General features: G+C 45.9%; 9 protein-coding genes, 1 non-coding gene and 1 pseudogene across 14 annotated transcripts; 6 read left to right on the top strand and 5 right to left on the bottom strand.

The window, feature by feature from the left end:
* The first annotated feature begins 74,788 nt into the window (after positions 1-74,788).
* On the top strand, positions 74,789-76,405 carry LOC125946312 (uncharacterized). The gene is made up of 3 exons (XM_049669035.1): positions 74,789-74,921; positions 75,106-75,854; positions 76,091-76,405. Exons 1-3 carry the CDS (start codon positions 74,897-74,899, stop codon positions 76,313-76,315), a joined length of 999 nt encoding a protein of 332 aa, XP_049524992.1. The 5' UTR covers positions 74,789-74,896; the 3' UTR covers positions 76,316-76,405.
* Positions 76,406-76,600: 195 nt separating this feature from the next.
* On the bottom strand, positions 76,601-87,069 carry LOC125946311 (uncharacterized; annotated as a pseudogene).
* Positions 87,070-88,332: 1,263 nt separating this feature from the next.
* LOC119455570 (uncharacterized) lies at positions 88,333-100,538 on the top strand. The gene is made up of 6 exons (XM_037716970.2): positions 88,333-88,537; positions 89,219-89,353; positions 90,881-91,027; positions 94,474-94,585; positions 96,783-96,927; positions 100,310-100,538. The coding sequence occupies exons 1-6, from the start codon at positions 88,477-88,479 to the stop codon at positions 100,394-100,396; spliced, it is 687 nt and encodes a 228-aa protein (XP_037572898.1). The 5' UTR covers positions 88,333-88,476; the 3' UTR covers positions 100,397-100,538.
* An 11,176-nt stretch (positions 100,539-111,714) lies between these two features.
* LOC119455569 (general transcription factor IIE subunit 2) lies at positions 111,715-124,358 on the bottom strand. 2 transcript variants are annotated; one of them, XM_049668869.1, is made up of 7 exons: positions 124,164-124,358; positions 123,902-124,072; positions 123,752-123,831; positions 116,099-116,206; positions 115,420-115,702; positions 113,734-113,849; positions 111,715-112,064 (listed from the first exon to the last, which is right to left on the bottom strand). In XM_049668869.1, exons 2-7 carry the CDS (start codon positions 124,050-124,052, stop codon positions 111,960-111,962), a joined length of 843 nt encoding a protein of 280 aa, XP_049524826.1. In that variant the 5' UTR covers positions 124,053-124,072; positions 124,164-124,358; the 3' UTR covers positions 111,715-111,959. The 2 variants fall into 2 exon arrangements, with proteins under 2 accessions (XP_049524826.1, XP_037572897.1); XM_037716969.2 differs by having other exon boundaries at positions 123,902-124,060; positions 124,154-124,357.
* A 5,646-nt stretch (positions 124,359-130,004) lies between these two features.
* Positions 130,005-166,764, bottom strand: LOC119455567 (F-box only protein 28). Its single transcript, XM_049668868.1, has 7 exons — positions 166,632-166,764; positions 156,649-156,792; positions 155,316-155,564; positions 152,705-152,900; positions 149,429-149,579; positions 140,737-141,068; positions 130,005-135,600 (listed from the first exon to the last, which is right to left on the bottom strand). Exons 2-7 carry the CDS (start codon positions 156,775-156,777, stop codon positions 135,338-135,340), a joined length of 1,320 nt encoding a protein of 439 aa, XP_049524825.1. The 5' UTR covers positions 156,778-156,792; positions 166,632-166,764; the 3' UTR covers positions 130,005-135,337.
* Positions 166,765-167,414: 650 nt separating this feature from the next.
* LOC119455562 (intermembrane lipid transfer protein Vps13-like) lies at positions 167,415-385,358 on the top strand. 3 transcript variants are annotated; one of them, XR_007467503.1, is made up of 76 exons: positions 167,415-167,847; positions 172,139-172,225; positions 178,129-178,224; positions 180,114-180,215; positions 182,155-182,384; positions 187,447-187,527; positions 187,587-187,644; positions 189,053-189,183; positions 190,665-190,771; positions 197,951-198,110; positions 198,202-198,264; positions 201,680-201,779; positions 202,119-202,219; positions 202,309-202,376; positions 202,846-202,923; positions 205,144-205,348; positions 212,217-212,278; positions 217,283-217,435; positions 219,324-219,432; positions 222,598-222,685; positions 223,127-223,244; positions 225,786-225,936; positions 229,248-229,388; positions 231,182-231,338; positions 235,834-235,919; positions 237,495-237,732; positions 238,995-239,108; positions 240,081-240,184; positions 241,619-241,783; positions 242,821-243,125; positions 250,522-250,675; positions 255,374-255,557; positions 262,642-262,730; positions 265,450-265,595; positions 267,699-267,946; positions 269,648-269,781; positions 271,470-271,592; positions 275,249-275,401; positions 276,918-277,103; positions 277,820-277,939; positions 279,215-279,340; positions 284,001-284,141; positions 285,581-285,700; positions 285,786-285,953; positions 287,819-287,986; positions 289,566-289,735; positions 292,105-292,213; positions 293,613-293,750; positions 294,810-294,896; positions 299,516-299,620; positions 300,710-300,811; positions 308,443-308,511; positions 309,532-309,624; positions 310,630-310,737; positions 310,889-310,975; positions 313,067-313,129; positions 314,791-314,919; positions 315,860-315,990; positions 325,659-325,797; positions 329,568-329,690; positions 331,111-331,223; positions 336,528-336,687; positions 338,736-338,870; positions 340,444-340,525; positions 340,821-340,890; positions 343,108-343,210; positions 345,369-345,488; positions 347,729-347,844; positions 349,545-349,626; positions 350,766-350,955; positions 351,444-351,607; positions 370,072-370,241; positions 370,989-371,103; positions 374,135-374,273; positions 382,839-382,933; positions 384,259-384,312. XR_007467503.1 is itself a non-coding variant. In XM_037716961.2 (75 exons), exons 1-75 carry the CDS (start codon positions 167,748-167,750, stop codon positions 384,503-384,505), a joined length of 9,633 nt encoding a protein of 3,210 aa, XP_037572889.1. In that variant the 5' UTR covers positions 167,573-167,747; the 3' UTR covers positions 384,506-385,358. The 3 variants fall into 3 exon arrangements, 2 of the variants coding, with proteins under 2 accessions (XP_037572889.1, XP_037572890.1); XM_037716961.2 differs by lacking the exon at positions 374,135-374,273 and having other exon boundaries at positions 167,573-167,847; positions 384,259-385,358; XM_037716962.2 differs by lacking the exons at positions 308,443-308,511; positions 374,135-374,273 and having other exon boundaries at positions 167,573-167,847; positions 384,259-385,358.
* Positions 385,359-385,461: 103 nt separating this feature from the next.
* Positions 385,462-386,675, bottom strand: LOC119455564 (exodeoxyribonuclease-like). The gene has a single exon (XM_037716965.2). It carries the CDS (start codon positions 386,673-386,675, stop codon positions 385,536-385,538), a length of 1,140 nt encoding a protein of 379 aa, XP_037572893.1. The 3' UTR covers positions 385,462-385,535.
* A 135-nt stretch (positions 386,676-386,810) lies between these two features.
* LOC119455563 (programmed cell death 6-interacting protein) lies at positions 386,811-433,540 on the top strand. The gene is made up of 16 exons (XM_037716964.2): positions 386,811-387,120; positions 387,453-387,507; positions 388,155-388,218; positions 391,141-391,274; positions 392,724-392,874; positions 396,414-396,523; positions 398,730-399,069; positions 403,875-403,998; positions 404,793-404,970; positions 406,708-406,929; positions 409,878-410,031; positions 416,036-416,184; positions 417,061-417,192; positions 424,754-424,913; positions 427,036-427,278; positions 432,929-433,540. Exons 1-16 carry the CDS (start codon positions 386,915-386,917, stop codon positions 433,015-433,017), a joined length of 2,511 nt encoding a protein of 836 aa, XP_037572892.1. The 5' UTR covers positions 386,811-386,914; the 3' UTR covers positions 433,018-433,540.
* A 59-nt stretch (positions 433,541-433,599) lies between these two features.
* Positions 433,600-439,911, bottom strand: LOC119455565 (transmembrane protein 169). The gene has a single exon (XM_037716966.2). The coding sequence runs from the start codon at positions 439,633-439,635 to the stop codon at positions 438,694-438,696; it is 942 nt and encodes a 313-aa protein (XP_037572894.1). The 5' UTR covers positions 439,636-439,911; the 3' UTR covers positions 433,600-438,693.
* Positions 439,912-457,655: 17,744 nt separating this feature from the next.
* On the top strand, positions 457,656-457,750 carry Trnat-cgu (transfer RNA threonine (anticodon CGU)). The gene is made up of 2 exons: positions 457,656-457,692; positions 457,716-457,750. It is a non-coding gene; the product is annotated as a tRNA-Thr (tRNA).
* Positions 457,751-479,709: 21,959 nt separating this feature from the next.
* LOC119455561 (homeobox protein Hox-B4) lies at positions 479,710-551,205 on the top strand. Of its 2 annotated transcripts, XM_037716958.2 has the most exons (4): positions 479,710-480,551; positions 495,836-496,542; positions 539,885-539,950; positions 540,887-551,205. In XM_037716958.2, exons 2-4 carry the CDS (start codon positions 495,885-495,887, stop codon positions 541,189-541,191), a joined length of 1,029 nt encoding a protein of 342 aa, XP_037572886.1. In that variant the 5' UTR covers positions 479,710-480,551; positions 495,836-495,884; the 3' UTR covers positions 541,192-551,205. The 2 variants fall into 2 exon arrangements, with proteins under 2 accessions (XP_037572886.1, XP_037572887.1); XM_037716959.2 differs by lacking the exon at positions 539,885-539,950.
* Positions 551,206-576,716: the final 25,511 nt, after the last annotated feature.

The following is a 576,716-nucleotide window of genomic DNA, read 5'->3' as shown; positions in this document are numbered from 1 at the left end:
CGTAGCCGGAACACTTCTCGGGGAGCTAAAGGACGAGCAGTCACAATGGCCACTCCTGCCGCTTACATGCTGTTCATTGCCAAAGATGCAGTGGAACGAGCGCGGAATGGGAATGGCAGCCGAGGTACGTTTCGTTGGCATGGGAGCTCAAGGCCCGAAATCGCCGTTAAACCTACATCTTCCCCGCAATCCGAAAAAGGCAGCTTCTTCTGCAGTGCACCCAAATTACCGTGGTCAGTGCATAATTGCAGCTTCATTATACATTAGAACAGGGCGAAGTACCATCACTCCGCATTCGAGAAAGGAGTGGCTCGATGCGGCACAGAACTAACGGTTTTATACCACGTGATCTACGTTAGCTTGCATGTGCAGATACACAACTGTAGGACGCCAGCGTCCCGACGTAAAGAGCGCATTACCTCGTCGGTACGCCTTTCCAAGCGTTATTGTGCTTTCTCGGATAACAGCTAAGAGCGAAAATGACGTCAAGCGATCGTTAGCTCAGTTGCTATGGGCGCATTTCCGCTCTCACTATTATTGTCGTTCTTGTAAAGCGTTCAAGCTAGCCCAAGGAAAGCGGGACAGTAGCGGAGCTGCAACAGCAGCAAATGACTCGAGTTTTTCCATTAAAGCGGCAGAGTGCAAGATACGAATAAATGGCCAGGCAGGAAATCGATAAAAGCTCGAGAAGACGACTACGGCAGTAAACTACCAGAATGACCACAATGCCCATGTTTCTTTTTTTTTTCTTTTTTTTTAGCAGCCTCCTCAGCACTCAGTGCTGGAACACCGAGTACAAGAGACAGTCAAGCAAGCGTTGCCGTGGAAGGAATGTAATGACTCTTGACTGCCGTGTTATACTCAACTTCTTCTATTTACCCGGGAGTCAAGCATTCTATGGATCCTTCGCGGCAGTGTTACATTTGTCCGTGTCGCATGCATTCTCCTGCAAACCTGCCTTGCTTTTCTGGACGCGTATTTATATGAAATAAAGAAAAAAGAAAAGAGGATGCCATGCATGGTGCACAATTGGTTGGAGCGTCAGTTTTTGGAAATTAGGACTCCCTAAAGTTCAACATCAATTTGGGTGCATTCTTTGATGATTTGAAACATTCATCGTCGGCGTGACGACATGATGATAATCATTACCGGAGAGCTACTACAGCAAGTGCCTACGCTGACGATGCGCGGTGATGTCAGGAACGTTGTCGGAAGGAACCTGTATTATAGCTATTGCTGCAAATTAAAACAGGCTAGAAGACTCAGCGTGAGTGTGTGCGCGCCCGTTTACACTCTTAAAATACTATGTCCAATCAAGAACTAAATTTGAGTGAAATGAAAGGAACTATCCTGCGTCTCACAAGTCACTGCCGATATTATTCATCTTTTTTTCGTCTCTTTGATAATTATAAACAGCAGGAGTCCAATTCACAAAGGCTTTCGTTCTTAAGTGCTTTTTTTCCATGGACTCTTTACTAAGAATATGTCCTGCATCAAGATTGACTAGAATTTTCTCCAACGAACCATTAGAGCGTGAGAGCATTTTGTGAACATGGGCCAAGTTTCAGAATATTTACACACACCCGGACAGCTATAACGTAAAGATATTACATTGCGCTTTTATTCCCATCTCCTTTTGTCAACCTTACGTAACAGCAGACGCAAGCGTGGATGGACACCCGCGGCGTTTTTTTTTTTTCTTCTTTTTTTTTCTTTTTAGCAACCAGGAGGTCCATTTTGCTTGGTTTTAAAGGGAAGGGCATTTTCTACCTCTCCAGATTTTTTTTTTGCTTTTTTTTATTTCACCGCCTGACGACAACTCGTCGCCAGGGCCAAGAGGGCAGCCAAAGCCAGAGGGTTCCTGGACTAAGGAACCTTCCCACCTCAGGGTAATACCGAGCACGTTAAAGATCCCCTGGTGGTCAAAATTAATGCGGAGTCCCCCACTACGGTGTGCCTCATATAATGAAAACGTGGTTTTGGCACGTAAAACTCCAAAATTCAATGCAATTCAATTATGCACGAAGGCGAGCTTTCTGGTTCGTCTTTTTTTTTTCTTTTTTTTTTTTTTTCCCTGCACGGTGGGCGCCTCCGCTGCCGCGGAGGCGAGCGCCATCTGGATGGTGTTGCAAAGAACCGAACGCGCCGCGCCGCTTCCACTGAGACAGACCTCAAACGGGAGCTGAAAAATGGGGTTTGTGTTTGAGTTACCGCGTAAGAGAATTGTGTTTTCTCGTATATTCAAATTACAATCCGACGCAATCATGTCTATAGGTTGTGTGTAAGTCGTACATTACAAATTTTCTGATGCATTTTACTTTGAGAAATTCAATTAGTTCCGTAACTCTAACGCGCCACGCGGAGGGCTTGCATGGCTCGAGATGCGTGATTCGGGATGATTTTGCTCTAACGGACAACACCACCGACACCGACACAGCATTTTCTGCGACACGGGGCCCTTAACACTGCCGCGTTAAGAAGCTGGCGGAATATTGAGGTGGACTCATCCTCGACGAAAAAAAATTCAAGAGCCATTCCACTCTGTGAAGGTGAATGACCAGCAAAGCTGTATAGTACATACCACATGGTTATACTAGGGTACATGTATTTATTTTCATTATTTGGTAAGGGTACTGACGATAGCTTTGTGATTGCTATGATATACACTGATCGGTTCGTTTACAACGTTAGACAGAATCTTGGCCAAAGTTAAATCTTTACACGACCGTTGTTGAGTAGTTGAGTCACTTGGATTGGTGTGGCACCAAACCAAACTCTTCTAGCGCAAATTGAGTGAACCATTTTTACAGCGAAGCTGTTGCCTCTAATTGGTCGGCATTTCTCGTGGTCGGCATTCTTAATAAAGAAGGACGGGGGTGATCATATTGAAGCAGGTGGCATAGATAGCCGGCCTGATCCTCCTACGAGTGGAGATCAGGGGTGTGTCACCAGGTGTGGATGATCCACGTGTCTCGCAGGAAGGCTATCAGCTGTCGTTGCGCTCTCTTCCTGATTGCCGCGAGCACTCCAGGGAACCCAACGTCTTCAAATGTCGTGTGTGTAAGACCGCTCTTTTGCAGGCTGTCGACCATCGCGTTTCTTTCTGTGTCGAATTGCGGGCATAGCCAAATGAAGTGTTCGACGGCGCCAATGTCACCATAGAAGGCACGGAGTGGCGGAGCGCAACGCCCAGTCTTGAATAACCAAGCCGGGGTGCACGCAGCGTCGGTTCTGATGCAATGCAACAGCGTCGCTTCTTCGTTAGTAAGTCGTTGAGTCCCACAGGCGTCATGTGGGTTCTTGTGGATCACCGTAAAGTGAAAGTGGATTGCATCCTTAGGGTTCTGAAAAGTTTTAGGCGCTTTCACTTTTGGGACACATGTCAGCACTAGGTGTGCAAGGGCGTCAGCTTTTTCATTTCCATCAATTCCTATGTGGGATGGTATCCATTGAAATTTTACGTTAAATCCATTGCACATTAGGTCGTTAATCAGTGCCAGATATTGCCTTGTAAACTTATCTCGAGGTAGGCCACGATGTAATCTTTGTAACGCTGACTTTGAGTTCATCAGCACCTCGACATCTCGTGCAGAAAAGGCCCGCAGTTTCGGCAAAGCCGCGCTAATTGCGGCGTTTTCTACTGTTGTAGACGAAATTAGACGATTCAGGCAGCCAGACCATGACACATCAAGGGAGGGAATGCAGAATGCCGCTGTGCAGCTATCTGTTTGTGCACACACCGACCCGGCAGTACAATTGTAGGTGGTTTTGGCTTTGGAGAGAGCGCATACACCACAGACAGCCGGCGCTATCAACGGAGACTAGAAGTTTCGACAAGATACGCGACGGTTACGGTAACGAGAAAGAGGAGAGAGAGAACGCACCGGAACACCCTCTCACCCATCGAGCAGAGAGAGAGAGAGAGGAGTGTGACAACCCGGCTTGCGCCTACGGATGAGTCACCACCCTCCTCAACGACGCTCCGACGGCCGCGGTCGAAAACGCGAGAAATGTCTAGAAGATTCCCAGGCTTTCTTTATGCTACGGGATCACGACTCTGTCGGAAGGTTCGAGAAGCACCGGCGAAGGATATAAAACCACCGGGCGGGAATCAAAAGGGGATCAGACCGCGCCGGTGAAGAGGTGTAACGGGAAGACTGACCGTCTGCGGAAGAAGGGGATTCCCCGGCAAGCCAGTCGACGAGTTCCTCGAGCGTCTGCATTTCCGGAAGAAGTTCCTTCTTCGAGATTTGCCTCGAGCTACGCCGAGATCGTCCGGCTCAAGACCAGCACGAGTGAATACGAGTGGACACTTTGTGTTTGTTATTCATTCTATACTGCACGTGTTGAACTCTTAGTGCTTGTCGTTGATTGCTTATCAGAGTTTGTTAACACCCATCTGAATTGAATTGTGTTGTGTGTAGCTGAAGTGTGCATGTGTGTATGTAGCCGCCTTATTTGAAGAATATATTTTGTTGTGTTTCGACAACTCTGGGCTCTGACTCGGTCTTTGGACCACAACCGGCGTTCGCTGGCGCACCAGAGGGCCCCTTATTAATTGTCCTTGCTTTTGTGGAGTTGTTTTCGGAACCTGATAAGTTGGCTTTGAAATTTGGCCCGACTTTGGCGCCTCGTTCACGGGGTGTGTGACAGCCTGCGAGCGTTCGAATTGACTCGATGATGGTGATATCAGCGGCAGCTGATAGAGAATGTGGCTTGCTATCAGTGCAGCGTTCAGTTTAAGCATGGGCATAGGATTGTTTTCCCAACGTACACCTACCAAGCGACGAACTGCATTTGCCCTTTTGCACTGATACAGCCACAACACTTTCTACCACGCGTCGCCGTAGTAGCTTGCTGTCGATGGTGACACCCAGGAATCGAACATTAGTTGCACGAAGAATTAGATGGCCTCTGATATTCAGCATCAGGCGTGTTGACTTACGCCTCACTCCCGGAAAAATCATGAAGGAAGATTTTCCCACTGATAAAGATAGACCAAGCGTCGATAAGTGGCGTTCGATTATGGAGATTGCGGCCTGGGCTTTCCGGGCCAGACGTTTGTGTTGGTAGTCAGAGATCCAAATGCACATGTCATCTGCATTGATGTACATTTTAACTGCCATCCGACCTACTTTCAGTGCGTCTGGAAGGCTGGCCATGGCAACGCTAAAAAGCAAGGGAGATATGACACTTTCTTGTGGGACGCCGAGGAAATACGTCGTTTTTCGCTCATTATACTTCCGAGCTTAACAGGGACACATCTATCTCTAAGGAATTCATGAGCGAGTCGAACAGCATTTCCCCAGACGCCCATGGCTCGGAGTCTGTTGATGATGTCTGTATGAAGCACACAGTCGTATGCTGTGGCAACGTCCATAAAGATGGTGAGTGTCGAAAGGTCGTCGACGCGATGGTGCTCGGTGTGGCTCAGTAAATCAAAGACACTGGCCTGGGCACTCAACTCTGGACGAAATCCGGTCATACACGATGGCATTCTATTTCCTTGCTCAAGATACCAAGTTAACCTCGTACATATCAGTATTTCCATCAACTTTGATACACATAATGTTAGTGATACTGGCCGATATGAGGCAAGCTTCGGAGGATCTTTTCCGAACTTGAGCACTGGCACCACCCATGCTGTCTTCCACGCTTCTGGCATCTCTCCTGTGTTCCAAACTTGATTAAATATGTGCAGAAGGGCTCGTGTTCGCTCGTATGACAGATTTGTCAGCATCTGATTACTGATCGAATCAAGACCCACAGCACAGTGTCTTCCTAATTTGCTAAGCGCCAAATCTAACGGCATATCCATCGTATGGAATGCTTGAGAGGAAAGAGGGTTCGCCACTCCTGCTGATCTGCCAGATGTGTACACATCTGCAAAATCTTCTGCAAGGGGTTGTAAGTCTTTTCCTTGTCGTCTTCTTTCTCCTCCAAAGAAAGGGTAATCTAAGGAAGGCTAATGCCATCCTCCAATGCTCGATGCCGACGGTTATAAAGATACGAAGAGGAGAGCGGCCATCTTAATACTCGTTTCATTTATGACGAAGTTAGCATAAATGACAGCTTTGTGAAGACAGCGTCGAAATAAATAACGACGAAGGACGTGTTACTGCAGGTTAGCTAATAACGTCGTAATAAACGCAGCTAATACCAGCTGCGTTTCATTTTCATTAAATGATAATTTAATGAATATGAAAAGGGATGAAAAAACAAAAATGGTGAGGGCATCGCACGCGTAATGTGAAGACGTGGGTTCATTCCCCGCCTGCGGCCAGTTGTTTTTTCATCCCTTTTCATTTTCATTAATTTATCATTTATTTGATTCAATTAGTAAGTACAAGTAATTTCCCCTATGCTGTCCTTGGTGTCACTGTTTGTTGGGTTATTGGGATCTCTCAGATGAGTTTTATTTGCTGAGTTTTCACTAAAATAGTGTTTCACGCACATTCCGTTGGGAGTTCTTTCTCGGTGACACCACTTTGCCCAGCGATGACAGTACCTTTCGGAACGGTACCATGGTATCGACACTACATTTCTTCATCGGGTTCGTAGGCGAACTCCATCTCATACTCTGGAGGGGGGGGGGGGGGGGGGGGGGGGGGACGTCGTAGTCGTCCCACGGGTACTTGAAGCGCGCTGCATCTTATTCGTCGTCGACCATGGGCTCCGGCGATGGCGTCGACAACTCGAAAGGAAGAGCAAGTGGTTGCAGCTCACCGTGCTCGCTGCCAAGCCGCTCGCTCTGCCATCTAGTGAGTCGGCCGCCAGGCAGAGCACAGGATCGAAGATATTCATCGCTGTCGCCTGTTGTAACGGTGGCGCAATTGCAACGGTGACGCGGTGGTTCCCCCGCTCGGCTATACGGAACGGCAGCAGCAGTGGCGCCAGGCCAGAGGATCGAATCCTCACCGTGGCAACTTTTTGATTTCGTTAGACGAAGAGGACGTCATTTGTGCGCCGTTTCTCTACCACGGCTTTTTGATGACGTCGGGGCCACGCAATGAGCCAAGTAACGCTCTGGCATTAGTAATACAATTATCTTTCACCTGTTTTCCTGGTGGTTGGACTTTCGCCATTATACAAAGGGCCACGATGCAGTGGGAGAGTTCTCTCGCGCAGTCGGGTTCCCCGAGAGCACAGGCGTTCATCACCGATGGCCAACTTTTATAGATCTTTGCTTTTATAGCACATGCTGTCTAGCCCCTACAGTACAGCTACAGATGTGCTTAACGGCTCTGTTGTTTGCGCCCTGTTCTATATGGAATTGAGTAATGAAACAACAAACGCTACCTAGATATCCTCCGTGCAACAAATGTGCGCCTTCAAGCGCGTCATTTCTTAAATAACACGGCTAGTTTTGTAGAAGCGTTAGGCTAATAGTTTACGTTGACAATCATCGTTATGGTTACTGCGCAATCTTTTTCTTTCTTTCTTCTTTGCTTTAATCGCGTTCTTTCATTAATGCCACAACGCGCTTGTCGCATGCCTTCCACTTCCCCTTGTGTATTAGGTTGATAATAAATTAAACGAAGTAAATGATCATATAGTGTTGCCACTTTTCCGCATCACCGCGCTCGTGACGGCAGTGATGCCTCGGCAACCAAGCTTACAGGAATGGTGTAAGCACAAAAGCAAATAAATTAAAGTGGAGAGATGGAAGTTAATAGGGCGTTTTAGAAGCAGCGTACACAAGTGGTTTTGCATGCCCGAAAACCCAAACACCTTCGCACAGATCCTTTCCATTCTTTCGAACTCTTTTTGGGCCGTTATTTTGTACTCCCGGCGGATAGCGTCTCCTAACTTTGGGTCCCCTATTTACAAAACTCCCTAATCATGGCTACAACTTGTCCGGTTGTCTAACTTGTCTGGTGCAAGGGAAAGAGAACAGCACTGGAGGATCCAAACGAGTTACAGCCGCATAAGTTACGGAATTCCAGTGCGTGGCCACGACAAAACGGGAGGTCCCTTCTCTTTTTTTTTTTTTTTTTTTTCTTGAGGTCACAGAAAACTAATGACCCAGAATGAAAGAGCGTGAACCAGCAGGCGTTCAAAAGGCTATGCAAAGGAGAGATGAAGCCAAGAAATCGCCCCTCTCTCGCAATTACACTGCTGCTGCTGTTGCTGCTGCTGCCATATCCAGGAGAACGCGCTTGCCTGCCTTCCCCACCGATTCGGAATGGCGTTACACCGCACACACTTTGTGAGCGCGGCGAATGAGCCACTTTCGTGTACGACGTCATTACCCTACGTTTCTCGCAGCAGGCGCAACTATACAGCCGGGCATAGTAAGAAAATTGGACCGCGAGTTCCCCGGCTCCTGTGTTCAGGCGAAAGCAATTTCTCGTACCGCAAAACGGCCACTTCCGACCACATGTCGCTCGACGCAGTTAAGCTCCCCAAAAGTAATAACCGATCGTTATTACGCGCTTTCTGCGCTGTCGCAGTCCTCCATTGAGCAATCCTCTGCTAAATGGGCAGAGAAAAGGTTGGAAGGCGGGCGGGAGTGTGATGATGCAAATGTTATTAGTTCCCTCGGTACGTCGGCAAAGCGTCCTTTTAAGAGCCAGTGTAAACTCGGTCGACGCAGTGCATGTTGTATTCTAAACATTCTTAATGTGAAGCCGCTTTTCTTGAAGAAAAAGAAAAAAAGGATAGACAATTTCGTAACAAGTGCACAACCGTGACAGCAGTATCTAGCATGTACGTTATTACGCACGCACAGCGACCGAGACTCGCACCCTTTCCCGCTGGTATCAATTGCGGGAAACATTTGCGGTAGCGCTTGAGCAAGCCTCTGTGAAGAATGGTGTGCTTTTGCTTCCTGATTTTCCCTAATCCTGTCTGTCGCTTCTTGCCGTTCTCTTCTCTTAACTGCCTTAACCTCGGCGCTCGTGTAAAACTGTATCGCAACACTGTGGCGCTACGACGCAACAGCTGCCTCGTCAAGTGATGTTAGCGCTTGAAGTTCTTCGCTGTGGGCCTTTCGATTCGTGAAGCGTTAACAGCAAACTCAGAAGTCAGACAGAGGCTATTGAAGGCTACGGCTGCAGCCTTTGCTAAGACGCATTTTGCTCCTTGGACACAGACCCTTGAAGAAAGAGCCGTCGATCATTTCTTTCCCATGGGATACCCTATACATTCTCTTTATCTATAGACCTAACGAACTGGACGTCTTTTTATGCTGCTCGGTCTGGAGCTAACAGCTGAGGTCTAGCATGGCAGATAAGAACGTCGAACCTCGGCGGTCGACGAGGGCCCTCTTTCGCGAACAAACCGGTCCGTTACGTAGTTTGCTTGCTGCGTTTAAAGAAGCTACTGAGCCCTTGCATCTTTTTAGGCTCGTGTATGCTTGAGAGACGTTTTTTACATCGAAGCTTTATATTCCTACGCTACCTGGAGGCTGGCGACTGCTGCTGCTACTGAGTCGGTTGGTCGGTATTTAGGCGGGTATATAAATGTATTTCTTTACTATATATAAACGTATAGGTTTTTACAGTATCTCCGGGATCGGTGCATATTACTCCCCGAGAAAGCGACTGAGCAGACGTGCGAAACGCCGGAAAGGAAAGCATAGAAAGCTTATATTAAAAAAGAAATTATGCGCTTGAGGAGGAGGAGTAGATTTTAATGAAGAGAAGGGAGGAGAGGTCCGCCTGGAGAGCGTGTCTCTAGCCTGCTACTCCTCACTGGGGTAAGGGGAAGTGGGAGATACAGGGTGAGGTAGGTGGCAGGTGGTCATGATGTCGTACAATGAGCTACTATTTACAAACGTTGTCCAATACGCGGTTGTGCACTTTTCACATACTACACGCAAGAGTAGTGTTGTCCACACAAAACGTCATCGCACAAACACATTTCGCACACTGCACACGTCCTAGAGACGGCCGTCTAAGCCCGTCTTGAATACGCCTGAATACGTATACTTGTTACAGTGAGGATATTCAGATACATTTTGTTGCTTCACCGCGTGATTTCGCAGAGAAAGAGCTGGTCACCGACGCCAATGCAGTGGTAGCACAGGTCGGTATATAAGCCACTTCACTTGACGCGTGTTGTACTGCGTGTGAGCAACTTGGCAAGACAGCAGCAGGCAGCAACAACCATGGTGTGGAAATACCGGGAAGGTTCGCAAATAAGCAGCAATGGCAACGCTTCGCGAGACACTGGCCACAGCATAGCTTATGATAGAATCACACAAGAGTGCTGATTCTGGCTGTAGTTGGTTGACATTCCACATACTCCAGTGGATATTGACACCATAGTTGATATAGATCATGTATATCATAGTACGAAATGGCGCCATAGCTGCAGGAAACATTGATACACCAGCGTGTCTCTCGTATCTTCGCATGCTGAGGCTGAAAACTACCTGTCGAGTGTGCTAAAGCATGACATTCGTGACAGCACTCACACGCCTCATGGTACTAAGCGATAGAGATAAACAATGGGTATCCGAGCAGCGTATCTCAGCTTATCTACCGGGAAGCTATCGCTTGAATTTTACAGGCTTCTTTTTGTGTACTTGGACATCAACACGTGCGTGTAGTTCCTGCGGAAGAATTATATTTGTCTACTGTAATAAATAACGTCTAAGTGAAGGAACTCAATGTGCTTCGGGCGCCTTTCTTGAATCAATGACAGAAGCCCAACACTGCGTGAGGTGCCTTGTTTTCTTACACTGTTTATGTAATCCTCCTTACGATGAAGTACTGATGATTATTATGGGGCGGTACTATACGCTCAAAGATAACAATAATAATCTATCTTGCTTGTCTTTCCTGTCTTTGACACTGAGAGCCAGGTACTTTCAGGGCACGAACGGCATGCGCGAATCAGCGTGACCTATGACTCTCTACAGGAGAGTGGCGAGCGCGAAAAGTTATTGAAAAAAACGCAGGCAAGACAGATAACGTTTATAGGTTTGAGGGCAAGATAAACCAATTTTTAGAGTGCCTCAGACAATGGCCAATGGCTGTACGTCGCAAATTTTTCCACTAAGTTCAATAATAGAAATGACGCAGTTGCCACTCCTTCGTGAAAATCGAGCTTCCAGAAGCTTTTCCTTGCTCCAAAAAGCTTTACTAACCCGTTTTGCAGCTTTCAGGCAAAACAGAATCGCAGATGAAAAGGGAAATGCCTTTTGCCCAATTACATTCTCTTGAACATAATGAAGCTGTGCGGTGAAACCTCACAATAAAGCTTCGCTGATAACTCGATATCATGTGATAACTCGGCAAAATTAAGTATTACTAAGAGTAACAGTATTGTGGATTCACCACGCCGTTTATTATTGTACCATTATTTTATCATTGTTCCATCTCTGCATTGCATTATTGTAGCATAATTGTACGTCCATAGTCATCAATCAGGTGAGTGAGAAATCTGCGGAGTACAATCAACCGCTCTATATAGCTTTCGTCGATTTTAAAAGCAGTTGATTCAGCAGAGATAAAATCAGTCATGGAGGCATTGTGTAATCAAGGAGTACAGGAGCCATACGTGACTATCTTGGCAAATGTCTGCAAAGATTCCACAGCTATCTTGATTCTTTACAAGGAAAGGGGAAATACCTATCAAGAAAGGGGTCAGGCAAGGAGGCACAATTTTTCCAATGTTGGTCACGGCATGCTTAGAAGAAGTATTCAAGCTATTAGACTGGGAAGGCTTAGGAGTGAATATCAAAGGCGTATATCTCAGCAGACTTCGGTTTGCAGATGACGTGGTCCTGTTCAGCAACACAGGAAATGAATTGCAACAAGTGACATAAGACCTTAACCAAGAAATAGAAAATTATTGTGCAGAAGACAAAGCCTCGCAAGCGAACACGAATTCATGATCGCCATTCAGCTTCTAGAGTCTGTGCAGGCGCACATCTATCTTGTTCAATTACTCACAGGGGACCATGACCATTACAAGGAAATTTTTTTAAAGTAAAAATTGGTTGAAGTGCATACGGCAAGCATTACCAAATCTGGACTGGGAGCATACCACTGTCGTTGAAATTAAAAGTGTACAAACATTGCATTCTAACGGTGCTAACATATGGGGCAGAAACTTGACAAAGCTCTAAGCCGGCTCTACATGCGGTCCTAGGACATGGATTTTATTCCGCCCTCACCAAAGCTTTCCACAAAGCCTTCATATAGAAACTGTTCTCCTTTGACATTTGTTTTGTACCGCCGGTACAACACATTCATATGGTTTAGACATATTTACCGCAATCACCCACCACATGAATTCACCGAATGCAAGTGTGGGTGTTTAAGCCCAGTGGGTAAGACACTCGGCTTCTGATCTTGGGGTCGTAGGTTTGAAACTCACCACCGCCAAGGTTCTTCCTTTCGATTTTATTCTGGTTTTCATTATGGGGCGCCTCGTGCTACACGTTACGGATGGACAGGCAGACCGGCGGACAGATTTCCTGGGTGAGTCGTTTAAGAATATTACGCATTAAAACTACTGCCACTGGGTATGCGTAAGCGGATAGATAGATAGATAGATAGATAGATAGATAGATAGATAGATAGATAGATAGATAGATAGATAGATAGATAGATAGATAGATAGATAGATAGATAGATAGATAGATAGATAGATAGATAGATAGATAGATAGATAGATAGATAGATAGATAGATAGATAGATAGATAGATAGATAGATAGATAGATAGATAGATAGATAGATAGATAGATAGATAGATAGATAGATAGATAGATAGGATAGATAGATAGATAGATAGATAGATAGATAGATAGATAGATAGATAGATAGATAGATAGATAGATAGATAGATAGATAGATAGATAGATAGATAGCAGGCTGAAGTAGGCAATGAACGCTATAATCGCATTAAAAATGGAGCTGGGCAGACCATGTAATGCGTAGAGCAGATAACCAGTGGACCATTAGAGTTACAGCATGGGTGCCAAGGGAGGGGAAGCGCAGTCGAGGACTGCGGAAAATTTGGTGGGGTGATGAAACTTTAAAAATTTGAACGAGCAATAAGGAAATTTGCAGGTGCAAGTTGGAATCAGCCAGCACAAGACAAGGGTAAGAGGCCTTCTTCCTGCAATGGACATAAATATGAGCTGACGAGGACTGTACTGCTGTGAGACAGGTGAAGACAACGTCTTGAGGCTTATTTATTGATTAAATGACCAGATTCTTGGCCAATCCCCCATAGCGAGTATGAGCCACTCTCGGAGGCAACCAAGCAAATTATATTTAACTAGCGAACGAAAAGCGCACAGCACACGACGTTAGTCATCAACTAAATGTTTACTTCGCTAAGACATAGAATTGATTGGATGCGGAGAAATCCGGCGCTAGCATACAATGTGCGAAGCTCCTCGTCGGGGTTCAGCGTGTCTTTTGTTTTCGTGTGTGTCAGCGAAGCAAAGATTAGGTTGAACGCTAGCGTCGTGTCTTGTGTGCTTCTCGTTCTCGTCCCACGTCTTTCTGGCGCTAGTTCAATATGCCTCAAGTCTAGAATACGCACCAACTGTAGCCCCAACTTTCTCCTAGATACTGGCCGGCGAATGGAAGACGACGAACGACCTTTGCGTTACCTCTCAGTCTGGCTCAGCGTAACATCTCTTCTGCAAGTATATTCTGAATAGAGCCTCTCACTCTTGCTTTCATCCCCCGCAAAAGCTTTGTACCATTAATAAAGAACGGTACATTATCGCATTGCGAGCATAACAAGGTTGTTCGTGGAACGAAGACATTGTTCCTCTCACATAAGAATCCTCTTCGGCTTCCATTCATTTTCGTAGCGCGCGCCTCGTCATGCTGAGGGTGAGCTCTGCGCTCGAAGATGATTAATATCTCTTGGTGACGCTTACAAATGAAGAGGAAGAAAGAGCTGCTATCGAAGCGACATTGTTATCAAGTATTGCTGTGGTTGGTGGCTATATTGTGGAATAACATCATCAAGCAGCTGCCAGCTGGCTTTATTATACCTCGCTGCAGATCCGCGTATAGACAAAATGGACGTCACCTAATTGTAGCGGAGTAACGAGGCCAATGTATGAACAAGCAGGGGAGAAAATTACCTCATAAGGCTGAAGACAATTTTTTCCGCCATCGAGTAACTTCCAAAACACCTCTCCAGACAGCTAAGAATATTCTTGTGCAGGGAACGGCATGTACGCGCGGTAAAACAAACAAACAAATAAAGAAAAGGGGATGGGCGAGGAAAGCGCTGTTGTGCTCTTGCTATCAACGTCACTAAGCCTTTATCAATACTGCTTTTTTTATCTTTCCCTCGTCCAACTTTCTCGACAGGCAGCGTATACAACATCATACTCGGGCAGCAATGTCTTGTGACATCTAAAAACAAAACGATCCATCTTCGGCTGATTCTGACGCGCGACATCAACACTCTAGCGAGTCTGTCGCTGACGGAGCGAACGCGCGTGGACTCCGGTCCCTCGCGTTTTCATTGACTCGAAATACGACTTGTCATTTCCACCGCCGCGCGCCAGTGAGTAATTGCGTTATGCGCGCTGTCAAAAGTTATCCTACCGCTGAGAGTATAGCCACGTCCAGTAGTAGCAAGGCGAATGGACGAGGGAGAGAGCGGGGATGGACGTCAGCGACCGGCCATGCCGTTGCAAACACCCGTTGCCCACGCCGCTCCCGCGAAGCTTCAGTCCGCAGCCTAATACGCCCTCGAACTCTTCGTGGTTTTGTGTTTCCTGTGTTTATAGCATGTTCTGTCAACGTGTTCAGCGTCAAATTGTCTTTGTTCATCATGTACATTGCTGAGAGAAAATAACCGCATGAGGCGTTGTCACGACCGGTACAGCCAGAAGGCCTGCAAAAAAAAGGCAGGTTTGCACGGAAAACGCACGACTCAATATGTGCTCCCTCGGTTCCCTTCAGATGTAATCTAGTCGCCTGTATATGTAATAACGAACAACTCATTCAGGAAAGCAAAAGTCTTCCTGCGAAAACGCAGTGACACGGAAGAAAAGAGAAACCCTGGGTTTTGTACCGACGGGCCTGACGCACCAGATGTATACAGTGAACGAAGAGCGAGCGCTCCTAAGGCATGGCGCAGGCCGACAGTTACAAGGCAGGTGCAAATTCAATATTTTGTCTAAATAGGACGCGGCTCCGGATCTTTCAACCGCTGACGAACTTAACCACTGGGACGCTCCGCGTTACGTCTTGTTGAAAAGTCCTGACCCCCCCCCCCCCCCCCTGCACACACACTTTGATGCTTTACAACAGTACTCACGGTACAGTATTATTTAAAACGAGACAGACCTACAGATAGTTTGCGTTCACGTCATCGTGGCCGCCATATTGGGGTACTAGCAAGTCAAGAAGCTGCGCAAACAAGAAAACTTAACAGCACGACACCACGAAAGTCGTGCCTTGCGCCCAGCGACTAATCGACGACAGTGATAATGCGAGGAAACAACGGTCCCTGTCAAAAAAGCAATACGATTATACGTATGATGATATGGTGCACTCGTGGCCACCATGCTCTGGTACTAGCACGGTGTGATGCCGCGTTTGTGACGTCACGCGAAAACTACCTATAGAAACAGAGTTCTGAAGGCTACCTTGTATTTCATCTTCTCGCTGTACCGTCGCCAAAACTTTATCCTGCTTCGTGATATACGAGACGATTTCTACGTATCAATTACGGAATAATTCAAAACATTCCGCTGGCCCTTTCTTTGAAAGCACCTTCGCAACAGCCGGTTCGGCTGTCCGTCACGAACTTTTTTTTATTTATTTATTTATCTCACTGCATCTAGTACGGGCCCCACAGAGCGCGAGTCCTGCGCGATACGTCAACGCGCGTGCCGGCTCCTAATTCCAGCCAGCGAGGCCCCTGGGCATTCGGGATGTCAGCCTCAGCGCCGTCCCGCCGGCGCCGTGCTTAATTAACGGGTCAGCTTCAAAGCGACGAGCCGGACTCGAGAGAACTTGGCCCGGCCAGTAATTGGCCTCATTGCGCACTGCTCGCGGAGGATTAAATTTTGATCAGCGCCGGCCACGACGTGCGCTGGGGTGGCTGGGCCATTCTGCGGGAGCTTGTATAGCCCCCTTTCATCTCTAAACCTTCGGCCGGCAGCTGGCGCACACACGGACGGCTTTACTGGGCGCGTCGGTCGTGTCGTGAACGCTTGCTCTCCGCTCTCTGTAAACCGGGGCTTCGCTTTGACGCTAGCGTTTCGGTTCGTCAAATCAAAGGTTTCGGTCGTTGATGAAGGGTATAGGTCAGTAGGCTTTTCTTTTTTTTTTACCGAAAGCGGGTGTACATGTGGAAGTCCGTTCATCAGCGCGTCTCTTTTCCCCCTCTTCAGGCCACAGCTTCTATTCAGTGGTTTCAATGCAGACATTTTTTTATGTGTAGGAGTCGTCACATGAACACCCACAATAAATTAGTCTAGGGCGGATACCGAGCGAAAGCCGTTTGTATAGCAAATAAAAATTCTAAAACGGTCTAGAACCGAATTACTCACCTCAAGATATCACGAGGGGCGTGTAACCCGCTTCCCATACTTGCCTCTCTGCACGACGAGTATGGTTGAGAGCAGGACTCCTCATAATGTCTTAATAGTAGTGTGTCCAATAGGTACAGTGCGTATAATGAGTGGGTTCCCGCGCCGGGTCCTGTTATAGACGTTATCAACTTCGTCACCTGCAAATATTACGGGTGACCCAGAGGTGATAACGCCAGAAGGTGACCCAAACTACATGTGATGCTTGTGCAGGTTTACTCACTAATAAATTGCGTCTCCAAAACATCAGACTAGACAGCGCGCCTCAGCTCGCGCCCACCGCGCGACTTTCTCTGCTTTTCACACGCGAGCATGTTACGGTTAGCAGCAACTTCTGGACTTCACCCAGCCTGAAATGGCTTCAACCAGCTGGGCTTCACCCAGCCTTCTGGACTTACGGAATTCACCAAGCCAGAAATGGAGGCTGCGGCTTCAGCTCGTCTCACATACGCAGACGCTTAAAAGCAAAAAATGATCAACCATCGTCTAGCAGTATCAAAAATACAGTAGAACTTGCCGAATCGCCTGCAAGTCTAGATGACTAGGATCTTTATGCAGAAATAGTGCAGCTGCCTATAGCATCTTGAACGCTTACATAAGAGAAAAGCGAGCATCGCACTTTTTCGTAAATGACACCACAACCTTCTATCAGCCATATCTTGGCTTCCTCACCGTCACAGCAGGAAACGCTTACTGTTTTCGCCGTCTGGATGGTTTTACTCGTAATTGACACGCCAGAACACCCATGGTTCAGACTATAGTCGCGACGCTAGCTAACAACTTTCAGGTCTAATATTTACACATTCACTAATACCCCAGAAGGTGCACGGGAGGACGGATGCCGCAGTAGCTGGATTGGTAAAGCACGGCATGCGTAATATGGAAGAGGCGAGTTATGTCTCCACCTAATGTAAATTGTCTTACCGTCCACTTTCATTTCCCTATTTATTATTTCTACATTTAAAATAAGCGAAACAAACGTAACAAATTATTTCCCATATTGTTTCACTCATTCAATCGCCTGTTTCTTCATATTGTATGCCGGATTGCACCGCATGCTGCAGAGCGGCGATTTGCAAAGGTGACTTGCAGAATGATGATTTTCTGAGAAGCACATTCTCATTTGTAACTGTGTGTTTTACAGCGTAAGCTGTTATGGGCTCATTCCAATAGCCGTTTCTCGTCGCGATTATGCCGCCGCCGCCCCCGGCCCCGTAACCGCTATCGCCGGAAATGCGAAAAAAGGTACCCGCTCTCCGCCGGGATCGAGCCCAGGCCCGCTGCGTGGGAGTCGGATACTTTACCACTGAGCCACGCAAGCGCTTGCTGTCGGGCAGAAGGAAAATTCCCTTTATACGCGCCCTATAGGCACAGGCGCCGGCGCAGACGACCCAAGCCTTTGCCAGTGTGGTGGCGCCATATAGTTAACGTGCTTGCAACCGCCGCGTGCGACGAGATGCGATTCAGACGCGATGCGATTCAGACGAGGAGCGCAATCAACGCTATCCCGATGTTAGATGTGCGCCACGTATTCTGGGTACCTCTTCTGTACACGTTATGGCGTCTCCTCGCAAGGTACGAACCGCTGCTGAAGAAGCGAATCGTAGAGCTACGTGCGCGGCTACAACCAGGCATCATCGGGCTCAGCAGACTGCTGTGCAGAGAGAATTGCAAGCCGCAACTCGCTGTCGACGCCGACACCGGGCGGACAGTTAAGATCGTTCTCGTCAAAATCGAGGCGAAGACACTTTGCCGCGAAGACCTTGTTGTGCGTGGTGCCGAAATTGGAGCTACTCTTGCGCCGCTCAACCAGCTTACGCTATAACTGAGCTGCGTGTGCCGCGCAGGCCTGTGACTTTTTTTATTAAGCACAGTTCCAAATGAAATTGTCGATCGAAACCATTGCTTGAATTGCGTGTCGTCAACCGAGAAGCCGCGAGGCCAATAAAGGCACTGCCACGTCTTGCCTCAGTTCATACACTCCACGACCATGCCCAGCTTAACACAATTACTGAACCAGAGATGCGTGCCCCAGGGGTGACTGTGTGCCCCACACAGACACAGCTGCCGGCATAAATGAAGACACGCATTCATCAGTGCGACACACTCCGACGTTCAGGCTACTCTCGGCTACATAGCATAACCACCAGGCCCATTTCTACTTGAGCTACAAGGTCATACACGACGACACATTTAATTAATTTATAATTTTTAATTTTGTTTATTTCCAAATAATGCAGGCAAGAAATTGGCACAACGAGGAGTGGTTACATCAAACAAAATTAAAAGTGATTCAAACAGGAAAATCAACAGAAGCAAACAACGTCGTCCCTTCGACCTCCGTCTCTGTCTTCTAGCCAGAAAAACATTTCTTCAACGGGATGCATGCGCTCTAATGCCCCCACGTGGCCACCCTTCCCCACAATCGCACTCGGCCGGAGGAAGCCTCGCTCCGGAGACATCAGGCTGGGGCCCGGCCCTTGTATACTTTCGCGCCACCTGGGCCTAAGGTCCAGCACCCGAAGACGATGTAAATTGGCCGAAGTTATCGGCCCTCTTTCTGGTGCCTTTCTGGTGGGATCGCTATTGCCGGAAATCTGGTTTGGTTTAACGACATAAGTGCGCTGGTCACCGTCATGAACGCAACTTCGTCGATTCTGCTCCCTCAAAAGATAGTCACCTGTTTTGCCGAGACCGATCTTATCTTTTCGCGTTCCCCTTCGCGTGGATTCGCGGTTCCGCAAATTTGTCTACATCTGGCAGGAAGTCCGACTGCGGAGGCTGCTTTTCGAGGGCACCGAAATTGATCCTTTTGTGGACGGACGGCAACTATTCCTTACGTGAAACTTCCTCTATTTTGCGTATTTTAGAGGAACATGTTTTAATGAGAATTACATCTACATTTCTGCCTTTGCGGCTTGATTGAGCCCCAAGCTCGCTACAGCTACAATGCTGTACTTCTATGTTTGTAATCTATTTCATTTTTTTTTGCAAAGCCAGAAAGAAATAAAGATTGGTTCATTTTTATTGATTCCCGCAAAGGTCCCCAAGTAATCCATATCTGTGTGCTAGTGGGGACAAACGTTTTGTCTCAAACTTTGACTGGAAATTGTACGTAAAAATCAGACAATAGCACTTCTGCTTTCAAACATAAAATGAATGCACCCCTGCAATTGAAAATGTCTCGTTTCCTTCTGCTTTCCTAGGTTTAGTCGCTCCTACCCCACTTCGCTGTAAAATTCGCTCAAAGCGTATCTGCCTTCTTCCTCTTGTCTGTCTTCCGTCATTGCGACGACTCCGCCGAAATATTCTTCGACCGTGGACACTATTCCACCCGGTTCGGGATCCAGGACTCTCGCGGCATTGCCTCCCAACGGAGTGCTCCGTATGACGTACGTGCATCTCCGTCCCCTCGCAACTAACGTGGATCTCTAGCACGCCAATGACACCGTCAAGAGCTCGCCGTTCTCCCTTCGTGTCAACCGGCTCGTAATTCTTGGCTCAATCAGACAGCCTCTAGGCTGGGCGTGGTGGATTCTGCCTCCGGAAAAGGAATTCGGATGACTTTGGAGCAAAATCCGCTCTTCTGGGAACAGGCTGGCAATAACGAAGATGAGCTCACTCCAAAGAAAACAGAAAAAAAGAAGCTGGTTATAAGCCGGAGGACAGATGAAGCACCTCCGGGTGTGTCCGTGTGCGCTGTCACATTTGCTTTCCTTTGTCTTTCGCCTTATGGGCCCCTTTGATTCATTGTTATCTACGGTTAGTTCTGATTGCCTCCAGCATATTTCTTTCCTTTTTCTTTTCAGAATCTGTCCGTGTGGGTCATTTCCCCTCGAGCCTTGAACCATCAACATTTGAGATTAGGTCGATTCTTGCAGACGAAATAGAGAAAGAGAGAGAAGTCACAAGGGCGAGGCAGAGAGGTTAACCAGGATGAACCCGGTAGGCTACCCTGTACAGGGGAAAGGGGACTGAGAGACAAATGTTTGGATTTGTCTACGTCTCGCAAAACGGCTATGGACAATTGTAGAACCGTATTCGCTGCAAATAAAAAAATAAATAAATAGTACATTTTGTTTTTATTTATCTTTCCTGGGCACCTTACTTCGACAAAGCTCATCTAATAAATGACTTTGTGCCGTAGATTATGTAGGAGCGCTTAAACTTTCTAGCACTAAACAACGGTTGATTCCCAAGCTTGTACGTCTGGTTACAATGGTATTCGGTACAAATCAGGTTAAGTCAATTCGACTATAGTAATAGGGAGGGTCTGGCTAATGTGCTAATGGGGCGGCCATTTTTTATTTTGATTTTTTTCCAGACACACTCTATCAAGAAATGACTTCAGCAACTACAAAAAATTACTCCATCTCCCGCTAAAGGGAACCACGTGTGGATGCGAAGCAGCGGGGAGATGGTTAGCTTGAGCGGGAGATGGTTTCGCGGCAGCGGCCCGAGCGCTCATCGCGGCGCTGCACAGGAGAGAGAATGAGGCGCGCGCGCTCCGTCATTTTCATACCGCGGAACTACCGTGGCGCCCCCAGCGGAGTATGCAGCTGTCGCACCACCTGTCGTGCGCGCCGCTCCGGATTCCTAGAGGAGAGAAAGGGGGGAGCGTAGGAGAGGAGGGAGAGGGGGAGGGGACGCGCATGCGCTGTGGGAGTGTGGCACGCGGGCACCGCTCCGTACAGTAGAGCATTCCTAGAGCAGACAAAGGGGAGAGCGTAGGAGAGGAGAGAGAGGGGGAGGGGACGCGGAGGTGTGTGACGCCGCGGGAGGGACGGACAAAGCCCCCGACATAAGCTGCTTCGCATCTAAAAAGCAATCCTAGATAAACAAATGAATAACTTCAGGAGGCAGAGCTTCATCATCGTGGTCTAGCATATCTACAACATGAACGTCACTCCATGCAACGAACTGTCCAGGTCACATGAAGTAGACAGAATCCGACTATACCAGTCGCCATCTGCAGGGACGGGTATTAACGCGATTGCGTTAAGGGCCCCGTGTCGTAGAAAATACGGCGTTAAGCATCGGCATCTGGCGGAAATAATCATGCCGAACCACATCATCCCCAAGCACCCCGACCACACAGGCCCTCCGCGAGGCGCAAGGCGTTAGTGAATAAAAATTGAATTTCTCAAAGTAAAATCTGTCAGAAAAATCGTAAAGTACGACTTAACCACAGCCTACAGTCGTGATAGCGTGGGATTGTAATTTGAATATACGAGAAAAAAGCCTAATAAGCAGCCAGGGTTCTTTGAATGCTATCGCGTTCCACTTTTAAAGGCGAAGCTTAAGCATCCTCCAATTCTGATGGTGTTTCGCTGTACTTTGGGTCTAGGCAACGTTGAGGGGAATGTTGAAAACCGAGCCGTTCTAAATTTTGGACACGCGCGCGCCTCTGGGTAACAGCAAACAATTAATACAATGATAAAAAAGGCCTTAGGGTCTTCACAATTTGATATAAGGTGGCTTAAATTGCTCCTGTAATGATGTCTTTCCAACAATGCATTTGTGTTTAAAAGGAAAGCGACATTAAGCGGATCAGTGTAAGCTCGGTCTTTATAAGCTGGCTTTTCCGCGATATGTGTTGCAGTGAAGCCTACTCATAAAGAAAATGTAATGCGAACGCTTATAACGCTATCGCGTTCCACTCTTAAAGGCGAAGCTTAAGCGTCCTCCTTAAAGGCACGGAGCCAACGAGATCGGGAAGGTGGTTCGGAGTGCACAGAAGTATCTTAATGCAAGGTTCTCTAGGTTTCACTCCGTCCAGAGCCACAAGCGAAAGTAAAGAAAGAGGAAGAGAAAGAGACGATAAAAAGCTCGCCGTGCGGCCAAGCCGTCACTAGTATTATTTTAGGACAAGCTTGATGATGTCTTTTACCATGAAGCATTAGCGAAACCATCATTATTTTCTTAAATCCCTCAGCAATTTAAACATTACGGACGCCTTTCTTATTTTTTTTTTTTAGTTTTTATTAGTTGTTACAGTTAGCACGAGTTAAGAATTAGGCTCAGTTTGAGCGGTGAATCAAATTTTATGCTTAAGTGTCAAATGACCCATTCCGTAAAATGCAGCTCCACTAACGTGAAACCTGGGGAGGTGCGAAGCATGCAGTGACAGTACACCGCTAATGGGCTCATACTGCCTGGCTCATATCCCCGTAAACGCGGCCTCCCCATTACGACGACGGAAGAGAAGTGAAATTCTACGCTGGAATGATGAGCGGCAACGCAGCCTGCTGTGGAAGACGAGCACGAACGCGAGAGCAGTGACACGAGCGCGTGCCGAGCGCGTGCCGAGCGCGAGCACGAGCCGCTTGCTTACCGTGACTATCACAGTAACCATGGTTTTTATACCGTGACGCGTATAAACGATCGCCCCACAGACGTTGGTTAACGCGGTAGTGTGATCGTGAAACATAGCTAGGGAGGACGCATTCAGTGTGCAATAAGTGTTCGATTTTAACGTGTGTTACTGCTGTTTAAACTCCATACTGAATTAATCTTGTGTGTGCCTCACCTTGTGTTCATGTGTTCATTCTGCCTGCTCAAGCGAATGTATCAGGCGCTGACGCACGCGTGACACACTCATTAAATTTCTGCAGGATATATCATGTGTTAAATATGTATGCACAGCACGAAACTTGAAGGGCAGGCGCCAGAGAAGGAAAAAGGAAGACAGAAAGAGAGGAGAGAGAAAATGCGCGGCAACACTTGCAACACTTTGCAAACCCTTATACTTCGCCCTGTGCGATGGTTCCTTGTTTTCAGCTCCTGACAGCAAATTGGTTTCTGCTTTGCTAATGCAATCTTCTACCGGTTTCGATAGGTGGAGTGATGCTTCCACGAGCTAATTAGTCCAAGGCTGGGGATCAGAAAAGTGCTAATTATTGCAAATCTGACGCACAAAACAGTGGTCACTGTGGCATGAAATCGGCTGTCTGGAGAAAGCACATCACTCAGTGTGCACTGCGCACCACAGACACACAAAAATTAAAGAATAAATGGAAGTGAAAACATAATCAAAGGCGTGAGTACGATATTACTCACAGCAACAACAAAAAGTCACGAACTCTAAATAGAGGATGCGGGATGCTATGCGCATTATCCGTTTATATACTGGCTGACCAGATCTCTCTCTCGAAACATTTTGTGTCGGCGCAAAACTTTGCTACTCAAAATGCGATTGCCGCACCGGGAAACGGAGGCTTTGTTATTGCTTATGACGGCTGAAATGCGGCCGACGTTGCAGAAAACTTTTCCAGAATGAAAGCTCCGTCCTGCCATTTTATTTCGTGCGCTTCTTATGCTTGTCGTTTTGATGCGAACGTCTGCGAGGTATTCTCTTCACCTTCGATTCTCGTCACCCGCCCTCTGCGGCAAGTTGGATTTCACGTGCCAAGCCGATTTCGCTCGGGTCACTGCACCGACCGCAAATACGCGTACTGCGCGAAAGACAACGCTGAGAATGTAACAAATATCGGGTCATAATGCTCATAGCGCAGTGAAGAAGCAAAAGGAAACAAACTAATTCGTGTGCGGGTCGATGGAATCAAGCATTGCTTTTAGCCTTATTCTTACCACTATTTTTTCTGCTGCTCACGCCATTTTTGTCTTTTTTTTAATGGCAGCCCAAGGGGACCTTTCTTTTTCTTTTTGCTTTTGTTCGTTTTTGTTTTATTTTTTCTGACAAGCGCAAATCCCTCCTCCGGTGTTTATTGCGTTTTATTTTTCTTCAAGCATGGAAGAGCACATCAGAAAGAAGGAATAGGGTCTCACTTTCTTTCTCCCTCTCTACTTCTACCTTGCGGGAAAGGCGGTTATGAAATATGAATTTCTTTCTAGTATGACTTCCTCGTTATATAACATATATCACGGCGCGTATAGACGATAACCTAGAATTCATATCGATCTTTTATCTCGATAAGCGAAATTGTGGACTTTTTGCAAGGAGAAAGACACCACATTTTGAAAAACGATATCTTTGTAATTAAATAATTGCATCTTTACTTGTCGCAGCTCCGAAGACCTCCAGATAAGAATAATTATTGTTCAGTTGTCTCAATTCTTATAAGAAATACTTACTACGTAACCGTTTACTCCTGACGAGTATCTGTGCACATATTTTCCGGGCTCATTTGTTGCTGTGACAAGCTTGTGACGTATGCAAGAGTCAAGCGAATAGAACGGAGGAATTCAATTTCTTTGACGCCATTTGCATGAAACCAAACTTTCACATCACTGTCTTCCAAACCTTTCTTGTTTCATCATCTGCTAGAATTTGTTGTAACCACAGTTTGGAATGAAAACCTAGAAATTTCAAACTTCAACAGAAGATTTCTTTGTCGTTAAAAAATTATCCTTCAGTCGCTGAAAACGTTTTGTAATTAATTAAGCATACCTTTGGGTTCCTTATACAAGTGGGTTTATTGTTCTTTATCAGCCTTTCGCACACTTTTCTTGGTTTGCTCAGAAAAATTGACCTTCGTCTGCTTCCTATTTTTGCGTGCTACAAGTATGGTATTAACGTGATAGCGTTAAGGGCGCCGGGTCGCAGAAAATCCGGCGTCGGCGCCGGCGTCAGTGTCGGCGTGAGCCCGAACCACCCCGACCGCGTAGGCCCTTCGCGTGGCGCAACGTATTAGTGAACAAAAATTGAATTTGTCACAGTAAAATCTGTCAGAAAAATGGTAAAGTACGACTTAACCACAACTTACAGACATGGAGGCGTCAGATTGTAATTTGAATGTACGAGAAAACATGATTCTGTTACGAGAAAACTCAAACATAAACCTCTTTTCCAGCATTTATACTATACCAACAGCGGCGCGCTCGAGTACGTTACTTGCGAAAATCCTATCCAGATGGCGCTCGCATCCTCGGCAGGTCTAGGGAGCCTACAGGCAAGCACTGTTTTAAAAACAGCGCTTGCATGTAGGCTCCCTACGGCAGGTCAAATTGGGACACGCGCGCGCGTCGGGGCAATAGCAAACAATTATTAAAATAATAAAGAAGATCCTAGGGCCTTCACATTTTAATATAACACGACTTATATTGCCCCTAGAAAAACCTCTTCCCAGCAATGCATTACGCATGCTTCAGACTAAGTCCTATTCCAACCTGGCCCTTTTTCATTCGATCACTCCAGAGGCTTTTAGCTCTACTTGCCCCGATTGTGCGGCTGTTAGCAATCTAGAACACATGCTCTGGCGATGCCCCTCGTTACAGGGGCCCAATCGCATCACGGAAGAAGAATGAAGCTCTGCCATACAGAGCTCAGACCTGTCACGACAAACTTGGGCTGTCCAGAGAGCCCACGATGCGGCGGTTAGGCTCGGCCTACCCGTCCCCACGTGGGAGCGGCCCGCAGCTCTGCCCTAGGTCAGGGCTTCTCAGGACCTATTTAATAAAGTTCTTTGTCTGTCTGTCAGCAATGCATTCCTGTTTAAAAGTGAAGCCGACTTATATGCAATGTTCGTTTCGTCCCTGTTGCGTCCAGTACTTAGCGCAAGAAAAAATGAGTACACACATCAACTAGCCCAGTTCATAGTGCTTCTAGATATAACAGGCGTTTGAGTTTTATATATGTATCTTATCCCTCTCTCTCTCTCTCTCTCTCTCTCTCTCTGCTTTTCCAGCATTACCTTCAGTCACTTTGCCATCTTCTATACACCTCAGCCGCTACGCATAGAACGAAGTCTGCGCAAGAAAAACCCTAACTTAAATTAATTTACACCAGCCGGGGGATCATCGGGTGAAACATTCCTCGTGTTTCTAGGGTTCGTGCACACTTTGAGTTTAGCTGTACTATGTAGTTTCATGAACTAAGTAAACTGACAAAAATGCGACTGGTTCACTCTAACTTACGTGTACAGCCTTAAGCTTGACGAGACAGAAATTGCGCATGAACGCCGATTAACTGAGTCAATGTCAGTCAATGTCACCTTCAGTTCCAGCCACCTCTAGTCATTGTCTGTAACCAATTACTCCAGTCTTGCATCATATTACGTGATCATATGCTGAAAATTTCTTAATCTCGTCAATTTTGGGGTGTTCAGAACAACCTCAAGTGCGCCTTTCCGTTCCAGGAATGGGAAAGAAGACCGACCTGCCTATTTCGGCCTTGAAGCAAGCAGCTCCTTAATTGCTTGTATACCTTCTACTTTGACCAAGTCAACATGTATACGGATGGATCTTCCACTCAGATTAACTCCACCGGCGCAGTGGTTATCCCATGACGATCAATAAGCATTAGATACAAGATTTCTCACGTCACAACATCGACCGGTTCGGAGCTCATTGGCCTCCGAGGCGTCGTTGATTACATTAGCAGCCAACCGGCTAATCGGTAGGCAATATTCTGCGACTCCGAGGTGGGCCTATAATGCCTCTTGTCTGCACTTCGTCACGGGTCCTGTGAACAACTCGTGTCAGAGATACGAGAAACGCACCATCATATGATCGCGAAAGGACACGACATCGTGTTTAGTGGCTGCCGGCTCATTGCGGTATCTCCGGCCACGACCTCGCCGACGAAGCTGCTAGGGAAACACGCGAAGGAAGAAACCTTGTTTTTGTGCCTTTATCGAGGACTGACGCAGCCCAACACCTAGCGCACTGTATGACATTGGAGAAGTGGCACACACCTGAATTCACTCACCATCGATTGCATACGAGAGAACCCATCTATGCAACTGCGGCTGTTACCTGGGCTTCCACGATATGAGGAAACAATGCTGTGCCGCTTACGCCTGGGCGTTGCACTCACCAATGCATATACATGTTGGAGTATACATTGGAATGGCCAATAGCGCCGAGTGCAATGCCTGCGGCGTCGAAGAGACTGTAGAACACCTCCTGTGCTGCTATTACCCATATTTTGAAAATGAAAGACATGACCTCTGCAAAGCACGAGATGAGTTGGATAGAAAACCATTCACCTTGAACAAGACCTTGGAACCATGGCCTCGCATATCGCAGCAACGAAAGGTCACAAAAGCGCTGTTGCTATTTTTGAAGGCTACCGGATTAAGTGGCCACCTGTGATCTGGACTGAGTACCGTCTGTGATGTTGTTGCGATACAACAGGCGCTTATGAGCCATGACGCAACGGAAGACGAAGTCGGGCATCTGGGCTTTGGCACGAGCTGGTTACCATCTTCGTCTCTCCTAGCGCTGCTCTTAACGTAACATTCTGGTGGAGGTTTGCGATCCCCTTCCTCACCACGGAGCTCCGCCGCGGTCGCTCTATCGAGCTCGCCACCATGCTTCCCGGAGATGAGACCCCATCAGCGTCGGCTGCAACTCGACAGACTGCTCCAGTCGTGACGCTTTCTCACGCTCGCGTCCCCTGGTCTGTTTTCCGGATTGGACAGCACTGACGTCGACGAGTGGATATAGAGCAGAAAACTGTTGCTACGTCGGCGATATCCACAGCGGACTTTAGCTTCTTCTCTTAATCTTTCCCTCGTATCTTCCCTTACCCCCCCCCCCCCCAGTGCAGGGTAGCCAACCGGGCTCAGTCTTGGTTAACCGCCCTGCATGCCTTTCATTTATCCTTCTCTATCTATCTATCTATCTATCTATCTATCTATCTATCTATCTATCGATCTATCTATCTATCTATCTATCCATCTATCTATATATCTATCTATCTAATCTCGTCACATACATCCGCCGCGGTTGCCTAGTCGCTGTGGCGTTGCTCGAGGTCGCGGGTTGGATCCCGGCAGCGGCGGCCGCATTTCGATGTGGGCGAAATGCGAAAACGCTCGTATACTTAGATTTAGGTGCAGGTTAAAGAAACCCAGGTTGTCAAAATTAATCTGCAGTCGCCCGATAAGGCGTGCCTCGCGATAAGATCGTTCAGGTCGTTTAATTAATTAGTCTCGTCCGATCACCTAATACCATTTCTTCCTCGACTGTGCGTCCGTTCTCTTGCGCATACTTTGCTACTCTTTAAATGTCGCCGGTTATCTGCTTTAGACATTATATGACCGGCCCAACTGCATGTTTTCCTCTAAATCAGCACTGAATATCAGCTACCTGCGTTTACTCTCTAATCCATGCTGCCATCTTCCTATCTCTAAATGATGCGCCTGGGATTTTTTTTCCCTTTCCATCACTAGTGGCGCGGTTCCTAGCCAATTCCCGAGTTTCTTTGTTATCCTCAAAGTTTCGGTCGTTTAGTTTAGCACTGATTATATATTTCTTAATGATATCGATAAGCGGCCGTTGATAACTAAAGATTTTCTGTCGGTTCAGTTCTAACCCAGCACAGGCACACTCTGAGAAATAAAAACATCCACTGGCCAAAATTCCGCAGTCCTGTTGGAACGGGTCTTTTTTTTTTTTTTCATCTTTGTAGAGGACGGGTCGCACGGTTCTCAGCAGCTCATCAGTCACGTTAGTTGACTAAAGCTGAAGGCCGAGAAGTCTATGGAAAGCACTGGTGCACGTTCGTGTTGTTCTTGTTCCCCAACGTGAAAAGGACTTAAGTAATGTTCAGAAGCTGGAAGCCTTGTCTGATTTGACCCGTGAAGCAGCTCAAAGCGCGTGCGCAGAGCAGAACGGTTTATGCGTTCCTTCTCCCATTGGGAGCCGCCACAGCTGATTGATCACGTTGTCGCGCTGTCATGATTCCAGCTCTCGTTGATTAAAATTGATCAAGGTGTATGCGAAACACAGTCGGTGAACTAACCGTAACCATATCATAGCTTCGTTCCTCGTTTGAGTTACGTTCTCTCATATTTGGGCAGAAATAAATGAGGCATTCATTCGTAACGAGTTGGTCGGTTTGTTTATGCCTATTTTATGATTCTACGAGGGCGCTGTATTGTCGAGGCTTCTAGACTGGGGGCACGTCGTCCTGTCCTATAAAAAAAAAGGATGACTTGGCGTGTTTGAAAAAGACACAACGAGAAAATTTCTGAAGTATAATGTTACCTGCGAAGAGAGGAAGAGAGCTTTTATTCAAAAAAGAAGTGCACGTAACTAATAACTGTTCATTTTTGTACCTCCTGTAGGACATCAGCTATTCAGTTGACTATAACGAACATGGAAAACAGAGTGAGGCACAGTTGGAGACATCACACGGACAGACTAGTTATGCGCATCCCTACACAAACATGCGTGCTGAACTCGCGCACAAAAGAGGCGCGTTTCTATAGTCAGGCAACATTGCGAAGTCTTTCTGCAGGCTATTTTTTCACTTTGTTACATGCCGCCACGCCAGCGACATGTCCGTTGTTCTCCTTGCTTTATCCGATCCTTTCGCAGAACTCAGACAGCCTCGCAGCGACGAAGCAGAGGCCGAAAGGGTTCTGCATTTTGGCATCGGAAGAGCGCATGTCGTATTGTTCGAAGCGCGCGCTCTGTCTTTTATTTTTGTATTCAAATCAGCGAGCAGGAGGTAAAACCGGCCGAGGCGAAGTGAGCAACTTTGAGAACCGAGTATATGCCTCCGCACCGCTCAGTGCCATGGTACGGCGTAAAAAGCACGTAGGCAAGTGAGCGAGCAAGTGAGCAAGAAGCGAACGAGCAAGCAAGCGAGCAAGCAAGCAAGCTTGCTTGCTTGCTTGCTTGCAAGAAAGAAAGAGAGAAAAAGAAAAGTGTGTAAAGGCAGTTGGAATCACGCGATTCGAAGAGGTAATCGGACTCGACAAGCACGGTTCTCTTCTGCACCGGTACATTAAACAAAACTAGGAAACAAATTCAAAGAAAAATTTTTAAAAAAGGGAGCGAGCGCAGATTTCGACGAACCCTTTTCCGAGTAGCTGCGCGTGTTCAAAGACAGGAAAATTACACAGTGCACTCCTTCACGAAACACGGTTCGCTTCAGGTAGCATGCTTCATAATAGCTGCATGCGACAGAGCTTTTCCACTTTGCAAAGTGATGTTCCAAGTCACGCTGCGCCGTTTGGGTCGAGTACGATGCACTCCCATTTCGTCCGCTGTGCGCCGACGACACGGCGTGCCGTTCGTCTCGCCCGCGTCTCAAACACTCTTTACTTCTTCATCGTTCTTTCCTCCGGCGTGCTTTGTGCTTGGAGACAGGTATTGATGTAACGACGAGACGCACTGTTCACCGAGGAGGTGCACTTCTTTAGCTGCACTGCGACCACGCACGAACTGTGTCGCTAGAAACAACGGCTCAGGTCTCGACCGGTTAGAGGACATAATAAGTATTAGTGGCTGTGCTTCCCACTAGTCAATATTACGGTTCACGTGTGGATGTCGCACCACACTGCTGCTGATGCATGTGTACGTAACAAATTATACGGTCTGTGTACTGATTCTTCGTACGTCTTTCGTTAACTCCTTGTGTTTTAATTCTGCTCCTACCTGGTGTGTCGCTACGTTCGATACTTAATCTACCTTCCTGAGTGGTGCCTGGGGCCAGCCCCCCCCCCCCCCCCCCCCCCCCCAAAAAAAAAAAAAACTACCGCCTGTGTCGGGAATCGACGTATAGTCGGTGCAGCTACATGCTCGCTAAAAACTGTGCAATGAACATTAATTTGATAAGCACCGCTGTATTATTTGTCACGATGATTTTCTTTATGGGATGTCCTACCGCCGACTATTAAGAAAGACTTGCTCATTCAATCATACGGGATTCATTACCCGCCTTTTAAGAACGCTGTAACCCTTATGACAAGGTTACGTTAATGGACCTCCATTCGCGGTATAGAAGAGTCGTATGGTGTACAGAGAAGCAAAGCCTCCCATACCTACGGCGTATTTCTTCACCGAGTTAAAGCGCCGAAGAACGAGGCTAGTGTAGTTAAGACTTTTAACCAGCTTCTGAATGGCTGCCGGTATTGGATTCAGACATCTGTTCACTAGTTAAAATTTTTCCTCTTTATTGCGGTTGAAACTACTTGCACACTCTAACGTCTTCACCGCTAAGCTCTCAAACCATAAATTTATGATAATCTAATCCTATGCGACAAATTTATTGAGAAAAACTTGAAAGCAGTCTAGAACGTTGCGTTTATTATTTAAGAACGTCGCATCGATTCATGTCAGTAAATTATACATACAGTGGAGGTTTGCATACATCACATGCGGCTACTTTAATCTTAGAGTGGGATGGCTAAACTGAAACGAACCGGAACAGCCAAGAGACTCGCATTTCCACGAATGAAATGTCATCTAGGTACGGGTGCATGGGAACACTCTGGTCATATATGCATTAGTGCATATGTCAGATAACATGCTACATTTGTTTGTTACAGGCTATATCGCTTTCACGTGTTCAACTAGAAAATGAATCAATGTTAAGGACCCTTTGCCCAGAAGGAGTCAAAAGAAGGACGTACATTATCTATAAAAGTTCAGGCACCTTGATGCGCAGCATACCGATTTGCAGCATTATGTAAATGAATCCTGAAATTTATATTTGAGATTGCGAATTAATATTGCTCGACCAAGGCATTGATTCGGGCTAGTTGGTCTGTCATACTGGGAACCTCAGTAGCGCTAGAAAGACAGGGATTTACACAGAAATGACAACACACGGCGCTATCTTCCAACTGCTTATTGCGGAAAGGCACGTGTATTTTAAGGACTTTCTACGCATGTGCATAAAGGTGTGACCATGTTAATGATGACACGCGTATTTGAGCTTTTAAATAAGACAGTTCCTTATGTGATAGCGAGCGTGGGTGTATAGCCTAGTGGTTATGACGCTCGCCTTCCGACCGTGGGTGCCCTGGTTGGAATCCTGGCTCGCCAAGAAAGTAGTTTATGTTGTTTTATTTATTTATTGAAACTGCGAACACCATCACTCCGTAGAGATCAACCTCAACCTTAAACAGCTCCGCTCTTTAAAAATGCGATCTAATGTTAATTAGGAAAAGGTGTTTAGCATGACAATCTCCTGCCCTGTAGCAATGACGTACTCATCCCCGATTTGACACACTTTCTTTCGGAGGGGGAGGTAAGGATAGGTATAAAGAAACCTACTGGCCCACGAAGCGCTGCCTTTGCCAAGCTGTCTGCAATCTCATTAAGTGTTAGTCCAGAATGTCCATTTATCCCACAACCGAATGTCCTTAACATGAGGGGAAGTGAAAAATTGTAGCGACTGGTGCAGTAATGAATAATTTGTGCTTTCTTGCAACATAAGACCTGACAGACAGTCTGCGAGCATTATTATGTGTGACACATTGTGCGGAATTTGGCATAGGGCCAAGCAAATGGCCATGAATTGGGGATCAAAGATTGGAGTACAATCCTGAAGACGGATAGCAAAGCTTCATGATAGCATGTTTCAGAGCAAATCACTATCCCCGAATTCTCGTTTTTGTGCGAGGCGTCCGTGGACACCGCATTGTATGAAGAAAAATGTTCCTGATACTCTTTCAAGAATTCGACAAGCGTCTGTTTGGCTATGAGCTTAGCATTTTTTGGAAAGACGTAATCAAACTTACGATATTTACACTCTTATATTCAACTGACACGTTGCAGTGATTGGTAAGTTAACATTTAATTTTGCTAAAAGACTCTGCGTAAACAGTACCTGAGTCAGATTTTCCAGCTTCGTCCTCTTCTTTTTGTCTCTCTGTCTCTCTTTGTTCAGTGACGCATATTTTCCTTACAATTGGTTTTCTCGGTTCAGCCCGTAACAACATCTTTATTCGCATTTTCAAGAGTTTTGTCAGTTTTCCTTCTGGCCGTAAAACTGTCGCTGGTTTAAGCATTGTTTTCATCCGACGACCAGTGTCTATATATAGCTTAAGTGCTTAAGCTCGCTCTAGATTGTTCTCTAGTTTGAGCTCATTTCTGTGAATGCTCGAGCCTTAACAACTCTGTTGTTTCCCCGTAATGAACACTGTTGATGTTCCATGTCCATCAAGGTGGGCGGCGATCGAGGGCACTTACTCGAGATGCCGCGGCGAACCAATCCAGCGTGGTATCGGCGGCCAAATCGCGGCCCTCGAACCAATTATGCACCTTTTCATTCGCCATTCCGGCAAATATTCGCACCCCCGATTCGCAGCGCGCGGCCCTCTCATTCCTCCTTCTTTTCATTTGCATAAGCCGCAACCGCCGGCGAGATTTAAGTATGAACACGACCGAAGCCGCAGATTTGCGCGCGCAGAGTCGACGCGCAAATGAACTGTACCTCAGAATGCTCCGAAGAATTGTCGCGCGGCTAATACTGAGACCGCGGCAGATCTCGCTAATTGCCGTCAGATTGAAAGAGTGCCTGCACTGAGACGGGTCGAGAGAACAAAAGAAAGTAAAAGAAAAGACTGTTAGAGGCTGAAATGAAAGCGTCTCGGCTACACCCACCTGCACGGAAGTTGTTCCGACGATGGTATGGGCAGTATAGAAAAAGATAAATAAAATAAAGAAGTATCGTGCGAGAAAAAAAAAAGAACAAGCGAAAAGAAAACAAATAAAGAACGAGCGGGCAGATTCCATCCCAAAGCCGCGACCGGCTTTATAATGGTTGTTATGGCAACCGCTGAGCGAGCAGCTATGCAACGAGAAAGTCTTGAGTGGCATGCGGAATACATCAGCTCGTAATGAGGTGTTTGGAAAAAGAAAAAAAAGAAAATCGAAAAAAATAAGATCAAGGAGCTTGAAAAAGTCGGCGACAGAGAATGTGCACAGGATGAGCAAGAAAAAAAGACTAAAAAGAAAAACGGGGAAGGTAATTTAGGACTGAGAGTTCGTTATTTGAAAGCTTCCGCTGCCATGTTTGGGGCTGGTTTAAGGGCTTCCGCGCAAAGCTAGATCCTCGGTTCTTAAAGTCGCGAGACGAAGTAAAGCTGACATTCGCGCATGCGCAACAATACAAGCTCTGCCTGTGCGTGCGTCAAAAAGGAGACATGTTTCCAGAAATCCCCCTTTTATTATTTCATCTGTTTGATTTTGCGCCACTTTGAATGCCGGGCGTAGTCATAGAATTTTTTTTGTTAACACTAACATGTTTGTATTTCTGCGCAGTTACACGCAGAAACCACTCACCGTTAATATTTTCATAACTAATCTCTCTATGCCAGGAAAGTGTGGCAGCATTTTGCCATGTAAAGCTATAGCAACGGAAAAGAAGCGATTCGCCACTCTGCATTTTAAATTTTACTAGCAAGCACCGAAGAGCTGTAGCTGTCAGGAGCCCATGACTACTATAGGGAAGACAATAGACGATAAAAAAATAATAACAACATAAACATAGCCGCAACAACGTGGTAAATCGGGGTGGTGATCTTGACTGTCAGGCGCAGTAAATGCCCCTTTTTTCCTACGCGGGTTTCGCGTACGTGCCTTACCATTAAATAATAAATGAATATGTAGATTAGGTGCCTAAGTTATGAGAGAAAGCGAGACAAAATATGTGCGCATGGGCTCATTTAGAAGCATACTTCGTTTAATTGTTTGTCGTGTTCATTCTTTCTTCCTTCTTTCTTTGGCAGTGAAAAGTTGGCAGTGAAAATAGGCTACGCATTGGAAGCACCGCGTGCGGAAAGAAAAACAAAATACAATATGCCGTTAATTCCGGTGACTTGCGCAAGCGCCACTTTGTTGGTCTTTTCTAATATGCGCGAAGGTTGCCTGCATCGACTTTTGTGCCGAAGACCTCGAAGAACTCAAATAAATGCAATCTACGTGCGGCTGATTTGGCAAATAAATGCAAAACCAGCCCCACATGGAACCGAAATAAATGCATATATATTTTTTTTCACGCAACACTCAGGTAAAAAAAACAAAAAAAAACACCGCATATCCACGGGGTGAATGATGATGAGTGGGCGAAGCTCCGGAGGGAATCATCGGTAAACCGTGAATCTTCCGTGTAATTCGCCCAGTCTCGCCGTACCAATGACACGCGCCATATGTGACGTCATTCCTATTTTATAACAGCGCCCTTCATTATAATTGCACCATCTCCCGCTTAAGGGGAGGCTAGCACAAACGCGTTAGAAACGTGCAGTACTCTCTAGTAAGGGGGAGAGGCCACAGCGTCTTACGCAGCCGTTTACACATGCCGGAACGTGCACCGCGTTTGCCGACGCCATCACATGACTGCTGAGAGAGTATAACCCCCGTATTCATAAACGCTCCTCGACTTGAACTTGACTTGCCACCGCCTTCAACGCGTTTCGAACGCGCTGCCCAAGGCGATGGCAAGTCAAGTTCAAGTCGATGAGCGTTTATGAATACGGGGGTAAGGCGGAGAGGCCACAGCGTCTTACACCAGCTTCTTACACGGGCCGTAACGCGCTAGCACAAACGCGTTAGAAACGCGCAGTCTTTCGTTAATGTTGGGTATTTATTACCATCGTGGTGCGTGTGTCCATGTGCGCTTCGTGGCGTAGTGGTTAGCGCCACGCGTTCGGAAGCGAGGGGTCCCTGGTTCGATTCCGCGCTACGGACACAACTTTCGGAATTTTTTAGGGGCGAAGTTCCTTAGGGTGTGGGTCTGTCCCTCCTCTGTAGTATGTAGTAGTAGTAGTAGTCGTCGTAGTAGTACTAACTCGTCGTCGTCGTAGTAGGTAGCCACGTCTACTTTATGAGAAAAAAAAATTCCGAAAATTGTGTCCGTAGTGGAATCGAACCAGGGACCCCTTGCTTGCGAACGCGCGGCGCTAACCACTACGCCACGAAGCGCACATAGACACACGCGCCACGATGGCAAAAAGTTGTCGCAGTTTCACCTGAAAGGTGAAGCATCAATTGCGATAGCAAATTTGTAGAGAGATATACGGAGTAATGATATTAGCTTTATCAGCTGTATAAACTTGGACATGCAGCAGCACCGGCAACGCGCCGAACTGTTGTCGACGCCGTCGGCATTTTGCCCGCGTTCGCTCAAAATGCGTGCGGCGTTGGTGACTGTTGCCGGAGCCTCTGATATAAATAGGCACTTGGTGCCGCAGCTAAACGTCGCCTCCCTTCCCTCCCCCTTCCCCCCCTCCCCCACGGCCTCTCGCGCATCGGAAGAAGGCGCGTTTGCTCTACATATATGGTGATTGTAAAGGAGGAAAGAGACGCCTACTTCTGCAGCCCTTAAGGAAGCACGGCGCAGAACGCGCGTTTGTTCTCCGCCGTGCGTTCACTCCCCGTGAAAGAGCGCGTCCCTCGCGCCCTTTCACTCGCACATACAGCGTTCGGCGGCGCGCGGCCACGATTTCATCTCCATTGACGTCATACGGAACCTCACGGCGACGGCGACGGCGACGCCGACGGCAGAAATCTGCTTTTGAGTGTCCATATAATTGCTATCGCAATAATAAATACCCAACATTAACGAAAGACTGCGCGTTTCTAACGCGTTTGTGCTAGCGCGTTACGGCCCGTGTAAGAAGCTGGTGTAAGACGCTGTGGCCTCTCCCGGTTTACCCCCGTATTCATAAACGCTGATGGCGTCGGCAAACGCGGTGCGCGTTCCGGCATGTGTAAACGGCTGCGTAACACGCTGTGGCCTCTCCCCCTTACTAGAGAGTACTGCACGTTTCTAACGCGTTTGTGCTAGCGTCCCCTTAAGCGGGAGATGGTGCAATTATAATGAGGGGCGCTGTTATAAAATAGGAATGACGTCACATATGGCGCGTGTCATTGGTGAAAGTCAATCGTTCGATTTAGTGCGGCGAGACTGGGCGAATTACACGGAAGATTCACGGTTTACCGATGATTCCCTCCGGAGCTTCGCCCACTCATCATCATTCACCCCGTGGATATGCGGTTTTTTTTTCATAAAAGTAGACGTGGCTACCTACTACTACTACATACTACAGAGGAGGGACAGACCCACACCCTAAGGAGCTTCGCCCCTAAAATTGTCGCAGTTTCAGCTAAAACACGAAGCATCTATTGCGACAGCAAATTAGAGAGCTATACGGAGTAAGGATAGTATTTTATCAGCTGTATAAACTTGGACATGCAGCAGCACCAGCAACGCGCAGAACTGTTGTCGATGCCGTCGGCGTTTTGCCCGCGTTCGCACCGAACGCGCGCGGTGTTGGTGACTGTGGCCGGTGACTCTGGGGGCGGCTCGGAGGTTTTTGACGAGATCAGAATGGGACACTCGTCGAGCTGCCTCGTAAATCTTACCCACCTTCTCGCCTCGCAACGTTTTTATATAAATACGCATTTGGTGCCGCAGCTAAACGGCGCCTCCCCTCCCTCCATCCCATCCCCCCACGGCCTTTCGCGCGACGGAAGAAGTAGCGTTTGCTCTCTATAAATGGTAATTGTAAAGGAAGAAAGAGACGCTTAATTCTGCAGACCCTCAGGGAGCACGGCGCAGAAATTTCCGTTTGCTCCCCGTGAAAGCGCGCGTCCCTCGGCCCTTTCACTCGCACATACAGCATCCGGAGCGCGGCGACGATTTCATCGCCGTTGACGTCATACGGAACCTCACGGCGACGGCGACACCGACGGCAGAAATCCGCTTTGGAGTGCCCATATAATTGCTATCACAATAAAAGCAGCACTAACATCCTCTCAGACACCTCTGCTTCGTTTTTTTTATTATATGGTATTTATGAGATGTTGACGCCTTTAATTAGCACCGCCTACTCCTTTTCACATAGAAATATGAAAGAAAAAAATAACCTACGCGCTTTCACATTAAATGTTGACTCCAAATCCCAATAACACAAAGTCCAGTCACATAAGTACACTAATACCACACTAATACTAAAAGTCAACTCAGAAACACAGCAACACAAAGTTCAGTCACAAAGGCGCATTAAGGTAAATACAAAATCCAGTCACATAAGCACACTAATGCCACACTAAAACTGAAAGTCAACTCAGATAAACGGCACATAAAGTTCAGTCACATAGGTGCACTAAAGTAAACATAAAGTCCGGTCACGTAACGGTATTAAAATCACGGCACATAACATAGCATGGATTCGATTCAAATGAAGGTACATGAACCCAGGTGTTGAATTCACCAAATTCAGATTTAAAAAAATCCCATAGACTTAGTTTATCACAGATAAACAATCTTTTCAATAGTTTCCGAGAATATTGCTTGCTTCTAGAAATCTCTGGAGGGCCATTAACGCTCGTCTTTGCAACGAATATGTTGGCCAAGGACCTAATATCTTCCTGAGGCTAAAGGGCCTGCGGTATAATGTCCCTAAATCACGTGCTAAACGTTGTCTGTGTGTGTGTCGTGTCGCGGACATTCTAACAGAAGATGCGGCACAGCCTCCTCCGCGTGGCCAGAAATACATTCCGGACTATCAGCTCTCGAAATTTTTTGTAGAAAATGTTTTGTGTACGCGGTACCGAGCCGCAGACGGTGAATGAGTGTTTCAAAGGCTCTGGTTGTATCCAATGTGGATGGGATTTTGAATTGAAGCGCAGGGTCAATGTGAAATAAATCTGAAGATTTCGAGTTCTGATCCAACCATGTCGCTTTGCAACCACGGAATGAGATCTGTCTTAGTATGCGCCGCCATTCTCCTTACGTTAGAGGGAGACAGTATGGGGTGTTATTAATATGCACTTTTCTAGCAGCCTTGTCTGCTGCAACATTCCCAGGGATATTGCAGTGACCAAGTATCCATTGGAACATTATTGTGTGAGTTGTTTCACTTGCCTTTGTGAGTAACCTTTAGTGGCTCATAAACTAACACCATGTTTTGGGAATTGCTTATGTCACCACGAAGTGACCGCAAAGTTGCTTGTGAGTCACAAAGGATGACCCATTGGTTCCCCTTTTGCATTGAATTAATCTATCGCAACAAAGACAACATCGCAAAAAGCTCTGCTGTAGCTGATGATGTTGCGTGAGACAGTTTAAACGTCTGTATTCGGTTCCATTCTGGAATGACAAAGGCAGCTGTAGAAGAATTTGTTTGACAAGAACCATCTGTATACGCTTGACTATATCCATGGTACCGAAAGTATATCTGGTATAGCGCTAGTTGTTGGGCTGCTAGCACAAACATGTCTCGTTTGCGAATAATTCAGTCAACCGAAAGTTCAATTTTTGGGGCGACAAGTGGCCACAGAGGGAAGGAAATATTTCAGATCCAAAATTCGTTATGTGGTAGCAGATTTTTTTGCACCTGAATCACAGTATTGATGTTCACCTTGTCTCTCTCAGTAAGTGTAATTGCTAGTGGGTGTCTTTTGTGCTGCACTGAGACGCGAAAGTAGTGTCGACAGGTTTCAACCGTCCTCATAATAGGGAATGCAGGATGACTTGCCTCTGCAATTACTAAGGAACTTGCTCGAGGAACACCTAAGCATACTCTAAGGCTCCCTAGCTATTAATCGTTGAAGGCGCTCTTCAGATGAACGGGAGATTCCATGCAGAACAGGTGAAGAATAAGCTATTTTTTTTTATAAGTGGATTATGTACTTTCAGTACTGATGAAACTGACCCTCCCCATGTCGTGCCTGCTACGCGGCGAAGAACATTTATTGTTCAGTTTATTTGTTCTTCGAGTGCTTTAATGTGAGCTTTCCAAGAAAGTTCTCTTGGTCTCTATCCTCGCGCCATATTCTGTAACAGCTTTTCGGCGTGAATTTTATACTGCCAATAAGCACGTTATCGCGCGCATATCACTTTTAGCATTACGCGAGCGCCTTTCAGATATCGTATCGGGCTTCCATCTCCCCCATGTGTGTATTGCTGCTGAGAAACGGTGCCCCACATTTAGCACAACATTTATCTGGACTCCACACATTTCTTACGCTGAGCGTAGCGCTTGCATGAGTGTAATCGCCTCCTCCAGAGCAACTCAGGAGTCTTGAAGGTATTAAATTTAAGTGTGCGTTATAAAAAAAAACAGGTGGTCAAAATTAATCCGTAGTCTGCCACTACGGTGTGTCATAATCATATCTTGAATCTGGCAGCTGAAATCCCAAAATGTATTCATTATTATCTTTTTGTCTTCAAGGGACCCTACAGCACTTATTTCAGAGGGATAATAAACAGAAACACGGAATCACTTTGCACTGATGAAATATTATTTCAAAACTCTCCTTGTTAACTTTGCGGGGATACTCTGACTTTGCGGGGATACTCTGATCATTAGAAGAAAAAACTGTATGGTCCAAGCAGTATTTTCGAATTTCTCGCAGAACCACCAGTGCCGACAGGTCAGTGCGACGTCATAGATTTTAAAGTTTCCTTTTTTTTTACGTATTTTGGCCATTTACTTCAGCCCATTTACTGTGGCCTCAGTAAAGGTTTTTGAAACTTGCTAAGTTCGATCATGGGCTCCATTCGAATACAATTAAGTCCATCTCTGCCCGTACAAAATTAAGTAGGCCTGAGCAGGCGTCGTCAAAATCCATGACGTCACGGCGCGCCCGTGCGATAGCTACGATAGCCACTATTCCATCTTTCTTTCCTATTTCCTGTCTTATACCAAGCCTCCTCTCATTGTAAGAATGGTTTATTTCTTGGTATTTTAGAAGCGTAATTTTAATTTGCTAATACACCCTAACTTATTCTTTCCAGTGATCCCTATATACCACCAAAAAAACACACTGGCCTAAATGCGACGTTTGTCAAAGAACTTCTGGAGAAATGTTTAAAAGGGACCTTATATGAGCGTACATTTACAAAGCGTTACGTTTAGTTTCTCCCATTTTCCCTAATCGGAACGTTTGCTGCCACCTGAAGCATCGCCGATATCAGTGACTTTCTCCCCTACTGCTCCTTACTTTTTCTTCTTTTTGCAGTGCATGCATAAGGTAAGCTATCTAAATTGTCGTCTCACAAAGGTACTAGAGAGTGACAAAGGAGCGTTGACAAGAAGGGCGGGACGCGTTGATAACCGCCGCTTCCGCGTTTGATACAAGATTGGAGGGGTGCGCATGCGTGCGAGCGTGGTCGCCCAGCTGCAAGCGCTGTATAGAAACATCGCCCATGTGCCACTCTTGTGGAACTATAGAAACGATTGAACACATGTTTCTATCCTCTGTACGACGTCGAGCATGAAGCTCTCTGGACAGCGCTGAACCTGATGGACTCCGGACGATTTTCGGAAATGATGATTCTTGAACCATGGCCCTAAGCGTCAAAGGCACATAAAGCCACGAAAGCGTTGTTACAGTATCTCAAGTCGACAGGTCTTGGCGACCGACTCCGTGCGAACCTTCAAATGTGCGCGGAAATGTGTTCTCTCTATCTCCGCGATCTCTCTCTTTCCGTGCCTATACTCATTTCCCCAGTGCAGGGTAGCAAACCGCACGTGCGTTTAGTTAACCTCCCTCCTCTCTCTCTCTCTCTCTCTCTCTCTCTCTCTCTCTCTCTCCGAAGATGCGGATCCAGGGCCGCTGTGATCTGGCCGCAAGAAGTCCATGACGCTGGCGTTTTTTGGGCCGTGCCACGCGTCCGCGGCCAGAGTTCTGGCTGGCGAGAGCGCGAGACAATGACGTCCCTTGGCCGTGCTTGTGTTCACGGATAGCTGTTCTACGGCTGACACCGCCGATCTGTTGAGGGTCTGGTTGCTCAGGCTGGTCTTTGCATACTGCGCCACCGGATCAACACTGAAGCCTCGTCATCGTCGCTCCGCAACCGACAAAAAGGTCGTGAGTCGACCCGCTCCGTCGGCAGGACTGCTACGTGCGCCGAGCGCGTCCGGTGAACGCGCAATAAAGGGAAAATTTTAGAATGCCACTAACACAAAAAATTATCTTTTTTTCCGAGCGCAGCTCTTTGGTGTTCGCTCCTGCGAAGCGCGTCGGCATAACCGAGCGAACGAGCACAGCGAAGGATGAAAGAGCGAACGCGGAGCGCAGCGGGGGATGACAGACGCGAGGAGCAAAGCGGAGGAGGAAGGTATGGCGAAAGTGTGATAATAAAAGCGTAATTCTTTGAACAAGCAAATAAGAAACATGATAGCGATTTTTTACTCACCGAGAGAGTGCTGTTGTTGCAGTAAATAAATTCAGAGCCGAAAGATTGCTTACTGATGAGGAGTTAATTATTTCTTTTTTTTTATCTCCAGTAAAAAAATCCTTGTCATCACGGTTATCAGCAGTATGATCAACGATCAACTGAATGCATTCGGCGTGTCTTTCGTTACAATTTTGACAATATAGTCGAGTATACATTTCCAGCTGTGAATCCTGAAAACTAATCGCAATTTATACGTTAATGGTTGTCCGAAATATATTTGTTATCCGCACCTTTCATTTTGCTGAACGTTCAGGAGTGAAACACCTGAAATGTCCACTAATTACTGATTACACCATCTGCATGCTTACAGTCTCCGATTGCACAAAGGCAATGTAGACTGGAAAGGGAATGCGTTCACATTGTTGTAACACTGAGTTCCAAACCTTACCACTATGGGAACAAGCTTGCAACGAAAGAACATCTGCTTACAGATAATCGTTAGACACGAAGTGCAACTCGTACGGTCGTATTACTGCACTCAGTAGTTCAGAGTCAAATTCTGATTAGCTTCGCGCGCTCGCCTTCCAATCTTCCGACCGCGAGTTTTTTTATAGAGAGCACCGATTCTTAGAGCGGTGCCTATAGGCTGCATAATTACATTCTATTGTCCTTCCTCCTTTCCCTTCTCTGTTTCTAAAAAAAACGTATATCTGTTCTGAAAGAAGAACAGTGTAATCGGGTATCGTATAGCTTCGGTACTTATGCAGGAGAAAGTTACTTCAACGGCAGGCGAGTGTGATCAGCCCGCAATCAGGGAGGCGAACATTAGCGACTACGGACGTCGAATGAGGCAGCTTTATTGCCTACTAGGGAGCGTGGTGTCCTAATCGAGTTAGCTTTGCACGCTGGTGGTACGACGCGTCGATAATGACACGCGAATCGCCCTACCAAAACCGGGAAGGTCCGCAGTGTACTTTTCGGGGTGCCGTCCGTGTGGCGCTTCTTCGTATGCGACATTACATTTAATTCCGCCTTCTTTTACTACAGGCGATGAGCTATAGATTTGAAGGCGAAATAAGGTGCGGTGTTATCGTTTCGTTACTGTTGAGTTCTTCATGAATTCAGATCGATTACGTGCATGAGCTTGAGCGTGTTTGATTTAGAATTAGCAAAGCGGAGCAGGAGCAAGGCCGTGGGAATGAAAAAAGAAAGTCACATTTCTTCTGTCATGTCTAGCGTCGCACATAACTTTGATATGCGTCAGGTTTAGCATTTGAAGATAAGAGAAAGTGATCACGAGGTATTGCAGCAAATAGTACACCACTGCAATTTTTATTTAATAAAGAGCGCTGGCTGAGACATCCTTCCAAGACGTTAGCCACATATCAAAGATAGATATTTTGTTCAGAATTCAATTAGTGTCAAACAAAGTTCGAAAACTGCACGAATATTACTTTGCAAAACCTGCATCGACCCGCAGTTTACTTCTAGTGCATCCTGTTTACCCACGGGAGGGACGACATGAACAATCTCTTCGATATTTTTCATGAAAGGCAGGGAGCAGCTTGAGTTTAATTTACAGTTAAAACCAATAAATGCGCGAAATTTGACATGGTGATGAATGCCCGTCGTAGACAACCCAATAACGTGCCCTAAGTTTCCACACTTGTTTTAGCATAGCCAGTCCTTCGGGCGCTTCTTTTGTCTAACCTTCACACTCCGTACTATTTTGAATTATCCAATTTCTCACATTTCAATTATTTATAAAGTTTCGTTTTTAACGTGAAAGTCCCTGTTCCTTAAAAGAATCTCTGAGGCTCTCCAAACGACACGACAAGTAAAACGCCGAATAGAATAAAACTGACTCTATGCAACAGTATGACTGCTGTCACCCCACTGCATTAAGCGTATTAAAACTTTGTCTCTGCAATTGCAACATTCACTTAACTATGCGCAAGATCGTTCATGCTCGTGCACTACGAGATTAATCTTCCACTTCCACGCTGTATTTTGTTTGCGCTTTCGCAGCTGACAAGAAGGCGCATTCTCATGATGAATATCGCTGATTGGTATTATATCGTTCTGTCTCTGGGCCTATACATGCCACTTGAAATTCATAGTCATAGACTTGAAATTCATAGTACAGCACGCTGGATCAGTATGCAGTGGCTGACTCTTGTGCACTGCACCTCTAAAACGCACTGTGAAAATAAATGCAGAAAGTTGAGTTATTGCCATTGTTTATCCGGCAATAAACTATTTTCCGCAACACTTTCACCTTATACTATTAGTGATTGAAGTGAAACTTCATTAAATAAAAGAATCCAATGTCTAATCAGAATATAATTAGCGCAGTAATATCAATATCTCTGTGGAAATGACAGTGCGTCATTGCGGTCACCAAATTTGCCCCATAACGATCTGATCAGTCGAAGAACGCTGGCATAATTGCATAACAGCAGTCCGGCTTCTGTTCGTAAGTTTAACGACGAAAAGCAGAGCAAGTACGCGATTCTTTCTGGTCTATAACCAAGTACAGTACTCTAACATCCACTTCCTTTTGAAAATTTCAGGGGGGGGGGTATTGCAGTCGTCGGCTACGAAACTGAAGTGAGCCGGGAACAGAGATGAAGTGCGGAAGCCTGGAAGCGGGGAAGTCAGTACGGAGATAGGGCTACCTGGAGCTCTTGCATCATCGAATGGATAATTCTACTCGTGGGCATGCCACAGAAAGACCCTCGTGTTTAACGGCATGTACTAGCAGTCACTATCAACGGCACATGCTAGCCTGCACTCATACCGGAAATATCCGGTCACCTACACACGGTATCGATGCACAGTACACTATAAAAGCGAAAACCACATGCTATACACAGTTCGACTACTTCGGCGAGACCTGCATTCAGCCTCGAAGGCAAACACTTTCTTCGACTTGTCGAAACGTCCACTACGGTTTGAGCAGTGCAGACAGCAGGAACAAGACCCGACGGCGCAGCTCAACGAGGAAGCAATCAGGCACACCCGGTGCCGAGTGATCACCAACCATGACCGAGCTTCGGCAGCTGCTGTGCGGTGCGAATCTCACCGCGAAGGAGTCGTTTTCTTTCCGCCAGCAACAAAACCTGTCCCCAGCGAAATCGTAACCCAGCTGTTGCTTCCTCGCCGCAAGAACCTCATTCTTTTTACCCACGAAGACGTCCATTCAACCGCAGAGAGAGGAAAGATTGGTGCTTACGGTGGCGATGTTTTGGGGGCTAGTTCGTTCTCTATATAGCGCGGCACTTTTGCTGCCGCCTAGAATAAAGCAGAATTAAGCCTCTCCGAAACAAGCTTCTAGCAACTCAAGCAGCAGGAGGAGTAGGTGTGCGATTCAATCCCGATTCTGTATAGGGTGGCTCAAAGGAGCAGAACGAAATACAATGGGATTCCTATTTCAACCTTATCAGCACCACGATTCGTCCATGTAAACAAAAGAATGACGGACCAGTCAATCGCCCGCGCTGCTTTTTTTTTTTTTTTTTTCACCGCCGACAGCGAACCGACTAACCGAGGCAGTATGTCCTGCCCTCCGAGCAGAACTGCCTACAGAGTTTACGAAAAGCGAGTACCAGCACTTAAGACGACCATTTATTCACCATATAGTGCCGGGACCTCCACTTTGGTTCTCTGTTCTTCAATGCTGACGCTGAAGATTTTCCAACATGACCGAATGCAGGCCGTCATCTGTTTAACGCAAGCGTCAGTCAAATACGTGTATGATGATTGACGCCGTAATGATGGTACCCGTCCTCGTCGAAGTTAAGGTATCAAAGCAGGAAGTTCAACGCATTGTGTTTCCGTAGTGTGCTTACTGTGGCTGTTGCGAAACCAGAGTTCATTTAGATCGTGGCATGTTCGTCAAACCGGTGCATTCGTGCGGCGAGACGGCTAAACGCGGTAGTTTCTGCGGTGTCGTGCTAGTAATGGTAAGCCAACCGAGTTTGACGGAGGGCAGTACCCAAACATGACCTCAATATATTTTGCTCCCTTCATGGATGCATTCGAACTTGACCGTAACGGCAAACTGGCGTGAGCGTAAGGCTTTCGGCTTCAGTGCACCAAGCACTGGAGCTCAAAGTTGAATTGTTCGGTCATTGTTTCTGGCATCTTATACGCACCCACTACAGGGGGCGAATTTTCATGGCCATTAGCACAGTGAGCGGAGAGGATGCACAATATTTGTTTTCCTATATTGGTTTGCTTCTCACTTCTTTTCTCAATTGATATTTTCGGGAATGTATCATCATCTTAAGGTAATTAACTTCACGTAATAACAATTTTTCCCCTTTCATAAGACGACAAACTGTCACTGAGCGCCGTCCGTTATCTGGCCCGATGTGTGCTCATAAATTCCGCATTTTTTTCATATCTGCCAATATTCGCTATATAGCTTGACGTCCGTTTAAAAGTCATGTCTTTTGAAGTCCCGCGCATGGTTTTTCGACCAAATCAGTTGATTTCATGCAGCATTGCTCTTGAAGCTTGCGTCATTCCTGCTCGTCACTAGTCGACAACGTCCTGGTTTGTTTTGAGACAAAATGTCGCCTCTTTTGGGGCACACTAAAGGAATCGTGGGTATGTAGCGTTCCATATTCGTTATACATCTAGACAAGTCTGCACAGACAATCGGCAACTATTAAGGTAATTGTAGTTTGATATTCACTGTATCCTACGAGTCTGTACATGCGTTCAGCAACCATGTATAGAGAACAACGGTGAGTTAAAGCACCATTGTCTCTTCTTATCGAGTCGACCTAATGCAGTCAATTCGTACCTTACATGACACGACGGCGGTGTCGGAAGTGGGATATATATCCTTCTATTCATCAGGCCATGGGGCATTGTGTGTGATGTTCCATAGCACGACAGTAGCCGGCTAGACCCCGATCTGTCCATACAGCACAACGTCCTCTGTCGCAAAAGCAAACAATAATTTTTTTCCAGTTTTGCCAACTCGTATCAACTGCCCGCGGTTGTCTCAGTAAGTAGATTCAAAGTTGAAGAAATCGTTGAAGTCTAATGATCTTTCTTTCCGACTAATGCGACTGCTCGTATGTTTTATACGCTATATAATTTATGGTGAAGTTCTGAAAAAACACGTCAAAGGGGTGTTTACCCCTTGCCTTTTCACACGTCGTGTTTATCGTCGCCCTACACATATCTCCGTCCAAAAGCAGGTTAAAGGACTCGCGCAGCGGCGAAGAGAAGGAAAGAGAACAACCTCGAGCCTGCCCTTAACGAAGCTCGAATGATTTAAAATCCCTCGCGTTCCAAAAAGAAAGAAAGCGAAAATAAGGACAGCGAGCAAGAAATCGATGCTCTATAGTGCGTTGCGAAATATTTCCATCTCCGCATTCGTTCGCAACCGCTCTCAATATGCTGAGACACTCGTCAGATTTCTTATGTTCTTAGACTCTCTTTTATCGCCCCTCATTTGTACGCCACTCTTTAACGCAAGGCATTTCTCTCTCTCTCTCTCTCTCTCTCTCTCTCTCTCTCTCTCTCTCTCTCTCTCTCTCTCTCTCTCTCTCTCTCTCCTCGTATTGTCATACACCGCGGCCTGGCTGGTGTGGTGGCCCGTAATGCGTTTTCTTCTCGATGATTTGGGCCCGGTCTTGTGCTCGGCATTAGACGGCACTCGCCCGTTCTAAAACCTCGATTTTCGTTTCTCGCTTCACTGGTCAGGTGGTGCCTGTCGACCCGTAATGAAAATTTCCCCCCAGGCGCTGTCCCGGTGCGGGCGACACCCGCCGCCGCCGTCGTCTTATTCGGCACCGCGCGCCAATACGTGTGTCGCATTTTGGGAACGAAAATACGAGGAACGATAAGTGGGATGACGGAAACGATAAGGGGACGGCGCAAACCTCCATTCGGCGCATTTCAGCGCGGCGGTTTTTTTTTTTTTTTTTTCCTGGCATAATCACGTTAACACGTGACCTGGGTGGCAGTGCGCATCCTGCGGTTGCTGAAGATCCTCTAAGCCATAGGAACTAAGAATCGTACATTTATGCTACGCTTTCATTTTTTTATTATTTCTTTTGTAATAAACCACTTTCGCCGCGTTCGAGTTATAACAACTCAGAGGCGACGCGCGTTAACGCTGTTCTGTACAGATGAGGAAGATGGAAGTCAGATACTGCGTTAGCACTTCCTTTCTTTTCATGCACAACACCACGGGTAAATTCGTGCATGCTCTGATCCATCTGACTGAAAAACTATCGTTAATAAAGCGCTCTGTTAACTCTGCTGAGCTTTCTTTTTGTTTAGGATTTCCTATAGTTTCATGTAGATTTTCAGAAATCCCACACGTGTGTATATGTGCAATTGATTGATTGATTGATTGATTGATTGATTGATTGATTGATTGATTGATTGATTGATTGATTGATTGATTGATTGATTGATTGATTGATTGATTGATTGATTCTGATCGAGTGAGTCGATAATAATGCCAACACCGCGTGTTCGACTTTCTATCCGTAAGGGGGCCTGTGGAGAAAGAAGCGAGTTATGAAAGCAAAGAGTAGGTAGGTATTGCGAAGTCGTCAAGGAGAGAGAGATAGTTTAGCGGTATCTGGAGAGGTTAGGCTATATGTGCAGGCGAGCACGCATGGGTCGTTCCAACTCTGCTCCGTACCTTCGTAAGTCTGTTCCAACGAAATAAACTGATTTAGTGACGCGCCGTACTGCAAGTGATCGCCCTATACGCATTCGTCCGTGTCATCGCGTCAGGAGTGCAGTTCGCGAAACTAAAGTTTCATGCAATGATTACTAGAGGGAAATGTGGCGCTAGTGTCTACGGGAGCTCCAAGCAGGGCAGTTCAGCCAGCACGGGAATTATGGGAAGTACGTGGATTTGCCTACACTTCGTCCTTCTGGTTTCATACGACTTCGTGACATTGCAAAGTGATCATTTTCAACAAAGTACTGCGTCATAGACAATTAAATAAACATTATTAAAATTGTCCGACGGCAGGATTTGAATTAACACAGGACCTTTTTGCACAGAAGCTCGATATTGAAAGCATCACGCCATGGACGCGTGGACAAGCGGAACCGCTGCAATTAGCAGCGATTATGCATGTTCGCAGAGTCTTACTGTCTTATCCTGTTTAAAAAGAAAGTATAGATTGCTTGAGAATTTAGACCAATTAATGCAGATAAAGCGTAATAAACGAATGCAGAAGGACGTCTGCAGCCACAAGCGTGAGGATCGGACAAATCCATGTACTAACCATGTATATCTGTGCGGATGAACGATCGCCGAAATGGACGACGTGGTGTCTGAAATTATTACGAGACGTGCATATAACATAAGCAAGGTCGTTCATAGCCGCAAGCGCTCCAGCGCCTTCTGAATACGCCGCACACCGGACACGTAGATTGTATTTATTAGTTGTGTAGTTTTTATTTTATCTATTTTTAAAGGCGAATTTTATTTGCCTTTTCCATAGGCTTCGGCTTCGTCGCTTCCTCGCCAGATATACCGGCTGTTTCAGCGAACACTTTCAAACATTTTTACAGGTTGCTTGTGGCAGATAGCACAATTCTAGTTCATGAGCTGTTCTACTCGAAGAGGCGAACATTACTTACACAAAAAAATGAAATGCAGAATCGACTAATTAGGAAAAATTCAATAATGACCTTTTTAACTAATCGCCTTATGGTCCATATTTCAGTTTAAAAATTCTAGTCGCGGAGTTCGCAAGACGGATCCACTTGGAACGAATTCTCAGGATGATGCCAGTTGCGAGATAATTTTTCCCAAACTTTGCGGAGAAATGCATTGGCGTTCCAGTTACTTTCGTGCGTCAATGCATAAAACGACGTTTTGTTAAAAAAGTTAATTTTTGTAACACCTGCTCTCAATGTAGAGTTAAAATTAAATTATTGGGTTTTCCGTGCCAAAACCACGATCTGATTATGAGGCACGCCGTAGTGGAGGACTCCGGTTTAATTTCGACCACCTGGGGTTCTTTAACGGGCACCCAATGACGTTTTTGCATTTCACCCCCATCGAAATGTGGCCGCCATGGCCGGAATTCGATCGCGCGATCTCGTGCTTAACAACCCAATGCCATAGCCACGAAGATACCACGGCGGGTCCAACTCAGAGTTAAACGCTCATTCTGTTCTATGTTTCCCGTTGTTACCGAAGCTGTGTTTCTTTCGACTATATACGCATAACGGCACTGCGCGCGACGCGGTTACGGTTTCCGCTGGTACAGTATCGGTCGTCTAAAGCTTTTGCGGCAGCGTTAGCGCCACAAATTAGGTGCACGTTAAAGAACCCCAGGTGGTCCAAATTATTCCGGAATCCCCCACTACGGCATGCCTCATAATCAGATCGTGGTTTTGGTACGTAAAACCCCATAATTTAATTAATTTTTGGCACGTGTAGGACCTTAATGAAGTTTTACTATACCATACCGTTCGTAACAGCGCTAAGGACGAGAACGAAAAAGAGCACATACAACAAGATGGGCGCTCGTCCGTTCGTATGTGTTCTTCACCCTCGCCCTTAGCGCTGTTATGAACGTTTTCGAAGCCAGCCAAGATACTGAAGAAGCTGTTGTTCATTCATTCATTCATTCATTCATTCATTCGTTCGTTCGTTCGTTCGTTCGTTCGTTCGTTCGTTCGTTCGTTCGTTCGTTCGTTCGTTCGTTCGTTCGTTCGTTCGTTCGTTCGTTCGTTCGTTCGTTCGTTCGTTCGTTCGTCGTTCGTTCGTTCGTTCGTTCGTCGTTCGTTCGTTCGTTCGTTCGTTCGTTCGTTCGTTCGTTCGTTCGTTCGTTCGTTCGTTCGTTCGTTCGTTCGTTCGTTCGTTCGTTCGTTCGTTCGTTCGTTCGTTCGTTCGTTCGTTCGTTCGTTCGTTCGTTCGTTCGTTCGTTTCGTTCGTATCGTTCGTTCGTTCGTTCGTTCGTTCGTTCGTTCGTTCGTTCGTTCGTTCGTTCGTTCGTTCGTTCGTTCGTTCGTTCGTTCGTTCGTTCGTTCGTTTCGTTCGTTCGTTCGTTCGTTCGTTCGTTCGTTCGTTCGTTCGTTCGTTCGTTCGTTCGTGCGTTCGTTCGTTCATGCACTCATTTAACCAGCTGGAGCTGACAGACACTATGTACATGTTCCTGCAATGCTTCGTCATTTCTGTGTTATATCATCGTTTCTTTGATTGTTTCTAACTACAAACTACAATCAAACTACAACTTTGATTGTTTGATTGTTTCGCAACTACAGATGGCTTTATCGCACTTCAATCACCATCACTCGAAGTTGCAAAGAAATCGCTTATAGTAAGGCTGAGCACGTCAGCATGCTTCAAAGCTGTCTTCTGGATCCGCTGACCACGTTTCGGAATGAGAACGCTACGTCTGCGCATAGTTTTCGCACACGAAACCAGTGGGAGTGCGGAATGCTCGTTTCTTACTAAAACCAGGACAGTGCTGTAATGTACACAGCACCGAGAGCCTCAGCGTAGCTGTTTCTTCAGTATCAGGGCACCACTTACGTTTTCAACGACAAGTGATGTAGAGTGGCGGTAACGCATTCCTTCGTTATTAGAATTGAAGGACACAACATCTGTATGGCGCAATTCTTAACCGTTCAAGCTGGTGCCCTACAATCTTTTTCTTTCTTTTTTTTTTTTCGCTGCCATCAGTCACATCGCAAGCTGTCTAACCATCGGCAGAGTGACCCGAAAGTATTTTTAATTGAAACTGATGGACTCGCTCGCTAGGCCCGAAATGACTGCGGATGGTTCTTAGATGAACGACATGAGAGGAAGAAAAAGAAAAGAAAAGAAACCCTCGCCGAGAGAAAGAGAGCGGGCGAGCTACGGAGGCTCCTGCTTCGTTCAGTTCCCGAAATCGGCGGTCGATAAATCGAGCGAGACCGAAGGAAGTACAAAAGGACGCAAGGATAGGGAGAACATTTGGACCACAACGGTTCGACGAAAGAGACAAGAGCTCGGGGAAACCGTTTCTGACGGCCGGCACGGCACCTTTTGTTGCTGCCGTTCTTTGCGTTGCCCCTACTTTAATCGAAGGCGTTGTAGACAGGAAAGACGTGTAGCGAGAAAAAGAAAACGGGAAAACACGAAGAAGAACAACCGGAAGACTGTGGCGCCAAAAGAGATGATAAAAGAAAGAAGAAGCTAAAGTTGAAACGGGCCCCACGCCAGCGCGCCTTCGCTTCTCTGTTCTCCGCACACGCTGGCTCTTTTTCACTCGACCCCAAAGAGGTGAAAGAGTGCCAAGTGCACGCAAGAAGAGAATGCGCGGCAATTTTTGCATTGTAGACAGAGGAACAGAAGAAAACGAAGCGCGTATCGCGATAGCTCTGTTGAGTTGCTAGCATTGGTTGAGTTATGAAGGTGGTATAGAGGCCGAGAGCGTCAGCGTTTTTGGTTTTGTCTGAGAAACTCCCGTCTTTTATTTTATTTTCTGTTTTTCTGGGGACGAAGGGGGCTCGAATAACGATAAGCTGTGCAGAATCGAGACGCTTGTTTTTACAAACATCGAAGTTCTAGTGTGTTGCCAGTGCTCTTTTAATGATGGCTAATGACAACCTACGTACCCTGTGATAAAATAAGATTCTATGGATTTACGTGTCAAAGCCACGATATGATTGAGGCACGCCATAGTAGGGGACTCCGGATCCATTTTGACTACTTGGGGTTTTTTAACGTGCACCCAACGCACAGTCCTTCTTGCATTTCGCCCTTGTGGAAATGCGGCCACCGCGGCTGGAATTCGAACCCACACCCTCGATTTTAGCAGCACAACACCATATCCACTACGACACCATGGCGGGTATTTTGTCATAGCGCCATAAGTGTACCCGTAATTACTTATGTCCCTTAAAACCTGTAACACTAATGCCGTTCTTGAAAGATCAGCTTCTGCTCGAGCCGACTTCACCGCGCAGTGATCATCTCTTCAAAGTCGCTGTTGCGAAGTTTCACACTGACAAGCACCGTGAATATTTTGTGTCGCGGACTACACAAGTGATTTGAACCATGTTTTTTTTTTCTGTTGCGTCACTGCCATCACTGACACCATCGCCGTGAAGAAAGTTGTCGCTGGTATCTTTCTAATCTGGCGATAAAAACAGGGTCTGCCGCGCCTTTCCAGGTGCAGCCCCTCTGCTAAATGACTTAACCACGAGGTTAGCAGCTGGTAGTGTGAGGCGAAATTAATCTACAGCTCTAAGCGCGGGAACTCGACCTACCATCTCTTAGCCTCGGATAGCTCAGCAGGTAATCTGACTTACCCAGAATGGAGATGGCGCTGGACTTAATCCCCCCGTACCAAGACGAATGCTTCTCCAAGTGCGAAGTTTCCTTTCAGAGAACGCGTATTGGTTTCCTGTTTGTTTTCGTGCTACTCTAAGGTGAGCAGTAACTTTGTTCTTATCGGGAATTCGTTTTTCTTCCCCTAAAGCTGTCAACCAGTATTTTTTTTTTCATATGAGAAGGAAGGTTCTACATGTAAAAAAAAATGGAAACAACGCGATACCGTGGACTTCAACAGTTGGCTTGAAATTGCGCTTTTAAAAGAACATCTTGTGCTGCATCGAAATTTTATACGCTTTAACGTTGTGCTCTGTGTTCGAAAAGGTATGTATGTCACAAAATATAAAAATATATTTAGTGCCACAAAACATATATTTATCAGAAATTGCATTCCTTTATGTACGAAGCAGAAAAGGGGCTGGTGTCGGAGGGGGAGGGGGGGGGGGGTTAGGCAGGAAAAAGCGTGATATGACTGTTTTAATTAGCTGCAATATAGTGTCTAGACGGCTCATGGCAAAGGTTAAATTAACGCACGCTATTCTTCAAGGTCTGTGGCATGTCAGCCACTGCATTCAGTAGAATCTCTCCACTACGACAAAAAGAAAGCACTAGTAGGAAACACTTAGTCTAGGAAGCAGAATGAAGAATTACATAGAACATTAATTATTCCGACATAATTGAGACCAACGCTAGATAGCTTTGTGCCCGACGACGTTGGGCGATATTTCTTTTGTGTTCACATACGGGCAAGAATAAATCTGCCAACGCCAATAATTCAGTTCCATTCAAAATAGTGTCTGCCTTTATCGTTTCTGTTCAATTCATTGCTCCTTTCCTCTTATTCAGCTGGCTCTGTCTATTGCAAACGACAAGCAATTCTTCTTGTTTTATTTTCTGTTCATTCATTTGTTTCTTGTACGCTCAGATTTGGCTTATGTCAACGCAGAAAAACGGCTCTCTTGCAATATTGTCAGCAAAGTATTCTGCAGTCGGGGAAGAAAATATTACTTTCAAAAAGCAGCGGCACGTTGCACTATCAATGCCGAGCAGAAGGCTAGGCGAGCAGTCAGCCCAGGAACTTCTCTAGAGAGACGCTTTTAATATTGCCGCCTCCTGAATATTTGAAAAGCCATTTCCACGCTTATGGGAGAATAGCGTCAGCCGTCGGGAGACATGTCCTTTTATATTGGCAGGACAAAACTAAACAGACAAAGAAATACTTTCAAACTAGAAAAGGAAAAGGAGTACAATTGACAAACTTATTTTCTTTTTATGTTTTTGTGTGAATGTCATTCATCACAGTACCAGCGTCATCTCTGTAATTTAGTTTGCAATTTATCCGGCTTCCAAGCACTGTGGAGAGCAGTACCGCCCCGTAAGATACAAAGGTGACGTTATAGTGGTCGGATGTTCCAAGAAATCGCGCCAGGCAAGGAACAAAGGTCGTCAAAAATAAATGAGCACTCGCTAGATAAAAAAATAAAGCAAAATAAGGCAATAGCACCCATAGGCTGAAAAGGTAATTGAACAAATACTTCAACCACAAAAGAAAATCCGACTATATTTCTCTTCGCTAAAGATTTCTAAAAAGGCCAACTTTATCATTATTCAACGCAGCTTAAGGAAACAAGGAAAACAGTAATTTCTTATTCTGGTTTTGGATGAGAGGGGGATACATTAAGGTTATAGCAAAGTAATGTTCGTAGTTATAGCTTCACGACGTGTTTTTGGCAATGCTTTATTTCGAATAACATTTTGGTGTTTACGAGAAAATGTAAGTCGTCTGAACGTTCTACGAATTTTTTCTGCGCGATAAATTGTAATAGTTTATTGTTCGTTCCTCGTGTAATGCGCTGAGCACCACTGAGTAAAACTAGTAACACTAATAATCCTCGTCTGATGCGTCCTGTCGGCGTTATTAGTTTTACTCAGTTGTACTCAGCGCATTACAAGATTAAAGATATTTTGGAAAAAAACTGTTTGCGTAACTCTAAAAGCCACTAATCGTTCGAAAGAACTTGGTGATCATCGAGAGACCAGGTTGGTGCAGTTCGCATGGTTGTATGCAGCGGCAGCATTCTACTGCCTGTGACTGTGCGCGCTGCTTCAGGATAACGTATTATTGTAGTCTCCTGTAAAGAGTGCTTCTCCTTTGATAGTTGTGTACAAGGAGAAGCACACACAAAGAGAAATCTCTTGTGAAAAGTTAGGTACACCTTTTTTTTTTTTTTTAGCAATTATACAGGACACTCGAGGCCCACTTGCACCACCGCCGTCGTGCTGTCCTGATATTGACGGCGCATGCGCTGTCCGCGAGGTTTTTAAGGTCATCCAGAGGCGAGCAGTGCACTTGACTGCAGAAACAGCGAAGCTAAGACAAGCCAACGTTCCAGCTCAATCGGATCTGCAGCAGAGCTATGGCAGCATTCTGCTTTTTCCGCTGCTGATGTGAGCGTTGTGCGCACGCGCACTAGCGTTCCTGCTGAGCAGACGTGCGTATACCCCAAATTGGTCCGCGCTAGAACGCTTATGCTCACGTTCCAACGCAGTCGTGACCCCTCCGCCGTGGTTAATACAGTGGGTCTGAGCAAAACAAGCAGTAAACTTCAGGCTAGAAGCGCTGACTGTTTTCTTTCGGTCTCAAATTGTGCACCGTCGAGATGCGACGTCTGCAACGCCGGTGGCGGAGCACCTCGTCGAGCCAGTGTTTTGAGACGCCCAGCACCTGCCGGGGTGCTGTTTCTGCTGCTCAACAGCAGTTGCCTCGCTTGCTGCTTGGCGCCAAAATGTCGCTCCCGCTTATTGTTAGAACACTGTCTGAGTAAATCGGGAGCAACCAACGTTGGAGCAATGGTAATCCTTGTTTTCGCTTTCACGGCTTCTCCCTTCGGCCGAAACTGTCGTTTTTTTTTTTTTTCTTCGTAAGCCGCAGAGAAACAGTAGTGGTGGCGTCTAAGAATGATCTTGAAGACATTGGCAAAAAATCATAACCTGGGGGGAGAGAGAGAGCATGTGCAAACGTCAAGTCAGGCGCTATCACTACGAACACACGGAGATACATTGGCTTTCCATTTAGGTTTGCACCGAAGTCCGTGAGTGACAAGGATGCTTTAGAGAAAAATATTAAGGCCCACGCCATTGTATTTCGTAGCCAATTTCGGGGAGGGCCATATCGAAACTCACGCTAGCCCAGGATTTCTACTGAATAGAAGTAACTTAATTAACTGCCCGAACTCACTTTATTAGTAGCAGCATGTACCAAGGTACATATTGTAGTAACCGAAGCACAGGGCTAATATAAATGAGCATTGGGATTTGGCGCTCACATAATGGCAGTCTCGTGTAGTCCACCTGAAGAGACAGCATACCATCATCTGTCAAAGGCCATCTATCTAAAATGTCATATTAACCACCTAGAAAACATGCAACGCTTGGTTCAAGGCAATGGATAACTTATTCGGAGTATTATAGAGTGTTGCCGTCCTTGCTACTTTCCGCCAAATTGGCTACTTTTCGGGAGCGTTTGTCATTTCAAATTTGGGTTGGCTCCATGGCTACATTTTGGCCACTTTTGACGTGTATTCTGGCGAACTTGTAGCCAAGTTCTATGAGCGCACGAAAACATTACCAGGTGCCTACGTTAAAGTGCATATAATATACGGTTCTATGCACTATGCATACGTCATTCGCAAGTAGACAATGAACCGACGTTTCCCGATATCATGATCGCGTGCTATGGCCTATTGTCGCCTCTCGTCATTACTGCCACATGTTCGAATTCTCCTATTTACTATCGCTTCGACGCCACGTATCTTGCATGCACTGCAGTGCCACATTTGCAAGCAAAGAACCAAGGCGTATATTGGGGCATTTAGGTGACTCGATCTTCAGTTGCTAAAAAAGCTAGTATGGTCGCGATTTAAACTTACAGTCTAAATCGCCACCTCATAGACTGCCCACCACTCTACTCCAGTTCAAATCGCCAGCGACAAATACTGTGCTGCCAAAAAAAATCGTGTACTACTTTATTTGTATTTGTCGGTAGCTGTAGACTTCGTAATTACGGTATGGTGACTCAATTCCTCTCAAATAATTATTGCATCACCTTTTCGTCGACCAGTTCAAAGCACGCGTGGAATGATGCGCAGCTCTGGATGTGACGCGAGGTGCTATATTCACGCCAGAAGAAACGGAGGTGACGGTCACGTGGTACCACAAACAACTCTAGCGCACACCAGTTAGCCTGGTGCAGCGGTTGAATGTCATACAACGACCTAAAGCTGTCTAATTGGCCCTTCTAATAGTGTGCTTCTCTTAAAGACGCAGAGGGACCCTCTCTCGCCGCTTATCTCATCGAGTGCTTTGCGTACGCGTCAGCGTTCTCTGGTACCACGAGAGCACCACATCAGTTATCGGTGACGTGAATAGTGTCCTGCTTCACGTCCTATCGAAGCCACGGTGCACTTGGCACGCGTTTTGAACTGGTCGCATTAGAACGTGATGTGTTTATTTGTCGCGCTCTCAAGGAGGTTCAATAGCGCAACTACTGGGTCAACTGCTATCCTATTATAAATAAATAGCAGACAAAGTTTTCTGTCAGTACTCCTATAGTTAGGCGCGAATAATGCAAGGAACAAATTTACGACGCATTTTTAGAGCGGCCGCCCGACCGGAGTCTTTGTATATAGTGCGGCCGAGTACAATGCGATGCCGTGCCACGCCTGCCACAACCTGGACAAGAGGTAGTACAGTCGACTACCGGTAAATAAATCTCAGTTAATTCGCAATTTCGCTTAATTCGAACGCACGGAAATGTGCCGGCGAGAAACCATAGATTGCTATCGAAGAAAAGCTCGTTTAGTTCGAACTCTAAAGCATGCTGCTTCGGTTAATTCGAACCCTACCAACCCGCAACGGCGCCACCCCCAAGCGCGCATCGGTTGCTATAAGCTTGAAAACAGAAGAAATTCAGTAGGCGTTGTTTATATTTTAGTGAGCAACACTCCTTCCGGCCGTGAAGCCATCCAATGCCGCTTGTTTTGTGTCGTGTCCCGCTGAGCCAGTGTTTAAACATGTCGGTGCTATTTGCCTCGTTCTGGTCGAGTCGCACTTCAAGAGCAAGAAACAAAAAGACATCACAGACTACTGCAATTAAGCAATAAAAAAAACATTTGAATCAGGCACGTATCCAGTGTGCCGCGTTCATATGTTACGCGTTTGCCGCCGACGTCACATCCGTTACAAGAAGTTGATCGTGGACCTCGGTATAAAATACTTTCCTGTTAAAATGCACCATGACGCCAGAAGGGACTATTTAACCCAGCACGAGCAAGGCTCAAGGTCTTCCCATCTTGAGCCGCGACTATAGTCAAAGACGGGACAAGTGCGAAACAAAAATAACATCATGCGAAACAGTGTCCATCATTAAACCCTGCAATAGGCGTTCAACCCATAAGCAATTCACCCGTTACCTAGTCTGGTTCTTCCCTAACTGCAGGTACAGCACTTTTCGTGCAAAATTGGAAACGAGAAACAAGAGTCGCAAGGAGTTGAGAAATTAAGCGATCTACTAAGGGACAGAGCCGAGGCAGCAGCCAAACAGGAAGTAAAAGCAAAGATTAACAAATTTAGCAATTGTTTGTGAAAATTACTATGGATCAAATTATTTTTATTTAAGGAGGAAGTAAAGAAAACGCCGCCGTAAGTAGAGAATGATTCCGCGTGTTTTGCATGATGCTTCCACAGTTATCAGTCGAGCCGCCCGACGTAGGCATTTCTCTGCTATGCTTATTTGGATGTTTTTCTAACCTTGCGCGGTGGGCGCAGTACGTCCATAAAACCGCGCAGCGACCAGCGCTCTACGCGGTTGTACGGGACCGATGGCAACGCTCAAAAACGCTACTAGAAATCTTTATTTCACACTTTTGCTTGTTTACTTGTTTTTGCCAGTGTCCTTCCTGCGTTTGTTTCCTGCGCTAGTCTATTTGATGTGGTTCCTTGTTAGCCAAGTAAAGGAGAGGTGCATCTCACAGGCATACCTTTGAGATACACCTTAATTCATTTCTCTTTTGCAGGTTTACGGGCCTTTATGGTGAACGTTTGGCATTATTCACGTTTGCACTAGTGAAGGTAACCCCTCCTCATTAGCATAGAAACGTTACCTTGGTTTGCCCCCCTCCCCACCACCGAGAAAGTATCCTGGGTACCTGCCTGATTTGAATGCTTTCACTTTGCTGCCGTTTCTTAATTCGACATTTCGGATAATTCCACCAAGTTTAGTCGTCCCCCGAGGATCGGATTAACATAAATGGACGGTACTGGCCACGCTCGCTCGGCGCCTGTGTTCGCCCGTGTCAGATACCAGCGCCGACGACGGTTTGCGATGCAAGACGCGAGCAAATGCTGCACGTCATGGTCTCCCGGACCAACGAGCGCGCAGGTAAAATGGCGCGCGTGAACTCGAAGCATGGGTGGGCACATATCACTCACGAGCATGCTGACGAACACTCGCTTCAGACTCATTTCACAGGCGTGGTGTAGATCGTTAGTGAGCGACAATGGGTGGGAGCGCCCGGATAGGAAGGCAAAGAAATCTTCGCTTTAATAAGAGCTTACGCTCTTGAAGGTGTGTGTTTGTTGCTGTGAGAACATTTAGGTAACGCTTTTTGTTTCATTACGAAATTTCGCCGAGAACAGAATCGGTCGCCGGCACAGTTGTACCGGTGGTATATATTCTGCAAGTATCCGCCTAATGAGAGAGAGAGAAATAACATTTATTAGCACCGAAAGAACTAAAGCCCTAGTCCGGGCCTCCTGGTAGGCTCATGCCTCCTGGCCAAGCACGTTCTAGACGTGCTGCACCAGAAGCCGCCACCATAGTTTTTCAAACCTTCGTGGGGGAGTGTTCCACTCCTCCCAGCTGCCAGGACGTTGGTTGTGTGGTAATTTGGAAAGTATTGTCTTTTTGAAGATGGCGTTTGCAGGGCACTCCCACAAGATGTGTTTATTTGATGGATAGGCCCCGCACTGTTTGCAAGGGGTAAGCCTGGGTCCCTGTTAATATAATGCGTATAGTGTGGTGTGAGTAATGCGTGTGTGCTTTTCGTATGATTGAGGCGTCCTCTCTCGAATGCGTGCAAGATGCTGTGTTGAGAAGTGTTGGTGCTTCCCTGCGAGACTTCAAAATATGTAGCCTTTCCTTCCGCGTCATCTTCTGCTCTTTTCTGGGGTTGTATGTGTCTTCGACAGGCCAAAGGATAGGAGGTCCCGGATTTTCTGCGCGGGAGCGCTGGTGTGCTCTTACATTTCCTCTAAGTCCTTGATGGCCTGGAACCCATTGTATTCGTACGTCTAGAAGGGAGTGATCATGCATGTACATGTGGAGCTTTGTGCGTATGTGGAAAGGTAGGTCATCATATTGAATGTCTCTGCAAGCGCCTTGGCGGTATGTTGGGATTGTGATCGCGTCAGATGTATGTGTCATTTCCGTTATGGCAAGCATTACCACCAGCAATTGCGCGTCTTGAGGCGTTGGGACTCCCAAGCAATTTTTCACAAGCGTCGAGTCATGGCCCACACCACTGCTTTGCTGATTTCGGCGTTATGACTGGCATCTGTGTATAGTGCGTGCTTTTATCCTCTGTCTTCTGCAATAGATTAGTTCTTTTTGAGCACCGCTTTCGATTCTGTTCCGGGTGCATATTTTTTGGGATGGGGTCTACGGTTATCCTTGGCCAACGCCTCCTCTAGAAAGATGCCTGCCGCGTGCGCAAAAAACCTGCTGCCCTTGCCTTTCCCCTTGTCCTCCTTTCCACTTGAGGTGGTAGCTAGCGATATTTGTGGTGGTCGCCTGCAACAGACATGCGCGCATGCGCACACCACCGCATGGCCGCCGACGCCGCTACCGCCGCGACGCCACACCACCCCAACCCCCTTGACGGCGATAGGGTAAGATAGGGTAGGGTGCCTCGATGCCAGCGCCGCCGTTCAGGGTGGTGCCAACCTTTTACCGCACCCGCGCCGCCGCTTTCTCGCTGCGACGCCATCTTGAGTCACAGCGAGCGGTTGCGAGTGCTTGGTGCGGGTGCTTAGTTCGAGACACAGTGCGCGCGGATGCTTCGCTGACGCTTCTACTTGCTGGACAGTGTTCAGCCGCATGAATGACAAGCTTGTCAAGTGCATCGAGTGGGCATGACGCGGGCTGTTGTGTTCCCAAGTGCACCGGATCGACGCGTAAAGGGCTTCGTTGTTTGGCCGCATTTCGATGGGGGCGAAATGCGAAAACACCCGTGTACTTAGATTTAGGTGCACGTTAAAGAACCCCAGGTGGTCGAAATTTCCGGAGCCCTCCACTACGGCGTGCCTCATAATCAGAACTGGTTTTGGCACGTAAAACCCCATAATTTAATTTTTTTTAACGCTTCCCCCGGGACCCAGAGCGAAGGAAGAGATGGGAAGCCCAAGTAAAGCGGTATCACTGGAAGGCAACGGATAGCTCCTACATTTGAGAGGTAAGTGTCAAGAAAGTTTAGACTATCGCACCATGTTTTTCATTTAAATAAGAAAGTATTCTCTGATCCTCGCTCACGTACCTACGTTCGCTCACGAACTAAGCACTGCACCGATGCTGAGTAGCCTATATTGCGAGCGCGCGTCGCATATGCTTTTGCCGTTTTGATCGGCGCAGTCTATGCGAGTAGTACCCTTATTTTAAGAACTGACGAAAATGCTTCGCCGCGAAATAGACTTACATTAGCTACAAATCATCATGTAAACCACCTATTTTACTTTTTCACGGGAAGCACACATCGTGTGTCTCTTGTTTATTTTTTTCCCCTCAGTTTCTTTTTTCGCTACTCGTTATTTGGGACTAAAGAACGCAGTGCTTCTTCTGGGGAGAGCGGCTGTTGTGTACGTGGCAAGCGAAGCATTGTGATTTTCTCTATTCTCAGCAGATATCTTGCGGATCTCAGGTTGTTACGTTATATAGCTGATTTTTTAGACGAATATATTTGTAGCGTGGTGCTCGTAAGCCGATGGTCATTCGTGCTCATTACCGATCGTAGTGGGTACTGTGACGGTCTTTAAATACTTGTGCACGGTATGCCCAGGTGTAGTAGAGTTAAGGGGGCATCAGGGACCAAAATGTTTCGGAGCTTTCTGACATGGTGTCTGTTGTAGCCTGTGCATTTCTTCGAAACGTGTGAAGCGAGGTAATACAGCATTACTTCTGCGAAAATTTATTTTTAAGCACTGTAATGGGTTCTCTGTATTTACAAGGCAACTTTTCATATCAATAATCACTTTTGTTGTTTTACTTGTACTTAGAAAGACTTTGAAGAGGACCAGTTCGAGGGAAATCGACAGGATGGGCGCCGTCTGTTAAAGTCAACAGCCCTACATCATCATGGACTAAATTTTCGAAGTGAAAAATATTGCTAATCTGTATTTGACTGTCTTAGTTTCATTTACGGTTTTTGTACGCGATATGTATGCAGTGTTGTTTATTTTTTCAATGTAGTTATCAGTGTTCTAATGGTTATTTATAAAATGTTCTGTACTCGCCATCGATGTGTTTGGCTGATGCGACGTATTCGATGGTAGCTGATGTATTCTGGCTGGATATCTTGATTAATATTACCCGCGGTTGCGTTTTCTTGTTTGCATTCTTGTTTTCGATTTATATTGTGTGTAATAAGGTTGACGTACTCACTTGAACCCCCATCTAATGAATAAAGAAAAAAAAAACTCTCACTATCCCGAATTGTGTGTCGAGCCTACCTCGCGAATTTTTTTTTTTATCTCGTTTTTCTTCATAACCTTCAGGCGCCACACTACATATATTTTCATGTACATATCTCTTTCATGATTGATTGTACTAGACATTACAAGTAAATGTATTTTCTGCATCGTTTGGTTTCTTGTGTGTACTACGCAAGATTGACACAGACTAGTTACGTTACATGTTTCTCTACAGCACTAACTAAACCTTATTTTCACATCGCAGTTATTTTTACACCAGCTTAATCCTGTCAGCACACAGTTTTGTGGGCAAAAAAAAGGCAAAATTACGCGGAGATATCGTCAAATAATTGCAACGAACGCGAAGAGCACGCGCAACGCAAGGGAAACTAACCGCCGTGGCCGAGTGGCTGGCTACGGTAAAGGAGGCGTGACGTGTAAACCAAAACACAACAGCGAAAAAGAAAAACTTCCACACACAGGGGGTCGCAAACCTTATATACCAAGCATCGAAGCGCAAAAAAAAAAAATAGTGCGCATTTCAAACATACACACGGCATATTAAATGTAAATTGAATTAGGCAACTTTGGGTATGTTCCCGGCGCCATACATTTACGTCTTGGACCTTCGACGAGTTAACGGCTATTGGTTATAAAGATGTGCAGATGCGATACCGATAAAAAAATTCTAATCAAGGCAAAGCACTTGGAAGTGCGCCGCGAGTAACACTATCTATGAACGCAAGCGTTGCTGAGTCTCAGCTCGTGTGACTCAATATGGCGGCGCCAGCGGGGTTGTCTCCACCCTGGACGGCGGCGCTGGGCATCGAGGCACCCTAAGATAGGGAAGTGGATGGCGCCATCTCTTGACATCCGACCGCAACTCAAGGCACGACGGCTACAATGGGTGAACGAGTGACGTTAGCAGGCATCTTTCTAGAGGAAGCTATGCCTTGGCAGATCATCCCATGGTGGTAATTTTGGGGGAATTGGGGGTAAGTTAGCGGTTTCGTATCCCAGTCTCTTCAGTATTCGTCGACTCCGATAAGATGATTTAAATCTCTGTATTTGCGCCTGATTGTGCATGTCTATTCTGTCTTCTAGTGTGTTAAAGAAGCCGGTTCCTTCAATCTTATGGTTGGGTGCGAACTTAAGAACTCCCAGGGCAAGTCTAGCACACTTTCTAATTATAATGTCTATCTTTTTGCGCTGAGTGTTGGTTATCTTAGTGTATGGTAGATAGTACATTATCTTAGAAAAGATCAAGGCTTCAATAACCTTACGTAGTTTGTGTTTATTCATTTCCTCTCTTTTGTCTGGTTACTCTACGCATCACTGCAAGGATCTGTTCTAGTTGTACGGTCAACTTCTGCACCCATGTTGGTGGTTTACCATTGTCCTGTAAAAAAACTGAGAATTCTTATGGTATTCTTGTGGGGTAAGACTGCCTCTTTCATTCGAAGTTTTTTTTTAATTTTTATATTATTCGGCTCGGTTCCTAACGTCTTCACTAATGGCAATATATTCTGACTTCTGAGGGGAACATTCTAGCCCTAGTGTTTCGGCGTATTCACGTATGGTATCTAGTCCACGTTGAATAATGTGTTCTTGCCATCCTGGTGATCCTCGACACCACCAAATAGTTATATCATCGGCTTACAGATTATGTCCTAGGTCTGGTATTTGTTCTAGTAATGTGGGTAGCTTCATCATCGCAATGTTAAATAAAGTCGGCGAGAGAATAGAACCTTGAGGTGTTCCGCGCGTGATTGGATGGCTAGGTGATACATATTCATCAAGTTTCACTTTAACCGTCCTTTCACTTAGGAAGTTCTTAACATAGTTGTATACTCTAGGCCCCGGTTTAGTTGCCTTAAGGTTTTCTAGAATTGCGCGGTGAATGACACTATCGAAAGCTCATTGCATATCAACCCCTACGATTGTTCTTAGCTGAGCTGTACTTGGTGTATCGAACACCTGGTTTTTGATCGTCAGCATAGCGTCCTGAGTACTAACATGTTTTCTGAAGCCTATCATTGTCTCGGGTAAAAGTTGAAGGCCTTCCAGGTGCCACTCAAGACGTTCTAAAACCATCTTCTCCATTAATTTTCCTACCCAGGAGGTTAGTGATATGGGACTGAAGTTGGATATTTTGTCGGATGGTTTTCCTGGCTTATGAATTGGTATTACTACTGCCTCCTTCCATTGTTTTGGAATTACTCCTTTTTCCCATGCTTTGTTTATATATTCCAGCAGAGCCTCTTGATAATTACCTGGCAAGTTTCTCAACACTGCATGCGTGATTCCATCTGCTCCGGGGGTAGTGTTCCTTTTTAAGCTCTGCATGGCGGCATGTAATTCATGAAGGAAAATAGGTGAGTTGGTGCCTTGGGCATTGTCGTTACCATACTCGTCGTAATCTGGTAAGGGATGATCGTCGCTTTTGATTGTAAAAAAGGTATGCAAAAATTCTACAGCGAGCTCCTCTGCATTTTTATTTTCCAACATTTTCAGTTTAGTTATCGCGTGTCTTGGTTTTGTCTGGCCTAGAAGGGTCCTCAATATTTGCCAAACCTTCGGGGTATTCAACTGTCCGTTAAGCTGATCACAGGTTTCAAGCCAGTTCTCGTTGGCTAATTCCTGGGCATAATTTTGTCCTTCTATTGGGATTCTTTGAATTGTTTTGCGTAATGCTTTGTTTGATTTATTCTTTTTGTATTTATTGATTAACCTGTGGTGCTTGTCCCAGAGATTTAAGAGATGGGAGTCAACATATGGGTGATCTTCATCTCTTCCTATTTCCTTAGTGTTCTTTTTGTACACATATTTCATATCTTCTACGCAAGTATCTATGTCGTCCCCTGGGTCTCTTTGTAATAGTTGAGCTCGCATATCGTCCCATTTAGTAATCTTAGTTTTACTAAAAGTTCTGTTTTCGGTTCGTCCTTTTTTTTTCCTACAAGCTGCGTTGTAAGGATATAATGATCGCTACCCATGTTCTCTAGGCTGTTCTCCCATACAGCATCCATGGGTCCTCTGAACCATGTTAAGTCCGGGTTCGTATCTTTCTCGACGTTGTTGCCTGTTCTAGTAACAATCGTGGTATCATTTAACAAAGTAACATGTACGTTGTTCATAACGCATTCTAACTTTCTGCCATTCGGTGCGTCCAGTCATATCCCCAAATAATATAATAAATAATATAATAATATAATATATTATTATGTTATATGTCTCCTTCCTACATTTCATTTTAATACTAGGTTGCTGAAACAGTTGGTATCTTGGTATGGTTGTTATCCCATTTGATTCCTGCACCATGATTATATCAGGTGGTGCAGAGCTTAAAAAGGAACACTGGCCCAGAGCAGATGAAATCACGTATGCAATGTTGAGAAACTTGCCAGGTAATTATCAAGAGGCTCTGCTGGAATATATAAACAAAGCACGGGAAAAAGGAGTAATTCCAAAACAATGGAAGGAGGCAGTAGTAATACCAATTCATAAGCCAGGAAAACCACTAGACAAAATATCCCTTTTTTGCATTTCTGCTTGCAGGTTCAAAATGTTTTCCTGCATTTTAGTAACTACAACAACGATTTGATCTAGTCTGCCTAGGACCTCTTTCATTTCCATTGCATTGTTATGTTGTGTACCTGTGTCCCCCTCTTTCTCTTTAATGCTCGTTGGTAGATGTCTAATCATGTTCCTTTGAGATTGCAATGTCTGAGCTGCTTTCAATGCCTAACTGTAGTAAGGGTTTGTATTAGCGGTGTGATGTGAGGGCGAAGACTTCGCAGCTGGTGAAAGGTGTGAACCACTCACCCACGTGCATTGCTCTTCTCGGGAACATCTTTTGTCTTTCAGTGTTCCTGAAGGGGTCCTGTTCGTCTTTTCTTCGTTTCCTCTTGGCTTCTGGAGTAGTCGTGGGACCTCTCTGCCATCTTCCTTCTTAGCTACGGTACTCTTGTTCTGGTCGTTGTCTCTGCTGTGACTGACGCTTCGGCCACGTTCCTTTCCTGTGCTACTAAGTCTTTCGAGGCGGTTTCTTGTTGGGAGCTCAGGTCAGTTGGTTCTACCGAGGCTCCTACTGCTGCTGCGGTGCTTCTTCTTTGGGTTCCCGTATTGTTTTGTGCGCTCGTGCTGTTCCTCATCTTTCATGGCGTTTAAATATCGTTGCTTTCCGCTTATTGCAGCTTCTCTTCTCACTTCGCCAGTTTCTTGGCGTACTGGACAATCGGGGTAATTTGCTGCATGCTCTCCACCACAATTTCGGCAGCGTAGCTCGCATTCATGAGGAGTGTCGTCATTGGATCCGGGAGGTAACTTAGTTCCACATTTTATGGAGGTCACAAATTTCTTCTTGCTGGGACAGACGTCCGCGCCGTGTCCAATTTGAAGGCATGAATTTCACAGCATGCTACGGGGCCTGTACTAGTACATTCGGAAGACCAGTCGACAGTAGAGAGCATATCGTGACAAATATGTTCACTCGAGAGTTATCAGGTTTGTTTTCGATGAACCGATGCGTCTTACTTGCAGGATTCTAGCTCCTTGCACTTCTACCTCCCTTTCAAGTTCTTCATCTGTCACGGCGCACTGTATACCATGAATTAATTACACATTTGACTGTGTTCGTGCCATTTTCCTGGTATGTAAGGACCGGTTGCTGTGTTCCCATTATCGAAACTTGCCGTAAGCGAAGAAGTTGCTCTACTGCTGTTGGGTGGTAGCTGTCAACTGCTATTAGGTTTTGTACAGTTCTCACCTTCACGTGGGTATCTTTCTTTTCCGAAGTTGTCAAGCCGGCTGCGTGCACAACACTAGGTCCAACACAGTCTTGTGGGAGTTCTAATTCGGTACCGTCGGTGACTTTTACAATTACGGTGATGTGCTCTTCAAGACGCCTACTAGCGTCTCTAGCGGTTTGGCAGTCCTGATCGGGTCGTACTTCGGTCTCTAGCGTTTCCATCATGCTGAGCGCGTGCCAGCAGCGCTGGCCGCCGCGAGGTGGGCAGCGCACGTGCTCGAGTGTTCGGTCTCATGCAGCTAGGGTTAGCGTGGCGAGGCCAGCGGCTAAGGCACAAGACTGTTCACCATTCTATGGGAACTGAGTGTAAAGGTCACTTTTCACGTTCCAGTAGATCTAAAGATGTCGACTGACCTCTCATACGAAGATGATGAGGTTCCGGTGCAGGAAACTGTGAAATTGCTAGATGTTCTCGGGAGCTCGAAGCGAGCACGTCCGGAAGCATTGTGGCACGTCCGGTGGCGCCCCCGTCCACTTAATGGAAATGTCCCTTTCGTCTGCTGCTGAAGTGCTGGTTGACTGGGAGCGCCTGTCTCCTCCTCACGCTAGCCCCCGCACGGCCAGTGCCGCCGCTCCCGCGGATGGATGGATGGATGGACGGACGGACGGACGGACGGACGGACGGACGGACGGACGGACGGACGGACGGACGGACGGACGGACGGACGGACGGACGGACGGACGGACGGATGGATGGATGGATGGATGGATGGATGGATGGATGGATGGATGATGGATGGATGGATGATGGATGGGATGGATGGATGGGATGGATGGATGGATGGATGGATGGATGGATGGATGGATGGATGGATGGATGGATGGATGGATGGATGGATGGATGGATGGATGGATGGATGGATGGATGGATGGATGGATCGATGGATGGATGGATGGATGGATGGATGGATGGATGGATGGATGGATGGATGGGATGGATGGATGGATGGATGGATGGATGGATGGATGGATGGATGGATGGATGGATGGGATGGATGGATGGATGGATGGATGGATGGATGGATGGATGGATGGATGGATGGATGGATGGATGGATGGATGGATGGATGGATGGATGGATGGATGGATGGATGGATGGATGGATGGATGGATGGATGGATGGATGGATGGATGGATGGATGGATGGATGGATGGATGGATGGATGGATGGCTCACGCCACCTAGCCGGGATTAGTAGTATATTTTGTAATGGAGGGTGAATTTTCACTCTTGCCTTTATTTTAGCCAGCCACCAATAAGCCGCCGTTTGGTTATTCCTACCCGTTTCAAGTCCATTTAGCTTCCACTGTCCCTAAACCCCAATGCTTTGAAAAAGTCAGCCCAGTTGCTTTTAAATGCAGGGCAAAGCCCTTTACAGAAAAGTATCAGGTGTTCAGCCGTTTCCTCCACACGCACCACATAACGTGTCTATCCCTTGGTACTTGACTCGGTACGTCTTAGTCGGCAATACTACCGTCCTGGGTCCAAACAACAAAGAGCTGCCCCTAGAATGATCGTAGATATTTTATTTGGCAATTTCGTGCTTGGAAGTTATGTTTTTCCCAGTGCTGATTTCGTCTGTCCCTATTTTCCACAGACCCCTCTCTGTTTCTTTAACCTTTTTCTTAACCGAGGATTCTTGCCCCCCCATCCGCTGCAGTCCAAAATTTTGCTGGAAAATTTTACTGGCTTGCTACCTCCATTTTGTGTCAAGATACTTCATGTAGAAGTAACTGAAAACTTTCCTAGCCTACCACCTTCCCCCATTTCTCTCAATCGCTCCTCAAATTCTGTCTTGCTGCTAGCGTCCCTGCCCTCGAATGATGTCCATCCCATGTCACCCTGCATATACCCCCTGATTTGGTGCATTTGCGTGTGCTCCTAAAGTAAGCCTACCTATACCCCGCGTTTCTTGATTTCCATCCTTGCTCGAACTTTGATCGCATCCATAGAAACCATTACCCCTTTCCAAGTCCCCTCTCACCACTTCGTACCTATTGTAATTTCACAGTGCCCTATTTTTCATCACAGCTGCATTCCTGCTAGCTTTAGTCGTTACATATTTTTCATGTTCCGTTTGGTACTCAGCCCCATTGCTTATCCACACGCAAAGATATTTGTACTTATCCACTATCTCCAGCGTAACCTCCTGTATCCTATGCTCGCGACCCTGATTATCATTAAAAATCATGGCTGCCGATATTTTGTTATTAAACTTCAAACCTAACCTAGCTTCCTCTTTACCGTAGATGTCCATCAATCCCTGAAAATCTTCCTTGTCAACCTTTAGTACAATATCATTCGCGTACATCAGTCGGGGTAATGACTTTTCAATGCTTGAAAAAAAGACGCATTTTCGCCCGATAGGCGAAGCATCGATTGCGATAGCAAATTAGTGGACAGCTATGCAAAGTAAGGATAGTAGTTTTATCGGCCGCATAAACTTGTAAACATAGGCACGCTAACTAAATTAGCAAGCATGGTGTCACGCGGGCGCAAGCAAACATGAACGCATCTCACTCGATTACCGCGGAAACTCGCAGTCAAAACGCTGGAGTCAGCGTAGCAGCAGCAGCGAGCGAAATGAGCTTCTTGCCGGCGCTCGCATCAACTCGATCTCAGCCGCGAAAGCAAAGGGAGGGCGGACTCTGCCCTGCCGCAGATGGTTTTCAAGATGCAGCCGCGTGAGTGGAGGCTGAACCCCCCCCCCCCTTCCCCCGGATACTTCCGTACCGGCGGGACCGTGAGGCCCCTCCACCTGCCTAACCTCTCTCCGGAGCGTTGTGCGTTACTGGAAGACTGCGCGCTTCCTTCCCACTTGTCGCCCTAGTGTGCGCGAGCTGCGATTGCCGGCTCACCGTTGCATGCTTTCACTCGCACATACAGCGTACGGCACGCGGTAACGCTTTTATCGCCCGTGGACTTTATACGCAACCTCACGGCGACGACGACGGCCACGGAAATTCGCTTAGAGTGTCCATATAACTGCTATCGCAATAAAAGAAAGGTTGAGGACAAGTCCGCTCCTCTCTAATTTGGTATCTAATCCTAGTATACGTACAATATGAACAACGAAGGTGACAAAGGACACCCTTGCCTAAGCCCCCGTTTTATCTCTATAAGCTCACATACCTTTTTTTTCATTTATAAGCATCTTGTCACGTATATGTCCACTAGAATATCGGCTATCCCCGTTTGTTCTCTGATCCACACCGCTCTCTTCCTGTCTCTTAACATTACTCCTAAGATTTTTCGTCCCATCGCTCTTTGTGCGGTCCTTAACTTGTTCTCGAGCTTCTTTGTTAACCTCCAAGTTTCTGCCCCATATGTTAGCATCGGTAGAATGCAATGATTGCACACTTTTCTTTTCAACGACATTGGTAAGCTCCCAGTCAGGATTTGGCAATGCCTGCTGTATGCACTCCAACACAATTTTATTCTTCTGCAAATTTCTTTCTCATGATCAGGGTCCCCTGTGAGTAATTGACCTAGATAAACGTACTCCTTTACAGACTCTAGAGGCTGACTGACGATCCTGAATTCTTGTTCCCTTGCTAGGCTATTGAACGGAAGAAATGGAGCTGGGCAGGCCATGTAATGCGTAGGATGGATAACCGGTGGACCATTAGGGTTACAGAATGGATACCAAGAAAAGGGAAGCGCAGTCGAGGACGGCAGAAAACCAGGTGGGATGATGAAGTTAGGAAATTTGCAGGCACAAGTTGGAATACGCTAGCGCAAGACAGGGGTAATTGGAGATCGCAGGGAGAGGCCTTCGTACTGCAGTGGGCTTAAATATAGGATGATGATGATGATGATGATGATGATGATGATGATATAGATATATTTTAAAAGATTAGTTGCTCCATCTTCCACATCTAGTGCACCCAGCCCAGTATGTCCCACAACTCCTCGAATTACACTGCCACAGGCTGCCTTGATATCCAGGAATGCCAGCCATATATGGGTCTGGGTTCCTTTTCTGCTATTTCGATACATTGCGTCAGGGAGAACAGATCGTCCTCTAACCTCCTTTGTTTCCGGAACCCATTTTGTAGTTTCTCAAGCACCCCCTCACCCTGCACCCATGCCTGCAGTCTGTCTTTTATAATCTGCATCACCACCCTGTAAACCACTGACGTCACTGTTTTTAAGCCCGACCAACATGGAGCGATTTTGTTTCAAAAAACTGGTCAAAGGCCGCGAGCGGCATCCGCCCGGCGGCCGGCGGCTGTTCGCCGTCGATCAAGGCGGGCTTGATATCTTCGCAGGCGGTCAACCGCTCACCGGAAGTGGCAAATGAAGACTGTCAGCGCGGACCAATCAGGGCGCCGTCGCGTCCGACTTCCTGCCGCCGCATTTTAATCGGCTAGTCAGCCAAAGAGCGACAAAAGCTGCGCGCATCGCGTACAATGACCGACTGATCACAGCCGTCCAGGCGCGACCAATATGGTTTAGTTGCAGATACAAAACTATTTTATTGCGATAGCAATTATATGGACACTCCAAAGCGGATTTCTGCCGTCGGCGTCGCCGGGAGGTTCCGTATGACGTCAACGGCGATGAAATCGTCGCCGCGCTCCGGACGCTGTATGTGCCAGTGAAAGGGCGCGAGGGGCGCGCGCTTTCACGGGGAGCGAACGCACGCCGAAGAGCAAACGCGCGCTCTGCGCCGTGCTCCCTGAAGGGCTGCAGAATTAAGCATCTCTTTCTTCCTTTAGACAGACAGACAAAGAACTTTTATTTTGGTCCTGAGAAGACGATGAGTGTCCCCCTTAGGGGGCATCGTCTGCGGGCCGCACCTAGGGTACAGTGGCTAGAATGCCCATTCAAGCCACTGTACTTAGGGAGCCTACATGCAACGGCGTTGCATGTAGGCTCCCTAGCCGCACCCACGTTGGAGCCGGGAGGTTGAGTATCTCGGCAATCTCGCGGGCTCTCTGGACAGCCCTGAGCTGCTCTTCCTTGGCGGAGCTGGTGACGAGCCGGAGCCAGTCTCCCCCGAAGAGGAAGACCCTGAGCCCCCGCACAAATCTAGGCACTGCCAGAGCATGTATTTAAGAGTGCACCTGGGATGTCCGCAGCGCGGACAGCCCGGATCGATGCCTTCTATAAATTTTGAATATATAAATGGAGACGCGGATGCGTCTCCGTCTGCAGCATTCGCAAGGTGATTGCCTGTGGTCTGTTTAGGTGTGGCTGTGGAAGCGGAAACTTCCGACGCCCCAGATGATCGTGCTTGCAGACCTCGTTAAGAGTAAGCAGAGTACATGTCCCTTTGCCACTGCCCTCCCCCGGCCTCCGATTGCCCACTTCCGGCGCGGCGAGTGAGACCTCGCAATCACCATATATAGGCTCCGTACAGTGAACAGAGGGCGCTACAACGCTACGCTGCGTAGCGCCAATAGTGGTAGGAATGTGAAACACTGAGCCGGCCGCTCCGACCCCCGCGGCAGCTACTGAACGTGTTCCAACGCGCGCGTGACGTTAAAAATGTCGCGTGTGTTGTTTTGTGGCTTTAAGCCGATAAGCTATATCGAAAATTACTTCCGTGCGCCGATACTCGAGAAAGGAGAGAAGCTGTATGTGGCGGGCCACGTTTACGACGTGAAGGAGACCGACGGCACCGACTTGAGGGCGAAGTGTCACTCGCAGCAAAGGAAACAAGTGTACGACGTTTCCTTGCAGGTAAGGAGAACATGCATGCATTTTTTATATCGCCAAGTAAGCGGAAGCGCACACGCTACCACGACTTATTGGGGGTAAATTTGCGGTGCAAGTTCAACGAAGACGAAGAACGCACTAACAGGACGGGAGCGAATACGAAACTTTGCAGCGCATTACAACTAACTCAAACCAAGATTATGCTACCGCGACGTTTTTTGAATGAGAACAGTCTCAAGTCGACATTCGGTGATTTCACGTCGTTTTTGCTACATTGCCAGCTATTCCGGCGCGTGGTCGCAGAAATGTCCAACTGCAGCTCTGCTATTTACAGTATTTCGTTCACTTCGTGGCCTACGTGCGCAGAAACGCATTTTTGCAAATATATAAATGTTTGAAGCGTTTCTAGGTGTTAACTTTTCCTTTATTGGCTACTGGAGACGCACCGTGTGGTCCGGCGTTCGTGTGAAGAGGTATAACCTGTAGTTGTAGGTAGCTTACCGTATCTGCTGCTCCGTTTTCGCAAAATTTATTTAGCGGCGCTCCTTGGTCACATTTTTGTCTCCTCTCGAAGCGTCTGTTTCGCAATGTGACGTGACAACTTCAGATTCGCTCACATAACTAAGGCCATCTTATTTCACACTTGCTGCAGCTGACCAGACCTGGCCGCGAAATAAGTGCAGGGCGCTGCAGCTGCAGGTAATAATAATAATCTTTATTTGCACTTGAAGAAAAAAAAAGGGGGAGGGGAGAGAGGAGTAAAGAGAAAGAGGGGGATCGCCCTGGGTGGCGTGCTAGGCGTGGCAGATAGGTACAAACCCGTACGCGGAGCGCCTGCCAGCCATCCACCCAGGGGATGGCTGGCAGGGGAGACTGCAAGCATTGCGCAGCACTAGCCATTTTCGTTGTCCGTTATGAGGACCGATCAAGCACGACTGGCCCAAAGTGTTGGGGTGTGCCATCCAAAAAACCGAGAATAGACGACAAGATGTCCATCGAAGACCTTTTCGGTGGTAAGCACTTAGTCCCCTGTCTGCATGAATTGCGCTAAAAAGTATTGCTTTCGGAAATCGGGTGTTTTCATGTGCAACTATGCAGCTGTTCTAATACAATTTATGTTGCCTTTGTTAGGATTAGCATAGTGTCATTCATGTCTGCTTTATCTCATACATAGGGCTGTGTATTTTTTTTCCACAGTGAACAAGCACCCGTACGTTGGGGGTAAAAAGCCTGCCGCATTAGAGCCCAATTATGTACTAACTCATTTTCCAGACATCGAATGTGCTACATCAAGGATTCTTAGAGAATGTGACGAAACTTCCGAGGAGAATATCTACAGAGATATTGTTGACAGTATTGTCCATGAAGTTGTTCTACGGGAGCAAATAACTCTATTAAAATGCACTCTAAAAGAACCACAAAAAGTGTTTCACACATTAACTGTAGAGTGCACTTACCCCAAAGTGCTCATAAGAAAAAAAGAGCATGAAGCACTAATGGCCCAGCAAGAACTGGCTTATTACAATGCGAAAGTGCGGTGTGCTGACACACTCCATCTCTGTGCGCTCACCAAGGGTCAGTCGCGGAACGTAAGGTGGGTGCTAGTTTCATGGATGCACTCAACTGTTCGAATTAGGCATGCATATTTCTATTGCCAAAATAATAATGCCACCTATTTTACTAACAGGTGGCACCAAGAAAGGAGAGTGCACATTACATGCTCGCTCGCACACACGATTCTTCGGTCCCGAAAGCCTCCCCAGGAATTGGCAGATGCACTCCTGCATGCTCCACGATTTTTTTCTACAGCCACATCCTATGGTATGCGATTCAGTGTTGTTGATCACAATATTAATGGGGGAAAATCCTTTTCTTTTTTAGGTATACAGATGGAGCCAGTAGCTCGTAGAGAGTTCCAGGTAAAAATGCGTGCAGATGTAGTTGAGGTAATAGACACATCCTTTTTTTTTAATTCTTATTTCAAGTTCTGAACACTGTTACTTCTTTTCCAGACAGGACTTGTGCTTCACCCTATAGACAGCCGTGGTTGTGTGGGAGGCCAGATGGCCTCGTTTTAAAGGAAGATGGAACCCACCTACTCGAAATCAAGTGCCCTTTCTCCAGAAAAGATGGAAAAATCATAGATTACGAAAACTTTGTCACATTTGTGCCACACATTAAGTACCGCAATGGAAAGCTAGAGATGGTGAAAGGACATAAATACTACACTCAGGTGCAGCTCCTAATGTACATATGTGGCATTGAAAAATGTTTCTTTTTTGTGTACAGCTCAAAGGAAAGCATTACTATTCCTGTGCAAAAATACAAAAGTTTTCTTTGTGCGGCTGTGCGTTACTTAGAAGATTTTTATTTTGCATGGTTTTTGCCCGCGCTTGCTAAGCTGTGAAGCCTATATTGTTTCAATTGATAGAATAAATGTAATCAATCACTCCTCTGCATAAGTTTGTTGTCTCGCACGGTAGCATCAAATGCACACACTTGCAGCTGAGTTTGTAAATCAGAAATTGGCAATTACCAAACCTAGTATGCTTATACACAGCTGTTCTTAGAGGCACACTTCAAAACTCCGAACTCTTCTTTTATGAAAATTTTGAAAAATATATCTTGTAGAAATCATTAGTTGGTATGTGTACAGCCAGTCATTTGTATTTACTACACCCACATAAAATAATTAAATGGCAGAACACTGCAGATTCAAAAGAACACATAGGAGATTTTATTTACATTGCAAGGCACGACTTACAAGATTGATAGCTTAACATTCCTTTTAGACAGAATGCAGCCTGGCAAATAACTTCACAGAACTATCCTAGTAACTATACAGGACTAGCTTTTAAACACAAACACTCGCATACATTCAATGGAACTTCACACATACGCCTTCATCACTATGTTTGGTTTATATAAGACTTAAATAAGCTCGAAACTAACACAAACACTCGCATACATTCAATGGAACTTCACACATACGCCTTCATCACTATGTTTGGTTTATATAAGACTTAAATAAGCTCGAAACCTAGTAAGCATAACAGTCGAGATCGGAGTCATGAATTTAACACATCAAAATATAATATTGTTACGGGGATGTTGGGAGTATAGACTGGATGTATTTACAATATATACACAAGTAGAGTTAGTGCGGTCAAGATAGCTGACCAGCAACAACACGAAGCAGCCAGTGTCTCTCGATCTTCTTCTTTTCTTTCCTCCTATCCTTCCGTAACAGGACCCCCGGGTGCTGAAGTGCCGTCTCGGCGCATGTCAGGCGAAGAACTGCAAGCGAAGTATGGCTTCAACCGCGAAACGTGCACGATGTCAACTGGCGTCGGACTTGAGGACGGATCAAACTGTAACGGCGAGATCTCATAATTGACGTCGTTAACCTGACGTAGGACTTCATAAGGCCCTGTGTAGCGAGAGAGAAGCTTCTGGGAGAGACCGACACGACAACATGGTGACCAGAGGAGCACCCAAGCACCTGGGGCGAACTTAACGTCGCGATGGCGGCGATCGTACCACTCTTTTTGTATATCCTGCGATGCCAATAGACGAGATCGAGCGACTTGACGCGCCATGTGAGCGCGATCGATGACTTCACGAGCGTACTCAGTTTTAACACGTGGCACAGAAGGTAGGATGGTGTCAAATGGCAATGTGGGGTCGCGACCATACAAAAGATAAAAGGGCGAATATCCTGCGGTGTCATGTCTGGACGAGTTATACGCGAATGTCACGTAGGCCAGCGTGGCGTCCCAGTCGCGGTGATCATTGGAGACGTACATCGACATCATCTCTGTGAGTGTTCGTTTGAGACGTTCCGTAAGACCGTTCGTTTGTAGGTGGTAGGCGGTGGACAGCTTATGCTCTGTGGCACAAGAGCGGAGGAGGTCGTCAACAACTCGGGACAAGAACGAGCGGCCGCGGTCGGTTAGTAACTGTCGAGGTGCACCGTGGTGGAGGATGACGTCATTATTCGTAACCGTGATCAGCGTATGCGGAACAGCAACATTTCGGTTCAAAAGCACGTCGACGATGGGGCGAAGCACATAGTCACCGTCAGGAACCTGTGGCTGTGCGGTCAAAGCGACGTAAGTGACTGCCTCGGGTGACAGACGCACATCTTGAAGCGAGCACAGGCGCGGTGGCGCGGTGCTTGGAGCATCGGCGAGTTGAGGCAGTTTCAACTGAAGGACGCCGGTTGCGCAGTCAATGAGAGCATAATGGTTGAATAAAAAGTCCAACCCAAGGATAACGTCGTGAGGGCAGTTGTCGATCACAGCAAAGAGAACAGAAGTTGGGCGGCCGGCTATACTTAAACGCACAGTACACATTCCGAGAACAACCAGCACGCCACCGTCGGTACACGAAGCACTTGTGCAGTTGCTGGGGTGAGGACCTTCTTTAAACGTCTACGTAGGCTAGCACTCATGACAGATATGTGGGCTCCAGTGTCGACGAGTGCTTTGACAGGTACGCCGTCTACTTTAACGTCAATTATACTTTTTTTGGTGGGCACAGACAGAGGATTTGCTGCAGTAGTTGTCAATGCAGCACCACCTCCGAGGGCTGAAGTGCTTAGTTTTCCGAAAGAACGCGGTCGAAAGCCACAGGGGACGAAAGGCGACGTGGCTGCGGCAAACGCGTGAGCCTGCTCCGGGCCCCATGAGAAGCCGATTGAGGCCAGTGAAGCAGGTCCGACCGAGCCACCAGCCGGAGCCGAGCTGGAACGGAGGATGGCGTCATGGAAGAGAAAATCTGCGACGTCAGTTGTGCAACTAGTCGGCAACGCCTTGGTTGCCTTGGTTATCGCGTAGCGTGTCGCGTAATCGGTAGCGACGGCGATCCACTTATTCCCTCGAGTCGTCGTCGGAAAAGGGCCAAGCAGGTCAAGGCCTACGCGATAGAAAGGTTCAGAGGGAACTTCAATTGAATGGAGTCGTCCGACAGGTGGCAGGGGAGGTTTTTTCCGGCGCTGACACAATTCGCAAGTTGCGACATAACGACGCACAGAGCAGTAGAGTCACGGTCAGAAGAACTGGCGTCGTACGCGGTCGTATGTGCGCAAAACTCCAAGGTGTCCCGCCGTTGGTGCATCGTGAAGTTGCTCGAGAACGACGGATCGTAGATGACGAGGAAGGACAAGGAGAAACTCAGGGCCCTCAGGGTTGATATTTCGGCGGTAGAGGATGCCGTCGTGCAGCACGAACATGCGGCACGGGCCGTCGGTGCTGCCAGATTGCACTCCGGCGATGATGGCCTGCAAGGACTCGTCGCGATGTTGTTCAGCGCACATGTCGCACATGTCAGTGAAAGCCAACACGCAGGTCTCCGGATCATGTGCAACAGGATCAGGAGGATCCACGGGATGACGAGAGAGGCAGTCAGCGTCCTTGTGCAGACGTCCAGACTTGTAGATGACAATAAAAGAAAATTCCTGGAGCCGCAAAGCCCAGCGACCAAGCCGTCCTGTCGGGTCCCGGAGGGAAGACAGCCAGCAGAGGGCATGATGGTCTGTAATGACCGAAAACGTGCGGCCGTACAAATATGGCCGGAACTTGGCGACAGCCCACACTAAAGCCAAGCACTCACGCTCGGTGATGGAGTAATTCCTCTCAGAAGGTGACAGCAGGCGGCTGGCGTAAGCTATCACGCACTCGGTACCATTCTGCTGCTGGGCGAGAACAGCACCGATGCCGTGGCCGCTGGCGTCAGTGTGGACTTCGGTCGGGGCAGATGGATCAAAGTGGGCAAGTATGGGAGGGGTGGTCAGAAAACCGATGAGAGCGGCGAACGGGAAGATGGCCGACGTGTTTGTGATGAACGAGACTGGTGTCCGCGAGGCGATGGTGAGCGACTGTACCACGTGTTCCTGGCAGAGTTGTCGGCACTGTTAGACTCGGCGGAGGGCGAAACACGGCGGGAATTTCCATAAAAACGTGCAGGTTGGTCGGCATGCGAGGTGTTGAGGGCCACGAGTTGCGACAGTATCGGGCGACATGACCAATACGGCGACAGGTGAAACATATCGGCTGGTCGTCCGCAGTTCTCCACTCAGTCGGGTTGCGATAACGCGGAGGGAAGTGTCGTGGTGGATCATACAGAGTAGAAGGGCGTTCGTTGGCTCTGGGGTTGGCGACAGCACAGACAGAATGTAAACCCATGCTTTCAAGTTCCTGGCGAACGATGGCTTGAACGAGGGGAACTGAAAGAGGGGTAGCGTCAGGGCGACGCGAACAGAAAGCTGCGGGCGCCATCGCTTCCAGTTCACGTCGGACGATTCGCACCACGTCCTCTGATGGCGACGCATGCTGCTGTGTGGGCTGATCTTCACACGTCGACGTTGCGGCAGTATTTGGAAGTCTGGCGAATGGTTGCAGGACGCGGCGGCTTTTGGCCTGCTCGAATTGTCGGCACTCTTTTATGATAGCATCAACTGAAGAACAGCCTTTGCACATGAGCAGATTGAAGGCATCGTCAGCGATTCCCTTCAGCACGTGCCCGACCTTCTCAGCTTCAGTCATGTCGTGATCGGCTTTACGACAAAGCGCCAGCACGTCCTGGATATACGAAACATAGGACTCTGTGGGGGTTTGGGCACGGGAGGCGAGTTCCTGCTTTGCGGCAATTTTACGGCCGGCTGGTTGGCCAAACAACTCTTTTAGCTTCTCTTTGCATTGGTGCCAGCTGGTCAGCTCCTCTTCGTGGTTTTCGTACCACACTTTTGCCGTGCCTCTTAGGTACAACAACACGTTAGCTAGCATAAGCGTAGGATCCCATCTGTTGACTCCACTCACGCGTTCGTACATAGCCAGCCACTCTTCAACGTCGGCGCCATCGGTCCCACAGAAAGTTCCGGGATCCTTGGCTTGTACAACCACAACCGATGGGGACGACGACGTAGCTGGCGGTGGTGACGTTGCAGGCGGCAACGACGTTGAACCCGCGTGCTCACCGTCAGTCATGGTGGGGACGGTGATGCGACGTCCACTGCGGAGCTCCGTTTCCAGCCTTGGTACCCCGCACCTCTCACCAATATGTTACGGGGATGTTGGGAGTATAGACTGGATGTATTTACAATATATACACAAGTAGAGTTAGTGCGGTCAAGATAGCTGACCAGCAACAACACGAAGCAGCCAGTGTCTCTCGATCTTCTTTTCTTTCCTCCTATCCTTCCGTAACAATATTCCACGCTTTCACCTGCAGACCCCCTTTCACGAATGATTGGAGGCTGCAAGTTAGCAAGAACACAGCATACATGAAACACGTCACTCATTGCCGAGATCAGCTCTGTGGGCACTCTAGTATTAAGGATATTGTAACACTTAATTCTCTGGATAAATCTTTCAACATGAATACGAACCTGTGCAATATTGTACGTCTCTGTTACCTCCCTCTCACTGAACTGGTCACTGTTTTGTAGAAAGGGAGGCATCACCAACACAGCTTGTACCTGTTCCAACCCAGACTTTATCCCCGGAAATCCTTTGTCGGCCATGACCACATCCCCTGGCTGCACTAAGTCTAAAAATCCAGAATCTACAGTGATGTATGCATCAGAACATCTTCCACCATAGGCCTTTGAGCAGAAGCAAACTGCACCACACGGGGTAATGCCCACAAGAAACTTTAGAGTATATCCTCCTTTGTAGTGGGAGTAAATAACTCGTTGCTGCTGCACAGTGCTAAGCCGTTCTGTACGCACCTCGGTACAGTCTATGATCATTGAACAGCCTGGGTAGTTTTTTTTTGAAGCACTCGGGCATTGTTTTCATTATTACATGAGCTGGGGTACGAAAAATCTACTTCTGGGTGGCAGTTCTCAGAGTTCTCAGGACACTATTAAAGTGGCGCGACACTGTATTTTGACTCACTGAAAAGAGTACTGCGAGAGATTAATAGCTGATGCCCAGCTTAAGCTTCATCAGAAACATCAAAACCCTGTCTGCTACTGGAATGTCACAGCTACGCTCTGCACAGGCTGGCATTATGCTCATTAGTAGAGCAAACACATCTAGTGTCACTCCACACAGGTCCCTGACAGCAGGCGCTCACTGTTTGACACTTTGATAGCCAGTGAAGCAGCTAGTTCTGTGGTCAAATCCACTATGGCGTGAAGTCATGGGCGGTTTGCACTGAACTGCTGCACTACAAACACTTTTGTGCTCAACCTGGGTGCATGATTCGTTACCCTGCAAAGAACACAACAGAAGACTAAAACTGCTGGAGGCCGCAAAATCACCGTCAGTTTGGCATGCCTGAAAGAAAAAAAAAAGAAAAAAAAGACATACACTCAATGGAAAATCAGGTAAGAAACTACACACGGGTACAACTTTAGGAGAATATGCGTACGTTGGGAGTTTTAGAACAATTATTACATGTCTTCAAGAAAAGCAATATTATATGTAAATGTTAGCTTAGAAAATGATGCACACATTAAAGGTAACCCAGCTATATAAATGATATACTCACTGGGCCTGAAAGACAGATAAAATTATTTCACAAACTTTTGCTCCACTGTGAGCCATACCCACGCAGAAGTGCATTGAGGCAATCCAAGCGAATAAAAGTGCCCTTGACAACTCGCGCATAAGCTTAATACTTAGATTACAATGTATCAATTTTATGTCACTACATATTGCTTCCTGTGAGACTTGCCTTATCTTCTTGTGCCACCTGTAGTGATGCAGCAGCAGCGCAGAGCAGCTCCAAGCCAGGTGGACGCAAAGAGTAATTGTGACCTGCAGTGTCTGCATCTGTGTCTTGGCTGCCCCGTGTGGTATCCGTACTGGCAATGGTGCAACAACCTTCTCCGGATGCCACTGACTTTACCTCGTCTCTTTTCTTCCACCTGAAAGTACACAGAAAAAAGAAGTGTCGAAACAGCTTTCACTTCTCGCACTATTCAGTGTCTTAAGCTCGGCTTTAACAGTTGAATTTGCAAGTTAATAGGAACAAGCAAATGAGCCTCTATAATTGAAGTACACAGTACTAACAGCAACTGCATTGAATATTGATAAGCACTACAAGGCTCAGCAGGCAGATGACAAAATGATTGACCACTTACCTTCCATACCTCGACAGCTGGTCGGTTGATTTTATAGGACGAACTTTGTAAACATCTGGGAAGATAGTTGGGTGATAGCCAGGGTGTGTCGCTATCGTGCTTTTTGCTGCCGTTCACGAAGTGTTTGGAGCAGATCCTGCTCGCCTGAGTCGGCATCCACGTCGAGCCGTCGTTCTCGCTGAAGAAAACAAGAGGAGTATGGTTGCGAATATTACGCAGGTCATACTGACGACACAGTGCACTATGCATGAGGCCGCAAGCAAGAGCGCACATGCAGTAACCGAATGACTTCTTCACGTGACGGTAAACGAGGCAAACACGCCACAAAGCGCTGATGAGAGCGAGCAGTCTCACGGCGGGCGCCACTTGGTGAAGGCATTGGAAGTTTAGATGTTACACGCACCACCACTACCCCCAAAATCAAGGCAAACCGAGTTTACTTACTTCGCTGAAAGTATCACAGAAAAACGCAATTTAACAACTAATTACCGGACTACACGCATGCAAGCAAATCAACGAAGGTTCGCATGCAGCCTACAATAGCATTTGAGGCACAAATTCGCGCGTAAAATCTCGCGCTACGCAAGCTTGCTGAGCAAAACGTGCTCCATACACTTCCAACCGCGCTAAGCACACAAATACAGTTGCAGAACCTCAAGCAGCTAGACCTGGCTAGACCTTAAAGCATATAGTTACATTGACACTAGGAAAACGCTGTTTTCACAATCACTTACTTAACTCTTCGAACAGCAACAATCCATCTTTTGCGTCGTTCTTGCTCCCACGGACGACCTGGAAATCGGTACAATTTCACGCCAGGCTGGCCTTCGTGGCTGTGGCAGTTTTTTACGCAGCAGTACCGGCACTTGTTCCTCTTCCTTTTCCGTACGTTTTCAGTCGATGGATCAGAATTAGTCGAGCTGAAGGATGACATTGTCTCAACGCCAGAAACGACCGAACAGCACCAGCGACGCCGCGCCTACGAATACCTCCGCGCGCTTTGGCCGTCTCATTATTGTTGGCGGCGCTGCGACAGATGGCGCAGCAATCGCAGCAAACTTCACTGTACGCGACTTCTTCCGTCGCGGGAAGGCCGTGGGGGACGAGAGGGCGGGAGGGGAGGCGACGTTTAGATGCGGCAACAAATGCGTATTTATATCAAAACGTTGCGAGGCGAGAAGGTCGGTAAGATTTCCGACGCTGCTCGACGAGTGTCCCATTCCTGATCTCGTCGAAAACCTCCGAGCCGCCCCCAGAGGCACCGGCAACAGTCACCAACACCGCGCTCGTTCGGCACTGCGAAAGCGGGCAAAACGCCGACGGCGTCGACAACAGTTTTGCGCGTTCGCTGGTGCTGCTGCATGTCCAAGTTTATACAGCTTATAAAACTGATAAAGCTGATAAAACTACAGCTCATAAAAGCATCAATTACTATCGCAATTGCCCGCAATTGATGCTTCGCCTTTCGGGTGAAACTACGGCAACTTTCTATCAATCAGTGTTCGATTGATTTCCGCTTGACGCGTCAACGTTTCGCTGTGCAGGGGACGAAGCCTTCCGAACATTGAGGTTCGAGTGCGCGTACATAAGTTCTTGCACGCGATCCCCTGCGAGGCTGTTGTGTACGTAGCACGGTAAGCACATTTCCAAGCACCGACCAGTTTCTTTCACATGCCGCAGAAGAAGGGGGAATCTGCAGTACGCGACAGGCGAGGGGGCTCAAGGGTTGGTAGAGTGCCTGCAACCACGTTGCTGGATCTAGGCGCTCCGCAGACTGCCAAAATCCTTCTTCTGACGAAATTCGTTCGCAGGTTCTATATCGTGCGATGTTACATGTTTTTCTTTCTTTCTTTTTTTTTTTTTTTCACTGCATTTCGCTGGGAATGGAATCATGCTTTTTCTAGCAACACTGAAATCGTGGCTGCGGCGGCCGCCTGTTTTTCACCGCATGTGGGTGCAGCACGGCGGCGGCACGCTGGCATTCCCCCGCGCTGGTGCAGGCCGTGCCATGTTCGCCGTGAAAGTTCGCTCCATGTGGGCCGGGCTTTTTGGGACGGTAGTTGTTTATGTCAGCTTTGTCCTCCTTTCCCTTATAAATCATGCTCATCCTGCTTAGTCTCCACCCCTCGGGGGCTTTACCGTCCATTATCGGTTTGCTCCCTACCTCTCTTAATGTTTGCTTAAATTTTGGGCCCAATGTATTTATTAACATAATTGGGATGCCATCTGGACTTGACGTGCGGTCTCTGGACGGACGGACGGATGGATGGATGGATGGATGGATGGATGGATGGATGGACGGATGGACGGACGGACGGACGGACGGACGGACGGACGGACCGACGGATGGACGCACATGCTCTTATTATTATTTTACCTAATGTCTTACCTATATATTTGGGAAAACACACAGATACAAAGAATTCCCAGCATCAAACTTTTTGAACCATTACTGGGAACTCTGTTTTTGCACGTCTCCGTTGTTTGTGGTCTCCTTACTTTTCTGCCACCAAATCTCCAGCCGCCTCTTACTAAGCTCTATTGAGGACATGTTTACTTTCCCACTGCAATACTTCAACCTAAGGGCTTCAAGGAGGCCAGATGAGCCTAAACTGGGAGCTGGGTAGATACCTTCAATTCAAATAAAACATTTTCCATCATTTCCCTTTCCAATCATTTCAATTTCCAATTGTTTCTTTCTGGATGCGCGGAGGTGAGCGCCAACTCGTGGTGCTGAAAGGAACCGAGCGCCGTTTTGTGATTGGTCGAAACGCGGCGCGGCGCGCTATGATTGGTAGAAAACTTTCGGTCACGGTCAACTCACGGTCCACTCACGGTCCACTCACGAATAACGCCGAAGACACCTGATTTTCTGCGCCACGGGGCCCTTAAAGCTGTCGCTTGCCAACTCGTGGTGCTGAAAGGAACCGAGCGCCGTTCTGTGATTGGTCGAAACGCGGCGCGGCGCGCTATGATTGGTAGAAAACTTTCGGTCACGGTCAACTCACGGTCCACTCGCGAATAACGCCGAAGACACCTGATTTTCTGCGCCACGGGGCCCTTAAAGCTGTCGCTTTAAACAATTGGAGGATGCTTAAGAGTGGAACGCGATGGCGTTATCGGGCCCCGTTCGCATCGCATTTTTCTTTCGGTAGGCTTCACTGCAACACAGAACGTGGGAAAGCCAGCGCATACATAGGCCAAGCTTACACCGATCCCCTTAAAGTCGGCTTTACTGGGAAGACGTTTTTTCAAGGCAATATAAGTCGTCTTATACTAAAATGTGAAGGCACCAACACATTTTAAAATTATTTTATTAGTTGTTTGCTATTGCCCCGACGCGCGCGCGTGTCCAAAACGCATCTGACCTGCCGTAGGGAGCCTACATGCAAGCGCTGTATAAATGCTGGAAAAGGGGTTTGTGTTTGAGTTTGCTTGTAACAGAATTATGTTTTCTCGTACATTCAGATTACAATCCGACGCCACCATGTCTGTATGTTGTGGTTAAGTTGTACTTTACCATTTTTCTGGCAGATTTTCCTGAGAAACTCATTTTTTGTTCACTAACACCTTGCGCCACGCGTAGGGCCTGCGCGGTCGGGGTCGGGGTGGTTGGGGATGACTTTTACCGCCGCGCCACGGACGCCGACATCGACGCCGGCGCCGGATTTTAACGCTGTCCCATTCAAATTTCCGTGCTGCTGACAGAAATTGCGCCGTTAATTGGTAGCGATGGCGCCCATCTCCACCTGGCCCTCGAGCGTGTTCCTGGACAGGTAGTAAAGGCGCTTGCGCGAATTTTCTTCAATTTTTTTTTATTTGTTTCTTCTATCACCTTTTATTCCTTTACCCTTTCCCCAGTACAGGATAGCAAGCCGGTATTTATACTGGCTAACCTCCTTGTCTTTCCTTTCTTTCTCTCTCTTGAAATCGAATTCAAAGTAGGTACACGAACTTTTTGCGTAGGTCTCACTAGCTTACGCACCAGCACTGCTACTTTTCACCGCTATACTGCTCATATTGCTGTCGGAGTACTCGCAAAGAGCCAATGTCAATTTTCCTCACGGCATGGCAGCCGTGAATCTGACACAGCTGGACGTTCCCGATACAATCACGGCACACGCTGGACAACGCCAGCAACTAAACGCGGGCATGATTTGCAGCAAATCGACACTTTTGCGTTCGTTTCAGTAACGTCGCGGTGCGGCTGCACTTCTGAACTGGCGCTGCACGAACTTGGCGTGTTTCCGTTAGTCTCAGTGGAACACAGAGTTGGAACCGGTGCTGGCGCAACAGAGTGCGCTGCTGCTGTAGTATGGCGTAGTGGTTACGACGCTTGCTTAGGGAGCGCTGGTATGTGGGTTTGAATCCCGCCCTTGGCTTGAAACTTTTTTTTTCTTTGTATCACCATTTTCTTTTTTTCCTCTCTGTTTGGCGGTGCGGCCGGTTGAACCCCGGTGCCACGGCGGCAGCCGTGGTGCCGGGCGCCGACGCGAAGCGGCGGTTGTTGGGGTGTTGCGGAGCGCAGCGTAGCAACACCCCAAATAAAAAAAATACTGCTCCAGTCAGGTAGACTGCTCCCTCCCCGATAAAGAGATTATATTTGGATCATCAAAACAGTGATGCGTTTATTTAGGAATAGCATCGAGCCCTTAACAGCAGCCACAGTTGTGCCTAGTCACCCCCAGCACAGCGTGTTCTCCGTTCCAACGGCAGCGGCTGGCACGGCCGCCTGAATCGGGCGCCGCGCGCGGTGCGGCTAGAAAGATGGTACGCGCGAGCGGCGCATGGCGGCGCCAGCGGTCGAGCACTGGGCTTGGGCAATGGCTCGGGCGCAATTATAAATACGCTGCCGGGGTCAATGTATCGAATGATGCTGGGTTGATGAGTACATGTGAGCTCTGGGGCGCGGTACCTACGGGTGCCAAGTCCTCTTCCCATGTGAAAACGGCACGAACTTGGAACATGCGCCGTGAACTCCTGCAAAAAGTGCAGGCGAATCGTACAGACCTAATGTCTCTGAAAACATAGTTTTATACAAATAAATATTGCAGAAAACTCCATGTCCGAAAGTGACCGTGCGATAATTCGGTCCCAGATCACGGAGGCTAAAACGGGAAGGGAGGCCAGAGAATGCCGGCCGGAAACACACACAACCCAGGTGATCTTGCTGACGGAATGTCCGGTGTGCTTTACGATTTATATTGAGCGGTCTCGCTGTCAAACACCTAAAAAGACGCCCAATAATATTTCCGAGCTAAGTAGTAAGCCAGTAGTGGTAGCGTATTATAAAGTACTAAGAAATTCTTGCCATATTGAAAAGGCTTGCTAACTCGTTTCTAGATGGCACTACCTTCTAAACGTGCTTCACCAAATAGACGTCATGTTTTGAACGTCAGTGTGTTTTCTAATGTTGTGTAACGCGTTGTTGGCGGCCGAAGTGGTCATTTGACGAACTGGTTGTGTGTTGTGCCATCATGTATACGGAGTGCGGACGCATTTACGGCTGCGTCCTTTTCTTCCTGCTTTTTGGAAGCTGTGAGTTGTGAGGCATTGCTTCGCTCTTGTGTCTGATACGCTGAGGCGGTGTTGCGTCTGTGCAAGGCGCGGTCAAACCCTTGTTTACTTCGTGCGACCAGTGAAAGCGCTCTGAACTCGAGCAAGTGTTGTCAGGAAAATGGACCTAGCGTTCGTCTGCCGAGAAGTACCCTCTTTCACTTACTCGCTGATGCGACGAGCAGTCTGCATAGTTTTGTAGCTACTCTTCGCGACTTGTGGTGTTGACTGACAAAGATGAAAGCGTGTTTCCGTTCTTGGAATTTTGTCCCACGTAGTTTAGTGGCGTTAACGACGTCCGCATGATTTACAGCACTAGTTTGAACGATGTCAGTTTTGCGTAGCGGTTAAAGCCTGCGCTTATGCTTTATGTTCAAGAATCTCTAGTATTAGTCATTCTTCTAGCTTCACGCTGCTGATGGAACGCATCGTTTGGGACGTAAATGCTTGCATGTATATGTGAGATTGCTGGACTCCAAATTGTTTACATGCTGCAACTGGGTATAGTCAAAAATTGCTACACTATCGAAAAGCGCATCTCGGACGTTTTTGTTTAGATTGGTTCGAAACGTGCGTACTGACGATAATTGTTTTGATATTGTCATACGGGCATATGCGTACCCAACTCAACTTCTGTTTTTTTTTTTTCCTTTCCGTGCGCAGGCAGTGCACAAATCGGAAGCAAATGCGTGTTCCTTAGTTGCCGCTTCGCCAGGCACGCAGCTTGCGATGCCAACAATGTCTGCAGGTGCAAGCCAGACTATCCTGTACAGGTATCACCGCTCAGGTGTGCAAAAGGTATGTGACGATATAACTGATCTCACACTAAATTGGTCTGTTACAAACTTATAAGAATGCAGAGTGGGTAGAATTTGCAATTCCCCATTGCAATTTCCACAATGAGCGCTAGTAAAGGTATCCAGCAGTATCTTGCGTGCACTTATGATAGTAGCACGAATATGACCTATGACTATCAACAGCATGGTCGAATCCGAGCTAAAGTTGATCGCTTAAACTATAGAAAACTGCATTCCTCTTTCAGGTAATCACAAGCACAGTGACTTGATAATAATCAAGACGTGCACTCTTTGTTCTTATGTGCGGTGCCTGTTTTTACTTTTTATCTAGTACATCAGCCTTCTTGACTACATTTGCACTAGCATATAATCTTGTTGAATGAATATCTGTATTCAAATTGCATGTGGTTCACAGCACTGCCTGAACAAGTTCTTTGGGCACTTGACAACAGCCCTTAACATTCCAGTGCACAAGTGCACCCCTGTACTGTTGCCCGTGATAGTACTGCAATGCAGGCATAGGGTTGCTGTGTAAAGACTTTACTTGCTGGCGAAATGGCACAACTGCAATGCACAGTGTCTTGCAGACTGCACTCACAGAGGTGACTTTTGTCAGCAGAGCAGATGTTTCTGGAGGACATATGAAAATTTTCTCAGCTCTTCAACAGAATTTCTACCGTCATAATTGTGTCTGGGCTCACATGCACTATATTTGTTTTGGTGGCCTGGGCGCAAAGTTAGTTGAATAAATGTGATTACTTGCACAGCACCAACGTTTGTGAGCAGCATCACCAGAGTCAGTCTGAGTGGCCTCGTGGCAAATGACTCTGTTTGTTCTCACATAACTAAACTTAGGGGAAAGGTTCTGCCAAGAATAGTTAGCAAGAAGCGGCATGTACCCTTTCAAGGGCTGACACCAGCCTAGGTCAGGGCACAGGGGTGTTTTTGAAGACTCCTAAGCACGGTGCTCCCTAGAACAGTAGTGCTGGTGAAGACATCCGGGGACATGTCCAAACCAGAATATGCTGGAATATTCTGTTGTGTGACATTTCTTGGCAGGGAAAAGTATGGTATGATAGGAGGTTGGCATTACTGTGGAAACCTTCAAGACAGCAGGTACACAGCCACAGAAAGCAGTAGGAGACTCGTGTGGTATGGCTGAGCACAGCATCAGCAGTTCTACCCACCTGCTCTGCTGTCCCCATTTCCGTACCAGTGCGCTGATAGAATGATAATGCCAAAAACACGTACATACAGGCTAAAGCTCTATGTTGAATTTACAGAGAAGGTGGTAAAACAATTAAGGAATGCATGAAGATATTGCTCAGGTTGGCCCAGAGCCCTCACAAAAATGCAAGTCATGAAATAATTAGGACCGATGGATGGAGGGCGTAATGATGTAAAATACTACACTGCAGTAACTTTCTGTTCAAGTGCATGTGCAAGTGCCACTACTTGCATGGTTGCTTACTGTGGGTATTTTCTTGTTGAAATGTTAACATGTCTTCATATCCATTTCCTCCTCCAGCACGACGACATCTGGAAGTCTGCACAGACAACAGGGAATGCACAGAAATAGACAAAAATACGTACTGCTCTCGAACGTCGTCGCAGAGTCGTTGCGAGTGCCACGACGATTTCGTCTATAATGAAGAGACAAGATCCTGCGAACTTAGTAAGTGTAATGAGGCTGCAGTTTGGCATTCGTGAGACGGTAACCTCACGCAAATGTCAGTGACATATCAGCGCACATTTACATGTGTATTCTGCTACTGGCCTGTGGAAGGAGAAGTGTGGACACAAACACGAGCCTTAAGCAAAGACTAGAGAGCATTCTTGCGAGACTCTGCATGAAGGGCATGATGGCCTCGCATGTAGAAGAAAGGCAATAGACATGTTATAGTCTGTGACATCCTGAGAATGCAATGGCAAGTGCAGTGATGTACAACTCAAATCTGCATATGTGCACCAGCCAATTACATTTGCCTATTCCCAGCTTACTGCTATCCTTGAAGCAAAACATATAAAATCATTACATTGTACCTATGCTAACATATGGGGCTGAAACTTGGAGGTTAACAACAAATAAGCTTGAGAAGAAGCTAAGGACAGTGCAACGAGCGATTGGAAATAAAATGGCAGGCCTAATGTTGATAGACAGGAAGACAGTGGCGTGGATTAGATAGCAAACAGAGGTAGCTGATGTTCTAGTTGACATTAAGAGAAAGAAATGAAGTTGGGCAGGATATGTAATGCATCACGCAGATAACCGGTGGTCTATTAGAGATACACAAAAGAAGGGAAGTGCAGTCAAGGATGGCAGAGAATTACGTGGTGTCATGAAAATAGAAAATTTGCAGGCATAACTTGGAATCACTAGTGCAAGACAGGTGTAAGTGGAGATCGCTGGGAGAGGTCTCCGTCCCGTAGTGTACATGTAAAATAGGCCGATAATGATGACAGTGATTCCACTCCTGCGCCAAAGTGCACCAAATGGGATTTACCGCGCCAACCTGATACAATCGACGAAACTGCGCCAAACAGTCTTGGATTTGACGGCATCTATCGCCAATTGCAACACCGGGGAATTAAAACGTGCAACGTGATGATAGGGCGAGCCTTAGTTGCAACCTTAGTTGCGAACAAAAGACGAAACAGCACTAGCGCGTGCGTCCCGATTAGGCCACAGCGCCACACACGGCACCAACGCGGCGTCTGCTTTGCAACGCGGCTCGATGGCAAAGTGCGGTTTCTGCTGAGGCTCGTGGCTTCAAGGTCAATTGGCGGTTCATCGGCGTACGTTATCTACTCCGGAAACGCAGCTAGTGCAGTAGAACCCTGCTGATACATTTTTCACAGGACAGAAAAAAAAAATTGTAAGAGCCGGGAAACGCACGAGCCGAGAAACAGGAAAAATTGAGAAATGAGACTAGTGTTGAACTGCACACAATATTATTTTAATTCTTACGTGTGGAAAAAAAGTCGTAGTTTCGCCTAAAAGCCGAAGCATCGATTGCGATTGCAAGTTAGTAGGCAGCTGTACAAAGTATAGTCGTTTTATTGTCCGTATAAACTTGCAAACATTCGCTTATTCACTATATTAACAAGCATGGTGTCAACGCGCACAGGCACACGTGAACACATCACACTCGATGAGCGCGGACACGCACTGTCAAACGCTGGCGTGAGGATGCACCGCAGCAGCAGTGAACAAAGTGACCTTCCTCCTGGTGTCTATTGCTTCCACGCAAACTGAGCGCCGAGAACACACAGCACGCACAAAGCTACGAGCCGCCGATGCACCTACACTGCCTAGACTCTGCCCCCAACGCAGATCGCCTTCAAGATATGGCCCGCTCGACCGCGCGCCGCCGCGCAGTACGCAGTTGATGCCAGAGTACAACGCCGCCCTCTCCCTCCCCCTCGCTCCCTCGCCGGTGCCTCGAGCGAACGGAAGAAGGCGCGCTTCCTTCCTGCTTTTCTTTCTTGCGCGTGCGAGATTTGGTTGCGCTCGTCGGCTCCCCTCGCACGCTTTCACTCGCACATACAGCCTACAGCGCGCGGCGACAGCGTTATCGCCCTTGGACTTTATGCGGAACATCTATGCGCCAAAACCAATTTTAGGGCCCTAACACGTCATAGACACCATCTTTAGATAGCAAATACGGATCTCAAAGGCCATGCTTTTGCTGGCGGAAACCGAAAATACGTCATAGGGGGTGTCGCCCCTGGCACTTTGGGCGGCCAATCCCATCGTCAAGCCACCCAGCCAAGCGACATGAAAAGTCAAAATGGCTGCTCGGGTCGGCGCGGGGTGGCACTTCGCAACGCATGATGCGAGAACGGTCCCACATTTGCGATGCAACAGCGGGGTTACCAATGCATTTGGTCCTATGGGAGCTATGCCGGGACTGGCCGAAAACGACGTAACAGCCCGGAAAACACAGCACCCGAGAACATAACAGCGGGTTTCTACTGTAGCTTGTTTGAAGCGCAGCATGACATGTGATTATAATAACTGCATGCCGCCAATGACACGTGTCCATCATTTCTGTTTCTGGATATACCTAATGACATCTGGGAAAACTAGCAATATATGAACCGATATCAATTTGTGTGTGTTTGTCGCATGCACAAAAGAGCATTTTTTTTCTCCATGAGATCTGCAATGGATGGAAATGTTTACCAAGCTTCTCGTAATAACGTAGGGATTATTCAGGTCTTTGAATGTAAATTGCCACTCACTTTTTCGAAATGCTTCAGGATGTGAAAAATTAGGTGCTCACAAATGCCAAATTGCCAGCTCCAAAGTGCTCCAAAATGAAATTTCTGATGCTCCAAAAGTTGCTCCAGATCGGAAGTGCGCAGTAGCATCACTGTGATGATTATTTCCACAATGTCGCAGCAGAGGTGAGCTTATTGCAATGCTACTTGAACATAAGGTTCAAGTAGCATAGTATTTCATCCCATTACGTTCTAGCACTCACTTGTTCCCCACCACAAAAGACACTTACACTTTTTACGTGCATTCTGAGAGTAAATTAAACAAATATTTTGTGTAAAATTTTTAATATAATCCCATATAACATTGTTCTCAAACACTTTGTGGGTGCCACCGTTCGTGAGAAGAGCTCTTTAGAGGATGTAGTCACCTCTAGGACTCAAAGAAAGGCTGCAGGACATGACTTTTCTTTTGGTATTCCTGTAATGAGCCTTGGTGTCTTTAATCAGGCCTGAGGGAGTGTAGACGTTCACATACATGTAAAAGCATGTGAGGACAAGAGCAACGTACGTAAGTGTGTATTACACAGTGCTCTACTTGAGTAAAAATGCTTTTGCTATGATGTTGTGGAGCTGTAGAGGCACCCTCCTCTGCTTTCTTGCACCAGGATTGCCATGCAGTGCCGCCAGAACTCGGTGACACTCGTGTTCCTAGTGGCTCCATTTCTTTTGACAAAGACTGTGCTGCTCTCCTTGTTGCAAGCACATACTACTCTCCTGAACTTTTCATCTGCCAAGCATTGTTCACATGAACTTGAATTAGAAAGTTGCTCATCTGAGCAAATAAGTTCGTCTCTCAACTTTATTGTGAGCCTTTCATGCCTTGTTTTTACATTGCAGTGAAGCTGCCTCCTGTGTCTCCAGACATCCTTTTGCCCATGGCTGTTGGCGTTTCGGTAGCACTGTCCAGCATGCTCTGCTGCTTCCTCGCCCTGTGGCGACTTTGTAAACGGTCAGTTCTTGCTTTTTAACTAAAATATGTGCAGTCTGTTTTTGTGAATGTGTGTATGGATAGTCGTGAGCAAAGGTCTGAGGGCCATAGGTGCCGAGAAGTTATCTTTTCTTCTTCGCAGCCTGGGCATGAGAGCTGAAATCTGATGGTAAGGCCTACGTGCACCTGTTCGATCAGTGCAATGCATTAAGACAATTCCATGTTGCACAGCTATGCTAGAAGAAATCTAGATTTCTTGCTGATACCGTGGTCTCTAGACTTCTGCTCTGGACTGTACATGCATGCACGCACACTTACCTTTTACTGTTCAGTTTCTGGTGCTAGCATCTATTCTTGCTGGCAGAGTGCACTTAAACACTGGTAGCCTTCCTTTCTAAGAAAAGGTTGCTTAAAGGTTTACAGCCATAACGTAACTTTCATAGTTTAGCTAGTTTAACCTTTTTATTTATTCCTTTTCATCAAAAAGAATGTGTGATTATTCAGTCCCTAATTATCCCATACCAAATTTCCACAGACCAACTTATTTGCAAGAACCACTATCTCAATTTTCATCCACGGCAGCACCTTTCCAACGCCTCCGCTAACATATGGAGCCAGCGTTGAGGAATTGCTTATAAAAATTGTGGCATATGCAGTGATTGGCAGACCCGGGCTACAAGGCGCGTGCAACTGCAGAGCTAGCCTACAGTTGCCGTTCATTTCCATGCATGGCACAGCCATTTCCACCTTTTCCTTCGCTGACTAGCGTAAAACTTCCAGGGGCAGGCATTGCGGCACTTTCTCCTCCATGCACGCAGCATGAAAGAGTGACTTGCGCCTATTTTACACTTTAGGTAAGAGATAATCAGGTAAGTACCAGACATCACGTGAGAAGGATAAGCGGTTCACTTGTGCACCGCAGATGACTTGCTATTTTCCCCGTCAAGATTCTGCTGTGATGCGCCTTCATTCAAATTTAGTCACTCCCGTTGTCACCTTTTTCGCCATTGCCACCTTTTCTCCTTGCCTGGCGCACTCGGTTCCAATATTGCCTAGATTTGGCCTTCAATTTCGATGACGAATGTCTCAAAAGTTACATGCGATTTTTTGGATTTCTAAAAAATCGGTACGTCATAAATTGTGACACCCTATAAGTTCTACATATAAACCAACTGCCCTCAAGTTTGTGTTAACAATCAAAAAAGGTTAATTAACAATCTTTTGTTAATTAGTCTTTCAGAGTAACTTAAGAAGCGGCAAAGTATTTCTGCCTTGCCATAGAGCTCGTCTGCGAAGCTGACAGGTGTCTCACGGCCATAGCCTTTTTATAAAAAATCTGAATGGTAAAAAAAAAACGCACGGTATTTTGTTGCACTTAAATGATGTGTTTGAGTCCACACTGTTATGTTGTGCAGAAATAGTGCAGCCTTATTGTGGCTTAGGGCGTTTAAAAAAATACAAACCTGTGCCAGAAAAAGTGCATAAATGCCACGATAATGTGACTAAACGTTTAGTCATGAGTGGACTCCTCAAAGATGAAAAAAATAAAACACCTGCTGTAATAAAAATGCATTTTGACAGCAACACCGTGAGTTCTTCGTGACAGAATATTTAAATAAAAATTCAGTGCCAATTTAGCGGTAAATGTGACATAAATGCGTTAACATTATGTCGTGCCTCTTTGAGGTCCGGGATACATGATTTAAACCACATTGACTACATTGCGAAGAGTTGTTCAGGAGCTCGCTCACTTGACCCACGTTCTGCCACTTCGAGGGGTGAAGTGCAACTGACGGGATCCGGAGCAGACCACCGTCAGTTGCACTGTGTGTGTGTGTGTGTGTGTGTGCACGTGCGCGCGCACGTGCGTTACTTTATTTTCTGTTTTTACGCTCCTAATGCTAGCACAATATCTGTTGCCATTGTGTGAACAGTATAGTGGCAACAGACCTATTTAAGTTCTCATAGCTGCACAAACCTGAAGGTGATTGACTCAATTGCAATTGATAAGTGCCAAAATATGTTGTATCTTGGATGACCATGCATGCTCAGAACAATATTGGTAAGGTGAACTCCTTTCGCCGCCACCACTTTGGTCACTTAGCTCAGGTAAGCCAAGTAAGGCCATGTAGTTATGTGCTTGCTGTATTTCAGACACACTGTTTTTTCCTAATGCAAATCACATTGGAAGTGTTGTTTTTTTTCTCTACACACGCAGGGCCAACAGTAGTGGCTTCTTGAGCAGTTTACAAAGCAGTGGCAGTGCAAATTTAAGAGCAGCACGAGAGCACGCACCTGTCCGGACTCAGGACTCCTGGAGTTCTGATACATTGCCTTCGTATGAAGCAGCAGTGTCACTAAAGGTAGGTGAAAAATACCACTTCTGTGGGAGCGTTACTGCCGAAGCAATCTTGAGAACAATGTGCCATGAAGACATCGGAGCTCGAAGCAAAAGTAGCGCAAATTCATAAGAACAAGGAATGCAAGACCAGTGCTAATTCCATGAAGTACCATATTTTCATGCATGTAATGCATCACTTCATATAACCACTGCAAATAACCACATTCAAGAGCATTTGTATCTGGCACAAAGTGCAAGTCATATGGTTTAATCGTTTGAGGCAGCACTTTTTTTGCTACTCATAATTTCATTGCCATTTTTGCTGCTGGAGTGGTTAACTTTGCTTCATCTCTTCGCAAGGGTGCCTTTGCAGGCAGCTTCAGATATGGCATTAAATCTTACATGCCATAGATTACCTGGTTTCAAAGCATCCTGTTTAAAACGATGCCACTGTTTTGAAATTGTAAGCCACAAGGAAGCCCTGCACTAGTTTATCTGGCAAAATAAGGTCGTCGTATTTTAATACCAACCCCTATGAAAACATTTCCCCCGCTACACGCACTAATTGCCTAAAGCAGTGCAAGCAGTGGGGTCTGTTCACTTGAGACAAATGGTACAGGTGTGTCAATACGATCATTCTGTTGCCGGCATTGTGTGCAGAGACAAAGACGGACTGTTTAACAACTGAAGTTTCATTTTATGATAAATAGGATGTGTAATAGGATGTGTAAAAGCACAAAAAACAATGATCACACTAAAGCATAAGTTAATAAACAATCATGAATTGATGAAAAGTGTGATTTCCCCTTTAGTTAAGCTGTCCATACTTGACTTAATGAGCATGACCTTACACAGTAGACTTCCATTAATTCGACTCCAGTTAATTCAATCCCGACCGAAGGTCCCGGCTGGCGCCCATGCATTTCTATGGGCCCAATTTCTATCCTATTCGAACTTGGCTTGTTCGCGTGCATGTGCCTGACCCTGTGGTCACCACAATAATGACCACTTCAGTGGTAGTGTCGTCTCGGCAGAGCTTAGGGGACAGTGAATGCGTTGAACACACGTCATCTCACGTTGAAAACGCCTATTTTCAGCCTGCCCTGGGAACATTTTCAAGCACTAACGGTAGCTCATAATGTCTGAATATGTTATTTACCCAATTCTAACGGACGCCTTTTGTTTTCCAAGGCACTTGAAAATTGACTGGGGTACAATCGAATATGAAACCAAACCGCCTTTGCGGCATTTGTACGCTTTACCACATAACGTGACACTATTGCGGTGAAGTGGACATTAAATACCACGCAGCGAAGCTGACTTTAGGAAACTGGCCGCCATTCTAAAAAATCGGGTGCGCTTTAGATTTCTACTTTAGTTAGAAGCTTCAAGTAATTTCTATGTTTTTTACTTTGGACACATGGAAAGTGGGACCCTCCGTGGTTGCTCAGTGGCTATGGTGTTGGGCTGCTGAGCGCTCACGAGGTCACGGGATCGAATCCCGGCCACGGCGGCTGCATTTCGATGGGGGCGAAATGCGAAAACACCCGTGTACTTAGATTTAGGTGCACGTTAAAGAACCCCAGGTGGTCCAAGTTTCCGGAGTCCCCCACTACGGCGTGCCTGATAATCAGAACTGGTTTTGGCACGTAAAACCCCATAATTTAATTTTTTTTTTAATGGAAAGTGGGCACATGCTTGATTAAGAGGCATGTTAAACTCAAGCAAATACTACCAAACGAATCAGCGGTCTGTTTTGGCATATTTTCTGAACCTTGTTTAATTCAACCCGCCGGATAACTTAATGAATTTTGTTGATCCCGTCAGGGTCAAAATAACGAAAGTTGACTGTATTTGATGATGCTATACAAGTCAGTAAGCTTATGAATTCAGTGATCACATTTTCTTTTTTGCTCTAGTTTTGTGCATTCAATTTCGTTTGCTTCGCAAACCTTCTGATAAAACTGCAGTCCATATGTTTGTCTCTGTTTGATTTCATGAGTGCTGCTCAAAATGTAATCTTCCTAACCCGCTCGCTTTGCCATGCTCCTGAAGTTCATTACCATTACTTCCTGGCCATACAACCTTCCTCCAGCAGAAAGTTGTGTAACTGGTCATTCTGCATCAAGACTTCAGAGCTCAATGCTTCAGTCATCCTGCATCAAGACTTCGGAACTCAATTGCGCACCACTAGACTGAGCTTTACAAATGACCATTCAGTAAACGCATACAAAACAGTTTTAGAATTATTTTATATGGGCATAGCTCCTGTACAACTGCAGTGTCCACTTTGCAGTTCCACATCCAGGAATAGGTGTACATGTAGAAGCAATGCACCCATAACCACCGTCTGTTGCTTATTTTGGAGGCTGTGGAATACATCACTGTCTTTAAAACCCAGCACATTGATTCTTGGCATTTCAGTTGAGGCAGCATGTTTGTTTCCTCTGCATCAGTAGATGAGAGTGTATTTCTCAATTACAATTTGAATAGGTTTTGGAATGAAGATACTGTCCATTGTAGCACATAGAGAACTTGGAGGACTGGGCTACCTGGCTTATGTTTGGTCGAAAATTTCATTCAGCACAATCAGCACAGCCACTGATGGCAACAATTTTGTTGCTCATGCCCCTCTGCCACCAAGGCCTGCATCATTGTTTAAAATGACATGCTGCAGTGACTCGGTGGTTATTCTATTTTACTGCTGAGCATGAGTTCACAGCTTTAATGACAATATTTCAAAATGCTAGCTCATATACAGAGCTTTTCATAGATGTTAAGGAGCCCCGGGGTTATTGAAATTAATCCAGGTGCCTTCCGCAAGGTTATCTCTCATAATCCTTTTGTTGCTTTTGGATGTTAAATAAATCCAATCAATCACTCATTTATTCAATACAATCCAATCAGTCGGTCTTTTGATCAGCAACACTATGTTATCTTAAAGAAAACTTTAATTCACCCTTTGTATCTTAGCTTCTCATCTAAACATTATCGTGCTTTAGCAAACTAGCATACCTATCCATGATTTCCAAGCAAGTGGGACAGCTATCCCCTTTTTATCATTATGAGACGACACTGCAGCTTTCAACAGACAGCAAAAAAATATTACTTATTGCCTGAAGTGATAGTGATAAAGTACAGAAGAAATAAAAGTGATCTGCTGAAGGGCATAACACCATTTAGCCACTGGCCATTTATGTAATCCATTGTGGCAGACAACTCACACATCCTCAAGTGTGACAGTGAGCTTTGTGCATTTTGGACATATCTTGCAAAAATCTTTGAAAAGTCTGTATCAGCCACGATCATGTTGAAAAGATACTACTGTAGGATGGTATGTATTGTTGCCATTGCGAATTTGACCTACGATGTAGCTCTTTCCCCACCGTCATTTCCCTTTACAGAGGCCATCATCATCTCAAGAAGACCCTCCGCCGCCATACTGCGAAGCTGTCACTTTGCAGTTACCCCTGTCTGAAACAAAAGTGTGACTGCGGTGCTCCTGCTGGCGAGTCTGGATCCTGCGTGTTGCCGTATTGCACATAGCCCTGGCCACAGTGGCGACAAAAACTGCTCCGGCAGTTACAGAATACCGAGACAACACAGAATGCTCATCGCTGGTCTGAGAGAGAGAGTGCCAGTGCACCTGACAGCTGCCATGGGTGCCTCTGTGTCACGTCGACAGCTCATGGAGACTTGCGACCAATCATTCCACTATGCCGTGCAGCATGGAACTTCCCACAATGTCATCTGTGAATGGGAAGGAAACTTTACGACCCAAGTAAATCTTGAGCTTCACTCTTGTTTTATATATATGTGGCGGCTAGCTCTGCATTAAGGTTGGCAATGAGCCAACATTATGGACAGGCAGGGATGGCCCAGACATGGTATGGTCTGACTTAGTGTAGTGGTATTGCTAAATTTTTTGTAGTGTACCATTGGCTATCCGTAGCATGCACCCTCTGTTCCACGTAGCCCAGTTTTTCTTTCTTCAAAGAAGCAAAAGGGTCCAATAGAGCTTCATTGGTGTGTTTCGCGCAGGCTCGTTAAACTGATGTTAACCAAGGTGCTGTGTTTTGCTTTTGTACCAGTCCCTACCTTTATGCGTGAAACGTGTGAATCAGTTAAACTTACACATAATGAGCCAGATTACCACACCAAAATGGCCTGTCTGGACCTCATTTTAATATTACCTGGCTTCAGGAAGTGGACTTGACGAAACCGGACCAAAAGTGACACAATTTCATTTTGGAATAGCAAATCGGGCATGCAAAAGCGTGCACAAATTTGTGTGTGTGTGTGTGTTTGTCACGCAAAAGGCACATAGCAGTGGTGCTCTTATTCACCAATATCTCCACTGCTTTCTGCAGTTTATTGTGCAAGTCATGGAAGGAACTGTTCTTTGCTGATTCTGTGCATGTGATAAGCAGACTGAAGATAATAGACAACCAGGCACTTCGGCACAAACTTTAGCAATAAGATTGAAGGCTGGAATTGAGCCGGTGGTGAAACAATCAAGGGAGATGGAAACTAGCCAAAACCCAGGTGGCTGTCCGATTCAACTGCTTATCACTTTGATAGGGAAACTCCGGAAAGGAAGTGCACCTCCACTTGCCATGTGCAGCTCGTTGACTTATGTCAGAATTAAATCTAAGAGTAAATTGGGTGCATAGTGTCCAGAGTGACTGCGACGCACAAGTAGAAGGGGCTAGTGCATTCGCTCTAACCAAGGCAGTCCGCACATGTTCACTACGTCTGAGACCCAAAACTGCTTCCAGCATGCAAATTCTGACTGTCAGGGTAGGGTGTCTTTAATGCCATAGCTTGGCATCAAACAAGTGTTGCTGGGCTTTTTTTTTTTTTATAATAGCCAAGAATACGCTACAAGTCAAATGGTTATAAATGGTCTTGGCTGCAAAGCGTAGTGCTGTAGCCTTGTGCCACAAGGTATAGTACTTTAGTACTAGGTGTAGTGCTGTAAGGAATGTTACTGCGGTTCTGCAGGGAAGAGTATTGTAGTACTACAGCATCGTGGTGTAGTACTGTGGCACTGTGGTCAACTGTAGTTTGCTGTGAGGCACATTACTACAATACTATGCCAACAAGGTACCCCATGCTTGGTTGTTATTTTCAAGATAGTGAAGTGTCTGAATGTGTTACTTTGCTGGAAGGGAATCTATCGTGGCATACCATGGTTGACATTTGACGAATAAGAACAAAGATTTATTCCTTGCTTTTACGTATTATGAGGTAGCAGCATATTGGTAGCAGTGATGTTGAAGTGCTGCTGCTTCAATGACTACGGTCTAATTTACATTCCTACTTTCTATTGCTGAACAAAATCCTTTTACTCTTATATTGTGCCTGATCAAAATAGAGCTCTAAAATAACCTTGATAGTGATCATACCTTTCTTGTGAAAATGGAACTTTCGTGTAGGGGCCATTGATTTTCCGTGCTTGCAAACCGGTCTGTCTGCAGTTCTCTTGTAGGAGGTTGTTATATTGGTCAGACATTGACTGCAACATTGCAGCATTTTGTTTCCTATGTAGATGTGGCACAACAGCGGGTTCAATAGGACAACCATGTTCCTCTTTGCTTGCTTGTTAAGCAAAGTCACTGCAACAGACTCATCATAGCGGAAAATGTATTTATTGTTTTATTTTTTTATTTTTTCTTGTAGTAGTAGTATTAAGCACGTGTGTGAATTTTCCATAAAAATATGTGTGTGTGCATGTGTGTATATACTTTTTGCAACCGTTATTGTGTTAGCGATCAACGGCACATAAACAATAATGTGAAGAGTCGTTCTTAGACATTCCACTTTGCTGTCAGGTAGAACTGCAAGCCCCCCTTTTGTCAGTGCAATTGTCAGTGGCAAACAGTGCAGCGCCTTTTGAAATTGCAACTGTTTTGCTATAATGTGCAAAGGGGGGATCCTGTTCAGCACATTTGGTACAAGACCACAGGAAGGTTCTACAAGCACTGAAGACCGCCTTTGAGGCAGTTGCTAGGCAATATTGGCGATCAATTGCTATGCATGCCGAGTAAAAAAAAGCAATGAAGTACAGCATATAGCTATCCATTGTGGGCAAAACATGAGGAAGCGGTCAGCACATCAGGCACCGTCGTCACTTTGCAGGCCGTGCACTGATGGCCTGTTTGTGTACAGTCAACATCAAAAGTTTACGGGGCATAGGATTTGTAAGAAAAATAAATATTTACTGAGCTTGGGCACGCAGTGTACATCTCAGATCTGCTACCTGTTCTAGCATACGTGACAAACAGCGTTGTACTGTTTTACAGGCTGTAGGCTAAAACTGGGCTGAAATTTTACTTTCTTGCAGAGGTTTCATCCTGTAACCTTTTGACGCCGACTATGTAGATAGTATGTACAATTCACTGTAAGCGGTGCATCATTGTGGTATACTAAACACAGGTGTGTTTCCAGCGACTGACAAGTTGATGTTGGCCAATATAAGACAGCAAGAGACGTAAATTGGGCAGCTCATTTTCAGCAGATTCACTTGTCTAGAGGCTCTTGGTGGTGTTTTATTTTCTCTTTATAACTAAACTTTGCAAGTGCTATGAATTCACTATGTGATTGCGGGGAAATGAGGAAAATGTTTCAGTAGCCCTCCCCCCTTTTTCTTTCTCTGGAATGTGCCGGAAAGTAGTCGTGGTCAAGTTATTCTAACATGTTACCACTGTTTTACATGCTCACAGATACCAGCATGTGAGAATTTAAAATTCAGTCTAGTTCAGTGCCCAGCATCATTTGAGCAATGCTGCAATGAGATAAAAGCTATACTTGATGAAAACTGACTGGTGGTGAGGGCCACATTATCTTCACTGAATCTTTCTTGAAAGAACAAAAAGAACTCAATGCACTTTGCTGTATTGAGTATTCCAGACATGCTCAAGGTTTTTGTGCTTTAATAAACACATCTGGTATGACTTCCAACACAAACGTTTGCTCAAGATAAGTCAGTGCCATTCACACTGCATATTGGCCTCTGAAATATGCCGAGTAAGTGTCTGCCATTGACTAGGGTGCAACTAGTACTGTTGCAAACGTACATTGACCAATGTTGCCACCCCCCCTCTTTTTTGCTTAATCTGCAAGATTCCGCATACAGCTTGTGCCTGCATTTGTGCCTACATTTAGGTTGGCAGGTCTTTTGAGGGCTACATGCACACAGGAAAAAAAGTTTTTGTAGCTTTTTTACAGACTGGCACTTTACACCACACATTTTATACAACAAGAATCTTCGGAGTGAATCGCGCACATGCATCAAGACGAGTGGCAGTTCTTACAAATACATACCAATTGCTATGGACTGTTTTCAGATGACATGACGTGTGCGTGTTGTCTCGTTTTTTTAGCGGATGCCAACATTTAAGACAACTGTAAATGTGCATAACACATTATACATTTTTGCATTTTTTTTATGGAATGGTTCTTTACACCAAGTATTTTGTAGAGCAGTGTTGCGTAGAAGTGCATGTGCCTGTACGTCATTGACAGACTGCTGGAATAGCAGTTTATCAATGCTCTTTAATTTGAGTGTTCAATTTAACAAGTGGATCTCAATGGCATTTGCCGACGATAGTGCACATTGCATAAAAAGACTTCAACTTATCATAGGAATCAGTAACGTTATGTTGTGCTGCAGCAAAAATTACATCTGGCAATTGCGGTGAATTCTAACTGCATTTGTTGTTTTTTGTATGTCTGTGTGTGTGTGTGTGTTCATTACCTACTTATAAGTGGACGAGTGCCAAGCTTTCGTGCAGTGGGAAGGCAGTGCACTATAAACCTATCGTTCATGCGGTATACAGCTCAATATAGATCTGTATTAAATGTCATGTATAATAAGGTTTGTGGCCAATGAATTGGTGATCTGTAGAGATAAAGTGCACGCACCTTATAGATTTTTTGTTGTTGTTGCACCCCATGAAGATTAGTACGCTCATCGCCAAGTCCTGTATTTTTTGTAAATAGTGCATATTTGCCCAAAGAATAATAAAACTTGCTACAAATTTTTGCTGTCTCTCTCTCCCCTTACAGTAACCTGTGTAAAAGCATCCACGGAGGCACTGCTTGCCTATTGCAGGGTGCTGAACAGAACACAGTCGGAAAAGCCCACCTAAAACAAAACTTTGCCCGAAGCACAGTTTGAACCAGTATGCTTTGTATGTGCCTGAACCTAATTCAATTTTCAACAGAAAGAAATGGTTCAAGCTTATATGGTGACAGAAGAATTGAGAAATGGCATATGCTACGCTTTACATTAAGTTTAAGTTGAGCTAAACAAAGCAGCTACTTATGCACTTGGCAGGCCCCACTACAGCAGCCTCTTATGACTGTTGGAGCAGATAGCATGGGTATGTTGAAGTGGGCCTGGTGACATGTTCCATAAACTAACTTGTGCAAAGCTTTTTTAACTAATTCTGCGTGGCCTATCTCGGTTAATGTGTGCATCACGTATCAAAAATGCAAAACAGTCGGTTGCTCAACAACGTTCATTAGTATACCACAGCTGCTGCAAAGGATAACGATAGTGGTAGTCCTAAGCAGATGGAATGGCAACTACAGTTGAAATTGCGTATGTTAATGCAGGGACGAAATGTCCATAGAGTTTCTTGAAAAATTATAACATGGAACTCTGGCACTGAAAATCTAGAAATCATGTTTCTCTGAATGCAAGAAGTTGATATGCGTAACCATTATGAATTTCTTCATTCACAACACACCATTATGTAGAAAATGATCAATTTCCAAAGTCGCACAGCCCTTTGAAGCCAGAAGGACCAAGTTTAGGCAAATCAATGTACTGCATATCGATCTCCGTGCTTGCTGAATGAACCACCATACCTGCAGCTCTCGTAGACATTAGCACTAGAGGAACTCTAGTAATTTTCGTAGGAAACTCTATAGAAATATCAACTTCAAACAGTAGAAGCTTGGGACACTTCCTTCAATTCGTGGATTTAATACTAATGTTGCAAACGTTGAAAAAACTATTACAGAGGAAAGAGCAGGCTGGCTCTCATCAATAGAACTAGGCGCTGCTATTTAATACGAGTAATATAAGAAAAAGCTGCGACCAGAAAAGCCACAACATAGGTGCATGTTTGCTCGAAAGAGGAAAAAGGCGTACATATATATTGTCGCGACGTCGGAAGCTCGAGGGACAAACGAAACACACTTGTCGGCAGAGGCAGTAACAATAACGGACGGTTTTTTTAATACCGCGCGATAGTCACTGCTTCTTCTTCTTCTTGCTTATGTGCCGATATGTCTTTTTACGTCGTCGTCATTGCCGCACTAGACACGCGGCAATATAGTAAAATGGGGAGCAAAGAGATAGAATTAATACAAAATGCAATTAAAGGAAAAGAATGGTACAGCAACATACTGGAGGCTACTACATATTTCATGCAACCCAGCATGGCAAGAATGTGCAAGAGAGAAAAAATATATGCAGATATCCCTTGCCATATGGAAATGATGTTATGCAAGGCGTGTTTCAAGATTTATCCAACATCGCCTGGGGTTTTGGAAAACGTTGCCAATGAACCAACATGTTTGTGTAAGGAGAGCGTGTGTGCGTGACAGCAGCAGCAAGGTGATGACAAGAGTATGACGGTGAAGAAACGTTAAACCTGTTCCATAACGGCCTGGGCTAATCGCAAACATGGTATAGAATGTTGCACAGAGTCTCCAAATGTTAGCAGCCATGAGGAAAGCTCTGGGGAAAGTAGGCCAATAGCTGCCACGAGCAAAGGATCGGGGAAAATGGCACGGTCTTGCTCTCATGAGCAACTTGTTGCTACGCGATGTGAGGCGCACAAAAGACAGTGCTAAGGTTGACAATTACGCACACGTTCCATTCGTAGATCTGTGGCCTAATAAATATTGGCATGCAAGCGCATGCTGTCACTTTTTTTGAGCAAATTGCTGCTATATCATATGATGCACATTCCAATTTTTCCCTAAGAGCTATAGTGGAATCTCGATGATACGATCACGGCTAATACGAATTTCCGGATGATACGAATTTTTCCGTAGTCCCGGCCGAGCCCTATTACTTTGCAACGTGCTAGAGTACGGTTGTTACGAATCGATTTTCGACCCGCGTAGGTTGATACGAATAAACGCCGCCCCACCGACGGCCGCGAAAGAGAATGGCGCGCCGTCACGCGCTTTCTCCCTTTCTCTTTTGGTTCGGAGGCGCGGACGCGACGCCGGACAGCGCAGAGGCCGCGACTGGGCGCGAAGAGCTTGAAGCGGTGGCGCTTTGTTGCTTTTGTGCTTTTCCTCCTTTTCGGCGGCCGCCCGTCGGACGGAGTGGCTGCTGTGCTTCGGGCCGCGTTCTTTGCGTTTGCGCCATTTTGCCTAGTCGCAGCGAGCTATGTCGACCGAGATACGATCCCGGCTGATTCGCGCGGCGGTACGCCGAGGCGGGGGAGCCTCCGTTGGCGCGTCTTCCGTCGACTGCGTTATCGGTGCCGATGGCACAGGGCGATTGTCGGTTTCGCTGCTGGAGTCACACGGTGCAAGATAGTGCGGCACGTAATCCACGATGCAAGGTAGCGCGGCACGTTCAGTCGGGTGCTCCTCCGCTTCTCCCGCTAATCGCCGTATTTTTCTTGCCGTAGGAGGCTTGCGCTTCCGTATTCCGAAGGGGTGCTTCGTCCAAAATTTCTTCTCCAACGAGCGACGATCCATCACTAACCTGGGAGCTCTCAGTAATCCGAATTCTGCGTGTCAAGTGAAGACGCCGGCGTGGTTTACGAAGCAGACAACTGCAGTTGCCATCCTGCCCCTGCCACAGCAGCAACCAATGGAGAGACGCCTTTCAGCACGGCAGCCAATCGGAGGCCTGCTTTCATCGGAGGGCCCGTGTGACTACCTATCGCAGACCCGCGCTTCTTTTGAGTTTGCGCGTGTGTTACAAGATGGCGACGACGGACGAATTGAGAAGCGGAACGGCGAAACTTTGAGCTTTCGAACGATACCAAGATGGCGGTGATCTGGCGCGATTTAAAGCTGTTTTCTCGCCCTGTGCACTGACGAATAAATCTTTTTCAGCCACTTTTAGTGCGTTTTCAGCCAAACCATTTTGATACAGCGTAGATTAGGCATTGCAGATACCGAAACGCGTGGTTTCAAAAATCAATTTTTCTCGCGATTTTCGCGATCTGATCCCCTCATCCCCCCATAATTTGGTTAGTTTTAATTGTGTTTCGATGATACGAATTTCAGCTAATACGAATATTTTTCATGACCCCGTGAGATTCGTATCTTCGAGATTCCACTTACTCCATCTTATGTTTTGCAGGCAGCACTGCAAAAGCTATGCAAATAGAGCCATCACAGGAATATATCACTCCGTGCATTCCCTAGTGAACCGGCGTTTGATCTGTAATGGGTCATCTACAGAATAAGTTCAATAAAAGTGTAGCATATAGTCAAATGTCTTTATTAATAAAGTGCTTGGGGCCTCCAAAATCATTCGGTATGCAGGTCATTTCTTTGTAGAGGCATCCGACTGTATAAATATATGGAGTTATATATTTATATATATTCCGACGCTGAGGAAGAGTACCAAGCATTCTTAATACAGTTAAACCTCAACATAATGAACTTCAATATGATTAAATTCTCGATATAAAAAAAGTATTTAACTTATAAATTCTTTTAGGAAAATTATAACTGCGCTAAAACGATACACGAGAACGAAGTGGACAGGACTGCGATCGTCCTGTCCACTTCGTTCTCGTGTCTCGTTTTAGCGCAGTTACAATTTTCCTAAATGTCTTACCAACTAGCCCCCCATCAAACGCTTCTCGAGTTATAAATTCTTGTCTATAGAACACCGTCTACTATTTTGAACCTCGGTAAAATGAAGTGTGTTTATACACAATTTCAATATAACGAAATTTCATTGCTGCAGCAAAGGAATACCTAGTCTTAGACAATAAATGGAACTTTCGTGGACAGGTGATCAAATGGTCGAATTATATTAGGCAGCTTCGGAACGCACCTCTCAAATGGCCCGCGCACGACCGAGAGCTACCGCGGAAGCGGAGCAGCGTCATGTTCCGTATGATATATGGGGGGGGGGGGGGGGACATACGACGTTCACTTTTGAGGACACCACCTTGTTAGCATTCAGGCAACTGCAACATTTCTACTACTACACGTGAAAAAACTAGCCGACATAACACGCAACATGGATATCTGGCCTTCAAGTGCAAGACACTGTTATCTGCATATGAAGTTCTTTAAACTCTGAGCATGCAGGTCTCACCTCAGACCAACACTCTATTACCTTCTGCCCGCATACATCCACTCTGTGGCCTACTCATGGAAAGCCCTCCACCCTGCTCCAACTGCAGATTAATATTAAACATTGTACCCAATACCTTGGATGTACTCTGGAAATGCATCCTGTATCCCACTTTCACCCCTCCCCAACCCTACCCGCCTTCGACTACTTCAGCCAAGTGGTTAACTCTAGCCACCAGCCTCAATGACCAACAGTACCTGCTAAAAAATAAGTGGACTTCATCAAAGCAGCACTGAATCGCAGCACTGGACCGACAGTACCGCACCGTTACTTTACAATGAAGTGTTTTCTTTCCTATGGCTTATGTATTTCACTTTTTTTCACATGCTACGCTGCATTTCATCACTTGCATTTTTTTTTCTTTTCTTTAGGGGCAAAGATTGGCAGGGAGGGGGCACCTGTGGTTTATCAACAATTGCCTCCAGAACCACAACAGGCACTTCACGAGACTCTGCTGCATTTACTGTTCGCACTCTGTTTACATCATTGTGGTGCAGTTATTTGCAGCACGAGTTAGAGGGGGTCCAAGGCTGAAAATTGGTTTCAATTTTTCAGTCTTTAAACTTTTGTGTGTATTTCATATACATATTATTAATATATCCTGGTCACATGATAAACCACCACAGTGTGCTGCTATGGTCACAGCACCAGCCTGTATGGCAGCACTGCGAATGCAGCTGGCGTGTGCCGCAGTGACGCTCAGTTTTCTTTGAGAGGATTTATTGAACCTCTGACTGGCTTTCACTTAGCGTTAGATGTACAACAGCAAGCTTTACAGAACTTTCTGCCTTGAATGGCAATTCAGTCAAACCTTGTTATTTGTTAAAAGCACACATGCCAATTATTGTTGGAAAAAATTCGAGAGTATTAAGTTTGCTTCATTATATCTGATAATTTGCTATAACAGTGCTTAAAAAATAAAATTATGGGGTTTTACGTGCCAAAACCATGATCTGATTATGAGGCACACCATAGTGGGGGCCTCTGGAATAATTTGGACCACCTGGGTTTCTTTTTTAACGTGCATCTAAATCTAAGTAGACAGGTGTTTTCACATTTCACCCCCATCAAAATGTGGCCGCCGTGGCCGGGATTTGATACCACGACTTCGTGCTTAGCAGCCCAACACTATAGCCACTAAGCAACCGTGGCGGGTATAACAGTGTTTGTTAAACCGAGGTTTGAAGGCTGGATGTACCTGTTAAGTTTTTGAATGGCTGCCTCGTCGGGCATGACACTACCATGTGGTTCCAACATATCAGAAAAGTTCAGGAGTTTGCTGTTGGGCTAGCTGGTACATGGTGCTAGAAACAATTTTCTGCCTAGTATCAGAAGACTCCTTCGTTACCTCCTGGATGCAACTGAAATGGTGATAGCACAGAAAAATTTTTTCTGCAGTGGGTCTTGATTCTGGTAGATTGTTCTTCCGCACAGCTATGCCCAAGCCTTCCCAAGCTAAGCAAATTCCCGAGGATACTATATTTTTTCTTGTGTACTTTTATATATTTGCCCCAGTACACCCTTATCAGCACCTGCACAGCTACATGGTAAAGCAGATCTGAAATCGATGCCAGAACTGTATGTGGCACACTGGTAGCTGCCCCAAATATGGGGAGACATAAGTGCAGCTGCATGCACTATATGTCTCAAGCAGAGAGCAGGCACATTGGTTCGAAACACGCCAAGTCTGGGTTTCTACATTCACTTCTGATGAGCTGTGATGGCAGTTATTTGGCCGGCTTCAGCGTGTAAAATGGACATTTGCAAGTTCTTTCTGATGAACCCTTTCACATTTTTGCACAAAATTTCCAAGCAGCTTTCTTTGTAGCTTTACTATCACTACAAATATTATTTCAGCAACAAAAAAAAATTTGCAGCAGGGACAATAAAAAAAGTATTAAGCCAAGTTAGGTCGAGGGATTATTAATCTAGAATTATCGTTGTTTACTGGGTGCCAATCTATGAATTTGTTGAGTACAAAATTGCCACCAAAGGTCCTGCTGCTGCTCAACTTATGGTACCGAATCAAATGAGTTGACGTAACCCCCACGTGGCCTCTCTTTGCCACTCTGTGAATCACCCAGTGCCGACGTCAAATGAGAAATACTGTAGTCTAAAATCAGTGACGCCACTACGATTTTCCATTTTCGTAATTTTCTTGCTTACAAACGCTCTGTTCTTAATATGAATGATGAATTTGTCAAATTACAGGAGCCTAATTTTTCAATTTAGCTCGACTTGACTTTTTTCTTTAGTGTTCCTTTAACCTTTTATGTGCCGCTCCAGAGTATATACGTGCCTGGGTGGCGATGCTTACCTGTGGCCCCATATCAAGACCATATAGGCAAACCAAACTGGGGTAGAGTAGTCAAAGAAATGCTCTTGCATTTAATAAATTTCCACCGAGAAAGCATAGCTAAGAATAGACAAAGAAAAGACAAATCAACACAGTTCAGCAGGGAGCACCTTTAGGTTTAATGTCAAACATCATTGACTTTTGCATGCCATGGTGCACCTCAGCAGCCGCCAGCAACCTTTGTTTTACTAGCTGCTTTTTATGAATGACAGTACATTGTTTTACAGTCTAAGCATTCTTTGTAGCTTGGGTTAACACTTTGCATTGTTAAAGTTCTCCTTCACAGAATTGTTACATGAAAATTTACAAGGCATATGTACACTCCTAACATGTATAAAATCTACTTGTCAGTGTAATCTTCTAGAATGTCTCCCATGTGGTCGTTGTGCTTCTTGAACGACTTTGCCCTCTTCGATGACGACTTCTTCCGCTTCTGGGCAGCATTCTGCAGTAATGAGAGTAAAGAATGAACAGCTGCAAACTGCCATCCACGAGTTTGTGCAGTCAAACTTGGTGAGACTGAGAGAGCCTTACAGATAAAGTTTGCATTTAGGTAAAGTGCCTTAGAGCATGCTATATTGACCTGGGAGATTGATTTTGTCTGCCAAAGTGCTGCAAACAGGCTCTTACCATGTCTCAAGACGACCACCAAGCCAGAATGTGCACCTGTGCACCGGCCTTAGTTTATTTAAGAAATACCACCATTTATGATACAGATACACATCTTGGGGACAGATTAAGCTTCAAGTTAACTTACAATGTCCTGCCATGCTGGACATTGTAATGCTGGGTAAGACAGCATTTTGCTATGAGTGTACAAGCACGCATTATTGCGTTTCATCATGCCGACCAAGTTGAATAGGTGCATGTTATACAGCGGTGCAACTCATATACCAATATATTGTTCAAAACTCACAAAAAGTGGGGAGGTCAACTTATACAAAGGTGCAACTTACAGTCCGTAAAAAGTGGTAATTAGAAATGCTTGGTGGGCAGTTTTCTCGTGCATGCATGTAGACACAGCAAATACACATGTAAGGTCTGGCTTCATTTAAAAGCATTTAATTAGTGAGCAAATGCTTTAAATGCCTAATGCAATGCAGCATTCTACTAAATGCAGAAGCATCAGCTAATGACTGCACGGACTTTGTATGCCATCGGTTGGGTCAAACTTGGCCGAGACAAGAATCACACAAGATCAACATAGCAATGGTCCTCATGCCAGTTTTCATTGACTTGTTGCAGAACGAAATCATTCCTGAAAAAGTTCTACAGCATTCATTCACTCACAGCAGGTCAGCTAGATATACAGTTGAACTCACTTATGACGACACCGGTTTTAACAATACAGTCAAACCTCGATATAACGAAGTTATACTTGCAGCGAAAAACTTCATTATATTGACAATTCCGTCACATTGAGGTTTCGTTAATTCAACAGAACTAAGATGGGGAAATAAAAATAGTTTGTAACATCGTGCATTTCATTAAATCAAGGTTCGTTATATCGAGGTTTGACTGTATATCGAATGAGCAGCCGATGCACTGTCCACTTTTGTATGTTTTATATGGTAAAATAAACTTCTTACTACAATGCTTCCATGGCATGTTATCAGTTACAACAATTAAATTTGACCACAGGGTGTGTGCTCTGAAAGAAAAAAGAATGCAATATCTTAAAAAAAAAGAATGAAAAAATGTGAGCCCCTGTTACACCTGCAGGAGGTGCCGAAGCGAAGCAGCTAGCATTCCCCCCCCCCCCCCCCCTTTCCTAGATTTCACGTTTTTCCTTTTCGGCACAGACACCCAGTAGCCAGATTTAATTGTTATAGCCAATAATGCGGCATGGAAACATTGTAGTAAGCAGTTTTTTTTTACCTTAGAACACACACAAAGTTCAGGGTGAGGCAGCTTGCTTATTGTTACATTCGAGTATTGTTAAAACCGGTAATGCTTCTTTCTGTCTAAATAAAATGCTTGAATGTTTGTCCCCTTTGCTATTTTCCGTGCAACCCAGTTATAACAATTATCAGTTATAACAATGGGAATTTTCTTGGCACTTAAACATTGTTATAAGTGGGTTCGACTGTATTTCACTAGCTGTGTGAACTTACCACTTTCTTGACACCCATGTCCTGCATTGATGTGATGCCCTGTTTCTGCAAGTACTCCTCTATCTTCTGGTCATCTATGCCTTCAACAGCAACACTTCTCCAAAGCTTTTGGAACTCTGGACAGGCAATGACAGAGAGTAGAATGAGTTGGTCTGTAGGCACTGTTGATCTGTTGCAAAAAATGGCATGCTAGAATACATACACTGCCCCTTGCTTAACACACTGATACTAAATGAATTACTCTTCAAAACTTTAAAAACTACCTATTTATTCCGAAAACGAATTTATAAAGAAGCATGCTATTTAATGTTCATTGAAGTGGACATGCTGCATGCTTGTTGTGGTGAACTCAACTGTAAGTCTTCTGAGGTGCCGCATTCTCTCTCTCTCTCTCACACGCACATGTACACAAAATTGATGAGCAAAGTGAAAACAGGAGTGTCAGCAAGTGCTTTTAAATAAAAGCTGCTTAATCACCAAATCTCTAAATCATTGTAGTAATATTACAGAATGTTAACGTTCAGTAAATCTGAACCTTATATTTCACTAAACAGGCTTTGCTTTAGTGAACAAGAATCATTTGTTATCGTGTTCTACTACTTTATGCCGATTAAAGCAACCCAGGTTTTGTCAGCTAGGATATCAGTACACAGTAATAAAATCCGACACTATGTATATATACCTATGGTGATTCTTGCAAAATCTTGTAAAGCACTCCTGTGCTTTTTTGTGCAGTCTGGAGATTCCCCCAACACGCATTCCTAAACAGGCCAGCAAACTCTACAAGCACAACATATATAACAAGTGCTTTCAGATTCCTTGATGTTTTCCCATATTTTCTCCGAGCACATAGATAGAAATGTTATGATTAATCTGCAGCTCAGACGCTTCTGGCAGATACTACTACTCTGAACAGGTGTAGATTCACGACCCTCAAAACTGGGGCTGGGGAGTTAAAGTTCTATGATTGATTGGCATAGTCTCTCCAAGAAACTGCAGCTGGTTTTTCGTATACGAAGAACAATAAATGGCTTCATTGCCTGAATCTGTGTGTCATCACCTTTCTTCTCGAGAGCATCACCTACCGTGGTAGGCTTGTGCCACCAATGTGCATCACAATTATCGGGTGGTGTTGAGTTTCTAGAGAGGTCAGAGCTTGCATATAGTCATAGGTTTTTAAACCCCAACAGATGATGGCACACATGGTAGCCAGATGCACAAACGACACTTTGGAGCCACGGCTCACCAGCGCACTTGTCACGAACACTGATCAAAGGCCCAAGCATTAAGACATACAACATTCATGTTCATGCAGTTACTATACACCAAACACAACAATGAGAGCTTTCATGTCTCTGTTTGCATGCCTCTCTGTACCAGGACATCATCAATGCACATGAACACACCACTGCATTCAAGGCGTAAACCGGGTTTCGTACTATGGAAAAACAGGTCGCTGATCAGCAAGCACAGCGCTTAAGAGAAACATGCACTGAACTTGCTCGCCGGATTGCTTTTCAGACCCAACAAGCAATTGTAATTTTTTTGGCATCTGTCTCAAATGCATGCAAACTAAAAACAAACAGCCCACGACATTCCAACCATTCAGTCGAGAAGCAGTCACTGTAAGTGACTGCAGTAAAGCAGTGTTGAGATGAAGAGGAAGACTAGAGGCAGGCAGCTCACCCTCATCAACATTGAACTGCAGGGACTTGTCATTGTAGAAGAGCACCTTCTTTTTGTCGATAGGGCGCACCACGTAGATGATGCTGTCACCCAGTGCCTTGAGGTGGCGTTCCACATTGGGCAACGATTCCTGCACATCTTCCAGCAGTACGCCTCCAAGGCCCCGCTGGTCGTGTTTGTCTAGGAGCCGCAGAAGACTTTTGCGGTCCTTGAGGTTGTACGCTGGCCGGAATGAGTACTTGCCGTCTATCGTCACTTGAAGCTTAGGGTTGTTTTGCAAGGCCTGCACATGAGTCCCTTGTTTAAGCCAGGGAGTACCAACTTGCACAATTGTTTCAACATATACCTTCACTTCATGAAATGCTGAAGAAAGCACAGACTAGTCCGGAGAAAAAGATGAGTGATTTTTAACAGCAACTGGGGAGATTTTGTGCCCCTAAGTTGCAAATTAGGCTGTTTAACGGACACGAGAGCAGAGTGTTCTGGGTTGATTTTGATGACCATGTGGTGCACAGATTCGGGTTTTGAAATTTCAAAAGTGATTAGCCAAAGTCTGATTTCATCCTTGTGTCTTTCTAAGCTATACAGTTTGAATGAGACTAAGCAACACAATGTGTTTACGAATGCCAACGATTCAGGAACTCGTTGGCTGTTGAGTAAAACTAAAAACATGAAATACCTCTGTTGACAGCCAGTGCTTTTGCCGTGCTCCAAGGTCCAACTGGTTTGTCTCGTCCAAGATCTCTTCGAGCGACAAAGGGTGCGTATCACCTTCCAAGTGCCTTTGCTTGAAGCGTGAAAACAGAGAAACAAAAAGACAACAAATGCACTCCTTTGTGCTGCTCTTACACCAGCCTGAAATTACTAGGAAGTGTCTTTAATATATACTCAATGATTGCTTAGCCTCTGCATTTACCGATTTCAGCTCTGAAATCAAGTAGCTCTACAGTTTTGTTTTATTCCACGTGCAGCTTGTTGACGATGTCACAATACAGCAAAAATGTGCAGAAGACAACGACTAGAAGTCAGTGATTATACTATTATATTATTGATTAGTTAATAATTATCACACAATTCCTAATGTTCCACTTCTGATAACTCTTCCACCTTAAATTAATTAAGTGGTATAACAAAATAAAACCTTTATTTAACATGCATCCAAAAAATCTGAAATATGTTGCTAACTCTTCTTTTTTTTGTGCATACCTTGTTTGACAGAATGTGCGACTGCAGCCAACTTTATTCCACCGAAGTTCACACCATGCTCCGTGGCGAAATGAAGGAGATACGCAAAGTAAAGCTGCAAACGGTTGGATCGCTTTTCTTTCCAACAAAATTTTTGGTTCGTTTATAGAACATTTACCACAGTTGCCTTCATTGACGTTTGAGCCCTTTCCACCCTAGATGGCTTAGAAGATGTTGGTCGTCAGTTACGATTGCATCATGTGTACTCAACTTCGACGTATGCATCAGCCGTTGCACCCCCTGATGCATTACAACAAGCAGCGTATGAGTTGAGTGATTCCTGGAGCAGTGCAGCAGGACTACTTTTGACATCTGCACATTCATGAAGTGCATTGCTTGCGCTGCCGTTAGTGTAATCACATAGCGCACCTCGGTGACGCCTGCGGAGGGCAGGTGGTGCCACCGCTACGTGGCATCGTTGTGAAGCAACAAATACGCCGTCGAGGACACCTAAATTCTTTCTTTGTACAAGTAAATTCTTCATGGTGGTCCTTGTTGTAGAGGCATTCACAATACATATCAAAGATGGGAATTCGGCCTAGACATAATCAATCTTTCATTATACAGGTCATATATCGCTGTAGAGGCATTCTACTGTATATAAAAATTTTCTTAGTTGAATTTGATGAAAATGTGAATGCGTTTACACTGGGGAAAAGGTTTATTGACATGTGCCGACACTGCCTAAACACCTTCATTCCAAATAAATCCGAAATTATATACATAGACATACCCCTTGGGTAACACGTAATATCATTCATTTAAAGCATAAAGTTGACAGAGCAAGAAAAAAGAAAAATCCGCAGTCTAGCCATGTCAAATGGTTATAAAGCAATCTTCACAACACAGTGTTCGAGTCAAAGACTGTTACTTTCAAATGCCATTAACAAATTAAAAAAAAAATGACCCAAATAAGTTTTGGAAATTTTTGAGTGATAGCTAGAACCATGTGACAGAGCTATCAATTAATGAAAAAAATAATAAACAATTTAAACAGCATAGCATATTAATGCTCACTTTCGCAATGTGTTTTCTGACCCATGTATTCATGCAACGCTAAGTGCAGTAGTTTTTCACCCATCGCAAGCTGGCTTCATTTCCTACCATGGTAGAGTTCACTGCTTATAAATCTTAGCTCCAAAACATCCCCTGGTACTGATGGTTTACAGAACATTTTTCTTTGACACTATGCAGAAACCACTGCCAAATTCCTTGTTGTGCTTTTCAAAGTTGGTTGTTGTCAGCAAAATTGCCGATGGAGTGGAAGACTGCTCGAGTTATTACCATTTTTTTTAATGTAACCACTTATCATTACAGCACCACGACCCTCTCCCTTTAACGTCCACATGCTGTAAGTTGTTGGAACATATTATAACTTAAAATGTCTGGAAAAAGAACTCAGTATTAATAAATTTACAGCATGGTTTCAGAAAGGGTTTTTCCACAACTACACAGTTAATTACATTCATTCATACCTTTTCTAATACATTAGACAACAATGGCCAGATTGACACAGCATTCATGGAGTTATTTACTAAAAGGCTATCATCATCAGCCCATTTATGTCCACTGCAGGACAATGGCCTCTCCCTGCGATTTTCAATTACCCCTGTCTTGCACTAGCTAATTCCAATTTGCACCTGCAAATTTCTGAACTTCATCACTCCACCTAGTTTTCTGCCGTCCTCGACTGCACTTCCCTTCTCTTGGTATCCATTCTATAACTCCAATTGTCCACCGGTTATCCATCCTATGCATTACTAGGGCCTGCCCAGCTCCATTTTTTCCTCTTAATGTCAACTAAAATATCAGCTATCCCCGTTTGCTCTCTGATCCACACCGCTCTCTTCCCGTCTCTTAACGTTAGGCCTAACATTTTTCGTTCCATCGCTATACTCAAACTCAAAGATTAGTTACCTTCTAGATATACTAATTTTGTGGATTAGAGATTACCTCTCAAACTCGGTTGTTTGTTTCAGTTAATGGTAACTGCTTCAGTTCTCTTTTTGTCATGTCGGGTGAGCCTCTGGGTAGTGTTTTGGGGCCACTGCCTGTTTCTTTCTTTTGTATATTAACGACCTTGTTAGTGTAGTTAACACTAGAACACAAATTCGGGTGTTTGCAGATAAATGAGTGTTGTACCGCAAAATTAAATCTTTGCGTGATCAAGATAAATTGAATTCTAACATAGACAACATCCTCCACTGGTGCAATGAATATGGCATGGATATTAACACAAAAAAAAAAACCTGGTAGACGACTAAATTGGCTTGACAAGTGGTCTTGTCAGCAGGTGTTTAGTTGGAAGCTTCCCTGCAGGTTGCAGGGTGGTTTATTGCATGATTTTGCTTCATTGTTTAATAAAATATTTAATGAGGATCTATGATAATGAAAATAGAGTTCTTCACTTGTTTGAATAAAAATGTGCAGAGAATAAAAAATATATATATATAATAAAGCAACACTGCCGTACAGATATTGACTTGCATTTAAAGAAGTACAAACAATTCATTGGTTTGACAGTGGCTAAATTCCTATGTATAGTCAGCACAGCCACAACACTGAGAAGGACTCCATTTTGGATTGTGCTTCGTCCATCGCAAAAATGGTGTCCGCTGACTTGCTTGTGTGGTATCGTTCCAAGCCGCTTTTTTACGCGAAAGGAACGAATAGGTTGGTGTTCAATATGCTTGGAACAGTGTGGAAATAGTGCGGTAAACATGCACGAATTCTAATTAAGAAAGCTATTGCACATACGAATGTCAGCGAGTGCACCGTGTACATTCGGACATTACAAGAGGGCTTGACATAAAGCCCCTGAAAAATAAACTACAGTAGCGTCATTCGTGCCAGTGTGCAGCCTCTCATGCGTTTTGTGGATTGTAAATCAAGTTAGTTGAGGTGCGCAGTCCGAAGAGCATGGCCCTTGGCCGGAAAGATGGGCTTGTGCAATTACCCCGCTAGTGCAAACCAGGGCAGTCTGGTTCGGAGCGGTATAGTGGGAGAGGTTTAAGAGACGGAAAAATGCGAAAAGGTAACGTTTCTTCTTTGTGGAGTTTTACGTGCCAAAACCAGTTCTGATTATGAGGCACGCCGTAGTGGAGGGCTCCGGATTAATTTTGACCACCTGGGGTTCTTTAACGTGCACTACAACGCAAGCACACAGGCGTTTTTGCATTTTCGCCTCCATCGAAATGCGGCTGCATTTGAAAAGGTAACGTTGAGTACGACAATGGAATGTATGTAGAAACAAGCGGTGTGATTTTTGTCGTGACTGAAATTTTACTAATATGCAGTATTCAATCAGTCAATATACAGAAGTGCTCACAGTGTGTTTACATGCATGAAATAAAACCCCTGAAAGAGAGCTATTTTTTTCAGGTTCATGCCGATGGTGCGGTTACCACTTGTTCACTATTTTAGGGGTACACCGTGTCATGGAAGTGCTTTATAGAATATTTAAGTCAGCAAAATGCTTGTAATGGCAAAAACCATCCCCGCAAGCACGTGGGGCCAGATGCCAGTGCGTTTGCATGCAGATGCGCTCAGCATTGACGCTCCTGAAGGCAGTGCCACTGTGCTGGCAATGGACATCCGGACTAATGTTTCCTTGTCCTTGTTTGTTTGCACAGAGTGCTCCAAGCTGGCATCGCCAGCTTACTTGGATGGAAACTTTTCTTCAGCTGCCGCTGCCGTCGTTTTTCCTCTTGCATCAGAGATGGGACGCCATAGACGTTTGCACTTGGAGATATGACTTTATGTACACAATATATACACCGACAGCTATTTACAGCAAGTCTGACGTAACACTCGACATAGCCGATAGTGCATAACACCGCTGGTACGTCCAGACCCTTCGTTCACACTGGAACTGGCACCTTAACTCGGCAGAGCCGCAAGGCAGAGCACCTGTCCTGCGTCCGGAACACTCGTGAGGGATCAGGAGCCTGGTTTTAACCCTTCGGTTGCTCCTCCCAAATCCCCTCAGGGCAAATCACGACCCCACAGTGACCTGATTGGGTAAACTGGGCTGTCACTCACTTGTCACTACTTCTCTCACTCTCTCCTTGCGCTTCTCGGAATATTCAGAGAGATAGAGGGAGAGAAAGAATACAACAAACAAGAAATAAACAAATAACGCACAAACAGTTCCACTCTGCAAAACGTTAGAATATCCCGGCGTTTCCCCCAGAACACTGTCAGTGCAAGAAACACTCGAGTCGCCCCGTTCTTGTGCCTTAATTGGAAGTCACAGTCTGCATGCAGTAAAAGGCACGCCACTGAAGCGCACCCATCGATACACAATGCCGTCCCGCACCTGGTTCGTCTCCGGCGGGCCCATAAACCTGTCCTCCCAAAGACGGACTGCACCTCTGGTACCAGCCCGTCGCTCAAGAGCCCGCACGTTGGGTTACACGATCCCTCTGGCTCTGAAATGGCTTCTTCGCAACCAAGGCACGCACATTGACACCCTAATCATGATTTGCAGGGGGTCCGTCTTAGGCAGCACGCGAGAGGGCAGCTGTTCGTGCTTCCGTTTGGGCTTCTGGGCCAAACACCTCCCAACGCCACCTCCACCCCCCGTGTCTTCAGACCGCGCGTGCACCATATTAAGATGCACTGGTCTGGGAACGCGGGTTCCCTGCGGCCGAAGAGCGCCTCCTGACCCACTAACAAAGCCCCCTGCTGGTTTTGCATTCTGTGAGACGAAACAGCGACCTTCCACGTTTCGGGGACGAAATTCCTTTTGAGGGCCTCCCGATTTGTCAACATCCTTTACAACCGGGTAAGCTCGGCGGTGCTGAGAAATCACAGGTTTTCAAACATGACACACGTTTTTTAGAAGGTTGAGCAAGCGCCATCTTGAAATGTTCACTCGCTTTTGTGTTGTTTACTTGATGGTGTTTTAGAAGGTCGAGCAACACAGCAAGCGCGCTGAGGCAACGGCAGCGAAGCCCTGGGACGATGGGCACCAAAGATGCACGCCAGTCGAGCCTGGCCGTGCTCGTGACTCTCACGTCCGTAGTAGTTTCCTTGTGGACACCGTAGGGGTGCTGCTGCAGCTGCTAGGAGAGGAGGCAGAGGCGAAGGGGTGCAGTTGGTGCTACTTTAGTTTTTTGCCAGGGGCTTTAGCTTGACACGCTGGCCGAGTGCTCCTTCTGAACCCTCCACTTCGACCGTCTCTGCCCGCCCTCCTCCTCCTCTGTATCTTAAAATACCTTGAAGACGCATGCCTTTCAGGTGTCCGAGCATACATGGAACAAATTTTCTACCGCTGCTATCACAAGAGTTGCCCTTACTGCGCAACTGCACTCTCAATTTGAGCGCCACTGCCTGTGCTGCAGCGCTCGCCACTAGCAGACGACAGGGGGCGGAAGGCCACCTTTGACACGTGTTCGCCTCCCTGAGTGGCCTAAGAAGCCTGTAGCTTCCACGGTACTGCACGGAACTACTGAAACAGACTATATGTAACATTTGAATCTCTGCATTCTGCAAGTTATGTTTCTTGAAGAAAGAACTTGGAAATTCACCCCTAGACGTAAAAACTGCTAACATGTTTTACATACATCAGGCCAAAACTCGAGTACACTTCTGTAGAGTGGGACCCTTACACTACACAGAACAAACTAGAATACATTCAATGGAAAGCAGCGGGGTTTATTTCCTCCAAATCTAAAACAACCGATTCACCGACAAAGCTTATGAAAAGTAATAAAATTGAAAAAAGTCCAATGGACAAAGTGAGGTGGCCTTGAATTTCTTTGCCTGCTCCTTAGCCATAACTTCACACTCAACCCCTCATCATATTTAACCCTTTCGTCTTCAACGTACACACGACATGAAGTGCACACTGGGCCCACAGTCATGTGTACCGAGTGTGGGCCCACTCGCTACCTCCTCATTTTGCACATACTCAACCTATAAGTTTTCTTCTTTTCCCTGTACAATACTTAAGGTGGCGTGAGACTTGTTTCGTCAAAAAATTCGATTTTGAGATTTTGCAATCACCTGATAGAGAGTTTTTTTATCTTTCATAAAATATATCACACGAGTATTCGCAATTTCAAGAATATTTTTTTTTCTTTTTCTTCAACACGTTGACAGGAAAAGTGGGTGTGTTTTCAAAGACTTTACTGGCGTTTTTCTCAAAACAAGATTTTTGGAGGTTGTGGTACCTTTTTCTAGGGAACTATAAGGCATAAGCAAACAAAAATTCCCACATATGTTAATTAGTGGCATTTACATAACTGGAACTACAATCAATAGCCTAGGTGCATTTGTATTTTTTAAATAAAAAGCCATTCATAAGTGGCAATTTTCATGCATCAACAAAAGTAAAAAAAAAACAAATTTAGTTTTTGTTGTACGCGCATAATTTTTGTTACACTTCTGTAAAGTGTTAGCTGCAACCCTTGTACAAAATTGCAATACTCTGCGGATAGTAGATCTTAAGAAAAAGATACATACGTAGAAAAACTTAAAATAAAAAAAATTTAAAACTAATTTTCACCTCTAATGCAAACTGCATCTATCTTTAAAATTCCTTGGAAGTTTTATAGCTATATATTTTATTACCACTGCTGTACAGCCAAAATTTGAAACTCATTTTCTAAGTCTCGGCCCACCTTAAGTGGAACCGCCTCAGAGAACCTCATTTGACACACCCCCAGTAGTACTTCTTTGTTGTTTCTGTATCCACTGAATTTTCATTGCTAATTGCACCACTCTCTAATGTATTGATAATTGGACGTTTTACTACAATGTGTCCTTCCTTTCACTGCATTGATAATTGTAATAATTTATTGTGCCTAATAATTTATTTATTCTTTCTATTTGTAATATTTTTACTGTACGTTATTTTACATTCCTCGTGTACTTTTTATACCCCCGTATCTATTGTATTTTCGTTGCTATTAGCACTGTTCTAATGTATTGACAATTGTATTTTTTGCGATGATGTGTATGTCCATGCATGGCAATAATTACAGTATTCTTTAATATACTATGTGCCTGCCTAGCTTGGACCTCTTTGTGATCTGCAGTATGTACTAAATAAAGAAATAAGTTTCCACCAAGAACTGCTTACCTTCATGTGCTTCACAATTTTTGCTAGGACACTGAAATTGTACTGCGAACCCCCAGAAGTGGTCTTGTAGTTGTACGCGTCTAGAATTGAAATGAAAGGGAAGCATTTTACGATCACGGCTAGAATGCACATACACAAGACTTACGATACCTTTTGGCTTCGATGGTTTGACTTTTTTCTTTGGCTGTGATGCCGCGTTTCCCGCTGATGAATCGCGGTCGCGTTTTCGGGCTTCGACCACAGGAGTGGCCATGGCCCTCTTTTTAAAGGCATCTCTTTCTTTCAGTAGCGCTGGGTCCATCGCAATACCTGCAGACGCAAGTGTCGTGAACGAAGGCCATGCAAGAACGACTACTGATATCAAGTTTCGAAGAGCTGACGTGCTTGTGCGTGTATACTTACGTTTGTTAAGAGTTCCAAGGCACCCAGACTCCCTCTCTCGAAGTGACCTAGCTCGAGTTAGCGAGAGGATTCAAGGAACTTCACGATAGTCCTCTCTCACGATATTTGCAAATCTTAAGCCACTAAAACACCTTTGAAACAAGAGGAGACGTTGGCGAAACACAGCCACAGACGGCTAGAAGGCAACTAGACAAAATTAGGCTTGCCTGGTCTAGTCTTGTCTCTGCCTGGATTTCAGTGGATTCTGCCAATTGAAATTCTGTTCAAACTTGTTCAAACCAGCATGAAACTACAGTGGCTAGAATGGAACCAGCGCTGGTTAAAACAATGCCGGCTATGTCGTGTTGTAGCTTTTGGCGCATACAAACAGCAAAAGAATTGCTTTCGAGATTTGTTTCTTGTTATTGCTATTGTTCAAGCGGTCGCTGTGAACCACCTTTTGGCACATAGCTGAGGTCCAGTCAGAGGCACTGGTCGAGAATGTTTTAAAAAGCTGCGGCAGAACCAATCTCACGACGACTGTCGACGGTAACGCGTCGGCATTAAAACAATGTAGCCACACAACATATTGGCACTGTCGAACCGAGTTATGCATTAGACGTGTACTGCAGGGGTAAGGTGGGCAAGCGTGACCCCTCAGCGCACCGATGCCGCAGGGCGGCGCTGTTGACCGAGGCGCGGGAAGGCACGCATCCGAAATGAGCGCATCGCCAGCCTCGGGTATCGCGCGTTGTCTGCGAGCGTCATGGAATATACGTCTTTATCCATGAAATCAACGTTTTATCAGCCCACATCACTACTCCTGTGAGATTTTACGGGCCCAGTTCGCATTGCGTCGATAGATTCAAACGCGTTTTTCTTTTTTTTTTTGTCCTCCGGATCAGGATCATAGGGGCTGGGGGCTCTGGAATAATTTCGACCACTTCGGGTTCTTTAACGCGCACTCACACCTTACGGCACACAGGTGCCTTGCATTTCGACTCCCTCAAAATGCGACCGTCGTCGTCGAGGTCAGCAGTAATCACCCTATGCGTGCTGTACGTACGACCTGTAAACTGCAGTCATTACCCGATTACTTCTCGACGTACAAACCACTTTGTGCCAGCGCTTGAAGACGTGTAGCATGTGCTTTCGACGCTCAAATAAGCAATTTACTATGATTTCAGACAGCAACAGATCTGGTCATAAAATAGTTTATTTAAGTGAGGAAAACAACTATGGTAAAATTTGATCTACAACACGCAATATTTCGGTGAGTTTATTCTCAGTGCCCTGCTGAATGACACCTTTAAGCAAAAAATGAATCCTTGTTACGCAATAAAAACGTACAACTGATGCTGTCAGGGCAGCAGAATGCTCTAGGCAACCAATTTTTGGCACATCACCAATTGATCAACTGCATAAACTTTGCCAAGCTTTGGCATGCAATTAAACGAGTGAGTTTGTTTTCAATAAGGGCATTAATTGACCAGCTTGTAGAATGGTTCTGATAGACTGGTAGATATAAAAGGCCCCCAAGGTCCCTTCTGTTTGTTCTTTAGATTCCACAAAGGTTTCGTTGTGAAGCTGCCCAGCCAAGTAGATGCTACAGCTGGGCCGCGATTTTGTAGCGATGTCTTATGACTTATTTTGGAATAGTCTTATCATCCACCGCTCACGGCCGGCTGATCCCGTTGATAACGCGAGCGGACCGTCGCTCTGACCACTGACAAAGCGCGATAAGCGCGAAAAGGCATTATTACTTTAAAGTCATCGCTACAAAATACCGGCCCTGGCAAGTCCTTCTCCAATGAAGAACACTACCATTTTGGTTAACACAACAGGCGCAGCATTTCGTTCAATGCAAACTCTGCAGTCCAGTAACGAGCAATGTTTTGTTTAAACTTTTGCAGTGACCACAGTTCCAAAGGTCGCTTAAGCTCGATAATGAACAATTCTTCTGCGACTGGACTGGGCATTCCATCCCGCTGTATATTTACAGCCTCCACGTCTGCCGGTGGGCATGTATTCCCCCGTCTTGTCAATAGACAAGCGCCGCTTCTCTTGTAAGATAATAATAATAATAATACTTTATTCGTACTCAGAGAGTCGAATATGTAGTCCAGGCATACAGGGTCATAGTAGGCGGAACTGCCTATACCGGAGTGGTTTGCGTGCCGAACCTGGGACCCGTGGAGCGTGTGAGACATCTCTTCTTTTTCTTTCTTTCGTCAGAGTCCTTCTAATGTAGTTTGGCAAGTTCGGAAGTACTGTGGGCACGGCATCTTCTGAGAGGGCAGGAATGTGACATGGTATCAAGACTGCAGTTCCATTAATAAAGTCACGAACGATAGACCTAAGGAAACAGAAAAAAAAAAAGAATAAAAGGCGGTGGTGATCAGATTGAGCTAGCGTGAAAGGCCTCGTGAATAATACTAGGATGGCAATTGGCAATGCCACGACGACGCTGTGCAACACGCTATGTATCGCGAGAAGCACCACAAAACAGGCGACGAGACCAAAACTGACGGCGAAGGCACGGAGGCGAGGCGAGGCCGGCAGGCCGGCGCGGCTATGCTTCCCGCGCCGCGAGCGGTAGCGCCATATTTCCCCTGGTGGCATCGGTGCGCAAGGGGGTCACGCGCGCCTGCAGGAAAGCGCCGCCGGTATTCACACCTCCCCTTCTAGCCACCCTAGCAAGGGTACAGTGTACCTTCTAGTACACTGTAGCAGGGGACTCCTCTTTCGTGCTTCGATGGATGGATGGATGGATGGATGGATGAGGCTGAACCCTTTAAACCGGGCGGTGGCATACGCCACCTAGCCATGACTATTAACATATTTTGTACTTTGTGGTGGGTGAAATTTCACCCCTGCCTTGATTTTATCCACCAATCAGATAACCGCTGTTTGGTTATTTCTACCCGCTTAAAGTCTATTTTGCCTTCACTGTCCCTAAACCCCAATGCTTTGAAAAAATCAGCCCCGTTGCCTTGCACTGTAGGGTTAAGCCCTTTACAGAAAAGTATGAGGTGTTCAGCCGTCTCCTCTTCTTCTCCACACGCACAGGTACTTGACTCGGTACATCTTAGTCCGCAATACTCCCGTCCTGGCTTCAAACAACAAAGAGCTTCCCCTAGAATTATCGTAGATATTTTCTTTGGCCATTTCTTGCTTGAAAGTTCGGTATGTTCCCAGTGCTGATTTCGTCTGCATCCCTGTTTTCCACAGACCCCTCTCTGTTTCCTTAACCTTTTTCTTAACCGCTGTTTCCTGGTTTACACCCTTACTGCAGTCCAAATATTTGATTGTCAGTTTTCTGGTCAGCTTCCTTCATTTTGTTGGAGCTTCCCTAAGAACATTCGGCGCCATCTAGCGCCACCGCCGCGAAGCCTGGGGTGGAATCCGAAATACATGGCGCACCATGGTGCATGGCGAAAGCTGAGAAACTCGTCAGGCGACAACCGGGCTCCTCTCTAGCCCTTTTTTTTCTGGACACGCTGGGCCATCTAGCAGTGCGGCTTAGAAGTCCGCGCGTGGCCTCCGAGACAAGAAGCGTGGCGCGCCGGTGCCTGCGAAAGGCGAGAATTGCTCCCTTGTTTGCCACACGCTTAACGGCACATACCCAATGCATTCATGGCATAGCTTGTTAAAGCGTTGGCGTGAAAGGCATTCATTTTAAAGCAGCACATACTTAGTGCATACCTAGCGAAAATGCATCGGGTTGCACAGAATGAATGGCACTGGATACCCAGTGCTCCATGTTGTCATCAAAGAGTTTCTTTGAACAGCCATGCCTGCCTAGTCCCGCATCGACATGAGTGACCCATGTCGGCGTGAAAGCAGTTCATTGAAGAGGGGCATATATGTACACATTGGCACGTACTCTGTGACCCCAAGTTGATCCGATGGTTGGTTTTGAACCCCATTAGCTCAGCACAGCAGCCCGATGTGCTAACCATTTGACCATAGACTACCCAATGATCAACCAAGTTAGATGGGAAAACAGTTAAGTACAAACATAGCTAGCCCCTGGAAAGTGCCTGAATGCCAACGCAATAAATAACAGAAAAAAAAAATCTAAAACATCATATGACATGCTTTCACGGCTTCCAAAATTGCTTCTGCTACATTCAACCAGCAAAAGCATAGCCTTTAAGATTCACATTTCAACTCCAAGGGGCATCATGCGATGTCAAACATTACCTATTCTACAAGCAAGTTCGCATTATCAATGCGAAAGCCTTATATGCCTCATCGCAGAATGACCCTCAAACAACCTTGAAAGAAACCTGTGTCAATGCTTCTGCGAGTAAAAATGTCACGTGGTCTCAGAGACACGCTCGTGCCACTGCTCGCGCGTTCATAGTCTTTCACAGCTGGCTCGATGCCATACATCATGCCAGTGTTCCCATACTGCCCCTCCCTCTGCGAAGGCGCTGACGGCACTGGCCCACTACCAGTCAGTCTAGCGACAGGCTTTCACCTTCACGTTTTACAAACGTGCAACACCTGCTTCATTATATTTTACTACACGTGGAGAAGTATGCTCTAACAAAAATTCCATTTGTGTAACAGAAACCAATCTTGAAGGCAACGCTTTCATTTGCTGCATGCGCTGGAACCAATTGCAGAGCCAGAAACGTGTCATAGCCACCACGTTTTACACAGCATTCCATATCATGCGATCACTGGTATGCTGGTTTCTTTTTCTGTAGTCCACTTGCATTGCAATGCTCCAGCGCAATCTCCTCTCCTCAAAGCGAACTGTTGTTTAGTTAACCCTTTCATCAACAATGTCTTGCAAAAAATCACGATATTTCTGCAGCTTGTGTTTGAAGTGCACATGGCAATACAACTGCAGTTGCAGCTTTAGTAGCCCGTGGATGTCATAAACAAAGTTCGACGGCATTGCAGTGCCACGGCATGGACGCAGCCATATAGGATCACGTGGACGCGGTGGCATGCGTGGCTTTACGTTTAGAAAATCCTACCATGGCTAGCCACCCTACTATGGCCTACCGGATTCCTTATTCTCGGATAGCCGCAGCAATGAGCACCTTTCAGAGAAGCCGACGAATAGACGCAGGCCAAATATTAACCGGTTAGCTACACAACATAGTTATTCAATCATTTGTAATATAAAGGCATACTTTTTTGGCCCAACAGTGCTAGTGCTATGTCGTCCGAAATTTTTGTCAAGTGTGTCAAGTTGAAGCAATACACCTGGCACGTTAGTTCGTTCAGCAGAAACAAACTTGTGTCAAGCACTCCGTGTTTGTCACCACACATGCGCAAATTTGATTCTGCACATTTTCCTACAGAAAACCATTTTCAGTGTTCAGTGCATCATTTAGTGACATAAAAATGCATCAAGAATGTACTGCAAGTATTTATTTTCAACTAGAATACTGACCACCTATGTTTGCTCTCTAATCCAAGCTGCCACCTTCCACTCTCCTAATGTCTTACCATTTTCCATTCCAGCGTTGAGTGGTCCCTATATTTTGGCATCACTGATTAGTGTTGGCAGAATGCACCACAGAGCGCATGTCATGCTTACATTTCCCATTCGACCTAGACACTCCATGCTGTGTAAATAGGGATCTGTTGCACAAGACTAGGCTATTTCTGCCTGTGAGCCACAGGAGTTTAATTCCGCACATTCAGATTTTCGGTGCAGGCAGCTTTCTAAGCAGCAAGGACTAATGACCAACATAATGCCAAAGTGAGGCATTTCTTATGATGAAGATGAAGTATCTGAACGAGTTGTACAAAAATCCGCGAAAAGGAGCAAGTTTTGTGAAATAAAAAATTTACCACATTTACCCACATAGTCACCAGCAGATTCAATTGATAACAGTGGAAACAATTGTGAAGTGTTAGCTTTATTTCAAGAAACAATAAATAACCATCTTGTGCTTACAGCGTTAAGCTACAGTCACAATATAACTGTGCAAAATACACACTGGTATCTTTGTTGTGTATGTTGTTACATTGTGACATTTGGAGATTTGAGATCTTCTGTGGGTCACGGGAAAGAGAAAAAAAAATGCTTGTTAGTACTGCCCAACAACCTCAAGAGGTAGAGAATGCAACCATAGTTGAGCGAGAATTTAAAAAAAAATGTATAAGGCAATGAAAACTGCAATACATGACACAACGCTACAGTATACATCCACTTTAAAGAGACAAGCAATCTGATATATGTTTTATCCTACAGTACTAGTGCAACAGCGAAAAAAGAAAATGCACAAAGGCACACTCAATGTAACACATCAACGTGTCATTACTAAAAATGTGGCACAATGTCATGCGGATTTCTCCAAGACACTAAAAATTCACAAAGTTACGCCGTTCACGCAGCCAGCACAATTGAAGAGAGCCTTCCCATTCGAACAACTGTACACGACCGAGGCATGATTGTTCCATTATTTGGACGCCCTTTTTGTTCCACTAGAAATGCTTACACCATTAAAGGGGCCACCACTACAGACATACAATTGCACATGACCAAATAACCTAGTCTTCGTTTCATTCAGCTCCCAATGCAAACATTAATATAAAGCGACAATGCTTCAGGGAATGCCTGGTTGAACGTTTTAAACCTAAAGAAGAAGCTTGGCAATTTGGCACAAATAATAAAACATGCGCTACTCCACAACTCGTGGTTGGTTTCCAAGAAAAAATGAGAGAAGAAAGCGTTCAGAAGACTGTGCTTTTGGGCAATACACGTTCGGCAATAAGTTCATGATCAAGCAAGTGAGAGATAGAGAGTCTTAAGTTGAAGCATAAGGTGTTCACACTCTCACTAGTACATGCACACATGTGCACACATGTGCACACAGACACAAGGCTTTCTTTCAGACAGCAGGAAGAGGTGGAAGCAAAGGCTATTCTGCACACAAATTGCCACACTTAAAAAGCTTGCTAGGCATCAAATACACTCAGGCACAGGTACAAAAAAAAAAAAAAAAAAAAAAAAAAAAAAAAACTTTCCTTTGAATCAAAGACACTGCAATATGCGGTGTAAAGCTCTTCAGCTAAGTTGAAAATCACTGCACTAGACTGGCTGCGTACAATACACCCTCAATTGCAGGCCGCCCTCGCTTCTGCTTCAAAGTTTACTAAAATAACATATTGCTCTGTGCTCACGCTCTGAAAACATATATAGAGCTTAAGAGGACGCAACCGAATACTATACTCTGGTGTGTCATAGCATTACAAATCTAAAAACACAAGCATGAAACAGGCGAGCCTAGGTATAAATTTTTGAGCTACCACCCATGCACCGTTACCTGATCAACGAAAACTTGCTTCAATTTTTTTTTTGACAATGCTAACGCACTGATGCGGTCAATGCTCGTCTTAAGTACGCATCCGAATTTCATTACATCCTCTTTTTTTTTTGTATGTTCAAACAACATGGGTTCAGAGCAAGATGGTGTTAGCCAGCCAGCCCCTACAGCTACACTCTCACACAACTTGGCCACAACACCTTAAACACGCAAGAGAAAAATGTTTACTTGAACAACTTTGCAGGCAGATCCGCTTAAGGTGTAGGTAATCAAATGAGTTATGTTCTGGAAACAAAAATCACAGAGCTCTTGCCACAATCATTCTCGTCAAGATGCAACATTACAAAATGAGGAAAGAAGAAAAAAAAAAAAGCAAACACACATGATGGCAAACATTTCTATCAGGGTACACTCTGCAGACACCACAGTGACAAATGCGTAACCACGTGTAGTTATTGCCTGTGCGTAGTGCTGAAACTGCGCAACTCTTGTGCAATTCTCACGGAAGTGTTGCTTTGAAGACAAAGAGCCAACACAAACGAAACCCAGAGTGTGCCCCCGCTTGGTCCTGTTTGTTGGTTTTGTGCAAGACCCACAGATTTTTATTTGGTGCTCCAAAAGCTAAAAGAAATCCCAAAAGAAAAAAAAAAAAAAGAAAGTGAACAAGAAAGTTTGAGATGTTTGTGCAAAGAGTGAATGCAACTTTGGATTTTGATGACAATGAATTATGGTTCAACTGTGGATGAAGCAGTGGTTACTACTAGCTACGAGAACCTTCCTTCAAGGCTGACAACTGCACTAACTTAATACTTGTATGCATTAACTAGCACTTACGCACACGGACGGGAGAAGGCTGACACTTGGGAGTGTTGACTTGTTTCTGTTGCTTGTGCAGTGCAGTGGCTACGCCTCGAAGGTGCGTAGCCAAGTTCAATCCCCTGCTCAGTGCACAAAAATTCTGGGTGCCGGACCAGTGCATGCGACTGCAGAAGACGTTGATTGCTTACTTGCAATCACTGGCTTTATAATCTGTCTATAAGTTAGGTGCAATGTCATATTATTTGCAACACCCATCCCCCCACTGCCACCTGCAAAATGTGCAGGGGAGCAAGAACACAAGCGCTACATTGCCACTGAAACAATTCCGGAGAGGCTACGAAGGTGACTCGAGTAGTAAGGATACCACGCAAACAGGTATGAGAGGCAGAGATTGTCATTCCTTTTATCCCGAACAAAGCAACAAAGTAGGTGTGTGCGAATATTTGAAAGTTGATTCGGTATTCGAATCAAATAGTCACTATTCGTAAATCCGAATATTTTTCTAACATTTCAAAACACCAATGAGACCCAATTATGCCAATATACTGGTTATTTGCTCCCAATGCTCCATTTATGCTTTTAAAGCAACGCTTCATAATGTGCAATGCAACAACAAAAACTTGCGACTGCTGTGAAAATACTAGCACGTGAAGATTGCTTCAGATTAATGGTGAAAATGGCTGTTCATTATTCAAAAACTATTCGCTATTCAATTTGGTAACGAAAATTTCTATTCGCAAACTCTTACGAGAAATAAAAAGGCTAGCACAGAAAGAGGTGAGCACCACATTTTTTGAGGAGCGACAAGTGAATCCTCTTTTAACAGCAAAGAAGACAGAAAAACAGGTGTGCACATAACGTGCTGCAGTGTGCCATTACACGCATGTCTGTAAGGTCATGGACAAATGAAATGCAAAATGATAAAACAAGGTGCCTAGATGCAGTGCACCTATTGGCAAAGATGGTGTAGGCACCACACAAACTGAAGTTATGCCAACAACACGCAGAATGCTGAAAGCGTAAATGAAAGAATGCATTCTAGTTACTTCTAAAGTTCTCTTATTTCATTAGCCCACATTCTACAATTGTCAAAAAATTTTATTGGTGAATCGCACTCAGCTGCTGGTTTTCAGACATTGATGAAGCTACTGGAGAGCCTTCGCTCTGTTCCCAAACGTCCAAATGTTTTTATAAACATGTTCTAGATCGCTGTTTTAGAAGTTTATTCACTAATACTACAAGTAACTTATTTATTGACTCTTATCAGCGAGCCATCAGGCACAGGGGAGCATGACTTAGGAGAAGCTAGCACGCTCTTGAATTTCGTGCTTTTGTTGCAAAATTATAAAGCAGCAAGAATATAAGAAGCTTTAAAGGAATAGCTGAGTGAGCAACCAAAGGCCACAGTGTAGGATCAAGTGACATCCAATGCTGTGCATCACATTGATTCGGGGACCGAATTCAACGTTACATTTTGTTGAGCTACCAAGACAGCCATTTATAAACCGAACACAGCAGACACAAGAACAAAGATGGCCATTTAGAAGGCTGTGTGGCGTGCTGCCAACCAGCAATTAAAAAAAAAGTGACGATCATAACCTGCCAACGTGGCCGTTACACTGAATACGATCTTTCAAAAAGTGGGAAGGATTGTCATTGTGAAAAAGTGTGTGACACGACGATCCCTGTACCTCTCATTGTATATGAATCTGGAGCATTCCTAGTAAGATAATATCATCAGCCACATGCACACAAAATCACTTTTATCAAAATAAGCATGAAACAGAAATGGTGCACCTTCAAATTACGGTAGGAAGGTTGTGCAAGCAGTTACGTAAATGCACTAAAGTGCCAAATTACAAAAAACAAAGCAAAGGCAGTCTTTTTTTTTCCTTGCCTTTTTTCAAGTCTCCAGGTGCCTTCAGATCAAGAGACTGTGAGAATATTACATTACCACAGCACAGGTACTACAGTCAAAAGCCATTCAGTTTGCACTTTAGAGCATAGATCCACCATATCTGAAGCAGAAATGCTTTCTTTCTTTCTTTTGCTTAGCAGATGCCGTATTGAAATTTATCGGTATGCTGTCCGACTAATTGTAAAACAAACAGAATTTATCAAGACTCGGTACGAATTCTACACAATTTCCACAGAAATACAGAAAAGCATGTGGAATTATTGAACTCCATACGAAATATTTCACAAGAATGGCAAAAAAAAAAAAAAAAAAAGACGTGATACTGGTTCAAACAACTCAGCTTCCACAAGCCTCACTCAACTGCACCATGTATGGGGAGGGGGGGACCAAGAGGCACACAGTTCGGCTAACAGCAGTATTCGAACAACAGCATGCAGTAGGACAAAGCCACATATTCTCAAGTGCTATTGCAGTGAAGTTATGGAACACAGGCATTGCACCAGCAGATCGTGCTGCATTGCGTACAAAGAGCACCAGAGCACTCGCGCTACGGAACAGTAACCTTATAGCACTTTACCGCTAAAGGAAACCCCCTTGTTATGCGTCACCTTTTAGCACAGGCTTTCGCGGAACAGGCATATGTGACAGATGCCCATTTCTCTCGCGCACACCTCACCGCTCCAGTGACCTAACAAGATCAGTATCATTCCACTCTCACGAAGTTATGTGCCCCGGCGGTAGTGACAAAAGTAGAGGCAATGAAAAGAAGAGAGGCGAGATACCAATGTCAAGGCTTTGCTTACTGTGAAGCTTGTAGCACCTTGAGAAAAAAAAAAAAAACATCAATCACACGACTGATTGAGCCAGCCACATTGATTGTGCGCCCACAAGAAGCCTTCGCTGCTATAGGCATGATCTAGTAAGCGCCCCATTAAAAAAAAAAAAAAAAAAAAAAAAACTGCTCACAAGTTCTTAGTCCTGTCACTACAAGCGATGTGAAATCGTAAGAAGCTTCGTCCAAAGTCAACCCCCAAGGGGTCTGAAAAAAAGAAAAAACTACGCTGGGCAAGAGATGCACACACAACAAGATAGCTGAGCTCTCCCCCCTCCCTCCCCAACAGTTAGAGAACGTAAAAATACCAGGGGGATGATAAGTGGGGTGTGGCGTTGCTAATTCACGTTTGGCAATGAACTCCTTTGTACTTTGTGTGCTTTGATGACCAGGCTTGACGTGGTGGCGCCTCCGTCCAGATCCAGTTTGCGCTTGCACGCTCTTGGCGGTGCTGACTTGTCAACGGGCACCGTCTTGTTTACGGGCAACGCCTCTGCGATTACTTCTTCAAATGCCACACACTCAGAGTCACTCAAGCTCAGCACGATGTTCTCTGGTGGAGTGCCGTAGCACGCAGGCACCAGCTTGAGTTGGCCCTCACCTGGGAACAAAATTGGGAGAGTGCAAAGTATGTTGTAAGTTAGCATTCAGTTCCAGAAAATAACATTAAAATTTTAACTGCTTTTAACACACTTTCATTGAAGCCTCATTAATTTAAAACACCTGATAATTCATACGTGCTACAATTAGTGTTTTGGTAATGAAGTGATCATGGGAGGTGTGCACATACAGTCAACGTCCATTTTTTTGGACTCCCTCGGGGGCCACAAAAACGTCCAAAAAACGAATGCATGCCTTTTACTGCCCCCAAGGGCTCAAATCGCCACAGGAACGTCCAAAATAGCTCTGAAGGCCTGCCAGTACACTCATTAGACGTATCAGTGCTCATACTGTGATAGGAGACGGCGGGCGCATGCATGTATAATTAAGGAATACATACAGTGTCCCAGGACAATTGCCCCTTGCCACTCTCGGTATGCTTCACCGCAATACTTCGCATACGCTTCACTGCGTAACACTCTGTATTGAGGCAAAGCTGACTTTCGGGAACCGGCATTATGCAACTCGCCATGCTTTCCGAGCTTCCAAGAGATTGGCGAGGATCACAAAGGCAGATTCAGCACCATTGCTAACACCGGCGAATAGTGTCAATGAGGAGGGGAAAAAAACAACAACAGAAAAACACAGCACCGAACAGAATAAAGCTTGGTAGCAAACGTCGAAGTAGCTCAGCATAGTGTTGCTGCAGTGGTGGCTACACCAGCACATCTGTGTACGAGAGCGCCGATTTAATGAGGCGGGATAATCAAAATGGTGGCGATGGTGGCTATGATTAATGCTGCTTCGGACCTGCGGTCATGGCAAAAAGTCCGGAAAATCACTGGCGAAGGTTTTCTGTATCCGAAATTTCAGACGTTCTTATGCGCCGACTGTATGGGGTAGGTGGCGGTGTTACAAAGGCATCCAAATTATCGGTCATGTCCGAAAAATCGGTCATTGACTGTATATAGCGACAGTTGGTAATGTTGCCAGATCACAGCATTGCAGCAGATAAAGAAGGATTTGGGAACGACGTGAATCCAGAACCTCAGGATTCAAGAGTTTAAAACCTCAGAACTACATAGTAAACAAACTCTAATGATGATGATGTACAGCGTAGACCACTTATAACGTAAGTCGCCGGAGTCGCAAATATCTTCACTGTAAGCGGTACCGCACTATAACCAAAACAACAATTTTCAAGCCCTGCACGTTTGCAAAACATGTAGACCAAGCATGTAGACACACTTTGTACTATCGCGCGCACATCGCGATTACGTTTTCGCCAGTGAGCTGGCGAAAACATAATCGCGATGTAGCCGGTGCTCTTCAAGCTCGACAGCTTTGCACCGAGTCAAAACGAAACAACTGTTGACCGCAACCGCTGCGGAAAAAAACCGTGACTGCTATCGACGCGATGATGAACGGCGACTTAGCGGTACTGAAGGCACGCGATTGACGCACGCACCGAGTCTGGAGGAATTAACTACCATTCGCTGCAACACCTGCGGTCGAAACCGCGGTCGCTGTATATCTAGGTATGCGATCATCGATGGCGACTACGCAGTTTTTTAGGCCAATGCCTCCTTTACTTCGCTGACGCGCGCACCGAGTAAAAACGAAACTACTGTTTGCCGCAACCGATGCGGAGAAAACCACGGCTGCTATCGACGCGATCGTTGATTACGACTACACAGTTACGAAAGCCCGCGGCCAACGCGGTGTTATGCACGGCGGTAAACGCAAGAATTCAGGCTTTAAAGAAACAAATTAAAGAGCCTACATGCAAGCGCTTGCACGTATAGGCTCCCCAACACAAAGAGGCGCGAAGCGTTCCGGCATTGCTGTCATTCACGTACGATTTCAACTGATGGCTGTGACGATGCGGACTCCGCCGCTTCATTTCGGTTGGACGCTAGTGCCGTTCTTGCTCTTTTGCGTCGCACGTTTAGGGGCGCTCCTCGCTCACCGAGCTCCGAAAGTGGTCCAGATTAACCGATGTGCGGCCAAATAAGTCCAAATTAACGAGAGTTTGATTGCATTGAATAATGCATACGCCGGCCGGGAGCACGCACCTTGTTGAAAAGCGTGCTCGCTGCCACCCTTGTCAGCGAGATTGTCCCGCGGAAGCCGCATTATAACCGGTATTTCATCTCACGTAGCTGCACTGTAAGCGGTATGCGTATACATGGAGTTCTATAGGAAAATTAATGGGAGTCTGAAAAGACCGTACTATATCCGGTCCTGCACTATAAGCGGTTACGTTATAAGTGGTCTATACTGTATAGGGTTTTTTGGCGCAAGGGCCAGGAATGGCCAAAGAGCGCCAAGTAAACAAACTCTAAACCCCCACTGTGTGGACAGCGACCTCATTACAGTTGAACCTCAATATAAGAACACTAATATAACAAATTCTTCGGCAAAGTAAAACCTAATTAATTTGGATTACAAGAGAACAATAAACAAATGCTTACTACATCAACATGCTTTTATTTATTGAATGACTCAGCAAATACTGTTTCTATTTTGCACAAAAGCAGCACAGTAGCTGCCATTCCTGTCACATTGCGACTGATTAGTAGGGGTGGGCAAATATTTGAAAATACTGAATACCATATATTCTACGTTAAATATTCGTATTCGATTCGAAAGCTAGGTGCAGGCAACGACCGGTTTTTGAGACATGCCCAATAATTTGGACACTTTTGCGGCACCACCATGTACCACATAGAGCCAATGTATAAGAACGTTTGAAATTTTGGACGCTGAAATCGTTCACCATCCAATTTTCCGGACTTTCTGCCACGACCGCAGGTCTGAAACGGCATAAATCAAAGCCACCACTGCCGCTCTCGCATAGCCATCACCACAGCACCGCTAGGCTTAGCCACCTTTGACGTTTGCTACCAAGCTTCCTGCAGTTTGGTGCTGTGTTTTTCATTGAAATAACTCGTCGTTGTAAGCAATGGCGCCGACTCCGCCTTTGTCATCCTTGCTGATTGCCTTAAAGCACAGAAAGCACAGCAACGGTCAAGCAATGCATAATGCCGGTTCTCAAAAGTAAGCTTTGCCGCAATAAAAATACAGCGGTGTTGGGCGGTAAAGGGGGCCGTCAAGGGGACACAGTATGTATTAATTAATACAGGGCATTTCCATTGTGCGCCGATTCATCAGCTCTTTCTAGCATGTAGGCAGCATACTTACCCCATTTCCTATAATCTGCACCGATTATGCAATGCAGTGACCATCTAAGTGCAGCAAATTTCATCCTAATCGATTCAGTGGTTGCTACTGAATACATTAAAAAAAAAAAAAGTGTGACGCAGACATCTTAGGTTTTCACACCTGATCAACAAGGGAGAATAATAGCAGGGATTTCCTTCCAAGATGGGTCAGTTTATGACTATAGGCGCAATACTGTAGTCCACTGTTGAAACAACATTGTAGAAGTCTAACACAGTGCTCAGAAAACAAATTCTTTCCTGCATTAGTGTTATAATTCAAAAGCATGTACATTTCAAGCAGAACAAGAATATGTGGCATGAAACAAAACCCATGGGACAGCCGAGTAAAAAGCACAGAAAAAATGTTGCAGTGAAACTTATATTTAAAAAAGCTTCATTTTACATAATTTCTTATTTAACAAAGTGCTCCTGATCCACCTACACATACCATAGAACCTAAAATGTTGAAAAGCTCAGGCATCGGCTTCGTATGGCACGGCCCTTTTCTTGAATGCTACAGTGGAATCTCGATGATACGAATCTCACGGGTAATAGCCGAAATTCGTATCATTGAAACAATCAAAACTAGCTAAATTCAGGGGGGACGCGCGGATCAGATGGCGAAAATCGCGAGAAAAATCTATTTTTGAAAACCACGTGTTTCGGTATCTGCAATGCCTAATCTACGCTGTATAAAAATGGTTTGGCTGAAAACGCACTAAAAGTGGCCAAAAAGATTAATTTGCCAGTGCACAGGGCGAGAAAACAAACAGCTTTAAATCGCGCAAGATCACTGCACTTCATGGAGACATATCTCTTTTTGTAGCAAACGCATAAACACAAAAAAAGCGTGGGTCTGCGATAGGTAGTCACACGGGCCCTCCAATGAAAGCGGGTCTCCGTTTGGCTGCTGTGCTGAAAGGCGTCTCTCCATTGGTTGCTGCTGTGGCAAGGGAAAGATGGCAACTGCAGTTGTCTGCTTCGTAAACCACGCCGGCGTCTTCACTTAACATGCAGAATTCAGATTACTGAGAGCTCCCAGGTCAGTGATGGATCGTCGCGTGTTGGGGAAGTAATTTTGGACGAAGCATGTTTTCGGAATACGGAAGCGCGAGCATCCGTATGCTCAATGGCGCAAACACAAAGAACGCGGCCCAAAGCACAGCAGCTGCTCCGTCTGATGGCATGCGGAAAAGTAGGAAAAGCACGAAAGCAACAAAAGCGCCACCGCTTCAAACTCTTCGCACCCAGTTGCGGCCTCCGCGCTGTCCGGCGCCGCGTCTGCGCCTCCGCACCAAAAGAGAAAGGTGTTTGTTCGTATCAACCGACACGGGTCGAAAATCGATTCGTAACAACCGTTCTCTAGAACGTTGCAAAGTAATGGGGCTCAGCCGGGGCCACAGAAAAAATAGTATCATCCGGAAATTCGGATTAGCCGTGATCGTATCATCGAGATTCCACTGTATCTGTGATGGGTACAGAGTTAAGGTGATTCAAGTGCTGATAGCTTCATGTGCGCTGTGTTCTCGCCGCTGAGTTCGCATTGAAGCAAGAGGCAGCAGGAAGGTCAATTCACTCGCTGCTGCTGCCGCCGCTCTTCCTTACGCCAGCGTTCTGAGAGCGAGTGCCCACGGTCATCGAGTGAAATGTGTTTAGTTTGCCTATGTGCACGTGGCACGCTTGTTAATTTAGTTAGTAAGCAAATGTTTACAAGTTTAAATGGCCAATAAAACTACTATCTTTACGTCTTATAGCTGTTTAATAATTACTACCGCAATCAATGCTTCCCCTTTTGGCCGAAACTGCAACATTTTAATGTGTGTGTCTTTAGCTACGATTTTTGATAGTGGACTCTTTGGTAGCCAAACTTCTCATACTGTCGCACTCAACAAGCAACAACACCGTGTACTCACCCTGCAATCCGAAAGAGGAAGAGGCGGCCTCTTGGAAGTCGATGGGCATGAAATCGATGGGGGCGCCTTGGGCAGGCCCCCCACCAAGCGGAGTGGTCTTGCCGCAGGTGCAGGCCGGCACAGCAGGTGACTTGGAGCGCCAGTACTGTAACTCTGTCTTGCACCTGTTCAATTCCTGCAATACCGCATTCAGCTTGCGCGACGTTGTCTGTAACTTCTGGTCGTAGTCATCCTGGCGCGCCTTCATCTCCACTATGTGCCGCTGTTGGCTGGTCACCCGCCGTCGTGTCAGCTTCAGCTCTCGACGCAGCGCCAACACCTGTCCACTGTTTCTGTTCATCAATGCAGAAAGTGAAAAACAGTATTCATATACAGTCCACGCCCGTTACAATGTATCCACATACAAACAACATACTTTTGATTATAACAGGCTATTCTCACTTAGTTTGGTCTTCCTATATTATCAATGTAATGAATTACACTTTAAATGGACACAGCTATAATGGACTATCGGCTACAACAGACAAATTTTTTGGCAAATTTTGTCTACATGGTGTAAATACAACGTATTTTGCTGCAGTGATGCGTGGTTCTGCCAGTGTGCTGCATGCAACTATTTCCAGCGAAATTTGCGAAAATGCACTTTTTCTTAAGGAACAAATCACTAGCGGCAAGCTGCCAGCAACTGTGTGCTGCACAATGCCCCACTGGTGGAGAGCTTTTGTGTCTACCACAAGCAGACCAGCGCTGCCCATTGCCGACGACTCACTGCCAAGCAAGCGTCAAGGGTGCCACTAGGCCTACTCAGCTTCGAAGAAGCCGAAGCAACAGTGCTTCAAGAACAACCACCGACGTTCACTAAGTGGAATCTCGTTGATACGAATCTCACGGGGTCACGAAAAATATTCGTATTAGCCGAAATTCGTATCATCGAAACACAATTAAAACTATCTAAATAAGGGGGGATGCGGGGATCAGATCGCGAAAATCGCGAGAAAAATCTATTTTTGAAAACACGCGTTTCGGTATCTTCAACGCCTAATCTACGCTATATCAAATTGGTTTAGCTGAAAACACACTAAAAAAGGCTGAAAAAGATTAATTCATCAGTGCGCAGGGCGAGAAAACAGCTTTACATCACGCAAAAACACCGCAGTTCACGGACACATATCTCGTATTTCCCGCCACGAGCGCCGCCATCTTGGTATGGTTCGAAAGCTCAAAGTTTCGCAGTTCCGCTTCTCAATTCGTCTGTCGTCGCCATCTTGTAACAATCGAACAAACACAAAAGAAGGGCGGGTTTGCGATAGGTACACACGGGCCCTCCGATGAAAGCGAGCCTCCGATTGGATGCCATGCTGAAAGGAGTCTTTCCATTGGTTGCTAAGATGGCAACCGCAGTTGTCTGCTTCGTAAACCACGCCAGCGTCTTCACTTGCCACGCAGAATTCGGATTACTGAGAGCTCGCAGGTTAATGATGGATCGTCGCTCGTTGGAGAAGAAATTTTGGACGAAGCACGCCTTCGGAATACGGAAGCGCAAGCCTCCCACGGCACGAAAAACACGGCCATTAGCGGGAGAAGTGGAGGAGCACCCGATTGAACGTGCTGCGCTACCTTGCACCGTGGATTATGTGTCGCGCTATCTTGCACCGCGCGATTCCAGCAGCGAAACCGACAATCGCCCTGTGCCATCGGCACCGATAACGCGGTCGACGGAAGACGTGCCAATGGAGGCTCCCGCACGTCGGCGTACGGCCGTGCGAATCACCGGAGATCGTATCTCGGTTGACATTGCTCGCCGCGACTAGGCAAAATGGCGCAAACACAAAAAACACGGCCCGAAGCACAGCAGCCACTCCGCCCTATGACACGCGGGAAAGGAGGAAAAGCACAAAAGCAACAAAAGCGCCACCGCTTCAAACTCTTCGCGCCCAGTCGCGGCCTCTGCGCTGTCCTGCGTAGTAAGTGGTTCGTATGGAAAGGGAAAGGTTGGCACTATCTTCTGCAGCCCTTGAGGGAGCACGGCTCAGCGCCCGCGTCCGCGCCTCCACACCAAAAGAGAAAGGGAGAAGGCGCGTGACTGCGCACTGTTCTATAAAACCCCTTGATGTAGGAAAGTACCGCCACTCTTTGTACTCTGCCGCCGGCGCGCGACCTCCTCGCCTCCTCCTCTCCCCTCGCGAGTCCCCTGCACGACAGACAGTCTTAGGCCCGTTTTCTTCCACGATGATTGGTCTCCCTGCCGTTGCCCTTGGAAACGAGCGGAGCTTGCGTTTTGCTTGTGTTTTGCTTTTTCGTTCGCGCCATTTTGCGCCTGAGCTCGGTCGCATGCTAACATTGCATGCTGCGCATATAACTGCAGCAATATTCTTAAATTTTTGCGCAAACAAACAGGGACGAAGAAAAGGAGAACACAAGGACGAGCGCTTTCTCAACCAAATAGTTAGCAGTCCTATCAACACTAGGTCTGGATCTATCGCTTAGCGAAGCCTTGGCCACCACCTCCACACATTCCACCACACATCGTTCTTTTCCTTTCTCTGGTACACTCCTGGCAATGTCCCTTGTAAGTGCTAATCCGTCGACGATGCCGATCCTTGGCTCCACGCAGAACTTTGGGAAGGATTGGCATCGTCAACAGATTAGCACTTATGAGGGACATTGCCAGGAGTGTACCAGAGAAAGGAAAAGAACGATGTGTGGTGGAATGTGTGGAGGTGGTGGCCAAGGCTTCGGTAAGCGATAGATCCAGACCTAATGTTGATAGGACTGCTAAGTATTTGGTTGAGAAAGCGCTCGTCCTTGTGTTCTCCTTTTCTTCGTTCCTGTTTGTTTGCGCAAAAATTTAAGAAAATGAATCTGTTCCAACTAGGCCGACTCGCAGTTAACTGCAGCAAGGAGCGTGATGATGGTTATGCAGTTTTTACGATACCGCAAGGAAAGCGTGATGGCTTGCGCAAAAAGCAGTGGCACAACATTCGGCACAACATTCGCCGAAAGAGCTTTGTTCCGACAAGGAACAGTATTGTTTGCGAGGTAAGACGCCTTTCTTATTGCTCATACCAAAGCATCCTCTAATGCTGCATTTTTTTTTCAATTCTTCCGGCCTGCTCATTAGCTTCTTTGCTGCAGCAATTTGTACATTGCATAAAAATGGGGTTCTCCTCAGAATGATGCATATTCTGCTGGGACTCCATCGCCTCGCACGTCGTCAACTGTTATTCAATCGGAAATGCAGCATTATAGATTCTGCTTTCCACTGAACAAATATACCCGAAGATACAGCCTCTCGATCGGAATTTTCCTGATTGCTAGGATCCGTTGCCTGTTTTACAGAAAATCGGAATAGCAGTTTGTAGAGGAGCTATTTACAGTTTTGATGTGTGTGTCAGTCACTTATATACAATGAATGCAGGGCCTGAAAAAAATTTGTGGGAAGTATACCCGTGGTATTGCAGGTGATGAGCGCCAACTAGTCCACACTTTAAGGCGAGACCCTTAGTTGGATATGCTTCAAGGTGAGCGTTTGAGGTACAGACAGTAACGTGACCTAATGAAGGCCAGAAGCGAGCCAAATCATGTCCAGCCGTGTATAATAGATTAATGATTAGTAAATTCATGACTGATTTATGATTGGATTAAGGTGATTTAAGGTCGATTAATGTGGATTAAGGTTAAATAAAGAGGGCTAGGGTCGATTAGGGAGAATTAAGTTGGATTAGGGTGGTTTAGGGTGGATCAAGATGTAATAAGGAGGATTAGGGTGGATTAACGTGCACAAAGGCGGATTAAGATGGATTAAGGTCAATTAAGGAGGATTAGGGTGGATTAAGGTTGAATAAGGTGGGTTAAAAAGATTAAGGTGGGTTAAAGAGGATTAAGGTCGATTAAGGTTTATTAAGGAGGATTAGGGTGCATTGAGGTGGATTAAGGTGTATTAAGGAGGATTATAGTAGATTAAGGTCGAATAAGGTGCGTGAAGGTGGATTAGTGTGGATTGAGGTGAATTACAGTAGATTTTACAAGACTCGCATTCGCGTCTTTTAGACTATAGCTAAGGACACCTGGTAATCTTTTTCAGTTCTTGAATTTGCTTTGAACTGGGCTGCCATGCACGCGTGAGTGGGTGACGGTTATTATTTGGTTTTCTCACGGATACAGGCAATGTGCACGACGCGATCGCGCACCCTTGCTGTTGACTTCTAGGCGGAGGCCGGGAATCTTCACTTTAATAGCGAATGCGTTACAATCACCTTTCTTCGGTTTTGTTCTGTGGGTAAACCTTTTCCATCCATGTAACACGAGCCGATGTCATTGTATAAATGCGCTTTGATTACGAAGGTTGAGCAATAAATACTGATTATGGTTATGATGTAGCAATGCAGGGAATATTATGTAGGCAATAATGTTTAGCACTGCAGCGTATTAGCCACTTGTACTTGTATAAAGGACGTTTTATTCATCCGGCCTGAGTGATTAACTCTTCGATAAATGTTCTAGCTACATTTCACTGAAGACCAAATTGAGCTGCGCATATTACCAGAACTTGGAAAAAATGTGGTTGATCCCTCTTATATAGGAATCGGTATAGAACACGAAAGTGAAACGTGTCTTCACAGAAGTAGTGTAATGTTTATTGCACATTGATATATAATGTCTATTGGTGTTTTGTGGCTAAAGCGCCCTTAGGCGTTGATGCACCCATGCTGACGCCTGGTGGCACGTCTCCTCCATCACGACTACCAACGTCGATGACCATGAGCAACCGTCGTGCATATGGAAGCTGCACTACGCTGCACACGCTAGCACAACGCGAAAGACGAAGCACGTAACTGACACACTAATACAACGCGCAAGACAAAGCACGTAACTGAATCGTCACCGAGTCAAATCAGCGCGTACAGCGCTTCGTAATTGCAGCCTCCGCGATCAACTTCAGAAACATTTTCAGAGCTAATTGCGGAGGCCACGCTCCGCTGTGCTGAGTACGGTGAACGCCACCTAGGTGGCGTTGGTAGTGCTTCTTGATGCCAGCGTCCCTTCGAATGCTGGCATCGAGGCGTCGTAGTGCTGAGACCACCGAAGCGTTCACTGTCGGTGCGCGTTAGTGTCATAATGCAGTACTTCTCTTTTCTGCTCGTAGGCGGCGGCACCGCCCCGAGCAAGAGCGCGGGTACACGGAGGAGTGTTAGATATATAAGGCGCGTCTGTGTAGCTCTCTGCAAATGCGTTTGTGGCGCAATGGGTTAAACACTCGGCGATCTATCGTCGCGGACGGAGAGGTCGTGGGTTCGATTTCCAAATTTTGCATGTTTGTGGAACTTTTTCTTCTGGTTTCTTTCTTTGTATTATGTTCGTGTACATTGTAAGAACGTCATATCCGTGACGGAAATACGTCAGTGAAGTCTTGGTGGACCCCGGCATAAAACACTTTCGTGTTAAAAAGAAAGCTGAAGCACAACGCAGTTCCAACAATTTTCTCCCGCCGACCAGTCGTGAAGCACAGGAATCCCCCTCGACAGTGGCATGAACCTCGAACTGACAGTCGTAAGTGATTGCTGCTGCTCGCTCCTTGTCCCGCCTCTAATAATTTCAGCGTTAATGATCTCGGTCGCTTAACGACGCAGCCAACGACACTATGATTCTTTATGCAGAGCCTGTCGCCACCGAATGCTTGCCCGCAATCTACAATGCGTCAGCAATAGGGCCCCCCGCTAATCAAAATCACAATTTTAACTATCCTACTACATAACTTAACTCTATGTCAGTGTGAACTATCAAAATACCTTATCCAGAGGCGTTTCTTTTTCCTAAAAATATAGAATGCCTTCTCCGATAGATATACCGAGTATTTTTTAAGCTTCAATGACACCGACACCTAAAGAATAATCTGTAAATACCTTTCCTCAGCTTCAGTTATTGTGGGCGATGAGTGGTTGCCTGCACCGCTTCATCGCACTGAAATTGCGCAACTGTCCTATTCAACGCAGAAACCACGGCGCAAAAGCTACTTTGACATTGAGACAAGCACATGGACGGACGATGCACTCGCCAGTCATTCATTATAAGAAGGCACGCTGAATATAATACCTGCGGTGCACATGCGCGCACATGCGAGAAAAAACTGTCAAACACAGAGCGATTTGCCATAAGCAATACTAGATCAGATGCACAAAGTAAAGCAGCGTATCATGTGGCAGAAAAAATAACTGGAGTATAAAACTCGCCTGAAAGCTCCTTTTACATCAGTGTGTGTCATTCATACGGCTTTAAGATGCAACCAACCTCCTCATAAACATTGCCTTCAGCATTCTCCATGCTGTTATCACCATTTTTGAAAATTTTCTACGCCATTGGGGCGCGCAACTGGCCCAAAATCATGCGCCCCCATCGAATTCTGCGGCCCGTCCGCGGGAGCCCAGGCGCAATAGCGTGCCGTGCGCAGCGCGTGCAGCCGGCGGGCGAGGAGAATCAAGGAGGAAAGCGCGGCGGGGAGGAGAGGGTCGCTACTTTCAAGATCAAGGGGCTTTACTGTTCTATTTCGCGGCCGTCGGTGGGGCGGCGTTTATTCGTATCAACCGACGTGGGTCGAAAATCTATTCGTAACAACCGTTCTCTAGCATGTTGCAAAGTAATGGGACTCGGCCGGGACCACAGAAAAATTCGTATCATCCGGAAATTCGTATTAGCCGTGATCGTATCATCGAGATTCCACTGTACACAGTTTTGAGATTGCTTAATTTCCCATCTCATCAGTTCACACAAAAGGAAAGAGATGCTGCTATTCACGGTGTAAAGACTGTGAGGCACGTGATGCAGTGCCATCTCGCAAGCAGTGCAGCGGCGACCAGACGTAGGCTCCGAGTTGAACTTGCCTCGTACCGCATCTCTTGTTCGTGCTACAGATTTGAGAGTGGTCATCACTTGTCATGAAATATAAAATTAGGTCATTGGTTTATACTACCGGCCACTGTTTTGTGTGAAGAACCATCTGCAGCCATGATCTCTGTCATTGGCGGCGGCGGCAATGCGCTCGGGCTGGGCGGTCAGCACGGTAGCGCTGGTCAGCCGGCACCCCGATCTTCCGCTGTGCGGGTGTATATATGTTCTAGTACGGGGAAACTTCCATTTCTGGGCAACCACTGTATGGAAGACGGTGGACAGGAAGACACGATGCCACGTAATAGTACAATTACTGTGTAAACCCATTTATTTTAACTTTGATGTTTTTATCATTTTTCATTCGTTTACGGGTTAGAATGTGGTACTATATGTGAAGTTTTGCCACCTCACAACATACCGTGACCCTAATTTTGAATAGAACGAACCTCGGACATGACCTATTTCACTGGATTATCACGGTCCATTGTAATGAGCATCGACTATACTAATATACCTCGAAGTAATGTTGACAAGAAAATCCATAATTTAAGCACATTTTATTACCTAATCTTATTTTACCTTCTGTCATGTGTGCTCTTTAGCGGCACTAGTGTTGAAATTGCAAGGCACAACGAGCAACTGTGAAAGCCTATTTAAATCTCGATGTTCTTGCATTAGCCAAATTACAGCATGCACGGAGCTCAGTGATGCCCAAATTTCGGAGCCTATATTACAGTAGCTCCCTTGACTGGTGGCTTTCAAGCATTCTAGCAGCGCTTAATTTGGATGGTTGAAATCGAGTGCTCGAAACACAATTGCCTGGTTCATTGCCTGTGAGTGCCCAAGCTTGGAGCACTCACAGGTGCACCCACATTCAAGCTGGGAGCGCATGACTGACATGCAACAGTATTCCCGTCAGTTGGCTCCTTGGAACTGCTTGGGGGCAGCTGAACGTTCAGCTCAGGCAGGCTTTCTCTGGCTTCAATCTCGAAAAGGGCTCCTCATGGCTACAAATAGAGTTGGAGTGCAGTAGGATCCAGTCGCATGTACCATTAAACTCTCTCTCAGTTCAATTCGGTTTAGCGTGTGGGGACGCTCGACTCTCTTGCACCCCCTTATGTGGTTTTCCCAGCACGGCTAGACCATCTCACGTAATCTGGCTGCTCCACGTGGTTCAGTCGGTGTAGCTGCAGAATTGTGCGAGAGATGGCGTGAGCGTTGCGCTGCTAGCGCCACCTAATGGCAGGGTTACTCGAGCGCAAAAGGGGAGTAGTGACTTCCTCTTTGGCGTAGGGTCGGCAGAGTGCACGGAATTGTCGCACGCCTGTCGGCGCACTCTGTGGGACTGCCTCGCGAGGCTTTGGAGCGGGGCACCGGGATAGACAAACAATCATTCGATTAGGCGTCGTGTCTGGCATAGAGCGAATTTATTCGCTCGATATTCTGTCACGGTGAGTCGGAGTTCCTCGATTTGTTCATGCCGAGAGCACCCATCGGCATGTTCTACTGGTAGTAATTCGGCTCGCTGGTGTTGGTGTATGAAAGGTACAATAAATGCCCTTTGGATTAGTTGCACTACTGTGTTGTTGTTCCTTTGTCCCAAGAGCACGTCTGCAGACCACACCAGCGATAACCTAGTAATAGCTTTCTGTGCATCGCTAGCACACAAACACACAAATTAAAAGAGCTTGGCCCAAGACAGAACTTCCTCTACATTACCCAATAATTTCCAAGATAATACAGCTAGTATTACACTATACACTGAAGTGCACGCACACTATGCTCTAACAAAAAAAGTTGCGCTCACTTCTTCATGCTTTCCCTCAGCTTGCGCAGGCGCTTTTTCACCGTTGGATTGACCGGAGGTGGCTGGGGAGACTGGGGCGCACTGGACAGTGAAGCTTGTGTGCATGTAGGTGGTGGCGAGTCCATCAGCGAAATCTGGTTTTTCAAGGAAGCTGCGCAGGAAGGAAAAGTACCATGTTTTAAACCATGCTGTAGCTTGTGATAACAACTGGGGAATCACAGGCCAAATAATTAAACTAGCTGCCCTTAAGAGAATAAGAGGAAAAATGGCAGGGAGGTTAGCCAGGTAGCTCCTCGATTGCTGCACAACACTGGGGCAGGGTGAAAGGGGACACAAACAATAAGAGGAAGAAAAGTGTCAGTTGAATCCTATAGGTGGCGCTCAAAACAGGGCAGCCATGATGTTCTTCCAGCACCTGCACTATGCAGAAAGCATGGCCGCCAAGACTGGTTTTTGTTACCCCAGTGATCTGTTGCTGGAGGGAGCGAGATGTGGATGTAACCTATCTCTATATAGTGGAATCTCGTTAAACTGTACCTGACGGGGTCGCGAAGAAAGTACGTGCTAAGCAGCACTACGGCTTACCCGAAAGTAAGAAATATGCACTTACCTGCCTGTGGAATGAAACGCGTTTCGCAAGAAAACTAAAAAACTTCTTCATTTTGCGGAAACGGGCCGCAAAAAATCCGTCACTTTCATTTGCCGCTTCGGTGGCCTCGCAGTGACAACTGCAGTTTCGAAGCCGTCCAAGTGGAAGCCAATGTATCCATTAACCCTCTCCTTTCGGCGAACAGCCGCATCACATCCAGTGCTCGCGCTGCTTCTCCAACGGACGGACACGGCGCATCTTCCAGCTCGGCGTTGTCCTCACCGTCGCTTGCGCTGCATAACTTCGTACTAAGCAAGTTTACAATGTCACTGTCGGACAAATCTTCATAAGTTTTGACGTCATTATCGACATCGAAAAACACCGAAAACGACACTCTGTCGCCGCCACCTTGTCGCTCCAAAACTTCTGCAAGCAGCGCCTCGCAGTCGCTGTCGTCAGCTGTTTCTTCATCTGCATAGACTTTGCTTGGATTGATTTCTTGGGCGGGCACTGCGGGTACAATGAACTACGCACGCGCAAAACAGTTCTTCACAGTTGCGGCTTGTACTTGCTGCCACAAATACGCCAGCAAATGTATCGCGCCCAGCATGTCGATGCTGTAAGTTTTCCCACTTTCTATTGCAAGAAGCATCCTGCGCAGCATGTTTTTCCGGTACAAGTGTTTAACAGACCGAATTATTCCTTGGTCCAATGGCTGTGAAAGTGCGGTTGTGTTTGCTGCCAGGAACTCCAGCTTCACGGCACAAAGGTTCTCAAGTTCCACGTGAGCCGGTGCATTATCTATGACCATAACAATTTTTCTTCCGAGAGCGGTAAAGCAACGGTCCACTAGGCGCACATACTCTTCAAATAGCTTCGAGGTCACCCAGGCTTTGGTGTTGTTGCGATAGAACACGCCTGACGGAAGTCGGCCACCCTTGAAGCCATCTCGGCATCGCGGCCTTGCTGATAACGAGGAGCGGCAGCTTTTCAGTCCCTGCCATGTTGGCTGCAAATGCGACCAATAGTCTGTCCTTCGTTTGTTTTCCGCCTGTGCAGGTTTCCCCTTTAAAAGCTAGCGTTCGGTTCGGCAACATCTTAAAAAAAAAGTGCCGATTCGTCCATGTTAACTATATCTTCTGGGGAATATTCTCGCAATATATGTTGCAGCTTGCCGCTGGCCCAGTCCTCCGCGCCGCTTTTGTCTGCCGCTGCACCTTCACCGGAAACAACCTTTGTTGTTAAGTTGTCCCGTGTCTTGAACCTACGGGCCAGCCACTGCTGCAAACAAAACTGTCGTGACCCATCTGTGTGGCGAAGCACAGCACCTTTTCAGTGAGAAGGGGTCTGGTCACAGGCAAGTTTTTTGCCGTCGCATTTTTCAGCCAACGCACCAAAGCCTCCTTGACCTCTGGGTAACTCGAGCCCCTTAAACGGCAACGCTTGAGGTTGGACGGTGCACCATTAAGCAACTTCTCTCACGCTGTCCAAATGCCACAAACAGTACACAGTGGCAAGCCTTTCTCCCATGCTAACCCGGACTTCTTTGCTCCACGTTGAATGTCATTGATTATGTCCAGTTTTTTTTTTATGCTCATCACGCGATGCTTCACTTGCCTGTTTGACATTGTGCGGTCCTGTCACAATCACACCGCGTCCGCAGATCACTGTCGCAAAGTTCGGGCAGTTCTGTCACGATCACGCCGCGCCCTCAAGTCACCGCGAAGTTCAGCACACGTGCGATACGGCTGGCGAACAAAACAACTGCGCACATGTGCGCACGTCCACGGCTGCTCTGGCTGCTCTCGCCGGAAACGGCGTCACGCGGAATCTCGCGAGAGCACTCGCAGACAACGGTATCTCGCTAGGTTGCTTCGCTGTGGCCTCCAAGATTACTAGTCCGAGATTGTGCGCGGCGCGGCTCGGAGGCTAAGCATCGCAATGGCCACGGAGATCCGTGCGTACGCATGCAACGTGCAGCTCGCACTTAGCACGCTGCGTGCAGAATCGGTTGGCCGAAGGAGCATGAGACTGCAACGGAGTATGATGGGTATTCAACGAGTGAATACTATGCATTAACCGACAGGTACACGATGTACCGCTACGGCTTAAGCGGGTACCAAACGCATTAAATTAAAGGGCAGCCGAGTCGGGGATTCGTCTCAACTACATTTGATAAGAAACTAAGGCTTAAGCGGGTACGGTTTAACGAGGTTCCACTGCAATTTGAATCAAGGCACACATGTCACACGGACGATGCTGCCATCCTGCAAAGGACGTCACCAAAATTCTGGAGCAGTTGGATGCAGGTTCTCCAGATAACTTGCACGTGCTGCACACTTTCCTAGCCGACGAAAATTTTCGTTCCACATAGAGCTTCTGAAAGATGAGTAAAAGACTTCACGACGTTATGGAACAACAATGCAATCAACATTTGCTAGTTTCTTTTTACACGCTGAATAATTTGACACACCGATAATTTAGACACCGTCCCCCGAACCCTAAGTTTGCCTGCTTTTACTATGCTTCTGTGAGAAACATTTTTGAAGATTTTAGAGACAATCTACAGGAATTCTCTCGAATAAACAGGAGACAAAACTGGCATTGGTAGTCAGTGCTGCCTGCAATACCTTGGGACAAAAGGAGGGAGCAAGAAAAAGAAGCGTGCACATGTAGTGGGTGCTCACAAGAGTAGGAAGAAGGGTAGTCGAGGAAGTCGGCTGCAAAGTAGCTGATCTCGGGCAGCGTGGGCTCAATGTGCTCCTTGAAATACTCCATGGCCATGGTGGTCAGGTCAAAGAGCTCATCCGTCACCTTGTAGGCACGGCTCAGTGTGGGCGTCACCTCCACGTACCTCAGGATGCGGTGCACTTCGTCCAAGATCTGGGGACACATACCCAGAGTCAGCACTGTCAGTACCAAGACTACGAATACCAGATTGGAGGCACAAACAGCAGCACCGCCTCTATTAGACCACCAGATTGCCTTTGCTAAGCATTATATGATCTGCCCAAGTGATAGAATGCATACCAATGAAAAAAAGTGCACACATATAAATGCCAACTCAACGATTTTGTAAGTAGTAAGTACAGCATTTCAAAAAAAAACAGCATTTGCAAACAGAAACAAAGTTTTCTCTAATCTCATACTGTCCACCACCTAATTACATCTGTGTTTATCATGATAAGCTGATACACACACAAAAAAGGTGCATCTTTTTTGGAACCGAGGCCTCACACAAGCATCTTTCATTTTTTTGCATGCCTCCATGATTTCCTTTGACAGCTAATTGCACAACCTGCCTAATGCTGCAAGGGTACTATATCCAACACACAACCTAACTCAGAACACAACAAAATGCACTTAAAGGGAAACTAAAGTGAAAGACTAAATCAGCTTAGATTGATAAAGCTTCCTTTCAAAATTCTTCCGTTAATTTAGTGGGAAAAGGGTTGTTTCTGGAAAAAAAATAAAGAAGGCTAAACTTCAATTCTGCTGTCACTTCGTGTGAGATCACAGATTTCAAAGTGCTTTCTCGTATTTGGGCTATTGTGGTGCAGCAAGAGTTCTTGAACTTTTCAAGTTCGGTCTTTGGCTCCTTTTAAAATGTTACAATGTACCCATCTTTACCAATACAGTATAGACCACTTATAACGTAACCGCTTATAGTGCAGGACCAGATATAGTGCGGTCTCTTCAGACTCCCGTTAATTTTCCCATAGCACTCCATGTATACACGTATCGCTTATAGTGCAGTTGCGGGAAACGAAATGCCGTTTACAATGCTGCCTGGGAGTACGGAAGTCAGCGGAGACGGCGAACGCAACGCTCCCCTCAAACGGGCGGCCCAAGGAGTGCTTGAGGAAGAAAGAGAGAGGAAGTGGAGGAGAAGGGCACGTGGAGCGAACGAACAGCCAGTGAGGCTGGAACCAGAACCTTGAATGCGAGTCGTAAAATATCACGGCGCGCATAGCGAGCGAGGGCCACAAAACTGCCAATGCCGGCCAACGCTCGCTTCACGATAACGGCAGTAAACGAAACTTCTGGGAGCGGGCGGCGCCGGCACCGCATGGCGAAGGGCGCACGCCAAGACCGTGGAATGTGAGGGAGGAGGGCAGAAGGGAAGCGGATTTCGCCTCGGCAACTCCGCCGCTTCGGTGGCTCCCCTCACCCTCCCTCGTAGTTCCCTCACTTTCGACTGTCACCGTGCGCGCGCGCTGCCGCCGCTCCGGCCGGCCTAGCGCCAGCTCCCCGAAGTTTCGTTTTCTACCGTTATCGGGAAGCGGGCGTTTGCCGGCGTGGACTGTTTCGTTGGCCGGCCTGGGACAGCACCGCTGCTTCCCTCTGCGCCGTAGCCGCAGCATGCAAGGTCAACACCTGACTAGAAAGTAGAGGAAGCTTAAAGGAGAAAGAAGGGTTCACTGCCATTTTCTACGCGTGGTTACAGTAGCATGGCTGAGATACGGTGGCTAGAAGGCCACCATAGCCGAGATGTCGGCACGTACACGCATGTTCCGGCGCAACGCAGAATTGGCGACCTTGCCATTTGAGAGAGGGTGAAATTTCCACCGCATTTTTTTTTCTTTTTTTGTTTTGTTCGCGTGTGACATTGAGGGGTCTCTATTAAGCTTTTACTCTGTGGCGGTGCCGGAGCAAATGCCGGTCGGAGGCACCGCCGCGTGATTTGGTTCAAATTAACGAGATTCGACGGTAAATTGAATGCAAACATTCTAGCCGCATTCCTCGACTGTCGCATACGCGTGGCGGCTCGGTGCACATGTTTTGCATATGTGCGGGCCTTGAAAATTGTTGCTTTGGTTATAGTGCGGTACTGCTTATAGTGCGGATATTCGCGACTCACTTTATAAGCAGTCTACACTGTATGCAACACAACTAACTAAGCCCGAGCAGTTGGTATAAAATCTACGATGTCACTTGTGCAGAAACTACTAAGGCTGTCGGCACCTTTCTTTTGTTTCTGTCTTCTCTGGCTTACCTACCAAGCCTTCTCTCGTGGTAAGAGGGGCTTTCTTGTTATTCAACCTATTTTTTCTGTAGTGTCCCTTTGACAATAGAATTCTTTCTCGCTGCTGTGAATGCTTTTTACGAGTGCTGTAGAAACATTTTAGACCACCTTCACAAAGTTCAGACAACTACGGAGGTTGTGCAAGGCAACCAATCTCGCACTGTGACCTAACAGACAGGTTGCGCAACAGCCACTGCAGTAGTATTTCTACCAGAACAGAATGATGTAGTACAGTATATGGCCAAGACCAGCCACTAGCCCAAACAGCGTACCTCCCCTGGGAAGAAGCAGCAGTGCTTGCGTTCAATGTGTTTTCCAAAAGTCATTTGCAGTAGGGTCAAGCGCATGTGCACAGTCTCGATGATGTCACACTCGCGCGACAGTGGGTGCTTGCGGCGCGCAGACTCCCGTCGTGGCATCTGTGCCTTGATGCCCTGGAAGCGCTGCTGCATTGCCAACCGCAGCCGCACGAACTCAGAGTTGAGCAGTCCAGACGCGGCATCATTCAGGTGGTGGCACACCTACAATAAACATGTTCAATTTGCCAGTTACTTTCTGGGAACTCCTCTAGAATTGCAAACGTACAAAAATGGGGTGAGTTTTGTGTCCAAGTTAAATTTTATTCATGAAGAACTTATACTTCAGAAATTCCCCCTAGAAATCTTGGAGAAAACTTCTGTCACGTTCATCCATATTCTAAGTGCCAAACTGCAACAGTAACCCTATTCCTTTTCATAAACAAAACATGGGCAGAAACAAACACAAAGAAAGAACACTCCTGAAATACTTTATTTAACTGATCCGTCTTAATGAAAGTGTTGCATATTGGCGCCACATTTATAATGCCTTTAGAAACATGGTGAAGTGCTAACACTTTCAGCAGTGATACTTGGAACATGACCTTCATTCAGAACAAGTCATTTGTGACATGAAAGTACATCGCAACTACCAAATTCAGCCTACTCAAGACAGTGGTGTCCTAAATGGAGCATTTTTAAGTTGATAAATATTTCACAGGCGGTCACAAATATGAACAGTGAAAGGTTCCCTTCTCAATTTAACATCAAGAGAGAGAGCTCCGATTGCACTTTTTTTTTGTATTAGAGATTTCAAGGGTCTCAAACAAGCATCTTGAGCACCTTGTGCAATACCCCTGCTACAGGGTCTTCAAGAAAGAAAAAAAAAGAAAAAGTGGGGCTCTTGAAAGGTCTGTGTCAGGCTTGCGTGTGATCCTGACAACTAATCTTCCCTTCCTTTAAACTGAAATGAAAATGGGGAAATGAAATTGAAAAGAAAAATGGAAATTTGTTTTTAAGCTAATGCTATTTTAGTGCAACAAAAGCCTTATCGTCTACAACGCCCAATCCAGCTGGCCTTTTCATTCACACGGATCATATGACAAGCACATCCACGTTAGCTCTCCCTTGCAGAATGTGAACTTACCAAAAAAACTTTGAAAACAGCACAGTAGCAAGAAAGCTGACGCAGCATAAGCACATTGCACACATGCACCAAGAGGGCTTCATAGTTTAACCTCTATTAAAGTATCTAGAGAATGAGATGGCTAATGTTTACTAGATTAGCCAAGGTTCCACAGTTGCTTACCATGCGCGCATTGCTAATGGTTGCAAAGTTTGTATGCCGCAAAATCTTCTCGATGATCTCGGAGGGCAGGTCAAGCAAGTTGATGCCCCCTTGTTCATTGTCCAGTGTGTCCATGCCATGGTTCTCCATCTTTTTAGCTGAGCACTGTCAAAGAAACAAGGTAATCATGCAAAGCTTACTACACAATGAAAACTCTCCTTGTCAGCACTGTGCAATTGCAGAGCCCGGCAAGATCTTAGTTTGAGCCAGTTGATTGATTGTTCATAATAATCATTGGAAGGCATAGGTCCTGTCAGTTTGTGTTAACTGCCTCATAGTTTTGCACTGCTCCTTGTCATTTTGTTATGAACTGCACAATCATTCCCCTATGACCAGAGAGGGTGCAATGTCCTTGAGTAACAAATGTCTTCACAATCAAACGTAATAATGAATACCAAGTAATTACATCTGTAGTGTCCAAGGTGAGAGCATTTGCTCGTTAGTTGGCAGATAGCCATTATGTAGCATTCTAAACTGTGGTTAAATATTCCTTTTTATTCACTGATTAGACAAGTCAGTACTAAATGAATAGATTTACAAAAGATCAACAACATGAAGTATCCACTACATCACGCCACTTAAAACTGCTTCAATGCAAATAAATCTGTAGACAATATACTGGCACAACAGAAAAGCATCAATACGCATTCCATCACATGATTAGATACCACCCTTCAATTAGGTAATGGTTACACAAGGACATAATGCAACCAAGAGACAATTTTAAGCATTTACTGAGTTATGTTGCTTAACTCTGTTGCTATGACAAACAATGTGCACCAGTGGTAAGCATTAAAAATTCTTGTTTCTCTCTGGTGAAACTTCTTGTGACAAGAAGCCCTTATCTGGTTCCCGGTAATATCAAATTAGGGGGGGGGAGGAAGATGGCAGTCTTTTGAACAGAAGTTGCAAGCCTGTTCTGGCATCAGCCAACAAGTGCAAGGGTCATGCTTCCAAGAGACAATGGCTTTTGGGTCTTTTTAAGGCTGCTGCAAGTTGGCTATAGCATAAACAAGATGACCAACAGTACGTCCAGGACATACATTAACACCTTAGTTTCCACATTATTTACGACGTATACAAAACTTCCTATTTATTTCATTTTTCCATTTTGCTCATTACACGACTCAATTAGGAAAAAATAAAATGGGTGAAGAAATTTACCTGGCAAACCCAAGAAAAAAAATTTCATTCTACGAAACGTTACTTAGCAAAACATTTTCTTGGGCAAGTTGGTTCATAATGAAGTAAAAATCGTAGTGCAAAGAGAAAGGGCAAAGATGGTGCACAGGGGAGGTGCTTATCTTTCAACTAGTTGGAACACCTATCCTGTGCCCCACATCCTTATACTTGTCTTCTTGCGCCAATTTGTACTTTTTCAGTGTGTGTACACGTAGACTGACCAAATCAGCATGACATGAAATCATTTTTTGGCACACAGCTAATGGAAACAATGAACAGTGGCTGAATATGAGAAGCCTCAGGCTGGAGCCAATGATCTGACAAGTCCTCATGTTTTTGTAATTCCTAAACATAATGTTTTCGTACATGTCTTTGGAACTGCCGCACATAACATAACACACACCCCTCAGTGACGGCATGTCTTATGCCTTGGCCTTGATTTTCCTCCTGCATTTTCATAACGCTATGGCATATTATACCTCTCCCCACACACACTGTAGCTGTTACATTTTTGTATCTGCCAAAGCTACGTACACACAGTCAAGATAGCTTCCTTGGCTAATGCAAATATTTACTCCTCATCATGCAGGTCCCAGCAAAATGAAACTTGATCTCTGACTGACTGACTGACTGAAGAGCAGCGCGTGACTGACCTCTGTTGCATGTATATCTTCTACGTGTTGTTCTGTGTTTATGTCTGCGCGAGGGGATGCACCGCGTGTGCGAATTGGCCTTGGAATTATAATCGAGATCTCGCAAATGCGGTTGTTGGAAGCCGTGAGTGTGTTTGCTTCATGAACTTCAGTTGAGAAAGCCACTTCTATATAGCCATACTATGTTCAACAAAGACCACGAAGTTTGAGGAGGTTCTACAAGAGTTGGGCATCCTTCCAAATCAGAATTTGATCGCTCCAAGCAAACAGAGACCAGGGAAAAATCAAAAGAATGTCCGGAAAACAGATAACTGGAGTTAAATCACTGTCACAGTGCAGCAAAGAAAGCCTACCTGAAGGAGGAAGCTCAACATGCAAACCACTTAGCATACCACACATGCAAAAGGATAGTTTTGAACGTGTTACACTTCTGGAAAAACTGGTCTGCATTCTGGCCAAATTTCACGCAAATTGAGCATCTAAACTAATAATGAAAATGTTTATAAACTTTCAATTTCACTTAACTCTTTATATTTGAGGCTTTTTCCCTGCTTGCCCACAAAAATTATTGTATTTAATATAACTAAATCTCAGCCAAATTTCGCATGCATATGCGCAAGAGTAGAACCTCCTCCGTCTTACACCAACTCTTTCATGGTCAACTCATATCACCACAATTACAGCAAAAACATCATGTACACTCGGCTATCTGAAGCATAATCTTTACGGTGCTCCTCAAACTACTCGCAAGCTAGCATATCAAACATTTGTCAGCCATGAACTTGAATGCTGCGCCCATTTGATCACTTTACCAAACTTAACTTTTTTTTTTTATTGATACTGTCAGCCCATATGATGGGCTATTACAGGAGTGGATTTAACATACATAATAAAGTGCATTAGTGCACTTGACCAATGCACAAAAAAGAAAAAAAAAAAGAAAATGAAACAGCACTGCTGATATGAAACACATTACCAATATAATTACAGAGCACATTTTGACTTATATCACAGTATTAGTACAGAACATCAGGGTGCATCAGAGTACATAAGGCAATGTATTGCTTTCAAGAATTAACTGATTTTATTTGGACAATTAAATCTGGCAAAGAGTTCCACTGCTGAATTGCCCTGGGAAAAAAAAAACTATACCTGAAGCAGTCATTGTGCACTGTGGGAGGAGGTATATTCATACTGTGTCTGTGCCGTGATGTTTCCTGTGTCTTGATTTGGAAGTACTTGTCGTATCTTATTTTGACATGGTTATAAATTACTAAGAACAGGAATTTAAGCCTTTCATACTCGGTACGTTTTTGTAGAGGTGGGAGCTCTGCAAGTTTACATAATTCAGTTGGAGAGTGAAAACGGCGGTATTTATTAAATATAAACCTAGAAGTAAGGCGCTGGACCTTCTCTAGTTTTAGGCAGCCACTTTGGGTGTAGGGATCCCATACTATTTTTGCATACTCAATTATGGGTCTCAGCCAGGTTTTGTAAGCTAAAATTTTAATTTCAGGGGAGGCACAGTGCAAGTTACGTCTCAGACCCCACAATACTTTGTTAGCTTTAGCACAAAGCTCATTTACGTGAAGGTTCCAAAGCAAGTTGGGTGCAAATATAAGACCTCGGTACTTATATTGTTTAACTAGAGCAAGTTCATGACCGTTGATACTGTATGAAAAATTTTGAATATTCTTTTTCCTAGAGATGGACATAAAAACAGATTTAGTTGGATTAAGCTGCATTTGCCACTGATCGCACCAGTTCTTAATTTTCTGTAAGTTAAGATTAAGGTCAGCCTGATCACCTGGTGACTCTATTCTCTTGTACAAAGTGCAGTCGTCGGCAAACATCCTCATTTGGGTGGTGATGTCATTTGGCAGATCATTTATAAAAAGTAGGAATAAAAGGGGCCCTAAGACACTACCCTGGGGTACCCCAGATACCACGGGAGGTAAACTAGATTGCTGATGTCCCAGCTGAACATATTGTTCTCTATGTGCAAGGTAGGAAGTGAACCACCGCGTAAGGGCAAAATTTTTGAAGGTAACACTGATTTTAGGTAAAAGCTTTTTGTGGGACACCTTGTCAAAGGCCTTTGCAAAGTCTAAGAATATTATATTAGTTTGGCCGCGAGCATTAATTGTGCAAGAAAGGTCATGTACAAGTTCAATAAGCTGAGTGACGGTGGACAATCCTTTGCAAAAGCCATGTTGATCTGGAAAAATTAAATTATGTTCATCTAAACAGGTGAGCAGGTGCTTTGATACAATGTGTTCTAGCATTTTAGAACAGGTGCTCGTGAGCGATATCGGTAGGTAGTTGCTAGTGTCAGAGGTTGGACCACCTTTATGTATGGGCACAATTTTTGCGCGCTTCCAGGCAGTGGGAAACGAGCCACTAGAAATGGATGATTGAAACATTAGTGTTAAAAACTTGGATGTCCATTCGGTATATCTATAAAGGAATTCATTGGGGATTTCATCAGGACCGGGACTTTTCTTTATATTAACGTGAAGCAACAGATTGAAAACACCCTCTCCTGTAATCCTGATATTGTGAATAGGAAGTCTGTCCGCATAATCATTGATGGTAGGCAAGATAACGTCATCGATGGTAAACTAATCAATGACCTTGAAGCATTTAGAACTGAGCCGCTCGTTTGATCGTCAGAGATTATAGCATACATTCTAGTGTAACAAGCATCAAGATAGCCCTAACACTCCCGCTTTAAGAAAAACGTCCAATTATTTCGCTACTTTGTTTATTGCACAAAATAGTTGTCAGTGAGCATTCGTTTTCCTTAACCTTAACTCGTCCATTCCGTTCATTAAGATGTCTGCATCATGCACATAGCTTTCAATGCCTCTTTGGCAAAACTGAAGTGTTTAATTCATCCGTCCTGCCAAAGGCTATTAAATATTATAATGGTCTTCGTGACACAATAGTAAATATTGTTAATCCTGTGATTTTTAGACAAGAGTTAAGTGCACATTTTAAATGTTGATTTCGAATTGATTATGCAAATGCCATGTGAACGTGTTTTAAATTAAATTACCTGTATATTTACAAATTTCTTACTCCAGCCTGAATTGTATAATCTAGAAATGACCTTTATCACTATCTATTGTATAAGTTCCATTTTATGAATTTATGTATAACAAAATTCTTGCTCCTTTTCATTGTTTTGTAACCTTTTGTAACCCCCCTCACGCAATACTACACTTCGGAGCCTGTGAGCACCTTGAATAGAATGTGTAATCTAAATATTAAGATTAACTTTGAGGTTTTACATGCCAGAGCAGTGACACGATATTTAGGCACATGCAGTGGGGAATTTGGATTAATTTTGACCACCTTGGGTTCTCAATGCAAAGCACCCAGGCATTTTTACATTTCGGCCCCATGGATGTGCAGAATATATAGATATATAGGCCACGACGTAATTTGCAGCATTGTTGGTTATGCACATTTTATGAAACACCTCAACATTCTCAACAATGATAATTCAGATTAAAAATTCTTTTTTTTTTACATAATAATGCTAAATTATTTTTTTTTAGCTCAATTGCAATCTGTCCATAAGAAACAATATACATTGTTTTACAAAACTCTCCTACGCCCGGTACGAAGCCCGAATCTTTCACAAGTGACCATACTTTTTTTACGTTTAGGGGCATAGAAAGGTAACCAGACAAGATATTCAGAAACTAAAGGCATATATAAAAATAGTTCCAAATAGGTTTTATATTCTGCATAAATTTCATCGTCTCGCTTGGTTAGCAGAATAGTGTCATGCATTTCAAGCTAAGAATTCTTGTCCTAAACTTGAACAGGGAAGCCGTTCACTGGTCAATATCAGGGAAAGAGCAGCAATGTCTCATCCTTTCGCAGAAATAAAAGCCACCCCAAATACTGTCTCTTTCCAAGGCAGGGCTGGGTTCATTCTAAGAAACTTGCTTGAAATAAAACTTTTTTTTTAGGAAGAATAAATTATCTTTAGAGATGTGTTTAAAGGGTACCTGAAACTGTTCGGACAAATTTCGTAGACACGTAGGGTACAGCTACAGTAAAACATTCACGCCACAATTTAAGTGAAGCGCGTTTGATATTAAGAGAGCTACGGACGATTATAAGTTGCCCTCCTTTCTAGCTATGCATTTTTTCTCAACTTGTTCACAGAGTGATCGGGGCTAAGCTCTACCTTCACTGGCTCTGAGTCATCATGTGATGATGTTTCGTCTACTTCTCCGCTAGCCACCTGGCCGTTGATCCCCAGCAAAAGCGATCAAGCAGCGTGCGTTGCGAGCGTTCTGTCACAGTGCCAAGCATGTCTAGCATTCCGGTAACCGCAGGTGAGCTGGGCGTTTTGACGGACCGGCAGAGGCGTAAACTAAAGCCCCTCCATATTGTACTACCTGTGTGATGACGGGCTTTAGCGTAAATGTGAGTGGCCCGAGCAGCCTGCACGGTACAGCCACCTGGTAGCACGGAGCTTAAACAGCCAAACAGAGAGCTGCTACTGTTGTAACCTAGTGTAAATCATTTTAAACATTTAAAGAGACAACATGTTCACGGTTATGCCCTTGCTGAAAATTTACACCAGCAACAAAGTAGAACACACTTTGTTACTGCTATATTATCTCTGTGCCACCAGGTGATTGCACCATGCAGGCAGTTGACGTTTACACCCAGTCGACCTACGTTTTCGTTTACCTGAATACCAGACATGCTAAAACTCTCTATTGTGGTAGTAATCCTCCAGTGTGAAGTGACAGCCGCAAACACGTAGATGCTGGCGCCGATCGGATACCAACAGCCCAACGCGTTGCAGCCACTCCGCTTGCATGTTGCTTTGCAGGCAGAGGGACACGAAAACTCTGGGGCTGAAAACTCTGGGGAGCCGCACCGATGTAATCGGTAGCGATGCACATTTTTAAAGCCTTATAATAAATTACATGCTTTACATGGAGCACTTAAATGCTGCACTTAATGATCAGAAGGATGTACCCTAATGACTCAGTACAATAGTACAAAATCATCAGAATCATTTCGCGGTCGCTTTAATGAAAGATAGGCAGAAAGGTCGACTGGAGAAGCCCATTCCTTGGCATGCTACTATTGTCTACCAACTTGATCGGTATATCTACCAATCCAGTTTAACATACCTTATTAGAGTCTGTTCGAGGGATCTGTGAATATGACAGTTGCATTATTTTCTTCAGCACACGCTCAACAGTAAGCATCATGGCACAAGCTTCAGCCACTAAAGAGTTTATGGATGTCATGCCTAATGTCTGCATTGACCATGCGTCAAGCATCATGCCTTTAAGTGTTAAAACGTTCTTGGACAGCAGAGCGCCGCTGTCTATGTGTGCCTCATTAGAATGGAACCTGTAACTTTCCTGCAAGACAGTGGCTTCAACGAGATACTGTGATTAGCTGCAAATGTGAATGACTGTGCAATGACTGTGTATAGCCCAGCGACAGATCCAGTGCCCACCTGAGGCACCCAAGAAGAATCTGCGCTATTTCCCACCCCCAAACCAAGAAAATAAAAAGAAACACTACTATTATAAAAGTGGTGGTGCTGCACAAGGTGATCCTGTTACATGTCCTATGCAACTACAATGGCCTATGTGCTTCAGTCTTCCGACACTGATAACTATGTAGGCGTTAGTCAAAGATGTGAAAAGCCAATAAAGCAAGCAATATTTCCCAGGAAAGCAAACTACCTTCGTTTAATTAAGGTTTCTATTAATTACATAGGTGAGTTAATTTGTATCTTTACATGGCCGCTGAATCTACAGTACTTGCATGATGGGGTTTGTGTGGTGACTATAAGTATTTTTTTTTTTTTTGAGTGTGCCGAGCTATGCCCCCATGACTTAACAATGCGGTCTGACGAGCTGATGTTCACGAGTCATTTTCACTCGAACTTCTCAACACCCACCGCCAAGCCGTCAACTAGGTGACATTTAGGCAAGTTAATCCTAGCATGCCATTACAATCTCACACTCACCGACAGGTTGCTCTCTGCACATGTCAAGCATGTTTATTCAGCTGCAATTGTATGGTTTCCTCTCATGTGCTTAAAAGATGCATGTTTACGGGATTTATTTGTTGCAGCCAACACAACTTCAGAAGACTGAATTTTTATTTTTCCCTACGGCAAGTTCTTTTGATATTAAGAGCTTGAAAAGCCACGGCAGATACATTAAGCAGACATCCGCTGAGAGGAATAGTTCACTTGACAAGCAAGCATTTTTCATACAATGCAGGTTTATTCAGATATATAAAGTATGTCTGGTAAACATATTCCTAGGAGCTGTGTCACTCATCCTGGTCCTGCCCCGACAACCTACAGTGCTACATGTGACTTGCCCAAATAGCTCTTTTTATCGCCTTGCATCTGGACAGTACATTCCATAAGATAATTATCTATTCACAGCACTGCCTGTCTTAATGCTGTTTAATCCTGCATAGCTTTCACTTATAGAAGCTCAAGTCCTGTGATATGGTAATGGCAGATCAAAGTCTACCTCCAAGTACGCTGTACGTCCATGTAGGGTCAAAATTATCACCCCAGCATTGTACGAATCTATGGGTCAGTGCTACAATCTACGTAGGACAATGCACTGCACGTTTGTTCCAAATTTGCTTAGAAAAATCAGTGCACGTAGAAGTGAGGATTAACGGGCTAAGAGAAAGGGGGTCATGCATTCTCTGAACATGGGTTCTATAGCTGGTGTGTATTAGGCGCTTTCGATCGCGATCAAATCCGATCGGGATTAAACTCCTGGATCTTGAATGGCCCCTTTGCACAATCTGAGGAGGGGAGTCGATCCCGATCGAGAAATTCAATCTCGTTCCGGCTCGATCGCGATCTAAAAGGCCCCGTGTGACTAGGGTATTATGCCTGCTTCGTAATTCAAGTGCAAAATAGTGTACCTTTTATGTTTCCTACATTAGTTCATGATGCACATGACAGAGAAGGCTAGGTCCTGAATTTATCCAAAAATAAAGTGCAATAATTTTATCCAAATGATCGAGACGCTCTAGTAAGATGCCGAACAAAGAGTTGGGTTACGTCGCCACAATTGCGTGATACGGTTGTAGCACTGCCTCGATGCTGACGATAGCGCAGTATTGCGGTTTTGCAATATCGGATGCGATTAACATAGCAAAAATCTGCGAGTGCGAATGAATGTTTACATCACACGCCGAATAAACGCTTGTATCTGAATAGCGGAGGTAGCTGATCGATAATCTACCTTGGGACCACGGCTCCGGTGCTAGCTTTGACGCGATTGCTTCATTTCTTTATTTTTTTTTTCTATAGCTCAATACTGCAAGAACATAAGATATGGCAAGGCACGCTAACAAGTTTCATGTATATATACAGGCCAGGAAGGGCACTGTATTATAATAGAAGGAAGCTATTACTGTTCTAATTTTACCGCGGGATAGCTGACAATCTGAAGCGAAAAAACGGGGCCACGCGATACTCCCGACTCGCGTTACGCAAAAATACTGCGTACGAGTGAGAAAATTTATTTTGAAGGAAACAGAAAGTGACTGACATCAGCTACAATCGCCTTCATTTCGCTATAGCCTGACGTGATAGACGACCCCCCCACAAAATCGGTTCCCTTTGTTCGGCAGGCAAGCTTAAGCCGCACAATGCTACGGAAAATTAACCCTCCGATAAATATGTTTGCTACTTCCGTAATTTTTATATTTATTTGTTCTCGACACAGGCAACAGTCTGGCCCCTCTGTTCGAAGGTCAGTACTTTGGAAACTTCCGAGGGCCAAAAAGCAAGCGGGAAACCGATTGTGTCAAGCGAGCATCGGTTACCACAGCCGCTATCAATCACTTCATTCCAGTAGAAGATGTTCAAATTGGATATCCCCCACAAACACCTCAAAAAGCATGTATGGCTAGCTAGCATTTAAAGCCGCAATTTGTCGATTCCTCGATGACTCGCTTACGAGCGTCGATCACAGTTCTGAACGCTGAGCCTGTCTGACATCGCGCGGTGTATTCCGAACGCAGCTTGCGTACAAAGTTCAGCATCTCACATGCATGATGAAACAGTGAAAATACCTGTAGTGCACGTCAGGTTTCAAGCACCCATTTACATCTTTACAGAACCGTCTCCAGTGTGCCACCTCCGCAGCTTCGGCACCACAACCACGGCTACCACTTTCCTCAACGCACCGAGCGTCAGCCAACCAAACGAGCGCAGCGTTATTCCATTGAAGACGTACTTGATGTCATGTGACATAGCGAACCAATAGAATTCTTGGGAGCGAGAAATAATAAATAAAAAATAAACTTCTTATTTTCTTTTGTGCTTGCTTATTTTTCTTGTTTTACATCGATCATCGCACGTTCTTCTTTAGTCACGGTGCCATTACGCGTGCATTTATTTATTTACTTTTTCGAGGTGGCTCGGTGAGGTTACTTCAGCGTGTCGTGATTCGAGTAACGGAATTTTTTATCAACCGAGTGCCCGGGGAACGTCGTTGGCCGAAACTTTCCACGCCCAGGGATCCACAAAACATTTACAAGAACATCGCAGGAAAAAATAGGGACAAATCTACCAAGACACGGGACAGAAAGGTTGCATTTGTGCTGGAGGATCGCCCAGCGCATATGCGATCGAGTGAGTGAGCAAATAAAGTATCCCCATATCGCCTGCCCGTTTTCGTTCCTTTCTCTCTTTCTTTCTTTTTTTTTTTTTTTTTTTTTTCACGTGAGATATTCTCTGTTCGAAGAGCCTGTGCAGCCCCTAATAATCGAAATACAATGGGGGAAAAAGACAGAAAACACTCGAGTCTTCACATTGTTACAACACAGATTGTAACAGCGAGAGACCAAGCGCCAATCTGTAGGAGTTGGCAGATACCGCGAGCGTTGGCGACTTGCTCATTGCGAGAAAAGCTTTTCGGGGGCCTCAAATTTGCTTATCCAGCACCTGGCTTATCCCACCTCTTGTCTCTGCATGTTGCATCTAACCCCAGGAGGGGGCGTGACGGCGCGCGCACATCCGCGCCACATTGGGGAGAACGAGCGGAGCGAGCGGCACGTGAGGGAGTTGCCAGTTTGCAACGCGAGGCCCGAGCGTGCTGCGGCATTCGACGCTCGCTGCATGACATGTGGAACGAAATTTCTCGCTAAGGATCGTTCCGACCGTTCTCGTCTAGCCGGCGACCAACCATGGTTTTCGAATCGGTGGTTGTCGAGCTTGTCAACTACGTTCTTGGAGACTACATTGAGAACTTGGACACGTCCCAGCTCAAGTTGGGAATATGGGGCGGTGAGTTTCGATTCTCCTCGAGTGTGAGTCACAGGCTTGCAGTGCTGTTAGTTGGTAGCGCCGTGCAGCTTCTGTCAACGTGCGCCGTGACAACGATCGCGTACAGTGGCGTGCCGGCACCACTTGCACCAGAGGTGTTTCTATTTTTTACCTCGGCGCGTCATGGAGCTACAGCTGTACCCACTACGTGCAATAAAACCGAAAGAACGCCTGCAAACTGCGTACGCCAAGGGAGTAAAAAAGCACCAGACGAAGCAATTTGTCGAAGTCGCGTGGTGTTCAGTGTTGGTCATCAACAATGTTTTAGTTAGATGTGGTTTTTATTTGTTTTCTTCCTTTTTTTTTTTTTGTTTAAACGCTTGCGGTATTTACCTGCGCATGTTACGGAGGCTGCAGACTTACTGGTGCCAGGCACATGTTGCCTAGTGTATTCATCGCAGTGTAGGTTTGAATTCGAAGCTACAATAAACGTGTCGCAGATAATTTAGTTAACTGTGCTTCATTTGCGTTCATTCTGGCGTACACACCCAGCTCCAGCACTCACCCACTCCTTCTCCTCTCTGGAGCTATCAATGGTTCCATCACAATTAAGACCACAAGTTGCCCATATAGTACACTGTTGTGGAATGTGCTCATTATGTGATGCTCTGCAGCCACACTGTGCGTCATCTTGTTTGCCATATTTTACTACTTTGTATAAATAGTATAGCTGCTTTTCATGCACTTACACAGCAGTGCTATTGGCCTATCAGCATGTTGTGTACTGCCTAGACAGGCTACGTACATGCTGTGTTGTGTGCTCTTGTTGTAGACTTGTACATGAATCACTGAGTCACGTTCATCTGTATATTGTCAAGTGGAATTGGGGAACGTTGTCACTTTAGAAGCTTCATTTTGCTTACCAGTGCAAATATATATACAAGAAAGCAAAAACACAATTTTTATGGCTTAAAAGAAAAATAGCATTACCACAAAACACTTGCCTTTTGTATATGCCACCGAGCCTGGTTTACGAGTGAGAACAGATGGCTGTCCCAGAGGATCTGCTTTTACTTATATGTTGTATACACTCTAAAAGGTTAAAGATATGTGTGTGGTTGCATTGTCCGTTTGGGCCACGTTCAGTACGTTGCATTCCTGTCCTTCCATTCTGTTGAATGCCATCTTTACCACCTAGTGTAACATCAAATTGACTTGCGTTGACTTGCGGTCAGGATACTGGCAAATTCCTATGCACCCCTTGGACAAGGAGAAGACAGCCTTCGTAACACCCGACGGCCTATATGAGTTCAACGTTATGCCTTTCGGCTTGTGCAACACTCCGGCAAAATTCGAGAGGTTTATGGATACAGTGCTCCGCGGACTCAAATGGCAAATTTGTATGTGCTATTTAGATGACGTGATTATTTATGGCACGACATTTCAAGAACATAATCGCCGCTTATCGATCGTGCTTGACTGCATACGGCTAGCTGGCCTTATTTTAAATTCCAAAAAGTGTCGCTTTGGTGAGCGTGAAGCTCTTGTACTAGGCTTTCTGGTCGACAACCAGGGAATACGACCAGATCCAAAAAAGATTGCGGTGGTTCGTAACTTTCAGCAACCAAAGACTGTGAAAGACCTCCGAAGTTTCTGGGCCTTTGCTCATATTTCCGCCGATTTATCAAGAATTTCGCACAGCTTGCTTCTCCTCTGACGTCCCTTCTTCACAAGGATATGCCATACGTGTGGACGGATTCCTGTGAGGCTGCATTTCAGCAACTGAAGTTTTTACTGACTTCCGGACCGGTCCTGATGCACTTCGATCCCGCTGCCTTCACTGAACTGCATATTGATGCTAGTGGTGTTGGTGCTGTGCTTGTTCAGATCTGCAACGGTCGGCAGCATGTCGTCGCTTATGCTAGTCGGACACTTACCAAAGCGGAGAAGAACTACACTGTCACCAAACTGGAGTGCCTAGCAGTTGTATTCGCCATTCAGAAGTTCTGGCTGTATTTGCACGACCGCAAGTTCACCATAGTGACTGACCACCCTTCACTGTGCTGGCTTGCTGGGCTCCGGGACCCGTCTGGCCGATTAGCTTGTTGGGCGTTGCGCCTTCAAGAGTACAGCTTTTCAATTACCTACAAGAGCGGACGATGCCACGCGGATGCCGATTGCCTCTCAGGCCTCCTGTCACTGTACGCGAACGCAGAGGACAATGACTTCGACGACTATTTAGTTTCTATTTCGTCAGACTTCGCAGACCTCAGTAGCTTCAAGAGCGAGTAACATCGTGACTCTGCCTTGAAACAATTATTGGAATCTGTGCATGATTCACCAGGGCAGCCATTTACTATTTCTAATGGTTTGCTGTACAGGAAGAATTACGCAGCTGACGGCCCTCCATTGCTCTTAGTAGTGCCAGAAAACCTGCGCCCTGTGGTTCTTCGTTTGATGCACAATGACATTACGTCCGGCCACCTTGGCTTCACACGCACACTACACCGGCTCCGCCAGAGGTTTTACTGGCCGAAACTCTGGAAAACAATGAAGCAGTACGTTGCCAGCTGTGCTCTTTGTCAGCGCCACAAGCAAACAATGACTGGCCCTGCAGGTTATTTGCAACCTGTCATGCCACCGACGTCGCATTTTGAAAAAGTTGGTATTGACTTGCTTGGACCACTCCCGAAGACATCATCTGGCCGCCGGTAGATTATAGTGTGCGTGGATTACTTAACTCGTTATACGGAAACAGCGGCCCTTACATCTGCCACAGCAGATGTCTCTTCCTCCCTGCTGCACCGCTTCATCTTGCGTCACGGTGCTCCACGGGTTGTTATCGGTGGTCGTGGATGGCAATTTACTGCCGACGTCGTTGAAGGACTTCTGCGGCTTTGTGGTTCTTCTTATCGGCATTCCTCTCCTTACCACCCGCAAACTAATGATCTCACTGAGCGGACAAATCGCACCCTTACCAACATGCTGTCCATGTATGTCGACACTGACCACAAAAACTGGGACACCGTCTTGCCTTTCGTTACGTACGCGTGCAACACTGCCAAGCATGAAATTACTGGATATGCGCCGTTCTTTTTGCTTTACATACGAAATCCATGGAGCTTTCTGGACACTCTCCTACCCTTCCAGCATCATGAAGACCTGTCCATCGCCCAGACTTTGTGTTGTGCAGAAGAAGCACGGCAACTCTCCCGTCTGAGGACATTGTCCTCACAAGGCCACAGCAACAGCCTCTACGGTGCCTGGACACCAGTTCGCAAAAAAGGGCTGTACTGCAAGTTTCTCGCCACTTACTCTGGACCTTTCGTCATTCTCGCTCGTCTAAGTGACGTAAGCTACGTTGTCGGCCAAGTGACTGCAAATAATCGGCGATCGCGCGTGACACAAGTTGTTCATGTGGCTCGCTTCAAGCAGTATTATCACCGACCCATTTAACTCGCTCGGCGAGCTTCCTCTGCCCCCGGGGAAAATGTAGCAGAAACGCGCGGAGGTTAGAAGAAGACAGAGATGGTGTGGAGCGCGCACTTGAACTGGGCGGTTGATTGTACTGGACTGGTTTTCGCATTCGGCTGCTCCCTTCATGTGCTCTCATCTATCATCACCTGTAAATAAACCCACACCTTCGTAACAATATATTCATGTATCGGTTACGTTTCGAAGGTAATCACAAGGCTGTGCCTGGCATTTCTTTGTGGTTGCCTGAACCACGCTATGTATTTCTTACACCTGAACTGAACTTTCTTATACCTGAAGAACCTGAGGTCAGATTCTCTTGAGAATTGGTTTTGACATGTTTGATGTCTGGTTTATAGTCAAACGGTTGTGGGGGATATTTTAGTTCAGTAGTCCAAATTATTCAGGAGTCCCCCACTACAGTGTGCCTCATAATCAGCTGGTGGATTTGGTGCATAAAACCCCATAATTTAATTCTTTTTATCTGAGCTAGGCAAATCGTGATGAACTAAAACACATAAGTGGTCACCCAGTAACATAATTGAAGCCAAAGATAAGGAAGCATAGTCAAGGGTTGCAGAGAATGAGATGAGCTGATAAAATTGGGAAATACACAGGTAGGTTTCGGTTCACACGGCATGGGTATTTGAAGATCTGTGGGAAATGCCTTTGTCATTTAGGCTGCTGAAGCTCTGGTTCTACCATTATAAGGAAAACAAATTCTGGTGCTCAAGTGGCAAGCAGCTCTGACTAATTGCCCTTTAAATATTTTCAATCTTGTACCAGTTTGGAACAAATTTTTAAAGCAATACCAATGCTCGTGTCTGTCTTTTTGCAGGAGACATCAATCTGAAAGATCTGGACATCAAGCAAAGTGCCATTGATGATCTTGATCTACCTTTCCGTGTCGCATATGGTCACATAGGTATGTTGTGGTCCACCAAACAGATTTCATAGCATTGGTGTCACTCGGCTTCCTGACACCTGGTGTGGCTGCTTGTCGTGTCACCTCCCCTCCCCCTCTCTCCCCTTTTTTGTTTGCCACTCCCTCCTTTTTCTTGAAACATAGTTTTTATAGTGAATGTGAAATAATTTAAAAGGGCAGCACTCCTATTTTTGTCTGTAATTTGGCATTTCTTTCTGTAAAAATAAATAAAAAAGAAAACAATATGGTGGCAGTTTGACGTGTGACATTTTGTAAGCGTTGTCGAACTTTGTCTGTTAGACACTGAAAAATTTGAACCCATAGTTAGCAGCTACAATATGCTACGCCAGGTGAGATTTGTAGACACATGAAAACTGAAATGGGCATCTAGCACAAAACATTACCTTAGTATTCGCATGTTTTTGTACTGAGCAAACTCGGGACTTGGAAGGTGAACCGTCTTGCATCTCATGGCAGTCTGTAAAACAGCCGGTGTTGCAGAATGGCGACTTCAATTTATGCCCCTGAGTGGGTGTAGTCGCACGAGTTTCTCCGAGTGCTCACACTCGTTAGAACCACCGTGCACTAAGCATTGTTTTTTGAGTGGTGACACGTTTTTGCTGGATGACCAAACATATCAAAATTGAAAACATGATTACTATTCTTATAACTGAAATGTTCAATTATGATGACAATTATTAGCATACATTAAGTAAGGATGGTAGGCAATTCATTCCAAAAAATGTTTTTTTTTTGCTACAAAAATATTGCATTCAATGAAGATTATGTCCGTAGTATTAGTATTAAATTAGTAGTAAATGTGCTTAAAACATGGCACCAAAGTCACCCCCCCCCCCCCCTTCCTACAATAATTATCTTGGCGTCATAGCGATTTGATACAACTCTTTCTTCAGAGGAGCTAGGGGCATGCAAAAAGTAGTTATTTTGCTTTTGCAAATGAGATTTGTGGCCTGATAACTGGCTTTAGCTTTTAAAAACTTTCTATATTCACTGAAAATGTCATTGCTGACTATTGGCGGCAGCGTGCTTGTTTGCACATCAGCAATTTCTTTCATCCGAGTTCAAATTATCTAAAAAATTTTAATACAAACAGAGTTGTCATGTTCGCATGCAACACCAGAAGACAAGAATACCTAATTTCTCTTCAAACCCGAAGAAAGAGTGCAGATTCTGGGGAGGCCTGTATGCTACCGTGCTTCAACAATGTGGTCAAGCTGCACATACCAGGACGAGCCCCATGAAGATCACTGGTGCCTCGTTAAATTTCTCAACAAAAATCGAAAGAGAAGAGCTAGAGCAATTGCCAGGAAGGATTTTGCAAAGCAATGACTGGTAAATGATGTGGGAAATTATGTCCCTAATGAATTCTGGGCTTGATGGTTTACAACTGAACACTTAAATGCGATTTCTGGAAAACACTGTTTTTGCTGACTAAGGGAACATTATCTCTGCAACTAACATAAAATATGCAGTGCGTGATTTCGCCCGATTATTGAAACTTATCAAATGCATCTACTGAACTAAAACAATTGTTACTTTAAAGGGGTCCTGTGTCCGCGGACTGTGTTTCTTAATGAAAAAAACACAGTCCGCGGATAGCATATGCTGCTGTGAACATCTCGGCCAAATTTTGCACTAGTGCGCAGCGTGGGGCTCACAAATGGAGAATAGGGACACCTTTTTCTCAAAACACTCTCCTTTCAAGAGAAGCCTTATCTTTGCTCTTTTCACACTCGCATGTTTTTCCATATAGAAGATTCCCATACGCGGCTGCTATTGGCCAATCTATCAAGAAGGGTGTTTGGATCAGTGTGCGTCTTCGTACTGTTTATTTATTTATTTATTTATTTATTTACAAATACTGCCATCTTGCATAGCAGAAGTGTGTACAGATTACTACAAGCAAACATAAGACATAGAATACAGATTGTGCTGCAGTATACGTAACAAGAACAAAGAGTAATATACAATCATACAACATGGAAATGCTTAACGAACTCATCAAGAGGCAAGTCATGCACAGGGCCTTCTAGATTATTCCACTGCTCAATAGTGCTCGGAAAAAAAACAACTTAAAACAATCTACATATGACCTAAGAGCAACAATATTTAGTGGGTGGGTGCGTTGAATACATGGCTCAGTACGATTTACAACACAAAACGGGAGCATTTATGGATGAAGTTCATTGACCAATGTTATAAAGCAGGATAGTGCGCTCAATATTACGTCTGTAGGCTAGGCTAGGAAGTGACGACAGATTTGCGTGGGATGAAGGTGAGAAATGGTGGTAATATCTGCGACAAATTAAATTACAGTATAGACCACTTATAACGTAACCACCTATAGTGCAGGACCGGATATAGTACGGTCTTTTCAGACTCCCGTTAATTTTCCCATAGCACTCCATGTATACGCATACCGCTTACAGTGCAGCTGCGTGAGACGAAATACTGGTTATAATGCGGCTTCCGCAGAAAGATCTCGCCGACAAGGGCAATAGCGAGCACACTTCTCAACGAGGGGCACCCACCGATGGGGGAGGAGACCAACGAGGGCAATGCGGAGTAGGAGCATGAGACGTGGAGCATGGGTCCAAGAGCGATAAAATTGTCGCCGCGCGCCGTATGTGCGAGTGAAAGCCCGCGGGGGACGCGCGCGCCTTCACGGAGAGCGAACACACAACTGAGAGCAAACGCGACTTCCATCGCGCGAAAGGCCGTGGGGGTATGGGAGGGAGAGAGGGGGGGGGGGATGGCTGTGCTGCAGCACCAAATGCGTATCTTGCAACCGGGGCAAGGGGAACTGGTGACGTAATCTTCCACGTGAAAGGTGAAAGGAGCAAAGTGGGAAGGCAGCACGGGAGGGAGGGGGGGGCTTCTATTCTTCCAACAAATGCATTCGCGCCTGTGCCGGCTGTCGGTGTTGTCGCGCGCACCGTATCTTGAAAGCGATCTCCAACACGGCTCTGACCTTTGTATGCGCTGTGCTTACGCCGCTCAGTTTCCGTTAAAGCGATAGACCGCACGAACCTTCGCTTGCTGCGGCAGCCGCGTTTCCTCACGCCCGCATTTTGACAGTGGCTGTCTGCGGTCATTGAGTCTATTCATGTTTGCTTGTGCACGTTGACGCCATGCTTGTTAATTTAGTTAGTAAGCGAATGTGTCAAGTTTATGCAGCCGATAAAACTACTATCCCTACTCCTTATAGCTCTCTACTAATTTGCTATCACAATTGATGCTTCGCCTTTCGGGCGAAACTGAGACATTTTTTAATTATTACTTTGTCTGCTTCATGCGAAGATCGTGGGTACTTGGACATTAACCTTTCAACGTTCGTAAATTTAAACGAATGCAAAACTCCCAGTCGCACGCTTCGATTCTCGGATACGCGCAGCTGCTTGGTCTACATGTTTTTCATACGTGCAGGGCTTGAAAATTGGTTGTTTTGGTTATAGTGCGGTACCGCTTATAGTGCAGACATTGGTGACTCCGGCGACTTACGTTATAAGCGTAAAAACACAAGGCCCAGTACTGAGCCTTGGAGGACTCCTGAGATTAAATTGACATGAGATGACTGCGCATTATTAAAAGCTAGAAATAGAGTCCTTGTGTGCAAATAATCAGCTAGCCAATCTAGCAGTTTAACATCAGTAATAAATGATCTGAGCTTACAAAGGAGCTTGTTGTGACATTGTGTCAAACACAACTGGTGAAATGTTTATTGGCACAGTTTAATAAACAGGCTGAAGTAAGCGCTTGGCCGCGCCAGCCTGTGTAGGAATTAAACTTTGGCCACATGGCTTATCAGTGTCATAGACATTGGGTCCTGCAATTTATATTAGTTTTGAACACTCAACTAGCCCAGAACCACGTGGAACTTAAGGTCAGACCACACATACGCTTGCCAGCGCACGCTTTCTCCTGGCCGTTCCTGGCTAGATTTCTTGGCAGACTTCGCTTCCTGTTGAGCTATTGCATGTACAATTTGGATATGGCTACTATCCGTTGGTCAAACTGGTGCAGGACAAAGCTGGTCCACACCACATAACCCGGCCAGACTGGAGCACATGAGCGCAAGCGCACATTTCAGCCCTGTCGTGCACATAGTTAGCCACTGCAGTTGCATGTAGCTGCGCCTGCAGCGTAGTGCAGCGGCCGCCGTGGGGTGCCGCGACAACCCCGCCCATCGAGCTCCTGTGGCTTGCTGAGGACAACAGCATGATCTGATTGGTATCTGTGGGTGACATGACTCAAGGCCTGAGCACCAACAGCTGATGAACAGGTTCTCTGCTTCCCGAGTTGCACACCCTCGAGGTGTGTCTGCATCATGGTCTAAGCTCGTTACTGTCAGGAATCCTTTTAATGTGAGTCTGGAGTGCAGCATCCATTGCATAGTAGATGGGTGACTTCCGATGTACTTGCACGAGCAAACATGAAGGTGAAGTTTGTTCGACAATCTTAAATTGTGTGATTGTCGTAGAGGTAAGGGCGAAAGGAAATGTGCTACTTGTGTTACTTGGTGCGAGAATAGCTGTGCACTATCTGGTGCACTGTAGCACAGCAACGGCATGAGACACCGTGAACTCAACCATAAGCTGAGGGATAGCCTCTGAGCCACGAGGGTCTTGAATCCGGCAACATTGATGCCTTCAGGTAGCATATGTGGGTTTATTGACCAGTTGCCTTCACCGAAAAAGATCACGTACTCGTAACACCTGCGGCTAAAATGATGTTCCACATCTGCCGCCAAGGTTTGTGAGTGCTGGCTAACGCTCCTAGGGTTAGTTCTAGTAGCAAAACATAAATACCCCAGAAAGTGGATGGGAAAACGGCGCTGCAATAGCTCAATGGTAAGAGCATCGCGCGCGTAATGCGAAGACGTGGGATCATTCCCCACCTGTGGCAAGTTGTTTTTTCATCCACTTTAATTTCCATTATTTATCATTTCTTTATTTAAATTAGTGAGTACAAGTAATGTAATTTCCCCTATGTTGTCCTTGGTGTCTTTTTGTTGGCTTCCTATGATATGATTAATAAAATCAGGCCTCTCGGTTCCCTTTCTTCTTGTTCATATATATATATATATATATATATATTCTTTGTATTATTATATGCTATTTTTGATGCAGCTCTTTGTCCCCTTATCCATGACGTTTCAAGCAACCACTGTGACGCTCTTTTTTCTTCTTTTTTTGGTCATGCACTTCCTTTTGAACCGCAGCATTTGACTTCATTATTTTAGCGTGATTTGTTCATCCTTTGTATGTAACCCTCCCCTACTGTATTTCTTTTGGGCAAATGTAGATATTGAAATAAATAAATAAAAAAGAAGCCCAGCGGAGTGTTTCCAAATGATCACATTAGGAACAGCAACTCTAAGCTATGCGGAGGCATCGCCTCTCGAATGTTGTTGCTGGCGTCATTACATCTCCCTCTTCATCGGCCCATTCTCTGCCCCGAGCGCAGACATTTACTGCATTCAGCTATGAGCCAAGGAGGAAACAAAGGCATGAGTGGCGATTGTAGCACAGCCGCCGCTCAGCAGACTGCACCCGGAGCAGTTTGCTCGCCCTGGTGCCATTTTTTCACAGTACCTTTTTGTTCTACTTTGTGCACGACTTTTCATATTCATGAACATTCCACAGTATTAAAGCGTTTCAGGTGTTGCTGAATTCTGTATGTTGTGTACAGAATTATGTGCATAACGCGTAATGCTTCAAAAATTGAAGGCATTTTCTGATGGTGTTACTGAGGTGGACTTAGGTATGCACACTATTTTTTGCCCCAAAAATATAGCCATGCTTGCTTGAGTGGCAATTTCAGGTTGCAGTAAAGAAAGCATGCACACATGCTAACTTTCTTTACGTTTCATGCTTTTTCAGAAAAGCTCACACTGAAGATTCCATGGCAGTCATTATACAGTGCTACTTATTCTGCCACGGTGGAAGGCATCTACATGGTCATAGTTCCAAAGTCAGGTAAGTCCTCTGCTTCTACGCTCCATTCTCTGCACACACTAATTCAAAAGTTGAAGAATGTAAATCTTGATAGCTTGTCTTTCACGCGAGCGCTGATTTGGGCTAGTTGGTTGAACATTGACATATTGAATGAACAGCGCAGGCAAACACTGCTTACGCAAGACGACAGCCCGTGGGCTGACTATCAACTGGTGGTTTATTCAAGAGTATGGAAATATATACAGAAAAAAAAAAGGCAGGAAGCAACAAGGATAGACAGCATCAAGAAAACAACAAAAGCTGCGGGTTATGAGGCACCAAATGAGGCAAGCCCTACCGCTGGCTGGTTATCACAAATTACATCATGTGGGCAAACTGAAGGCACTTGTAAACAAAGAAAAACAAGAAAGGCAAGGATAACAGAAAACATTTGCAAACAACTACTAGTAACCGAAAAGACAACCAGAACAGAAGTAAAGGTGACAATGGTAAAGAAAGGAGCATGGCAAGTGACAATGTGCATAAATATTAATGCGGATGGTAGTTGTCAAGTTATAGGGTATCCTTGTCAGGTAGTAAAAGACTTGCGGAAGACTAACACACGCGGAACCTCTCTTTTGAATGATGCATGCTTCACTAATTTCATGTGCTCGCTGTTCGCAATATTTGTGAATTGCACAGGTCTTATCAAACGGAAGCGAACGCCTGCATGCGTTACCATGAAAAGCCAAGGTGCTGCCTGTTGTGACTCTTAGCGAGTTAGAATGTTCACGCAACCTGTCGTTTAAACACCTTCCAGTTTGCTCTGCATAGCTTTTTTCTACAGGCCAGGGGAATCTCATAAAGTCACATTCATCGTTTGAATTCGCAAATATTGGAAACAGCAGTGCATGAGATTTGGGGAGCGTCTATTCTTCAACAGAGAGGTTCCACATGCGTTAGTATGCAGGCTGTTTTACGGCATGACAAGGAGATCCTATCTCTTGGCAACTAGCATCCGTGTGAATATTTAAGCACGTTGTCACTCGCCATGCTTTTTTTACAATTGTCACCTTCACTTTTGTATTTGTTGTCTTTTTGGTTATGAGTCGTTTACATGTGTTGTCTGTTTTCCTTGTCTCTCTCTTTCTCTTTATTTTTGCTTGGTTCACAAGTGCCTTCAGTTTGCCCATGTGATTCAGTTTCTGATAGTTTCTGACTGGCCGTAACTTTTGCCTTATTTGGCGCCTGATAACTCGCAGGTTTTCTTTCTTTCTTTTTTTTGCATTGGCTATCTTCTTTGCCGTATATATTTTTTTCCGTATATATTTCTGTTCCTTCGACTAAACCACCTGATAGTTAGCTCCCGTGTTGTCGTCTTCCATAAGTCCTGTTTGTCCGCACTGTTTGTTCAGTATGTCTTCTTTCACATGTTGCCAGCATGTTTTAACCCTGTAATGCCCAAAGACAGTTCCATATTAAGAAAAATTAGAACAACTTGTTCACTTTATTTCTGGCCATGGAGAGCACATTTGTGCAAAGAAACTATGAAATGTTATTTGAGTTGTAACCTAATCAGTATGGTCATTGGTTTGCTGAACTATCTACAACTGGGGAAATCTCTCCAGCGTACCAAAATACCAGTTTCCCATGTCTAAATCAGAATTTTGAGGTATTAAAACAGCATAGCATATATTATATGTTGGGCATTACATGGTTAAGGGTGTTTGACCTATGGTTCTCATGCATGGCTATGTTGGGCTACTCAGTAAAAAAAAAGTGGTCAAAAGGTACTTTTTTTGGATCATGTGTGTAGGTCAGTGAAATTTTGCAGGGACCATTGCAGCATAAAAAGAAAACAATAAAGTATTACTAGATTTTGAATCGTCAATGGTGCGTGATTGTCTTTTTGCCTTTATCTATTTCTTTAGGAGTGAAATATGATGCGGCCAAAGAGCAGAAGCTTCAGCGGGAAGCCAAGCAACGGGAACTTGCTCGAATCGAGCTGGTGAAGCAGCAAGAGGCAGAGAGAGGTAATCAACCTTGTTCCCTGTTATTGCATACAGGTTACCTGTTTTCCTTTATGCATTGTGTTCTCCCACACCTTAAATGGTCACTAAAGGCAAAAATGAAGTCGAGTTGCTAGGTGCCCGAGGTGCTCCCCCCCCCCCCCCCAATTTCTGGCTACGTCCCTGCTCAAGTGGTCAAAAATAATCTGGAGCCCCGCACTATGGCATGGTGGTAGGGATAACAGACAGACAAAAGTGGCCCTCACAATCGGATCATGGTTTTGGCACATAGAACCCCAGAATTTAATTTAATTTTAATTTCATTTTGGTGTCATATGCACGCTGAAGTTGGTAGTATGTAGTACACCTGCCTGCAGGTAGTATTTTCTTGCAGGCAAAAAAGGAAAAAAAGAAGGGTAATGGTGAACCGACACTTCCTTGCGGTACACCAGTAATAGAAATTGCGCCAGCTTCCATTAACAGAAATATTCAAATGACTGTTGCCCTGTGGCACTCCTGATTTTTCACTTTGACATCATAATATTTTCCTCATAGCAAATTTTTATAATTTCTAATGCTCCTAGTGCCTCTGTCACAGTACTTTCATTTATCCTATTTAGCATCTTAGCCTTTCCTTCTATGTTAGTAGAGAAAGGAGCTGCGTAAGTACCGATATTCTACAGCACATTGCTGACTTTGTACATACGGCACTTTAGTTATAAAGAAAGAAAGCACATTAATCTGATAGCTCCTAGGCTAGCATTATTTCTGGATCTGCATCAGGAAATACAAGTAGGAAACCATTCTTTTCAAGTTATTGTATGTAAGGTGATTATAAAAGAAGATATATTACGTTGGCTGCAACCTGTAAACATTTGTTGTAAGCCTGTCTGTGAATCTATCATTGTAAACACTCATCTTGTTCACCGGTCGACAATGTGTACTCCTCACGCCCACTCGGAGCATTAAAGATAAGACACTTTCACAATGCCTGCGTGATAAGATTATCCAGGCTGACATCCCATGCAGCTGCCATTCGACTTCCTGCACGCCCTCCATGGAGGATGCCTCATTTGGCTAGTTTGATTTATCTGGTGGCGGTACTCGCTTTGTCACATTGAGGTCTATCGTGTGAGCTAAACTTGCACTATGCATTCTCAAGTTGAGACATAGGTTGAATGACTGCATAATTAAACAAGGTGTTTATATCTGTTTTCTTTTATAGAAAGTTAGGCTGAGGCATTCTGTTTTTACATGCAAAATGGTCAAAGTGCAGTTCCACACGGAATACACATAAATATCTGCTGTCAAGGCAGCTCGATTGACCATTACTTTGTTTCTGCTCAAGTATCCATCATTTGACATGATGGCAACTCTCGCTCGCTTGCTCACTCGCTTACTCAATCAATCAATCAATCAATCATTCTTCCTTCACTATAGGTTGGCTTTCACATTTTGGGCGCACCTTATGTAATGAACTTTTGCACATAGTACCTACATCTCTGCTGTGCATAGATTGTAACTATATGAACCAATTGTAGGTTTTGGAATCGTAGGTAGTATTTACTGTGCAGGTAAATAAACAGCAAATAATTTATTGGTCATTAAGTATTTGAAAAAGTTAGCATGGGAAAAAGCCTGCACAAGAAAGGCAACATTTTGCTGTTTCTAGCAACATGGCAGATAAAGGGCAGACGTTTGAGTAAAATTAATGGCTTTGTCCTTTTTATAAATGGACGAAATCTTATCAGTGCTTCAAAATACATAACCACAGGTTTATGAATGTTGGGAGCCATTTATAAGTAGCTATTGCCCTTAGGTATACAGGTACTCTTTCATGCAATAATATTAAATAATATATGTATTCTATTATGCTAGTAGATAGCTAGCCTCGATTATATGCATTCTGTGTAATAAGCCTCAACAAGTATTTTTCTGACTTTGTTTATGGTTGAATATGCAGACAAGCCCAAAGAGGAAAAGCAGGACACCTTCGTTGAGAAATTGGCGGCACAGATCATCAAGAACCTGCAGATCCGCATCCGCAACATCCACATCCGCTATGAAGACAATTTCACCATCCCCGAGCACCCATTTTCCTTTGGCATCACCCTGTACAACTTGTCCTTCGACACGACCAATGAGGAGTGGGAGCCGTGTGTCCTTGATGTGTCTGCCAGGATTGTGCACAAGGTGGGAGCAAAATCCATCCCTGGGAAGGTGTTAAAGGAGTACCAGTGTGACATTTTGGACTTGTCACCTATTTTTTTTTTTTTTTGAATGGTGATTGAAAATCCCAAGTTCTCTAACCCCTAAAAAACGCACCAGAAAACATCAGAGCACTCTAAGAAAGTTACTAGAATACTTGTTTCTATGATCTCAAGGTCGCAGTTTCGTTCTCGGCCGTGGAGGCCGCATTTTAGTAGGGGCGAAATGCAAAAATGCTTTTGTGCTCAGATGCATTTCCTGTTGTAGTGTTCTGCTTGCAGTAAAACAGGTGGATGGTAACTTCTTTTTTTCGGTGTTTTTCGACCTTGCAGATTACTATGGAGCTCTTATGATTAAATTCGCTTTTGCACAGTCATATGGTTAGGGTAATTTTCTGCCTGACGGTGGTAGCATTAGCAATTTAAAATGCTCATAGCCATTGTTATGGTACAGAGAAACTGGACGCACAAAAATGTCTAACCGAATGTTTCTGTAGATGCTTGTCGCATCTTGTAATTTTAACTGGCTATTCTATTTTCAACTTATGGCAGTGGAAGAAAGTATTACCCTAGAAGCAAAGACTACTGTTTTATAAACAATGCATGCTGAGAGAGCCAACGGTTGGGCCGTGGATTTGAAACTCAACTCGCGTGAGCCTTATTCTTATTTCATGCATTGTGCTCGCGGCTTGGGGACAATAGATGCAGCATATGTCCCCACCTGCCTGCTTCATTTGCGTTCTGTAGAACACCAACATGTCGGATAAATTTTTTTTTTAATGTGTAATTGCGTTGACACTATAAAAACTACAGAGGAGCAATGTCCCCTTTTCTTTCTTCACCCGGAAAGCAACTTCATTCTAATTTTCGATCCAGTTGGTTTTTAGGCATAAAGGACTTGAAGTACTGTATGGTACTCTTAATTGCGAGATTAATTTGAGGGATACCATCCCTTTCAGGCATGAATTATGGACAGTCTATAAATGTGTCACGTTTACAAAACTTTATTCCAAAGTGTTTGACATTCCATTGCAAGAAAGGCAGGGTGTTCAATTAAACTAAATCTCAATGATCGTTGCTTTTTCTTGGCCGCCACTCAGCAGAAGTGGCAAAAAAAAAAAGCCTTGTGCACAGATGTGGTTATCGAGCCTGAAGGGGTTACATTTATGCCGATTTTCTTCTCATGATCTGAGGGCCTGGTTTATGAGAAGGAAGCTTGCTGATGAATGAAAATAGGTTGGTGTGCATTTGGCAGGTGCAGTGTTCAGCAATTGAAACGCAATAAACAACCCTCATGGCAGCTGGCACTTTTTCTGCCACTGGTGAGTGCTGGGTGACTTCTCGGAGGCCAAACGCTGTCACAATGCATCATAAAGGCCCTTGCCTTCATTGTATGCCACAGTGCATCAGCTCGGTATCCGCAGCACCCATTGGTGGTAAAAAAAAAAAAAGCGCCTACTGCCCTGGGGGCTGATTATCATAGTTGAATCGCTGAGTGTTGTACTTCAAAGCCATTAACAGCAGGTTGCTGATATGCTTAAAAAAAGGTTGAAGTATATTCTGGCTAATACTTCTGTATGGGACTGAAACTAGAGTGTTAAGGAAAAAATTCACCAACGCTTACAATACTCCCTAATGTAAAATTTTAGCGCAGCTTTATACGGGTGTTTCCATTTCGTGATAAATTGGCTGGTGCGGACAAACTGTCTCGTGCGGCACGTTGCAAAAGCAGCGAACTGTGGCGCAACTGCCTCGCTAATCTGGAGATCGCGAGAGCCAGAACGTGGGTGACGCGTGGGCACAATTCACAGCAGCCGCCGCAGACAGACCTTCGAGACTATGCACGCAGCTCTGGTGCCATCTCGTAGCCATTGTCGCCGCAGTACGCTTCTCAAGTTTTCGCCATACCCTTCTCCTCTGCTTTCCTCCTCGCGTCTTTCATCCCCCGCTGTGCTCCGCGCTCACTCTTTCATTCCCCGCTGCGCTCCACGCTCGCTCTTTCATCCTTCGTTTGCTTGCTGACGCTCGCCGCAGGAACGGGCACCTAAGAGCTGTGCCATAAAACTGGAACGGTTGTTAAGGATTATGTAGTGAGCAATATAGAATAGAAATTGATATTAGGCAACAGGAAGATGACAGTGTAGATATGAGCAAACAAGGGTAGCTGACGCATTAGAATGGATTAAAAGGAGTGCTGTTGGTACGGTTATCTGATGTGTAGAACAGATAACCGGTGGCATATTAGAGCCACAGGATGGATGCCTAGGGTAGGGAAACAGTCAAGGGTGGCAAGAGATGGGATGTAGGGATAAGCGTAAAAAAAAAAAAATGTCTGCATACACTCTTGAAACTGATAGCACATTTTGGGGCTTGTCTTGTCACACGGCGACAATCGTCATCTGTCTTGCGTGCCCGGTACTTCCAAGTCATGAATGGCATGCGGCATCATCAGTGTGACAGAGCATTCTCGACAGGAAAGTAGCCAGCGCACTGTTTTCAACAAAGGAAACACAAGCACGGCAGATGACAATTATTGTTGTGGGACAAGATAAGCCCCAAAGGGTGCAAACTTTTTTAAGAGTGCAGGATGAAGTCTGTCGTTGCAGCACAGGGTAATTGGAGATCAGTGGGAGATGGCTTTTTCTTGCTGTGAGCTTTAATGGGCTGTGGATGAGGAGCACAACAACTGCACTGCAAATGCTTCACATCAAGAGTTAGCATAGGCTGGAACCATAGGTCGGCAAACTCATAAGTCGACTCACTCAGGCTTAGACCAACCCCTGAGTCTGAATTTGAGTAAGCCTGGCCGACTAGAAATTTGGGGAAGGTAGTTCGAGTGAGCCCTAGGCTAAAGGAAAATTTGGGAGTGAGGTTGAGACAGTCTGGTTTAATTTGCCGACCAATGGCTTAGCCCACTAGCTCTTTCCATAATCTTCAGCATTTTCCCTCCATTTTTTTAACCAGCCTTCTGTTGCTGCCAACCGTAGCATTCTTATGTGATCAATTCCTCTGTGAACAATTCCTCCAATCATTCCTCTGTGATAAATAAAGTTGGCTTGCAATATTTCAGGCTCAAATAATTCAGAATTACCATTAATTCAAACAAACCACAGGCTTTTTGCTGGTTCTCTATATTTTTCATGCACATTGAAGCCATTTAAAACTACCGCATTTTCTGGTGTATAAGTCTTGTTTTGTTTGTTTTTTTCTGAATTTTTCGTCGGTGCGTCTTATAGAACAGTGCAACTTATTTAAGGCCTTTTTTTTTCCGGAAAAACTGTCATCAAAATCGAATTGGATGCTATGGCCATGCGAAACACGCTGGGTTGACATTATCTGGCAGTTGCTATGGCTTGTGTGCATGCTATGGAGGTACCGGGTTCTTCTCGTGATCGAGTTGCCGAGCACTGTGCGAGAAGGATGGAACAGCAATGCAAGCGGCAGCAAGCCGACTGCGAAGTCAACCAACCCCGAAGTGATTGCATCTGCAGGTCGCTTTCAAGATTTGGCAGTGCGCCGCTGTGCAAACTACAGAGTTGCTACAAGAGTACAAGCCACCCCCCTCCCTCCCACGCTGCCTTCCTGCTTTCCTCCCTTGTGCGCGATTCAGCTCACCATCGCACGCTTCCACTCGCATATACAGCATACGGTGTGCGGGGACGATGTTATCACCCTTGGACTTTATACGGAACATCGTGGCGACCACTACAGCAGAAATTAGCCAGGAGTGTCTATATCATTGCTATCACAATTATATAGGAATGGGACCCATATGCTTGCGTGTGACTCGCGTTCACCAAGTGAAACGTCACCGTAATTTTTTAAAATCGCTACTGTATGAACAGGTGCGCCTTATACACCGATACAACTTACATAGTCTTTTTCGGGAAAACTGCCGTTTTGAGAGGAGTGCGACTTGTACAAAGGTGCGACTTATAGACTGGAAAATACGGTAAGCTTTTGGTTAATTCTGTTAATTCAGACTTCTTGGCCTTCTTGGCATTTCAGAGCAGAGCAGCACGGCCAAGAACAGCTGATGACAGCAAATCATTCATAAAGCATCACTAGCCAAATTTGCCAGTGTTTCATGTTCAGGCTTCCGTGTGTGTTGACGAGGACCACCACGAGGTGGCAGCACAAACCCAACCGTATGTTTGAGAATGTCATATCCCAAACATGTGGGTCAAGCTTCCTTTTAACAGTGGACCGCACTGTACAGTCAGCATCAAAAGTTTACAAATGTGGGAACTGATAAAAGAACTGAATATTTCCATAGCCTAGTTATACAGCCTGGTATTTGTACTTCCAGTCTGTACTGGAAGACGGGAACAACATAGTGTTGTACTAGCTACGGTCACAAACTACTTAAATTGTAATTTTCTCACATCCCACGATTCATTGGTTGATCCCACGATTGTTTGACACCTCGTGCACTACTCTCAGGGACTCTCTGTTTCCTCTTTCATAAGGTATCCACTAGCTTCAAATTATTATACGGTTCTGTTTATGATTGCGCAGAAGGAAGTTTAAAATTGCTTTACGCGTATATATTTGTCCCCACAAAATCTTATAATTCAGTTTTGATCCATGCTTTATCCAACTTCTGGTCTTTCTATTTTCTGATAATTCAAACAAAAATTTATGCTTTTTAAGATCTAACTGACCTGAGTTGCCGTAATGACGCACAATTGTGATTAGTGTTTTTGTCTGCTTAGGTGTCCTTTAAGCCAGAGAGTGTTTTAGGAAATAAAACACAAAGCAATGGGTACTTCGTGTATTCTATACACAGGCTCATTTACCTGAAGGTGTGGTTCTGCTCAGAATATATTTTTATAATGCTCACAGTTTTCTGTGGAACACAATATTCACATTTGCTTTGCAAATCAGATGAGAAAAGTAAGAAAAATTGCTTTCCTTTATAAGTGCACATATGGTGCCTCTGATAGGCAGCATATGTAGAGAAGCTTATGTTTTGAAATTTTGCTTGTGGCTTCTCACTATGGTCAATGCCTATTAGCAAGGTTAATATGCGACCTTCTCTGTTTCAGCTGGTTGATGTCAGCAGCTTTGGCTTGTATTGGAACCCAGACTGCAAGCTTTTCATGGAACAGGAGCAGTCAAAGATAAAGGTAGTACATTGCACAGTGTTTGTTGTCGCTGTAGCTGACATTTGTGTGGTTATTTGTAGCCGCTGCTTCAAGAGAAGATCAGTAATGAAGCTGTCAGGCCTGCTGATGTTTCATACAGTAAGTACAGCTCTCTTAGCATCTTCCTTGTTCACCCAGGGTAAATAGACGATTTGTCAATATATTTTAGTTGTGCAATGAAGTTCACCTTGACTGAACTAATGAATGCATAGTGAGTAAATAAACTTTATTAGTGCATGGTTGCTACATATGTTAGAAAGTAGGCTTAGAAAACCAGATGCCTTTTTTTATATGCTACCTGACCAGAAAAATTTTAGCCGAACCCTTCTTCACTATTTGAAAATAGGCTTGTAGCAATGTTCCATGTCATAGTCACGCTTACTACTTGCAGCAATGTCTCTGAATGAGTAACTGCCTTTAAGAGAAAGCTTTTTCTTGCGGCCGGCCAACTTCCATTTCTCTATTCACATATACACATGAGAGTTATTATCTGGCTTGGCACGTTTTTATTACTTGTCATTACTGCCTCAATGTGTGACATGTGTATGCAATGTGCAAGGGCTTGTTTAAATCATAGCTGCAATGTGCAGTTACTTTGCTGAGTTGTGATAAAAATACAGTCGATTATCATTAATTTGACTCTGACAGGACGGACAGAATTGATCGAAATATCCAGTGGGTGGAATTAAACAAGATGCAAATCAAATGCGGAAACACACCGCTGATTCATTTAGCAATACTTGCCTCAATCTGACACATCCCAAAATTAAATGTGCGCCCACTTTCTATGTGCCCAAAATTGAAAACTAGCGTAGAAATGACAACAAAGTTCCTAAAAAAAAAAGTATACGAATTTAACGCGCGCCTGATTTCTTGGCAAGAAAAATCGGCAAGGGTCTAATATGTGTTTCACAGTGGCAGCTAGTTTCCTAAACTCAAATTTCTTGCACTGTTTTAAAGTAAGCACTAGAGATTTGATGTGTTTTTGCATTCATTGTCCCCTAAGCTCTGCTGAGACAGATGCTGTTACTAAAGGGGTCACTATTAGGGTCACCATAGGTGTCAGGTGCGTTCGTGTTGACTCTGTCAAGTTCAAATTATCTGGTGTAGGCCAATTTTAGGATCAAAATAACGAAAGTTTGGGTCCATAAAAATGCATGGGTGCTTGCCGAGTCCTTCGGTTATGGTTAAACTAACCGAAAGACTGAAGTAACTGGAGTCGAATTAATGGAAGTCTACTGTACATGGTCGTCAATGGTCAAATATGTGGTTTTCAAGTACACCAGGAAATTAAATAAATTTGTTGATCCTGGGTTCGTTGTATTGAGGTCCAACTGTTCCAAAGGTCACTGAACTGAAAAGTCCAGACTTAAGCTTCTTTTTGGCATGGGTTGACTGTGTTCCATGTTGTATTCTAACATCGCTTGCAACAATCATTAGACCTTTTGTGTTCTCTGACAGTCTTGAGGTTGTATTGGGCATGAATTAATCACAATGCATCTTCTAGTGCTCGGTCCGATTTCCTCGCTTGCCAAGTTGACCATGGATACAAAGCCGGAGATCAATAACTACAGCACCACAGGGATGGTTTTGGACATTCTTGTTGCAGAGATCAGCATTGGCATCAGCAAACGCCAGGTTTGGTGTCTTCTTTATGGCCAACAATACTTTTGCATGAATACGATCTTGGACTGTGTTGTACAGTGTAGACCGCTTATAACGTAAGTCGCCGGAGTCGCGAATATCCGCACTATAAGCGGTACCGCACTATAACCAAAGCAACAATTTTCAAGGCCCGCACATATGCAAAACATGTGCACCGAGCCGCCACGCGCATGCGACAGTCAAGGAATGCGGCTAGAATGTTTGTATTCAATTTACAGTCAAATCTCGTTAATTTGAACCAAATCATGCGGCGGCGCCTCGGACAAGCATTGCTCCGGCACCGCCATAGAGTAAAAGCTTAGGAGAGACCCCTCAAGGCTCAGTGTCGCACGCGAACAAAAAAAAAAAAAGAAAAAAAAAAGTGTGGCGGAAATTTCACCCTCTCTCAAATGGAGAGGTCGCCGATTCTGCGTTGCGCCGGAACAAGCGTGTACGTGCCGACGTCTCAGCCACGCTACTGTAGCCACACGTAGAAAATGGCAGTGAACCCTTCTTTCTCCTTTATGCTTCCTCTACTTTCTAGTCACGGGTTGACCTTGCACGCTGCAGCTACGACGCAGAGGGAAGCAGCAGCGCCGTCCCAGGCCAGCCAACGGAACTTCCCACGCCGGCAAACGCCGCTTCCCGATAACGGCAGAAAACGAAACTTCGGGGAGCTGGCACCAGGCCGGCTGGAGCAGCGGTGCGCTGCAAGGCGGCGGGCGCGCACGGTGACAGTCGAAAGTGAGGGAGCTACGAGGGAGGGCAAGGGGAGCCACTGAAGCGGCGGAGTTGCCGAGGCGAAATCCGCTTTCCTGCCGCCCTCCTCCCTTACATTCCACGGTCTCCGCTGTGCGCTCTTCGCCGTGCTGTGCCGGCGCGGCCCGCTCCCTGAAGTTTCGTTTACTGCCGTTATCGTGAAGGGAGCGTTGGATGGCGTTGGCAGTTTTGCGGCCCTTGCTCGCTATGCGCGCCGTGATATTTCACGACTCGCACTCAAGATTCTGGTTTCAGCCTCACTGGCTGTTTGTTTGCACCATGTGCCCTTCTCCTCCACTTCATCTCTCTTTCTTCCTCGAGCACTCCTTGGAGCGCCCATTTGAGAGGAGCGTTCACAGTTTCCGCTGACTTTCGTACTCCCAGGCAGCCGCACTGTAACTGGTATTTCGTTTCCCGCAACTGCACTATAAGCGATACGTGTATACACGGACTGCTATGGGAAAATTAATGGGAGTCTGAAAATACCGCACTATATCCGGTCCTGCACTATAAGCGGTTACGTTATAAGTGGTCTATATTGTAACTCCTTGAAAAAAAAATTCTTTACCTGCTTGCTTGTCCTCAAATTTCACTATGTTTGCACTTAACGAAGGTTCAGGGGTAGTAGTAGAGCTACTGTTCTGTTGCCCTATGGCCATGTTTCTTTTGATCATGTCATGCCATTAGAAAACTGTCTACCTCGCTGTGCATTGCAGTTTCAAGACATGCTGGCACTTTCGGATTCCGTCAACCGAATGACACTTGCTGCCCACTACAGGAAGTACAGGCCTGATGTCCCAGTGCACAACAATGCTAAAAGATGGTAGGCAGTATATTAGTGACCTTGTGAATGTTATTATTTTTTATTTGTTCATGCAGTATTAGTACAGGACGAGGTTCCATAGTTACAAAGCTGTCAGGAGGACCTCTTAAAGGTAATTAACAATATATAGTGTAATCTCGTTGACATGATCTTCACGGGAACCATAAAATAAAGCGTATCGCCCGAAAATAGTATTATTTAACGTACGAGGGCGCGAGAATGCGACGCTATCGTGTACTGACGTTGAGTACGCTCTCTTAGAGGGACACATGCAAAGGTCCAGTCGAATCGGGCTCGCGGTTTTGTTTTTGGCCGCTTGAGGAAGAGGAAGCAGGTTACTTTTCGTGTGTCCGTTAAAAAAATGGAAAAAGAGCAATACTCGTCGGTGATTCGATTCTTGTTTTTGGAAGGGAAATCGCGCAGCGAAATTAAAGAGCAACTGGATGCCGTCTACGGTGAGTCTTCTCCTTCGATGGCAACCGTCAAAAATTGGTTCAACGAGTTTAAACAGTGGTCGCACGTCGGTTTTTGATGAGCCTCGCCCAGGGGCCCCGCAAACGGCTACCACGGCCGATAACGTGGCAAAAATCCACGACCTCGTATTGGCAGACCGCCGACTGAAGGTGCGCGAGATAGCTGAGACAGTAGGCATCTCAAAAGACCGCGTGGGTCATATCCTGCATGAAATTTTGGGCATGAGAAAGCTGTTGGCGTGATGGGTGCCGCGTTTGCTCACTCTGGACAACAAGTGCGTCCGTGAGACCGACTTCAGAGCAGTGTTTGAAGCTGTTTAAGCGTAATCCGAAGGAGTTCCTGCGTCGTTTTGTGACCGTCGACGAAACATGGATCCACTGGTACACACCAGAGACCAAAGAACAGTCGAAACAGTAGACTGCACCCGGAGAACCTGCTCCGAAGAAGGCGAAGACTGTCGCATCGCCTGGAATGGTGATGGCCACCATTTTCTGGGATTCTCAAGGTGTGATTCTTCGTCGACTACCTTGAGAAGGGCAAAACGGTGATGGGACCCTACTACGCCGAATTACTGGGCTGATTCGACGCCGAATTGCGAAAAAAGATGGCCACATTTGGTGAAGAAAAAGGTGCTCTTCCACCATGACAACTCGCCAGCTCACACCTGCACCGTCGCCACGGCCAAGTTGGTCGAACTGGGCTACGAAGTGGTGCCCCATCCAGCGTATTCTCCAGATTTGGCCCCGAGTGATTTCTTCTTGTTTACCAACTTGAAAAAGTCACTCGCCGGACAAAAATTTGAGTCGGATGAAAAAGTTATAGACTGCCACAGAAGCCTACTTTGCAGCTCAGGTGAAAACATATTTTTCTGACGGGATCAAGAAGTTGGAGGATCGCTGGGTCAAGTGTATAGAGTTCAAAGGGGACTATGTTGAGAAATAAATCGACACCATTCCAAAATTTCGTTTTTCTTTTGAAGGCTAAGTACTTATTGGACCGCCCTCGTATTATCCAACCAAATTGTATTTTCGGGGAAAAAAATGTATCATCCCGAAAAATGTATTGCGCAGAATCATATCAATGAGGTTCCACTGTACTAGTAATTAGTGCATTACAGTAAAACCTACAGTAATACGTAGTACATTACAGTAATACGTAGTTGGCGGGGAACATGGAATCAAGTATGCACTAAGTGATGTATTAACTAACTGACAATGGTAGATAGCGGCTATAGACTTACCGGCCATACAAACCATGTTCATTCTCACTTAAACGCAAAAGCAGACAAGTTTTGCAGACAAGATCTGATTTTCACTTGCCGGTGTGGCAGCTTTGCAGCGATGACGGCATCCTCAAACTCTGCAAGGCCACGAGCTAGTTTCTCCATCAAGCCCCACTTATCTGCGAATGCCCTCATGACGGTCAATGAATGCGCTAGTCACGTCAGATACGGAAGGGCCATCATCCACTTTGTCATCCATGATGATGATATGGAAGCGATAGAAGCCTGTAGGAGCAGAAAACCTGCCATGGCTAACATGTTTTGATGTCACTATCGGTGGCGACTGCAGTCCGTGCAGCATTATTTTGCTGTCTATGGTCTGTGTGCACGACATACACGATTGTACGCGGTGAGAAGTTAAGTAAATACTAGGCACTAACCGTGTTACGTGCATATAAACGACTGCGACTGAAGTTCTCAGCCAGTACATTAGATTCAATAGCGACAGGACGGGGGATTCATTGCGACTATATTCAAACCGGAATGATTTATTTAGTGGGTACATATTAACGAGGCTTTACTGTATTGGCAACATTGCAACTTCTCTGTACATTTGCTGCAACATGCAGCAGCTTTCTTTGCTTTAACCCTTTGTATGACAATGTGACATGTGCGTGAAAATGCTTCTCAGCAGCAAAGGGGTGTATTTATATAATTTGTTTGATGCTGCCTTCTATATAAACGTTTCAACACTTCATGTGAGAATAGTTCTGGGAATGGGTACTAACTGGCAACAAGCGTGCAAAATCTGGAAAAATTGTTCATTGTTGGAATGCTTCCCGAATTTGGACCTGATTTTCTTGCGAGAAAAATTACGTGATACTTCTCAACTTCTCGACATGCCTGATAAGTTATTCCTCTTTTCTGCATTTGCATTTACACCTTTAGCTCACAGCAAGCACCCATTTTTGTATCGTGAGGTGACAGCTAGTCTGCAAAACTTGCACTTGTGAATGAATGCATGTGCCAAACCATGCACATGCAAAAAGGCACTGATGCTGTTGGTGTTTGATGCTCTGGTGAAAGCTCCGCGCAAACAGTTCGTTCATGGCATCCTCTGTGTCAATTTGTCCGTCAGTGCTTTGGTTTGTTTTACTAGGGAAGTGGTTACATGTAATTTTTCATTGAGACCCTCGAAGATCAGTTGGGCAAGTAATACCCCTTTCACACAGCACATATAATGTCATTCGCAGTGAATGAGATTACTGTGTCAATGCCATTTTTGTTGCTTCTACACGGGCATAGTGAATGACATTCAGAGCTAATGGTATTCACCCATTGAATTAGTTTCCCCGAACTCATGCACGCACTACTTGTGTAATCTCGAGACAGGGGCTTGGCAAAAAATTACAAAATCGATAAGTTAAAACAAAATGTAATATATTTTCAAATATCCTTCAATGTTTACCATTGTATTGCTAACAATATAGTGAAAATATGTGAACAAGAAGCCTGATTTGTAAGGTTTCGTTGTCATAGCAGCCTGCCGATAAACATTGCCATCAATTGCGAATGCCATTCTGTTTACCCGTGTAGACTGGGAACGCAAGACCGCAACGACATTCGATATGAATGTCATTTACTGCAAATGACATTACATGTGCCGTGCGACAGGGGTATTAGTCCCACTTCTTGAAAAAGCCATGTATTGTCAGTGGTACAAAAATTCCCACTTTTTAAAACTAAAAACTTGTACAAAAGTGTAATAAGTTGCAAACTACTTCTATACACCTCATTTACTTGTACCACACTAAAGATCTCTAGAGTGTTTTGTTCACAAGGGGAGTGGTCAGAAATAATTTTGGATCGAGATGGGACATATACGACTATTTAGTGTCAGTGGGACAAATATGTCTTACTTTTGAAAGATAAATAGCTTGGTGTAGAGAAGGGAAATTTGTTGTAAACTATTTTCTAAGCACCTCATTTATTCCTGCCATGCAAAAAATTTATGCCAATATATGCCATCAAAGCTTAATCCAGGGCACCTACATTGTGTGCGGGTTCATCGGCTCTTTCTAGCATGTAGGCACCATACTTACCACATGTTTCCTCATTCCTGCACCGATTCTGCACTGCGGTGACCATCTTAATTGCAGCAAAATTTCATCCAAATAGATGCGGTGGTTGCCACTGAAAAAAAAAAAAAATGTGTGAAGCAGAGTGTTTTAGGTTTTCATGCGTATTCAACTAGGGAGGATAATAGCAGTAGTTCCCTTCTGAAATGGGTCAGCCTCATGACTGTATGCACACTACTGTAGTGCACTGTTGAAACAGTTTGTAAGAAATTGAACACTTTGAGCTCAGAAAACAAATTATTTCCTTTAATTGTGTTATAATTTAAAAGTAGGGGTGTGCGAATATCAAAATTTTCGAATACGAATCAAATACAAATACTTAGCTTTGAATATGAAATCAAATATCGAATAATGATAGGCACATGCATTTATTAGCAAATTCGGTTAATTTGTCATGTTTCAACATTGAAATTACATTGTGAAGGTTAAAAAAACTAGACTAGTAAGCTGTTATACTAAAACAAGTTAAGGGCCGCACAACGAGCGATGGAACAAAAAATGTTAGGCCTAACATTAAGGGACAGGAAGAAAGCAATGTGGATCAGAGAGTAAACATGGATAGAAGATATTCTAATTGACACCCTGTGCCTTATTATACCACATCAAATGCCTGTACACTAGGAGGCATTTGACCCTGTGCCAGTCGTCAGTCATCACACTTGCTGTCAAGCAATAAGCTCAGAATGAAGGGTGGCGCTGGCACTGCAAAAAATAAAGTCGCAGCTTCGCCCAAAAGACGAAGCATCGATTGCGTAGCAAATTAGTGTACAGCTCTACAAAGTAAAGATAGTAGCTTTATTGGCCGTGTAAACTTGTAAACATAGGCACACCAACTAAATTAACAAGCATGCTGTGTCACGCGTGCACAACCAAACATGAACGCATCTCACTACCGCGGAAACTCGCTGTCAAAACAGTGGAGTCAGTCAGCGTGGCAGCATCAGCGAGCGAATTGAGCTTCGTGCCGGCGCTCGCATCAACGCTATCTTAGCCGCGAAAACACAGGGAGGGCGGACTCTGCTCCCGCAGCAGAAGGCTTTCAAGATACAGCCGCGCGGGTGGGCGCTCGCGGCGCAGAACGCCCCCCCCCCCCCCCCCTCCCACCGTAGCCTTCCGGCATGGCGGGGGCACGCGCCTGCAGTAAAGCGCGGCCCCTCCACCTCCCTACCCTCCCTCCAGAGCGTTGTGCCCGACTGGAAGACTGCGCGCTTCCTTCCCGCATCCCGGCCTTGCGTACGTGAGCTGGGATTGACAACTCACCATCGCATGCTTTCACTCGCACATAGAGCGTACAGCGCGCGGCGATGATTTTATTGCCCGTGGACTGTATACTGAACCTTACAGTGACGACGACAGCAGAAATGCGCCTGGAGTGTCCATATAATTTCTATCGCAATAAATGTAAAAGATGCACCCTCGCTGTCCACAAACCCGTGCCCCTTGCTACTGAGAGGCTGGCTTTCCCGCAAATTTTAGACTTTTAGTGGCTAAGTGTTCTTTACAGGCGAAATTTTGCGAGCAGCACGAAATCATCGCAAAGTTCACCACAAGATCGCCCCAGTATTCTTTGAATAGATAGAAACAAATGCTAAGAACCGTGTTTGCTCCCGCACAGCCAGCAGTAAATTTCATTTAATTCGAATATACGATACGACCAAATATTCGAACATTATCGGATATCTGTTTTTCGAATTGAATACAAATATTAAACATATAATATTTGATAATATTCGAACTTTTAGAATATTTGCACACCCCTATTTAAAAGCCTATACATTTCAAGAACAAGAATATGCAACATAGAACAGCACCCGGTGGACATAATTCAGTATGAATCTCAAGAAAACACATCTGCTCCACATGAGACAGCCTAGTAAACAGCATCAGGTGCACAAAACGTCACAGTGAAACCTTGGGATCCGGGCCACGGCTGCCTCATTTCGATAAGGGCGAAATGCGAAACCACCGGTGTACTTAGATTTACGTGCGCGTTAAAGAACACCAGGTGGTTCAAATTATTCCGGAGCCCTCCACTACGGCATGCCTCATAATCAAATCGGGGTTTTGGCACGTAACATCCCATAATTTAATTTTATTTTAACAGTGAAACCTTGATTTAAAAAAGCTTGATGTTACTAAATTTTTTATTTAACAAAGTGCCTATGATTCCCTTAGACATACTATAGAGCGCCATGCGTTGCAAAGCTCAAACCAATGAAGTTGATTTAACAATACGATCGATTTAACAAAGTTCTGTGGGGGAAAATTATGGGTAAAAAATTAACCGGTGATTACAATACTCCCTAATGCGAAATTTGAGCACAGCTCTATACGTGTTTTCATTTCACAATTTATTGGCTGGCACGGACAATCTGTCTCGTGCGGCACGTTGCAGACGGAATGAAGCGCTGCAAAACTAATACTAGCACTCAAGCACAATGATAGCGGTGAGTAGAGTCGGCGATCGTTGAAAATTTGATCTGCGGGTCAAGTGCTCGGCTTTTATGCATGACTCGTCGAAGGTTCCAGAGTAATCGCTGGTGCCCGCGTGGGTTCCAGAAAGCACTACATAATTCACGTCACGCATACAATCAGATTACAAAAAGCTTTCGTGACAACAGCCAATGGATCGAACTATCGATAACATTTGAGAAACTTATGATACATGCAGGCGCGTCGTGTGTCGAGGGACAACGTTTAGCATTTGTTAGTCGATGAAACACAGTGACCGAAGAAAGATAAAGTGAACAGACGTGCCGTACTCTGGCGCCATCTTATAGTGATCATCGGCACTACGCTTTTCTTTTTCATCCTTCGCTTTTGTGCTTGTTCTCTCGGTTATGCCGCCGACGCTCGCCACAGGAACGGCCCAAGAGCTGCACTCTAAAAGCTCACCACAAGAAACCTGTTGTGTTCAAAATGCCTTGACATGTGTGAATATGTCACTGCAATCAACGCATTACGATGATGGTTCAAGGCGGGCTGATTTCTTTTTATGAAACTGCTCATTGCAGTGTCTCATCATTGCATTCCATTCCAAATGGAGCTAGCTGCTCGGTCAGGGCTAAGTCGAGACGTGTGCTGTCTTAGAGCGGCCTTAGTCTGCAATTCCTTAATCCTGTGGAGTCCATGCTTTCAAAACCTACATTTTTTTTTCACTCTCAATATAAATATTTTGTTATTTGCATGAGTGTTTTAAGTGTTTTCTTTTTAATAATGTTCTTGATTTAACAAAATAATTTTCTGGTCCTATGTACTTCATAATAAAAAACTTTGCAGAGGAAGGATGTTTTTGAAATAACTCACACTTAGCACATTACACTGCCGTTTTTTTTACTGTTTCAGGTGGCACTTTGCTTACGAAGCGATCCTGGAGGAGCACGTGCGACGATGCAGGCGTAACTGGTCACTGAAGCACATGCATGAGCATGTCCTCAAAGTTAAAGCTTACAAGACTCAGTACAAAGTCAAGTTGCAAACCAAGCAGTCTTCTGAAAACCTCAAGGTTAGGTCAATACTGTGTTTGTGCTAGTATACGTTTTCCAGAGCATAGTGTTTTCAAGTTGAGTTGCAATTTCACTTTTGCCATAATGCAGGCACTTGAAGATGAGTTGGATGTGTTCAACATCACACTTGCAAGACGTCAGGCAGAGCTTGAGGTGAGCATTGCATATCATTGTGTGGCCTTTTCTTTGTAACAGTTAGCCGATTTTTCCTGCTTAATTTCTTGTTTTCCAAGGGCTGGGTGGACATTATTCTGAAGCTTTAAGCAAATGTTTTTATTTAACCGCGCATGCAATTGTCAGTTTGGGCAGTTGGAAAAGATGCATTATTGCTGATTATGTCTCCCCCATTTCTTTAGTGCTGTGAATTGCAAACCCAAATTGAAGCAGTTAAGAATAGCAAATGATGGGATTAATAAACGTTCTGCGAACTTTTTTATTGTGCGTAATAGCGCAAAAAAAATTAGGGGCAGCTTCACACTAAGTGATGCGTAGACTGGGCAAACAGCGAAGCTGGTGGCCCTTCCTTAGCTTTAACTTTGCTTTCCTTTGCTTAACTTGGTTTGGCTGGTTCTTATCCAAACTTAGCCGACCCCCAGTATCAGGACGATACTCTGGGTTGGCGCCCAGTCTTCTAAAGGCCACTTTATAGTCCAACGTAGCGTTGACGCGCGAGCGTGCTTGGCACGGGGATGCCACGCCAGTGAAAGCGCAGCACTCAATGGTCTGGAGCGAAGCGTGGCTGATGAACGCCGGATACGTCGGCTGCGCCTCGTGCTGTGGTGAGGGTAACTTCGGAGAGGGTGGTAACCTTGCCGAGCGATGGCGTCACGTGCTTCGCCTAGCCACGCTTTGCACCAGCTGTGCGAGGCGTTGCTAGGCAACGCTCGGTGACGTCATTGCCAGGCGCAGCTTTGTGCTAACGCTCCACAGCCAAACCAGAACCTTAAACAGCTCAGCTGTTACAAAAACTACCCAGCTATTGTGAAGACAGCACACATATCAAGCAGCATACCAAGTAAAAGGCTAAAGGGATGTGCCCTTGAGTAAGCCTCTCCCATTCTGAAATGTTAACAATGGCTCTAATTTGTGAGGCTGACAGAGGGATTACGATGTAAAGTGGAACCTCGTTGATGCGATCTTCGCGGGAACCAGAAAATAAAACGTATCATCCAAAAATCGTATCATCCAAATCAAGCCCCAAAACGTAAGAAAACAGGCTTACTTGGTGACAAACTCGCTAGCAAAGCTTCCTGTGGCGTCAAGTAATACTATTCCGCATAACACACCTGTTATGTGGAGCAGCATCACGACACCATACGAACCGCAGCCAACACACTTTTATTGAGCAGCTTTAAAACAGCTCGTCAGTTTTCGCTGAACTTTCTTTTTTTCAAAGTCTGTAAACAAGTTATTTTGAAAGATAAGTTCTTTGACATAGCTTTGAAGGTCACGGCACCACGAGGCTACGAATTACGAAACAAAGGAACACCAAGAGACCTTGACACAACGAGCGATATGACTGGCAGATGAGGGCAGGCGCTTCATTCAGCCATGTGACTGCATGAAGATCTCGCCTGAAAAGCCAACCACAACAAACGCGAGCGAAAGCTGACATGAGCAGACGATACTGCGAGTGCAAAAATAGAGGTTGGGCGGGTTTGCATAACACCAGTTCCCCGCGCCACGGCTGGTCTGGAGGCGCGCACTAGGGGACCATACGCTAGAGCACTGCACGGGCCGATTTTTTTCAGCCCGGGCCCGGCGCAGGCCCGTTTTTACCTTGGGCTGCCCGCCCAAGCCCGACCAAACTTTTTATGGCAATACCCGGGCCCGGCCCGGGCCTGAAAATAATCTACGTTACCCGCCCGGCCGGCCCGCCATTCCTTTACCTTAGGCCCGAAACCGGCCCTGAACTTGGCCCGAGACCGAAAAAGATCACCGAGCGGCATTAAAAATTGATTAAATAAGAGAATGAAATGAATTTATTCTTAAGGCATAAATACATGTCATATGCAATTATGAACACCATTTGAGCGATCTGAACGCAAATACCAGCGCACGAAGTAGTACGAATGACCCTGCCGAGCAGTATCACCAGCAGTTTCCAACAGCGCGACCTTGATGCTGCCCAATCCACTTCTATCGCAGCGCCGCCACATTATTTTTCCACGTCGGGCGCCTCACTGCGAAGCATGCGCCGCCCCAGCCGCTCGTCCCACTCAACCATATTCTAGTACACTATAGCCGAAGCGCAGCCACGACCGGTCGTGTGCGCAGCGCATGGATGGAGAAAGAAAGCTTCTGGTTCCTCCATGGTGCAGCGTAATGCGCTGCTGCTAGGCGGCCGGTTGAGAACATGCGTGCGATCATGGATAGACGCAGTGCCATATTTCAGCCGTGTGACGAATTATCTCATCTTACCAGTACGTCGTTTACCAAATCGCCTTTGAAGAATCAGCAAGTCGCAAACGCGCTTGCACCGCGCCAAAAGCATTAATCACATTGATTTAGGTAAGGAATACAATGGCATCCTTTGGTTTGAGGCGACTTCGGTCTTTCTGTACTTTTACATTCTCTTCAAACAGCGCAGTATACGACGGAAGAAGAAAAGGGAAGTACACAGGCGTAGCACTGCTAGCTTCCAGCTGCGCCGGGGCAACAGGTTTTTCAGAGTCGAGGTGCGCGAGGGTAACTCGCTGCACGTTACATGCAGACCACCAGAAAGTCCGAGCCCGGCCCGGGCCCGCGTCAAAATACCCAAGCCCGGCCCGGTCCCGGGTCAAAAAGCACATGCCGTGCCCGAGCCCGGCCTGAGCCCGTGAAAAAACTGCCCTACCCGGCGTGGGCCGGGCCGGGCCCGGGCTTTCGGGTAAGCCCGAGCCCGTGCAGTGCTCTACCAGACGCGCACTCCCTTCCTTTAAAGAGCGAGCACGCGGCACGCGCTAGGGGACCATTCTTTAAAGAGCGAAGCGCGCGCCTCCAGACCGGCCGTGCCCGTGCGTGATCAGCGAAGGGGGCGGCGGCTCTCATTGGTCTGCTTCGCTCGCGGCTCGTTTGCCGCCGGGGCGCACAGCAATTTAAATCGGTCCGGGACCACTCCCTCCCACTGCACGAAAAATCTACTTCACGGTAGCTTTTGTGGTGCGCGTTCTTCCGCTAGTGTCGTCGGCCATTAACACGTTGTTCTTGGGTCGTTGAAATATAATTTTATCTAGTACACTTGAATATAAAGCTACGAGTTTCAGAAATACCAGTTTGCAGTCGTATCATCCAATTTCAGGTGAGAGCGCGATCGCATCATCCGCATGAAAATACATTGCTCCAATGGGGGGGCGTTGGCCGAGAAATGAAAAAAAAAGAAAAACGCATCATCCCGAAAAACGTATTACGCAGAATCCTATCAACGAGGTTTCACTGTATTTATACCTGTACTTCGAATTGAAAAAAAAAATTATCTTGCTATTGTATATGTTTCAGTAACCATTGTTGAACAAGTATTTATGCTAAAGCAATGCGCTTTCGTTGTGGTAATAAATCCCTAAGTGCCTACTGATTTGTTTTACATCAGGTTGAAGAACAGCAGCTGAACGCCCCGAAACAAAGCTGGTTGTCATCCTGGTGGTTCGGTGGCGACCAAAGTGGCACAGCATCTCAGACCCAGGACATTGGTGCGTATGGTCATTTTAAAGGTTTCAATTTATGCATGCACATGCAGTTTGTTGTTAGCATAATCTTTGCAAGCCATCTATTCTACGATCTGGAATCTCATATTTCTGAAAGTGTGGCCTTTGTACTGGAATCCACGACTTGAAGAGCTTTACCTTGCAAGACTTCTTGCAATGGTTAGTCAGCTCTAAGTTTGCATTACCAATGATACTGCACATTGTTTGTGCTGAAAATTGACGAACACTGCTACCTGGCCTCTCTCCTTATAGTTGTGAAGTGGAAAAACTGAATTGTATAGCCGTATTCACCTCTGTCAATGCACACATTTTCTTCCTTTGCAGCCAAGCAGTTTGAGAAAGCCATGACGCCCGCTGAGAAGGAGAAGCTGTATGCTGCTATTGGCTATCAAGAGAACTCTTCAGCACCAATCTACCCAGTCAATGTAAGTGCATCTTCATTTAGCTAATCTTTAGCACTCTTCTGCCTTGCCACTTGTATATTTGCTTATGAACATGTTCTTCGTTTTTTCAGTACGTTGCCAAGAAGCTGAATTTTCTGCTCAAGAACTTTTCATTGGCTATACATGATGAAGCAAGAGTGTGAGTCTGTGTTGGCATCTATTTTGGCAAAGCCTGTTTATTAAGGCTTTATTAGCTGTCCATGTTATATACGTTGCCTTGTATCTCAAGCTACCAAGATGCATAGTTTACGTTTGTCATGCCTTAACTTGCTACACCTGAATTAATTTCTTCAAACAAGCAGCACATAAACTGCAATGTGGTGGTGGTACATAATACTACAGATATACGCTACACAGAACTGGAGCCAGGGTAGAAATCAGCTGGCACTCTATTTTCCGGAGTTTTCTCCTGTGGACAGGAGAATTGCATTGGGGGATTGGTAATGTGTGAACACCTTACACGAGGCAGCTGCTGTGTGCTGTAGATGTACGTGTCGGTTATGTTAGAATAAGATGTGCTGTAATATATTGTATTCTTTAGTTTGCTGTACCCATGCTCACTTTGGTGAGATCTAACTGTACAGGGTTTCTTTTCGTTCCATTTACAGGAAGACCATCATTGTGCAGGTAATATTGAATGATATGTCTGCAAGTTTCGAAGAGAGACCCAGAACGGAAGCCATGAAGTAAGTATATTTTATGACAGGCTCACCTCACTGGCAGCCAAACGTCTAATGATGTGTGACGGTGAAATCATGGCGTTCATAAAAACCAAGCACTGCTTGAAAGCATGCATTACTTATTGGCAGACCTCATGAGATTACTTGGAAGAAACTTGATGTTTGTAAATGTTAGAGACAAATTAATGTAAATCTGTTTATGACATTGTAAAATGGATGGATGTGTACAAATTTCAACTTCTGCTTCCGCTTTCTCTGCCTTGAATGTTATAAATTTCATTGGTGTTTATGGAGAGCTATGTGGAATTCAATGCCTTGCACTAAATATCTTGACTGAAAAGATTTATTCTGCCTAGGGGCGTCAGTCCCGCTTTATGAGAGGCATACCTTTGATGCTTTGCTGAAAAATTTGAACTGAATGCACGCAAAACTGGTGCATGGTGCAGTGTTTATTCTACATCTTCCATCATGTGTTGCTCTTCTCTTAGACCAGAGGCACACATTTTCATGTCATGTTCATGCGATCGGATGTGGAAATTGGTGCACACCCACCTTGCCTGCCCACTCTTCACTCAATGCCATTTCATACAGCACGTATGCATGCACAGTAAAACCTTGCTGATACGATCCCGTATCGTTTGATTTCCTGGCACCAACATTTGTGATCAATAACGCAAAGAATGACCCAATACAGTTATGCTTTTTTTTACTGGTTGATGCATTCCCAGAGAGCATAATATTTCGGTGCCAACGTTCAGTACCTTGGCCAACTGTGATTGTATGATAAGTTTTTCGGCTGCTAGGTTCCATGTAAGCAAGTAATGGCACGAGGCGCACGTGATCGCGAGGATGTCTCTTGCCACAGCAACTTCCCCACAATATTTACCTGCCCCGTGTCACGTAAATGCGCCAGTGCACACTCAGTTTCCCATTCTGGTACGAGCAAATCTAATCGCGGGTCGTCATACACTGCATTCACAGTTATTGCCGCCAAGCCGATCGTAATAAGCATCTTCACGTATCTTTGTCACAGAATGCGTGGTGTAGTGCCATTCGCAGCGTACTGCATGCTTTTAATAGTCAATAGCCCAAATGCGTCCGCCGTTCTCTGCTGTAGGTGGCGCGAAGTGAGTGTCATGTTTTGTTCTGGCAGCATCGTATTACGGCGTCGCCTACCAACTCAATTTCGTTTCGCTTTCTCATCGCCGTCTTAACACACTACACAAAAGAAAAACGAGAAGGCGCGTCTTGGGGCTGCTCGGTCCTCACCAGATTGAAACGTGTCGGTGTCTTGTGTCTCAACGACTTTTGCCGAGTGGGCACGTCAAAGCTTCCTGCCAAAATGCCTCGCTACAAGAAGCTGCTCACCCAGACTAAATTCGAGGAGTGCAGACGTAAGCTTGCCGAAGCTGCAATAGCGACAACACGCGTCTCGAGCTGCTCAAGCCCCACCTGTTCGGCGTGCACGGGCGTCACGCGCCAAGTGGACTCATTAAAGCTTCCGGCAGAAATTCCCCGCTCGAACAAGCTGCTGGCACGGACTGAATTCGAGGAGTGGAAACATAAGCTTGCCGGAGCTGTGAAAATAATGCCCGTCTTGGGTGCTTGGGCCCCACCAACTAGACGCGCATTGGCGCCTGTGCTCCAAAGATTCTCGCAACGCATTGTGCATTTCGTCGATGTCAACTACAGTCAAATCTGCTAAATTTTTGGGTGACTTTGGATCGTAGGTTTTCCTGGTTAGTATGTCTTTTTTCAAAAAGTATCGACGAGGTTCTACTCTAAATACTCGCACGTACAAACAAAAACACTCTTCATAGCATTCATGTTGCCACCACAGGTACGCTTCACATATTTATTTACACTTGTCTGAACACTCAACAAATCAGAACATTGTAAGAATGTCTTGCTATTGGATTAGTCACTGCATTGAGGTAGGTTTTGCGTGTTAATTTGTTATCAGTGTCTGCATATTCATAAATGCTAGTGTTGGGTCATCAGTTGTTGCATACTGTTTCTTTGCTCTTTGGAAATTGTACTGAAAACGCTCTATTAGGTATGCCGCACCCACATCACCAAACATTGTGCACTCAAAGTGAAAAAAGTGAAAAAAAAAAAAATGCATGTGGCACCTCTAGAAATCAGGTGGCACAGTTGATGGCCTGCATTTGCACCTACATTTGGAGGGGAGCATTTTCAATGTGTGTCGTGCATTTTTTTTTCCAGGTTGGAGTCAAAAATAGAGAAATTCAAGGTTCTTGGCTTTCCTGAAGAGCCATCAGAATTCTGCACTCTGATATCATCGGAGATTGTTCAAGGCAATGAAAAGAAGACTCTTCTGTCCTTTTTGTTCGAAACAAATCCCATTGATGACAAGTGTGACCAGAGAGTTCACCTTTTGGCAGAACCCGTGGAAATGATCTACGACGCGGTATGTGAGCATGTTTTTTAAGCAGGAAGATAGGGAAACAGCCATGTATTGTTAAGTGCGAGAGCATTTCCTTTGCCACCCTACCCCATTATGGTCTGTCTATGTGGCCTCGATAAAATGACCGTGTAAAAAGAATCGAGAAAATCTTACCCTATGAGGAATGTACCCCAGGTCTGCAGCATGGCAAATGAGTGCCTATCTTTGGTGCCACGACAACAGTTGAGAAGGGGCACGAAATATTTGTGACAGTAGAGCAAAAAAAGCACTACTGTCGTTGTGCTGTCACGATATAAATGCACATACAGTAGACCGCTTATAATGTAAGTTGCCGGAGTCGTGAATATACACTATAAGCGGTACCGCACTATAACCAAAACAACGATTTTCAAGCCCTACACGTATGCAAAACATGTAGACCAAGCAGCTGCGCGAATCCGAGAATCGAAGTGTGTGACTGGGAGTTTTGCATCTGTTTAAATTTACGAACGTTGAAAGGTTAATGTCCAAGTACCCACGATCTTCGCATGAAGCAGACAAAGCAAGAATTAAAAAAAAATGTCTCAGTTTCGCCCGAAAGGCCAAGCATCAATTGCGATAGCAGATTAGTAGAGAGGTATAAGGAGTAGGGATAGTAGTTTTATCGGCTGCATAAACTTGACACATTCGCTTACTAACTGAATTATTAAGCGTGGTGTTTACGTGCACAAGCAAACATGAATAGACTTGATAACTGCAGACCACCAGTGTCAAAACGCGGGTGTGGGGAAACGCGGCCGCCAGCAGTGGGCGAACGTTCGTGCTGTCTATCGCTTCAGTGGAAACTGTGCGACGTAAGCACAACGCATACAAAGGTCAGAGCTGTGTGGAGATCGCTTTCAAGATACGGTGCGCGCGACAACACCGACAGCCAGCACAGGCGCGAACGCATTTGTTGGCAGAGTAGAAGCCGCCCCGTCCCTCCTGCGCTGCCTTCCTGCTTTGCTCCTTTCGTGTGGGAGATTGCGTCGCCAGTTTCCCTTGCGCCCGGTTGCAAGATACGCATTTGGTGCCACAGCACAGCGTCGTCCCCCTTCCCTCCCTCCCATACCCCCACGGCCTTTTGCGCGATGGAAGTCGCGTTTGCTCTCCGCTGTGCGTTTGCTCTCCGCGAAGGCGCGTGTCCCCCGCGCGCTTTCACTCAGACATACGGCGCGCAGCGACGATTTTATCGCCCTTGGACTCATGCTCCACGTCTCATGCTCCGAGGATCCTCCGCATCGCCCTCGTTGATCTCCTCTCCCATCGGTGGGCGCACCTCGTTGAGAAGTGTGCTCGCTACCGCCCTTGTCGGCGAGATTTGCCCGCGGAAGCCGTATTATAACTGGTATTTCGTCTCACGCGGCTGCACTGTAAGCGGTATGCGTATACATGGAGTGCTATGGGAAAAAAGGGAAGTCTGAAAAGACTGTACTATATCCGGTCCTGCACTATAAGTGGTTACGTTATAAGTGGTCTATACTGTATGTGGCTTGTGTGTGGAGAGTTTGAAGGTCTCTAGAGACAAGCAATGCATTTGGCTGCATAGGCAATGAAGCCAAATGGCACTCAGCCACATCGGCTGTAATAGAAGTTAAATAAAGTACCATATTTATTCGAATATATGTAAGGCGAGGCTTTTTCACAAAATCCACATGGCCTCGAAGTGACCCCCTTCGTTACATGCAAGTCTGAGTAAGCAGTAAAGATGGCCTGCGGATTATATGGTAAATTTTGCCTTGATGTGTGGCTTCGTGGCAGTACAAATTTCGCCTTATAGTGTAGTTTCACGGCAGCATGGCAAGCACTGCCGCAAAACCTTAAGGAAAAGTTATCACCAATCGAGTTTCGTTATCTCCTTGGGAATCCCATCCTCTTCCAACCTCCCTCCTTCACTCTATTTCATGGAAGAGGTAAAGTTCCTTTCCCCTCCATTTCATGGTCACCATGTTGCGTAAAAGCTGTGTTGGTAATTCAATATTTCGAGCAGTCCCTGCTAAGCCTGAATAATCTGTCGGCCACTTCGTATGGCCTTATATTAGTGTGCAAACAAGGCAGTGATTACGTTTTTTTCCTTGGGTCCCCCAACTGCAACCTTGCCTTGTAATCGTGACTGCCTTATAATCGAATAAATATGGTATGTGCACTGTGCGAGTGCTCTTGGATAACTTAGACAATCATTGTAGACAGGTTCTGTCGGCATTTTTGATCATGAAGTTATGTTGCTATTGGTACTGTAGGAATTCTGCACTTCTTTAATCTGCAGTGCCGTGACCATAACAATGTCAACTTTAAACTGGACATCAGTGGAAGCTGTTATGCTAGATTTAAGGAGAATAAAGGGGATCGATGGGTTAGATTTTTGTTAATTACAACTACATGAAGCCAACAGACAATTAAGCCGGGTAAAGCATGAAGCAATCCTATGGCGGCCTGCAAATAGAAGAAGTTTTATTACAAAGCATAGGAAAAATTGTAGTTATTTCTGATTTTAATTGTTATATGGAAATAATAAGCAAAAGGGAAATGAAATTGCACAAGAAGAGAACTTGCCATCGGTAGGAGCAGAACCCACATCTCGCGCATTACGTGTGTGATGCTCAGGAGCTGTCTCCCCGTCCACTTTCTTATGTGTTTGTGTGTACTGGATCTAGCCCATTGATTGGAGTATTAACCAGTGCCACTCATGGCCATGGTGGTGAAAGTGCAACATTGTTTCAACTACAGGTGTCGCACAGTATGTGAACTTCGGAGCAGGCAACTGGCCACTATTTCTGTTTTGATTTGTACATACCAGTCATTAACTACATACCAGCATTACCTTTTTAAGTTTTCCCTGAACACACATCCTTTTTGGGATATACAAATTTATCAACAATTATTAACTTTTGGTGCGGCATACAGCACACATTGTTGATCTGATTGAGCACAGTAATGCGGCTGCTAAAAATTGTTCTTATTGTGTGCATGTGACACTGGCTTTTCCGGCAATTTTTCTGTTACCGATTTTGCCCGACTCAGGAGCTGCTTGAAGCAGGCAGCCCTCTGGTGTCCTTTCACCATCGGCAAACTTTCAAGGGTATGGTCGGATACAGATGGGTGAAACTATGTTTGGGCCTTGTTTGTAATACTAAATAACTGTTTGCATTTTAGCAGACATTGAAAAGTTAATGGTAGCTTGCGATCTTGCGCTGCCACAAGAAGACACTGTATAGGCACCTTCAACTGTAGTGTGCGGCATCGCAGGGGTGTTTTGATGGGGAAAAAAAAATGTCACAGTTTCGCCCTAAGGGCGAAGCAATGAATGCGATAGCAACACAGCAATGTCATACGAAGTAAGGTGAGCGGCTTTGGTAGCAATATGAATTGTAAACATGAGCTGATTAAGTAAGCAGGTGTGCTGCGGCGTAAGTAGACCGACATGAAGAGAGACTCGATGACCACGAGAAGGCGCGTGTGAAACGGTGGTGTTGATGAGAAGCGCTTCCCGTGGGCAGCGCGTGCGAAGGGACACACCTGTAGCGCTGCACTGCCGATCCGGGCAGCATTGCATGTGTAGCGTGCGTTGGAAAATTTGGCCCGACTATTACTAACTGAATGAACAAGCGTGGTGTGAGCGTGCACAAACAAACATGAATAGATCACACTGAATGACTGCAGACAACGACTGTCAAAACGCTGGCAGCGAGCGCATACGCTGCAGCGGGCGAAAGTACGTGCGGTCTATCGCTCCAACGGAAACTGAGCGGCGAATGCACAGCGCATAGAAAGGTCAGAGCCATGTGGAGATAAGAGACGGTGCGGGCGAGCGACGAGCGCTGTTGTTGGCAGAGTAGAAGTACGCCCCCCCCCCCCCCCCCCCCCCCCCCGCTCCCTCCGGCGTTGGCTTCCCGCTTCCTTGCTTGCGCGTGTGAGATTGAGTGCGTTCGCTCTCCGTGATAGCGCGCGTCTCCGCACGCTTCCTCTCGGGCATACGGCGCGCGGCGAAGATGTTATCTATAGGGAACCTCACGGCGACGGCGACGCCGACGACGCCGACGGCAGAAATCCGGTTCAAGTGTCCATATAATTGCTATCGCAATAAAAAAATTAAGGAGATATACAATAAAACCTCGTTAATTCGGATTTCACGGGACCGAAAAAAATGCCCGAATTAACCGAATGTCGAATTATCGAGGGTATCCAGAAAACAATAAGCAGATGCTTACTACGTCATCGCGCTTTTATTTAGTGAATGAATCAACGACCCCTGTTGCTATTTTGCACAAAAGCAGAGCGGAAGCCGAAGTTCTCGACATCTCTATGAGTTGCAGTGGCGATCGAGGCCTCACGACTCCCTTCGCAGCACGGCGGCGGTGCACGCCTTCATTTGCGACACGCTTTGCACTATCGCGCGCACATCCTGCTGATCATAATTGCGATTTAGCCGGTGCTCTTCATCCTCGACAGCTTTGCACTGGGTCAAAACAAAAGAAGTGTTTGTCGCAACTGCTGCGAAGAAAACCGAGGCTGCTATCGACGCGATTATGAACGGCGACTTTGCGGTCCTGAAGGCACGCTGCCGACGCACGCACCGAGTTAGAACGAAACTACCGTATGCTGCAACAACTGATGAGATCACTCTAGACGAAACCGCGGTCGCTATCTATGCGATCATCGATGGCGACTACGCAGTTTTTAGGCACGCGGCCGATACGCATACTGAGTAAAAACGAAACTACTGTTTGCCTGCAATCGTGGCGGAGAAAACTGTGGCCGCTATCGACGTGATCGTAGATGACGACTATGCAATTATGAAAGCCCGCGGCAACACGGTGTTATGCACGGCGGCAAACGCAAGAATAAAGCCTTTAAATACACAAATAAGCACGAAGCGTTCCGGCAGTTGCTGTCATTCACATACGATTTCCGCTGATGACTACGGCGATGCGGACTCCGCCGCTTCGATTCGGTTGAACACTATTGCCGTTCTTGCTTGTCGCACATTTGCAGCGCCCCTCGCTCGCCGAGCTCTGAAAGTTGTCCGAATAAACCGATATGCGGCCAAATACGTCCGAATTAACGAGAGTTTGATTGCATTGAATAATGCATATGCCGGCCGGGACTGGAGCACGAGTCCGAATTATCCGATTTTCCGAAACGACGACTGTCGAATTAACGAGGCTTTACTGTACAAAGATGCTAGAATGAAGGGCATGTATAGTGTGCCTGATGAAATCAAGCAGGCTAGGTGTCCATTTGTGACCACTTCGTTTCAAAAGGGATGCCAATAAATCATCATCACCAGCCTTCACAACTTCTTTATTCCATGCACTTTTTTTGGAACATTGCGTCTTCCATTTTTGACCACCTTTACAACTTTTTCGCGAACAGAATTTATTATTCGTAAAACTTGACACAACATTCCTAAAATCGTAGAACGAGCGCAAGTTCGTAAACATTACGAAAAATTCGGGAGAGTTGGCAGTTATGCCTGTAGTTAACAGATTCGTAGCATCATAATGAGGTACTCGAGTAATCTCGCATTCCATTCCGTGAGCACTGTACATGTGCATTACTGTGCACAGTCTTTGCTATGCTTTACAATTTAGAGCAAGGAACAAAAATAAATCTGCAAAAAAAAAGTTACAAGAGATTGCTTAGGGCAGGTTTTACAGGCTTTTCCTTTATAAGTAAGACGAGTACATAAAAAATATTGCTGTAGCATGATGAGTTAAAATTCAGAGAAAGAAGCGTTTGGCTTTTCTTTTCTTTGCTAGTAACTAACCTTGTGTGCAAAGCGCGTTTTGAAAGAGTACTGCAAATCAGTCTTCACATTCTCGCTTTACTGTCCCTTTAATTATTTAACTAAATATATGGTGGTTGTCAAGCGTTTCGTGATGTCAACATTTCTGTCAACGGTCTATAGTTTAATTTATTTCGGATTGAATATAAATAAATGCTGGGTTCCTTACTCTCCTTGTTTGTCAAGACTATTTCGGAATGCTGAGCTTTTAGTGGATCAAATGTACAAGAATCATTCGTGTTATCAACCACTTAATTCACACTGCCGAATTATATGCTCAAAAAGCAAATGGCAGTTTTCTGTGCAAATATGCTGCACTAATATAAAACATTTAAGAGGAGCCTTTCTTTTTTTAAGGGGGGGGGGGAGAATGTTTTTAAGTTTTTCTAAATGCTTGAATGCACTTGGCTCACAATTGTACTAAACATTTAAGATATAAAATGAGTCAGAGTTAATAACACGAAAACTATGGTGAAAACCATAGGCTGTTCATTCTTTGTATGAAAAGCAGTTGTGCAATGATTGCCCGAAGAAAAACAATTTTTAGATAAATTGGTGTGCTACTGGAATGCAGGGTGCCTCATTGGAAGCATTGGGAGGGGTTTGCAGGGGATTTAGCATTTATTTTGCATTATTGCAAGAAAACAACATGGAGGCTCAGCATGTATATTATACAGTTGAATGGTGAATAAATTTTTTATAGTACATGTAATAAAAAGTCTGAAAAAAAAGCCTGTGGTCACTTTTTAAATACTTAGAAGGAAAACTGCAAGCTGGGCGTGTGGGTAGGTTAACATTGTAGGAAATAAATGGTGTGAAAGGAAAGAGGGCGAAAGAATCAAACAGCACTCGCACTGTCTGATTCTTTCATCTTCTGTTCGTTCGCTGTGTTTGTTTTCTGCTAGTATGTAAACTCAGGATGAGATGGCTGGGCACAAAAATAAGCTCAACTGGTGCAAGATTTTTGTGTAGTGTAGTTGTTGTAGCTAGTTGAAACCTTTCACGTCTGGTTTGAGCCACCAATGCATCTGACTTTTACTTATATATTATTCATTTGTATTTCCATAGACTGTCATCGCTGCCCTGGCGGATGTTTTCAGCCCCCCAGAGCAGCAGGCCACCCTTGACAAGTGAGAAGTCTTTCTAGATTATTTTGCTTGGCATAAAGACATGAAAATAATGAACTAACATGGTTCCTTGCCTTCCAGTGTGTGATTGTCGCTGTGTGAGAAGGTTCAGTATTTTCTCTCACAAGTTGCAGTGCATAATACCTTGACACAGTGTATCAATGGCAGGTCACATCACCTCACTCTTACAAGTGCACTTGGCGAAGAGACTTGGCGAAGAGAGAAGAAAAAAGCATACTTTTTACTTGTTGGATATTGCCACTGATGGGATGCTTTCACACTCCACATTCTTTCACCTACTTCACATCTTCCTTCCATCTACTTTTAACACCTAATATGTGGCAATATCTATAGCCTGTTTCATGCATCGCAAGCAATGCCACGAATGCTTGCGAGATTTTTCTCCCTGCTCGTACTTGTGACCATAAAATAGGGCATCACTATGAAAGAAAGATGTAGGTATGCATCATGTAATTTAATGTAACATTAAGTATCATACATTTATGTTGCGAAATATTACATAATTATACATTGACAGCATCATAAATATGATCCTGTTCACTTACCAAATGCATAGTGGCCATGGCATTGCGGTGCTAAGCCCGAAGGCGTGAGATCAAATTCTGGCCACAGCGGCTGCATTGCGAAGGGGATTAAATGCAAGAATGCATCTGTTCCGTGTATTGGGTGCACGTTAAAGAACCCCAGGTGGTTAAAATTAATTCGGAGTCCCCCACTACGGCCTGCCTCATAATCATATGGTTCTGTTACCTAAAACCCCAGAATTTAATTTTTTAGCTTACCAAACAAGCGGAGTGGCATGTTTCTAAGACCACTGTCCACAGTGCACAGTTTGCACTCACAACTAAAACATAGTACAGTGTAGACCGCTTATAACGTAATTCGCCGGAGTCGTGAATATCTGCACTATAAGCGGTACCGCACTATAACGAAAACAACGATTTTCAAGCCCTGCACGTATGCAAAACGTGTAGACCAAGTAGCCGTGCGTATCCAAGAAACGAAGCGCGCGACTGGGAGTTTTGCATCCGTGTAAATTTACGAACGTTGAAAAGTTAATGTCCAAGTACCCACGATCTTCGCATGAAGCAGACAAAGTAATAATTTTTTTTAAATGTCGCAGTTTCGCTCCAAAGGCAAAGCATCAATTGTGATAGCAAATTAGTAGAGAGCTATAAGGAGTAGGCATAGTAGTTTTATCGGCTGCATAAACTTGACACATTCGCTTACTAACTGAATTAAAAAGCGTGGTGTCAACACGCACAAACAAACATGAAGGCAGACAACCACTGTCAGAACGCGGGCATGGGGAAGTGCGGCCGCCGCAGCGAGCAAAGGTTCGTGCGGTCTATCGCTTCAACGGAAACTGAGCGGCGTAAGCACAGCACATACAAAGGTCAGAGCCGTGTGGAGATCGCTTTCAAGTTACGGTGCGCGCGACAACACCGACAGCCGGCACAGGCGCAAAGTACAAGAACGCATTTGTTGCTCGCTACCGCCCTTGTCCGGGAGATTTTCCCGCGGAAGCCGCATTATAACCGGTATTTCGTCTCACGCGGCTGCACTGTAAGCGGTATGCGTATACATGGAGTGCTATGGGAAAAAATGGAAGTCTGAAAAGACCGCGTTGTAGCCAGTTCTGCACTATAAACAGTTACGTTATAAGTGGTCTATACTGTACATTGCATACTGCAAGCACAAAGGTGCACAAATACTTTGTGATTTGACGTAATGTTTAGTTCACAAGTTGCTGTTAAACTTGGTTAATTCGGGTATCACAGATGTGGAAAAAAATGTCAGAATTATCCCAATGTTGAATTATCAAATGTACCAAAAGAACACTGTACAACTTACATCAGCGTGCCTTTATTTACTGAAAAAATCGACGAAGTTATGTCTATTTCTAATAAAATCAATGCGGAAACCGATTGCATCATTGCTTGACTGTTAAGCACTCGCAATGGCGAAGGTCTCACAACTTCCTTTGCAGTGCAGCCGCGGCACAAGGTGTGCGTCGTCCGAGTACGCGTGCACAACCGCACACACATCCCAATAATTTTTTTGCAATCGCCCGGTCTGAAAAAGATCATCCATTGCGAGGTGGTAGATTTGATGACGGCACGTGGGCCGCTGTAGAATTACTTCTTATCCTCGATGGCTTTCACTATATTTTTGACATTGCACGTTCCTTGCACTGAATCAAAATTAAGAAAAATCCATGGTCGCTACTGATGCACTCATGAGTGGTGAACATGCAGTTATAAAGACACGTGGCCAACGTCGTGTCATACGAGTTGGTAAACACCGGAATATAAAATTGTGAAGTGTTTCTGTTGTTCCCATGTTCCCTACGATTCTTGCTGATGACTGGGGTGGTGCGGACTCTGCCACTTCATTTAGGTTGCATGCTAGCGCCACTTTTGCATCACGTATTTGTGGTGCACCGTGCTTGCTGTGCTCCAAGGGTCTTCTTAGTTAATTCGTGCTTAACCAAATATGTCCAGAATAATGCATCCACTTGCCAGGAGCAGAGGATGAGTCCAAGTTATCTGATTTTCGAAATTAGTGAGGGTTGAAATAATGAAATTTTACTGTAGTTATTCTGTAGGAAGCATCTCAAATCAATAACAACTACAGTTAAACCTGGATATAACGAAATTGACAAATTCCCGAAAAACTTCGTTATAAAGAGGATTTAGTTATATGCAGGTTCGGCACGAAAATTCGAAAAATAAACGTTTACCGTATTTACCCGATTGTAACGCGCACCCGTTTTCCGTTTTCGTCGAAGCACTCATCCTCGGAATGTCACACCAGGTACCGGATGCGTGGACGCGTGTCGTTTCGCACAAGCGCGAGGCATCGGAAACGAAGAGCGAGCGTCACGATGGCGTCGTAGTGTCGTATAGTGTTACAGTAGAACCTCGCTGTTACGTTCCCGGGGGCTGCGTTTTCCCGGCTGTTACGTCGTTTTCGACCGGTCCCGGCACAGCTCCCATACAACTCAATGCATTGGTAACCCCGCTGTTGCTTCGCAACTGTGGGACCGTTCCCGCATCATACGTTACGAACTGCCACCCCGCGCTGGCCCGAGCGGCCATTTTGACTTTTCATGTCGCTTGGCTTGGTGGCTTGACGATGGCATTGGCCGCCCGAAGTGTCGGGGGCGACAACTATGACGTATTTTCGGTTTCTGCCAGCAAAAGTATGGCCCTTGAGATCCGTATTTGCTATATAAGATGGTGTCCATGATGCATTGTGGCCTTAAAATTGGTTTTGGCTCATAGATATTCCGTATATAAGGGTACGGCCACGCTAGCGGCAAAAAATGCGTGCGTCATGCAGTGAGTGGCAAGTTGCCACGCGTCAGTGCCTTGCCGCGATCTCCCGCGCTCTCCTAACGGGCAAGCAACACCGCGAGCGCTCGCTGTTTCATGTGAGAGACGACGATCGTCGATTGAAAACTCGGCGCGGACCGGCGGCGTTCCGGTTGTGATGGCTCCGTGACGTCCCCCTCGTCGCTCTTGATTGGTTCTTCATCTCGCGGCACGCGGCATTTGCCACAGAACCCATTTCGCGCGGCACGCCGCAAGACCCCCGATTGCCGCTTTTGCCGTGCACAGCATGACGCGTTGCCGCGCGCGTTTTTGCCGTGTGTTTTTGCCGCTAGTGTGGCCGCACCCTAAAGTCCAAGTGCGATAACGCAGTCGCCGCGCGCCGTATGCTGTATGTGCGAGTGAAAACGTGCGAGGGGAGCCGACGACCGCGTCTAAATCTAGCGCGCGCAAGAAAAGCAGGGAGGAAGCGCGCCTTCTTCCGTTGCGCTCGAGGCACCGGCGAGGAAGTGAGGGGGGAGGGATAGCAGGGCGGCGCGCGGTCGCGCAGGCCGTATCTTGAAAGCGATCTGCGTTGGGGCAGAGTCTAGCAGTGTAGGTGCGTCGGCGGCTCGTAGCTTTCTGGGTGCTGTGTGTTCTCGGCGCTCAGTTTGCGTTGAAGCGATAGACAACAGCACGAAGGTCACTTCGCTCGCCTCGCTTCTCCAGCGGCGCTTCCACACGCCGCCAGCGTTTGACAGCGCGTGTCCGCGCTCATCGAGTCTGATGTGCCACAGCGTGTACCAGCGCGTCGGCAACATCAGCTGGAAAGGGGGAGAGTGCCGGCTTGGCGGGCTAGGCCAGCTGCAGCAAGCGGCAAGATCATATTTGAATGAAGGGAGGGGGAAAGGTCATGCCGTGGCGGCAAGATTGCCGGGTCGAGGGATGCAGGGCCGGCTCGCACACGCACGCACGCACACGTGCGCTCGCTTCGCATTCCATCGCGGCGGAGAAGGTGCTTCCGGTTGCTGCTCGCGCAAAAATGACAAAATTTGGGGCGAAATCTCTAGGTGGTCGGAGGGTAAAATTCGTTATATCGAGGGGGTCTCCCGCTGCCACTTCGTTACGTAGAGGTCTCAAATACATGTGCTTCTATGGAGTAACGACGGGGAATGGAAAAACTTCGTTATATCCAGGAATTCGTTATATGGAGGTTCGTTATAAGCAGGTTTAACTGTATGCTGCAAAATGTGTGGAGTGAGAATTCTATGACCACACTACTTGCATAGTTTCTGCAGTGTTACCTACTATGTTTGAAATGGAGTATAATAAAGAATATGCTTTTCCACAGCACTGGGTGATGTGACTAGCCATTGATCTGCTATGTTTACCTACAGTGTGTAAAACTTCATATTGGGCCGTGCAGTCAACTTTCAGTGGATGTTGAGCGTTTGTTGTGTCTGCTGTTATTGCATTTTGTGCCTTAGCGCTGTATCCGCTAGGCATTCTGAGACAACACATCAACTGGCCCACTTGTTCTTGTTAGCATGTAATGAACCCTTAATAGCCTCACTATTCATTGTTAAATTGACTCTGAGTGTATTAACCAAACTGGGTGCAATCTCTCAAGGGTTTGTGCAGTGTTGCAGCGCGCTTTTCGCTGTTCTTGCAGGCTGCAGGCACAGGCAGTATCGAAGCTGAACGACATCAAGGCCATGTCGGCTACTGGGCTACAGCACGCTATCGAGCAGCGGAAGGCTCTCGAAGTGCTGGTTGATCTGAAGCCGTCCTACCTAGTCATCCACGAAGGTGGTCGGAAGAAGGAGTGAGTCCTTGCAACATTGTTTGGCTCTGTGCAAAATTGTGTTCTTAAGATTTCATTCGTGTGCTTGTGCCTTGTGTGGTAGCCTTCTCCTGTGCTTATCTCAGTTTTATTCTTGAGTTAACGAACAGGATGAAAAATAATTGCAGCTTCCACATTTAACTGGAAAGTACAGGTTAGCAGAATGACAAATGTTGGCATCTTATTGATGCTCTTCATGTACTCGATTGATGCTGATCAGAGGTGTAAGAATTCTAATTTTTTAATGGGTGCTCTCCTCACATGGGCTGTGTGTCTATCAGTAGTAGCTACAGTAACTACTCTACTGGTATGGCATTACAGAAGGGAGGAGCAGAAATGGATATTCACAAACCTGACTATGCATCTATGTTAGTGAATATATAATGAATTAGCCAGTGTTGTATTACTGTGCGCTGTTACGGTGTGTAAGGGGGCCAGGTGCACCTTTCCCATGCTTCCCACTGACCTCTGGTGCTGGTCGCTTCATGCAGTTGCTTGTTGGTGCAGTACGCTGCAAGAAATAGGCGCGTGTGTCTCACGTAGTTGTAGTTTCTTATCAGTAAACTATACCTGAACAGATGCTGCCGAAATTGATGATGTCATAGCAAGATTGTGCAGGCCCTTCAGTGGCGGTGTTGCCGCGTGACTTGTGTTTTACTGTCTTTTCTGAATTACCAAGCATCCTCTCAGTAGTAGCAGGTGCTCTGCTATTGCATAAACTCTAATTTACTAATACTGCTTAGTATATCTCCTTAACATTCCTTTAAGACAACACTCGGAATTGGCTAGAGCCTTCTAAATATACTGAATGCAAGAGGCTTTGTGTACATTTAGATAATAGCAACCACTAAGCCAGGTATTTTTTTCAAGAGCGCAAGCACCAGTGATGTTGCTAATGCTGCTGCAAATGCCATAAAGATGGAAGTGCCTGTCTGTCTGTCAGCCTAGCTGCCAAGAAACCTCACCTTGTACTGTATAAAGGCCCGTGCATGTTTCTGCCGACCAGGTTAAAGTACCGCCAACCTACCCTCCTCCTCCACGCTCCTCTCTCGCTCATCCCCTCAAAGAAACTTATGTAGTCGCAGCTTCTGGTTCCGAGTGGAAGTGACACCACTCCCGTCGCCTACTTCTCCGTAGCGGTGCGAGCGTGCAACAAGCAAAAATTCAGGAAACGAATTTGCCGGAAGCGGAAATGCCGGAAACTGAAACCACAGAAGCGGAAGTTGTGGAAATGGAACTGGATTGAGCGATGAATTGGGGAACAGCGGTGCACATCGAAAGTTGGCACTACTTGGCAAAAGGGGTGGTGGCACGTGGATAGAGGGGCTTTGATACTGCACAGCCGAATTTTAACGGGTTTTGGGCCAGTGTCACATCTTTTCCAGCGGCCAGTGATGCCTGTATAAAGCATAAGGCCCCCAAGCTCACAGCCATGGCATTACAGCTTTGCATTATCAAGGCTCAAGCATTTTAATGAAGCCTTTCAGAGTGTGGCTACCGACTTCAGCGTTATCCTGCATGATTGTTAGTGAGAAGTATGGGCAATAACTTGGCAGAAAATCATGGTATGAAAAATCTGAAGTTAGCATTTATTGGAACATTCTGCATTACAAATATTTCTCCTCTGACACTTAGCACCTTGGCACATAAAACTGTAGGATGCTGCCACCTAGCCGCAGTATACATGACTAAAGAAACGAGTGCGCACCACCTTCAATATCTGAGGACTTATGGTCTGCCCTCCTGTGTGTCACAATGTGTACCGGACATTTTTGTCTCTGATTTTTCTTTTTTCTAGAGGTGACTTATGCTGAAATATGCACATCTCAATGGTGCTCTTCATTCTTGGGTTCCCATGTTGTGGTTTCAGCAACAAGCTCCTTTTGGTGATCAGCTTCGGTCAGCTCTATGTTCACGGCTTGCCGAGGAGTCGCAAGGCGCCTACAGTGCGCGAGCTGGTCAAGTCTGGAAGCACCGAGGTATTTCATTCTGTACACTGCATGAAATGTGTGCGTCACTTTTGATTTCTTGAAAGAGTGCTTCCGAATACTGTCATAGTTCATTGACGCGACACATTTCTCTCCACTCGGCACTGTTTCTTGGCATAGAACCACTTTTTAACAGTAAGTTACTTATATAGTTTTTACAAGATTTTTGTACAGTCCTAGCGGAAAAAGATTAGCACAAGTGAATGGTGACCAGAGAGGCAAAATCGCGACACGCCGTGCTTTTATTCCTGAGCACGTCGCTAGCGATAGTGCGAGGCACATTCCATTTTCCAAACAAGGGGTAGCTAGCAGAAACCGACCCATCTTAGAGCCCACATTTCAAAAGCTATCATATGCCTCACTTTTCAGCCAAGCTATGTGCCAACAAAGCTGCATAACGAGGCTGCGATAAAGAAACTACAGTTAAACCTGGATATAACGAAATTGCCAAATTCCCGAAAAACTTTGTTATAAAGAGGATTTTGTTATATGCAGGTTCGGCACGAAAATTCGAAAAAGAAACGCTTACCGTATTTACTAGATTCTAACGCGCCCTCTATTCTAATGCGCACCCGTTTTTCGTTTTCGTCGAAGCACTCATCCTTTGAATGTCAAACCAGGTACCGGATGCGTGGACGCATGTCGTACAAGAGCGAGGCATCGGAAACGAAGAGCGAGCGTCACGATGGCGTCGTAGCGTCGTATACTGTTACAGTAGAACCCCGCTGTTACGTCGTTTTCGGCCGGTCCCGGCACAGCTCCCATAGAACCCAATGCATTGGTAACCCCGCTGTTGCATCGCAACTGCAGGACCGTTCCCGCATCATACGTTGCGAACTTCCACCCAGCGCCGGCTCGAGCGGCCATTTTGACTTTTCATGTTGCTTGGCTTGGTGGCTTGATGATGGCATTCGCCGACCAAAGTGCCGGGGGCGACAGTATGACGTATTTTCGGTTTCTGCCAGCAAAAGTATGACCCTTGAGATCCATATTTGCTATATAAAGATGATGTCTATGACGCGTTGTGGCCCTAAAATTGATTTTGGCTCATAGATATTCCATATAAAGTCCAAGGGCGATAACGCAGTCGCCGTGCGCCGTATGCTGTATGTGCAAGTGAAAACGTGTGAGGGGAGCCGACGACCGTGTCTAAATCTCGCGCGCGCAAGAAAAGCAGGGAGGAAGCACGCCTTCTTCCCTTGCGCTCGAGGCACCGGCGAGGGAGCGAGGGGGGAGGGATAGCGGGGCGGCGTTGTACTGTACTCTGGCATCAACTGTGTACTGCTCGGCGGTGCGCGGTCGCATCTTGAAAGCGATTGACGTCGGGGCACAGTCTAGCAGTGTAGGTGTGCCGGCGGCTCGTAGCTTTGTGCGTGCTGTGTGTTCTCAGCGCTCAGTTTGCGTTGAAGCGATAGACAACAGCACGAAGGTCACTTCGCTCGTTTCTCCAGCGGCATGTCCGCGCTCATCGAGTGGGATGTGTCACAGTGTCGACCAGCGCGTCGGCAACCTTAACTGGAAAGGGAGAGAGTGCCGGCTTGGCGGGCTAGGCTAGCTGCAGCAAGCGGCAGGATCAGGTTTGAATGAAGGGAGGGGGAAGGTCATGCCCGCGGCGGCAAGATCGCCGGGTTGAGGGATGCAGGCCCGCCTCGCACACGTGCGCTCGCTTCGCATTCCGTCGCGGCGGAGAAGGTGCTTCCGGTTGCTGCTCGCGCAAAAATGACAAAATTTGGGGCGAAATCTCCAGGTTGTCGAAGGGGAAAATTGGTTATGTCGAGGGGGTCTCACGCTGCCACTTCGTTACGTAGAGGTCTCAAATACATGTGCTTCTATGGAGTAACGGCGAAGAATAAAAAAACTTCGTTATATCCTAGGAATTCGTTATATGGAGATTCGTTATAAGCAGGTTTAACTGTAGTATCACTAATAACGCCCGCGCATAAAAAATAAATAAATGGGCTCATGTGTGCAGCCTCGTTGGAGCATAGCTTGGCCGAAAAATGAGGCATATGATAGCTTTCCAAATGCGGGCTTTGAGATGGGTCAGTTTCTGCTGGCTACCCCTGCTTAGGAACATGGAATGTGCCTGGCACTCTCGCTGTTGGCGTGCTTGGGAACAATAGTACCGCATGTCGCGATTTTGCCACTCCGGCCTCCAGTCACTTGTGCTAATCGTTTTCTACTGGGACTGTACATTGTGAGTTATCAGCCCAAGAGATTTGTAGCACGTCCTTTCACTGGAGGCTGCTACTGCGATAGCATTTTCCTAGAGTCCATGCCTCTCAGCCCTTGCGTTTAAGAGCCTTGGTGAGGCACTAGTGCTACTGACATGTTTTACTACATCATCCCTTTGTAACAAAACTTTTATGGTCATAGCACACATCACTATTCATTGTCATTGTCTCAATATTTATACATTTTATGAACTTTACTGCGATAAATTTTTTAGGCCTCTTTAAAACCATGGTACATGTACCATTTGCAGTTCCTTTTTTCATTGACAGCTCATCACATTTTGCATGGCGCTCTTTGGCTATGTTCGGCCCTTGCTCCAATAAACTCCATAAATCATGGTCATAGTTCATTGACTGGTTTGAAATGGAATGTTAACTTATAACCCATTTCAGATGTTCAGCTCATCTGTGCAGCTTATCGAGGGCTGTCTTGCACAACTGGGATATTACGATTATGACTACTTTTTGCATGTTTCATACACGAAGGGCTGGTGCGGCCTTGGTCATTGAAGGCAGTAGCAGCACACCTTGTTGGTGAAATAATTCACGATGAGAAATATTCGCTAGACATTGCTGTTTTACCTGGTTCCTATGCTTGTAGTGCACAATCAATATTAAAAAAAAAAAAAAGGAAACCAAGGAAAGATGTGCTGCCGCAGTTCCAATAATGATGGGTGGTAGTTTCGCTGTCGTATTTAAAAAAAGAAAGCAATATTGTAGCAAGCAACATGGCACACTTTGTTCTCATTGGCAAAATATAGCTCTTTGAAAAGGGATACTTTTTGGTTTTGTGTTCAAAATTGCTAGCAGCATCAACAAGAATACACATGAGAGGTTAAGGCAGTGGGGGAACTCTGATTTGTTGATTGATGCATTGTTGCATAAGTTTTTCTTTGGTGTTTCTTCTTCTCTTTTGGTGCAGTCTGAAGTGATGCAGGTCATGATATCCCAGGCATATGAAAAATACACCGTACGCGTGACGGCCACTGAAATTGTGGTGTGCCCCCCAGGTCAGTGCTGCCGAATTTTAAATATCTTGAAAAATGGCTGTCCTGTTGTCATTCATTCTCTTTGTTACGCATGACCTGAGCTGAATATTGTAATGAGCCATTGGTTCTTCACACTAAGTACCTGCTTGTAGACTTTACTGCCATTGTGAACTTGCCGTGGTTGCTTATTGGCTATGGTGTTGGGCTGCTAAGCGTGACATCGTGGGATCAAATCCCGGCCACGGCGGCCGCATTTCGATGGGGACGAAATGCGAAAAACTCGTGTACTTAGATTTAGGTCCACATTAAAGAACCCCAGGTGGTCCAAATTATTCCAGAGTCCCCCACTATGGCGTGCCTCATAATCGGATCATTGTTTTGGCACGTAACACCCCATAGTTTAATTTTTAATTTTTCTGCCATTGGAACATCTTTACTTTAATCAGCGAAACTCAATTTCAGATAAAGAGTGGAAGTCCGTGCTTAGGAGCGGCAACTCTGAGCTACATGTCCTGCAGCCTACTGATGTATTGGTGGAAATTGATAAGTGCATCATCGCAGAAAACATCCGTTTGCCAAAGTGAGTGCTTTTGTACTATTGCAAGCACTTCTGAATGAAGGCATTGCAAAAGAATATGAAAGATGTTTGGTAAAATGGTAACTGTTGTATTTGTGGAAACACTGCTTGATGACAAACTGAAGAAACATCAACTCTTTTGTTGGTTTAACTCATACTAGCTAAAGAAAGACGTAATGTGTGACAGCAGTTACAAAGAACATGGTTGACATTCATTTGGTGTAAGGATATGGCCTACATTTGGCACCTGTTTGTTGGCCATCGTTGTTTTAGAATGGTTGGCAGTCCTTGTGTTGCATACATTTGATAATGGGTGGCCAGTCTTACTAGAAATTACAGTGTCAACAATGCTATATATTAACAGTGGTATACTTCAAGTGTCACTTATCCATGCCAATAGTTTGTTATATATGAGCACTTAAAAGCGGAATTTGGTGCATTGATAATATAGGCAGACTAAACTAAGGGAGGAGATTGGCCTGTTATATCCGAAAGCATGCTGTATGTGGATCCGTTGTAACGGACATGGAATGTATCATGTTCTTTGCACAACTCAGTGTTTGCCTTCGCCTTTCTTGTTGAAGGGTGCTGTCTTGTTGTAGCTCTAAATACAGTGTATACCGCTTATAACGTAAGTCGCCGGAGTCACGAATATCCGCACTATAAGCGGTCCCGCACTATAACCGAAGCAACAATTTTTAAGGCCCGCACATATGCAAAACAAGTGCACCGAGCCGCCACGCGTATCCGGCAGTCGAGGAATGCGGCTAGAACGTTTGCATTCAATTTACAGTCAAATCTCGTTAATTAGAACCAAATCACGCGGCGGCGCCTCCGACCGGCATTGCTCCGGCACCGCCATAGAGTAAAAGCTTAGGAGAGACACCTCAATGTTGCGCGCGAACAAAACAAAAAAAGAAAGAAAAAAAAAATGCGGCGGAAATTTCACCCTCTCTCAAATGGCAAGGTCGCCGATTCTGCATTGCGCCGGAACATGCGTGTACGTGCTGACGTCTCAGTCACGCTACCGTAGCCACGCGTAGAAAATGGCAGTGAACCCTTCTTTCTTTTTTATGCTTCCTCTACTTTCTAGTCACGTGTCGACCTTGCACGCTGCGGCTACGGCGCAGAGGGAAACAGCGGCGCTGTCCCAGGCTGGCCAACGAAACTGCCCATGCCGGCAAACGCCCGCTTCCCGATAACGGCAGAAAACAAAACTTCGGGGAGCTGGCGCCGGGCCGCGCCCAAGCCCAGTGCTCGACCGCTGGTGCCACCATGCGCCTCTCCGCGTACCATGTTTCTAGGTGGTTTCTTTCGCTGAGGGCACTCAAACCCAATCGTATGGTTCGCATGAATGCACGCTATGGAAGCGTGGCTATATAGCCTAGTGGTTACGAGGATCGCTTTGAGACCAGGCATACACGGGTTCGAATGCCGCCTTGGCTAGAAAATTTTTTTCCTTGGTATCGCGCTTTTTTTTTTTTATTCCTCTTTGTTTGCCAGCGCGGTCGGTTGAACCCCGGTGCAGCTGCGGTGCCGGGCGCCGATGATGTTGGTACAATTCTTTATTAAAATAAAAAGTAAGAGTAGCAGGTGCCGACGCGAAGCGGCGGTCGTTGAGATTATATTTGAGCCACCGAGTCAGATTATATTTGGATCATCAAAACAGTGATGCGTTTATTTAGGAATACCATCAATCCCCCAACAGCAGCCACAGTCGTGCCTAGTCACCACCAGCCCCGCGTGTTCTCCGTCAACGCCTCCTCTGTTCCAACGGTGGCGGCTAGAAACATGGTACGTGCGAGTGGCGCATGGCGGCGCCAGCGGTCGAGCACTGTGCTTGGGCGCAAATAGAAACATGCCGCCGGGCCGGTTGGAGCAGCGGCGGGCACGCACGGTGACAGTCGAAAGTGAAGGAGCTACGAGGGAGGGGATTGCCGAGGCGAAATCCGCTTCCCTGCCGCCCTCCTCCCTCACATTCCACGGTCTCCGCGTGCGCCCTTCGTCGTGCCGTGCCGGCGCTGCCCTCTCCCTGAAGTTTCGTTTACTGCCATTATCGTGAAGCGCGCGTTGGCCGGCGTTGGCCCTCGCTCGCTATGCACGCCGTGATATTTCACGACTCGCACTTAAGATTCTGGTTTCAGCCTCACTGGCTGTCCGTTCGCACCACGTGCCCTTCTCCTCCACTTCGTCTCTCTTTCTTCCTCGAGCACTCATTGGGGCGCCCATTTGAGGGGAGCGTTCGCCGTCTCCGCTGACTTCCGTACTCCCAGGCAGCTGCACTGTAACCGGTATTTCGTTTCACGCAACTGCACTATAAGCAATACGTGTATACATGGAGTGCTATTGGAAAATTAATGGGTGTCTGAAAAGACCGCACTATATCCGGTCCTGGACTATAAGCGGCTACGTTATAAGTGGTCTATACTGTAGTTTGTTCTTGTAAACTAGTACTCTTCTTGCTTTATTGCTGTTCTTACAGTGCTGTAATATTATTTTATGTTGCCCCAGATGGCTTGATTTTAATTTTGTTCTTAAATGCAGAGTTCGAGTAACTGGGAAGCTGCCGTTGCTACGGGTGTCAGTTACCGATTTCAAGCTTGTGCAAGTACTGAAGGTCTTGAACAGCATCCCAACTGGTGGTGCTAGTACACCGCCCAAAGTTGCGGAAGCAGCTCCTGTCATCCCATTAGCTGTAAGGAAAGCAAGCAGTTTGCTGCCATCTCTCTCTACTGTTGTTCTCTTACGGGTGTGCACATATTTGAAATTTTGAATATGAGCCAAATGCTTTTGTTTCAATATATGGCATTGGTACTATTATAGGGGCTGCATATGATCTGCCAGCCTCTTCAAGTGTCTATTGGTAGCCAAACAGGAACTGTAAGAAATTTTCACATTTTGCTTATTAACTTCGGTTTCAAGAGGCTTCCAAATAGCTTTTTATGTATTTGAAGAATTCGAAGAATTAGAGATTTCTTGTACCACCTTTTCTCTTTGTGTTCCTTTTCTTTACGTGAATTTCAGGAGCAGAAATATTTTTGGTATTTGATAATCGAAGCTAGAATTTTTTTTCCTGTCAAGCCCACTTATGATGTCCAAATACTCACTTATGGTGAACAAAAACAGCAGAACCATCAAAATATACATTGCAACGGCGCCATGTTGCGTGTACAATGAACATCCTTGAGCATGGCCGTTCGGTTACAATAAACACAGGGCTGCAGTGCAGCGCCGGTTCACCTCCTGTGATGCTCGTGTGGGACAGTGCGATTATCGATAAAGATGGCCTAGCTGGTGCTAGAAGTTTCCCCAAGCCAATTTCAGATGAGCTGGTGGTTTTCCGTGCCTTTTAGGCAGTTCACCTTTTCTCGGTGGTGGAAACTGCTTCCTGCCAGTGGTTTCTTGGAGGGTACGGCCCTTATCTTGTAAGAAATCATGGCAGGTACCGCAAAATATGAAGAGGACCTTACTAGATGTCGCAGGCGAGATCCTTCATACACATGCAGCGTGGGTGTATATAAAGGTTCCCTGCTGTCACCAATACCATCATCATCAAAATGTGATGCACTATCACCACAACTCGCCACCACCATAATGAATGGACCTCTTCCACATCTTTAAGTTGGCTGCCCTGCACAACTCTACAGACCTTCAAAGAGTTGTGGAGACAAACCCACATTGTGCATTTATTGTCACAAGTGAAAAGTTCATAGTATCGTGCCTTGGCGCTTAGAGTTCTGAACAATCACTGGCTACCTTGCCCACAGATTACAGTGGGGGCCCTTCGAAAGGAAACAATAGGTGCAACCTGTCCAGGAAAATTGCTACCTAGTGTCAGTCACCAAGTCACAGCAGCACAAATTTCTTGGAATAGTACTCTGAGAAGAAAAAAAAGAAAAAAAAAATTGCCAAAGGCAACTTGCCAGCCACAGCAGGTTTTACACTGAGAGCTCCATCTTTCAGGCAGGAATGTATTCTGTGGACGAAAGTCTTGTAGCTGTGCATTGCAGCCGACTTACAGGGATGTGGGAAAGTCCCTTTGCACTTCCTCGCTCTCTGCTTTCCAATATTTGGGTGTTTATTATCAGATGCCTTCTGTTGTGTTCAGTATTTATTTCAAGATGGCAGATTAGAATTCTAATCAGCCATGGTGACCATGCCTGTGTCAACCATAAAAAGATCTAGACATTTCCCAACAAGGCCAGTCCGGTGGTGATTTGTGGCAGCACTTCATAGACTATGAAAGAGAGAAATAAAGAAAGAAAGAGAAACAAAGAGAGAAAGAGAAAGGAAGAGAGAGAAAGAAAGAAATAAAGAGAAAGAAAGATAGAGAGAGAGAGAAAGAAAGAAAATCACCACAAAGGTCAGATACACACACAAGCTTCGCTTACCCCCATTTTCTCGACAGGCAAAGGGCTGGTGATTTTTGAAAATTGAGAAGTTTAATAAAACTCAATTATCAAGTTTAGAACTCTAAGTCAGCCAAAAGAAACTATATCAATTAAAAAAAATTATGGGGTTTTACGTGCCAAAACCACGATCTGATTATGAGGCACGCCGTAGTGGGGGACTCCGGAAATTTCGACCGCCTGGGGTTCTTTAACGTGCACCTAAATCTAAGTACACGGGTGTCTTCGCATTTCGCCCCCTTCGAAATGCGGCCGCCGTGGCCGAGATTCGATCCCGCGACCTCGTGCTCAGCAGCCCAACACCATAGCCACTGAGCAACCACGGCGGGTAACGATATCACAATTCTGCATACCTTACCTATTAAGACATCCAAAGCCGACAAAATTTATGTATGTATATATGTGCCACTTCTCAATTACATCCCTAATTAGCTAATAGGACATTTGCAAAACCCTCATAAACACTAATAACTTCATCTAAGCTGCAGATGCTGATATCGCATTTGTCTGCTTTAGATGCTGTACAGATGCAGTTTACAGAACTGTGATATCTGCTTTTCGTGCAGAGTGCCATATTTGTAAACTTTGTGCTTGAATGTTTTTTTAAACTAATTTTTGGTAACTTTTAATTTTAAAAATCTTAAGTCATAAACAATAATTCTGGCTCCTAGATGTACTAAAATTTAACCTCTCTCGAATGCAATAAATTTCACTGACATCGGTCCAGCGGCTGCCTCATGAAGGCATGTCTGCAATTTGCACGTACAGTAGACTTTCGTTAATTTTCGACTCCGGTTAATTCGATTTTCTGTTAATTCTATCAAGACAGAAGGTCCCGGCAGGCGCCCACACATTTCTATGGGCCCAACCTATTGTTATTTCAATCTCGAAATTGGCCTTCGCTGGATAATTCAAACGTCACTGGTCAGCTTCGCCGCAATAGTCATGTATGCGGGGAAGCACATCAAAACTGGAAAGGGGCCACTGTCACGGGACAAAGTACACGTTCCTTAACATTGAATTTGGGCTGGCGACATTGTCTTTTTTTTTTCTTCCTTTCTGAGTGGTTCATTTTTATATCAAATATCTGAATATAACTACTGGATGCCGTGTGATGTAGTCAAGTAGGTCAAGATGCGTCAAATAGGCTTGACTCGTTACTCTTATTGAACTCTTAGCTCATGGCATATTCCACCTGGGCTGTGAGAGCAGGGAAAACATAAGCAGATCTATGCAAACACTTAGTATGCAAACATCAAGAAGTGTCAGCTTAAAGTGAACCCCAAAAGGCCCACGAGGATTTTCAAGTTTGGTCTTCAGCTGATCCTGGAGTCTAAAAGATCACTCAAGTCTTCCGAAGTTCATATGAAGACTTCCTTCTGTAGATGCTTTTTGGTTGTGGATATGTTCGTTTTTCAACAAAATGTGAGGTACAAGTCAGCGCTTGTCGGTGTCTGCTTTCTCATGTGTCTGTCGATTATGTAACTCACTTTTTTTCTTCTGAAAAGTGCATCTCTCACTCAGTCATCTATTATGCTACCATATACATTAGCTTCATGAAAGCTGTACCTTCTATGTCTTTCTTTTTCCCTCGCAGGAACATGAGCTCCCAACAAAGATTGAGACAACCTCTGCCTTGAATGTTGTTTCCAAAGGAGAATCGACATCAAGCAGTGAGGGTGGGCCACGGCAAGACTATGATGCAACGGACCTGGAATTGAACTTCGAAATAACCGAGGTGCACCCTGGTTCCTTCACTTATATTGCTTGAACCTTTTTAAAGTTCACATATGCTGTTGACAGCCAGGACATTTTTTCTCTGAACAGCTGTATTTAACAAAGGTGATCGGATATGAGAATTATTTTCTTAAATCAAGCACTTTGTTGGAATCAAAACTGCTTGAAACACTAGTATATAAGTAACATATTTATTCAAGAACAAAAAAATGTAATTTTTGCATGTGTGCACATTTATGCCTCTTGTTGTAGACAGCCACCCATTGAGTGCGTTGCGTTTCTTCATGCAAGCATCAACTCTTAACTCTGGTCAGTGGTGTGCGTTACCTCAAGTGAAGCCTAGTATATACCTATATTTTACCCATAAAGTGGGGTGCAGGTGGGCACGCGGCTGTGGCTGCACATGGCTGTCAGCACGGCTGAGCATATATGCAGCCTGCACACCCTGTTTTAGATGTAATCTTCGTGTGTGCAAAAGTTGATGTGTCAGGATGGTGGAACATTATGTGCACTGTCTTCCAGCGCATTGAGTACAGAAAGTTGCATAGTCTCGAGTTTCTGAGACATGTTGAAGCAAGAGGGGCAGACGAAGCATTGACTCCCCGCGGCAGTAACTTTTCATGGTAACACCATCCCACTGCGGGAGATGCTCTCAGCCGTGGGGGCGGAATGGACGCTGAAGTGTGGCTGGCTTTCCTTCGAAACCGTATCTTTCATAACTGATTCTGAAATTCAGCAAAATGAATTTTTTTCTCATTCATATTTGCTTTTTCTGATTGTCTGATAATACGGAAAATATTGCGGCCCCTTCCGTGTAAGAAAAATCTTATCGGCAACTGTACTTAATTGCATAAAAGGTCGAATTTCAAAGTGATGAAATTTCAATATAACGAAGCAAATTGCCAATTTTGCTGGCTTCGTTATATCGAAGTTTGATTGTATTCCCCTCTAGAACATTAATAAATAAGGCGAAACATTGCATTCACTTCGTTCCTTCAAAGTTTTCAGTGCATTCAACTTTATGAATGTGTGTCAATGAATCGTAAGCACTGCAGTACTATATTGAAGTTTATTGAATCAGTTAAAGGGACTCCAAAGAAAAATATTAGGTCAAGCCAAATTGAAAGATTAAGCTTCTGTAATAATGAATTCATCACTTGTAGCGAGAACAGAGCTTTTGTAAGTGAGAAAATGACGAAAATGGAACATCGCAGTGGCGTCACCTGACGTGGAGTATGGCACCTCTCTCATGTGACGCGTGGTGTGTTGTCAGGGCACCAGATGGCTGGAGCTGCCTGGTAGCTGGGAGACAGAGCTAATTTGAAGAATGCCGCCGCGTGTTGAGAGAGGTGTGGCTCATCTGCAAATAGCGGCAGAGGTGGTGACATGGAGATTACGCCATGGCCTCAGTTTTGGTGCAGTCAATTCGAATTGCGGTGCGGGGGCAGGGCATTCGGTAGCAGTTTTCTACGCAACAAAGTCGTATATTGGCGCCCTGAAAGCGATGATAGACTCCTAGACAGATAAGCTATTGAATTAACTGAAAATTTTTTTTTTTTTGGTGTCCCTTTAAGTCGACGTTTACTTGACACCTCTTCTCTGTTGTCTTCTCTTCCACTTTATTTTCTCTTTTTCACCGACACTAAAAACAAGAATGTCACATTAATACTCTTATAATTTAAAACCTGTGTCTTTCTCAGCTTCAATGGCTGTCGATTCATTGAGTAGTTTTACTTTTGTGAATCCCTTGCGGTCAGCCCGACTGCTCACAACTGCGTGTGTGTTGTACTGCAGGTGGCCCTGGATATCTCGCAGACAATTCAGGGAGTACTGAAACCTGTGGTGGTCTTCCAAGCGCAGCAGCTGAGCTTGAAGTTGGATCTTCGGCCGCTGGACATGCGCTGCCAATTGTGCCTGAAAAAGACCATCCTGGAACACATGGATTTCACTGGTTCGCTCAATGCATTTGATTGAAATCTTTTATACCAAATTTGCTGTATTTGCTCGAATATAATGCCATCACGAACAATAAGAGTGGGTTAGATGATTCAGAAGAAAAGAATAATATTTGTAGTGGGGCCATAGCCACAGGCTTAAGGTCAATTCACCATCATCATCCCATTTGAAGTTCACTGTAGGACAAATGCCTCTAATTTATAATTACCCCTGTCTTGCACCAGCTGACTTCATCTTATGCTTGCCAATTTCTTAATTTCATAACATTACCTAATCCTCTGCTGTCCTTGACTGTGTTCCCTTTTCCTTGTAACCCATTCTGTCAACACAAACACACAACTGGTTTTCTGCTATGAATCAAATGGCCTGCCCAACTACGTTTCTCCCTCTTAGTCTTACCTAGAATATATTGGCTACCCCTGTTTGCTTTCTAATGTACATCACTGTCTTCCAGTCACATAACATTGCACGTTTCAGGTGCACTTATACTTCGTTTCATACATAGCAGGCAATGCTACGAAGCCTAGAGAGACTTCTTTCTCTCTCTGCTCGCATCCACGACTAAAACATAGTGCGTCACATGTGCGATTCAATGCAAAATTAAATCTCATACCTTTATGTAGCAAAATGTTACGTATTTATTGCCTTGAAAGGCGTTGCAGATTTGAAACTATTTACAGTAAAACATCGTTAATTCGGATTTCATGGGACTGAAGAAAGTGTCCGAATTAACCAAATGTCGAATTATTGAGGATATCCACAAAACAAAAAGCAAATGCTTGCTACGTCAACACACTTTTATTTAGTGAATGAACGAGCAACGCCTGCTGCTATTTTGCACAAAAAGCAATATGGAAGTTGCAATTCTCGTTTTCTCATGACTCATTGGCTCTCACAGTGGTGATCGAGGCCTCGCGACTTCCTTCGCAGCATGGCTGCAGCGCGCACCTTCATTTGTGACATGCTTTGCACTATCGCGTGTACTTCCTGGTTATTTTTTCGCCAGTGAGCTGATCGCCAACAATTCCATTCATCGCGTTGTGGCTGGTGCTCTTCATCCTCGACTGCTTTGCACCGAGTCAAAATGAAACAACTGTTTGCCGCAACCGCTACAGAGGGAACTGCGGCCGCTATCGACGTGATTATGAATGGTGACATTGCGGTGCTGAAGTCTAGCAGCTGACGCTTGCACCGGGGGTCTGAACGAAACTATCATTCTCTGCAACAACTGCGATCTCTATCTACCGTAAAATTCCGAGCAAGCGCCCCCCATCAAGCAAGTCGAAATTACCGACAAAGTTAGGGGGGGTGCTATCCCGGAACAGCATCAAAATTCAAGATGGCAACGACAAAATTTTCCTGCCAAAAAAAAAAAAAGAAGCTCAGTGGGGATGGCATTAAAATTTTATTGAACTTGAACTTTATTAAGCCAAAGATTTGTTAGTGGTGTTTATCACTCTCAAAACCACCGAAAAAACTACAGAAAGAGCGCATCCACGCTGCACCAACGCGTCGCCGCGACCGGCGAAACAAACATTGGTTATGCAGCTTCTATCCCCGGCAAAATTATGTCCACTAGAGTAAACTGACGCGTAATGTTCACGTTATTAAAAATCGTGTCCTCGGTGAAACGTTTAGCACTAATGAGAGTTCTGATACAAGTCAAGCTCAGCTGCAGAGCATGGGCTACCGATGGCGGACAGTGAACCGCGGCTTGGCTGTGCTCGCATCACAGCTGGTGGCGCCGCAAATATCAGCATGTTTTTTCATCGTGTGACATTATTGCGAGGAGAGGGTAAAGCAGCAACGACGGTAACAAAACATTGCTGCTTGGGAGCGTCGGCGGTTCGTTCTGAAGCGCCATCTGCTAGATTCGAAGTGAACTGGAAAAGGCCTAGCGACGATATCAGTGGCGAGTGATTAGCAGCGGTGAAGCTGCCGGGGATGCCAGAGCGTAGCCGCGACCACTCCTCTGCTGCCGAGTGGTCACGTCACTGTGCCACAGGGAAATTCTCTGTGCCGTGTGAGAGGCAGATCTCGCCGGCGGCCGGCGGTCCGTGAACTACAGACCGCCAGCTGCAGTTCGCCCCGATGCTCACGTGCGCCTACTGGGGCGCCCGGGTGCAACCATGATTTGATGAAATGGCTCATTGGGGCACCCCGATGCGCACCGGTGCGATTTGCCGAATTTGCCATTATTTTCGTGGACTGGATGTGACAGGCCAGTGTTGCTGCGGAGCGGGCGGTGGGGGGGGGGGGGGGGGGGCGGAAATTGGAAATTAGCAGTGCAGTTAGGGGGGGCTCTTGCACGGGTGGGGGCGCTTGCTCGGAATTTTACGGTAAGTGATCATGGATGGTAACGATGCAGTTTTTTAGGCAGGCAGCCGATGCTCGTGCAGAGTGAAAACGAAACTACTGTCTGCCACAACCGCAGCGGTAGAAACCGCGACCACTATCGACATGATCACGGATGGAGACTACGCAATTATGAAAGCACGCGGCCAACGTGGTATTATGAGTGGCAGTAAACTCATGTATAAAGGCTTTAAAGGTACTAATAGGCACAAAGTGTTCCAGCGTTGCTGTCATTCACGTACGATTGCCGCTGATGACTACACCGATGCGGACTCTGCTGCTTCGTTTCGGCTGGACGCTACTGCCATTTTTGCTCTTTTGCGTCGCACATTAGCAGCGCTCCTCGCTCGCCGAGCTCTGAAAGTTGTCTGAATTAACTGATGTGCGGCCAAATACGTCCGAATTAATGAGAGTTTGATTGCATGGAATAATGCATACGCCTGCCGGTACTTGAAGACGAGTCCAAATTATCCGATTTTCTGAATCAACGAGGGTCGAATTAACGAGGTTTTACTCTACCACCAAACTAGCAGAGCGACATGTTTCTCCGACTCGTCGTAGAAATATGTTGCACGCTACGCTAAACTGTAGGACGTGACGTTAAACATGGGGACGTTACGCGAACAGGCACAGAAATGTCACTCCTGAAAATTTTTTGTCTTAGAACCTTGGTTCATATTGGTTTAATGTTTAACTTTTGCTTTTTTGTTCCAGTTTTAATCATTATGACTCGCCAATAATCGTATGTTTAACCCTTGATGGTACAAAAAAGCTTGTCAAAAGGACAGGATATTTTTTTCTTTTGCAGCATCCAAATGATTCTCACGATTATATAAAGCAAAAGAACATGCAAAAAATTTGTCGAAAAGGTAAATTTTACGAGGAAGAAGGCTTTTTTTTTTTTTTTCATTTTAACAAAGATAGGCTTCGCTGCAGACAAGTTCGTGTATGGTACCAGCATCAAGTGCGAACAATTTTGATGATCGTATGCAGCAAAACCATGCAAAAGATTTCTGTCAGAAAGGTGAAGTCTACTAAGAAAAGTTTTATACTAACGAAGGGGGGCTTCACTGCACACAAGTAAGTGTGTGCTCCCAACTTTACTGTTCAACAGCTCCTTGCGCCATGTGATGTTATTTATAACAAGCACAAAATGAAGCACGGCATCTGGAAGAAGTGCGGAGCGAAACAGAGGGGGTGCTGGAGAGGTGGTCTTGTCGTTCGTCCTTTTGGCAAGATTGCGTTTTATGAGCTGAACTTCCATCTTTAAAGGGTTAATTTTCTCAGTAAGCTGCTTCCAAACTGGCAACACAAAGTCCTTGAAACTTTAAGAACTACACATCATAAAATAAAAGTAGATGCACTTTGATTTCAGTGGATAAAAAACATCATCAATGAATATGCTCCCTGATGGAAATTTTGAGCGCAGCTGTTTAGATGTTTTGAATTCGTGATATATTGCGGCAAAGAATTTGATTCTGAATGACTGGGTCCTCTCGATGGCGGCGCTGAGCCCCTGCTAATGCAGCTCATTTTGCAGCAGTGGCAGACAAAGCATTTCCAATGGTTGCATCGCTCATTGTTCAGAAAGAAACCGTGAACATGGGAACGTGTGGCTCGTGCGGGGCGCATTCTGTAGCGGTGGCATAGCAGGCGAAGTAGCGCATGCACACCGAGTCCAAAGCCCACCTCAGCGCTCACCTTTTCGCCACACTCTCCTCCTCTGCTTTCCTCCTCCCCCGGTGCTCTGCATTCGCTTTCATCCTTCGCTGTCCTCGTTCGCTCGGTTACACCGAGGGACGCCTACGCTTCATGCAGGCACGGGTGCATAAGAGCTGCGCTCTAAAAAGCTGAAGTAAAAGTTCGACCGAGCAGTTTTAAGAGATGTCTCGTATTTTCAGTACGTTACAACTTGTATAGTATTAACTAGAACAACACCACAGCGAGGAAGACAGTACAAGCGCAACATTTATTGTTGTGCTGTCCTCGTTAGCGCAACACAAATGGTAAAGTAATTTAAGTAAATTGCAAATCTATTTGCAGCAAAGAAGAGGATAAAGACACCGTATGCATGAGCATTTATTTAGCACTTGCATCGCCTGGGTTCACAGTAAGCTTTGCTTATTATTTTCCAGCTCCCAACCGCCCTGGGCCACTGAAAATTCTCGACTCTACAGCCGACCCTGAAACGGGAAGCACGATCAGCCTCATAATTGTGCAGGTAAAATTGCTTAATTTGCAATGTCGTGCCGCGCATCTTGGATCAGTTAAGCCTGGGTAGATAAACAGATGCGATTAGTAATTGTTGAGGAACGTGCCAATATACACAGCAACACAGGCATAGAAGCCTGTGCCAGCTATAAAACTGCTGGCATTGATAAGCCTGCTGGTGGTGGTGTGTACCATTGGTGTGATTCACTGAAATAGGACACAACTAATGAAGATGAAGCTGAACTTAATGTAAGGACAGCAGCTTGAGAAAATGAAACTGTCAGGAAATATGTGCTGAAGTATTGCATTGAGGAGACGTTTCACAGTGGATTTTGTTTAGTACTGCATCAGATCAGTACGTGCCTGTTTAATTGTGAAAAATTAAGCATCCTCTGCAAAGATGTTTGACAAAAACAGTTTTTTTTTTCTCTGTGAATGAAGTGGTCATGGTGTCTGTAGCTGCTGCATGTAATACACGCTGTGCCGATGTGCCAGATGCCTCGACCATTTGTATGGGTCTGTATGCGCTGTTCACATAGACAAAATTGTCTACATGCATCATACTTGATCTGCTAAGATAGATCTGTTTTTTTTTGTAAGTGGCTACAGCTTATAGTAAAATACCATATTTACTCACATAATGAACGCACCCCCCACTTTTCCAAACAAGAAGTGTGTTTTTTTTTCTTTTGCTCGCATAATGATTGCACCCTGAACTTGCCGCCTTGAAGTAGGAGAGAGACGGTGCGATTCGGCATCTGATATGGCGTCCGGCGTGTACGATTGTGTCGGACGCCATGTCGAACGCTGAATTGGATGCTGAATCTGTCGGGATATGGGGGGATGCCAACGGCCCTCTGCCTCGACACACCGATCCCCGCGGTTGGCGCATGCCTGCGCATCAACCTGCGGTCCGGTACAAGCTCGAGGAACCAATAGACGACAACCACGTGTACACTCGGAAAGCATTTATTACGACTGCAACTCACACTTCGAGCAGGCCAGCTAGCTATAGTTGACATCGCTGAGGGTTCCCTCGAAGAGAATAATACACTAGGTAAAGAAGGGCTTCCGACTTACCTACTGGGGGAATACGGGCGGCCGCGGCAATTGCCGCGGCAAGAATGCGGTTGACTAACCACGTGCGGGAATACGGGAGCGACGGCGGAGACTTCCACCGTCGCCGCTTGCTGGAGACCAAAGAGACCCGGGTGATATCAGCGGGATCTCACGTGACCCACCCGGTGGCGCTGATAGCGCTTGCGATTCCCGCGAAGGAAAGTTTCCCCTCTCCCAACTCTCCCTGGCGCGCATGCGCCTGACGCGACGTTCGCTGCCCGTGCGGCGGTTATGGTACCCGAGGATTCCCACATCCCTCCACCCTTAAATATTGCCCTACAGCGGAGAAATCGCTGGAACGACGGCATTGACAGAGTATCCGGGCAGATGCGATGGTAAACTCCCGCAGGAATGTCTGAATCCACTGAAGTGATTTCAACATTGAGAAGTTTAATTTTATTGACAGTAAAAATGGGTTGCGTGTGCAGGTATGTGCATCTGCTTCTTTTCTTTCCCATCTTTGCAGACGAACAAAAAGCACCCAGATTTTGACACGGTGAGGGGCTCTGTGCTACAGAAGGTGACCCTGGACATCTCCGAACTGATGCTGATTATGCATGAAGAATCCATCTGTGCCCTGGTGACATTGTACACTCACTTGAACGACCAGCTTGGCAGCATGGACAAGGAGCCCAAGGTTTCAGAGACCCAAATTCAAGCCACCGCTGCAGCGAAACCACTCGGCAGCAAGCATCCTTCTTCACGTAGGGGCTAAAGTTCATTTTAAAGGGTGATAATACGGGGGACTCATCTTGGGGGTGAAGGGAGATACGCCACGTTGATTCACACAATAGACAGAATTGCTGATTAATTCAATAGACAGTGTGTGACAAAGCTCAGCAGCACCAAGTCCTTCCGCAGGCAGGTAGTTAGTGGGGCCCTTTTGTGCGTCGTAATTTGGCGTTGGGGAGCTGGAATTAGTCTTCACTGAATCATTGATTTGGCCCGTCTTGTGAATCTACCTTTAGGAAAAGCTCCCGTGATGGGCCAACATAGCAGCATTTTTTAAGATCTAGAAGTTTGATATGGCATGTACGGGCAACTTGCCTCAATTTCTGAATTACACTGAGGCACCTAGAACTTACAGTAAAAAGTACTTCGGCAAATTATTGTTCTTTACTACATCTCGGCCGTTATCTAATGTCCAGCACGACTGACGCCATGACCTCAAAGGAAGCATCTATTTCAGAAAGCCTGTTTTCTATGATATAGGGCAAATAAGGCATGTGGACTTTTTATACAGTAGAATCTCGTTAATTGAAACTGTAAGGGGACCTTAAGTTTATTCGCACGAACGGGAGTTCAAGCTAAGGAGAGCCACTTTAAATATAGTACCCCATCAGTTGTGTGGTATCGTGTCGTACAGCACGCAAAACATAGGTGAGGGCAAGGTAACATGATCAAACTCTATTTGGGGCTCCTATCTGCTCCTGTTAAGCCAGATGGGAAAGGGGGGTGCACGCTGCTCTGCTTGCATCCTGTTCCGTCTCAGCTATTCGCGCATCGTAATTTTTACAGCATGCGACATTACGACAGTTAGTGACACATCAAGCCCCTCTGCCTTTGGCTCAGGTTTGTGCAAAAAGCGGTGCATGGGAGTTAGAGATTTTGTTCAAGATAACAGTTACATGGTTCTTGAAGTTCGAATTCAGGGAAGTCTCGCTCTGTTCAAGTAGATAGGACTTTGCCAGGACCAACAGTATCCGTCAATTCGAATTGAGATTTCAAATGTTCGGGATTTCACTGCATAAGGTTATTTTGGGTTTGCCTATTGTGTAAAGTTATTCATGTACAGAACTGCATTTTCAGAGTGTTGTTGCGATGCTATGCATCCGCCGGTCGCTTACAGTTTCAAGACAAGTGCACAGTAGCAAGTCAAGGTTGTGTTTATCTTCTGTAGTCATGCTACCTGTAATGAAGGCAATATACTTCTCATTAAGAATTGGTTTCACATTAACACTTTCAGGCACCAGACGATCAACTAATGTGGTTGTGAGCATGGATTTGTTTGCTTCGTTGACTGGTTTTGCCCTGGAGATCTGCAACAAGAACAGGACCATCTGTGACATTCTAGTGCGAGGTGAGTGTTACAGTGTATATAGTAGGGTGCTATGTGCACCCTGTCAGAGAGTGAGGGACACACTGTTGCTTGTGGCTTAAACAAACACACACATTGCATGAGAATGATGGATGGACAGGCATAAAACAGGTGCTACTTGCAGTTCAGTTTATAGAAAGCAGATGTACCTTGTCTCCTTTCAGTGAACTAGAGTTGGGAGTAGTGTCTGTCCTTTGTCTATGTCTGGCACCCTTGTGCAAAGTGTGCACTTGTTTAAACCTGCAAGTATGAACTAGCTACTCGGTGGCACTCACTGTTGCTGCCAGCATGGTATTGGCTTTTCAATGTAACCGTACGTTGGTACAATGAAGTCGCATCCTACACAAAAATAGCTTTTGTTTTAAAAGTGTACACCCTGACATGAAAAAAAAAAAAAGGACCAGTTGCGGCATCACGGTGCGCAAAAGAAGCGCAACCGTGATGCCTCTGACATGCCAGTAAAAATTTGTTGGTAATTTTGATAACTTGCTGGTAGCTTGCCGTGCTGGTAAGCAGCACTCAAATGATGCTAAGCTATAAATGCAGTTTGCACCATCTGCATCAGTGTGACTGTGCAACTGGTGTCAGCGTGAACACGTTGACTTAACGTGGCTGCAAGTCAGCCAAGCTAAGCTGCTGGCCAACTCATGCACGTTCATCTAGAATATACCGTTTCTAGTTGCTCTTGCTTAGTGTTTGAAATTTTGCTACCGGAACAACTATTTTGAACTGGGAGTTAACAAATGCTCGCTTTGCTGTGTAACCGATATTGCCTCAAATCTTGCATTTTTTAAATCTAATTATAATAATAGAAAGCTCACTGAAATAAAGCATGACCTACAAAATTTTAGATTTCCTTTATTACAATCAAAAGTTTGGTATAACCGTGTTTGTTATATTGAAGTTTGCTGCGGTTAAAAGTATTTTATTAAGAAAGCTCTTCTTGTGTTCTAGGCATGGAGTTTGGTATGACGTGGTATCCGACTAAGCTCGTGACAAGGCTAAACCTCAAGACGGTTGGCATTGGTGACCCAACACCTGGAACCCTTCATAAGAACGTAAGGGAATCGATTTTGCGTTTCGTGAATGCTCAACTACAAGCAATAAAGAACCTGGAAAAGGACCTGGGCATGACAGTCGAAGGCTTGGACTGAGAAGCACCACTGCAGAGGGGTGCAAGACGAAATAAAAGAGGGTCCTTCTTCTTGGTCTTCCTGTCGTCACTGTGTTGTTTAGCTCCTTTCTTTCGTATCCCATTCTGTTATTGCCCTGGAACAGTATTATTGGTCGATCAATTTCTGGGATTTCGAGATTTTGAACCTCTCAACATCAGAGGTGTTGGTGGTCTACAGGTGACAGCGTTCTTCGCACAATGCAAAGCACACTGTGTTGAAACAGTGCCAGAAATGCCGGCTGCCTGTGTGCACCAACACTTTTCAGTGCAGAGTCACGCAAATCCTCATAAAAGTGATTGTGTTCAAGAAAGTGGTCAACCAAAAATATGGCCTCTGGGTCTCGGCGTGAAGTTTAACCAGCTATCCCTAATCTAGATGTTGCTGCATTTAGCTCTTTTTTTATTTATGCTGAGCACTGTTCTGTTTGTCTCAGAACTTCAGAAATCTCATTGTTATTGCATTCCTCTTAATTGTGTTCTATCTAAGTGTTTTTTCGTGCTCTTGTATGCGTATTGTTTTCTTGCATAATTACCTGAAAACCGTACAAGAATGATAGCTGTAGTGGGGAAGAGGGTCAGCTAATAAATGTATGTTGCTTGATACGACGAGTTTACCACTAGCATATTTTGGGCAGTTGTCCAATAAAGTTCTATCACACCTGCAGGCAATCTTAAAAGAAAAGCTGCACTTAACATTGATGTTCCCCATGTTTAGCAGCAGCATATATTCTCTATTCTCCTGTGCAGGATACATGTTATGTATACCATATGTATAAATTGATTTTAGTCGGGACCATGTCTCATCTGTCCAGGAGTGCAGTGAATTGATACAATCTGATTCCATCCCCTTTCTACTCATGAGCATGTGCACAGAATATTGTTTGGTTGTGACCATGTTGTGTGTCAAGGAGTAGAATTAATGCATATGGTCCAATTCCACCTAAGTCCATTACTCCATGAAAGTATGGAACTTCGAACTTGTGCCCAGTCGCATACCATGAAACCCCACTGTATTAAATATGATGTGGAATGTATTTTTTTAGTGGTCCATCTGTTTTTGTGTCACTTTTACATGAAGACATTCTTTTCAATCACAGATAACACTAGGTAACTATAATTGTTGAAAAAGTAAGTGTTCATGTTTCTGGTTTACTAACCTTTTTTTTTTTCTTAGTTTGTTTAACTTGTAATACAGTGGCTTGGTTTGTTGAAGCACGACTTGGGTGTTCAGGTACATTGTTTCCTGGTATGGTTCATTATGACTCTGAGCAAACATTCAACATGATAACCTGCATGGGATTGATTGTTTTTATTGCAGATACTTGCTGTGCCTGGAGATGAAGTCATTGCTTTTGAAATAACGACTTATGAGGAATGTGGAGCCCTGGGCTATGTGGAAATGGATCGAGTGGACATCAACATCAAAGCGAGGCTGGGCCGGCTCCATTTTGTGTTGCTGTACCGTTTCTACTTGGACATCTATGTAAGTATCCGAGACCAGTCCAATAGACCGCTACTATCAGTAGCAAGTGTGCCAAGTACTAATAGTTATGGGCTGTTCATTGTCACGATGTAAATGTTATGAATTGAAGGCTTAAAATTGGTGTTAACTGGAGCACAGGCCTAATGCCGTTTTAGTTTCACATGTGTGAGACTTAGTAGATGCGACAATGAGGACATTCGTGTGTGCTGCACACAGGGTTGACCATTTTCCAGCTAAGATTAAAAAGTGGAATTGTGCAGGTCATGTAATGTATAGGGAAGTGCACTTTTATTAGAGTAGCAGAATAAATGTAAGGGAAGAAAATACGGTCAAGGACAGCAAAGGATTAGGTGCAGCGATAGATTTAGGAAATCTACAGGTGTAGACTTAGTAAGGTTGATGTAGGAAAGGGTAATGAAAGCTTAGAACTACAGAACTCGGCAAAGTTTGTGTTGTCCTCATTCTTATGTTTGTGTTTTGCATGCCTGTCTTTCTGCGTCATGAGTAATAGGAGATTTCTTTGAGCAGCCTTCATCTGGCAGTTAAGTTACTATCTGTGTGACGATGGTAATAATTTATTGAGGGGTCATGCATAAGTACATCAGAAGGGGGGAAGTGATGCCCTTACAAGAAAGCTTGCAAGGTTACCCAAACCCATAAAGTTTTAAACTCTTTTTTTTTTTTTTCTAGGTAAATCCAGTCTTTGTAGGGTGGTTTGCTTGTCAAGTTTGTGCATTGTAAGGTTAAGATGGTCCCAGCAGAAAAAAAGCAAGTCTTTTTCTGAACATGCATGGGAGCATTCTGTGGGATTGCTTTTCACTATAAAAACTTAGTTGTAAGTCCAGCTTTGTCCCGTCTTCTTGCTTTTAGTTGTGCTCACATTCTTCCATCTACTGGAACCATCTTAACCTTACTTCCAGTCTGTGTCGTAGCTGCAGCGTCATTTGTTTGATGATTCCTGGTGGGCTCTTTAACCAAGAATCGTCACCAGGCTTTGTCAGATGCACTATACAGACCGCCTTTTCCGCTTCTTGCAGAACTTTATAAACAGGTTCCAGGCTGCCAAAGCGAAGATAATGGAGGCCACGGCCAGCATGGCCGAGGCTGCACGTGCCACCGTGGAGTCTGCCTACAAGCAAGCGTACAAGATGGCCATGGACATCCGCATCGAGGCACCCATCATCTGCCTGCCGCAGAACTGCAAGTCACGCAACATTTTGGTCATGGACTTTGGAGTGCTGCATGTGCACAACAAGTTCAAGCTGGACGAGAATAGCACGCCTGAATCGCCCTGCCTTCTGGAGGAGATGGTGGTGGCATTCGACAACCTCAAGCTCTCGCGGTGAGTGAGTGCTCTGTGTTAAAGGGACACTAAAGGCAAATAAAAAGTAAAGCTAAAGTGATAGAGTAATGCTCTAGAACGTCTAAGGCGTCAATATAATTGCGAACAGAGATTTAGTAATCGAGAAATGGAGGTAAATGCAGGACACGATGAGAGACTCTCCAGGGACATTCAGGTACTTACCCGATGACGAAGGCACTCCTCAAAAAAATTATGTCGCTAGTACTCAACCACTCGGATTAAAAGCATCATTTCGTTGGATTTTAAGATGGAAGAAAATGCTACTTTTCTACTTCTATTAGATTCTTAGAAAAAATAACTTTTTTGGCGTTGCCCTTGATAATGACATGGGTGGTGTAAAGGCTTCGTTTTCGCTCGACTCTGCCCTTCTGCGCCGCCCGCTTTCGAGTTTCAGTAGTTCCGTTATCGCGTAGTGCTGTGCTGGTGTTACTGGCTCGCTAAACTAGCACTTCAAGTTGCAAGCAGCAGAGAATGCCGCGTCCCTGTGATGTCGTGGGATGCCCAAACGGTCCGCATGACGGCACGTTGAAACGGTGGTCTGCTTGCAGATGGTGACCAGACGGTGACTTTTGCAGACGGTGACCGCAAAAAAGCTGTATTTTACTCACTGGCGGCATGATGTCACCACTCCTCGGGAGGGAGGGCGGGCGATTTGAATGGCGCTAGAGGTACACAGATGCTTTAGACGCAATTTTCTCATAAAATAAGTATTTTCTTAGCACGAAACAACCGTTTCGAGGTTTCTGTGATCGTATTTTAACATTCCACGTTGAATCAATATTTGCCTTTAGTGTCCCTTTAAAGGGACATGAAAGAGAAAAAATAACTTGAGCTGTGTTAGTAAATGGCCCTTCTGTATTATCAAGAAACCTGCTCCAATCATGAGAAAATGCTTGGCAAGCCAGAAAATAGGCGACAACCAAAGTCAGGTGGCAGCTCCACCTTGAAGTTCCCGCAATAACTTGCTGTGGACGTCATGGACTTTTACGGTACCTGCTCCGGCCTAGTTTAATTTGTTAGTGATACAGATAGACTACATTATCTTCTAAAAGGAGCCAACAACCGACTTTAGCCACGATGGCCCTAATACGCAAAGATATTTTGAAATCGTTGACATCGCACTGACATGCCAACGCTGGGGTTTCAATGCGAAATTTAAAAAATGAAATCGTGAAGATTCCACCTACTGGGGGAATCGAAGTTATGCGGAGCATTTTGCAGGTAGCTGGCTATGGGCATCAACCCTGCGATGGCGCGCCTTGACCAGCTCTTTGACTGTCTTGATGACTACACCCAGGCGCTCATTGCAGAGCTTGGACATGTTGAGGGTCAGAAAGAATGTGGGCTTGCCTAGCTGCTCTATCACTGTGAACACGTTCCCCTTCCTCTGCGCCAAGTAATACCCCAGTAGTATGCCATCCTCGAGCGGCTCAACTAAACCTATGAGGTACGCTATGTCAGAGTTGATGCATTTCTCAGTGGAGCTGCACTCTTCCAAGAGCTGCTTTGTGAGCGTCAGGAGCCAGTTGGCATGCACGGGGTGGGAAACTTGCTTTTGAATCGCTGTTCGTGCGGAGGCAACCACCATCCGGTGTTCCGCAGCTGAAATACCCGGATCTTCTTACGCATGCCAGCTGGCTTGGTGTAGGTAGTATGCGAGAATCAGAGGCGAGAGTTGAATGACGTAGCTTGAATGACAATGATGCCACGACGACGCCTGCAATGCAAGCATGAGCACATACCCAGCAGCTCAACTTGGTAGGCACCACCAGCCTCGCCCGCATAGGATGGTCAGCTAGAATGGACAAACGGACTGCAAGGGCCTGAACTTCGCAAAGAATGTTTTTTGCATTAAAACTTGAATAATCAACCTCTCACTGCGAGACTAGCAAAAGTAGAGTTTCGAAAGTATACTTTATCAGTCTAAACGGATTTTGTTTGTCCCCAGACGGATGGGGCTGCCAGTGACTGAATTTTTTGTGGATCACTAGACATTACGGGATCTTCTCAGTGATTTTAATGATGCATGGCGTAGGATTACCAGTACTGGCTAAATTAAAATAAATTTCAGATAAAAAAAAGGGAAATTTAAAGGGCCACCATTATCTGTGTCAGGACTTGCCTTGCTTGACTTTTGGAATGACTGTCTTTATACCTTGTTGCCGTAATTATAGCAACAGGGTAACCAGCCAACCAACCGTGTGCATTGCTTGATTCTAGGCAGCACAGCTGCTTCTCTGCTGTTTTATGGTAGCACCAAATTTGGCTCAGTGGTTATTTATAATAGTGTGTGTAGTTAGTACAGTAAAAGCTCCATGATACGAATCTTACGGGGTTACGAAAAATATTCGTATTAGCCGAAATTCGTATCATCGAAACACAATTAAAACTGTCGAATCTCGATAATTCGAACTCGAAGGGGCCCGAAAATTTGTTCGAATTAAAAGGACGTATTTTTGAAGTATTCGTGCACCATAGCACGATGCACGAACGGTGCGAGTCGTGAAATATCGCGGCGCGCAAGCGCATAGCAAGCGCGGGCCACGAAACTGCCCACACCGGCTAACGATCGCTTCCCGATAACGACAGAAAACGAAGCTTCAGGGAGCGAGCGGGCGGCGCCGGCACACGAGTGCGCGCGGAGACCGTCGAAGGTGAGGGAGGAGGGCGGCAGGGAGGCGGATTTGGCCGCGTCAACTCCGCCGCTTCGGTGGCTCCCCTCGCCCTCCCTCTCAACTCCCTCGTAGCTCTCTCACCTTCGACTCCGTGCGCACATCTCCGTGCACGCCCGCCGCCGTGCTGGCGCCAGCTTATTTTAGCCGCCCCCTGAAGTTTCGTTTTCTGCCGTTATCGGGAAGCGAGCGTTTGCGGGCGTGGCAGTTTTCGTTGGCCCGACTGTGCCTCCGCCGCTGCTTCCCTCTGCGCTGCTGCCGCAGCGTGCAAGGTCAACATGTGACTAGAAAATAGAGGAGAAGGGTTCACTGCCATTTTATTCGCGTGGCTGAGACCTCATTCACACAGCCGTCGAACGCTCCGTCACGTCACCGTCACGGCATCCGTTTTCATCAGGGGAGAGGGTTTCCGAGAGGGTTTCCGTCACCGTGCTGGCGACGGAAACGTAGCGCACCGCTCTGCGTCGCCGGCGAGCCGTTTTTGAGGGGAAAACGACTTGTAAACCCTCTCCCCTGACGAAAACGGATGCCGTGACGGTGACGTGACGGAGCGTTTGACGGCTGTGTGAATGAGGCCTGAGACGTCGGCACTAGTGTGTGCTAGAATACGGTTGTCTAGAACACTCTAGTCGGCACGTACACGCTTGTTAGTAGTAGTAGAGGTTCGGGGTGGGAAAAGATGCATATTTCTGCAGCCCTTATAGGGAGCACGGCTTGTTCCGGCGCGATGCAGAAACGGCGACCTTGCAATTTGAGAGAGGGGGAAATTTCCGCCGCGGGTTCTTTTTTTTCCCCGTTCCTTCGCGCGCGGCATTGAGGGGTCTCTCCTGAGCTTTTGCTCTATGGCGGTGTCGGAGCAATGCCGGTCGGAGTCGCCGCCGCGTTATTTGGCGCGCTGCTAAGAGCATTGTCGGTACGGGGTATGTTCGAAATAAGCGTATTAGAATTAACGAGATTCGACTGTAGCTAAATTAAAGAGTCAGAGGTGAACTCACTCAGGCACATGTACGCAAAAAGCATTTATTTCTTGAAGGCCACCGCTTCAAACTCTTTGCGCCCCGTCGCGGAGTCCGCGCTGTCCGGCGCCGCGCCTCCGCACCAAAAGAGAAGGAGAGAAAGCGCGTGACTGCGCGCTGTTCTCTTTCGCGGCCGTCGGTGGGGCGGCGTTTATTCGTATCAACCGACGCAGGCTGAAAATCGATTCGTAACAACCGTTCTCTAGCACGTTGCAAGGTAATGGGGCTCGGCCGGGACCACAGAAAAATTCGTATCATCCGGTATTAGCCGTGATCGTATCATCGAGCTTTTACTGTATATACTATACATTAGACTTCTGTTCAACGCGGGTAATTCAATTTTTTTCAGTTAAGTTGATCTCGACCGAAGGTCCCAGTCATCCCCCATACAATTTTTGGGCACAAACTTTCATTATTTCAATCCTGAAATTGGCCTTTGTTGCATAATTCAAACTTTACTGGTCAGAACACATTCCCATAAGCCCCAATATTGACTCCAATAGTGACCCTAATTGTGACCCCAGTAGTGGCAGCATCTGGCTTGGTGGTGCTTAGGGGACAATGAATGCATTAAAGGCACATAAACTCCTGCTAAAGATGGCAATATTCAACCTGTCTTCGCAGATTATATAGTGAATACAGCAGTTCAGTGAATCATTACCGTTTTTACACGATTTGAATGTGTAACTTTTTCCTAAGGGGTCAGTGAATTGCCTTTGTATTACAGTCACATACGAAACTGAAATTATATTTGAGGCTTTAGTAAGGCCTACCATCGGAGGCAGCATTATCACCACAAGGAGCCAGCAAACAGGTTTTTACGTAAAAGAGAGATGACAGCATGCTGCTTCCAGGCTTTAATTACAAAGGCTCATGCAAAAGAAACATTATTCTATATGCTAATGTAGTGGCAACAGAATCTCGTCACATGTTTTCAGCGCTCCGGAGACCTGCATGCTTCCCAGGACGACTGGTGTGAAATGGTCAATCTAGTGTAGGGCACCATTTCATTTGCGATGGTTGCAGAGGCATTTAAGAAATGCGTAACGTCAAGCTCAGTGAACCACATGGTGGACATGCTGTCGAATTGAAGTAAAAACTGTATATATAAAAAAAAAAAATCAGCGGCTCTGACTTTTTCGTTGAAGAGCTAAAGGCTGGCATTCCAGGAGCCAACAGCGCTTGGTCCATTGATGTGGAATATCTGTTCTATTTGGTGCCTCACAATGAACTTTTTGGTGCTGTTAGGGAACTCATTGACTTTGCAGGTGCCATCGATTTCCAGAACTCTTGTGGTGTGTCTTTAGATACCTTTGTAGAGCTGCTGAGTTTTTACTTCAATTTGATAGTTGTGTCCTTTGCTGATAAATTGTATGTCCAGAAGAAAGACATATGCATTGGATCCAGTGTCTCACCAGGGCTTTGTGGAATTTTCCTTGCTAGTTTTGACCATGCACTAAAGCTTAAGCTGACTCATCCTTCCATTTCGAGAATCTTTAGATACGTTGGCGATTTTTTTTTAATCGTACTAAAACTTTCACGGGATGACGACCTTGCAGAAGTGGCTCTTGTGAGTTTGTCAGTCTTTTCCAGTTGCTCAAGCCAGCTGAAATTTACTCACGAGCTTATGCACAACGGGTCAATCCAATTTTAAGATTTAAAGTTAGACCTGCCATGGTTGCTTAGTGGCTATGGTGTTGGGCTTTGCTAAGCATGAGGTCGCGGGATCGAATCCCGGCCACAGCGGCCGCATTTCGATGGGGTCGAAATGCAAAAACACCCGTGTACTTAGATTTAGCTGCACGTTACAGATTCCCAGGTGGTCAAAATTATTCCGTAGTCCCCCACTATGGCATGCCTCATAATCATATCGTGGTTTTGGCACATAAAACCCCATAATTTAATTTAGATTTAAAGTTAGGTTTTCCTTCCGCTGACCATGCTTGCTGGGCGTTTGAGCTCAGGTTGAAAAAAGCATTGCTGCCTTTCTATCCATGCCATTCAAAGCTTATAAAAACGGGGTATAGCTTCATCATGTTTCAGCAACACTTTTAAAATCATGTCACCGCAAGCAGGTTTCCAGTTTTCAACTTCAAGTGGGGCGTCTGGAAAAGGCGGGCTTTCGAAGCTCTCTTTTGCTTTCAGTTGCCAAATCGCTGCTTATTAAGCTTTGGAAAAAGGACAAGGAACCATCAATTTCTAATGAACAGGCTAGTAGGAAGAATTTCGCAGTACTTCCCTACACACATAAGGTTTCAGATAATCTTAAGATTTCTGGTAAATATGGGGTTGATGTCCTTTCAGCACCTTGTAAACTTTAGAACTTGTGCAGCATGGTGGCAAGGGGAACCACAAGCTCGGCCTGCTGTGAAATGAAGCATACAAATCCGCGTGTATACAAATCATACGAATCCGCATACAAATCCGCGTGACCAAGCACTGCACTGTGTCATATATAGGATTCTACTTAAGTGCGGCAGATGTTATATTGGACAAGCCAGCAGGTGCATCAACATTCGCTTGAGTGAGCATGACTTTTCCCTGGGGGCTGCTGGAGGGTCGAACTTGACTATTCATTGCTGTAACTGCATGGGCTCCTTTCCTATGTTATCAGACACTGAGATTATCTGCAGAAAAAATGGCCAGCTGTGTGTTTTTTGCGGTAACTTTCCAAATCTTCAATACATGCTCATGATATTGCCACCAATTCTATAGAATCAGTGTATAACAGCATCTGAAATTTCGGATGTTGTACAGGTTCTTGCTCATTTTATTGAACATGACTTGTGTGCGTAGTATCAAAAACATAGTGGTCATGAACAAAGTTTGACATTCAGATTGCCTCCCATACAGTCACTTTCATTGACAAGGTGATTTATATGCCTCTGGAGTTCTGTTTGGGCACTGCAAAAGAGATCATTGCTTATTTAGTGTGCCAAGCCATAACTTCTGGTAACCTACTCCACGCTAGTTAGGCATAATAGTTCAGGCAGTGTAGTTGCAACAAAATTTTCCATCATCCAGCATGGTTGACGAGTGGTGAGCTTCTGACTAATGCATTTGTATCAGTAGTCATCATCAGCAGTCATGCCTGAGGTAAAAGTGCAACCCTTGTAGCTTTGACTATCATCGAAGTTCAAGAAGATACAGTATTACTAAGCAAAAGTCTGTAAACAATTTCTTTGATACTGCTGTCATGGTAATTTAGTTTTTTTCTTTGAAAGTTTTTTTTTTTTTAAACTATCAAATTATTTGGACATTTTCACTGCTCCTTCTTTGTCTGAAAAAGTAGCAGGCCTTCAAATTGTTTACAGCACAAAGGCATGTTTGCTTCTGTTAAAAATTTAATTTGGTTTCCATTAGCTTGAACAAATCGCCCGTTGGTAGCCATTTGAGGTCATCTTTACCACCCGCCAAAGTGGCTATAACATTGAGCGCTAGGTTGCAAGCTCAATTTTCAGCCATGCCGGCATTGTTCTGATAAGCATGGAATGCAGAAGCAGTCACGTAAGTTGCTTTGTGTGCATGCTCAAGAACTTGAGGATTCTGCGCTGTACGAGTACCCATGATTGCCAGATCAATGTCACATTTTCTTGTTTATGTAACTTTTGGCCTGTTCCCCCTTTATTGAAGAACATGACTTGCTCTAAGTGTGTTTTATGAAAGTCCTCTCTTTCTTCTTCACAGATTCTGCATGAAAGTTCCACATTCGCAAGATGATGATGAGTATCCCCTGCTCCTTCCGGTGTCATTCAAGTTGCTTGTTATAAGAAACATGAACTTTGAGACCCACCCTGAAGTTCCAGAAATGAAGAATGAGGGTGTGCTACCAAAGATTGAGGTGCGGTCCTCTTTTGCTATATATATATACACACACACAGTCGAACCTCGATTTAACGAAATTCACGATGTGATGAAGTATTTTTATTTCCCCATCTTATTTCTATTGAACTAACGAAACCTCGATATAGCAAAGTTCTCGATATAACAAAGCTTTTCGCTGCAAGTACAACTTCGTTATATTGAGGTTTGACTGTATTTATGTTTTGATTGGAATTCCTTTACTGTTGTCTCAAAAGATGTATGCTGCTCTTGTGTTACCAATCTCTTTGCTGTGATCAACAGTGGCCGAACAAAACCTCAGCCTCCTAATCCTACTAAGCAATTCTTAACCTAAAGGGTGGCTGCCGCGAAACTTTGGACAGATTAAAAAAGCCTAGTTTCAGATAGTGTAGATATCGAGCAGCCTCCGTGCAAATTTTTATTTTTAAATATGAGTGGAGGCATCAAGAAAAGCTAGCAAAAATGGATGTTTTTGATATCATAACTGAACAAAAAAATGCTGTTATTACCACTTGCCGCAAGAGATGTACCGCCCGGAACATGCAGACTAGGTGGCGCCCGCAACCACCTGCGGCACGTTGAAAAATCTCTGAGGCAATGTGCTGGAACTTGCGTCACATCCGCTAACCATTAGCTGCACGTGTTGTCTGCTTCGTCATCATCATTAGCCTATTTTCATGTCCACTGCAGGACGAAGGCTTCTCCCAGCAATCTCCTGTCCAATCCTGTCTTGTGCTAGCTGATTCCAAAATGTTCCTCCAAATTTTCTAATTTTATCACCTAATTACATGTTAAGGACCATGCAAAGAGTGATGAAATGAAAAATGTTAGGCATAACGTTAAGAGACTGGAAGAGGGTGGTGTAGATCAGAGACCAAACAGGGATAGCTGATATTCTAGTTGGCATTAAGAGAAAGAAATGGAGCTGGGCAGGCCATGTAATGCGTAGGATGGATAACCGGTGGACCATTAGAGCTACAGAATGGATGCCAAGGGAGGGGAAGCGCAGTCGAGGACGGCAGAAAATTAGGTGGGGGCTTACGTGTATTTTGTGGGGTCTCACATGTGCTCTTGGGACAAAGGAACAACAACGCAGTAGTGCAGACAATCAAAAGGGCATTTATTGCACCTTTCATACACTAATACATACCAGCCGAATTGCTACCAATAGAACATTCACACGGGCGCGCGACAAATCAAGGAAGTCCGACTCACCGCGACCCGATAGCGAGCGAATATGTTCGCCCCATGCTATGACACCATCGCCTAGTCGTTCACGTGTACAGTCACGCTAACGATGGCGCGCTCGAACGATCCGTGTTCGTCCATACCGGTGTCCTACTCTAAGCCTCGCGCGACGGTCGCGCGAAGCGGGCCGGCGCACGCGCGAAGCGTTCGTGCGTGTTGGTCGCCGATCCCCAGCCAAAAAGAGAGCCCTCGACCTTTTTCTCCCAATTGACAATTGACCCCGGCGTTTCGGTGGCGTTAGCATCGCGACACTAGCGCCATCTCTCGCAACGCGCCGCAACCACCGCCGGTAGCCACGCAGAGAAGCCGGACTACAGGAGACATGCGGGGAAAACAACATCAGGGGACGCGTGAGAGTCGCGCATTCCCACATCCCCCCAACCTTAAATCACTACACATACGCCGGCGAAACATGTCACAAGGCCTATCAACGCGCGCGTCGCGAACAAAAGTTAGTACATGCGACAGTGGCGCCGCCGAGTAAATGTCCACGCATTATCCACAACGTGCGAGCCGACATTGACTCTGGGGTTCACCGCTGGCATCCGTTGGTCACAGCACCACGTCTGCAGATTCGATGGCACGACTCCAGCCCAGGACTCCGGAAACGGCGACGCAGAAGTCGGCACGAGCAAGCGTCGCTCGCGCCCTGCTGACTAGAGCCGCAGTAGCCGTTGGTGACTGCCGGCTCTTTTCCCAGCCGCCGAGGGTTGCGAGCCGGACATTGGCGGCCGCCGAAGTCGCTGCGCCGACATTGACCACAGGCATCTCCAAAGCCTGGGGTAGCTCGATTGTAGTCCGGGGCAGCAGCGCTGACGATGTGCAGGTGACAGCAAACCAGGAGTGACTCCGCTCACGCTGCGTACACTCAACGCACTCGACAAACACTAAAGTAGTGCAAGGGAGAGGAATTCGGCATACGCATCGCCCACGTGGTACGATGTTCAATTCGGCTAGCAAAATTTCGGGCGGCATAGCAGATGCTAAGTTGACGTGAACAAAGCTTACTTTCTTGAGTCGAACGAGAATTTCAATTCGTGCTAGGCGAACTAATGAGGGAAGCAATGTGCGACACCTCAACACCACGGTCCACCAGGTTGTGTCCCTCAACGTGCGACAGGCGGCTTTGTTAAGCCTTAGGCCTAATGCGTCGCTACTTTGACAACAACCGGCATCCAAAAAAAAAAACAACACCCAAAATGGGCACAAGAACAGGCAGCCGCGAAGAGACGTTAGCTCTGTGAGGTGGTCCTACTCCGCTCGGTGCACACAGCATCCGAGTTGACGGCGCCCACCGTCCCAGACGGTGTCGGAGCGCCCGGTGCCAGGCCGCAATACCAGTCAGCTCGTAGCGGCACCCGTGGCCCGCGGCCACCCGGCTCCCTGAGCCTCGACTTCCGAAGTCAAAGATATAGAAGAAGCTATTTACATAAGAAATTCGGACCACCCACGAGGCTTCCGTACTCACTCGCTTCAGGCTTGCCAATGCTCCGCGGGCGCTAGGCCTCGCTCTCCCAGGATGCAGACCACGTGGCTCTCGTACCGACGAGTGTACTTCAAAACACTCGCGAAAAGGCTTAGCATGTTGAAAAGTTCAAACACGCTACAGCAACCGTCGCCTCACTCAAGAAAGCACACCGCCGACACTAGCGATCAAAATCCACGCTAGGACTACGCTTCGGTTGAAACATCTCGAACCGAGCAAAACTGTTAAAATTATCGTCCGATGCCCCAAGAGGTCCACGTTGGGCAGCCAGATGTGGGGTCTCACATGTGCTCTTGGGACAAAGGAACAACAACGCAGTAGTGCAGACAATCAAAAGGGCATTTATTGCACCTTTCATACACTAATACATACCAGCCGAATTGCTACCAATAGAACATTCACACGGGCGCGCGACAAATCAAGGAAGTCCGACTCACCGCGACCCGATAGCGAGCGAATATGTTCGCCCCATGCTATGACACCATCGCCTAGTCGTTCACGTGTACAGTCACGCTAACGATGGCGCGCTCGAACGATCCGTGTTCGTCCATACCGGTGTCCTACTCTAAGCCTCGCGCGACGGTCGCGCGAAGCGGGCCGGCGCACGCGCGAAGCGTTCGTGCGTGTTGGTCGCCGATCCCCAGCCAAAAAGAGAGCCCTCGACCTTTTTCTCCCAATTGACCCCGGCGTTTCGGTGGCGTTAGCATCGCGACACTAGCGCCATCTCTCGCAACGCGCCGCAACCACTGCCGGTAGCCACGCAGAGAAGCCGGACTACAGGAGACATGCGGGGAAAACAACATCAGGGGACGCGTGAGAGTCGCGCATTCCCACAATTTATAGGCTGGTAATGAGAAAATTATACAATTGATAGTCCCGCAGCTCTACCAAGATTGCTTCTCTAGTATGTAACCAACTTAGTCAAAGTGATACATGCTAAGGACTCCATTCTTTGGCTACTGTTGACCACTTCAAGCCTCCGTTCCTGTGATCCGCTGTCTTGTTTCAATCTCTCTCTGCTGGCATATATGGGCTTCATAGGTGTGTGTGCTCAAGGCGGGTGGAGTTTGTGAGGGAGTGCTAGGGGGGACATGCGTCATATCCGCTTTTTGTTTGTCCCGTGTGTTTTTTGCGGTAACTTCCCAAATCTTTCCCTCCCCCCTCCGCCACCCCTCAAGCTTGCTTTGTGAAGTCTGTGCAAATTTGCCTCATAGTGCATGGTCTTCTGTTGAACGCACAGACTGCTATGAAAGACAGCTGATTTAGAATAGATCGCTATGTCAGCTGCTGAAGTTTAGGTCCCAATAAGAGATAAGCAGAGTGATAGTGCCATGACAGAAAAATTGGTCAGCTACTGTATTTGAACTCGGCATGCAGAATGTTTTGCTAGCACGCACGTTAACGAAGAGACGTGCATACACGACCATTAAAACATGAACATATTCTGTACAGAAAATGTGAAATGTTAATCTGCAGGGTTGCCAATTTTCACAAATTCAGCTTCTGCTGCATTATATATTTCTGAAGTAGAAAAATGAGCTATGTAGGGCATGATTAGTCTTCAATAAGGTATGTCTGAAAGTGTCCTAAAAATGCAATATTTTGACGATGTACACCACTTCCAACAAAGATTAAAAATAAAAACACTTGAAAGCTGTGTCAAAAAAAAAATTTTGTCAATGAACAAAACTATTGCTAAACTGAGGTTCATAATCTCAGATTCATCTATAGCAGTTGTGCTTCACCTAACAAATTGGCTGCATAACAAAATTGAGGCTCAATAGCTTGCCTTCCTGACGGTTCATTCCTGTGCATCTTCTGCTCCATACTGAGAATACATTAAGAATTGCATTTAAAATTTTGTGCATTGGCCTTCAGTGACTTTGAGAGCAAGAAGTCTATTTTTTAATGTTTTGTGTGTCACATTAGCTTAACTGTCCGTTTTTCTATGCATCACATCAGTTGATTCTCAGTGAAGAGGACTACTGTGCCATCATGCGCACCTTGGATGAGAACTTGAATGAGATACCGCCGGAAGATGAGCCGCTGGATTGGTCGAAGATACCCGTGCCTGTCGTGACTAATGCTCCTTACCCGGTAGAGGAGGTATACTCACACGACCACACTGATCCTGTCCTATCTACAGGTAGGAAGGCTGATTCTAAAGGTTGCCATGCGCCTTTGTAGAAAGTTGTGGAAGTCGTCACTTTTGTCACCAACTACAGAAATGCCAAAATTAGATGTTTCGGAGTTCATAGGGTCACCTCATTCATACCACAATGTACTGGCCAGTGAAGCCATTTATATTTTCTTGAAGATGTGACGAAGGGACCATAATCGGATCGGAGGTGGATTGTCGTTAATTGTGTTATGTGCGATCACTTCATGGCATCTTCAGGAATACATATTCGTAGACAGTGACAAGGATTATGATAGCTGTAATGCCTTTGCCTGGTTTGATGCTATTCCCTTGACTCTACTTCATTTCACACACAGCAGGCAGCACTACAAAGACTCTCTATAGAGAGACTTCTCCAACTGCCCACATTCGTTACCGAAAAATATTATGTCACATATATAAAAACGTTGCCTCATACATTTTTGTTGGAAAATGTGGTGCGATAATTACATGGTAGGCATTGTAGATCTGAACCTGGTTAAGTAAATCAGCATGTTTCTGCTACCAGCGGCTACAGCAGTCGCTTGTGATCGTGTCCAAAACATGTGTGGCATACTGGCAGCGCAAAGGCACACAAATAATGCATAATTTGGTTTAACCTGATGTCCACAAGTTGTAGTTGTATATGCGAAGTAGTTACAGTAAAAGCTCGATGATACGATCACGGCTAATACGAATTTCCGGATGATACGAATTTTTCGGTGGTCCCGGCCGAGCCCCATTACTTTGCAACGTGCTAGAGAACGGTTGTTACGAATCGATTTTCAGCCTGCGTCGGTTGAAACGAATAAACGCCGCCCCACCGACGGCCGCGAAAGAGAACAGCGCGCAGTCACGCGCTTTCTCGCCTTCTCTTTTGGTGCGGAGGCGCGGCGCCGGACAGCGCGGACTCCGCGACTGGGCGCGAAGAGTTTGAAGCGGTGGCGCTTTTGGTGCTTTTGTACTTTTCCTCCTTTTCTGCGAGCCGTCAGATGGAGTGGCTGCTACGCTTCGGGCCGCATTCTTCGTGTTTGCGCTATTTTGCCTAGCCGCAGCGAGCTATGTCTCGCAAGCGGAAAGCACTCTCGTTTAAAGCGAAGTTAGACATTCTTCGAAAGGTCGAGGAGGATCCCAAGAGGAAGCGGACAGAGTTGGCTAAGGAGCTAGGCCTCGCAACGCCAATACTGAGCACAATTGCCGCACAGCGAGACTATCATGAAAAACGTGCTTTCGTTCAACGTCAACGTGAAGCAAGCGAATTCGAACACGCTTATTTCGAACAAACCGAGCACCGACAATGCTCTTAGCAGCGCGCCAAATCACGCGGCGGAGCCCCCGACCGGCATTGCCCTGACACCGCCATAGAGCTAAAGCTCAGGAGAGACCCCTCAATGCCGCGCGCGAAGGAACGGGGGAAAAAAAAAAAAACCCGTGGCGGAAATTTCCCTCTCTCTCAAATTGCAAGGCCGCCGTTTCTGCATCGCGCCGGAACAAGCTTGTATGTGCTGACTAGAGTGTTCTAGACAACCGTATTCTAGCACACACTAGTGCCGACGTCTCAGCCACGTGGATAAAATGGCAGTGAACCCTTCTCCTCTATTTTCTAGTCACATGTTGACCTTGCACGCCGCGGCAGCAACGCAGAGGGAAACAGCGGCGGAGGCACAGTCGGGCCAACGAAACTGCCGCGCCCGCAAACGCTCGCTTCCCGATAACGGCAGAAAACGAAACTTCAGGGGGCGGCTAAAATAAGCTGGCGCCAGCACGGCGGCGGGCGCGCACGGAGTCGAAGGTGAGAGAGCTACGAGGGAGTTGAGAGGGAGGGCGAGGGGAGCCACCGAAGCGGCAGAGTTGACGCGGCCAAATCCGCTACCCTGCCGCCCTCCTTCCTCACCTTCGACGGTCTCCGCGTGCACCCGTGTGCCGGCGCCGCCCGCTCGCTCCCTGAAGCTTCATTTTCTGTCGTTATTGGGCAGCGACCGTTAGCCGGCATGGGCAGTTTCGTAGCCCGCGCTTGCTATGCGCTTGTGCGCTGCGATATTTCACGACTCGCACCGTTCGTGCATCGTGCTATGGTGCACGAATACTTCAAAAATATGTCCGTTTAATTCGAACAAATTTTCGGGCCCCTTCGTGTTCAAATTATTGAGATTCGACAGTAGTTTTAATTGTGTTTCGATGATACGAATTTCGGCTAATACGAATATTTTTCGTGACCCTGTGAGATTCGTATCATCGAGCTTTTACTGTATTCTGTAGAAAGCGTCGCAATTAAAAAACTGCACTGCCAAATAGGTGGAATGATACTTCTGTGACTGCACTACTTGCGTTGCATAATAGGTGTAACGGACGCAACGCACTACTTGCGTTGTGTCCGCAGCGTTTTGCATCTGATTTCTCTCTCTCTCTCTCCCTCTCTGCATGCAAGTCTTAAGTGGTGTCCACAGGGAACACATCAGCAATGTGCTTTAAGCGCTGTGTTGCATGTCATTGGTGCGTGTTGTTCTACCCTGCTTGAGAACCATACTGAAAGGATGGATAAATTAGTTACAATTGGTGTAAAAAGTTTACGCACTGAGGGATCTGAGAAAACATCGAATTGCCAATCTGTTTGTGATTGTAGTCAGGAAAACAGTACAACACTATTATTCACTTACGTTGGTCTTTTAGAAGGCTGCTTTTCCATTACTCTGGTACTGTAACTCCGTTCACCTTTACAAAGTTATGGTAATTAAGGGTATCGGAAGTAAATAAGCAAATAAATTAAAATGCTGGCCAGAAATCTAAACACCAGGCTGAACGTAAATATATTAAGTTTTTCTTAGATCCCACAGTTCGTAAACTTTTGATGCCAACTGTACTATGGGGCATTTTTTTTTGTTCACCACATAAAGCAGATTTCAAGTCGATGCAACAATGCCATGTGATGCCCACACTGTAAATCAAGTTAAACACCAATATAGGAAAGCCGGTAAAATTGCCAATTTGCTTCGTTATATAATGCAGTCGCTGATGGATTTTCTTTACACGGAAGGGGCCATAATATTTATGATGGGGGCCACAAAATTTTCCGAATTATCAGGCAGTTGGAAAAAGCAAGTTTGACTGAGAAAAAAAGTCATTTTGTTTAATTTGAGAGCCAGCATCGAAAGATATGGTTTCATGCCATGGGGGGTTATCGGTATCTTCACATTGGCGGTAAAATGTGAAGCCAGCCATGCTTTCACATCCACTCGGCCCCTGCCTCTGATAACGACGCTGTCATGAAAAGCGCTGGCAGCGGGGATTGAATGCTTTACCTGCCTCTCACTTCAACGCGTCTCTGAAACTCAAGATTACGCAACCTTCAGTACTACAGTGTAGACTGCTTATAACGCAAGTTGCCGGAGTCGTTAATATCTGCGTTATAAGCGGTACCGTACTATAACCAAAACAGCGATTTTCAAGCCCTGCACGTATGTAAAACATGTAGACCAAGCAGCCGCGCGTATTCGAGAATCGAAGTGTGCGACTGGGAGTTTTGCATCCGTTTAAATTTACGAATGTTTAAAGGTTAATTTCCAAGTACCCGCAATCTTTGCATGAAGCAGACAAAGTAATAATTTTTTAAAATGTCTCAGTTTCGCCCGAATCAATTGCGATAGCAAATCGGTAGAGAGCTATAAAGAGTAGGGATAGTAGTTTTATCGCTGCATAAACTTGACACATTCGCTTACTAACTGAATTAACAAGCGTGGTGTCAACGCGCACAGGCAAGCATGAATAGACTCGATGACCGCAGACAACCACTGTCAAGATGCGGGCATGGGGAAACGCAGCTGCCGCAGCGAGAGACGGTGCGTGCGGTCTATCGCTCTATCGCTTCACCGCGAACTGAGCGGCGAAAGCACAGTGCATACAAAGGTCAGAGCCGTGTGGAGATGGCTTTCAAGATACGGTGCGCGACAACACCGACAGCCGGCACAGGCGTGAACGCATTTGTTGGCAGAGTAGAAGCCGCCCCCCACCCCTTCCTACCTCCCTCCTGTGCTGCCTTCCCGCTTTGCTCCTTTCGCGTGGGAGATTGCTTCGCCAGTTCCCCTTGCGCCCAGTTGCAAGATACGCATTTGGTGCCGCAGTGAAGCGTCGCCCCCCCTCCCTGCCTCCCATACCCCCACGGCCTTTCGCGCGATAGAAGTCGCGTTTGCCCTGCGCTGTGCGTTTGCTTTTCGTGAAGGCGTGCGTCTCTCGCGCGCTTTCGCTCGCACATACGGCGTGCGGCCACGATTTTATCGCCCTTGGACTCGTGCTCCACGTCTCTTGCTCCTCCTCCGCATCGCCTTCGTTGATCTCCTCTCCGATTGGTAGGCGCACTTCGTTGAGAAGCATGCTCGCTACCGCCCTTGTCGGCGAGATTTTCCCGCGGAAGCGCATTATAACCGATATTTCGTCTCACCCGGCTGCACTGTAAGTGGTACGCATATACAGTATAGACCACTTATAACGTAACCGCTTATAGTGCAGGACCGGATATAGTACGGTCTTTTCAGACTCCCGTTAATTTTCCCATAGCACTGCATGTATACACGTATCGCTTATAGTGAAGTTGCGGGAAACGAAATACCGGTTACAATGCAGCTGCCTGGGAGTACGGAAGTCAGCAGAGACGGCGAACGCTCCCCTGAAACGGGCGCTCCAAGCGCTCCAAGGAGTGCTCGAGGAAGAAAGAGAGACGAAGTGGAGGAGAAGGGCATGTGGTGCGAACGAACAGCCAGTGAGGTTGAAACCAGAATCTTGAGTGCGAGTGGTGAAATATCACATTTCACGGTGCGCATAGCGAGCGAGGGCCACGAAACTGCCAACGCCGGCCAACGCTCGCTTCACGATAACGGCAGTAAACGAAACTTCAGGGAGCGGGCGGTGCCGGCACAGCACGGCGAAGGGCGCACGCGATGACTGTGGAATGTGAGGGAGGAGGGCGGCAGGGAAGCGAATTTCGCCTCGGCAACTCCGCCGCTTCAGTGGCTCCCCGCACCCTCCCTCGTAGCTCCGTCACTTTCGACTATCACCGTGCGCGCCCGCCGCAGTGCAGGCACCGCCGCTCCAGCCGGGCCGGCGCCAGCTCCCCGAAGTTTCGTTTTCTGCTGTTATAGGGAAGCGGGCGTTTGCCGGCGTGGGAAGTTTCGTTGGCCGGCCTGGGACAGCGCCGCCGCTTCCCTCTGCGCCGTAGCTGCAGTGTGCAAGGTCAGCACGTGACTAAAAAGTAGAGGAAGCATAAAGGAGAAAGGGTTTCTACGCTGGTATTTTCTACGTGTGGCTAAGGTAGCGTGGCTGAGACGTCAGCACGTGCACGCATGTTCTGGTGCAATGCAGAATCGGCGACCTTGCCATTTGAGAGAGGGTGAGAGAGGGTGAAACCGCATTTTTTTTTTTGTTCACGCGCGACATTGAGGAGTCTCTCCTAAGCTATTACTCTATGGCGGTGTCAGAGCAATGCCGGTCAGAGGCGCCGCCACGTGATTAGGTTCGAATTAACGAGATTCGACTGTAAATTGAATGCAAGCGTTCTAGCCGCATTCCTCGAATGTCGCATACGCGTGGCGGCTGGGTGCACATGTTTTGCATATTTGCGGGCCTTGAAAATTGTAGCTTTGGTTATAGTGCGGATATTCGCGACTCCGGCGAATATCCGGTCTGCACTGTACATGGAGTGCTGTAGCAAAATTAACGGGAGTCTGAAAAGACTGTACTATATCCGGTCCTGCACTATAAGCGGTTAGGTTATAAGTGGCCTATACCGTAAATGCGTGGGAAGACAGCGATCATGATCGATCACACGCCCACTCTTTGCACATGTTGCAGATTACCTCTTAAACAATGCACACAGTCTGCGTTGATACTCATTTGCGATGACAGCTAGAAAAGGAGTACTGCACCAACCTGCCCCCCACTTCCTACCCCCTCCTTTCGTGCACTCTCGATAGCATTACCACAGGTGTGCACTTCCATCCTCCCTTTCCCCTTGCTCTTGGTCACCGGGTGTACGATCTGAGAGGTGCGTTCGCAAGCATGCTGCTTGTAATTTGACCATCTGCAACCACGGAAGTTTCTACTTATTGCCTTTGTATTGCTTCGTAGCAGTGGGGAAATTTCGTTATACTGAAATTGTGTATAAATACACTTCGTTATATTGAGGTTCTAAATACATGGTGTTCTATGAACAAGACATTATAAAAAGTTAAATACTTCATTATATCGAGAATTTCGTTATATTGAAGTTTGTTATATCAAGGTTTAACTGTAGTACGTCTAAACCATGTTCAATGTGGTTGCTGCTTTATGGTATGGCCAGTGCAGTACAGTTGCAAAGAAAACAAATCTTTGTTGTCTTGCACATTGTGGCGTGATTTTGTGATGAGCCTTAGAAAAACAAGGGAATACCATTCTGTTGAACTTATCTATTTAAAAAATGTCTTTGCAACTACTATGTTCTTGGTGTCTGGATAGCTTTGACTTTGTTGCTTGGAATTTCTGCGTGTTCTCTGATCTTAGCTTTTTACTGACAGCTTTTCTTGTTGCTGCTTCACTCAGATTACATTGATGTCAGTAAGTATGAAACATTTATGTCCAATTTATCTGTTCCAATGTAAACGGTAGAGCCTGTACGTAAGAAAGGCTGTGCCCAGATTTTGTTACATTATTTATACTCTTCTTGCATTTGTCACTTGCTTACAAACTGCTGTTATCAGTTTGATTGACGTCGTCTCAAAGAATATTTAAAGAATAGAATTGAAGGGAAAGAAGTGTTTGAAATTTAAACACTAGGTAAGCAATCATTTTAGAGATAGTTTCACTTTACAGGACTTTGCGTGAGTAGTGTCAGATGTGTCAGTATCTTTATGTGATACCATTTCTGATGCAATGCTGAGCACACTGTCTTGGCAAAGTGCCAGAGATGTTGCCAGTAGATGCCGCCGTGTGAGATGCTAATCACGCAAATCGTCGCAGAAGTGAAATTATCTACAAAGTGATTAACCAAGAATACTGGTCGTGAGCATGGCACAACTATTCATTTGGATTCTTTTCTTTGCAGATAAAGCGATAAAGAGGGCCATCAGAATTGATTTGTCGTTCCAGATTGACTGCGTTGTTTTGGACCTTTACATGAAGAGGTCGAGCGAGGTTGGTGCATTTTGTGTTTGTTGACTGCTTGTTTATTTGCACAGAAGCATAACTACTATTCTGCTGATGGCTTATAAAGCAGCTTGTAGACCATTTAAAGTTGTGATTCGCAAAAAGGCTGATAGAGAGCAGGTTGGGAACTTAATTGAAAGGTGAAGCTATTAAGAAAACTGAAGAGCATGTTCATATGTGTATGGCTGCACGAATATTCCAATATTTCCAAATATTCAATTAAATGTTATGCTATTTGGTACTAGCTTCAGATCGAATTTCTGTATACCGAATTTTCAAATGATTAGGAACGAACGAACATCAATTTGAAACCAACAATAGACAGTTCCGGTTTCGGTGAGCCTAAAAGAAGCAACCACTCGACCACCATGCTGCCGACCAGGGAGGAAGAAAAAAACTGAGGAGAGGCCTTACCCAGTCCACATGCTACGAGATAAGTGCGGAGGAAGTCGCATGGTATTTTTGGCTGGTAGCGGCCATGTTGCCGGGCCCAATGGCAGTTTTGTTATGGTGTGTGCTCAATATTATCTGTGTGCCCGAGGGGTGCAGGGAGTGAAGGTTGGCGGACGCTGTGCAAGAGTGAACAAGGCTCGACAGAAGAATGTACGCACATTCAAACGCACGCACATCAAACGGCTATTGGTAGTATGCAGGCCCGGTCAACACGCTAGCCGCACGCATACGTGCATACTGTTCTGCATTACACTGCGGCTACCACAGAACTTCGTTTCTGTGAAGCTTCACTTACCGTGAGAACAATATATCTCAGGCCGCAGTCAGTGTCTCTAAAGGCTTAACAACATTCTCTTTGTGGAGAATGCCAGCCTCCTCGTTGGCGCGCTGTGGCTCGTAACATTTCCGCTGTACGCGGCCGTCAAGCTTCAGCCACCACACACGTGATGGTTGTTGCTTATTTCGCTCCGAAAACCTAAAACACCATCCAACACTTGTGCAGTTGCAGGTGACTTGAAGGTGTGTGTTTCTAAACGTCCGAGACAGCAGGCCGGTGTTAAAGCATAAAAGTCGTTTTGATTTGCTTAGAGGCTGTAACAGTGACAGTAGTGCTATTACTATGCCAAGCAATAGGCCATAAAAGACCAGACAGACATAAAAAAAATAGCGTAATTGTTCACAGTAGCATTCGAAAACAGAGACAAAACATAGGAGTTTAATACCTTAGTGTGGTTGGACATTTTTTCCTCCCGGCTAAGAACACTGGCCTAGTTCCTGAGAATAGCATGACTTTGTAAAAAACACCAAAAATAAAGCAATGTACAGTTGGCCACATAAGTTTACGAGACAGTTTTCACAACAAATGGGGATTTTCCTTTTGTTAAGGCATGCCACTTCTAATGTAATGCGTCACTAGCCACGCTTACGTTAATGAAACAGTAGTGCATTGCATTTCTTAGTGCATCATGATGATGGAGAGTTTTAGCTTGTCCAGTATTCTAGTAGACGCAAGCAGACTGGGTGTTTTACCAGATGCGCGGGAGGTGTAATTGTGAGCGGCTTGTCGGGTGGTGTCACCTCGTGGCATAGAGCTGAACCAGACAGACACAACGTTAATATTGCATTAACCAAGTGTATTCTACTTTGCTGCTGTTGTAAATTTTCAGCAGCAGTAAATTGTGATACAGTTACATCACTGTGAAAATTTAGACTAGCAGTGAGAACAAATACACTTGGTTAATGAAATATTAGCTCTGTGTTTGTTTGGTTGAGTTCTGTGCCACCACGTGGGCTGCACCGCTCCGGCCGATCATGTTTACGCCTCTAACCATGCGGTAAGACGCCCAGTGCGCCTGCGTTTATCGGAATACCGAACAAGCTCAAACTTTCCAGTATTATATGTAACAGCGTTTAGATGTGGCGCATCCTCCTTTGTTCGAAACAAGCCAGAGCATGTTTCGTGTGAGTGCACTTCGCCGGAGAGTGGAGGAGAGCACACATGATAAGGTTTCTCAATTTTTATCTATCCCTCATTGTGGTATGGCAGTGCTCTACATGCACCTCATGAGACGACTTGACATTGTCTCTCGAGCTACCCTGTCCTGGCACATTGATGTCATTCACCACCCTAACTTATTACTTCAGTTCGCATGTATGCGATGTGCTAGAAATGCAATGCAATGCTAACCCGCCATGGTTGCTCAGTGGCTATGGTGTTGGGCTGCTGAGCACGAGGTCGCGGGATCGAATCCCGGCCACGGCGGCCGCATTTCGATGGGGGCGAAATGCGAAAACACCCGTGTACTTAGATTTAGGTGCATGTTAAAGAACCCCAGGTGGTCTAAATTTCCGGAGTCCCCCACTATGGCGTGCCTCATAATCAGAACTGGTTTTGGCACGTAAAACCCCATAATTTAATTTTTTAATTTTTGCAATGCAATGCTGCATTTATTGCATCTATGTAAATGCCACTACTGCACAGGTTGCAAAAGCAGTTACACACCGAAACTTAGAATTCAAGACCATGTGCTCAGACTTAGGGGGGTATACAGCTTTTTCTGAAGTCCTGTGTCCCGACAGGTTTTGTGGCGCACTGTACATATTTGTAATTTGGCAGGCAGTGACTGCATGAGAAGTAGCTGGCCAGGAATCGCAAGTAGACTCAACAAGAGCCATGTGCCATGTTGGGTGGTGTCAAGTGTGGGAATGACAGGCTTCTAATTGGAGCTTGTGCTTCTCACCTTGTGTGCTGCAGGGGAAGGAAGGCCTGGCCAGGCTGGAGATTGAGCTCCTCTCGGTCAAGGGACACATGTTCCATGACGGGTCCTACTGGATGGACACGGTGCTTGGCAATCTGATTGTGGACGACACTCGTGTCACCCGCAAGAGTGGCCTGACCAGGTACGACAGAAGTTGCACTTTGGCCCCAAGTGAATGGTGTGCGAATGTCAATTTTTTAAATCGAATTGAATACTCATTGAATAGTGCTAGAAGCTAATGAAATTGAATGCCAAATACAATTGAAATAGTTTTGGGGTAATGATCAGCCTTCTTTGTAATTACTATATTCATGTCCTGGTACTCGCACTGTTAGCAAAGTGGGGCAGCTGGATGGAGCATCACTTTTTGGAAGTCACAGTGCCTGGTTCGATACCAGTTGAGAGACTTTCTTCTCTTCAATCTAATTCTTTTAATTTTCTTTCTTTTTTCACTTAAAATTATTGGCGTGCACAAAGCCTTGCCACCGCTATCAGCAGGATTGGCCCCATAGTAAAAGTTGTGATGAGAATTGAATATGATTGGGGGAGGGGAGAACTCTTACAAGATACATCCCCAGGGTGAAGCTTTCGTTATTTCACATTCTGCCTGCTACAGGACTTTGGGACATTTAAGTCTCACTGTCAAAGGACGAAGTTATGCTTTTGTATGTCACTCAGCATTTTGATTTTATGTTTTGGGAATGGTTGTGCACTCTTTAGAACAACTCATCAGTATACTCAGTTTAGTAAGACTTTAATGATTTTTATTTTATATATAAAAAGAAAATCCTGCCAGAATCAACATAGGGTTGATGTCTTTGTAAGTGATAAGCTTGCACATTACGACAAGAGAAGCGCTGCAAAGTTCAGTGACGCACATGCCCTTCAGCCACCATGGTGGACCTTGCAGAGAAAGCGGCACTATTAGTCAGCATTAAAATGTGTTCAATCACAAGAGACAGTATGCTTGAACTTGCAGAAACACACCATAGCGCAACAATGTGATGAGAGATGAGAGATGCACAGTGAGTTTCTTGTTGTGGCCGAAGAATGGCTCATACCCACTACCAGAGATTGGCAAAGAAGCAGGTGGTTTTAGAAGTGTTCTTATTAAGAATGTAGCCGAAATAAAACTTATCATATCTGAGCTTAATTTCAGGGACGAACGTGTCCTGTAACTTCTTCATTGTTGTCTGGATGATGCGTACACTCATTTCTAAAGTAAATTTTGCTATATGACGCACCTAGCATCTTAAGCATCTCAACCCATGGCTTGCACGAGTTCATTCCGCCTTTTCAGGCAAACATCTATGATCTAATGGCTAGAGCATCGAGTTTCTGTGCGTGGGGGCCAGGGTTCGAAACCAGTCATAGGATAGTTTATTTAATTTATTTCTTGTGACAACGAGTGACATCTAGTGTCCCAGGTTGACAATAAGCACCCAGAAACTGACAAACGGCAAAGTGGCCGGAAGAGCCAAAGAAAGCTATCTTTATATGGGATGCTTTTGCCAAGAATGGCCAACCCTGTGCATGAGAAAAATGGCACTACAGGAATTTTTATTTTTGTTGCCTAGGACCATCTGTAGTTGCTTTACAAAGATAGCATTATCATAATGACCCATCTGTGATTTAGTTTAAAATTGATTCATTTCTGAGCGAAAGCTGTGACTGTCAGCTTTTTAAAAGTAAGCTGAGCAAATCAAGTTTAAAAAAAAGGCAATATAGAATTGTGCTAACAGCGACACCAATTCCATTGTAAATATTTGACAGAATGTCGCTTAGAAGTTAAGGCACAAAATATGTCTGCGGGGAAAATGCCAAATCAGCCTTGCGATTTATACATTGTGTCATCCAAAGCATTACGCTTTTCTTCTCATGCTTTTGCCATACCCTCCTTCGCTTTCTGCCTCGTGGTTCCGCTACACCGTCCTCTCCGCTTTCCTCCTCGCGCCTCTTTGCTTTCACTGCTTTTTTCATTCCCCGCTGCGCACCGCGGTCGCTCTCACCTTTCGCTGTGCTCGTTAGCACGGTTACGCCGCCACTGCTCACCGCAGTAACGGGCGCCTAAGAGCTGCGGTGTAAAAAATGTTTCGCAACCTTTTTGTGCATACATACTGGTGGCTCCTGGCACTGACAGGGTCAGTCGTCTCCAGCACACTCCTCTGTCCCAGCTACATCCACTCTTGAGAAAGTTGGCAACCCTAACGCTGCCATGTCCCCCCACTGTGCCTCCTCTCCACAGGTTCCTGACACGTTCGAGCCGCAGCAAGGACAAGCTGGTGGATGTGCTGTACAAGGTGGACAAGAATGGGGACTTCTTCACCCAGATTGACTTGTCCAAGATCACCTTCGTCTACTGTGTCGACTTCTTCAATGCCATCATGAGCTTCTATTACATGGACACCATGTACAAAAAGGCAGATGAGAAACGGAAGCAGCTGCAACAGCAAGCCACCAAGCGCCAGCAGCCGCCACAGACTCAGGCCTCTGGTAAGAGCAGTGCTTTATTTTGCTCTGGGAGGTGGAAGTGAAAAAAAAGAAATGAAAAAATCATAAGGAGATGTGCAGTCTTTTCTCAAATACAGCGACAGCTGCATTGCCACACATTCTAGGCTGATTTTGCATGTCCCTCTCGTGACGTCACTGTGCCCACAATCTGCCTTCCACTTTTACCACCTACATCACCTCACCTCATGCGACACTCGATATCGCATTGTTTGCCACCTGTGCAGCGTGCTTCCTCCATGACATCACTTCACTAAAATATTGCATAATTCTGAAGATGGCTATGTGCCCCTTGACATTCCCGCAGTCACGTAGCTGTCGCAGGCAACACACCTGCATTGCGATAGTTAAAGCTGGAGTGCCAGCAGCATCTGCGCCCAAGTGCTGCAATGTTGCTCTACAACATGGGCGTCGGCAGGGTGGTGCAAAAGAGGCACTTGCCCCCTCCCCCAAGCCACACCAGCACTCCCTCCCCCTTGCCCTCCCAAGACGAAATCCTGCCGACGCCCATGCTCCACAACTAGCATCGATAGATCACCAAGTAAAGAAATGTCTCTCAAACTGTGGGTAACACTTTCTCTTCTGCCAGGCCTCAGTAGTTTTGTCTGAATAATGTTATTTTGGCAATTGTTCATTCTGAGGGAAAAGGTGACATGAGAAGGCAAGGAAATGCTACAACTATAGACATGACAGTTGTTGTGGGCAAACAGGATAAACTTAAGTTCAAGGTACGGTAAGGTACGTTTCTGCTATTTTTGAAAAATAAGCGCCATGCAAGTTTGTCATGCGGACAACTTACGCAGGGCGTGTAGAAGCAGAGCCGCATTAAAGTGTACCGTAGTGTCTAGGTGACACTACGGATCTGTAGATATGGCATTGCTCAAGGTCACGAGTTTGATCCCGACCGCAGCAGCTGCATTTTGACTTGGCGAAATAAAAAAAATGCTTGTGCACTTAGATTTAGGGACACTATAAAGAACACCACGGTGTCAAAATTAATCCGAAGTATCCCAATTACCCCTGTCTTGCGCTAGCTGATTCTAATTTGCAGGCGCAAATTGGAATCAGCTAGCGCAAGACAGGGGTGATTGGAGATCGCATGGAGAGGCCTTCATCCTGCAGTGGAGATAAATATAGGCTGATGATGATGATGGCACGCAACAACACCTCAAGCAAACACCTACCTCTGTGCTGTGTGTTCTGTGTACTACGCAGAAAAACAGCAGTGGTGCATGCAAGGTGACGTTTAACATCAACTAACCACTCTCGTGTTAGACTAAACATTGAAGAAATAAAACGTTCATCGTCAACTTCACCGCTAACCGCTAATTATAGTCAATCAAACAGCACAGAAAACTTCGCTTGCATAACCTAGTGGTCACTTCTGTCTAGATGTTAGTTTTTCTTGCCCCCTTTATCTGCATTAGTATTAAGTGAAAAAAAGAAGTAAAATAAAAAAGTAATAAATTTGGTTGTAATATTACGGACAAAATTCTGCTGTCACTGTGTGGAAGTACTGTATACCTTTGCTGAACTGATTTGACCCACAGGTCTCGTCTGACTGGTACAAAAATTTGTGCAGTGGGGCTGGCACACCTGTTTTCTCTGGCTTAGGTTTTCCTCATGTGTCTGCTTGATCGTTCTTTGTTGTGCTGCTTTGCTTAATGAGCGTTTGCTTCCCTTCAGTCACAGAAACAACTTCACCACCAATGCCCCCGTATCCTTTGAGGAACTATACCGTGCAGCTCGAGATGGACAAGCCAGACATAGTCCTTGTTGCTGACATTGATGATCCACAGTCTGCATGTATTATCATGAAGGTAAGGAACAGGTTAGCTCGACTGTCACATTATGCAGTAACATTTTGTAGTTTGTTGTTGTTGGGCACGTTTAAACTATTACTGCGATAGCATTATAGGTGGACTTCACCCACTTTATCCCGAAGGCAGCCCAGTATCCCGAAGGCAGTGCAGTCTTACATAATGTCTCAAAGCGCTATCTATTATGAGGGAAGGATGAGAGAAACTGGCATGTGATACACGTGCCAGACATTTCGAAGAGTGACTTTGACATGTGAGAATCGTGCGATTGTGGACTAATGGTTAAGGCTCATTCACACTAGGCCGACACGACACCGATTTTGGTCTGCCGACGGTTGGCGAAAGCAGTTTACAGGACGGAAAACGCTGTGGCCAACGGTTTAAAGGAAGGAAAACGCTGTCGCCAACGGTCGGCAAATCAAAATTGGTGTTGTGTAGGCCTAGTGTGAATGAGCCTTTAGAGCATTGGGCTGCTGTCCTGAAAGACAGAGGTTCGATCCCACCTTCGGTAACACATTTCTTTAAAGCATTATAGGCAGACTCCACCTACTTTGGAGGTATCTAACAGAAAACCCTTGGTATGGTGAGCGTATGCGCGTGCGTCGCAGTGTTCCCGTAACATTCAGAAATTGTCATAACACTCTCACTGTGTAGCATGTCTTGCCACCCGCTTGGTCAAGTAATTCTAAGCTACTGGGGACTGAAGGCCAAGGTTTAATTGCGAGATTCACGATGGAGGTAGTGGTCATACACAGTAGAACCTTGTTCATATGTTTTGGAAAAAAACTGAAGAGAAAACTTACTAACTGTACTTACTAAGCGAAAATGTACAATCTGAAGTCACTAAAAAATTCAGTCAACTCAACTGCAGTTGACATCTATGTAATGATCGTTCTAGCACCAGACGCCGATGCGCGCTGATCTGGTGAAGCCCGAGTGGCCCGAGATGCACATTGTCATTTTTGTGGCTTGGGCAAGCTTACGTTCGCCCTCCTTGAATACAGCCTGGGTCAGCAGCTTCTTCGGGTGGAGCATTTTGTTGTGCCCACTCGGTGAGAATCATTGCGGCACGAGACACTGACGTGCGTCGAGCTCGTGGGGCCCGAGCGATCAGAGACATGCATTGTCGTTTTAAGACCACGATGGGAAAACGAAATCGAGCTGGCGAGCAATGCTGCACGATGCTGCCAGAGCTAAAAAGAACTGCGTCATGGAGGCCAATTTCTGTTCTGGCAAGGGAATGTTTTTGTTATTTAGTGATCCTGAAGTGGTTAGCATAGCTCCAACTGGCTCTTGGCAGGTTTTATTTGTGCTGTAGTTCGGGCGCCTTAAGAAGTAGTTACTTGGAAAACGATTTGAACGGTGGACCTTGCGTACATGAACCCAATGCTTTTGTTCCAAGCCACTACTACCTTTTCTTACACCTTTTGTCTAATTACATTTGCCATGAGGAATAATTAAGGGCTGTGTGCTTTGGTATCTTTCTTCTCTTTGTTAAGCCTTGCTACCTAAAAGATTCTTAAAAGCAACTACACCTTGTTATTGAAGTGCCTTGTTGTTCTGGTCAGCTGAATTATATTATAGTTCAGTGAGGAAAGTTTCATTTTCTGATGTCACATTCATCTGAATGGCAAACCAATTAATTGTGTGTGATGTGATTGTTTTGTATGTATGCCTTTGTGTTTCAGGGATCTATCCACCAGAAGCTAAGGCAGGTAGGGACAACACAGTCAATGATGGTGAACATGGATGACCTCAGGATGTTTACATCTTATGTGGACAAATTCCAGTCGGAACACATCCGTTCTGAGGTAAGCTTCTTGGAAAACTTCAGACACTGGATCTACAATGGCACAAGCCACAGTATAATGCCACAGAATCACAAGCGGTAAAAAAATATAATAATAATTACTTTTAAGAGATGTAACAGTAACCTTTAAGACTTCAAGACAAGTTTTACTAAAAAAAAAAGTGTCATTCATTTGTGAGTAGCATGAAGGTGTGTAGCTTCATAAGCTTCATATGCCATTGTTATGCACAGGCGAGTTTAGAAACCACCCAGAAAAAAAGGCACACATTAAATCGTGGTAACTATGTTAAAATAATTGTGAAGTGCCGTTTTTGCTTCGAGCCAACAAGGGTAGGCTAAAATCAGCATTTTCGGTGCAAGATAACATGTCTTTGACGTCTTCACTGCTCCATAACACTGCCAGAACAGGCATTGTCTCTAATGGGGTCGCAATAAATGTCATCATTGAGATCAGGCCCGTGCATGCTGCAGTGACAAGTTCAAATTTTTAATTATTCAGCGAAGGCGAATTTATGGATTATAATAATGAAAGTTTGGTCTTATAAAAACGTATAGACACCAACAGGGGTGTTCGATTGCGATCGAATTAATCAAACAGTTGAATTAACTGGTGTCGAATTAGCAGTTGTTTTTATTATAAATTGTGGTTCTGGTGCAGTTTTGAATTTTCTACATGATCTACTGAAAAACACAAGTGTACTTCAGCATCCAATAGTGTTTATCAAGGCTTCTTGGCTTGAATTGCTGTGTACCATATTTTCCTGAGTATAAGTCGCAACCCCCACTTTTCATGAGTTTTGAAGAAAAAGTAGGTACAGTGTAGACCGCTTATAACGTAAGTCGCTGGAGTCGCGAATATCCGCACTATAAGCGGTGCCGCACTATAACTAAAGCAACAATTTTCAAGGCCCACACATATGCAAAACATGTGCACCCAGCCGCCACGCGTATGCGACAGTCGAGGAATGCGGCTAGAACGTTTGCATTCAATTTACAATCGAATCTCGTTAATTCGAACCAAATCACGCGGCGGCGCCTCCAACCGGCATTGCTCCGTCACCGCCATTGCTCCGGCACCACCTTAGAGTAAAAGCTTAGGAGAGACCCCTCAATGTCGTGCGCGAACAAAACAAAAAAAAGAAAGAAAAAATATGCGGCGGAAATTTCACCCTCTCTCAAATGGCAAGGTCGCCGATTCTGCGTTGCGCCGGAACATGTGTGTACATGCCGACTAGAGTGTACTAGATATTCTAGTACACTCAAGTGCCGATGTCTCAGCCACGCTACTGTAGCCATGCGTAGAAAAACCCTTCTTTCTCCTTTATGCTTCCTAGTCACGTGCTGACCTTGCATGCTGCGGCTACGGCGCAGAGGGAAGCAGCGGCGCTGTCCCAGGCTGGCCAACAAAACTGCCCACGCCGGCAAACGCCCGCTTCCCTATAACGGCAGAAAACGAAACTTCGGGGAGCTGGCGCCGGGCCGTCTGTAGCGGCGGCGCCTGCACGGCGGCGGGCGCGCACGGTGGCAGTCGAAAGTGAGGGAGCTACGAGGGAGGGCGAGGGGAGCCACCGAAGTGGCGGAGTTCCCGAGGCGAAATCCACTTCCCTGCCGCCCTCCTTCCTCACATTCCACGGTCTCCGCGTGCGCCCTTCGCCGTGCCGTGCCGGCGGCGCCCGTTCCATGAAGTTCCGTTTACTGCTGTTATCGTGAAGCGAGCGTTGGCCGGCGTTGGCAGTTTCGTGGCCCTCGCTCGCTATGTGCACCATGATATTTCACGACTCGCACTCAAAATTCTGGTTTCAGCCTCACTGGCTGTTCGTTTGCACCACATGCCCTTCTCCTCCACTTCGTCTCTCTTTCTTTCTTGAGCACTCCTTGGGGCGCCCGTTTGAAGGGAGCGTTCGCTGTCTCCGCTGACTTTCGTACTCCCACGCAGCCGCACTGTAACCGGTATTTCGTTTCCCGCAACTGCACTATAAGCGATACGATAAATTGACGGGAGTCTGAAAAGACCGCACTACAAGCGGTTACGTTATAAGTGGTCTATACTGTATATAAGGTCGCACTCGTACATAAGATGCACCTATTTTAACTCCATCGGCGTAATGAAATGATGCACGTATGTACACTTATCGCGAAATGCCGAACTTACCCATTTTTGTGCACCTAAATTTTTGTGAAAATGAAATTTTTATGAGCCGAAAATTCCAGCAGAAATAAGTTTCAACCAACACCTCCTCTCATCACAGTAAACTAATATTTATTGCGCTTCACTTGAAGGCATCGAAGGCTTCGTCCTCCGACGCACTAACAACTTCAGCCACTTTGGGCGGCAACATCGGTAGGTAACCGTTGTCAGCTTCTGAATAACCTCTATGCAACGTTGTAGACACGTTGCTGGCATTCAGTAGCATGGCGTCCTCGGGACGAACGCGCAAAATGTCGCAACATGCCCTAATCAGCCTGAACACCCATACAAAAATCTTGCACTCGGCCGCGCAATGCTTGAAACAGCGAAGCTGGGTGATCGTAGCCCAGCATTTTCTGGAAGTGCGCGCAAACTTTTCATCTTATTACTCATGATGATGATAATTTCTTTTCACGCGTCTCGGACTTACGGCCGTCACTGCGCGTTGCATAGCGCAGCTTGCAAAACCGACACTGTGTTCTAATGCCGACACTGCGTTTCAGGAGACCCGGTCCGTGAATGCGTCTCTCTCTTACTTTCATAGCGCGCAAAACCTCTTCACCTCGTAGAGCACAAGCGTACGAATGTGCCAGCTGTGCACGAAGATGACGACGCTCGAACGCAATCATATGGTTCGCATAAATGCATGCTCTGCAGGCGCGGCTGTATAGCCTAGTGGCTACGACGCTCGCTTTGGGTCTCGGGGGTACGGGGGTTCGAATCCCGCTTTGGCAAGAAAGTTTCTTTTCTTTTCTTTCTTGGTAGTACTAGTCTTGCTACGCACCACAAATTACGGCTGGCTTAAACAACTTCGCTGTTAAAAGTGAAATGGCGACCAAAGACAGAAGCACCGAGAATTCTTGCGTGGGCAGACGTTGATGATATAACTAAGTGGCTCTTTTTGTAACAAGTAGATCTCATGCACCACAACAGTAGTTCATGTAATTTAGGTTATTTACTCTAATTTGAAAGAACTACTATACAGGTTTGGTTTGCGAAATTATTTGAAAGGGTGTTTCTGCTACGGCTGTCTATCATTATTAAATGTATTCATAGCAGTGGCAGGCATCTTAATTTGCGTAGTAATAGTGAACATGGTGATTAGTTTCTGGAAGTAAATTCAAATAAAATGAAGCTAAGAGCACCTAATTGAATATAGGTCCAATTACCAGGAAGGTACAGTGTACAGTACCATTATCGGAAACATAATATACCAATGCTAGTGTAAATTGGAGTACAGAATGCGAAGAGAACAATAATCACATTGGAGTGCCAATTATTGCACACATCTTGGCACACATGTCCACCACTGCTATGCATGTTGCCCAAGTGTTGAGTTGCCCTGTTTTTATATTTGTAGACTGTTGTTTCTTAAACAGCTACCTAATAGACACTCATTTTAACTGCCTCTCTGTCACTGACGCCGAACCTCAACTACTAATCCGTGTCATTTTGTTCTTTCTCCGAAGATATTGAAGCCAACAGAGATCAGCCTAAACAGCACTTTCACAGTCGAAAGTGGCCAGCACATGGAAATCAACTTCTCACCAATAGAGATTCACGTGACACCTGGAGCAGTGGAGATTCTCTCCAAAAGCTTGGGCTCCCTCAGTGCTCCTAGTGTGAGTTTCCCGTTACCTTTTTTTAAATGTGCTTTTGCATGTACAGTCATGCACTCACAGATGTGCTGTGTTACTGTTTTTCTAATTGTAGTACCTCCTTGGGCCCATTAGCTTGCTTTCAGTCTTGTACAAAATGTTCACGTAAGGTAATTTCAACTAGAATCAGGACAACACTTGACTTAAATCAACTCGGAGAACAAGGTGGCTTTAAGAAGGGGGAGATTCCACCGAGTTTCCTACAAAAATTGCTAGAGGGAACCCTGGAGCCAGTTGTCTATACAGGAGCTGCATGCATGGTCGTTTTACCCAGCATGAAATTAATGGTTAGCACATGTATTTGTCTAAACTTTCTTTGTTGTTGCTTTTTTTTTTGTTGTTGTTGCTTCGAACGACTTTGCAAATTTATCGTCTTCAACAAAATAGTGTGTTATACAGTCGAACCCGGATATATAGAATCTGAAGGGGATCACAAAAAAGTTCGATATACAGGTAATTCGATATATAAAATAAAAGCTTTATACAAAAGCTTTCAAAGGGATTTTACAGCTTTTCGATATACACAATAATTCGTTATAAGTGGGTTTGATACATCCAGGTTTGACTGTAAATGCAACAATTCGCACTGTTTATGCATGTGCGCAGAGTCTTATTGCCTTCCTTGCTTATAAAAACAGGATTTCTTTGAAATTTGGGCCAATAAAGGCTAATAAAACGTAGTAAATTTCACTAGACGTGTCTCGTGAAGAAATAAAGGAGACGGTTAAATATGTAATTAATATAAAAATAATGATTATTTCTCTTAACTTTAAAGTTTAGAGAAATAATAAAACCTAAACCGAATGTGTGCGAGCCTTGTTTTACTCCGTGCCATAGCAAGAAGGATGTGTTTCCATTTCGTCTGCTTGCTCCCACATTGTGCAGTTGCATGTGGAGAAAACGAAACTCTCTCCAAATGTGTGTGCCTTGAGGGATCCATTTCAATGTAGTGCAGAAGCAGCCAGACAACAACGCAGGTGTTCTCATGCACAGCATGAAAAATTGCGCTCATCACGCAAGGTTGTGCACAGTGCAAAACGAGACAAATGCAATGGCTCTCGCACGGATGCGTCACCCAAAGTGCACCATGCAGCAATAACACAAAAGAGAGAGAGCGAAAAAAAAAATATAGAAGAAAGAAAGAAGGCGGGGCTTTAGATTTTCAGCTCCGATATGGGAGAACGCAGGGAAAAAATATTGCTTGCAGAGGCTAGACAATGCGAGTGGAGAGAGTGTCTATGTTGGCAGTGAAACTCGCCTCCTGAAATCATTGGTTCACGACACTTCGTATATTTCTATCTCTGCTGTTAAGTAACCAATTTGAAAAATTATGGCTGTAGAACTCTCTCTAGAGGGCACGTAACAACTTCCAGCGTATAACCAAAATTTGCTATGGAGCCTGGTGAGAGGTCCTTTAATAAGGAAGGGATGAGAAGACAGGATGGTGCTTAGCTGTCTGTTGTTATATATGCTTCTGTAGGCTGAACAAAAGGCCGATCACGAAGTTGAACCAGACAACAGCGGAGTGTGGAACATAATGATGCTGGACAAGGCAAAACTCTGGTTCTTGGAAGAGCCAACTGTGCCAATGGCCTTAGAAGCCATGGAGACCATGGAAGTTGCACCAGCCACACAAGATTCCCAGGCTCCCCGGAAGGATGAGCAAGTGAGTTGACAATATGGAAGTGCGTCTGAAGCTCACAGCTTTGACCAGTGTTTACTAGCTTTTATTACCATATACACTCGTGTAAGGGGTGCACTTCTTTTTTTTTTTTTTCACATTGTTGACAACATGCTATTCTCACACGGGGGGCAGGCGATTTCGGCCCGATTTGTCTGGCTGTTTGTAATCTTCGGTATTCCTTTGTACGGGAAAAGTTAATGTTGCTGTTTTCATAACACATCTATTTGTTAAAGTGAATAGCTTGAATAGCTTTCTTTGGCTAGTTCTGCCAGTTTTCTGGCCATTGGACTTTCTCGGTGGATGAACTGAGAGCCAGTAGCGCCAGCACGTAAGTATGGGGAGGGCAGCACTCACTGACTGGTCCTTACGCACGTGCTGATTCATCTCTGCTGGTGCCCATGTCACTCTTGGAGCACCACTGAGGTCTCTTTCTTTGGTACAGACGTGTGTGCCGCTGCAAGCTAAATTTGTTGGGACCATTCACTTTGCCGCGCCGCGAAGGGTGGTTTTTGCCGCTGCTGAATAACAGTTGCTGGAATTTTTGTGGTGTTTCTTATTACGAAGCTTCATGGTTGCTTTAGCAGACTTTAGAAAGTGATTTGCTTTACTGTGGCTACCATCTTCGATAGCTCCCGCACAATTTTTCTGTGAAGTGTTGCATGCAGCATGCAGCATGGTGTATTATCGTCTTTGCACAGGCTCTTGTGACTGCCAAGTCCATTGTGATAACCCTGGAACAAGGTGCTGAGAACCGCACTGTTCCCATGCTGTTGTGGAAAGCCAGCCTGGAAGCTGAAGTCCTGGATTGGTCTGGGGAGGTAACTAACACAACCTTGGACACTGTTTACCATTGTGCCGCTAATTGTATCACAAAGACATTTTCATGTCTTTTAGACCCTAAAACATTTTTGAATATGGTATGTAAACCTACCTATACTCTCGAACAACTTTTCTTGGCAATGGAACCAAAGTGACGAAACTGAAAGTCATCCTCTTCCTAAACACCACGAAATAACTGGTTTCTCAGTTTCACTAATAATCTTAATGTTTTCTTAGCCCTATACTAGTGAATTTATTCATTAAGCACACTCGTGAGCACTCGTAAATAAAATTAAAAACATACAAATGCTGATGCAAAAATTTAGTCTGCGTCATGTTTTCTGCACCGGGATGTCTGTTTCCAAGGTCTCGCCATTTCGTTAGCTAAGGAGGATTTACGCGAAAATAGGCAAGCAGTAATTTTCTAAGAACATGAAGGAGCTAAGCAGGCGAAGCAAGGGCTGCAAGGCTATGCGTTTGTGACGCTGTAGAGAGGTAAACATTCTGACAGGAACACGAAAACCAAAGTTCACTCTGATTGTGAGACTACTTTTGGACTCGTACATGTGCCCAGGCTGTGCCCTCGTAGCTTTGGCTTCATTTCCAAGAAAAGTTGTCCCTGGGTATAGTCACTAGGCAGTACTGTCACTAGGCAGAATGCTCGGGAGAGAGAGAAAGATAATGAGACCAAGAGAGAGAGAGAAATTTTAAACTTTGGAGGTTGGCAGGTGTGCTAAACAGTGTACCCATTGTGACCAAAAATAGAGAAATCTCATGACTGATCAGATGGTAGTGTCATCATCTGCATGTTAAGAAACCCCATGTAGTCAAAATTAATCCAGAGCTGCCTAGAACATGTACCATCTCTCATAGCCAATCAGTAAATCAGTCAAATAGTCAATCAATCAATCAATCAATCAATCAATCAATGAGAGAGACAGACAGACAAACAAACTATTTATCCATAATTTTTCCACACTGAGACATTCCTCTTCATTCGTGCCATAAACATGTTCCTATAAAATTTTTAACATGATAAGAAAGGTAGCCAAACGAAGGAAACTGAAAAGCTCCTGGAGCTAGGTTATGGGCTTTCATAAGCAGATTAAAAAAAAATTTATTTTCTATTTAGCTTGGTTGAAGTCTGAGACAGCAGAAATGTTGCTGTATTTTTTTGTTCACTACTGTAGTTCAGGATTTAGATAGTGGCATTAGAGCATTGTAGCGCAGTTGTCCACAGTATGCTGCGATGCTGGAAATATTGTGTCCTGCAGATGTCAGTTCGTGGCTTCTTGGGTTCCGTGATCTTCTACTACAATGAGAAGCTTGCTGTGTGGGAACCACTGGTGGAGCCCATTGAAGTTCCCGGTGGTCGCAAGGTCTGGGAGATTGCTCTTAAGGTATGTTTCCTTTTTTTTTTCTTTACTAAACCTGCTTGATCACAATGTTAATCTTGCTTGCACAATAAAGTAAAATGTGTTGTTAAAGTATCGATAATGATGTTTTTCCTCTCCTCTGATGTCAGCCTCCGGAATCTGTACAGGAGTATGTTTATCTTGGCCAATTACTCACGAGGAAACCTGATCATGAGAAGGAAATGTACAGAAGAATAAAAATAGGTGGTAGCACATAAGGCAGGCATCATGAAGTCATGACTGGCAGCTTACTGCTATTATTTAAAAGAAAAGAGTACAATCATTGCATTCTACCGGTACTAACATATGTGGCAGGAGGTTGGAGGTTAACAAAGAAGCTTGAAAATAAATTAAGGACCTTGTGATGGAGTGATAGAACGAGAAATGCTAGGTGTAACGTCGAGACAGGTAGACAGTGATGTGAATTAGAAAGCAAACGGTGGTAGCAGATATTCTAGTTGACGCTAAGAGGAAGAAATGGAGCTGGGCAGGCCATGTAATGTGTAGGGTAGGTAATTGGGGGTCTATTACAGTTACAGAATGGGTGCCAGGGAAAAGGAAGCACAGTCGACTAGGTGGAGTGATGAAATCGGGGCATTTTCAGGCGTAAAATAGGGCCAGCTGGTGCTAGGCAAGGGTAATTGGAGATCGCTGAGAGAGGCCTTCGTCCTGCAGTGGCCATAAATAGGCTAGTTTGAACTGAATTGCACTGTATATTCGTTGCAAAAATGGAAGGTACAGGTAGTTAATATTGTACAAGAGAGGATCTGAAAGGTCAAACATTGCACTGCGACCCTCAGCAGGAAATACAAAGAAATAATACATTAGAAGCAACATAACAGGTAATAAAGAAGATAGTCGAACAACAAAATCAATTCATATAGTAATAAGAATTCAAAAGCATAGATGGCAATCTTGTAGGTAAAAACACAAACAAAAGCTCACGTGTAACAGTACAATTACTACACATAATGCATTTTACAACTCATTATTAATAAATAACTATGGCTGAATTTATGGCAAAATACATTTTCTAGAAGATGATTTAGAAGATGTGAATGATGATAATTTTAAAGAATTTGGTAAATTATTTCACTGTTCTATGCTGCAGTCATTTGACCGTAATTAGTGTAAGCTCTGGGAAGTAGAAACATTTTTATGATGAATCTCGTGGAATTATTGCTTTGTTAAGATCAATAAAATTGTATAGTAGATGATATTTTTTACTAATAGAAGGGAAGTTGGTTAAAATAGAATAATTTGCTCCCCTGAGAAGACAGTGTTATCATGGCGTAAGTAGTCTACATTCTTGTAGTTAGAAGACCTAGTGATGTTGTGGATGGCTTGATTTTGAATATGCTGAATAGGTAAAATGTGCCATTTGTGTCTGCTTCCCCAAGCAACAACACTAAACTTGATGTGACTTTGAATATCACAAAATACAATTAAACCTCAATATAATGAAGTCGGTAAAATCGGCACTTTACTTTTAGTGTAATGAAATGCAACCTTTAAGCAAATAAGTGAAGTTGCCAATGGATTTTTCTTGCACGGAAGGGGCCGTAAGATTTTCCAAATTATCGCTCAATCATAAAAACGATTAGTTGTGATAAGAGAAAATAATTTTGTTGAGTTTGAGAGTCTGCGACCAAAGGTACAGTTTAATGTCATGTCGGCGATTTCTTTGCATTGGTGGTATGAAGTGAAGCCTGCAAAGCTTTCGCACCCACTTCGCCGCAGCTGATAGCGTCGCCTACAATGGTATGATGCGGTCAGCCATCTTGGCTCGCCAAGCTTTTGAATGCTGCAGGAGAGGGGGTGGCGTACCCCCCCACTTCTTTCCCTTGACCCTGCAAGCACGGGAGGACAGCGTGTATCATGCTACCATCCGTTTCGGTCCACCCCCGCAGGCTTTTTTCTAGTTCCCACAGCATACGGGGCCCAATGGAATCTTATCACATGATTATATAGGGAACATGATTTTATCACTGTTATCGCCACATGAGACACAAATAATTGGCACAACAAAAACACCGATACAGAACTATACATGGCGTAGAATGCGTTGATGCACGATACGCTGCACTGACATCGCACTCGCCAGTTATGACTTCCAAAATCAGGAGGCGCATGCTGCGAGATTTGGGAGGTCATGGCCAGCTGAATTTGCTGCTACAGACAAAGAAACTACTCCGCTAGGGCAGCTACTATCTGTTGTGCAGTGTGCGATTCAAGAGGTTCATTTGCAATCAACCTAATTCAATTACAGTGTAATGTCGTTGATACTATCTTCATGGCAACCAAAAAATAAAGCTTATCATTCGAAAATGGTATCATCCAACATATTATCCAACCAAATCATATTACCGGGAAAAGAAAAAAAAGCATATAATCTTGAAAAACGTATTACGCACAATTGTATCACCGAGGTTCTACTGTACTATTCGATCATCTGCATCTGTTGCAGTTTCCACTTGTTGCCTCAGTATTCTTTTGCGGTGACAGTGAAATTTTTCTCTATAAAAATTGCATATATACACACACTTTGCTATAATGAAGTTCAAAATACATGCTGTTCTGTGGACCAGAACTTATAAAAAGTTAAATACTTCGTTATATATAGAACTTAATTTTGAAGTTCTATCATATCGAGGTTTAACTGTACAATGAAAAAGGGTGTGTTGAGAAAAAAATGGCCTGGCTTTGATGAGTGCTCTGATGTCAAGTGCACTCTTCCTTTTCAAATGATGAATATGGCTATTAAACTTGAGGTTGTTATCTATTGGTACACCAAGACATGCTACGATTCAATGATAGTAAATATACATTTTTGTGCAACAATATCATGTGATCCAAGAACTATAGATGTAGTGTTAGGTATATGTTTTTGTGGGGATCTGAAAACCCTAAGCTTAGTGTCAGGTGTGTAAAGGAGCTAGTGATTGAACAACAGTGAACAACTTGTCTTAAAGCAGTATTTAGTTTCATAGTCAAAGAGGAAATACAAGTATCTGATGTTGAAACGGTAGTGTCATATCAGCATATAAAATGACATGAGCATTCATTAGTTGTTTAGGCAGGTCATTAACATAGATTATGTAGAGAAGTATACGTATAATGGAGCCCTCAAGCTCCATTTTAGGCTTGGTTAAATGTTTTTATGCCATAAAAACAGCCCCCACAGCTAACAATTTGTTGCTGGTTCATGAAATAAAATTTTTCAATTTTAATAGAGGAGCAGTAACACTATAAGCTTAAAGTTTCTTAAAAGGAAATTATGGTTAAGAGTACCAAAAGCCTTACTTTAATTCAAAAACATTGAACTGACAAGGTACATAGAACCAATAGCAGTTTTTATAAAATCTGCAAAAAAAAAAAAAAGAATGCCCAGGCTTCTTAAGCATCCAGCATGGAATCTAGATTGAGAGTTGGTTAATATATTAAGCTTATTTAGATAATTTTTTAAGTGCACCCCAAAAATTACGGATGGTGTACTTAAAATGGGCACTCATTCAATAAATTTAACTGATCAGCGACTTGCCCATAGGCATTTGGAGGGGTGGCCAGGACTACACCCCCCCCCCCCTTCCTACCCTTATGAGAGGAGGGTGGGGGGGGGGGGGGTGTAGTCCTGACCTCCTGACAGTGCCATGCACTCATGTTTCTTCCCTTCAGCCTTTCAGTGTGGTCACCAGGGATGCCCTTGTGGAGGCTGTTAAATGCTGTCTTGTCGAATGTGCCATCTTGCTCACTCTGATTGGCTCACAAAGCACCTGTGCCTTCTCTGGCTGGCTCGAAACGCCAACGTGGCAGACTATGATAAAATGGCAGAATTAGACAGTCTAGACTAGCACCTCCGTTCATGCTGGCTTCAGCTAGGCACAAAGGTGCCAAGCATTTCAAATGAAGCCATCTGAGGAAAATTTCTAAAATGGGATAAAGGTACAAAACAAGTGCTCAACAGCACTGCTCCAAATAACCCATCTTAATTAGTTCCAAGTTTTAAAGAAGGCTGCATGCTATGAGCCAAATCTGCACCTCCTTCAGTGGGCTTCGAGGGTAAGGCCCTGAGTAGCATGCATTCTGCATAAGCTTTTGTGAATGTGGAAACTTACCAATAAGGTATTATTCGGTATCATTGAGCAGTTTAATCTTTCTTGTCTTTGTTGTGCGAACATGTGGATGTTGACCTGCTGCAGTAGCTCAGTGACTATGGTCTTGTGCTGCTGTAGATGTTATGAATCAGTTCTCATCCTTGGAGTTCAGCTGCTCGGAAAACCTGAGTTACTTGTGTGGAGCTTTCTGCCTTTTGCTTTAGCTGAAGGGAACTACAGATCTGGTTGTTTTGATGCTGAAAATTGTAGTGACCAATTGAAACACCATAAAAATCCTGCTGCCTTTTCACTAATTAAGGTGGTGCCTACCAAGCAAACCTGCTTGCAGCAATACATGGTTCTTACAGCTTGATTTTATGGTATTCACTGACTACAAGAACTTCTGAGGACTGAATTATGCGATTTTTGTGGCTCTGAGCATAAAATCCACGGAGTGTAATAGTGTTCTTATAGACAGCCAGCTCGAACTGGACGGATGGTGTGTGTGCTTGTGTATGCTCGATGGCTACAGGCTGGATCCTATTTCACAGATTGACAAGCACATCGGTGATGAGGATGTGCACAATGCAGCCAACATGCCGCCGATGTTCTCCATTGAGCTTCTCGTTGAGGACACCTTGGAGGTGACCATTTCTCAGACAACACTGCAGGTCCTCAAGGATCTTGGGGAGGTAAGAATGACCTGGTGCCAGCTGAAAGTGGATGTTTTCGTTTATTATACAGTCATAAATAGTTAAATACAGTCATAGTTATGATAAAGTTATGATACATCAAAAGGCTTGTCAGTACACTTATCAGCTGTATCGGTTCTTGTACTGTGACAGGAGAGAGTGCGGATGCATGCGTGTGTAATTAAGGAATCAATACTGTGTCCCTTGACAGTGGCCCCTTTGCACTCTTGGTATGCTTCACCGCCATACACTGCCTATGCTTGACCGCTTAATATTGCTGCATTGAAGCGAAGCTGACTTTTGGGAACAGGCATTATGCAACACTTGATCCTTGCTATATTTTCCGCGCTACAAAGCCATCAGCGAAGATGACAGAAGCAGAGTTGGCGCCATTGCTGAAAGTGGTGAAATTTTTTAACAAAAAAACATGGCACCAAACAACGGGAAGCTTATTAGTGAACATCGAAGCAGCTAGGTCTAGCATTGCCGTGGTGGCTACGGCTGCCAGCGAATCAGCTTGCGAGAGTGCTGTTTGAGGCTGCGAGATCACAAAAATGGTGGTAGTGGTGGCTTCAGTTAATGATGTTCCGGAGCTGTGGTTGCAATGAAAAGTCCAGAAAATTGGATGGCAAAAGGTTTCAGTGTCCAAAATTTCAGAGTTCCTTTTACATTAGCTCTAATGGTTACGTGGCAGTGCCACGAAGGCGTCCAAATTATTGGCATATCCAAAAAATTTGGTGTCCGAAAAATTGGTTGTTGACTGTAGCTGTTTATGATAGTGTCAACAGATGGCACTGTTATGTTCTACGCAAGCAAATTGTATTGGCTGCAAGTTGCGCGCAAACTTGGTGTAAGCTGATGCTCTGCAGGTTTGGGAGGAAAATACAGAAAGGAAACTGAAATTGTCAGGTAAGACATCAAAAGGGAAACAGTGTTTACGGGTGACAGAGCAAAATACAAAGACGTTCACATGCTTAGATTGTGGTGCAGATTAAAGACACCCAGGTGGCCAAAATAAATCTGGAGTCCCCCCACTACGGCATTCCTCACTAGGCAGTTTTGGGATGTTAAACAATTTTTTTTGCAAAGGAGGGAAGCAGTTTGTTTCAAAATGTTGACAAAAGTTTTCTGAAATACACATGGTGTATACTGATATTCTAAACAGCCTCTATAGTGGAATGCCACCTGTAAGCATAGGATGCAATAGAACGTATGTAAGTGTAATGAAATGAGCATGCTAAGTTACCTGCCCCAAAAGCTGAATCACTGCTACGAAATTGTTCCTTCCACAATTGCTACTCCAGAAGGACTTTTGTGTGTTCTTTATGAATATAATTGAAGCAATTATTTTACTTTAATTAAAACAACTGATTCATGGCTTTCACACTTTGGGTATTCGAGGATGCCATACTAAGATTTTTTTCTTTCTCTTCTAATAGGCTTTCAGTGCTGCCTTAGTAAAAGCACCCACGGAGCACAAGCGTTTGGATGCACCTTATGTTGTCAAGAACTACCTTGGCATTGCTGTCCATGTTATTCTCGAGGGAACGCCATTTCGGGTAAGCACCTGGGCATGCTGGTTAGGATAATTCTCTTTTATTCTGTTGTTCATTATTTGACAAGAATGAACCTGTGCCCCGTTAGGTTGCTGCTCCCAATGTTGATGACGATATTGATGAGGTGATCTTGGAGCCTGATGCCATGGTGCAACTGACCTTCAAGGAGACCTCCGAGCAGAAGGCAGGGAGGTTCTCGGGCACTCTGGTGGAGCTTAGCCAACAGAACGTCACAGAGGCCAACTTTGCGATCCAGGTAATTATTATAGTACACTGTGACCAACTCTCAATTCTATTACAGTAAAGCTATAGTGCATGTTGTTTGTACATATGGCAGCATTAGAGGCAGCATTAGGGTTGCCAACTCTCGACTGGACGAAATCGGTATGCCTGGGGAATAGGAGGGGGAGAGGGCAAACTGTTAATGTATAAATAATGCTGTGGTGTGATGTACTTGCATTGCAGTCGTGGACTTTTTGTCGTGCGGCAAGTTGGGGAACATGTTAGCCAGTTCTACTGTAGCTAGTGCATTTTGGTTAGTGTTTCGGCTTGAATTTCTAGAAGTTGGTACAGTGTAGACCGCTTATAACGTAAGTCGCCGGAGTCGCGAATATCCGCACTATAAGTGCTACCGCACTATAACCATCGCAACAATTTTCCAAGGTCCGCACATATGCAAAACAGTCGTGAATATCCGCACTATAAGCGGTACCGCACTATAACCAACGCAACAATTTTCCAAGGCCCGCACATATGCAAAACATGTGCACCGAGCCGCCGTGCGTATGCGACAGTCAAGGAATGCGGCTAGAACGCTTGCGTTCAATTTACAGTCGAATCTGATTAATTCGAACCAAGTCACGCGCCGACGGGCATTGCTCTGGCACCGCCATAGAGTAAAAGCTTAGGAGAGACCCCTTAATGTAGCGAGCGAACAAAACAAAAGAAAGGAAAAAAAAAAACGCGGGGGAAATTTCACCCTCTCTCAAATGGCAAGGTCGCCGATTCTACGTTGCGCCGGAACATGCGTGTACGCGCTCACGTCTCAGCCACGCTACTGCAGCCACGCGTAGAAAATGGCAGTGAACCCATCTTTCTCCTTTATGCTTCCTCTACTTTCTAGTCACGTGTTGACCTTGCATGCTGTGGCTACAGCGCAGAGGGAAGCAGCGGCGCTGTCCCAGGCCGGCCAACGAAACTGCCCACGCCGGCAAACGCCTGCTTCCCGATAACAGCAGAAAACGTAACTTCGGGGAGCTGGCGCCGGGCCGGCTGGAGGGGCGGCGCCTACACGGCGGCGGGCGCGCACGGTGACAGTCGAAAGTGAGGGAGCTACGAGGGAGGGCGAGGGGAGCCAGCGAAGCGGCGCCAGTTGCCGAGGCGAAATCCGCTTCCCTGCCGCCCTCCTCCCTCACATTCCACGGTCTCCACGTGTGCCCTTCGCCGTTCTGTGCCGGCACCGCCCGCTCCCTTAAGTTTCATTCACTGCCGTTATCGTGAAGCGAGCGTCGGATGGCGTTGGCAGCTTTGTAGCCCTCGCTCGCTATGTGCGCCATGATATTTCACGACTTGCACTCAAGATTCTGGTTTCAGCCTCACTGGCCGTTCGTTTGTTCGCACCACGTGCCCTTCTCCTCCACTTCGTCGCTCTTTCTTCCTCGAGCACTGCGCCCGTTTGAGGCGAGTGTTCGCCGTCTCCGCTGACTTCCGTACTCCCAGGCAGCCGCACTGTAACCTAACCGGTATTTCGTTTCTTGCAACTGCACTATAAGCGATACGTGTGTACATGGAGTGCTATGGGGAAATTAACGGGAGTCTGAAAAGACCACACTATATCCGGTCCTGCACTATAAGTGGTTACGTTATAAGTGGTCTATACTGTATATCAGTTAGCTACTGGTTAAGCAAGGTTGCAGTGTAACCATGATCAGGTCTGATGACTCTTAAGCAAACTGTAAGGATCGTTGTGGAGCAAAGCTGCGCTTTCAAATTTGATACTAGTTGAGCTTTTTTAGAAACTCGAGTAGTAACTTGTAATACCTGAGACTCGTATACGCTTGACACAGACATCAACAAACTTTTTTTCTCTACCTCGAGCTAAGCCTTCTGTTTTCGATGCAGGTGAAAGAGGCTGGCGTGTCAGCAGTGCGGAAAGTATGTGTGACCTATGCTGACAAGCGATACTTCACGCTGCCCATCAAGACATATCCAGGCGACGACTGGGCATTCATCGTGGACACCACGTCCCACTATGGATCAAAGCTTGTCATGATTTACTCCATCTGCAAGGTATCCTCATAACGTTGCTTTGTTTGTTGCTTTCTGAAAGAGTAGGTAACAGACTGAATTTTATTGGTGGCCTCTATGCTTTGCCTTTGTGTTTTGCTATTCATGCTTCTACAGTACAGCAGTTGATGGGTTTTAACAAGGTTTTCACCCTCTTGGATGTGTGTCTGCACTGGAGTTCACAGCTGGAGAGATAGGAGGCATGCACGTATGGAGGAGGTAGTCATGTAGTATGCATGCAATAATGCAATACTGTAAGAGGGATGCGCAGATGGGGAGACAGGGTCACGTAGTACCAAGTTTAAAGATAGAACGGTCGTGCTCACTACAAGTAGATGCTTCCTCCTCAATAAGCAAGGAGGCACGTCAGTAAAGCCTCTCAGCATTGACAGGTTGCTGCAGACTGAGAGAGATTGATAAGGAAATGGCTGTGGCAGGGACAGCATCAATTGTCATCATTCGAATTTCCTACGTAAGTCATAAGTTGATAAGGCCACTGTAGGAGGATGCTCTGTGCATTTCTGTTGAAAGCCTAAATGACAACAAGGGTGGTACAAACAGGTGTAGGTCATGTTAAAGACATTAGTAGGGTTGTGGCATAATCCAGCCCATCTATCTCAATGTAGTTGACGTTACATATGGTCCAAAGGAGCTTCGAAACTGGTTTTTCTTAGCTTTATACATTGACCGTCAGCCTCTGCTTGTCGCCTTTCCACATGGATGATGAGACCAATTTGTTCATTCATTTTTGTTGGGTGAGGCTCATTGAGATATTTTCTTTCATTTAACGCCCGCCACATTAAATAAAGGAAAATTTTACATAGGCTAAATGGGGGTTTGGTGGAAACTTATAATCCAGCCCATCAGCCTCAGTGCAGTGGGTGTTTTGTATGGTCCAAAGAAGTTTGAAAGCTGGTTTTTCTTAGCTTGAAGCATTAATTGTAAGCCTCTGCTTGTCGTCTTTCCACATGGATGATAAGGCCAGTTTGGCTTAGTGGCTGCCGATAACAAGGTCACGGGTTTCATTCCTGACCATGGTGATTGCATTCCAGCAGGGGTGGAAGGGCAAAAGCGCTCATGTGCTGTGCTTTGGATGAATGTTAAAAAACCCCAGGTGGTCAAAATTAATCTGGCACACTTCGCTACGGCATCCCTCATGACCCTCTGTGCAATTCCGGGTTCCGGGACGTTAAACCCCACAATTTAATTAATTTTTCTTTTATTTCAAAGCCGAGAGCCCTTATTGCTTGTTTGCGGCTCTAAGCTTGCAAAAATATCTGGTTAAAGGTTTGGAGAGGATTGTAAATGGCATCTGAACTAATAATTTCTTGTTTTATTGCTGTGGGGTCTTTCTGCTTAAAAAAAATGCCGTCCTTTGTGGAGATTGTTCAGGATGCTTAGGAAGTTCTTGCTGATACGCTGTGAGCACTGGAAAGGTCAACTCTTATGCTTATCTTTAGCACATGAAGCAACAAGTTGTTGTAAAACATTAGAAAATTATCGAAATCAAGGTACACTGGGCAAAGTGCATGCATGGTGGTTCCTGTTCAAACATTGACAGTGCACTGCTTGTTCTGTGCAGATTGTAAACCACCTGTCTGTCCCGATAGAAGTTTACTACTTGGTCGAAGGTGACAAAGTCTCTGAGGTGTTTCTCTGTGGTGCGATAGACCCACACAAGGTCCTCCACCTGCCTGTGCGGGCGCTGTACACCAAGACCAGCGAGCTGTTCTTCAAGCCTGTCGGAGAAAAGTAAGCTTAGCGAAGCTTTATTCCTCCTAGAGGATACTGACTCTGTCTGGCACAGAGGCTTTGGTCGAGACTATATCATCAAAGAGCAGCCCTAGTGTTCAGACTCCCGTATTTCATTAGGACAGACAAGTCCACTTTCTTTCTTTTTTTTTATTTTTTTTTTGTTTCTTTTTCACAACAGTACTGTAAAGGATGCACCAATGTGAAAGGGAACATCGGATTTGCATTGAAATCGGAAAAGTACCACGAGACAGATTCTTCATTACAAGAACTGTGTTGCAGATAGTGGAAAGGGATGTTTGAACTAGCATGTCTGCAATACTTCTTATTTGAAGTTAGATCACGTGTTTCTTTTCTTATTGGTGCTTAATGTATTCTTGTTTGATATATTTGCTGAAAGTCTGTTTTCATAAAAGCTGATAGCGCTGCATTCTAGTGAGTGCAACATTGCTATTCTTCTCATTGCAGTTCTCCGTTTCTTTTCTCGTGCTGCTCTTTTAGTAAATCAATAGATAATCGCTAATGCAAGTTTCGGCTTTCATGCATGTCTTTGAGCACTGGAAACTTATAGGATGCACAGCCTAAGTTATACTAAGCACATGATCTACTTGCCCTTGTGGTTCATTTAATGAGCAACAAGAAAGACCTTTGTGGCTTTTGTGCTTGCAGTGGGTGTGACCACCACCTGGTGGTGCATAATGCAGTTTCTGTGGTGCTTCAAGGGGCCTTTGTAAAGAGTAGCATTCAGTGAAGCCTGCAAGTTCATAATCAGGGATGTTCTATAGCAGTAGGCTAAAACATATACAGCCTGCTTGTAGTGTGTAGTCCACATGGCTTCTAGTGTCGCGTGTTCCAGAGGAGTGGGTAACACGTGGCAACCCTCCCCGAACGGCTACTTTCTGCAGCTGCCGGCAGGTGGCAACATAAGTTTATGCTAGTGCCATCGCGGCAGCAGCTTGCACCCCATAGACGAAGACAACTTTGCACTTTTTTTTTTTAAATACCAGTATATTTACTGTGCCAATTGTTACACTGAGCAGTATAGATTCCAAAATACAATCTTTGTGTGAAATTTGAGCAAGCACAGTGCAGAAGTAAGCGCAAAATCTTTTTTCAAACATTTTAAGCGAAATATGCACATTCCTGTGTTATGACATGGTAGCTGGTACATTTTCACATTGTTAGCACCAAACCTGTTCTACATTCACATTACCTTCTTGCTTACGAAAGGTATTTTTTTGGTAAAAGGGATGCTTTGGACACCTTGGAGCACAAATATGTCATTTGGTGGTGTTGATGCTATGAGGTAGCATGCGAGGGTTTATTGGCCAGTTGCATATTCTTAAACTGACATACTATGTGACACATGCAGTTAAAAGGACCTTCTACATCTGCTGCCTTGGCCGTGAGTGATGCTGGCTAACACTCCCAGGGCTAATCTTCTACATATACACAAACTCCTCAGAAAGTTGATGGCAGCATAGCCGCCGCGTTAGCAAAGCACCGCATGCGTAATGCAGATGTAGGTTTGGTCCTCACCTGTGACAAGCTATATTTTCGTCCGCTTCCATTTCCCTTTAAATTATTATTTCTATATTTCAGTTAAACATACCAGTTAACCTCCTCTATGCTTTCACTGGCTTGATTGTCTGTTTTTTTGCATGGTTGTGACTAACAAAAATTGAACCCTTGCGTCCCTTTATTCTTCTTGCTCATATTAAAGAGGGCAGATGGAAGTACTGTTATTCTTTCCCACGGATGTTCTGGCCATGCCACCTCGTAAGTAGTTATCATAAAGAAGGCCAACATGTAAAATGGATGGAGTTTGTTAAGCCTTTGACTGCCACTCCCGAGATAACTTGGGGGCCGACCCTTGCACACCCCTTGTGACTTCCGAGTGTACTTATTTTGTGTATTCAGCACAATCACGTCCTCTACAGCAGCAACTCGTGCAGAAAAGACCATTGTGTATCAGTTGTACCATCTATGGAGAAATCATCTGAACATATAAAACTTGCAAGTTAAACTTGTGACACTTGGTAAAGCGAATACCTCATGATTTTCTCGCTTTCTCTTGGCAGAGCAGCCATGGCAGATCAGTTTGGCAAGTCCATCCGAACTTTGACAGATGAGAAAATTGATTAATTGATGATGAAATCTGAATTGAGAGAAAGCAAGGACAAATACTTTGCCTCTATGTCGCATGAAATGTCCGCTGAGCCAATACGTGAAGAAAACCCGGCAGGGGCTGAGGAGCAACCAGAAAAAATACGGGATAGTCAAAGGGTACAACCTGTCAATGTGCTCAGGTGGCATTAGGGCAACCCCACTGATAGGGGACTAACTTTTTTTTTTTTGCCTTTCTTCAGGTACAGAATGTCCATGGAGCCATTCGTTTGGAAGCCCCACAGCGTTGACCACAACAGTATTCTGCAATGCCCATCGAAGACGGAAAGCAACAAGTTCTTTTACATAAATGTAAGCAGTTGTACAGTGGTGGAAAGATGGAATAAAGAGCAAATGTGGGTAGCTGGTATTCTCATTTAGATTAAGAAGTAGAGTTTGGCAGGCTGTGTAATGCATACAGCTGATTAGCTGGTGGTTTGTTAGAGAAAAACTCTGTTCCAAGGGAAGAGAAACATAGCTGAAGTTGGCACAGGATTAAGTGGCATAATGGGATTGGGAAATTTCACATAGGATGCAGTCAGATGATGCAAGATATCGATGACGCAAGCTGACGCGAGTCCTTCATCCTACATTAAAGAACAAGCTGACAATGATAATGATGATGAATAGGAATGAGAATCATTTATGTAATAGTAAAAATCAAAATTTAATTCTCTGAGAATTTCTCTTATGAATTCTTCATCCCGTGAATAGCAGGCACAGCAGTTGGCACAGGGAAATGCAGGAACTAGGAAGCGTGCTTTCAGCATGTTTTATAGCTCTAGTGGCTACGTATAGCCAGTTTTCTTGCCTTTCCTCGTCATTTTGGAGTTTTGGTTCCCAACTTATAATGATTATGGCAGGTGTGTTTGTTTTACCCTGGTGGCCTAGAGAAAATTAGGAACAGTTACTGAGAAAGGCACTCAAGGCCACATAATGTTTATGCTGGTACAGCACCTCAGATTGAACTTAAAGTAACACAAGCTTTGAACTGTCTGAACTTAAAATGACCTTCTTTTATTGTTTAGGACATAAGCCTTTGTGCTGAGTTTTCATGTTTTGTAACATCCACTGGTACTGCTTTGCGTGTGGAGCTGTAGCAGTAGTCTACAGCAATATCGGCATCCATATATGAAGTTTAAAACTCATTTTGTGCTCATTTTTAATGATACCGTTTGTGTCTGCCTGTCCTCCTCACTTGTGTAAGGGTGCTTATGACAAACTGAGGGTGCATACATGCTTCTGCGGACTTGGTCATCTGCACTTTCTGGGGTATTTTCATAACTACTTAAAACAGGGATTAACTTTTAATTTACAATTGAGTTTTGGGACCCTTGAAACGTCGTTGTTGTCACTTTTGTTGGGAGTTTGATCAGCACATAGTGGATGCTGCGAAACTAAACAGTTACTTGCAATAGGTGGCAGTAGTGTGGTTGTCGTCGTCAACAACCTAAACAGATTCGCTAGGAGCTGTGTTAGCTGTGCTCCATGAAGCCGCAGCACGTATACATGCGGCCGACCATGTGTTTGCCAGAGATTAAAGGTTCTTCCCAATGAATAGGTTAGGGATCTAACTAGCCCATAGTATCCCTGATTATCCATGGTTAAACATACGTTCATGGGTCTTGAATATATGTTTGGGGAACCTGCCAAGTAGTCGTTGCCATTTTTTAATATTTAAGCACCTTTTGCTTTCGTTGCATGTTTTCAGGTGTCTGGAAAGACAGAACCCGTGAAGTATGATGAAAGCATTGGCAAGATTTCGACCATGCCTCTGTTCAGCATTGAGCTCCAGCCAACAGTGCTAGTGCGAAACCTGCTCTCCTGCAGCCTCTATGTCAAACTGGAGGTGGGTGACTTCCTGCTATTCTTGTAATACAGCATAGACCGCTTATAACGTAAGTCGCCGGAGTTGCGAATTTCGCCGCGCTATAAGTGGTACCGCACTGTAACAAAAGCATTTTTCAAAGGCTTTGCAAGTGTGAAACATGTAGACCAAGCAGCCGTGTGTGTCTGGGAATAAAGGATACGACTAGGATGTGCCCTCACATTTGTTGACGAGGTGGTGAAGTCTCAAAGAGGGCAGGCGCAGTAGGGATTGATGGCATCAGTCTCGGTTCTAAAGTGAAGCTTCCTTTGCCTATAGGACACAGCAAAGCAGCTTATACTGAATGGAATTGACCCACGAAATAGTGCCAGCGAGCCAACCTGTGTTCTGCATAGTAAAACATTAAATTGTGACCTAAAGCGTGTACCTGTGTTGTCTCATTGTAATCTCTACAGCACACAGTTCTCTTAATGGAGAAGCACATAATTTTTAATAGCTTGATTTTCTTAAATTTGTTATTCAAATTGTGGCAGCATGTGCATCACTCGCTGTCATACTAACCTGCTTCTCTTATGTGTCACACGCTTGTCTTTCCTTTGGTTTTGACTTGGTTTGTATAGGAATGCGGCCTAAACCATACTTAATCATGCTGACATAGAAAAGAAGAAACCTCATGCAGAAGTAGCTCGTTGTCATTATGCTGCTAAAAAGGCTGAAGCTAAGGAGTGTGAACATGACAAGAAATGTGCAGTGCCCTTGAGTGAAGAACAGAAGCAACGTCCTCTATGTTGTAGATAGATGTGAAAGTTACCACGATCGTTGAAAACTCTATAGATTCCAAGATATTGACGCTGGCTTTGATAATCATCGGCAATGGTGTCTACTGGAATTTTCGTTTTATTTTGGCAGACCCAATATTGTTGCTCGTGGTTGAGAAGATGATTTGTAATAAATATTTCTTCATATTATTTTTTTATTTTTATGATAACTGGGAGCTCTATGTGCTGCTTGTATGGGGTACAGGTTAAACATTGTTATATGTTGCATAGCCACTTCATTACCTTGTCTTTGCACTTTCAGAACATGTCCAAATTGTTTTGTCTGGAAGCTGGGCAGGGAGTAGAACTCTGGAATGCTGAAATTGGAGAATCCACACTTCTGCTCAAGGTGACTGCTGCATCATTTGATGTGTGCTGAAGCAGATTGCATCTAAATGTAATGCTTTGCAAAAGTTTTACTTTTTCCTTTTGCTCTAGGGTAACGGTTACGAGATGCACTGCAGGAAAACTTACTCATTTACATGTAGTTTGCTCCGTAATGCTGGTCAGTTAGATAAAAAGCTAATTGTATTATATTGTCACGCATGGCATGACACTACTTGTGAAGAGACAGTAGTCAGGTATTTTTGAAACAAGCTTTATTAGAGTGAATGTGTTGCTCGGTAAAGAAACTGGTGTGGCAGTGTAGTGAGCAGCCACTGGAAATAAAACGTAATACAGTGGAATCTCGTTGATATGATCTTCACGGGAACTGGTAAATGCACCATACGAAAATCGTATTATCCGAAATACATTGCTCCTATAAGACCCTGGTTGGGAAATGAACAAAAAACATATTAACCCAAAAAATGTATTATGCAGAATCGTATCAACGAGATTACACTGTAATAACTTTGTCATGGGGGAGCCCAATAATAGACAAATAAACTAGGGGTGTGTGAATACTGAATAGCACATTTTGAATCAAGCATCGAATCGAATATAGAAAAAAGAGCCAAATATTCAATCGAATATCGGATATCAGAAAACTTAACACTAACTTTTATGCTTCCAAATTTCCTGGGAAAAAAAAAATCTGAGTCCTTCTACTACTGTGAAGATGGAAGCCAGGAAAGCTGTGACCATGGTGGGTCTGCTATAGTGAATATTGCTATGGTGAATTTATATTTTATCATTATTGACTATATTGAGCGTCTTCGGCATGTTCGTCAAAGAACAAGGACACTGGCATCTTGTTTTCACCCGTTGTGATGGCCAAGTAGTGCGTTTGCTGCGCCAAGTCCGCTCCATCGTCATAGACTAGCCTATGAGCCACAGCGTTCATAGCCATGGCACACTGCACGGCATCGTCAGGACCCTGGCGTCAAAAAAAAAAAAAACTGTAAACACACCATGCTGCACATGCTCAGGAGGCTAATCACATAACTTGACAAGAATCGTGCTAGATGTCGGTAACTAAGGTGCCTTTGAATCGAAACTTCTAGTATGCTCTACTCTTTTTAAAGGGAACGCCAAATTAGTATGCCAGCACTGATAACAACTCTGTATACGAAGATCTGGAAAATATATTTATTGATAGAATCTCCGTCAAATGGAATCGATGCTTTTTTCCCTTCTGGAGCTAAATAAATAGCCAAGTTGTCCTAAATACCAATAGGGTTTTCAGTTTAGTAGTGGGCCATACTATACTTAATGGGAATCTTGTATTGCTTAGAAAGTTTTGATTTCCAGTTTTCTGCCAGGAAACTGGTGGTATTCCCATCTCTGTGGCAGGTGGTTTCTGGGAGTTAATTATAGTCAGCTCATTAAGGCCAACCTGCACGACAGACAAAAGCAGGGAATGCGCATAATGCCAATTGGCAGTGCACTGCGCTGTCATCGGGGCCGCACAAGTCGACCGTTTGCGGACCCCGACGGTAAAGAGTTCTCAAATCGGGAAGCCCACGGCAAGTCCCCCGCTTTTTTTTTTTTTTTTTCGTCCACGTCTATCTGCCATCTGTGTAAATGCGTCTGCAGCCAGGGGTAAGCGCGCTGTCACATGATGTTTTCAAGCCTGCCATGTGACTTCAAAGCTAGTCTTGTGACTGGTTGCTCGATTCTACGAAAAGAGACTGTTGTGCGCCTATTAATGGCGTTTGGAATGAGGGGCGATGTACGATATTTCGCAAAGATGGCAGTCGTGAACAACGGCCATCCCATGCGCTCACTAGCGTTGTCGAGGGGGTTTGTCAGCTTCCTGAGGGCCGTGCAACCACTGTGAATAGATTTGCATTGATTCAGTATGAAACCTTAACTTCAGTTGCCAACAGCAGACAATGTGTCTCCGATTAGGCCTAACAAGCTAGACAGTGTGGCTACTGGCGTACAAAAATTTGCCGCCAGCCAATGTGATAACAAGCCACAAATCGTCACAGAAGGCTTGTCGCTAATATGTTCCTACGGGAGGCGGATCAGTGACTGGTCACGAGATCACGCATACGGGTTACTTGACGGTCATTGAAGCGGTGCTCGGTTCCGCAGTCAAACAGCCGGCAACAACCGCGAACCAGCGTGCCAAGTTCGTCTGTGTGCTCACATGTGGGCAGAAAGCTCCAAACTACGCGAATCTGTGTGTGTGAACACTGAACTGGCGTATCCAATATGATCAGCGGGCCATCCGGTGGCCTATCGGCCCGATCTTCACAGATACTTCTGTGCTTTCCACATGCGCTGCTTTTGTTGTTTAGTCTCTTGATGTGCCGTTAATCATTTCAATCGGTCCAGTTGACCCTGTAGAACCTTGTACTGATAAATATTTCACGCCGTGGGAACACTGTGTGCGTCGAGGCACTAACCACGCTCGAGTTATTCATTGTAGGTACCGATTATAAAAAAAAAAAACTGATAAAACAATTGAATGTTCTAGAAATTGAATACTAGATAATCGATTTGCAAATAGAATTATTCGAACGCTCACTATTCGATTCGAAATTGAATATTCCAGCATTTGCACACACCTACAAATAACACTATGGGGCAATCTATTATAAACACCTGTGATGCGTTACAAATTTTTAAGCTGCGGTTAATGCGGTGTAGCAGTATCTTAAAGCTTTTAGTAGCCTGTTGTTTGGCCTGTTGGAAGTTTCTCTTGCAGCAGGAATTTTGCAAAATAGAAATGCATGGAATTGCATCAAGGCCATACTACAGTAGACTTCCGTCAATTCGATTCTGGTTAATTTGATATTTAGGTGAATTCGATCCCAGCCGATGGTCCCTACCAGCACTCACGCATTTCTATGGACCCAAACTTTCGTTATTTCGATCCTAAGATTGGCCTTCGCTGGATAATTCAAACAATACTGAAACCGCCTTGGTGGCGTTCATCGCACATTACGCTTGTATTGCAGCGAAACTGACATTAGGAAACTGGCTGCCGTTGTGCAATGCATATTAAGCCCTTGCCAATTTTTTTTGCTAATAAATAGGGTGCGCTTAAGACTTCTACTTTATTTAGGAGTTTTAATGTCATTTCCACATTAGTTATCTGTGTTAGACAAATAGAAAGTGGGATGCGCATTATATTCGGGGTTGTGTAAGAATAGCAATAATCATGCCTAATGAATCAGCCATGTGTTTTGATGTTTTTTTCTGCATCTTATTTAATTTTACCCGCCGGATAATTCTATCAGTTTTGTTGATCCCGTCAGGGTCGAATTAACGGAAATCAACTGTAATAACAAGATAAGAGCGACCTTGCTGTGTTCGGAAACAGGCATTCCAAGTTCCTGTTGCTTGTTCTATTATACTTTCTAGCTAGGATTGCCATCTTTGCCAAGAGAAACATACTTTTTAACATACTGTATGCAAAAATATAAATAAAATGAAAGCTATATAAAGTGTTGATGTACCAACTACAAACTTTGCATGATTAAATGTTGTTCAAAGGCTGTAAATAAAATTTAAGTTTTTAAAATATTCACACTGTTGTTGCAAGTAATTCGTTGCCTATGAACAACACAGCAATACATGGAAGTCTGGTTGACACTAAAATACACGATGCTTTGAAACATTGGAAAGGACTTCATTTTCAACAATTCAGATGTCCTCTCTGCATAAATGCCCAACAGAGTGCTTGCGATGTAGCCTATAATGTGGCAATTTAGAGAGAACCGGAAATCTAGAAAATGGCATGCCAGTGTAAAGGTCGAACTGTCAGCTGGCACCATGAGAGGAAAACTGGTTGTGCTTGTGGAAAAGCAACCAGCTGGCAACCATGTTTGTAGCCGTAGGCAACAGTTTTTAAGTCATACGTGAGGAGCAGCAATTGGTTGCACATAAAGTGCATTATACATACATTGATGTTAGACTTCATTGTACTTTCAGTGGTGGCTTTCTCTTTTTCTTTTTTTTATATGCTATACATTAATTGTTGTTGCCCAGAAAGTTGCAGCACAGCCTTGCAGCATTGTCTTATAAAAAAGGCTGTAGCTGCAATATTTATTCACAGTTAGCACCAGCATTCAATTCCTTGGGCACTATGGATGTTAGGCAGAGGCTGTGGTGCTAAATGAAAACCCTTCTTTTATTAGTAATCTTATCAAAGCATCACTTAATAATGAAATTTCAGGTACTATTTTATGACTTCTTGCTTACGCATCATCACATAAAGCACTTCATTAGGATCAACGATGACATCTCACATGCTCTATTTACAACCTCACAGAGATGTCTCTGCCCATTTTTTATTATCCTCATGCCTAGCGCCATCCTGTGTTCGGAGTAGAAACCACAGTGCCCGCACTGCTGCCATCTATAGACCACCTACGTAACTGCTACTTATTGGCACTGCCGCTCTGTCCTCACAACCTCTTGACTAGAGAACGCCTCGTGATGTGCATCCCAATATTTTTAATTGAACATACCTTTTAGGCACTTCTGCAGCTAGTGAAATTCAGGTCCTTAAACCCGTGTTATATCTTACCATCACAAATCACATCACAAATCTTCCTTTCTTTTTTTCTCCAGCTGCATGGTTACAGAGACATGGAGTGGTCCTGCACAAAGCTTTTGGAATCTACCATGGATGAACTTTCAGTGCTAACTTTTGAGACTGCAGAAGGTCCGCAAATGGTGAGGCGTCTTCATATTAATGTAACTTTATTCGAGCAAGTGGCCACCAAAGTTTTATAGATGCTAATTACAAGCAAAAAAACATGGATTCTTGCTCTGTCAGATTGCTTGATAGGCCGGAAAATTGTATCCAACATGTGTTGGATATTTGACGTATGCAAGAGGTTTGGCTAGTCCTTAAACCTTGATCCTCAGTGCCCAGCAGGCATGCTGTGTCTGGCTAAGCTACTAGTCGAACTAGCTAAGACATTCAATACTAGAATCCCATCAAGTGAAAGCTAGCTCAATTGGGCTTCTTAGAACAGATAACCAGTGGTCTGTTAGAGCAATAGTATGGGGGGGGGTCAAAGGAAGGGGAGTAGGTTGGGTTTGGTTCACGTTCTTGCTATACAGCAAGAATTCAGCAAGAATTTCATATCTCTGGGAGAGGCTTTCAACTTGTTTGTTGACTAAATTGGGATGACGATGATGAAAGCTAACACTGTTATTTTACATACATGCTTGCCATGTCATATACCATATTTACTCGCACAATGCATAAATTTTATGTGAAAGAAAGTGACATCATTATGCGAGTAAATACAGTAGTAATGTTGAAAACCTTTCAGTGTGGTAGGGTGTGCTGTTCTTGTCTCAAGAAACGGCAATGAAAATTACTTTTGAAAATTACTCACGGGTGCACACATAGCAAGCATAGACCTTTGCTTTCTATTTTATTTTAGCTTTAGCATTTCCTCAATGGTTCTGCTGTAATTGGCGATATTGTGGGTTGCTCAGACAATAACTATTTTATCTATAGCTATTTCGAATTTTATCTTTAATATATTGGCTGCACAGTGTAAGAATTTGTATCAATTTTTAGAATGTTTATTAGCCTGTACCTTCTACAGTGCAGTGTTGAAGTGATGGTCTTCCTGCTATTGTTGTGCAGTCAAGGGAACAGACTTAATTGTTATCACTGCTGTGTGACAATATAGTTTAACATTGAGCAGTTTTCTCTATCTGTTTTTCATTTGCAAACAAGGTTAAGCCAGCAAGTTTAGTTTTTCACTTGAAGTAACATGCAGATGGAAATGTGCTATGTTACAGGACCTGGGCATGCATGTCGAAACAACCAATAACTGCATAGTATTGGGTCTGTATTGCCCTTTCTGGATGGTCAACAAGACGACTGTGGACATTTCCTACAAGGTTAGTGTAACCTTTTTGTGGAGATCAGTTATTTTGCAGTGGTAGAACTGTTTGTATGCTAACTAACTTACTATCAAATTTTTTTGATGAAGTAGCCATAGTTCTTGGTAGTTCTTTTCCTTTAATTTTTTATCTTTTCTTCAACAGCTGAAAAATTGCCTATAGATACATGTTTTTTACATTAGTAACATTCACAGTGATTACTTTCTCTTTCACCTACAGGGGAAGTTTTGGGCTTCAGGGTCGTGCAGGTTTTAGAAATTCTCAAACAAGTGAACTTGAGGTGGCTTCAGAAAATGTAGCAAAGAATGTTCATTACCCGCATCGCTGCATTTCAAAACTAGCCACAATGTCCAAAGATGTGTTGGAAAGCTAGTGGGCACCTTTGAAGGGCCAACAGCAGTCACATCAGGTAACGGCATCGAGATGACAAATACCATCGGCTAGCTGCATTGGAGGAGATCACCAGGAGCAGCTAAGTAGAATTGATGCAAGCTTTCTGAGTAATTATAATCGTGAGCAGCTATGGCAGTAGTGGACAGAAAAATTTGAGGATGCTTAAGCTTCGCCTTTAAGAGTGAAACGCGATAGCGTTACCGGGCTCCGTTCGCATCACATTTTTCTTTATGAGTAGGCTTCACTGCAACTCACAATGTGGGAAAGCCAGCTTACAAAGACCAAGCTTACACTGATCCCCTTAAGGTCAGCTTCACTTTTAAACACAAATGCATTGCTGGGAAGACATTTTTACAGGAGCAACTTAAGCCATTTTATATCAAAATGTGAAGGCCCTAGGACTTTTTTATTATTTTATTAATTGTTTGCTGTTGCCCCGAGGCGCGCGCATGTCCAAAATTTAGAAAAGCTCGGTTTTCAACATTCCCCTCAATGTTGCCTAGAACCAAAGTACAGCGAAACACCATCAAAATTGGAGGACGCTTAAGCTTCGCCTTTAAGAATGGAACGTGGCAGCATTCAAAGATCTCTGGCTGCTTATCAGCCTATTTTCTCGTATATTCAAATTATAATCTGACGCTATCACATCTGTAGGTTGTGGTTAAGTCGTACTTTACGATTTTTCTGGCGAATTTTACTTTGAGAAATTCAATTTTTGTTCACTATTGCCTTAAGCCACGCGGAGGACCTGTGTGGTCAAAGTGGTTTGGGATGAAGTGGTTCGGCATGATTATTTCCGCCAGACGCCGAAGCCGGATTTTCTGCGACACGGGGCCCTTAACACTATCGCGTTAAAATTAGCCAGCGTGTCATCGACCTGTCATGGATTCCAAGAGTCAGATGCTTGCAGTGACACAAGACTGCACGAGCCTAATAGCATCGGCTGTGGCTTACATACATGGTCATTGGCTCAGCTGCAAACAAAAGACTGCTTCGTAGAACTGTGTGCCAAGGTCATTGAGGTGATGTTTTGGTTTCTAGAGTTGCAAAACATTGTGCTGCTTTGTTAAGGTTTAGCCTCAAATGCAATTGCTGTAGCTTTCTGGAAACTGACTGGACCTATGGTGCATTCCAGTAACAGGGAAGCAGACCATCCAAGATCAACTCTTGAACCTTCTGCAGTTCAGGTTACTGGAGATAAATTAGCAGTGTTGATTTTCACTGTGGGGATATCTTAAAGATCTGCATACTTATTTTGTTAAGACCACCAGAAAAGAAAGCTAAACTCAATTGCCCTGTGTGCCTTTGGCTAGGTGCCATCCAGCCATACTGTAGCAAGGAAGGAACTATTACAAGAAACTTAGTTTTGGCAATCCTGGAAGCACTGTTGTTCTTTATGGCACTTAGTAAATAGGAGCCTTCAATACTTCTATCAGCTTGGGGGGTGGTTTGCAGGAGTACATTTTTCACCAGAGAAGGGCACACTCACTCTATAGGAGAGTATGTCAGTGGTGAATTATGTGCGAGAATAACATGGAGCAAATTGGAACCCAGTGGAGCCTGAGGCCTGATCAAGTGCCATCGCATACTTACATTATATCACTGTGTCTTGTGGAAGAGAGACAGCGAGTACTAGTGTCCTATCGAAGAAGCCAAAGTTAGTGATTACATACAAGTGGAGAGGGAAGACAACTTAAATGACATGCAAAAATGGACGGGTACCGCCTTTCTGAACCTACTCTAGAATTGCATAGCAGAGCGTGGGCAAAGTCTTTGGTAGTAAAAGCTAACCGGCTCACTGCTGAACTCGTTAAAAAACTCAATAGCTACTATGACTGGGCCTTGATGTCTGTAATGGCACATATGCAACAGCAACACCCACTTACCACCGCATACCTTTAACCAATGAGTGACCCCTCCATTCACACACCACTGCCACTTTTTCTAAGTTGTGCTAACTCTTGATGTGGGCCGTAATTTACTGGTTTGTCTCTCACATCGGTTCTGCTTCTGGGATTTTCGCTTCCAAGTTTTTCAATTTCGGGATTTCCGCTTACTGAATTTCCACTTCCTCTGCTGCTCGCTGTCGCATGCTCCTACATCTACGCTGCAGTACCATACGACATCAGGTATAGCATCACTCCTGATAACCTGCGCATTTATTGCCTGCACGCTTAACCTGCACGCTTTGCCTATCGTCAGTGTTGTAGCACATGCGCATCACGTGGGGACTGCCATTACGACCGCATTAGGAAATGTGACGTCACTTCAGCTTGGAACCAGAAGCTGAGGAGACAAGTTTCATTTGATACCGGGCACGGAGGGTATGAGCGAGAGAGAAGGTTGGAGGAGGAGGGTAGGTTGTCGGTACTTAACATGGTTGGCAAAAACGTCTATGAAGGGACATTAGAGCAGCCAAATCACAGCCTCTGTCCATCTGCTGCCAACTTCTGGAGCAAGCAGCTAGCCAGACACGAGATACCACATAGGCAAGGCGAAAATGCAAATGAGTTGTTAAACTCAGTTGTGTGGTTCCTCCTCATAATACCTAAAAACACGTTCATTTCGAGTAATGAAAATAGTGGTGCAGAAGAAGTACAAAGTTACCACAGCCAAAAGAAACCTCTCTTTTTTTCTGCGAGCACTTCAGCTCAAAATACAGGGACAACAGGGAAAGAGTGAGATATATTTATTGCTGTGGCATCACTGGTAGTGTGGAAGCAGGCAGCCTAGCTACTTTGCCGTAAGCAACAAAGCAGCAATGGCAAGCAAACTAGTTGCCATTTACCCATTTTTCTCTCCTGGAGTGTATAATATGTTGATCTCTAGGCTTTCTTATTTGTTAAACGAAACTTGGTAACCCACTTTCTTTGCTTTTTGTAATTTTTGTTTGCATTTTCTTTTCCTGTTTACAATTTGCCTTCTCAGTTAAATCACATTTAATTTTGAAAATTGTCATTTTGTTGAAAGACTGCTAATTTGTTGATTACAATAAGTATTTCTCCAGGAAGCTGCAACGTCCTAGAAACTGCAATTATGTATCACTGCTTAAAATAATTTTTTTCAATTTGCAAATTGTCTGTGTTCATTTATTCTTGTACTGGCTTTTCTAAGTAGGCAAATTTCTGCCTAATGCTCAACTCGTATGCCCATAACTAAGTTCTGGAATGGTTAGATTAATAAAGCTAGTCTTATTGCACTATTTGATATATGTGGGATTTAATGCATCATAGATTGGGAAGAACTATGTAGGCAGAATTTTTAAACCAATATTTTGCCAATCAAGTTCACCGAACCAATCAATTTCATAATATATAAGAGATTAACAATGTACTTGAAAATAAACACCTTTGAGATCAACACACAGCACCATATAAACCTTGAGCTATTCATCCTCTTTTAACAAATGTAGTGCAGTGCTTATGTAGAGAAGAAGAAAAACCTATAAAGTAATTGTTTACCCAGGTCTGCTTGTATCAAAAGTAGCCGCCACAGCACCGAATTTTTTTTTCTTTTTTTTACGCCCTGTAATATAACCCTGCGAAAAATTTAAGTGGCACGGGAGCAGTTAGTCACCAGCATGCACCTTGAATCGTAGTAGCGGCCGCCGGCACCACCACGAATGCGAGCAACCGAAAGGCGCTGCCATATTGGATTTTTCGGATTGGCTCGTCTCAGGCTGGGTTGCATGTTTTTAGCAATCCAGTCGTTATATGACAGTGAGTGTGTTAGGCTTCGGTTGGCTTTGTCAGGTTGTCGAGTGAAGTGCGAATGCCGAACTACTCTTTGTTTCCTCGAGTTAAATGTTTCCGGTCTATAATTCGCACCTTTGTATAAGACGCACCCCCCCCCGTCAAAATGGCAGTTTTTCCGGGAAAAAAAATGTATATAAGTCGCACCGGTGTATAAGACACACCCATTCGTTCGGTGAGCGATAAAAAAAAAATTACAGTGACGTTTCACTCCGTGAATATTTCCACTCCAGGCGCATTTCTGCCATCGTGGTTGCTGCGATATTCCGTATAAAGTCCAAGGGGGATAACATCGTCCCCGCACGCCGTATGCTGTATGTGCGAGTGAAAGCGTGCGACGGTGACTCGAATCGCGCTCAAGGGAATAAAGCGGGAAGGCAGCGCGGGAGGGAGGGGGGGCGGGGGCGACTTGTAGCAACTGCGTAGTTTGCGCAGCGGCGCGCACCGTACCTTGACAGCGATCTGCAGATGCGAAATTCCAGGTCGGCGGACTCGCGGTCGGCCTGCCGCTGCTTGCGTTGCTGCTCCGTCCTTCTCGCATGGCGCTTGGGAACCCGATCACAAGAAGAACGTACCCGGCACCTCGATAGAGGGCACAAAACCAGCGCGCTTCGCGTGGCCATGACATCGAATCCGATTTTGACTGCAGTTTTTCCGAAAAAAAAAGAAAAACGTACATAAGTCACACCGTTCTATAAGACGCACCGACAAAAATTCAGAAAAAAAGAACTGTGTCTTATACACAGAAAAGTACGGTAGTTGGAGCGATTGATGGCACTTTCAGAAGCCAAGAATAAGTACTTGCAACTATTTCTGAGATCATACACGACTGAGTTTCTGTGCTTTGTCACTTCACGGAGTCGTGACAAGGATGGACTCTGTCACGTGCGCCGTTTCGCACGGTGGCAACATTTTTTTTTGCCCCTCCCCCTCGCGTGGCGGTCTTCCGAATTTTCATGTTCCTAGGTTGGCAGGTATGCATAGCACACGTGCGCATGGCAGTTTGCTTTACGTCAATGACGCAGGAATGAAATGGGCAAACTTATAGCATTTGATTAAATGCTTCACGAGAGCTTTGCTTCACATAGATTCCAAGATGTACGCTAGATATGCATATTTTTATGAGTAACATCGTCATACTTTGCCTTCTTATTGCTACAGGACGTCGGCTAGTTTTTTTGCTCTGTGTAACAGCGTCCCAAAATGTCTTAACACCAGGTTCAGCATTCCAAGACCAACTTTGGTATCAAATTCAAATGCCTTATAGGGGTTTCCTGTCATTTGTACTTGCTAAATGTCAAGGTTTTATATACCAGAAGATGTGGTAACATTTCTACTACTTCAAAAATGTCAGCTATCGTTAAAACACATGAAGTGTGACTCTAACTTCTCATTTTTGTGTGTGTGTGTGTGTGTGTGTGTGTGTGTGTGCGTGCGTGGTGTGTGTGGTGTGTGTGTGTGTGTAATATGCATGTTTTGGTTACGATACTCCTAAACTTTGCTATTTCAAACATTTACTGAACATATTATGTTCACTTAAGCTGCTTAAGTCTTCAGCGCATTAGGTTTGGCTAACGTTCATGCTTTGCCAGGCTCCTAAATGTTGTTGTACCTGTTTTGCGCGTCTAATCAGAGGATTATGATTGAGCTTCCTGCCATCCAAGAGAGGAAGCGATCTCATCATCAAGTCAATAAATACGACAGCCCATATATTAAAGGGAGCAATGTTCCCACTAAAGTCTTTAAGAGGCTCGTAAGTATTTGCGGTGTAACCACCCATGGCAAGTATTATGCTGCTGAGTACTGATGTCGTGGGTTTGATTCTCGGCTGCAACTGTAACGGTTAAAGACGCCCAAGTGCCGTGCCTTGGGTGCATGTTTAGGAACCCACTGTACAGCTTCACAATGTTAAACTACTGCAATTTATTATGATTTTTATAAGGCTCTGTTTGTGCATGACCTTCAAAAGAAATGGTGATGTTACTTTAGAGCTGTCTTTCTCTGTTCAATCACTATGAGTTGTTCCTGGCATAAGCTCTTAACACATTTAGCAAATGAACATTCGTAACAATTCAAAAATGAACTTTTTGAGCTGTTGTCGTATTCATTTACATGATATTTAGGTCAATGTAAATGAAAACATTTTTGCAAATTGTTGATGTGGTTTAGCTCTTTGATGTAAGTGTATCAAATAGCTCGAAATAGCGTTATAAAGTAAGAATGATGTAGCAATTCTAAAAAGAAAGTGTGCATAAATTAAGTAATTAAGAGTTCATTATCTCATGCACACTTATAAGCATAGTATCGTATTTACCACAGTATCCCGAACAAAATAAAGTACAGGGTATAAAGGGAGAACATAGTATGATCATGCATAGTTCCTCAAAGCACTTTTCTATCCAAGCCATATTTGATTGCTTAAAGTGCTCTACAGACACCTTTATTTTCATTGCATCTAGCTGGAGAAGCTACATTATTCAGGTACTGCTTCGACACTGAAGAAGGAACTAACCAAAGTACTTGATGTAATTACGAAGACCTTAAAAGAAGTGGCAGAAAAGTCACTGGTTTAATTGTAATTGCAACTTACCCAGGTTTGAAAACTTGCCAATCAAATGGAGCAGATTTGCTCTAGCCGTGATTGCCACATTTAGTTCTTGCGCTATGCCTTGTACCTCATGGCAACTTTGGTTTCACCAGGTATTTCAGGAATACTTGGTCCTATAATCAAACCTCATTATAAGGAAGTCGCATTCAACACAAAAGTGCCTTCATTATATCTGATATTTTTATAGGCACATATTAGTTACACGCTGATATCGGTGAAGTACGTTTTAAGTTTACGTTGTTGTATCCAATAATTTCTTATATCTCTCTTCTTTATATCGAAGTTAGACTGTATACCACTTGGCCTGCTGGCTCTAATGCAGTCGTTGCAGTTGGTGTGTAAATCTGTGTTGTGTCCATGTTTTTCATAAACACGTTGGCGAGAACAGCAATGTCCATAGTTCGACGCACTGGCGCAGCCAACGTAACCGTGCACGGCCAACGCACTCTGACGTGTCCGGCGTCGAGATGGTTCTTGCTCCATCCGCGCATTGGTCGCGCTGACTGCACCGACCCACAATGCGTTGCACGCAGAAAAAAAGATGCCCTTGCCGCTTTGCCAACGTTAACAGACATCCGTTAAAAGCAGCGCGCAGATTGGGCATCGTTTTGCGCATGCTCCGAAGAGAGCAGCCGACGGCGCGTTTGTCAAAGTGTAGAAAGGATGGCATTTCGGCTGGCGCAGTGCAAGCGGTGTAGCTTGACTGGCCTGCAAGCGATGCTCGCGTGCGCCCGAAATTGTCGGAATATAAATGTACCTTAACTCATAAGTATGAAACTTGTTGCACGTGGATGCTCTTCTATAATACACAAAGATAACGTAACCCCTCTTATGCTTCATTACTAACTTTTGCTTCTTTCATTAATGCTTGCTAGCCTGGAGAAGACAGACGTTTGTCTCTAATGTCGCAGTCATCTATTGAAAAGGAACTGAGTCCAGGAAAGGTACAACGTAAATGCTCGCATGGATGTTATATATTAGCACCATACATGCACACATTTCTATGATCTCTGCCTGCATGATTGGCACCTGAATGGCATGCTTCACTTTTTTAGTATGCAAATGGCATGATGGGTGCTTATGCTTGCAAAAAGATTGCACTATTTGACATAGCTCATGAGCATGTGAGGATATTACACATTAAATGTCACCTTTACTAGACACTCACATATATTATGCTCCTTAGCTGTCATGCATGCTCAACAAGTAGCCGTCAGAAGTTGTCATCACCACTACTAGGTAACTGAATTCTTTACTTTCATTTAATTAGAAAAAGAAAAAAAAAACGTCACATTCTTAAGCTGCCTGTGCAAAGCATTGCTAGTGCTGCATTTCTAGCATTATGTGGTGAATTCTTTTTGGAGATGGTTACTGTTCTGTGTGCCATGCACATGTCACTAGTTTGCACAAGTGTCGATGCACACTTTTGCTAAACATGTTTTTCTACTAAAATGCCATGATCACTTTTGTACAATTTCTGCTGCCTTGTATGTGATAGGCTTTCTTTGTTATCTGGCTTTTCACTTATATACAACTTGTGATATGTAATTCTTAATTATTTTTAAACTTAACAGTATTTTCTGCATTGTATCTGCTAATAGTGCAAAAAGGAATGCATAGATGCTGCAATACTTGATGTTCAACCTAATGTAATGTGTGGATAGATCTGTTCTGCATCTGTGACAGTCAAAATATGATGTGCAATAGTGTGGCACTTCAACACAATTATTCGTGAAGAGTAAACACATTTGCAATTTCATTCTGTGCTTAACAGTGCCTATTACCATAGAGCTGTACGATTTTGTTCAGTAGGTAGTTGCAGCAAATACAATAACTCATGGTTTCTTGGATTACTTTCTGTTGTCTTTCTATACAGCCAAGCTGTATTGTAGTATTTGTATGTGTTGCATTGAACGTTTTAGTTGTTCTGTAGTCTAACATATGTTTTTCTTGGGGTTGACCAGACTGAAGATTCTGCAGGAATCCCCCATCCTGCTACTTTCGAGGGCCCGGTCCTGTTCTCCTATCGTTCCAAGACATTGTTCACAAAGAAAAAGGTGGGATATGGCTCTGTGTACAGTTGTACTCAGTTGAAGACAAAGGAAAATACGGATAATCATTTTATATAGTACAATCACAAGATTTATTCTACTAGGGGAAAGAAGTATGATGCCTAATGCTGGTATCTCTGAATAAAATATAATAATTTGCCTGCCTTTATTCCAAGTTGAGGCTGCTATGTGCACTTGATTACCAGTAGGGTATTCCCCCAAGAGTGAACAGCCCTGCATGTCGATTGAAGGAAGAAAAAAAAAAAAAGGTATTTTGTGAATTTTTAATGTAAGAACAAAACCAGTGTGTGCAGCTATATTTTTTTTTGCTTTTTTAATTAAATAATTTTTGCACCATATTTATTAAAGTGTTTAAGTATAACTAAATGATTGCTGATAAGCAAAAATCGTGCTGCATTCTAAAGTAACCAAGGTCTAACCTCGCAAGTTCTGACCACATTTTCTGCACTGAAACGTCCCAAACATGTGAGAGTATCACTAGTTGCTGGGCTAGTTGGTTCACTTAGGAACAAAAGGAAAAGAAGGTGCTGTTTTTGGTTTCGTTGTTTCTTCATACCATTCCTTGTCTTTTACACCATAACATGTGAAAGTGCTTCGAAATACTTGACATTGCAGTTACGTACAGGAGTTGCTGTTTGGGCACAATGTTCACCGTCGCTTCGATCAATGCCACCATGTTTGCTGACGCAAAGCTTTTGCGGCTCCCGCTAAATCAGTGAAATAGCGTGCCCGACGCAAAACCCAAATGCAGTTTGCGTCTCTCGCATGCACAGTGGCTTTGACACTATTTCTTTGGAGCCCCAAAACATTTGGGGCCCCTATTCTAAAACACTCTAATGTCACTCATCTAATCTGGTATTGTCACTCTTTAGTGTCCCTTTAGACACTATCGATCGACCGATCAATCAATTCTAAAACATGCTGCATATAGTTGGTCGCTTCTGTTGCAAACCAAGGCAGTTGCAGCACAATTTGTTTTTATTTTGGCAGGCTGCAATAAAGATCTTCAACTCCGAGTGGTCCGAGCGATTTTCCCTAGATGCCGTTGGGAGCTCAGGAACCATAATCGCCAAATCCAAGGATGGCCACTCCTACCTGGTGCGTATGCTGCGTGCTTGGGAGTAGGCACGGTTCAAGGCCCTGCATTTGAAATACACTGTGGCAGAATGCAAGTGTAACATCTCTGGCAATGAATGTGAATGCTGTTCGTTTTCCGTTGCAGTTAATTTTTTTTAACTTTTTGTTCTAGCTGAGTGTGGGGATTACACTAAGTTCCACTGGCCTGACAAGAATCGTCACCTTCACTCCATACTACCTTATTTTGAACAACTGCAAGGTATGTTTTTCAGGGTTTACCTTTGTCTGTCTGGCCAGAATAATGTTTTTGGTCAGGTGTAGCTGCTATGTACAGTGTCTCAGTGACAGCATTTGTGTTGAGTCTCTCTGCACTAATTTAATAATGTTTTGGTCAGGTGTAGCTGCTATGTACAGTGTCTCAGTGACAGCATTTGTGTTGAGTCTCTCTGCACTAATTTTTTCTTCGTAAAGTGTTAGTCATATCCTCCTGAGACCCGAAGACAGCTCCGAGACATAGTCGCTTTTCGTGTCTGTTATTTTACAAACGTAAAAAAAAAAAAAAAACTTTTTCTTTAAACACCACAGTTAGGCACTTTAGGAGCCCTTCACCAGGCCCCATTGCGAATTTTAGTTCTACACTGGAAGTTTTAAAACGCCATCTACGGATCGTTCTACCGAAATAATTTTTCATACGAGTTTATTATCGGAGAAGATATAAGAAATTGAATGCCCTGTTACCATACTGCCAAGAGGCGAGTGCGGCTGCCAACAGAGACACTCTCTCTCCCTCTGCCTTGAGTAGCATCCACAAGCACCCTTCCCCTCATTCTCCCATACCGAGGGACTATGTCGGGTTCACGTGATGGGCCCTGCCTCCTTTTTGTTCCTTATCTTCCTTTTTTGTTGTATCGTCAGCGCGTGAAGTATAGTGCTGCGTCTGTCTATTTAAAATGGCCAAACCTGGTGACGGGCCCTTTAAAGTGACATATCCGTGGGCATGGACAGTGTAACCAATTCCCATAAAAAGTGCTGTAAGAAGGACCACTTTTCTTTGCCTACGCACAGGAATCAAGTGGCAGCATCATGTGGTTGGCTGTATTCTGGACTGCGATGTCATCTCACTATTGAAAATGCACTTACGTGTGCTTTTCGTAGTGTCTCGCATCGTGACGATCTAGATCAAATTACTGCAAATTTTATCAAACTTGACTGGCAAGAAGCCACTTCCATGAATATCTTGCATAATAGTTTTCAAGTTAATTTTGAAATGGATTGACGGCAATGCGTAAATGTACAAGGGTCTTGGGACAATACCTGAGAACTTGTCGTAAGAAATCTGAAATTCAATTTGCAATTTACTGTATACCTTACAAAAAAATTAGCTGGCAAGCAAGTCTATGAAACTTGTGCTTCAACTGTACAACACAACATAGTTTCTTACAAAAATTACTAGAGGGGACTTTAGTGCTAGTGTCTTTGAAGGCTGCAAGCATGGCCGTTCAGCCAGCGTAGGAATGATGGTCAATACGTACATGCATTTGCTGAAACTTCATCCATCTGGTTTCAAATGGCTTTCCGACGTGTGTGTTCAACACATTTACAGCCTCCTAAGCTCTGCCGAGACAGACGCTGCCGGTAAAGGGGTCGCTATTGAGGTCACTATGGGGGTCAGGTGCGTGCATCCTGACTGGTCAAGTTCAAATTATCAGGCGAAGGCCAATGTTAGGTTAGAAGTAACGAAAGTTTGGGTCCATAGAAATGCATGGGCGCTGGTCGGTATTGAATTATCCGAAAAAATTAATTAATCCGAGTCAAATTAATACAAGTACTAACCATCATTCCCGTGCTCGAGCAATGATCACAGCACCAGAGTTCCTTCTGGTAATTTTTCTAGGAAACCCTGATACACAAGGAATGGACAATACCAGCTGGTTCTGGTGCCTCCTACGGCACCCTAGACATGCAACCCTTAGCATCACCAGTGCTTTGAGTGTGTGCTCTGCTTGCTTGGTAGGGGCAGGTTGAGATGTGTTGGAAAACACACATTGAACATTCGTGTAGCATCAACTGCACATTACTTTGACTACCAGCCATTTCTTAGCCTCCTAGCAGCCTTTATATGAATGAAAGTCAGTGTTCTGGAGGGCTATGGTTTAAAATAGAAGTGCCGAGTTTGCTATTTTCTTTCAAGTATTAATTTTATTAGCATTATTATTTTTTATCACATTGTGAATTGTACTGGGCATGATTCTGAAAGTTAGCTTGAAATGTTGCAGTAAGATCACAACTGCTACAGTTGGTTTCTTGACAGTCATGCTGATTACATGATGGCATTAATTTTTTTCTTCAGAGTGCCGTCGAGATCAAGGAGTATACGGAAAATTCTGTATGGATGAGAATACTGCCTGGTGCTGTAAGTACAACAGCACTATGTGAAAAGTATTAAGTAATAGTCATGAGTACTATGTAATAGGTACTATTTATATTCTTTTATCACCAAATACCTGCATTGCACACAGGTACGTTAGAATGCATTGCAGGTTTCATATCCACACCCACGTACTGTTATGTTTGCTTAATCTTTTTTATTCATACCGCCAATTACTAGAATTCTATGCCCGATGGCATTGTACAGATCAGCAATCTGCTGTTTTTCAAGCAAGGCTTTGTGAGACAAAAATGGTGTAACATTTTTTTTTTTCCTAGCTTCCTTTTCATCTTTTCCTGCTCACTAATGAAAAGAAAGTGTTGTAACTTCTTTTTTTTTTTTTTTAGTATGCCTGGCATATATAGGTTGTCCCAGCAATCATGCACCAAGTTTTTTTTCTTTAAATGGAAGCCTTCTATGCGAATGAAACCAATTACATCTCATTAGCAGCAACCTGAAGTGTCTTGTATTTTTTTCTTCCTAGTTGATTAATTTTTAATAATTAATAAACTTTACTTACTATATTAGTGGCAGACATGTCAGCATGAGGTGTTAAAACGACTTTGAAAGCATAAATTTCAGTTGTTTGCGACATGGTAAATTTTGCGCAGCTCTATTTTCCACACGTTAAAGAAAGCCACCCAAGTATAACAATATACCATGCGACAGAAAATAGAGCTGCGGAAAATATAGCGTGTCACAAACAGTTGAAATTTGTTTTCGAAGTCACTCTGACACATAATGTTAGTATGTCTGCCGTAAATATAGTAATGAAAAAGGTAGTTAATTAATCATTACAAATTAAATAATTAGTTACAAAGAACACGAGAATTACAAGATGCTTCTTCAGGTTGCTTCTAATGAGATGCAATTGGTTTTATCCGCATAGAAGGCATTTTTTAAATACCTTACTGCATGGTAGCTGGGACACATGGTGTATATTTATAAATATATAATGACAGTTGTCAGTCTTCGAAATTACCCACTGTTGTAGGCCAGTGGCTATGTCGTTGCACTGCTGGCACAAGGTTGCGCATTCAATCTTAACTGTGGCAGCAGCATTCCGGTGGAAGCAGAATGCAAAATGCTCGTGTACTCAGATTTATGTTCATGTTCAAGAACCCTAGGTGGTGAAAATTAATCCAGAGTCCCCTACTATGGTGTGCTTCATAATCACATTGTGGTTATTGTGGTTTTGGCATTTTAACACTCCAGAATTTTCGTTTAGTCTTTGAAACTATGTTCAATGTGCTCACTTTTACAGAAACACTCTGTTTGAAGTCTGCTGTCTATGACGTTAAGGTTGTTTTTTTTAGAGCGTGAGGTCAAAGGTTCAGTTCCCGGCCATGGCAACTGCATTTCGATGGAGGCGGAATACAAGAACGCTGGTGTACTTAGATTTAGGTGCAAGTTCAAGAACCTTAGATGGTTGAAATTAATCCGGATTCCTCACTATGGTGTCTCTCATAGCCTGTATGTTGCACTGGGATATTAAACCCCACAATTTGTTTTTGATTTTATTTGATGTGTAATCCCACCCCTCCTGTACTGCTCCTACTCAGGGCCTTTGAGGTCAATAAAATGGAGTAAAATTGCAATGTAGGGTGTAATACTCCGACATGGTGTTCTGTAACTTGTTTGGACAGTGCGTACCATTCTGGCCTAAAGAAGTACAGAAGCTCGAGCTCTTGGCAAGGTATGCAGACACAGAGGAGTGCACCGTGCCCTTCTCGTGCAAGGAGACAAATTCCATCCTGCTCAAACTTGCAAACAAGGTGAGACCATAGGTGCCGAGTATTACTGGAATCGTGGTTGTTTGAATTTCATTGGCCTTTGTAGTTGGAATGTTGCATTACTTTAGTAGATGCAGGGCTGTTTTATGTGATTGCAGTGTAACTCCACCTTTGCCAAGAGTGTGCTTGGTTGCACTAGTAAATGCTTATTCTTTCAGCTCTTTCTTTGTTATTGTGATAGCAATTATGTGGACACTCAAGACGCGTTCGCGCCACTGGTGTAGTCTTGCTGTCGTGGTATCGACGGTGCACATATACAGACTGCGTGGGGTGGGTTAGAAGATCTTAGAAGGGGCCCTGAACCACTTTTTATCGAAGTGGAGAAAGGTATTTGAAGTGAAAATAGGCTATTTCAGAAATACTTTGCCGCGAAAAGTACTGGCAGCCACACGCAGCCACGACCGGGCTAGAGGAGGAGCCGTGCACTCGTGACCTTTTATATTGAAATTGACGGTTTGATGGAGGCTTGTCTAGTTGAGAACGACCTTGGCATGAGAAAGGAATAACGCAGATACACTGACCCCAAAAAATTGAGTCCGAAAGACTATAAAGACTAAAGGATAAATAAACCATAAGACAACACAGGACTAAGAACTAAGAAAAGTTTGTGTGCAAGGCTACTGTATGAGAGCCAAAACAGCCTTCAGTTTTTCGCAGATTATTTTAACTTTTAGTTTTTACTACAGTCAGTGTCTGTGCTTTTTTTTTTTTGCCACCATATATTTTCATCTATTGCAGCTTTGTCGTGAGAAATGTGCAAATCAGAGCAGTTTAGATGGCCATCTTCAATATTTTTGGAAAGCGCACGCAGTGGTTCAAAAAGGGAATAGATGCAACATCCAGGCTGGTTTGACAGTTTTTGCATTCTCAGTGTTCCAAACAGTGCTGTGTTGTCATTGCTGGCTTTTACCTCTTCTTGCAGAAAGGTGGCTTGTACATGGCCTGCCAGGTGAGCGAAAGTGCAGCCGTAGTGAGCTTTGGGGACTACGAAGATGGACTGTCACCCGTCTTCCTGGTGAACCAAAGCAGTGCAGCACTGACCTACTGCCAACAGTATGTAGACCTTGCTTATGCTTGTATAGTATTCTCATTGGTGCTTCTCCCTTTTCACTTCTGACCTGGTGATGTGCTAGTGAGCCAAGCTTGAGCGTAATGCTTCAGTGTGACACTCGAAAGTGCACAACACCTCAAAGGGCAACTACAACGAAATTTTAGACCTCGTGTAAAAGCTTGGTTTCGGACAGTGTCAACATGGAGCAGCCGACCTTCAAGATTTTATGTTTCAAACATGAGTGGATGTGTTGTCACACGCTCACAAGGTTATAGATGTTTTTGATACTGGAACTCAGTGCCACCGTTGCCACTCACGATAAGTGACACAGGAGTCGGAATGTTGAGAAACAGTGCAGGTGCCTGCTGGGCATGACCACCGAGATTGGGGAGATTGGCAGTGCTCGTGGCGCTCTAAAAATCTCTGAAGCCATATTTTGGGATTTGAGTCATATACACCAGGTCCCCGTGTCGTCTGCTTAGGTGCTATTTTAAAGGCTGGTATTATTATTAGACAATTACGAGCCCTGCAGCTTTTCCAAGATTGCTTCACTTGTATGCAATGCCTATATATAACCAATAGGTGGGTAGCAAAATGTGTGTCGTCTGCTACAGCAGTTCTGCTTCGAGGCCCAGCTCTTCATTGCTCCAGGATTCCCGCCATGCTGTGTAATCGGGTGAGGGAACATGCACAATTCGGTGATGCGATTATAACCGGCTGCCCAGCATTAAATTCTTCTGTGAATGGAACGAAGATGTTTTGCATTTCATTTCAGGGCGTGCCTCATAATCAGAACTGGTTTTGGCACGTAAAACCCCATAATTTTTTTGTTTTGCATTTCATGAAATGAACTGTGCAAATGTAGATGGGCAGTCGCTGTCGATAAGCCACAGGAAACGGTGAGGTGTGGGTCCCAAGTGTAGCAGCTAGTATGTGGGTAAAGGTTGGATACTGTTAAAAATGGTGACCCGGGACCGTCAAGGTAGTGTGGGCCTAGCAGTATGGAGCTTAACCAGCAGCTGAAAGGGGCCCAGGCAGAGAAAAGATGGCAACATAATGACTAACAAAGCATTTAATTACCGTAATTACTTGATTGTAACGCGAGGGGTGACTTTTCATTGCGTCCATCAGGAAAAAATAAAACCACTAAAGTAATGCGAGGGGTGACTTTTTGTTGCGTCCAGCAAAAAAAAAAAGAAGAAAATCGCTGTCAAAACGCTAGTGTGAGCAAGCGCACCAGCAGCAGCAAGCGAAGGTTCGTGCGGTCTATCGCTTCAACAGAAACTGAGCGGCAAAAGCACAGCGCATACAAAGGTAAAAGCCGTGTGGAGATTGCTTTCAAGATACGGTACGCGCGACAGCCCGCAGCCGCGCAAAGTACAAGTACGCCGTTGCTCGCAGCGTAGAAGCAACACCCCCTCCCTCCTGCGCTGCCTTCCGGCTTTCCTCCTTTCGTGTGGGAGATTGAGTCGCCAGTTCCTCTTGCACCCGGTCGCATGATACGCATTTGGTACCGCCGCTAAACATCGCCTCCGCTCCCTCCCTCCCATCCCCCCATGACCTTTTGCCTGACGGAAGACTTCGCGTTTGCTCTCCGTCGTGCGTTCGCTCTCTGTGAAAGCGCGCGTCCCTCGGGCGCTTTCACTCGCACATTTCACTCGTCGATCGGAGTTGGGTGCATAATTGCACTTTTTAGACAACTTGAATTTCGGTATTCGATTGCAATGTGAGGATCGACTTCAGGTAGCAAGAATCTAGAAAAAAACTCGCATTACAATCGAGTAAATACGGTACATCGCTACAGAGCAGTCAGCTCTACAAGCTTCATGAAGGAGAGCAACATAAACGCTCTAAGCTTGTGCTGAAGGCTGAGGGCTGTTGGCGGGGGCGCTTTTATACCATCTCCAGAATGCCCTCGCCCAAGAGAAGGGAGCAGACGCTGTCTACGCTTGCAGCCATCGCTGAGTACATGGAAGTCAGTTCAGCAGATTTCTCAGCCATCATTGGTGCAGTAGAGGGAAAGGCACTTATGTGCGCACATGTACAGTCTGTTTCGCACTTAGGGGAAATCTCGGAGCGCATTGCATCGCGATGCGGCGAGCGCTGGAGTCGGGTGCCGGAAGCAGCTCGCGCAGGCGCAGACGGTTGAGGCGTGGTATCTTGAACCGCGTCGACTGCTACAGCGGCGCGCGCTGGCCGCATCGTCGGGAAGCGTGCTACATGTCGGGGGCAGTTCATCGTTACTGCGGGCACTCAGCCGGTAATGTTAACTAAACGTTAGTGTGCACATTTTTGTGTCTCTTTCTTGTCGCTGCGTATTACGGTAGCACACGCAGTGAAGAAATATGCGTGCACGCACTCAGTACCTCGGCCTTTCGAAAGAACAAAGGAAGCGTGCTGTCAAAATAAGTGTGTAGAACCCTATTTTTGCTAATGAAGGCGCAGAGGTTGGCGTCACACAACGTTTATTTAACATTATCGGCTCAGTGCCCGCACTAACGATGAACTACTTTTGACAGTAGCACGCTTCCCGATGATGCGGCCAGCGTGCGCCGCCGTAGCAGTCGACGCGGTTCAAGATAACGCGCCTCGACCGTCTGCGCCTGCTCGAGCTCGCGAGCTGCTTCCGGCAGCCGACTCCAGCAGCCACACCAGTGATACAAAACTATTGGTAAATTGACTATCGATATCATTGATAGCTTTTTTTTAAACTATTAATAGTGCAATCGATAGTGTCACCATCGATAGTGCTATCGGTGTTGTTATCGATAGGACCATCGGTAATATTACTACCGATAATACTATAGATAGTGCTGCGAATAATTATGTGGTTGTTGGCCGGCAATATTTCCAAAACATTTGCGATAGCCTACTATCAGCAGTACTCAGTTCGTTTAATTTATGAGCAATTTTTTGGCAAATGAAATAAATTATTTCCGCAGTGAAATGCAATATAAATTTGAAGCCGCGCATTTCCGCCACATGTAACGGCTTCCTTGCCACCGCAGCTGAACAGTTCACCTTAATTATCATGTGTCAGCCAAGGATTCTGGTGAAGAACACAAGCATGTCAACTTTCTTGCCCTTCAGCCTGCTCCTCCTATCTGAAATCATCTGTCCAGCCACTAAGAATATGCGTTCTGCGGTGTTACGATTCACTTTGAGCGGCCATGGCCAGAACAAATGTAAACGCATGGGAAACGGCGTGCCTAACGATCTCGCTCGTCAACATGAATGGACGTGTCCGTCGCGTGGGTCCGAGGAATGTGCGAAACCTGCCGTGCCGCCTTGTGACCAGCTCACCCCCGCTCGGGACGTTCACCCTGCTATGGCCACCAACCCTCACTACTGTCACCCACCCTCACTACTTCGTCTCTTTTTCCCTGATGTGTACTAACAAGGCCCTCTGCAGTGGGTGCACCAGAGAAGGAGAATGCCCGGATGGTGGAGTGTATAAGAAAGCCAGCAAGCTGCCACATGAACACTTTTGCTTTGCCCTAGCGTGCAGGAGCATGTATGCCGAACATTTCTTGTATGTTTTCTTTGGAGCACACCGCTCACCCGTAACCATGTCTTAAACTTGTGTTATTTGTTTTTACATCGCCTCGTCTTCCCTGCCAGACCCTCTCCGGTTCAAGCTCCAAGCAGACACTGTTGAATGTTTACCAAACCCCAGCCCGTAACAGCAGGTACCGACATTGGTGGAATGCACAAGTACTTCCTAGCCACTTCAGAGAGCGGTGTTGTGGAGCATTGCCTAGACTTCCAGAATTCTAAAGGGTTGCTCTTCCTTTTCTGTGGATGTAACTCCAGGTACTGGCGAACCATTAGCTCTGCATTCGAGGTTGCGGTTGAGGGCTCCTGTTGCTGTTGCTCAAGGAAACGCAGAATTCGGCTTCCTGCCACAGCTTCGTTTGGAACCGCCGGCTGTCTGGATGGTTCAACTGCAGGACCAGCTGGGCTATCCGACAATCGCCGGCTTAGTTCATAGTGAGCAACTGCTGTGTAAAGAGCAACGTGCTCGTTCTTTGCTTTTATGTCTATGTAGCTTCAATTCAGTTCAAGCAATGACCTTGAAACCCACTAAGCATACATGCTGAAGTAATAATTTCACTCGAATTCAACTCAGAAGCAGGCGCCCCAAACGGTGCATCTCTGGTCACTGGCCAGCACAGCAAGGACATTTGCGATACCAATGCTTTATCCAGCATCTGTACGTAGGGTACATCTGCAGAGCTTGGTGATGGGTTGTGGGGATTGAGGGTTGCGCCGGCGCCATTGCGCGGGGCTTCACCTTTTCTGTCATCCCGGCTTTTCCTCGTCCCGCGTAACCGGTTTCCGCGGTGGCGCTGCGCACTGCGGTGGTTGCACTGAGGGCGGGCGCTGACGTCACGAGGCGGCCGCGTTTCGGCTGCTAGCGGCGAAGCGTGGCTCTCTCTTCTATCCGGGACCAGCGCACGGTACGTTTCCGCAGTGAAAATAACGGATTATGTCCAACAATAAATTCATACTCAAAAGTAACCAGTTACACCTTACCAACAAACTTAGCTCTTGATATTCTTATTTTTAAATCGCGAAGATGCAATATAAATTTGAAGCCGTGCAGTTCCGCCACATGTAACGGCTTCCTTTCGACCACAGCTGAACAGTTCACCTTAATTATCATGTGTCAGCCAAGGATTCTGGTGAAGAACACAAGCATGTCAAGCATGAACACAAGCATGCATTCCTCTCGTCCGCCGACACCTTTGTGACTAGGACTGGAACTCGCGCACGGTGCCTTTGCCCGTGCGGGAAGCGCGTACTTTGTGCTGATCCTTTTCCCGACGCTAAGCCGACGAGCGGTGCCATTAGTGCTCGCGCAAGGTCGTCCCCTGCCGAGCCGCACTTGCCGAAAGCCTAAGCCGAAGGATATTGCCCGTGCTCTCGCGAGTTGACCCATTGGTTATCGCCAGAGCAAGTAGCATAGCTGCCCGGACTTTTCCTAGCGGCGTGTCCCAGCTTGAGCCTATGCTCTCGCCGCGACGTGCTATAGGCACCTGTTATTGTATTTTCGCCCTGGTGCGGGACCCCTTTGGCTCCCCGCCGCGCGGGCGTTTGTGCAGTGCTGGTGCCGACGGATTCAGTAAACGGTTTCCGTCAACTCAGGGCTTTACTGTGTTTTTGCGTGCATCGCTCGGTAGCCTCTTGCGGCCTCGGAGCTCGCGTGCGAGCGGTGCTGGAGGTGACGGCTGAAGCGGCCCTGTGGCTCGCTAAGCTCGAACCCGCGGTGGTTGGTCTCCTGTGAGACACCAAGAACCCACAGGGTAGACTGCGATAACGAAGAGTCCTGTCATAGTTACCACCACCACCATATACTACGCACTCGAGGAACCAAGTTAATGCTGCAATGAGTTCACGTGGTTGATTTTATACTATCATTAGCACTATTGAAAGTACAATCGAAATTGCTATCGATAGCGCTATCGATAGTTCTTTTACCATCGATAGTTTGATAGAGACTCAACTATCGATAGTATCAATAGTACTATTGATAGTTTTGCAGCACTAATGCATGCAAAGCTTAGCCGTCAATTGCACTGAAGAGAAAGCACTGGCACGCACACAAACATCACGGCGTCGCACGCGCCGAGAGGAAGGAAGCGTGAATGTGCGCACAGAGGCATTCAATCTTTTATATATATATATATATATATATATATATATATATATATATATATATAATTAATATTATTATTATTATTATTTGATCATTATATTTCTTATTAGATAGATAATAAGGTTGTACTTTTGAGCACCGAGTATAGCTGCCTGACGATCGCTTACACATACAAACACATTATGCCAAATGTCAACCAACAAATATTTACAAATAATAAGGGCTTTTGACAACAGTGCAGGTCCTCTGCTCAATCAGGGGCACTGATTCAGCATACTTGCATTACATACTTTGTTACATAGTTACCGCCAAATACAGTAGAGCCTTGTTAATACGATCTCGTTTCGTAAGAATTCCCAGTGCCAGCGTTCAGGATTGAGAACCGTCCCTGCACCCCAATTTGTCATTTCCAGGCCTCTGTCACCCACATCTGATGTTGTTTCTAACTTTTCATTTGTTAATTTTTTCATTTGACATAAAGCTTGTTATATTATTGTTTGTGTGGGCATACTCTGCTTTTTATTAAATAATATTTTTGCTTAATTTCTGTGAATGCTGATAATCAAGGGAAAAGCACATTAAAAGAGGAACTTGGCAAACTAATCTTCATTTTTGATGGTATATGGGCAGCTTCTACCTAGCGAATAAATATTTTGCTAACTGCTTCCACGTCGCTTCCAACATTGCTCTGCAAGTTTTTACAGCAAAGGAACTAGTGTGACTAGAAGCGCTTGAAAATGTTATATGCTTGTCTTAATGGTGTCCTGGGAGAACTAGATAATCAAATTTATGTTTAGAACTTTAGATGTCCTGATAAGCTAGTTGGTAATTCATGACTTAGTTATAGGAGTGCAATTGAATAACCATGGGCACAATAAATGAGGACACCCAAGAAATGCTGCATTTTTTCAGTGCTTCATTTCTTTGTGTCCGTGTTTTTTTCAAGTGTGCTGCCTATGGTAACTATAGTCGGATACAACTAAAGTCTTCAGTGAAGCCCCGTCCACGCCCTTATAATCGCCAGCCACTGTTCCTCCACGAGGCTGCAAATAGTTCGTATTTCAATCTTTCCCTGTTACCTAAATAAGGCAGTAACCAGATAAATAATATTACAAGCGCGTAATTTTGTACGTTTTCACTAGTCTATTACAGTGGAACGTACAAGTCGTATCATGTACAACGCCATTTTTAAGAGGTCGCATGACGACAATTTTGTTTGCTTCTGTCATTGGCTGGCAGAGTAAAGGTATGTTCAGACTGCGGTCGTAACGTTAGCAAAGCACGCATCTGTCATAAAGAGTGTATCGCGCGGTACAAGCGTTAAGATTGTTAACAATGCTGGTCGTTCACATTGTCAGTTGCATACGTTACGCATCTTAAGACCAGCCAATCAAAACGTGAGCTGGCCAGTTGCGTCTCAGTGGATTTCAACATGGCACCTGTAAACAGACTACGCACACAACTACGCACACTACTCGAACTACGCACACAAGCTACTACGCACACATGCAGCCATGTCTGTTGGGCCGTTGCTCTAACTGCGGATGCCGGTAGTCGCGTCACCGGAAATTTAAAACCGTAACTGCGGCGCTTATTGGCCACGCCGTAATTGTCGTATCTGTATGAAACGTAAAAGTGGCGGGCCTTCCAACAATTACGCTCGCGTGCACGGATGACTGTTGCGCTTTTAACGCTTCATACGATTGTAGTCTGAACAATTTAGCTGCGCTTTTTACGTTTGCACTTCCATTTCTTGCGAAATATCTGCACATTATGTACGTAGTCTGAACGTACCTTAACACAACCCCGCGTTGTCTGTGTGCCTTTGTTGCCGACTGCTGGTTTTTTTTAAAACTTGTATCTTACTATTAGCTATATATAGAATGTATGTCTGGAGTATTAGCGGTAATACACTGAAACATTTTCAAGTGTGTTGGTTAATTAATGACTATAAATGATAATTACTAAACTTTCGTTTTTTTTTTACTTTGTAGAGGCATTATTAAAACACCCACATGGTTTCTCTGCTGACCTGAAAGAAGCAAAACTGGTAGCAATCCTATATTTCCACTGAAAAGTGCAAATTCGATATCACCCATAACTATAATGGGTGACATCGCACTGAATAGCGTGATGTCACCAATAGTGCAAATAGTGCGATATAATTTGCACTGAATAGTGCGATATAATTTACACTGAATAGTGCAAATGTCACCCATAACACGACACGTGTTGTGAGTGACATGCACTGAAAGCTTTGCAAGTGTATTTTACGAACCACATAGGGGGGGGGAGTTTGCCTTATGTCCTGAAAGAATGCAACAGTCCACAAAGTTGACATTCTGAGGAACAGGAGGCATATTATGCTTGATGCATGGACACATTTTCAAAGAGTGTCAGGTAGTTACGCTCTTTGCAAAATATTTGTTAAGCAAGTGCTCGGGAGCGTTAAATGGCCATTATCAGCTATGTTTCCCAGTGTCTTCAGAGAATTCTATGTCACACCGAGTTTACATTTAGTGAAAGTGGAGGGTTATTTTAAGTGTAATGTGTGGTAAAACTTCCGCATTTCTGGCTTAATTATGAGTTTTGCAAATAAATACTGAACCCCCTTTTTTCTTTATTTTCATGTGTTATACGAAGCTCATAGTCAGTTTCCTCTATGTCTTCGCTGAATTAATTGAGCTACTTTATTTGTACTTAGTGAAGATAAGTGGAATGTTATGGTAATGTGTAGGCAAAGTACAAAGTTGAGAACATGCCAAGCGCATCTGCAAAATTTTGCATTCCGGGCGCAATCATTTCTTCATCATGTGCTTGAATGCGTTATACGGTTGTATATGTTTCCCAATGTCCCGAAAGGATTCTACGTCACAGCATGTTTATATTTAGTGAAAAGTGGGGGCATGTTATGTGCAATCTGTGGCGAAATGTTAACTTTTCTAAATAATAAGGAGCTTTGGAAATAATTGCTGAACCACCGTTTTCTCCAATTTTCATGCGTTATGTAAGACGCCTGTGATGTCCTTGACGAATAAACAAGTCACCTTGTTCGTATTGCGTGTATATAGGGGGAAGGTTATGAGTGAAGTGTAGGATAAGTTCAAAGTGTGTCGGTCACTTACAGAGTAAAATTTAGCCCGCCATCCTGGGAGAACTATAAGCGACCAATATCAAATTTGGTGGATGGGAGAACATTACAGCCGTTACAGATGCAAAGTTAAAGCGCGGGGATGAAGTACAGCCTTGGCTGAAAATTCTTTAAACAAAAGTAAGAAGAGCTGGGCGGGTTAGTGCAGTAGCACAATGAAACAGCTCTCAAGATGAATGCAAAACAAAAAAAGAAACAAATAGCAATTGAGTGCTCAAAGGCATTATAGTTCAACTTCGTTAAAACGAGGTTTTACTGTACTGTGGGTCTCTATAGGGATTTTAAGAGGAATATTATGCCCTTCGTTATATCCATTATTTCCTTATATCCCATTTCATTATAACGAGGTTTGACTTAATTTATTGCAGTCATGTGTTGCACTGTATAGCAATATGATTCTATATGCCGCTCTACATATTTCTCTTTTCAGAGATAATGTTGACATCAACTGCACTCATTTCTGTGATCATCAGTTGAAGCCACCTCATATGCTCAGTAACTGGCACAGAGGACATGCTTACTACTAAAACGACGGAACACTGACGAAAGCAAAAATGACACCGCCCGTGTCATCATTTTTTGTTTCTGTCAGTGTCTTGTCTTTTCAGCCGTAAACATGTCCTTCAGCAATCACCAGCTAGGCTCAGAACGAGTCCTACTGGCACAGAGTTTCCATGAGGCGATCATATTGTCATTCAAGCTACATTCTGTTGACTATTTTGCTCATTTGCTCATTGACAACCCAATTTGGCTACTTGGCTATTCTGTCTCTTTTTGTTGGCAACCTGGTTGTCTGGGCAGTCGTTGCAAGTTCTGCACAAGTGGTTGAGTTTGTTGAATGCACTTCTCTGCACATGCAGTGGCTACAGGGACATGTCCATGTACTCCCTGCCACCCAAGACAGCAGCGCACTACACCTGGGACAACCCAATGGCAAAACGCTGCCTGCTGTGGGGCCCTGCCGACTGTTCCAAGCTCAACAAGCTTGAGCTGCTTATGGTGCGTTCTTACAGTTCATTTGCCTAACTCTTTCCTAACCCGCCATGGTTGCTCAGTGGCTATGGTGTTGGGCTGCTGACACGAGGTCGCGGGATCGAATCCCGGCCACGGCGGCCGCATTTCGATGGGGGCGAAATGCGAAAACACCCGTGTACTTAGATTTAGGTGCACGTTAAAGAACCCCAGGTGGTCAAAATTTCCGGAGTCCCCCACTACGGCGTGCCTCATAATCAGAACTGGTTTTGGCTCGTAAAACCCCCATAATCTTTTTTTCTAACTCTTTCCTTCCTTTGTAAAGTGGCCCAATTTTCAGGCCTTCACTGTGCCATTTTTTATTTTTATTTGGAGGACTATTAGTCGTGCAGGTATTGTCAAACTATACTTGTAACCCATTCAGACGGGAAAATTTAGTGGCACTTTGAGCGAGGGCAGTTAACGTTAGTGTCATGCGCAGGCTGACAGAAAAAATTGTTTAGTCACACTTGTAGAACGGACTCACCAGTAGGTGCATTCGTCGAACTCGCTTCGATGCATTGGAAGTTTGTAACCTCGGCAGCAGTGCCTCAGAAATAAATAAAATAATATTCAGGGCATTGTCTGCAATAATTATTAAACCACAATTTCTTTAATAATTTCAACTGTTTTATAAGTGTCCCTGTGCCATTTTCGGTGGAAACTGCCAATGGAACCTCCCGGTGCTTTGCCACTTTGTGGGCCCCACGTTGGGCGCCAGATGTGGGGACTCACACATGCTCTTGGGACAAAGGAACGACAGCACAGTAGTGCAAACAATCAAAAGGGCATTTATTGCACCTTTCATACACTAATGCACACTAGCCGAATTACAACCAATTGAACATTCACACGGGCGCGCGACAAATCAAGGAAGTCTGTCTCACCGCGACCCGATAGAGAGCGAATACGTTCGCCCCATGCTATGAGACCATCGCCTAGTCGTTCACGTGTACAGTCACGAGAACGGTAGCACGTTCGAACGATCCGTGTTCGTCCATACCGGTGCCCCGCTCCGAGCCACGCGGACGTCCTGCGCGTGTACCGATCCACGCTTCGCGAGACGTCTCACGTGGGGCGATGTGGGGATGCGCGACTCTCACGCGTCTCCTTGATGTTGTTTTCCCCGCATGTCTCCTGTAGTCCGGCTTCTCCGTGTGGCTAAGCCCGGTGGTGGTCATGGTGGTTGCGGCGCATTGCGGGAGATGGCGCGAGTGTCTCGATGCTAACGCCGCCGAACAGCGGGGTGACTTAAGAGAGAGGTCGAGGGCGCTTCCTCTTTGGGTTGGGATCGGTGAGCGACGCGGACGTCCCGCGCGTGTGCCGGTCCATGCTTCGCGAGGCGTCTCGCGTGGCTCGGAGCGGGGCACCGGGATGGACGAACACGGATAATTCGAGCGCACCACCGTTCGCGTGACCGTACACGTGAACGACTAGGCGATGGTGTCATAGCATGGGGCGAACGTATTCACTCTCTATTGGGTCGCGGTGAGTCGGACTTCCTTGATTTGTGGCGTTCTATTGGTTGTAATTCGGCTAGTGTTCATTAGTGTATGAAAGGTGCAATAAAGGCCCCTTTGCTTGTTTACACTACTGTGTTGTCGTTCCTTTGTCCCAAGAGCATGTGTGAGACCCCACAACTTTCAGCACTTCACTTCCAAATACAATGCTCATTGCTTGGATATTGGGTGCAGTGCCATTTTTCTTTGCTCGGGACAGTTCGTGATTTTTTATTTAGCAAATATTGCCTAAAATAACTAATATATAGTGCTGGCTGAGTTATTCGACACTGCCATCAATTCCATATGACACTTTCCTCTCCAGCCTAGGAGTGATTGCCCTTGCTCATTGTCGCTAAATTTGCCAGTGTGAGTGGGGTATTTAAGGGCACTATAGAGCTATGCTCAACCAGTATAAACTAGTAAAGCTTTTCTTTTTTTCAGAGACCTGCCGCGGTTGCTCAGTGGCTATGGTGTTTGGCTGCTGAGCACGAGGTCGCGGGATCGAATCCCGGCCACAGCGGCTGCATTTTGATGGGGGCGAAATGCGAAAACACCCGTGTACTTAGATTTAGGTGCACGGTAAAGAGCCCCAGGTGGTCCAAATTTCCGGAGTCCCTACGATGGCGTGCCTCATAATCAGATCGTGGTTTTGGCACGTAAAACCCCATAATTTTTTATTTTTTCAGAACTATATTTTTATTTATTTGGAGGGAAAAAGGTTGGTTTAATATTGACGAAAATGAAGGCCAAAGGCCAAGCTTTCTTGTGCTGGTGTTGTGAATTTATTTTGTGGATGCCTTACTGTACACACGGGAAAAGGTGCTTATGCTTCTGTATGAGAGAAAAGGTCATGTGAAAAGTCATTGTTGTAGTGAAAATTTTCTTCTTCTTCCTAGGGGTTTACGTGCCAAAACCAGTTCTGATTATGAGGCACGAAAATTTTCTGTATAAACTGGTTATTGTGCACATGGCCACTTGGTGTGTGGTGAATGTGTGCATAACGTGACAAAGCAAATTGGCACTTCATGTATAGTATACTCTCTTCAATTCTCCAAATCTCGTCGATTGTCATGAGTGCTCTAGATCCAATAATTATTCGGTGCTCATTCATGGCAACATTCAAGAGAGCTGCCATTCTTTACGCCGAAGAAGCAAGAACTGCCGCAAGTTTGACATTTTGGAACTGAGTGTTGCAGGTGTGATAGCTGCAGTGAGGCAAAATTTTCAGCTATGATGGCAAGTGAAAAGGTTTCCATGGGCCGAAGCCTGGGCGTTATTCAGAGCTGAAGGCCAAGCTTGCAGCTTAAATCACTGAAATACGCGATCGGTCCCTGCCAGTGACATGCGACATGGTCACGCGACAAGCCTGGATCTTCGTATCGGAAGTGGAAATACTCGGGATAAACTTGAAAGCCAGCAGGGCTTGGGCATCGAAGTTTTTGAAGAGGACTGGTTTCTCTCTGCGTCAGCATACCAGTATGTGCCAGAAGCTGCCTGCCACATACGAGGAGGAAGTCTTCGCCTTCCTTAGGCACTCTCTCAAGCTTCACGGCTCGTGGCAATACTTGCTGGGCCTATCTAACTCCCGTGGACATGACAAGCAACATGGCGGTGAGCATGATGGGAGCTTGCAAGGTGAAGCTCCTCACAACTGATTTGCTGTCACGCTGTCATGCTTGGCGAATGGTACAACACTCCGACCATAGCATTGTCTCCAAGCGAAAGACAGTGCCATCGGAAGCATTCCACCAAGGTGTAGTTGTGTAGCTGTAACGTCTTGATGTCTGTGTGAACAAGCCTTTTAAGGACCTGCTCCGCCGTGAGTTCGACAAGTGGCTGTCGGCAGAAGGCTGCAAACTAATGCCAACCAGGCTTGTGAAAAGAGCCTCCCTGATGGCTGTGTGCAGTTCGATGCTTTTGGCATGGATGGCTGTTCCATGCGATGTCGTGGCACGGTCGTTTGCGAAGTGTGGGATTTCGCTGCATGACAATGTGCTGTGGGACTGCAGCGGTGATGATGATGGCAGCACTAGTGAGAACGATGGCACAAGTGATGAGTAGTCCAGCAGCTAATAAATTGTTGCTGTAGAATGCGCCATGCACCCATCGGTAGGTATGCCCTTTATTTAGTTTTATTCCTGACATGTCAAAAGAGGGGGTCGACTCACACTTGAGTCTGCTTAAGATTGTGTAAATATGGTGATGCTTTTTCCCAGTGTCCACGGCAGCTGTCCACATGTGATGACTTGTTTACAGGATGACTGCGACCAGATCCAGCTTAAGGATGACCGCAAGCTGTTCTGGATTGCATTCCTGAATGGCAGGCAGCGAACACTGCTCTTCACTGAAGACTCGGGCCTGGTCTTCAAGATACAGGAGGTCAGTCTCAGAGCATTGGCTGTTGGGGGCTGTTTCAGCTGTGGGTTTGGTGTCCAGTGCCCACTCATGTAAGCCCTAGGCATTGGTGTGGGCTCTTGTAGGAGAAAATGGAAAAATTTGAGACCATTGCTTTCCTCCAATGCATGCCATTCTTTGGACATTGATTGAAAAAAAAAAGAAAATAATGAAGAAAGGAAAGAAGGAAAGCAAGGTACCCAGCATCATTACATAGACTCAGCGCTAGCAGTAAAATTATGCAAAGAACTTTGAGTTCCATCTTACGACACAACATGTAGTGAAAAGCAAAAAGAATATGCTGTTACACGTGTTCATAGCTTACACCATCAGTGGGTTATTGGTGGAATAGTTTTGTTGGTGTACCTCTGGCTTGAAAGCATGTGTTTTCAGCCATCGTACTGAGCCACTGCACTGTTGGTGTGGCTTTACTGATCGTATAAGATAGGTAAATGCTTGAAAATAAGCACATTTGGTTCAATTAATGTTGTTTTGGTTGCACTTTAACGACTCGTGGGTGACTCTCTCTCTCTCTACACACATATATATATATAGTAGTGATATCATAAGAAGCCAACAAACAATGGCTCTAAGGACAGTATAGGGGAAACTTGAGTTCTTAATTGAATTAATGATATTATAAATAAATGCAATTGGAAGTGGATGAAAAATCAACTGGTCACGGGTGGGATACAAACCCACGTCTTCGCATTATGCATGCAATGCTCTTACCAATTGAGCTACCGTGGTGCCGTTTTCCCATCCAATTTCTTGGGTATTTATGGTTATCTACTAGAACTAACCCTGGGAGTGTTAGCCAACGCCACCACTCACAGCCTTGGAAGCACATATGGGCCATCCTTTCTGCCACAGCCATCACGTCTACGTTAACCTTTTGGTGGGAGGCAACTGGTCAATAAAACCCACAAATGCTACCACAACCTTTACACCTCCTCCCTGGCTACACCAAGGTGGATGTGCTTGTGGCACTGTGATGCTGAGTACAAGTCAGTGCGTTTTACTCCTGGTTGTGGTGACCACATTCTAATAGGGGAAGATTGCAAAAATACTTGTGCACTGAAATATGGTTGCACATTGAAGAATCCCAGGTAGTCAAAATTTATCAGGACGCCTTCATCACAATGTCCCTTATATCCCACTTGCTGCTTTCAAATAACTCGGTGGTCCTTTTGGTTCGCTAACTCTAGTGCAACTTGCTGTGTGCACATGAGGAAATAATAACTGGGACTTGGATTGGTCTGGCTGCATAATTTTCCATACTCCTGCAGCCATTCACTAATGAAAACTGTTTTCACTATGCGCCAGACCTCTAATCACTAGTCTGCATCTTCTTCTAAAAATAAATTTACACTGCCTTCCTGACATGCTTATTTGTGTTTTTCAGTCTGGAGCATTGGAGCGGAACATCTATGACATGGTGCTGAACGTGCAAGCAGTTGGCATCTCTCTGGTTACTGCAATACCCAGGAGAGAGATCATCTACATCTCAATCACAGGGTTAGCACTCGTGTTGAGCATGAAAACTGCTAGCTCTGTTAAAATGTTAAGGTGTATGTGTGGCAGGCACCATACTCGGTGCAGAGAAGTGGACAATTTGTATTACCACACTTGGCATGTTTCATACCATGCTTCTTCGCACTTACAAATTTTGTAACGTTTCGAAAAACGAACCAAGTACATATTATCGAATTCAATTTGGTCTTCGAATCAAATAGTCACTATTCGTAATTGCAAATATTTTTGAATAGATTTAGAGTAATTTATGCTGTCAAGTGAATGCTATCAAACAAAAAAATTGCTGTCAAAACTGTGATAACAATTCATCCCGATGGGCTTAGTAGACATGAAACACAGGGAGTTAGCACCCTATTTGTGGTTCACGGCGCCATGTTTCCGGCTAAACCACTATCATTTGCACTCACCAAAGAGTCCTGAGTAAGCAAACAAACTGCTTATTCATAATGCTTTATTCTGCTGTTCATAATGTTAAAACTGCTGTTCATAATGCTTTATGCATGCTTTTAATAAACAGCACTTTATAATTTATTATGTAATGGCTGGAGCTTGCTAATGTTGTGAATACAGTAGAACCCTGTTGATACAATCCTGTTTCGTACGATTTACTGGCGCCACTGTTCACGATCGAGAACACAAAACATGACCAAATAGAAATACGCTTCTTTTTTACCGGTTAATATGGTCCCGGAAAGCACAACCGTTCAACCCCAACGTTCAGTCCATCGCTAAACTGTGATCGTATGATGATACATTTTCCAGCCGCTAGATATGAACGAGAAAATGCATGAGGCATATGTGATCGAGAGCACTAAGCTCCCAGCACGGCAGCTTCCTCGCAGTTGTCGCCTGCTGTGTCTCATGAAAATACCCACACACACTAAATTTTCTCTTTGGTGCCAGCAAATCCTCCATCTAGGTTGTCACATGTTGCATTCGCAGCTATCGTTGCCTGTTACCTGTTCTTTTCTCGGTTTCACAGCACACGCAGCATAGTGCCGTTCGAAGCATACTGCACGCTTTTGGTAGGTGATAACCCAAACACGTTGCTGTTCCCTGCTGCAGGCAGCGCGAAGCGAGTGTCATGTATCACTCTGGCGGCATCGTATTCCGGCGTTGCCCGTTAGCTCATTTTGTGCCTGTTTGCTGTCGCTGTCCATGCATAGGAAAATGAAAAAAATGTAGGTCCAGTCCACGCTGTGAAAGTGGATTTTAGCGAAGCTGTTGAGAGTCACCAAAGGAACTATTACAGAAAATAACATGCGGTAACATGCACTGTATGAAATTTATTTTATTGCACAACGACATTCGCCACTGCTTTGTGGTCACTGTGGTATACACTTATGTTTTCTGTTTTGATGCTTGAAACGTTTTTGGCCAAGGTCCGCACACTTCGAAAGCAGACACAGCTTGTCCCGGGAATGCATGAGTGAGAACGTCGAGGGCACTGCTTTTCTTTGTGGCATGTACGGCGGAGATGCGCGACAAGTCGTCACGGAACCACAGGCGATCGCACGCGGCACAGGAGAATCGAAATTCCGCGTCGACGATCTCGCACTTAAATTTCGCCATCGCTCCCTTGAACGTGGCGACCTTGTCGGCGCGGTACTTTAGTCGCTTCGCAGCATTCTCTGTTTCGCGACGCTCATCGTCGTCCTGGCGGGCTTAGCGCTTGTTATGTCTAGCGGCATAAATCGGATCCTGCTTACGATGCGCTTCAGCGAGACTGTTTTGTTTTTTTCTTCGAGCTTTATATTCCCGCTCTTCTTCTCCAGTCTTCACTTTGCATGGTCTCCCCATGGCAGCCTGGGATGAACTGAAGGCGTTACTAGAACGGTTTCTCTTTTATTATATATAGCTCACACACTGGGTGATTTCCAAATGGGCACTTTGCCAGACATGCAGCGCTTGCGCTGTGTTTTTTTTTTTTTTTCTCGGAAAACAAGCGCTCGGTTGTGCGGCTAGACCGGTTCCTGCGTGGCGAAGATATGGCAACAAAGAAATAGCTGTTTTGTGCCTTCAATTGCTGACAACAGGGACAACAGTCATGTGATTTTGATGCTTATTTTGTACTTTTTTTTTTTTTTGGTGGAAGTTTTTTGCTGGGTACACGAAAGGACCGTTGGTTGGTAGAGGTATATAGCTTCGCTATAAAAGCACGTCACAATCCAATTCGCAAGCCACACCAATTCGACCCACGTTGGCGTCTCGTGCCGCAACGATTCTCACCGAGTGAGTACGCCGCAACTTCCCGCCAAAATGCCCTGCCTGCAGACGCTGATAAGCCAGGCAGAATTCGAAGAGTGCAAACGTAAGCTTGCCGAAGCCGCAAAAGTTATGTGCATCTCTGGCTGCTCGAGCTCCACCAGCTCGATGCGTGTCGGCTTGTCATGCTACGAGTATGCTCGTCAAGTGGGCTCGTCAAAACTTACCTCCAAAATGCCTTGTCCAAACAAGCTGCTGACTCGGGCTGAATTTGAGGAGTGCAATCGTTTGTGTTCGTCAAATTTGCCTGTATTGTGCTCCTTTTCTGTGTCCCGTTTTTGCGCTGTTTGCTGAAGTATGCAATTGTAAGCTTGCCGAGGCTGCAAAAATGACAATGCATGTCTTGAGCCACCTTTCATAGATGTCAACTAGAGTTTAACGGGCCAAAATTTTTAGTGACTTCGAGTCGTACGTTTTCCTGGATAGTATGTTTTTTCTTGATTTTTTTTTTCCAAAGATATATGAACAACCTTCTGCTGTATGCTAGGATTTGAACATCGCTTTATAATTGTTGTAGAAACGGTTGTTTATAATTCAAAAACTCTTTGCAAAGTATTCGATAAGCGATTCAATTCGCTTCTGGCACTATTAGATTCATATTCGATTTGGCCTCAAAAATATCGATTTGCACACTACTTGCCTCGAAGTGGTATCACCCATATATAGAGAGTGGCTGCCCCCACGGCTTATAGCATTGCCCGCAGTGGGACGACGCTATCATAAAGAGCGCCAGCAGCGGGGAGTGAATGCTTCGTCTGCTTCTCTCTTCACCGCCTCTCTGAAACTCAATATTTGGCAGCCTCGTGATTACCTCGAGAAACTTGAGATACAGCCATGCGCAGCCACAGCCATGTTCTAGAAAAGGAGACGTGCACCAACCTGCTCCTCCTCCGCTCCCTCCCCCTCTTTCGTGCACGCTTCATTAAGTTATGGTGAGCTCACTTCCCTCTGCTCCTTTCCCCCTGCTCGGGCAGGAAGACGACACTCGTCAAGCCACCATCATTCTCTGCTCACCCTAGTGCGCTTACACTCTCATCCAAAACATACAGCACATGGGGTGCATAGGATCTTATCGCACTTGGACTTTATACAGAACATGACACTTCGCTGTGCCGGCGCGCAATTTGAAAGGTGTGTTCTTTGTAAGCAGCTGCTTGTAATTCAACCATTTGACCATCTGGGTCTGTGGAAGTTTCCATTTATTGTCTCTGTATTCCTTGGTGGTGGCAGTGAACTTTCCTTATTTTGAAATCGTGTATGAACACACTTTGCTGTATTGAGGTTCCAAATACACGGTGTTCTACGGAGAAAAAGTCATGAAAAGTTAAATACAGTAAAAGCTCGATGATACGATCACGGCTAATACGAATTTCCGGATGATACGAATTTTTCTGTGGTCCCGGCCGAGCCCCATTACTTTGCAACGTGCTAGAGAACGGTTGTTACGAATAGATTTTCAGCCTGCGTCGGTTGATACGAATAAACGCCGCCTCACCGACGGCCGCGAAAGAGAACAGCGCGCAGTCACGCGCTTTCTCTCCTTCTCTTTTGGTGCGGAGGCGCGGCGCCGGACAGCGCGTACCCCGCGACTGGGCGCGAAGAGTTTGAAGTGGTGGCGCTTTTGGTGCTTTTGTACTTTTCCTCCTTTTCTGCGAGCCGTCAGATGGAGTGGCTGCTGCGCTTCGGGCCTCGTTCTTCGTGTTTGCGCCATTTTGCCTAGTCGCAGCGAGCTATGTCTCGCAAGCGGAAGGCACTCTCCTTTAAAGAGAAATTAGACATTCTTCGAAAGGTCGATGAGGATCCCGAAAGGAAGCGGACGGAGTTGGCTAAGGAGCTAGGCCTCGCAACGTCAACACTGAGCACAATTGTTGCACAGCGAGACTATTATGAAAAACGTGCTTTCGTTCAACATCAACGCGAAGCAAGCGAATTTGAACACGCTTATTTCGAACATACCGCGCACTGACAATGCTCTTAGCAGCGCGCCAAATCACGCGGCGGCGCCTCCGACCGGCATTGCTCCGACACCGCCATAGAGCAAAAGCTCAGGAGAGACCCCTCAATGCCGCGCGCGAAGGAACGGGGGGGAAAAAAAAAGAACCCGCGGCGGAAATTTCCTTCTCACTCAAATTGCAAGGTCGCTGTTTCTGCATCGCGCCGGAAAAAGCGTGTACGTGCCGACTAGAGTGTTCTAGACAACCGTATTCTAGCACACACTAGTGCCGACGTCTCAGCCACGCGAATAAAATGGCAGTGAACCCTTCTCCTCTATTTTCTAGTCACATGTTGACCTTGCACGCTGCGGCAGCAGCGCAGAGGGAAGCAGCGGCGGAGGCACAGTCGGGCCAACGAAACTGCCACGCCCGCAAACGCTTGCTTCCTGATAACGGCAGAAAACAAGCCTTCAGAGGGCGGCTAAAATAAGCTGGCGCCAGCACGGCGGCGGGCGCGCACGGAGAAGTCCGCACGGAGTCGAAGGTGAGAGAGCTACGAGGGAGTTGAGAGGGAGGGCGAGGGGAGCCACCGAAGCGGCGGAGTTGACGCGGCCAAATCCGCTTCCCTGCCGCCCTCCTCCCTCACCTTCGACGGTCTCCGCGCGCACCCGTGTGCCGGTGCCGCCCGCTCGCTCCCTGAAGCTTCGTTTTCTGTCGTTATCGGGAAGCGACCGTTAGCCGGCGTGGGCAATTTCGTGTCCCGCGCTTGCTATGCACTTGCGCGCCGCGATATTTCACGACTCGCACCGTTCGTGCATCGTGCTATGGTGCACGAATACTTCAAAAATACGTCCTTTTAATTCGAACAAATTTTTCGGGCCCCTTCGAGTTTGAATTATCGAGATTCGACAGTAGTTTTAATTCTGGTTCGATGATACGAATTTCGGCTAATACGAATATTTTTCGTGACCCCGTGAGATTCGTATCATCGAGCTTTTACTGTGCTTGGTTATATGAAGAATTATGTTATATTTAAGTTTGTTATATTGAAGTTTAACTGTAGTTCGTGACCCTCATTGAAATGCAGTTCTGGTGTAAAGTGGGAGTCCAAGAAGGAGACGAAAAACTACTACAAGGCTGTGTCCACCAAGGAGTCAAACCAGTTGGAGTTGCAGTACCAGCGCTACAACAATCTGCGCCGGCTGGACAGAGACCCTGCTTCTGTGCTCATGGTCAATGGCTACGAGGTGAGGTGTGCCAGGCAGCCATGTTGTAACACATTGGCATTCCGAACCGGGGCCATATTTTGTAACAATCTATTTCATTTCCTACTATTTTCGGCCTTCGTTATTCTCTCAAGCGCTGCCACGCTTTTGCATATCTGGGGTGAGGATCCTTTCCTTGCTTTTATTTCTGGGCTGTCTCATTAAAAATAAGTGGTTCATGCTGTTTTGTTATGGCGGGCTGACCTTCTCCCCGTGAAATGTACCCCCGTGAGTTCGGTGTTTTACGTACTTACAGATTTGGGCAATAAGGATGAGCCCCAATTCGGAGCCCATGTGTCATTGGTTCAATGTTCGGAAGACAGGCCATTTATGAAACAAATACTGGATGGCGGAATATTTAGTATTTTTCTTATGAAATAAATAATTCTGTACTTGGCAAATATTGGAGCTGGTCCGTCATAACTTCAATGTAGGACTTCATTCTATTGTGACAATAGGCAACAATAGTGCTTTGCCAGCAATATCTCATAGCACATATCTCAAGCTACATGTAGACTATTGATGAGGGGTCCCAAGGGGCTGACTATATGCTTGTAAGTACTATAACATGCATGTCTGTTCTCAATGGCTCATGGACTTGCATGTTTCTCCATTGGTTACCAGTGGCAGTTGGCCCAAACTGCTCATAATCTAGTGATGTGGGATCTGTGCAGTTATTAACACTCCCGAGTACTATATAGTAGAATCTCGAGGATATGAATCTCTTTCGATGGCACAAAAATTTGTATCACCCGAAAATGTTTAAGAAAAAACGAAATTAAGGGAGGTCGTGACAATGAAATGTCCGACTTTCTAAAAATTTTAGAATTTTTCAATAATTTTCTTTTCTGCAATCCTTCCTTTATCTCATGGCAAAATATTTATAAAAAATATGCAGCAGAATTTGAGAAAGTTGCTCTTCTTTCGTGTGTTGTCTGCGAAATCGGGAAGAAAATCGGGCTTCCGAAAGGGCTATAGCACCGTTAATTGCGCAAGCGCAGCTTTCTATTCACCCAGTGCCACCATCTTGGTATCACCGTAAACATGAGAGAGAGATTCAGATAGATGCTGCACTGTATTTCTCCATGCAGAAATAAATGCAATGAAACTGAGTGCGAAATGCGAAAACTAGTGTCACAATTCATTACTGCAGTCATGTGGCGCGTAGAGAGCACTCCTATTGGCTGAAATAATTTGAATCACTGGTGCGCGTGTTCCAAGGCGAGCATTTGAAGATCTGCCTGATTATCTTGAGTTTCTTTTGTTGCTGCATCCTAGCTGCTACCCGAGGGTGATAAGGACATGATATGTGCAAGATAAAGGAATCTGTTTGTTTCTTTGCGACGGTGAAGCTACCTGGTATCCTGCGGTCTGATGGGTTTGCAAAGGGAAAAAAGTTTGGATTGTCATCTGGCGCCGAGACATTTCATAAGGCTACCTATGGAAGCAAATGCCGCCAATCTTGCCAACATGGCATGACTGGGTCACGTGTGATTGGCGGCTCCTGATAACGTTACAAGGTGTTTGAAAATGTTCGACAAGTTGCATTTACTGCTCAAATAAAATCTTTTGAAGGGGGAGGGGGGTATGCACGTGGATGGAGTAATGGCGGAGTGGCGTAGATAGTTGTAGCGGCTGCTCTGTCGGCCTGACAACAGGCAGTGTCTGGCGCTACCTGCGTGCTGGGGCCTCATCACCGGCCCAACCGGAGATCACGCGGCAGATCGATTCTTTGTATCATCTGCAGCGGCGGGAAAAGCGGTTTGTTACATTTGAAATTTGGCACGTTTTAAGCTATTGAACGTGAGACGGGACATTTCTAAAATTCATATTATCCCAAAATTCGTATCAGGCATGATTGTATCACCAAGATTCTTACTGTATAATGTGTAGTCTGTATTTGATGGCTCACATGGTTCTTTTCTTCTTTGATTTTTTTGTACAGCTGGTTATGTACCATGGGAGCTCTTTCTTTGCTAAAGCATTCTGCTAGAAAACAGGCTTTTTTGTTTGAACCTTGCTGTTTCCAGGTGGACTTCAAGCAGATGAAGATAATGTCGAATCCCAAGAAAGACCTGCGGCGCCTTGCCAGGCCTGGCATTTGGGCTACGTACAAGAAGTCTCAACACCAGACTATGGTTCACGCCAAGCTCCACTTGCTCCAGGTGAGCATTTTTGAAGTCCTAGTTTCTTGACATCAGCCAGAAGTTGCAGTGTCCTTACATTTTTAGGTGTGAAATAGTAAAATGGCCATGTACTGAGGCAATTAACCCCTTTACTGTTTGCCAAGTTTCGAAATAATTTTTAGAAGTGCAAAAAAATTTACGGAAGCCATTGTGTATAATTTTCTTGTCAAAATTACAACAAACTGAATGCACAAACATGTGCAAAAATTATAAAAAATTTCAACTCGTCATCTGCACCCGAGCTTGCTCATGATGGCGAGTTATCTCATCATTGGCAGTTAAGGAGTTATGTGCGCACTAAGTTCACTTGAGGCTTTTCCGCTCAGTATGTCAGTGACTATTAAAATAAACTTCATTGTTAGCAAAACAAGTATTGATAGTGATACGATCTTGACTGGGTGAGGTGGGTCGTCACCGCAAGAATCAAAAGACGGCGACGAAGGCGGGCATTGTGATGATGAAAAATAGAAGTGACTGTGTTCGCTTCATTGGTACATGGTTGTGACTCGCATATCCGAGTCTCGAGCAGTTCTGCCTAACACGGGGGCCAGGACGGCCTTAAATAACCCCTCGCGGTCTGGTGGTAGCTGATGTCTCCCTGAGGAACTTGTGGAAGTGTCAGTGCCTTTGTCAGGTTGTCAAGTAGACGACGTCTTCCCCTTCGTGCCTTCTCCTTTGGGTGCTCGCTTTGCATCTGCTCAGAGCGTTGTGATGCGGGTGATGCTTTCTTGGGGATGAAGGCGATTACCTCGACACGGGAAAGCGCGCGGGCCTGTTTCCCACACTTGAGGAATCCGAGTTTCCAGGAAGATAACAGTCTCTCGTCATGGGAAAGCGTGCGGCAATGTATCCCACACTTTGAGCAGTCGAATTATAAGCTGATCATAACAATAGTTTGTAGCTATGCTAGCCAGGCACCTGATAAATTTTCAAATTCAGCCATTGTTCATTGCATGAACTTTATACTTTAGAAAATGCTAATGTTGTTCATGTGAAAGTCAAGTTTACACTGACAGCAGGTGGTGTCATTTAGTATGGCTATTCAGTGCAGTTGCTGAAAGCTATTTGAAATTTTAGCATATTTGACAAGTACGCCACAACATATTAAAGAAAATTTGAAGAAAAGAGAACTTGTTACTGTACATTTGCTCTGGTTTTAAGATTTACAACTATTTGCACATCTGGATGCCATGTTTTGTCTTTGCACAGTTTCATCTTCTCCCGATGCATGGTTTAATCCTCTCTATCTTTCAGTGTGACATATCCTTGTGATTTTTTGGCTTTAGTGGGCACATACTGATAAGAGGAAGAATGCAGTAATGTTTTTCCACTTATAATTTGGTGCAGGGGGTGGATGGTGCACGTGCATTTTCATACTATCTGCCCATAAAATATTTTAATACTTGAATCCTATGTATTCATAGTATTTTTTTGTGCCACTAAGTTTCCAATTTGAGAGACCAACTAGCCCTAACTACTGCCTTGATCATGTAGATATTCCCAACAATTTCGTAACAGCTTCATTTTGCTTCTCTTTATCATTTGCTCGCAGGTTGACAACCAGATTGCAGATTGCACTTTCCCTGTGATATTGACCCCTGTCACAGTAAGGAGGTCCCTGGGAGAGGGCATGAGTGAGTGCTCCTTCAACATGTCTTAAGTTGGATATTCATCAAAAGTGAAAGAAATCGAGTCAAATTTTCCTCTACTAAAAAAAACTGACCAGTGTGAAACAGTCATGGATTGAAGGAAAAAGAAATATTGCTTTCTATGACATCTTCAGCCTAGCAGTGCTATAGTGCAAAAGACAGCTATAGCTTTACTTTTATGATTGGTCAAGTAATTTAACATTTTTTTTATTTATTACATTTTCATCTGTTTTCGAATTCGAAATGAAGAGCTGAAATTTGATATTTCTTTCTGATGTAGTTCCCAAGCCCTTCTTTGAGACCAGTGTGATAATGCGACAGTTCGACTACTCACAAGTCCGGCAATTTAAGTAAGTGTCTGCTAATTAGCATCCTGCATGCCATTGCTGAATGTGCTTGTATGAGGGATGACGTTACTCGGACAGTATTTGAAGAAGAACAGTAAGCTGGGTGAGTTGGTATGGTTGCACCGTCCCATTCTTTTTCTTTGTCTGTGTGTTTGTGCACTGTTTCTTTTCAGACATAAGGATTATTATAACGTGGAGTAACTGTAATGTTGAGCCATACTGAAAATTGGCCTAAAAGTGCCAAGTAGTTTCGAATCGGCTGATTAAAACGGATAACTCTCTTTAAATTTGGCAACCTCAAAGGTGTAATTGGGCCTCATTTGACCGAAATTGGTACAAGAATATGGCTTTAAGGCAGTGTGCTCACTATTGCTGAAAGCTCACCATAGGTTCAGTAAAGAAAGGCATGAGTGAACATGCAAAGCCATATTGTTTTAGTGTTTTGCTTTCTATAGTGCAGTAAGAGGAGTGCAACATTTCCAGACACTGAAGTATACAAAAATTATTTGCTTGATTCCACAGCCGTTTAAATATTGTTCTGTGAAACACATGATCACTCAAAGTGCTTTTGCATGAAACTTGTACTGGGACACTATTCTCATCCTTCATTAAAGTGGCTAACTGGCTATGGCATTCTCGTGCTTAACACGAGGTCAGGTATTTAATTCTCGGCTATAGTGGCCATGCTCTGATAGGAGTGTAATGCAAAAATGCTTGTGTTCCATGCTGTGAGTGCACATTGACCAGATTATGCCCAAATGTTGCTTTGTGGCATTAAAATCAATCAATTATTCAATCACTCACAGTGCATAACGGGCTAATGCTGCTATTTCTCGCTCTTAGTCATCCACTTGCAAAACATTTGTTTTCCTCATGCATTTCCTCGTGTCTGTGTTCCTTAAGTTATGCTTCCATGTAAGTGTGACATAGAACCTCTACTGCATGTTTGTAGAGAATGTGTACAGCATTGCAGTTCGTTGTTCGTTTAGTATTTGTGAAACATCTGATTGACTCTTGTCTGAGAGTGGTTGTGTTATCACAGCTGGCAGGCCTGTGTCAAAAGTGTGTGCTTGTCTAAAACAGCACGACTCTATACTGGAACTTCAATTCGGCCACTGAATAATTGTGGCATGGCTCTTGTACTATATATCTTCGTGTAAGGGCCACGGCATTTTTTTTTTTTTTTCTGAAAAATGTGAGTTCAAATTTCTAAGGTGCACCCCATATACGAGTGAAAAGTGAAATAAACATATAGTTTTTTCTGCACATGTCAGATGAGCCACAGAAGGCAAGCACTTTTCTCTGATAGTGCGAGCAGCTAAGATACTGTGTATTTTCAAATTCGAGCAGCTTTCTAATTTTTTTAACTCTTCGAAGCCTGCTTTTGTAGTGAATCCCAAAATGGCTGCAAGAATTATGATAAAAGGAACTAAGAAGACATTATTGAATAAAAATAATTGCATTTTTTGCTAAACTATAGAGACCTTTGCAGTGAACATGTGTACACATTTTGCTATAATGCCTAGTTCCCCCAGAACTCCAAATGAAACTCCACCAAACAGATATTATATTTTGACAGAAAACAACGCGACATAGGAGATATGAGAAATATTGGAAGTAGACTTTTCCACATTGTTAGGTTGCCCTACACAAGATGGCCAACTGCCCACAGAATCATTGAGCTGAAGGTATGCCTGCAAACAGCAACAATGTAGTAAAAAGGAAATGGTGGCAAGGATAGCAGCACCAGCTCATGCGTATAGGCTTTCTTTTCACTTCTAGGGTGACGCCCGCCATCATGTGTGGGTCAAATGAGAGATGTGTGGGGAAGCACACTTGCTGAATTTCGCACATCCCCTTTCTACATGCTCATGCTGCTCATGATAATCACTCTTTTCTTCAGCATCTCCTCTGCTGCATGAACATTCAGACACAATAGATATCATAGCATTCGTCGAGCTAGAAAATAATGTGCCTTCACACACATGTCCACATGTACATTCACACACATTTTATTGTTCTTTGGGGGTGCTATTTATCCTGATAACTAGGTGCGGTGTTGATCGATTCGAGGAAATGTGGTAAATGCTTTAGGGTAGGACTTGCATGAACTTGGAGGCATTGAATCGCTGCATTGTCTTCTGGGGCTTGCCCTAAATGGTGCCCCATGGTGAATTCTAAATTTCTGCGACTTTTCTAACTTCTGTTTTTGAATTTCAGGTACTTCAAGGTTCTGGTTCAGGAATTCCATGCCAGGGTGGACCAATGCTTTATCAACGCCATTGGTTCATTCCTGACCCTGAATGAGAAAGAAGCCAACCACTGTAAGTTGCAAGCATAGATTGAACGTATTGGAATCGGTATGAAGAGAAGCGATCAATTAGATTATATACAATGCAATGTTTTATTTCATTATTTTCATTGTATGAAACACGTAATGTCATGCACTGTGTTTATATTTATGCACAACACCGTTCTCAAGCTGTGCCTAAATGCAAGCACCAAATCGGGTGGATGCAGAGTGTAAGACTTGTGCCGACGCAGCGATGTCATGAGGTGTAAGGTGATGTGTGACACTTGTCGAGTGAAGAATGAGCTGTATTCAAAGAGAAGTACGGCAGTATATCAGAATACATTTTAGGATTCTGTCGTCGCACCCCTTCTGTCACAGTGGCACATTTCCAGTTGCCCAAAAGTGAGCCATGTGCAGGCATAGCCACACTAAAAAAAAAGGAGACTCACGCCAATCTGCCCCCTCCCATTTGCTTGACCGCGTTACCGCGAGTGGGCTCCCCTCCTTTCTCGTTGCTTGCATGGGAAGACTGCACTCATCAAGCCCACCATCCTTTTCTGCTCACCGTCGCACGCTTTCATTCACACCCAAACCACACAGTGCTCGGGGCACGATAGGATCTTATTGCACTTGTACTTATACGGAACATGACGCTGCTCTACTCGGTCACGCTGTGGCGCATGACTTGACGTGTGTTCGCAAGTAGCCACTTGTAACTAAACCATTTGACCATTTGCGTCGGCGGAAGCTTCCATTTCTTGTCTCGCAGTGGCAATGAACTTTGTTATATTGAAATGCAGCGTTCTCAAGCTGTGCCTAAATGCAAGCACCAAATCGGGTGGATGCACAGTGTAAGACTTGAGCCAACGCAGCAATGTCATGAGGTGTAAGGTGATGTATGACACTTGTCGAGTGAAGAATGGCGTGGAGAGCTGTATTCAAAGAGAAGTACGGCACTATATCAGAATACAATTTCAATTGAATTGATATTGAAATTGTGTATAAACACACTTCGTATGAGAGGTCTTAAATACATGGGGTTTCTGTGGGCAAGAAGCTATACAAAGAGTAAAATACCATGTTATATTGAGAATTTCATTATGTTGAAGTTCGTTATATCTAGGTTTAACTGTATATCCAAGTATGTCCAGCTGCAACTGGACAAGCACAGCTGCTCAGGCCCACATTTGTGTGTGATAACTGAGTGCACTTCTTACTCCCTGCACATGCACAGACATTCCTGCACTATGCCAGAAGGCCCTGTGCTAAGCGGAAGTGTGTGGATATTTTTGCAATATGCATCATTCATTCATACTGTGTATAGTTGTAATATCTTTCGTCTTCCAAACCATCAAAGCAGCTTCCTTGCTTTATACTTGTGGTTGCATTTCGTTACAAGCAGAACGTTAGTGAGTTGTTCGCAGTGAAAACTTTGCACACTGCTGCTGTTGAAATTTTGATATACTACTATATTGATAAACACGAACTCTACGAAAGCTTGCTAACCAGCTTACATCATCCTGCACATCAATCTTTGTTGGTGTGGGTGCAGGACTTATAAATGTGATTGTGTTAGTCTGGTGAGATTGTTTAAAGCATGTTATCTTGTGCTTTGATGTTTTGGAGGTTCAGACAGTATGCATTAAGTGTTTGCTGAAATCTTGCATTTAAGCAGCACATGACAAAACTGAAAAGACGGTGCCTTTTGTTTTTGTTTTTTTGTTAGAGGAGTTAGGGTATTTAGTATTCATCAGTTCTTCAACATGTTCAACTTTTTATTTGTTAACTAGCATAGAGACTTTGTTCTTTCTTACTGTTTCTGCTGACAATGGATTGAATAAACCTTTGAATTCAATGTTATGGGAGGTCCCCTCCTCAATCTATGAATATAGAATCCCCTCCTGTGTGTATACCATGTGTATGTAAACTATTGTATGCATAATGAAAAGATTCTTATTCTGATCACGTATACTTGGAATTTTTGTATTTCATATGCGACCTTGTATTCTTAACATTCTTGTAATTTTTTGCTGTTTTTGAAGTGGAGTTTTGTTTCCCTCTGTTAAAAAAGAGGAAGCCATATTTTAGAGCTGTCATCCTGTCTTGGCAAACAGACTATCCGAGATGGATATGTTTTTCGGTGTTTAAGCAGAAAACTTAACCGGTTTTGTTCTCTTTTATTATAAAGGAGGAACTGCTTGAGAAAGACAGGTCATTGACCAGAGGCGGACTGAAGGAAATTGCTGAGCAGTTCTCTGAGCAAGGCGTCAAGGACTTCTTCGACATGCTCCACTTCTCACCAATCAAGGTAAGTGTACTTCAGTTTTATATCCAACGCTTGAGAACTGGATGTAATTTCTATTGAAAAATTTGACTCATTTGTTGTTTTATTGTTGTTAGGAAAGTGGCCATGCTTAAGGATATCTGCAGTATAACTCTGTTAAAATACTCTATTGATACAGTTTTGATGATTAGGATGTTATGTAATGTTTGCGCAGGAGGAAGATAAAAAGAAAGGGAGAGATAGGGAGCTTAGTCATTGTAAAACCAGCTGGCTACCCTGTACTGGGGTAAAGAATACAGGGAATTAAAGATGATAGACACAGACTTGAAATGAAGTTAAAGAAGTAATTCAGGAAAGAAATGTGCGCACATAATGCAATGCAGCACACAAATACTTTGTCACAAATCGCATGTGTTTTGAGATACCGGAGCAGCCCATTTAAGGCCTTCTGTGCTGAGGACGGCCTGGGCCAGTGTACCTCCTCCAACAAGGAGTAATCATCCAGTCTATCTAGTGCAGTTAGCACCTGTAGAATGCAATGATTGTACACATTTGCTTTCACTGACAGTGGTAAGCTCCCAGTCAGGATTCGATAATGCCTGCCGTATGCACTCCAACCCATTTATATTCTTTAAATTTTCTTCTCATGGTCAGGGTCCTCTGCGAATAATTAACCTAGATAAACATACTCCTGCACAAACTCAAGAGGCTGACTGGCGATCATAAATTCTTGTTCCCTTGCCAGGCTATTGAACATAATCTTTGTCATCTGCTTATTAAATCTTCAACCCGACTGTGGGGGTACGCTCTGCATGAGGCTAGGGTTGAAGGCAAGCTCCGGATCTATCCACACACAGCGGTTCCGTCGTACTCCCCAACTCATAGTGCGTGTAATTGCAGCTATGTAGGGTCCGGGCAAATAAGGCAACCAGCAGTATCAACTCAACAATATTTATTGCTGCGAGCAATAAGGCACACTTGCAGAAGGAAGTCCACTCTGTAATAAGTAGGCTTGCCTCATTATGTGTGATAGTCAGGCAAATGAGGTCACTCAAGGGTTGCAGCAGCTAAATCCTTAGCCAGCAAGTTTGAGGTTGGGGTGTGCAAGAGAAAGGGTTCTTGCAGTGGCAAGGGGAATGTCCTCCTCGCTTGTCGGATACCTTTCCTTTTCCCGCGAGCCTGGACGGGAAGGGTACACGCGTTGAGAGAGGCGAGGGAGAACCGGGAGAGGGCATAGTGCCTCTTTCACATGTCTACAGCGGCTCCCGATGAGTCCGCTACGTGTGAACGCGACGACGTGAGTATATGGGAAAAGATGGTCGCGCGTGCTCCCCACAACTCTTACTCTTTCTCGGTTAAGGTCCTCAATAATTTGTTGCAATCATCCCTAGTGTTGCTGTATCCCTTGATAAATGATGTTGCGTCCCTTGGCAATGGCATGGTGGTGAACTAGTCGGATGTTAGTTACTAGTTCATTAAGTCCTTGATGGAATGGCCACGTAAGACACTCGCATCCCCACACCTTAGAGTCGCTGAAGATGGACCTTGATGGTTCTGACTCTTTCTCGAGCTGTCAATGTACATTTGCACAGTCCAAGCACAAAGTTCATGGGCTATCACAGTATTGTATTCCTACCTGATAAGTTATCATGCCACCTTATCTAGTATTGTGGATGAAGTGGTGACAGATATTTAACAGTAGGATTTAAACAATTCCTAGTGTAGGGGTATATTGCGACCACTGCAGCCAAATGACCACCGACAAATGGCAGTTATGATCATAATAATATGGTCATCCTCAGCCAACACCTATTAGGAGATAACTGTCTCTGGTGGTAGCTGTAGTGTTAATTGTGGGAAACAGCCAAAGGCACATTAAATTCAATTTTAGTAACAATGATGTCTCCGATAACATTAATTTGAATTCACTTTTATGCCCAAGTCAAGTTGATGAAGTAAACAATATTTAAGGTAAAATGGTATGATGCCTTCTTATTCATTTTGTTGATTTTCTATCTTGTATATTTTCACTGCTCTTAAGTTCATTTTTCTGTAATCCTGTCAAGAACAAATCAGTGGTGTTCTTTACTGCGTTGCCACTTTTCGACTGACATTTCTGCAGTTTTTTTATGTTCATAAAAATCTGACAGGCCCCAATTCATGCTTCTGTGCTCCTTCATTTAGGTGGCTAGGACAGCGCTGTTGCATGTAAGCTTCACATAATAATATTTCACACCTTTAACTTGACTTTTTTGTTTTTACAGCTTCACTTGAGCTTTTCGCTCTCAGCCGACAGCAAAAACAGCAGTGGCAGCCTGTTTAACCTTTTGCTGCAGAGCTTTGGAGTTACCTTCACAGAGATACAGGATGTTGTGCTCAAGTGAGTCACATTTTGCATGTTACTTTTGGCATTGGCTGACACTTCCTGTTGCTCTTCTGCTTAGAGCTTAGTAGGCTGATCTTGAACTGAGCTTTGCTATTCTGCATTGAAGCAAGGGCTGTCTGCAGTTGTACAGTTAAACCTGGATATAACGAAATTGACAAATTCCTGAAAAACTTCGTTATAAAGAGGATTTCGTTATATGCAGGTTCGGCACGAAAGTTCGAAAAAGAAACACTTACCGTATTTACTCGATTCTAATGCGCCCTCAATTGTAATGCGCACCCGTTTTCCATTTTCGTCGAAGCACTCATCCTTGGAATGTCACACCAGGTACCGGATGCGTGGGCATGTGTCGTTTCGCACAAGCGCGAGGCATCGGGAACGAAGAGCGAGCGGTCACGATGGCGTCGTAGCGTCGTATAGTGTTACAGTATAATCCCGCTGTTACGTTGTTTTCGGCCGGTCCCGGCACAGCTCCCATAGAACCCAATGCATTGGTAACCCCGCTGTTGCGTCACAACTGTGGGACCGTTCCTGCATCATACATTGCGAACTGCCACCCCGCGCCAGCCCGAGCGGCCATTTTCACTTTTCATGTCGCTTCGCTTGGTGGCTTGACGATGGCATTGGCCGCCCGAAGTGCCTGGGACGACAACTATGACGTATTTTTGGTTTCCGCCAGCAAAAGTATGGCCTTTGAGATCCGTATTTGCTATATAAAGATAATCGCTTCTCCAGCGGCGCTTCCACACGCTGCCAGCATTTGACAGCGCGTGTCCGCGCTTATCAAGTGTGATGTGTGACAGCGTGTACCAATGCATCGGCAACATCAACTGGAAAAGGAGAGAGTGCTGGCTTGGCGGGCTAGGCCAGCTGCAGCAAGCAGCAGGATCAGGTTTGAATGAAGGGAGGGGGAAAGGTCACGTCCGCAGCGGCAAGATCGCCAGGTCGAGGAATGCAGGCCCGCCTCGCGCACACACGCACACGTGTGCACGCTTCGCATTCCATCGCGGTGAAGGTGCTTCCGGTTGCTGCTCGCGCAAAAATGACAAAATTTGGGGCGAAATCTCTAGGTTGTCGGATGGTAAAATTTGTTATATCGAGGGGGTCTCCCGCTGGCACTTCGTTACGTTGAGGTCTCAAATACATGTGCTTCTATGGAGTAACGGCGGGGAATAGAAAAACTTCGTTATATCCAGGAATTCGTTATATAGAGGTTCGTTATAAGCAGGTTTAACTGTAGTTCTTTTAGAAGTGAATAGCAAGTAGCTTGGAAGCACTTTCTCAAACAACAGATTCAGTGGCACTGACTTTACTCGCAAGCTCATTTATCCCACAATCCTCGGAAGTGAGACATAACACTGCGACTAAAATACCATCAAAATAAGCTATTAGCGCAGTCCTCAATGTGGCTAACCTCAGTATTCTCCTGAGTGCAGCATTGAAGCTAAGAATAATGTACCCAAGTGGAAAAGTGGCTAAGCTCTCAGACATTGTGATGCTAGCAGAATCTCTGTAGATGCACTGTGAGTGTGGTTAGATTAGTCAATTTGAAAGAAATCATGTGAAGGCAAAGTTAAAGAAATAAAAGGGCAGATGGTTCAACTTTGCAATCTTTGTGTAACCTTGTGTGCCAGATCTTCCAATATGTGGCATGTGCAACATAACATGCGCTCCTTGTGTCTCCCATGCCCCAGGCTGGACTACTTTGAGAAGAGCAACACCTACTTGACCATGCACCAGTTGATAAATGAGGCCTCCACTCACTACTTCCATCAGGTAGGTACCCTTTGTTAGTGCTTTTTCGCATGTGTGTATCTTACCTTATTACATAATGCATTGTCTAACGTGGTTGCACTATTATCTGTACAGAACATTGTGCATTTTGCTCTTTCTTTTGAATATGTGTCGGCATGTGTGTATGTGTGTAACAAGCAGTTATGTATGTTAAAAATATTCTGCAAGATTTTTCATATCACTGGGGCACAGTAATAGTCAGCATAGTTAGACTAGTGTGCTTCTGGAAGTGTATGTGCACATTGCTGAGGTATGAATAACTCGGGCATACATAACTCTCTGCTGTTGGATTTTGGGTGAATGGCCCCACTTTGCCACATAAATTTATTTTATTGTCCTCTCTTCTAATCCAGCTTACTAGAGATGAGCTTGGAGGGGAGTGACAGCTTGGGGAAACAGACTGATGCTGAAATAAAAGTTTTCTATTGTTGCATAGCTGTTTCAATGCACAATGTCTGGTTCATAAGTTTGGAGCCCTTGAGAGTAGTTTTTTTTTTTTTTTTTCGTCAATAATTTTGATTTGTAATTAGCAAAGAGATAGGATGCCTATATACTACGGCTCTACAAAATTAGCACACACTGGGTAACAGTGCCTAATCTAGATCTGCAGTTGGGCAAGTGGACAGTGGACACTGGACAGAGGGATGAAAGATTGAGGTGACCAGCATTAGCAATGTCTATCAACGGAGAGCATAAATTTTGACAAAAGCAATTTTACCATGACCCGGCTGCGGTAGCTCAATTGCTATGACCTTCTGCTGCTGAGCACAAGGCCGCAGGTTTGATTCCGCGCCACTTAGATTTCCAGCCAAGGTGATGGAATTGAAGGGTAATTCATATGTTATTTGGGACACTTGCACATCAGCACTCTGCCTATTATGATTCTCGCAAAAAAAAAAAAAAAAAAAAAACCTTGCACATACAGGCTTTCAGTAAACTATGAAATAAGTGTCAATGTCTTGGTTGTTTTCTTGCCACTCTTGCAAGCCGGCGCCTCATTTGTGTGGGCCCATTTTGCTGCTGTCCCATCCTAATTGCACTGTTGCAAGTTTGAGTGTGCGAAAAATGAAATACTCGCTCCATGCATTGCATATTTTTGTTTCTTTGCACACACCTGGCAGACCTTGAAGCAGATCTATGTGTTGGTGCTGGGGCTGGATGTGATAGGCAACCCTGTCGGCCTGCTGACAGGATTCACTACGGGTGTCGGAGACTTCTTCTACGAGCCACTGCAGGGCGCCATTCAGGGTCCCGAGGAATTTGCTGAAGGTCTTGCCACCGGCGTTCGCAGCCTCATCGGACACACCGTTGGTGAGCAGACCCATTGCCAGTTGTGATGGTCAGGTGTACCTTAACTAGTAGTAGGTGCATTGAAATTTGGTGCTTGCAATTTATCTGCATTTTTGTTCCAAATTACTGCAAACGACGTAGCGCTCCATGGCATTATTTTCAGTGCTTCTCGCATTATCGTGTGCTAGTTGCTAGTTCGGCACCACGTTCTTAGCGAGCATCTCACAGAGGTAGCATTGAAAAGTAAAACAAAAGTCTGCTTCCTGCTTTATGAATTTTATCAGTCACTGGAAATAGGACATTTGAGAACGCAGACATTGATTTTATTGCCAGCAAGTGCTTCCAGTGAGATTGTTGAGTCTTGCATAGCTCAGCTTGGGAACCTCTCATGTGCTTGCACATGAAAGGTTCCCAAGTGTGCTTACACTGCACACATCACTTAGACAGCTATCAAATAAGTTGGCCCACTTGTATTGTTTGCCTGATTGTTGATGTTTGTTTCTGTGTAGGTGGTGCTGCAGGGGCAGTGTCCCGCATCACAGGCACGCTTGGGAAGGGCATTGCAGCCCTGACCATGGACGACGAGTACCAGCGTCGCCGAAGACTGGAACAGAACCGCCGCCCCAATGACATTGCAGAGGGTTTTGCCCAGGGCGGAAGGGACCTGGTCATGGTCAGTGTTGCTTGTTCTTTTTTTTTTTTTTTTGTCAATCACTTTTATGCAAAAAAATTTTTGTACGCCATAGGTGGCTTGGGAGATTGAGACCTACAGGAGAACGAGGTTAGAGGGCTTCCTCAGTCAGTGCTATTGTTCTGAGGCTACCCTTTTTGTTTCATGCTCGTTTAGTTTCTGTAAGTACAGTTCTGAGTTGTGCTCACAAGAGAAAGGAACCAAGGAGGTTATCTTGGTCACCTTAGGCATCATGATGAAGGGGCATTTGCAATGAATTTCTGCATGAAATTGAATGGCTGCCGTATTGACTGCACTTGTTTGGCAGTCTAGCGCACAATTGGAGCTCGGCCTGTAGTTGGAATACATTTGCACTGCTATTTGCCGCGGGAGATTGAACTACAGGTGGCAGCACCGTCGCCGTGTTAGTGTGGATAGGCAGTCGACAGTCGAAATGTGCACAGCGGTGTATACCCCTGTGAATGATTTGGCCCGATTCTAAGGTAATTAAACGACTTGACTGCAGACAACTGATCTTATATTGCCCTCCAATGGTAAATTTTTCACAAAATGCTCAGAACGTTCCTGTTCATTTGAAAAAAGTGCAGACTGTAATCAACAGGAGACTGGCATTCAGCCACACATTTGCAGTTTGGGCACATTCTTGGTGCTTTTTACATATGTTTCGCGAGGGTTCCACCTGCGCTGTTAATATTGTTGCGCAAGTTAATTAATACAGTCAAACCTCAATATAATGAAGTTGTACTTGCAGCGATAAACTTCGTTATATCGAGGTTTCGTTAATTCAGTAAAACTAAGGTGGCGAAATAAAAATACTTTGTTACATCAAGAATTTATTTAAATCGAGGTTCGTTATATTGAGGTTTGACTGTTCCTTTTCTGTGAATCTTGCAGTAGGTAAAAAAGTGCATATTCCTGCACAGCGAAGGTAAAGTAGCAAGTTAATTGGCACTATACATCACCAATTGTATACATACATCTTTGTTTATTTTTTTTCACTGTGAAATGCGAACAGTTAATGAGTTCAATTAAGCAAGCTAGGTCACTGTAGGTGACAGTATATTAGTAGGATCATCAGGTTGCTTCAGGTGAGGTTATTGTTATTGCCCTTGCATGACAGGGATATGACAAGGTTGTAGTTATGTGATGAGCTGAAATCATTTGATTGTTTTATTACGGCTAATAATGGCTGCTGTCTTCCGTCAAGCTAACAACGCCACAAGAAGAGTGAAAGAAAATTATTATAGCGGCCTTTCAACTCAGTGTTCCTGTACTCCTTGATTACGCAATGCCTCTATGACTGCTGGTATCTCTACTGAACCAAATGCCTTTTCATAATCTATGAAAGCCATATAGAGAGGTTGATTGTACTCCGCAGATTTCTCTTTTACCTGATTGATGACATGGATGTGATCCATCGTAGAATATCCCTTCCTGAAGCCAGCCTGTTCTCTTGGTTGACTGAAGTCAAGTGTTGCCCTGATTCTAGTGGAAATTATCTTGGGGAATATTTTATACAATACTGAAAGCAAGCTAATGGGCCTATAATTCAATTCTTTAACGTCTCCCTTCTTATGGATTAGTATAATGTTGGTGTTCTTCCAGTTCTCTGGTACACTTGAAGTCTTGAGACATTGCGTATAAAGGGCCGCAAGTTTTTCAAGCATGATATCTCCTCCATCTTTAATTAAATCGACTGTTCTTCCATCTTCTCCTGCCGCTTTTCCCCGTGTCATGTCTTGCAAGGCCCTTCTAACTTCATCGCTAGTTATAGATAGAGCCTCTGTATCCTGTTAATCACTTCTTCGAATGAAGGCAGCATGACTGTTCTGGGTACAGTACAGGTCAGTATAGAATTCTTCCGCTGCTTTTACTACACTCTAAAAACAGTTGCACCCTTTGGGGTGCATTTTTGCCACACAACAATAATCGTCATCTGTCTTGCTTGCGTTTCCTATCTTGAAAACTCTGCACTTGCTACTTTCCTGTCGAGAACGCTGTGTCACGCTGATAACGCTCTTGTCGTTCGTGACTGAGAAGTGCCGGGCGCACAGCGTTAAAGAAAGGAAAGCCACGCAAGTCAGATGATGATTATTGTTCTGTGGCAAAAATACGCCCCAAAGGGTGCAACTGTTCTTAGAGTGTATGTCATCGAAATTGCTGATATTACCCTGCTTATCTTTCAGTGCGTACATCTTGCCTTGTCCTATGCCAAGTTTTCTTCGCACTGATTTTATGCTGCATCCATTTTTTATATGGCTTCCTCAATCTTGCCCACATTATAATTTCGAATATAGCTTACTTTCATCTTGTTGATCAGTTTTGACAGTTCAACGAATTCTATCATATCTCTTGAGTTGGACATTTTTATGCTTTGTCGTTTCTTTATTAGGTCCTTTGTTGCTAGGGAGAGCTTACCTACTGGTTGCCTTGGTGCCTTACCTCCAACTTCAATTGCTGCTTCTGAAATCAGCCTAGTTACGGTTTCATTTATTACCTCTATGTTATCTTCATCTTTCTGTTCTTAGATTTAGGTGCACGTTAAAGAACCCCAGGTGGTCAAAATTTCCGGAGTCCCCCACTACGGCGTGCCTCATAATCAGATCGTGGTTTTGGCACGTAAAACCCCATAATTTTTCTTTTTTCTGTTCTAAAGCTGCATATTTGCTTGCAAGCACCAGCCTGAATTGGTCTGCTTTTACCCTTACTGCGTATAGGTTGGCCTGTTTCTTTTTGACTAATTTTACTCTTTCTCTTTTCAAATTGAGAGAAATGCTAGACCTCAGTAACCTATGGTCACTGCACTTTGCCCTACCTAACACTTCTATATCCTGCACTATGCTGGGATCGGCAGAGAGTGTAAAATAAATTTCATTCCTTGTTTCTCCATTAGGGTTTTTCCAGGTCCACTTCTTGTTGCTGCGCTTCCTCAAGAAGGTATTCATTATTCGGATCCTATTCCTTCCTGCGAGTTTACCGGCATCTCTCCTCTAGAGTACCTAGAATCTATGCTGTAGTTGCCAATAGCTTGTTCACCAGCTTGCGTTTTCCCCACTTTTGCATTGAAGTCGCCCTTGACTACATTATACTGAGTTTGCACCTTTCTCATCACTAAATCAACATATTCATAAAACTGTTCTATTTTTATCCTCATCGTGACTGGAAGTTGAAGCTTGTACTACCTTCATTCTATACCTCCTATTCAGCTTTATTCAAACGACTGCTACCTTCTTATTAATGCTGTAGAATTCATCAATGTTGCCCGCTATGTCCTTATGGTTAAGAAGTCCTAACCCATTTAACCCAGAGGACTTGGCCGTTAGCACTGTATAAGCCTCACAAGTTCTTCTAACCTCACTGAGGCCCATAATATCCCAGGCAATGCCTGATAATTCCTCAAACAGCCCTGCTAAGCTAGCCTCACTCGAGAGGGTGTGCGTGTTGAACGTTGCCAGGTTCAGTTTCCAGTGGTGGCCTGTCCGAATGTAGAGATTCTTAGCACCCTCTGACGCGTCGCAGGTCTGATCGCCATCTTGGTCAGGTGTTCCACAGCCGCTGGAGACTGAGGGCCATGGGTTAATTGTAGGAGTCATGAGGGAGGTAGTGGCCAAATACTGCACCAGGGAGGCCAATTCCTGTTCTGGTGAGGGAATGACTTTGTTGAAGCTTAGTGGGCCTTCCTAATGTGGTTGCACTTGGACTAGTATATCCCCCTAGCTCTCCGCAAATGGTTCCTTTTTTTTTTTTTTGATTTTTTGTCATTGTCTGGCGCCACTCCATGCCTGAAAATTTAGTGGACTGAAGGAGGATTCAAACTTTGCAACCTTCAAATTCGAGGCCTGGTGTTCTACCTCTGCTCCACGCCACCACCGCCGCAATCAAGGAGTACAGGAGGCATACATTGTGGGTTCTTGGTGTCTCACAGGAGACCAACCACCGCGAGTTCGTGCTTAGCGAGCCACAGGGCCGCGTCAGCTATCACCTCCAGCACCGCTCGCGCGCGAGCTCAGAGGCCGCAAGGAGCTACCGAGCGACGCACACAAAAAGGCAGTAAAGCCCTGAGTTGACGGAAACAGTTTATTGAATCCGTCGGCGCCAGCACTGCACAAACGCCTGCGTGGCGGGGAACCAAAGGGGTCCCACACCAGGGCGAAAATACAATAACAGGCGCCTATAGCACGTCGCTGGACGAGCACAGGCTTAAGCTGGGACACGCCGCTAGGAAAAGTCCCGGCGGCTATGCTACTTGCTCTGGCGATAACCAATGGGTCAACTCGCGAGAGCTCGGGCAATATCCTTTGGCTTAGACTTTCAGCAAGTGCGGCTCGGCGTGGTACGACCTCGCGCGAGCACTAGGCACTGCTCGTCGGCTTAGCGTCGGGAAAAGGATCAGCACAAAGTACGCGCTCCCCGCACGGGCAAAGGCACTGTGCGCGAGCTCCAGTCCTAGTCACAAAAGTGTCGGCGGATGAGAGGAAAGCATGTACGTACCGTGCGCTGGTCCCGGAGATAAGAGAGCCACGCTGGCACCGCTAGCAGCCAATGCGGCTGCGTGGTGACTTCAGCGCCCCGCCCTCACCGCAGCGCCCTCACCGCGGTGGCGCTGCGTGTGCAGCGCCACCGCGGGAACCGGTTAGGCACGGGCGTTGAATGAAGGTGAGAGATGGCAGAACAGGTGAAGCCCGTGCAATGGCGCCAGCGCCTCCCTCAATCCCCACAACATGAATATCTTGGCAAATATCTACAGAGATTCCACAGCTACCGTGGTTCTCCACAAGAAAAGTAGAAAGTTACCTTCCAAGAAGGGGGTGAGCCAAGGAGACACAATCTCTCCAATGCTGTTCACTGCATGTTTAGAAGTATTCAAGCCACTAGACTGGGAAGGCTTAGGAGTGAGGATCAACGACGAATATCTCGGCAACCTTTGGTTTGCAGATGACATTGTCCTGTTCAGCAACACTGGGGGCGAATTACAACAAATGATTGAGGACCTTAACTGAGAAAGTGTAAGAGTGGGGTTGAGATTAGTATGCAGAAGACAAAGAGAATGTTCAACAGTCTGGCACATGAACAAGAATTCAGGATCGCCAGTCAGCCTCTAGAGTCTGTACAGGAGTACATTTATCTAGGTCACAGGGGACCCTGATCATGAGATGGAAATTTACAGAAGAATAAAAAATGGTTGTAGTGCACATGGCAGGCATTGCCAAATCCTGACTGGGAGCTTACCACTGTCGTTGAAAAGAAAAGTGTACAATCATTGCATTCTACCGGTGCTAACATAATGGGGCAGAAACTCGGAGGTTAACAAAGAAGCTCGAGAACAAGGCCTAACGTTGAGAGACGGGAAGAACGGTGTGGATCAGAGAGGAAACGGGTATAGCCGACGTTCTAGTTGACATTAAGATAAACAAATGGAGCTGGGCAGGCCATGTAGTGCGTAGGGTGGATAACCAGTGGACCATTGGAGTTACGGAATGGGTGCCAAGGGAAGGGAAGTGCAGTTGAAGACGGCAGAAAACTGCAGAAAACGCAAGTTAGCTAGCGCAAGACAGGGGTAATTGGAGATCGCAGGGAGAGGCCTTCGTCCTGCAGTGGATATAAATATAGGCTGCTGCTGCTGCTGCTGCTGCTGATGATGATGAGGAATTGGCTGCCACTATCAGCTTAAATTCAAATGCAAACAATTCTGAAATACTCCAATGCATTGTTTCGTATGCAAGTCCACTGACGTTCATAATATTGCTTAAAACAATTCAGTCCTCAATGTGTGACCGTACAGTAGCATCAATAGCTACAAGGGCTGCTCTGGACTGCCTGAAGAACACTGGACTAGACGCAAGACTTTAAGGAAACTACTGTGTTAAGGCTGTTGCACATGCTGCAACTGGAGTGAAAAAGATCGGTGTGGTCGCACACGTCCCAATGCGATTTTTGAGGGCTCAATTCACATGACTGCGATTTCTACAATGCGACTGATGCGACACCCAGGGTTGCTTGCTGTCAAATTTTGGGGCATAACTCGTGTAATTTTTCAAATGTAACGGAAACACCTGTACGTTACAAAATTATTGACCAGTTTATAATAGGAGAAAATAATACGCGTGTTTTGTGTTTTAAAAACGCTTCAAAGTATAATTTGTTTTGGAGTGCGCAACAGCGGTTTATGAAGTTCAATACGAGGATAAATGGCGGACGTAACAGCTGTTCGCCGCCATAACACCGCTGGTCGTTCAGCGCTGTGTGCTGTCTCATGTGTCTTTTATGCCCTTGTCTTTCTTCCTGCGATACAACAAATTACAAGAGGACCTATCAACAAGCCCACATAGCTGTTGTCATCACATATGCAGTATTCGGAAATCGGCTGCAGCGAAGTCGTCATGTCAATGCATAGACCCTCACGCTACCCGTGCTTAACGTCAGCTTCCAAAGAAAGGATGTGTGTATATTGCTCGTAATTGCGAATAAGCGGTTCCTGCTCCTAGCGATATTCTTGCACCAAACTTAGCAGCAAGCACCAACCCAAAGCTCACGTCTGCCCCTGAAAGCAGCCGCAAATGATTTGTGTGTAATTACTGAATGTGCAATGGAATTTGTGTTGTGAACTTTAATCTTAGCGCTAGCCTGGTGCGTCCGTCGCGGCGCGTGTGCTGTAATTATTCATACAAGTGCTCTCTGAATATTTCGAAAGGCGTAAAAGCCGACACCACATTTTTTTAGGAGCTGCAGTCACTTGTGTACGTAGTAACATATTGGAACAACTATATTGCCGCGGGTATGTGCCAGTGGGGACGAGGTTAAAGTAGCGCGGGCTTTTAGGTTAAGCGTAGAGACGAAGACGTTAGTTTTTGTTGACAATTGATAAGGTGTCCTCGTTGGTGCTGCTCCGCGTCCTCGTCGATCCCACGTCGTTACACTATCATTCTGACAGACATGGGTATCGTCTACTTTCTCGTCCTGTTTCTCGCGCTGTTAGTGTAGTGTGAATCTGTATCAAGAAGCTTAAGTTAATGTGCTGCAGTACGTAGTGCTGCCGCGTAGCCCCACGGCTAACATTAAATACCTTGTTAGGAGTACGTTTGTTTGTTTAATAACAAAATCGAATGCTAAAATTTTGTATTCATAGTGGCAAGTGTAAAGTAAGAAGCTATTGAAACTATCCGCTAATAGCATGCGTGTGCTTTTACCTGCTTCAGCACATTATCTTAAAAGTGAAGTGGAAAACCCCAGGTAACCAAAAACATATGCAACTGGAGCAGGTGCTATGGTTCTTTTCCTGGAAATGAAAGCCAGCATCCCAGTCTGTGAAGCATGTCATGTACTTAACCTATATTAGACCAATGTTAGAGCATGCTAATTCGGAGCCATTTCAAACTAGATTTGACCAAAATAAGAAATTGCAAGGAAAGCGTCAAGGTACAATCTAATCTGGTATTCCTGAACCGATTGTATTAGCAAAACTTTACGCCTCCCTGAATTGTCTGCGTTAACCCAATGCTGAAAGCAGGGGAAGCTGATTCCCTTGCTGTTGAAAAGCTACTTGAATGTCAATAACAGACTACTTATGTTCTGAGGGAAAGGTAGGGGCACTGACAATATCGCTAAGCTTTTGTATGAGCTTTCACCTCTGAACGAGAATGGAATAAAAATATTTACCTTTGCAAGCCTCAGAATCCAAACATTGTCAAATTTTTGAGGAGACCACATTAAATTTTAAAATATAGACATTAAAAAGTGTGCCCAAGTACAAGTACACACTGAAACACTTGAGTGGTTGAGTGGCCAGCTGCGAAAGCAAAAGGGTCCATAGCTGCTACCTCGAGGTAACTGCTAGGTCCCACGTGTGTTTCTCCTACAACCAGCCCATGTACCGGGCAAGGGGAATGGTTATGCGTGGTCATTGCAGCATTGGCCTGTGCATTTTTTTTTTTTTTTTTTTGCAATAGGTGGTGGCCAACTGATTCCCTCGTTATGTATTTATCATTTGTGTGCTTTTTATGTGCATGTGTTTGTATCATGTTCTGATGGTTGTATTTGCAGGGATGCAAGCATCCTTTTTTTAATATATTGCACCACAGTCATTTATTCAACTTTGTGTTGAAATGTACAAAATGTGGCCACCCAGTAATGGCCAAGATAACCAGCAGGATTGGCAAAAAATACGATGCAGATCCAATGCACTTGCTTGAATCGACATTAGGCGAAGCTTTCATGCAACGGTCAGTTAAACTCTAGAAAACTAACTGCAATGTGTACAGTTGTCCTTATTTCATCCGAGGAAACACATACTCATATGCAATGTTTGCTTATGTACCGCACAGGTCACATAATGTAATGTATACATAGCTCAGTGAACGCATTCAAATGTGGGCTCACCAAGACTTCGAACTAACCACGAGTCTGAGTTTGTTTAAGCCTGGCTGAGTAGAATTTTGCTGAATACGAGCAAGACAAAGCTCGGTTGAGTAAACGTTGGGTGAATATTGTCATGTGCTAGTCAGGACAAGCTCAGCTGAGTAGAATTGTGGTGAATATGAGTCGGAGCAAGCTCGGCTAAGTAGACTTTTGGTGCATATGACTCAGTGCAAGCTTGCCCGAGTAGAATTTTGATGAAGATGAGTCAGAGCAAGCTCAGCTGTAGTAGAATTTTGGTGAATATGAGTCTGAGAAAACTCAGCCGAGTATAATTTGGTGATATCGAGGATATGAGTGGAGGCAAGCTCGGCTAATTGGTGCATATGACTCAGTTGCAAGCTTGCCCCGAGTAGAATTTGATGAAGATGCGTCAGGAGCAAGCTCAGCTGTGTAGAATTTTGGTGAATATGAGTCTGAGAAAACTCAGCCGAGTATAATTTTGGTGAATATGAGTCGGGAGCAAGCTCGGCTAAGTAGATTTTTGGTGAATATTAGTCAGAGCAAGCTCAGCCGAGTATAATTTTGGTGAGTATGAGTCGGAGCAAGCTCAGCTGAGTAGAATTTTAGTGAATATGAGTCGGAGCAAGCTCGGCTAAGTAGACTTTTGGTGAATATGACTCAGTGCAAGCTCGCCTGAGTAGAAGTTTGATCAATATGAGTCAGAGCAAGCTAAGCTGAGTAGAATTGTGGTGAATATGAGTCAGGAGCAAGCTCAGCTGAGTATAATTTTGGTGAATATGAGTCAGAGCAAGCTCGGATAAGTAGAATTTTGGTGAATATGACTCGGAGCAAGCTCGGCTGAGTAATGATGGGATATGGTTATATGAGTTTATGCAGTGATACATTTAATTGCAGACTCATTAGCAACATTGCCTCCATCTTGATTGGCAAGGCCTACGCCTCGTGATGTGTCTGCACACTTGATGAGCTGCGGACATGCAAGAACCACCCACACTTGAAAACATGCTATCATTCACAGGAAGGAATGCAACCGGCTGACTTGACTGCACAATTTTGATCTGCTTTTGTTTAATATGCTATCTACTGCTTATACAAACAAGGTGTTTGCCTGCTTTCCGCATTGTTGCATGTGCTTACAGGAAGTAGAGACAGGGAAACAAAGAAAGGCAAGGATGTTTATGGCGAAGTAGTTTCTTATAGAATACTGCGATATGTTACAACCAGCATAAACAAAAGAAATTTGATGCACTGAAGTAAGCAAAATATGCAATTACCTTTTAATAGTGAGGGTTAATACAGGTGCAGTAAGGATACAAAGTCTGCAACACATTGAAGGTTTATTGGTTTTTGTGCAGAAGAAAAATGATACATCAGAAAAATGAGAAAAAACTGTGTTAAATAATGCTTCGAAAACAAATTGACATTGCTGTTTATTACCAGTCAAAGCATTAAATATGCTATTGTAGAACATTCATTACGATATATAGTTTGCACGTTCACTTCGCGAGCTTGATAAGCAGTCGCGTCTCGCAGCGGAAGTAACAGAACCTTGAAATGAGATAATTCATTGGGGAAAATGCGCATGAAAGCCCAAACCAAGCAGATGCAACTAAATTGTTGCGTATATAGCGTGACCATTTGACCGTAGCATTTGTCTGTAGTTGCATATTCTTTAAATTGTTCCGTCCGTAAAGCATACCGCACTACAACTGTGGCGTTTTCAAGTAGCTTGTACAACCAGAAAATTGGGACGACATCCGAAGGCCATGTCTTCCCGTGAGGGACACCTCGTAGTATTTACTAACTCGCAGCGCGTGTGAATAATGGAAAAGAACGCAAAAGTACGTACTGTCAGCACCCGAAACCAACGTAAAAAAAGCGTCGCATGATTAGCAACGTAGCGTGTCAACAAACCCATAGAAATCACACAACCGAATGTGACCTACGGGTTTTTGTCTGCGCTGTTCGCGTGTCGGTGCTGATGGTACGTACCGATTGCGCAATCCACGGCTCTCCTCAATTAGTTGCACTGTTCGAGGCTTGTTGAGCCTACATTTATAGACAAAAAAAGTATCTATAAACGTTGTGTTGAGCGACTGACGCCATTTTCCAAAACAGACCGCGAAATAGCTCTCGGCGCAATTTCGACGGAAAATCGCAGCGATCGCTGCGACCAACCGGTTTGTTCGCAGCCAAAAATCGCAGAGTCTGCACTACAACAGCGATTTTCGTCGCATGCGACGGAAATCGCACTTCTGGTGCGATGAAAGTCGCATCATGTGAAACGGCATTTAGTGTATATATGCATCCCTTCTTCCTGTCCTTATCATCATCTTTCATCACTCTTTTTTGTCCCCTTTCCTTTTTTCTCTGTGCAGAGTAGCAGGCCAGAGCATGCTAGCTCAGGCCGACCACTCTGCCTTTCTAATAAATTATCTCTCTCTCTCCAGACTCCAAAACATACACTTGGGACTAGTAGTACTCCATGCTTAAAAACTGGCTACAGAGTGATTACAAATTGCACTTCCATGATAACTATGCATGCATAACAGGTGTTCTGATCAGCTATTTCCTTTTTACATAATTGCCCTTGAGTTGTGTATGCGGCTGCATTCATTTATCGTAACTGACTAGTAGAGCTGTGTTAGCAGCACTAAACGATGGTTTCAGGAGCTATGTCAGGAAAAGTGCATGTTGTGCCAATGTGGAAGCGGGCACAAAATTGATGCTCAAGCAACAATACTATTTATTTTTTTATTGCCTTAGATTTATCACTTCAGACTATGCTTGATAACCTCTGCTAAGCAATGCCTGCATTGAAGAACCTGCCCTTTTTTATTCTCGTTGTTTTAGTGTTCAAACAGGAGCAACTTTTTTTCTCTTGATTTTGATTACATGAGACAAAAATTGACAGGCTCTCTTTTATGCTATCCCTAAGATGACTTGAAGGTGAAAGCTTAAGTCCCGATGCATTAAAGACGGACACATGACGTACACATTCCCCTTAATTTGCTTAATCTACTTCACTTAGTCATCCCTCTTAATTCGCTTACTCATTCCCCTTAATTTGCTTAGTCTATTTCGCTTAGTCATCCCCTTGATTCCCTTACCCCCGTATTCAGAAATGCATCTTAACTTGAAGCCCATGCTTGACTTGGAACTAAATGACGCTTATCGCGAACACGCCGAAGGAAACGCAATGAGTGTCTTGGGCACATTTGTGTCGGGCATCATTTAGGTCAAGTCACCCGCCGTGGTTGCTCAGTGGCTATGGTGTTGGGCTGCTGAGCGCGAGGTCGCGGGATCGAATCCCGGCCACGGCGGCTGCATTTCGATGGGGGCGAAATGCGAAAACACCCATGTACTTAGATTTAGGTGCACGTTAAAGAACCCCAGGTGGCCCAAATTTCCGGAGTCCCCCACTACGGCGTGCCTTAATCAGATCATGGTTTTGGCACGTAAAACCCTATAAATATATATTTTTTTAATTTAGATCAAGTCAAGCATGGTCTTCAAGTTAAGATGTATCTCTGAATACTAGAGTTAGTCTACTTCGCTTAGTCATCCCTCTTAATTCACAAAGTCATCCTCGTATTTCGCTTAGTCATCCTCTTAAATAGCTTAGTTATCATTCTTAATTCTATCATCTTGAACTTGCCTGAGTCATCCACTTAATTTTCTTAGTCATCCACTAATTTCGTTTTATCATCCATCTTGCTTGCTTACGGGGTATAAGCCATTGATGATGATAGGTTTTATAGAGCGAAAGCTCTACTACGCCATGTCTCGCAAGGTCATTCATCGCGTCGCAATGATCTTGAACCGCCGGAGAGCAAGTGCAGCAGGTGTGACGTTACGCCATGTGATCCGCTGTGGAGAGACGTCGCAGCTGCGCTCGCTCGGAGCCTCACTTGCTGTACCACGTGACTAGGCGAGGGTTTAAGGTGGCGGTCCCACTGCGGCGGCACGCGCTCCTCATTTTAGACATTGTTCGCGGACGAACAGTGCTATTTGCGCGCATTGGACATGGGTGAACCATATTGCATTTGAAAACTTACTTTCTACGCTTTCCAATGACACCTAGCGTGAAGCGTTAACCTAATGACAATGAAAACAGTAAATCAGAAAACATGTTTTTTGCTGTACTGTTTGTTTTGCTGTACTGTGGTACTGTGTTTCTGGCAAAACTGTTCAACATAATTTATTTATTTATTTATTTATTTATTTATTTATTTATTTATTTATTTATTTATTTATTTATTTATTTATTTATTCAAAATACCCCTAAAGGCCCTCGCGCGGGAGGGTATTACATAGGGGGTGTTCAATACAACAAAAAATGCTACACAGTGGGATTTAAGTTTGATGAAGTTTGCTGGGCCTGTGCATGAAATGTTATACAAGGTTTCTATGAAGAGTTATTGCGTCTAAAGCTATTAGAAATTTATTTAGGCTCCAATGAACATGGGCAAAACAATAAATATTTATGAAATAATATTTTTCTCCTTTCAATGCAGAACAACAATATTAGTGGTTTTCTCGGTTACAGTGTATTTATCATCTATGCAAAATTGTTTTTGGTCTGACGAACAGTTCATGAGTTATTATTACACTTAAAATTGGGAATTTTTGGCTATACTTGGTCACGCATTACTGAAGACGAGACAAAACTATTCTAGCTGAAACTCTGATATCTTCAATAATCATGCAGCAAGCCCTTCTCTCAGATTCTATGAAGAGAAAATTGGCTTATGTTAATTAGGGAATCTACACGGGACCAGTGAATTTAGCTCATTTTTCTGCTGGCCAGGTCCGTGCAAATTGACATTCTTTTTCATGTACATGCTAATTCACAATGAGTGTTGCACATTAATAGAGCCATACAGTGTCTTGTAATTACTAGTACTCGCCAATCTTACTAAGCAGTGCTTGAAACAAAAGATTTCCAATAAATAATAAATCTCACAGGTGATTTTTGGTAGTAGCATCATCTGTGCAAAAAAATATCAACCTGTTTCACGTCAGTTCTAACATTTGTCAAATGTGGCACCACTAAACATTAGAAAGCGAGCAAAACGCAGATGGATTCGTCCTCTAGATTTGAGTGGTGTTTTGCTCAGTCTAGTCGCCGCACATACCCCGCTTTTCCTACAAGCACATGTGTCTTTTACCACGCATTCAACCTGGCCCTTCGGTAGCTCAGGGGGAAAAAAAAGAAAATAAAAGAAAGAAAGAAAGCGCCGTGCACCATCCATCATAAGTACATGCCAGCTAGCCAGCAGGTCAGGCTATTATGCCATTGTGTCCAGGAGAATTGCGGATAAAGTAAGATGCCAGAAATTTCGTGGGTGCTCACTTTTGTTCACAGGTGACTGTGAAAGCGTTTTTGAAATGCGCACAGTACTTGCCCTCGCTTCCTGCTAGCTGTTAACTGTATCCTATACTCGGCGACAGCTTTTCTTGACAGCACTGTGGAAGCTACAGAGCCGAACCGCCTGCATGCGCGCGCGCCAGGAAATAGTACCTATGTTATTTTCTGATTCTAAGAGTTACTTGGCCCGAATAAATAAAGCTTTCTTAATTATAAATGTAGAACAAGTATGGGGAAGCTGTTCATGGAAAAAAAGTTATCGTGCGCCTTAATTTTTTTTCTTTTTTATTTCTTGGACGGCACCACATTTTCCGCACCACTTGTTGGTTGCTCTCGCAGTAAACATGGCGTCCCCGGTGCCGGCGGTACCGTGTGTGGCCGCAAACTCTCCTTTTCGTTCTCCGAGGAGGCTATACTCTAAATGTGACAAGAAGTGGGTCTCCAAACAAACCAAGCAGGTTATCTGCAATGTCTACGCTGGAGTAAGGCGCCGTCAGCCCGAGCTGGTCGACGAATACGTTTTGCTACAAAACACACTAGCGCTGCGAGCTAGCGAAAACCGAAACTGGAACTGAAATCGGCTGCAAGCTGCCGGACTACTTGCGTAGTAACACAAATGTGCGGAGGCCCCGCCTCGGTAGCCTTCGCTCCAATGTCAAGAAAAGCTGTCGCCGAGTATAGTTCCCAGGCTCATACGACGATATCTGGAAACTTGCTTTCCCCACGTGGTGAGGTGCGACATGTTTGGCAGACTACTGTGTTTGCCCTATTCTACGCAATGCTAGTTGAACAATAGGATTAGCAGCGAGCAATGGGCCAACCTTTATTTCCCCGACTCTGTAGTGCGGATGGATGCGTGGCCTGTAACATCCCAAGCCGCGTGCAACAAACCAAATATCACATGTTCCGACGCCCAGTGATGTTTTGAAACACCTGATTTCCAGTAGGTGCTCTTCTCGTGCAAAGATATATCGTATTCACCCGCATAATCATTGCACTCGCATAATGCTCGCACCCCTGCATTGCCCACTTTCTTTTTCGAGTAATCATTGTACCTTCGAAAATTACTGCAGTGATAGCCGTCTGCTTGTTGCGGTGCACTGCACCTAATCGAGCAGAGTTTTCTGCCATTTCTTTTTGTGGAGCTTTTCGCCATTGTATGTGCTCCGAAAGCCCTCAAATTCAGCAGAAGAAAAGAAAAGAAACAGCACGGACAGCACGAAAAACACAGACAACACGTGCATAATTTACGCTATGTAGACTGATTACTTTTAGAAAAAAGTACTTTTAGCAAATAATCTGTTTATGCAGTTCCTGCTTGTGTAGAGCCTGTGACTTTATTTCAAAGGCCAGTGTGAGGACTTGGCATTGGACGCCAGTGTCATGGGGAGGTAGAGAAACTGTCCTTCGCTGAAAGCAACGAAAATGAATGTCGGCGAAACTTGGAAATCATCTGAGGTCTGTGCGTAGGGCTATGCACGAGTGCTTGCGATGGCCATCGTGATCACAACGCTTGCACGATGAGTGCTAGCAGTGCTGCTGTCTGCGCTCCATCCTGTGGGCCGTACAGACAGAAAAATCTCAGCTATTTATCACATCTCTATTCTGGCGCATGAGCACTGCAAATATACTGATGACAAGCATTGCAAGGGCTCTGTTCATCTTCAACACGCCGACGAGTCCCAAAAACCGTTCGGTCGGCTCGTGGGACAATAGGAAACATGACGTCTTCCGAAAGGGAGAGAAGGCAACGTCCCGTAGTAGAACGGCAATGTCCCGTAGAAGGCAACATCCCGAGAGTTGAGGCGCTTTCTGGCTGCGTCGTCCGCTTACCTCGACCTTTGTGTGGATAGCGTCTGCGCATCTTCCTTTAGCTTTTGATGTATTTTTGGTGATGAAGGGGACATCCCTCGCCGCCGTTGCCATAACTGTATCGCTCAAGGTAAACATTTGATCGATTCCACGGCAGGCGCAGCTATCATCAGTCGGCGTTCCTGAAGTGGTCTCCCTCTCATGTACTAGCTCAGGTCAACACTGCTTAGCTTCGGCGATTTGCAGGAGGCGGCACTCTTGCACCAAAACATGGCCGATGGCCTAAGAACATTTGTTCGCCACCCTAACCTCCATTCATGCTCATGCAGTTTGCAAACAGCGAGGAAAAAAAAAGCGCCGCCCTTACATAAACGACATCTGGTTTTGAGATGCATGAGGCTAGTGCTTTAGTTGGCTACACGCAAAGCCTTTCTGTCGCAAATGTATATAAAAAAGCACCCTTTTTGGCGCTCTGCAAGGCGCGCAAAAGGGGCTGTCAAGAAGGAAGCGTGCACACCACATCTCGAACAAGTACAACCCTTTATTGTCTCCCCTCGGCCTTACCACTACTCCATATCGGTGATGACGATGTCGCTCTGTCCAGTGGCGCCATCTCTTGGCTCCATATCGGTGATGATGATGTCGCTCTGTCTGGTGGCGTGGCGCCATCTCTTCGCCTTGCGGTGGTTGTCTCTGCCAGACAGTCCTTACATAGCTGCTAGGTGTCACGAGCCAGTGCTGAGAAAGAAGTTATGACTGGGATGCATGCTCTGCAAGATACGGGCGCTGAAGAAGAAGGAGAGGCTGAGGACGCCAGCTTGAGTTTTTTCACGCCAGCTTCTTCAGACGTCGTCGAGAACTTTTCATTTATGCACGCAGTACAGAGAGAGCTCGCCGACGCCGGGTTCTTTTTCAATTGTCCTTTCAATAGAAGTAATGGAAACGACCCTGCTGGGGGGCTTCTGAATGTAAGGAAATAGGCAGCAGGTCACGCGGTCGAAACAAAACTGCTGTCAACAGTGCACACAACTCTAATTTTTATGCACATGCACGTAGTCCGAGATAGCTTACAAAAGCACTGCGACTTCTTCGAACAGTCGGGCCTCTTCCACCCGGCCGGTGTGCAGGGCCGGTGACAAAACTTTCCCGAGGAAGTCACTCCTCAAACTGTCTTTTTTTCTTTTTACATAGTCGCTCTATTGTAAATATTTCGTTTTTACTCTACACTCTCTACTAACCTTTACCCTACTCTTTTAGCGCCCCCCCTACTTCACTGCTGACTGCTGTTAGGATGGCCACTCTGGCAACCCTACCGTTGTTCAGGTGTCAGCAGACTGCGCTAGATGGCTACTGTGGTCCGTAGCAATTACCTTCCCTTTACTTTATCTGTGTGTCTGTCTGTCTGTCTGTCTGTCTGTCTGTGTCTGTCTGTGTCTGTCTGTGTCTGTCTGTGTCTGTCTGTCTGTCCGTCCGTCCGTCCGTCCGTCCGTCCGTCCATCCGTCCGTCCGTCTGTTCCGTCCGTCCGTCCGTCTGTTCCGTTCGTCCGTCCGTCTGTTCCGTCCGTCCGTCCGCCCTGTACCGTCCGTCCGTCCGTCTGTTCCGTCTGTCCGTCCGTCTGTCTGTTCCGTTCGTCCGTCTGTCTGTTCCGTCCATCCGTCCGTCCGTCCGTTTAGAGGCACAATGCTATATTTACCATTTCAAGCCTAGAACCTTCGTTTAGCGGGCCCGTACATTGCAGAATGCTAAAAAAAAGAAAAGCAGACACTAGGAAGCAAAAGAAACAAAGCTAGTTGACTCAAGGTTCTGCAGTGAGCACTGCAGCCAGCAGGCCATCGACCAAGACGGTTTTCGAAGCAGCAGCCCGCACTCACAAGACAGCCACGTCAAAAGCGGCAGTGACGAACCTCTTGCCACAGCTATAGCCATCATCAGCAGCACTGACCATTTTACATAGAGAAAGGTTCGACCGAGCCATTGTTGAAAGTATCAGTGGTGAGAAGGCCACCACGCGCAGGCACAAAACAACAATGATGCCAGGCACAACTTCTCCTGAAAAGAAGGCGGGAGGGGTCATTTTCCTCAACTACTGCAGATCACATGTTGCCACGTTGCAACAGGGACAGACCAGTGCATGCTGCGATGGCGAAGGGCAGATTTCCCCCCCTTTTTCCAAACCTGACCAAGTGGCGTCGTCTAGTGGAAGAATCTGAACTACACGCAAGATGGCGGCCGTGGTACCTTCACCTTCAGCTGCTTCGCCAGCACTTGGTCGCTCAGTCTCGCCTTGGATGGCGCGCGTCACCAGCTGGTCTGTGCTTGCGCTGAAGTGCAAGCGACAGGCTGAATCCAATCATCCAGCAGATATAGCTAGACGGCAGGCTGTGAAATGTCAAGCAAAGGCAAAGTTGGCAGCTGAAACACCAGAACAAAGGGAGGCCAGATTACCACGTTATAGAGAGGCTTACCAAGTGCGGAAGCGTGCATTAATGAAACACTTGTGTGCATATTCTTTGCAAAACAAAGCCAAACAGACCGCTCGTGATAACTAGGTTTACAAGGGTTACACCTCAGCCAATTTTATTGTACCTTTCATGGCGCTGACACATTTTCACTTTCACTCAAGGACTTTGAAGGTCAACTGAGCGATGATACATATAAGGATTTCACCTTGATAAGAGGTATTCTCTTTCATAATGGTCCTCGCTGTACACACAGATGTGCACCTTTCAGTTTGTAAGTAGTATATGAGTTCTAGTAAATGCCTTTGTTGTCGCTTTTTTTATCTTCCATGTTGTCAGGATTAAACTAAAAGATTGCTGCTTTCAGCAGAACTTCTACGATACGCCTGTACTTGACTGTGGCACTTTTGAAATCTCCACTGTGCAGGGCGTCTATGAAGGCATGACTGGCATATTTACCAAGCCAATGGCTGGTGCTAGGGAGGAAGGCGTCAGCGGCTTCTTCAAAGGGGTCGGCAAGGGCCTGATTGGCGCAGTGGCCAGACCCACTGGTGGAGTTGTGGACTTTGCCAGTGGCTCCTTCGATGCTGTCAAGAGGTGGGTGTCCTTGACTGAACTGAATCTTTTTCAATTGCAGCTGCTAGTATACATCGTAAGTGTGTCATGATAACAGACTGCTCTGATGACAGTGGCTCAGCAGTATCTAGTGCTGGAAGCTTTGAAGGGAAGAGGCACTCCTGCTTACTATATTAACAATGATCTGTCTCTTTCTGCTATTATGTTTAAATAAAGCATCACCGCTGACATAGCCGTTACTTCCTCTGCGATGTCCTTTCAGTGTACAGTCCACCTTTGCCATAACTACATTACATCTGAAACGAAAATAGCCTTGTCTTATTTGAGATTCCTTATAAGCATATGCACTATCACGCTCCTATCTCTTCTCGTAAAGAGAAGAGATAGGAAGGTGCGGCAAGTGACATTCTATAGCTTAAACATCAGTGCATTAATGATAGAGTCCAAAATGTTTGCAGTGCTATTGGAAAAGTAGTGGGCTTGGAGGTATTACTTTCTAAATCACCCTCGTATAGTACATGCTGATGTTGGAAAGAAAGGTCTTAGGTTTACTTCACCAAGTCTCACAATTCATCATATCGAGGTTCAGCTTTAGTCTGTTTATGGCATAATCGTAATTGACAAAAAAAGAACAGAGTAATTACTTGGAAGTTTCATTGCATTAAGATCATGCAATAGATGTTCAGGCAATGTAATTGTGTTTCAGCAAAAAGTTTCAGTGAAGACTTCCGATAAATGTAATTTTGCTCTTGCTTTGTCCCTGCTTAGGGCTACAGATTTTGTGGATGAAGTCCGGCCTGTTCGTCCGGCGCGGTTCATTAAACCAGACGGAATTATCAGGCCCTACAACCTTATGGAAGCGCAAGGCAATAGGCTCCTACAGGTGATTATGCCTACCTTTTGCAACACTCTCCTGTGCTGTTTTTGCTCACACTACTTGCACTTGCAGCCTTTGCTGTCTATATGTTGACTTATCTGCAAAGCTTACTTGCCCGGTGGCTGAGTTTGCTACCATTTGAACCACAAAATGTGTCTTTTTCATGAGAGCTTGTTCCTCCATCATCTTGATGCAAAACAATGCCAGATGAATTATCAGAATGGTAGTGCACAATCGGAGATCCCTCTGTGAAAGCTCAGAGCGTCCAGTGAGATGTGATCATCTCTGTCGGGCGACAAATTAAAGAATGGTGTAGAAAAATGATGGGACTATGTGCCATGCCAATTCTCAGCCATGGGTGTTTTCATTTCCACAATTAGAGCATGTGCACATCATTTTTCTAGGTTCCTTCTTCACATACATACCGTACATTGCATGTGCATTGTGCAAGGGGCTCGAAAAAGGATCTCAATGTGGGCAGAAGAGGCTGTGTGGAGCGGGATTCCAAGTGTAACACGAGGTGCACATTGAAGCGAAAGCTTCATTACGCTACCTCGGGCTGCCATCGGCGACTCAACAGTTTTCACCTTGAGAGCTAGAGGTCAAACCACAAGAGAGCATTAAGGCGCGTTTATAGTCCGACGTTATCGTTGCTCACACTTTGTCTTGCATTATTTACAAACTTATTCCTCGGATGGTTGAGTATGACAGCCCACAAACAAATATTATGAAACAAAACACCGGCAGTGCATGCCTTTTATGTTAAATATTCTCAAACTAAATATTAAGAGAGCGAAACAAAAAATTGACAGTCACTTTAGCATACACCAAAAATGGTGAAGGCGAAAGCCTGCCCGCTCATGTGGCATTCAATAAATTACTTGACATTCTCATTCGAATGCATTGTTACTTTTGAAGCGAAAGCTTCATTACGCTACCTCGGGCAGCCGTCGGCGACTCAACAGTTCTCACTTTGAGAGCTAGAGGTCAAACCACAAGAGGCGCGTTTATAGTCCGACGTTATCGGCACGCGGGCGAGCGTCATCAGACGCGTGGTGCGTCGGAGCGCATTGGTCGTGCGTCCGGTTACGTTGGCGGCGCCAGTACGTCGAACCATTGGTCGAACTATAGCCGCTGTTGTTCTCGCCAACATGACATAACGTGTGTGCGCTTTAGCCCTTTGTCGGACTATATTTAGGCCTTTAAGGAGCCCTGAAAGGAGACATTGCCGCCGTTGCCCGAGCAGAGTTGGGCCCGGCTGCAAGTTGCAACCAAGTCTCACTACTTTACTGATCACCGCAGTCTCTTCATAGGCATAAAAAAAATGATGAATAAACACTGTATTCGTTGCAAACATGTCTGTATATCATTGCGAAACCGCACCTCGGCCACAGCTCGACAATGGGCCTAGCCAGGGCAGTGAAGCTTTCGCTATCAACCAGGATTAACCAAAACTAAACCACACTAATTTTTTTAGAGCGCAGCTCTTAGGCGGCCGTTTTTGTGGTGAGCAGCGGCGGTGTAACCGAGCGAACGAGCACAGTGAGAAATGAAAGCCAACGCGGATCACAGTGGGGGATAAAAGTCACAAGGAAGAAAGCAGGTAGGAGGGTGCAGCGGAACCATGAGGCGAAAAGTGGAGTAGGGTATGGTGAAAGCATGTGAAGGACAGTGTAGTGCGGCGACGATGGCTACGAGATGGCGCCAGAGTAGCACGTGTCGTCTGGTAGATTTCGTGGCGGCGGCAGCTGTGAATCGCGCCCGCACGTCACCCACACGCTGGCTATCACAATCTCCAGATTATCGAGGCAGTCATGCCATACTTTGTTCCATTTGCAACGTGTCGCACGAGACAGATTGCCAGCCAATATATCGCGAAATGAAAATGCGTATGCAGCTTTGCTCAAATTTTGCATTAGGGAGTATCGTAATCGTCGGGGAATGTTCTAAGGGGAGACACTCCTTGAAACAACATTTTTTTTATTACTTGTACTCGAGGTTTCATAATTCAGCCAATTAAAAAGTTTTATTGCGATAGCAATTATATGGACACTTCAAGCAGATTTCTGGCGTCGCCGTCGCCGTGAGGTTCCGTATAAAGTCCAAGGGCGATAAAATCGTCGCCGCGCGCCGTATGTGAGAGTGAAAGCGCGCGTGGGACGCGCGCTATCACGGAGAGCGAACTCACGGCGGAAAGCTCACGCGACTTCCATGGTGCGAAACGCCGTGGTGATAAGGGAGGGAGGGGGGCGATGCTTTGCTGCGGCACCAAATGCGTATCTTGCAACCGGGCGCAAGAGGGAACTGGCGACGCAATCTCCCACGCGAAAGGAGCAAAGCGGGAAGGCAGCGCGGGAGGGAGGGGGGTGGGCGGCTTCTACTCTTCCAACAAATGCGTTCATGTACTTTGCGCTTTGTGCTTGGTTCTTTATTATATGTTTGCGCCGGTACGGGCTGCCAGTGTTGTCGCGCGCGTCGTATCTTGCAAGCGATCTCCACACGGCTCCGACCTTTGTATGCGCTGTGCATTCGGCCGCTCAGTTTCCGTTGAAGCGATAGAGCGCACGAACCTTCGCTCGCAGCGACGGCTGCGCTTGCTGCCATCGTTTTGCCAGTGGTTGTCTGCGGTCATCGAGTGTGATCTATTCATGTGTGCTTGTGCGTGCTGACACCACGCTTGTTAATTCAGTTAGTAAGTGAATGTGTCCAAGTTTATGCAGCCGATAAAACTACTATCCCTACTCCGAATAGCTCTCTACTAATTTGCTATCGCAACTGATGCTTCGCCTTTCGGGCGAAACTGCGACATTTTTTTATGTAGATTTCAAATATGTCACTCGTTTTTGTGTAGCTGTTATATGTTTTGAGTTATGTGATGCACAATGGCAAAATATTGTTGCGAGGATGTTAGGAGTATGGACAGAATGTATTTACAATATACAATACAAGCAGAGTTAATGTGGTCAAGATGGCTGTCCAGCAACAACACGTAATGGCCAGCGTCTCGCAATCTTCTTCTTTTATCCTTCCGTAACAGGACCCCCGGGTGCTGAAGCGCCGTATCGGCGCATGTCAGGCGAAGAACTGCGAGCAAAGTACGGCTTCAGCCGCGAAACGTGCACGATGTCAACAGGCATTGGACGGGAGGACGGATCAAACTGTAACGGCGAGATCTCGTAATTGACGTCTTTAACTTGACGTAGGACTTCATAAGGCCCTGTGTAGCGAGAGCGAAGCTTCTGGGAGAGGCCGACATGATGGCATGGTGACCAAAGGAGCACCCAAGCACCAGCGGCGAACTTAACATCGCGATGGTGCCGATCGTAGCGCTCTTTATGTATATCCTGCGATGCCAATAGACGAGATCGGGCGAATTGACACACCATGTGAGCACGATCGATGACTTCACGAGCGTACTCAGTTGCAACACGTGGCACAGAAAGTAGGATGGTGTCAAATGGTAATGTGGGGTCGTGACCATTCAAAAGATAAAAGGGTGAATATCCTGCGGTGTCATATCGGGACGAGTTATACGCGAATGTCACGTAGGCCAGCGTGGCGTCCCAGTCGCAGTGATCATTGGAGACGTACTTCAACAGCATCTCTGTGAGTGTTCGGTTAAGACGTTCCGTAAGACCGTTCGTTTGTGGGTGGTAGGAGGTGGACAGCTTATGCTCTGTGGTACAAGAGCGGAGGAGGTCATCGACAACGCGAGACAAGAAGAGCGGCCGCGGTCTGTAAGTAACTGTCGAGGTGCACTGTGGTAGAGGATGACATCGTGGAGGAGAAAATCTGTGACATCAGCTTTGCAACTCGTCGTCAATGCCTTTGTTATAGCGTAGCGTCTCGCGTAATCAGTAGCGACGGCGATCGACTCATTCCCTCTAGTTGAATCGGAAAAGGGCCAAGCAGGTCAAGGCCTACGCAATAGAAAGGTTCAGAGGGAACTTCAATTGGATGGAGTCGTCCAACAGGTGGCAGGGGAGGTTTCTTCTGGCGCTGACACAATTCGCAAGTTGCGACATAACGATGCACAGAGCGGTAGGGACCCAGCCAGAAGAACCGGCATCGTACGCAGTCGTATGTACGCAAAACTCCAAGGTGTACCGCCGTAGGTGCATCGTGAAGTTGTACAAGAACAACGGATCACAGATGACGAGGAAGGACAAGGAGAAACTCGGGGCCCTCAGGGTTGATATTGCGGCGGTAGAGGATGCCGTCGCGTAGCACGAACACGCTGCACGTGCCGTCGGTGCTACCAGATTGTACAGTGTAGACCGCTTATAACGTAAGTCGCCGAAGTCGCGAATATCCGCACTATAAACGGTACCGCACTATAACCAAAGCAACAATTTTCAAGGCCTGCACATATGCAAAACAGGTACCCTGAGCCGCCACGCGTATGCGACAGTCGAGGAATGCGTTTGTTTGCATTCAATTTACAGTCGAATCTCGTTAATTCGAACCAAATCACGCGGCAGCGCCTCCGACCGGCATTGCTCCGGCACTGCCATAGAGTAAAAGCTTAGGAGAGACCCCTCAATGCCGTGCGCGAACAAAACAAAAAACGAAAGAAAAAAAAAACGCGGCGGAAATTTCACCCTCTCTCAAATGGCAAGGTCGCCTATTCTGCGTTGCGCCGGAACATGCGTGTACGTGCCGATGTCTCAGCCAGGCTACCGTAGCCACGCGTAGAAAATGGCAGTGAACCCTTCTTTCTCCTTTATGCTTCTTCTACTTTGTAGTCACGTGTTGACCTTGCACGCTGCGGCTACGGCGCAGAGGGAAGCAGTGGCGCTGTCCAAGGCCGGCCAACGAAACTGCCCACGCCGGCAAACACTAGGGTTGCCAGATGGCCCCAACAAAAAATAATCAAATGATCTAAAAATGTAGCCCAAAGATAGCCAGACTCAAATTTTTTGTGACCCAAAAGTAGCCGAAAACATAGCCAAAAGTTTGATGATGTTCTGCAGGTGTCTTATAGGATGGTGCAGATGGTTTACCGCGTATTTCCGGCTCCAAAATTACTTCCACCGCATGCAACCAGCGCAACAGTGGCCTCAAGATCTGCGTAAAGAATTCTAGTGAGAGCTGCCACTCAGACGTGGACTTGGACACCACTTATTGTTACAACGAGCCGAAAGATTTCATTTCCGATTGATTCAAGACGCTATCAGTATTTACTGAGCCACATTGTGAGCTAACTTTAGTTCATGCCTCGCTTTCCTCGAGGCATTTTTCTATAAGTGCCGGACCAAATACTGCCAGCTCCAGCCTCTAGGATCAGCTTCGGCTGGTCATGATCGAGTGCCCAAGAGGCGGCCCGAGCTCAATGCATTTTAGAATAGTGATGCCTTTCCTAAGCTTGATTCATAAAATAAGCATGTTATTTCTATCCCGCTCTCTCTCTTTCTCAATTTTGTATTTTTTACTCGAAAGCAGCTTGACGCTGAGTTAGCAAATGCTGCCGCTTAGAGACACACTGGACTCTGGAGAAAACTTGAAACCTTCTCTCATTTTCCTCGTGAGAAGAAGGGACAGTTGTGACTGCAATAGTGCAAAAACGGAATGACCTGCTGTCCCGTAGCAGAAGAGATGAAATAAAGTTTACAGTTTCAATTGCCACCTGGATTATGGCGCTGGCAATAACCCAGGTGGTATTAACCCAGGTGCTCGACCGAGCAATAACCCAGGTGCTCGAGCACTCCTTGGGGCACCCGTTTGAGGGAAGCGTTCGCCGTCTCCGCTGGCTTCCGTACTCCCAGGCAGCTGCACTGTAACCGGTATTTCGTTTCCCGCAACTGCACTATAAGTGATACGTGTATACATGGAGTGCTATGGGAAAAATTAACGGGAGTCTGAAAAGACTGCACTATATCCGGTCCTGCACTATAAGCAGTTACGTTATAAGTGGTCTATACTGTACTCCGGCGATGATGGGCTGCAAGGATTCGTCGCGTTGTTGTTCAGCGTGCATGTCGGTCATGTCAGTGAAAGCCATCACGCAGGTCTCTGGATCAAGCGCAACAAGATCAGGAGGAACCATGGGTTGACAAGAGAGGCAGTCAGCGTCCTTGTGCAGACGTCCAGACTTGTAGATGACAAGAAATGAGAATTCCTGGAGCCGCAAAGCCCAGCGACCAAGCCGTCCTGTCGGGTTCCAGAGGGAAGACAGTCAGCAGAGGGCATGGTGGTCTGTAACGACCGAAAACGTGCGACCGTACAAATATGGCCGGAACTTGGCGACAGCCCAAACTAAAGCCAAGTACTCCCGCTCCGTGATAGAGCAATTTCTCTCAGAAGGTGACAGGCAGCTGGCGTAAGCTATCATGCACTCGGTACCATTCTGCTGCTGGGCGAGGACAGTGGCGATGCCGTGGCTGCTTGTGTCAGTGTGGACTTCGGTCGGTGCAGATGGATCAAAGTGCGCAAGTATGGGAGGGGTGGTCAGAAACCCGATGAGAGCGGCGAACGTGTGAGCCTGCTCCGGGCCGCATGAGAAAGGCGTGTTCTTCTTTAGAAGATCTGTCAAAGGGCGAGCAACGTCGGTGAAGTTTTTGACGAAACGTCGAAAGTAAGAACACAGGCCGACGAAGCAGCGCACGTCAGAAGCAAAACGAGGCACAGGGAAACTGTGAACGGCGCGAACTTTATCCGGATCTGGTTGTACACCGGTTGCGTTAACGAGATGTCCCAACACGGTAATCTGACGGCACCCGAATTGACATTTCATTGAGTTCAGCTGAAGGCCGGCTTTTCGGAAGACTGCAAGAATTGGAGCGAGTCGCGTAAGGTGGCTGCTGAACGTGGGAGAAAAAAACAATAACGTCATCAAGAAAACAAATACAGGTGGTCCATTTGTAGCCTCGCAGAAGAGAGCCCATCATTCGTTCATATGTCGCAGGAGCATTGCATAGGCCAAAGGGCATTACTTTGAAATGATATAAACCATCAGGTGTTATGAAGGCAGTCTTCTCGCGGTCCATTTCATCAACAGAAATCTGCCAGTAGCCGGATTGAAGATCAGTGGACGAGAAGTATTTAGCTCCGTGCAAGCAGTCCAAGGCGTCATTGATGCGCTGGTAGTGGGTATACGTCTTTTCGGGTAATCTTGTCTAAGTGGCGATAGTGAACACAAAAACGCCAGGTACCATCTTTTTTCTTCACAAGAACAGGCGAAGCTGATGGGACTGGCTGATGGCTCGATGACCCCTTTGCGGAGCACTTTGTCCACTTCTGGTTGGATGACTCTACGTTCAGCATGCGATACACGATAGGGGCACCGACGAATAGGATTCGTGTCTCCAGTGTTTATACATTGGTGAACAACAGAAGTTTGGCCTAAAGGCCTGTCACCGAAATCAAAGATGTCACTGTACGATTCGAGCAGCAGACATATGGCCTGGGTCTGATCAGAGGTGAGGTCAGGTGCAATCATTTTCGCGAAGTAATCCATGAAGGAACCAAAGCTGTGAGGTGCAATTGGAGCTAATAAACCACTCTCAGCATTCAGACTCTCAATGTCAAATTCGGAAGTACTAAAAACGCTGGCCAAGAAAATGCCGGGCCGGAAACTTGAGGGCACAAGCTGAAATTCAGAAGCGGAAGAACGACGTCGTTATTGGTAACCGTGACCAGCGTATGCGGAACAGCAACGTTCCGTTTCAAAAGCACGTCGACAATTGGGCGAAGCACATATTCACCGTCGGGAACCTGTGGCTGTGCGGTCAAAGCGACTTAAGTGACTGCCTCGGATGACAGACGCATATCTTGAAGCAAGCACAGGCGCGGTGGGGCGGTGCTCGGAATATCGGCGAGTTGAGGCAGTTCCAACTGAAAGACGCCGGTTGCACAGTCGATGAGAACAGAATGATTGGATAAAAAATCCAACCCAAGGATAACGTCGTGAGGGCAGTTGTCAATCACAGCAAAGAAAACAGAAGTAGGGTGGCCGGCTATACTTAAACGCGCCGTACACATTCCAAGAACAACCAGCACGCCGCCGTCGACCACACAAAGCACTTGTGCAGCTGCTGGGGTGAGGACCTTCTTTAAACATCTACGTAGGCTAGCACTCATCACCGATACGTGAGCTCCAGTGTCAACGAGTGCTTGGACAGGTACACCGTCTACTTGAACATCAATTACACTTGTCTTTGTGGGCACAGACAGAGGATTTGCTGCAGTAGTAGTCAATGCAGCACCACCTCCGAGGGCTGCATTTCTTAGTTTTCCGAAAGGGTGCCGCCAAAAGCCACAGGGGACGAAAGGCAACGTGGCTGCGGCAAACAGGAAGATGGGCGACATGTTTACGGTGAACGAGACTGGTGTCCGCGCGGCGATGGTGAGCGACTGTACCACGTGTTCCTGGCAGAGTTGTTGGCGCTGTTTGACTCTGCGGTATGCATCACACGGCGGGCATTTCCATCAAAATGGCTCAGGTTGTTCGGCGTGTGAGGTGTTGAGGGCCACGAGTTGCGACAGTATCGGGCGGCATGCCCAATGTGGCGACTGGTGAAACATATCGGCTGGCCGTCTGCAGTTCTCCACTCAGTCGGGTTGCAAAAACGCCGAGAGAAGCGTCGGGGTGGAGTGAAAATAGTAGAAGGGCGTTCGTTGACTCTGGGGTTGGCGACAGCACAGACAAAATGTAGACCAACGTTTTCAAGTTCCTGGCGAACGATGGCTTGTACGAGGGGAACTGAAAGAGGGGTAGCATCAAGGCTACGCGAACAGAAAGCTGCAAGCGCCATTGCTTCCAGTTCACGTCGAACGATTCGCACCACTTCCTCTGATGGCGACGCATGTTGCTGTGCGAGCTGATCTTCACACGACGACGTGGCGGCAGTATTGGGAAGTCTGGCGAATGGTTCCAGGAAGCATTGGCTTTTGGCCTGCTTGAGTTGTCGGCACTCTTTGATAATAGCATCAACTGTAGAGCAGCTTTTGCACATGAGCAGATTAAAGGCATCGTCGGCAATTCCCTTCAGCACGTGCCCGACCTTCTCAGCTTCTGTCATGTCACGATCGGCTTTACGGCAAAGCGCCAGCATGTCCTGGATGTACGAGACATAGGACTCTATGGGGGATTGGGCACGGGAGGCCAGTTCCTGCTTTGCGGCAATTTTATAGCTGGCTGGTTTGCCAAACAACTCTTTCAACTTCTCTTTGCATAGGTTCCAGCTGGTTAGCTCCTCTTCGTGGTTTTCGTACCACACCTTTGCCGTGCCTCTTAGGTACAACAACAGGTTACCTAGCCTAAGCGTAGGGTCCCATCTATTGAGTCCACTCACGCATTTGTACATAGCCAACCACTTTTCAACGTCGGTGCCATCAGTCCCGCAGAAAGTTCCGGGATCCTTGGTTTGCACAACCACAACCGATGGGGACAGCGACGGAAGGAAGGAAGAAGTGGAGAAGGAAAGGCAGGGAGGTTAACCAGTTCATCACAACCGGTTTGCTACCCTACACATGGGAGCGGGATGAGGGGGAATGAAAGATGGGGAGCAGAGAGAGAGAGCACACAGCACACACATCGTCAGTCACAGTCCGTCACTCTTGCGTGGTACCTGACATCACTGTCACAGCCGCTTGTCCAAGCCCGTTGCTTTTAAAAACCGAAGTATTCCCTTCGTCGCCTTCAGCTGCGATGTCTTCTGTCGACGACATGTGAAAATCACTTCAGCTGACATTGGTCTGTTGTCAAGGTGCGCTATAACGGACGCGAGGGACTGTCTCTGAACATTATATTCAGGACAGTCGCATAGAATGTGTTCCAGTGTCTCCTCGCAAAGACAGGCATCGCAAAGAGCATTGTCGGCCATTCCAATCAGAAATGAATAAGATTTAGTGAATGCCACCCCTAGCCATAGGCGATAAAGCATAGTGGCCTCTCTTCGGCGGAGTCCAGATGGCATACAGAGATGCATCAAAGAGGGCAGGTGGTAGTGACGATTGCTCCGGTTGGTCTGGCCGCTGGGTGTGCACCATAGAGAGAGCGTGATCTCCTGGGCAAGCACTCGAAGTCTGCTGGCAGCGTCGGACCGTGAGAGTGGTATGGCCTCTTCCTGTGTGTCGTCAAGAGCTGCCCGAGCGGCATTATCGGTGTCTTTGTTCCCTATGACACCGCAGTGACTTGGAAGCCACTGAAATGCGACGTGGTGTCCTTTCTCATGTGATGTATGGAGTAGGTGCCTAATATCGAATACGAGCTGTTCGTATGGCCCGCGACGCAGAGCTGATAGCACAGATTGTAGGGCTGCCTTAGAGTCACTGAATATTGACCATTGTCGAGGTGGTTCCCGATTGACGAAACAAAGTGCAGCGCGAAGAGCAGCTAGTTCCGCAGATGTCAATGTCGTTGGCTGGTCAGTCCTGAAGCTGATGATAGTAGCTCTTGCTGGGACAACCACAGCACCGGACGAACATTGGAGGTTTGTGGAACCATCAGTATAAATATGTACACTGTCTGCATAGCTCTCGTGTAGAAGAAGCAGAGACAGTTGTTTCAACGACAGCGACGGAGCTGGCAATGGTGACGTTGGAGGCGGCAACGACATTGATCCTGCGTGCTCACCGTCAGTCATGGTGGGGATGGTGAAGCGACGTCCTCTACGGAGCTCCGTTTCCAGTCGTGGTACCCAGCATCTCCCACCAATATGTTACGGGAATGTTGGGAGTATAGACAGAATGTATTTACAATATGTAAACAAGTAGAGTTAATGTGGTCAAGATGGCTGACCAGCAACAACACGCAGCGGCCAGTGTCTCGCGATCTTCTTCTTTTGTCCTCTTTTATCCTTCCGTAACAATATAGTAATCTTTCCGGGCATGTTTTTATGTACTAAATTTACACAAAAAAGCATCGTGCTGCAGCTAAACAAGCTACAGCACGATGTTTAGCTACAGTAGATCGCAAAGTGCCGATATCTAGCCACACAGCGTGTACAATTACTGGAACTATGCAAAAAAACTATAACATTTCAGCACATTTTTTTCCTTAATTCTATGAAATATAACATTCTACTTTCACAACTACTGCTGGGAGATATTACAATTTCAAGTAGATAACAGCACTGTACATATCTTTAAGAGTATGTGTGCCAAATTGAGTTAGTATAAGACAATTATTAGTGTACAGTCAAACCTCGATATAACGAAGTTGGACTTGCAGCAAAAAACATCGTTATATCGAGAATTTCGTTATATCGAGGTTTCGTTAATTCAATAGAACTAAGATGTGGAAATAAAAATACTTCCTTACATCGAAAATTTCGTTATATCGAGGTTCGTTATATTGAGTTTTGAATGTAGAAGGTTATTTTCATGGGATTGTGGAAAAAAATTTGTTGAAGTGTCTTAACTTTTTTTTCATAGTTCTTGTAATTGTACACGCTGTTCGGATAGATATCGGCACTTTGCGGTCTACAAAGAGCTAAATAAGCTACAGCACAAAGCGTTTTGCAAAAATTTATTACACAATAAAGTGCCCACAAAATCGCCCTATTTTGCGATTGTGTGAACATAACGCAACAACTATAATAGCTAGGCAAAAACTAATTACATATTTGAAATCTGCTTGAAAGGGTTTATAAGTAAGTGGGTGGATTTTCAGATCTCTAGTCCAAATATCAAGAAAATTTTTTTCCAGGAGTGTCTCTTAAAGCTGGCAATGCTGCAAAGAAAAATGTTTGCATTGTATTTTTCATGCATCACAAAATACTTCTTTCTGGTGCTTTCAGGACGTTGACAAGGGAAAGTATGCAGAGACGGACGTGTATGTTGCCCACATTTCCATCTGCGAAGAAGGACGGAACATCTTGCTTGTCACAAATAGGTGTGTGGATGTTCCCAAGCATTTCACTGATTTGATAGCATCTCACAGTGCCACTTATTATTTTTATTGTTCTTTCTCTATATCCTCCCAAGACCCCTTGTACAATACATTGCACATTGCCTTCAATGTTTTTTTTTTTTTCGAAATTCACTCGGAAGTAAGTAAGCAGAACATTCACTCTGGGTATACATGTAACTGTAAAGAAGTGGTTTACTCACATTCCTGTCATCCCAGATGACTGAAAGCAACCTCGAGGTCGAAGTCACTGAGATTGCGCGAAAATACCGGACGTGGCAGCAACAAGGCAATACGCTACATGTAGTTCCATCTTCATAGTGGCGTTTAAGCAATGAAAGGCAGTTTTTACCACAGCAAACATGATGAGATGATGGAGATATGGTTGGGTTTTTTTTTCACGTACATGGAAATGCAGCTTTTGGCCCATCTAATCGTAGTACTCAAATTTTAAAAATTGTTTTTAAGTTAATAACATGACAGTAGACAATAAAAACCACCTTGAAGCGTGATTATGTCCCACAGTTGTGTTCGGGTCTCAGAAGGATATATTGAGTGCTACCAAGTCAGGGCATTGTAGACAACCAGAGAGAGCCAGCATACCGGGTGTTTCAGCGAACACTTTCAAAAATTTTTTAAAGGTTGCCTGTGACAGATAGCATAATTCTAGTTCATGAGCTAGTCTATTAGAAGAGGTGGACGCTACTTGCAAAAAAAATTTAAATGCGTAATTGACTAATTAAGAAAATTAACTAAGGAAGTTTAAAACTAATTACTTGTATTGCAATTTACAAATTCTAGCCGTGGAGTTTACAAGGCAGATCCACTTGGAACGAACTCTCAGGGTGACAGTAGTTTTGATATATTCATTCTCGAACTCTGCGGAGAAATGCATTGACGTTCCAGTTACTTTTGTGCCTCAATGCATAAAATGACGTTTTGTTAAAAGAGTAACTGGAACAGCTTTAGAGATGCCACAATACATTGGACTTGCGTATATATATGCACTCACTTTTCTTCACTGTTAGCTTCCTTCCCCATTCCCAGTGAAAGGGTAGTAGGCCAGAGAAAGCCAACTCAAGCCAACCTCCCTGCATTTCTGCACATAAATTTTCTCTCTACTTGCAGATGCAGATTATTGTGTTTTTATATTTAATGATGCAAACAGAGGAAGGGATCTCTCTCTCTACCTCGTTGATAGGCAGAAGTCACAGATGTGCAAAAATAATGCTTGTTTATGATGTGCATTTTTGTCACATGCGTCTAACTGCACACCTTGCTTTTTTTTTTTTTCGTGTGTGTGTGTGCAGGCGGGTGATGTTCGTGCTGAAAGGTGACGTGTTTGGCCAGTGGAATGCAGAGTGGACCTACTCCTGGGAGGAAGTGAAGGAGCCACCGACCGTCACAAGCCAGGGCATCAAGATACTGCTCAAGGAGCCAAAGAAGAAGGCTCTTTTTGGCTCCAAGGAGACTGGAAAGATAATCCACATCAAAAACATGGATGTGGCCAAATTCATAGCACAGAGGATCGAGGAAGCCATGAAGAAGCCCCTGTAACATCTCATCACTGCACCCTCAACTTCTGTAATCAAGTGGCCAAGCCCTCCCAAGTCATGGAATTGACCAAAGCCATAATGGCTCTCCCGTAGACATGATGCTTCGTTTTGCACTCCGTGCATATGGCTGCTTTATATTATTTAACATATTACGAATCTGCCTAGCAGACTGCATTTAAGCAGTTTAATGTGATTTTCAATCAGTGTGTGATCTCCTTGCCATTTCGGCAACTATTAACGCTGTCTTTCTCTACGCCAGCCAGCATCCTGCTAACGTTTTATATGCACTTTGCAAAATGCGTACTTTTTTGGCGTACTATGCTATGCACCATACTACCCGAGTGTCCTTGCTTGATCAGCTTTACCTCAATTGTATCACTATTATTATTTTGTGTGTACATATAGTTATACTTAATATCTGTGTGCAAATAAATATCCTATGCTATGTAAATAAATTGTTGCCCAGACTACATCAGTTAATTCGAAACTAGTTGTTTAATTGCACGTTTCTATAAAACTGTTTGCTTGCCCTGTGCACACCTATGTCAGGACCAAACCAAAGCAGCCTATGCACTGTGGTAGGTAACAATGTGCAGAGCTTCATATATTTGTGAACTGCTGCCAGCTTTGTTTTTATTACTTATTGTTAATTTTATAACCTAGGAGAAACCTGCATGGAGCTAATGAGATGTTGGAGCTGTGGTTTGCAAATGTAAAGACACTGTTAGATGAACCCAAGTTCCTAATCTTGTTATAAGACAGTGCCATTTTCCTGGCTAGTCCTAGTTGTTGACTTCCATTTCAAAGAAAGCCTTGTTGAATTTTCCTTTGAATAAAAATTCCATTTGACGTTTTGTGTGTGTCACTGCTGTGTTGTCAATTGAATTGTTCACTTTTAAAGGTGGCACAGATGTCTTCCGGAAAGAGTTTTGCAGTTTTTTTTGTTGGTTTATTCTAGGCTGCAGAATTGAAAAATGAGAACAGAACAGAGAACAATGTTTGCAGGAACTTGGTTTGACTTGAAGCTGGCCTCAAACGTTCAGCAATAGAACAACAGGGCAATGATCACTCCCCATCACCTCGCTGTGAATTAAGCTGTCGCTTATGTTGCTTTCTAAAGCATTGGACAGGATGAAGTAGTCCAGCCTCCAGCCAACATTTTTGGCTCTGGCGTTCATCATGTAAGTCCAAAAGGTGTACGCTCCTTTCTTGTCCGGGTAGAGGTGCCTGAACGAGTCCACGAAACCGCTATCCAGCAGGGTTGAAAAGCTGTCGCGTTCCTCTTGAGTAAAGCCAGCATTCTTTTTGTTCGTTTTGGGGTTGGCGAGATCGATCTCTTGATGCGCGACGTTCATGTCGCCGCAAAGAACAACTGGCTTTTTGGTCTCTAGTTCCTTTAAATAGGCGCGAAAGTCTTTGTCCCAGTCCATGCGGTAATCCAGCCGCACTAACTTCTTTCCGGCGTTTGGAACGTAGACGGCGACGAGGTAGAATTTTTCAAACTCCGCTGTTATCACTCTTCCTTCCTTGTCGTGCTTCTCCACACCGATTCCGTACTTGACGTCAAGCGGTTTTATTTTCGACATAAGCCCAACTCCGGAGTAACCCTCTTGGTCTCCAGCTAAAAAGTACGAATGATAGCCGTCGACGCTCTTGATTTCCGGAGGCAACTTCGAATCGGAGCACTTGGTTTCTTGGATGGCGAAGACGTCGGGTTGCTCCCTCTTTAGGTATTCAAGACCGTCTTTCCCAAGCCAGGCGCGCACTCCATTGACGTTCCAAGAGCACAGTTTTAAGTTCCACGGCTTCTTATTTACGTCTCCGCTTCCATCTTGCTCGCCGGCTTCCGACTTCGGTTTCTTTGACGTTTCTTGCGCGTTATTCGCAGCCGCACTGTGTTGTTCCGTGTCCGCCGTTTCTCCGTCTCCACCGCGCTTCCTTTTTGACGTCCTTTTCGCATCTGATTTTCCCATTGCGAAGAATTCACTTGAGCAGCGGTACAAATGTCTCGATCTCTGAACCTGCTCCGAGCAACAAAACAGCGAAGCGAAAGCCGCAAACGGGCGCGAAAAAGAGCCTGTCAGAGTTGCCATTTCAGTCACGTGCTCGGGAAAACGGAAGCCGTAACCCCCTAAACTGGTGCATAGGGTGACAAAATTATCACCTGACATACACAGTATTGCAGTTTTAAAGCGCGCTTTCGCACACGGTTGCTCAGATTACTTTGTCGCCTCTGGGGCGAATATTTCAGCCAAGTTTCAGCTGTCAGCGTTTAGCCGCAATTTAAATCGTCGTTATCGGTATGAGTGGTATGAGTATGAGTCACATGTAGCCAGGCCTGCGGATTGTTCGAACGGGAGTGCTACGGTAGAATAACCAGAGGATAACAAGTGAGAGGGGCTGGGCCAAGATGACGGCTTACTTGGCTGTTCCACTGAAAAAGACCTCCGAGGTTGATTTAATTAAACCATTGGCCCATGTAATATCTGCGTACTACTCCACAGCCGACGAACCGTCCAACTACAATGAAGCTCTGACGGAACTGAACAAGCTTCGCATGAACGCAACATGGAGAACCCTCGACAAGCACGAAAGTTCGTTGGATATTATGTTCAGGTACGGCTTTTTCTGATTGACGCACATTTTATGGACGTTTGCGCGTTATTACTACGGGAGATTTCCTACTGAATGTTTAAAGTGATGTCATTTGAGTGAACAAACGCTGTTGGCATGTTAGGTAGGTGGTACCCTGTGTTGTGATATCCGAATCAGATGATTCCATCGATCTTGACTAGGTCATTCCTCCGTGTCCTACAGCACGATTCGTAAAAAATGCCGTCCAAAAAGTCATCAATACTTGGTAAAATTAAGGTCACTAGTGATTTTTCAACGAGCATTGAGGAGCTGTTGTAGCGTCGCAGCAAGTTGACATCAGATTGTTTACGCAGGTATTACGATCAGCTCACGTCGCTCGAATCCAAGATTCCACCCAACGACATACAGGTAAAAGTGGGATGGTCTTTCTTAGATACAGCTAAAACGTTTTGCGCGTATTGTATTCACATTTATGAATAAGTAGCCGCTGCAGTCTGTAGATGTCAAGAATTCGACAACAGCAAACGGTGCTTGTTGACGCCCTTCGTCAGGCATGCATGCATGCTGCTAAGCAAAAAAATAAAAATAAATAAATAATAAAAATGTAAATAAAGTGGGGGGATTCGCGAGGTATATCTTACATATTCCTAAGTACCTTCACATTTCCTTAGGATATGCGGTCATAAGTGCATGCGATTTCACATCTGACAGTTTGTGTCGTGTCAACAAAGAGGGGAAAAAACTAGACTTAATCGCGAATAGTGCTAAGTGTTGGCAAATGCTATCATTCATACTTTCACTCAAATGAAAGGACTGGAGTGTGAACTACCAGCTGTTTTACTTGTTTTCGAGAAGTGGTTATGTAAATGGTGAAAAGTGAGGGGCATGTCGCAGCTTAAGCATAACTAAAAGTACATAGTGAATATAGATATTAGTTGTAATACAAATCCCGAGACTGTAGTAAATGTGCACTAACTCCCTTCATCACGTTGATGAATAGGAAATCAAATATTTAGAATGATGAAATTCACCCGTGTTTTTCTGCAACATTTCAGATACCATTCAAATGGAAGGATGCATTTGACAAGGGTGGATTCTTTAGTGGAACAGCCAGCTTAAGTAAGAAACATTTGGGGAACAACGTTCATAATACCCCTGCTATTTGGGAACTTCTGAGTGCACTTGAGTCATAGTGGACTGAGTGCACTTGCACATCTCAAGCATGCTTGACTTCAATCCTTCTATACTTGCTGAAGTGTCATGATTTGATAGCATTAAAAAAATTCTCCATTTTTTTTTTTCAAATCAAACCAAATGGGGATCGAAAGTGCCTGCATGACAGCGATAAACACTAATTCATCCATTAGACTATTCAATATCTTGTCATCCAGGAACATATTGGCAGATGGCAAAGCTTTCAATATTACAGTGTCTAGCACTTTCCTGATAAGTGCTGTACTTGTACACATTTACTATAATTTTCAAGCATCATTGTAGTTCAGTTGTTTCTGTTTGGCAATGTTTGTCACCACGTGCATATGGTGTCTCAGTTATTACGCACCCAAAATAAGAGTGGGGCCTCCTATGCTGATGAAACAAGCAGATCTTTTTTGTTCTCCTGAATATTGCTCCCCCCTCCCCCATTTTTTTGTAATATTTGTGTCTGCTCACTTTTCCCAAAATGCTGCTATGACTATACACAATTTTAACAATAGAAATTTTGTTCTTTGTTGTATTCGCTTCCGACGCTTCGTATCCAATTGTCTAGAAGATAGTGGCTGCTCTGTTATTAACTGCATTCTTTCTGACATGCATTTCTTTTCTTCTTTCTATACCCTGTAAATGGCTCTTGATGATGATATGCATATTTTTAACGCGACAGCGTGAAGGGCTCCGTGTCGCAGAAAATTCGGCATCGTTCGTGGCGGAAAAAATCATCCGCAACCACCCCGACCGCGCAGGCCCTCCGCGTGGTGCAATCTGTGAGTGCAGGAGAAAATCATTCCGAACCAGGCCCTTCCTTGTGGTGCAGGCTTTTGGTGAGCTAAAATAGAATTTCTCACAGTGAAATCTGTCAGAAAAATGGTAAAGTACAACTTAAGCACAACCTACAGACATGGTGGCATCGAACTGTTATTTGAATGTACGAAAAAACATAACTCTGACACAAACGTCTTTTGCCAACATTTCTACCATAAAAACACCGGCTCACTCGGGTAGCCTACTTGCGAAAATCTTATCCAGATGGCGCTGGCATCCTCGGCAGGTCAAAAAAGCGTATTAGACATGCGCACTCGTCGAGGCAATAGCAAACAATAAAAAAAAAGTACAAAAGGTCTTAGGGCCTTCATATTTTAATTTAAGACAACTTATGTTGCCCCTGGAGAAACGTCTTCCCAGCAATGCATTTCTGTTTAAAAGTGAAGCCGACTTTAAGGGGATCGGTGTAAGCTTCGTCTTTGTAAGCTGGCTTTACCACATTCTGTGTTGCAGTGAATGAAGCCTGCTTGCTGAGTGCGAACAATGCAATGTGAACGAGTCCCGATAACGCTATCGCGTTCTACTCTTAAAGGGCGAAGCTTTAGCGTCCTCCCATTTTTTTTATCAGCAAGCTGAATAAACATTTAGTATTTTTGTTTGTTGATTCGTTTGTGATAATCCACTTTTAATTATTATACTTGCAATGAATATGCCGACATAGATAAGTTTTAGAGCACATTCGAAAACATAGATTACAATTGTATGTGGCATGCTGTTTTTTATGAGGCTTTTTTTCTGTGTTTAAAAAAAAGGCAGTGAAATACAAAAAAGAAAAGAAGTGACTGGGCTTCTCTCTTGTGTACCGCAACACTGCTACTCTCAAACACGCTGCAAAAGAATTAAATGTGCTCCATGCCTGACCCGGCAGTTGCATTACTTTGACAAGGTGTTCTAACACCTTGATATGGGCATGAAATGAGCCTCACGTCTGAGCTCTCAACCATTTATGACAGCAGTAAGCAGACTGTGAAAGTGGAGTTTTAGAAAATGGCAGCGTAAGCTTTCAATTTGCTGTGTGAGGCCCATTGAAAACTTGGGCATGAATGTAGCAGTCAATGCGGGAGAAATTCAACGTCATATTTATGACTGAAATGGTCCATTACGTGGACTGAATTAATTCATTCGCTGCAGTGTTTGATAGCAGCACTGCTGCGGCATGCATGTGACTAACCAGGTCGGCACTTTTTATCTCTTGTTTAAACACTGAAAAAAAGAGCCACACGAGAGAGAAAGCGTGCTGCAAAGAGTTGAAATTGCCGTTTTCGAGCATGTTTGAAAACCTAGTGTTTATTTATCTGCCATAATTATAATAACTAAGGAGTCATTGCAAACTAATTATGAACAATAAAAATACTGAATGCTTCAATTTGAACTGACTCAACATACAGTTGGTTTCACCCGCATAGAAGGCCTTACTCTTTTTTAAAACATTGCGCATGATAGCTGGGACACCCTGTGTATTAGTATATAAACTTGGGTTCAGGCTTCATACACCTTTCATTTCTTACTCCTGAAACAGCACCACCACAACCATTCATTCTGTGCATCCCTTATAAATGATTATGTGCAATAAAAAGAAACAATGGGTGGTCAAAACGCATTGTGCTGACTATACATTATCAGTTAGCAAGTAAGTTGTCATGTAAATGTCGCCTAAACTTGCTGGTGTCCCTCTATGTGAACAATTTAGGCACCAGAAAACTTGTATAAAATATTGTGTGTACGAAGTTGCGGAAAAAAAAAAAAAGTCTTTGTCTTAAGATATAATGCTCAGTTCATTAAAAAGGAAAATGCTCATCTACAATGATGTACCATGCCATAACTGTCTTGTCAACGCCTAGTCCAGTATTCCTGCATAGGTCTATGTTTCCCTGTACTATTTATAAGAAATGTGTGTGTGTGTGGGGGGGGGGGGGGGCAGGGGTGCTGCAGTTGTTTCAGAGCACTTGTTTCAGTTTGGTGTCTCATGATATGTTTGTTTTCTTTTCTCTGGATCACCAGCACTCTCTTCTCTTAGCTATGAAAAGCTTTGCATCCTGTTCAACATTGCTGCAATGCAATCCCAGATCGCGGCGGGAATGGGTGCTGACATCAGTGATGACGAAGGACTAAAGACTTGTGCAAAGTACTTTCAAGTAAGTGCCTCATTGGTTTTGTGTTTTTCAGTCACTGGGGGTGTTACCAAGGGCCCCCAATTGCACATCACTTTTTAAAGACAAAAACAATGTTCTCAATTACGTTTGCATTGAATTTAAGTTCATTACTTCGGTTACAAGGTGCTCGTTGTCCCCATGCTGGGAACACCACAGTCTAGTACAACCTGGCAAACTGCAAAACACACACCCAAGATAACAAATTATGGAAGACAAAATCTGAAATTTCAATGCATAGAAATTCTCAATAGAGTGAATACTTTGTTAGAATTTGACTGACAGTAAAGCATCTTTAAGAACTGACTGACTGAATTAGAGAATGTACATAGTTAAATCTGAACATAACAACATCAGTAAAATTGGCACTTCGTTATATTGAAATTTCATTATATTGAAAATCGGCCTTTTATGCCAAATGTACGGTGTGCCCCATCCCTCCCTTGTGGCTACATCACTGAATGTAAGGAATCAAATACAATTATGGGCAAGGTTAACCTAATGTACTTTTGGTTGTTTTTGAACCAAGGTCTACGTATATTTGAGTGCATTGGTGTCTTTGGTGCCATGTCATGATTTGCATAGTTACATCCCTACACTGGTGTTGGGGGGTTGCCTAAGGTTAAGCTGCAGGTAACAGTAGAGATGTTTTGTTGCTCAAGGTTCATGGTTGAGGCAAGAGGAGGCAAATTTAAAACCTGTCCATTGGCTGCAAGTATATAACACACAGCGCAAGAACGATGTTGCCCTGCAGCAGTGGCTCATTGGCCATGGTCGTCTGCTGCTGAACACAAGGTTTCGGGTTTGATAGTATTGAGGTACTCGTAAACTTGAAGCGCAAAGGAAAAACAGGGATGACAGGATGGATGTGGGCAGGCACTAGAGAGGAGAGAGGAAAGGCAGGGAGATGGACAAGTGCTAACTTCCAACGAAACTTTAGTGCTCCCTGTTTTCTTTTGCGCTTCAAGTTTACTAGTTATAGAATACCAACTAGCCCGTTCTCAAGTTTTGCATATTTTGAAGAGGGTGGAATGCAACACTGCTCATGTGCTGACATTTCAATCTGCATAAAGAGCACCAGGAGGTCAAGATATCGGTACTTCACACAAAGGAGCCAAGGTGATTTGTATGAATTGAGAGCATTGTGTTTTAATCAATTTTCCTTTACGATACTCGCCACAGTTGCTGTGGCATGAAGCTGCTGTTGAGCATGAAGTCGCGGGTTCAATTTCTGATGGTGACAGCCACATTTTGAAGGAGGCAGAATTACAAACCCTCCTGTACCAAACTTTCGGAGCAAGCACATTAAAGAATCCCAGGTTCCCAACATTAATTTAGAGCCCTCCACTACAACTTCTCTGATGGCTCTTTGTTGCCTTGAAATGTTGAATCCAATTAATCAATCAATATTTTCCTCTGTGATTTGTTTTGCAGCAAGCCAGTGGAATTTTCCAGCAGATGAAGCACTCTGCACCCAATGTGCATCATGACCTAACGCCTGACCTTGAAGCTGACACAGTGTCTGCCCTGCAAGCATTGATGTTGGCCCAAGCACAGGAGAGTTTTTTTCGCAAGGCAAGTGCCGGTATGTGTCCTGCTGCAGCACTTTTCTCTTGACATTTCTTCCCTAGAAATTCCTTTATTCTTATTCCTTTTGTTTTGCTCGTACAGGGGAGAGGCCAAGGAGAGAATAGCCAAGTTGAAGTCCTAAACCTTGAAATGTTGCATTCCTAGCATGGGGTGGGGGTGGGAGTGTCGTAGTGATCACATCTTCCTTGTGCTTTCATTAAAGCGCCCCTAAACCATCTCTGAGATTTTGAAGTTATTTTAAGTAAGCCCACGGCAGTGTACTGAATACCTAAGTATAGACCACTTATAACGTAACCGCTTATAGTGCAGGACCGGATATAGTGCGGTCTTTTCAGATTCCCGTTAAGTTTCCCATAGCACTCCATGTATACACGTATCGCTTATAGTGCAGTTGTGGTAAACGAAATACCGGTTACAGTGTGGCTGCCTGGGAGTACGGAAGTCAGCGGAGACGGCGAGCGCTCCCCTCAAACGGGCGCCCCAAGGAGTGCTCGAGGAAGAAAGAGAGATGAAGTGGAGGAGAAGGGCATGTGGTGCGAACGAACAGCCAGTGAGGCTGAAACCAGAATCTTGAGTGCGAGTCGTGAAATATCACGGCGCGCATAGCGAGCGAGGGCCACGAAACTGCCAACGTCGGCCAACGCTCGCTTCACGATAACGGCAGTAAACGAAACTTCGGGGAGCGGGCGGCGCCGGCACGGCGAAGGGCGCACGCGGAGACCGTGGAATGTGAGGGAGGAAGGCGGCAGGGAAGCAGATTTCGCCTCGGCAACTCCGCCGCTTCGGTGGCTCCCCTCGCCCTCCCTCGTAATTCCTTCACTTTCGACTGTCACCGTGCGCGCTCGCCGCTGTGCAGGTGCCACCGCTCCAGCCGGCCCGGCGCCAGCTCCCCGAAGTTTCGTTTTCTGCTGTTATCGGGAAGCGGGCGTTTGCCGGCGTGGGGGGGCAGTTTCGTTGGCCGGCCTAGAACAGCGCCATTGCTTCCCTCTGTGCCGTAGCCGCGGCGTGCAAGGTCAACACGTGACTAGAAAGTAGAGGAAGCATAAAGGAGAAAGAAGGGTTCACTGCCATTTTCTACGCGTGGCTACGGTAGCGTGGCTGAGACGTCAGCACATACACGCATGTTCTGGCGCAACACAGAATCGGCAACCTTGCCATTTGAGAGAGGGTGAAATGTCCGCCGCATTTTTTTTTTTTTTTTGCGTGCGACATTGAAAGTTCTTTCCTAAGCTTTTACTCTATGGCGGTGCCGGAGCAATGCTGATCGGAGGCGCCGCCACGTGATTTGGTTCGAATTAACGAGGTTCGACTGTAAATTGAATGCAAATGTTCTAGCCGCATTCCTCGACTGTCGCATACGCGTGGCGGCTTGGTGCACATGTTTTGCATATGTGCAAGCATTGAAAATTGTTGCTTTGGTTATAGTGCGGTACCGCTTATAGTGCGGATATCCGCGACTTACGTTATAAGCGGTCTACACTGTATAACAATCATCTTTAGTGAACATGGCATGGATATGTGCTGCTGTAAAGCGACAAATTAAAAAAGCAATCCTGTGCTCCTCTCCAGGCTTTTCCAGTCTCTTTTGTATTCGCACTTTGTGACGCGAGCAGGCTCCTACGTGTTGTGTCACCAAGGTAGAAGCGGTCAATTGGCCACTCGATCGGAGACGATAGCACCAGTGTGCCAAGAAAGGAGCGGGGGCCTCGCCCATTGGGCGCCACAGATCCTTCTGTGAAGCTTCTAGTCTATCTCTTTTATTGATTTCTTTATCTGAAAAGTACTGCCACACCAAGTGCCAGGCTTTAGGCAGGAGTGGGTGATACATAACACTAACAGTAAGCAATAAGATATACATAGAGGATATGTTTAGGGGTGGTCAGTGGAGGAGCGTTTGTTCTGGTGCGCCCCGTAACTTTCACTGTACTTCATGGAGTGGGTGAGAATGTGTGGCAAGGAGAAAAAGTGACTGTGGAAGGGTAGAAAAAGTCAGCGAGAAACCACAGCAGCTGTGCAACCATTCATCAGACGTCTGTAACTTTTCTATTACGACGTCATTCAAGAAAATTCTTGCGGCTGTATGTTCGTTGTAAACTGGAACACAGCAGCCACTACATAACAAATTTTCAAGCTCAGAGTATTTTAAGGGGTTCTTTAAAGGAGAACTGTCAGAAAATTCTTTGGGCTCTGTTTTTTGCATTTAATCAGTAGCTATTGACCCAGTAGACATGTTAAAGAAACTTCTGTTCCAGCACTCAACACTTGTTATGTGCTTGTATCACACGATCAGTCTCGGTTTTGAATTCAAAGGGTAGTTCGTGCCCAATGATGTAAGAAGAATGCTTGTAAACAGTGATCATCACTTGAGCATGCAGACCTGTGATGCACGCTAGTGCATCGTCTACCATGCCATCTGTGCTCCTGTTTCGTCTGCTAGTTTGGTGGGAAACCTGTGTATTGCTACTCCATCGTAATGCTTTTTTGCGCAGAAGTTCACTACACAGTATTATCCCGGCATTAGAGAGTTATAGCCATGTTTTAGTGTGTCCAGAAACTTCTTGCTGTTTGCGGTTTGCTGGGTAACCGGAGAGGTGTACGGCAGTAATGGCAGAAACAACGCTGGTAGCAACATCTGCTCATGCAGTATCTAACCAGAGAGTGCGTAAAACTAATACTGCAACTTACATTTGCTACCTAACTTCTGGTGTACAGCGTTGGCAGAAACATAATCGTTAATTTACATACTTTTATAATTCCCTTCAACATTAACATTGACGAAAAAAAAAAAGATTTGAATGCATTATAGTTAGAGAAATCTTTGCAAGATGTTACCACCAGCTTTGCTACTGCTGGCCATGGCACCTGGTAATCCCTATAAGGCAAGAAGACGCACATACGCTTCTTGTGCGGTCAGTGCAAAACACCCAATGCAAACGGTGCTGAAACATCTTCCAAACCGCCAGACTAGCCAATGACGTTGCACGTCACTGAAATCAATCGGCAAAACTTGTGAGGCAACATTGCTTACAAATAGCACCTACGCTGATGACTGCATCGATAGATGCTGCACTCTCCGGTTTGTCGCTCGCATGAACTTCAAAATTACATTACAATGTGTTCTAAGTTTCATTTGCTATTGATATTTTACAGATGATACCTATGAGCTCGCAGCAGTGGAATCTACCAGTTGAATTTCGAGTTAAAATTTTTGTTTCAGTACCTCTTTAAATAAATTTAGGCCAATGCAGACACTACTGTATAGATTTCATGTTGCATCAATGTTTGCACACATATGTCTAAGTGGTAGCATAACTGTAGTAGATTTTCTTTGAAATTTTTCAACTTAATGTCCTCTGCTACAAGATTCATATAACTTTCTCTTGCTGAAGGAAGGCATGAGTTGATATTTCCTGCTGTCATCTCCAGTAACGATATGCAGTGTAGCTGCTGCTGTTGGCCTAGCTCATTTCTTTACAGATGAGGTTCTTAACATTTAGCTTTCGTAGATTTCATTGTGGTTTGTGTTCTTTGCAGATAAAATGAAAGACATGATCATAGCAAAAGTAGCATCACAATGTGAAGAGCTGTATGGTGATGCAGCAAAGCAAATGGGAAGAGATTCTCTCAAGAGCATTTGGGACAGGGTGAGCCATCTGCTTATCTACTTCTTTCTGTATAAGATATCTTATGAGCAATGCAAATTCTGCATACAGTCGATCATGGATATATCCAACTCTGATATATCAAATTATTGTCTATATCGAACAGTTTTTACATCCCTCAGAAAATCCTATGCAAAAGTATAGCGATGTACTACACATACATCAAACTCCCGTTGGCTGCCACATTCAATATATCGAACACTGCAGTGTGTCCTGCCCCTGCAAGTGTACTCTCCTAATGTAAACTTAACTAACGTAACTTTTTGCGGCGTCAGAAATATTTAATGCCGACAAATTTAAAATGGCACTGTTTTAGCAGACGCTGCCAAACAAGAGATTGAATCTCAATGGCAGTACATGTCATGGAGGAAAAATGAGTTGGGTACTCTGTTTTGCTTGCTACGCATATGGATAGCTCGATCATGCAAAACTGAGGCCATTTGTCATCGGCACAAGCAAATCGCCACTCTGCTTCAAGAAAATCCAGTCAGAAACGTGTTCCACAAGCAAGCCTGGCTGACACACTGTTTTCACTGAATAGCGCCGGCCATGGGATGCCAAACTGGAGACGTTGTGCCGCCGGGTTTCTATTGTAGACAAGGGCTTTCCGTGAACAGCATATTAGGATTACGTGAGCGGCCAGAATGAGTCCGACCCCAACCTCCACTGAGACGAATCTTTACATACAGTTTGAATTTAACGAAACGACCGCGCACCACATCGCCATTTTGCAGAAAGACCATTGAGGCAGTGGTGCACAAGACTCATGGCTGCGCTATTCGCGGGTTTGCGCTGAAGGTGTTTCATTCGTGCTCGCATGGTTACGCATGTTTGGGAATGGACTTGGATGTTCTTTTAGCTGAGAGGCACTTTCGATACTAACAACGTGGCTGTAGTATCGGCAGCCACCGATGCATGGGTTGGAGGGGAAGGACCGAAAATGAAGGGACGTACCGACTGCAAGGCGTTGGAGCACTGAGCAGCACGCAAGAAGAGACTCACTGACTTTTCAGGGCGATCGAGAAGTGAGGACAACTGGTTCAAACCAGAAGTCTGTACGAAAACCCAGCATAACAATCCACCTGGCTTGTTGCCCACATATGATGATCGGTCGTTTAAACGACGTATTGTTGGTATTGTAACGGGCACACGGCCAAGCTTGTTTATGTGTGATTCGCTATACAGTTGTGCTGATGGTGGCACTGTGCGTATCCATACAGGCTAGTTTGCTTCCTTTTTCTGACCATTTCTGCCTTTTCTTGTATAAGAATGCACTTCAAGCACTTTGACATGCGCGAGGCACACCGCAGTCTCGCGTCTTGGCGACGTGGATTTTTACGGCTGGTGTTGTGATTAGTGTATCGAAGACCATTCCGCAGTGCTAGCAACTTGCAGCATTTGTGAGCAAGAAATACACCAACTTTTATGCGTTCGACATGGCCTTGGAGAAGCAAATCAATGGCTTCCAGCTTCTCACCATCTTGGGTGATTGTCCAAGACGTGCAGAGATCTCAGATAAGCTTCAGATAGGCATACTTTATAGTTATGAATATATCAAACTATTTAGCAATCCCTTTCGAGTTCGATATATCGAGGATCGACTGTACTAGTACATATTCGCTCCTTTGTACTTTGTTGCAGAATAATTGTTTATACTTCACAATTGCTTCTGATACTTGACAGCTTTATGAAAGAAAAAATTGCCATCCACTTAACTGTAGCCTGAAACTACAAAGGAAACTGGAAACGGGTATTTAAGAAGGAAAGCTTCACTGTTGAAGAAAAATTTATCCTGGTCCCGGGATCGAAACCAGGCCTTTCCGGTACAGTCACTCTGCCATCCAATATCACCAGGAGGCTCACAGAATGTAGAGCAAGCTTGAATTAATTGTCAACTTAAAGCACAGTCATAACAGTAGACCAACAGAGGATGCCTTAGGCCAGAGCCCAATGTTGGTGCCATCTTTAGGCACCCCTTGCTCAACCACCATTGAACATTTCCCCAGTCTTATAATTTATGGGGCATGATTTTTTTTTCCTTTTTTTAAGATGAGGGTATTTATTTGCTCTGGCCTGCAAAATCCTAACACTAAGTCCTTCTTTCTTTAGTTTTTTTTTCTTTCCTAATATACTTGAATTTGGGGCTTGTGGCTAAGCTTGAATGCATTTGCTGTCCTTCTCCTGCAAGGAATGGCTTCCGATAGTGGTCAGCAAGCAGGCAGCATTCGGCGCCATAGCACAGTACCACCAGGCGCTGTTGTGCCACGCAAACAAGAACGTTGGCGAGGAGTTGGCGAGGCTGCAGCATGCCATGGAGCTGATGAGGACCGCCGAAACCCAGGCAGGGCCGTCATTTTCGTTCCGCGACGAGGTCAAGAAGATCTCTCTCTTGTATGAGGATGTCAAGAAGGACAATGACTTCATCTACCACGCCCGCGTGCCTGACATCAGGAGCCTGTCGCCCATTGGTAAAGCCGTGCTAGCCAAGCCTCTGCCGGTCCCTGAGAAGTTCAGCACTTCCGGCCAAGGTGTGTTGGTTGGTCTTATGGCAATTGCTGGTCCTTAATTTATAACATGGGCTCATCTTAAAAGATGAAACATAAGGTTCATTCGACTGTTTCTTGCCGTGCTCCAACTCGGTTTGCAGCGATGCGGAACCCTCTCGAGATTGGAGGCAAAGAAAGCCTGTCCCAGCTGAATGTTCAGCTGCTCCCAGAGCAGTCGTAGTAGCCAGGTGATCGGGATTTTGTTGGACCTGGGATGTGCTCCCAGGTCGAGGGTGACAGCGGCTATGAACACTCCGAGCTGGAACGCGACGCTCTGTATGAACCAGGCTAATATGTTCCGAGCAGTCGGTTTCGACCAGCCAAATGTAAACTACCCCAAAAGAGTGCTCTAGAGTGTTTGAAAGCGACTACTCAAATGTGCCAATAATTTGGGGAGATCTGTTCAGCTTTCACCAGCTACAAATCGTAGGCAATGAACAGCTGTCAATGTTGGTTTGTGCACCTCCTTGAAATCTTTGAAAACCCTTGAATTTTGAAAAGGAGATTCTGGGGCCCTTAAAGCTTCTTGAAATAAAATTTTCTCCTTGAATTCCTAGAAAACTTGGGATTGAGGGCAACTTTTCAACATTCAAAGGAACAAATTCCACATAGGTGCTATGCCATAGACACTGTGTATTGGAAAACGTTGCTAGAGATTTTATTTTGAGTGCGATGCTAAATGATTGTAATGTAGCGCCTCTGCAGCCACCTACCACAGGCTTGTTTAAATCGCCAATGGAGATAGAAAAAGTGCGATCAAATGACCAGGCTGTGCCACCATTTTGTTGTTTTGCTAGTTTACAGCACAGCCATCATGGCTCCATTTTTGAGCCCTAGGCTCTAGAAATGCCTGGCGCAAAGTAAGTTTCAGATATATGGTTTCAACACGACGAGTATCCTTGGCTGAAGATGAAGACTATACTAACCTTCATGCCTGAAGGCGATTGATGTCATTACAAGGCGAAAGTAAACTTGGAAAAGTGACCTGAAGAGCTTGAAGTGTGTGTCCTACTCAACAGGTGCTTAGCTGCAAGAAATTTCAGCTAGGAAGAAGGGAGATTTCACTATTTTTCAGTGTATGCGTACGAATAGGGTTTGTTCTCCCTCCTTGAATTTTTAGTCATGTTTTGTACGAACCCTGTTGCTGGTTTACCCTGTGCACTGTGCTGCGGAAGACTGAGGGCTGTGCTGCCTTTTTTATTTACCTTCATTAGCATTTTCCTGTTCGTGGGAAAATAGGCAGTTTTGAGGTAGTCTAGTAAACTATTTCTTTACTGCTACGCTACAGCAAATGCCTGATATTAAAATGTATGGTATCAATTTGTAGAAGGAGGAATGTGCTTTCTAATGGTTTTATTTTCAAGCAAACATTTATTACCAATTCTTCGAAAAAGTTTAATATAAAATTTGTAATGAGAACAAGAAAACTCAGTATAGTTTTTCTTCGTTCTTCCACCGCCGGGTTCTTCTTTCTTGCTGTTTTGGTTTGTCTTCGTAGTCGTTGTCGGCTTTCCTTAAGCCGCTGCACTGTTCTCGAGCTTCGGTATTCGGGACTCAAAATCGTGCATGTCAGTAATTCGAACTGAATTTAATTGCAGAAGACAGAGGTTACACTGCGAGTATATAATAAACAAGGAAAGCGAGTACACATTAATGATTGCGGCTGAGCAACGGCCTCGGGGCAGTCCGTCGCCCCGATCGGGCACTTGGGAGATCGGTCCGTTGTCTCTCAAGTCTCAGACCACACTGCCTGCTCAGCCGCGCACATTCTCACCCCCAGCCCCAGGACCACGTGTCCGGGCTCCATAACTCACACCGGCGGTGGGCGCCACTCGTACCTACCGAGCTGCCCATGCCATCTCGCTCCCGACCCAAACACTCCCGAAAAACTCCCTTCTCCAGATGCCTCTAGCGGCGCGCCGTGCGATTTATGGTGCTCGCAAGACCCAGTGCGCGAGAATCCCTGTCGCTCCCTTTTTCGCCAAAACGCGTCCGACCACCGCCGCTTTGCAGGCACTCTCGGGAAGCGACTCAGGTGCGAGCAAGCAGCACAACATCGCAAGGCAACAAATCCACAAATACAGAGAAACTCCCAGAGAAGACGAGCAACCACGCATTCCAACTAAGCAAGAAGACTGCATACATGAGTACATTCACAACGACCTACAACATACATACATTCACAACGACCTTACAAACTCCATAAAAAAAAAATTTTGCTTAGCTTGCACTGGAGGCGCAATGCTAAAGGGACAGCGGAGCTGATGGGCACCTAGCTAGTCCTGGCTTTTGGGCTAAACAGACTTGGACAAGAGGCTGTAGCCTGAACAGATCATAGTGCTTCAAGTTCTACTTTGCTGTGCCACCTGTCACCGACTGTGATTGTGTACCTGTGCTCCTTTCTTTGTTTATCTCTACTTTGCTGTCACTTTACCTCCCCCTCCTCTCTCTCCCCAGTGTAGGGTAGCAAACCGGATCTTCCCATCTGGTTAACCTCCCTGCCTTTCCCCTTTCTTCGGTCTCTTTCTCTCTCTTGTTTTGACGAGGCTATGCACTACAAAGTCATCCCCAGCATTTTCCGGAATTTAGTGATTATTTGTCCACTAGCTATTGATTGGCTATCACAAGGTATTGGCCACATATTTTGGCTAGGCTAAGCACTACCAAGTCATCCCCAGCATTTCCCGGAATTTATTGATTATTGATTGATTGTCATTAGCGTCACCTTTTTTGGATAATGTAGTGGTGGCGCTGGCGTCGCCCACTCTTGAAGCAAGTTGACGTGCTCCAGCCTGTGATGGGTGTGTACATGCGCGTGTGCGAGCTCTGCCGCACATTTGTGACTGTACTCGTTTATTTTTTTGGGGTGACTACGTTTCACTGTCGAACAATGTTATTGCTCCGCGCAGGACGCATGTATCGGAAGTTTCTTGAATGTTATCGATAGTTCTATCCGCTGTCTGTTGTTACCGAACCTTGCGTAATCTGATTGCATGTATGCGCGACACGAATTGTGTAGTACTTTCTGGAAGACGTACTGGCACCAGCACTTACTCTGGAACCTTCGATGATTCGTGCGTAGAGAAGAGTCAAGTATAAAAGCCGATGCGCTTGACCCGCTGTTCAGATTTTCAACTGTGTTCGCCGCTATGTTGTGCTTTGAGTGTAGCCGGTTTTTCTGGGCACAGGTTCGCCACTGAAGAGTTAGTTTTGCCATTCACAGTTTTGCTGCTGTGTTCTCGACCGTCACTACCACATGACAACACAGTTATTGCAATACTGCTCACACACTCCGCTGTGCTCATTAGAATGTGTTTTGTACCAGAAAATTTATAATTAAGCAGGCTATAACATGAATAACAGGCATTGATCGCTCCAATAGTGACGTTTGATCCAATTTCCAAGCAGCAGATTAATAATACGGTTTTCTAGAATAAGGTTAGTTGCGCTTCACCAATCATCTTACAATCATTTTGCACGTCATAAAAAAAAAACGATTATGCTAGGTGCTCGCCCGCTGCAGATTAATTGGAGCCAGGACAGTAATGTAGTTCAGTTGCGATTAAACATTAATTTCGACGTTCCTTTCGTGGAAACTCGCCGTTTCTGTAAATGCACCAACAAGCAGCCGCCTGCAAGGACGGACGACGCTTTCAAGAGGGGTCGACTACAACACCGCTGCTACTTTTCTACACGAAAAGGCCCTCTCCATGGCCGCTGGTCACGCCACTCAAAATATTCTAGTACACTCTAACCAAAGAGTTCTGACTTCGGTCGACTTGTCTATGGATTGGATCGAGACGTAAAGTTACAGGTTGCCAACATAATGCTAAAAATTGTGGGATTTAGAATATTTGTTATCAAATGGTAAATTTTGCTGATATTCGAATGTAATGCAAGGGTCGAGTTTGAGCAACGAAAGTCATAAAAAAAAAAGAAACCACGCATTATAATTGAATAAGTACGGAAATTTTTAAATCATTTAATCTACCTTCCTTGGAAGCAGTGCAGGTTCGTGCCGCGTGCTTATTGAGGCGGTCTGTGCCCGTTTTTGTGCAAGCCTGAGGGTCACTGTCTATGTTCTTATTTTTTCGATTATACGACGGTTTTGTGTGGTCTCCTCAAAGTCATATAATTGGGGTTCCACTTAATTGCTAGCGTTGCCCTTACGATTTCGTATGGTAGCTCCCCCAAGTACAGCTGTGGTGTGATGGTGGTGTCACAAGAGTTGAAAATGACTGTACAGTCACCAATTGATAATTCAAACAGCGGTAATTTGGACGTGCTAAATTATTCGAACAGATTTGCGGCGCCGCCACTGGCCCATTAAACTTAACATGTACTATAGTTTATCTGCAGGGACAGCATGATAATGGTTGAGATACGGATGACCAGGTCTCAGGCAAGCGTATGTACGCGCAGCAATGCATTGACAAACTTGGGCCACTTTCTCGGACAGTCATTTTCTAAGATAATTTTACATCACTAGCACCGGACGCATCGGCGAGCAGCATCTCTGGCGCTGTGATAAGCATTCCTGGCACCGTGCCCAAAATGCCATTGCGTCTGGTGCTAGTCACGCAAAATCTCAGGAAAGAGAAAGTATCCCCGAAAGTGATCATCTAAGAACGTAGCACAGCTTTTTGGGCCTCTTGTATAATAACGTCTATTTTCTGACGAGTCCAATATTTCGGACTTTTAGGCTGTCCCCATTAGTCTGAATTATCGGTCGGTGGCTGTATCTAAAAATATGCTTTTGTTAACTTGGTTCAATTCCTTTTCCACAGATCTTTTTGGTGCCTTGCTGCCAGTGTCTGTCAGTCAGGCCATGCAAAAGTTTGAAGTTCGGAAGACTGAGATTGTGAATGGGGAGATTGCCCGGCTAAGGCAGCAGACTCAGTACTTGAACGGGTATGTCCTGGGCCAATGTTTTGCTGTCCTTTCCTTGCTTTGAGTGCCTCATGTTATGCTGTTACTAGAGGAATCAAGCATTAGTGTTAAGCTGCTAGGACCATCACATTCAAATAAGATAATCACTTTGACGATGTTTCAGTAATGTGGCATCCACCTTCTGAATGATTGTGGCTTGGCTGAAGTAATCAAGAAAAATTTAGCAGTCCTTACAACTTATGCAGATGCAGTTGAATCTGGTAGATATGTTTCTGGTTCAAATGATTTTCTGGCTTCCTGGTGGGGAAACATTACAACTGTATTCACCATTTGGGTTGTAAAATTTAGATAGATTGTACATTTCTGAAAATAGTAGTACATTCGTTCTTTTTTTTTTTTTTTTTGTTCTTTAGAACATGTCAACTGGTTCTAGTGCATTTCATTCTGCCTGCAAGCTGAGTGATTGGAAAGCCTGCAAGTCGCATGTGAATGCTGAGATAATGGTTGGTGGTGCAGAGTACTGTGGAGATTTACAAAATACAAAAAAAAATATTCTTGTAGAAACAGTAGAAAAATAGATTTGTTTAAACATGGAATGAATGACTCACTAGCCAGTTCATGTAACCAGTAAGGGCCTATATTTTGTGTGTGTGTGTGTGTGTGTGTGTGTGTGTGTGTGTGTGTGTGTGTGTGTGTGTGTGTGAGAGAGAGAGAGAGTTTGTGAGTGCGTGTGAATTCACAGATGCACAGGCTTGCACCTGCATGAACTCTTTCCACTATCGGGAACTGCACTTCTGACTGCCTCATGTGCACAGGGTACTAGCGTCTCTCAACCTGCCGGCTGCCTTGGAAGACACGACAGGCACAAGCCTTCCCCCCAGCATTCGGGAAAAGGCAGAGGCCGTCAGGGCCAAAGGTGGCATTCAGGCCATTCGGAAGCTGATCAGTGACCTCCCTGTGCTGCTCGAGAGGAATCGCGAAATTCTCAATGAGGTAAGCATGCCTGCCTGGAGGCTTCCTTGCTGCTGCACTGTCCACTCATTCATTCATTCATTTGTTAATTTTGCTCTAGCAAGAGGGGCATACTTCCAGTACATAGGGTAAAGAAGAAAACAAGTTTACGTAACACTGCAAACAGGCTCGTGAAAAATAGCACGTCGAACTATGCACTAATGTAAGAAAGTAGAACGATTGTTATCAGCTACGACATTCAACTCAGCAGGAAAGAACATGCTCAAGCAAAACTAGATATTGAATCTCGTACAGTCGACGCTCGTTACAACGGACCGCGATAATCGAGCAAAAGTGGTCCATTATACTTGAAGTTCGTTCTTTCCAAAATTAGGGTCGCAGTATGTTGTTAAATGGCAAAACTTCACATATACCACAGTCTAACCTGTAAGTGAACGAAAAACGATCACATCGAAATTAAAATAACTATAAACAGGTTTACGCGGTACAACTATGTGTCATGATGTCTTCTTAACCGCTGTTTTCCGGATGCTGGTTGCTGACAAATGGCTGTTTCCCTGTACTAGAACATATATGCACTCACACAATGGCAAGATTAACAGCTGGCACAGCCGGCACAACAGCAGGGAGCCAGCCAGCCAGTGCTGTCGGGTAAACTCCCAGTCCTAGTGCGTTACCGCCGCTGATGACACGAACAAGGGCTACAGTTTGTTCTTAACACAAAACAGAGGCCAGTAGTATAAACAGATGTTTTAGCTTTATCTTTTGCCACGAGTGGCAACCACTCTAGCGCGAACGAGAGCCGCAGCATGAGGCAATTTCTACTCGGAGGCCGCGTCTGGCCGCCACTGCACTGCATGCAAGATGGCTCGACCGCGTCAGGCGCCTCGCAGTCTGGACGCCGCAAATAGCAACAACAAATTTATGCCATGAGAAATAAAGTGTTTTCAAAACAGTGCATTTTGTTATTGTCGGCGGTTTTGGAAGCACCGTATGTGATGGTTTTGCTTTGAAGTTGGTTAGGCCTAGCAGCACCCTCTTCCTCTGCACTGAGCCGACAGCGGTGGGCGGCAGTGATCCACTTATGTGGTTTACGCAAAAATATTCTGTCAGCGGGGCATTGCACGGCACGCCGTTGCGAGAAGCTTGCTGCTAGTGTATTTGTTCCTTAAGAAAAAGTGCATTTTCACAAATTCCGCAAGCATCTGGAAATAGTTGCATCACTGCGTCAAAGTATGTTGTATTTAAGCAAAGTGCTTTGTATTTATGTCACCTTGTCTGTTGTAGCCGATAGTCTGTTGTAGCCATGTCCGTTAAAGTGTAATTGGTCGCTCTGATAATACAGGTAGACCAAACTAAGTGAGAAGAATAGTCTGTTATATCTGAAAGTATGTTGCATGCGGATCCGTTATAACGGGCGTTGACTGTATAACAAGTTTAGTGTATTGAAGCTAATGTTCGTTTGTGCGTCATTAATATTTCTACTTTAAATGATCAAATATGGAAAGGAGTTTGATTTTTCAGTAGTACAAGGAAAGAAGCTGTTCCTAAATGCTGTAGTTTTAGCTAAGAGAGGCTGAACAACACGTTTAGGTGTGTGCCCATGTCCTTAGGTGATAATTGTTGTGTGAATAAGAGAGCCAGGCATAAATGTCTTCTGGAACTCTGTGCAGTTTAAGGGGAAAAAATGCTCATTAAGTGGTACTGCATTGGCACTGAGCTATAGATGTTTTCTCAGCACTGCCTGTTTTTCTATAGGGTGAGCGGCTGCTGAAGGAAGAAGAAGAGTCTGACCAACAGCTGCGGGCACAGTTTCGGGAGCGATGGACACGCAGTTCCTCAGAGAAACTCAACGAACCCCTGCGAAACAGCCTGGCCAAGTACAAGGAGATCATGCGTGTAGCTACCGAGGCGGACAAGACAGTCCAGGAGAAATTCCAGAAGCACCAGCGGCACATCGAGCTCCTGAGTGCATCAGATGTAAGTGGCTTGTTGGCAAGTGTCTCGGGGCATGCTTTTCTGAAAAAGCAGGGCCATTGTTTAGGAAAGTTAGAATATGTTGCACCATTTATTCATTGGCCAGCATTGAGGCACGTAACACTAACGACGGTAATGGGCATAATGAGAGAGTCTCTGTGGCGATGGCCAATCATGGATGATACTTACAACCAGTGTTGGGAGATTTTTTTAAATCGTGCTGTTAAAATGAGATAAAAAAAGTCACTACGTGTTTGCTAAAGTTTACTACTAAGTCGCTAAAATTGTTGCTAAAATTGTCGAGTGAATTTTAAATACCATAGTAATTTTTGAACACTGTAATATAAGCTAATGTGATGTAAATAATTTACCTATACGTTTCATGTTTGTCTAGCATCCATGCAGGTGACCGAGATTGACCAGCAGCACCTAGAGGGCTTTTACCATGCTAATATATTTACATAACGGATGACAACAGCTTAAAATCTGCATTTATCTTCAGATTCTAAGGTTACAAATACGGCACGATTTAAAAGAACATAAGTACCTGATTTTCCTAGCACAAAAAGGCACTTGGTCTATGACGCGTATCAAAAACTCACAGCTATCATCCATCGTTGCGACGACCAGTGGTGCCCACGTTCTACATTATTCCTTAAATTTGCTAGTTACTAGAACTAAATTTTGTGGCATGGGCTTGGCGGCATGTTAACACAGTGATGTCAATCATGTGACCTTTATGCAGATCAAGTACTACGCATTTGCTCTTGATCCACCTGAAAGCCACCATGAAGTACTGATAGTTCTGAAAGCCATTAAAAATGGATGCGATGCATTCAGATTCGGGTGAATGAGATCAGCCTCTCTGATATCTACACCTTTCTATTCAGCAGATCTGTCCTATTCACCTGCTCCGGTTTTAAATCTGACCATAAAAGTTTTTGCAATAGGCTAGGGTAAATTAAATTTTTGCTGTGCATGCGAACGTCCATCATTCGAATGCATTTAGTGATACTGCGGAACCTGCAGCATTTAGACTTGGTATTCAAATTGTGGGGATGTGCGACTCTCGCGCGTCTCCTGTAATCCGGCTTCACTGCGTGGCTAAGTGCTGGCGGCGGTCGTGGTGGTTGCGGCGCATTGTGAGAGATGGCGCGAGTGTTGCGATGCTAACGCCACCGAATGGCAGGGTGACTTGGGAGAAAAAGGTCAAAGGCGCTTCCTCCTTGGCTTGGGATCGGGGACCAACACGCACGAACGCTTCGCGCGTGCGCCGGCCCGCTTCGCGGGACCGTCTCGCGAGGCTAAGAGCAGGACACCGGTATGGACGAACACGGATCGTTCGAACGCACCACCATTAGTGTGACCGTACACGTGAACGACTAGGCGATGGTGTCATAGCATGGGGCGAACATATTCGCTCGCTATCCGGTCGCGGTGAGTCGGACTTCCTTGATTTGTCGCGCGCCCATGTGAATGTTCTATTGATAGTAATTCGGCTAACGTGTATTAGTGTATGAAAGGTGCAATAAATGCCCTTGTGTTTGTTTGCACTACTCTGTTGTCGTTCCTTTGTCCCAAGAGCTTATGTGATACCCCACAAAATCAGAGAATAAAAAACAACTCAATTTTGTGAGTTTTGAAGTCTTTGATTACCACTGTGCTTTGAATCAAAAGCACAATGTCAAGACTACCAATATGAAGGCAACTGTTTCTTCATCTTGGTCATGGAGCCTATGCTTCGTACAGCGAGTTTCGGCCACTTACATCTAGCTTTTGAACAATGGAGTGCATTCCAGAAGACCATTTTTGAAGGAGCTTTCCTAACTCTGAAGTGCTCAACTGTCGCCAATTGTTCAGTCGTGTCACTAAAATTAGCGGTCGGTAAATCGGAAACATTTGTCGCTAAACAGACTAGAAAGTTGCTAAATCTAGCGACAAAATCTCCAAAATGGCAACACTGTTTACAATATGATATTCGATAGTGGCTTCAGGTTCTCTTCTTGAAGCTCCGGGCCATCATTGGCCCCTGTGCCAAAAAACACGACTTATCATCATCATCTCTTCTTAAAGCTGTTCATTTGCCTTCCAAGTCGCATTCCTCAGAATCTTGCAATTTATGAAATATTCATCCCTGGACCAGGACGAATGAAGACAAATTTATCTTTTGAATGCGAAGCTTTGTTTTTGAGGAACCAGTATGGATTTCCTTTGTAGCTTGTAGCATAATCAACCCATGCCAACCCTCGTTTGCACCAAAGTCTGCTTAGATCCAGCACACATGTTGGAATCTGTGAGCGAAGCTTTCGTGAAGCATTTAATGCTGCAAAACATTTCATCTTCTGCTCTGCGTTTTGCAGCACAGTGATTATGTGCCTGCCTGACAAGACAGAAAGATGTCGAAACTGCCGCAATGCGACCAACGTAACTGCGGATTGCACTGCCTCTGGGATCAGCCCATTTTACTCGGCGTGATACTGACCAAGAAGATGCGCCATATCTTAGTGAAGGCACAGCAAGCTTTGCTTTAATAAAGGAATTATGCTCCTGAAGGCGTATACAGTGGAATCTTGTTGATACGATTCTGCATAATCCATTTTTTTCTTATATGCGATTATTTTCGGATAATACGATTTTTGGGTGATAAGTTTTATTTTCAGGTTCCCATGAAGATCGCATCAACGAGATTCCACTGTATTTATTGCAGTGCACACAATTAGGTTAAGTTTGTTGTTTCGCTGCGCAATTCACGGGCACATCTGTAGCTGTAGTACAGGTTAGCCGATTCATTATACGAGTGCTGTCCTGTGTGTGAGCTGTCCAGCAAGACAGTAGCTGCAGCCACAATCGGCATAGTCTGCGAGAGTTGGGAAAGAAATCTTCACTGTAAAATAAATCATTCATCAACATGTTGGCAAGTGTGATTTACAGTCTTTTTTTCCCGCATGCAGGCTGAGCTCCAGAACGGCATTCCTTCAGGAAACCCAACAGCGTCGAACTCCCCCTGCGTTCAGCGTTTGAGGCAGCTCATGGAGGAAGTGGAGACCATCAAGGCAGAACGCGAAGCCATCGAGTCGGATCTCAAGAGCTCCACTCTTGACATGAGTGAGATTTTTTTATACGTCAGAATTTCTTTTCTTTTTGTGCTGTTTCAAATTGCAGTGTCCTTGGCATCTTTGTGTTATTGCAATTGGCTCAGGCATTTTTTTAATATACTTTACTTACTAGCATAGTCAACAGATCTTTTTCCTAAATAGAGTGCAATCCTGGTAATTTGAAATACCCTAGTTTAAGTTGATGAATAATTCAAACTGATTGGTTGGCCCCACAGAATCACATGTATTTGAATTGGGCAAAACTCCCATGAATTCAATTTTTCTTTAATGCACATCGCACCTGATCCGAAAGCACAAGTTCAGCGCGTCGCTAGCCATCATAATAATGTGTACCGCGGAAATTGAGCCTTATGGCCTTGCTTGATACATTAGGCACAAAGTACCTGCACACACAAAGTACCTCCGTGGAATACAGGTAAAGTGCCACATGAGCGGCAATTTAGCATACTGTCATCACATGCCGTGCTTCAGCGGATAAGCAAAACAATGATGCAGTAAAGAATTAGGCTTTTAAAACGTTCACAACCGTATGACCAATGCTAAATGCTATGGCATCATCTGATAGGCACATAGTCCATGGGGCACACCATTGCGATTAAGCTTCTCTTCGCAATCCCAGCTCAAATTAGCCGCATTCACTAAGTGATACATAATATTCGAGACAGCACTTTCAAAAATGCATGGTGATACAGTACATTCGCAGACCGATAATTCAGACAGTTTGTGGAAATTTCACGTACCTTACAGTACGCCGCTCAAGAAATTTGACTCCATCCCACTCTGCCTACACGACCATGTGTTAGTTCGACCACTAAATTGATCGAGCCCAAGTATTTTGATACATCGCCAGCGCCTCTTCGAAACCAAAAGTAACGGTCTGTCTAGGCACTTAGGCAATCGAGCCGTAGACTACTACTGCCAAACCATGGCACAAGCCAGTCCAAGCCGTTAAGTTTTGTGAAGGAGTGGAGTACTGCATTTGTGTGTGGTTTGTCATGCGAGTTCCGCGCATCCAGGTGTGTTCTTTTACATAATAAATTATGGTAAACGGTTTCAAGCAAGTTGTTTGACTGCAATTAGAAATTTTTATCGGTCAGTCATCAAGCAGCTTCAAGCAGCACTAACTCCACCCTCGGTGCCTCTATTGAAGAGGGCGGTGATAAGCGAGGGTACTGCTGGACAGTGACTGTTGCGAGGAATCCCGCAATCGTACGGCCATCGGAGAGTGCAGTTTGCCTCTGTTGAAGTTGCAGGGGATGGAGATTAATGCATTTGGAGACCATACTTTCGTCCGTGGTAATGACACCCATGACAGTGGTCAAAATAAAAATTGGATCAGGTCGCATGCAAGTATACGTGCATCAAAGCGTCGGCCAGCGTGTCTGGCTGCTTGTGGAATAAAAATTTATTTTCTGGTGAATATTATACACTAAAAACCCGATAATTTGAAATCTTTTAATTCGAAGTTCCATTTGTGAATTTTCGGTCAAAACCCCAGTGCCTGTATGTCAGTCTGACGTCACAGATGTCGGCGTACTTCCTCATATTTAGGCTATTGTGGTGCAGTAAAGGTTCTTAAAACTTGCCAACTTCATTGTCTGGCTCTATTACAATACCATTTGGTCCATCTATACTGTATTGACAAAAAAAAAACTAAAGCCAGTTCCAAGAAGTGTAATCTGTCGAAACAGCGAGGCTGTGGTTGTCTTTGTTTTGGTAGACTCTTGGTGTTTTGCTGTGGTTGTCTTCGTTTTGGTAGACTGTTTCTTGGTGTTTTGCTGTGGTTGTCTTCGTTTTGGATTATTAATTTGGTAGACGCGAAGGAAGGACTCTGATCGGCCTCCTTTTCTCGAAGCTCGGGGTTAGCTCAACGTCGTCACATCCACTCTCGTGCCAGCTCCCGCTGCCGCTCGCGCCGGGAGGCTTCCAGCTTCCGAAAGGGCGCGCCGCACAGAAACACCTTCTCTTATACCCATCACCTCACCTCCTCCCCCATCATGCCCTCTCATTGGTCGCCTCCTCCCCCAGTGCGCCTCTCCTCCTCTGCTGGTCACGTTACCTGCCCTCCCCCCGGCACGGCTCATCCTCTCCTGGTCACGTGATCTGCGTAACACTGCCGTACGGCGAAGGGTCGACTAAGAACAGCTTCGCTGTTAATTTATGCCCAAGCAGACACTGTCAATATCCATAACGTCATGGCGAGCTGGTGCGGGAACTTCAAGGCAATGTTGCTACCCATCTTTTCTTGCTTACCAAGCTTGTTGCTGCGTTGAGAGTGGCATTCTTTGTATTGTACGAGGGTGATTTACTAAGAGAGCTGAAACAGTTCCTCTCTTGAGAAATACAGTTAAACCTGGATATAACGAAATTGACAAATTCCCGAAAAACTTTGTTATAAAGAGGATTTCGGTACATGCAGGTTCGGCACGAAAATTCGAAAAAGAAACTCTTACTGTATTTACTCCGTTCTAACGCGCCCTCAATTGTAACGCGCACCCGTTTTCTGTTTATGTCAAAGCACTCATCCTTGGAATGTCACACCAGGTACCGGATGCGTGGACGCGTGTCGTTTCGCACTAGCGCGAGGCATTGAAAACAAAGAGCGAGCGTCACGATGGCGTCGTAGCGTCGTATAGTGTTACAGTAGAACCCTGCTGTTACGTTCCGGGGGGCTGCGTTTTCCCGGCTGTTACGTCGTTTTCGGCCGGTCCCAGCACAGCTCCCATAGAACCCAATGCATTGGTAAGCCCGCTGTTGCGTCGCAACTGCGGGACCATTCCCGCATCGTACGTTGCGAACTGCCACCCCGTGTCGGCCCGAGCGGCCATTTTGACTTTTCATGTCGCTTGGCTTGGTGGCTTGACGATGGCATTGGCCGCCGAAAGTGCCGGGGGCGAGAACTATGACGTATTTTCGGTTTCCGCCAGCAAAAGTATGGCCCTTGAGATCCGTAATTGCTATGTAAAGATGGTGTCATGACGCATTGTGGCCGTAAATTGGTTTTGGCTCATTGATATTCCGTATAAAGTCCAAGGGCGATAACGCAGTCGCTGCGCGCTGTATGCTGTATGTGCGAGTGAAAACGTGCGAGGGGAGCCGATGACCGCGTCTAAATCTCGCGCGCGCAAGAAAAGCAGGGAGGAAGCGCGCCTTCTTCCGTTGCGCTCGAGGCACCGGCGAGGGAGCGAGGGGGGAGGGATAGCGGGGCGGCGTCGTACTGTACTCTGGCATCAACTGCGTACTGCGCGGCGGCACGCGGTCCTACGCGCCGTATCTTGAAAGCGATCTGCGTTGGGGCAGAGCCTAGTAGTGTAGGTGTGTCGGCGGCTCGTAGCTTTGTGCGTGCTGTGTGTTTTCGGCGCTCAGTTTGCGTTGAAGCGATAGACAACAGCACGAAGGTCACTTCGCTCGCTTCTCCAGCGGCGCTTCCACACGTGACAACGCGTGTCCACGCTCATCGAGTGATGTGTCACAGCGTGTACCAGCTAGCGCTTCGGCAACATCAACTGGAAAAGGAGAGGGCCGGCTTGGCGGGCTAGGCCAGCTGCAGCAAGCGGCAGGATCAGGTGTGAATGAAGGGAGGGGGAAAGGTCACGCCCGCGGCGGCAAGATCGCCGGGTCGAGGGATGCAGGCCCGCCTCGCACATGCATGCACACACACGTGCGATCGCTTCGCATTCCGTCGCGGCGGAAAAGGTGCTTCCGGTTGTTGCTCGCACAAAAATGACAAAATTTGGGGCGAAATCTAAGGTTGTCGGAGGGGAAAATTCGTTATATCGAGGGGGGTCTCCTGCTGCCACTTCGTTACATAGAGGTCTCAAATACATCTACTTCTATGGAGTAACGGCGGGGAATAGAAAAACTTCGTTATATCCAGGAATTCGTTATATGGAGGTTCGTTATAAGCAGGTTTAACTGTAAAATTGAGAAATAAAATTGTAGCCCTAAAGGCGCAATTACATGCACGCAATTTTTAAGCGACGGTGACAAGCGACGGTGATGAGGGGCAGGTTTTGGTGTTGCAGAGAGTGATCCGTTGCTTTCGCTTGTCGTGTTGCCGGATTTTGGCCAGCCAGAAAATTTTTATTGTCACCTGGAAGTCCACGCGGTGACTTCCGCCTGGGGACAGCGTGATTCCGCAACAATATGGCAGCAACCACTCCACTCTGTTCCGCATGCTTCGATCTGAACTTGTTTTTGCAACTTGCTTTTTGCCATGACAACAAATAATAAATAGCAAAATCAGCCATCGCTTCGTTTCATCTCAAGGTCAGGACAAAGTATCGGCACTCTCTTGTCGTAATTATTGAGATCGGTTGTTTGTTTTGACGCAGTTAGGTTTTCAGACGCCACCAAGAGCCGCGATTAAGTTTTGCTCACCAGATTGCGCCATGGCATTTCAAACTGGTGGCATGGGACAGATTTCCACTGGGGATGATAGCATATTAAAGTTAGATCTAATGCACCTTGGTTAAAACGTTGACCTCGCGGTATGTTTGAGATTTCTTTACGAGCGCACCATAGCATTTATATTAGCATTTATTCGGACAACAATGTAAATCTGTCACTACTATTTTTCGTAATGTCGTGTTCATGTGGTTGCTCCACGCTGCGACAGTGCAGCAGGGTGTGCCTGTCGCTGTCGCTTGAAACTCGCATGCATGTGGTTCCCACTTTACATGAATACAGTAGAACCTCATTGATACGATCCTGTTATATATGATTTCCCGGTGCCACCGTTCGCAATTGAGAACACCACAATAAATGACCCAATAAAGTTATGCTTATCTTTTTTACCGGTTCATATGTTCCCGGAAAACACAATTTTTCGACACCAGCATTCAGTAAATTGTCAAACTGCGATCATATGATACGTTTTCTGGCCGCTAGATTCCATGTAAAGAAAAAAATGCGCAAGGCACGTGCGATCAAGAACAGTATATAGCCTCTCGTCGTGGCAGCTTCACCGCAATACGTGCCTGTCCGTCTCACATGAAAACGCCGGCGCACACTCGGTTTCTTATTCTGGTGCTAGCAAATCTTCTCCGGGGTCATTGCACGCTGCATTTACAGCTATCGCCGCCAACCCTGTTCTGATAAGCATCTTTGCCTATCTGTTACATAGCGCATGGTGCTGCTGGAAGCACACAGCCTGCTTTTAATAAGTGATAACCCAAATGCGCCGCCGTTTTCTGCTGCAGACTGCGATCATACGGTTTTACAACTGCTAAGCAAGAAAAGGCGTGGAGCGCGCACAATTGAGAAGAGTAGCCACCCGCCGCATCAGCTTCCCCGCAATACTCGCCCGCCCGTCTCACACAAAAACGCTGGGTTTCTTATTCAGGTACCAGCAAATCTCCTCCCGGGTCGTCGCATGCCTCATTCACAGGTATTGCCGCCAAACCTAGTGCGATAAGCATCTATCTGTTTTACAGCGTGTGGGATGCAGTGCTGTTGGTTGGTAGCGCACTACACGTTTTAGTAGGCGATAATCCAAACGCCGCCATTCCCTGCTGCAGGAAGCACGATGTGAGCGTTTCGTTTTGGCGGCATCCACTAGCTCGATTTCGTTTCAGTTTCCCGTCGCTGTCTTAAAACACTGCGCAATAGGAAAATAACAAAACGTACATGTCTCAGGCCAACGTAGCCCCACCAGCTCAATGCACATCGGAGTCTTGTGGCTCGCGCGCACCGCTTCGTATTACGTGGATGTCAACTACAGTTGAGTCTGTCCAATTTTTTAGTTACTTCGGATCGTACGTTTTCTCGGTTAGTACGTTCTTTCTTGTGTCTTTTTCCAAAACATATTAACGAGGTTCTACTGTGTATGCCGTTGAGTGCCACATTAATTTATTAAAGCGAGCAGCTTTCTGGCTATTCGCTTACATTGTCAGTCATCATAAATGGTTTCTGCACAATTTGTTTTTGTCCACTGCTGTACGTGAGTGATCCCCAGCTGTGCATGACCTTGTCGTCTGGTGTCACTTCTGCAGAGCCAAAGTTCCTGGCTGCCCTGACTGAGGACGGCTCAATCAACGAGCAGGCTCTCTCTGTGGAGATGCTGGGGGAAGCATATGGTCCACTCACAAAACAGGTTTCAGAGAGTATTGCGAAAGAGCAGCAAGTTGTACAATGCATCCAGGTGAGCCACAGTCTTGGAAGAACACACAGACAGCTGCAGCATTCTCCAGCAATCACTTTCAGGGATACATTCACTTCCTGGAAATTAGGGGTGACATGCAGCGTTGAAGTATGCAGTGTTCCTGACACTGTGCAAAGATAGCAAGCTTGGCACGCTGTGAAAGGAACGCTCTGAGCCAAGTACACCGACACACCCTTGCTGAGTCACATGAATTGTTTCAAAAGTGATTGCATTTCCGAAAGTGATCGCCTGAGAATACCGTCCCAGGTTACATCAAAAGGTCGGAGCTCAGTAACGAGACTGTGATCGGGGCTTAAGTTTTTTTTTTATTTAATAATTGTTATTTTGAATATTTTCTCCTCCTCAAGTTCAGGAGGATGAGGAGAACTCAGAATTCCAGTTGTGTAAATTTTTTTTCCTGGTTTTACAACTTGTTCAGTTAATAGAGAATTCTGTCTTATTCGTATAATGTATCATCCTTTACTGGAAACAGTGTAAATGGAGACGTGATGGCAGAAGCAGCGCTGTTAGTGGCATCCTGTGACGCTTTGTCAAATCCTAACAAATTACAAACATTTTTGGGTTGTATGGGTGTTCTCAAGGACAATAACAATGGCATGTTAGCAATTATGTAGGTGCTGACACCAGTAGTTTGTTAGAATACGGTTGGCCACTTCATTAATAACTCCTCCAGTTACCTCCTTTGCCACAACGTGGCTTCTTACGCTTACGTCTCCGATAAACCAGTATTTCGTAAATGGCAGTACGTGTGTAGAGAGGCTACAACTGCTTAATATTATTTTACTGTATTGTTACAAGTGAATTGCACTCTTTTGCCCATCTCCAGTGTGCCAAATGGTGTAACTTCTCTTCTAGGCTGCAAACGCCGAGTTCTGTCAGGAGAAGCAAGGAAGTGGTGGAAACAATCGCGAAGCTGTCCTGAAGGATCTTGCTGCCGCCCATGACATGTACATGGAATTGACGGCAAACTTGGAAGAAGGCACCAAAGTATGTTTGCGCTGGTTGATTTTTCTTAGTCAGTCTGAAGTCAAATTCTGAGTTACTCTCAACTCTCCCCTTTAATTACTGTATATACTCGCTTAATGAATGCACTTTCTTCCCGAAAAATCAAAAGCAAAGTTCGGGGGTACATTTACTCTGCGGGGTAAATTTTATGGGAACATTTTCGAAGCAGCTGAAATTGAAAATTAAGACGGTAATGGGATTTGAAAAATGCATTAGATAACTTATCATTGCAGTAAAAATGCACGTAGACTATTTGCAAACCGTAACAGCGTTGTCATTGCACTTCACTCTGCTTTGGAACCACCAGACCTGTCATGCTGGTCACTGGCCGCTTCATCCACATCGTGAATCCACAACAGCTCGTCCTCGCAGACGCTCCGGTCGTCTGCCGTTATCGCAAGCATCACGTTGAAGCACTGCTTTTCTGCACCCGTTGTTTTGACAACCACACTACGTGTGTCTCTTTCCGAGACCGTCCTGCTCATTGGCACATCAAAGTTTATCAACTATCTGATCAGCGTTTCCGTTTACTGAGCAGATAAACTCTCTGTCCCGCAGCAGCCGTTTAACTCGACCTGGGGCCCTTGCAAACAGCAAAACCAAGGACAGGCACAAAAGCGCACAACAGACACGTGAATTCGACACTATGCACAACTAGGCTGGCTGTGCCGACCAAGTGCTGGCCACCCCTTCTTCACTTGGACTCTCTTGTGCGCTGCGCCCCCGCGCCTGGCTACGCATTGTGCGCATGCTCTCTGCTATTACGTCAGAGTAAAGTCCGTAAACTGTGTAAAGTAACTTGCAGAGAGCCACTTATTTTTTTTTTTTTCTCTCTCTTTAGAGTCTGCGAGGTGCCATTGCGCCGGTACTGGCAGCAAGGTTGGGGTAAGAACAGGCTGAGCGTTACCATGGTCGCTCTTTCCGTCCGGCCCAAAAGTTCATACCGCCAGTGTTCTCGCGTCATGGCTTTGCCATCAGCGTCTCAGTCGTCAAACCCACCGCCCCTGCCGCTGTGCCGCCACGGCATGTTTGCCGCTACCGTGGATGTGTAGCCTACAGAAGTTAGCTGCAGAATTTTGTTTACGTGATCTCGGCATTTCTCATGTGGCATCATTATTAAGTATTTCCAACACAATAGCGGGCATTGAGATTAAATGTGCTTTTAAACGCATGTGCAAGAGTAAAGGGTTCTAGTCTGTCTGGAAAACTACAGCACGGCCGTTCGATCATGGGGCTGCACAGTAGCAAAATTTGGGGTGCATTCATTATGCGAGGAAAAGTAAAAAAAAAAGATTTTTCGCGACCAATCTGGGGGCAGGGATGCGTTCATTAAGCGAGTATGTTCGTTACGTGAGTAAATACGGTAATTTGTATTCCCTTAGGGAGTCTTAAATGTAGTGGTCTTTGGCACAGTTAAATTGTAGTATTGTAAAAAATCAGGCGGAATGCATCCTTTGGGGACGATTACGTTAATGCGATTGGGCATTCAAGTGGTGGTGTATATGTAATTTGGTGATGGGAAATTCATTATTGTTAGAGATTTTAATGATTAGGTTATGTAATTATGGAGTATAAGTTGTCTGTTCAGGCACATACCCAGTGGCCAAAGTTGTCTACTAAGTCAGACAGCAGAAAGTTGTCTATTCCCTTTACCTCTTATCCCAGCACAGTGTAGCCAGCCAGTCTACACTGGCTAACCTCCTTGTCTTTCTCTCTCGGGCACATACCCAGCGGCCCATATTGTCTGCTCGGCAAGACAGCAGCCAGTGTATACTTAGTGGCCCAAGCTAGTAGGCAACTTGGGTCACTGGGAAGAAGGGCATAGAGAGGCTGATAGATAGAAAGTTGCTGAAGTGGGCTAATAATGCTCATCACATTTTTTTAATAGACACATTGTTGTTGATGATGATGATGCAAATGCGCAAAGTTCGTAAGCTTCAAAGAACCGCCGCACCTTCAACTGCCTTGAGGTGCAAGATAGGCAAGCCTTGGCTCCAATTTAGTGCCCACTTGAAAACATTGTGACAGAATCAGCACGAGTGAATGCCAGCACAGCACCATTTAACATTTTTGGAGAACAAAGTGAACCAGTGAAACTGTCAACTTGTGGCTCGACAGGCACTGCATTGTTCACCCTGAACTTCACCCTAAGTCAGGATGTTGGAATTCCTTTGTGAGCACAATGCATAATTTCTACCTACAAGTGATGGCAGAGTTGATGAGCTTCAAGATGATTTAACTTACTCGTACGGGTGTCTCCTCATCAAACAGAAGCTTTTGTCTTCACTGGAGGACTTCCATCTGTCATAAGATGGACCTTCACCGCTTTGTAATCTGGCTGTGCTGGTGGAATGATTACTGTCCGAGGTAAATCGGCAATGTGAACGAGAGGCCAATGTGATTCAACTTGCTGTTAGCCACTACAGTCTGCAAACACAGAGCTAACAGCTTGGAGCTGCTATTGGCAAGAGACCAGCACTCTCTGTGCTTGTGAGCAGCATGACAAAGAAATGGTTCATTTGACAATGAGGAAAGCTACAGGCCAGCTGCACAGATCTAAGGCTGCCTTCTGTATCTAAGGTGACCTGTGTTTGTGTTGGCAATGCCATATATGTTGCCACTGATGAAGTGCTGTGGGATGTCAAAAACAAGTTACCTTCCTCGAGTTAAAATTTTGGCTATTAAAATAGAATTGCAATTGTGGTTTTCATCTCTGATGACAGAGAGCTTACATGCTCACATGTAATGACGTCTGCGCCGCATTGCCCACCATAGTACTGAGCTTTTGCGTCAGCATGACCTCCAGGGTTGTGTGATGCACCTCTCTATTGCATTACTTATCTTAAAGGGCCCCTCACCAGGCCACATAGCAAATTTTGGTTATATGCTGGAAGTTATGTGCTGAAAGTGCTGAAATTGGTTCATTAATACCCGAGATAGAAATTTTTCAGTACCGCGAACTCATGCTTTCAGGAGGCGCCACTGCCAAGAGAGACACTCTCTCCACTTGCCCCGTCTAGCCTCCGCAAGCGTAATTCCTTCCCTGCATTCTCCCATGCCGGGGCCAGAGAATCCCATGACGTACACGGCATGGGCCCCACCTCTCTTTCTTTTTTTTTTTTCTTTCTCACTTGTTTGCTGCGCGGCACACTTCCGGTGACTGCCTCGTTTGTCTTGTTTCGCGCAGCGCACTTTTGCACGCTGTGCGCGAGAACACCCGACTAGCGGTATAAGTCAGTACTACATGAACACTGAGACAGATGCAAACGGATCACAGAGCATGATCGCGCGCTGGAACACGGTAGAAAATGACAGTTTCGTTATCAGCGCGCGCGACTTCACTAAGTGGGAACAAGCAGGTGAAACGGAGGTACATCTCTCTTGCTGCGGTGCGAAGTAAAACAGACACAGACATTCGGTTTGTGTGTTTTATTGTTTCTTTAAACTTTAGTTCGTCCATTGTAGCAACAGATTACACAAATAACAGGTGTTGCCTTGAATAATTCTCGAAGTGGCACATGTCAATATGAGCGACGTCGCAGCATATAGTTGAGCTTAGGCGCACTTGCTGATGTACGTCATCCCTCCATCTTGGAGCAAGGGGCCCGCGAGGAGAAATTTCAGCTCTTTCTACAGCACGTAGCGATGTAGTATACTTATCAGACACGATCGTGAGCGCACGTTGGATGCACTGCGCTTGTCAGCTCAAAATGGACAGACCTGGTGAGGGGCCCTTTAAAGGCCATGTATTGGTGCAATGGTGTCATTCTCCACCACAAAATGGTGGCATTACCAGCGATGAAGTTTCTCTGCTTTTGCTTCTGCCAATGGCCATAATGTCTGAAGAACTCTGCCCAATGGCCATCATGCTTAAAAGTGCTTAAGAATGTACACAATAAGGGACGAGGATTTCAAGAAGTTTAAGAAAGACTGTGTCGGCTTTTTAAACAAAACTGTTGACTCTTGCTCTGAGTACAAGAATAACACTTTTCTTTTTTTTTTTTGCGATGAAAATTAGTTGTCGCCGTTTGCTAGTAACAGCTGCCCCTTTCTCATTGAATAATAATAAGGATTTTAAAAATTTATATTGTCTGGACAAATATTCTTATTTTAATGTTACTTAATGCAAGAATATTTCTCTCAGATATGATAACATCCTGTAGTTACAAAACGGGTTTCGTTATTATTTACTACATATGTTCAGGAACTGCTGCCGGGCTGCTTAACACTTTCGAGGCGACGGGAAAATCGGTAGTTTTCTTTTTTTTTTTTCCTGCCACAGAAAATGCTTATATTAAAGTGTATAGTATCAAATTGTAGAGGAAGAAATTATCTTTTCAACGGTAAATGCGTATCTTGCAACCAAGGCAAGGGGAACTGGCGACGCAATCTCCCACGCGAAAGGAGCAAAGCGGGAAGGCAGCACGAGAGAGAGGGAGGGGCTACTACTCTGCCAACAAATGCGTTCGCGCCCGTGCTGGCTGTCGGTGTTGTCGCGTGCACCGTATCTAGAGAGCGATCTCGACACGGCTCTGCCCTTTGTATGCGCTGTGCTTACGCCGCTCAGTTTCCGTTGAAGCGATAGACTGCACAAACGTTCGCTCGCTGCGGCGGCTGCATTACCCCATGTCTGCGTTTTGACAGTGGCTGTCTGTGGTCATCGAGTCTATTCATGTTTGCTTGTGCGCGTTGACACCACGCTTGTTAATTCAGTTAGTAAGAGAATGTGTCAAGTTTATGCAGCCGATAAAACTACTATCCCTACTCCTAATAGCTCTATACTAATTTGCTATCGCAATTGATGCTTTGCCTTTCAGGCGGAACTGAGACTATTTTAAAATTATTTCTTTGTCTGCTTCATGCAAAGATCATGGGGTAAATTTAGACGGATGCAAAACTCCCAGTCGCACGCTTCGCTTCTCGGATGCGCGCGGCTGCTTGGTCTGCATGTTTTGCATACGTGCGGGTCTTGAAAATCATTGTTTTGGTTATAGTGCGGTACCACTTATAGTGCAGATATTCACGACTCCGGCAGCTTATGTTATAAGCGGTCTACACTGTACATAGGAAAACATCAGTCCTAGTCAACCAACCGCCGCGTGGCACTCCGTCGTGTGGTGCCAAATTCCACTCACGACCGTCTCCGTGCACAAAACACTACTCTCTGCGCAGCCGCCGGCCGTTCATTTCTGTCGTTCGGTTCCTGCCGATAAGAACTGTGACCTTTGGAACACGCCTGATATACTTAAAGTAGATCAATGCGCGGCCGCTATGAGACTGTTCAAGAAGAAAGCAAAAATCACCGGCGGATGCCTGTTGACTTTCCGGGGTAGTTGGACGCACTTTCGCTGTTCGTACTAAAGTCTGACGAATCGAAGCAGTCTTCCAAGGCTGTGCTGCTATCATAATCCAGAAATTGGAACCCAGATGCATCAGAATCCCTAGAAATTCACTGTTTCCGTGGAGCAGCGGTGCACGATGTCGACGCCATCTTCGAAACTACAAGCGCTCATCTTCCCAAATATGAAGGCGCTTTAAATATCCCTGCGCAGTGGTAAAGAGAAACACAAAAGTGAAACTGATAAAATAGTTTCTCTTTAACCCATTCGGTGGCGCTAGCCAGAGAGCACCAAAATTCGAATTTCTACCATCGATAACATACTTTCGATGGGAATAGGCATGGTCACGAACGTGTTAAAGAACTTCAGGTGTTTAAGATTAATCTTGAGCCATGCACTATGGTGTCATAATCTTTGTTGCCTTGGGTGTCTGGTCGGTCTTATCACTAGTCGTTATTACTAGTTTGCATGCCACCATGTCAGTGACTATTCATGCAGTCAATGAGACACCAGCATAAGCGGTTGTGGTCTTTTTGGCTGGAAAAGTTCTCACCCCCTGCAAGTTTTGCCCCGCCAGACAATTTTCTGCTGAAAAGGTTTACTTTTGAATTATAGCTCCTGCTTCTTCTGTTGATTTTGTGTCCTTTGATTTTGCTTTAAAGGTTGTGTTGTTTTGGGGTGCTAAATGTCGTGAAGAAATGACAAGGTCAATCTAAATGGGTCACGAAGTTTTATGCGAAAAGCTATCCAGAACCAATTGTCACCGACATCAGCAAGGTGGGTTATGGGAGCAACGATTGAAGCGCGACTATGTGAAGAGGGAACAAACACTGAGAAAGAAAAACGGTTTTTAATTAACACAAGACAGTGTTATTTCATTCAACGAAAACAAAATTCTTAATCAGTGTTACGTGTGCATGGCAAGGAAAGAAAAGACAACCCGCCGCGGTGGCTCAGTTAGCTAAGGCGTTGCGCAGCTGAGCACGAGGTCGCGGGATCGAATCCCGGCCGTGGCAGCCACATTTCGATGGATTCGAAATGCAAAAACGCCTGTGTGTTTGCATTGTAGTGCACCTTAAAGAACCTCATGTGGTCAAAATTAATCCGGAGCCCTCCACTACGGCGTGCCTCATAATCAGAACTGGTTTTGGCACGTAAAACCCCAGAAAGAAGGAAAGAAGAGACAACTCTCTTTTACTTTATTATTAACAATAAATACCCATTGTCGGCACCCGCTTTAGAAGGGGGCATTCATGTCGCTATCAATTGCAAGGCAATGCACTCTTAAAGTGTGCAGAAAGGCGCGCTTCTAAAGTTCATCTGCTATAATATGCCCCCCCCCCCCCCCCCTTCACATGTTATATTGTTTTGCTTGTCTATGTTTGCCTGTATTCTGGTGGCGAGATGTTTGCGCGCTGCGTTTCATCGTTGTTCTACGTGTTCAGTCAAAAGTAGTGAGTTACGACCACTAGATATTTCTTTACTTTAGCTGCCTTTGTGCGGCTGTGCTGGCTGACGGCCTTGGCATCTGGCGATGCGACCAGCATTCAGCGCCCAAAGCGTTCTTTGGCCTTCAAAGAAACGACCATCTGTGCTGGGTGCAATTTTGACACCCGTACGACTGACATTTTGCTGTATCGTGTTGAGTGCTAAATACATGAAACACCCATTGAGTGGAATTGCGGGGCATTCGGAAATACAACTCCAATAGTAGGCCACAAAAACAAATATCGCGCCTTTGACAAATAAAATGACGTCAGTTCTGTTTTTTAACGGATATGTTGTCGCAATATTTTTTTGTTCCACCAGAAGTGTTCCCTCGTCACATAGATGGCGCTAAGCCCCATAAACCGCCAATTACAAACCATGTTTTGAATGTGTGGGCTTCTATGGAAGCTTCGCTACCAGGTAGATTTACCTTGGAAATGAGCTGCAGACTCAAGACCGCTGAAGCCAGACAGCAGTAATCAAAGCAACATCTTGTTGAATGAATTCATAGCACTCGGCCTCTGCATTTTGTATTCAAGGTTTTTTTTACTCGTGAAGTATGTAGCACTCACGGTGCATGTGTTGTTCAACGTCCCTTTGTTTGCAATGATGCTACTGAGCATTATGGTTGCAAACTGTGAGCTGCATTTTGTTTCACCAAAAGGTGCAGGCAGGTTCTTTACTCGGCTCCTACAGGTAATCTTTTTTATTTACAGTTTTACAATGACCTCACCCAAATCCTGCTCGCCTTCCAAAACAAGATTAGTGACTTCTGCTTTGCTCGGAAGACCGAGAAGGAAGAACTGATGAAGCATCTGCAGCAGTCGATTGTCAACAAGCCTCCGCAGCAAACCCCTACACCACCGTCGCATTATGGTAGGCCACGAGGCACATTCTTTTTTGCCTTTCAAAATATGCAGCCTAATATAGCAACGTCAAATTTTGGACCACTCAAGAGATTTGTTATTGGGTGGGTAGTTTTTGTTTGCTCCAAGTATAAGTAGTATGTATCTCCAGTCTGCCTTAGTGATCCTGTGTGGTTACTTTGGGAAGGAGAAAGGTAGGCCTTCTTGTAGTATGTATGCACAGTGCTCAGCGATTGAAACACGATACTCGGAGTGCGTAGCTGCTGGCACTTCTTGCGTGCCACCGCTGAGCTTAATTTGCCACCGTGCCACCGCTGAGCTTAATTAAGCTTAATTAATTGTATTGTAATAATTAAGCTGATTAATTGAGTATGCATCACTCAGCGCTATCCAGTGGCGCAAAAAGCACCAGCCACTATGCGGTCTGAGTATCACATTTCAATCGCTGAGCGCTGCACATTTATATATGGGGTAATCATTTTTAAGATTTACACAATTTTGAAAAACTACCTGTTGCAAAAATCATGATTCAAGTCTGGGAGCTGGATAATTCAGAGGTGGACATTACTTGCAAGAGAAATGGAAACACATGTTCAGCTAAATTAAAAAGACCACTAAAAAAAGTCTTAATTAATCACTTTGGCACACATTGCAATTTACAAATTGTAGCTGGTGAGTTTGCAAGCTGTATCCACTTGGAATGAATCTCCAGAATGACAACAGTTTGGAGATATGCGCCCGCCAACTCACCGTAAAAATGGAGCGTTGTTCCATTAGCATGTTTAACAGAACGCTCTTTTATGCATTAAAGCACGAAGGTAACTAGAACACCCATGTATTCTATCCCACATTTCGGGAAATGACAAATCTAAACTGGTGTCCTCCTGGAAAGTGATTTCAAGTTGATACGTCTTGCAAACTCACCGGCTGCAATTTGTAAATTGCAATATGTTCGTTAAAGTAATTAAGTTAATTAGTGAATTTCAGTTAATTAGTTAAATGTGCTTCGATTTATCGTGCTAGTAATGTCAAGCAGCAAGAACTATGCTATCTTCCACGGGCAGTTTTTAAAAATTCTGTAAAACTTAAAAATGATCAGCCCGTGTAGTAGCATGTCCATTGTATATTGCAATTGAAAGCATGCTGATATTTATGATTGTGCTTCCACACGTTTGCGTAGGTGCTGGATGGCTGCATGCATTTGTAGATATTGTTTTGCAATGGGCGTTAAGGCTAGACGAAAAGAAATGTGTAGCCCAATCGCTCTTTGTGAAAAGCTTGTTTTATTGATTTCAGTTCATGTAAATGTCATGGTGCAATGTGAGAGCACTAATGAAATGCATTGAAAGCTTGATAACTCAAACCTCATTAATCTGAAGTTTCATATAACTTGAACTAGTCACCATGGCTTTTGCAAAAGCCTTATGGAACTCTCTTTAAAGCAACCAATTCATGCGGGTTCTAATTGGATGAGCGACATTTGGTTCAGTTCAGTGGTGCAGCTGAAAAGGCTGTTTTGTGTGTACATTCCTGCAAGTGACTTATCATGGAAAGATGCGCCACAGTCTGTAGCCTCCTATGTTTTTACAATGTCTGCCTGTGGCTCCGAAATGCACGAGAGCCAGTGGGCCACTATAGGGATGCCACCTTTCCATGCATCTTATCCCTTGCCCGAGCATGGACAGCTTTTGCTGTGCACTTCAACTCCACCTCTACTTCTGCGTGCAACTGTGAACATCGGTGACATTTGCTGAAAGATCTTGCCATGCTAACTACAACCACTTCTTATAAAGAGGTCATTTCTGTGAGTTTTTAATGGTGCATCCACATGGTACTTCAAATGCCAAATTCTGAACGGGGGTTGCTAAGTGTCTACGCTATCTGAAACTAGGCTTATTACTTTGTTCAAAGTTTCGTCGCAGTCGGACTTGTGGGGACGCTCGACTCTCGCGCGTCCCCTGATGTTATTTCCCTGCATGCCCCCTACCAGTCTGTTCATATGCGGGGAAAATAACATCAGGGCACACGTGAGAGTCGAGCGTCGCCACAGACTGCATATATCTTTCCTCTTGGCAACATTTTCACAAGCTCTGTGTTGTCTCCAACTTCCTTGCCGGTGCCATTCCGAATAGGTGGACCTGCAGTCAGCAAGACGCCGCCACCGCGGCCCCCTCCACCAGCGACGAGCACTGCGACAACGGGTGGCGGGGGTGCCGGGGCACCGCCCTACCCACTGCATGGTCCTCAGGGAATGCCCCAGCCCCAGGTGGCCTACCCGGCATACCCACAGTACCCGGGCTACACGCCCTACCCAGCTGTGCCCATGCCCACCGTCTACAACCCTTATGCACAGCCGGCATACCCTGGAGGTGGCGGTGAGCCTTGTTCTGTGTTCCACTAGAAAAAGAAAAAGGGGAAAACTAGGGCATAGAAACACTCGTTTTTAAAAGAGAGGAAGTAGCTCTATGAGAACGAAAGCTGTAGATGGATAAAAATGGGTAAGAGCTCCTCTGGCCTGATCATTGTTTTGTTTTTGCAAGTCCCGCACACTTTGAAACAGTCTCACTCAGAGAGGCGGCAAACAGCGGCGGGCACATTTTGGGTTATCGTCAATTATAAAAGCATGCAGTACGCTTAGAATGGCACTATGCTACATGCGCTGCTGAAGGTGCTTATCGTGTTAGGGTAAGCGGTGATAATTCAGTAGTGTCGTCTGAATTTCAACCGCATCGGCACCGAAGTCAAAATCATTGTTAAAGCAGTCCTTGCACTTTTTGAAGAGGCAGTAGATCTTTTGCATCAGCTAGACCGTGAGTCAATGCAGCGCAGTTGACCTTTACACGAAAAAAGTGACCGTGGCATATACTAACTGGTAGGTGTACGACGAGCCACTATGGCTTGAGCGGTCAGTCATTGCATTAGGCTTTTTGGCGACTAGGTCAGGAATTTGTTGCAAGTACGTCTTAACTGTTAATATGTTTTGAGCAAGTAGGTATTAACAAGGTTTTACTGTAAAGTGACGTCGAAGAAGCTGAAGACACTACCAGAAATATTGAATAATGAATCTAATATGCACTTTATTGGTCAAACTTGTGCCCAGCAAGCAATACAAAGCTTAAGTTACAATAGTGGCAGGCACTGTCGGTGAATCTCATCTTTTGGCTCAAGTCTGTCCGGTACATTTACACAGACATTACCGTACACCGTACATTACAGAGCTACCACTAGTGATTATATAGATTTCAAAATATACGACACTGTTCACATCACACATGCAATCTTGTTAAACATGCTTTCTCACCATCCAATTTGCAACAGTGTTAAGAAAGTTTCAGATGAAAAAAGCACCTCACGTGTGAAGCCCGTTTCACATGGTGTGATTTTGTCTGCGAATTTGCACTTGCGAATTCACAGCTGCGGGAAATAGGCCGCCAGACCCTTCCTGCGTGCGATTTTTCGATGTTCAGCGTGCTGAACTTCTCTGTGAAAACACAGATGCGGTGGAAACAGACGACCAACCAATAGGAGGCGGCTTGCTTTGTTTATTTTTTTTTCATTAACTACATTAATAAAACTTTCAGGAGTTTAAATATATAGTTTAGAAACATTGCAGAGTCGTTAATTGAGCAAAAAAAGTTGGTAAAACATACACCGAACAATATAAGAGTTTACAAAGTCTGTGCTACGAGTATGCAAAAAACGCAGCTGCCGTGGATCCATTTGAAATGGGATTGCGAATTTCGCATTTGCAGAAATCGTAGCTGCGAAAAATGCACTACAATATTGCACCATGTGAAACGGCCTTGAGAGTGATAACCTGCCCTATAAGAGGGACATACGGGTAAAAGGCATCAGCAAAAAGTAAAACTGCATGGCCAATGCACCTCTTAGAATGCATGTGCATTTATAGCACTTATAGTCAATACTTACTTAGACAGTCAAGTAGCACTTCTTAACAGTAAGTCAACTAGAGTTGCTTTATATCATAATTTGCTTTTAGTATGAATTCATTATGGCATGCAGACAGCCTACTTTTCTAGCATATCATTTTGGAATCATCTCCCGACTTATGTTAAACAATCGTCACTCTAAAATTTTTAAAAAGGAAGTACATACTATTCCTTTTTTTAATGTACAATTATTTAGATGTAAATTTCTTTTCTCCTTGCAAAACTGTATCTATAAGATTCTTAGTTGTGCTGTTACATCCTACTAGAAGTGACTCATATTTTGTATATTTGCATGCTTAGTTTTGCGTTAATCTTGTGTACAATAATTTATATTGCTGTATTTACTGGAATGTAGACCAATAAATTTGTTTAAAAAGTAATGTACGAATGTCGGGGGTCAGTTTAATTTCAAGGATGAAGTTTAGCAGCAACAGCCAGACACTACCGACTGCAGAAAGGTGCATGCCACTAGGTGAAAAATGATGTTGCTGATTTTATCACGACACAAGGAGAAGCGGGAATGTCAGTAACGATGGAGATCATACAGGCGAAGGGGGTTGTAAATGTACAAGGAGTTGCTCCCAAGAAGTTCAGACGCCTGTCTACTTCGACGTGCCTGTGACATGTCTACTACACTTGGGTAGTGAACTGGATCGTGGTGGCATGGGATGCAATTGCAGCCGATCACTCAAAGCGCAACATCTCAAAAAGCGCAACATCTCGTCGATATTGCATGTTCTTTTTGCCGTCGAATGCCTTTTTTTGTTTCTCTTATATTTGAGGACAGTTCTTTTTCTGGTCTTCCAAATCTTGGTTGTCTGCCTAGAAACTAAGCTGGCCTGGACTCGAATAAGTAGGGTACAGTATAGACCACTTATAACGTAACCGTTTATAGTGCAGAACTGGCTACAACGCGGCCTTTTCCGACTCCCGTTTACCCTCCCATAGAACTCCATGTATGCCCATACTGCTTACAGTGCAGCCGCGTGAGATGAAATACCGGTTATAATGCGGCTTCCGCAGGAAAATCTCGCCGACAAGGGCGGCAGCGAGCACGCTGCCGCCCCAACAACAAGGTGCGTGCTCTCGGCCGCCGTATGCATTATTCAATGCAATCAAACTCTCGTTAATTCGGACTTATTTGGCCGCACATCAGTTAATTCGGCCTACATTCGGAGCTCGGTGAGCGAGGCGCACCACAAATGTACGACGCAAAAGAGCAAAAATGGCGCTAGCATCCAACCGAAACGAAGCGGCGGAGTCCGCATCGCCACAGCCATCAGTTGAAATAGTACGTGAATGACAGCAACGCCGGAACGCTTCGAGCCTATTTGTGTCTTTAAAGCCTGTATTCTTGCGTTAACTGCTGCGCATAACACCGCGTTGGCCGCGGGCTTTCGTAACTGCATAGTCGTCATCCACAATCGCGTCAATAGCAGTCGCGGTTTTCTCCGCAGCGGTTGCGGCGAACAGTAGTTTCGTTTTTACTCGGTACGCACATCGGCCGCGTGCCTATAGAACTGCGTAGTCGCCATCAGTTATCGCATAGATAGCGACCGCTGTTTTGACTGCAGTTGTTGCAGAGAATGGTAGTTAATTCGTCCGGACTCGGTGCGTGCGTCGGGGGCTTGCCTTCAGCGCCACAATGTCGCCGTTCATAATCGCGTCGATAGCGGTCACGGTTTTTTCCGCAGCGGTTGCTGCAAACAGTTGTTTCATTTTGACGCGGTGCAAAGCTGTCGAGCTTGAAGAGCACCGGCTACATCGCGATTATGTTTTTGCCAGCTCATTGGAGAAAATGTAATCACGATGTGCGCGCGATAGTACAAAGCGCGTCTACATGCTTGGTCTACATATTTTGCATATGTGCAGGGCTTGGAAATCATTGTTTTGGTTATAGTGTGTGTGCCTGCATGTGTGCTTAACCATGTCCAGCTAGAACATTATTCGTATTACTGCTTATAGTGCAGATATTCGCGACTCCGGCGGCTTACGTTATAAGCGGTCTACACTGTATTTTGTTGTATTATCATTCTTGCTATATCGGTATCATGTTGTGTTATTTTTTGTATCATCAAAGTTATTTCTTATGATTCACTATTTGTTTCCAACCCTTCAGCTTAACTAACCCCTTAACCGTTTTATTATTTTGACAATTTCTGTGCCGAAACTGCTTATTTTTAAAAAATTTGATATTGAATATTTTCGTTCTAAAAAGCAAGTTTTCGATGTTGAAAAAAAAAATTTAAGCACATACTAAGTCAACTTAGCATCTTAAAGTTATAATAAAATTATTGCTCATGATAAAGGAGGCCCGCTACCAGCTGGTAATGAACAATAAAAACCAGAGCAAGAGCGCTGTTCGGAAAGTTTTATCAAGTCATCAGGCAATGTAATATTGAACGCCTTACCAGGGACGCCCAAAAATGGAAACCAAGGAGCCTTCATGGGGATGTCCTTCACATAGATACGACGCCAATGATGCGCACTCGCACTAGTCTCTTCTGAGCAGCCTTCTTCATCTGATAACTGCTAATTGTAAAGTCATCACTATTGTTTCGCTTTCAGAAATGAAGTAAACTTCGGTTTCTGAATCATGACTGTTACAAGACGCGATGTGTGTGTGCCTGCATGTATGCTTAGCCACGTCCAGCTAGAACATGTTTCATCTTACCGTTATTTAGGTGTAACTATATCATCTGGCTTATCCTGCAAATGTCACATCAACTCCATAATCAATAACGCAAATCGTATGTTAGGCTACTTGCGGCGAAACTTTAGCAAATCCCCTTCATCAATGAAACTACTATTGTATAAAACACTAGTTCGATCTAAGCTGGAATACGCTGCTGCTATTTGGGACCCTTGCAATGCTACTCTTGTTAATTCTCTTGAAATGGTTCAGAATAATTCCACTCGTTTCATTCACTCAAACTACGATCGTACTTCTAGCATAACTTTAATGAAAAGCAACTTGTGTCTACCATGTTTATCACTGCGCAGAAAAGCTTTTCGCTTATGCCTATTTCATAAAGTATTTCATCATCATATTCTTAGCAGTGAGCTCATTCTAGCACCTACTTACCTGTCATCTCGAGTTGATCACCGTCATAAAGTAAGAGGCACTTTTTGTCACACAAACAGGTTTTTTTATTCATTTATTCCACATACAACGAATGACTGGAACCACCTTCCTGATGCTATCGTGTCAATCGAAGACAGCGCACTTTTCCGCCTAACCTTGTTTGCTTTTTTTTAACTGTGACCATGCATGTGGCCACATGCGCTGTATTTTCGCAAGCGCTTCTTTTGTCCAGTTCATATGTCGCTAGGTTTATATAATTTGAATATCGTAGTATTCTTGTTATTTGATTTCTTAATGATTCTGTCCACTGCACATCTGCACATGTCGCTTGCATTATATAAATTTATAGTAATCATTGTTATTGTTTTTCGCATGTACCCCACCCCCCTCTATAATGCCTTGGCGCTTGAGGGTATGTGAAATAAATAAATAAATTAATGAATTCTCATCCAAAGAGCTGGACGAAGGCGAAATGCTTCTTTTCCACCACGATGGAGCAAAAACATGTGCGTCGCCTTCACCCAACGCCATTTTTTAAAACACGAGTTTCCCCGCAAAGAAATGTGAAACGGAAAAACAGAAATTACCTGCCCAGTGCTGCCATCTGCGAAGCAACACACCAACTAGCCCGCAAATCAGTGTGTCTCGTTCAAAACGCTCAAAGGGAGGTATTATGGGACGAGCTACACCCGTCCGAAACAGTTTTGGGACAGTTCGACAAAGGCGAGCCAAGCTCGTCGGAAATGGTTAAGGGGTTAATAATGTTATTTGTTTTGTGTACCATACCTGACAGGAGGTCCCCTTAAAGCCTTGCGCTCTTACATCTCCTCCTGCATTTTTTTTTTCGCACTAACTTTATTATCATTTATGTATTGCACTTAGCTATTCAATAAAACTTCATTCTGACCATGGCAAAGGAGGAAAGCTTCTGCCACCTCCCTGAAGCGTGGACTTTGTTTTTACTGACAAGTCTAATGCTTTCTTTTTCAGCCATGCCCCAGCAGTACCAGCCGTATCCACAGTATCCACCGGCCCAGCACCAATACCCTGCGTATCCTTACCCACGGCAGCCACAGTGAATGCAAGATCATTCCAGTTCTTCAGCAGCAGAGAGAATAGATTAGATTGCACAATTGTGGCTAACTTTGTATGCTTGTTTTTCTTTACTTTGCATGTCATTGTTACTAATGGATCTGTCATTTATGTTTTACTTTGCAGCCAGCTTTTTATCTGTTGTGGCCAAAGTGAGCTCTGATAGTCGGATTGAAAAATCATTTACATGTGTCATTGTGCACTCTAGAGTGCCTGAAAAACTTAATTGGTTAGTTTTTTAATGAAAGTGCTGATAATTGTTAGTGCCTTAAGAGGCTTTCTTTTTCATTTTTTTACTCGCACTTTGAAGAGCTCTATGTATACATCACTTTCACTTTTTGAAAGTATTGAGTGCTGTTAATGTGATCAACAATAAAAACATCTAATATCAATTTAAGGCTGTACATTGATTTGAAATTGTTCTCGGTCTTGTGTTCGAGTTGTGCTTTTGTTACGTGCTAATTCAGTGTAATTATGCCTTGTGATTAAAGGAAAGCGTGCCACCAAAAAGCTTGACCTGACAATGTGCTTCTTGTATGCACTTGCGAAAAGGCACACACATTGACTGTACAAAAACAGGAACATTTTTATTTTTCATTACACACTTCTAATCACTAATGTACATGCACCACGACATACAGTACTTGCTCCATAATTGCGTCTGAACGTATAAATGGCAATGTATTGAGATCAAAACTTGTGGTATATCATATAGTAAAATTCATCACGATTGCACCCTTTGGAGCAATGCCACGTACCAAAATTGCACACACAGCTGCCACTGATCTGTGTAAAACCTTCACAAGAACATTCAGTACATCATTCAGGAAATGCGTACAGTTGTAGACTCATTGGAATGCTAAGTACAAGTTTGCATACATTTTGCAGCTTGGAAAATTAGCTCGCAGAATTGCACACATACTGAATAGATGAACAGGTGGGTCTCCTCAATTTCGCAGCACTTTTCCGTACTGCCTTAAGGAGTGCGATGCAACTGTCATTGGCGAACAGTCCAGTGCATGTCACCTGTACTGTGCTGCTCCATTTGACATTGCACAAAAAGCCCAGTGCTGCGCATAATGCACGACACTGTAACACTGTGTGGGCCGTGATGTCACGGCAATGACATTAAGGCTATGTACCAATGAGTTAATTGTGTGCCTAGCCTTCAATGAAATTTCACTTGGCCAAATTGGTTTTAAATGGGTGGCATATACCATTAAAGCAACCTCGGCAAACCCACTGGGCTTGTAACTATATTAGCAGCCTTTGAATAGTACCTAAGTAGATGACACATGCACCTGATGGTTAGCGGATATGAAGTAAATCCCAGCACGCCGGCTCAAAGATTTTTCAGTGTGCCACAAGTGCCGTTTAATCTTGGGACATCGTGCAAGGGCGCCACGCCAGTTTTCAAGGGTCTGGGTTGTGCATCGCTTCCGGTGAGCAGTAATGACAGCATTTTTTTTTTTAAAGTTTGCTATCAAAAGCGTGTTTCTGCAAGCCTTTCATGACGTGTCCACTAGTATTTAAAATGCAAGATTTCACATTTAAGTTTTATGGACTTTTTTTAGAATCGCCTGTAGCAGATAGCCTAATCCTTGTCCTTGAGATGGATTTGTCGAAGAGGTCGACAAGTGGATACGGCTTGCAATCTCATCGGATACAATTCATAAATTTCCGTATATGCTGTAAAGTACTAAATTCAAAAGATACTTAGTGAATTTTTGTTTGGATTTCTCGTGCAAGTAATGTCCACCTCTATGAATACATATCTAGCTCAAGGACTAGAATTACCTTTTCTGCAACAGATTTTTTTTAAATAAAACTTAAAAATGATACCCTGTGATTATACTATCTGAAACTTGTGTAAAACCACTTAATTGGGGTATTTAAGGTATTGAAAATGAATAAATAGGCTTTCTGCACGGTCCAAAGTTGCATTGTAGTTGCCCTTTAAGCTATATGCCTGCAGAATCCTTCTGCTGTCTGTGGCACTCAACCTCTTTAGCAGACAAAACTTTCCAATACTTTGCTTGTGGTAAAACTAATCCAGCACAAGTTTTCAGTTCTGCATTTGCCACTTTGTTGAGTGAAGTTACAGGGCAACCTTTTTTTTTTTTTTTTTGCAGGGAAGCTGTCGATGGCCAGGGTTCTATTCATTTTTCGTGTGTGTCAACATATTGTGTGTTCAAAACTCAGCTCCTGAATTTGATGCTAAATCGCTTCATTCTATGCAAAAAAAAAAGCTTAACCTTGCACTCGGTCACGTAACGCTTCAAACAGCGAAGCTGGGCGATCGTAGCCCAGCATTTTCCGGAAGTGCACGCGAACTTTTATCTTATTACTCATGATGGTGATAATTTCTTTTCGCGCACGGCCATCACTGCGCATTGCATAGCGCAGTTTGCAACACCGACACCGTACTGCAATGCCAACAACGCGTTCCAGCAGATCCGCTCCGTGAATGCATCTCTCTCTCCCGAGCACAGCGCGCAAAACCTCTTCTTCACCTCGCAGAGCATTAGGCACGAGCACATGCGAACGCGCCAGCTGTGGACGAAGACGACGACGCTCTAACGCAATCATATGGTTCGCATAAATGCATATTCTGCAAGCATGGCTGTATAGCCTAGTGGTTACAACGCTCGCCTTGGCTGGCTTAAATAGCTTCGCTGTTTAGGCCAGCCTGTAACAGCTTCACTGGTAAAAGCTTATAAGTCTCATCACTTGGATATGCATTTTCAGTAGATTAGTTATCAATAGGCACAATTTTCAAAATCAGTAGCCTCTCGGGTAGATAATACGGGTTTCTCAAAGATTTGGCGCTGTGCCACCCGCGTCGGCCATGAATACGCTCACTCCGCCCGTTCCAAGCACTTGAGTGCCTAGTTTCTTTCCGCTCTCCCAGCGTGGGGGTCCTGTCGCGCGTCTACTTTCCTCTGACTACCCGAGATGGCGGTAGTCTTCCACGCGAATCTATGCCACCGATCAAGACCGCCGATCAAAATAAATGTGTATGGGTGTGTCTCTTTCTTCAGGATTACCACCGTCACCGCTCAAGAGAAATAAAATTTGCTCATACCTTTGATCTAATTTCTGTGTCACCTCTATGTCGTGTGCTAAACTGCTTCGCTGGTAATCCACCTTCACAGCAGTGGAATGGCGCAATTTTTTTTCTTTGTTTTTTCCTAGCTTTTCAATGGGTAAGTTACAAAATGTGGCAATCATGTCTTGTTTCTCGTTCTGGCACTTGCAGTACACAAAAGTATGGCCTTCAATATCAGTTTCCATTAGCCCGAAGAAGCTGTCGCTGGAAGGTTAAATTTGAACGCTACCTATTGGTGCTTTCCACCATAGTTAGCAACAAGGGGGTTGCTGGTTTGGAGCTTACACCCTTGTCGGAACTCACTGGTAATGAAAACTCTTTTCATTTGGATAGCTCTTTTGTGCTTACATTTCCTGACCAGCAGGCCACATACACAGCAGCTATTTCATTGCCACTGCAACATGCTAATGGAATGCAGCAATATGGAGGGGGAGGAAACGTTGAAAAAACGTGCACTCGTCCTGACAGCTTTAACTGCAGCACGCTCACAGGACATGAAGTTGCAATCTGCGCAGAAAGTGCTGCCAAATTGAGGAGACAATGTCGCTCATTAGCTATACCTAAAAAAAATGCTTCTTGTCCTTACATTTGTCAAACGAGGGCACAAACACCCAATGAGCATGACGTTCCAGTGACTATAGATGGATTGCGCTGATGTCACAGCAGCCATGTTGGAGAATCGGAGCAAGGTGAAGAGCTGCACCTTAGCCAAATTATGCTCGTTTTCCAGCAATGCGCTGGAAATGGTGAAATAATGCTCCACATGTTCGTGATGTCACGTGCAAGCCGACGAGGCTACTTGGAGCAAGCCCTATAAAACAACATTGCAATACACGACTAGAGACATCACATTCAAGAAACACTGCAATGAAAACAGTAATTTGGCACAGTTGATTAACACTTGAGTCACATTATAGTATTGTTCTTTGTGCTCGTTCCGCAGATAAGTGCTCGTTTTCTTTCACCAACAAGTTTACAAGCCGTAGGAGCTGCAGAAAGCCATTCCTTGTTGCCCGACAGTGGAAATAGCTGAGGGAGGCGGTGTCATAAGTTACCATATGTACAGCCTCCCGCATTTCATCACGTGTCATTTAGCGCCTTTAAGCGGCAATAATCAGCAAGACCGGCAGAAGTACTCTCAAGTGCACTAAGCACTCTCCTCTGCAAGAGTCGTCTAATGCAATGTTCCCTTCAGGACAACGTACAACCATATTATAGTGTTCTCGCACGATATAGCTGAAAATGCGGGAGGCTGTACAGTAGTGGAACAGCCATTTGACCTATTGCTGCAGATATTGACACAGGAAAAAAGCCGATTTTTGGTGCAGCAACAAGCACTCAGTGCAATGTCGAAGTACATCCATACAGTCTCAATTTTAACTGAAGGAGACAATAAATATGACGGAGTTCGCTTTAGGCGCATCAAGAAGGCATTCGAGATAAAAATTGCTAAACTAGGACGGCACAGACGACTGTGATTGGCACAGCTGTCCCACCACTGCCCATGTTTTAGTTTTAGGTAGCAGGGGGCCAGAACTCCTCTTGCACCCCCTGAATGTACAATGTGAAATTGAAAAATGCTTTGCGGTCCTTGTGTACACCAGTGAACGCTGGAGTCCAGAACATGTGCTTATAAGAAATGGCTTTTGCTGCTACATGGTTTGTAAACTTCTGGCCACAGCACATTGTGAGGGCATGCAAATTCAATATCACAGTTGCAATGAAATATAAAAGATTTTGCAGAATCGCACAGCCCTGCACAAGAAACGGCGCCTGTACAAAAAGGCAGCAGCAATTATGTATAAAAGTGGCACGCAATGCATCAATGCTGGAATATCTGTGCACTAAAACAAAAACTGTATTGGCAGGGAACCTTGTCACTTGACAGGCAAGGTTAGTAAGTATGAATGGCACGCAATAAAAAGTAAGTGGAATAAATAAGTGGGTTTGCATTTGCATGACTAGAGAGGGCAAACAGAGACTGATATGACTTTAAGAACAGCAAGGAATGCCTCGTGTAAAACTGCAGCCATTCAACAAGTGGTCGCTGCTTACACGCAAGCAGTGCAACATGTTGAAGCAGTTGCCCTGGAGATGGCAAGGTACCCAATACTGTACCGTAAGATACATTATGTGCATAGGTCTGTTCATACGCACTCTCCTATCCTCAAATCACATGACACATACTAAAGAAAAAGTACTTTGCTGTGCTCACACAGAGCCTTGTAAGGCAGTATAGAGCAAAGTGAAATTTATCCGCTGCATACGCTGACACTAAAACTTCTTTCTCTTCAAATACTAATCCATGTTACCTTCGGGTGTTTCTGGCGGGTTGCCATTAAGGAGCCACGCACTGCCAAAGAGCATTGATTATGGTCATGGCTTTTCAACACAGAAGCACGTAAGTAATTAAAACTATTGGTGGCAATAGCCATTCCACTAACGATAAAAAGGAGGGCCGGAACCTGAGAACACGCCCTCCAGAGGTGGCCGCGCAGCGCCTACTTTTTCACGAGTGATCGAGCACGCGTACGGCGGGATAACGAAGAACAGCCTATACAGGCGTGTCGGCCGTGGACTTGTGCGGCTGCGCTTCGTCGGCCGGCTGCACGTCGGTGAGGACGACGACGTCGTAAGGGCTGCACTCCTCCATGTGTAGGAGGCAGCAGAGCCAGCCGTAGAAACCCTTCTCCCAGTCGGGCACCTCTCGCTTCCACTTGTCGTACTCCCACGAGATCTGGACGGCCGCCGCGTACAGACCGAGTCCGACGACGGCCGGCACGATGAGGAACGGGTAGAAGATGATCCAGAAAGGACTGAGCAGCACCTTGTGGAATATCGAGCGCTTTTCGCTGAGCACCACGAGGATGTTGTACCACGTCATAGTGCCCAGGTAGAAGGAATTGCCGGCGGAGATGATGAACACCACGGGTACGAGCACGAACGAAAGGAACAGGACGTGCGGACCCTTGTTCATGCCGAAGAAACAGTCGTCCTCCTCGTCACTTGTCTGCTGGTCTTTGATGCTACTCTCGATCTCGTCCAGTTCTTCCCGCGAAATGTTCACTTTCATGTCGATCGTGGCGCCCTTCTTCTTGCCCCGTTTGATAGTTCCCGTCATCGTCACGTACCGGTCGCCGTCGGCCCTCAGCGAAGACCGCTCGGTGACGCTGGACAGCTCTCCGTCCGTGCTAGCGTTGTCCGTCGCCTGCGACCTGTCCGTAGTCCATTGGTCCGGGTCGCGCTCATCCGGATCAAGCTGAAACTCGACTGACAGCTTGCGGTGCGGCCGCGCAGCTGGTGTCGGCCCGCAGCTGCGGTCGCTGTCGGGTGTCTTGATGGGGCTCGTAGCGGCGCTGCATGGCCTAGCCGCCGGCACCGCGCGGTGATCGGAAGATATTCCGTTGTTATACTTTGCACTCACTGATCTCGGGGACGCCTTGTTGCCGTTTCTTTTACGAGGAGGAATGAAGGCGGGGCGTTCCACCTCGGTCATATCGCGCGTTTCGCTGTCGTGTGGGCCGATCCGCAGCGTGTACTAGACCTCTGAAACGAGTCTAGCAATGAGTGCTGGCCCCAATCGAATCGACGGGGAGCGGAAAGTATCAGCAACTGACGCGATCGAGCTCCTTCATTATGGACGAGCTGGGCACCAAGCTGTCACCAGTTACACGCCGTATCAAATGTCAACAAAAACAGCACTTTCCGATAAAAGTAAACAAAGCACATTACTTTAGATAGTGATCGCGATGAAGCTGCTGAAGCGAGCTTGACTGGGCTTACTAAATATAGTAATAAAGTAACTAATAGGGTAAGGCCGCATTGCATCGTAGTCATGAAAATGCTTACAATAATAAGAAATGCATATAGTACTATATTGAGCAAAAATATTCTCCTTTTTTTAAACAAAACTAAATAATATTGCGTTGTGGGGAGGCTTGATTAAGCTACTTAAACATATTAAAAATTATATAAATATTTTTATTCAGCATTTATGAACTTTGTCGCATCATGATAAAGTTCTGCATGTGCAACAGCATTGCAACAGGTTTTTTTGTGGCCCCCAAGATTAACATTTTACAAGCCTTGCACTACTGTCAGGATCTTAAAGGCCATGCTTTTTGCGCACTGCAATGTCACCGAGGGCAAGCAGAACGGTTTGCACATGAACTTCAAGCCAAGCTTGTTCTGCTGCATTAAATTAATCGTGTCAAAGGCTCCTGTCTTATACTATAACATTGTACTTGTACGACTTATACAACTTACATCACTGCAAAACACCCGGAACTGCCCAGACCGCACCGAACGGCTTTCGGCTCTTTCGCGCAATGCAGATCCATGGTACCCATAGCAGGCACAATGAAAACGATGGAAAACAAGTGTAGTAGCTTCTGTGAGTGGTCGCTTAGCATGCACATGGTCAGGAACTCTCTCAAATACATTTAACTTTTGTCAAGTGATTTAAAACTTCGCAATTAACGTTCGGGAAGCACTGCAAGTACGAGAAGAACGGTTTTGTACAGTGACCTGCATACTTCCCTGGGGGAAAAAATTGTGCTTATGGCTGTTTTGTGCTAGCTCCAATTAAGCAGTAAGACAGCATTTTAGGTCAGGATAGTTCGATATAAACGTACAAGTTATACGCTGGCCCAGCCCAGGAACTGGGGCGAAAGCTAGGCATAGTGTACGGGCGGCGCGCAGCAGACGACACGCCATGATGACGTCACGGCGCATGCGCAGTAGCGCGCAGCTGGTGGGAGCTCGGCCGAGCCGCCGTCAAGGCGCCTGCTGCAGTCACGGACACTGCGAGCGTTCGGCGCTAATGCGGGGAAACGGAGAAGCGCGGATGGCGTAGGCAGTAAAACCCCTATATATAAAAAGTAGCGTCACGCTTTGAAGAATGCCGCCGCCTCCTCGCACACCCTGTCCGAGGCCGACGCCGCGTCGGTATTGGCCTAATGGCATTACGTGGACCGTCGAGCCCCCGGGTGCTGGCTGCGTTAGTTTACGATCACGCTCCATCGCCATTTTCGCCCGAGAAGCGTCTACCGACTGGCGAGGAACACGACGATAGCGACGAACACAGTCGGCGATCGTCGAATCTGATCAGCGGTGAAAGATAAACAAGTGCACGTGTTTCAAGCGGTGTAGGCGGCGCAACGGTCGAAAAAGGAGCGCGAGAGAGAGGAGAAACGAGGAGGAGGGAAGGCGGAGGAGGAGAGTGTCGCTACTTTTCATATATATATGGGTTTTAGTAGGCTGCACCTCTGCGAGACTGCGCGTTGCCTCGTTAGTGCTGCTACAATTTGTTTCTCTCGCTTTCATTTTCTACTTCTCTCTCCCGAGCATAGCGCGACGCTCCGCGAGATGGTTGCTAGGCAACGCAGTGGCAGACGGCACACATTACGGCCGGCTTAAACAGCTTCGCTGTTAAAAGAAAGGGCAAAAAAATGTATAAGGGATTTATAGAACCGGGGAAAAACAGAGCCGTTACAGGTATACTAGATAACTCTACAATGTAGATATGGAGGTTTTAATGAAGAGAGAAAAGAGCAAGGAGAGATAGACAAAGTGATATAGACTGCTATGCATTTATGTAATACCGGATGACTGCGAACAGGCTGGATGACTATTTGTCGCCGCTCCGTTTCGAAGGGAATGCAATAGAAATCCACATCATCACCTCAGCGTTGCCAACACCGGTAACTATAGGGATGCAATGAAATCGAAACGACATTCCAAACGGCAGCGACACACGTTTCATCGCTCGTCTGAGTATTACGCACCTAGCTTTGCCACAGACGAATGTTCATGATTTGGTTCTAGATTGCAAACATCTCGAGTCATACGCAAAGGATACGCAATTCGATATTTTCACATCTCGGACACTGTTGCCTCGTGATAAGCAATCGGAGTTTGCACGGCGAATGTTTATCTCGTACCTCCTATTTTGATTCCACCGCTCGCTAGGCTGTCTTCTGGCACTGCTGTCAGCTGTGGAAAGCTTCGGCGCAATGTGCCTAATACAATCTGGCATTACAAGCTTTTGAACGCTATGCGATTGCGTGGAGAGGCATATTTCTGTGTGTGTGCTGCCAGATTGATCTTATGATTAATAATAAACATGAAACAGTTGGCTGAGGGAATGGCAATGTATGAGCAGTTTCTACACATCGTAATATGGCATATACATATTGGCTTACATTGCCAACACGTTAAACAACTGCTTGTGCAAATATATTTATCAGAGCAAACGCTATTACATTCTCATTCACTCACAAAAGCGAAGTCCGTTGCACTTTTCCTTTTTCAAGCGAATTTCTTTTTCAGTGTGATGTCCCCAGGAGTGTCGACAGAATGCGCGAGGGTATTTATGTTGCCGAAAAAAATTGAGTTGAAGGAACGTCAGGAAAACGATATTCAACTCTTTATATGCTTCAAGGAACATTAAATGATTTTAATAAACAGCGCGTGGTTCTTTCAACAATTACTGCCCATTCTTGCGATGTCTCTAAGCACGAAAACCCACTTGTCTCCTCCCTTCGTTCTCGGTCTTCATGACGTCATTCCGGTGGCACAGTGTCCGTGGTGCATCCTCAAGTGGCGTGCTGTCCGCGTCAGCTTCGGCGCTCGCCAGCGCGGCCAGGCAGGCGCGCATGCGCATCAGCAGGTACGACCTGGCGAAGATGCAAATGACGTGGTCGGCCAACGTGAACACGGCGAGCTGATGCCTCGCGGCTGCCGCTTTCCGCAACCTGTTTTCGTCGGCTAGCTCTTCGCCTTTCGGCGAGTCCCGCGACACTGCGGCAATGTTCGAAGTCGAGTTACATCGCGCGGCGACTTCGAGGGCCATTGCTTCGATCTCTTGCAGCCGCCTTGCCAGCACCGTGGTTTCGTCGGGGCCATCTCTTTCTTTCAGTCGCCAAGACGTCAACTGTGGGTCAGCGTCCGGAGTCACTGCACGATCGTAGTTTTGCCATGTACGCGACGACGAATTCTTGTCCGTTGCCGCTGTGCTTCGCCTTTCGTGAAGAATGGGCGCTACGTCTCGTCCGCTGGAGTCCTCTGTCCCGCTTCCGGTGCCCCCACGTCCGTCAACGTAAGGCACGACCTCGCTACGACTGCTTCTGGGAGTCAAACGCGCCGGCCCTGCGTAGTCCGAGCTGAACATTTCCTCCGCCTTGAGCAAGACGAACGCTGCGGACAGCAAAGTGTCAGCGGGGAGGCAGCCCGCGTGCGCCCAGAAGCATCTCCTGAACAGTGCCGGTCGCGGGCACACAAGACTGGCGAGCACCACGGTCGATACGAGACTCGCGGCGCTCCGAAAGCCCACGTCCGCGGCACTAACGACAAGCTCCTCGTCTCGCTGGCCCTCCCAGGTGAGCGCGCAGCTAGCCACGAGGCCGAGCAGGGTGATGTCCTTGAGCCACCAGGCGGTCGCCGTGGGACGCAAGTCGAAGTCGCCGCTACGCACGGTCAGGTCGCGGAACAGTCGGCGATGGCTGTGGGACGCCACTTGACCCGTTTCGGGAGTCGACATGCAGGGCCCGTAGTCGTGGTCGGTCGCTTTCACTGCTGTGTGACGTAATGCCCAACGCTGTATTGAGGCTTAGCCAATCAACGCACGCTGAAAAAAGTTGATCGTTCTTGTAAGCGATCACCTGAGAATGCGGTCCCTGTATATTGTGCTGGAGGCATCACGCGCAGTGCAGTGCAGGCAGCTTGGCTTCTGAACTCTCTCTCTCCCTCCCTCTTTTTTTCAGTGGCAGACGGCACGATGGGCCGAATTCGTGGCTACGTTATTTTTTTGTTTCTCTTGCTATATACACGCGCCGGTGAAGCCAATTGGCAGAAACGGCGCGCGCAATTGCAAACAAGATCGTATTCAATGATATCTTGGAGCCTGCATGCTGACATATTGAAGAACGTAGTGCGAATAGACCTTTTGCCACTTAATCATCCAATCTCGGAAAGAAACAGTAAGTAGGAATGCATTTCTACAGTTACCGCCAACGAAAAAAAAAAAAAAAAAAAGCTGTGATTTACTCGATACATCGGACATTTCCATGCAGCGTTAATAAGAAAGAAGGAACCAGGCTAATGTATACTTATTGCATGGGGCACAACGCGATAAGGAGAAACGTTCGCCTGTATTAAATATTACTCATACTGTAGTATTACTGTCTTTAAAAAAGAAAAAAAAAAGCTGGCAGCTGAGAGTACCCAGTCTATATATGCACTGTAAAATAATGAGTTCGATTATTCCGCCAGGAAATACGTGTTACGCACACGTTATGAGTGCTATAGTTGGCATGCGCTCTAAGATTTTTCTGTCGCCACATGCATGCATGATGTGCAATTTTTCTAAGCAAATGCCACTTGAAGACCGCGCGTTTTTTCTGGCCTGCTGGTCCCCTTTTCTTATAGTCCTAAAAGCGCTAAAAATGTCCGATAATGTCATGTTTTGAACTAGCCCAATTTTCTGAATTAACTGTGCCGTGATCGACTCCATCATGTCCAGTGGCGCGAGACTGTATTGTATTCTTATCGACTGTCTCCTCAACCACTCTGGCTTTCCGAGGGTTTTGTCGGATGAAAACGGGGAATGAGACACATACTCCTCGTTGCTCTATACAACTTAACAGCAGTTGGCAACAAAACAAAGGCACATGGACCGTGCGGGGTTGTGTTACTCCGCCAGCCAATCACAGACGCAAAAAAAAAAAAAAAAAAAAATCGTCGTCATGCAACCTTTTCAATGTGGCGTCCTACTTGATACGACTCTATTTGTACGTTCCGCTATAATGGACGAGTTAAAACGTATAAAATTACGCGCTTATAATTTAATTTTTGTGGTTACCGCCTTATTTATATGTAACAGAGAAAGTTTGAAGTACGAACTATTGTCAGCCTCGCGGAGGAACAGAGGCTGGCGGTTATGAGGGTGTGGGCAGGACTTCACTGCAGATTTAAGCTGTATCGGACTATAGAGCGTTTTATTGTGTCCGGTAATTCGGTAAACGCAGGCGGACTGGCGTTTTAGTTTTACCGGAGGGGTGGAGGCGTAAACGTGAGTGGCAGTGCCTCGATGCGCCCCCCCCCCCTCACCCCCGCGGAGCGGAGGAGAGCAAGGGCATCGAGGCAACGCCTCTATTTGTTGATTGAGGCGCAGTCACCTGGTGGCGCAGAGCTCAGTCAGACAAACACATGGCTAATATTGCAGTAACCGAGTGTATTCTACTTCGCTACTGGTGTAAATTTTCGGCAGCGGCGTAATCGTGTTTCTGCCGAAAATTTACACCAGGAGCAGAGTGAAATACGTTTGCTTACTGCAATATTAGCTCTGTGTTTGATTGAGCTCTGCGCCACCAGGTGACTGCACCATGCAGGCCGCTGTAGGGTGCCTCTATGCGTTCGCTCGCCTCCGGGGGCGCATCGAGGCACCCTAGCCTAGGCCGCTCACGTTTACGCCTCCGCCGCTCCGGTAAAAGGCTTAGTCCGCCTGCGTTTACCCGAATACCGGACACGATAAAACTCCCTATTAAGTGTATGCACACAAATCCGCCGCGATAGCTTAGTGCACGGCAATGGCGTTGCGCTGCTGCTTGAGGTCATAGGGTCGATTCCGGCCACGACGGCCGCATTTCGATTGGAGCGAAATGCAAAAAAAAAAAAAAAAAAAAAAAAAAATTCCCTCGTGTACTTGACTCATGTAAAAGTTAGAGAACCCCACTACGGCGTACCTCACATCACTAGGAAATAGCGTCACGCAGTCCTTTCGCGATGGCTATTTCCACATTTTAACGCCACTTTTCGTTGCAGATTATATGAAAGCGCCTTAGATAAAACGACGATACCGGCCGCCGATGAGCAGCAATGACTTATCGGTGTTTTGTTTGTGTACGGCTTATAGACAACAGAGAAATTGCGAGCGACTGTGGCGGTTGGGTGCATACCGCACACAGCCCAGTGCGAATGTTTCTACGTTATTCTTCATTATAAAACGGGACATGGTCATCACTGCCTGATTGCTTGGCTGGCGGTGACGGAGGTATAAAAATGTCGCAGTTCCACCCGAAAGGCGAAGCATCAATTGCAATAGCAAATTAGTAGAGAGCTATACGGAGTAAGGATAGTAGTTTTATCGGCTGTATAAACTTGGACATGCAGCAGCACCAGCAACGCGCAGAACTGTTGTCGACGCCATCGGCGTTTTGCCCGCGTTCGCACCGAACGCGTGCGGTGTTGTGACTTGCCGGTGCCTCTGGGGGCGGCTCGGAGGTTTTCGACGAGATCAGAACGGGACACTCGTCGATCAACGTCGGTAGTCTTTACCACCTTCTCGCCTCGCAATGTTTTTATATTAATACGCATTTGGTGCCGCAGCTAAACGTAGCCTCCCCTCCTGTCCCCCATGGCCTTTCGCGCGACGGAAGAAGTCGCGTTTGCTCTCCGCCGTGCTTTGGCGAACGCACATACATGTGCGCGCGTCCCTCGCGCACATACAGCATACGGCGCGCGGCGACGATTTCATCGCAGTTGGACTCTATACGGAACATCACGGCGACGGCGACGCCGACGGCAGAAATCCGCTTGGAGTGTCCATATAATTGCTATCGCAATAAAACGGCCAAGTTAGCGCAGTTTTGCTATTGAATTATCTGGGACTTTCAGAGCGCATTACTGATGCTTGGTCTTTGGGGAAATTTCGGTTTATGATATTTTAGCATACGAAAAACTGTAATGGAACGGTGTGCACACGAAAGCAACACTACGCGAAACAGTGCAAGGCTTACATAGCATTATATTTCGCCAGCTATGGCGTCACTGTTCTGCATTATTTATTTATTTATTTATTTATTTATTTATTTATTTATTTATTTATTTATTTATTTATTTATTTATTTTATACGTGCTTTGGGCATGTGCGGGTATTAATTACAGCAAGAAAAGGGGTGCCGGCGGGATGGATAAAAGAAAGCAATACATGTAGACATAAAGCGCGGTAAAAATCATTATTTACTTTATGAACAACATCTGGCGAAAGAACATTCAATTCTCTTATGGATCGCACAAAAAAAAAAGAAAGCAAAATTATTGAAATGCATCACCTCTAAAATAAAGCTCACTCAGTGCGTGGTCGCGCCTTTTCGAGATATACGATGGCGACTTAATGCATTTTTTATCGGTTCCGGTTTTAGAATGATCAACAATGTGAAAACATTTACACCTGACTTTGTCAACGGTTCATTAATATTGGCCACGATAATTTATTTTTACTTTTTATCATGCTTAGCTTCGTACTATAATGACTAAGAACAAAGCTGACTGTCCTATTCTGCACTTTTTCAAGCTTATCAATGAGATCATCTGTATAAGGATCCAAACAGATACGCGCATAGCTATATTTAAGTAAGCTTCAAAAACGAGTAAAATACAGTGCTCTTTTAACTTGCCTGGTAAAATGAAAAAAAAAATTCGGCGTAAAAATTTGTGACCCCTCTGCTTCTTTTTTAATATGCGTAATTTATATATGCCATTTCAAGTCAGATGTCGTAAGAATACCCAGATACTTAAACTCGTTAGCTTTCTTTAATGCCTGTTTAACGAGCTGCTTATTTCTTAGAGGCTGAATTAGCGTTTATGTATGTTGGTTATTAGCACAGACAAAAAAGGTAAATGTCTTCTTTTTTACTTTTCCAAATTCCATGCCCACACCACAGCGTCGGTATATCATTGACATCTTGATGCGAGTTTTTTAGCCCGAATAGTGAAGTTAGCGCCGTGTGTGTCCAGTCTTATTCGCGCTAAAGAGAGAGAGAGAGAAAGGTTTATTGGCAGAAAGGCAGAGAGGTCGGCTTGAGCGTTAGTTTGCTTTGGCCTACTACTCTACACTGGGGACATGATGGACATGTCAACGTGATGAACATGCATATATGCACCTCCTAATCTTATCACCATCATTCATCGCTCTTTTTATTCGGGCTAAAAACTCACATCAAGATGTCATACCAACGAGCCCACATTGCTACTCTGGTCATTGTTATGACGTCTCGGATTTCAAGGTATATTTTCAGCCGTTTTCGTTCCGGGAAAAAATGTTACGGTAACTCACTCGGTCGAGTGCTCGGCTCCTGTATACTACGCAACGAAGTCACATGCTTATCGATAAAGACGCTGTCATATTCTGATGACGTCGCGAGGCTCTGGCACGAGAACTTCGAGCAAGTATTTCGTTTTTGCGTATATTCTCTGGCTCAGTCAAGCCATGCACCGCTCACGGCAAAGCTGCCCTCTCTGCAAGAAGTACATGTAATTACTAATTCAGCTCAACATTAATATTTAGTGAACTCTTAAAGGAACTCTTAAAGAGAAAATAGAATTCGAGCTGTATTACTAAATCACCCTTCTACAATACAAAAAACGACGACGACGAAGAGAGGTCACTAAAGCCAGAAAAGACAAAAACGACAGACAGGCTGCAATGCCGATTTGAAGTTCCCGCTCTAGCTCCCCGTTACGTCATGGACGTTGACGGTGTACGTGTCTGCTCAGGCCTAGTTAACTGATTTTTTCCATTCGGGAAGGGCGGACTACATTGTATTCTAAAAGGACCATAGACTGAACTTAGCAAGCCACAGCGGCCCGTACACAGGAAACGACACTTCGAAATTCGCTATACGTTGCTCTGACGCACTGACGCTGGGGTATCGGCGAGAAATATAATTATGCAAAAAATGGAACATTGACCTATATTTTCTTTTAATCAACCTCTTACTGCGAAATTAACGAATATACAGTTTTTGATAGAATAGCTTTTCTTAGTCTAAACTGATTCTCTTTAGTGACACTATTAAACTGATTTAGCCATTCTCTTTAGTGACACTATATTCCGAAGCCACAAAGTGAAGGATTGTGTGGGACCTGTAAGAGCGTTGAAAATAAGAAAGTTTAACGCCCCGAAACTGCACAGCGGATGATGGAGGCCGTAGCGGGGGACTCCGGATTAATTTGAACCACCTAGGGTTCTTTAACGTGCACCCAATGCACGGTACCCGGGCGTTCTTGCATACCGCCCCCATCGGAACGCGGCCGCCGCGGCCGGGAAGTGAAACCGCTATACCTATAGCAGTCACCTTGCGCAAGAAATGATGTACACTTGATGGTACACAATTTGGCATTCGCGATTACGCAATTATAAGCACTTCATAATTTGGGTGATTATTTTGACTAATTATTTAATCGATAACAGAAAAGAATCGTCCGCGATCAGGCGACTGATAACACCGTTGGTCCCATTCTCGTATACGGTATAGCCCCCCCCCCCCCCCCTTTTTTTTTTTTTTTCCAGAAATTGTACCGTGTTAGCTGGGAGTCTGGGACACCCTGTTTACATAGACGGGCACCATGATCAGCTGATTCGGCATCAAACATACGCACTTTCTATTCGTCGCAGTATACACACACCGAGACGTTTACAAATCAGGCGCGCGCAGTTAACGTTCCTCGCGCTCGCGGTCTCTCAACGCTTGTGTCGAGACGCAATCCGGATGCTGGAACTGCTGGACGCGGTGTGCGGCGCGTCCAGCAGGTCGCGCTGCTGCCGGGCTCTGGCGCTTCGCAGCGACAGATGTGCCTTCACTTCCTCGCCTCCGCTCGAGACCTCTTCGGGCGCATCGCCCGGCGAGAATGCGTCCGGATCCCCGAGCTCCGCGTACGGGGCGCCGTCGTCGGCGACGGCTCCGAGACTAGCGGCGGCGTCGGCCGCCCTGCCGGCAGTAGCGCCGAGCATCACCTGGTTGCGAACCAGCGCGTGGAGGCAGCGGTTCATGCGCCACACGAGGTGGCTGCGGGCGAACACGCACACGGCGTGGTCGACCACCAGGAACACGGTCAGCGGGTTCTGCAGGTCGACGACCTTGAGGCCGGCCTGCTGTATCACCTGCAATGGTGACGTATACGTGTACACTTGAAACTAACTGCACACTCCGTTTGACGTCCATTTAATCGTTTAGTTGTCGCACTGGTTCAATAATTTCCAAAAGTACGTGGGAAGCTATAACTGAAATGTCGCAATATTATACGCGGCAAGTCTTGCACCGTTTCGTCCGGTTATTGGCTCGAGAGAACATTCGAAGACGTGCGCGAGCAATCTGCTTTCGAGAAGAAAGTTTTCGTCAGTTTCGGCTATAGTATCCGCGCGTCGCTTTTGATGATGATGATGATGATGATGATGAAGTGGTGCCTTTCCCTTTGAAACGGGGGGCCGTTACAATAACGGTCGCGGAAAAAAAGCAATAAAAAAACTACAAACGTGTGTTCCAGGAAGAGTGGCCAACATCGTGCCCTCAAAGCTTATGTTTGGGGACGATGGCGCTCCCTTGTGGTACACAAACGGCAAGGCACTGTTTCTTCATCATCATCATCATCATCATCATCATCATCATCATCATCTTTTATTTACCCTTAAGGACCCTTAACATAAGGGGGGGGGGGCAGTATTGAAATTACATGCAATGGAGCGAATGCTATCCAACCATTGAACCAACTACGTTATAAGTACAGAGCGCACAAGAAAAAAACAAGATTTTTTTGTCATTATTGTTCACCTATAATGAAGTACGGCAATGAGCAGTGGAAACCAAGGCAAAAAAGGTAAAACACGATGATGGGATGGAGCAAGTAATTAGGAATAAGCTAACAAACGAAGAGAAACATTATAATAAGAGATTGATACCCAACCGGACATTAAAATACAAGTCAAAGTATACAAAGCATAATGTAAATCAATATCTTCCTTCTCTTTCCTGTTCTGCAACTAGCTTCTTATGTCTTCATTGGATTTTTTTTCAACTCTTTGTTTATAGATCAGCTGCCAGAGGCGTGGCGTCAACAAATCATTTCTCTCCTTGTTGCATTATTATTTTTTGCTCTGTGACATCATGAGCGCAGTGTCATGCGCAGTAAGTCTAGCACTGTTTCGTCCGGTATCGGTTGGAGGAAACATTCGCACATGCGCGTGGAACAATCTCTTGTCGAAAGAGTAAACGTCATTAGTTGTGAAGGGAGCATTCTCAGGAGAAAGAGAAAGAGAGAGAGAGATCATGAAGAGGAAGAGGTGCTATTTTCTGCAACACAGCTCCGCGCTTTGCGGAATGATCTCGCACACAGCTGATTTATGCGAGACCGTTTGAGAAAGTTCAACAAACAACGGGGCACAAGAAGGCAAATATTAAAAAAAAGAAAGAAAGAAGGAAAGAAAGAAAAAGGAGCCAGGACCGTTAAAAGCCAACTGGGGCAATGAAATTTCACTTCGGCTAAATTGGTCATTAATGGGTAGTTTATAGTATCGAAGCAATCTTGGCAGAGCTTCAGGGCTGGTATTCACTGCGACAACGAATAACATCTGAAGTCTTCTTCAAATGCAACGAGATGACGCCGCAATCCAGAATGTTTCATCAACATAACTACAGGCCACACGATGTTACATCTTTAGCTGTGTGTTTAAGTAAGCTTAACGGCGATCTTTGTCATAACGAACTAAAGGAGATGGTCGCGATAGCTATAAGTACGTGGAGATGTCGTCTTTGCGCATCTAACCATTGAGATTTGAACTACGGCTTTTCATGACCGTAAGGCAGGCGTCGTCGTCGTAGTCGTCGTCGTCGTCGTCGTCGTCGTCATCATCATCATCATCATCATCATCATCATCATCATCATCAGCCTATATTTATGTGCACTGCAGGACGAAGGCCTCGCCCTCCGATCTCCAATTACCCTGTCCTGCGTGCTAGCTGATTCCTACTTGCGCCTGCAAATTTCCTAACTTCATCACCCCACCTATAGCTTTCTGCCATCCTCGACTGCGCTTCCCTTCTCTTGGCATCCATTCTGTAACTCTAATGGTCCACTGGTTATCCATCCTACGCATTAAATGGCCTGAGCAGCTCCATTTCCCCCTCTTAATGTCAAATAGAATATCGGCTATCCCCGTTTGCTCTCTGATCCTCACCGCTCTTTTCCTGTCTCTTATCGTTAGGCCTAACATTTTTTTTCATCACTCTGTGCAATCCTTAACTTTCTCTCTAGCTTCTTTGTTAACCTCCAAGTTTCTGCCCCATAAGTTAGCACCTGTAGAATGCAATGATTGTACACTTTTCATTTCAACGACAGTGGTAAGCTCCCAGTCAGGATTTGGCAATGCCCGCCATATGCACTCCAACCCAATTTTATTCTTCTGTTAATTTCTTTCTCCTGATCAGGGTCCCCTGCGAGTAACTGACTTAGACAAACTCCTTTGTAGACTCTAGAGGCTGACTGGTGATCCTGAATTCTTGTTCCCTTGCCAGGCTATTGAACATTATCTTTGTCTTCTGCATATTAATCTTCAACCCAATTCTTACACTTTCTCGGTTAAGGTCCTCAATCATGTGTTGTAATTTTTTTCCCCATTGTCGCTGAATAGGACAATGTCATCTGCAAACCGAAGGTTGCTGAGATATTCGCCGTTGATCCTCACTCCTAAGCCTTCCCAGTCTAAGAGCTTGAATAGGAGTCGATAATGACTAACATGGAAGCAACGTTTCACTTAGCTTTCTTCAGGAGGTGAACATTGTCACCAGGTAGTGATGGTGCAGGTATATATACACTAGCAGAAAGAGTAAATGGAACAATACAACTTTTCACTGGGAGAACTTGTGGCCAGAAAGCAAGGCAACGTTTAAATGACTATGATAGCATACAGCACGACCTTCTGTCCCCGAATAGAATCCCACTGTCCGGGTACGTGTGCACTACCTACATGTATCACTGTGTTATATGTTAAATATGTTAAATATGGCAATATATTAAATATGTTTACGCCACACGAGTTCCACGACAAATGTGAAGTTCTGCTTTGCTAGTACAGCTGTGTGGGCCGGAGAGAAACACGCACAGGAACTTTGAATTCCAGGCTATATGTGCGCATGCTTCACCGGCTGTTTCTTACCGCTGCTGATGGTGATTGTTACCACCCTGTATGTTTATGTTATGAATCGTTTCGTTCGTCATTTATCACCCCCCCCCCCCCCCCCCATAATGTCATGAGGTGATGTGGGTAGGACGTAAATAAATAAGAACAAATAAATTCAGTTCTCACGAATGCCGTGTCCCGTAAACTAGTTCAACCGACTGTACATTCCTGAGAAGTCATTTGTATTCTCCTAGGTTACCAAAATTTGTCAAATGTCTCGTTATCAAATTGACTACAGGCGACTAAAGGGTTTGCGAACTTTCCGATGCACCAAGCGTGTAATCGGCGAGAGTGATAACATGATAACATGATAACATGACAATTTCGTAAAAGCAATAACCGGAAAATGTAAAATAAGGCACGCGTGGCAATATGATGTATTGTAATACGGTGGATCGGGAGCGCTCCGCACAATAGCATCGATATTGCAACACAATACGAGCGTAGCAGCAGTGGCTGCGGCTAGCGTGCCGTGATTTAAGGGCGAGGCCTCTGGCACTGGACGAACAATGATAGCGACCAGACGGCCGGCTGCCGTCGAATCGAATCCCTCTGCTCAAGTGCAATCTGTACATGGGTTCGTCACAGGTGGCTTCTCCGCAACAAGGCTCCTCGTAAGGAGAAACTCACTTTAAGTATTCTAATATTCGTTGCTCATACAATAGTCTGTGTAACAAAAAGTTGTATGCGCTCGTGAGCGCAATAAATAAATAATAAATAAATAAATAATAAATAAATAAATAAATAAATAAATAAATAAATTGATATTGACTTTAGCATACACAAAAGAGGATCAAGGCGAAAGCCACCATTCCCACCGACAAACCCACCCACACCAAATGTCGCAGGTTCGTGTGCCTTAACTAACTATATCAATTAACTGTGCCTTAACTAACTTTACCTGAATTAACACCAAAGGTCGTGGGTTCGACTCCCACCAATGGTCGTGGGTTCGTCCATCAATGGTGGCACCATCAATTTTGGTGCCATTGAATTTTGATGCCTGGACGATAAATTTTTTTACCCATTCAAGGCTTTCGCCTTAATAAATAGATAAGTAATCAGTAATCGTGCGTGCATTTTTAGCGCCATTTGGATCCCAATATGACATACTAATAAATGAGCCCGAAAGACTGCCTCGGTCATTCTGCCATGCACAGTCTCACCTGGTCTGCGCCGCCGCTCCTCCGTAAGCGCACCAAGTGCCACACCGCGGACAGTAGCGGACTCACGCCGGCCTGACCGGCGGCCTGCAAGGCGACTCGTCCTGCACCAGAGGTGGCACCGTCGGCAGCGTCGGTGCCGTCGACGAGCGTGGCGTTGAGCTCGAGTCCTCGCTGCGCGAGAGTGGTGCGCTTGGAAGCAGCCAGCTGCTGGTAAGGCTCGTACGCGACCATGTCCTCCTTGAAGAGGACGAAGGCCACTGCCAGCGCCAGGTCGACCGGAACGCAACCCATGTGCGCCCAGTAGCAGGCCTCGAACACGCGAGGTCTGCGCCAATGGAAAGAACAACCCTCGCAAAACGGCCCTGCGTGTATGCTCTAAAGGCCCAACCACAAGAAACCGATTTTCGACGGATTTTCGGCGTCGGCCGCCGGCACGCGGCGTCGACGCTCAACGAGGTTTATTGACGGCTGTCAACTATACAAGAGACTCTCGGCTTCGACGTATTTCAAGCGTGGCGCAATGTGTCCAGACCCTCCCTTCTTAATCGCCGCAAATTTAGCCGGTCAGCTTTGCAAAATGTTGCGCTAACAGAACCATTGTTTTTGCTTCATAAGGACTTCTTGTAGTTTTAAAACTTCGATAAAGTTGTCCGTAGCTCTAGTGCAAACATGTAAAGTATTTTGCTGGTTGTCTGTACTGAAACACGGAGCATCAGTGACATAGCATGCATCACCAGCAGCTGCCGTGCTCGCTATAAAGGCAGGTCCATACAAACATGCCATATAACGGCGAACCAGCCTCCAGGGCCGTAGAACGTCTGCCACGCGACAGTTGTCCAAAGTAGACGGCAGTTCGGCCGGCGCACCGCCCGCCACACGACCGCAGGGCCAATCGACGATCGCGAATCTGCGTGTTTCGGCCACCGGCGACGCAAACATCGGCTGCAGCTTCTGTTCCTAGCAAAATACTTTGCACTAGATAAAGTAACGCGTAAATTGTACATTGTATGAAAAACGACATCCATTGTCGAACGTTAAACACAAAGGAGAGCTCCAATACTTGTCGATACTCAGGTGCAGTGCACGGCTACTGCAGGGCAGAAATCGGCTCAGCTGTGCTCGTATCGCAGCTGACGGCACCGCTAATATCGGCGGATTTTCTTCTTCGTGTATAATTATTGCGAAGGGCGAGAACAGCGGTGAGAAAATATTGCAGCTTGTGAGCGTCAGTGATTCATTCCGAATGCTTTAGCTTTCAAGTGAGCCGGAGAATGCCTAGCGACGATATCGGCGCTGCCAAGCGATCAGCTGCGATGAGGCTGCCGTCGGTGCCTGACTGACCACTCCTCGGGCGCTGATTGGCCACTTCGCTGTACGGCTGCCGCACAAATGGGTCCCGGTCCCATCCTGTCTACGGCAAGGAACACCGTTCGCGAGCGAAACCGCCGTCGAACGGCGAACGGAAAACGGCGTGCGGTAAGTTGCCGTGCCGGTAACTTGGACTGGCCTTAAGTGTGCACTTCGGCATTCCTTGCATGTCCCTGTTTGGAATCATCATCCATGATACCCTACAAAGCCGCACCATTTGCAATGGCCGGAGCACGTAAGTACGTGCGAGCGATCGGCTGCTTTAGGACGCGAATGAGGCACTCGCGGACGGCAACGCCGGAAGCTCGCTTTGTAAATCGCCTCCGAGCTCGCCCACATTGCACGTAACGCCGTCACGGAGGCCATAGTTTGTTTGCCTCCTACTTCTACCGCCACTTTCGCCATCGGCGCTGCAGTCTGGCATGCTCGGTTTTGGGCGCCAAGCAAGCGTGAACCGGCGGCGCATTGTAATCAATGCCACCGGCCGCCGCCGTGTGACGCGGGTTGGCGCCGACACCGAAAATCCGTCGAAGATTTCTTCCTTGTGGTTGGGCCTTAAGCTCTAAGTGTACACCATATACAGCTTCCCATTTACAAAAAATTACCAGGGGGAAATCTGGCTCTCAAAATATGGCGTATATGGTTCGAGGCCATAATGGGAATTATCTATAGGTGTATACAGTATATATACCGGGTGTTTCAGCAAACACTTTCAAAAAATTTTGAAGGTTGCCTTTGGCAGATTGCAACAATTCTAGTTCAGGAGCTGGTCTACTCGAAGAGGCGGACATTACTTACACAAAAAAATTTTAATGCGTACCGGTCACAACGCATTGGCCATCCGATGCAGGTAGCACAACCAGACTCACGCACAAATACATTTCCAGTCTCGTTTTTCTACCGAGCATCTAAAGACTGGAATGCCCTTATTCCCCATCAAGTCGCTGCCGTCACCTGCTCGTCACAATTCGTTCAAGATGTAACAACTTTTTATATAACGAATTGAAATCAATGTAACACTTGCTTGTAAATGTTGTACCCCTACTCCTTATGTATTATAATACACCTACTACGGGGTCTTTAAGGAAATAAAATGAAATGAAATGAAGTCTATTCTTCTTCAAATGTAATGATTCAGCATTTGTGCAAGAGTGTACACGTATAACCCAGCGGCAGCGATCCGCACACTTGCCTTCCGTCCAGCAGGCTGGCGAGCAGGGCTGCGGAGACGAAGCAGGACAGGCAGCGGAAGACGAGGTCGCACAGGTCCAGCGTCAGCTCCTGGTCCAGCAGCAGCAGCGCGCCGGCGACGAACACGAAGCCGATGTCCTTGAGGAGCCAGGCGACCGCCGTGGGCACCAGGCTGAAGGCGCCTCGGGGACCCGTCAGGAAGGCCAGGATCGCGCGAGGCGTCACCACCTCGGCCACCGCAGCTGACGGCGACGGCTGCGCGCTTCGAGGCATATATGCGCTACATATATACCTGCAACAAGCGAGAGCCTCTCTTGAGAGCGCTGGTTGGTATGTATATATATACCCGCGAGTACAAACGTTGTTGTCCTTGTGAGTATATTTGAATACACTGTATACGCACCTCAGAGCGATTCAGCATACAGCGAGCTGCTTCTTCTTCTCCTTCTTCTTTTGCTCGCTGTATATCTATACGTTTGTGTGCGAATGATGCGCGGCGATGCATATATTATAGAGCACTGCACGGGCTTGGGCCTAGTCGAAGACCCTGGGTAAAGCGCATATATATATATATATATATATATATATATATATATATATATATATATATATATATATATATATAATGAACGAGAAGAAAGGGAACCGAGGGGCCCGATTTTGATTAATCATATCACATCCGCCGCTAGGTTTGTGAGTGGTGGCGCTGGCTAACACTCCCAGGGTTAGTTCTAGTTGTAAAACACAAATACCCCAGAAAGTGGATTGCAAAACGGCTCCGCGGTAGCTCAATGGTGAGAGCATCGCACTCGTAACAAGGTATTTACCTTGCTCGTAATGCGAAGACGTGGGTTCGTTCCCCACCTGCGGACAGTTGTTTTTATTGCGATAGCAATTATATGGACACTCAAAAGCAGATTTCTGCCGTCGGCTTCGCCGTCGCCGTCGCCGTGAGGTTCCGTATGACGTCAATGGAGATGAAATCGTCGCCGCGCGCCGAACGCTGTATGTGCGAGTGAAAGGGCGCGAGGGACGCGCGCTTTCACGGGGAGTGAACGCACGGCGGAGAACAAACGCGCGTTCTGCTCTGTGCTCCCTTAAGGGCTGCAGAAGTAGGCGTCTCTTTCTTCCTCTACAATCACCATATATGTATAGCAAACGTGCCTTCTTCCGACGCACGAAAGGCTGTGGGGGGGAGGGGGAGGGAAGGGAGGCGACGTTTAGCTGCGGCACCAAGTACCTATATTTATATCAGAGGCTCCGGCAACAGTCACCAACGCCGCACGCATTTTGAGCGAACGCGGGCAAAACGCCGACGGCGTCGACAACAGTTCTGCGTGTTGCCGGTGCTGCTGCATGTCCAAGTTTATACAGCTGATAAAGCTGCTATCATTACTCCGTATAGCTCTCTTCAAATTTGCTATCGCAATTGATGCTTCACCTTTCAGGTGAAACTGCGACAACTTTTTTCATCTATTTTCATTTCCATCAATTTCTCATTTCTTTAATTCGATTAGTAAGTACAAGTAATTTCCCCTATGTTGTCCTTGGTGTCATTGTTTGTTGGCTTCTTATGATATGACATATCATAATATATATATATATATATATATATATATATATATATATATATATATATATATATATATATATATATATCATATATAGTTGGCAGCAGCGCAAAATCCATACGCACCAGCCTAATTCTTCTGCTTCTTGCAGCGGTGATCAAGCAATGTAGGACCGACCGACTCACTTCGGCTGGTTCGCTACGACGGTTCGGCTGGCACGCTACGACGCAAGTCCGGAGCCTGATAGCTGCTGCTTTCCGGACGGGGCGCTGCATCACACGAGCCCATCAGCAAGAGGACAGCGGCTTCAGCTGCTATAAAACGGCTGGATCTGCATTTGGACGTAGTTTGGCAGCAGCGCACAATCCATACGCACCAGCCTAATTTTTCTGCTTCTTGCAGGTGAGCTCTATGCAGGTGAGCTCTATTTGAAGTTTTCTTTTGTAACTTGCTGTGCGCCGCTGCCAAGCTTTCATTACACTTGTATCATATTTGTATTTTATTGCATTTGTGTTTGTGAAAATGTCAAAGGACTTCGTGAAGGATCTGGATGACTTCAAACGTGAAATGAGACTTGAAATGCGCTCCGGGAAGGAAAGTGTCAAGTTCTGCAGGGACACTTGCGACGAAACTAAGGCAATAAATACTGAATTGAAAGCCTTGATGCACGAACTGGGCGTTCTACTGCGAAGTAACAAAGCTCTCAAGAAAGAAAACAAGCAGCTAGCCCAAAGGGTGGACGAGCTTGAGCAATATAGCCGATTGAATAACCTAGAGACAAAGGGCGTCAAGTCGGTCGACAACACTGATTATGTAATAAAAAGACTTGGCGAAATCATTCAAGCGCCACTTTGTTCCGCTGACATTGATACTTGTAACCAAGATAGCGACGCGCATGGCAGGTGAAAGCAACACTATTGTTCGTTTCGTGCGCCGCGCTAAGCGACAGGCAGTTCTTTCAAAAGCTAGGAAACATCGGATTACGAACTAAATGCTGGGAGTTCATGGATCTGATCGGGTGTATGTTAACGAGCATCTAACCCGATCTAATAAGCGGTTGTTGGGAGCCACCATTGCCCTCCAGAAACAAATATCTTGGAAATTCGTTTGGACGAGCGGAGGCAAGGTTTTCACCCGAAAGAATGAATCCACTAATGGCCATCATGATTATCGATGAGGGCGACTTGTGCAAGATATCCCAGTAGTGGCCTAATTGTTCACTTCAGTGATCATGGCCATGTTCCAATCGCCAACTTGTTCCCTCTGTAACTCCGAGATTTTTAACACTAGGTTCAGTAGTCGACGACAGCAAGAAATTTCTCTTGTTCACTTTAACATTAGAATCATTAAAAACAAACGCGACCGCCTTGATCATTTTTTTACTTCATTAACAACAGAAGTTGATGCTTTGCTATTTACTGAGACTTGGTTGCTCACCCATGATGATCATTTTCATTTCCATAACTACGCATATAACGGTCTACTGCGGCCCACTGGAAGGGGCGGAGGCCTTGCTGTTTATGGTTAAAGTTGTTACCAGCATTCCGTTCAATAGTAAGTCGTAATGTTGATTGTTTAACTGTATCGCTGCCTAACATAGTCGTCGTGGCCACGGACTGGAAACAAACGATATTTTTTTTCTTTTCTTGAAAAATTGCTTGAAAATTTGTACTCCATATTTCTTCTGTTTGTACTTATGGGCGACATTAATTTAAATCTACTGTCTGATGAACAGAATACTAGAGAATTTAACAGTGTTGTCTCATCTTTAGCGTGTTCAAATTACATAACTCTACCGACAAGAATTACAATTGACACTGCTACCCTCTTAGATGTTTGTGTGACAAATGCCGTACCATCTGATATCGAATCTGGCTTACCGATTTCAGACATCAGCGATCACATTCCAATTTTTTGCTTTATGCAAAGGGTGCACAAACCTAAACGTACAGTTGTTAAACATGTTACGCGGGAAATTACTGATGAAACTTTGATGAACTTTGAATACCTCGTTCAGAATATAAATTGGCATAACATATATGACATAGGCGACATATATGAGGCGTATTCAGAGTTTATCAGCAATTTTTTAGACGTTTATTTATTTATTTATTTATTTATTTATTTATTTATTTATTTATTTATTTATTTATTTATTTATTTATTTATTTATTTATTTACAAATGCCTCACAGGCTCCACATAGGAGTATTATGTGAGGGGGACTATACAATAAATTTTTACACGAACACAAAACAAAAAGGAATTCAAAAACCAAGTGTTATACAATGAAAAAATGTGAGGGATAACATAGGTGTAACACTAATAATAAGACACTTAGTATGTATTGTACATATTTGAACGGGCCAACATGCTGTCATTATATAATGTATAAACATGATTGCAAGATATCAAATGGTTAACAAACACAGTCATACATGGTTAGTATTTTATTTCTAAATGCCGCGTGATCATGAATACACACTACATCATCAGGGAGGTCATTCCATTGAATAATGGCACGTGCTAGCGCAGATGCGTTAAAGGCTTGAGTGCGGCCAAAAAGACGAACAAAACTACGCTGATTAGGAAGCCTGCGAGATATGCGATGAGGTTTTGATAGTGGCAAGGTATTTACGTGCGCGCTGTAGACTTTATGGAACAAACATAGAATGGCTATCTTTCTGCGTAATTCCAGGGATGGTAATGATAACGAAGCCTTCATGTTAGTCACACTGGAGTAGCGGTTATAGTCACGGGTGATGAAACGTGCAGCGCGGTTTTTCACAGATTCTAGCAAGTCGATTAGATATGATTCATGAGGTGACCAGATAGAGGATGCATATTCGAGTTGTGGACGAACAAATGTCTGATATGCTAGTTTTCTTGTTATAGATGGCACCGCGTGAAGATTACGTTTCAGGTATCCGAGTGTGCGCGATGCTGTATAGCGGTAATTTTTTCAATGTGTATTGCCCAGGATAGTTTAGAAGTGAAGTTAATGCCAAGGTACTTGTAGTGGTCCGTTGCCAATAAGGGTTTATTGTTAAGAGAGTATGTGTAAGTCGAGTTTGACTGTTTTCGGCTGAACGTCATTAGTTTGCATTTCTCAGCGTTAACCGTCATCTGCCACTTCGAGCACCAGAATGAAATTGTGTCAAGATCCTGTTGTAGTACCAGATGATCTGCCCGAGCTTTAATTTCACGGTATAATATGCAATCATCGGCAAACAAACGGATGTTTGATGATATATGAGATGGAATGTCATTAATGTAGATAAGAAATAATAAAGGACCCAGGACGCTGCCCTGAGGAACACCAGAAGTAACGTCAGAAAATGGAGATGAGGTGTTATTAACCCATGTAATCTGCTTGCGTGATGATAAAAAATTCCGCAGCCATGATATAGTTAGAGAATCAAGATTAAGGGAAGACAGTTTAGTAATTAGACGACAATGTGCTACACGATCAAATGCTTTAGAAAAATCGACATATATGCAGTCTGTCTGTGTGTTACCATCCATATTAGAAAATAGATCATGAGTGAATTCTAGTAGCCGGGTTTCACAAGACAAACCTTTCCTAAAACCGTGCTGTTGGGGAAAAAAGTAATGGTTATTTTCTAAATGCTGGGCAATATTAGATGCAATTATGTGTTCTAGTATTTTCTATTTATCCCTCACGAGCAAGGAATGCTCGTGAGGGATATGGGGCGGTAGTTATTTACATCACATTTATTTCCAGATTTGAAGATGGGTATCACCTTGCCAATTTTCCAATCATCTGGAAGTGTACCAGTGGATAATGATTGATTAAAGATATGGTACAGGATTAAACTGCAAGGAATTATTGTTAGTTTGAGAATCTTAGTGTTGATTCCGTCAATACCAGAGCTTGTGGATACTTTAAGTTTTTTTATTACGGATGTGATTCCTTCGACTGTTAATTGAATGCGGTTCATATACCTGTAAGTGACGTCAGTAATGGTAGGAATATTTGAGAAGTCTTCTTCCGTGAATACGGATGAGAAATATTTGTTTAAGGCATCGGCACATTTTTCTTCTTCAATCAAATTTCCGTTTCCATCTTGTAGTGCTACGTTAGTCGGAGAGGAGGTCGGGGAAATAGCACGCCACAATTTTTTGGGATTGTTAGTCATCAGGGACTGTAAATCATGAGAAAAGAACTTGTTCTTAGCTTTACGAACGGCGCGACAATATGCGGCTTCACAGGATTTTTGTATCGACCAAGAGGCAGGAGTGTTTAGTCGCTTAGCTGTCTTGAACAAGCGTTTCTTTTTATTTTGTAGAGTTCGCAGAGATCTGTGATACCATGGCTTTGATACGATAAATCGGAATGAGATTAGCGGTATATGAGCACGAACTAGTGCCAATAGCTTGTGCTTGAAAGTTGTCCAGTTTTCGTCGAGTGTACGGGAGGAAAAATATGGTATGTATGCATCGCAGAACGTTTCGAGACCAGTGTTAATGGCAGTGCAGTCGGCTTTCTTGTAATTGAAGATGCGCTTAGGAGTAACGGCTCGTGAATATGATGGGATGATAATAGTTAGGTTCAAGATTTTGTGGTCACTGAAACCATCAATTACAGTAACGGCCCTAGTAACCTGGGGATTTGACACGAGAATGAGATCGAGGGTGTTAGTTCCTCGGGTAGGTTTGTCGACTAACTGTACTAAAGAAAAATCAAGGGTGAGTTTAATGAATTCATTCGAGGTGCGAGAGGTGGAAATTGAAGAGGGCCAGTTAATATCAGGGTAGTTAAAATCACCCGCTAAGAATATATTGGATTTAGGATACTTCTCTGAAATAGCATCGAGAATGGCGCGCAAATCGGAAATGAAAGAAGGAGAACTGTCCGGTGGTCTGTAACAGACGCCAATTAATGAATTAGTAAATGATGACGTCATGCAGACCCATAGGATCTCCAGTGGGCTGGGAATATCTACAACAAATGATGTAATGCGACTTTTAACGGCAATTAAAACACCACCACCTTTTTTACCTTAGCGATCTTTGCGATAGACAACGTAATCGTTAGTGTCTGGTAAAATCTCTTGATCCAAAATACCCGAATGAAGCCAAGTTTCTGTCAGAGCTAGTATATCACACTAGCAGTTTTCAAGATGCGATTTTAGTTCAACGTGTTTTGATAGAATGCTACGTATGTTAGTATAGGCAAGAGATAAACGTAGCGGCTCATCCTTCAGGCGCTGTGGTTGCGAATGACCGGTAATATTTGCCGTCTGCTTCCCTCCTAGCTATCGCGTAGATGGAACAACTGCGCATGACATGGCATCGTAATAGTATGTGTTATTATCAATTCGCAGCTTATCAACGTTCAGTTTGTATGGCAAGCCTTTTGATTTCGCGAAGTCACGCAAATTTTTCCTAGCAACTCGAGTCTGGAGGGAAAAATCCTCGCGTACTGCAAGTTTGCTACCTTTCAGCTTGAACCCATTTTCTAAGATACGCTGCTTGTCCTTGAAAAGTGTGAATTTAGTGATAATTGGCCTGCACTTGCCAGCGTTGTACTTTCCAAGGCGATGCGAGCATTCGATTTGCGATGGTTCAATACTTATGCCAAGGTTCTGTGAGCAAAATTCTATCACTTTTTTTTCCGCAGACGACCAGTTTTCATCATGAAAATCTGGTATACCGAAAAAAAGCAGATTTGTGCGCCGGAGTCGATTCTCGGCGTCATCACAGCGCGATTCGATAGTTTTAACTTTGTCAGTCAAGCAAAGAACAGAAATAAAGCTTTCCCCCTAATCCAACGAAAATTAAACAAAAAGAAATTCAGGGATAAGCAAAAATTTACATGAAAAAATCCGCACAAAGCACAAGATGTACCACTCATTTGTCGATAGCCGGGACCCTATTATGATAAAGGAATATAAAAAGTATATAAATAAACTGAATAAAGAATTAAAAGCTGCAAAAGCTAATTACTTTATCGAGCGCTTTACACGAATCCAAAATGACAGTAGTAAAGTATGGCGGGAAGTTACAAATCTAACCAAACGAAAAGATAATAACACCGTGACCTAGGTCGATACGCAAGATGGAAACCTTTCAGGTTTTAAACTTGCCTGTGCTTTTAATAAATACTTTGTCAGTGTTGGTTAACCGCTCAGTGATGTACATGAAGCTGACACTGTATTTGATAACCTTATCACTTCTCTATCAAAGTCTGTGTTTTTATCGCCGACTTCCGCTCAAGAAATAGCCATTTTAATCAGCAACTTAAAAATGATGTGTCTGCGGGTCATGATGACATAAGATCTGTTCCCATCAAACATGCTGCGGCTTATACATATGAAGTTTTGTCTTATCTTGCTAACCTGATGTTTACAACTGGCGTGTTTCCCGATGACTTAAATATAGCCAGATTATGTCCAATATACAAAGGTGGTAAACGAAGGGAAATGTCAAACTATATACCGACTGATTTCCTTGTTGCCAATGTTTTCTAAAGTGTTCGAGGGTGTCATTAAGTGCAGGCTTGAATGTTTCTTCACTAAAAACAACCTCACATCTGCTTGCCAGCTTGGCTTCCTGAAGAAAAAATCTACAGAGCAAGCGCTACTTGTTATTAAGGATCAAATTATTCAAAACATTGAAGACAAGCAATACACTCTTGGATTATTTTTAGATTTTCGGAAGGCGTTCGACTGCGTACAGCATGACACTCTCTTACACAAGTTAAATAATTATGGCATACGTGGTGTTACACTAAACCTGCTGCAGAATTACTTATGTAATAGGACGCAATATGTGCGGATGAATGATGTCTCTTCTAACCGACTGCCAATCACTTCTGGAGTTCCTCAGGGATCCATATTGGGACCGATATTGTTTTTAATGTACATTAATAACATTACCAATCTACCCGGTGCTCATGACATGATTATGTATGCTGATGATACAAACATATTTTTCACTGCCAAATCTCTAAAGCTAGCAGAGGGTATGGTAAATAGGCAGTTAGATAACTTACAATCCTGGCTACAACGCAATAAGTTTTCCTTAAATTTATCTAAAACATGTTACATTATTTTTAGACCCATTAATACTGCTGATTTATATAAAATCAGCATTCAGTTCGGTAACGTACCAATAAATGAGGTTGACTGTATTAAACTTCTTGGCGTGTGGTTCCACCAAAACCTTTCCTGAAACACACATATATCCAAATTAACATCTGAAATAAGTAATAAAAGTATTGGAGCTGTCTCTACAAAGTAGCTAATCTGGTACCTGTGTGGCTAAGACTGCAGATCTATTATGCACTTATATACTCTAGGTTACGCTACTGTATGTGTTCTAGTATGGGCAACCACTACTCCTTCAAACTATCAGAAACTATACTAATACTTCAGAAGAGAGCCCTGCGGTACATCCATGGCTACTATGGCCGTCGGAAAGATTTGTCCACGTTGCCGTTATTTTGCAGGTATGATCTGCTTAAAGCGAATCAGGTCTACCCTTTTCGTTTGCTGCAATGTATCAAAAATAGTAAATTACACGTACAAAACTATATCCTGTGTCTAACGACGCATACTATTTTCGTACACAAATCCACCAGGTCCCTAAAACACGTACTAACTATGGCAAATAAAAATTAAATTATCAGATAATTTCAATTCTTAATAAGGTGTCAACAAATGTTAATTTTGGTGTGTCTTTGAGCGTATACTTAAAAAAACAAACCAAACAATATTTAATTGATTATGACTTGTGTTTTGTATAGCGCCACTTTACTGATGTCTGCTTGTTATTTTCTTCTTTGTAATAACTGTATGTTCATCTGAGATTCTGTGTTTACATTGTTACATTTTCAGTTATGCGTTATATGATGTCAAACTGCACAGGGAAGCCAAAGCCTTCGTCAGGCCTTCCAGTCTTTAGCCCCGGCTTCCTCCTTTGTAAGAAGGACGGCTCGGGTCGGGCCGGTCTTGTTCCTTGGTGTACACTCTTAATCTGTATGGTTCGAGATAGGTTGCGTATGCGTATTTGTTCCAGATATTTTATCAAAAATAGAACGAGTATTGTTTTTATGTGAGACAAGCCGCTTATTTGGATAAGTTTTATCTGGAACACCGAATTCGTTTTGCTTCTTGCGGCTTGATTTATGCGGAACGGGCGAGAATTAAGTTAAGTGGATCAAACTCTCTTTCCAGTAAAGTTTTTCCATCTCACTGCAAAAATGTTCCAGGTAAAGCATCTCACTATCTTTTCTTTCTGTGCTTTTATAAGCACATAAGGGGCTATGCACATATGTCAATCAGTTCTGCAGAATCCCGCAAGGCGAAGAAAGGTTCATGAAAGGGAAAGTTGTCCTTCACCCGAACGTGACACGAAGATACAAAGGAAACCCATTTATTCCGGACCAGGACGAATTGTTGCTCATCTGCGAAGCTTGTAGTGCCACATTCGGGTGGATGTCACTTTTCTCTTTCAAGGGGCTAAACATATGGCGCTATATACAATCACGTGTACTACTTGTTAAAATAGCGCTCTGCACAATTTCCTTGCTTTGGAATTGCTAAGCGAGCGCACGTACAACAGCTGCGAAATTTTATGATCGCTATAAGAGGTCTCTCTACGTGTGTCATGTGCATATGTGCGCGTGACGCTGTGTTTGGGCAGAATTAAAAGGTTAGATCTTTATGAACTTCAGTGAACACCGATCAGGGATTGTGTCTCACGGAAATGGCGGTTCCTTATACACAAGTTTGACTGTATCTGCAACAAAAGCGATAAATCTGGCTTTCATCATCTGCTTCTCTTGCTATGGCAACCTGAAGTGAGGACAGGTGCTGCAAATAATTTTGCCTGCTACAAAATCTGCCAGATAACGCTCTTGACCATTCCTACCGCGCGCTACACGTATTTGCAGAAAAATAAGTACAGTATATGCCGAAGCTGAATAAACGCTCCTCGTACCCTCTATGTATGGTCATCTTTCTCCACCCGGAATTTGTCTCTCTTGCAAAATAAATTACTGAAGGTTCATGTACTTAAGCATGCGCCAACAAAACATCAATTATTGCTATTTGAAACAGCTTGCTCTGGACGGTATGTTCGGGCCTCGGTCGGGCCTGATTTGCGGTCGGGTCGGGCCGGGCCCGGTCTCGCTTTGAGCCACCTGGCCAGGCTGAGACGGTTGAACATTTGCAAGTGCTGAGACCGGACCGAGCCCAGGCCGAGAAATCACGACCAGTGCTCTAATGTATATATATAAATGTATAGGTAGATCTTTGGAGTTAGTGGCGCATTCACGTTCTGGAGTACGGCGCATGCGTACTCAATAGCCGCAGAACTATTTTCCTGATTACTGCGGGCCCTTCAGCGTACAATATAGATTTTCACAGCTCGCATGTGTAAGGCCTCACTTATGTATATGTTGTGAAGCAACGCCTGTCTTTCTGTGTCAAACTGTGGGCATAACCAGTTAAAGTGTTGGGCATCACTGATCTCACCACATAAAGCACAATGTGGGGAAGCGGATCGTCCAGTCTTAAACAACCAAGTCTCGGTGTCAGTGGAGTTCTGATGTGATAAAGTATAACTAGCTTCTTTGCGAGTAAGTCTTTGATTGGACCACACAGGCTTGATGTGGAGTTTTGTGGAGCGCCTATGCATGTACGTAAGCGTACACAGTAAAATCACTTACACCCTTAAAAGCGAGAAAGGCTGTAAATCGGTCTCTCATACCCTTGCAACCAAAATGGTGTAAGGGTGTGAGTTATAGACCAATTTACACTTTTTTTTTACTTTTAGGTGTGTAAATCATTTTACAGTGTGATTGCGTTCATATACTGTGACATATGTTACAATCGGTCGTGCGAATGTTAGTTTGATGTCGCACACATCGATATATCAACGCGCGGAGCCGCACTTCTCACTGGGAATTGCGATTAATTGTGAAAGGCAGTGCTGAAAAGGGCCATATCGGAAGTGATGCTGCGTAAGATATAATCCTGATATGGAGAGTCATTTCCCTCGATTCTATTACTTTTTTTATCATCTATACCGTTCGTGACCAGCCTGCGCCGCTGATAATGTACGCGGAGCACCGCTTTTACCACTGATTAGGCGCGAAAAGGTATATTTTTTAAATTTATTAGAGCAGCATAATATAGCGATTCTATGCCACTGTCATTCCTGTTCGCTCATCACCAGTCAGACTGATGCTTCGCCCGCGTTATTACCGGGATCAGCTGCAGCTGGGAAGGGTGGATGATAAGAGGGACATAGAATCGAGCAGGAGGAATCGCTATACAGTATACCGGCCATGCATGGTTAAAATACCCTGGCTTTGTTCGCGATAATTCCTTTCTGTACATCTGCCAGCGTATAGCTACGTCGCGGATGTTATATACCTGATAAACCCTGTATGTTTAGAAATTGCGATTTTATCTTTGTTTGCCTTTCTATAAGCAGATGTTTCCTCGGCGTGCATGAAGCTAATCTCGACGTCTCGCCAACTGAAATAAAACTCCATTCACAAACCAAATCTGCCGCCGGCACTCCATTCGGGCGACGGCGTTCGCTTGCACATATTTTATGCATGAAGACAAAGCGAGTCTGTCTCCGCGTAGCGAAAATTTCATACTCTTTAGTGATAATATCGTACAGCGATGTATTCCTCTGTGTGTTATACTTCGTTGAATGCAACGCAATGCATTTCATACAACAGTACCAATGCAACGCAATGCATTTCATACAACAGTACCTGCAGCAACGAGCTTGGTCTGTATTACGACATCGAACCCCTAAGAAGCGTATGCGAGTATGTCGTGCGGCGGCCCCCTGAATATCGGAGTTATTTCGAGGACCATTTGATGCGCAATGCAAGGAGATGTTTTCGTACATCGAAGTCAGCACTACGCCGCAACGCAAACCCGCATTCCTCTCCGTGCAGTCGGCGTGTCACGCTCTTCCAACCGCGAGCGGAACCCTCTTCGCGATTAATCGGAGCCGCGAGAGATTTTGAATTCGCTGCATATCAAATCAGCCCGCTCCACTCGACGCCGCCGCCGAATCGCGCTCGGCCGGAGGACGGGTACCGCGCCGTCGAGGCCACTTGGATTAACCACTCTTTCCGCGTTCTCCCTCGCTTGTCTGTCCTCTCCACTCTTCCGTCCTCCAATGGCCTCGGCGAAGCGCTCTTTCGCCGGCTACCGTTGGTTCGATCATTGGGGCATTCCGGAACCGCTCGCCGTGACCCCTCGCGTCAAACAGGAAGCGATGGCCGCGCCGACCAATACGAGTCCGGCGCGACAAACCAGTCCAGTGGCACGGCGCTCCCCAACTCTGAATAATCCAGCTTATTATTCCCGCTTTCCTCGACTTTCCTCTTCTCCGCCGTGCTAGCCGCCAGCAGCGCTTTGGGAGATGGCGCTGGCTGCGTCGCCTCGGGGCGCTGCTGTTGCATTAGCGGCGGCCGCTCGCTTCTGTCATCCGCCGCCGCCGCCGCCCGCTTTTCATCGGCGCTTTCCCGGAGACGTTCGTTCATCGCAGCGTGGTGGCGCGTAACTTTATCGATGGGTTTAACTGCGTCGTAAAAATATGTTCCGGAGAGCCTCGGGGGCAAATGGTGGAGGCGCGCAGTTTCGGGCCTTGGAAACGAACACGATTTCTCTCGTCAACACAGTTCGAGCGCGGATGCGTCAGATCTTTGGAATGTCAACGATTCTTCTTCGCGCGCGCGCTGCCCCCGGAAAGGCGGTTGTGTCGGAGAGCGAATAAGTCAACACGCATTCGAGGACGAATTAGGCACGTGGACTCAAATCAAATCGAGTACGTCAAAGTTATTGGATGTGTGGGATGCTGCTTGCGTGTCGTGTCTTATTACAACTGCCGAGCGCACTGCGAGTTGAAGTGCGGCCAGCTGACGCCACAGTTAGCGAGAAAAGTTAGGTGACACCTTGAAGCTCGCAGAATGTGCTTCCAACTGCAAGGGGCGCAAAAAAAAAAAAAAGAGAGAGAGAGAGAGAGAGAGAGAGAGAGAAGCCTATGTTTAATACTGCATATCGCTTACTATTGCGTGCCGGAGAATGCATTTTCATTAGTTGCTTTTTTTTCCCCCGAACATCGAGAACTCAATTTTCAGTCTAATGGTGGCCATACCTCAGCGCATTTCCGACGTATACTTTCGGAACTGCATAGCCCCACTCAGCGCTTCTATTTGAGACTGTGCGACGACGCGCACTGTTATTCCGGATTTGTTCCATGTGGTTGCCACGGCAAGTATACTTCAGCCATGACAAAAGCGTAGTCATTGTGAGGCGCTAAATAGGCGCGCCGACTCTGTGGTGACACTACATACGCTGAAAATACGTCGGAAATCCATTTCGTCTGGTTGCCATTTTATACATGCCGTTCCGAACATATACCGCCTTGCGATAACGTCTCACTAATTTCGCGTTGATCTCCTCGCTGTTTTCTGCCTGTTACTTCTCGCCTCACTATACGGGTGGTCTGGTCGTCCCGAAAGCATCGTCGCCCCGGTCATCGTTACACCTATATAGAACCGCCCTAGAATTTGAGCCGCAGCGCCATAGTGCGCGCACCTTTCAAACGTTCCTTCTTTCTGTCTAATTCGGCAGTATATGACTATACAGCAGGACGTCGAAGGAGATGAAAGGGGCCGCGCGAGCTGCATTCGGCGCCGAACCTCGCAGTCTCACTCGGTGGCCTCGGGCACGAGCGGCCGTGCCTCAGAAGGAACCCTGCGCTGAAACGCGGCATCAGCGGTGGCGTGAAAAGAACGCCCTTGGCGAAACGGGCCGGCCTTCACAGCGGCTAGACGCATGCTCCCTTTTCTTGCCTCCTTTGTTTCTGCTCGGGCGCGCCGAAAAACAAAATAAAAGATAAACAAAGCGACGCCGTGTCCCGGCAAGACTTTGGGCAGATCCACCCTGCGGCGAGCACGAAGGACCCGCCCGTCCCGCGCCGCTTCGAGCGAAGCCTGGAAGTGACGGCGGTGGCCATTAGAGGAGATTTCTGGTGCCGTTGAACTTTAGGGCTGCTTTTTTTTTACAGCTTCCCGACGCTGGCGCATGATTGGGACCGGGCCGAGTTTCATTTTTTTTTCTGTGTGAGGACGCAGCCAGCGTTCGCTATATATACAAGAAACGCACGCTGCTTGTTAGACTATGTGTATCTTTTTTTTTTTTTCCTGTTCTTTTCTTCGCTGAGAGCTTGAAAGGGTCGGGGAGGAGTCTAGTTACCGCGGCAAACATCTATATGCGCGAATGCCAGCAGGCATCGCGACTTCCTCGCCTGCCATATGGCGCTTTCTTTTTCTTTTTTTTTTTTTTTTTTTTTGTTTCTCGACTAACAAGATGACTTGGGGTGCCATGGTTCGTTGGAAGACGTCTTTCTTTCGCTCACTTTTTTTTTTCTCGTATTCGTTTACTGCGTCAGTTCCCGATGTTGGTGCTGGCCCCTGTTGCACCTAAGAGGGATATGGACAACGTACACACACAAGCACCAAGTTGCCGACATATATCCCCACCCACCCCTGCTCTCTTGGGTGTCACGGGGTCGCCGACCAATACCTGTCGTGCTCCTTTGTCTCTTCTCAGGTGCGCCGAAGACGTTTCCTCTTCCTCGGAAGCACCGCCCAACGCAACCACCCGCTGCAGGCATCGCCTCGCGACGACCTTTGACCTCAGAACCATTTGCAGTGTCGAACCAGCGGTCGAGTCCGAGTGTTGTCGAACGTCGCCGGGACAAGGTGCACTGGTATCCGAATCTGCGTGGAGTCAACGGCGGAAACTGTCACCGCCGCGTCTGCAAAGTGATCCTGCGCTTCCACCAAGGCTCGACCGCCGTTTTATCACTCCCCTGAGCCGAGGAGGGAGAGCTATACTGGTGAGTTTGGTTTCGCTAGATATGTTTTAATTACTCAGCGCGTTTGCTTACTTTCGCATGGCATGCCTTTTTTCCAGACGTTCATCATGTTTTATCTTGTATACGTTTTAGGCAACCCTGAAAGTAAACGACGAGGAGGCATTTGCACGAATAACGGGCGACGCACGCTTTTGTTGGCGAAAGCCGCGGTTTTTGACAAAACTATTGCCTAAGGGCAAAAAAGTAACGTGTCGTATAATAGACTCGTTCGTATAGACGAATCGTATCCTCTAGTTACGCCACAGCGTTTTGCATAGCGTACGGAGCTATCGTTTTCCGTAATAAGCTTGCATGGGAGGTATTCAATTCTACATTTTCCACGTTAATAAGGGCATTTGTATCACACAACAACTGCAAGTACTACTTCTAAGCAATGGTGTTCTGTGTGAGTGACGCACTGTAACGCTATATATCTTGTCTGGCCTTACTTTAAAGGAAGCAGTGCGTATAACTCAAAGAGCTCGCGGAGCGGCGGAGGTTTGCGAGCGTTAGGCTGCTCCTTTCACTCTAGTGCTGCGTGGCGGAGCAGACGCGGGTGAACAATTTGCGTAGCGTTGCTGGAGGGTCAGTTCCGTGTGGAATGGCGAGCTTTTGGGCTGAAGGATATTTACACAGACTAGCTGGCTAATGTCGATGAGCTGAAGTAGGAGAAAAGCTAACGTGGACGAGCAAATAGACGCACAGCGCGAGAGTGTTGTCCTTGCGAAGTGTCTGTCGAGGCATGTGCCTGTCAGTTCTCAGTATTTGTAGCTCAATCACACGACGTGTCTGTGCTATATCACACCGTGCTCTAACATCTGCTAGGCTTAGTGAAATGTGAAATGATCGATCGATTGATTGGTTGTTTTTAACGGGCCAGGACTACTGCCTGGGCTACGAGAGACACCGTAGTAAAGAGTTTGTGCCACTTTAGTTGTTCTGTGAGTGTCCAGATTTTGCCGTAATAAACGGAAGTGAAAGTTCGTCACATTTGAAAAGCTATATTCTGAAGCGGATTGTCAATGTCTATCACCTTAATGTGTCATGAACTCGTCGAAGGCGGCTGGCGCGGCGCGCTCGTACGAATATTTTTTGCGCACATGGACGTGTTTGTGAATGATACCCCATGTCACATGCATTAACAAAATATTTAATATCAAACACTGGTTCGTGCGAAGAGGCGCCAGCCCAATCGACTGCAGGTGACCCAGCTTCTCATTGATGTCTCTGTTTTTACGCTGATATCCATGATAATGACATTTCATGGTGCATATATTCGCGTATGTTATGGCGTAGGGCGTTGTGATAGGGTTGCACTGTGACACTGTAAGTTGCTACTGCTGGGCCACTTTCGGGATAGGCACTGTAATGTTCATCTCAGTTAATCAAGGAGAGTAGCGCATCATATTGGCCCTAAAATTATGAAAGCGAGCAAACAAGCGACGGTGAATGACGCCCAGCAAAGCAGTTAAGTATGAAGTAACCTAATCTGCATTTTACTGTTGCGCGTGTTCTTATTTTTTAAATTTTACAGTAATATCACTGCCTGTCTATGTACAGATTGTGATAATTTAATGTGCACTATTATGCACATAATTTTTTTTGCACGTTGACGCACTGCCTGTGTTTCGGTGAGCGAGAAAGCCTATTTTAGAAATTGTATAGGTGCGCTATTTTGAATACAATTGATAATAAAATTGGTTAGCCGTCGCTACGTTAAGCTTACCTTACCATTTTAACGTAACTTTCGCTTGTAAAAAAAAATCAGAAATGCGCACTCTTGAATGAGAGCGTGCTTTTCATTCCCACTGCTTTTGTTTGTTATTGCAACCTTTTAGTAATCCGTGTTTTGTGCTAAACGCATTCGTTAATGGGCACGCGTATTTTAATCCTGTAGTAAAGTGTGGCGTGGCCTTTTTTATTGGAATAATCATAAAACCTGTCCTGAGTATTTCAGGATTTGACTGTGACCGGCTATTGAAGGCTTCGAAAGAGTAAATAAGGCTCTGAGCTAAAGTAATATATATATATATATATATATATATATATATATATATATATATATATATAACCGCGAAGTTGGGCTTCTGATTTTCTTATATATATATATATATATATATATTCCGCGAAAATATGTAGATTAAGGTGGTCTCGCGTGCTGCATCGATATACACAGCCGATAAACAGGCCGGCAGTCATGCAGCCGCTTTGACGGCCCAACAGTAACTTCTTTCTCTATTTGTTCTGCAGGCTTATATGTAAACTTGTAAAACTCGTATCTGCTTACATTTTTTTTTTCATGCGTGACTGTGTCGACATAAAAGCAATCGCGTCTTGCTGTGGCGGCGAGAGTAAATGAGGTTGCCTGCGCATGCGCGCCCGCGCACAAGCGCACGAGACGGTTGGAAGACAATATTGAGGTAACTGATATCAACACCTAGAAGTTATACACATGAGTGGATGACTGGCAAAGTACAACGTCCCAAAGGTTTATATGCACACAGCCGCTTTATGGAATTCCTTAAAAGAGGGCACTAAAGACCATTGCGAAAGCAGTTTAAGCTAATAAAGCATGTTTTTTTCTTCAACCCTATTTTAATTCATTCGGCGGGAAAAGGTTGATTATTCGTAAAGAAAATTAGGGCGAAACTTGCTAATTTCCTTTTCTCTCGCGACGAAGACTTAGCACTGGTACGTCACTGCGACATTACTTATTTCGAGATAGTTTCTTGTATTTCGGTTCATTCTGAAGCAGACAAAATTGTCTAAACTTGCTAGGTTGAGCCATATAGCTTCCTTTTGAGTGAATTATAGTCGTTATTTACCGGTGAATTGCTGGCTATACCCTAGTTGACGTTGTCAAAATCTGTGACGTCACGGTGAGCTGGTGATAGAAGAGCATATATAATAACCCGGTCTTTTTTTTTCTTTTTTCTGTTTTTTTTTTGGCCTCTTTTCTAGCTTACCAAGCTTCCTGTCATGGTAAGAGTGTCAGTCTTCATGCTGCCGAAGCCTGACTCACTGATTTCCATTTGTTTATCAGCGCTCATTTAAGCGCCACTCTTAACTGCATTAGATGGCCCGAGGAATGCACTGACGACAATGACGGTACATCGGGTTGAAAGGTCAGCAGGTTCCGTGAACCTACGCGACGCCATCGATTCTTCATTATCTAGTATTTATTTTATCGTTGCCGAGACATCGTTGCCATGACAGTTTGATAATGCCCTTTTTTTTTAGTGGGAACATCAGGAGACAAGTCGCAACATCGACCGCTCAGCGATACCGTACATTTCCTCTGCAATGCGATACAGCTTGCAGACGGAGGATGTCATATAATATGACACGGGCGAACAGGAGAAACGCGTTTGCACTCTCTGCCTTGTTATCATTCATTGCGACGGCAGATTAAGATAACGTATACAGTGCGTCAAACGGCGCAAACAGAGACGAGCAGAAAAAAACACCGGAAAAGCGTGACAGGCGGTAAAGAGAGCGAAGGAGAGGAGTCACCCACCACCATGTCCGTAGTTTCTCCTCCATCCACCAGATGGCGACAGCGCCGCCTTCTCGAGCACCGCGGTTAGTCGCGTCTCGACGAAGATGAGCGTCCCTCCGGCTCCGTGAGGAGTGCTGCCCTGAAACGGACGTATTGTTATCGGTAGATCTTTGACTCGCAGAACATAGTGAGAGGAGTTTGCACGATGAAGGAGTTATTTGTACCCGTAAGGCTTTTTAGTTCGGTACACAATAGGTGGGCGTTAATATCATGCTAGAAAGGCACCAGCTGTATTCTTTTGGGTCTTTACTTATATTATTATGACTTTTTTTTTTCTTTTTCAATGGAAATCACGTCAACAAAGAGCGACACTTGTCTGAAGCAGGGAGTTATTTCTCATTAGATCCTCAGCTGGACCTACATTCAGTAAGAACTGCGTTCCTGTGCTTCCTGGTTCTTTTTATTGCTTCATTACCCTTTCTTAAAAAAATTAAATTTGCAAACGTGACGGCAAATTCTGAACGCCGCGTAGTCTTTGTATACAGTGAAGTTTGCTTCTTTGGCAGTGTAGTACATCGGCTTTTTATAGTAAGGATGGTTTTACATTAAAACCACCACGTTATTAACTGAAAAAAAAAAAAAAAAGAAACACGGGCAGATTAGACGCGGTGCTGTTCTGGGAGACACGAGTGTGAAGTTTTTCTTTCTTTCTTTCTTTCTTCCTTTCTTCTTTCTTCCTTTCTTTCTTTCTTTTTATATATTTTTTTTTCGTTCCTCATCCTCCCTTACTTATCTGCCTGCCGTGTTGCACTGTATTTTAATGTCATAAGGCGCTGTTATAGAACACTCATCTGTGATTGTTGCGCACATCGTCGACGGAAATTCAAGTTTGTTTGATCTCAGTTTTTATTGATTCAGCTCTGCTCCGCCAACCCCAAATGAACACATCTTTGAACACGTTCCCTGCTTCTCCAAAGCCCTATAAACCAAGCCTTAGGTCTATCTCTCACATTATTTAATAAGGGGAGAGATGGTTGAGAGAGTGAACTCAGACGCTTCAATAGGTTCATATTTCGATGACAGTATACAAGCGTGTCCGTACGATCTGTAAGTTCACATTGTGAATTCTTGTTCAAGGCGGGCCTTAGGCACTTGCCGTGGACGAGGTTCTACGAAATCGCCATTCCACAACTCTGGTCCGCCATTGTGAAGTTACTGAACCGTCACACCGGTTACTCGTGTAAGCGCCCTCGCCGCGCGCTGACGTCAGCCACTTTTGATTACAATGCCAGGCTAACGAGTTCACGCCTGATGCCTCGCGTTCACGCTGCATAGAAGGTTGCGCACGCCCGAACTGCAGCTTTCCTTCGGCTTATAGCAGCCTGAAAGCCAACGCGCTCGTCAAGGAAACGTATTTTTCATTGGACTCACGTCCCGACGTGGGAAGAAACCCGTCGCGCGGGTATAACGAACGCGCCAGAATCCGCAGCCTGTAAGATGCCGCGGAACCCGAACATACTGAGGTGTTTACGTTTAGGTGCAGCAGCACTGCATATATATACGCGACTGGCTTGCTTTATATATGTATAACGCAACACCTCCGTGGCTTCTGCAGTGTGATAGCGGCGCCTCGTTAATGGCTCCTTTAGAGGCGCGCATGTTTTCCCTCAGCTGTCATCACTTTGCCACTTCCGCCATAAGGAACGTTGCCAACTCGAGACCTTGGTCGCCGTTGGCTTCGGCATCCTTGTGGCCGGGTACGCGCGAGGAGCATTTCAATGTTTGGCGCTGAGCTATGTGGCAGATATAAGGCAGGGCGTTTTGCTCGAGGGGCTTCTTTTCTCGTTTAAGTCTTTTTTTGTTCTTCTGTACTTTGGAAATATGCGCGCATAAGGAAATACCACGCGGACAGCGATTGGACCTGCATGCTTGTTGGGGGGCATTGCACAACCCAGCTCGTTTTTTCAGCTTCCAGTGTATGAGTCGCCTGTATTTGCCGCCTGTATGCACGCTGGCTCGCTAGGCATATGTAAAAGACAAAAGAAAGAAAAGAAAGAGGAGAGATAAAGAAGCCAAACGAGTAATGCAAATTGAGATCACGGGATTGATAATACGAATACAAACGACTACACTCGAAGTTGCGATGCAACGTTACCTAGCAGTTCGAGCACGACGGAGAAGGCAGTGTAGATCAAGCATAGAAGAACGCTATCGATATTCGAGATTAAACGGCTGGCTTTCTCTTGGCTTGAGGAGAAATGCAGCATATTCTGAAGTTGCAGTGATTTCCCTACACACACCGTAAGGGGGGGGGGGGGGGGTGTATACCTCCCCTTGTGTTTGTGAAGGCATCCCCTTAACTCGTAACGATTTCTTTATATATATAACGGGTAATTTTGTTTAGTGGCACCGGAAGAAGTGTATGTACGCGAAGGGACACATCGTCCATAGCCGGCTTGTGGTGAAGAAACCACGACTTCCACACGAAAGAAAGTACGGGTGAATACGATGACCACCCAGGTTTTTATGTAGTCCCGACTTTTTAGCTTTGTCTCTTCATAAATGCGTCTTTAGTCATTGTGCGAAGTGAGGTAATTTTTCGCAATCTTTGTCACGAGTGTTGGAGTCGTAAACTTTGCTATTCCTACGCTACGCACCCAACGACACAAATAAAAATATTTAAATGACAACCACTTCTCCTCTGCCCCTAGAAATTTAGACTCCCCCCCCCCTAGTGTAAGTTATCGCCGTGCTGATGTTTACAGACAACGATTTGTTCGTAGCTCATCAGTAGGTAAAGAGTATCGGATGCCGTGTACCTCTCTGTGGCACGAAAGCCGTGCGAGATGCGTGTCGCTCTTCTTCACCGGCGTGTCTGGTGGTTGCGGTTAATGACGAGCGCTGTTGGCCCGCATTCAAGAGCCGTTTACTGAACGCCGCACTCTCGAATCCAACCTCGCGAGAGAGCTTTGAATGAAGCGTGTTTTTATCGTTCGTAGCCATTGCTCTATAAACGCAACACTTTACAGGCCATATTTTACAGGGCTGGAAGAGCGAGAGAGTCAGAATGGAAGAGGGAGAGGGAAGGAGCGCGCTCGAGCGCGGAGCGTGTACAAATACAACTTCGGGGGTCGTTTGCGGCGCGCCCGTAGTAAATAGCGAATGGCGCGGGCCATTTACGTGCGTGGTAACTTCTGACATGCGGCAAGCAGCGCTTTCGACGACGGCCTCCCGGTTCTTTTTTCTTTATGATGAGTCTCTCTCTCGCTCGCGCGCGTTTTTCTACGACAGAGACAGAAATGGAAAATGAGCGGTTTTTCTAGTTCCTCTTCTTCGACGACTGAGAAGCCGAGAAGGCAACCACCTACAAAACGTGTCGCATCGATTCGGCGTGCGGTCAAGTTCCTGCTGCCACGCAACATCGCGGGACGGTTTTTCGCTAAACAAACCCAACCCAACTTTCCGGACGGGACGGACAACCGCTCGCGAGCAAGCTTGGCGCTCCGTCTCCAGATGGCGGTACGGGCTTTGTGCTCGCCACACTCTGCGAGACTGCGATTCTGTTCTCCCGCGCGGGCGAGATGGGAGAGAAGGGCAAAGACGAGGAAGAGGAGGAAGACCACTTCGGTGTTGGGCAAGCGAGAGAGAAAAAGAAAGACGCGTCCGATCGAACAGCGCTGCGTGCGCGCCGAGTGTAAAGGTGGGGGGGGGGGGGGGAGGCATCCACGGGGAGGAAGAGGGTAATAGCCGAGGCCTGAGTGAGAGAGAGAGAGAAGGCACGCCCGAGGCGGCGGCAGCGGTGGCGGTGGTGGCGGCAGCGTCGCCGGGGCAGGCGCAGGCAGGCAGGCGGTGAGGGGCTGGCTTGACTGCCGCCTAGAAAACGAAAGCGGAGCTCGGCAGCAGAAAAGAGGGAGTCGCGCTCAAACAGTGATCATTGGGGAGCGCGCCGGGATGCCGCGGTTCGCCGCCACGTCGTCCTGCCGAGGCGAGCGTAGTCGCGCGCCGTGCCGGCCTCAGCAGCAGCAGTCCGTCAGCCGCACCGACGTGCACGTGCGTGCGCGGGAGCCACCGCGCTGGCTTACTCGTGTGTGCGCGTGAGCGGAGCCATGAAGCTGCAACGACGTCGCACCGCCCGTAGCAGCAGCAGCAGCGAGTACCCGTCGCGACGCCGTCGGACCGCGTCGTCGTCGTCGCTGTGTACTCGGGCAGCTTCAGCATCGTCGAGTGCGCCCCTGCCAGCCATGGGCTGATGCGCGCACAGCGCGAGGACACGGCGTGCCGCGTGTGTGTGTTGTTTTCTCGAGAGAAACAGCGAGTGAGCGAGCGAACCTTGTTGTTTTACTAACAACGACGACGACGAACCTTCTTCGTCTCCCGTGGTGGTGGGAAAAGACCGTGTATAATATTTCTGCCAAGTTGTCTACACACACACACACACCTCTTCGGCACTCGGAGTTCTTCTGGACGGGAAGCGACCACAACGTTTGAGTTGGAACATCCCGTCGGGCGCTGACGAGTTCCTCTTCCTCTTGGAGCCGTAGCGAAACAAAACCTGAGAACCAGATCGACTGAAAACCTCCTTCGTCTTCTTCTGCGCTACTTGTTTGGACACAGCCGCGAGAAACTTCACAAGAGAGCCCGCAACGACACTACCCGTCCCAGCTCTGCAGCGTCGTCACTCGTGAGTACCATTATTCACTGTCTGTTGGTTGTCGCGAGAACGGCGTGTTACGCTCGGTACCGAGAGATCGCGCGTCCGAACGTGGCCTGCGCGGAGTCCGAGCCGAGGTCGAACGGCGGGCTCCTCCGTGGCCGTTCCTGTCCGGCGGCCGCGGCCGATATTTACGAGAGCGGTAGCCGCACGTTTTAGGGGCCTTTACGACGTACGGCGACGGCGTGCGCGCTCTCTCCTCGTGGAGCGGTCGGTGCTCTGCGCGCCCGGCCCTTCGGGAACCGTCGGCGCGGTTTTAAAGATGGCCGGATAAATACACGCTGTCGGCGTCATTATACGGCTTGGCTGCTGTAATTTATACGCGCCCATAAAACGGACGCTTCCTGCTTTATTTGCTGCTGCTCTCGCCGTGAGGGAGGACACCGGTTCGGCCCGCGCGGTTGTATAGAAAGGCACGGTGTCAACGGCGTGATGCGCGCTGATGCTTGCTGCACCGCCGATCTATCTTGTCAGTTCCTTCTTGCGTTTTTTTTTTTTCCTCCGTGATATCAGCTTTTGCGGCGACCGCGTATGCTCTAGACACCTCTAATTGGCACGTCATTTCAGAGTTGGTCTTGTACATCCTTTTTTTTCTTTCTTCATTTGTTTCATTCGTTCATTTCACCGTTCCTGACGTCTGAGTTGAGAGCAGTAATTCCTGCGAGAGTAGAGAGTATTGGACGAAACTGTATACCCACAATAGTAAAGATGTTCATGGTCGAGCGACGTTTAGTGACGCGTTGTGAATTGCTCCACGTCACTGTCAGCTGACGAGTCATAGGCTGTTCGTATAGATTTCGCGGATCTTTTCCAATTCTATATGCCGTTTGCTGTACGGCTCCCGTTGGTGGACATTTCGATGTTTGCTGCTACCTTGGAGCGACATCAGTGGGTTATAGCATTAGAGCAGCTGTATTTGGCCTTCAGTGGCACTATATAACACTAAGAATGCAAAGAAAGGTGGTCATTTGTAATAACTCGGAACGTAGATTTTGCTGACTCCCAACAAAACTGACACCTAAGTGATGTGATTTTTTAAACAAAATTCTTCATGTTCTCAGGAGAGGGAACATTTTTGAAACAACGTCATCTGCGCACTGCTCGTTACTGCAAGTGGGCATAATATGCCGTTATGACGAACTTTAGCTTCGACTACCGAATCGTGTTGGACGTGTACGTGGGTGGGTACCTTGCTACATTCCCCTATACCATATTTTGTATTAAACAAACTTTGCACATTATTCAGTATGCGTAGAAACTCGACTTTCGGCTGTATACCTTTCTCAAATTCTCCGCATGACAGCTTATACGACTGATCTGAGATTAATGTTTTCATATATGTAGCGTGCATACGAGTCAGTGAGTGAATGATATAAGCACAAGCCGACTGACAGAATGTGGCGGTTTTTCAAGTCGCGCTGCACTTGTATCCTGTGTATTAAAAAAAAAAAAAGTTCGTTCGTGTGCCAGTGCGGGTGTGTAGAACTACACCGGAGATGCGCGACAAACTGCCTCGACCCCGATGCCAGCTTCAATGACCTCCGCGTCATTTTCGAGCAGCGTGCCTGGTTTAATGGCCCTGTTTACGAGAAAAAGAGCGCCCGTTATCCTAACACGCGTAAAAAAAGTGAATCGAACGTCGAAAATCCGCGCGGAGTTTATTGGCATCGTCGCGCCAAACAGAGCAGAAGATAACACATCTGGTTTCTGCGCATTGTGCTGATGTTAAATTAATTTCCTCGCTAAGTTCAGATCCCCCTGTAGGCTGCTCGTGCACTGTATAGGCGCGGCTTTGAGGCTCGGGGGAGCGCAGTTTCCGGTGATCATTCATTTCTCTATACATACACGATGGGAGTTGGTTACTTATAATCGTGCTCTCGTTTGTTATAGTATATAGCCCACCGCATATACATCGTCTCGCTGGAATAATCCCGGTGGTGTGTTGGAATACATTCGGTTCGTGTGCCGTAGTGCGTGCATTTTGCGAGCATCCAAGGTCACCGCACAACTAAAACGCATGATGTACGTATATACCTCCACAATTCTTTCGCAGTGATTACGGCGAGCGCGTACGAAAAAAAAAAAAAAAAAAGGAAACACTTGGGACCGAATTTGCAGTGCCGTTCGAACAGTAATGCAGCAACGCCTGTTAATCCACTAATGAATCATAGCGAAGCCGTTCGTCAGTCAGTGGAGAAACAGTTATTATGGGGCTCACAAGCCTTCTGAATGATTTTGGTCTTTTACGTGTATCGCTTGTATGTCCCCTTTTATAGACCACGCATAGACCTCTATACTTGCGTGTATACGTTGGCTTGACGCCTATTCAAGTCCATTGCTGCATGAGACCGTAAAACCAATTAAATTTGCCCACTCCTGCTCGGCCGCTCGCGTTAATCCAATGTCGAGCTTCGTTTACATCTCTTGTATAGGCTGTCTGCAACGTCTCCGACAATGTTAATGTCGCGTAGGCATTCGGCTTCCTCAAAAAGACATTGCGCAGGAACTATTAAACGCCACCAAGCTCAGTCGATGTTATCATTAGCTTCGCTTCCCTTACTTGCGGTCGTCGAACGTTAGAATTCGCTTGGCGTGCAGCTTACGCGAGTCTTTCACCGGGACGTGCATTCTTTGAGGACAGCGCGTATTGAGTAACGTTACAGCAACGGCCGTCATGCCTGTATAATACGCCACTCATTGAAACAGCAGCCACCCGAATAGCTGGCTGGGTAGTTATCACCGCATCAAACGAGTCGTAGCGTGTGAGAGAGATGTTTATGACGACCATTAAGGCATTCCTTGTGGGCCATATACACAAAGGGACAGTCATTTGATAGGCAATAAACGCGCCTTTTTCGCAGCTGCCTTTGATCGGTGTTAACATCTATATGCGTAGTGGTTAATTTTGATGGTCCTTGCGGCGTGACTTTAGGCACGCGCTTTAGAATGAACAAGTAGGTATTTGGCTTTTGCTCGAATACTTGAAAGCAGTCATGGCGTATCCAGATCTCAAGGCAGCGTGTATTAATGTTCATTCATGATGTCATTAACGGAGTACAAGGTAGGCGGAATGGATGACTGTATTTTTATTCAAGGACACCCCTGCGTTGTTGCTTTCGGGCAATTCTAATTGTTTTTCTTGTTTTTTAATATGGCGCTTTTCACAAGGCGTGCGCATCGAGTTCGTCCCCAATAGGCAGTGGCTCGCCGACCGATGTAGAGTGACGTTGTAAATCATAGTTTTCTTAAACCTACTTGTGCTATCAGTATACATATCGTCAGGGCCTTATAAGCCGTGCCACGACGCTGCAGACCTTCGCCGCATAACATTCACAAGTGATATCAGTGTAACATCAGTTAGTTAATTAAGCATGCACTCACTCCTTGCGACTGAAAAAAAAAAGTGATGAAAGGAAAGGTATGCGCCCAGCTAGCTGTTCTGTATATACGTATACAGTCGTCGAGATCTGTGCTGGTTGGCACCGAGCATACAAGTCGAAATCAGCGGACTTTATTATGTCTCTCGGATCAGCTGCTATGCGAATGCCCGTGCAGATCGCCGTGTAGCATGGACTTCCCGTTCTGCCACCTTTTTCTTGCCTCTCTTAAACCTTTACACGCGTCCTGCTATTTATATATTCGTGTACGGCGTCCCGCTCTGTTTTGCAGCAGTGCCTGCTTTTCTCTCCCCGTTTCGCTGGCTGCCTTTCCTGGCCGCGTGCCTGCGCGTCTCGTGGTGGTTTTTGTCGCACGGTTTAGCGCTGTCCTGCGAGCTGCCTGTAGCTTATTGCGCGCCCAGGAAAGGGTCGGCCCGTTTGGAACTGACCGTCAGGCACTCCGCGTCTTGGCGATGGCTATCGGTACACTGCGTGCACGGCGAAACGCGAGGTATACGACGGCTCTTGAGAACCGCTTGCAGGACACGTGCTCGTTTACGGCTAGTTCGGCCGCAAGTTGACGACGAAATGCGAGAGTTGCGCGCGGACCTTCTGTATCATGCCCTTGTTGTTGTGGAAAGGTCTTCGTACCCTCGTTCTTTTTTCTTTTGTGTGTGTGTGTGTGCTCGTTTATCTTCTTTATTGCCTCACTAACGACGTGCTGTTGGAACCAGTGTTTCCCTGTAAAGAGGCGTTTTGTTAAGCGACGTGCATACGTGTTTGAGGAATGCCCGCTCCTATTATGCGGCGGTTATTTCTGTTTCCATGCGTCCCGTGTGTACCACAACGGCCTTGTAATCTCACGGTAATCCACGATTTCTTGTCGCGCTTTATCGCCTTTCATATTGGGTGTCGAGCAACGAGATACAAAGAGATGATAAATCTACGGAAAAGCAGATATGGATCGGCCTTGCACCAGGCTTCCTCTATAACCGGGGAATGTGGATGAAACGAAGTGACCGGGATTAACAGCTGTGTGGAGAACGAAGTTCGTACGGTGCAGCAACATTACTGAAGCCATGGGTTCAGTCCTTCTCGCGTAAACAGATAGATAATGGGAGCTTAAACACGTGACGGGAACGGCTAACAATTATCCCTAAGCGCTTGCCGTACCTTTCAGCAGGTTTGTTTTTGTTTTTTCTGTTGTTTTTTTTTTTTCATTTCCGAAGCGCAGGGTGGCTGTAGTGGCTGCGTCAGAGGGAGTCATTCTAAAAAAAAAGAAAAGAAAGAAATGTTTCTATACGTCCCCTCGCCTCGTACTCGACTTCATGCTTGACCTCTGCTGTATCAGACATTGTAGTTGTTCTCCTTCACGACCACTCTTGAACGTCACTCATGTCACTGCGCACGGGTGCTCTCGGCGCGAAACTTTTTCAAACAAAATGATGGGTTGTCGTTCAGCATATATGTTGATAAGGTCGAAAGGTGTGCTGTTGGGGAGGCCGGTGATATCGAAGTTTTGTGGTCGGAAATAGTATAGTCTAGCAGGCATTTAATCCGTCCTTCGGTGTCCGAAGTATTTTACAAAAGTGTGTTTGAAGAGGACAGCGTGGCATGTGTGCAGCTCCTCCGCCGACACGGCTATAACACGAAACCTCCTTAGCCGTAGGGTGCCGTAGATTATAGTCTATATGAATCAGTTTATGGCAAACGCACTGAGCACGCGTATATATGTTGAAATGCACGCTATGCACCTGGATAACATTTATCTTAAGACGTTAGTACATTAGAGGTGTCTGCAAACGCTCACCTCAGGCGCGGCAGTCTTCTATATACCACATGCAATGTTGGCCGCACACCTGTCTCGCATAAGCCAGTCGTTCCCACATGTGCGCACAATATAGGAAGCAATTCGCGGGTGTCATGTGTGCCATGCACATGTCTATAACAGTGCCAACTCTTGCCATTGCTAAACACGCCGTTCCTTTGTTATTTGTTGTTGTTTTTTTTATGTTTAGTGCGTTTTTCATACGGGTGTTCCACTTTGCTGAGGCGAGGAGTTTGTTCGAGTTGATCATTTCTTTCTCCTCATTACGAGCTTGACAGAGCGTACGAGAACACGTGCGCGCGCGCGTGTGTGTGCCTCTGTGTGTGTGTTGGAGGTCCTTCATGTGTGAAGCTTTACAGACATGTACGGCCATTCGTACTGTGTACATATACACACGAATGTATAGTCGGGAAACAGTGCGACAAGGCTTCTCCTCCTGTTATGTTCTCTTTTTGTCTCCTTGCTCGTTTATTATTGTTGTTATTTTTCATCTTTACTCAAGCATCGTATGGGCGCGCATTCCTTTTCCAAGCGCGCAACTGTTTTTCTGATATAGCGCTGCCGTTGATGTCTCTCGTCGCCGACGGTTTCGAATTCTAGACTCGGTGCTTATGTAGCTTACCCCCTCATTTTGACGCGCTAATTATTTAACAGTTCTTATCGGCGTTCTTGCGAAATATCTGCATCCGCCCTCAAGTGTCGCCAACAGGAGCGTCAGTCGATAAATAATTCATCTTTCTCTTCGTAAGTACTCCCTGTCATGAAATGACTATTACCGGCTTCGGACATTCGGCCGTCGCTTATGCGTGCGTGGCGGAAATGCTGCAAAGATGTCCTCACAAAAACCTATGCGGACAGTCTATAGATATTCTCGCGTGACATCCATAGATCGTTTACTAGACGACTCGTTGCCCAATACATCTTTGGACTAATGTATAGAGGTGTCCCAGCTAACGTTAGCCAAGCTGTTCAACGGAAAAAAGAAAGAAGGAAAAAAGGAGATTCAGGAAACACAGTGCAAAAGACAGTTATAAGAACTACGGTGCTCGGTCGTCACAAGCTTTGACGACCGGTATTTGTTTTGAAAAAGAACGCTTTTTAAATGTTACTAACGAAAAACAGTCGAGCTAAGAGAGATCGAGCTAGAAAAATAAAACAAGTGGAGACGGATTATCCACTCATACGACTGATTGGTTGTATACCGCACCTAGAACGAGAATGAACTGATTTTCTTGGTCATCGCGCTACAACAGTGGTTGTCTACGTTAAAAACATAATAATGCCTCCCTATACCGGTGTCGCACGTGATATACACGTTCTATCTGCTGAATACCACGCGGTACCACGATATCGTGACAGCATTTGTGATCGTTACCAGGATTGTGCTTGATTATTTGGGGTCAGTAAACGAGAACAATGGCTGTATACTGGGATAATATCGCTTTCGGTTATGCCGATTTTGGGCCTGACAGCACATCTCGCAAGAAATGAAAGTATATTTATTATTCAACCGTATCAGCAACAACTTGCAGCCCTCCACTCATTCACTGCAGTCTTAGTATATTCATTTACGCGTCAATTGTGGAAATAAGGTATTGAACGCTTGTATCCGTATACCATGCGACGGTGGTGACTCAGTCAGCGGTTATGGGGTGTTTTTCGGCTGGACGTGATGTCGCTGAATGAGGGCCCGTATTCGCAAAACACTCCTCACGATAGAACTGTTCGAGCAGGTTCGAGCCAATTGTGATGCAGACATAGTGTCATTGGTCGACGGCCTTTGTCGTCGGCCAATGACAAACAGCACTTACAAACGAGACGCTTTGTGAATGCGGCTCCGTATTCCTGGCGCGGCGGCCGCACTTTTTACTGCAAGAATGCCCGGCATAGCTAGGTCTATACGTTAATTAACCGCATCTTATCATAATTAACTCGGAAACACCCGTTATGTTCACGGCATCCCTCACAATTCATTTTGCTGCAGCCAGCTTTGTAACGTTAAACTATATATATATATACCTTCTCGTATTTTTGCTATACTTGAGACCCTATTTGGGATCACCATAGGTATTGAACGCTCGGAATGGTTGCTGGACCCGCGAATTGAACGTCGATTGCGCGCTTTCCAGAATGGTTTTTGCGCGCGTGGAAATCATCATTTGGCCCGAGGTTACACGCTGGTCCTGCCAGAGGAGCGCGTGGCCCTTGGACTACCTGTTGAAGATGTCATTTTGACTCCACATACGCACGCGGCGCATGCGTATACATATCCAGATCGAAAACTGCCATGAGACAAACTTTAAAGCACCCATTATACGGTCACAAGCATCACATACACGGCTGGAGGCGATGGTCAAACGACGGTCGTTCCGTTTCTTGTCGTGCTTGTCGTCGCCTCGCTCGTTCTCTCTCTCTCTCTCTGTGGCCTACAGAAAACACGCCAAGTGCGCTGCGCCATTCGGCATTCGTTTTTACGCGCTCTGTTACAAGACATAAAACGTGTCGTGCCCGATTATATGGCTTGATAACGTCGCATGCGTGTGACGTATAGGCTGAGCTTTTTGGCGCTTCCCATTCTGCGTGCGCGGGTTTAGTCGGCTGCATGCCTTCTGCCTGGCGAGCACTTTATCAGTCGAGCGATTAAAGGGCAATTAAACGACGACCTTGTTGAGCCGCGGTGAAATACTCTTGTCTCGCTTTTGTCACGCCGCCTCTTCGTTATATAACAGGGGTTGTCGACATGAAGACCCGCAGGGGCGTCCGCGTAAGCAGGCGTTTGGTGTGTTGCGACACCACGGACCCGAGCACATGAGGGTCGGACCCTCCTGCGCTTAACCGTGCGTGGCTTAGCCGTGTCCGGGGAAAAGGGGATCCTGGGGGTTGAGCCGATGCCGGGAGTTGGACCTTTATGGCCCCCCGGCGGAGGCAACACACTTCTTTGGCCTCCGCTTCACGTAGACGGCACCCCCGGACTGACCCATCCGGGGGAAATCGGTAGTTGCCTTTTCCTGGCTCTCTCTCCAATCTTCGTCTTTCCCTATCACTTTTAATCTTTCCTGTCTTCTCATCTTTTCCATTCACTTCAACTTTTCCTGGCGGCAAGGGTTAACCTGGTGTGGCTGTCCTACCTTGGGTATACCATATTAGGTTATAGTAACGGCATACTGCTGGCGCTGTGCAGACTTGTTTACATGTTCTGCCACGTCCCCTTGTTGGGCTCCGTGGTGGGTGGCAGACGCCGTTGCCGAATAAACCACTTCTTTCCATGGGATCCTCAAACCCGTTTACAACCGATCGTGCCTCGAAAAGGGTACGCACCGATGCAACCTCGCTATTCTGGCCCAAAAACAAAGAAACTTTCCCGAAATTTCACGTCCTTCACTGTGAGCAACCATCTACGAAAGCTAGAGCAATTTCCCCATTTCTTGTGGCCAAGTGCCTAAAAGAGACCATTGGAGCTGGGTATAAGGCAACAAAGATGGCAACCGGAGATTTGCTCCTCGAACTAAAAGACAAGGAACAATACAACAAACTCGCACACCTCGTAGCCTTTGGTAACATCCCTGTTTCTGTAAGCGCACATCGAACAATGAACACAGTAAAAGGTGTAGTATCAGACGAAGACCTAATGACATTGAATGAAGAAGAACTCCTGGATGGATGGAAGGACCAAGGGGTAATCCATGTGCAGCGCATCAAAATCAGACGGAATGACAACGAAATCCCAACAAAGCATTTAATACTCACTTTCAGTTCAACTACTTTACCCGAGACTCTTGAAACCGGCTACGTAAAACTTCATGTTCGACCATACATTCCGAACCCGCGACGTTGCTTCAAATGTCAAAGATTTGGTCACGCATCCCAGAGCTGCCGAGGGCAGCTTATGTGCGCAAAGTGCGGCACAACCGGTCACTCTTCTGACGATTGCAATAATGACGAGGTACATTGTGCTAACTGCGATGGCAGTCACCCTGCATACTCCAGAGCTTGTCCAGCCTGGAAGAAAGAAAAAGAAATAATTACTGTAAAAGTGAAGGAGAACATAACATTCCGTGAAGCACGACAACGTATCTCCTCTTTATTCTTGCTCAAAACATCTTTCGCCGAAGTGGTGCAACGGGGGGCGGCACCACAACGGCATCTGGCGGCAGCCCGGACCACGCCTAGCGTGCCGAGGCCAACGCCACCCGCCCCTAAGGTGGGAGCAGCCAACGCTGCCCTGCCATCTCTCAAATTGTCCACACCAGTGGCCTCTACAAGCTCCGGCAGCAGCCAGGGCACCGCAGAGGCCCCAGGGGTCCTGTCGACCTCCGGTCCGGTGAGGACGAAGACTTCGTCGCTCGAGATGAAGTCTACGCGACGCACACATCGCTCTCTGGAGCGGGTGTCCAGTGCCTCGCAAGAGGCTATGGACACCAGTCCAAGCCAAACGGCGCTAGTAGCGTCGATGGAGCGGCGAGGTTCTCTCGACCGCTCCAAAAAAGACAAGACACCAGTTACAGCGCCTGTAAAAGGCTCTGTAAAATAGGCTGTACACACCCCTTGAAACACACAGCACCTTTTATTTTCCTCCAACATGAATAAAATAATGCAGTGGAATGTTAGGGGACTAATCCACAACCTAGACGATATCCAAGAACTTCTCAGTAAATTTAATCCAAAGGTGCTGTGTGTTCAAGAAACACATCTAAACTCCAGAAACACCAACTTCCTACGTCAGAATATTGTTTTCCGAAAAGATCGCGAGGATTCTGCCGCATCATCTGGTGGTGTGGCCATCATACTCGACAGAAGTGTAGCCTGTCAGCAACTTCCACTTAATACGGCACTTGAGGCGGTAGCCGTTCGTGCTGTACTTCTGGGTAAACTCGTTACCATTTGCTCGCTCTACATACCCCCACATTATCCTTTACACAAGCATGAATTTCAGTCACTTATAGATGAATTACCAGAACCTTACCTCCTTCTTGGTGATTTCAATGCACACAGCAGCTTGTGGGGCGACACGCGTATCGATGCGCGAGGACGCCTAATCGAACAATTTCTTTTCTCCTCTGGTGCGTGTCTCCTGAATAAGAAGGAACCCACCTACTACAATCTCGCAAACAAAACGTTTTCTTCCATTGATCTCAGTGTAGCTTCCCCGTCTATATTTGCTGAACTTAAATGGGAAGTTATAAAAAATCCTTACGGGAGTGACCACTTCCCGATACTGCTGAGATCACCACTACAAAACGAACCTCCACCACAGGCACCCCGCTGGAAGTTGGATATGGCAGATTGGGAGAAATTCCAAACTCTTACAAGTGGTATCTCGTGGCCTGACATATCTTCGCTGGGAATTGATGCTGCTGTTGAGTATTTTACATCTTTCCTAATCGGTGCCGCTTCTGAATGTATACCAGAAATGAGTGGTGCGACCTGCAAACGCCGTGTCCCATGGTGGAACGACGAATGTCGGAAGGCTCGTAGGAAACAGAATAAAGCGTGGGGGTTGCTACGCGACTCCCCAACTGCGGAGAATCTCGTTAATTTTAAGAAAATAAAATCGGAGGGCAGAAGAACGCGCCGACAAGCCAGGAGAGAGAGTTGGGAGAAGTTTTTATCAGGCATCAACTCATATACAGACGAGGGCAGAGTCTGGAAGAAAGTAAATAAGATAAAAGGGCTACAAACTTATTCACTCCCGTTGGTAAACACACAAGGCGACAGTCTGGAAGACCAAGCTAACTGCCTGGGAGCACATTTTGAAAGTGTGTCCAGCTCATCTCATTATTCCCAAACATTTAAAAGGCACAAGGCTGCAATAGAAAAACAGAAACTAGAAAGAAAATGTACCGGAGACGAGGCATACAACCAGCCTTTCTGCATTGCTGAGCTGTATGCATCACTTAGTTGTTGCAATAAGTCTGCCCCAGGCTCTGACCGCATAGCTTATCAAATGCTGAAACACCTTCCCCATGAAACAAAGAAAACTCTCCTCTCCCTATACAATGCTATATGGACCTCCGGCGAGATCCCCTCTGCCTGGAAAGAGGCCATTGTAGTTCCTATACTGAAACAGGGCAAGGACCCATCGTCTGCTTCGAGTTACCGCCCTATAGCACTAACAAGCTGCCTCTGCAAATTGTTCGAAAAAATGATAAACCGCCGACTAATCCATTTCCTCGAATCAAACAAACTGCTTGACGCGTACCAATGCGGGTTTCGAGAAGGTCGATCCACCGTCGACCATTTGATACGTATTGAGACGCAAATTCGTGAAGCTTTTGTCCGTAAACAGTTCTTTCTGTCTGTATTCCTTGATATAGACAAAGCCTACGATACCACGTGGCGTTTTGGAATACTTAGAGACCTCTCACACTTTGGTATACGTGGTTGCATGTTAAATGTCGTCGAAAGTTATTTATCTAATCGCACTTTCCGTGTTCGTGTGGGAAATGCTTTATCAAGACCATTTGTGCAGGAAACTGGAGTGCCACAGGGCGGGGTGCTCAGTTGCACTCTCTTTATCATAAAAATGAGTTCCTTGCGTCTGTATATCCCAAGAAACATGTTTTATTGTACATACGTCGATGATGTACAGATAGGTTTCACCTCCTGCAATCTAGCAGTCTGTGAGCGGCAGATTCAACTTGGTCTGAACAAGGTGTCGAAGTGGGCAGACGAGAATGGGTTTAGCCTTAACCCACAAAAGACCACCTGCGTACTGTTCTCCAGAAAGAGGGGTCTGCACCCCGATCCTGACATTGAGTTGCAGGGAGAACGGGTGCCCGTAAAAACAGAACATAAATTTTTAGGTGTGATTCTAGATACAAAGCTTACATTTATGGCACATATACGGTATGTAAGAAACAAGTGCATGAAAACAATGAATATTCTAAAAGTGTTGTCACGCACTGCTTGGGGTAGTGACACAAAGTGTCTTTTGAATTTGCATAAGAGCCTCATACTCACAAGATTAGATTACGGCGCCATAGTGTACCATTCCGCAACGCCAAGCACCCTGAGGATGCTGGATCCTGTACACCATCTAGGCATCCGCCTAGCCACTGGTGCCTTCAGGACAAGTCCTGTGGCAAGCCTGTATGTAGAGGCGGACATGTGGTCGCTTGATATGCAACGTTCATCCTTAAGCCTCACCTATTTCCTGAAAGTAAATTCTAACTCGGAACACCCATCCTTCTCAACCGTAAATGATATGACCAGTTCCACACTCTTTAATAACCGGCCGACAGCAAGAGAACCCTTTTCACTACGTGTAAGAAAAATTAGTGAAGAAATGAACATCCCACTACTTGAAAATACTCTGATGGCCCCAGCAAAGCCAGTGCCACCGTGGCATTGGCAACTCATAGAGTGTGATACTTCGTTTGTAGAGATCACAAAAGATGCTCCAGAGGCACATATACGGATGCATTTTCTAGAAATCCAGTTCAAGTACTCGTCCTGCACTCAGTTTTACACCGACGCTTCCAAGTCACATGCAGGGGTATCTTATGCAGTAGTCGGCCCATCGTTCTCCGAGTCCGATGTACTGCACCCGGAAACAAGCATTTTTACGGCTGAGGCCTATGCACTTTTATCGGCTGTGAAGAGTATAGGCAAATCGAAACTCAAAAGATCAATAATATTTACAGACTCCCTAAGCGTCGTAAAAGCCATCATGACTCTACATAGACACACAAACCCTGTACTTATTGAACTGTATTCTGCTCTGTGCAAGGCATACATGTCTAACCAGCATATTATTATATGCTGGGTGCCTGGCCATAGAGGCATCGAGGGGAATGTTCTGGCTGATCAAATGGCTACATCAACTACATCGCGAGCCCTTAACCCTACCGCTTCTATCCCTGCCAGCGATCTCAAGCCCTACTTGAGAAAGAAACTTCGAAGCCACTGGCAGCGCTTGTGGGATGCCGAAACGAACAATAAGCTCCACTTAGTTAAGCCACAAATAGGTCCCTGGCATCCCGTTACGAAAATACGAAGAACAAATGTCCTATTCTCTCGTCTGAGAATAGGACATACATACGGCACCCACAATTTCCTCCTAACTGGAAATGACCCGCCAACCTGTGGTAGATGTGGAGAGAGGCTTACCGTGCTCCACGTCCTCGTGGAGTGCAGGGAAGCCGAAACAGAGAGAAAAAGGCACTTTCCCCTAGCGTACCGGTACTGTCTTCCACTCCATCCCGCTATGTTTCTGGACGACAAACCTCTCTTTAGCACTAAAGCTGTCCTGGATTTTCTGAGTGATGTAGTATTGCATGTTATTTGCCCAATAGTTTCGTAGCGCATCCTCTCTCCAGAGGATGTCGCCGCGATAGTAATTTTGCATAGCACGCGCCTCCAGGCCCTTGCGTTTCGAAGGGTCTGTCAAGGCAGTAGTGCTGTTTGAAAAGTTTATCAGTGATAAATTTTCGTTTATCTTCATCATCTTGCAATTTGTTCTTTCGTGTTCATAGTGCACCTCATTAGCCATTGCCATAATTTTATTACATATATATTTTACGCATTTTACAGCGATTGTTTTTTAGGCCCTTTTACAGCCACGACACATCTACCTTTCGCAATTCATTGCTCCATTGTCAACTCATGAACACACTGGCCTGGCGCTCTTTGGCCATACCTGGCCCTTGCGCCATTAAACACCATACATCATCATCATCATCGACATGAAGATGTGTGTCCTCCCCGAGGAGTGTTTATGTCGTGACTGCCCCCTGTTTATGATCGCAATATGTAAGCCACGCCTGTTCATGAATTTATTATTAGCCTCCTCTTCTTTCTTTATGGTAGTGATAACTTATGACGAATGAGGCCGCGCACGATTGAACGCTGACTGCGGCTTAAATCGTTGCCGAAACGAATGCGCGAGCAAGTTGCGAAGGTAGCTGGTGGCAAGCGTTGACAGAAGAAAGCTCTAGCTGTCTGTGGTTTACCACTTGATTACCTCCTTTTCAAAATGGCCTACTGCAGTGAAAGAAAGATAGTTTCAGGCTTATTTCCTAACTACACACTATTTCGACTCTGTTCAACATAAAGCGAGAGTGAGATCTCAGCAGTGATGCAGTTTACCAGGAGTAATGAAGGGGCTTGTTAAAGCTAAAACCATCAACAAAGAGGTAAATTGCAGTCGACCTGCGCTGTATTGTGAGGAATATTGTCAGCTTCTAGAAGTTGCCTCAACTACTATATACATTCCGTATACGCACTTAAGGCGAGATAAGTACGTTCACGTATGTTCCAGTTCTTTCGAATACAATGCATAGGATACTTGGTCTGTATTCCAGTAGGCTATAGCCTTTAAGAGGGGCTGCTGCTTCATGTCTCCTAGTGCCGAAGACGCGTCAATCATAGCTTTGCCTTCTTCTCCCGCCAACCTAACTTGCGAAAGGTGACTTTGCTAAAAAAAAGGTTAAGAAATCTTTTTTCAAGTATGGGGAATGCGAACGAACTGCGTCCTCCTGAGACTTATTACTAACACGATGCTCTGCCCCGCTATCACGAAACATTTTGACCCTATGGTCAATGGCAGGTGCCAGCACGGGGGGGGGGGGGGGGGGGGGAGGTAGCCGATACCTAGCACATGGCCTGGGCCTGTCAGTGTAATCCAGCCCTAACCCCGAACCCCAACCCTATCCGAGAGGAATGGAAGGCGGCCCTGCTTGGTAGCTCGGACCTTCAGGTCCAGAAGGCCTTGTTCCAGAGAGCCCGGCTGGCGGCTTCGACCAATGGGGTTCCGGACTATAGGGACTCCATCTAGTACGTAGCGCCCCGCTATGGGGCTCACACCTCTCATCACTGTAATAAAGGCTTTTCACCACCACCACTCTCTGAAGTGTGCTGCTTGTAATCGCGACTTACACGATATATATTTCTACGGCACCTTGGTTATCGTGCTATAAATGGAGCAGCGATCTCGTGTTCGGACTATAATCGTTCGGTGTCGTCGACCATATTACGGCGGGGACACTGTGTGTAGTGCATCACTCTCGCAGGTATATATAAACGCTGATGACTGACCTTGTCTGTTGCAGGTGCGACGTGCGGGGCCCCAGCAGTTCGGTGCCGTAAGCGCGGCGAGCGATGAACGGCGGCGCCGGCCTCTACGAGGAGAGCCGCTCGAGCCTCGAGGCGCCCCAGCCGCTGCACATCCCGGCCAAGCGGCTCGCGTACGGCCAGGCCGACTGCGCCGCCGACCCGATGGCCGCCGCCGGGGGCGTGATCCGCCAGTCACCGTGGGCCTCGCCCTGGCCCGGCGCCGAGGCGGCCTTCGAGGCGCCGCACCACTACCAGCAAGGAGGGATACGCGACTCGGCCAGCTACTTCTACCCCGCGGCCGCCGACCGCAAGCCGTTCAACCTGTGGCCCGCGGCCGCCAAGGGCTACGAGCTGGGCCCGACGGCCGCCGCCGACGCGTGCCAGGCCTACTCGCAGGCCTGGTGCCCGTACCCGGCGGCGGCTGCGTACCCGGCGCCGCAGGCGGCCCGCGTCGTCGAGCCCAGCGCGGCCGCAGCCGCGTACCTCCAAGCGGCCGAAGAGCAGCAGCAGCAGCAGCAGCAGCAGCACCGCGTGGTGCCGCCCCCTCCACCGCCGCCTCCGCCGCCACCGCCGCCGCACCCGGCGCCGCCGCCGCCGAACCGCAGCGATGCCTTCGCCGCGGCCTACTCGGACGGCTACGGCCTCAGGGCGGCCGCCGCGGCCGAGGCCCACGGTCCGCCGCCGTACGTGCCCGTCAGCACCGGTGAGTGTCGTCTCGAACGCTCTCCTGCGTGGTGTACGTCTGGTCTTGCGATGGCTCTGGCGGGTGACGCGCGCCAGCTGGACATTGTGGCACCTGCTTGAAGACGCGGAGGCCTGCGGTGTCTGTAAACACCGTCTCGTCGCTGCTAATTAAAAAGAAAAGGGGCGGGGGGGGGGGTTCTTTCTGGAGTTCACTTGGACAACACTTTTTCTTCAGCTGACTGCAAGCTTTAGTGATAAACACCCACGCAGGCAGAGCTAACTTTTCTGGCGAGGGCCATGGTCCATTATGGACGTGCAGAGCAACCGCAGCGCAGTTATTGTTCCTCGAGCGTCTTGTTTGCGTGGTACACCGTAAATTAATTTACACCCTTAAATATGAATAAGGCCGTAAATCTGCCTATTACACCCGAAAAGGGTGTAAGGGTGCGAGTTCTAGATTGATTTACACTCTCATTCACTTTTAAGGGTGTAAATTATTTTACAGTGTATACGCCCTTAAAAAGGTATCCGTGCTGTAACACGACCGGGCGCGCTTGCTCCAGCGACCGTGGACCTGTTCCTATGCGTGTAATTGGTAGACGTGCAGACGTCGTTTCGCACGTATAAAGGCACTGGACATTCATCTACGCTGTCATCGCGTACCAAGGACAACGACAGCTGGGGACACGTGCTGCATACGTACGTCAGACACTGTGGAAACTTGTGTCGAATCGGCTGTCCCTAGAAAGCCTAAACGTGTCGCGGCTGTATGCATGCATGCCCTCGCGCAGGGCACTTTCGCACGGCCTGCAAGAACCGTGCCTTTCATCTATGCGATGCGACGCGCGGGGGCTGCCTGCCTGCATGCGTGCGGCTCATTCCTCCTCGGTTTTGCAAAACGCTGTCAGCACTTACCGCTAATGCGCCGCACGTCGTTTTCACAACGCTGCTGTCGGTTTCTTCAGCCAACCGCGGGCATATGTGCATGTGCCAGTCGAAAGATTGCACCGAAAGCGGCGACAGCAGGCGCGTTGGCTCGCATGCAGATGACCGGCCCAGCGCTTTTCACTGTATTCGTGTGTTGTGGCTCCTGCATTCATTGGCACGCAGATGGGACTGAGAAATAAAAAGTAAAAGAAACGTGTCTTAATCTGCCCCGAGCGCTGTGATGAGAAACGTCTACGTGACATTGGTGTGTGCGAACGTTTGCGGCCATGTATTCCAACTCTGTACACGAACGTAGTCATGTTTGAAGTGTACAGTTTGCTACAGTTCTTTGATTTGACGCGATAAATTGAGTAATTTGTTATCCTTAAGAGGCTTTGCGGCTTGAGGTATACATTTTGCTACATTTCTTTGATTTCACGCGATAAAATGAGCAATTTGATATCCTTAAGAGGCTTTGCGACAGTGTGGTAATTCTAATTGAATAACAGAGTGAGGGAAGCAGAGGTCTTACGCCTAATATGCAAGGATAGCGTTTTGGCTGTTTACGCATAGAGAGATGCGAAGCGGCTGCGGCCAAGCTATGCGCATGTCCTTGATGAAGCATTGCGAACGCTCTGGCGCCATCTGGTGTTTAGAAATTAAAGCACTTTTGTGGTAGTGGCGGTGTCATTTGTTAGACTTGGAATTGCCAAAATAGATGACTGACCTCAGCAATGACGACAAAACGTCACCAATACTTTGTCTGAAGAGATATATATATAAAAAGGCGAAAGCTCATTTACCAGTTATGTTGGGCTGTCACGAGGAAGAGCAAGTAACGAAGCCCAACTCTGACTGAAGCGGACGGCCTTTGCGCCGCCATGTTGTTACGGAATAGTCTACTGTATAGCCTTGCGCGCAAAGCCCGCAACGCGAAAAAGTTTTCGGACCTACACGTAACTCGCTAATGTTCATCGTATATAGCTTTATGTGCATGCGCATTGTAGGCTTAATGTTTTATAGGGTACGCAATACTACGACTGTCTATAATTCCAATATGCCGCGTTTCAAAAAAGAAACGTGAACCTACAAGATGTAATTCCTCCATGTATGCACACTCGTCTGCCAAACAGAGACACTTCCACATCCAGCTTTGAACTCCATCGTTTGAGCAAGTGTTGTCATTGTTACTTGTTTCTTAGACGCGTCGCTGTTCCTTAGTGGCTGTGACGTAAAAAGGGAAAGGGGGATTACGGGAACGGCGCTATGTCAGGCTTTCTCATTCTTTACGCCTGTTCCCTAGGCAACTACGTACTGGTTGTCTGAATAAAAATGAAATGAAAATGAGGTGTTCAGCAGCTCAGCGCCGGGTTGTGGGGTGTACGTAAGTACATCCCACACTACGTGCACTATGTACGTAAGTACATATAGTCACGAGAGAGCGATATATCTTCGACGCTTGAACGTCCAATCACAGCGCATATTATCGTGCAGTGCATCTGTATACAGTCAGTATAAGTGCTGGAGGTGGGTGATAGGTTGTTACATGCCATACGTACATTTATTTGATTCGGCTGTTGGTGAATGCAGCCTCACACACGACTTCAAGCTATGGGGAACGACGTGAACCGGAATACTTTCGGGTCTTCTTGCTGAATGAAGACTGAGAGAGGGAGGGGAAAATAAAGGAAAAGATCAAGAAAACGGTTGGAAACTTGGTGTACTTAAATGGGACACTAAAGGGGGAGAAGAACTAATTCAGCTTAGACTGAGCATTCTTTCAAAACTACATTTTCGTTAATTTCTTGTTATGGGTTAATTAGACGAGATAATGAACGTCAAGGTTTCATTTCCCCCTTTTTTTAAATATAATTTCATCACTGAAACTCGATTTCCGGTACGTTAGTGTGACGGCAGGAGTTTCAACACATTTTTTCACATTGATACCGTTGTGGTTCAGTGCAATTTCTCGAAACTTGTGAAGCTCAGCCTTTGGCTATTTTATAATGCGCACTATTATAAAAAAAGAAAAAAAAAAGGTTGACCCTTACTACCCGTGTGGTCACAATATTTAGCGTGATGATGCCTGCTCTTAGCGTGTCACACTCGGTGTAACTACCATATATAGCTTCGCTGTTCGACCATCTTCACGGAGTCGAAGGGGCGTGGATTTTTTTGGTATTGTGGAAGGGTAATTTACTAACGCAGCTCAAATAAGATTTTCTTTCCCATTAGCGTCCCTTTAACGTCCAGCAGCAACAGACGGTGCTATATGAGAAACACTGCAGTGAGGGTCATGTGACTAATTTTGACCCCTGAGGTTCTTTAACATGCACCTAAAAGGAAGGTATACGCGAACTAAAGGAAGGTACACTCCCCAATCTGAACGCGTCTGCTTAGGCAGGCACTCAAACTAGCGGGCTTAAAGTCGCTGTACACTTCCCCTATAGTTGTCCTTTTTTTTTTTTTTTTTCCTGCAGCCGCGCAATAGCGGGTGCACTGGAAATGAAAGAACGGGTGTAAGTTGTTGAGGATCTCCAGCACCCAGCGGGACGTGTATATAAGACACTCGCGCCGATCAGCTGCTTCGACGTCCTGCACTCGATACTGACGCAACTGTCTCAAGTGCAGCGTAACGCAGGTATAGCACGCGCTGCAGCTCCAGGCACGCAGCTCTGCGATCGACCGGCTCGGAAGAAGGTTCGTCGCGCAACGCGGAAACCGCGCCGATCGTTTCCGTTATCTTTATGCGCCCGGCCACTTCATTCCCCGCAAGATGCTTCCGTGCGCGCATGCGCGGCAGCGCGCCGATCCTATCGCATAATCGCATACTGCGCACCTCCGCTCGCTCCGTGCCTCACCCCCCGGCTGCTGTTCGAGTCGAGTTGCGAAACACGCACGGGGGCACCAGAAGCATATATATACACATATAAAAGGTCTCGGTTCCACACAGTTGCGAATTAACGCAAATGGAAAACTGCCCGAAGCTCTCGCTTCTTCAAATAGAGAGAACCGCCCTCACCCTCATCTTTTCGCTCACGTGCGTGTGTGTGTATGTGCGAGATAGATATAGATAGATAGAGAGCGAGAGAGTATCAAGTGCCTGGAGCCACTTGATTCAAAGCTGTAAATGTCAGTCTGCAGGCGGATGGTGGACTTCGATTAGGCCGATCTGTTCCAATAGAGTGCATTGCCACACACCTATAGGAGGGCATACCCAAGAACTGGAATTCTTGTTTCGAGGCCATGCGTGAATATAGAACAGGGCTCGACTTTTTTTTCTGATAGCAAATCGCATGTAACGTCAAAGCTTCCGTGCCCGTTGTTTACAGTTGCCGCCAGGAACTCCCGGAACATGCAATCCGTCAGAGTTTTCCTCGCAATTGAGACATTCAGCTAAGATCCCTATAGGTGTGCATGCAAGGTATCCGCTTGCGCTGTCGGTCATTTATTAAGTTTATTTTTCCACACGTCAATAGCGGTGCCACAGCATCTTTTCTTGCTCATTTACCCGGACGCGGGTGCTTACAGACTCAGAACAGTCTATATATACCCATTGGAGTCGCGGACGAATTGAGTGGTTAACGAGATCGAAAAGATAAAGCTGTCACAGTGAGCGTGCCTCCAGTATCAGCAGCTTTGCTCGTTACTATCGCCGAAGGCCGGGCGAATTGGTTACTGCAGGCATTGCGAGACACGTTAACGGCGCTATATTTAGACGTTCTGAGCACTCGAAGTTTTTTCGTCGCGTCTCCCATAGCGCTGTTAGCACGTTTCGCAGCTTTGCTCGGTTTTCTCGGCAGTCGGTAAATTCCGGATCATCTAGAGATACGCTAATCTACAGAGGACTCAACGCACCTCCATGCGTTACCGTGCAACTTTGAACTGGTTGTATCAGATGTCCGAGAAAGACGACGACGTCGTCACTCGCCTGATAGTTATTCCGTGGCACTTGGCCACGGCTGTATATATTGGTTGTCTGTATAGGTCGGTTTGTTCGTTAAGGCGTTTGCTATAGTATATGCAGGCGGGACTAGCCTGTTAGTCAGGGCCGGCAATTGTTCCGCTTGAGCGCCTCTTTCCGTTTGGAAACGTGTTACCACGTGTCCTCCAGATCAGTGTCACGCAGACATGCTGTAGTATAAAAGGCTGGAAACATTGCGCTGTACCATCGGTATTTCGGGGAACGTTATCCACTACGTCTTCTTTGAAAGACTTTGTCGCAAGTTGCCAAGAAAAGTATTCCTTTCGGTAATGAAGCGCCAACAGACGAACAAATGAAGTGTGCTGCGTCGCCAACTTTGTTGCGTTCTGCAGGGAAAACTCGTCCACTTGTGAATGCACATCCTCCCGCAAAAAAAAAAAAAAATGTTCTTGTCGATAATCTAAATCACTTCCGATTAGTTTCTATAGTGTTCGTTGTGCTTTCAGTTGAGATCCAATTGAATGTAACGCCCAATTTTTTTGCGAGGGCCTGGAGGCTGTTCGTCGGAGTGTATATACGCAAAGTCGATTGGCAGTCGGCTGTGTAGTCAAGCCAGCTGGGGGAGAGGCACCTTTTTCTTTATTGGACGCGCAGCACCTCATTACAGCCGACCGTGTCGCAACAAAAAGAACCCCGCGGCCAACGCGTTCGCGCCCTTCCCGAATGCGCGACGTTGCTTCCACTTGGACCGCGCCGCTTGAGAGGCACTTGCTGGCGTTGAGTGAGTGCGCGCCGCCGGGCATGGATGGCGAAGGCCGAGCGATCGAGGAGTGTGCAAATAGCCGATATGGCGGGGCTTTGCGGCTTGCCTAATAAACGCCTCGAGCGCCCAAAGCGCTCGGTAGCGTTTTGCCATCGTTCCCTCCTCGTCGTTGCCAGACCCTTCCTTCAATATGGGCGGGTCGCTCTCAGCGTATAAGGTGTTTGCCGAGGGTCCGCCCGCGCCTCTATCGTGGTAGCCGTTATCCTACATATCATTTTTTTTCTCCCTTTCGTTTGCGAGTACCAGTTAGAATTTGCCTGGAGCATTGGAGTGTTTTGGATATTGTGAACTCGAGTGGCCCTTGCGTACCCAAGAAAGAACGCCAGTGGTATTGAGCATGCGCAGAACCAAGTCTATGCTTAGGTTCTGCACCTCTACTCTGCATGCCTTGTGTCTCCTTCTGCATTTCTGGGATTATTTCTTGCACAATGCGTGTGGAGTTCGTTAACTTTGGGTATACGCTATATATATATATATATATATATATATATATATATATATATATATATATATATATATATATATATATATATATAAAGCTTCTCATTCACATCTGTCAACGTAATCGTCATCAACAACAACAAACAACGAAACGCCCACACACACTTACTTTCTGTCTATCTCTCTCTCTCTCTCCTTCCTTTTATTACACCCCGGAGGATAAAGTGTGGCAGAATGCGTATAAACTGTCCATCGACTAGCGTGTCCCGAGACACACTCACGCCTTCATGGCACAACACGCGCACTGGCGGGGGTCTCGATTCTAATTCCAAGGCCGGTTCGCACTCCCGACTTGCCCGCATGGCCCGTTATCTCGGCGCCCTCTCTCCAAATGACTAATGAATGTCACGGCCCGTCTGCCGCACCCTGCCCGTGGGCTTTGGCCGCCGGCGACCCGCTCCATTCCGCGTATCTTTCTATATAGTATACTGTGCTTCTTTAAGAAAGCCGGCGCTCGCCACCAACTTCTCGTTTCCCACTCGCATGCCTTTTGCTGCTTTCGTTGCCTTCGCAGTAGACGACTGAGGTAAGAAAGGAGAGAAAAAGCGCTTGCAGGAGGGCACGTCGTCCTGAAATTTCTTTGAGCCTGTACTCTTTACCAGAAATTAAGTATTTCTGCTTAACAGAAATCCTTTAGCTATCGCACCACTTTCGCGCTATGCGACCTTAAAATGTGCTGCGAAATACATGGGCGTTCCAGTTTACAGTTTCCTAAAAGCATGCCTCCAACATTTCGGGGCGATCTCGACTGGAACGCCGAGGCATTTTTTTTAAGCAAATTGCTAAAAGTTGTTGTTGTCATGACATAAACTATAAATAGATATCCTCCTTGTCCAAACCTTTGGTCCAACGACGTCCCTTGTTCGACCACATTTGATTACTTCGAGCATCCATCTATATATCTGTGAAGCTCTCTCGTTTGGAGAGCAACGCGTTGAACACCTCTTCAGATCCGTCAAACCTTGTATAGTGCACCTATTATACATTTTTCATTAACCTCCGTGCTAAGCTGACTTACGCCATTGTTTTTCGTTATCAGAGGGTTACATTTGATTTCAGCGCTCTATAAGTACAAGCTTTGTTCTTGTCCTCACAACTCATCAGAAGCTGCGTCTCCATCACGCGTACAGACACCGTGGCTGAGGGGGATTATAAGCTTCACATATATTTACGTGTTGGATCGCGCGCTGTCTGCATATCGCCGGAGGGAACAGCTAGCACACGTGCGCGCCGTCTGTTTCCGACATATGCGGAAAAGAAGGCCTAGCGAGGATACCCTGGAAAGCTTGGAGGTGTGAAGGGTGGGGAGGCCCCAGGCCTTGAACTGGCGCGCCGCGCACGTTGTTAGCCCCGGCGGGTCTTGCAAGCGCTAAAGGCGTGGGCGTTGTAGAGATGCGTATATACATGCATGCATATATACGTGTATGCGTGATCCGTGTAAACGCGACTGCTCTAGCAGAGAGGGAGAGAGGGGAGGAGAGGGTTGCAGAGACCCCACCTCCCGCTGGAAAGAGGAGCGATTGCGACGACGCTGAGAAGGACCGCCCCTATTTGCTGCGCTGACGCTCTCCTGCTGTACGCATACACGCACTGATCGGACCTTCTTGTATTACTGGAAGACCTGTGTGAGCCGAACTGAATGCTGGTACCGGCCAATAGAGTTGCCTACTAAAATCACTGAGAGGAATTCTGGCGTTGCGATCGTTCAACCACCGTGAGAATGATGGTTATTAGGTGGATTTGTCTGATCTTCGTCCTCGTGGCTTCGGCGATTTATTGTGGCGTTGTTTACTATGCTTCGAATGCCTTTATTTGCCTAAACTTTCGAGCGTTTGTATTTCTATAAACGCGGGAGGGCAATAAGAGTGTGCGAACATGCGTAATTGCGTATTGTTGCATTTGCAACGCAACATTTGGTTGAACATGGTCAATTTGCTGAAGTCACGAGGTCGCTCGAAGCCGTATGGACGAAATTTAGGCAAATCCGCTTACTACTCGTCGTTCCTATATACTGTCTGAAAGCGTTCTGTTTGCAGCTGCCGCAGATACTAGCGCCGGATTTCTCTCTGGTAATTCCTGTAGGAAACTCTATAGTGCCGGCATGGCCTCTGAGATTGAGCAACGTGCTCTGAAAAAAGTGCGCGTACGCGGATCTCGGATGCCACGGTGCCGGCCGCAGTATCGTGGGGCGCGTCTGTACCAGCGCGAGAAGATCACAGCGGAAGCCGTATGGGTTGGTTGCGTGGCACGCCGAATGCCACGGGCAATGTGTGTTACGCGTCTCCCGTCCTAAACGAACATTTGCAACAAACATTGCGCAGGAAGAGAATATGAAGAGACGAAGGTATAGGGAGGTTAACGGGCAAAGTGTCCATGGTTAGCTAACCTGCACGGGAAAGGGGAGGAGGGCAGAGAATGATGATAGAGAGAAAGAGAAGGTTTTCTGAACGCAATCCCTTCGCCCCGTGCACTAAGGCCTCGGGCCATCCTGTGCGATTAAACATTCGTTCATCACGAATTCATTCATTCATCCGAGCGCGTGCAGGGAAGGCGTCACGTTGTTGAAGGCAATCGCACAGACCAGTAGACCTGTAGAAAAGCGAAATAACGCTTTCAGAGCCTTGCGCGCCGGTTAACAGCGAGATGTAGCAGTATCTTGCCTGTAGACCATGGCCGGTCGTACAATCGTGCTGGTGCCATCGATCGTGTATTGTTCGACTGTCCTCAGTTTGGTACACAGAGACGGGACGTGACGTAAAAAGGTCGTTTGGTCTGCCCATGGAAAGCCCGTCTGATGCTGTCTGCTTTTTCTTTTTTCCCTTGTAAGCAGTATAGTGAGAATGCTGCATCTATCATATATATATATATATATATATATATATATATATATATATATATATATATATATATATATATATATAAGCCTATAACACGGAGGGAAGCCTGTTGTCAGTCACCGATGTATATAAAATTGTGTCACTATATCGTACAAACAACGGTGTGCCTTCTATAGTATACGGAGTGATGCTTCTGCTCCGCAGCTTGTCTGAATAAATGATATAGCAAAAAAAAAAAAAAAAAAAAAGAAAGTAACCGTTTTACTGCCTTGCGCAGTCTGATAGCATTAACCCAGAATTTTGAAAGGACAACTTACAGCGCTCGTTTTCGCCGTTCCGTTCAGCTAATGCACAGTCTCTCGCAGACCGCTGTGGTCTCTCCAGATGCGCGCACAAGGCTCTCATTCAAAGCACACGATACAAGAAGCCGTGTGCGACGCGTCAGGAACTGGGACATTTGTAAGATAATGAGAAACACAAACAACATAAAAGAAATCCTTGAAGGAGTTGTGATCCAGGGCGTGGTACTTGTCAGCAACGGCTGACAAGAAAAGAAAGAAGAAATCACGATAATTTCTGGTCTTCTTGGGTGGCCCTTGTGAAGGGGTAGCCATGTTTTTTTTTTTTTTTTTTTTTTGAGCTAGCACTTTCGCATCGAAGCTTTTCGCACATAACTTTATAGCGGCCAATCGATACAAAAGGCATCGTTGTTTGGCGGTGCGGGTCGGCCGCTCGGTAGTCTCGTGTTTTACGGCGATGGAGGGGATACCGTGACGGGCGGTTATCTTGGGGTCCTGGATAAGGTATACGCGCGCATGCTGGCCTTAGCGTGAGGCGTACATATTTTTTTTCTCCGGCGGTTATGTATATACGCAGCTCATCGTGCTGGGCCATCTGTGGAGATATCGTCGTAAAGCTTCGATATATGACCATAATTGTTGAGCACGGAGCACCCATTTCAGTCCTCCTAAGTCAGAAGCAAGCCCGAGGACACGCGCTTGAAGTATTAGTGCGTTGCGCTAATGGCCTCTTATCGATTGGAGGTAATCGATTGCAATACTGATATGCGTGTACGACCATAGTGTATACACGAGCGGCACTGCAGGTTAACAAGCACGCACGCAAATCCAAGTATGCGCGCACGCACGCACGTACGCGCCACGTGTTCACGCATGCGCTGTCGTGGGTTCGTTCCTTTTCCTTAAATTTTTTGGGGGACGTGGTCATTCTTATTTTTTGTTCAGATAGCGGCATAGAGAAAGAGAGGCAATAATACCTGAAAGGCAATGTGGTTAACCAAGCCTTCCGTCGTTTAGAATGGTCTATATATAGCTGGTTTAAATAAAGGTCTTCCTCCTAGCTGGTTTAGAATGGCCCATGCATGAGGCCATTTTGGCCTCAGTGCTATTCAGGCACTGAAGTTAAGTGCCATTCAGTGCCTGTGCCATTCAGTGCATTCCGGAGAATAGCCTCTCATTTTCGAAAGACATGCTGTAGCATAGAAGGCGTTTTATAAATAGGTATTGATATCTGGCACTTCTTATCTGGCACCCGTGAGCAAAACTATACGGACCAGGGGTTGCGCGATAAAGCCGATTCTTTCCTCTGCCTGTGAACGCAAATTGAGATTGAGGATTGCAGTCCAAACTTGGCATTGCGAACTTTTCAGTGTACGCATTAATTCCAGTTTATGCCTGTTAATTACGAAGAAATTCGGTTTTTTTCGGCGACCCCGTGGTCCGTATACTTTTGCTCACGGGTGTATACGTACAGCAACGGAGCACTGATTCGGCAGAAACAAGCGGAAACCGGTCAGAAAGTTGCCAGCTTTGTGTTGGTATACAGGTATTTGCTCGGCATTAAGAAGTTAATCAGCACGAAGCAACCGCGGAGTGAAAATACGTCATCATCAGCTGCGTTATGGTATAGGCGTAGAATCTGCTTTTATAATACACGTATCCGAAACACGTAACTGCGTGGTGCACGCTCGGCCGACCGAGTGCGTAAACCGCAAACTTTGTTCGCTAGTACAGCTTGCCCGCGTATACAGCATGTTATTGTATACGTATGTTATATGTATGTGCTTGGCAACTTTCTGTGGTGCGCCAACTTCGTCCAACTCGCCCTTAATGTGTGTTTCTCTTTTTCGATCCGTACCCACGCTTGGCCATACGTGCGTTGCCGAACTGTTCGTTTTGGCCATGCCGCGGACCAAATTGGGCGCGGGGTTTGCTGCGTGATGTGCGCGGATCCTCCGAACGTATATATATATCTCAATATATACCACTATCCTGCTCTCTGACTGCGCCCACTGGCTTTTCCGATAGATAGCCGCCCGCGCGCACCCGCGCCACATTAGGCGCGCGGATAGATATATAAGTGTACGTACGCGCATAGCAGGTATAGATAGATACGTGCACTTCGGAGATGAGTTCGCCGCATTACGATATTAGGCCGGGCCCACCGCTGCCAGCATCGCGCCGTCGAGTCGATGAGCGAACTAACTGCGAGCGAGCGAACGGTGGAGTCTCTGCGGCCTGCAGGGGCGAGTCACTCGCCAGTCCGTTTCCTCCACTCCCTTTGCCAGCTTCGCAACGCCCTTTTTACTCCCTCTTTCGTTGCTCCTTTTCCCGTCTTTCGTGAGTCAATCCTTTCTCCTCCTCCCTCCGAAACTTTCGCCACCGGTGGGCGGGAGAGAACTGCACGCCAAGCAGGGAGGAGTGTGGGAGGTTCAGGATTGCTTTTCTTTTTTTTTCCTTGCTAGGAAGCACGGGATTAGCAGGGGAAGGGGGGGGGGGGGGTACGTTGTGTGCCGAGTACGGAGGGATAGGGAAAGGTCTTCCTGCGCTGCTCTTCGCGGGAAACAAACGAACGAACGTTGGATGGCGCTGCTGCCGTTATACGCCGACTCTGTGTGCGTGCCGCGGCAGCGCCTCCATGAATATTCTAGGCCACGTACCACTGCTAAACGCTCCCTAATTGGGGAGCGGAATACGCGTACGCCTCCCCACACGCCCGCTTCTGTTGCTTACAAACGCAGTCGTGCCGCACCTCGCGTTTTACTCAACCGTTTTGATTGCATTTTCATTTCACTTAGCGGCTTGGATGAAGGCGTCGCGTACGCCCTCTGGCGGTTGGTGGCCGCTGCAGCTAGTAGCCCTGTGCCGGTGTGCGAGACGCGCGAAGTGCAGATTGCTGGCGCGCCTTTTTCCAGCCCGGGGCCAGGGTTAGCTCGTCGTCGTCGTCGTGAAACGGTGCAAAAATCAAAACGCGCTAGGCGGCGTCGGCTGCACGCGTAGCTTTTGCCGTGCTTTATGGGTATACCCCTTTTCTCTACGGCGGTCGGTCGCGGCTGCCGCCGCTTTTTTACTACTTCGCGGGCAGTTTGCTCGCCGCCTCTAAAGCCCGTGAAGAGCGAACGCGCATAGCGATATGCCGCCTAAAACACGGGCTTCAAATGTTGCGCTCTTTAGTGCGATGCGGTCATAAGCTCATTGCGCATTATACATTCAGGTGCTGCTTTATTTCGTTTACTCTCTTTTCGTATGTAGTAGCTCCTGCAATGCGCGGTACGTGTTGTGAGAGCCGGCCCTTGGAACCTATTTATAGGTCTATAAAGCGATGACTGTTTCCTGTTTGTTTTTTCACTTTCTCTCTCTATTGAGAATAAGAAGAGTCATTGATCGTGTTTTATTTGGCTCGATTTGCATAATATAGCCGTGGCAACCAGAATGTATCGCAGTAAAACATTGCGGCACATCTCTAACTCCCTAACTTTTATGCGTGTTTGTTTCAGAAGTGCATCTGTATCTCGCGAGTACTTTTGTCGGTGTACTCGAACTTCATAAGTGATCCAGTTCACGCTGCTTCTGATATTTACAAACATATCCATTGACCTCCTTCGAGGTGAGCGCAACACTTTAAACGGAGCTTTACGTGTCAGACATGTTTAATGCTCTCATCGAACGCAGCAATGCCTTTCGTTTGCGTGCCCGTATGATATATGGTGCATGGGGTGGTTGCTACCGAGAGCTCGCCATTTTAATCTTTTGGGAGATACGTAATTCCGAGGAACAGTCCATCGAATTACTGTATACATTTATACATTAGGCTAAATCACTCTAACATGCAATGCTCCGTCGCCAGTGATCTTTTCCCCTACATACGCCGCAGAATTTACAGGGGTCTCTCACATTGCAGTCCCTATATAATGCTAGATCCATTCACGTTTTCCTCACTACCCTGAAAGTCCACTGCCTCGAGCAGGGTAGCTTTAATACGGCCACATTACACTGGTTCGCTGCTCGAACAGCTATCTCTGAGACGCATCTAAGAGCGCTTGCTTCGAGGCCATGTATTGTTTGCGTCAGACCAGCTCCCTACACTGTATGCGGTCGAGGCGAAGTCGTCTTTGTTATACGCGTCACGACAGTCCGGGTGAGCGCGCGCAGTCTTGTCTCGGGCGGAGCGAAACACTAAAGGGAATGAGGCTTTGTGTGGTTCCGCGTTTTAGACAAGTGTGACAGGGTGTCGCGAGCGCCCCCCCCCCCCCCCCCCCTCACCCGTTCTCGTGGGCCTCTTTGTAATTCACTACCTGTCGCATCACTCGCCCATCCTCCCCCACTGTCCCTCACCCTCCAGGCCCAAGAGGCGCCACTGTCTCGTCTCCGGGTCCTTTGTTCCAGTCTGTCTCTTTGTGTCGTGCTTCGACACACAACAGCGTCTTTCGCACGATGGGACACGTGTAACTGCACGTCCACGTGTATATACGGCGTTCGTGCGATCGCTTTCAAGTCAGTTCCGCTTGCTGTAACAAAGTCGCGTGTGGTGGTCACACTTTGCGTCATCGTGAAGAATGACTAATAAAAGATCGAGGCTCTGGAAAACGGAGCCAGATGTTTACGAAGTACTGATCGCATGTTTGCAGGAAGCAACGATTGCCGTTAGAGAGTTTTAGCGTGTTCGTAAGTGTATCACAGTTTATGGAATGCCAGAACACTGAAAACGCAGATGTCCGCACCAGCATTGGTGGCGCCACCTTGTGACGCTGACGTCAACTAGAGCATAAAGAAGTATAATTGGAATGACTATTTTTCTACCTGACTGCGGGTGTAAGGGCATCGGCAACAACAATCGTTAGCGTATGATGCATTCATTTCTCTCTCTCTCTCTCTCTCTTTGATGACTGCGCTGTAGTAATAGAAGACGAGTGCTTAAATGTCGTTACAAGTTCCTGGCGTGCATTTCGGCCGTGATGATAACAGCGTGGTTATCGTATACGGCGTGAAAGAGAGACACGCCGTCGCCGAAACGACATCGAAAACACGTTCGATGTGGTCGCCGCCGTATACGAATAGATAGCTTCGTGCATCGGAAGAGTGCCGCAACACCAGCAGCAGTAGCGGTGTCCCTGTATGTATGCACCTCTCGTTGAAGGCGTGGAGGGTGAGGAGAGGAAATTAAACTAAGGGTGAGATAGAGAGAGGGTTCACCACGGAAGAAGAGAGAGAGATGTGAAGTGTGAACAAAAAAGAAAGAAAGAAGAAGAGGCGGAGAGTGTCGCGCGACGGAAGCATCAGCGGCAGCTGCTGCATGGGCGTCGTGAGCGAGCGACTACAAATCCTAGCGGCGCGTATCGTGGACGCCTCGCCGGCTTGGCCGCGCGTGCAAGCGTGAGCGACGCGCGGTCCCCCTCCGCGCCTTGTCGCGCCCTTGCGCGCAGCTTGCGGCACGATTCGGGCCGCCGTGCCGTCGTCGTCGAAGAATCCTTTTTAGACCGCCCAAGAGTTTGCCACGCGGGTTTGCTGGTATGCCATCTTGGAACGCTATTGCTTCGCGCAAAGTATAAGACGAGAACGCGAGAATGGTACACGAGCAGTCGCGCGAGAGCGCGGTGTCTCGTGTGCTCATGCTGCCCTTCTTGGCTCCCAAGTTCCTTGTGCTACAGTAGAGTATACCCGGTGCAACTTAAAGGCGCCAACCTCGGCTTTAAAATAATTTTAATTAAAAATATGTGGCATTTCTTGCGCTGCCGGCTCGGCCTTGTCGTTAAGTGAACATTGATAGTGCGGCCTGACCTACAAGTACTTAATAGTACACGCGGTACTGCATGTCGGCGTCGTCAGATGTCAGGCCGGTGGTACAAGGAGAGGAAGAAGAAAGGGAAATGGAGGTATACCATGATTTGTAAAAGTACTGAAAGTTGGGCAACTTGGTAGCTATTCATCGTGAAACTGCAGCGCGCACACAAGAAACCAGGACACAAGGCAAAGGTAACAGCCAAAAGATGGAGCTACCACTATAGAAGAAACTGCTTGGAGTGTATTATAATTGCCGGAACGATTGTTCATTTATAGTGTACAAATGCTTCACTGTCATCGCATAATCTGTTGCAAACCTGTACGCGTGTTGCGGTCATCATCAGCTGATTTAAGGTCACCTCAGGATACATGCCTCTCCCGGAGGCCTTGCTCTCAACTGACTCGCATTGACAGGATCACACGAAAAAAAGGAAGATGAGAAAGCGTCTTATTCTTGCGCGGGTTGATGGTTCTCGAGTTTCCTTCTGGGACATAAGTGCGTTGTTTTTTTAAGTTCTTGAGTTGTGAGCTAATCGCTTGTCGCGTCGCTTCTTTCTTTGTCTTCCTGTTTACGCCCGCGTTGCGGCGTTTCGCTATATAGCGCATTTATACCAACTCGCTTTAACTAACTTTTTGTTTTGTTTGGTAACGTTGGTTTAGAAACTCCGCGGCCGAAGAAACGCTATATTCCTGCAGCGCACTGCCCGCGAAGATAAAGGTTGACTACGCGGTAGGTATAGATGCATAAGAAGCGAGACGTATATATCTCTATAAGGTGCGCGCTCTATAGCTATATAGCTCACAGAATGCGCGATAGCGTCGCTGCCAGACGGACGCCGTTGGCCACTATATACGCAGTTCCTGGTCGCACTGTTGTATTAGAGTATACAGGGAGGAGGAGGAGGGCAGTGCAGTGGTTCCGCGGCCGGTCGCACCAGCCGCGCGAAGGCGGCGCCCTAAGCGGTGACCGGCGCGCCGACTCGGGCAACTTATCGATTTGTCCTCGATTGGCCGTGCGTGCGTGTGTGCGAGCGCCGGTGGCCGTTGCGAGAGTAAATCATTCAGGCAGGCCCGCCATGCCTCCATGGGGGCCACGTTTTTCCTTATCCTCGCTCGCGTCTGACTGCACTGTACTGCGCGCTCTTTCGCGAGCCTGTCTATACCGCTTCGCGGCTCGGTTTCTTTCGAAAGACGGGGCACGCCCAAACGCGCGTGCTGTCCCCCGAAACGGCTTCCTATAATTAGTTATCGATAATTTATGGAGCCAGCGCAGATCTTAGGAAACGGTTTTAACGAGACACACACCCGGTACTTAACGTGGGAACTCTACCGCGCTTAATTTAACCGGACGGAGGGGCTATATGTGTGTGTGGTAATCCATATATAGGTGTGCACTAGAGAGCAAAGATATGCAGATCATTGTTTACGCTGGTCATAAATAATACTAAATACGTGAGTGATAGTGAAGGCGAAAGTATAGAGAGTGAATGAAATTGCTTTCGACACGTGCTGCTTTTACAGCGTCAAATGAAACGGTAGCACGTGTGAAAGGAAATGCCGTATATTTGGCTTTCAGCATCGGTCTTCGATCATGCAGTTTAGGGCAGCTAAGTGGCGTACGAGAGCGTGCACAGCTCTAGAACTAGAAGCTATAGAAACTCCGTCTTCCTTATTTTGTAGTGGCTCTCACCGATATATATATATATATAAAGAAAAGCTTTCGCAGATGTACACAAACCCGAGCAACTCATACATCAGAGACTGCGAAGCTACTTTTCCCAAACCTTTCGAAGTCTTATATGGGGCTGGTTCGCCGACTGCCTGCAATTTGCCAAAGACTTCGCAAGGGCTTCACTATAACTAGGGAAATTCCTTCGATATAACCGAGTATCTTCAAAGGCTTCACTATATGCGAGCTCTGTATACGTATATATACTCTCCGCTTTGATCCGACGCAGGTTCGTGTATGCTGCGCCGGCTGCGCTCTGTACAATGCGCCTGCGCACATCCTCGATGCAGACCACACCTATATACACGCTATCGCCTCACCAAAAATGTTGTGGCACTTCCTTCGTATTTCGTATTGTATTCACATTAACCTATTTCGTCTCGTGCAGGGCATTGTTGCACGCATCGCCGTGGCTCTATAGCTGTCTGGGCGCACCGTTCCCTATAGCTAAGGGAACTGTCGAACGATCGACGAAGGAGTCCGCGTAAGCCAAGCATATAGTATATACGCTTATCGATATAGCTGGATCGTCGGATTGCTTTAGCTGCACAGTTCGAGCGAGCCGATTCACATAGTTTGTGTGGTCCAAGTGCCTTCTCGCCATGTTTTTTTTTTTGCCGTTTCTTTTTCTTTTCTCTCTTTTTTTTGTACATACGTATGTGTGCTCTGTGGTCTGGCCTAGTCTGCAGTTCGGTTCATGCATATGATGCCGCAGAGAACCGTTGTCTTATCGCGTGCGTCTCCGGTTTCCGCCACGCCCTCCTGCGGGCAGCAGCGTTGCATGCCGAAGTGCCGTATAGCTTCGCAGGCAAAGCTCTGTAGGAGGAAGTGGACAGAGGTACTGTCCCGTACACACACACAGTTGGCGCGACGTATGCTGTAATGCTTGCAGTGCTCGCGAGCGATTCCCATTGATACGTCGCGTGCAGCAACAGTATAGACGAACAAAGACGCAAAGCAGACCAGTTGGCGTGTGCGCTTTCGCGAAGCTGTATACAATACGGCCCCCGGGCACGCCAGCGCCGGTGCTCGTCTCAAACCAGGTACGCGTGCTGGCATGCAGACGCGTGCTTCAGGTGTTCGCAATTGTACGACGACTGTACGCGCGCCGTCAGCGGAGCGGCGCGGCCTGAAGCGCTCGAAAGTTGAAAACAAGCCTGTCGCGTTGTTGCGCGAGGCTTGACTGGCAAAGGCTTGCGCGCTGCACGCTTGATGAAAAAAGGCTTTCTTTGGGAAGCGGCCTGGATGGCGTTTCTTTCCTTCTAGTTTCTTCTTTCTCTCCGAGATTATCATCTGTTTGATACGGGATTTAACCGTATGGCGTACCTCTGTGCGCTAAGGCAGATGGGAAATGAGAGGGGGGGGGGGGGGGGCGCATTGGACGCAGCTTCTATCTAAACCTTACTTCTCGCGCATTAAGTGCACGAGTTACTCTAGGCTTTTCGCGCGCTCTGCTGGAGTGCCTTCACGGAAGGGGATTATACGAGGTTTCTAAGCTACAAGCAGAAGGCGAACGATCTCGTTTTTTTTTCCTTTTTTTTTTTTTTTTCGCGGCGTGCACGCGAGCTCGTTCAACAACTGGAGGTGCTAACCGCTAGTCGTATCTGGGTGTATGCGTATACGCATAAGAGCCAACGTTACGTGGTCACAGAGAACGTATGTGAGGGAGAAGGAGCTGACATGCAGCCAACCTGTTATACTCTTTTCTTCTCTGCCTTCCGCTCGCGGAGATTGGTTTTCTTGCGGGGCCCCCTTCGTATATTTCTGTCCTTCCGTCGCCTCCTTCCCCCCTGTTCGCGTCAGCGCTGCGTGATAGCTGTCACCACGTATACGGAGAGTGTCGTGGTCCCTTATGGGGACAGGCTTAAATTCTCGCCGCACGCAACTGCAACAGCCGCCCAAGCTTGCCGCGCGGTTTGCTTCTCTGAGGCGGCTCGCGGCAGCAGCCAACAGCCGCGTCGCACGGTTCGGGCGTCAGGATAGCGCTCGACGCTTGACGTTTCATTTCAAGGAACGACGACAGAGAGAAGAAATAAATGAATAAAAAGAAACGTACAAAATGGCGCCCGCCCGAAGAGAAGGAGACGTGCAAGCGAGTCGGTATCTCTCTTTGTATAGCGCCTCTCCCTCGAACGACACTTTTACTTGTTTCCCTAGGTTGTTTCGTCTCGTGCTCGCCTGGTGGGTTCTTGCCTGCCTGTCTTCTGTCTGTTTGCGTGGAACGTTTTAGCGGGCGCGCGCACACTTCGCTCCTGCTGTGAGCGGATTTGACGCTCGCTGACGTTGCGAGACGGGAGGGGGCATTCTCTTCGGTTCCCGTGGGGGCGTTGTATAGCCATACCTTCGTTCAGAAATTCTTATCGAAAGAAATCGGAAATCAGCTGGAACCTGCCGAATATGCAGGGTGTCCCAGCTAACCTTCTAGCCAAGCTGCTAAGAGAGAGAGAGAGAGAGAGAGAGAATCATACTGCAAGATGCAGTTATAAGACCTACGGTGTTCGGTCATCAGACCTGTGACAACCGAACACCATATGTCCTAAAATCGTGTCTTGCACCGTTTTTCTTTTTTTGCAATCTTTCTTTCTTTCTTTCCTTTTTTTTTGTTGTACAGCTTGGCTAAAGTTAGCTGATGCACCCTATACATGCCAAGTTGCTAGAAATTCGCCGATAAGAAGCTCATCGGAGAAATACACGCGTCAAGCGCAGTTAACATGGAATATTGAAATTTTGAAAGTGCAAGAATCACTACGATAACTAAAGGGTGGGGGGTGGGGGAGGTGTAAAACGTGCATTTTTGCCGTTCAACAAGCATAATATCCGTTATATGGCAAATCAGTTCCGCGGAAACCGTAAGGTGGTAGAAGAGGAATCAGGCTGTCGTGTCGTGTCGCGTTTTTTGCTGTTAGGGCGCCTCGATCGATGCGCATTGAGACACCCTATTTCTCAGTGCGCCGCCTGGTGCCGTATTCTGCTCAGATGGTGCAGGTGTGCGAACGCATGCACCGGACAGAAGAGTTGGTTACGTTCCTGAACGTGAAGTGAGGCCTTTGGAAAGTCAGTGCAGCTTATACGCTCTATTGGTATACGTACTGAAATGCGAACGGAGGTGGCGAATGATTTATTAGCCTTTTTTAAAAGCGCGATTCCTTCGGAGTTGTAAACAGCATCGCTGGATTGACACGTGCAGTGACAACAGCTTTCGGCGTGTGAATCTGAGACGCGCGATCGTCACAGCGACGCGAATGTGAGCGAAAACACCTCACTTTGACCTATTTAATTTTCAAACGACGCTATTATGCGTCTCCCAGTTTGCGTCAAGGAGCGCTCCACATTGAAGATAAAATGCCGGATAAAAATAATTTTGCTCGTTCAGGTCTTGATTGACTAGCTCCCTCTGTCTCCAACGGCCATGTCATCGTTTAATTGGAAATGCTGAACGCCATGTGTGTGGATGAATAAGAATAGCTCGCTAGCCGATCATTCAGTAATGCAGCCTGATGAAGAGATCGATCCGGAACGCCTTCATATATGACCGACGCTCTCCTCTTCTGCGCAGTATTGATGTCCAAAACTTTGGAAGGCTGCATGTACGTAAACCAAAAAAGGCATGCTGGAATCTGAAGGACGCATTCGTTTTTCTGTCTGTGTATATATGTATATATAGCGCTAGAGCCGGCTCGGTGTCGTATGCAGCCGAAGTAATATGTATATACAGAAGTCAACACATGCACTTCTCTAGAACGCACGAACATCTCAGGAGTGCGCTGGCGATATCTGAAGATGGCACATGTGGCACAAAATCAGCTGCATGTGCGGTTGCGTGACTATGCACATTTACAGTTTCCATTGATTTCTATCGACCTGGTGGTCAGCTTAAGCTTTGGTGGCTGCTCAGGAGTGTGTTCTATAGACAAGTCTGCTGACACGTGCTGTACTCGTGCTTACGCTAAAGTTCCGCTCGAGGATTCGTTGTCTGTCAACCCAAGCCAACCCGATCCGTCTATATATTCAATGCGGATATGCCGGCTGCTCGCTGCTTGAATGACGGTTGTCTGGAGTGCATCAGATGGGCCCTGCGCGTAGTAATGCGATCTTCCCGTTTTATGGGCTGCCTGCGCGAGGCGCCGTTTGTACGCATATCCGCGTGTATGTATGTATATATACCATCCATGGCGCTCGGCGGAGGCGCGTGACTTGGTAACGCGGGGCGACCGGCCCCGTTGCACACGCTACGGATGCGTGCCGGCGTCCGCCACCGCCGCCGCTGCGTTATAGATCCCGCCCTGCAGCGTTGGCGACTGCGGGCGCAGACCACGTGGTGCAGACGTTTAACGATCGATAAATGCCACTCTTCCGTCGCGGCCCGCAACGCGCTATCGCCGTCCGTCCGTCTCTCTTTCCCTCGCAGTCTTGTCTTGTACCGTTTTCTGTTTGGCTATTACATTGTTTAGCAGTATCTTCTTTTCACGTCTCGTGTCTCTTTCTTTCTTTCTTTCTTTCTTTCTTTCTTTCTTTCTTTCTTTCTTTCTTTCTTTCTTTCTTTCTTCTCTTTCTTTCTTTCTTTCTTTCTTGCGAGGTACGGGCTTCGAGTGTGTTGTTGCTTCTCTGTTGGTATCAGTCGGCCGACTGCTTCGCGTATTGTGTATCACTGACTGCAGAGGCGTTGTCTGGCTTTCTATAGTCTACTTACCATAGTCTACATGCTATAGTATAGCTGGTGTCTTGTCTCGGTACTTGTTCCTCTGTATGAAATCGCTATGGCTTTTGACTTGCGTTTCATCTCTGTGACCTAGTTACGCAAGTATGCGTGTTCAGTACTGATGAGGGCTCTTCGACGGATGTAAATCATGGTTTCGCGTTTAAACGTCGCGGCACTTTTAATCGTCTGGTTGCCCCCCCCCCCCCCCCCCCTATTTCCCACACACACACCGCTGGTGACACCTAGCGCGTGAACCACCATAAAAGCTTAATTGTTCTAGCGCCGCGTCGAAATTGCAGCATTAACTTTTCTTCACACAAGGTACGATACACGTTACACAAGCGCACACGGATTTTGAAAGGCACTTTGTCCGCAACCAACCACAATGAGCCACAGCACAGCGTGCCTCTGGGTAGTAGTACGGCACGAGCTGCCGTTATCAGAATCGTCACTCTGGGTTACTGAATACTTAATTACCAAGTTTTCTTTCCTTTTTGAACGCCGGAAACAGTCGTATGCTTTACTGCGCATTAAAAAAAAAAAAAAGAAAGGCTATTGTGAAAAGAAATACTACTGTTCTTATTTTCGGGAGCAAGCGGCCTGTGACGTCATTTGTAGTTGTAGGCGGCGTGCTCCAACAGCTAGTCGCCAAGTGTGTCTGTCGATTGACGATGTCATCGAACCCGGGACAGAAAACCGGGGTTCTTTGTGTCCTCGGGAGCACCTAACCCGGTGCCCAGTACCGCTGCTCTCTAGTACATGTATACGCACGGTGTTCGAGTACATGCGAAGGTCGCTGCACGATAGGCCAGCTGCGGGAAAGCGCGTCTTGCACGCGATATGGCGGCGGCGGCGGCGTTGCATCCGAGCAGAGCCTGGCGTGGGCGGTCCGCCCGGGACCAACCCCGCGGTTCCAGCGCGAGGCCGCGGCTGGGGGCTAAATTTAGGCCGTGCCCGAGAAAGACCGCCTCGGCTCGTCCTCCGTTGCATGCGTGCCGCCGAACGCGTAGACGGTCGCGCGCGCGTCGGTCCTATTTCTCCACTCGCGTGCGTGGCTGAGAAGAAGCCTTGCAGTGTGAGCTTCTGGCGTCGCTTCGCTTCGTCCAGATTTCAAAGAGTCGCGGCCTGAAAAAAACGTGGATCCCACGCTCTCTTATACGATAAGTGGGGCGACGAGCGGACTGTATAGTGCACCAGCTCCTATATATGCTCGTGCATAGCAATGGCAGAGCACCATCCAAGCACATCCAAGCATGCGCTGCTTCAGAGGCAGTTCGATCGGGCTATATAGTTGGTACGAGTCCGCGGGAACAGAACAGCGCATAGCTTACAAGAGCGCAAGATCAACGAAACACGAGCGGTTGCTTTAGCCAGTCAGTGTGCTTTGCCCGGGGCAGTTCATGTGTCCTGTTTCAGTTTGCCGGATACGCGGACTGCCTGAAATTATACCAAACCGGAGAGAAAGGTTTTGGTGAGGTTTCTTGCAATTAAGCGTTTGGACGAGAGCTAATTGTTCGCAGCCTAAATTAATTTCTGAGCTTCACTGCTCATGAAACCTGTGCGGGAACCACGTACACGCGTAAAATGAGAACAATACACATACATGTAGTATATTCTTTCTGGGGTTTTACGTGCCAAAACCAGTTCTGATTATGAGGCACGCTGTAGTGGAGGGCTCCGAATTAATTTTGACCACCTGTGGTTCTGTAACGTGCACTACAACGCAGGCACACGGGCGTTTTCGCATTTCGCCTCCATCGAAATGCGGCCGCCGCGGCTGGGATTCGATCCAGCGATCTCGCGCTCAGCAGCGCAAAGTCTTAGCTGACTGAGCCACTGCGGCGGGTGACATATACATGTAGTATACGTGTGGTGTTTGAATTATACGCATATGTGTATGCTGTTCTACGTGCCTATGTGTATATCAGCGCGGCTTGAAATTAAGACGGGTTTCTTGAGTTGCCGATATGTCTGGAGAAAAATTCTACACGCCCTAAGCTCAGCTTTCGCTAACTGAGCAAGCCACTTAAGTTGCACGGATGCCAATGCCTTTGTTCATGTTGTTTGGCTTAGCTAGTTTAAGGAAGCGGTCCCAGTTACTTCTGTATGCTCTGTCACGCTAAACTCATGCCATCGGTAGTCAAGACATCGGTGCGAATCCTTGACGTCCGGGTTTAAGTACGGTCTATCGGCGGGTGATATCACTTCGTATCCGGTTTAGATGACTGCATACCTGCGACTGTTTGCTGAGTTAGTATCGTTACCAAACACGGGGCGTGCAGATGGCGAAGTGTGGCGTCGAAGCTGGACAGATTGCTCGACCGAGCTATAGTCTCCTCACACCGGCACGTTAAAGAACTTGACATTTAAACTGAAGCGTCTCGTGGCGACGCCGTTGAGTAAACCTCACGAGAGAGGGACACGTCGAGAGTGCTCGATGGCATCGAAGAAACACATTTCACTAGAAAAAAACAAAAACATTCAGAGCACAAATTTTCAACCCGTCGTTTGTCGTGGACCACCTCCGGAGAGACGTCATATAAACTCGTCTTTCGAGATTAGACCGGTGCAGAGAATCTAATGGACACGAAGCAGCGCGTACAGCGATTGCATAACGAGCGGCTTGTTAAAACGCTCGCGGGAGCAAACGCCAGCAAAATAAGCAGCACGGGGAAGCAGCAGCAGCAGCAGCGGCAGGATCTGGGCGGCCCTCGCACGCACACGCACACTGGCTCACACGCGGTCCTCGGGAGGCAAGCGCTGAGGCGCGGGCTCTACGGAGCCTGTTTATTTGCGCGCTCAAGACGGCGCTTCCCGCCGCGTGCTCTGTCGGCGGGCTCTGCGGCAACAGCAGCAGCCGCGGGCTGCCAGGGTGGGGAGCGAACGCCCATGCTGCCTTCTTTGCCAGCGCCGACACCGCCTTGCCGTCCATGCAGTCGCGCAAACGCAGAGATCTGCGCGCACTGTCGCTGGGAGCAGGCACCACTCAACGAAGGTTTCCGCAAAGAAAGAAAGAAAGAAAGAAAGAAAGAAAGAAAAGAAAGAAAAGAAAAGAAAGAAAGAAAGAAAGAAAGAAAGAAAGAAAGAAAGAAAGAAAGAAAGCCCAGGACATTCAGCAGCGCGTCGTTTTGTTCGGCTATACTCCACGCAGGTTTCGATGATCATTGAAGCCAAAGGCCGTAGAAATGTGCGTGCCTCATTGGCTCCTGTGTGTGGGAGCTCTCGGAAGGGAGCTCGAGGATTTCACTGATATTTGATTTCAATGGTCATTAAATGAAAGCGTGGCACTGCGGTATTACGTTGTTAATTTCCCCCCGTTGCACACAAAGAACAGTGTTTTCCGCCGCGCTCAATAAGCTTGAGAACCGCTTACTTACGGAATGATAGAATCCCTGGACCCTGGTTCCTGCCGACGTGCAGCCCGAGGTGCTGCTCTAAGAGCTCTGGTGCATTTCTTTAAAAGCATCGGGACTCTGCGAAACACTGCAATCGTTGTCAAGCGCCGTCGTCATGTTTGTGCGGACAGACTATAGTTTTCACATCTCCTATTCTCCTTATCTTTCTTTTTACTCCTTCGCCTTCCCCACATTGCAGAGTAGCCGAACGGAGAGTTACTCTGGTTAACCTCCCTGCCTTCCAGCTTTAAGTTTCCCTCTTCAGCTTGTCCTTCCTCCCGCATTCTTTTTTCTTTTCTTTTTCTCATCTTTCGTATACTCCTCTTCTCCTTCCCCAGTACAGGGTATAGCCAAATGGAGATATCCTCTGGTTAAACCTCTTCCTTCCTCTTACTTTTATTTCCCTCTCCATACACATAGTAACTCGTAAATAAACTTGTGAATCTTATTGCACAGAGCTTGGTTTATAGTATTCTGGGCCGACGAATAAGTGGTTATACCGTGGCCTGAAGACCTAGTCGAACCCGGATATATCGAAGCCACATATAACGAATTATTGTGTATAACGAACAGCAGTAAACTCCCTTGAAGACTTTTGCAAACAATTTTATTTTATATATCGAAATACCTATATGTCGAACTTTTTTTGTTATTCCCTTCAGATTCGATATATCTGGGTTCGACTGTATTGTCTAATCAGCTCAGCCTAACATATAGCCCGCCGAGACCGGCGTCGCATATCGAAGCGAGCGGTTTGTCAAAAAAAAAAAAAAAAAAAAAACGAAAAAAAACGAAAGAAAAAAAGATCATCACGAAAAACACGTCGTGCATGTTTGGCACACAATCCGGAGACTCGTCGTCGCAGGCGTATAAACAAAGCTCGGTCCTTCCTTCGCAACGTCAAAGAGCGGGGTCGGTTCGCGCACCTTTAGTGCTTCTGCGTGTCGATCGCTATCAGCGCTGTGCACTTGAATGGACGAGCTGACACAGAGAAAGGCTTCGCAAGTACAGAAAGTACGCCGAGGAAGCCACGTCACAGCGACGGTGTGCGGCAGGAGCGGATAGACAATGTCAGCTTCTGCCGATGGATTGTGACTTCTTAAAGCGCGCGGGGGTACTGGTTTATGCGAACGTTCCGTCACCATTGCAGGCGTTGATTCCACGATAAAGGGCGTTCTGTCACAGACACGGCCGATAAATAGAGGAGAAAGGCATACAAGTGCGAGAAACCTTTCGTTATCGCAAACATGGAAATAAAAACAACCCCCCCCTGGAAAACTCGCATATCTGCAATGTCCGAGACGCTCGATGCCATTTTAGAGGGAAGCGGATCACATTGTGTACTTTCCAACGCAGTTGAAAGGTGGCTGATGTATTATTCGCGCTTCCTTTCGTTATGTAATTCTTCGAAGATAAGGCGAGTTTCATCGTCCTATGTACTTCGCGATGAGCGATGACACCCGTATTACACAATCACTGTCCGGTGAACTTCACTGTCCGGTGAACGTCGGCGACTTTTGTTATTTAGCGTGTTTCTACAAGCAACACCTTTTGTCGAATAAAGTTGTACCTACCTACCTACCTACAAGCGGAATTTATTAATCTCCGTAAGTTGGCAGCCCTATTTAGTGATTCATTTAAGTGGTCCAATCAGTATAACAGGCGACATTCGGTCGAACCTGAAATCTGTACAGTACAATGATCAATGAGAAGGCGATCTGTGACGTCGAATATGAGAGTAACAAGACTACGATAGCAAGTGGCAGAGAAAGGAAAGGAGCGTGCCGTCATGGAATGAATGAACGAATAAAACTTTATTTGAAACGACCCTTCGTCCGTGCCGTCCGCCGTCATAGAAGAGGACGGCCGTAGTTGAAGAGGAGACCCGGAGAAGGGGAGGGGAGCTCGTGCTGCCGAAGCGCTTCGTGGATCGCCGCGCGAGAAAACGGCGCGATATCTTTATGGTGTTCAATGCGGATGGCGAGATTTCCGAAGGCATTACGTTGGCGCGCGCGCGCGCAGGGGGGAGAGAACTCGGAGACGTTTGTCCCTCTTCTCTTTCTCACGGTGGATGCGCCTATCGGTCGCGCGAGCAGTTAACGTCTCTTTTTACAGCTCCATTAACGAGCATAAAACAAGATCGTGGAAACTGCTGCCGCAGCGACGCGTTCGCTCGCGCTCTCTCACACGAGGCTTATAACATGTATATTACGGTCTGCCCCGCGGCACAGCGTGCAAGAAACGCCCACTCTCTCATCCCCCTCTCCAGCCTCGCCCGCGGACGTCGCTTGTCACCGTCGTCGCATTTGTCGGAACCGCATCGTCCTGGCGCATCCATGCACCTCGTCACTTGCTGCTGTTGGATGAACTACGCTCGACAGCGTAAAAGAAAATAATAATAATAATAATAATAATAATAATAATAATAATAATAATAATAATAATAATAATAATAATAATAATAATAATAATAATAATAATAATTAATAATAATAATAATAATAATAATAATAATGATAATAATAATAATAATAATAATAATAATAATAAAGAAAATCTGCTTCTTATGGGAAAGGCTGCATTCCTTTGTTTATTTTTAAGATTACATTTTAAGTTTACTCCATACTACTGACCCTATACAGGCGGTTCCGGCAAGGGTGCATAAATAAAGAAAACATTGACAATTTCATTTGTACATAAAGTCAACGCAGGGGGAACGTTTGGTACATTGGGCAAACACTATCATTCTGTATTCATCCTTCGAATCAAGAAAGAAAGAAAGAAAGAAAGAAAGAAAGAAAGGAAGAAAGAAAGAAAGAAAGAAAGAAAGAAAGAAAGAAAGAAAGAAAGAAAGAAAGAAAGAAAACGACCGTATACTTGAAAGTATCGCTTACGGTGGCTAGGAACGTGGCTTAATTCGGTAGCTGCGTGTCTCGTTGCCAGGGGTGGCGGATTCTGATTGGGATCGAGACCAAGTTTGTCAGTGAGGGGTAAAATTGACTTTGATGTTCCGCTGAGATTTTCTGCCTAAAGAGGGTGATCGACTTGCTTGATCGCGTGAAGTTTTCGTCAGTTGGGAGGGCCAATCCAATGTAGCACATCCGTTAAATCGAAACCTTGCAGCTTTCCTTCGAATCCGTTAAATGCTATAAATGCTTTAGATTGAGTATTCCGATCCCAGACAATGCACCCTAGCTCGAGTTTAGATCTAATCAGAATACGGATTGTCGAAATCGTATGAGTGACTCATCGTAAAAAGGGCGCCGCTCAGTGTTCAGCAAAGGGGCTTGCTTGTTTTTTTATTAGCGCGCGTTTCTTTTATGGCGACAGACGTAATGTCTTCGCGCTGTTCTCGGTTGCGTCCTTGGTAAGGAAAGCGGTAGAGGTGAACATTACGAATGAGGCGCGGAGAGTAACATGTGCGGACCATGTGTAACCAGATGATCGAGGTTAATCCCAAGTCCTGCAGCGTACGGCGTCCCTCATATCTCTCGTGCGTATCTTTATGACGTCAAAATTCATCTATCAGGCGATTGGTTTTCCTTTGCGGGCGTTGCAGCATCTCGAGTGAAGCCCCGCCACGCGTCAACGTGACTCACGATGTCCGATAAGGCCGAAGCAGAGTCGATACACTCGTTTCTCTGGGTGCCTCGATGGAACCGCGAGTAGCTGGGTTCCTTTTGGAGCACGAGATTCCGAGCCAGGGTTCCTGCCTACCTTTCAAAAGTAGGAGAATCTCTTCAAATAAGCTAAAGAAGAAAAGATAGACGCGATGCTTCTCTTCCTTTCGCTTCATTCTTGTAGGAAAACCCGGAAAGTTACTGGCAGTCATTCAACTGTGTCGTGCTGGTGAAGAAGATGGGAGGGGGGAGCCGAAGTCGAGTGAAAGCAAGGATCCTCCCTGGGCGGCGCGTCGCAATCCCTTTGGTTTCTGCTCGGCAGCGCTGCGGTTGTGGCGCCGGTATATACCAGCAGTCTCACCTCCGGCAGCTATGGCAGGCTCTCCAGCGTCTCTCTAGACATGTTTCAAATTCCTCCTCCTCCCCTTTCTCAACTCGCGTCTTCCCTCTCTCTCTCTCTCTCGGCGTTATTTCTGTTCCGTTTTCTTCCTCGTGGCTGCTTGGCTTCCATCTCTGTTTAGAGCCGTCGGGCCCGGTGGCATTCCCGGGGCCAATATCGCCGCAGGATTCGGTTCGGAAAATGAGAACGAACAGAAAGAAAGAAAGAGAAAAAGTCAGGAACGTCCGTTTTGCAGAGCCCTCTTACGTCGCAAGCGAAGCGGTGCACCGGAGACGTCGAAAAAAAAAAAAAAAAAGGGGGGGGGGGGGAAGGAATGGCAGGTTGGAAAGGAGAAGGGGCTGAAAGAGGTGTTTCCAACTTCCTTCTCAAGGTGGCCAAGATGAAATCAGCTTCTTCGCTCGTGTTTCTTTCTCTTTACTCTTTATTTTTTTTTGTTGGTCTGTCTTCCACTTCGTTTCATTTGGCAGGTGGTCGTAAATTTTACGCTTCTCTATTCCAACCATATACCACCGTGCGGTGTGTGCGTGTGTGTATGTGTGTGTATATATATACAGTGCGCCTCTCTTTCTGTTCGTTCTTTCTTCGAGTCTTTACACACTCCGTCCGCTACGCGAAAGGAAAACGCAATCTTTTTGGATCGGTCGCCGCGAGCGCGTGTACTTACTTACTCGAGGACCACAGATGAAAAAAAAAAAAAAAAAGAAAAAAAAAAAAAGGGGGTGGGGAACGTGTGTTCGCTAGAGGTTGGAAGCAAAAAAAAAAAAAAATACTTGTGTTGCACGCCAGTGAAATGTGTTCCTGTGTATGCGGGTTTGACGTGGTGATGCTTCGGAAAAATGAGCGACCGCTGAGCGAACGCCGAGAACTTGAAACACAAGGCGGGATCTCGCAGTGTCGGGGATGGACCATGATTTTTCTGCGCGGAGAGGAGCCCGAGGTGACGGAATAGGAGGGAGCGGGGGAGTGAGGAGGGAGGAGGTCGCTGGTTAGCTTATAGGAAATGACGTCGTCCCTCTCAGTTTGACGAACTAGTGTGATCTCTACTCACGACAAGCCGAACTCGCGCGTTTACGCGTTTTGGGAACAGGGCGATTCTATATTCCGGCGAGGGGCGGAGAAGCCAAGCAGCTGGTTCTCTTACTCTCTCTCTCTCTCTCTTTAAGATGTAGGAACATGGGAAGGTTCTCCGAGTGGTTTAAAAGCACATACTGTCTATAAGGCGTTTAGATATGTTGTCTTATTCCTACGTCCGCGGGTCTGATTGCCTTGATTTATTATTGCGATAGCAATTATATGGACACTCAAAGCGTATTTCTGCCGTCGCCGTGAGGTTCCGTATGACGTCAACGGCGATGAACTCGTCTCCCCGCGCCGTATGCTGTTTTATTAGTTCCCATGATGACAAACGTGTGACACAGTGCTTCGACGGGAAGAAAAAAAAAAAAAAGACGAAAATAAAATATTTAAACAATTAAGAGTACCACTTTCTTTAGATGAACTCAATATTGAAATGTTCAGTGTTACTCGAAACCTAGTCGAAATTAAGGTGCGTTGTGTTAACTACTGGTCGCCATGTGACCTCACTCTGTAGGTTACCCACTCACTCTATCGCAGAGTCCTCCGTGCCGCCTCTGGTGATGTTTCTCGTCATGTTCTTTTGCATGCCACAACATATCTTTCTTTTGATCTGTCAATCCTGTTTGTGACGCCGCACAAATGACTTAGCCTCGACACCGGCTCGAACCCCGACAGCTCTTAATAAAAAAAAAATAAAAAAAATAAAGGGCCACGTACGTACAATTTTAAGCGCATATTATTTTTTTATTACTATTTATTTTTTAGATTAGGAGGCAGGGGTGGTGCGGTCGGTGGAGGGGATGAGGAAGGCTGCCTGGACTTAATGGAATACGACAGTTGAGACGTAAAACCAAAGCTCCTGTTTAAATTCAAAGGCGCGTCTGCCACTGTCGACACTGCTTGGTGTGAAAGCAATCTCACCTATTAATCACTGCAACAGTCGTTCATTAGCGATAAAGCAGCTACAATCGACGTATAAACGCTGTGAAAGCTGAACGCAGCTAGTTGTGCCATACATCTCGCACGAAACGATCCGCGAAGCTCGGTGTCGCAACTTTCCAGCAGCGATCATTAACTGTCGCTGAATCACCGCTTGGGGGCGAACAGAGGATCGCCATTCGCATGGCGAACATCGCGCAGTTCGCCACGACGCTCAAAAAGCTTGGGGAGTTTCCGGTAACATCCTGTTTTGGCTATAATGCGAGCGCGCAGAGTTGAAAGACGCTTGGGCGAACAGTTGCGGGCGCACGCGTACTGATTGCTGCGCTTCTGCTATTGACCCGCGGTGTGTGTAGGCTGAACCGACCTGCTGTACGCGCAGCTGCTGACAGTGCACGAAAGAGCGACATTAAATTGAAACAAAACAAAAATTACTGTGCCGCGCGCTGTTTGCCGGCGTGTATTGCATGCAGCGTCCGTTTGGTTCGATGATGGCACGACTTTGGTTGTTTTGCCGGCGAATGTGTGTCCGTTGCACCCGTGTCCCGGCTGGCTGCAGTCGGTCGGTCGACAGTCGACTGCTTCCACACGTCACCGGTTCGTGCGAGTGAATACCGCGGCAGGATGTGACAGGACTACGAATGTTAGCGGGTCGGAGGGCGGCTTCAAGGTCGCCGCCCGCCTAGTTCAAATTTAAAGTGCGCAGCTTGCGTGCGGTGTGTCTCCGTGCCTCGCTGTGCTGGCTTGGAACGTAACTAAGGACCCTCATCGCCCCCACCATCACACATTGCTGATGCGTATGCAAAGTTGAATGCGTGTGTGTTATGGGGGCCTTTGTATAGTAAATTACCTGGTAATGGTAGCAAAAGAAAATTGCTGTAGTAAATTGCTGAAGTCAGATTACCGGTAACTGTATAAAAGTTAGTGTAGTAAACGTGCTCGGAAGTCTCATACAGCCGTTAGGCTATATGTTTTCCGCTGTTTTGGCTAAATGTGGCATCGAGTCCGCAATTGGTGGAAATGGGAGGCGTGTTGGGGGGTAATGTGTGTACTGATTTTTAGTAATTGTTAATTACAGAGTTTTCCGGTGATTACTGAACGTCTACTTACTTTCTCCCTATTTTCTGCCGTCGTATATGAAGCGCGTATAAAGTTTGAACTTTGTTCTCATTAAACTAATCATGGCACGAAACTTATACGATATGATTATTTGTAGCCCGAGAATTCGCAAAAGGAAATGAAAACACCAGCGCAAGGTTTGAGCCGACAGAAAGACAGGCACTACACTTATACCTGAATTTTCGCTCTATAGAAAAATCCAGTCGTATATAGCAAACACTGACTCGCCCAAGAAGGAGCTATATCCTGCTCCAAATGTATGGGTATGTTAGGGGTATGCGTAGCAACAGCAAAATTTTGTAAGTTAACGAGAGGCCTTGCAGTAAATTATTTCACCATTTGAAGGCGTTGTACAGGCTTTTTATACGCCTGTTCCCACAGTGGACTGGGCGACCGAAATGTTTAAATGCAGAAAAGGGGTGCCGTTTATACGCTGTCAAAGTTTGAAAACGTGTCGTTTAATTACGGACATTAAAAATTTTAATACAACCGCTCAAGAGAAGCAGCTTCGGTGGAAATTGAGCTGTGATTCTAAATTCGCGAAAACCTGGTGATTTTTTAAATTAGCAGTAGTAAACAACCTATTACTAGTATTACTCAACTAAGACCTCACGTGGCCTGTCTGCATGCATTAAATGTCCTGCCTAACTTCCACCTTGTCCTCTTAAGATTAGCAAAATTACAGCTAACTGCTGTAATTGTAACTCCTGTAACTGCTGTAATCTACAGCAGCTAACTGTTGTAGATGCATATACTGAACGTTTGCTGTCTCTTAACATTAAGCCCAATATTTTTTTTTTTTTGTTTCATTGATCATTGCCCGGGCCATAGCTTCTGAATTTTTCTGGTGCGCTTACAGATGACAGCCTACGCTATAATGGCATGCCGATTTGTTAGTTCAAATGTTGTTACTCATATAATCGCCAAGTTTAAGTAATAATGCGTGTTAGCTAAAAGCGTTCAGCTCGATTTGAACTTTCTCGTGTATACTTCGCCAAAAAATGACACATTTGGCCGCTGGTCTGCTTAGACACGAGCTTCCGTCCAGGAGTCATAAACACCCGTTAAGGTGACAGCATTACGCATGACAAGGTCAGCAGAGTCATATGTCATCCGCAGAGATGCTGAATTGGAGGTAATCTTAAATTAGCCCTTGTTTTTTCCCCTCATCTCACTCGCCTCAGCTTTCTGATGATCAGGCAACAGTGCGGACCGGCAAGAGAAATAATAATAATAATAATAATAATAATAATAATAATAATAATAATAATAATAATAATAATAATAATAATAATAATAATAATAATAATAATAAGTTTGTTTGCATATTACTACTGCTATGCCTGACCAGCGCTCCGGGAAGTGTGGGTCGATTAAACCGCAATGTTTACAGGGCCCCAGAGAAGGTCCCAGAGAGGGCTCAGCTTACAGTGAACATAATAAACTTTGATTTGTGTTCGAAGCATCGAAGCAACCACGCGCCACTAGTGGCGTCTCGTACACATCCTCCGGGTAAATCGAAGATGACATTTTAGAAGAGCCTTACGGGCATAGGTGTGCCGAATATACATCTCTATGCCTATGCGCGTTAGGTGCCTTGCCAGGCAACGTGAGACACGGCTCACACCGTCTTGCAGCCGCTGTTCGATTTGGCTTCGCCTGCCACGCCGCGCGCCGATAGGAGGGGGGGTGAGTGTCTCTCTTGACGCGTCGCGGCACAGCTTCCCGCGCAGGCGTGCGTCTCGCCAGCTGGTCCGGATGCGCGCCGAGCGCGCGCCCTGTGACGTATGTGTACGCACGGCTAACGCTGCGGCTGCCGACGCGCCCGTGTGGTAATGGTGGTTTCTTCGGAGGTTCTAGCGTGTGCGTTATTCACGCGGGGACTCAGACGCGCTTGTTGCGTGGCTCCTTTCGGAGCAATAGGAGATATTGCTTGAGATTGAGCCGGGGCGGCTCAAGCGAGTATGTAGAGTAAGAAAGATTGGCAATGATTGGCGGCACCAGCTCTTGTGCTCCTGCTTTAATTACACTTCTATAGGGCGACGTCCGCCGTCGCTTGTGGGTCGTACGACACGTGTATAGAAGCGCGTTTGTATGTCCCCTGTTGCGTGCATTCAGTCCGTGCACTCGTTTGTGTGTTCTTTTTTTATGTGTATGTGTGTGAGGTGGGTGTTTTGCTACATCACGTAAAGCTGCGCACCATGGCCTGGCGGCGCCGACGCAGCCATTATATGCTTGTGTTGTGTTATATGCCTCTGGCAGCTGCGGGCGTGCGGATTTCGCGCGCTTATCTCTCGCCGTCGATTTGCCTCGCTACACGCACGCTTGCGCGCACACACACACACACACACACACACACACACACACACACACACACACACACACACACACACACACACACACACATATATATATATATATATATATATATATATATATATATATATATATATATATATATATACCGAGCCACCGTCGCCTCTGTGCCGCCCTGTACACACACACACCCTTGCCGCACGACGGGCCCTAATTTCGAGTCGTGCGAAAGTTTTTTCTCGCTCATCTACGGGATTTAGATTCCTGGCCCCCCTATCCAGTTTTATTTTCTTCCTTCCTTTCTTTCTTTACGCTTGTGCGCGACTTAGCTCTAGGATATACGGCGAGTGACGGAGCGGCGATCTATATACCAGATGTATACGAGTGTCGTTGACCAGGCAAGGGCTGCATCGCACGTCGGGCCGGTTTCGGAACCGCATAGTGGTTTGCGAACTCCCTCGGCCGTTTGCCGGCCGCTGCTGCGAGGAAGCTGTCTTTCCCGGTGGGGTGTGCTTCACTGACCTCTTTGAACGACGCGTAATGGGCCGCAATGCCCCGAGCGTAGACATCGGCGACAATGGACACAGTGTTCGCTTCGTGGCGACAATTTGTTTTGCGTCCTCAGGAAACACGCAACGCCTGGGGGGGGGGGGGGGGGGGGGGGGCTGCAAAGACGCATTGACGCCCGTAAAGCCACCGCGCCACCGAAGCGAGGAGGAGAGGTTGTCAGTGCGGTTCTTTCTGGCAAGTGGTGTACTATGGAAATTGAACGCGGCCGGAGGCAGAGGGGCCCCCCTCTCTCTGTACCACTGGCGTCTCTCTCTCTACACCATGCACTGCCGGCTAATTACAACACACGACGCGCACACTGGAGCTTTCCGCGACTGTCGGTCGAAATCTCCGCGCGCGGGCGACGATAAAGCGGCGCTTGTCGCCGACACCGATGCAACCGCGGAGCCCGAAGAGGCTGCCTGCCGGGTAGGGCAGGCATCACGAAAGCGGGCACCGTCAGGTGTACAGTACACACAGAGAGGGCTTCGGGCCTGGTCTCCCCGGGGCAGTTCCAAGGCGCCTAGGTCGAGGCTCTCTCGCCTGGCCAAGCAAGAGAAAAGGGCCCCTACGTCGCGCGATTGTGTCGGCGACGCGAAAGCGGCGTAAGCATTCGCCTGGCGGTGGCGTCGTCGTCGAAATTCTTCGCCGGTTGCGTCCGAAGCTCGGCTCCGTTTATGGCCGCCGGTTCTTCCTGGTGGACGGCTGCCGCCGCCGCCGCCGCCGCCGTGGATCGGTCGGAGACCTCCGATAGGCGAGCGCGTCCTTGGCATACCAATGAACCCCGGCCGCTGGCGGCAATCTCGCGCGCGCGCTATGCCTGCTCGCCCGCGCTGCCCACTCGTCACCCTGCAGAAGAGGCTCCGAGGCCGCCGGCTTCTTCTCCGTGCGGTGCGTGCGTGCGTGTTTGCACACGCTTGGCGCTCGCGGAGGTGAGGAGTTTAATGGTGACCAGCTGCGGCAGCACTCAGCGCGCTTGTTCTCGCTGCACGTCCGTTGTGGGGGCCACCGGCGAATCCCCCCCCCCCCCCCTCGCGTGGTATGTAGCTATACCCTGTCGGTCACGTCGTTCGTCTCTGTATACCGCCCCCTTCGGCAATCGCTGGCGGCTGAAACAGCGCTTGTGCGCGCAAACCTCGGGGCCGTTACCGCTCACATTTGGGGCAAGGGCGGACAGGGTGAAAGAGCGGCGCGAATGAGCTCGCGTAATTTGCCAAGGGACACAGAAGTCCGTGGTGTGTTAGTGTATAACTAGCTGTTGAACAAACATTTGATGCGTGGAAGGATGGCGAAGGCCGTCTATGGCGTAGGTCGCCGCGGGTACAGGGCCACTGATGGAGTAGGCGCACGTGTCTTGTCTGTGTGTCCCAACTCGCTACATCGCCATCTGCGCGCCCACGCATCTTACAAAAGCGCGCTGCTCAAGTGCGCCGGTGGCAAACTGCGGTGGTATCGTTTGAAGGCCCGGAACAAGTCGTGAGCCTTTATTCGATTTCATCAAATACTGCCCACTATAATTAAGTTGCCGCACACGACAGCAGGACAAAGAGAGAAACGTGCAACAGTACATGTATACATGTGTAGGTGTGTCTGTCTGTCGTGTTGTCGTGCGCTATGAGTTATGAACGTGTCGCCTCAACCGTCCCTTCTAGTTAATTTCTGCCGCCTCTATGCGACCTTTTCGAAGTACTTGTCCGCCAATGACATGGAGGAGCAGTAATCGGCAATCGTGTTTTACGCTAACGTGTCCGTACTCACGACGCAGCCATAATTTCATGTGGGTGCAGTATCTGTTGAAATGCGTGTTCTTCCGCTATAGAACGGAAGTCCGATGAGCCACGGGTTTGCGGCCTGGCGTCCGTTTTAAGAGAGAAACAGAGAGAAGGAGAAATCACAAGGGAAAGACATAAAGGTTAACCAGGCTGACCCCGGTTGGCTACCCTGCACTGGGAAATGAGGAAATGAGACTGAAGGAGAATAGACGTTCATGCTTTACACGGACACGTACACAATGAAGTACAGCAAATCTCTGGTTCGTGTCAAAGTGGCTGGAAACACCGTGCGCCTTCTGTTTGTCGCACAATCATCGTCGTCGTCGCTACTCGCGCTGCCTTCGTTAATGACCCACTCGCCGACCACTGCGTACAGGATGGTGCCTCTGCTATAGCTCTGTGATAGGGATCTCAAAAAAAAAAAAAAAAGAGGAAAAGGAAATAATAAAAAAAAAATAAAAGATTTGTGTTTTGCCGCGCTAGCTGCAACCTCAAGACCAGACACTGGAACTTTTTGGGCTTTCAAGGCTCGCACATGGCGAAACGTAAAACGCCGTAATCGGCGCTCCGAACGTCTGCCGCATCCTTTTTTTTTCTTCTCCCTTCTCTCTCGTCCGCGACACTTTGTCCAAACAAAATGTACTTTCTTTCTGTGTTCTCGCTATATCTCTGTTTCGTCCCCTTATACGCTTGTGCCGCCACAGCGCGCACGCATTTGCCGTGTCCGGCAGAGCTGCTGCTTTTGCCGCGCAGCCAGGGGTAGCGAAAGAAAAGGGGGGAGAGGGGGGGGGGGGGGTGCCGGCGGGGTTGCGTTTGAGGACGTTTCTTGGCAATCAGGTCTGCGAGGCTTTGCCGGAAGAGGCGCGAACGTGAGTCCGTGCTCAAATTGCCCCTGATTCGACCGCGCTTGGTAAGGAGGGGGGGGGGGGGGGGCGAGGGGAACGACTGATCTCGCTCCTTGGTGCGGATCGTCAGCTTTGTGCCTTCGTATTGCCTCTGCTGTGCTCCTCTTTGCAGGCGTGTGCCGGGATTTGGAGAAAACAGCATACCGCCAGGAGGGAGGTATAAGATGTAGAGAGGAGCTAGGGCAAAAAAGAAAAGGAAAGCAAAGTCGTGTAAGACCGGCAGTTGGTCAGTCCTCAACCGTATCCCGAAGGCCGGACGCGTTCAACACAGGCCAGAAGCGATGCGACTGCATGGGAGCTCGGCACAAAACGCGTAAGGAAAGTTGGCCGGTGGGCAGTGGAGGGAATGCCTGAGGTTCTAAAGGGGCGCATTTAAATAGAAGTTCAGGGACAAGGAACACGGTAGACAGCAACAGCAAGAACAAAGTGGAATACGTGACTGAAGGCCGAAAAAGGGCGTAATTATGGCGACAGCTCTTATTTGCACTGTGGGTGGCACCAGTCTTGCTGCCCTGTCACTCAAGCCTGACGGTGCGCGCCAGACGGAAGGCGCGAGGACGGTATTGCCGATCAATCATTCTCGGCGACAGTTTCACTTTGCGTGATCGCAACGACGGGCATCCCGTCAGCGCGCTCGAATGAAAGGTCGAAAATGCGAACCCGGTCCTGCCTGCGTTCTTTTTCCCATTTAGCTCAAACTACGCAGCTTCGGGACCGACCAGCAACCGTTAAATTTGGCAGGCCGAGACACATCGTAGTCGCTTAGCCTGCACTCTGCTTCGACTTCGCGTATTGTACGCATGCACTGAATGGCGCCTTCACTTGCCTTACACTGCTTCGCCGTCGCATACTGTATGCGTATATGAGTGTCTCGACGTATAGCACGCGGAGATCCTGGGAACTCACGCATATACGGGCAGATGTTATCGCCCATTAGAGTCTCGCACCCGTTCCGCCGCCATCGGTGGCTGGTCGGAGAGGCTCGTCGTGCCTCGTTGTCCTTATACCGAACGTGTCTCCGCGGTGGTATACAGCGGGAGCCTGCTTTTGCCTGTTGCTGCGCCGAGCTATACTGCAGATCAACGGCGATTAGAGCTTCGCGTTTTCTTGCCTTTCGAACGCTTGTATCGATTACGCCTCTACGTTCGCAGTAGCCGTCATGCAATGGGGCTGCTCGATAACGCGGGTGGCTCGCTGTGTCTGCGAGGTCGGAAGCGAGGTACGGGAACGGCAGAAGGCTTTGCTTTATCGACAGAATAGCCGCGACGAATTCCCGATAACAAGACGGTGTAGTTGCAGCCTAATCGCGCTACGAGAAGGTGCTAATAATAATAATAATAATAATAATAATAATAATAATAATAATAATAATAATAATAATAATAATAATAATAATAATAATAAAGGAATGGAAATGCCCTTTATAATAGTCAACTGACGCAGATGAGTTGGGTGAATCCATAGCCCGCTTGCGGCCCGAATGTCCTACGCGTCTGAATGTCCAACGAGACAGAATGTGCAATAGTGGACATTTCGTCTCGCCGGCCATGTGACCCGTTGGACATTCCGTCTTATAGTACCTTTGGTCTCGTTGGACATTCAGGCTCTGAAACCTCATCGCCGGAGTGTCACGTGTTGCTTGCACCCTGTCTTTGCGGGCTTCACAAACGTTTTATCACGTCAGCTGGCCACGACGTGGAGAGGCTAGTTAGGGGCCTACGAGCATAGATGACGAGCTAAAGGCGCGCTAGAGCCTCTCGCTTACGTACTTACGCCATTGCGGTAAGGAACGCAAGGAGCAGCAACGTGTGGTGGCAAACACATGCACACACACAGACACGCAGAGAGAGAGGAGAAAAAAAAAAAAACACACCTCAGGATTGAAGCAACAATGCTGTGATATCTGGCATAGCGCAGCAAAACACGGATTCAAGAAGAAATGACAGACGGACGCAAGCGCTTGTGTCCGTGTTTTGCTGCGCTATGCCAGATACCTATTCCACGATGACTAATCAATAAGCCCATATCGCCGCCCTCGTCAACAAGACTAGTCCCGCCACGTTGACATCTGCGACCGCGGAGCCTCCATGTGCCTCCTCCACTGCGCTGACTTTTTCTCCGGCTGCGTGGCTTTTTCTAGCGCGTGCTGTGTGCTCCCTTCTCCCGTCGTGCTTCGTCCCAGCGGCCCGCTTTGCCCCAGCGTCTGTATGGCCGCCATCATTATTGTTGTGCCCCCCCCCCCCTCCCCTCTTCTCCCCCCTGGGCAGTCTTCTTGTGTTGTGCGTCGAAGGAGGGTGGAAGCGTTCTTTTTGCTTCCATCCCCCCCATCCCTCCACGCGCGCGGCGTAGTATAAAAGGCAGCTCAGAAAAGAAGAGCCTCTTTTCCGCCATTGTCCTCCTGGGTTTCGCTTTTACGACTCTGGTGGGGGAACGGAGGAAGAGGAGAAGGTCGGCTACGGGCAGCCTCTTCTTCTTTGGCGCCCACGCTCGCTGGACCGCTTTGGCGGCGGCGGCCCGGAGGAGGAAATCGCCAGAGCGAGCCCGCCTGTTTCGTTTCTCAGCCAAGCCGAAGCCAAGGCCCCGGGCGTTATACTGCTTCGTGCCAGACTGTGGCAGACCCGCGTTTACCCGGCGCTTAAGCCGCCGGTGTGCGTCGCTGCTTCTTTCACCCGCAGCTCGCGCGCGCCATGCGCCGAGCAAGTGGCCAGCGGCGGCCAAGGCAGCGGCGGCGCGTTCGTTTTGCGTAAGCCGCGTTTCCTGATTCGGCCTACAGATGGCGGCAGCCGTACCGTCAGGCGCGGCAAAAAAGACCGCGCGCGTCGCGCGCATACGCTCGGCTCAAAATGCGACGCGCCAGTATATCGCTGTTAGTTAGCCGCATTGTCTACATTTCTACGAAGTTCTGAATCCGCTTATTCGGGAGTACTGGCGCAGTTCGAGTTGAGTTACAAAGTGTTGTGGCTGTTTTCTGTGGTCCAGCGGTATTTTATTCATGACCCGGTGGTATAAAGCGCAACGCGCTTCGACCCCTTCGGGGCAGAGGTATGATGTGACAACCACCGGCGTTATCGCTGAGTATCGATACGGCATCGAGGTGCAGTCATGATGTAGCCCCGTGATCGACATATTTTTCTTTCTTGCTTCGTGTTTCTTTGTTATACGGGGATATATAAGGAGTACCCCGTTCGAGCATCAATATTGCTTAATCAACTCGAACGGCATTATTCAGTAAAAACGACCACCGAATATCGAATAGAATATAGAATATTTTAAAAATCCATTTCTAAAACGACATGGAAAATGAAGTTCGCGTGCAGCTCGTTAAAAAAAAAAAAAGTCTGACTTGTGTACAATATTTCGTACGTGCATGTAATACCATTGGCAATTAGACGTCAGGACAACTGAAGAGCTTGGAAATGAAAAAAGAACAGCTTTCAATTAACGGGGGTACCATAGCAACGACATTAATGAAACACGAGAAGAACACGTCACCAGATATGCGCCTTCAGTGTTGCGTTCGTTGAAGGGGAGAAGTGCGAGAGTGATACTACAGAACCGTACATTGTTTTAATGGTACGACAAAGTACGACTGACAAAGTAATAACTCTAAACAAATTCGTTTATCGGTCTGCTCAGCCAATGCGAGCCATTCCTATTGAATGACTGTCAGTTATTGAGCAATATAGTTCGCTGTTGCAGCGAGCAACCACAGCTCTCCTGTAGCAGAATCATTCGGAACAGTCATCACTTGCATCGATCTCTTTCCCTCGATACTCCAATCCTTCACATATAAGAAAGAAACGAATATTCGACTACTTCGAATAGTGAATTCCTGAATCGAGTACGAATCGAATAGCAGGGACTATTCGGTTCGTATTCGAAATTTCGAATATTCGCACACCTCAAATAAGAAAACGTTGGCGCAAGCGAATTGTGTTCGCGCTTGCCGAAGTATACGTGGCGCGCCATTGTTGTCTATTTACGTGAAAAAAAAAAGGAAAGAAAGAAATGGGTTACGGTAGCGCTAGAATCCGAAGAGACACAAATTGGAAGGTAAAATTATGGAAAAGGAAGAAGAAGAAAAGGAAACATAAACATTCTAAGGATCTACACTTAGTCGAATGATATTTATAGCCGTCGCGCACAGATGCACACGGAGCTGTTGGAATGCAAATTCGGACACTTTGCACGAAAAGTAAAACGCGCAGGAACCAAAATATGCATTGGTCATTTTGCAGCAGGAGGTACTGGTAAGATGTGTGTGTGTGTGTGCGTGTGTGTGTGAGAGAGAGAGGGGAGAAAAAGGGAAAGAAAGGAATATATCTATATATCTCGCGCGAGGCAAAACACATTCCTTATCTGAGTATATGTGCATAACATGCGCGTGCCGAGCAAGGGCTGCATGTCCGTACATTTTCTTCTCTCCCACGCTTCGCCGATACACGGCAGAAGCGACAGCCAGCCATGCAGGTGTATAGTGAGAGAGACAATATAGTGTGATCATGTGTGGCAGTGACCTTGTGATTGTTCGAACTTTGCGTCTGTTTTTCGAGGGACGCGCTGGTGGATATATGTTGTGCGTGTGAATCTGTCGAGCACTTTTTCTCCCATCTTGCGTGTTTATCACGAGCAGGTAATGAGCTGCTTCTCCGTCTCTATGCGATCGCCGTGGCTCAATAACGCTTCGCTACATCTGCATGCGTAAATGAGTACAGTCGAACGCCGTTACAACGAACGCCTTCACACGAGATCACTCGCTTAACGAGGTGTATACAACATGACCTGGATAGCTTTCTATGTCACACATATATTGTAGGAGCCACTATAACGAATAATATTACAACGAATTTGCCTTTTTTAACGAGATAATCAACGCATCATTGGCCACAATTTCTGGTCACAATTATAGGCCTTTTAGAATGACGTTACGCCGAAGGGCCCGCACGGACTCTCTGTTTTGACTTTGTGTTGGAAATATTGAAGTCTAGTCAGTCACCCCCAGGACAGTGACGAGGATTCGGCTTCATATAATAGAGTGACTACCTTCAACTGTTACTTGCGTCACTGCTGGGACTTCCAATTGAGCACTCTGTCGCCCTCGACAATATCAGGTCGGCAGAAGTCCATTATACTCAAGCAGTGCGTGCAGGAAGAAAAACAATAGAACATTGAGTTTAAAAAGCAAATATCTCGGAATGATCGGAATAAAGTTGTATTTGCTTCATTCAGCATGATTATTTTGAATTGGTGTTCTATGAAACGGGACCTTTATAACGAACTAGCCCATAAGACGAAACGTATTCCGTGTCCTGCTCACTTCGTTATGAACAAAAAGGAAGGAGAAAACAAAAGAAAAAAGAAGAAGAAAATTGACGCGCGCGCGTGTGTGTGTGTGTGTGGGGGGGGGGGGGGGGGGGCTGTTTGTTTGTTGTGGGATTTAATTCTGGTCGAATACATGTTCTCTGTTCTTCCAATTTATTTATTTCCCATACGTTAAGAGTATATAAAAAGGGAAACACAAATTTAATATCCCGGCAGAATAGGAGTGTCTTGTTCCGTAAGGAAAAAAATCATGATTCATTTCCCCTATGTTCTTGGCTTGACTGTCTGCAGTGTCTGTGGCCAAGTAGTTCCATTACCAGAAGTGACAGCCCCCTCTTACCCTTAATTATTGCTTTCGCATGTGCCTTCAATTGTTTCTTTTGAAATGTTGTATACTAGTGTTGTTTACTTCTGTTCTGTTAATAGAGAGTTACGGCAGACCAGGAATCCGGTCACGGTACGGCGCGCAGTACGGGTTTGGCGCATGCGCAGGTGAGTCGGAACCCGTTATGCGCATGCTCAGTAGCGCGGCCTCAGTGCCACGTATACCATACCGGGCCTGGATTACCGGTCTGCTATAAATCTCTAATATTAGTGTAGAGTTTGCGTTCTCACGTACACATTTGCTACCGTTAACGTATTATCCGTGACGCCCGAGTTGCACACCGAATCAGCACCGTTGACAGCGAGATATCGTGACGCTATGTTCAACAAGAGTGCATAGAACGCTTATTGAAACGGGCGATTGCGTTAAAGTAATATCTGATGGCTTACATGCACCGTCAGTGAAGCTGACACGATGTTTTTTAAAGGACCCTTGCATTTTCATCGCCCAGAAAGAGCTCGCAACGCAAGAACCTTCCTGAAGCATGTTAGTTGAACACATCGTGGCAATGGTAGAACGCGCTAGCGATAATACTAGTGATACTAGCGATAATAGTAGTGACAAGCGCAAGGCCCGACACCCCGTATCGACAAATTCACTTCTAGTAGAACGTCTTTCCCGACGGCATCGAGTAGTGAACCTTCATACGCAGACCCTGTAAAACAGCGCTTTAGAATGCACTATATTCATTTCGTTTCATTCACGCTTCTTGGCGAATTTTATAGGATGAGGGTTGCTTGAGAAACACACCTTGACTTGAGTGTATACCTTCGAGTGGACGCTGAAAGTGCATGTTAACGATGTTGCAGCTCTGAGAATGCTCAGGTGCAGTGGCCAAACGCAGTGACTAGTTAAGTGTATCGTGGGTTGACACTTGCCTTCTGCTGTACCAGAAGTCAAGGAGCCGCTTCATGCTGAGGGATATTTGAGAGTGCGGGTGTGTTATGCGACGAGGAGGAGCCGACTATATACGCCTTTGGTGCTCACGTGATTGAATGAACTAACGCATACATGTGCTCTGTTCTTTTGCTCTGTGTGCGCAGTGCCGGCGGTGAGCGAGTCGCTGACGGCCAACCCGCTGGAGTGGACGGGCAACGTGACGGTGCGCAAGAAGCGTAAGCCTTACTCCAAGTTCCAGACGCTGGAACTGGAGAAGGAGTTTCTCTTCAACGCGTACGTGTCCAAGCAGAAGCGCTGGGAACTGGCGCGCAACCTCAACCTTACCGAGCGCCAGGTGAAGATCTGGTTCCAGAACCGCCGCATGAAGAGCAAGAAGAACAGCCAGCGTCAGAACTCCGAGAACGCCGCCAACAGCCACCACAACGCCGCGGTCGTGGCGGCAAAGTAGCTGCTGGCCTGAGCAGACCTCCACCACCACCACCACCTCATCATTCACAGTCACCACTTCCTCCTGATGCACACGGTGGACTCCAGGGGGCGCGCGCCGCCTACCGGCGGTCCCGCAGAGAAACGAGGGAAAAAGCATGCTAAAGTTGTCCATTGTTGGCCATTCTTGAAGCCGAAGAACGTAGCTGGCTACCGGCAGCGAGCCCAGTACTCGGGACAAATTGGAGCAATGCGTCATCTGTAACGAGCCTAGTTACAATGCGCATAAGACCTGCTTTATTGCTAACGCATTGAAGTTCCAGTTAGTTCGTCGATGTCCGCACAGCGATGCGCAGCAAAAGAAATACGAATGTTTTAATCGAATCATTCCCGGAGTCTGGTGCTCCACTTACTCGATCTGGATGTGCACAAATCTCTGCTCATAAGGAACAGATGAGACTTATTACATGTCTAAAGCATAGAGAAAAGACAGACAGAAAGAAAGTGATCGTTGAACATCATCGGCTGATTGGATTTTGATGCTGCTGGCGGCAGCAGTTCCCATCACTATATCCGGCGAACACGCCACGATGGTCGACAGTCCGCTGCATGCCCCTGCCCTCATCGACGGGTCCTTCGTGAACTGTGCCCTGGCTAGCGCCCCTTGGACGCTGTACGAGGTGCCGCCGCCGTGTGAGCGCCGCCCATATATACATAGGCTGCTGCGGCGGCCAACCTTCTCCTGCGTGCACCACACACACACACATAACCTTCGTGCAAGCACGAGTACGCGACTGCCCTGCTGAGGACGGTCAACCTCGAGTCAGCGGGCGCCCGCGAGCGAAAGCGATGATCTCTCCCTTGTTCGGCGGCCGCCGCCAGGGCCTTCCTTCGCCGACCTTCCGGACCATACTATGGCTAGACCGCTGTGCCACGGCCTATGTGCGACGTCCTTCTTTTGAGAGCCTCGACACGCGTGGACCTCCGTGGAACTGTGCGGGACACGAGAGTGACGTCGTGCTTTCGTGGGGGGTGGTGGCCTTCGGTTCAACCCCCCGCTCCTTGCCCCCGGCACTTAGCGCGGGGTTGCGTTCTGTCTGTGTGTGTTCAGTGCGTGTGTGTACATATAAGAGGTGTGCGCGCTACGTGTGGATCTCTCGGGGAGCTTCGCGTCGTCCCACCCGGTGGGCGCTTTTTGTTCTTTCCCGAGGCGTCCGCCGCCAACGACGTGGTCGTCGTCGCCTTCGACGAGTCATCATCCCGCCAACCCAAGTCTCAGCCACTACCTCCCTGCTCTCAAACGCGCCCTCTCCCCCTTCCTCCTCCTCGCCCGTTGCTGCCGCTCCCGAGTGAGCCTCAACCGCCGTCTCTGTTGAGAACTGCGTGAGTCCGCTCTCCTCCTAATCGAGTGCGCGCGAGGTGTGTGCTTGTTCATCGGACTTTCATAATGTGACTGAGTGTTCGTGCGTTTTTCTTTTTGTATTTGTTTCTGTTGTTGGCGTCTTGTGAGAAAAAAAAATTGAAGCGTGCGTTTCTGGTGACGTCGTTCCTTGCGTGAACTATGTGGTATAGCCACGCTGAGCTGATCTCGAGGCCTGAGGCGTGGCACCTTTCTGACGTGCAATCCCCTCTACAGTAGGGGCATACTTCAGTTATGCTAAGCACGCGTTCGTTTTGTGGAATGCAGGTGACCCATTTCGTGCCCGCCAAAATTTTTACCGTGATCAATTATTGTGGGGCCGTGCGGTTTCACGAATTCAGCGATGCAATTTCATTTGTCGAACGAAGTTAATAACCTACGGTACGCTGCGTTAGCTTTAGAGGTATACTCGCATTTCCGCCTTTGTCGTACCCTGCAAAGTCTTCTGCAGGGCCGTTAATTCGATTTCTGTTTCCATTTGTCCCGAGTAACGATGGCTCTTATGATGTGAAGTGCTCAGTCAATATGTACTAAGCTCAGCTCGCTTGCTTTCGCGAGCTCCCTCAGTTCACATCTGAGAGGCATTTGCTGGATTTTGGTCGGACAGCATGTACTACATCGTCCGTTTTCGATTATCATCTCGTTACACGTGGTTCCTCAGTGAGTGTAGCCCGTGCAATACTATAAGCTATGGCGCTGTCATTCTTGAGCCAAGGCGACACGATGCTCAAGACGCAAGTTGCATCTATAGAACAGAGTAAGATGTTCATGCGAGGATTGCGAGGAATCAAGAACATCGCTTTTCCTTTGTGAATTGTAACAAGGATAGACGACATTAAAAAAAATAAAGAAAACGTAAACGAACAAATGTTGACAGTGTCTTCGCCAGGGCCTTTTGATCGCTCAGCGGTTTTTTGCACGCGACGAATCGGCGAAGCGAGAGTTCAGCATGGTTCGACCCAGTCGCTCGCTTCGGGCGCTGTCAAGGGACTCTAGTCTGAGCACCCCTCCTCATCATCTTTCCATGTGTACAGACCGTGTGCGTGTATCTCGAATGTAGTTTATTATTAATATTATATTATATATAAATATAAATATAGTATATGTGGTGTAGTCTCTAGACCATCGGTTGCCGTCGGGCTTACCTTTTTCTCTCCTTCCGTGGACGCTGGCGATGAACAATCGCCCTGCCATCATTGTAATCTTATACCCGTGGCAAGCTCTAGGCGCTGGCATACGTGTGAAGCTCTCCGCTACACAAGTATTTGGCAATTATACAGTGATTCCCTACCGTGGTTCAAAAGAAAGACGTTGCGCATGCGCAGTTAGGTGCGACGAGTTATCGCGAAGCGCGCGATTGTTGGTGCACACGGGAAGGGGAGCCAATTACAAGATCTCAATCTTACCAGGAGAAAATGGCGTTTATATAAGCCGCGCAAGCAAACTTGAACGGATGGCTTTAGAGCACCCAATCGACGAGGGAGATTGGAACGCACGAGGAAACAATTGCGGTGACTGACACAAACTGACGGACACTGGACAATCGTCTGCGATAAATGAATATGCCCATACGCTCTCCTTACCTTAGAAGCACGCAACGATCGATAGAACGAAAAACGATACGCACGATTGGCGTGATGTTAACAAAACAAAACACTGAAACAGCGATTTGTTTGTTCGAAAATGCCTTTGCTATGCTTTTGAAATCACATTTTCGCTCTGGACAACTCGTATCGCGTTGGTCGAGCGCGCTTGTAACTTCAGGCAAGAGTCGGAAGAACAAAAAGAATATGGAGAAATGAACTATCTTCATACTTTATATATTCCACTACCCCAATATCTTCCTCGTCGATGGCGCATCGCGCAGAACATCACGATGTAGTCACCTGCTCGTTGCACAAGAGTACGGGCACGGCTTCGCGCAGAGCGTCGTCGTCCCCCCTCCGTCTCGCTCTAGGAGTGTAGAAGCGAGGCCGAAGTCGTCGTCTGATGGGAGGAGCCGCCTCTGGCACCGCCGCTGCTGCAACGCGTCGAGGACGTCGAAACGCGGCTGCTTTCTCTCTTGCTAGTCGCGAACGCACGCGCTCGTACACGCACCAGCGGCCCCCTCGTATCTGCGCGAGAACCGAGCGCCATTGCAGTGCATGATAGCGTGGCGTATCTCGCCCCCCCCCCCCCCCCTCCCCCGCTAGAACAAGCAGCAGCAGCCGACAGCGGCTGCCAATCGAGCCGTACCCCCCCGCCCAGCCCGCCCAACCGCTCCCTGCGGGGGCAAGCAAGGCAGGCCGTTTCTGCATGTGGGGGCCTCGGCTTCTTTCGGCGTCGTGGTTCGTGGTGGTGACGGCGGTGGCGTAATGCGATTCCGGTCACGTATGTTCCCCTGCCGCGTCCGTCGGGCACGATCTCAGCCCTCCTCCTCCTCCTCTCTCTCCTTATTCTCTGTATCTCTTTGTTTTCTGTTTTCTTTCTTCCGCAGTCTACCTCGGTGTTTGCATCGCGTGCGCAAGCAAAGTGCCTGTAAGCGATTGTGTGGGCCAGCGTTGATCCCGCTTTGAGAACTTACGAATGCTTGACTTAATTAAGAGGTTTCGTAACGAAAAAGTTTTGCAACGTAACTGCGGGATGAACCGCGTACGCAGTCTTTGCCTTGAATGATGTCTCTCTCTCTCGGAGCGTTGTGTAAGGTTATCCTTGTTCCTCGATGCAGGAAAATGGCAGCCTTCTGGGGTTCGGTTAAATTGCGCGCTAAATCACCCCTGTGGTGTAGGGGTAAGCTATGGCACCTTGTCTCTCTGTAATGCGAAGTTTGCAGGCAGCGGAAACGTCTAGCCTGGTCTGATCACGCGTGTGGGGGCTTTCCGTTTTCTTCGTTTGTCGCTGTTGCTACCGAGTACAAACGAGCAACGTCTGCCGCGGTGCGAATGTATGCATAACAATAACACTGATTAATCGGCCTACGTTTACCGTGGGCCTGGATGTAGTTGATTCCTATACCAGGATCGCCCCTTCACAGAGAAAAACGTTTTAGGACACTGGTCCAGACGGGTTTCAGCACTCAAGGCCTTAGGGGCTCTGCTGAAGTTCTTAAGGGCTTGGGAATTGTGCTACCGAGTTTGAACGTTGCAGCGCGTAGGGTCGCGTTATTGTACGAATTTTTCTTACTTTAATTTTTTATTTGTTTCTTTTATCACCTTTTATTCCCTTTACTCCTTTCCCCAGCACAGGGTAGCCAGCCGGTACTTACACTGGCTAAACTCTTTTCCTTTCTTTCTCTCTTTCCTATCTTTCCTTCTCTCTCCTATGCCACACTTCTCGCTGCTAACAAAGTGCAACGCGTAGTTTTCTCTTCGAGATCATGACCATGTCGCTTGTAGGTTTGCGCTTAGCTGCTGCCTCGTTCCAAACGACAAGAGTTTGGAGATTAGTCCAACGAAAATCGTCGTCATCATACGCGGAAGGTAATTTTGCGCGCATTACGAAAACCACAGGGATGACCGTTCCCGTAAGTCTGCGCCGTAACTCAAGGCGGCGTCAACGCCTCACTGTGACGCCACAATCAAATGAGACAGGACGCCGGCTAGGGTTAAAACCTCAAGGAAGAAAAACGGAAAAAGAAACGATGTTTGGATCCCCAGACGAGAGAGAGCCATCTTCACTAAGGAGGACAATAAAGTGAGCGCTGGGTTATGTGTGGCTGATAACGTGACCTATGGTGTCAGAGCAGCTCCGATTAAGACTTCCGTCTTTCCTGTTCAAAGTTGGTGCATTGTTGAGTCAATATGCGCTGACGTTAGATGAAGACGCTCACTCAAATTTATTTCACTCGCAAGGACGCCTGCGCTCTTCCAGCCTATCGGTAACCCGTGATGCTAGCGCGTTCCACAAGAGCACTGGTGCCCACGTGGCGCACGTTTGTATCACTCTGATGCTCATTAAGCCCTGCGAATAGCCTTAAGAAGTATCCAAGAACAAGGCTCCTGTATGGATGCCAAAACGTCAAGTTCTCAATTTTCGGAGCTTGCTCGGCGTCTTCGTCCAGTTTCACAGTGATTCCTCCTGACCCGACGAGATTTCGTCACAATATCAATTTCATCCATGCATGACGTCACGTTTTGCAGCTCGCCGATGCAGTTCGAATGGCTGCCGCAGTGAGACACGTGAGAATGCAATGCTACATAGGGATTGTGTACGAAGGCTGCCTATAGACCATACGTTCGTTATCGATCAATGAGCAGCGGGAAATGCACATCCGCGTTCTTGAGGACTGTGGAAAGCGACACCATGCAGACCTATTGTACGCATGGGTGTTTGACTTTCGTGACGTGACAACGTGCACCTGGCTTCCAAAACACGAAACTGCAGAGCCAGGAAGGCGTCGGAGCGAAAAGTGCGTGGCTGTGCTCTGTTGCAGTTCTTGTGCGCTCCTTCTGCTCAAAGCTGTTGGTCGGCGAAGTTCAAGCTTCCTCACACCACAGCGTATGTAACGTCGTATGATGTCACGGATAGCTACGTCAAAACTACGTTCACACAAACTGGATGACGATCGAAGGGTACAGGAAGCGAATCGGGCAATTTCTGTGTGGACGCGTACACTGAACTGTCAAGCAAGAGTGCAGGGTGCTATGATGCGCACTTAGCTGTGAATACGGCTAATTCAGTTATGTCTAGCATTCGTCACATGGTGAATACCGGCCAAATAATTCTCATTCAGGGGAAAGGTTGTCGGACTTTCTTTTCTTTATTGCTTTCCACCTCCTTCACGCTACATGTCTGTCCGTATTTCTAATACCCTTACACCTAACTCGAGCCGTTAGTCAACTGCGGCTTACCGGAACTAAATCAGCAGTTATGACTCGTCTGCGAGCCTATAATCTTTTAGCGCATTGCATGATAGGGCTTTCCAAGTCCTTGCCGCGGCGCCATCTTTAGAAAGAAGCGGCAACACCTCTCACTGCATTGCAATCAAACAGTCCTTTAGCCGTTGACGTAAAACCCGAGTCGGGTTTTTGAGCTCTAGTAGGCATACCACATGAATCGCAGATTCGATTACACCGGTGTTCCACCACATCGCAAGCCATCACGATATGACTCACGATACGGCCTTTCGGCCATGTATTGAGAAGTGCGCAGTTTAAGAATTGAATATATGTACAGTGCTCGCGGAATGAAACGCGTCAATTTAGGGCTAAACTAATGCGCGTGCCTTCGTTTCCGCCGTTTGCAGTTCGTGTGACATCGAGGCAATTTGGACGCGTACACTTAGATCAGAGTCCGCATAACCTAGCGGCATGGCATGGTATACGCTCGAGTATACTTGCACATATGCAGGGATGTACTAAATTCTCCCTGTCGCGTTTCATTCCGTGAGCTCTGTATACGTGCAAATGTGGGCTTGCAGTTCTCAAAACAAAGCCCGTCGGTGGTACCAAACCACCGTTAGCATTCAGCTTCCCTTCGTAGAAGCTTGGTTTCCTCAGGCATCACCCTGAAACAATTTCGAGCGATTCGATCGAATCGCTGCTTGAACGTAGCCAAGAAACGCTTGCAAGACCGGGGCACCGATTCGCGATGCGGGTGTCATGATAGGGGTCACTAACCTTGTCCAGTATGCCAGCGTCTAGAGCTTTCTTCTCAGTATAAATGTGCTTCGAAAGTGCCAAAAAAAAAAGACGAAATAAAGCAAAAGACGAAAGAATGCCACCAGACGCGGGCTTGCCACGGCGGGACGAATTTTCGTGAACCGTTGTTATACATACACGCACGCGCTTCCTCGGTAACCGTGTACTTCGAGTGTTCCGTGACAAACGGTTGCCGTTGAATGTTAAGGGGCCATTATTTTTTTCTGATTTATTGCCGTGCCATACACGAGTAAAGCGATGGACTGCTGTCTGCACCTCCCTACCAAGTCGAGATATACAGTTAAGAGGCATGTGACGGTCGTTAATTTCAAGCGTGTTTACAGCCCGAGTAACGAAGGCGAGAACGTGTTATTTCACTGCACATTCTAACGAAAAACACCGCTTTTGATCCTACCTTGTTCCACAAGCCGTAGCAACCCAGAAATGTAGACTTCAGGTTCACCAGAGAACGAGTGGCCTTATAGACCATAGCGGGATAAATCTTTTGGTTGCCGCCACGTTATTCTGCGAATTCGCGGACTTTATTATCTTCACAACGTTTCCCAGCGTTCGGAGTTTCTATAGGCCTAAGCATTCAGTCACCGATGGTTTTCTAATTGTCGTGTGAGGACGTGGAATTTTTCTCGAAGCAGGCATGAAATAAAACCTTACCGGGATGTTAGAATTCACACACGTTGATGACCGCGTGGCCGTAAAACGATTCACTCTTAACGGAAGTGAAAAAAAAAAAAAAAACTTCACTTAGGCGCGCGACATTGGTGTCCGGAACTGTCTACTACTCCCTTTTTTTTTTAATTCTTCGAAGGGCCTTTCGCTTTCGAGTTTATTTGCCGCTGAGTTTCAAAACCTCTTAGGGTTTAGGCAAGTTAATAAATAGACAAAAACAGGTACCACTGCTTGGTTGCATGCATTTTCTCTCAACATTCATGTGTCATGTGAACCGTACGCTTATACAGTTGATTGATTGGCTCCTGAGCCTCGCATCTGCCGCGACCCCTGTGTGTAACATAGCAAGCAACACATCGATGTAAATGCGCGGCACTTTGTCTCTTGTTTTTATTTTTTCTTTATTTCGTCAACGCCACTCTCGTCTGTATAACCTGTGACTATAGCTTCTTTGTCTTAACTTCGAGACACAGTACAAAAGAGTCCGTTGTTCGTTTTTTCCCCAGTTGCCATTTTTTTTCGGAAGGTTGTAGTATTTATTTCCTGTGACATTTCGCGAAGGAAGTTGTGTGACCGCGTTCTTGGCATTGTTTCACTGTCTTCTCGCCTTCTCTCTCTGTTAACTCTCCGAGTTCCTTCTCCCCCCCCTCCCCCTCTTTCTTTTTTTTTTCCTGCATGCTTGTGTGTTTGTGTATGTGCGTAGTTGCCCACTGTCTGGAACTGGCTCGAGGTGGCACTGGTTCAAGAAAAAGAGTTGTGAAGCATGCTGAACTGTGACTGTTGTTCGAGTGTAAAGGCATGCGCGTGTTTTTTCCTGCCCACCGGCGACAGTGATGTACTGGCCCGCAGAGCTGGCAGGCTGTCGCCAGGAGTATATACTTGGTGTCGATCCTTTTAACCCTGTGCGCTCACCCCTCGTAAATTTGCTCGTCCGGTGGCCGCGTCGCGTTTTTCTTTGCGGTGGCAATTAAAGTGCTTTTAGGCGTGGCCTTAAACCTCTCGTTGAACGAATTAATCTTAGCCGCGTGTTGGTACAAGGCTTCTTGCTGCTGACGTGTCACCTACCCCCTTTTTTTTTCTTTTTTTTTAATACTTTCACCATACCCTGACGTTCCTATTCACATCCATGCGGGGTTCTTAAAATCCGACTCGTAACGCTTATCCGTAACGCATATCGATCTCCTAACGCTCGTCATGGCGCGGGATCTTGCTTCCATTGTCTTTCATGACGAAATTTTATTGTTATGCCGTGTGCACCAGAAATTAAGGGAAAAAAACTTAGGGAAAAAATTAAGACAGAAAAACCAGGCACTCTGCTTAAAGTTATGCGATAAGTAATTTTCTAGTATCCAGCTGGAGCTTTTCTCTGGTCGCTGATATCCTTCTTGGAGGAAGACATTAAAAAATTCTTGAAATAGGATAAAGAATGATAAAAGCAAAGCTGGGACACATGATGTATTGTTATTTTTCAGCCTCAAACACATTCAGTGCTGTATTTTTTTTTTAATTTTCTGTCCTGACTGTTAGATTCGGTTGGACAAATGTATTTTTTCCCCGCTCCCCCTTTTTTTATAACAAAAGTACTGAATTGAAATGATCCAACTCGAGTGCCATCTTCTTTCGATTAGATTACAGACGGCGCTTACATTTACTTCACGCAAGAGAACCAAGCCAATGAGCATGCCGGGCAGGGATTTACAATCGAGTTCATGCCAGCTCCTAAAGGACCGAGCCGGACTGGCGTCTTAAACAGGCCGGTCGACTTGCTTGTCCCGATACGCAGGTCCGGTTCAGCGTCGAGTCGACGCGATTTCCGACTCGACAAACTCGCGTCGGTTTTGGTTAAACGAGGCTACGGTGAACCGCGGCCACTTTGCAAGCGGCAGCGAAGGTGTGCGTAGCGCCGAGTCCCATAAGCCGGCGTCCTTTTGCTCGTCAGTACTCTTGTGTCTCCACCTGGCGGTGGTCAGTGTTACCTCTGCGTGCCCTTCCTCCCTTCAAAGTGTGCGTGCTCGTAGCTGGCTCTCGCTCTGTCTCGAAAGCGTGAGGTGAGGTCGCGCCAACGGTGTCCCCCTGGTTGAGGGCCCGAGCTTCGAAGTGTTGTGCCACTAGTGGCTGCTGCGCTATGCGCACGACTCCGAGCTGTTCCAGTGCTCAGTCGCCGGGCAGTGGCGCAGAAAAAAAGTTTGTCTCTGCGCCGCGTGTGTACATTTTGTTTGTTTCTTTCATATTGTGTCCAAACTGTGCGTGTAAGTGTGTGCGCATGAGCGTGAGTGTGTATACAAGTGAGTGATGAAATAAACGGAGTCAAGTCAACCCATGATGCTTTCGTTTCTCTGTCTCCCGATGTCCTATAGGCATTCGGTTACAAAAAACAAAAATACAAAAACAAAAACAAAATGCACACGGAAGAAGAAGAAGGGGAAAATAAAACAAATGGTAAAAATTCCCTTCTCCTGAAACCTTAATTAATTGCGCATGCGTAGTATAAGTATCGTTGAAGGCATCCTTGAGGTTGCCTTATAGACCTACACCATGTTTGTAAACAGCGGTAGGCACCGTCGATATATTTTAGGCCCTATATAGCGACGTCGCGTAGGCTCCGCCCACATTCGCCGCACCCGCTTGCACGCGCGGATGGCGCATTTTTTTTTTTAAAATGGGGTGGGGGTGTGCTAAAACCACGATTTCATTATGAAGCACCCGGTATAGTGGGGGCGCCGGATGAATTTTGACCGCGTGAGGTTCTTTAAAGTGCACCCAGTGCACGTTCTTGCATTTCGCCTCCATCGGGATACGGCCGAACGAGACGCTAGGCCTAGCTCCTCCGCAGTGACCGCCGGCAGCACTTGCCACCTGGCCTGCAGCTCATCATATATATTGCGCTTATTTTTGACAACACGATTAATGTGGGCCTAAATGAATCGGTTTTGTCGGTGTCCTTGGTGCGAATAGCAAACGGTACGTAGTACTTGCAAGCCAGCCGAGCCGCCTCGCTGAGACGGCCGGTGCTTGATTTCCGTCTGCGAGACGAAATGCCGTCGGATCGTTGCTCCCGATCGCGTCAGTGGTTTAGTACTGGGCGCTGCTTTACGAAACACGTGCGAATTCGAGATACTTTTTCTATTAAGAACTATTTCATGTTCAAAACAAGCTGTAGCCGATTTCTGCGTCGCCGTGAGCGGCGATAGAAGCGATCACCTCGGTGATATGGGACAGGCGAGGTACCGGCAAGGTAGGCCCGCGCAATCTGAGTTGTTGGCTGTGGCCGTCCGATCGCTCCAACTCTGAACTAACACTGTACGTTTTATTTCGGGCTCGAAATTTAATTCACACGTTTAGGCGCGTTTATGACATCCACACTGCAATTAAAGCAGCTGTGACCGTGCTGCCTGCGTATGTGAATGTGTGATATGATCTCTACACTGCAGGTGGCTCAATTCATTGAGATGAAAATAAATTTGAATGTGACGTGCTTTGTTGGGCATCTGCTCGCTCGACCTACATTCAAAGCTAATCCTAATCTAGCTTTCCCACAGTGCGGCAAGAAATTGTAATGATACGCTAATAACGATCCTAAGATCATACATAGGTTTGCTATAATTGCGCGCCACTCAAAATAAAAGAGAAGCTTAACGGTTACGAAATGTTTTGCGCGTAATGGATGATCTGGTATCAGAATCCATGCAACTTTCGCTTTTTACTGCGGCGGCCCATTGCATGCCACGGTTTTCATCAACAGGAAACCTATCAAAACTTTAGCCTCTTGCGTATTTCGACGAAACTCAGCTCGTCGGCATACTGCGTTTCCTTCGTTGTAAAATCATAGAATAAAGACCTCACAGATGGAACCGCCCAACCACCCGCGAAACCTATAGCGGCTGCTGTGGTATAGGCGCTACACCGGGCGGCGGCTCGGCGGCGGAGTGCCTACCATGCGAAACTAAATTCCGACGACAGCGCCACCGCATTTTGGTGACGTATAGCGCTGTGGTGTAGGTGTAGAAGCTTGACCAATCATCGTGTCGTCGCGAACTGCGTCGTTGCGACGTTGGTGCTATATTTATATCCTTGGAGTGTGGCGATCAACTTCACGTTTACGCACGCCGCTTTGAAGCGACGAAAATCTTTACATTTCTTTTATTTTTCTTTAAAATTTTTCGTATAGAGTTTTGAACATACGTATCAGTAGAGATACCAGATCTTCGAACAGTTTTCGGTTCAGAAGGTATGCTTGCACATTAACGCCATTTCTATTGGAATATTATTATTAGAATAACGTTAGAACGCTACTTGAATAAAGTAATTGAATGATAATACTGTTAAAAGAAAAAAAAACTGTCAGCCCTTCCACTGGGGTGGATATGGAAGACCAGCGAAGCTGTACTATAGTGGGAATTATGTAATTCCATTTATGACTATTAAGATGAGATGGTGTGATTGGTTATTTGAACTACTCAAGAATGAGAAATATACTTGAACCGCTGGTTCTCATTTATTTAGTGACCACAGGGACCATGGCCTTATGGTCGTTACGGTACACCGTCATAGGGTGTACGGCAAAGGTTGGCACGTTCTTCATAAACACGCCACCAACGCCGCGCGAGTTCGGTGCGAACGCGGGATGAACGCCGCTGCCGTCGACAACAGTTTTGCGCGTTGCTGGTGCTGCTCCCTTCCCTCCCGTCCCCCCACGGCCTTTCGCGCGACGGAAGAAGTCGCGTTTGCTCTCCGCCGTGCGCCCCCCCCCCCCCTAGAAATCGCGCGTCCATCGCTCTCGCGCGCTTTCACTCGCGCATACGTCGCGTTTGCTCTCCGCTGTGCGTTCGCTCCCCGTGAAAGCGCGCGTCCCTCGCCCTCGCGCGCTTTCACTCGCACACACCGCATACGGCCAATGAGAGTTTTTTTTTTTTCTATTGCCGGACGCGACCATCGAAGAGTGAGCCCTTAACAGCTTCGCTGTGAAAAATGTTGCTAGGAACCTTTGCAGGAGGTATAATATATACTGTTGCTCGGGTAAATAGTGCTTGCTTAAATACTTATTGAAGCGGGGGGGAGGGGGACAAGGACGCACATGCGTCTTGCCCATTTCCTTGTCAGCGCCTTTTCGCGCCACTCTTCATTATGCCTAACAATTGCATTTACAAACGAGCCTCGACTCTTCAACGACTCCACGGGCATAAAAACTCAGCGCCTCCATTTGAACGAGAAAGTGATCATTAATAACGCCCATCGGTGAGGCCTACGATCGAGAAGTCGCTTTATATATGCACGCCTTCGCATTTGGGATGTTCCGGGAGCCAACGTTTCGACAAAGGCGACTTGTCTTAAGAGGTGCGCAAGTGCAGGCCACACTTGCCAAGCTTTGTCAGCGATAATCAAGGATAAAATGTTGCAACGACACATGAAAAGAGAGCAAGACTAAAGAACACGACAATACGAGCGCTGACTCGCAACTAAACATACAGTGGGAAACCCTCGCTTCACTTCACTTTCACTTTATTACCTTAAGGACCCCCAATTTGGGAGTATTACATAAGGGGTAGGTACATGCATGTATACAAAAAGAAGTTATTGGTTAAATATGGCAGTTATATAATCAGAAAATGTAGATGAGCAGGTGGTTGCAGTGACGTCGTGTGGAAGGCCATTTCAGTCTATGGCTGAGCGAGGAAAGAATGATGTAGCAAATCTTGTGGTATGAGCACGTGGACGGGCAACTTGCAGGGGATGATCAATGCGGAGTGAAATGCGTGCCGGAGGCTGATGTAGGAATACGAACATGTAGGAATACGAAGTGAGCTGAAAAAGAACTTATGGAACAAGCACATACTAGCGATTCGTCGACGGCAAGCAAGATTTGTTAGACCGAACTTCGCTTTTAAAGCTAATATTCTGGTATGGCATGAATAGCACGAATGAATGAATCTAGCACGTGGCTCGATTCTGTAGTGATTCTAGTGAAGTTAGAGTTGGTTAGGGCTCCAGATAAGGGATGCGTATTCAAGTTTTGTTAGTAGCAGGGATCTGTATGCAAGAAGTTTTACATTTGGTGGTGCGTGGCGCAAGTGCCGTTTAAAAAAAACCAAGAGTTATGTTAGATGATGATAGGATGTTTGCATGTGACATGCGCATTCCAGGTTAGGTCTTCGCACAAGGTTACGCCCAGGTATTTGTAAGAACTGCTTAATTCTACTTGGTTGGCAACAACTTTATTGAGGTCCTGCAGAGCTTTTGCCGACGGGGCCTCAGGTCTCTCACGTGGGGACGTCGAGGTGTTGCCTCGCCGACGCCTCGCGGTCCTGCGGTCCTGCTGGACGGCGCAGAGTTGATCGCCGAGGCTGGGGCTGCGCAAGGCAGCGGCCCAAGGCGGAGGAAGGGTTCCGGAGTCAGCACCGTGCGGGTTTTCGTTACAGTTCCAGAGCATGTGAGTTAAAGTGGCTATCCTAGTGTGGCAGACCTTGCATATATTTATAGGGTATGTACCGGGGTATAGAGTCTGTGGTATTGTGCCGGGTTAGCGTACGTTAGCGTCTGTAGTTTCTGAAGGCCACCGCCTGCGCCCTGTCCAGCTTGTCGCTGGGCGGAGGGAAGGTTCGGCGGGCCAGGCAGAGGGCCTAATTCTACTGCGACGCCAAAGATTAAGTAAGGGAAGAAAAGGGGGTTGCGCTTGCGGTGAAATGACACGTGTTTGCATTTTGCAGGGTTTAGTTGCATGAGCCATTGGCTGCACCAGTCTTGTACGCAGGTTAGGTCGTTTTGGAGAGCTAGCTGATCGGATGTGTTAATAACCGTTCGGTACACAACGCAGTCATCGGCGAACATGCGGATGTTACAAGAAACATGCGTGGGTAAGTTGTTTATATATATCAAAAATAGAAGGGGACCAAGCACAGACCCTTGAGGGACGCCTGATGTTACTGGGAGGTAATTAGAAGCTTGGTCATTGACATAGACGAACTGAGAGCGGTGTGCTAAAAATTCTTTTATCCACTGTAATACATTAGGGTGTAAATTCAACTGGGAAAGTTTTAGTAGTAAGCGTTTGTGAGGTACTTTGTCAAAAGCCTTTGCAAAGTCCAGAAAGATTGCGTCAGTTTGAATGTTAGAATCAAGATTAATATGCAGATCATGAATGAAAATGGCTAATTGCGTTTCGCAGGACAAGCCCTAACAAAACCCGTGCTGAGAGGAATGAAAAAAAAAATGGTTCGAGTCAAGAAAATTCATTATGTGAGAATAAATGACGTGTTCCATGATTTCACAGGGCACACTATAGTTAAGGCAATGGGACGGTAGTTAAGAGGTGATTCTTTGTTACCTGATTTAAAGACTGGAATGACCTTTCCCACCTGCCAATCGCTGGGTATGTTAGACCTGCGTGAAGCGATTGTGCGAATAGTAGCGATAAGTGTGCCGCAGAGACGTGCCGATCTTTCACAACCAATCTTGAATAGATCGGTCGTGAAAGCCTGTTTCAGATTTGGTAAGAAAGCCTGCAGTTGATTACTGATAGAATCGTAATTACCTCTGTCGTATAAGCGAATAGTTTTGTAAAAGTTTGGCGTTGTTACGGCACAAAGGTGAAGGTGGCATATGCAAGACTTTATGATCGCTAATTTCGCGGAGATGGGTAAGGGATGATAAGCTTTCAGGATGATTAGTTAGGATCAAGTCCAGAATGTTAGAGGAATAACGTGTGACGCGTGTCGGTTTTTTGACTAATTGGGTGAGGTTAAAATTTAAACATACATCGATAAAATGTCATGTCTCGCTTTGTCAAACAGTCGTGCATTTGCACATCGAGCCTTTTTGCAGGTATTTATTTTTGCTGCTTCCACAGGCTAAAGGTCACTGTTGCAGCGCTATTAGATCATTTTCAGTTACATGCTTCGACCGACGACTAAATAATAAGAAATACATAAAAACTGTAAATAAATAGAGAACAAAGTTTTATTTTATTTTAAAGCAACAATAACATCAGGCAGACAGCTGATTGAACTGAAAATCGCATCGCAGTTAAGCTATGGCTTATAGCTTCAAGGTAAACCTGCCGCTTCCCAATATGAACTATAGTTAATTTTCCGTCGAAACCCCGTGAATGGGGGGGGGGGGGGGGGGGCAGTTACACACCTGTCATAACCTAGCTGTTGTTATTCGGCCACCTTCAATATTTCTCGCTGCTGTCTTTCGATAGTGCGACGTAACACACAATTCTCGTGAGAGAGGATGCGATGGCCGTGAACGCTGCAGTGCATTCAGGCACTGCAGGAGTCGTCTTCATCGGAGAAGCACCCTAGTTAGGCACAGTTTCCTTGTGGAAACGTTAGCTGCAGCCTGATACGTGATTATTTGTTTGAGCGCTGTTGACCACTTCGATCAACTGTGGTCGAAAGGTTTCGAAAATTTCGTTCAGAAATGGTCGTGCGTGGAGTATTATTGAAGTACAGCGCCGAAGGGCGGCGCTACTATGCACTTTCTATTAATGATGAATTTATTGACGGAGTTTGACGTCCCAAAACAACACACGGACAATAAAATGTCCAGATCCCACACACCGTGGGAATCGATGTAAGCGAAGCTTTCTGTGCTGTTTGCGCGTTCATTGACGGTATTTGGCGGTGATGTCGACGGCATGCGGCAGTCGTGATGCGATGTTAAATGTTACCTTGCCTGCGCCACTTGTGTTTGCCCACGTAGTACGCAGAACACAGAGAGACGTGCCATTCATTCACGCATTCCTTTACTGAAGACATGGCCAAGTGAGCAATGTTTTCTGACAACGCATTTTCTTTCTGCCGTGTCACGTTAGGTGAACTGCCACGAATGCAGAGGGGTATAATGTTAATCACCCGTTTCCTGACGGCGTCGGTACTGGATCCGGTTGTACCCGTTCCCCGCCTCTTCTCCCTACTCCCTCTCTAACATTCTCCCAACCTCCTCCCTGGACTGTCGTCGCGCGTGAGCACGGAGACAAAGCGCGGCAGCTCCTGCAATGCTTCTGCGGGGGCGGTGACGCCTAATTACGGCGTCCAGAGGGCATTGTTGCGTCCCTCAGGTTGCGTCAGAGTGCATTGTGGTCCCGCTGTGCCGAATCGTCGTTGACGTCGCCTATCTCGTCTCTCGCCCCCCTGCCGTGAGCTCTCAACCGCCCTCCGACGCGGCGTGCAAGGCAGCAGCGATGGAAAAGTCAGCGGAAGAGGCAAATAAAGATTCCCTTTAATAGACATCACATGCAGGGGTCCGGATTAATTGCGACCACCTGGGGTTCTTTAACGAATGCAGCAACGATGCAACGGCAGCCGACGTGGCGTGGTCCCGTTGTTCGTATGTCATGGTTTTTATTGGAGAAAGCGAGCGGAGCATGCAGCGACTGCGGCGTCCTGTCAGGACTCGCGTGGCTGGCGTCCTAAGCCACGCGAGGTGATAGGGGATGACGATGATGACGCTCCACGATGACAAGCGCTGATGATGGTGATAGTAGAGAGCTGAGCGTTTGCGGCCCCCGCTCGGCCCAGCGTGCACGCGAATCGCGTCACACCAGTGCTTTTGCACGGCGCTGCTATATCGGGATGCGGTCGCCGCAAGCGGGAGCCTGATTCACGACCTCGTGCTACAGCTGCGGAACGCCTCAGCCACTTAACTACCGCGGAGTTCTCGAGTCGAGGTGTTGAACCTTGAGTGAAGGAACGTTTACAACGCAAGGGTCTGAAGAAATACTGCAAGGTCGTATGATTTCGTGGCTAAAATTGTTCGCGAACAAGGGACGAATTCGCGGCGAAACATCGCGATTTATGGTGTGTGCCGTACGTCTCAATTGGGTCGCAAAATTACTCCTTCGCTATTGTCTTTCTCTTTTTACCATTTATGCCTGTATATTCGAAACAGTGCAGCCTGTTTAGCCAATTAAGTGGCACTTTCGTCACACGTGTTCTTCACGGATTACTTATCAGGTAACACTTCTCGTCCGATCGGATGCAGTGGATTGCTGGTTCGTATGAAACACCCTCTTTGCGAGGCCGGGGACTCCCAGTATACAGCATCCGAGAGGACTGACATGTAAATCTAATGTACCACGTTCTTCGGGGCACAGCTAATCCTTGATCCTTGACACCCCCTTGACGCACAGACCCTTGACATTACCCCTTGACAGCAGGTATACCAGCAGGCAGATATAAAGAGCATGTTTTTGCCCGTTGGAGGCTCGCCCTGAAGCCTGTTTTCTCGCGTCGTAACAATATATATATATATATATATATATATATATATATATATATATATACACGACGCGAGAAAAACGGGGTTTATTGAACAGGCTTCAGGGCGAGCCTCCGACGGGCAAAAACATTCTCTTTCTCGTCTTCTCCGCTGACACTTCTTCGTCTTCCACTCATGTGGCTACATCATTGACTGTAATATTTCTCCCCTCCTAGACGAAGCCCGCTGGGCAAGTGAAACTAAGTTCTTGGAGTGAAGGGCTTGAGACGAGCGACGTGCACAACCTCTGTCTTGGCGGAGCGCCGTCCAGTTGCGGTGAGACGCGCCAGTCGATAATTTACTTCACTGAGCTGGTCAACAATAAAGTACGGGCCAGTAATAGTTGGCGAGAAGTTTCTCACACAGGCCACGTTTGCGCACCGGACACCATAGCCAGACTAGATCCCCTGGAGAATAGGTGACATCCCGATGGTGCCTGTCGTACCGTGGTTTTGACCGGTCTTGCGAAGCCAGAGTACGTATGCGGGGCCAAGCGTCGAGCTTCTTCAGCGAGACACAGAGTCTCGGCGATCGTGAGATCGTCATGTATGGAGAAAGAAAATAGGTTGTCCAGTGTGTGCCGTGGCGGACGAGCGTATAGAGCAGGAAAAACGGGCTGTAGCCAGTAGTCTCGTGCTTTGCAGTGTTAAAGGCGTATGTAAGGAAGGGCAAAATGTCGTCCCAGTTTTTATGGTCCGATGCGACGTACATGGACAACATGTTCACCAGTGGGTAGGTTGGTACGCTCGGTCAGCAAATTTGTTTGAGGGTGATACGGTGTCGAGTGGCGAAAGCTTGAAGCGCATAATCGAAGAAACTCTTCTACGACATCTGCTAGTAAACTGGCGGCCGCGGTCGCCGATGATGACTCGAGGAGGGCCGTGACGGAGAATGATCGAATGCAGCAGAAAAAAAGGAAACTTGACTGGCGCGGTGGCAGATGGCAAAGCAGCCGTCTCGCTGTATCGGGTCAGGTGGTTGGTAGTGTTCCAGTCGTTGGACTTGCTTACTCGTTGGTAATGCCTGAGCCACTCGTCTACATCTTCACCTGCTTTCCCTGCGAAAACCCGAGGTTCTCGGTAGTAGCGCCACGTACCAGCAGGCATCGATCCCGGAGCGGCATGCATCGGTCCCTGAGCGTCTCCTTCGTTGGGCATGTTAACAGGCAAAGGTGGTAGTCCGGCCAGGCGACGACTCCGGCGAAGAATAAATGACTCCGGGTGCGTCGTTGCTTCAAGCACCCAGCACCTTCCACCAAAACTGTTACGACACGAGAAAAACGGGTTTATTGAACAGGCTTCAGGGCGGGCCTCAGACGGGCAAAAAGCTCTCTTTCTAGTCTTCTCCAGTGACACTCCTTCGTCCTCCACTCATGCGGCTACATTGACTGTAACAATATATATATATATATATATATATATATATATATATATATATATATATATTACTCTTTAGCATATTGTTCACATTTCTGCCCTTAATATTCCGTGACAGTTTCTAATCGCGAAATGGGCGTAAATTGAGTGCGCGTGAAATTAAAGGGTGTTATAGTACCTAAATATCAGCATGGTTTTCTGGAGAAAAACGAAATGACCGTTGTTTGAAAGCCACGGCTATAGTCCCCAGATAAGGCTCCAAATGACTTTTTTATTTCTTAAGTTGAAGCTTAACCGGCAAGGATGTCGTTCGGGCGCATTTGACGAGTTTGAGAAAAAAATTCGCAGAAGGAGTCGTTCCTTATTCCCGAAGGAGAGCTCCAGAAGGCGTTTCAAAGTTGGAAGAGCCTTTGGGAGCGATGGGCTGACAAACTTGTGTATGTTGTATCTATAGATGCAACTTACTAAAGTTTGTCAACACATCGTTCCCATAAAACTATATTTTGGTGTACCAAATGTAGCTTGTTCGTTTTCTTTTGCGCAACGATCCGATTTCTTGTTTCTTCTTCTTTATTTTATTTTTTGCAATTACTCGTATTCATCCGCCACTCTCATAGTTTCCGGTCGAGATGACGTTTGAGAAGAATGTTTGGCGAAGCCGAAGCTTGCAGATGTCTTTCGGCGCACTCTTAGTGGAGTCCGTGCTTGGCAAACCATGCCCGGCGAGCGCCGCGGCTTTGACCTCCGGGAGCGGCAAACCCCGCGATTCTCGCTGCGAGCTGTTGGTCGGCCCTGCCGTCAACAAGCCGAGGCGAAGGTTTAACGCACCGTCATTGCCGCACGGCTCTGTCAACAGGCAGCCGGGCCCTCCGCTCTTGACCAGCGCAGTTCTGCTCGGCAGTGTCTGTGACTCACGAACCCTCGAGAGTCCAAACGGGCACTCTTTAGTCGCGCGTGAGACGAGCCAAACCAGATACAATGTATACTCGGCCCGGGCAACCACCCAAGGCGCATAGAAAGGAGAGCTGCCCACTCTTGTTGTCTCGCAATTTCTTCAAGTGCGTCTGAATGCTGCTTGCCACGGCGGACCGCAATATATATATATATATATATATATATATATATATATATATATATATATATATATATATATATATATATGGATGAGAGAGAGAAATTAATCGATAGGTATTTAAGTCGAAGTTTATTTGTCCGGCCTGCTTACTTATAAGGAACGGGAGCAGAGGCTAAATGTTACATAGCCTCCTGACAAAAGGCCTCTGCTCCTATTGAATTTAGGTACGCAGGCCGATGAACAAAATGACATAACGCAATATTGCACCTCTAATCATTTTGGAAAAGAAAAAAAAATATTTCACACCAAAAAGAAAAAGAAAAGTATTGAACATCGGTCCCGGGTTCAACGAGGACTTTTCTTAATTTTTTTTCTCAGGCCACGTTGACATTGACGACAAAATAATCATTTAACACATAACGGGTGAGCTGCCAGTTCCGGCAAAACGAAAGCGTTGACCAAGCGCCGCCCCTAGTGAAAAGCAACATCGATGTCTTGCACATATATGTGTGGTGCCGCATGAACCTGGACGAGGAGTCTGGAATCTTGCAGCCGTCGCCAGTTGTACACCCGGAGCTTGCTGGTCGTGCACTCTTCATGGAAATAGAACAGGTCCTATCTATAGCGTAGGCATATACTGAAACACTGGGGAACGGATACGGGAACGACAGAGCTGCTGGCGACGTCTTATGGCACTGGGATCAGCCATAATGCGCTAGAAGAGCTTTCTTTTTCTTTCTTTTTTTTTCTCTCTCTCCCTTTGAGGGGGGTTTAGCCGCACGGCATATGTAGTAAAAGAGATATAAACATACATCAAATAAATGCATGCAGCCTTGTGTGATGCAGGTGCTGCAGCAACGAGTTTGCGCATCCATTGTCCGTTATCGAATGGGTATAGTTCTCTGGAACATCAGACTCTGAGTTCCACTTTCCAGAGCCCAGCCACAGAAATATGGTGAGTGTTCGCCGTAGACATAGGAGACGGGCGCTTAGGACTAGGGATGCAAAGCTATCAATAGCACTATCGATACTATCGATAGCTGAGTCTTAATCAAATTATCGCTTACAAAAAGAAAGAAAAAAAAAAAGATCCTACTCATACACTCGAACCTGGACATATCTACCCTGAAGGGGATCGCAACGAAGTTCGATATGTAGGTAGTTCGTTATATAAAAATAAAATTTTATACAGAAGCTTTCCATGGGATTTTACTGCTGCTCGTTATACACAATTATTGGTTACATTTGGGTTCGATATATCCGGGTTCGACTGTAGTACACAACTACGATATACGTGCCGTACTAATAGAGAGTTTTAGATTCTAATCTGAAACTCTCTATTGTCTATTACACAAAGTTTGCGGCGCTTTCCTGCGTGTCCCGAGCCACGGCCTCTGCGGACGGTGGTTTGTCTAACGATCACAGAGCTCTGAGTACTCGCAGTGTACACATGACTGAGCGCCGCAGACAGATACCCTCCGCACTATGGCAGCGTGTGCATGAAATAGCTTGCCATGCCCAGGATGGTCACGCGACGTGGTTAACCAGGAGGCCGAAAAGTTGACATGCTCGAACAGAATGCCTTAAGAATGTTTTATAAGCAGTCTGCATAACTACTCTGCATAACTTTGCTGCAACGTCTATTGATTGCACTCTTAGATGTGAACAGCAACTAATTTTGTTGATCTGGTATAGCTTTGGACATTAGTAAGGGACAGCCATATTTGGAATTTCGACAGCGGAGATATATTTTGTTTCATTTGCCAAAAGATTGCTGTGAAAATGTATGAATTGAATGTTACTGGTAGTCGGTTATCGCGAAATGTTTGGTAATATTTATTTTAATAATTTATTTTATAAATACTGCAATCACCATGAGGTGATTTTAGCAGGGTGGTACAAGCATATTGAATACATTGGTATGTACAGAAAATGCACAGGCTAATAAAAAAAGTGCTATTTGAATAAATACAAAACATACAGGTTGGGCACACACAACGTTACACTAAAGAAGTAAAACACTGTCACTGCAAACATGGTACAAACAAAATAATGTCACTGTAAACATGATAAGATGGAAGTTAATGTTGGCGCAGAGACGACGTTATCTTTTAGCTGGTTCCAGTCCACTATTGTGCGTGGAAAAAAAGAAAGAATGCTTAAGAGGAGTTGCTAGCGTGAATATCGCTAGAACTGCAAAACTTGTTAGCACTATCCACAGCCAAACGCATTACCATCCTTAAGACGATATTATGGATAGTGCAAAAGAAAACTGTCGACACTGTTGAGTGTATCAATAGCTTTGCGTCATTACTTGCGCGCGTTCCAGGGTTGTCGGTTATAGATCCCCAGGCCCAGGTAACAGTAGGTGTCAGGGCCACCTCAGTGCAGAACCTCTGAAGACAAACTTTTTTCCATTCGCGAAGAAAGAGAGAGATAGAGACAGAAATAGAAGAGAGGAAAGGCAGGGAGGTTAACCAGAGGCACGTCCGATTTGCTACCCTATGTATACACTGGGGGAAGGGGGTATAGGGAAATGTTGCGGAAAAGGGAGCAGATACACGGGGGTGTCAGTGTGCGTGTGGTGTCGCTCTTGTATTGCACGACTGTTCTCTTCGGAATAGGAAGAATAAACAAACGAGAGAAAGTAATAGCAATAGCTATTGCTCTGTTACGGCGGAGGTATTCCACGACCACCATATTTGTATCTTGGAATAAAAACTTGGCCGGGCGTCAGATTTGTTAACTGCAATAATAGTTCTACGCGTCTGTGTATACGTTGGGCAAAACATCACAACACGGCGTCATCAGCGCGGTGTTTTAATATGTGCTTTCTTATGTTCTTGTACACGCTCATTATTATAAGGTCACAAAGTGTAATGAAGCCGTGTGTAACAGTGCATCTCAGTCCTTTACGTGATAATATTCGCGCTAGTAATGCACATTACGTTAACGCACGTGGCGGAGACATACACGGTGCAGGCTTCGCGCTTTCACTAAGTCGCTTATGAATTGCAGCTAGTGTACAGATAATACCAGACAGGGACAAATCTGCACATTTCACAAAATATAACGCGATGAGATTGCGTGAGAAAGGGCCCAAGTGAAGGTATTTTCGCTTAGTAAGGCGACCTGTGGGTTCTTGACCGCGTGCGTCGATATCTCGACGCTTTCGCGTTCTGCACCCACTGTTATGCCGCCCATGTGGTCGGGATCGGGAATCGAATCCTAGACCCCTATAGGCCCAGCCGCCCACTGCCTTGACTCCCGAAGCCCCGCAGCAGCACGCCGCGGGACTATAGCGAGGGATTACTCATTTATAATCCTGACGTGGCATCCAGCAGTATGTGTTCCCAATGACATTCCATTTTATCTACATCACGAGTCCTACCTCTCGGTGTCCACATCGCTTGGCAGGCAAGCGGCCATTGTACGCACCTTGAGAACCACGTTGTAACTCGTTGCGGAAGTGTCATGCACTCCTTCAAGAAACACGATGTTCCTATAGAGCCCGAAAAGTGACGTCGCGTACTCTGCACTATTTTCTTTTTTTTTTTCCCGTGCGGTTCCTCTCTTTCTTTTGATTTTCATCTTTTACGGATAAGGCGGGTGGGATTAAACCAGCGTTTACCACTCGCAGACCAACTCGGAAAACGTTGCGAAGGCGTCAGAACGGCACGGTAATGAAACAACAATGGAAGAATGGACGGAATACAGAAGACAGGCCAGGAAAAAAAAAATGAGTACGCAACTCCTTTGCCAGCGAACGGCGCGCGCGCGCTGCTTACTTCGGGGGTGAGAGAGTCTGTTATACTGCGAGTCCCTGAGCAAGTGTGTGTGTGTGTGTGTGTGTGTGTGTGTGTGTGTGTGTGTGTGTGTGTGTGTGTGGCTTATGAGAAACACTCCGCACGCGCTTATACTTACAGCATAGAAGAAAAAAAAAAGGTGGCAGGGACACAACAGACTCTACTTGGCGAGAATGCAGTCGTCGTCGTCGTCGGCGGCTGCCTGGCAGCGTTCGCAAGCCGCGCGCGCGAGCAAGGATACTGCGCTCCGCTGTGGGGTATAGCTACGATTTACGAGTCGCTGCGGCGGGCGGCAGCGACTGTGCTTGCCGTGCGGTTGCTGCAGCGGCCGCTCGCACAGGATACCGACGACTGCCACGGACGCCGATGCACCGATGCCTGTGCACTGTACTGCACGGGTGCCGCGAAAGCCGGGCACAGACACAGACCGTCGCGGGGCCACTTCGGCGCGACGTAGACCTGCCTGTGCTTCCCTGTCTGCCTGCCGGATAGGGCAGGCGAGATTCCGCGGCCTCTCGAACGCGCTGGAGGTGCTGGTGCCGCCGCCGTGGTTGCGTTGCCAGCGGTCCGATGGACGAGTAAAGAAGAAGAGGAGGAAGCAGCGGCGACGCGCTCGGCCGTCTTTCTCGTGCCTTCGGCGCCATCGCCGTCTCCGTGCGCGTCGTGATTTACGCGCGGAGCCTTGACGGTGGCTGCAGCGGTGGCGCGCGGGGATCTCGGGCTGCTGGCCGTCGCTGCCGCTGGTGCGCTCTGTTGCCTCTGCTGGGCTGTCTGGAGGCGCGATGGCGAGCTGAACCGTCGTCTTCTACTTCCTCCTTCTGTTTTTTTTTCTTTTTTTTTCTTCTTCCACTTGCAGAACGGAGGACAGGGTGGTCTGCCGTTTCCCGCAGTGCATGCAAGCGAGGAATTGCGGCGGCGGCACGAAAAGATAAACGAATACGTATCTTTTGGTTCGAGGGCTGTATTTCTATAACCGGTGTCCGCGGGCCCGCGTGCCACGTGACCCACGTGAGTGTATAGGGTGCTACGCGATACGAGTGCTAGGTGCGATCCACGAGGGAATATGTCGATAAGCTTTGCGGGATTATCGCGAGGTTCCCGGGTGGCCGGACAGGAGGAGCTGAGTGGCCCTTTCTGTATGCACGTCGGAAGATGAGACAAATGACAGCTCTCGACGTTTACTCTGCGCAATAGCTTCTTTTCGCTTCCAACTGAATGGTTTTCTTTTCTACTTTCTATGGCCTCGATAGAACTATTTGTTGATTCTCAAGAGAGCTCAAAAGAAGCAGCGTTTTCGTAGAAAGGGCGCTCTTGTTGTAGATAATAGCATAGAGAACGTATGCAGATAATGTTACTGTGAGTGCAGAATTTCCCGTCTGATATCTTTGGAAGACAGCTGTATTAATACTATCAGTATGTTTAAAACTACGTAAAGTGGGTCACCGAGGTTGCACAAGCATATTGGATGGTATACTGCGAATCATTTTCGCCCAATTACAGTGACAGAATATTTATACTCTTGTTGCAATCCAAGTGACTGGAAACGCTGCTAGTGTATAGACCGCAATGCATGCCGTCAACGAATAACTCAGTGTACGACCCTATACGTATGACTCTACGTGAGGTCATACGTATACCATTACGGCCCTACGTTTGGACTATACTGTATTTGTTTCCTGATCGCGAGAGACCATTTCATTGCTCAAGTTAGAGAACACATGTTTTATCAACACAAACGCACTGAACGTGCTTCGTCAGGAAGCACTGTTGCAATTTTTAAGGACCACAAATATGCACAAGTGACTGCTATCCTGTGCTGTGATCGCGCGCGTGTGCACCGGGCTTGTCTCTTTATTTTAATTTTATCTTTCTACCTCCTTATCTCCCATCCCCCAGTGCAGGCTAGCAAACCGAACTTCTTGTTCACGTTTAACTTCCCTGCCTTTTTTTCCTTGTATCGTGCTTTTCTCCCTATTTCCGTAGGGAAGGGGAATAGTACAAGAACTGCTGAATGTGCAATTAAGCAGGGAACCGTCAGTTATTTGGACTAAAGAGTTTGTCAGTTATTACTTTGTTCCGACAGTGTTGTTCATTCACGCGGCGATCTGTGGCAGCCGCACAGTGCAACGAAATATACGACCGACGAGTCAAGAATGCACGACTTAGCGCCGTCCTTAAAGTTTGCTTTGCCTCGGAACACTTGTGCTATGCAGCCAAACCCACCTAATATGAACCTCGGGGTGCGCGAGCATTTCTTGAGATGTCAATTTTTTCGACTGATTCGATACCACGGGGAACAAAATATTTGTTATAATTATGAATTCCTGATGCGCGGGTTCGCGGTCGAATTAAGCACATCAAAAATGCCCCAATGACCAATGTCTAAAGTATGTCTGTTTTTATTCTTGCTGCTTTGTTGCTTTATACATCGTGCTTTAGTGCTTTTTTGGGCTAAAGTATTGAAACTTGTGGATTGTCGTTTCACCTGTGTACACAAACACAGGCTGTCGACCACCGCCAGTCGTTGACTGCCGAGGAGAAGGCGCCTGCAGAGCAGGCATTCAGTCACGTCGGCTGCAGAAGCCTATTTTGAAATGTGTAAGACCTAAGTAACTCGTCATGCTCGACAGATGATTAGGATGTGCCCTAGAACGCGGGAGATCAGACTTAAGAATTTAAGAAAGACTGGACTGAAGCCAGACTTACACCTGAAAGCTACAACCGTTGGGTGATGGACAATAAGTTTGCAGAGCCATTGCTGCAGTTACTAAACGGTGCAGAGTTGAAAGCTTTAATATCACTTTCTTTTAATCCCTATATGCTTTGTGGCAAATACTCCTGATTAAAAAAAATAAAAACAATACTAAAAGCTGGTATGTGGTAGCTAGTGGACGCATATGAGCTAATGTACTCGTATAATTAACAGGAAGCAGGCAATGAGTCTCCTTTGCTGTATATGACTAGCGCTGGTTGCCTTGATAGTTTAAGTTTGAACACTTCACGCAAAAAAAGAGAAAAACCAAGAATAAAGAAAAGGGCAAGGAGAAACGTGTTGTTTTTCTTTTAATGTGCACTAGACACCAGGTATATATTAACGGGACGAACAACAAATTTTTATTCATAGCGTCTTTTTTTTAATTGCAACGTAAGTAAAGCTTACCAGTCACTGTGTCCAATCCTACATTGGTAACGCAGAAAACACTGTGAAACCTTTTTTCATCAGGATATTTCGATCTGCAGTCGCGATACTGTTTATGAAGTCGTACACTGGAAACACAGGGGAAGCAGTGACAGGTGATTCCACGCCGGCATTGGTGGGAAGTGGTAGAAAGGATATGCCAGTAGTGCTATTCATGTAGTGCTGGCACCCAGCTGGGACACAATTAGTCGAGGGCATTTTGTATCTCACACAGAGACTACAGCACTCGGGGTACTCACTCGCAACTCGCACGCGTATAAAAGCACTCATGTGCGCCGCCATGCAATGAAGGACGCCACGGCTCCACCACGATTCTGCCGTTCCAATCGTTTCCGCGAAGGCATCGCCGCTTGTTAGAGCGGACTTTTAAAAAATTTTTTTAGACCGTATACTACGCGTAGAATAAAGCGCAAACGCATGCATATTATCAAGACAAATTTCAAAAAAAATACGTATTGTGCACTTAATAACAACCTTTTACGCGTACAGTAATCTGCGGTTACGTGGTCAGCATCCAGCTCTAGTACCAAGGTGTCCCCGCAAGGGGCGCTACATACCGTTTTTTTTTTCTTTGCGAATTTCTGCACCAACTTCCTAATACGTGGACGCCACCCTAGCGCCGCCTGCCTGATCTCGGCTCCCGCCTCCCCCTCCCTTTGTCTTCAATAAAGTTTATTTCCTCCTCCCCTTCACCAACACAAAGTTACAATTCCTATTTGAACCGCGAACAGCATGTTCAACTGTTTCACTATACATCATGGTCTTTTCATTTCCATGAAGATCTCATGGCATGTTCTGGGTGGTTGTCGGTTTCATTAAGATTCTAGGATACTGGCAGTTGACTCATATTGCCACCAGGGGCGGTATTCTGTAAGAGTCTACCTAGTGGACTGTCCATTTCGGCGGCCGTTGATTCGCTGCTGCTTGACGTGCAGGAAGGAGACTGGCTGGCACCTTCCTGCACGTCAAGCAGCAGCGAACAAACGGCCGCCGAAATGGACAGTCCGCTAGCAAGACTCTTACAGAATACCGCTCCAGTATCTTTCAAGGCGCGACTGAGTTGCATGAACAAGACGAAACTGTGCGACGGACTGCGTCCATGGCTCACACTGCGCAGTGAGTGACACAAGAAGTCTCTGCGTGTGACACTGACACTAGGGAGTTTTAGAAATACCGCAGCCAAGCGTCCTTGCGTACGCAAAGCCCCCCAATCCTGCTCGCGTTCTTTCGTACTCCCGGCGGTTTGCGTCCCAAAACTTTGGGTGTGCAAAACGTAAAGCTCCCTACGGTGTGTCACTGCACCAACATAGATAGTCTTAAAAAGCTTCTTCTTCCTTTTTTACTTTCTGTTTCTTTTCTCTCATCTTTCGTATCTCTTTCGCCCTTGCACGACTAAAGGATATAATCGCTGGGAAATGTCCTCTGATTAACCTCCTTCCCTACGTATAAGACAGAAAGTCTCTCCATTAGCGTTTTCTTACTTTTCGTTTTCTTTTTGATACGCGTATTCTATGGTTTCTTTGTTCCCCTGTCGCATTGTTTACCCCACGTTGCAGGAAGACGCTAGAGGACTACAGCCGTCGCCATTTGATGCCCGTCCTGTGCACGCGTACAGGGCAACTGAGCTTGCTGCGGCCAAGCGCTGACCTATATGGATGCAGATGGGAATAGGATGCTTGCACAGGATGCTATACATCTCGTGTTCGGCGTGATAACCCTCGTTTGGGAAAGCATTGAATAAACACAAATATAAGACGAAACGAGTACACCCTATAGGATGACCACCCTCGCTCGTATACACATTCTCACACTCAGTCATTCGACTTCCCCTCCCCCCTCTTCTACCAAGGATCGGCGAGTCTGAGCGTTAGGCTCATTGCATCCATTCAATATGGATTCGCAATACGCCTCCAGAGTATCCAGCCAAAGGTAAGCTCATAGTTATGCTGCCCGTGCCCCGTGATTTTTGAACAAGCGATGACATGACATTTTCGACTTCTCGTTTCTTTTTTTTTCCTTTTTTTTTCTGGTGATTGAGGGCCTGGATCTCTAAACCCTGAAAAAAAAAAAACACAGGCAATCTTCAGGGTGCCCTGTATGACTGGCTATATATAACAGCATTCGTACAAACCAGCTTTGATTTCGTTTTCCAAACGTGCGTGTGCTATGACGTCATGACGCAAGAGGTCGCCTCATGGAAGCAGAACAACGGGACGTTTTGGCGCTCACTCCAGCTCGCTCGATAGTGTGCTAATTGTCGCGCGGCCCGATCTATATATAGCAACAGCTACCTACTCGCCCAGGACACGACTCAATGAATGAATGAATGAATGAATGAATGAATGAATGAATGAATGAATCAGAAGATTTTATTTCGACATAATAGTTGGGGGTCACCCATGGCGAAAAGCGGAAAATGCAGCTTGAAGGTGTCTGGGGGCCCGTACGGAAGGCAGCGTACGCAAAAAATTATAGATAACATCCCCCCCCCCCCGCCTCAAAAAAAAAAGAAAAAAAAAGAAAGATGGTATACATAACGAGGATACATACATTCATTTGGCGAGGCATCCACGTTTAACGTACTACGCGAGGCATATAAAGGACGAGAAAGGGTTAACGGTACGCGAGCTCTACGTAGACGGTGTGGTCAAACTATCCTTTCTTATCTCCTGCCCGTTCGTCAACGTTTATAGATTTCGTCGTACGTTTCAGTACAGTGTAGCCCTGCGGGCCGACGTATCATCAAATCTCACTTGCGCAGCGCGACTTTGAATTCTGATGACGTTATCAACACAATTACATCTACATTGCAGACACTAGTATAAGTGCGGGGAACAGTACAGCTATATATATATGCGGGCTTCGTCCCATCAAAATATTTGCAGCGGTGTGCCGTAAGCGAGGAATCGGCGCAGCTGTGCTGGCTGAAGTGTCATCAAAAGTCGCTTGCGCCACATGGCTTCCAATTCGCACAGCGTAATGAAAGTTCTTAATTCTTTATCGCTGCTGCTTCCTGGGTTTTTACGTGCCAAAACCAGTTACGATTATGAGGTACGCCGTAATGGAGGGCTCCGGATTAATTTTGCCCGGGTTCTTTAACGTGCAGTGCAACGCAAGCACACGGGCGTTTTTGCATTTCGCCTCCATCGAAATGCGGCCGCCGCGGCCGGGTTTCGATCCCGCGATCTCGCGCTCAGCAGCGCAACGCCTTAGCTGACTGAGCCACCGCGGCGGGTAATTCCTTATTGCGAATGCATGTCGCTGTGAAAGTGGTATGGCTCTACACGCAGGCTTCGTGCTGTTAAATCGCTGTCGCGTACTGTCGTCAGCGGAGGAACAAATGGCGGCCAGTAACAAAGTTAAGATAGAGCTTTGAATGTGAAAGGTTTGCCTAAGTCATCCTCCCTGACCGTGGATATATTTGCTCCTGTTTTATTTAACCCTACAGGCCCGACGCATCGTTTCGTATACGCGGAATTTGATACTCAAAATCCTGATTTAGGCGCAGTAAAATAGACGAGAAGACCGTAGCACAATCTTTGATACGCTTAACTGGTGTTTTCGGCTATAGATGGCGCGCAGCAAACGAAATACAAACAAATAATTACAATACCATACATATATATTTAATGAATTATCATTGCATTTTCTTGTACGAATGTACTCTTCATAGCCGGAAATAATAATAATAACAATCATCATCATCACATCATCGTCAGCAGCAGCAGCAGCAGCCTATATTTATGTGCACTGCAGGATGAAGGCCTCTCCCTGTGATTTCCAATTACCCATCTCTTGCGCTAGCCGGTATTCTAGTTGACATTAAGCGGAAAAAATGGAGCTGGGCAGGCCATGTAATGCGTAGGATGGATAACCGGTGGACCATTAGAGTTACAGAATTGATACCAAGAGAAGGGAAGCGCAGTCGATGACGGCAGAAAAATAGGTGGGGTGATGAAATTAGGAAATTTGCAGGTGCAAGTTGAAATCAGCTAGCGCAAGACAGGGGTAATTGGAGATCACAGGGAGAGGCCTTCGTCCTGCAGTGGACATAATAATAGCATGACAATGATAATGATGATGATGATGATTCAATAACCAAGTGAAAATGAGTAACAGTCGTCAGCAATAGGCGACAATGATTCCTCTATTTTTATTTCAAATGTTGACAGTCACTTTAGACATTCATTCACTTTAGACATTCATTCACTAAAATGAATGAAGGCTCTCACCTTCACCCTATAGGATGAAGGCGAAAGTCTGCCTACTCACGGGACAGTAATTAAACTACTTTGACTTCTCATTCGAATGCGTTGTTATTTCCTGTTACTTGTTTCCTCTTTACTTGTTCTTTTCTTTACTTCTCTTTTTCGGTCGCCGAGACATCGCCACTGGTTCTGCGTGGCTAATGGAACGTTAGAACGGTCGTGACAAGGGAATGAAGACCATTAAGACACACGCAAATTCACTGAATGATTAAAAAAATAATACTTAGATCGACGAGGGTAGCTATACGGGCCCATATAAGTGGCGCCTTCTACTTTCTGATAGCGCTGGCAGAATTAGGGGGACACGGAAAGGCAAAGTAGGCAAACACACTGCGCTAACTTTCAACAACAGATTTATTTACAGTTCTCGCGGGCGTACTTTTACTCATCTAAACGTCATAAGACATGTGTACATTGCTCCGCAAAGAACAAAAACAAGAAAAAAAAAAAAACACACGCAGACACTTTTGTGGCTACACTGATTATTTAGAAGGGTGTCCGTCCAACGCGAACAGAGATGAATCGAGCTATTTTATTGATAAAGAAATACTGGCGCATGCGCTTGCTTGACCTTTGGGGCCATAACGCCGGACGGTCAATTTTTTTTACCGATGAGCTATCTAAGGCTTTCGCCTTAATAATACAATAAAAAAAGCAAAAACAGGCTCCACGCTGGCAGTAGCTCACACACTGGTGAAGCCAAGCAAATCCTCAAGTCGAATGAAAGTACAGGCGCGATGTAGCCGAGATGGGTGTTGTTTCCAAGCCAGGGGCGTAACTTAAGCTTGAACACGACCACGTGATCGATTGTTAAAAGCAACACCTCCGAGATAATTTTTTAGGCGCGTGCGCAACACATAAGCGACACATTTTGCCGGCCGACAGCCGCAGCAGCTCGGCAATGCCTTGACCCTGTTTGGCATGCTCTGGGTCCTTTTCAAAATCGCTTCTCAGTGTCGCTTTTCAAACGTGTTGTTGACGTCTGCTATGCAGCGTTTTAAGATGTGATTGGGAACAATCTTTGCTTGTCAAACTGTCCTGGAAATACTCTAACAGAGAATAGGATGCAGTCTATTTACATTTGAAAAGAAGATGTCCCTGGGATGAAATGGATCCAGGCCATTCCTCGCCAAATAAGTTCTGCGCCTATACGCCGTGCACAAAGGTAAGATTTTTCTCGCACTCGAATATGTGTTTTTCTGCCATCATTCTTGCTTGCCACTCGTCTTATTCTACGTAGTAGTGTCTTAACAGGACTGTTGAAAGAGCAAGAGTCGCATTAAAAACGGAGTGGTAATGACAACGACATTAAAATGGGGCTCATCTGTATACGTGTGGTGGTGTTGCACGTGGGTTTGCGTTCGGTGTCTCCGGATCTACAGTTACGTCTGCCGCCCGGTTTACCACGACGCGAGCAGACCACGTGTTGAACCGCTTGTGGCTCGGCGTCGTAATTACCAACTCCTCTGCTTTTCTCATGGGAAGGGCCAACAACCCCACGTGGGGTGCATGCAGCTCTGACGATCACTCAAACATCTCATCTGTACCTGACGTTGCTTTAGTGTCGAGAGGAAAGTGATGTACTCACACCTGGATATACGGGACAATATTACACTATCAAACCAAAAAGTTTTATAGGCCAGTGTTTCCAAAGTAACTCCGCGCAAAAGACTATATTTGCGCTGCTCAAGTTTCTGTGGTCTACGGAGTTACATGATCGCGGACGTGACATGATATAGACTAGGAATGCCACTCGGTACAACTGTATATGGTGTACGCGGTTACATAATTTGTGATAGGTAAATAGACCTGGTAGCGAAGCTTCCATAGAAGGCCTTACGTTCAAAACATGGCGGTTCATCGGCGGTTCATGGGGCTTAGCGCCATCTGTGTGAGGAGGGAACATTTCCGGCGGAAGAAAAAATAATGTGACGCCATATCTGTTAAAAACAGAAGTGACGTCATTTTGTCCTCAAAGGCGTGAAATTTGTTTTCGGAGGCCTGCCATTAGAGCTGTATATTCAAATGCTCCGCCATTCGACGTGATGGGCGTTTCGAGCTTTCAGCGCGGAAACCGATGCAGGAAAAGTTCAGCCATACGGGTGTCGAGACCGTACCCTTGCGCAGAACATACTTTGTTTGGAGGCCGATGAACGCTTTGGGCGTAGAGTGCTCGTCCTTTCGTCGGACGCCAAGCCCGTCGGCCAGCGCTGTCCCACGAAAACAACTAAAGTGAACAATTATCTGGCCTTCGCAACTCACTACTTTTGACTGAACAGGCTAAGAAACAATGAAACTACACGCGTCACCAAATTCAGACAAACGTCGACAAACAAAGCAACACAACATGTGAGGGGGGCGTATTGTAACAGGTGAACTTTACGAGTGCCCCCATAGAATGATGCCCCTTTCTGCACACCTCATGAGCTGCATTGCATTACAAGTGATAGCGGCGTCAACGCCCGCCGCTATCGGTGGGCGCTGAAATAAGGTATTTATTGATAATGATCAAGCAAAATAGTTTTTTTTCTCACATGCGTATATAAAATTGACTAGGAAGTTTATTTTCGTTGAATGAATCTAATTGTGCAGCGCTTTAAATAAAAAAGATGTTTTTTTTCTTACGCAATGTTTGTTCCCTCCAAACGTAGTCGCGCTTCAATCGCTGCTCCCATAACCACCCTTGCTGATGTCGGTGACAATTCGTTCTGAACGGACCATTTGGATCGACCTTGGTTTGTGCTCGTCTCTCTCTCTCTCTCTATTTTTTTCCCTACTCTTTTTTTTCTTGTTATCTTCCTATCCCATTCCCCCATGCAGTACAGCCAACCAGAGATAACTACTTATGGTTAACCTCTCTGCTTAAAAAAAATATTACCTCAAAGGTCCCAACGCGGGACATTACATGAAGGGCCTTTGGCGGTTAGTTATGTGATGATGATTATGATGAGGATGGCCCGTGGTTGGTATACCATGTTCACGTGAATGGTTTTATAGCGATGAGGTGGGTTGGTGCGGTGAAGGTGTTAACAAAAGGCAAATAATGATGAAACCTGTGATAAAGGCAATGGCGGGGAATTTACGGCGAGGGGCTATCGGTGCTGCATCAAGCTGGGATTTTAAAGCCGAAACGCTGGAGGTGAACGAGTAATTGGAAACAATAAAGCATGCGGCTTGGTTCTGAACTGATCTGAGGGCGCTATTTAAGTCACTGGTGATGGTCATATTGACCCTTTTCGCGGAGCAGTTTGTTTTAGAAAAACGAGATGGCGCTCACAGCGGCGCGTCATACCTCTCCTCAGCGACCGCGCACGAATACGAAACCATTACTGCTTCTACCTTGCTTCTGTGCAATCAGCTGTCGGAAATGCAACTGAGTTTTCGCTAAACACACTGTGCTCCAATCATGCTTGATTGAATCATCTGGATGGAAGACGTGTGAGTGACTGGCATGTTAAGGAATAGAATGAATCTGTGTGGCCGAAGTTTGCGTACCGCTGCTGCAACTGTCCGAATGTGTTACCGGCACTTCGTGATGTACAGCTTTCCTCGAGGATACATAAATTTGCTCATCCGCCAGCCTTACTTGTATCGCTAATCTTCAAAGAAAGGGCTTCATCCCCAGAACGTCGGCAAGGTGAGTACCACTCGTTAAACAATGACAAAGGGAGTAGCGCCGCTTCCTGTCATAGTAAGGTTCGCGCACGTTATCTATACACATCTGTCCCAAATGGCAGGAAAACTTACGCCCACTCTATCGCTGACGTCTCAAGAATAAGTGAATGGGCGCACACTTGAATATATGCGCACTGTATACGCACAATAAATGACGGACTACACC

This window comes from Dermacentor silvarum, chromosome 6 (genome assembly GCF_013339745.2).
Source record: "Dermacentor silvarum isolate Dsil-2018 chromosome 6, BIME_Dsil_1.4, whole genome shotgun sequence".
NCBI classification, from domain to species: domain Eukaryota; kingdom Metazoa; phylum Arthropoda; class Arachnida; order Ixodida; family Ixodidae; genus Dermacentor; species Dermacentor silvarum.
Note: the sequence above shows the minus strand (reverse complement) of the source record. Positions and strands in the feature narration are given on the sequence as shown.

Bases quoted from the DNA above. Each gene is read 5' to 3' on its own strand.
- LOC119455563 (XM_037716964.2), top strand. From the start codon at position 386,915: ATGACGGCTTACTTGGCTGTTCCACTGAAAAAGACCTCCGAGGTTGAT. The intron at 387,121-387,452 runs GTACGGCTTTTT...TTGTTTACGCAG, and splicing joins TCGTTGGATATTATGTTCAG to GTATTACGATCAGCTCACGT. The intron at 391,275-392,723 runs GTAAGTGCCTCA...TTTGTTTTGCAG, and splicing joins CTTGTGCAAAGTACTTTCAA to CAAGCCAGTGGAATTTTCCA.
- LOC119455565 (XM_037716966.2), bottom strand. From the start codon at position 439,635: ATGACCGAGGTGGAACGCCCCGCCTTCATTCCTCCTCGTAAAAGAAAC.
- LOC119455562 (XM_037716961.2), top strand. From the start codon at position 167,748: ATGGTTTTCGAATCGGTGGTTGTCGAGCTTGTCAACTACGTTCTTGGA. The intron at 217,436-219,323 runs GTGAGTCCTTGC...TTGTGGTTTCAG, and splicing joins GAAGGTGGTCGGAAGAAGGA to CAACAAGCTCCTTTTGGTGA. The intron at 314,920-315,859 runs GTGAGACCATAG...CTCTTCTTGCAG, and splicing joins TGCTCAAACTTGCAAACAAG to AAAGGTGGCTTGTACATGGC.
- LOC125946312 (XM_049669035.1), top strand. From the start codon at position 74,897: ATGTCCATCGAAGACCTTTTCGGTG. The intron at 74,922-75,105 runs GTAAGCACTTAG...TTTTTTCCACAG, and splicing joins CATCGAAGACCTTTTCGGTG to TGAACAAGCACCCGTACGTT. The intron at 75,855-76,090 runs GTAATAGACACA...CCACACATTAAG, and splicing joins TGCGTGCAGATGTAGTTGAG to TACCGCAATGGAAAGCTAGA.
- LOC119455564 (XM_037716965.2), bottom strand. From the start codon at position 386,675: ATGTCAGGTGATAATTTTGTCACCCTATGCACCAGTTTAGGGGGTTAC.
- LOC119455569 (XM_049668869.1), bottom strand. From the start codon at position 124,052: ATGGACCCAGCGCTACTGAAAGAAAGAGATGCCTTTAAAAAGAGGGCC. The intron at 116,207-123,751 runs GTAAGCAGTTCT...TCACGCTTCAAG, and splicing joins AAATTGTGAAGCACATGAAG to CAAAGGCACTTGGAAGGTGA. The intron at 115,703-116,098 runs GTATTTCATGTT...ACTCATGTGCAG, and splicing joins AGCACTGGCTGTCAACAGAG to GCCTTGCAAAACAACCCTAA.
- LOC119455567 (XM_049668868.1), bottom strand. From the start codon at position 156,777: ATGGAGAACCATGGCATGGACACACTGGACAATGAACAAGGGGGCATC. The intron at 152,901-155,315 runs GTACGCTGTTTG...ATGTGTCCCCAG, and splicing joins GCTGCTTCTTCCCAGGGGAG to ATCTTGGACGAAGTGCACCG. The intron at 141,069-149,428 runs GTGAGCGCAACT...ATTGATGAACAG, and splicing joins CTGAGGGAAAGCATGAAGAA to AAACAGTGGACAGGTGTTGG.
- LOC119455570 (XM_037716970.2), top strand. From the start codon at position 88,477: ATGTATACGGAGTGCGGACGCATTTACGGCTGCGTCCTTTTCTTCCTG. The intron at 89,354-90,880 runs GTATGTGACGAT...TTCCTCCTCCAG, and splicing joins ACCGCTCAGGTGTGCAAAAG to CACGACGACATCTGGAAGTC. The intron at 91,028-94,473 runs GTAAGTGTAATG...TTTACATTGCAG, and splicing joins GACAAGATCCTGCGAACTTA to TGAAGCTGCCTCCTGTGTCT.
- LOC119455561 (XM_037716958.2), top strand. From the start codon at position 495,885: ATGAACGGCGGCGCCGGCCTCTACGAGGAGAGCCGCTCGAGCCTCGAG. The intron at 496,543-539,884 runs GTGAGTGTCGTC...TTCTGTTAATAG, and splicing joins GTACGTGCCCGTCAGCACCG to AGAGTTACGGCAGACCAGGA. The intron at 539,951-540,886 runs GTGAGTCGGAAC...CTGTGTGCGCAG, and splicing joins CGGGTTTGGCGCATGCGCAG to TGCCGGCGGTGAGCGAGTCG.